General features: G+C 40.4%; 8 protein-coding genes across 16 annotated transcripts; 4 read left to right on the top strand and 4 right to left on the bottom strand.

Annotated features, from left to right (window-relative positions):
- Window positions 1-40,374: 40,374 nt before the first annotated feature.
- LOC127448591 (insulin receptor substrate 2-like) lies at window positions 40,375-58,042 on the bottom strand. Its single transcript, XM_051711249.1, has 2 exons — window positions 54,596-58,042; window positions 40,375-43,132 (listed from the first exon to the last, which is right to left on the bottom strand). Exons 1-2 carry the CDS (start codon window positions 57,798-57,800, stop codon window positions 43,128-43,130), a joined length of 3,210 nt encoding a protein of 1,069 aa, XP_051567209.1. The 5' UTR covers window positions 57,801-58,042; the 3' UTR covers window positions 40,375-43,127.
- Window positions 58,043-216,824: 158,782 nt separating this feature from the next.
- LOC127448186 (collagen alpha-1(IV) chain-like) lies at window positions 216,825-305,256 on the bottom strand. Its single transcript, XM_051710533.1, has 52 exons — window positions 305,047-305,256; window positions 260,924-260,986; window positions 259,661-259,750; window positions 258,783-258,827; window positions 258,531-258,575; window positions 258,366-258,428; window positions 258,189-258,242; window positions 258,011-258,037; window positions 257,359-257,436; window positions 256,851-256,913; window positions 256,623-256,658; window positions 256,475-256,513; window positions 255,927-256,019; window positions 254,701-254,736; window positions 254,427-254,486; window positions 254,228-254,263; window positions 254,068-254,112; window positions 253,924-253,956; window positions 252,993-253,053; window positions 252,828-252,863; window positions 250,736-250,882; window positions 250,006-250,083; window positions 249,045-249,128; window positions 248,844-248,914; window positions 240,006-240,197; window positions 239,726-239,894; window positions 238,654-238,746; window positions 236,861-236,965; window positions 236,338-236,435; window positions 236,082-236,232; window positions 235,367-235,480; window positions 235,093-235,260; window positions 234,871-234,960; window positions 234,602-234,754; window positions 234,081-234,179; window positions 233,886-233,975; window positions 233,202-233,341; window positions 232,998-233,128; window positions 232,817-232,893; window positions 232,535-232,633; window positions 232,248-232,298; window positions 231,973-232,158; window positions 229,371-229,504; window positions 229,220-229,292; window positions 229,015-229,086; window positions 224,947-225,075; window positions 224,718-224,816; window positions 224,299-224,511; window positions 223,240-223,417; window positions 223,030-223,144; window positions 222,384-222,556; window positions 216,825-218,224 (listed from the first exon to the last, which is right to left on the bottom strand). The coding sequence occupies exons 1-52, from the start codon at window positions 305,113-305,115 to the stop codon at window positions 218,143-218,145; spliced, it is 4,926 nt and encodes a 1,641-aa protein (XP_051566493.1). The 5' UTR covers window positions 305,116-305,256; the 3' UTR covers window positions 216,825-218,142.
- Window positions 305,257-305,357: 101 nt separating this feature from the next.
- LOC127448185 (collagen alpha-2(IV) chain-like) lies at window positions 305,358-451,168 on the top strand. 2 transcript variants are annotated; one of them, XM_051710532.1, is made up of 48 exons: window positions 305,358-305,509; window positions 305,749-305,856; window positions 305,939-305,990; window positions 348,962-349,042; window positions 389,740-389,874; window positions 390,390-390,434; window positions 390,916-391,032; window positions 391,177-391,245; window positions 395,273-395,308; window positions 395,425-395,478; window positions 396,153-396,188; window positions 396,342-396,383; window positions 396,464-396,532; window positions 397,288-397,332; window positions 397,913-397,966; window positions 398,063-398,098; window positions 398,188-398,232; window positions 398,343-398,403; window positions 398,618-398,725; window positions 400,040-400,192; window positions 400,658-400,729; window positions 400,999-401,150; window positions 401,288-401,360; window positions 401,836-401,942; window positions 413,160-413,343; window positions 414,073-414,108; window positions 420,577-420,651; window positions 420,740-420,838; window positions 421,161-421,382; window positions 425,758-425,919; window positions 426,974-427,144; window positions 427,286-427,429; window positions 427,599-427,730; window positions 428,593-428,774; window positions 428,904-428,967; window positions 429,099-429,173; window positions 429,269-429,376; window positions 429,477-429,584; window positions 429,788-429,859; window positions 430,278-430,403; window positions 430,503-430,619; window positions 435,244-435,405; window positions 436,230-436,328; window positions 436,504-436,650; window positions 443,294-443,410; window positions 443,587-443,778; window positions 447,141-447,427; window positions 447,714-451,168. In XM_051710532.1, the coding sequence occupies exons 2-48, from the start codon at window positions 305,816-305,818 to the stop codon at window positions 447,966-447,968; spliced, it is 5,019 nt and encodes a 1,672-aa protein (XP_051566492.1). In that variant the 5' UTR covers window positions 305,358-305,509; window positions 305,749-305,815; the 3' UTR covers window positions 447,969-451,168. The 2 variants fall into 2 exon arrangements, with proteins under 2 accessions (XP_051566492.1, XP_051566491.1); XM_051710531.1 differs by lacking the exons at window positions 305,358-305,509; window positions 305,749-305,856; window positions 305,939-305,990 and adding an exon at window positions 384,027-384,741 and having other exon boundaries at window positions 348,985-349,042.
- LOC127448199 (ras-related protein Rab-20-like) lies at window positions 450,349-463,274 on the bottom strand. The gene is made up of 2 exons (XM_051710558.1): window positions 462,879-463,274; window positions 450,349-452,771 (listed from the first exon to the last, which is right to left on the bottom strand). The coding sequence occupies exons 1-2, from the start codon at window positions 463,066-463,068 to the stop codon at window positions 452,224-452,226; spliced, it is 738 nt and encodes a 245-aa protein (XP_051566518.1). The 5' UTR covers window positions 463,069-463,274; the 3' UTR covers window positions 450,349-452,223.
- An 8-nt stretch (window positions 463,275-463,282) lies between these two features.
- LOC127448189 (ATP-dependent (S)-NAD(P)H-hydrate dehydratase-like) lies at window positions 463,283-480,326 on the top strand. 7 transcript variants are annotated; one of them, XM_051710540.1, is made up of 11 exons: window positions 463,283-463,360; window positions 464,960-465,409; window positions 467,926-468,064; window positions 468,252-468,297; window positions 468,738-468,826; window positions 469,059-469,167; window positions 470,678-470,728; window positions 471,083-471,187; window positions 478,456-478,576; window positions 478,670-478,790; window positions 479,597-480,326. In XM_051710540.1, the coding sequence occupies exons 2-11, from the start codon at window positions 465,055-465,057 to the stop codon at window positions 479,745-479,747; spliced, it is 1,287 nt and encodes a 428-aa protein (XP_051566500.1). In that variant the 5' UTR covers window positions 463,283-463,360; window positions 464,960-465,054; the 3' UTR covers window positions 479,748-480,326. The 7 variants fall into 7 exon arrangements, with proteins under 7 accessions (XP_051566500.1, XP_051566499.1, XP_051566502.1 ...); XM_051710539.1 differs by lacking the exon at window positions 463,283-463,360 and adding an exon at window positions 463,367-463,870; XM_051710537.1 differs by lacking the exon at window positions 463,283-463,360 and adding an exon at window positions 463,899-464,838 and having other exon boundaries at window positions 464,960-465,397.
- Window positions 480,327-480,805: 479 nt separating this feature from the next.
- LOC127448196 (ankyrin repeat domain-containing protein 10-like) lies at window positions 480,806-518,111 on the top strand. The gene is made up of 5 exons (XM_051710553.1): window positions 480,806-481,384; window positions 491,751-491,903; window positions 494,117-494,208; window positions 516,029-516,279; window positions 516,517-518,111. Exons 1-5 carry the CDS (start codon window positions 481,193-481,195, stop codon window positions 516,795-516,797), a joined length of 969 nt encoding a protein of 322 aa, XP_051566513.1. The 5' UTR covers window positions 480,806-481,192; the 3' UTR covers window positions 516,798-518,111.
- A 4,467-nt stretch (window positions 518,112-522,578) lies between these two features.
- On the top strand, window positions 522,579-527,183 carry LOC127448205 (ubiquitin-conjugating enzyme E2 A-like). The gene is made up of 6 exons (XM_051710565.1): window positions 522,579-522,757; window positions 523,240-523,320; window positions 525,054-525,079; window positions 525,205-525,294; window positions 525,691-525,779; window positions 526,068-527,183. Exons 1-6 carry the CDS (start codon window positions 522,714-522,716, stop codon window positions 526,194-526,196), a joined length of 459 nt encoding a protein of 152 aa, XP_051566525.1. The 5' UTR covers window positions 522,579-522,713; the 3' UTR covers window positions 526,197-527,183.
- Window positions 527,184-528,226: 1,043 nt separating this feature from the next.
- Window positions 528,227-530,419, bottom strand: ing1 (inhibitor of growth family, member 1). Of its 2 annotated transcripts, none has more exons than XM_051710556.1 (3): window positions 530,375-530,419; window positions 530,130-530,293; window positions 528,227-529,487 (listed from the first exon to the last, which is right to left on the bottom strand). In XM_051710556.1, exons 2-3 carry the CDS (start codon window positions 530,269-530,271, stop codon window positions 528,700-528,702), a joined length of 930 nt encoding a protein of 309 aa, XP_051566516.1. In that variant the 5' UTR covers window positions 530,272-530,293; window positions 530,375-530,419; the 3' UTR covers window positions 528,227-528,699. The 2 variants fall into 2 exon arrangements, with proteins under 2 accessions (XP_051566516.1, XP_051566517.1); XM_051710557.1 differs by lacking the exon at window positions 530,375-530,419 and adding an exon at window positions 529,631-529,759 and having other exon boundaries at window positions 530,130-530,251.
- Window positions 530,420-576,716: the final 46,297 nt, after the last annotated feature.

Below are 576,716 nucleotides of genomic sequence, written 5' to 3'. Positions count from 1 at the left end.
TAATAATGCATGGTGACATATGTATTTAGGAAATGGTTGCATGTATTTAGGAACGTTATCCTATTGTTGTTTTAGAGTCAGGTGTGTGTGTGTTGATAACAATCTAAGAGAGGAAGAATTTATATTAGTTGTGCTTGAACAAATGCGCACATGGCCTCTCTCTCTTTTCATTCACTTAATGCCACTCCCTCCATCTGAGCTTCTCTCTCTCTCTCTCTCTCTCTCTCTCTCTCTCTTACACATCTCATTTCAAACCCAGGATGCAGCATGCAGGAAGGAAGTTATTAGTTCACGGAATGAAAATGTGAAAACAGTTGACAGGAAGAGCACTGTATGTGCATTTGTGTACACTGTACACTCTAGGTCAGCTAATAGGAAGTCAGTAGTATCCTGTATTGACAGCAGAGCAGAAAATGTATTGCAAGAGAAGGAAATATTTATTCTAGACTTAATGGTTATCTACGCCAGCCCAAATGTTTCCTTTTGTTTCAGCCATCACTCAGGGAGGACACCATCCCTGCATCTGAATATGTACAGCCTACATTTTCTCTAATCTTATATGACTGTATTATTTTAAACATGATTACAAAAATGCTAATACTACTCCTGATGAGCAATTAGCAAAAAAAAAAAAAAAAAGTGCACCTTCTACATTTATTGTTTATTCTGTACATTTTTTCTAAAAAGTCATTCTCTCAGTCACAATTCTGCAATGTGTTTTCATGGACTATTCTGGAACAAACTATATGGAACATGTTTGCAGCACCTTTGAAACTTCTATTCATACCCATATACAGTATATATATATATATATATATATATATATATATATATATATATATATATATATATATATATATACACACACACACACACACACACACACACACACACACACACCCTCAGTAGTATATAAGTCAGTTAAAACAAGACTATTAGTCTTGAATTTGATGACACCAAAACCCAACCTAACCCAACATGCACCGTAAGCATAGTTATATGACTATGTATGAATGTGTGTAATTGAATAACTGGTAAGAATTATCTTTCTCTCCATCTACAGTATATCTGCCACCCTGGTGTTATTTCCTTCCTTCCTTCCTGTAGTTGTTTGTACTTCAACAGACTTTAATGGAAAGGTTAACTGTTATCTGTTGCTGCTGCTTCTCTGACCCAAATACTGCTCTGCTCAGATCAACAGTCGAACAGATGCTGGCAGTGAGGGAGGCTGAACAACACATATTAAGGCAGGTCAAGATAATGACTGAGGATATGCTTTCTCTCAAATGCTAAGGAGTTAAAGGAATAGTTCACCTTAAAGGTCATCTTCAACTCACCCTATTACGCAGTTCCAAAACTGTATGAATTGTATTCTTCCTTGTAACACAAAAGCTAAAGCTAGACAGAATTTTCACACTACTTTTTTTTTTTACAAATAAGTGAATATGAAGGGTCTCTGATTAAAAAAATATATAAAAAATAGTCGATATGGCTCTTACGCACATAGTCCAAGGGGTGAATTCTTTAAACAGTTGCATCACTTTTGCACATGGTACTTCAGTGCAAGAAGTGGAGTCTTTTTCATTAACCACCCACAATATAGTTTAAGCAGGTGCAATTGGCACTGAAATAGAGCTGCGAGTTCAGTATTTAAATTGTCATTGTCATTCCTTTTTGCACATCATAGCATCGTGCTATTTCGGCTAGATGAAAGCAGGCGGTAAAATTAATTTAATTTAATTTAATTTAATAAAGATGTTAGTTCAAATTTTCTGTCAATAATATCAGCAGTAATTAATCAAATAATGATCAAATGTTGGAGAAGAGCATTATAACCTGGTATATATCCAGATGCACGGTATAGTCAAGTGCACTTCAGCATGTTTCCTTCTCCACTATACAGCGGTCATAACCAGCCCGCTAGATCAGAACTGTGGCGTGCTATTTGCGTTCAGCACAGATTTAGTGGACATGTTTGCGGCGTTGTTTGATCTGCATTATTCCTTTAGTTAATTGGGTGCTAAACCAGCACAGAAACTGTGTGCAAATAACTGCTGCTTTAATGGGGCAGAATTCATAATTAATAAAAATAGCCCAAACAGCTTAATTGCGCTGTGGTCCAAGTCTTCTGAATATGAACAATAGCTTTGTATTTTTAGCCGGTGGGTTGAAAATAATCACCACAGGATACAAAAATATCTATTGGGGTTTTATTCTGACGGCTGTCTGTTAAACAAAAAAACAGTGGTCGATGGGGACGTAAATAAAAAACAATAGTAAAATGAAATACAAAAATTAAATATGGTAATGAAATACAAATATGGTGAACAAAACCGGGAGCTCTTAGAACTCCCTAAATTGACGAGTGATCAAAAATACTTTCTTGACTCAGAAATTACTTTGGCGGAGCTTGTTGAGGTAATTAAAGCCTTGCCAACAGGGCCAGATGGTTTTGCCGCAGAATTTAGATCTTATGTCACAGAACTGGCTCCACTTAATGTATGTTAGAAGTTTACACAGAGTCATTAAAGAAAGGTGAACTACTGCCAACCATGCAAAGCCCTGATCAGTCTCATTCTTAAAAAAGATAAAGACCCAAATGAATGTAAAAGTTATCATCCAATTTCGCTGATCCAGTTACATGTAAAAAAAAATTGTCAAAAATTCTGGATAATTGATTAAGCAGAATAATTACATCTATTATACAAATAGATCAAGTGGGGTTTATTCGTGATCATAGTTTTTCGGATAATATTAGACATTTTATAAATATTATGTGGTGTATGTACCTTATGTAGCGAATGATCAGACCCTGATCTCACTTGCGCCGAGAAGGCATTTGATAGGGTGGAATGGGACTATCTTTTTAAGATTTTTGAAATGTAAGTGGTTATAAACAACCGTTAGCAACAGTGCAAACTAATGGATTAATTTCAGATTTCCTTTCTCTTGGTTGGGGAAACCGGCAAGGCTATCCTCTCTCCCCTTTATTGTTCTGGCTTGCCCTGGAACCATTTGCTGCCGCAATAAGAAAAGAGGATGATTTTCCTGGCATTGTAGCAGGAGGTGTGATGCATAAACTTCTACTTTATGCAAATGATATACACTGGCAGCCAAAAGTTTTGAATAATGTACATATTTTGCTGTTTCAGAAGGAAATTGGTACTTTAATTCACCAAAGTGGCATTCAGCTGATCACTAAGTATAGTCAGGACATTACTGATGTAAAAAACAGCACTATCACTATTTGAAAAAAAAGTCAATTTTGATCAAATCTAGACATGCCCCATTTCCAGCAGCCATCACTCCAACACCGTATCCTTGAGTAATCATGCTAAATGGCTAATTTGGAACTAGAAAATCACTTGCCATTATATCAAACACAGCTGAAAGCTATTTGATTCGTTAAATGAAGCTTAACATTGTCTTTGTGTTTGTTTTTGAGTTGCCACAGTATCTAAACAAGAGGATAAGTACATCAGAGTCTCTAGATTGAGAAATAGATTCCTCACATGTCCTCATTGAATTCTACCCGCTCAACACCAGTTTCATGTACAACAATAAAGAGAAGACTCAGGGGTGTAGGCCTTATGGGAAGAATTGCAAAGAAAAATCCACTTTTGAAACAGAAAAACAAAAAGAAAAGGTTAGAGTGGGCAAAGAAACATAGACATTGGACAACAGATAATTGGAAAAGAGTGTTATGGATCTTAACCCCATTGAGCTTTTGTGGGATCAGCTAGACTGTAAGGTGCATGAGAAGTGCCCGACAAGACAGCCACATCTATGGCAAGTGCTACAGGAAGCGTGGGGTGAATTGTCACCTGAGTATCTGGAAAAACTGACAGCTAGAATGCCAAGGAACTGCAAAGCTGTCTTTGCTGCACGTGGAGAATATTCTTTGAAGAAGTTTAAGAAGTTCTGAAAAAGTTTCACATTGTAATATTAATTTTTCACATAATTAATGTCCTGACTATCCACTTTGGTGAATAAAAGTACTAATTTCTTTCCATAAGAGCAAAATCTGTACATTATTCCAAACTTTTGGCCGCCAGTGTATTATTATTTGTCTCTGACCCTAGTAGATCTATGCCTAGGCTCCATAAAATGATTAACTCTTTCTCCAAATTTTCAGGATACAGGGTGAATTGGTCTAAATAGGAAGCTCTTGCTCTGAAAGCATAGTGCCCTGCCACGTCTTTCCAACCTGGCACCTTTCAATGGCCCAAGCAAGGCATTAGGTATTTAGGTATTTTATTTCCAGCATATTTGAGAGATTTAGTTAGAGTTCATTTAGACCCATTAATGAAAATGTTCTCGTGTGACATGGATAGGTGGGCTTCATTACATTTGTCTATGGCAGGGAAGGTCAATGTTATAAAAATGAATTGTATCCCCAAATTCAATTATCTACTACTGTCTCTCCCCCTAGAAATTACTCTTTCTTATTTTAAACAATTTGATAGAATATGTATCTAAAAACTATAAAAAGTATTTTACTTGGAATGGTAAACAATCTCGGTTGCATTTCAGTAAGTTACATGACAAAGTTGACAAAGGAGGTTTAGGCCTCCCCAAAATTTTGTTTTATTACTATGCTTTTAGTCTCAGACACCTGGCCCATTGGTCTCTTCCACCTGAAAGAGCCCCTCCCTGGTATTACACTGAACAAGCAGTCCTTGCTCTAATCTCTTCATTGCAAATTCTTTCTATCAAACTGCCTGGAGAAGTAAAAATGGATCCCATTATTCCACACTTACATTCAGTATGGACAAAGGTTTCCCGTATGTTCAATTTTGATACTTAAATGTTTCCTCAAGCATATGGCTGAACCTCAAATTGTGTATTAACAAGTCCCCTTTTTGCTGGAAACAACAGATCGAGAGGGTTGTTGTTACACTTGGTCATTTAGGTTCCTGGGCTCTACCATCTCTGAGGACCTGAAGTGGGACACCCACATAGGCTCGAATGTCACCAGCTGAGAAAGTTCAACCTACCACTGGAGCTGCTGACTCAGTTCTACTCAGCCGTCATTGAGTCTGTCCTGTGTACATCTATAACTGTCTGGTTTGGTTCAGCCACCATATCAGACAGAAGGAAAATACATCAGACAGTCAGGACTGCTGAGAGGATTATTGGTGCCCCCTAACCACCCTCCAAGACCTGTACGTCTTCAGAGTGAGGAAACGTACACCCTGCCCACTCCCTTTTTGAACTGTTGCCCTCTGGCCGCCACTACAGAGCACTCAGCACCAGGACAACCAGGCACAATAACCATTTTTAACCTCAGACCATTTACCACATGAACAATTAACTGCCTTCAGGACTCCAATAGTGCAATAATGTATAAATATGTCATGTAAATTTGTAAATTCACTCATATTTAATTCAATAACTGTACATACCCCTACCTTGCACATATATTACCTCTTGCACATGTACATACGCCATTCTATGTTATATGTCCTATTTTTTGTATGTCTATTTATACTCTTACCTTGTTTTGTATTATGTGTCTCACTGTAATGTTCTGTCTGTACTTGCTTGCTTGTTTCTCCTATCACCAAAAAAAAAAAAAAAAAAAAACTTCCTTGTCACCGACAGGTGAGACAATACACTGTTTATATCTGGTCACTTAAATGTGTCTCCTGTAACCACTTGTGTTTGGATTTCGAGGGGAGGACCTATGATTTCAAGACAATACACATCAATAACTAAGTCACTGTTTTACTGCATGATTATAAACCTCTAAAAAGTCAGAAAATCGAAGTACAAACACAACATTTCAAGCAAAATTATCTGTTGTTTTAGTGGAGTGCCTGTGTTAATCTGAGCTTCAGACGTGTGTGTTCTCATCTGTGTCCCAGCCACATGTAACAGGCAAAGTTTATACTCTTTTTTTTTTTTTTTTTAGCAAAACGGTTGATTGAGAGGTGAGAGGTGGTGCTTCACTGCTGTCTGGGATGCATACAGATTAACGTTTACACCTCAGATGCGATGTGGTTACATACATTTTTGGCTACATCCATATGTGGTTTTTGTGATGTGATCACAAAACATTTTAGACCCCATTTATACCTGTATTTTGCACTGACCACATGTGATCAGATCACCCAAAATGGGGTTTTAGTCAGAACGGTTGGTTCTGGAAGGGCATAGGGGAAATCAAGGTTAATACCCTCCCTTAGACCCTGCCATGATAAAGTTCATTCTGGCTTGTCTGTATGATCATAAATATCTTGAAATATTTGTAATAAATGCACTAATAGATTGTCTGCATCATAAATATCTTGTTAATTAGCATTCCCTTCACATTATAATCATACTATCAAAATACCTCAAGTTTGCACTGAAGAATGAGCTGTGCACAAAGATAGACAAGAGAGACAGATTTAGACATTCTGACTTCTTTTGTTCTATTATCCAGGCAAATCTTTGGCAACATGAGTGCAAGAGCTTATTTGAGCCTCATGTTCTTTACTCGAAAGACTTAAAGCAAGGTTAGGTTAAGAAGTGGTGAAATGTTGTAAAGTCAAAGTTGGTTTGAATGGGGTTACTCAGTATTTTCCTTACCTGACATCTCACCTCTCAAACACTCTCAGTGATTAGCCTAGTTCACACGAGGACTCGCACACGCCAGCAGGGCACCATGGGATAATTCCGCTTCCTGTTTTCTGATTTAGGCGTTTGTTTTCCAAAAGAACATCCAAGTTCTACTTAAACCAGACATGGGCCACTTCTGGGTGTTTATAATATGGCCTGTTATCTAAGACCCATCAAATGTAACTTGTTATTTAAGGTTTACACCTAGCATTAACGTGTGAAGTATTAAATCAGAAAATACATGTAATTGACGTGCAAAAAAATTTGTGATTGGATCGCTTAAAGCCCAATTTGAGGTAGTCAAAAATGCGTTTGACCACATTGTATTTGTAGTGTAAACTCTAATCTGTCCTGATGCCTTATTCACCTTTCACTTTCATTGTGTCCTTTTTCATACAATGATAGTGAATGGTGACTGAGGCTGTTATTCTGCTTAACATCTCCTTTCATGTTCTAAAGAAGAAATAAAGTCACATGGCTTCAGAACAAAATGAGGGTGACTAAATGATGACAGAATATTCATATTTGGGTGAACTATCCCTTTAAAATAACTGCTTGACTACAACAACAATCATTCCATGTTTGTAGTGAAACTGAAATTCAGATTCTTTTGAAGCAACATTATGTTGTTGCTTCCAAAGAAGCAATAATGTGTTGTAACCCCTCCACATTATAACATAGTGATGCAGTCATGTAATCAGAGATTTCAGGACACACATTTGAAACAGATGCCAGGTGTAAACAGCAGTCTGTCTCACCTGAATCACTCAAGACAGATGTTAAATAGCAGGTTTAAACAGAGTCAAAGCAAAGTCAGGTAAGTATTTAAATGCAACACTGGTAAACCTGGTACCGGTTTGTGGCCAGTATTTGTTGCTCATTAATCACGTTTGAGACGGCAGTTTCAGGTTACTTAGATGCGTGTTTACATGATTTTCATAATCTCTTGCAGTACTGATATTTGTTCTGCCCTTGGAACATTCCTCATTATGAGCACCACCCAACATTATTGTGGGAAGGAAAGATATATGCATCAACATCCATGAGTAGGACACAGTTGTTGCACTTTGTGACTATTTGAACTGTACTAGTAAAAATAAAAACCAAACAGAAACTATAAATGTGCTTTACAATAGGAACAAAAACTAAATAGAGTTACATCCGGTGTCCGAATATGCTTACTTACCTAATATACAGTATAGTATGCCAAAATCTGTATGTCAAATTAATAGGGTATCTGAATCCTCAATATTCATAAAACGATAGGCGAGAAATATTCGGATGACCTACTACAACCAGCAAAATTCTGAAATGCACATCCACTGGACAATGTACTATCCCATTAGGCCATGGGAACTAAGCTGGCTGAGATGGCATATTCAAAACAGTGAATAAATAAAAAAAAATTAATTAAATAACAAAATAAAAAAATAAAAAATGGCAGAGAACCATGAGTTAGGTGGCTCTTTTCAACTGTACTGTAAGTGATATACACTCACTGAGCACTTTATTAGGAACAGCTGTACACCTACTTTTTCATGTGATTATCTAATCAGCCAATCGTTTGGCAGCAGTACAATGCATAAAATCATGCAGATACGGGTCAGGAGCTTCATTTAATGTTCACATCAACCATCAGAATGGGGGAAAAATGTGATCTCAGTGATTTCGACTGTGGCACGATTGTTGGTGCCAGACGGGCTGGTTTGAGTATTTCTGTAACTGCTGATCTCATGTGATGTTCACGCACAACAGTCTTTAGAGTTTACTCAGAATGGTGCCAAAAACAAAAAACATCCAATGAGCGGCAGTTCTGTTGATGGAAATGCCTTGTTGATGAGAGAGGTCAACGGAGAATGGCCAGACTGGTTCGACAGAAAGGCTACGGTAACTCAGATAACAATTGTAGTGAGCGGAATAGCATCTCAGAATGCACAACACGTCAAACCTTGAGGTGGTTGGGCTATAACAGCAGAAGACCATGTCGGGCACTTTATTAGGACCATAGTGTTCCTAATAAAGTACTCAGTATATACCAAGAAAGCTGTTCCACGTGGTTAAATTCTACTGGGGTACATTATTTTCATGGTTGTTGCTACTATATCATATCTTTGGGTCAAAGGAAAATGCCCATGTTCCCGTATGAAGTATGTCAGGGAATGTATTCTTTCTACTCACAAGCATACTGTACCTAAAGAATTTACTGTAGTAATGCCCCAGAAGTGCATACTTCATCAAATGCAGTACATACTCTGACAGTACATTATTTTGGATGCAGTGACAGATTCTGTCAAAAAGAACCGCCCAATTAGACAGGAGGGGAGTTTACAAGGATACAAACCGGTAATTACAAGGGTATTATGCTATAAATGTGGTTTATGAGGAAATTTCTAGTGTCCCCATAATTCAAATTGCTTAAAAATCATCTTAAACTATGTTTTTGTATATATATATATATATATATATATATATATATATATATATATATATATATATATATATATATATTTTATTTTTATTTTTTATTATTTTTTTTTAATGTATAAATGCAGAAAGTTTTTTGTGAGGGTTAGGTTTAGGGGTAGTGTTAGGTTTAGGGGATAGAATCTATAGTCTGTACAGTATAAAAATCATTGTGTATATGGAGAGTCCTCATAAGGATAGCCGCACCAACGTGTGTGTGTGTGTGTGTGTGTGTGTGTGTGGCTCATCAATCCCTGCTTTTCTGTTTTATATTCAGTGTGTGGTTTACTAAGAATAGTGAGAGATGTTGCAGCTCATATCAGGTTGAAGGAAGCGCTTGGTTTGGGGATGCTTGTCGTTTGTGTATTGAACTTTTTCTTTTTTTTTTTTTTTTTAAGCGTCTCAATACCAAAATGTTCGCTTTGCACAACAAAACCTCTGTAGCTGAGTATCCATGCTAAATCATTACATTGATACAAACAGATGGTAGGTGGACTGTTAAATATATGAAAGTAAATTTGTGCCTAAAAGATTTGCATGCGCAAAGTAAGATTTGTGAAAGCATAAATCAAATTGCAACTGTAAAACAAAAAATGACATGTACACAGAATGTTTTGTAAAGGTGTAAATCAAGTCGCAAGTGCAAAAAAAATAAAAATGATTTGCAATATTTTAATGCTTTGCATAAGTGTAATTCATGTGTTGTGAATCTTTAACTTCATACTAACACAAAATAAATTTCAACTGTATTCTCTTAATGACTTCCTTTTTTTCAAACTTTTGGCACTGTTTTTTTTTTTTTTTTTTTTATATGGCCAAAAACATTGCAAACCTGCAATCAGACATATGCAGGAAAAGAAAGGGCGTCTTGAACAGCAAAATGGATTAACTGCGTAGAATCAGTCTGTGTGTGTAAACAATAAACTATTGCAAAAGTGTAAATGACTTGTGCTTGTGGAATTGTTTTCCAGAAATAATTTGAAATACATTGTTCCATCTTCCCTATTGTTGTGCTCAAACTATTGGCACAACTTTCTCACTATGAAAAAAGGCAACCTGGTTCTTGTAACCAATCAAATTATGTTTTGGTTGACCAGTTTACTCTGATCTGATTGGTTTAATAGCATGACAGACAGCTTCTTCTTCATATGGCTCAGCGTCAATCCTCTGGAAGTACAGTTTTGCTCCTCTCTTTTTTTTACTCTTGCAATTTTATTTATACTTTCACATGTCTGCACGTGCAATTTTTTTCGGCAATAAATTATCTTCATATATGATATCTTTGCATATTATGCAGCAGAAACATTTAGTAAACCAAAATACAAGAAATCTGAAATGAATTTCCGTACTTGTCCAGACTAGTTTATGCTTGTTTGGAACTGGTCTAGCTAGTGGAACAGCATAACCATGCTGTTCACTAGTTAAAGAAGGCTGGGAATGCCAGCAAACCAGCATTCCATTTCAGGGACCAAAATCCAAATACAACATATGCTGGTGACTATCAGTGATTCAACAGGGTTAACAACTATCTATTAATGGTGTAAACTTGTGAACAAATGATTATCCTAAGATTAACCTGCAGATCAATTTTAACACGCCTAAACTTTAACTTTATTTCAATTCACATTGCCTGAACTGCCGAACTGTGCTGAATAGCAAAACATTGCCGTCATGCACATCAATTTGCAAAATATTGCCATCATAACTTTTAGAACATTTTGTACTGCAGTAACTTTTTGTACCAGTACACCGTGCAACCCTACTGTATAATATTTAAACAGCAGCCTGTTACTGGCTTGTCTTCTTAGGCAGGTACAGGGCAGTCATCCCTAAATGTCAGCAAGGATATGATACTGTGTTTACAAAGAACCATCGGACGAGCGGCATACACTCCAACTGGCTATGATAAAAATCGCACAGATGCACGTAGACACAGAACTTGTTACATGATATCTAGTTGAGCATTCAGATGCAGAAAGACTAGAATAAATATTTGAGGAAGGGGCGCTTCCGGCCCCACGGCCCTGCCTGTTTGAGGAACAATATTAGCTCTGTGTGTTTAGCCGGAAGTCTTTCAGCAAGTATTTCAGCAAGAGGGAGGACATATAACACAACAACACAAAACTCCAATCAATGATGTTCATGTTGACATATTCTGAAGGATAGATATTGATGGCTGTTTTGTTCACCATCATTTGTTTTCATTTCATGATGTGAATGTGTACCAGCCTCCATTGGAAGTCTCTTGTGTGGCTATAGGTTGATGAGTGATGCTGTTCCTAATTATTTATTTGCTCCCTCCCCCCATCACAGCGACTATAAAACATCCATTCCCCAAAGGCTTGATTTACACACCCACACCCAAAAAATTCATCCACCCAACCTCCTCTCAAGGGGTAGGTCACAGCTCCACATACGTGAATGTGTTTGTCTACATTCCTGTTGTTTTGTCTGTCTATCTATGTGTTTGTGTGTCTGCCCTCTTGTGTCATCTGCAACTAATAAAAAGATGGAGGGGAAAAAGCTTAGGAGAATGAAACTACAATGAAAATAAAAAAGACTGCATATACAAATATAGCTACAAAATACAAAGACTTGGGAAATGTTCAGAATGGAATACTAGCTTACTACTATATACTGTATACACAGGGTTGGGAGGGTTACTTTTGAAACGTATTCCACTATAGATTACAGAATACATGCTGTAAAATGTAATTTGTAATGTATTCCGTTAGATTACTCAAGGTCAGTAATGTATTCTAAATACTTTGGATTACTTCAGCACTGGTAGATTTTCTCACTTGTTTTGACTATAAAAACTCTGCCAGTACAGTAAGACAAAATACATGTTAAAAATACATTTTCTGAATATCTTATGCAGTGTTGTTTCTAAAACAAGATAAATCAAATTGTTCTTATTTTAAGGATTTTTTTATGTTTTGACAGGAAAACAATAAAAAAAAATATCAAGAAAATTTGCCCTTATATCAGAGGTCTTACAAGAAAAAAAGAAATTATGATCCAACATGAATTTTCTTGATAAAAAAATATGATCATGCCTGGTAACATGTGCATGTAAAATGGCTAGAAATAGCATTTTAGCTTAGTGTAAAGCTGACAATTTACACAAGGTTTATTTCTATTTCTTCTGCTCCAAACTTACTTCAAACTTACTTCTCTGTCTGCTCGTATGAATGTAACACATCATAAGAAAGTGTTTCACCGCTGTTCAAATGCACTTTGGATCACATCATTTATATGTATACATTTTTCCATCTGAAAGGACTAAATATTAAATGAAACAAATGACAATAAAATGCAAAGTAATCTCTTCAGTGATCAAAATACTTTTTGAATGTAACTATTCTAAATACCAGTGATTTAAACTAACTGTAGTGGAATACAGTTACTTATATTTTGTATTTTAAATACGTAATCCCGTTACATGTATTCCGTTACTCCCCAACCCTGTGTATACACTAAGTACTGCCTACTAGTTTTTTTTTTTTAAAGTACATGAATCAGTTGGAATTATTCCACATTAAGTGCTTCAAACTGTATGCTACATTGATTTCACATGACCTTATCTTTGAAGGTTTAATTCAGCGAGTGGTATCCAGTTATCATCTCTGAAATAAGTGTTATTTTACATGTCAAATCCAATATTGTGTAAGCATGTCTTAACATTTAGCAGGCCAATCAAATAATGAGTCAAGAAAGAGATGTTAAAGGGATAATTCACCCAAATATGAAAATTATCTCATTTACTCACCCTCATGCCATCCCAGATGTGTACGACTTTCTTTTATATGCAGAGCACAAATTAAGATGTTTAGAAGAACATCTCAGTCCTGTAGTTCCTCACTATGCAAGTGAATGGGTACCAAATTTTTGAAGCTCCAAAAAGCACATAAAGGCAGCATAAATGTAATCCATAAGATTCCAGGGGTTAAATCTATATCTTCAGAAGTGACATGATAGGTGTGGGTGAGAAACAGATCAATATTTAAGCCTTTTTTACTATAAATTCTCCCTGCCCAGTAGGTGGCGATATGCACGAAGAATGCAAATTGCCAAAAACAAAAGAAGAATGTGAAAGTGTAAGTGAAGATTGATGGTTAAAAAAAAAGAATGTAAATATTGATCTGTTTCTCACCCCCACCTATCATGTGTCTTCTGAAGACATGGATTTAACCACTAGAGTCTTATGGATTACTTTTAAGTTGCCTTTATGTGCTTTTGGAACTTAAACATTTTGGTAACCATTCACTAGCATTGTATGCACCAAAAGAGCTAAGATATTCTTCTAAAAATCTGTTCTGCAGAAGAAAGAAAGTCATACACATCTGGAATGGCACAAGGGTAAGAAAATGAAGAGAGAATTTTCATTTTAGTGTGAATTATTTCTTTTAAAGCTGAAGTGTATAATTTCTATGCCACTAGCGTCACCAAACAGAATTGCAAAATAAATGTTGTAATCATACAGAATACACCCTCCGTCTGCTATAAATCAAAAACAGATAGTCCCACGCCAATCTCACACCATTGATTGAGCCGATGTTGCTGTGTCAAGATGGATGGGTTGTTAAAACAAACAGAGCGATTTTAGAAAGCGCTACAGAGCCACAGCTTTTACACTTTTCAAGAAAATCAGCCTTCTAATTGAAAAAAGCAATAGTAAGAGAAGTATGCTATTTCTTGCTTGGACTCATTATCCAAGGTGGTAGTAAAATTATCATGGATTGAGAGGCTCAGGACCCAAATGCAGAGTGAAAAATAAAGGTTTATTAAATACAAAAAATAAAACACAAAACTTCAACATAAAACTCCCACGAGGGGGGAAAATAAACATAAATAACCCCGTAGGGGAAAACAGTAATCCGGGCTGGGGCAGAGGTAGGGATGAGGGAAACAGGACCGACTGGACCGAGTGGAGAGAATCAAAAACAGGACCAACATGAACCGACCAACAAACAGACCGACTGGAAACAAGACAAACTGGCACTGGACAACAAACACGAGGAGACTAAAATAGGGAGAGAAATCAACAGGTTAAAAAGACAGGTGAGGTAAATTAACTAATAATAAGCAAACAAAGAGGCAGGGTATTACTTAAGACAGAGAGACACACGGCGATACAGAAACAAAACAAAGCCACGTGCTCTCACAAGACAACAAAGTACCCGAATGGCATGAGTGCACATCGCCAAGACAATGAGGCAATAAACGCCCATGCCAACCGACAACAAGACAAGAAAATGCGTAGCAAAGTCAAACAATGCGATGCCATGCATTTTCACACTAAACGAAACCTGAGCATACATTGTGAGGCAAATGCCACGCGATGCACGCAACAGGTGACAAAAACAAGACAGGACACCTGTGCAAGAGTACGGCCACACACACACCCGACACCTTAGACCGAAGTGACCGAACCTCAGCGCAACATGCATGCATGTGCAACGCAACTTGAGCGCAGCCGTGTTCGCGAGAGACAGACAAACTATTAATGCGAGTGCATGCTGCCAAGATGACCGGAACCGTACGCTCACACAAAGACAGATAACGAAACACATGACAGACATGGGACAATAATGCCACGTTCCTGTCAGACAAAAACCCAGACTGACAGGACAAACAGGACCATGACAAAAACTTTGTGTGTTTGCTCAGTGAAGAGGGGCCCTAATATAAGCACACAGTGCCAGCCCTTCCTATAGGCAATCTAAGCAAGTTGCTTAGGGGCCTTGTTCTGCCAGGGGGCCCCCACACTGTCAAAGATATTATTGACACAAATTTTTGCTTAGAGCCCCCAAAAAGCTTGGACCGGCACTGTAACCACACTTTAAGGTCCTTCTTTTCCCATAAGAATGAAAAATCACAAATGAGAAAGCTTTAATGATATCATCTAGGAGTTGTTTCTCCTAGAGAAAAATTAGATTAAATGGAAAGGATGTTCCTTGTAGATTTTGAGAAATGTATCTTTTGACTTTATAGAAAAATCCCAGTAATCTCACACGTGTCTCTATGGAGTTACAGAAGAACACAGCTTACTAAGGGCCACGACTGCCCGAAGGAGGAAAGCAGCAGATTAAAGCAAATGATGAAGTGGAGCGGAGGTGTGGAAAGATGTTGAGGGTTTGGAAAAAAGGGGGAAGCAGGGGAGATGGGTCACAGAGCAGAGGTCTCCAAGGTATTTTCATACATATTAGTACATACCCTGTGCTACATATTACATAAATGAGAAGAAATATTTCCATACATGTACATATGGGCAGAAGAGCACATGCACACATACAAACGCACCCATTAATTGCTGTTTTACGTCACTTGTTTTTACCCACCCCACCATGAGATATTGCAAAACACAGAGGGAAAGAGAAAGAAAGTGAAAGAGATTTCCTCTACTATGAAAGTTGCACAACCACCTTGAGAATGAAGTAAACAAGACAATTTCCTGAATTGATGAATTGATTTCATCAGGCAGTTATCTCAAAGATCAACAACATTAATTACATGCACAAAAAGACAAATACCAATTGAAGTGTCAGGAACTATGGGAGTGTTGTTGTTTAAGGAAATACTGTAACAACACTTACTGACTCGTGATCAGGCCCTGACAATGATTTTAGTAATCTTTAAGAATGCATTTAAAGGTGAAGTGTCATTTCTGCACCTATAACACCAAATAGAATTGAAAAAAATAATGAATAAGGCTTTCATGCAAATTTCCCGAACACCCACCTTTTACCAATGGTTGGAGAGTCCCACCTCAAACACACCATTTGTTGAGCCAATGTTGCTATGTCAGGCTGGTTGGGATGCTAAAACAAACAACAATTTTTCGATAGTGCCACAGGGAAATGGGAAATCAATGAATTAAAAAGGAAATCAAATTAAAGGGATAGTTCACCCAAAAATTTGAATTATTTAATCATTTACTCACCCTCATGCCATCCCAGATGTGTAAGACTTTCTATCTTCTGTGTAACACAAATGAAGATTTTTAGAAGAATATTTCAGCTCTGTACACTTACAATGCAAGTGAATGGTGACCAGGGACCGGTTGCACCAGCTATACGTATGTTACAACTTAACCTAGTTGTGGCGTAAATGGGCACTAAGTCACAATTTACGCACTACTAAATATTTGAGCGTTGCACCATTAAATTTAGGTAGGACGTAACCCTACGTATAAACTAAATATTTACGGGAGCCTCTGACATCAATGAGCTCATGTTTTGCGTGACAGTCTTCAATCCTTTTGACATACAGTATGATGTTGACATTTACACTTGTTTACATTTACTTTTAAACTTACTTTTAAGCAGCTCTTCAGCATGAAAACGGTCAAACGGTGCAGTTTTCAGGATGCGTCGCCCGATGTCAAGTTTCAACACATTAAAAAAAAAAAATATATATATATAATATATATATATATATATATATATATATATATATATATATGATATTAAAAATAATATTTAGACCGGGCAAATATACTATTTATCAAATCTAATTTTATTACGTATCGTATTTTAATTGGGATATAATTTATTACAGCTGACAGTTACGTGAGCAAACAAGGTTTGAACATCAACTGTAACAAGATCAAATTGAAATTCACAGATTTTTTACAGTTCTGTGTACAAATTTGAAGGCTGATTATTGGATAAATACAGGTAAATGTCATAATATGCGACTACACATTACTTTACGGAGAGCTTACGACCTACTAGTTAATTCTTGCCTTAAGAACAGGTAGTGCAACCAAATTAAGCACTGATTTAGTTACAAATTAACTAGTAGTTACTAAGCCCTTAGTGTGAACTTTACGTCCCAACTTACGTGAGACCTTACGCACAGCTGGTGCAACTTTACCCAGAACTTTGAATTTCCAAAAATCACATGAAGTCAGCATAAAAGTAATCCATAAGACTCCAGTGTATAAATCTATGTCTTCAGAAGTGATATGATAGGTGTGGGTGAGAAATAGATCAATATTTATCCTTTTTAGTATAAATCGTCCTGGTTACTTTCGTAACCTCCGTTCCCTGATGGAGGGAATGAGACATTGTGTCGATGTAGTGACACTAGGGGTCACTCTTGGGAGCCCCAAACACCTCTGCTTTTTTGAAAAAAGGCCAAGGAGAATTGGCGAGTGGAATTTGCATGCCACTCCCTCGGACATACGGGTGTGAAAGGAGCTGGTATGCAACCACTCATTCAGGTTTTGTTTTCAGACCAGGTCCCGGCCATTTCAGCAGGTAGTTCAGCGTTGTGGCAAGAGGGACACAACGTCTCGTTCTCTCCATCAGGGAATGGAGGTTATGAAATTAACCAGGACGTTCTCTATCTGTCACTCACTCAACGTTGTGTCAATGTAGTGACACTAAGATTCCCTATACAAAATGCAACAACTAGCTGAACTGTGTTACGTGGACTAGCGGTGCGAGATGGGCAGACTTTTGAGTGCCTCGTAGCCAGCACATCAGGCCGTCATGTAACCTCCCCCAATGCTGCTATGAGCATCGAACGGTCCTTCAGGAACAAGTTGACTGCTCAACAAATAGGGACAGGCTAGCCCAGCCAAGGCCTCTTTTCCCTCTTTTTTCTCCCCAAAAAGAGTGGAATTTTGTTAATGGACTGGGATCCACGAGGGTCCATGTTGGAAGGGTGTGTCACTCCCAAGGGGAAGACACCGCAGAGACCACACCCTGCCCAGAGAAAAGGGGGGGGGGGGGGGTACTTTCAGTTGAAATACCGAGTCTTGTCGGAAGTATGTCATGTGGTGAGTTGCATGGTAGGTCCTACCCAAGAGGGGAGGAGTTTCTACAAGCATGGTGACCGGAGCAGAGGGCCCTCTGTCAAGGAAGACGTAGTTTACCAAGAGGGAAAAGATTTTACAGAAGATATAACACATGGGGTTACCTATGGGGGACCACCACATGCAGAGCACCTACCTCAGTACAGGGCCTTACCAGCGCAATTACTGAGCCGGCAGCGAGTTTCTCCGCAAACTCGACTGCCACAGGGCTAAGGAGGAAGTCATCCAGGGATCACAGTCTGTGAACACTACTGGGAGTCAAGAATGCACGTTTTCCCCTCAAGGGAGGGGAAAGGCGCTATGCGCAAGCCAGCTGTCCCGGAACATACCTGCTTGTGCCTGACACTACACGGAACGAAACCGACTCAACCCGGAGATTGTAGAACCTTGCAAAGTTGTTGGGTGTTGCCCAGCCCGCTGCTCTGCAGATGTCTGCCAAAGAGGCACCACTGGCCAGGGCCCAGGAGTCTGCCACACTCCTGGTAGAGTGGGCTCGTAACCCCACAGGGGGTGGCATGTCCTGAGCTTGATATGCCATAGCGATGGAGTCAATGACCCAGTGGGCGATCCTCTGTTTGGAGACAGTGCTTCCTTTCCGCTGTCCACCAAAGCAGACAAAGAGCTGCTCAGAGCTTCTAAAGCTCTGTGTGCGATCCAAATAGGTGCGTAAAGCTCGCACCGGACACAGCAATGCCAAGGCTGGGTCTGCTTCCTCCTAGGGCTGCGCTTGCAGGTTCACCACCTGATCCCTAAAAGGGGTCGTGGGAACCTCGGGCACATAGCCCGGTCAGGGTCTCAGGATCACGTGAGAGTAACCCGGACCGAACTCCAGGCACGATTCGCTGACAGAGAACGCTTGCAGGTCCCCTACCCTCTTGATGGAAGTGAGCGCAGTCAGGAGGGCAGTCTTGAAAGAGAGTGCCTTAAGCTCAGCTGACTCCAAGGGCTCAAAGGGAGCTCCCCGTAGACCCTGCAGGACTACAGAGAGATCTCACAGGGGAACGAGGCATGGTCTAGAAGGGTTCAACCACCTAGCGCCTCTCAGGAACCTGATGATCAAGTCGTTCTTCCCCAAGTACTTACCATCTATTGCATCGTGATGAGCCTAAATAGCGGCTACATACACCTTCAAGGTGGAAGGGGACAGCCGCCCCTCCAACCTCTCCTGCAGGAAGGAAAGCACCGATCCAACTGCGCATCTCTGGGGGTCTTCCCATCGGGAAGAACACCACTTAGTGAACAGACGCCACTTCAAGGCATACAGGCGCCTCATAGAGGGAGCCTAGCCTGAGTGATCATGTCTACCACCGCGGGCGGTAGGCCACTTAAGTCCTCCATGTTCCGTCCAAGGGCCAGACTTGGAGATTCCAGAGGGCTGGTCGCGGGTGCCAGATGGTGCCCCGTCCCTTAGAAATAAGATACTTCCTCAGGGGAACTCACCGGTGGGGGGGTGGGTTTGGCTGTCGTGAGGAGCGTGAGATCCGAGAACCTGGGTGGGCCAGTAGGGTGTTACTAGGATGACCTGCTCCCTGTCCTCCCTGACGTTGCACAGGGTCTGTGCAAGTAGGCTCACTGGGGGAAATGCATACTTGCATAGTCCAGGGGGCCAGCTGTGTGCCAACGCACCTATACCGAGAGGTGCCTCGGTCAGGGCATACCAAAGTGGGCAGCGTGAGGATTCCCGGGATGCAAACAGGTCTATCTGTGCTTGACCGAATCGACTCCAAATCAGCTGGACCACCTGAGGGTGGAGTCTCCACTCTCCCCTGAGGGTAACCTGATGTGACAGTGCGTCCGCTGCAGTGTTGAGGTTGCCCGGGATGTGAGTGGCTCATAGCGACTTGATGCGCTGCTGACTCCAGAGGAGGAGACAGCGGGCAAGTTGTGACATGCGATAGGAGCGTAGACCGCCTTGGCGGTTGATGTAAGCTACCGTTGCTGTGTTGTCCGTCCGGACCAACACGTGCTTGCCCTGGATCAACGGCCGAAACCTCTGCAAGGTGAGCAGTACTGCCAACAACTCTAGGCAGTTGGTGTGCCAACACAGCTGCGGGCCAGTCCAGGAACCGGTGGCAGTGTGCCCATTGCATACGGCGCCCCAGCCCGTCTTGGAGGCATCTGTTGTAACCACGACGGATCTGGAGACCTGCTCTAGGAGAACCCCTGCCCGTAGAGATGCCAGGTCGGTCCAAGGGCTGAGGAGGCGGTGACAAATCGACGTGATGGCCACGCGATGTGTCCCGCGGCGCCATGCCCATCTCGGGACTCGAGTCTGAAGCCAGTGCTGAAGCGGTCTCACATGCATCAACCCGAGCGGTTTGGCCGTTGCTGAGGATGCCATATGCCCCAGGAGCCTCTGAAAAAGTTTCAGTGGAACCGCTGTCCTCCATCTGAACACCTTCAGACAGTTCAGCACTGACTGAGCGCATTCATTCATGAGACGCGCTGTCATCGAGACCGAGTCCAACTCCAGACCGAGAAAAGAGATGCTCTGAACCTGGGAGAGCTTGCTCTTTTCCCAGTTGACCCAAAGCCCCAGTCGGTGTGTGCATAGCAACTCTCGAGAGTGAGCTAAGATCAGCCAGTCGTCGAGATAGTTGAGAATGCGGATGCCCACTTCCCTTAGCGGGGCAAGGGCTCCCTCCGCGACCTTCGTGAAGACGCGAGGGGACAAGGACAGGCCGAAGGGGAGGACCTTGCACTGGTATGCCTGGCCCTCGAAGGCAAACCACAGGAAGGGTCTGTGTCGAGGTAGGACTGAGATGTGGAAGTATGCGTCCTTCAGGTCTACCGCCACGATCCAATCTAGACGTCGAACGCTCGCTAGAATGCGTTTTTGCATCAGCATCTTGAAAGGGTGTCTGTGCAAGGCCCGGTTCAGTACTCGCAGGTCTAAGATTGGTCGCAACCCACCGCCTTTCTTTGGTACAATGAAGTAAGGGTTGTAGAACCCTTTCCTCATCTTGGCTAGAGGGACAAGCTCTATCGTGCCCTTGCTCAGGAGGGTCACGATCTCCGCACGCAAAGTAGTGGCATTCTCACCCTTCACCGAGGTGAAGCAGACGCCGCTGAACCTGGGCGGGCACCTGGCGAACTGAATCACGTAGCCGAGTCGGACGGTCCGGGTCAGCTATCGCGATGGGTTGGAAAGCGTGTGCCACGCGTCCAAACTCCGGGCGAGGGGGACCAAGGGGATAATCGTGTCAGATGTACCAGCGGGTGGGGCCTTGAGGCGGGGTGGAGCTCGAGGTGAAGTCATCAAACTCCACTCGCCAATTCTCATTGGCCTTTTTTCAAAAAAGCAGAGGTGTTTGGGGCTCCCAACAGTGACCCCTATTGTCACTACATCGACACAACGTCGAGTGAGTAACAGATAGGGAACTCCACTTACTTTCATATTCTTCTTCTTTTGTTTTTGGTGATTCACATTCTTCATGCATATCGCCACCTACTGGTTGGGGCAGGTCAAAGGTTGAGCATTATTTTATTATCATTATTATTATTATTTTATTTTTTTATTTTAAGGGACAAGTTGAAAATATATTTTTTGGAAATCAACATTATGCCACAAATGCTGTCGATTGACCTTAAATATGGTAATGGGCCTAAGAGATCTAGACACTTATTGGTAGCTGAAAGCATTATCGATAAGCTCGAATTTTATAAGTGCACTAAGTGTGAATAGCAACAAAAAGCATAGTGTAAGATGTTATTTGCACTCCTAATTAAATATTAACATACAGTATAGGGGCATCACTGCAGCGTGATTATTGTGTTTATTTAGAGTCCCACAGACACCCTAAACCAACCCCTACCCTTAAACCTAACCCTAACCTTCCCTTACAAAAATTAACCATGGTTTTACTACAGTAACCATAGTATCACCATGGTATTTTGTATTAAAATCATAGTTACAACAAAATTAAACATGGTAACTACATTTACACCATATTACTGTACACTGTAAAAGCAAATAGTATACCTTACTATAAAAAACTTTACTTGATTTTAACCAAAATGTTGTGTTTACTATAGATTTCAACAGTTATTAAAATATTAGAACAAATAGCTGGCAGAACAAACAGAATTTAATAAAATTACTCAAAACGTCTAAGACATTGTGTCAGGGCATGCTGGAACAACATTTCCCCTCCCCCACCCAAACCTGGCTGAAGCACATGACACAAGTGAGCACCATTTTTGAAAGACACTATATAATGCAGAGAGCATTGGCAAAATTAAGGTAAGCTCTTTTAATTATCACATCATTTATTGACGGTATTGTTTGCTAGTCTTAATTAGTGTTCTATTTCCACATGTCGTTGAATGCACATCATCTTGTGGAATGTTTTTAGTTGGTTGTTTTAGTTGGATGTTACAGAAACATCCATTGCAAACGTGTTTTGACTGCATATGTTATTCAAAGCAATTAATATTCTGCTTAAACTGGTTATTGCCCACTTCATATGTGTAAAGTTAGCTGTCCAGTTGAAGTTGACGCGATGCATTACTATCCGTCAAACACTTCTTCTGAGCTTTCTCTGATGTGTTGGCTTCCTAAGTTTTGCATTCCCTCGCAATCTGCTTTATTACGAAAGTTATGCTTTTACTACAGTGATCATTGCTCAACAATGGTATTTCAATTAAAACAGTAACCTCAAGATTGAACATGACTTTACAGCAGTAACCATATTTTAACCTTGAAATTGTAGCAAAATTTGTTTTATAATAGACGAAAACCCACATTGTCTTTTTTTCTGAGGAGTGTATGTCTTTCTATGTTCATAATCTTTTTTATTCATAAACCCCCGTAATTATTTGCATTAACACACACGTAGGCAGATTTTGTCTCATATCGGAGCATTAATAGGGTAAAAAATCTGCCTGTACGTGTCAGTGCCTCCTCCGTCAGTGCCTGGTGTTGCGCTCAGTCCATAATGGAGTAGATGACTGTCAGGTAAGTTAAACGGTGAAACTTGCATCTATATTGTATTATAAATTCTAATGTTTGGTATTGTTAGTTTGATGGCAATGATAATGACCCCTAATGGTGAGACGAACTTTACCCCAGTCTGCGGAAAGCTGCATTTAAGCAGAGCAAAATCTCACAGAATTCCAGTGGAAAACATCAAATTAAGCAAGTACAAGCAGTAATAAGACTATAATTAAAGCAAAATGTTTGGAGAGAAATAAGAAACACATGGATGTTATTGAAATTGTGTAATAACATTTTACTTAGGACTTGTTCACATCGCCCCAAAATCTCCTTTATTGTGTGGCCATTCACATAACGCATTATTGTGCCCAAAACAGCTTGACGGAGCACAACGGAAAAGTGAATGCAAGGGTCTCAAGACACGTTCTTGCGATCTGTTTGCATTATTTTTTAAGCGTTGGTCTATTGCGTCCATCTTTGGTCATTGCGTCACGTCTTGCTGCTTTTTCTCACACCTTGTGTATTCCGTTTTTAAGATGGTGTGTCAAGTTGAAAGCAGTTCAACTTTTAAAAATGCATCTTGAGACCTGCGAGTTGAATATTCCGTTGTTCCATCTTGCTGTTTTGGGCAAAAGAACACATTATGTGACCGGCCACACAGTTAAAGGTGAATTAAGGAAGTATTGGGTGTGATGACTTCGTTCAGGACTTGACTACCATCAACACTAATCAAATATTATTTTCTTTCAGTGTTCACTTGATCCTGGTGGCCCTGCACTGACTGATGGCTACTCCTTCAGTCTGTTCAAATTGTTATACTTTAGTTCCTCTATTCTAGCCATGCTCCAATAAAAAAATAAAAATATATATTTTTTTATTATTATTATTTATAATAAATTATATATACTTAATAATAAAAAACATAAAGTAATAATGCATGACATAATTACAGCTAGTTCCTTTACAATTTATATTTTTACAGTAATATACAGTAACTCAGCTACCAATTACAGTAATCTGTAAATTACTCTACACAGCAATTGCAGTATCTCACTGTAATCAGATTTTCACATTAACAATCTGGCAACAGTGTTTGGCAGGAAACTGTTTGCACTTAGTTTTTCTAGATACCACAGCTTTAAATGTAATATTACTATTTACTACTAAGTCTAAAGTAAGATTAGTACACATTCTTGTGTATATAACTGAAATGGACATATTCAGCTAACTTGATATTTATTACTTAACTTACCCAGGAATAGTATGTTTACTTTACTTTTAGTTGATTAGTAACTTGACTTAAATTTTACCTTTATGTATGCTTTGCAAAAAATAAGGCAATCGGTTTCCAAACTTTTTTTTAAGTAAAGTGAACATATTAGAATTTACAGTGTAAGAACACCATGGTTAATTGCATTAATTGGATGGTTAATTGCAGAGTAAGGAAAAGGGCTGGAAAAATCACTCTGGACCCCACTCACCCAACCCACTACCTTTCTGAACTGTTGCCTTCTGGCCAGCGCTACAGAGCTCTGAGCACCAAAACCGTCAGGCACAAGAACAGTTTTTTCCCTCAGGCTAACCATCTCATGAACAGTTAAAATTGCCCCATTGAGCAAACATTATGTGCAATACACAGCTTAGTCAATTATATTTATTTAACATATCCTAACTCTTCTGCATTACATTCCCTTGCACTGTATATAACAGATTTGCATTTGTACATACTATATATATATATATATATATATATATATATATATATATATATATATATATATATTGTCTTATTGTGTATTTCTATATATACTTATTTTCTATTGGCTTTTATTATTATTATTATTATTATTATTATTATTATTATTATTATTATTATATCTGTCTTGTTGCTGTATTGCTTGTGCACTGGAAGCTTCTGTCACCAAGAAAAATTCCTTGTATGTGTAAGCATACTTGGCAATAAAGCTCATTCTGATTCTGACTCTGATTAATCTGATTCTGGTTTTTACAAAAAAAAAAAAAAAAAAAGAAAAGAAAAAAAAAAGGCTACCACCATATAGCTATAGTAAAACTATGGTTAATTTTACCCGGCTTAAACCTTTCTCTCAACTCCCAGACCATTAACATGACCAAATCACTGCGACGCAATCAACTTGTATATACATTTTTATTTATTATTATTAGTATTAAAGGAAATATTAAGAGTGGAGACAGGAAACAGCATGGGGAAAAGTGGGTCCACTTGATAAAAGCACATTCACATACAGGTGCATCTCAATAAATTAGAATGTCGTGGAAAAGTTCATTTATTTCAGTAATTCAACTCAAATTGTGAAACTCGTGTATTAAATAAATTCAGTGCACACAGACTGAAGTAGTTTAAGTCTTTGGTTCTTTTAATTGTGATGATTTTGGCTCACATTTAACAAAAACCCACCAATTCACTATCTCAAAAAATTAGAATACATCATAAGACCAATAAAACAAACATTTTTAGTGAATTGTTGGCCTTCTGGAAAGTACGTTCATTTACTGTATATGTACTCAATACTTGGTAGGGGCTCCTTTTGCTTTAATTACTGCCTCAATTCGGCGTGGCATGGAGGTGATCAGTTTGTGGCACTGCTGTGGTGGTATGGAAGCCCAGGTTTCTTTGACAGTGGCCTTCAGCTCATCTGCATTTTTTGGTCTCTTGTTTCTCATTTTCCTCTTGACAATACCCCATAGATTCTCTATGAGGTTCAGGTCTGATGAGTTTGCTGGCCAGTCAAGCACACCAACACCATGGTCATTTAACCAACTTTTGGTGCTTTTGGCAGTGTGGGCAGGTGCCAAATCCTGCTGGGAAATGAAATCAGCATCTTTAAAAAGCTGGTCAGCAGAAGGAAGCATGAAGTGCTCCAAAATTTCTTGGTAAACGGGTGCAGTGACTTTGCTTTTCAAAAAACACAATGGACCAACACCAGCAGATGACATTGCACCTCAAATCATCACAGACTGTGGAAACTTAACACTGGACTTCAAGCAACTTGGGCTATGAGCTTCTCCACCCTTCCTTCAGACTCTAGGACCTTGGTTTCCAAATGAAATACAAAGCTTGCTCTCATCTGAAAAGAGGACTTTGGAACACTGGGCAACAGTCCAGTTCTTCTTCTCCTTAGCCCAGGTAAGACGCCTCTGATGTTGTCTGTGGTTCAGGAGTGGCTTAACAAGAGGAATACTGTAGCCAAATTCCTTGACATGTCTGTGTGTGGTGGCTCTTGATGCCTTGACCCCAGCCTCAGTCCATTGCTTGTGAAGTTCACCCAAATTCTTGAATCGATTTTGCTGGACAATCATAAGGCTGCGGTTCTCTCGGTTGGTTGTGCATCTTTTTCTTCCACACTTTTTCCTTCCACTCAACTTTCTGTTAACATGCTTGGATACAGCACTCTGTGAACAGCCAGCTTCTTTGGCAATGAATGTTTGTGGCTTACCCTCCTTGTGAAGGGTGTCAATGATTGTCTTCTGGACAACTGTCAGATCAGCAGTCTTCCCCATGATTGTGTAGCCTAGTGAACCAAACTGAGAGACCATTTTGAAGGCTCAGGAAACCTTTGCAGGTGTTTTGAGTTGATTAGCTGATTGGCATGTCAAAATATTCTAATTTTTTGAGATAGTGAATTGGTGGGTTTTTGTTAAATGTGAGCCAAAATCATCACAATTAAAAGAACCAAAGACTTAAACTACTTCAGTCTGTGTGCATTGAATTTATTTAATACACGAGTTTCACAATTTGAGCTGAGTTACTGAAATAAATGAACTTTTCCACGACATTCTAATTTATTGAGATGCACCTGTAGTCTTTACACACTACGCCATTGCAGTGACACTTGGAGGCTCAGTCTGTCTTTAATGTCTGTTTCCACCAGACTATTTGAGTGCAAATAGCCATGCTGTGTGGCAGGTGCTATTAAAACCTAGTGCAAATAGTCACTCCGATTTTATAAAGGAACATGCAGTTGGTGAGGAATGTGTAGAACCATATGAATTAAAGGTATTTCAATTTAGTCTTGATTACAATTACATGGAATTGTTAGGATGAAGTTTTTGCATATGTGATATGAACAATATAGCCCGGCGGGATAAATATGCACTTTGGGTAGGTTAGTGGCTTGGGAAGAGGAATGTAGCTATAATGGGTTTTATGAATGGGTGGATGTGGATCATCCATTGTTGTTTGTACGCCGGTTTGTGTGTGAGAGAGAGGTCAGAGTCTTGACTTAGCACCCCGGAAAAGGCAAACATTCTAGCCAAGCCTGGGAAAGAGCCACAGGCTGCGGCCGAGCGTAAACAAGCAGGAGAGAAGGAAGCAGAGGCAGAAGAAGAGAGGGGCCACATTCCACAGCTTGTCTGAGCAAGGAGACAGAAATAAAGAGAGAGAGTTTGTGAGTGAGAATTGGTTAATTCCCACATATTTTCTCAGATAGTTTCCTGTCAACTCCCTGACAGTCAACATGTTTGTGTCACTCTGATGAGCCACAACCCCTCTGAATGTATGAGAAAAACGAGGTTTTAAGTTGACAAAACTTTCATAAGAGTTTGTGATTCATAGACACTCCCTTATCTACCTGATTGATTTCAGATGTCTAGCACTAAATTCTACTCCACTTGACATCTTTCATCGTCTTTTTTGGCCCCAACCATTTATACACCCATCATTCAGTGTTTGTTTCAGTGTCGTTTAATGTGTGTACGACCTGTTTTGTCCTTTTCCAGTTGTGCGAGATAATGTTTCCACCTGTGTTCCCATGATTCACTAAAATAAACTGGGACAATACGCTGTCAGGCACACATATGTACACAAGCACATGCAGTCATGTTGTTTGTGTGTTGAAGCAGGTGAGCTGTGGGTGGAGCCTGTCTAAATCCCATCCCTTCCTCCATGCTGCTGGGAAAAGTTCTGGGAAAAACAACAAAGGGAGAATAGGAAAAATAGAGGGAAAATGCATGCGCTCACCTCCTAAACCCTGGCCAAGTTTACAGTGAGTCATCCCAGGTGTGCTCAGGTGTTTGTTTGTGTCTGTTTTCATGTCTCATGAGCTCTTTGTATGTCTTGTTTCTTTGTTCTTGGCATATTTGTATGGAGCACCTCTGGGGTTACATCTGAAAGCCAAAGGCAGTTGCCTTGTCTCTTTGCCCAGTCAGTCAATGGCTTAACAGACAGCATTTTGTGTATGAAGGTACCTCATAAGGAAACTTGTTTCTGATCGGCTTCCAAAATATTTTAACAATGTTCTAGTTTCATCAACAGCATTTGCACCATAACGTTGATTACTTAAAATATTTTCAACTTATTCCTTGTTTATATATATATATATATATATATATATAGAGAGAGAGAGAGAGAGAGAGAGAGAGAGAGAGAGAGAGAGAGATAGCTCTGGAAAAAATTAATTAATAGACCACTGCAAAATTATCAGTTTCCCTGGGTTAACAATTTATTGGTATGTGTTTGAGTAAAATGAACATTTTTGTTTTATTCTGTAAAGTACTGACAACATTTCTCCCAAATTCCAAATAAAAATATTGTCATTTAGAGCATTTATTTGCAGAAAATGACAACTGGTCAAAATAACAAAAAAAGATGCAGTGTTTTCCGACCTCGAATAATGCAAAGAAAACAGCTTAATATTCATTAAAGTTAATATTCATTTTTAAAAAATGCAATACTAATGTTTTAACTTGGGAAGAGTTCAGAAATCAATATTTGGTGGAATAACCCTGATTTTCAATCACAGCTTTCGTGCGGCTAGGCATGCTCTCTACCAGACTTTCAAACTGCTGTTGGGTGACTTTATGCCACTCATGGCACAAAAATTCATGCAACTTGGCTTTGTTTGATGGATTGTGGCCATCCATCTTCCTCTTGATCACATTCCAGAGGTTTTCAATGGGGTTCAGGTCTGGAGATTGGGCTGGCCATGACAGGGTCTTGATCTGGTGGTCCTCCATCCACACCTTGATTGACCTGTCTGTGTGGCAATCATGATGATCTGGGGGTGCTTTAGCAAGGCTGGAATCGGACAGATTCGTCTTTGTGAAGAACACATGAATCAAGCCACGTACAAGGTTATGCTGGAAGAAACCTTGCTTCCTTCTGCTCTGACAGTGTTCCCCAACTCTGAGAATTTTTTTTTTTTTGTTTGTTTGTTTTCAGCAGGACAATGTGTTATTTAAAAATGAATATGAACTTGTTTTCTTGTTTTGTTTTTCGAGGTCTGAAAACACTGCATCTTTTTTGTTATTTTGACCAGTTGTCATTTTCTGACCAGAACTTTTAAGCTTTAAAAAGCACATAAAGGCAACATATGAAAGGAATCCATACGACTCCAGTGGTTAAATCCATGCCTTAAGAAGCAATATGATAGGTGTGGGTGAAAAACAGATCAATATTTAAGTCCTTTTATACCATCAATCTCCACTTTCACTTTCTTCTTTTGTTTTTGGTGATTCACATTCTTTGTGCATATCACAACCTGCTAGGCAACGAAGAATATTCAGGGTAAAAAAAGACATATTGATCTGTTTCTCACCCACACCACTGTCACCACTGGAGTATTATGGATTACTTTTATGTTGTCTTTATGTCCTTTCTGAGTTTCAAAATTTTAGTACCCATTAATTTGCATTGTGAGGATCTACAGAGTTGAAATATTCTTCTAAATATTTTTGTTTGTGTTCTGCAGAAGAAAGAAAGTCATACACATCTGGGTTGGCATGAGGGTGAGAAAATTATTTTTCAGTGAAGGCAATATTTAGTGACAACAATGCATAATTTTCTGGTAGAAATGGAGTCATACTTAAAAAAAAAAAAAAAAAATGAAAAAGAAAAAGACAAAAGATGATTTTCTTGATAAAAATTTCTTTCAGCTGTTTTTTCAGACATATTTTTGTTCTTTCCATCCTCACAAAAGTGTTTTTTAAATAGTGATTTTATTATTTATCTGCCAAGAAAATTAATGCATATCACAAACTTCGTCAAAATAGAAAAATAGAATTTTATAATCAAATTACTATTATTATTATATATTATTATTATTTCCAGAACTAGATAACTATTTCTAATTTAGCTCATCTTAATGTGCAGAAATATTGAAAGACACACATCGGAATCCCTGGATCTGTTTGCCAGACAGAGAAAGAGTGTGTCTTTGATAGTTCATCTCTCTGTCTGGCGAGTCTCTGCAGGTCAGGACTGCACTGCATAGCACCAGAAAGACAGCAGAAAGCTGGAGAGAGAGAGAGAGAGAGAGAGAGAGGGTGGGAGAGAATAAATCCCTCCATTGAGCCTGCCTTCACAACAGCAGCAGATAAAAAACAATATTCTAGTGCTTACGCAATGCTAAAAGTTCTTTGCTGCAGGGAAACAACATGAATCAGCTCAGACACTCAGTGTCTTTCACCCCAGTCTCACCTGTGCATACAGTAAAACACAGAGCAACACCTGCTATGGCATAAACCTAAGTATAAATGAAAATATGGGCCTCTCTGAAGTTAATGGAAATTCTGACCATCAGAACTGGTTTAGAAAAAGTTAACTTCTCAGAAGTTGTAGGTCTAAGAGACCGTTTAACTGTGTCCTTCCATAACCTTTGAATGAACCCTTGAGTTCCGTATAAATAACTTTGACATAAGTTGGAACAGAGCAGTCTCAGCCCTACTGTTGTGTACTACTGTAAAAATCAAATCAAATCAAATCACTTTTATTGTCACACAACCATATACACAAGTGCAATAGTGTGTGAAATTCTTGGGTGCAGTTCCAAGCAACACAGCAGTCATGACAGTGATGAGACATATACCAGTTTACAATAAACTTCAGATTTACACAACACAATTTAAAATCTAATATACACATAATTACACACAACACAATATACAAATAATAACATACAATGTACAGTATACAATACACACAATATAGAATACACATTATACAATAAAAAATAGTATATATAGTATATATACAATGTACAGTAGGTTGTATTGTAATGGACATTCAGGCTGTCGGTTGATAGTCAGTTGCCAGTGTGTTGTTAAGAGAGAATATAATTTATGACAGTCCAGTGTGAGATAATAAAATTATAAGATTAATAAAGTGCAGTGCTGACGTATACTGATCGTGAGAGATCAAGAGTTCAAAAGTCTGATTGCTTGGGTGAAGAAGCTGTCATGAAGTCTGCTGGTGCGTGTCCTGATGCTGCGATACCACCTGACTGATGGTAGCAGTGAGAGCAGCCCATGGCTCAGGTGGCTGGAGTCTCTGATGATCCTCCAAGCTTTTTTTCACACACTGCCTGGTATATATGTCCTGGAGGACCTCCAGGATATATGTCACCTCCGATGATGTGTCTGGCAGTTCGCACCACACTTTGCAGGGCTTTGCGGTTGTGGGCGGTGTTATTGCTGTACCAGGCGGAGATGCAGCCAGTCAGGATGCTCTCTACAGTGCTGGTGTAGAACCGTGTGAGGATGTGACGGTTCATTCCAAACTTCCTCAGCCGTCTCAGGAAGAAGAGGTGCTGATTACCCTTCTTCACAACGGCCTCGGTCTGGACGTCATGTGAGTTCCTCAGTGATGTGGACACCCCGGAACTTGAAGCTGCTGACTCTCTCCACTGATGCTCATTTGATGGTGATGGGGCTGTGTTCTCTTTCTCTACTCCTGAAGTCCACCACAAGCTCCTTTGTCTTGCTGACGTTGAGGGAGAGGTTGTGCTCCTGACACCAGCATGTCAGAGTGTGCACCTCCTCTCTGTAGGCTGTTTCATCATTGTCAGTGATCAGACCTACCACCGTCATATCATCAGCAAACTTAATGATGGCATAAGAGCTGTGTGTTGCCACACAGTCATGTGTGTACAGGGAATACAAGAGTGGGCTGAGAACACAGCCCTGTGGGGCTCCAGTGTTGAGGGTCAGTGATGAGGAGATGTTACTGCCCATTCTAACCACCTGGTGTCTGCTTGACAGGAAGTCCAGGATCCAGCTGCACAGCGAGCTGTTTAAACATGTAAGTAATAGGTTATACACCAAATTTATGTAGGGCTATGTTCAAACATTCTGACAGTAGGAATCCTTTACTGATATTGATAATTTATCAGGCTCTTAATTATTGAATTAACTTTTTCCATTAAAGTTAATTCAACAATTAAGAGCAACTAAACATATTTACAGAGGAGAAAAACTCATGGGGGTCCAGGTCTTTTGTTAAATTCTCCTTTGTACTTGCCCTGATGAAAAATTACCACAGTTTTTGCAAAGTATCCAGAGTTAACTGTTGTGTTAGTTCAATTAATCACAGATAAAGCCATGCTCCTCATTACCATTGTTAGATGAAATTATGGTTTCCAAAAAACAAACTATGGAATTTGTAATGAAAAACAATAGCCATGTTTAACCTTGTGCAACCCCAAGTCCACATGGATGTTGTATTTTGGCTTTGCTATATGGAATGCAGAATTTAAATTAATTTAAACTGACTGAATGCTTCACAACACTCTAGGCTGTCAATTAAGGGTTCAACTTCTGACGCACCGAGTCACGTGACACAATAGCATGGGGTTGATTCTTGTGAAGTGCTTCTATGGGCGTAGAGCCAACAAAAGTGCCTCTGATAAGAAATTGTAGTTGTTGTTTTTTTCCATTGAATCTGATTGGGTGTAAAAAGTAGTGTCTCTAGTTTTGTTTGATATGCCGCTTTAAAAAATCCATTCATATATTGCCCGTCAGCACGCTGATAAACATGGTGTCCACATATATGGAATTTAGGACAGTATTCACTCAGAAGTTGAAAAAACATGTTAGTTATTTTGAATAACTTTCAACATTAACAGATTTATGGGTCATTTCACTTTTCGCTTTCCTGTGCATTTTCAGATTGAGAATCAATGGGTTTATCCAAAAGCTGAAAAATGTTGCTTTCAGAGGCTTCATATGGAGTTAGGATGAAAATAAGGTGCATTTCGAACTGTTCTGAGACCAGTGCAGACAGACAGCACACTCGAGGTTAAGTAATTCACTAAATAGGGAGCAAGAGGACATCCTATAGCTTATTATGCAGCTGAGTGCATTTACTCCTAAAATCCGACCAAAAGTTCAGTTTCAGGCTGCAAATGACTGGACCACTCAACATGTTTGGCAGACATGGGACAATGATAATCAGTACATAGATTCAGAATGTATAATGCTAAACTTTATTTTAACATGGTTGGGAGTGATTGGATGATGCCATTACTTTAATAATTATTTATTCAGCTTTACAGAAAATAAGCTGTGATGTCTGTAATGTCTCAAAAACATGAATAACCAACATTCCTGGAAACATGTTAAACAATTGAATGAAAACAATTTGACTTTCTATAGCTTGGTATTACTTTAAATTTCACAACTTATTCCCACTGTCCAAATATGTGGACATCAATTTTTAGGAAATCTATTTGCTCTAAAATTTTATTTATTTATATATTTTTGCTTGCTTATCAGGTGCTACTAGTTACAAATCAAAAAGGAAAATGGAAAATGCACATAGCATTCACGAATGTCGGAGCTGTTTAATCTGGTTTCAACGAGCTTTGCACAGATCCTTTAAGGTTTCTATAGCGCAATAGCAAGAGTACTATGGCTGTGTACCATTTGGAAGGCTGCGTCCTCCGGAGGTCGCATTTCTCGGCCGCATACGTCATCGAGGCTGTCTTATTTCAGAAAAGTGATTAGGACACTTCGAATGCAGCCTTCGAATGCGACCTTCTTTCACGGGAATTCGGAGGATGCATGAGGTGTATCCTTCGTGGGCACTCACAACCCACAATTCTTTCCTCCAATGAAATGTCTAAAAAATATAACGTCAATTTGCCCGTAAATATGATGTTCAAACGCAAGTAATGTTAATTCCCAAGTTGAAGTACCTCAGTAGATGGGTGCAGAGTATATAATATGTATTATTATATTAATACATAATTAAAATAAAGTATTAGACTAAAAGTACACCTGTAAAATCTATTTTTTTTCTCTTTACATCTTTATAACTCTCCTAAAATTTACCTCATACATTCCCTTCTAAACGGACTTTGTTACCTTCTCACTCGAAGCGCTCGCACTTGTTAAAGAGTGGCGTGCTATCATAGCAACAATGTTACGTTCCGTTTCCATTTGTCCTATGAAGGCCATCTCGTTTAAACCAGGCTTGTTTAAAGGAGGACACTTGGTATACTGCAGCCTTCAAAGGACCCATCCTACCTAGCACGCAGCCTTTGATACGAGACACAGCCATTTACCAATGGACTGCGCGGCACAAGCACACATGCGCAACATGAGGAGTGCCGGAAAACAGGTGTTGCAAAACTCCGGTTCACGTCCAATTTATGATAAGAGTTCAATTACATGAAATTTCTCCACTTGGCTACAGTTACAGTATATAGAAGGTGACATGTCAGCAGTAATTATGGAAGATATCTTCACCCTCTAGGAGTGAAAAAAGGCCAAATGCTTCTTAACCCACTGACAGTCTAGTGCATGCGTAATGGTGCGTTCATCTCCATGGTGATGAAGGCTCTTTGATGAGCAGTAGGGATGGTGACAGACCATGACAGATCACATACAACACACACACACACATACCAAAACACATTTATACACAGCTATAGTTGTAACATAATGTCTTCAGAAACCTCCCATTCTATCTGCACCATTAGCTCTTACAGAACCTCAGGGGTTCAGTGTAGCATATAGTCATTCTGGGACTATCTAGCTAATATGTTGCACTTTAGTATGTCTCATACACTTTACATGATTAGTTTAATGCTCAGATGGCTCGTATTCATTATTAAAGCTCATTACAGCTCCTCAATAGAACAACATAATACAGCTGTATCAGCTCACACTTTTCAATTTTATTTTATTCATAAAAAAAAATAATATGCACAAAATAAATAAAAAAATAAAAATGGACCCTAGATTAGCACTGGTACTGTCATGAGATTTTTATAGATCTGACAGCAGGACAGCAGGTTCCCATTGTGGTACTTTGATAGGCTACAACACAAAGTCTTTGCAGTCAAGCTTTTCTCTACTAGTGCAGACCATTTTGCAATTTCAACCAAGACAGATTGATGATATTTATTCAACATATACTTAGTAGTAAAAAAAAACGAAAACATTTTTGGTCTATTTTTATAATAGAGCACCTTAACACCCTATATTTGAAGCACACATTGCATACATTATTCCGCAAAAGAGAGAAAGTCATACGAGTTTGAAATGGCATAATGGTGAGTAAATGATACAAGATTTATCGTTTTTTGGTGAACTATTCCTTAGTGTCTTGCTCAAGGGTACAATGGAGATTGTCTCATTAAAGTCTTCAAACCTACAATCTTTTGGTTAACGGCCCAGATCTTTAACCACAAGACTACACACATTACTGTATTCACTTAGCCACATCTGAAATGCCTCTAAGTGAACTTGTTCGACTTCAGAGGAATAAGGATATAAATTAATAAATATATGGTAGAATGCAAAATGCAAGCTGTGACAGCATTGCAGCATTTACAGCGAACACTGTCGGTTCTCCATCATCAAGCCTGAGCTTCAGTTCCCCTATCTACAGGGCGATTTCAGTCATCCATTACCTTTTATTATTTAATAAGATCAATTATCATGCGTAATTGGTCCAAACTAGCTGTTTGTAGCAGACAAGGGCTGTGATGGATGATGGGATTGTCAACACATTGAGGGAAGCCGTCTTGGTCAGGAACTCTTCCTCTCTCTGTGGTCTCACTTGTGGCTCCTGTGTCCTTCCTGGTCTCAATCACGTACACACAGTATCTCGGAAAAGTTCTGGCTTGCCTATTTGAGACTTTAGTGGGTAAATTCATAAATGAATGAGAACATTTGTTTACTTATTCTGGTCCACACAGACTAAAGCAGACGTTTATGAGAAACTGCAAGCATTCACATGAGTGGAGAATGTAATTTAAAGGATATGTGGCAGCGGGGGTGTGATCGAGCATCCGTCCGGAGAGAAAGCGGTAAGGGTGCACACATCTGAGCCAGATTATGGTTAACACCTGTTTCTAATTGCAGTGAACTTGGGGAGAGCGGTATATAAGGGACCACACCAGTGGCTTTAACTCGCATAAATGCCTGTTGACACTGCTCCGTCCACTGGACCGGGTCCGGAGCTCTCTTTTGTGTTGCAGACGGACACTTCAGACAGAGGGCCGGTGGCGGTGTTCTCGCAGGTGGTGGAGGGTTGAGGAGCGCCCGGTGCTCTGCATAAGCTGCAATCTTTCGCTGAGGGAGACAAAGTACAGCACCGTTGAAAAGAAGTGTCTCTACATCAAGTGGGCAGTCCTCACTCTCCGGTACTACCTGTTGGGGTGGACCTTCACCCTCTGCTCAGATCACACCCCACTCCAATGGCTCCACTGCATGAAATATACCAACGCGTGGATCACCTGTTGGTATCTGGCTCTTCAGCCGTTTAAGTTCAAGGTGGTCCACAGACCGGGAGTGCAGATGGCTGTTGCCGACTTCCTGTCCAGAAATAGGGGGGAGTGGTAGACAGGCCAGATGTCTCCCCGGCCTGAGTCGGGCGGTGGGGATATGTAGCAGCGGGGGCATGGTCGAACATCCGTCCGGAGAGAGAGAAAGTGGTAAAGGTGCATACACCTGAGCCAGATTATGATTAACACCTGTTTCTAATTGCAGTGAGCTTGGGGAGAGCTGTATATATGGGACCATGCCAGCTGCAAGAAGAGAGAGAGAGTCACCCATCTGAAACAGACTGCCTTATGTCAAGCTAATGAGTGTGATGCTGAAAAGTGACTTTGAGTTTGTTTATTAAAAGTCTTACCTTTTGAGTTAAAGTATCCAGTTCCCTGTGTCCTCCTTTCCCCCACTACGTGAAGTCTTTACACTGGTGCCGAAACCCAGGAAGTTGGAGGAAGTACACCTCATGAAGTCCTCGCCTTTGTCAGAAATCCTCCCTTGCCAGCCTACACCACCCCCACCAACAGGCCCTGCTTGAGCTTCAACAAGACCAAGATCGCTGGTTCCATGAGATCCTTCGAGCTCAAGCAGAGGACCGGCATGCGATCCGGAGCCTCCTCAGCCAGGAGAGAGCCCCGGCTGCGACCCCGGACACAGCAGCCTCATGCCCCCGCCCACGCTTCTGAAGACAGGGGCGGAAGATGATCCGGAAGCCTTCCTGGACCTCTTCGAGCGTTCCACCGAGATCTGGGGTTGGCTGTGTGCCTGATGTGGCGGCAAGACTCATTCCCTTGCTGTCCGGGGAAGCCCAACTTACAGCTCAACAACTGCCGGCGGCTAGTCTCCTAGCTTGCGATGACCTGAAGAAGACCATCCTGCAGCGGGTTGGCTGCAGGCCAGAACAATACTGCCAGCTCTTCCATTCCATGAAGTTGGAGAGGACTGCCCGTTTGCCTTTACTCAACTGGCTTCCCGTTCGCGGGGGTTTGTTTCCCCCCTGGTGATTTCATTGCCCCGCCGCTCTCCCCCTCAGGTGGATGTGCCTGCCAACACAGGTGCGGGCGTAGCGCCTGGGCCAGCCTGCTGGAGTTGCGGGGATCCGGGGCACTTCCGGGATCAATGCCCTGTGATGGAGCTGGGAACTGTGGTCTGGATCCCTGACACTCCACAGGCTGCCCCTGATCGGGCCAAAGCATACAGGATACCGGTAAGTGTCAAGGGGAGTACTCACCAAGTCTTGGTGGACACGGGTTGTAACCAGACCACTATCCACCAATGCTTGGTTCAACACGAGGCTTTCGGTACCAGTGTAAAGACTTCACGTAGCGGGGGAAAGGAGGACACAGGGAACTGGATACTTTAACTCAAAAGGTAAGACTTTTAATAAACAAACTCAAAATCGCTTTTCAGCATCACACTCATTAGCTTGACATAAGGCAGTCTGTTTCAGACGGGTAGCTCTCTCTCTCTTCTTGCCGCTGGTGTGGTCCCTTATATACTGCTTTCCCCAAGCTCACTGCAATTAGAAACAGGTGTTAATAATAATCTGGCTCAGGTGTATGCACCCTTACCGCTTTCTCTCTCTCCAAACTGACGCTCAACCACGCCCCTGCTGCCACAGGATAATTCACCCAAAAATGGAAATTCTGTTATTATTTACTCACCCTCATGTTGTTCAAAATGTGTATGCTGTCATGTTGTCATGGAACACAAAGGTAGACATTTTTGAACAATCATTAATCGAACACGATGCACCATTGTAATTCTGGTTGCAAATGTGGGTTAGATGAAAACATCGTGGGAGGGCAAGATTATCAGTGAATAATGCTGTAAATTGCAGTCTGTTCCTCATGCAAATCTATCATACTGCTTCAGAAGACTTGAAAAATGGCCATGTTCCGTGGAAAAAATATCAGCATATGGGTTTGATATGACATGAGAGTGAGTAAATGTTAACAGAATTTTTTTTTTGGGAACGATTCCTTCAGACAAGAGACGGTCAAAGAGTACTGCTTGAAATCTGTCTTAATTATACATAAATATGACTAATCAGTAAAGACATGCTGGCCAAACAAGAAAGCCGGCCACGTTTCAGCCCAGTGTGATCTCCGAAACCCCTGCATTTGGCAAGGTGGCGCAGTTCAGCAGGCTGGCCAGAGGGAAGGATTCCAGCATTGCTTATTTTGATCCTTTTGTCCCCCACCCCCACACTCTTGGCACTGGCCAGGCTATGCAATTTCATCTTATCCCTAGACTTAATTACCATTTTAATTAGTGGGGGCATGAGAATTAATAATCATTCATCATATGGCTTAGGGCATGAAAAATCCTAATCCCTTTAGTCAGTTTATGTATTCTGGGTCAGACTGTCTGTCATAGAGCACAGCAGCTATTGTGACCCACTGTGTCATTGTGTCAACACCCTAATGATTGGAAATAATTGAAGAAAGCACTGAAATTGGACAGTTATATCCCTGTACTGTAACTGATGTTATTGGATTAATAAAAATAAAAAAAATAAATAAATAAAATAAAATAATAAACTAACGGATGAAAATGCCCTAGATAGTATGTCACATGCAAACCGTTTATTTGACTGCTATTAGTTCTCAATCCATATATCAGAACCACTTTAAAATAAGGTTACATTTATTAACATTGGTTAGCAACATTAGTTAAAGGAATATTCTGGATTCAATACAAGTTAAGCTCAATTGACAGCATTTGTGGCATAATGTTGATTACCAAAAAAGTTAATTTTGACTCATCCCTACTTTTCTTTAAAAAAAGCAAAAATCGTGGTTACAGTGAGGCACTTACAATGGAAGTGAATGGGGCCAATTTTTGGAGGGTTTAAAAGCAGAAATTTGAAGCTTATAATTTTAGAAAAGTACTTACATTAATTCTGTTAAAACTCATGTATTATTTGAGCTTTAAGGTTGGTTAAATCGTCATTTTTGGGCTTTTGGGTTTGTTGACATTACATCATCATGGCAACAAAGTTGTAAAATTGGCTATAACTTTACACGGAAAAGGTTAGTAAGTGATTTTTATCACACTAAAATCATGTTTACATGCATATTGTTTATGTCTTGTGGCTATACTTTTGAAACAGTGAATATTTTAACGTTCAAAAATTGGCCCCCATTCACTTCCATTATAGTAACTGTAATCCAGATTTTTGCTTTATTTAAAGAAAAGGGGGGACAAGTCGAAATAAATTTTTGTGGTAATCAATAGTATGCCACAAATGCTGTCGATTGAGCTTAACTTGTATTGAACTCGGAATATTCCTTCAACATGAGCTAACAATGAACAATACTTTTATAGCATTTATTAATCTTGGTTAATATTAATTTCGACATCTACTAACACATTTTTAAAAGTTGTGTATGTTAACATTAGTTAATGCACTGTGAACTAAAAATGAAAATGTTTATTTTTATTTTCTAACATTAACAAAGATTAATAAATATTGTAAAAAGATATTGTTCTTTGTTAGTTCATGATACCTAATGCATTTACTAATGTTAACAAATGGAACCTTACTATAAAGTGCTACCATTATATCTTAATATCGTATTAGTTAACTTTCTAAATGAATCTATTCTCTGTGTAGTTTATATTGTGAATTGTTGTTTCTTATTTATTACATTCTGATGTAATCTATTGTATTTATTTTATTCATAAGCATTCCTAATTGTTCTTAAGTGACTTGCCTGATAAATACATTTAATGTATGAAATTTATTCAAAATGTTGCTGTTTGCTTAGTCTGCTTTTAATTAACCAGACATCCTCTTTGAATTTGTAACCACATATGTCACTGTTAAGTAACTCATCATCAGTGTTAATCTGAAGGTGTGTATGTGATGTTGCTGTAATGATTTCCTGAAAGAAAAAAAATAATGAAGACCTGCTGTCTGGCTGAGCCAGGTTTTTCTCAGAGTCATCACAGACACAAGTAGTGTCATTTCTCAGCTATGAAACAGACATGAGCAGGTACACTGAGCTTCTTAAATAATGTTACTTTTTATTGCATGTGGCTATTCAGAATCAATACAGTTTCTAAAGCAATGCTAATTACACTAAGTTTAAATTATCATTTCAAAGTAGCATCACAATGCAAAGAATATGAAGTATTTACAATGGAAGACACAGCGAAAACTCAATCAGGCATTGAAATATTCTACCTTTCCATACTGAAAAACAGCATCCGCGAACACTGCTGAAATTACTGTTAGGGTTCAATAGCAAAAAACAAAAGAAAAAACAAAACACTTTTCCATTTAAAGTTGGCAGGAAAAAAAAGTGTACAGCAAAAACTTTCTTAAGGTTTAAAATATATTAACACAGTATTTATACATTTGGTTCCTTTCTGTAAACTAATCTTTAAAAAAATTTTAATATTGCATATGCCATTTGTGAAATTGTACCTATGTAGCAAATTTTACTTTTGTAATATCAAGTATTATTCAATAAATTAATTGTTTCGTGTTTTTTATTTTATTTTATTTTTTATTATTATTTTCATATCATAGCATTATCAAACATCCTTGAAGTGGCATTTATTGTACAGTGTACATACTTTTACAAACATACTTAAGAATTAGAAAAGAAAACTGCCAGCCAAAGTACAGCCTTTGGCAAGTACCTTCATTAGTGCTTCAGTTTTTTGGGGGGAAATTCATTCAAACATACAGTAAATATTTACAAAAAGACATAAGTTATCATCTTTAACTTAAAAATGTCAGTTGCAATCTCTTTATACATTATTTACACTTTTCTAGGCAAATATTTTTCATATACTTGAGTCAAGTTGTGTGTATTGTACTTGTTTCACTTGCTTGAGTTAATCTGTCAACATCAGTGTGTTTGTGGATGTTTAGGCACGTCCATAGTCTCCTGCGGAGATATCCAGAATACTCTACATTCAAAAGTGTCTTGTGTTACAATCTAGGGAGTTTGTAAGTGCAAGACAAAGCATTGGTTCTGACGAGTCTATCCCTGTCTGACAGTAGGGAGCAGCAGTAATGGTGTCAAGCCTTCTGAGACATCCCTGAAATCTATTGCCCATTGTACATAGGGGCCACGGTTTGTTCCTGGCAGGCAGCATATACCCTAACTCCACCCCCCACTAAAATCCTAACCATATGGAGCCTGTAAGGCAGAGTAGCCTGCCAGGAACAACGGATGGCACCTTTCTCCCATAGTAAAATCTATCACTCTCATTCATCGCCCACTCACCGCTAATCGGTGGAGCAGCTGCTGAATTAAACACCACGCCGATGGGTGCAGATGTAAGGCAAAAGGAAAGGCTGTGTTTTCAGAGTGGGATATTAATAGTGAAAGAGGTCCAGTCAGCAGAGGCTTCTGGGATGGTAAAGGGATAGTTCACCCAAAAATTACTTTACTCATCCTTATGTTGTTTCCAACTCATATGACTTTATTTCTTTCTAATTTTATATTCCACGGAAAAGAGAAAAGACATACAGGTTTAGGAAACACGAGAGTGATAAAATGATGACATAATTTGCGTGAACTAACACTTTAAGGTTAAAGACAGTGGGTTAAAGAGTGCTAGCGTGCCTAGACTTGGTGAGGTGCATCTCTATCTTACCTGAGGCACACGACATCATTCATATATTATGTGTAACGTATGGGTTTGTGTGTTAATCGCATGTGGCTTCTTTCCAAATTGATAACTCTACTCTGGAAGCCTGCTTTGCATATGCGTAGCTGTGCGGGACAGCAGCTGGCTGCCCATCCGAGTCTTTACCAGCTCAGATAAATATTATTATATTAAAATCATTTAAATATCTGTGTAGAATGCAAAATAACAATAAAAGTCATAATATTTGAGATCTTTGATTGAAGGGGAAGCCATGACATGTGGTAGGCAAGACCTTCTTCCACTGCAGTACAAGACATTCAGTTACCATGGCAAACAGTTCTCTCTGATACTCTGTAAGTGTATACAGGTCCATAACGCATGTCCTCCGAGAAAACACTGTTTGACAGTATAGTCAGTAAGGCTTTGGATTGGTGTTTAAGAAAACATTCACTTGTAAAAATAAATTAATTTCTCAATATATATATTTTTGTAAGTCATAACCTGGCTCATTCTGAGGTAGGGTTTTCAAGTGACTGGTTATTTTGATTCCTAATTGTTGAGCAAATTTCTGAAATGTCACCTCTGTGCAGTGTTACAACCACCCATGCACGCACGCACACACACACACACACACACACACACACACACACACACACACACACACACACACACACACACACACACACACACACACATGCAAACAGGTAAATAAATAAGTGACAACAGGTGTGTGTGTGTGTGTGTGTGCAGATCAGATGTTTTTCTCCAGGTTTGGTTCACAGGTTTTGAGGGTTGTGGAACACTGGCCACTACAAGTCCAGAGCTCTTCACAAAACCAGTGAAAAGGACCGTAACACAAAAATTCAGCGTCCAGAGGGAAGAGATTGTAGTGAGTAACAGATGGACAGGAAGTCCAGACTCTGCGTCTTTGAGTCTGAGACACGACATCACGCCTTGCACCGGGGTCAAGTGACATCTTGCCGTGACGATGGCCATTCAAATGCATTTTTGGGGGGGAAGGGGGGTCAAAGATCAGCCAACGGCTGAAGCAGCAGCAATGTGGTCCATCTGTCCACACGATCACCTCCTCTCTTCCTGTCATCGTGAACGATGCAAACAGAGCGATAGAAGGGTCGAAGAGACTGGCTCTGTTTAGTCTAAAAGAAACAAAAAGAGAAAGAAAGGGGAAACACATTAACATGACATCTATTAAAATCCAAACAGAGAAAGCAAAACAAATCATTAAAACAAAGTGTTCCCTAAGATCAACACTATCAAGTCACCGTCACAAAACACAACAGCCATATATGGGCATTTGCAAATGTTTTCAGCATTTTTCTGAAATATTACCATATTCCCCCATGCCTTGTCTGGAAAATCTCCCATAGTTTCACAGAGTGGTGTGTGTTTTTCCACGACCATCCGTATGTGATTTATACATGAGGAATAAGACTGGGGGGATGAAAGGTTACACACTGTCTCCCTCTCTCTCTTGTGCTCGTTCTGTCTTTCTTTCTCTCTTTTACCAAGTAAGGAATGTGTGCTCTTTTGCTAGGAGCAACAGAAGTGGCAGGTGCTCTGAGAGGGACGGAGGAAACACTCGCTGGCATTTAGCACTATGCAGCTGATGGAAAGAGTGCAACAACACGACACACATTCCTCTCACACATACATATACAAACAGCCTAAGATGTTCTGTAATATGCAATTACACACATACACTTTCAATTTAAAATGTAAATATATAATGCCATTTGAAAGCACGTGATGTTTGTAAAATGTAATTTTTACATTTGATTTTTGCGATTCCATCTGGTCAAGCTAGTGGTGCAGAACTTACACACTTTACCTTTAAATGTAAAACTGAACATTAGAATGTTATTTGAAAGCATGTGATGTTTGAAAAATTGTACTTTTTACATTTTAAATTTAAATGTTAAATTTTGAAAATGGCCATTGTTTTTGCCATTCCATTTGGTCATGCTAGTGGTGCAGAAATTACATACTTTACCTTAAAATTAGAAATGTATATATTAGAATGTTTTTTGAAAGCACATTCATTTTTATTTTAATTATTTTTTTAAAGGTAAAGTGTGTAATTTCTGCACCACGTGACTAAACAGAATCACAAAAATTATGACTCTTTTTCAAACTGCTTTCTCTAACACTTTGCCAGTTTCCACTGGTCAGTCAAACTCATGCCATTGGTTGAGCCAATGGTCTGGATGCTTAAACAGAGAAATGTTTTGATAGAACCACAGAGCCACATTGTCAAGCTACAGAATGAAGCTACAAATGGCTTACTTACAGCCAGAGACTATTTAGCAGAGACAGGCAACTTCTATTAAAATGAATGGGAGAAATTGGAACACCCAACCAAGAAGCTCTGAGCGCCCAAAGATCAATGGATGTAGAAAGTCCCGCCTTACAGGTAAAAGAGCCAATCACCTATTAGATACAGACATCGCCTGTCAATCATCTCAATAACGTGCATGCACATCAGCTATACATGATGTGAAAATTGCGGTTTTTAGCATAACCAGTATGTTCTTTCATCATAATCTTGACAAACCGTTTTTGAGATATCAGTGTCCCCCATTCAAGTAGACAGGAGCCGCACTGGCATGACTGGAAATAGTCTCCCGAGAGTGTTTCAAAAATGGCCGCCAGTGGACTGACTTGCTAGAAAGACTTTGTTACAGCCTAGTTGTCTCAGCATTGTAAGCTGGGACAGGAGAAAGTAATTTTACATTTTTACATTTTACATTTAAATATTAGAATGTTATTTGAAAGTCTCCTTAGCTGTCTCTCTTTCTGGTGTCTAGGCTCTGTTTACAGCACTAGATCGCTTTCCTGACCTTTCACACGTTGTACTTGTTTGTGAGCTTTCATTTGCATGAAGGCAGAAGTCTCTGCTAACACAAACCCCTCGCGGGCCTTTCTTCCCTGGCCACGCTCTAGCCCCACCCCCCCCCCCACCCATCTCCTCCTACTGCTTTTTATCCACCTAGAACAAGGGGTGTTTTCATAGAGCGAGACTTGATCTCACACACACTTAACAAACCCTTGATTCACGGCCATCGTCTATACGGAGCGCCATAATCGTTTCCATTATGTGGACTGCCCTCACACATTCCAAACACTTCCGCATGTGAGCCCGATATCACAACACACACACACACAGAGAGAGGGAGAGAGATGGCAGTAATTCCCATGAATGTCAGTAGGGTTGCATTCTCTCACAGAAAGCTGGGGAAATCAGGGAGGAGGGGCCAGCGAGAGGTCAAACGTTTTCACAGTCGTAAAGCGCCTCATCTTTTCCTGCTCTTTGATACCTCCCTCTGTGTGGTGTTACGATGTATTACTCTTCCAGTTAAGTGCTGACAGATCTGTTTGCTCACAGCCAACTAGTGAAGACAGACAGAGAGAGAGAGAGAGAGAGGAGAGGGGAGGGGAGGGGAGTAGGTGCTTTCCTGTTGTCCTTTCAACTTTCCTCAACTGTGGGAAAGACTTCAGAAAACATGTTTACGCTGTTCTCACTCTGATGGTAAACTTTTGTAAAAGTTTGGCCCAATGGAGTCCAATGCAAAGCCCTGTATGTCCAACTAAATATCACCGTAAACTGGATAATCATATTATATTCTCTGGCCTACTTTACTGTCACCACACTGCTGAGTACTTCAGAGACACTATATACATCTAAAACAAAGACACAATATTACCTACAGAGACATCAGCAGGAGTTCTAACCCGCCAGCTCCGTGGAAACCTTGATGTGAACTTGAGCTTGACTCTGTACCCAGACACTGAGCGCAACATGTCGGGTGGTCTACTTTGGTCACAGGTATAAATATACAAAAGAAAAAAAAAAGACAGATAAGAGATCTCTCTTTCTCCCTCTTGCTGGTTCTCACATTCAAACTGATGACATGGAGCCAGAGACAGTATGTGTGTGTTTGTGTGGAGGTCAGCGAGGCAGCTTGAATTTCACAGAGCTAATTAAGCAAAAGGAAGCCTGGCAATTCCATTGATGTCCCATTCCGATCTGGAGAGGCAGAAAAAAATGCCGCCAATGAACGAGATGGAAAAGAGCAATGAGGTCATGGGACAATCATTCAGCAGCACCAAAGAGAGAGAGAGAGAGAGAGAGAGATATGAATGAGCTGAGAGATGAACTATCCCTCACTTAGATCTGAAATTCTCCTCCATATTGCTCACCACTGCCTATCCAACCTTCTCCCTTTCTTTTCACCTGTATGTACATATATATCTTAGGTCCTGTACCTTAGTTTAACTCTCATTACTCACCCTCGTGTTGCTCCAAACCTGTATGACTTTCTTTCTTTAGTGGAACACAAAAGAAGTTGCTTAGCAGTCTCAGTCACCATTCACTTTTATTGTATGGAAAAAGATTAAATGCAAGTGAATGGTGACTGAGGCTGTCATTCTGCCTAACAAATCCTTTTGTGATACATGGAAGAAAGAAACTTTTTCATCATTTATAATCACTTTTTTTTTGTGTGTTCACAAGTTTATTTTACAAATGCATTTTTAAATGTACAAATATCTCAATTAATACATATAAGCTTCCCAAATATATACATATATAAGCTGAAAATAAATGTGCTAAAATTCAATTATCAATAAGAGCAGATGGATACTAGAGGCAAATTCCATCCTCCGCCCATCTCTATCCCTCTTCCTTTCTCTCTCCATCTCGCAGGGTGATCTCAACCTATAAAAGACTAATAGCCAAGTGCAACCTCTCACTTCCGCAACACTTTATAGTCTTAAAACATGTGTTTCCTACAGCTGAGCATCCGCGTGAGAAATCAGCGCTGGCAGGTATTTAAAGCAGTTGTAATCCGGACGCTACTCGAGACCACTGTACCACCAGAAGTCAACAGCCCATGAACCCAATGTCCCTACACCTCCTCCCCAAAAATAGCCCTGTCTCCACACACATTTGTCCTGCGACTCATTTTTTATTTACTTCACACAGGATAAATTTAGCCCCCTTGCAACTGGGCCGGGAACAGTCTGGTGTTCTCACACACGAAGCACACAGCTGTTTTCACGCACACGTTCACACACATACAAAGCATGTTTACAGTAGAGAAAGACAGCTGAGAAACTGACTGTACTGTAAACATGTGCTAGTGTAATTACGGAAATTTATCTATGCCAGTCTCACATATCAAAAAGTGTGGGGGAGGTATCAGAGTTTTTGTTTTCTTTTAGGATGTGAAATACATTTCAATTTCAGTCTGTTTCTGTTTCTAAAACTATTCACTCAGCCCCTTAGAGAGGCGTTCACACTGTCCACGATTTGCTATGAAAAAGCGACTGGAAGTCATTCATTTGCTGCGAGTTTGAGGCAAACTTTACGCAACTGTGCAACGATGCGATGCCTTAGGGGCCATTTACACTACAACGTTTTCAACTAAAAACGGAAAACTTTTTATGCGTTTTGGCTGTTCGTTTACACGACAACGGCGTTTTGGGGCCTGAAAACGCAAACTTTTGAAAACGGGTTTCAAAGTGCACGTTTTTGAAAATGATGCCGTTATCGTCTCCGTGTAAACATACAAAAACGCGAATTTGTGAAAATGATGACATCATGCGCATGCGTATTATGTGTTATATAAAGAATGATGGATTGATAGGCATAAATTTGAGATGTATAATTATCATTATGAATACTGGTGTCTGTGCAAATAACAATAATCAACAATTTATTCATTTGGAGTGTTTTGTATGGAGTGTGAACATTGTACAGTAGGCAGAACCTGCAATTTGAAAATCTTGAAATTAATGTATGGATTCAGATGGGAAAAATGTATTTGTATTTTAAATGTTATTTATTTATTTACATCATTTTATTTGATGAACCTTTACCCTGCAATTCATTCACCCACTGCTTATGTATATAGCCTATAGACAGAGATGTGATGCCATGGACAGTATTCAATGATATGCTTAGAATATGAAAACATGAGGCAGTGAAAATGCATGTTAGATCCAGTGTACACAAGACCTCTCTCTCCGTCAGAAGATATCCATATATCAGAGTTCTGTCTGATATCCAAATCCAGTCAACATCAACAGCTTATGTTAAATTACTCTCCTACCAGCCCAAGAGTCAGCAGGGGGAATACCAGAAGAAGGCAGGAGACGAAGTGGTGGTAAAAATGAGCAGAGTTTATTGAATAATCTTGAGAGTTCAGTCTATAGGCATGCGCGCAAGTACTTCAAAACAGCGTGCGAGACATTCAAAAATACAATGGCGGACTACAGGACTGTGTTTGTGCTGCTCAAGATTTTGAGTTTATTGACGCTTCTCCAGTGAAGTAATTGTAGTAATAAAGCAAGCTCATCATCCATCCAGACAAAATTGCTCTATGCTTTCGCCATCTTCATTGTTTGTATTCACCGCTCTGTGGAAGAATGCTTATGTGCGCAGGTGCGTAGTGTTTCTTTACAAAGTGACATTGACAACTACTGGCCTGGCATGCATAATATAGCGTTTTTAGTCTTTTCGCGGATCCGTGTGAACGGGGATCGTTTTGACAACGTTGTCGTCTTTACGCGAAACATTTCAAAAATGCAAAGGAAAAACTTTGCCGTTTTTAGTACATCATTGTCATGTAAACGTACCCTCCATGTGAGTGCAAACAGTGAAGCTCCCCCAGTGTAAAAACGGTTCCTAATTTTTACAGAAAAATAATTAAACCTTAAACCTAACCGTGTACAGTGAAAAATTATATTTTATTTAACGACAATACATATACTTTTACAGTAAAACATTGTTAAAAAAATGGTTTTCAGGTGTAAATCCATCATTTACATTATCGTTAACAGTGAAAATGTATTTTATGTTTAACAAGACAAAACACTTTTTGCACTTTTACAGTAAACTACTGTTCAAATGAGTGACCAATTAAATTTGAATATATTTTTTTGAAATTGGCTTTTTTTTCTCTTATTTTTTTATATCAGTTATGTACATGAGAGTGTTTCATGTTACATTTTATTTTGTTTAGCTAATGTTAATTGAATTATTTTAGTGTCATAAATGTTGCCCTGGTGGTGTTTTGTCACTGTACAGTGTTTGTACATCCTTAAATTAAAAAATGTTCAAAAGCAGGTAAATCTAATTTCAACAGCTGATAACATGTCAAGGACAGATCTGTGCATATGGTTCTTAGCTCAACATCAATTCACAATATGCACATTTACAGTAGTGACAGCATTACAGCTACAGAGAGATGTCTGGGAAAAAGGTTATGCTGTATGCATGGTGAGATGATCTTCATGTGTAAATGTCACTGTCTTATCTCATATAAAACTACAGCCAACTAAGTCAACAGAGCTCAACGGCCGCATGGAAATAAATGGCAGTCCATGAATAAGAACGTCCAATGTGTTGGGTGCGTGAGTTCAGCAGATCTCACAGTTGCCTCTTTTAAACAAATTCAAAAGCAGTGTGGCAAAGTAAATGGAGGCCAATGCTTATGCCCAAGGAGCCATTTAAAGTAATTCGATGACAGTAAAAGCATCACAACATATTTTGTTTGCCCCACCATGCACACAGGCACACAGATCACTTAGCTCAGCAGGGGAGAAAAGGAGCATTAATTCACAATCATGTCACATGCCACGCAATTATACCCACACACGGCATGTGCTTCTAAAGAACGGCTTATGCAGATTTGAGATGATATTCCAGCCACATCCTACTGTTAAAGTGACAGTTCATTCATTTACCTTTATATTGTTCCAAACTGCATTACTTTTTTCCTTCAGTGGAACATAAAAAAAAGATTCGCTTTCATTATTTTTTTTCCCCCATACAACAAAATGTATAGTAAATGAGGCTAACATTTAACATCTTTTTTTTTTTTTTTTTTTTTTTTCACGGAAGGAAGAGTCATATAGATTGTTAAAAGTTACACACAGTATAGCCTATAAGTTATATATAAAATGTCCAGGTCACATTTCACCCCCAGATCAAAAGAAAACATAGGAATTAATATTTTGCCTAAGGAAAATTAAGCCTATTTTGGAACCATTAATTTTTTTCATGACAAATAAGCATATTTTCCGTAATGTGCATTACCGTAATACATCCAGACATTTTACTTTTGAGTTTTTGAGTTTATTATATATATTTTTTTCATTATCCCATTCTGAATGTTGACTCTCATTCTCACTGTAATGCAATGATTTTTTTTTTTTTTATCATTATTATTAAATCAGCATAAATAGAAAGGCAGTACAACAAATACTACCATGATGTATAATACTTCACAATTGTAATATTTTAGCTTTTTTTTTTTTTATGAGATTTTTTTTTATTATTATTTATTTATGTATTGTATTTCAGGAATGAGAATTGGTGGGAATGTGATTAACTGTCATGAAAATAATGTCACAGTGCAAAAACCCTAAACATAGGCTTCATATTCTTTAAAAAATATATAATTTTCTTTCTTTGATTATGGGGTGAGTTATGACCAAGACAGATTCTTGACAGGTTTCATGAGATCCACCCATGTATACGTGTATATGTGTGCATGCCGCTTGCTTGCACGCCAAACAAAGTTGCTCAAGAATGTCTAATCTGTGGCAGTGTGTAATCCGCCTTATCTGTGCTGCTAAAAGTAATGGAACAGCGAGAGCTTTTAGGAGAACATCTTGGTCTAATTTAACACCATCAAATATGCAACAATAGCAGCTACTTACAGAGTCAACAACAACAAAACTAAGAGGTGAAGCAGGACAGGAAGAGAGAGATGGAGAGAGATGCTGAAGAGGCGGAGTTAGTGTGATGATGAGTGATAGTCATAGATGGAGACAGGATGAAGGTAATCCCTCAAATATGAAAATAATTATAGAGAGGGGGTATTAGCAGAAAGATTTATGATGGAAGAAAGAGAGAAAGACGATATGATGATGGACTGGGATTTAAGGGAAAGGAATAGGTGTGTGTGTGAGTGCGTGTTGTTTCTAGACAACAAGCTCAGTCAACCACTGGTGGTTGACTGAGCTTGTTGTCTAGAAATAAAAGCCACAGTACGAACGGCAAATTGATAGACACATTATCTGGTTTACTGACATACTTTTCAATTCAATTCAAGTCAATCAAAGTGAAAGGGGGTGTGTGCATCAAAAGAGAGTTTTCACTTTTATTTCGAGCTTGTGCCAACTGTTTTCACTTGTTATCTAACTGTATCTCTCTATATCGGTCTCTGTCACAGATATAGTTTCTGTCTCTCTCCCTGTGATGTTGTGTGGTGTAGCAGATGGTTGGTAATCATCAGTGTATTGTCAGGGCCTCTGATGGGCCTGATAACCACTGTGCACTGCTTGGAATGGCAGGTGCAGGACCCTGGACCCCACCATCTGCTGGCCTAGCCCCTCTCACACACAATTCTCAAGGGGCGGAAGCTTCTCTAGAAGCCCTACACTGACAAACAGAGCTCTCTAAGATGAGTTCTCTGGATGTCATAATTGTAAATGTTTTAATAAGACAGTGTTTACTCTGTCCTCTGGTCATATTACGGTGGGTGAGATGGACAGAATGCAATTTGATATAATATGAAAAAAGGAAATTAATTTGGAGACGTAAAAGGCAGCTTCAATGCCCATAGCTCTGTTCGCAACCAACTCTAAGCATAACGCTGATCTCTACAGCCGTCAATACCCAAGGCCAGGTCATAGGTGATCAATCTGATTTACAGCACACTGCCAGAGTGTTTGTGAGAGCCTGATTTCACAAAAACAAAACAACAACAGGACTGTGGCAACATTTTACTAAAATGATATATGGCTCCTTGCATGTATCACGAGGTGAAATATCCACTGTGATACGAAAATCGAGATACATTTTCAACAAAACAGATAAGGTTTATAAAGTTAATGCTCAATCGAGTTTTAAATCAACAAAACCAATCTCCCTACCCTAAACTTTACACCTAAACCTAACCAATAGTGTCATAAAAAGCAAATGTGAGATGAAAAACGCAATTGCTGAAGAAACCATGTCATTTTGTGGAGCTTCTATGACACTTTTGGTTCATGTGTCAACTTGCATACTCTTCTGGACTTGCGTACTCTTCTGGACTTGCACCCTGGTCGTTTGCACCACAAGTGAAATGCTCTATCGGTTAAGCTACCATGCAACTGATCGCACTTGAACAAGTTTATAAATGTAGTTGGTTATTTAGCCTAATGCAAATGTTAAACTGTCTTGCCTTACAAGTCATGCACTAGTAAGAGTGTTTAAATGTCATAAGATAACATTGTGTGAGGAACAGAGCGCGAAGTCAGTGTTTATGAACAATAATTAGGGAATAAAAGTCGTTGTTATTCTAGTGTTCATTTCACCAGGAAACTGATGTGACACATACAATGAGCCTTAAAAGTAAAAATAATTTTGCAAATATGTAGCTCTAGTAACGCATTTCGATTAGACCAGTTAGAAGTGTGTTGGTGTTCAAAGACTCACTGAGGACGCAGACATGAAACTACACAGAAATTAATAAGACAAAAGCCAAACAATCCATAAATAGAATGAAATTCTTTCATAAACCTCCTACAATGACTCAAACCTCCTGCAGACTTTGCTGATATATATGTAGATGTAGTGGTATATGTAGTTACATCTACAAAAGTATATCTCAGATTAGTGTGTCTTTCCTCCAAGTCTGCTGCTGTTATAGATTTTTTACCATTTGTAAATGAAAACGTGATTCCCATTCACAAATGTCAAATCGGTGTATAAAAGTGAAGGGTGGAAGGGAAGAAGTGGAATGTAGCACTGCTGGACAGATGCTGACATAGTAAACAGAGTGCAGCCTATCTGTGCTCTTATCTCTGCTCAGTGGGTCCTGCTGATCATTCCTATCAGGAAGACTATCAGGACGTTCTACACAAATAAAAGCTCTGTGTTCTGTCTCTGTGGCTCATCTTTTGTTTTTGTGGAATGTTAGTCGTGACCAATCACAGAGCCGAATGGTTGAGCTCTAGCGAGTGCGTGTGTCAGTGTTTGTGCAAGTTTTCTTTGTGGTCTCCTCCCACTGTTCCAGGGCTTCCGCGGCCTGTGGCTATGTCTTTCTACTCCGTCAATTTGCGGAGGTAAATGGAGAACAGAAAAAACACCTGCTCCGGTGGTGATACACAAACACTCTCACACACACCCAAGAGATCATAAATGAGCTTTTGATGCTGTGTATTCTCCTAGTATGGTGTGTGTTTTAAGAGGCTGCTGCTTCTCTGAAGAAGTGCCATTCATCAGAGACTTGTGAAAGCCGATCTGTCATTTGAGTGCAAATGCATGATCCTTTAATTTAATCCTTCACCTTGACTTTTTGTATTTGCATTGAGAGTCATACTAAAGTGCAGAGTATACACTCATCCACACAATCCTACTTACACAAACTTGCGTTCATCAACACCACCTCCTATCTTACTACTCATTTCTGAGTGTAAATTCCACACAGGCATAGATTGGTTTATCTCTCAGCTACGCAAACATGTCTGTTTTTCCAAGTGGTGCTGAAAAACAAGGTGGGCCATTCCTTCAAAGAAACCTGTCAGGTTGGACAAACAAGCTGGCGTTCATCTCTCTGAACAACCTTTGTGCACATTCTGCATTCCAGCCCTAAAACCATGAATCTTACTGATACTGATGCAGCTGACTCACTTGTTTTTTTTCTCTGTATACTGCTGAGTCCTCAATGTGTATGGCACAATTTTAGTTGTCACTTTCACAGAATCAGTCAATGTATGATGCAAATATTGGGAATGTTTCCCCTTTTGCTGAATTAATTATTGACATGTGGAAACTATGTCTCTCTCCCATCCTTGCACTGTCAACATTAAAACTAGCATGACTAACATTTCAAACATATAAGCAGTTCCAGTATAAACCAATCAGGCAGAACTGCACTGTTGTTATCCCAAACACACCTGCAGGCTTGGATGAAGGGATCATTTGCTGATATAAATAAAAACTGCCACAGCTTTTAAAGAGGATTTTCCATCATTCTGATGAACGAAGTTGCTAAATCTTTCACATTAGCAAGAAATCTGTCATATGGCACATTCATCTGGCGCACAAGTACATGCAGTTGTTATTTTGAAAAACAAAGCAAAAAAAAAAAAACTGTTTTGCCATGTCATGTCTGGTGACTTGAATCAGATTATAATATGAGGGAAATACACTAATAGTAGTTGCCCATATGATAATATAAATCCCCCTGATTTTCTGTTGTTGACATACTGCCATATGGTAAAAACAGCAAACAGAACTTTAGTCTTTCTTAATGACAAGTATGTGTGACTTAAATCCTACACAGCAATAGTTTGGAACTAAAAGCTGTGGCAAATGATATCTGAACAGTGCTGCTGTTTATTCTCCTTTAAATAAGAACAATGACTTTATATACAGAATTATTCTAAATTCCAATAAAGTCTGTTCAACTATGTTCAACGTCCTATAGGGGTGTATAAATGCCAATGTGCAATAATAAAATCCATCTCCTCAGCTATAAGCCAGCACAATTCAGAAAAGGGGCATCGATAGATTTTATGAATGCTCTGAACAGAAAGCCTACCTTTTACTGTTGTTGCCGTCTCCTTGAAACCAAGAATAGCATACAGACTGGCATGTATTCCATTGATGCCCTCTTTACAGCTGCTGGCAGCTTTGAATCTGACAAGAGAATCGCAGCTGGCAAGTCCCTCATCCATCAAGTTTAAGGCAATGTAGTTAAGTCCATTCTGAAAGCCAGCCAACGTCTCCCTACACATGGGACTGTTGTACTCTTCGTCTGATACTTCGCTGTTCCTCACCACTGACACATTTTCCACAGAGGCCGAACCGTGCCGCCTGGTGTCGTGAGCAAAGGATGGAAAAACAGGTGTGACGGTGGTGGTGGAGGAGAATGTTTCTGAACTGTGCCGTCTGCGTCCCTGGGGGTCTGCGCGAATCACCTTGGCGCCCCGGTCAGGGTCCACCAAGGCCAGAGTGGTACCCCGTAGCAGAACGGTTTCGACGGCTGGCACTCCCACACTCTCATCCACAGTCAGTCTTTGCACACAGGAGGATGCGCTAATGGTCTGCCCACTTTCTGAAGGCTGAGACACAGGCTGCGGAGGAGAAGCGGGCACGCCAACTGTCATCTCAGTATAATCATCTTTAGCTTTGCCAGCTGGGCCCACTGGTGACACCTGTGCTGTGAGGTGGTACCCCTCTTCCTTCTCTTCTTCATGAGGGTGGGCAGGGCAGGATGTCAGTTCTGGCAGCGCCTCTAAAGCCTTAGATAGGGTGGCATTTCCAGATTTGGATGACTGTGAGCTCACATCAATGTTCATGTAATCAGAGAGGGGGGATTTCCTCTGACCGATAGAGGATCCGAGGGAGGAGGCTGGGCTTTGGGAGGAAGCAGTGGAGGGTGGCGAGCAGCTCTCAGCAACATGTCCAAAGTCTATGTTTATGTACTCACCAGGGCTTTTTGGCTCAGAGGGGAGGGGGTGCTCATTCATACTGGGTAATGTGCGGAGTGTGTCCAGAGAGAGGCGGGTGGGCCGGCTGATTCTATGCCGGTGGATGAGGCTTTCTGTCCGGCTTTGTCGTACAGGAGATGGGGCTGGGGTAGATGCTGTGGTTACTGACTCTTCAATTATCCTGTGACTCTGAGGATTCATGACAACATACTGATCATTGTCGGCATCCTTTAATGTCTGCTGGGGCTTGTGACAGCGGGGCAGAGAGTTAAACAAGTGCAGGTGTCTGAAACAGGAAGACTGCTCCACACCTACAGGGCTCAGGTAGTAGTCTGGTGGTGTGACAGAGCCCAAATCTACAGGAGACATGTTGAGATACTCGCCGCTAATCAGTTTCCCATCTGAGTTGTCGATGGAGAATTTTGAGCCACACAACATCCTCATGTAGCCGCTGTCATTCAGAGAACAGCTTCTGGGGGAAAGGGTTCGGTAACCGTTAGCTATAGTGAGGGGGTGTGTTCTGGGGTTGATGATCTGCTTTGGAGCTGAAACAGACATAGGGCTCATGGGCATGTAGTTTTCAGCCTTCCCCCCTTGTGGAGCCACACCTGGCGTCATTGGCATGTAGCCATCGTCGCCCAGGTTACTGCTGGGACTTTTCGATAATGATCCGATTTCAATGTCGCCGTAATCCTCAGGGTATGTGACCTTTGGGGATGCAGTGTGTGAGCTGCGCCCTGAGTGGCCTCCAGATGTGTAAGTGGCTCTCATAAGTGTGTACTCATCCAGTGAAGCAGATGACACTTGTGATGGCACCCTCTTCTGGTAAGGCATGGTGAGCGAGTGCGTCCTCTTCCTGTAAGCTTTCTCCAGATCTCCTATGCTCTCATCTGCTGTTGCTCGGATGCTTTGCCGCCCACAGCTGTTTGGCCTCTCCATGATCATATATCCATACAGGTTGCTGCCCTCCTGTGAGGGGGGAGTGCCAGTGAGGGACTCAGGTGTGTTGCTTCGGTTTGCTGCTAAAAGGTGCCGGGTATCTCCCGGGCTGGAGCCGCATTCATCACAAGAAACGAAGCCAGCATCGCTGGGTGAGCCCGAAATGGAGGCCGTGCAGCTGGAGGGGCGAGGGGTGCTTTCTATATTGCAGCTATTGCCGCTGCTGACAGGGCTGGCAGCTGATGGAGGGGAGTGAGACACAGGCATGCATATGGATTTACTGTGCTGCAGGGAAGAGATCTCAAATGTTCTACAAGGGCAAGCTGTCACTGTGTTGGAGCGGCTCAAATGTGTCCGGTTAGCTCCGGGACTGATGGGGCTGCCCGTTATGGTTCCATCACCCTCACTAGCTGTGCGTATACGACAGGATGTCAGTTTCGTCACAGGAGATGTCGCTGCAATGCTGTCGGTGCGAGAGCGCCGTTGCAGCCCGGTCTGACTCGGCGGAAGATTGTTAAAGTGCCGCCTGGTGGGAACGGAGATGGGGTTAGTACCTGAGGACTGGCTCTTGCTGCGAGGGCGGAACTCTGACATCTCCTTCATCGCTTTCATCGCCTCCAGGATGGTCTCGTGGATGTTTTGCGCCACCACCGTGTCATCCGCCTGCATCCACAGCTCGCCGGGTCCTATCGACGCGGACCGACCCACCTCGATAAAGAAAAAGCTGTCCGAGTGTCCGCATCGGCGTATGTTCATGAGCTGCAAAATAACCGACGCCGCCTCTGTGTTAAGTTTCACGAAGCTGATGGTCCGGCTGGATAAACACAGCCTATAAACACCCGTTAAATTGCGGCTCTGTCCAAGTCCTTTAGATTTCAAATTGACTTGCCAAACGTCCTTGTAAGTGGCGGTGACCGGCGGCGCTGTCACGCCGTAATTCGCCTCATCAAATCCGACGAGAGATGACGCCGAATTAGACGCGGAGCCGTCGCTTACTTTCCCCTCGTTCATTAGATCTGTTAAGACCGCGTACCAGTCCTCCTGCTCCTGCTCGTTTTCGGCAGCCACGGCGAAATACTCGTCCTTGGTGTAAAGGGCGATCAGGTGCTTGTGTTTGGCATCGGCTCTCTTGTTGATGTTCAGGCAGGAGTCCAAAGGTATCACCCTTTTCGCAGCCGACTTGTTTTTCCATTTCTTCTCGCTCTCGTAATACTGCAGCCGGGCAGGAGAGCCCTCGCTCGGCTCCCTCAGCACGAAAAAGCGCTTGTGTCCGTGCTTCTGTTTCCTCAGATATCCGCATTTCCTGACGTGGTTATTATTCTTGACAGTCATGTTTGAAATCATCTGTCCTCCCGTCGGCGGCGGACACGCCATTCTGAAATGCCGTGAAGAAAAACTCTTACTTTCCACAACTTGTGCAGCGAGTCAGTCAGTGAGTCTCCTTTGAAGCGCTGGGGAAAAAATAGTCACACTCTGTTCTGTACCCGGCGCGAGTTGCGCGTTCGCTGCGAGGAGCAGTTTAACAGTAAATAACACATATCGCTAGGTGACTGGAGTGAAGAGGAAAAACAACATGTGACGTCCTACACATCCAGCTTTGGTTACAAAAAATAGAAAGTAAAATACACACACACACACACAGAGCAAAAGATATTAGGCGGTGCAACCTTTGGGGGCAAGGCGTATCTATTGATACGCCCCTCTGAGTAGCTCATTGGGCCCATTTAGTGGAAGCCGCTGATTGACAGTAGAGCGCACCAATAAGATTCCACTCTTATGAACGCACCGCTCCGCCCGCAGTGGAGCAACCCAATGTGTCAGAAAATTGTCAGAGGATCACAAACAACTCGTCCTGCTGTTCGGATCATTCACCACCACATTTTACGTTTCTATATTCCTTTCGAATAATAATAATAATAATAGTTTAAAATGTAAATAGTATCGGGTACGGGGCGCAAGTTTTTTTTTCTACATTTTGGATTCTGTTGATTTGCATCTATTATGCATAGGTTGTAGCTTTCATGTTAGTCGCGTTTATGGCCGTTTAATGTCAAACCTTGAGGAATACGTTTTAGCTCATAGAACGTGCATTATATATATTGCGTCGTTCTATAATTGCCGTGGGACGCTCAAACTCAGTGGAATAGTTCCATGTGCTATATTCTAATTCATTAGAATTATGCCTTTTTTTTATTAAATGACTTAATATTAGTAGTGTTCTGTAAACGTGAAATCCAGGGATCAAGTAGGCTATACAGCATCTCAGTTAATTGCTATGACGCATCACAAATTCATATGTAATACCTGTTGCCTTATAAATAGGCAATTCCTTAATTCCTATATTCCTTAAATCATTTGAATACCACAACTTAACATATTATTGGCCTTATGTTGACACATTTGGTTAAATGCGAATAATTGAACTGTGAGACTATAAACAACCCCAAGAGGTCCTCGCTGCGGACCGTAGCGCGATGACGTATTGGATTTAATCTACTAAATCACGGACATCCATTATGTAGTGGATTAAATTCATATTTTAATGGCTTTACTGGATATACTGTGATATACTGGAAAGGTTTTAATGCAAACATTTTATTCAGTGTGTACAGTATGTGGCGATATGTGTAAAAAAGTGAGAGAGTGTTATAATGAGTGCATTTCTTTAAACTTTTTGTTTTATATTAGTAGTATAGTATTGCATACTAATAACCTGAGCATCAGGGATTTTAGTCTTCTAAAGAAAATGAGAGGTGCTGAGTATTTGGAATGAATTTGTTTGGTATAGATGATGACCATTATGTGTGTGTTATAATTATTCTCTTGTCTTATAGAGACGTTGTTTCATAGATGTGTAGAATCAGTCGTCGATGTGTAATAATCATTAATGAATGAATCAAATGAAAGCTATATATTTATCTGTCTCTCTGTGATATACGTGACAGAATATAAGACATATTATACTAAAATATGTGACTTATGGATAATGCATCATTTGGGCCAACAAGGGAAAACGTTTAGCCTATCTTTACTGCAATGGTCGATTACAATGCGGCACAAGTAGAGCAGTTTCGTGGAGATAAAACAGAAAACAATGCATATGTATTTCAAATAAGCACCAAACTTTGAAGTTACCAGAGGGAAAATAACATTTGTTATATGGATGATTTTAAACATTGAAGCTTATGCAGACACAGATGTCTACCTGCAGTAGTTACTAAATTTACGTAGTTAGCCACTAATAGGCTATAACCTGTGAAACAAAACTGCGAATAGGCTATGCCTTACTTACAACACTAAATAATATAATATTGTAAAGAGAATGTAATATAATATGTAAATGTACGCGTGCACATTAAAAACATCCAGTACGTCACGGAAATCGACTACGTAGTGGATTAAATCGTCTATCTGTCTCTACGTCATCACGCTACAGTCTGCATTGAGGACCGTCTCGAATGGTTGTGGAGCTTCTTATGTAAATTAGCCGTGCTCCAACCGAGTTCGGTTGATGTTACGCGACTGCTTCTAGTGTTCCCGTGTATGTTTGGCTTGTATTTGCTTTCCACTACAAGGTTCTTTCCGGCCACTGTCTTTTCCTCACAGTCCTCCTTCTTTAAAGTGTTGCGTACAAAACCCAAATAAGCGACGAGAACGCTGCTTTAATCAACGAGTCTGTTTGAACTGCACGCGACAGAATTAGAACGCTTCGTCGATTATAATGTCAATGTAGATGGGGTGAAAGCTCGGAGGGGATCGGAGTAGATCTCACTCAATGTTGTAATGATGTATTTAAACACAGGGAAAGGGAATGTGAAACCGTGTCAGTATGCTCATGTGGAAATAGTAAAGTCTCAACACTCTGCCCTGGTTTTGGTGGGTATCAGTAGTGACGCTGTGATGCTGGTCTGTTGAGGATTGAGTACGTCAGTACTGACTGGCTGTGTACGTAGATGGAGATGCATACTCCTCTCAGATGAACTCAAATGTATTAGGTGGCTGTGTGTTACCCAACCAGAGCATGCTCTTCCCGGGAAAGGATGCCTCCATATGATCGTGGAAAAAAAAGACACGTACAATGAGAACTCTATATTCCATTCTAATTTTTGCTAGCACAGCATAAGGACCTTTTCTGTCAGGACTGTTTTGAAGTGTAGCCTTTTGATAAATGCATAGCACTTTTAAAACTCAGAAAATGAACCATAATGTAGCTGAGCTTACATATGTAATATACTGTATTATTTGAATTTAATATATGTTATGTTTAACAAATATTATAATGTATTGTTTTCAGCAGAGCATTAAAGTGAACCTCACAGGCTGTTTGTCTCATCTAATTTAACCCATGATTGTCATCTTATAAATGGTCTCACGTGTATGGCCTTGAAAATGTCCCACAGGGATTGAAGACCTTTCTGTCCTCATCTGTGCAAAGCCCACATGAGTTTTTGCTGGTTCAGCTCCTGATCACCTGCTTATTCAGTGGCAAGGTCAATTATTCCACAAATCCACTGATTTTAGCGTAATGACTGTGGAAATGAAATCAAAATTCCCTCCTTATTGCTTCTGCCCTCTGCCCATGCATAACTTGATTCAACTGCCCAGTTATTGGCTTAAAAAATGTGACAGATTTTCACACTGTCAGCCTCAATTAAGCAAATGTTCAGCTTGAGTAAAGCAGGTATCTATGAGAGTCGCTGCATGGAACTTATTTGAGTAGCCTATGTTATTGTAATTTTAAACGCCGGTTCCCCCAAGTTTGGGGGACACAAATATAAAAGCTAAAGAATTTTTGTTAACACTTTACAATATTGTTCCGTTTGTTAACATTAGTAAATGCATCAGGTATTATGAACCAACAATGAACAATATTTTACAGAATTTATTCATCTTTGTTGAAGTTAATTGATAAAACACAATTGTTCATTGATAGATAGTTCATGATAGTTCATATTGCATTAACTAATGTTTATTTATACAACTTTTAATACAAATTTGTATTAGTACATTTTGAAATTAACATTAAACAAGATTAATGCATGCTGTAACAGTATTGTTCAATGTTATTCATGTTAACAAATTTAGTAAACTAATGTAATTTTTTTTTAACACTTTACAACAAGGTTCCATTCGTTAACATTTGTAAATGCATTAGGTATCATGAACAATATATTTTTTACAACATTTATTATTCTTTGTTAATGTTAGTTAATGAAATACAATTGTTAAATGTTAGTTCATAGTGCATTAAAGGGCCATTTCTAAGCATATGGGGGCCCCAAGTGAAATCCTACGTGGAGGCCCCCCATCACCCCCACCCCCTAACACCCTGTCTACACTGGTTGCGGGCAGTGCATTGTATCAAAAAGCAATAAAACCCATTATAATCAATGATGCTGTCTACACTGGAAGCGTCCATTGTGTAGCGTCGTGTAGTGCCGACAGTAAACGGTTGTCCCGTTCCATTTTGCTCTGCATGCGTTGGTGCTACTGCCGACCTGGATCCAAGTCCACCCAAGAATGACACCACAATACAGTCTTCAAAAAAAAATTTGAAAATATTAACTAAAAATAGAAATATAATATTTACAAAAACACAAAAATAAATAAATAAATAAAAATAAATTACTTGTAGTTACGCTTGCTCTTTCCTGTCACGTCTAGCTACAATTCTCTCCATGCAGTTACAAACTTCCTTCCCTCTCAGGCCACAAGGGGGCCCCCTATAAATGTCTAATTGAGCTGTAACATCTGCCTGAGTCTTTCTCAGAGCTTCTAGTGTATATATATATATATATATATATATATATATATATATATATATATATATATATATATATATATATATATAAAGATCGACCACTGGTGGCTCGGGGCCTAAGCAGCCGCTTATACCACTTATAGCTAATTTTAACTAACTTAAATAGAATTTTTGATTATTACAATGTAGAAGTATGTGTTGAAATTAACAAAGATTAATATCTTAATCTTTAATCTTAATATAATAATCATTGCTATTTCATGTTAACTAATGTAGTTAACTAATGTTAACAATTGGAACCTTATTGTAAAATGTTACTAAAAAATGGAAACTTATTTTAAAGTGTTACCAAATGTTTCATACAAAAAATAACAAATCTGATATATTTTGATCTCATATTGATAGCTATTCTGCATATCATTGGGATATGTATCTATGGCGATACCGCCCTGCCCACCACATGTTTGTGCAATTCATGCTGCTGTGTCTGTACTGTAGCACTTTACATAAACAGTGCATTCAGATAGCAGCTCAGTACAGTTTATGATTGGGCTGAATCCATCTCTAAATTTGTAATTTCCAGACTTTTTGTGTCATGGCGTATTTGTTTCAAAATACAGACGCAATAACAGGATTAGACTCCTTTTATAATAAAAGTCTGGCCTTAATAGCTCTATCTTAATAGATGTTTTTCTCCTTTGATGAATAAAAATGTTTGTTTCAGACCCTAAGACCTAACATTCCTTTTTCAGTGTTTGCAGTAACTTGAGAAAAACCCCGGATGGGCTCACTGATGACAAAATTTGAAGCCTAATTTGGCAGGCGGGCCATTGTGAACAATAGCAGCCCTTGACACATTAATTTGTCTCCTATTAAACTGGGAAATGTACTCACACTGCTCTGTAACACTTTTCAGCTTTAATAAGGCATTGGACAAATATAGAGAAGTAAAAGTATGAAACTTATAAACATATATTTAAGTCAAATTAAGCAGGACTATCCTGGTTTATTGTTTTAAATGATAAGAGAAGTACTGTGTAGAAGTACTTTTCCTCGCATTACCATATGTAGTACAGTAACCTGTGGTTGAGCAGACTAATTTCTCCACCTCCCTCCCACCTGCTCTCCGTCCCTGTCTACATGTGTGGGAAGACGAGAGAAAGCATGCATGTGTATGTATTTATGTGTGTTTATCTATAAAGTCTTCATGAGTAAAATGCTAATCATGGCTTCATAAAATTGCAATAAGGTGCATGATTCTTTTGAATTATGCATGTTCACTGACATGCAAGACAGTAGACACACATAATCATACACACACACACACACACACACACACACACACATACACACACACAAACACACATTCAACATAAGGCCCATCTCAGGTCCATCTGCTCTGACCGATTCTTCTAGTTTCTTTATTAAGCATGCATATGTATCAACTTGAAATTTACACATTGTGATCCATTAATTTACTAGTTAATTAAATGGAAATCAAACTCTTATTTACCAGGCCGTAAAGTTGATCGTTCTGGAATGCTGCCATAAGAGGCTCTTCCTCTTAACAGTCTTTCCCTATCTGTCACTCACTCGATGTTGGTGTCGATGTAGTGACACTAGGGGTCACTCTTGGGAGCCTGAGACACCTCTGGTCTTTGATAAAAGGCCAATGAAAATTGGCGAGTGGTATTTGCATGCCACTCCCCTGGACATACGGGTATAAAAGGAGCTGGTATGCAACCACTCATTCAGATTTTCTCTTCGGAGCAGAACGGTCATGCTCATTGAGCTGAATACTACTGTTCCTTCACCTCTGCTGGATCTGATGGCGCATTTCAACAGCTTCTCCCCCCTCTGCACTGGTGCACTGCAGAGAACGACCCTGGGCGCTTCGGCAGAAAAACTAGAGAGTATATTTTCTGAAAGAGCATTTTTCTGCTCTAAAAGAGTATATATTTCTCTAAAAGAGCGCACACACGGAACGTCTTTTTAAAGACGCGTCTTTTTAAAGATGCTTTTCTGATTGTGTGTTATTCCTGGTTGTGCTCGTTATCTCTCGCCTTTTAACGGTCACGATCTTTCGTGTCTGGGCACTGCTCACGCGGAGACAGCGTTCATGGATGGTCATGTTCTCATTGCGAGAATATGTCCATGGCAACGTTGCGGTCGCGGCTCGACTTCGTAAGAAAGCGAGCCAGCCCAGAGGCTCCCGCCTTGGTCCTTTTACCCACGGGTATGAGGCCAGCACGGCTAGCACTGGGGGCGATTTGGGGACCCCAATGGGACCGCCTCCGCCGGGTATCCCCCCGCGGACCTCCCATTCCCCAGCACGCTTGTCTGCCCCGATCGGGCTTCCGGGTGAGTCCGCTGGCTCGTCTCACCTCTTATTCGGAGCCCGCGAAAGTGATGAGTCCTCGAGCGCAGCATCGGAGAGCGGGCTCGTCCAGTCGGAAGCCTCAGCTGGGCTCCTCCCTTCGGGGTCGATTGCCCAGTCACAGGCTGACGCGGAGATTACGACATGCTTTCCCGGGCAGCCGCTCAAAGCCACGCCCCATCCCCGTTCCTTTCTTCTCGGAAGTGCGTGAAGAGCTGACAAGGTCGCGGGAGGCACTTTTTACTGCCCGGTCCCGATCCTTTCAGCTTCCCCGCCCTCTCTAACCTCGATGGTGGGGTGGCCAAGGGCTATTCGGCAATCCCCCGGTGGATAAAGGCACTCGCGGTGCACCTATGCCCGCAGAGCGCCGCCACCTGGCACGGGTGCCCAAAGCCCCCGTCCAAGGCCTGTAGGTTTACGTCGTCTCTGACGGCCAAGGCCTACGGTGCTGGTGGACAAGCCGCCTCCGCCCTGCACGCCGTGGCTCTCCTGCAAGTCCGCCAAGGCGCTAAAGGAACTGCACGAGGGTAGTTCCGCCCCGGGATTGATGCAGGAACTACGCTCGGCGACCGACCTCGCTCTCCGAGCGACAGAGGTCACGGCGCAGTCTCTCGGGCGGACGATGGCCACACTAGTGGTCCAGGAGCGCCACCTTTGGCTTAACCTGGTCGAGATGGGTGAGGCCGACAAGACACGATTCCTTGCTGCCCCCATTTCCCAGGCGGGCCTATTCGGTGACACCGTCGAGGACTTTGCCCAGCAGTTCTCGATGGTAGAGCAGTAGATGGATGCTAGATATGGATATCCTGCCCCGGCGCAGCTCAAGATCCCGCACCCCGTCTACTCATCACCAAGGGCGTCCCCATGCGGTTACTGCACCGGCTCCGCCGCAGCCCACCCCTTCGGCCCGGCCCCGGCATGGAGCCCACCGCAGGAAGCAGACGCCACCCGTCTCGCGGCCGCCCAGAACCCGTGAAAGGCTTCAAAGCGCCCTTGAGACGGGCGACCCAGGGACAACGAAACCTGCTGCTCTGGAGCTGGTAAGCAGATCTTCATCTTTTTGTTACCTTTTGCATTTAATTGCGCTGCATGCCCAAGTGGCTGCAGTACTCAAGAGCTCAACAAGAGCGGTTTCCTTGTTCCCTGGGTCACGTATCCGGTGTGTACGGCCATCATCACGACCACCGTCCACCACTCCATTTGGCAGGTTTGGCGCTCCAGCAGCGGTCTCCCGCCCCTGAGCGCCCAGCTGTGGCACAAATCCACCCCCGATGTGACAGTCTACACGGGTCACAAGGACAGGCCTCTTCCTCCCCCATCCCAGGCTGTTCCGGGGGTGGTCACAAGGAGCCAGGTAAGTGCTTCGATGTCCTTAGACTCAGCACGGCCACGACATGGTGTGGCACCTTGAGCTCCGCCCTGCCGCGAGGGCCCACCTGCCGGTACAGCCGATGACGTTGTCCCTTTGGTCCCCCTTGCGCAGAACTTGGACACATGGCTTGCGCTTTCCAATCCGTCTCGAGGGCTGGTCTGGACCGTCCGACTCGGCTGCACGATTTACTTCGCTGGGTATCCGCCCAGGTTCAGCGGTGACCACTTGACCTTGGTGAAAGATGAAAACGCTGCTACCTTGCGCGGAGATCGCTACCCTCCTACGGAAGGATGCGATAGAAACTGTCCCTCCAGCCGAGATGAAGAAGGGTTTTTTTTCAGCCCCTACTTCATCTTACCGAAAAAAGGCGGTGGGTTGAGGCCAATCTTGGACCTGTGAGTTCTGAACTAGGCTTTACACAGACTCCCATTCAAGATGCTGACGCGAAAACGCATTCTGGCGAGCGCCCGGCATCACAATTGGTTCGCGGCGGTAGACCTGAAGGATGCGTACTTCCACGATTCGATCCTTCCTCGACACAGACCCTTCCTGCGGTTCGCGTTCAAGGGTCAGGCGTATCAGTACAAAGTCCTCCCTTTCGGCCTGTCCCTGTCTCCTCGCGTCTTTATGAAGGTCGCCGAGGCTGCCCTTGCCCCGTTAAGGGAGGTGGGCATTCGCGTTCTCAACTATCTCGATGACTGGCTAATCCTAGCTCACTCTCGAGACGTGTTGTGCGCACACAGGGACCTGGTGCTCTCACACCTCAGCCGACTAGGGCTTCGGGTCAACTGGGAAAAGAGCAAGCTCCTACCGGTTCAGAGCATCCCTTTTCTCGGTTTGGAGTTGGACTCGCGCCCAGTCGGTGCTGGCCTGTTTGAAGGCGTTCAAACAGGGAACAGCGGTTCCACTGAAACTCCCTCAGAGGCTCCTGGGGCATATGGCATCCTCGGCGGTGGCCACCCCACTCGGGTTGATGCATATGAGGCCACTTCAGCACTGGCTCCAGACTCGAGTCCCGAGAAGGCCATGGCGCCACGTGACACACCACGTGGCCATCACGTTGGTCTGTCACCGTCTTTTCAGCCCTTTCAGCCTCCAAAACGGGCTGGGGCGCCATTTGCAATGGGCACGCAGCTGCCGGCCTCTGGATGGGTCCGCGACTGCATTGGCACATCAACTGCCTCGAGTTGTTGGCAATTCTGCTTGCCCTGCGGAGGTTTCGGCCATTGATCCAGGGCAAGCACGTGTTAGTTCAGACAGACCACACGACAACAGTAGCATATGTCAACCGCCAAGGTGGTTTGTGCTCTCGTTGTATGTCACAACTCTCCCGCCGTCTCCTCCTCTGGAGTCAGCAGCACCTCAAGTCGCTGCAAGCCACTCACATCCCGGGCAACCTCAACACTACGGCGGATGCGCCATCACAACAGGTTACCCTCAGAGGAGAGTGGAGACTCCACCTTCAGGTGGTCCAGGTTACTCTCACGTGATCCTCAGACCCTCACCATGTGCCCAAGGTTCCCACCACCCCTTTAGGGACTAGGTGGTGAACCTGCAAGTGCTGCCCCAGGAGGAGGCAGACCCAGCCCTGTCGTCGCTGTGTCCGGTGCGCGCTTTACGCATCTATTTGGATCGCACACAGAGCTTTAGAATCTCTGAGCAGCTCTTTCTCTGCTTTTGGTGCACAGCGGAAAGGAAGCGCTGTCTCCAAGCAGAGGATCACCCACTGGCTCGTTGACGCCATAACTATGGCATATCTCGCCCAAAACATGCCGCCCCCTGTAGGTCTACGAGCCTATTCTACCCATGGTGTAGCTCCTTCTTGGGCCTTGGCCAGAGGTGCCTCTCTAACAGACATTTGCAGAGCAGCGGGCTGGGCAACACCCAACACCTTTGCAAGGTTCTACAACCTCCAGGTGGAACCGGTTTCGTCCCAGGTAGTGGCACGCAACACAAGCGGATAAGCCCGGGATAGCCTGCCGGGTGTATCGCTTGCACATAGCGCCTTCCACCTCCTTTTGAGCTGAAGACGTGCGCTGTTAATTCCCAGTAGTGTTCACAAAATTTGTTCCATGGTTGACTTCCACCGAGCCCTGTGGCAGTCGAGTTTTCGGAGAGACTCGCTGCCGGCCCAGTACCAGCACTAACTAAGAGCCCGGTTCTGGGGTAGGTGCTCCGCATGTGGCGGTTCCCTGTAAGGCTAACCCCATGCGATCTATATCTTCCGCTAATTCGTTTCCCTGCTGGCAAACTGCATCTTCCTTGGGCAGAGCCCCTCTGCCCCAGTCTCCATGTTTGTAGTAACTCCTCCCCCATTGGGCAGGATCTACCTTGAAGGCTCTCCACATGGTTGGAAAGACCATGTGACGTATTCTTCCACTTAAATATCCCCCTTCTCTTGGGGCGAGGTGTGGTCTCCGCGGTGTCCTCCCCTTGGGAGGGACATCCCCCGACTAGACCTGGCGGCCCAGTCAGATAATCCCCCTTCTTTTTTAGGGAGTGGAAAAAGAGAAGGGGAAAAGAGGCTACGGCTGGGTTAAGCCTGTCTCTATCTTTGGGTAGTCGACTTGTCCCCAAAAAAGGCCGTTCGACACTCATAACTGTGTTGGGGGATGTTACGTGTTGACCTGGTGTGCTGTCTATGAGGCACACAGCAAGTCTGCCCACCACACACCGCCAGTTCACGTAACACTGTTCAGCCTTGTGGCGTTTTGTATAGGGACCCCTAGCGTCACTACATCGACACCAACGTCGAGTGAGTGACAGATAGGGAACATCATGGTTACTGGTGTAACCTCCGTTCCCTGATGGAGGGAACGAGACGTTGGTCCCTCCTGCCACAACGCTGAACTACCCGCTGAAATGGCCAGACCTTATATCAGCTCCTCAGCATAAAACCTGAATGAGTGGTTGCATACCAGCTCCTTTTATACCCGTATGTTCAGGGGAGTGGCATGCAAATACCACTCGCCAATTTTCATTGGCCTTTTATCAAAGACCAGAGGTGTCTCGGGCTCCCAAGAGTTACCCCTAGTGTCACTACATCGACACCAACGTCTCGTTCCCTCCATCAGGGAACAGAGGTTACACCAGTAACCATGACGATTTACAGTCAAACTAAAGGTGTGACATGACCGAGGCACTAAAATTGTAAGTCAAACATATAAATATTTGTGACACTGTTGAGTTTTGATGATGTCCATGTGTTCTATGTGCTCAAGAAATTACCATGGCTAAATGAGTATTTCTATCATTCTATAGGATAACTACCTGTATGTTGTTGTAATGTGTCATTGTACTTTGCGACTACACTTCAGTCGCTCTCAAACTGCTTAAAATGTAAGCTATATATACAGTGTGTGTATGTTTGTGTGTGTGAGTATGCGTGCACTCATGCAGGAGTACTGTATGCAGAAATATCAAATCCCTACACAGTATCTGAGTAACAAAACAATAAAGCTACATTCCTCCAGCACAGAAGAATCAGCTCACAATAATTCATGCCTGGATTCAACAAAGGGTTAATTTTCCCATACTTTTTTATTATGTTTTTGCACCATTGTTTTTCTCAGTTGATTCTGTTTCTTGGAGGAAAGTCGTGTTCAGGAGTTATAAAAGCTCAGTATATCTCAGTATATGTTACAATGTATAAACAAGCAATCGAACAAGCAAAACCAGAAAATATTGTGATATCTCACAGCTGCACACAGCACTGTTCATTCAGTACATCCTCTCTAATCATCTTCCCTAATCTCAGACCACAGATATTGATCAAAACAAACCTAAAAAGATTCATCTTTTCTGATGTATTGCTGATAGATTGTCCCTAATCAAGGACAAAGTGTTCTAATAGGGAGCATGATTTGACTAATATTGGACAAAATTACAAACCTGTATTCAGCCAATGCACAATTAATTACTATTTTGATTTTCTTTGATTAAGTATGTCATGTGAGTGTGTATTGGGTCAGGTTCTGTCTACAATGTAGGGACTAAATGTCACAAATGACTAAATGTGGTGTTTAAAAATGGTAAAAACAAGGTGTTTAAAAATGGTAAAAAGAAAAAGTGACCAGTTACAGGGCCTATAATATACATTTTCCCTTGTCAATTCACATAGATTTTAACCCATAATCTGGATGTTCATTTAAAAAAGTCCATGGGCATGTTATGCTTTAAATAAATACAGATTTTCCTGTATTTCTTTGTATTCTAGCCATATTAATTTGATCCTTTCTGCAGTCAAACTGTTTGCCCTTTATGGAAACAGCTCTCTGAGCACAAGGCTTAGAGATTGAGTTTTAAAGTAAAGTCCGGGGATCAGCACAAGTTAAACTGAATCGACAGCATTTGTGGCATAATGTTGATTACCATAAAAATAAATAAATACATAAATAAATAAATGAATGAAAAAATAATTTAGACTTGTCCCTCATTTTCTTTTTTCTTTTTTTTTTTTTTTTTTAAAGCTGTTTTAATTGTGGTTTTTATGGTCATTTTATGGCTTACAACATTACATCATCATGACAATGAAGTTGTAAAATTGTATATAACTTTTCACACAAAAGTTAGTTAAGTGATTTTATAAAACTAAATCATGTTAACACATATTGTTTATTGTTATTGTTAATTTAATTCAATTACACTGCTGTTAAAGCATTCATCTAGCAGTATCCACCCTCTCTCATCAAATATTCTCCCAGTAGCATCAATATTCATGCCCCATTACAGGGACGTGCAATTCTAGAAATGTATTGGTTTAATAAATGTTGAGTCTGTGATGAATTCTGTAGGAGGTCATTTGTATTCCTAGGGGGACAAATTAAATATAGAACACCTTACTAAACTCCGGAACCAAACATCCAGGTTAAGATTTGATATTAACTTTTAGTGTACAGTACATGCTTAGTATGCTAAAATATATTTACTCATGTCTTTCTTGTTGTTGATTTCTAACCCTCATGATTAGTTAAGATCAGTGGCGGGATGTGCATTTAAATTCTAGGCCTTCGGTGTGATTCATGCCATTAAGAAAACACAGTTTCACAATGAATAAGACACCCTATGCATTTGGTCATCGTACATTATGTCGTAGCTAACTAATAATACCAGCTGACATTTTAAAAACACATCCACGCACGAAAGCCAGAACTTGAAACGACACTTAATGCTCAAGCAAGCCTAATTTTAACTGCAGCATGACTGTTTTGAAATGAACGTCTCCCTAACAGACATTCAAAATCATAATTTTTCATATAAATCTACCAAGGAGGTCTATAATACCTGGAAAAATCTATCTAATAATATTTGCGATTTAAATGTTGCTTAACAAATTAATAAATTTCGTTTCGTCAGGGTGTATGGTTATGCTGCGTTTCATTCAAGTTGGATGTGGGATATTCCTACTTGATATCTCCAATCATAAATGCATTCCATTCCCCGATATTCGGAACTGCACTGCACTGACTTAAAGATGCATTCCATTGCACTTTTCCTAGTAAGAAGCTGTAAAATCGGACTTTCCGAGTTGAATGGAGCACAGTACTACTTTTCAAAACTTGATCCGACACCGAATGCTTAAGCGAGCCTAATTTACATTTAGAAAACTCCTGGTGTTGCTATAACAATGCAAAAAGCACTTGCCAATTTGCTTGAAGTGAAAATCAGTCCTCCTTTCCTGTTGAATAAATTAAGCAATCACACGGTCATGCAGAACATCTCATGTTTTTAAATCCATAAGGATCTCTTTCTCAATGGCAATAGCGGCAGTGACAGCCGACTCCTCAGCAAGATCTCGCGCTCATCGCTTTCAAATTATGTACATCACTTAAAGCAATTGCGTCACTCAAGGCCTGCTAGAAGGCCTCGACCGGGACATATCCTAAAGATCACACCCACCAAGAATGAATCTGACAATCTGACTTTAGTTGCCCATTCATTTGCACTGTTGAGGGATTCTGTGGAAATTCCGAAGGTCTGAGGGGCTGGAGCTCATGCTCATGCGCTGCTTCGGGCATGCGATTTGTGAAACAGCTGTCACACTTTGCTTGTAAGCATCAAGGAATAAATTCTGACTGGATAAACTTTTCATTTTTCTCTATTTGTTTGTAGATTAATTAAGAGTGGAAAGCGATTAAAAATACATAGGCAAAAAGGTGATTGAGAATGAAAGGAAAAATATTTCTTTATTTGGCATGTTAGAAGAGAAGGCTTTGCTGGCCCTGAGAATTTGCCACTGGTTAAGTTTGACTTTACATTCTCTGTGTTTGGGGTGCCAGAGACACTAATGAAGTAAAAATTAAAACACTACAATAATTTTGAAATCAACCTTCATTTTCCCTCTACGTTCTTTTTAATACCTACCCTAATGCATTCGGGTAATTCGGGTAAAAAGTTCTACATCTTTTAAGTTCACAGGTCAATTTTGACCCCGGCATCAACTGTGGCTTTACACATAATTTTATGTAAAAAAAAAAAAAAAAAAAACAATTGTGCATCTATGAATTCAATTTTTCCTTAAAACAATTTACTTGCATTTAGAATCTTTCCCATACTCTCACACACACCTTTTTGTCTCCCACTGGGACTGCGTCTTATTTACAAACATGCACAAATAGATGCACATACAGTTACACACAGACACACACAAATTCCTGTACAAAACAGACATAACAGATGTAACAAACATAACAAATTAACTAAATCAAAGGTACTACTGTCTAAAGGGAGTGTAGTGAGAGCAAAAGTTCATGCACACATAGTCTAAATAGGGCTTGAAAAAGGAAATTGTCCACATTTTACTCTGCAGCCATCTGATGATGAACGATAAGTTTAAGATTGTAACCATTGTTCCCTGAAATGAGGGAATGAATGCTGCATCGTATCTGACACTGTGGGATATAGGCATAGCCAGTCTCTGAAACTCTTTCAAATCTGACCAGTTTTAATTGGCAGATAGCACTTTGTGCTCTGCCTACCTAACTTATATAATGTGACCGCTAACTGCGGTTTATTGGATAACTCTGTATAAATAAGCTGGGGTAGTAAGCAGCAGAATACACAGTTCCCTATTTGTCACTCACTCAACGTTGTGTCGATGTAGTGACACTAGGGGTCACTCTTGGGAGCCCCAAACAGTCTGATCTTTGAGAAAAGGCCAATGGGAATTGGCGAGTGGAATTTGCATGCCACTCCCCCGGACATACGGGTATAAAAGGAGCTGGCTCGCAACCACTCATTCAGATTTTCTCTTCAGAGCCGAGCGGTTGTATTTCAGCGAGCTGAATTCCTCCGCCGATCCATTCACCTCTACAAAAGCTGTTGGATTTACTGCGCATTACAGAGGCTTCCCCCCTCTTGCACCGGTGGAGTGCAGAGAACGCCCCTGGGCGCTTCAGCAGACTAAAAGAATATATTCTTCCTCTGAAAGAGTATATATTCCTTCTAAAAGAGTGGCACTCACAGAGAGCGTATTTTTAAAGATGCCTTTCCGTTTGTGTATAATTCCTGGTTGCGGTCATTACCTCTCCGCTTCTGATGGCCACGATCGCTGCCTCACGTGCTTGGGCGCTGCACACATGGAGGCGGTGTTCATGGATGGGTCATGTTCTCACTGCATGAGCATGACCATGGCAATGTTGCGGTCGCGGCTTTCCTTCCTCAGAGGGAAATCCACCCCAGCGGCTCCCTGACGCGGTCCTTCTACCTACGGGTCTAGCCATGGCTCTCCTGCAAGTGCACCATGCCAAGGTGCTGAGAGAACTGCACGAGGGTAGTTCTGACCCGGGATTGATGCAGGAGCTGCGCTCGGCGACTGATCTCTCCCTCCGGGCAACGAAGGTCACGGCGCAGACTCTCGGGCAGGCGATGTCCACCTTGGTGGTCCAGGAGCGCCACCTTTGGCTCAACTTGGTCGAGATGAGGGAGGCTGACAAGGCACGGTTCCTTGATGCCTTTTCGGCATGGTTGGCCTATTCGGCGACACCGTCGAGGACTTTTCCCAGCAGTTCTCGGCGGTTAACCCTCTGGGGTCTGAGGGTGTTTTGGGCCCTGGAGAAGTTTTAACATGCCTTGACATTTTTGCTTTTTTCAGTTGTTTAAAAACATATTAATGGCTAAAGTCTGATAACACTGTATTCAGCACAAACTTGGCTACAATAACATGTGAGCAACATGTATGTACAAGACTTTTGAGAACTGGATCTTGTAGCCTAAAGTTTTTGCTACAAAATGATGTGAAAACCATCCTGATCAATCATTCATACAAAACAATATAATAATTTAACTTTTGTAAGCACTTTTAGTGTTAGAAAGGCCATATGCGAGGAGGCGTGGATGATCATGAATATTGATGTGATTCACACCTGAGGAGACAAAGACCCCTCCCCTGAGAGAGAATGAATGTGAGGAGACTTAATGATTGAATGTATTTTTTGTAACTTATTCACAAAATCAAGTTTAAGTTAAAAGAAGTAATCTGAATATACATTTTCTTTACATAAAGACTTTACTTAAAAAGTTTAGACCTACACTACCGTTTAAAAGTTTTATATCGGTAAGATTTTTTTATGTTTTTAAAAGAAGTCTCTTCTGCTCATCAAGGCTGCATTTATTTGATCCAAAATACAGCAAAAACAGTGTGTAAGGGGGTTCAGTGGAAAGGAGGAGGCGAGAACCGACTTGACAACTTAAATAATAATTTAATGAACAACTTAAACAGAACACACAACCAAAAACACACAACCAAAAACACTCGCGCGCCCCATCAGGCTGATTGGGGACCGGGTGTGTCTCATTCCAGCCCGGCCCCGCCCTCCTCGGCTCTACACAGTGATATTATGAAATATTTTTACAATTTAAAATAACTTTTTCTATTGGAATATATTGTAAAATGCAAGTTATTCCTGTGATCAAAGCTGAATTTTCAGCATCATTACTTCATCATTATTTTTTATATCATATTACATATCATATTTATATCAATATGAATTTACATATTGCAATTTAAATACCTGCTTTAGCAGAAACAACATTTAAATGTAACTAAAACTTGCCTATTAGGACATATTTCAAATTTCAGTACTCAGAATACTGGCTGGCAAGTCTGGAAATAGTCCAACTAGTAAAATATGTCCATGTTTATATAAAATAGCATGTCAACCAATGTAAGTAAAGATTTACTCATCCAAAATTGTATCCTCGGCTGGATCAAGTCGCTCTTCAAAATGCAAATGTTCATCGGAGTCCTGCTCTTCTTCTGAGGAAAATGTGAACTCTTCCTCACCTGTGTAGCGTGCCATCTTCCAAACACGCAGGAAAGTGAATGAATCTGATGATGAACTTGATGCTTTTTAAGGCACTGTTGGGGGCATTTACAATTTGCATTGATCACCTCAGCACATTACCATATGAATAGTGTGCTCTGCTGGTGGGTGTGATCACATTAGCAATAATTAGCTGAGGCAGGAGAAACTGTACATATCTTTGTTTCATACAGATTACATAGCAGGAGAATATTTGTTTTAAATTTGAATTGTTTTATTTAAAAGTAGACATTTTAAGCTTTCTTTAGACATATGTTTCATGTTTGTGTGATAAGTATTCGCGGAGTTTCAGTTCATTTTGTAATGTGTTTCAGAAAGATGCTCGCGGAGACAGAGACAGCTGAAAGCACACCCTATTTATTTTCTTTATTTTACAAAAGCACAAGGTTTTGTTGTTATTGTGAGTGTACACAATTAAAAGTAGACCCTTTATAGTTTCTAATGATGTCTTACACTTATCTGTATGCCAAAAATAACATTTTAAGTATTTTAAGTTGTTTCCGCTATTATGAGGAAAAATCCAGCAGGACGTGCTGGCATGTCCGTCGACCCCTGAGGGTTAAGAAGCAAATGGAGGCTATTCAACATATCCTGCCCTGATGTGGATCAAGATCCCGCATCCCATCTGCTCATCGCCAGGGGCATCCTTCTGCGGCAACAACACCGGCCCTGACGTAGAGCCACCCGCAGGAAGCAGACGCCCCCCCCGTCTCACGGCCTGCCGCCAAGAACCCAAGGAAGGCTTCTAGCCACCCCAGAGACAGGCGACCCACCCTGGGTCACACACCCAGTGTTTTCAGCCATCATTATTGTGATCGCCAGACACCGCACATTTGTGGCAGGCACGACACTGCGGATGCAGGCGGTTCTGACAGATTACAAGGATGGTTCCCTGCTCCCCCGTCGTTGATCAGTCCTGTGGTGTGTACCCGTAGCAGGTAAGTGCTTCGATGTCCCGACTCAGCACTACCACAAGTTCGGGGTCCGAGTCCCCTCAACGTGGCGCCTCCAGCTCTGCCCCACCGCGAGGCCCCACCTGCCAGTACGTCCGACACGATTGTCTCCTTGGTCCCCCTCACTCGGAGCTTGGGGGCGTGGCTTGCGCTCCCCAACCCGTCACGATGGCTGACCGGGATCGTCCGACTCAGCTATGTGATTCAGTTTGCCAGGCACCCGCCTGGGTTCAGCGACATCCGTTTTACCTCAAGTGTAGGGTGAGAATGCCGCTTCCCTCCCCACGAAGATTGCATCCCTTCTGCGGAAGGACGCAGCAGAGCCTGTCCCTCCAGCCGAGATGAAGAAGGGGTTCTACAGCCCCTACTTCATTGCACCAAGGAAAGGCGATGGGTTGTGGCCAATCCCAGACCTGCGAGTTCTGAACCGGGCCTTGCAAAGACTCCCGTTCAAGATGCTGATGTGGAAACGCATATTGGCGAACGTCCGGCATCAGGATTGGTTCACGGCGGTAGACCTGAAGGACGCGTACTCAACGTCTCAGTTTCTCCTCGGCACAGGCCCTTTCTTTGGTTCGCCATCAAGGGCCGGGCACACCAGTACAAGGTCCTCCCCTTCGGTCAGTCCTTGTTGCCTCAAGTCTTCACAGAAGTCCCAGAGGCAGCCTTTGCCCCACTAAGTGAAGCGGGTGTCCGCATCCTCAACTGTCTCAATGACTGGCTGGCTCTAGCTCACTCTCAAGACTTGTTGTGTGCACACAGGAACCTGGTGCTCAGGTATCTCAGCCGGTTGGGGCTTCGGGTCAACTTGGGAAAGAGAAGCTCTCCCCGGTACAGAGCATTTATTTTCTTGAGTTGGAGTTAGACTCAGTCTCTATGAGTCTCTATGCCTTGCAGTGGTGTCTGTTTGCTAAGTGGTGTTCTTCCTGATGCGAAGACCCCCAGAGTTGTGCAGTCGGGTCGGTGCTTTCCTTCCTGCAGCAGAGGCTATTGGGGCACTGTCCCCCCACCTTGAGGGTGTACGTGGCTGCTATGGCGGCAAACCACAATGCAGTTGACGGTAAGTATTTAGGGGAGCACAACCTGATCATCAGGTTCCTGGTTGAAGGTTGAATCCTTCCAGACTGCGCCTCATTCTCTCATGGGATCTCTCCATGGTCCAAGGGGCCTAAGCGGAACACCGTTTGAGTTCCTGGAGTCAGTTGAGCTAAAGGCGGTCTCTTTAAAGACTGCCCTCCTGACTGCGCTCACTTCCATCAAGAGGGTAGGGGACCTGCAGGCGTTCTCAGTCAGCGACACATGCTTCGAGTTCGGTCCAGAATACTCTTACGTGGTCCTGAGACCCCGACCGGGCTATGTGCCCAAGGTTCCCGTGACCCCGTTTAGGGAAAATCCTGCAAGTGCTGCCCCAGGAGGAGGCAGACCCAGCCTTGTCGTTGCTGTGCCCGGTGCATGCTTTACACATCTATTTGGATCGTACGCAGAGCTTTAGATGCTCTGAGCAGCTCTTTGTCTGCTTTGGAGGACAGCGGAAAGGGAGCACTGTCTCCAAACAGGGGATCGCCCACTGGGTCATTGACGCCATCGCTTTGGTATATCATGCCTAGGACGTGCCGCCCCCCTTGGGACTACAAGTACACTCTACTAGGAGTGTGGCGGCCTCCTGGGCTGTGACCAATGGCACCTCTTTAGCAGACATCTGCAGAGCAGAGCCTTCCCCCTCCTGGAGGCAGAGACATGCGCTTTTACCCTCCAGCCATGTTCATGAAGTTGTGGACCCTGAATGTCCTTCCTCCTTAGCCCTGTGGCAGGCGAGTTGGTGGAGAAACTCAATGCCGGCCCAGCACTTGTGCTAATAAGCCCTGTGCTGGGGTAGGTGCTCCACATGCGCTAGTTGCCTGTATGTAACCCTGTGTGATGTTTCTTCCGCAAGACGGTTTCCCCATTGGTAAACCCACGTCTTCCTTGGGCACAATTCCCTCTGCCACCGGTCGCCGTGTTGTAGAGCTCCTCCCCTCTGGGTAGTACATACCACGGGGACTTCTCCACGTGCGACACTGCTGACAAGCTCGTGACGTATTTCCACACAATTACCTCCCCTTCGGGTAGGGTGTGGTCTCCGCGGTGTCTTCCCCTTGGGAAGGGACACCTCCCCGATGCGGACACTTATGGCCCCCAGCTGAACAAGATTTCCATTCTTTTTTGGGGAGAAAAAAAGAGAAGCGGCCAAGGCTGGGGCAGCCTGTCCCCATTTTTTTGGGCAGTCGACTTGTTCCCAGGGTGCGGGAGACCGTACGACACTCATAGGTGCATTGGCAGAGGTTACGTGATGGCCGGGTGCGCTGGCTACGTGGCACACAACAGCTTTCCCGTCTCGCACCACCAGTCCACATAACACAGTTCAGCTAGTTGTGGCGTTTCGTATAGGGACCCCTAGTGTCACTACATCAACACAACATTGAGTGAGTGACAGATAGGGAACATCTTAGTTACTTTTGTAACCTCCATTCCCTGATGGAGGGAATGAGATGTTGTATCTCTCCTGCCACAACATTGAACTACCAGCTGAAATGGCCGGGACCTTGTCTCAGTTCCTCAGCACAAAACCTGAATGAGTGGTTGCGAGCCAGCTCCTTTTATACCCGTATGTCTGGGGGAGTGGCATGCAAATTCAACTCATCAATTCCCATTGGCCTTTTCTCAAAGATCAGAGGTGTTTGGGGCTTCCAAGTGTGACACCTAGTGTCACTACATCGACACAACATCGCGTTCCCTCCATCAGGGAATGGAGGTTATGACAGTATCCAAGACATTTAACTCTCCTTCACAGTAAGCAGCTGGGAAAAGAGAGAGGAGACATCCAGGTTGTAAAATCTGGCTAGGGGAAGCCTAACCTGCAGCTAGACAGATGTCTTCAAGAGAAACACCATTGGACAATGCCCATGAAGACGCCATGCCTCTAGTGGAGTGAGCTTTTACTCCAATAGGGCACTGTATGCCTTGCAAGTCGCATGTAAAGGCAATGGCATCCACTATCCAATGTGAAAACCTTTGTTTTGAGATAGCCAGACCTTTAAAGGGACCTGCAATGCAGACAAAGAGCTAATCCAAAAGCCGCATTTGCATGCAGTGATCTGACAGAACACAGTGTGTGTGGCCTCTCTGCTTTATCCAAAGCGAATGGAGGTGGGGAGAAAGCCTGATGGATAATAACCTGCGCCTTGAAGGGAGTGGTCAAAACTTTTGGAACATAGCCTTTCCTGGGTTTAAGAACATTCTCCCCAATTTTGAATGCCCAATTCCCACTACTTAGTAGGTCCTCGTGGTGGAGTGGTTACTCACCTCAATCCGGGTGGTGGAGGACAAGTCTCAGTTGCCTCCGCTTCTGAGACCGTCAATCTGCACATCTTATCACATGGCTCGTTGTGCTTGACACCACGGAGACTCCCAGCATGTGGACAGGAGGGAATGCAAACTTGCATCCCACTGGCCATTTGTGGGCTAGAGCGTACCTCAGGCGACAGTGTGTTGTCTCCGGTGATGCAAATAGATCTATTTCAGCTTCCTTGAATCTATCCCAAATCATTAGAACCGTCTTAGGAAAAAGTCTCTATTCTCCTTTTATTACGCCTTGTTGCAAGAGCAAATCTGTGCAGCAGTTCAGGTCACATGGAACGTGTGTCACACGTATCGATAGATGTTTCTCGCACCAGAGGAGAAGCTGGCATCCCAGGTTCATCAATGGACATGATCGAACTCCCCCTTGGCGATTTATGTAGGCAACGACTGCCGTGTTGTCGGTTCTGATCAGAAAATGAAACCCCTGGATGGTTGGTCAGAAAGTAATTAATGGTAGAAATACACAGAGTAGTTCCAGACAATTTTTTGCCAGGTTGCTTGTGCACCTGTCCAGGTGCCAAAGGCTCGGTGGCAATCACACAGGGCCCCTCAGCTTGTGTTCAATGCATCCGTCGTGACCACTTTGCATCTGGACACTTGACCGAGTGCCACGCCTGTTAGACAGTGGCGTGTCACCACAAGACGTAAGCTGCTGTGTCGCCATGAATGATGGTGTACCTTCAATCTGAGCCAGCACTGAAGTGGTCTCATTTGCAGTAGTCCAAGCTGGGTGACCGCTGTTGCAGAGACCATGAGGCCCAGGGCTTGTTGAAAAAGCATCAGTGGAAAAGTTTTTCCCAGCTTGAAAATTTTCAAACACCAGTGAATGAAATTAATGCATTCTTCCATCAGATGCGCCATTATAGAGACTTAGTTGAGATTCATGCACAGCAATGAAATCTGATGGCTGGGCATTAACATGCTCTATGATCAGTTGACTTTCAGTCCCAAATGCTCCAAATTTGCAAGTAACAGGTCTCTGTGTTCCTCTGACTATGCTAAGAGCAACCAGTCGTCGAGGTAATTCATAACGTTAACACCACTCAGTTTTGGGATTATAATGAGCCACCTGGAACACTATTTCCCGACGGCTCTGCGGTATTAAGAGCTGGGTTGTACCTTCCCTCGTTTGAGAACCCTGTGTCACTCTATACAACTGCTCGTTTATAATTGCGAAATAAGGATATGACAGTGGGACACCCTGCTGGAGTTGTTGACCATCGATCACTCTCACTTTGTCAAAGGCGTGCTTGAGTGTTTCATCTCGCGACTGCTCCAAAGGGAAATCCCTTTCGGGAAATTCCCTTTGGAATTTGAAGGTTAGTTCAACCCTCAAATGGATTCGTGCCTGCAGCCGAATCACAGCAGTGCTGATTTAGGGCCATATAGCATGATTGCGAGTGTGATATTGCATATATACAACAGTTCAATGATCAAGCACATTTGTACAAATTAGGAAAAACTGAGTACGGTCATAAAAACGCATTTGTGCATGGAACTACTTGCTTACGCGGTGGATCAGAATCTGCCGTTGCTGGTTCAAACCAAATGATGCATCCAAGCCTTCGTTAGTAATTCAAAAATGTCACTTCAGAAATAGTATCCCGACTTATGCTGTTTCTAACAATTAATTGGATAAACAATTATGGATGGATGGATGTGTGTGTATGTGTGTGTGTGAGAGAGAGAGTGAGAGAGAGAAAGAGAGACGGAGTGTGTGTGATCACCTGTTGCCACACCCAACAGAGATGCTGTCAACTTTCTGAAGATCAGCTTTCTCAGTGGAAAAATAGCCATCTGAGCGGGGGTATTTCTCCCTATTTCTCGGTAGCAAGTGCACAAGAGTCTTTCACTACAGAAACCGCAATGTCCTCCGCCATTTTAAACAGTGTGTCCGCACCAATGTGGAAAGTCCGATAAGAGGTAAGCGCCTTCAGTTTGTGTAATTAATCAGTCTGTTGTGTCTCTCAGCTGTGATGAACCTTAATGCTGAAGTTGTTAATTTAAAGCTGTTTAAAACGATTTCCTAGCTTTAGTAGTGTAGTGACCAACAACAACTGTGACGAGATCTGTCGTGTCGACAGCTCAGACCATAATACAAGCAATCACAGAGTGCTGTATGTAAACACTGGCTGACGCAGATTCACTTCACGTCACCTAACTGGCTCATATTACACATAAAAATTATCTTTTGCCACCACCTGCTGGCTAAAATATATAATGTCAAACAAAATAAAAAATACATGTAAAAAAGACAAAGAGTAGCTCTTAACACATCTGCACTGCTCTTACAATTTAGTTTAGAATGGCACAAACACAAGCGGAGTGATACACAGTGAAGCGTCCGAGTGCTGATGGTGTCAGACCATCAGTGCTCATGGAATGTCTCTCGTCCAATCAGATTCGAGGACCGGAACTAACTGTTGTATATATATATAATTTTTAAATATCATAAAGTTTTCAAGAAAATCTTTCATTTTGAGAAGATGAAGCAGTTTCTTCCTCCAGTTGCATTTATATTCTCAGTGCTGTTCCCATTCACTTGTTTGGCAGTGGTGAACTGGTCTGAACTCTGATTCTGTCTCAACCTCTCTTCCTTGTTTGTGGGAGCTGGTTGTGTGCACCTGCCTCTCTCCTTCACACAGTCCCACATACTTTTCCACCTCTGCATCCCACTCAGCCCAGGGATGACGAGAGAGTGTGAATCATTCAGTGAGAGAGCTGCCAGAGAGGAGTACAGCAGAGATCATTGATTTCAGTTATCAGACTTAATCTCAGTACAGCAGAGATACACATGCTGTTTTTGGGTTGTTTGCATGAGTGGGTGGATGTGAGTGTATGTCTTACAGAGATAGGAAGGAAAGGAGGTAAAAGGCAGAGTCAGGAGGGAAGGAAATGTGAAAGGGCCGGAAGTCATTTAATCTGGCAGGCTCTGTGTTATGTCACTGGTGATCAGACTGTTGACACCATTCAGTGATATGAATAAGTGGGATGTAGACGTGACATCATGTTTTTAATGCCCCTTTGTTATAATATTAAAAAAAAAGTTTAAATAAAAGTACATCTGGGTTTTCATTATGAAGAATAATTGTTTTTAATTATTATTATAAATTATCAGCTACCTCTATATTTCTCATTTTCAACATGCAGTTTTGAGTGGAACATGGATATATAGCCTTCTCTATAGTATGTCCCCAGTGTCATTAAATTAATAAATATATTGTTAAAATTAAATAAAGAATGCATCTTGTATTATTTCAGAGGGGTCTGTTGTCTTAAATATTAAGATATTTTTTACAATGCAATATTTAAAAATCTTTCATTATGAAGAATTATTATCAAATTTGTATTATTAAAAGACGACACTTGACTAAATATGATTTATATCTGAATATGAGGTCACTGCCAAACTAAGGAACTTCCTGTGAGTCAAAGTTCACCAAATAAAACCTCAAAAGAAATTAGCATTAGTAAAATTTCTTTGCCACCAGAAGTCCATCAAGCAAAAATTCCCACTGAGATGACTGTATTCCATGCAGAATTTTGTTGTGCAAAGCTGTGTGTGACTAAACCTTAAGCCAAGTCCAGGATAATCTTGAGAAAAAATATGGAACACAGCATCTAAACTAAATAATATGCACCATCCTAGATGATAAAGTCCAGAGAGCTACAAAAGACTTAATCATCATTGAATATGTATGATTTGAATGTTAATTTGGCTGGCTAGAAGTATTTTCTTTGCAAGTGAAAGAATGGTATATGAGGTTAAACAAATACTGCCCATTACTATTCTCCCTGTGTCCTCTCCCTGCAATTATCTGCCATTTCGCCTGAGGTCATTACAGCAATGAAATCCATACATCAAATGCATGACCAAAGACAATGCATAATTATGAAAAATGGCCAATGGCGTGTTAGTGGAGCCCACGTATGTGGGACTCTTGCACAGAAGTAGCAGTTTGACACACAACATTCCTATTTATTAGTACATTAGGAGATCTGATACAGTATGTATGTGCCAATACAGCATAATGTCAGTGTTTTATAGTGTTTTAAAGCAAAAGATTCCAGTATATAGTATAGTATGAGAGGGAGGGAGACAGGATGGGGGATGGGGCATATGGGTCAGGAGCCTTGTTAAGGACTTGCCCTTCATCTACATTTCATGGTTGAGCTTGCCTAGTGAATAAAACTCAGTTAGCATCAGACTCTTTTATATGATATAAAAATTAACAGCAGACTTGAATAAAACACACTGAGCATGAGGCTTTTTCTTTGAGGTTAGAACAAATCAGTTGCTTGGCATTTCATTAGTACTTCGTTTTACGTATCACTCGATAGATCAGAGGTTCTCAAATGGTAGGTCGCATCCCAAATATGGTTCACAAGTCTGTTCTGAATTATGAAGTGGAATGAACCATATAATAGTGCATAGTTAGGATAGCAAATAGGCATATCAACTTTTAAAATAGGGGAACACCTTACATATCTTTCGTTGCTGATGTCAAAAAATGTGCGTTCAGTAAAACTCAAGAGTATTTTAGTATAAATTCATCTATCACTTGATAGAAGCAACCGAAATTAGGCAGATGCCAACATTAGTAGGATGATTAACCTGCCCTGATCCTTGAAAGCCATAATATTAAAACATTTCAATGTTAGATTGTAAATACATTTTTATTTATTTTTGTAGAATAGATAATTATAGTGCTGTTTAGCGGCACCACTTGGGCTGCATCTAAAAACTAGAAAATGCTGCCTTCAGAGGCTGTATAAGGCAGTAGTATGAAAATAAAATGCTTTTCAAAATGTTCTGAGACCAGTTTCCTTAAGAGTTCAATTCATTCAGAAACGCTGTCAGTTAAGCCATTAACTGATTAGGCACTAAGCCAGCTGCCTACATTTTCAAAAGCAGCCTTGATGTCCAATGTGAAATTTGGGTTCTCTGTTGAGAAGCGGGGAGTCTTCATTGGGCTATCTCTGGATCTACAGTACAAGCATGTATTCCACACTGACACAGATTTCAGGATCCTCCTTGAGGCTACCAAAACAGCACTTTCAGTATCAGCTACAAATAAGAGCAGAGGTTCTTCTATATAGTTGACCTTTATCATGTTTGTAGTAATGGGAGAACTTCATGAACCTAATGCCTCATAACTCAAAGAGATGGAGCAAGTAGAAGGCTGGACTATATTGATCATGTGAATGTGGGTTGTCACTGATGCAATAGGGCCTCTACAATGAATGAGGGGCAACTTTTGCATCTACTCTAGCTGAGTAGGTGGAAGTCAAGCAGGTTAGATGATACAGCCTGCTACACTAAACAGAAAGTGTATCACTGCGCCATTGTTTCTGCTCATCATGACATCAATCTTCATACTGGCTGCATTGTTTAAGCGCTGACCTCAGAGGAAGGCATGGCAAGATAAACCAGCTTATACCATTTCTATACAAAGAGCTTTATGTCCAGCAAGTAAGAGACTTTTCATGGATTATAGTTGGATTACATGAGATTCCAGAGGAGAAAAAGTGGGCATCTGGGGTTTTCCATTTAAAAGCTCTATAAATGTCTACTGTTTTCTAACATCTTCTACATGCAGTTCAGGGCTGATCTTCATCTGTCTATACTGAGCTCTCTATTTGAAAGCTGTCAAAAGCAGAGTGGAGCCCAGGGGGTTCTGTTCCATTACTGCGGCTGGACTAGGTGAGAGGTTAAGAACAATGGCTGCACTTAAGCTTCTTGCAAGCACCGTAAGACAAAAATAAGTAGACAGCATCAAGGTGAGCTATAGGTCAGTGTTACTGTGAGAGAACCTGCCAAAAGGCTGAACAGGGAATGGAGACAATGGCTCTGTACTTAGTGAGCTGAAGGCCTGAAAACATAGCAAACTACCTTGTTGTCTTTTTTGCTTCACAGAATATTTTCACTGAGCTCAGGGAAAACATAAACATAATTGGTGGACGAGGTGATAGAAACAGATTTTAAAAATAATTATATTTCCTCCACTACTGAAAAGTATCAATGGAAATAGTTAAATCTAATAAAAAAGGACTATTTTATACATTTTTATGTGTACTATATATTTTTATGGTATTTTGACTTGTTGCTAAGCTAATGCAGCAATACTCTAATTTTGCATTCCATTCAAAGTCAGATGTGAATAAACGAATGAATGTTACATTTATATAGCACTTTTCTGATACTACACTCAAAGCATTTTATATAGTGAACAGGGGACTAACCGCCACCAGTGTGCAGCATCCACCTGGATGATGCGACGGCAGCCATAGTGCGCTAGTATGCTCGCCACACACCAGCTGCCAGTGGAGATAAGATGTGGGATATCCCTACTTGATATCTCCAATCTACAACCATAAAGGCATTCTATTGCCTGATGCTCGGAAGATGACATACAAGAAAATAAACCTTCAACGCTCTTGTTAGCTTATCAGATGTTCGATTGACAATGAACCCTTTTCACAGACTGTGATGATGTGTTTCCGCCTCATTTAGTAGCGTAAATCTGGCAAACTTTTTTTATTTAAGCAATTTTTTAATTATTGGGTAATAATGAATAACATTATACTTTGTTTTATGTTACCCTGAAATAAGTTTTAAAAAGTAAGTTACCACAGATGCTATGAAGTTTCTAACACAGCTGCTGAGGGAGTTGACAGAAAATTTGGCCTCTTTCTCTCTTCTGACTGCTGTAATTCACAACTCTTTATCTGTTTTACTCTTTTAGAAAGCTATGAAAGTGTAAAAGTGGATTTTTTTCTGTTGGAGCAAACGGGTTAGCAAAAATTATATTTGCTGTGGCCTCCCATTCACAGCTATACCCTGCTATTGTTAACTTCTGCATTCCAAAACCAGATATGTGTAAAGGGTCCATATAGATGTCTCCTAGCAACCAAATTGTGGAGGTTAAACAATGCTGCAATGTGATTATTATTATTAAGTTCAAGTGGCATTCAGTTGCACTTTCTTGTGTTCAATTGCATGCGGCATAAGCAAACAATCACACTAATACATTTTCGGTTGAAAACGCACTGATTTTTCTATATTTAAGCCATGTATCCATGCTTCAAAAGCATTTTCCTCCACCGAAAATTGTGACTTTTGAAAATGCTCTTTTGTACTTTGGAAAAAGATGACATTAAATATGGAAAATGTATTGGTCTGGACGTGGCCTAATAAGCATAAAAATACATAGCATGCACAAAAAGTGGGCAATATAGTCAATTTTTATTTACATTGAACTTTTTTTTATAGATACTTTTCAATGTTGTATAAATTATGTTATTATCTACAGTACGTTTCTCACTTTGTCCACCATCATGAGTTTAGCTATGTTTTCACTGAGCTCAATGCTATTCATTCTGGCATTAAGGATGATTATGCTGCTTACCTTTTCGAACAGCAGGATTCTGATCCATGGTACGCAGCATTTATTTATTTTTTATTTGTAATTGGATCCCAGCAGTTGTTAGATTACATTATGCTTTCTTAATTCAACCCTTTTAATTTAACTTTAATTGAAATATGTTAAGTTGGTCTTAATTTATTTTTTTAAGATAAACTTGCATTTACAAAATGTAATTGACAGTTCATATATACCATAATTTGTATGTACAAGATCTTAGTCAAAGCATCATAGTCTTACATTTCTGATTAAATTAAGAAAGAAACCAATGCCTACCTTACAATGAGAAGTTCAACCTCCTGGTCCCTGACATATCAAATTCATCCAGTACTCGCTCTGTGTTTATTTAAAAGTCTTTGTGTATTTGCATTAGTGCCAATCCTGTGAGGTGCATCTCTGTCATGCTGTTCCTTAAGTATGTTTTTAAGCATCTTAAACAACTAAACAAGCACACGGCAGAAGCAGTGGAGACAGTCATTGTAAGAAGGACTTTCAGTATAGTGTGAAGATTTGGATACATATCAACGGTGTCCCTCAGAAGTGTGCATCAATCATTGTCAGCTTGCATTGTTGTGCATTTCTGTCTCCAGAGTTCTAACTCAACATCAGCCAGCTCCACGCTTGGCATCACTGATTGGTATTCCTGTTTAATGTCATGCCACAGTTCTTCAGTTAACATGTCAAGTTTGTCAAGAATTAGATACTGTTGGTAGATGATGCTGGTTACCACCCCTGGAGTTCGCTAGTTCACTAGTTCGAATCCAGGGCGTGCTGAGTGACTCCAGCCAGGTCTCCAAAGCAACCAAATTGGCCTGGTTGCTAGAGATGGTAGAGTCACATGGGGTAACCACCTCGTGGTCACTATAATGTGGTTCGTTCTTGGTGGGGCACGTGGTGAGTTGTGCGTGGATGCCGCGGTGGATAGCGTGAAGCCTCCACACGCGCCATGTCTCCGTGGCAACGCGCTCAATAAGCCATGTGATAAGGTTGTTATGCGCTGGTTGGCGGTGTCAGACGTGGAGGCAGCTGGGATTCGTCCTCCGCCACCCGGATTGAGGCGAATCACTACGCGACCACGAGAACTTAAAAGTGCATAGGGAATTGGGCATTCCAAATTGGGTGAAAAAGAAATGAAAAAGAATTAGATACTGTGCTTTTAGTCGAGGCAAGGGGCAGCACAATCAATCATGTAATATCGTACGCAGATGATCTAAAAATGGGAGGAAAACATTTTTATACCAGTACTCTTCAGGCGTGGCCGCTGGGGTGTTCGATTGCATAGTTTGAGTGCTCACATGTCGGGGCATTGAGGGGATCACATCAAGTTTTCTGACCAAATCACAGGCTTTTCCCCAAAGGCCACAGAAAGTCGCATCATCACGTTTATTGTCAAGCAGCGACACAATGCTACTTGCTTGTTCACTAGCTTTCACAAAATTACAAGATGCACTTTGAAGCCCATTGTTTAGAGGGGTCACGAACTGCAGTAAACCTTGACACGCTATCAAAGTGATTATGAAGTTGAATGACTCCATCGCTCTAGTTAGTAACATTGCCACACTACTGCAGGTATGATCTGGCTCTGACTGTAGACGAGTAATCGTGGTGTGCAGGTCCATATAGTTGTTGATAACAGTGGATAAATACGCATCATGCTGGGATCTGTTTCAGAAAATTTCTTCAGTCTATGTTTGTCCTTGCTATCATTCAAAAACCAACTCAATCTTTTCAGAGAGGCTGTCACAAATGATACAATTTATTTTACTGTATCAAGTGAATTGCAAATGTTTGGGAGCTTTGTAGCATGTACAATAGCCAAATTCAAGGAATAATTCTTACAGTGCACATATTGCGCAGCGGGGTAAAACTCTCTGATGCGTGTTTGTACGCCCCGAACCTTTCCACTCATATTTCCTGCACCGTCATAGCCTTGACCTACAAGGTTATTCAGATCAAGATCACAACACTGGTGCTAGTTGTAAGTACTTTCTCAGGTTGTCATCACCTCTTGCACAATCCTCCAAAAGAGCTCAGAAATTGCTCATGTTGTCTGTGTGACCACGAATAGCCAAATTCTGTTTACCACCAACTACTATTATGCCAATTATAGCTTTCAATCCCATGTCTCATGTGTAAGATTCTCTCTTTGTGTGAACGGTCCAATGCAGTGATGATGGACTCCTTACTGCCATCTCACAAAGATACAAATTCTGCTGCACATTTCTTCTTACTAACATGCAATGTTGATGGTAAGTGCTTCATTACAATCTTTTTAGCATTGCTTCAGTCATTTAGTGGTTTGCTCCGAAGAATTGAGTCACCATTGGAAAATAATATACATGCATAGTTGGGGAGTAATGGAATACATGCAACGGGATTACGTATTTAAAATACAAAAATAAGTAACTGTATTCCACTAATTACAATTTAAATCATTGGTAATTAGAATACAGTTACATTCAAAAAGTATTTTGATTACTGAAGAGATTACTTCGCATTTTATTGTCATTTGTTTAATTTAATATTTAGTCCTTTCAGATGGAAAACATTTATACATATAAATGATGCAATTCAAAGTGCATTTGAACAGCGGTGAAACACTTTCTTATGATGTGTTACATTCATACGAGCAGACAGAATTAAGTTTGAAGTAAGTATGGAGCAGAAGAAATAGAAATAAACCTTGTGTAAATTGTCAGCTTTATGCTAAGCTAAAATGCTATTTCTAGCCATTTTACATGCACGTTACCAGGCACAATCATATTTGTTTATGAAGAAAATTCACGTTGGATCATAATTTTTCTAGTAAGACCTTTGATATTAGGGCAAAATCGTATTCTTGATAATTGTTTTATTGTTTTCCTGTAAAAATATCTAAAAATCCTTAAAACAAGATCAATTTGATTTATCTTGTTTTAGAAACAACACTGCATAAGATATTTAGGTTTTTCAGAGAATGTATTTTTTAACATGTGTATTTTGTCTTACTGTACTGGCAGAGTTTTTATAGTCAAAACAAGTGAAAAAATCTACCAGTGCTGAAGAAGTAATCCAAAGTATTTAGAATACGTTATTATTCTTGAGTAATCTAACAGAATACATTACAAATGACATTTTACAGCATGTATTCTGTAATCTGTAGTGGAATACGTTTCAAAATGAACCGGGGGGGTTCAAACCCTGTTTGCAAGCCACAAAGAATACACCTGTGGCAGACAAGCTTCTCATTCATCGGGAAAGGAGGAAGCAGGAACCGGATTAACAATCGGAAAGACTTTAATTCAACATAAAACACTGAACTAAAACATAATTTCAGTTCAGTGACTGGGCAACTCAGTGTCGGGTGTGCCATGCTACACTCCTCATCACATACCCCCACCGCTCGATTCAGGCCGGGGAAAACTCCGGTTCTGGAGGGGAGGTGTTGTCCCTTCGGCCATTCCGTCGCCGGCTGGTCTTCCCCACCTCCTGGGTACATGGGTAGAGGTAAACAACAGTGACTCCTCCATCTCCTGGTGGATGGCAATGGCTCCTCCTCTTTCTGGCGGATGGCATCGGCTCCTCCATCTCCTGATGGTCCGCTCCAGTACCATCGAACCACTCCTCTCCTCGGAGTCGCGATCCTCCGTTAGCAGTGAAGGCTCTCTGACAGCGCGTCTTCCTCCAGTCCTGGGTTTCGGCACCAGTGTGGCAGACAAGCCTCTCATTCATCGGGAAATGAGGATGCAGGAAACGGATTAACAATCAAAAAGACTTTAATTCAACATAAAACACTGAACTGAAACATAACAAAAGCACACACACAAAACACTACTGCGTGCGTCTCTCTCTCTCTGGCGTCCCCGGCTCCTCCTTTTATCTCTCTCCTGCTGATTGGGCAACTCAGGGCCGGGCGTGGATCCTCTCAGCCCGGCCACACCCTCCTCCTCATCACAACACCATCTTTAACTTCGCTGTAACTCAATATGGGGCACAGTGCCTCATTGAAAATTTCGTCAGGAACCCTTCTCATGTATCCAAAGACGTTCCATTTAGGTGTGACCCAGTCTTGACTTAGTTCAAATTTGTTTCTCAACACATGCCTTTTTACTGAGTCTGATGCACTTTAGAACATCAGCACTTACTAGGCCAATATCGGTGATACAGAGAGAGTGCACATCGTGCTCTGCTCGAGCTGATGTAACGTTGACATTGACATCATCCTCCCCACCTGATGCCTGCACTGTATGCACTGGATTCCTGTTGGTCTGTGTGCATTGCTTGATGACTTTGGTCCGGTGTGTTTTGCTCCTTGATTCTTGGTAACTTAGATAAAAGTATAGTCCCAGACTCATTTGCTTTAGCTGCCGCTGTACTCATTTAATTTTTGGATTTGTGTGAGCTAAAAAGTTCCGAAATTGTACGCTGCTCTATAATTTTTTTTTAAACATCATTAAACGAGAGACTGTCACTAAATGTTATTACATTCTCCTTGTGAACTCCAGATTAATGACCAAAATAAAAACAACCAAACATTGAGCGTCCCACCAATCACATTCTTTCTAAAAATAATTACCATTTCACCAGTGGTTGAAAAAAAACAAAAAAAAAAACAACGTTCACCATTGGTTGAGCCAGAATTTGAGTCTGACCACCTTTTATTCAGTTTTTATTCAGTTTTCAATTTTTTCTGATGTATTTTATTTACTGTGTGAAATAATTTCATTATTTTAGTGTGTGATATTTTCCCAAATGTATTTGAAGAAGTAATACACACATAACCTTTCATTTAGAAAATTCACAGAGAATTCATAATTGAAATGCTGGTAATGTCAGGGTACGCAGTGTACGTACTCTGTGTCTGGGCAACTCACCAGGATTTGGAACAGAGCTAATGTATCTTGCAAAATCTAGTGTCTCCACTGTAGTGGTTATAGTATACTTTGGATTCATTGCTGATGGCTCAGCGCACAGTATACATGACACAAATTCCGTCACCAGCACAGTCCGTGCGGACTGTCTGCGTGCGACCCAGAATCAACATGCAGACAGTCCTCGTCTGTGTGCATCTTCAGCACATACACCTGCTGTTTACTGTCCTAAAAGAGTATCACACAACAATTGTAGTGGGCATGCTACAAACACGTTCGTATTCGCATGCGTTCAGAATAGTATACTTTGAAAGGCAATGCAGTTGACAGGGTGTGAACCAGTCCGGAATGCACAAAACTAAAGAAGACCCAGGCCTTAAGACTATAATTCTTTTTCAAAATATGTTTAAACCATTTTACTTATTATTCTGAGTCTCGTAACAGTGAAAAATAAGCTAATATGAAAAGGTGTGTTACATCAGAGACACCAGTCTTTTTGCATTCTCAGATATTACCTGAGAGGTGAAGCCTAAATGGGGCCTCCAACAGTCTAGTAAAACTATGTTTTATTACAGTTGTCAAGAGATTCAGCTTTTCTGCATGTCTAAGTGCAGAGTCAGGTTTAAATTTTCCTCTGAGATCAATAAAGATGTTTGAAAAGAGAAAATGTGAAAACGTGATTGTAAAACACTCTGCATGTTATTTTATATGGCACGGCTGTGGGTATAACGTGACCAGGCCTGAAGCTCTAATTGTGTTGCTCTCTCAGACTGGACACTGTGATGATTTCAAGAGGGAACTGAATCTCAGTAATGATGGCTGGGATTCCATCTGCCCACCTATTAGTCCTCTACTGTCCATCTCCCTCTTTTCTCTCTCCCACATGGTTTAGTGGAGTTCATCCTAGGCAGTGCACAGGTGTCCAGTCTTTCAATATTTTCTCCCTCTTGCTTCCACTCCCTCTGTTTTGTTCCTGATGGCCTGGGGCATGCTTTTCAACGAAAAAGACAGACAATACAGGGAGGGCAATGTATAAAATGAAATGTCAGAGTAAGAAAATGAAATGTCAGAGTAGGAAAATGAAAATGCCCCAAAGTCTACATTAAAAGAGTTGCATGTGGCATTACACAATAGCCTTATAATAAAACAATATTACAGTATATGGTGCACAGTGGTTCTCTGTGTGAGAATACTTGTGAAGTGTATTGAATTTGCCATGCCCTACAAGATGTTGCATTGGAATTTTAATTGGAATGACAGGAAGAGGAATTTAGTGAATTGTGATTAAAAAAAGAAAGAAAGGAAAAAAAAAAAAACATTTCAGAGGAATTCCTCGAGGAATTTCATTAGTTCAACTCAAGTTTGCATTCATTTCATCAATCATTTTGACTGATTACATCTATTTATTTCCTGATATTAAAATTTTGTCATACAGAACCACAAAATTCCCACCACACTGTTTTCAGATTATACTATAAAAATAAACGTTGACATCAAAAATCGACTTATATAATATATTGAGCTATAATTACACAAGTGTACTGTACTAGTACCTCCTGAATGTGAGAGTTTCGTCAGCAACATCCTCACATAACCCCAAAACAAAAAACATTATTGCTTCATAACTGGCTTTTAGCATATAGCGGTCATAAATAAATAAATAAATGAATAAATAAATAAAAATAAAAGAGAAATTATTCTTACAATGTCTTTGTGAGTGTATTTTTGTGTGTTGGTGTAAATTAATGGTGATACTTTCACCTGTTTGTAACTTAACGTGAGTGAATTCATCATTCAGATAAGAGTTTCAGATTTGAGCAAGTTATATCATGTTCTTCTGAAACTGAAACCCTTTACAACCCAACCATTTCATTACTGCACTTGTGGGATAAACATTTCAAGACACTCCACCAAAGAAAAAAGAAAAACAAAGCATTGCAACAGTGGCATTTTTAGCTAGTGAAGTAAGAAAGTCAATGTCCAGACAAGCAGACACATACACACAAACAAGCGCACACATGCTTATTTGATATCAAAGATTTGCCAGATAAACCATGCATACTGTTTTTGGTTCAAATATAGATGGAAAAATAGAAGGGTATCACATTTCAGTCACTTTCAGCTGAGTGCACTTCAGTTCATTCTTCAGAAATAGATACAGACATACACACACATAAATCATGTACAGGAAAACATGATGGTACAATGTTTTGGTTGATTATATTTGTGGGTAGCCTCTAAGACATTGGCACGGCTGGTTTGGCATAACTGCCCCCTTTGGTCTGGGCAATGACTGTGCCCATGGGTGCCTGCAGGATGAAATCTGAGGGTACGCACAGAAATCTGCCTTATAAACCTTATATCTAGGGGGGTCCGGGGGCAAACTTCCCCTGGAGATGTTTTGAAAAACAACACCAAAGCGTTCAATTCTGGTGACTTTGAGAAAAGATTTGTTTTATTTTCTTGAGGATGAGTAGCATTCATGTAACTACTGGCTAAAGCATTTCTTCCAATAACCATTCAGACAGATGCATTAATAAAGCAAAATGCACCACAATGAATAGAGCAGAACGCAGGTGTCTCGTGATGCGTTTTTATCAGTTGAAGAAGTTCTTTTAACTTGACACAGCATCTAAAAATGCAGCGCTTCTGTGAACACAGTGAAACGTGACGCATTTGTCAAAAGACATCCATCCAGCGAATGTTTACATGGAAAACGACTGAAAAACAACGCGAGTGGATGCAAAAACACGTTCAGTTTAAACAGCCCCTTGTTCACATGACACAGCAAAGTTTCTCAAAGTTACTTCTTAAAAAGACAGCCTTTTGTTTCAGTTGACTGTAGGTAATTTTACACGGTATCCAGCACTGTATTCGTAAATATCCCGATACTGTTATACTGTGTGAGAAACTGCTCCAAATCATTCAGTGAGAGAGCGCTCTGAACGAATTGTACTGAATCACAAATCGATTTAGAACGTTTTGCAAGCCCGTTTGGCCAATTCACTGAAAAGAACCAACTCAATAGAATTATTAATTCGCAAATTGGGCATTGCTAATTCTTTTAAACAGCCAACAGAAATACGGGACACATTTCATGATTGGTGAAATATTCTGAGAGTAGATATTTCTCATGTCAGTCGGAGCGCTCATGGTACACACAGTGCGTACAGCCGTACAGCTACAGGCGCCACTGACTGTGCCCTCACTGTCTTACCCACTGTGGGCACTTACTGGCTTTGCAAGGCACTACAAAATCTGAAAGAGATTATATTGCATTATAAATATTACATTATGAACTAATATATGAAAATTACACAAACCAAGACTGGTTCAAACACTTAGAAATAAATTAACATTATTTTCTGGATAAGTTTTAATTTTGTTTTTCAGTGAAAATATCTAAACATCCTTAAAATAAGAGGCTAAATTAAGACTTATTCTCTGAGAACAGCCCATATTTTAAATGAAGTTTGAAAATGTTAATTGGCAAATTGTTTTTAACACAAGACGTACTACAAAAGACCAAGAAAATTATATATATATATATATATATATATATATATATATATATATATATATCTTTTTTTTTTTTTTTTTTTTTTTTTTTTTTGCAGTGCAACAACAACAACAAATGCTGACAGTCATGGCTCTCTGCCGATGCACTGCCAGGTTGGCAGAAATGTGAGAGCTCTCAGTATGTAATTATATATTTCTAACAAACATAAGCCCTCTTCATTTTAGCTTTTTCTGGAGCAATTTTTTTTTCATCTCACTGAGGTCAGGCGAGGATACTGTAAATCTGCCTCCCTCTCCACACACCTCGCACACAGCAGTCACATTCCTGTAAAAAATCTTACATCACTATATTCAAATGATTATGGGATAACAAATCAAGAGGTTGGGTTTGGGGGGTGGGGGGCAGGTTTAAGTGGTTTATGAGGATTTTCTTTAGGTTATAGACTGGTAATTACAAGGGTATTATGCTATAAATGTGGTTTATAAGGACATTTTTTGTGGTTTATAAGGACATTCAATAATTCATATTATGAATAGAGCTCATCCTAAAACTCTATTAGATGCAACTTCCCACACTGTTCAGCACCCTTGCTGCTGCTGGCTGACTGCTCGACTCATGATAGTATAAATGACAGTACTGCATTACTAATGCATGAACTAAATAATTTGCTAGATGTTCAGATTTTGAATCAACAGTGTATTATCCATGCACAGAAATAAAACTAGTCTGCATTATGGCAAATAAAGTGAAGTCTTTTTTAATTCTCCTTTTGTTTTCCATGGAACAAATAAAGTCATATAAGTGTGCAGTGACATTAGAGTAAATCATGACCTTTAACAAGAGTGTACTTTAAAAGATCTGTGGCTGTACAGTATAATTGAATGTTGGCAGGTTATCTTGCAAATCAATATATATGGGTTTGGTGACGATGTCGCCTAGACACCTTCACTTCACCTAATTGATTAATCAAGTCCATGTATTCATTACCACCCAGTGCCAAATCCTTTGAAAAATTACCACATTCACTTTCATGTGTTATTAGTGTTATTCATATCAGCTCTGCTTGCAGGCAGAGTCTGTTTAATTGCCCCTCGTGCCAACAAAACAGCTCTGACCCGTTGTGGCATGGACTCCACAAGATCTCTGAAGATGTCCAGTGGTATCTGGCACCAAGATGTTAGCAGCAGATCCTTTTAGTCCTGTAAGTTGCGAGGTGGGGCCTCCATGGATCGGACTTGTTGGTCCAGCACATCCCATAGATGCTCAATCGGATTGAGATCTGGGGAATTTGGAGGCCAAGTCAACACTTTGAACACTTTGTCATGTTCCACAAACCATTCCTGAACAATTTTTGCAGTGTGTCATGGCGCATTATCCTGCTGAAAGAGGCCACTGCCAACTGGGAATGCTGTTGCCATGAAGGGGTGTACGTGGTCTGCAAGAATCTTTAGGTAGGTGGTACATGTCAAAGTAACATCCACCTGAATACCAGGACCCAAGGTTTCCCAGCAGAACATTGCCCAGAGCATTACACTGTCTCCGCCTGCCTGCCTTCTCTCTATAGGAAGCAGCTGCGAACGAGTGTGTTTCTTTTAACGTTCTCTTTAATGATTCTAAGAACACTCCAATTATTTTAAAGCAAGTCTCTTGTGTACTCCTTTTCTAGCAGTAACCATGTTTTGCTCACCAGAGTCAGAGAACATGTACCACTATATTCCTGTGAAGCTGATGCCCACTAGCAAACCATTGGTTAGCTGAATGGCCATATGTTTTATGCTCCTGAGTGGAGCTCTGCCACAGTGGGGGAGGAAGAGATGAGACCTGCCTACAGGGTGAGGTAGGATGTTAAAGGATGTTAAAGGAGTTAGGACTGTGGGGGGTAAGATGTGGAGCTCTGTGATTCCTGTGTAGTGAGTCCTCTGACCATGGGAATGGTATAAATGGAAGCACAGCTGCTAGTGTAATCCTGGTCTGGCATTCTGTTTCTTGTCCTACAACAAAACGACCTCAGGGAAAATGGGACTATTCCTTCTGTTGCAACACTGTAGAGCCCTAATGGATATCTGTACATCCGTTAAATGAAGATTCCAGTGGATTTTGTTGAGTTTGTTCTGGTTTGGAAAAGAAATGTGTAGAGATGTAGGTGTACACTTAAAAAAATATATAATAATAAAATAAAATAAAATAAAACAAACTAGGAAAATATTTCCACACAGAATTTGTAAATTTAACAAATCATATCAAATAAAAGCTACACAATTCTTGGTCACTTTAAATATAAATTCTCCAGTAAATTTTACTTTGCAATACTCTGTTTAAAGTAAATTTTACTTTTACATTTTACTCAAACAATGTAGCACTGAATTAAGCAATGCTTTTAAAAGTGTACTAGCATTTCAATGTTTTCTTTTAACATAATTTGTGATGTATCATATCATGTGCCACACTGAATACTTCCACAAGGAATCTTTATGCATGCTACAGTATATATTCTATTAGACAACATCTCCTTGCTTTAGTGGTGATGGAAAGAAGAGCCAGAGCTGTGCAAGCAGATCTAAACACTTGGTGCACAAAACATTATTAGAGAAACAATCAAAAGATATTTCTATTTATCATGAATGGGTAATTTTGAGTAAAAAAAAGAACATCACACATCACAAAACAAAAAGTTACCAAACGTAACAACACATCAACAATAAAAACTGTGTAAATCAACTTGCAAACAGTGAAACCATGCAACCATGCAGGGTTCTCATTTACCCTGATGCCATCCCAGATGTGTATGACTGTCTTTTTTCAGCAGAATACAAATTAAGATTTTTAGAAAAATGTTGAAGCTCTGTAGGTCCTTATAATGTAAATAAACAGGTGTCATCAAGCTGCTGTCTGTTTGACAGTCCAAAAGACATATTTAGGCAGCATAAAAGTAATCATCCTGGTTACTTTCGTAACCTCTGTTCTTTGATGGAGGGAATGAGACTTTGTGTAGATGTAGTGACACTAGGGGTCACTCTTTGGAGCCCCAAACACCTCTGCGTTTTGAAAAAAAGCCAATGGGAATTGGCGAGTGGAATTTCCATGCCACTCCCTCGGACATACGGGTATAAAAGGAGCTGGTATGCAAACACTCATTCAGGTTTTGTGCTGAGGAGCCGAGACAAGGTCCCAGCCATTTCAGTGTGTAGTTCAGTGTTGTGGCAAGAGGGACACAACATCTCGTTCCCTCCATCAGGGAACGGAGGTTACGAAAGTAACCAGGACGTTCCCTATCTGTCACTCACTCGACGTTGTGTCGATGTAGTGACACTAGGGGTCCCTAGACAAAACGGCACAACTAGCTGAACTGTGTTACGTGGACTGGCGGTGCGAGATGGGCAGACCGCTGTGTGCCTCATAGCCAGTGCACCAGGCCATCATGTAACTTCCCCCAACACACTTATGAGCGTCGAACGGTCCATCGGGAACAAGTCGACTGCCCAAAAAATAGGGAAAGGCTAGCCCAGCCATGGCCTCTTTCCCTCTTTTTTCTCCCCAAAAAGAGTGGAATTTGTTAACCAACTGGGGGCCATAAATGTCTACGTCGGGGGGGGGGGGAGAGTGGCGGTGTCACTCCCAAGGAGAAGACAGCGCGGAGACCACACCCCGCCCAGAGGGGGAAAAAAAGGGGGGGGGTGTATTTTGAGTGGAAATACGTCACATGGTCTTACCGAGTCTTGTTGGAAGTATGTCATGTGGAGAAGTCCCATGGAAGATCCCACCCAAGGGTGAAGGAGTTTCTACAAACATGGTGACCAGAGGGGCCTCTACCCAAGGAAGATGCAGTTTACCGACAGGGAAACGATTTAGCGGAAGATATCACATGGGGTCAACTACGGGGAACCACCACATGTGGAGCACCTACCTCTGTACAGGGCATAATTAGCACATGTACTGGGCAGGCAGCAAGTTTCTCTGCAAACTCGTCTGCCACAGGGCTAAGGAGGAAATTCATCCAGAGATCACAACTTGTGAACACGACTGGGAGTCAAAAGCGCACATCTTCACATCATGGGAGGGGAAAGGCGCTATGCTCAAGTGGTACACCCGGCCAGCTGTCCCAGAACGTACCTGTTCGGACCTAAAAACACACGGGACGAAACCGGCTCAACCCGGAGATTATAGAACCTCGCAAAGGTGTTGGGTGTTGCCCAGCCCGCTGCTCTGCAGATGTCTGCCAAAGAGGTGCCACTGGTCAGGGCCCAGGAGGCCGCTACACTTCTAGTAGAGTGGGCTCATAACCCCACGGGGGGCGGCACGTCCTGGGCGTGATATGCCATTACGATGGCGTCAACGACCCAGTGGGCGATCCTCTGTTTGGAGACAGCGCTTCCTTTCCGCTGTCCACCAAATTAGACACAGAGCTGCTCTGAGCTTCTAAAGCTCTGCGTGCGATCCAAATAGATGTGTAAGGACGTACCGGACACAGCAACGCCAAAGCTGGGTCTGCCTCCTCCTGGGGCAGCGCTTGCAGGTTCACCACCTGATCCCTAAATTAAAAGCACTTACCTGGAACCAACCCGGTGTGGGCATGTTTGTTCCACAGCTGGGTGTGCAGGGGCGGGGGGTCCGCCGCTGGAGCACCAAACCTGACAAAATGGGACGGTGGACGGCGGTCCTGATGACAGCCGTGCGCACCTGACATGTGACCCAGAGAACAAGGAAACCACTCTTTTGTTGAAGTTTTGGGTACCGCAGCCTCTTGGGCATGCGGCGAAAAATGAAACAAAAGATTCTCCTCCCGGCCTTCCACCGGGGGGTGGATTAGTCTGTCTATCAGCTCCGTAGAAGCGGGTCTCCTTGTCCCTGGGTTGCCCATCTCAGGGGCGCTTCGAAGCCTTCCTAGGGTTCTTGGCAGCTGGCCGTGAGACGGGTGGCGTCTGCTTCCTGCAGTGGGCTCCACACCGGGGCCGGGCCGTGGGGGTGGGCTGCAGTGGAGCCAGTGCTGTTGCTGCAGGAGGATGATCTTGGCGACGAGCAGACGGGGTGTGGGCACAAGTGCACCGTGTGCACCTTATCCACCTGGGTGATAACCGAATACCCCTTGGCCGCCCCACCATCGAGGGTAGTGACAGCGGGGGAGCTGAAAGATCAGGAACGGGTAGTAAAAGGTGCCCCCCACGATCTTGTCAGCTCCTCATGCACTTCCGGGAAGAAAGGAACCGGGGCAGGGCTAGGAACCAATCATCAAGCCGTGAGGGTTCAGGGGAGAGTGGAGGGTTCCACTCTAGCCCGACACTCGCGGCTGCCTGGTAAAGCATGTCCATCATCTCCGCGTCGGCCTGAGACTGGGCGACCACACCAGAAGGGGGAAGCCCAGCCGAAGACTCCGCGTCAGAGTGGACGAGCCCACTCTCCGATGCTGCACTCGATAGCTCATCATCTTCCTGGGCCCCGAATAAGAGGTTGAACTCATCCTGAGACGAGCTAGTGGTCTCATCCGAGAGCCCGACCGGGGCAAGCGAGCGTGCTGAGGAATGGGAGGTCCGTGGGGGGTTACCCGGCGAAGGTGGTCCCATTGGAGTCCCCAAATTGCCCCCAGTGCTAACCGACGTGGCCTCATACCCGTAGGTAGAAGGACTGAGGCGGGGAGCCACTGGGGTGGCTTGCTTTCTTACTAAGGCAAACCGCGACCGCAATGTTGTCATGGTCATGTTCTCACAATGAGAGTCATGTTCTCACAAGTCTCCACGTGGGCAGTGCCCAGACACGTAAGACAGCGATCGTGGCCATCAGAAGCGAAGAGATAATGACTGCAACCAGGAATAACACACAAGCGGAAAGGCATCTTTAAAAAGATGTTCCGTGTGTGCCGCTCTTTTAGAATTGAAAATATACTCTTTTAGAATATACTCTTTTTTTTTTTCCCTGCCGAAGCGCCCAGGGGCATTCTCTGCACTCCACGGGTGCAGAGGGGGAGAAGCCGCTGAAATGCGCTGTAAATCCAGCAGATGAGGTGAATGAACTCGGCGGATGAATTCAGCTCAATGAATAGAACCGATTGGCTCCGAAGAGAAAATCTGAATGAGTGGTTGAATACCAGCTCCTTTTATACCTGTATGTCTGGGGGAGTGGCATGCAAATTCCACAAGAGTGACCCCTAGTGTCACTACATTGACACAACGTCGAGTGAGTGACAGAGAAGGAACCACACGACTCCTGTCGATCACTTAGTGTCTTGTGAACTGAATCGATATGTTTGTGTAAAAAATAAATGGAATAATTTATAAGGAGCGCACTCAATTGCGGCCTACACTGCCGAAAAAAGAAGAAAAACTTCTAAACTGGCTTGCTGATTTTAGCTGTCTCCCAGCCTGGTAAATAGATTAAAAGGGGTTTTGGCCATTTTTCAGCTGGTCAGATCGGGAGTTCAGATGAGTACTGGCTTGGCCAGGCTGGGAGACCAGTTTAAATCAGCTAAAACCATCTAAAACAAGTAAATATGATGGATTAATGGCTGGACTAAGCGATTTATTTTCAGCAGGTTATGTGGAACATTCTACATTTGCCTTTCAGTTAAAATGCTGACTTATTAAAAGCATACTAGTGTGTGTTTTATTTTTAATTGATTTCTATAATATATCTTCATATATATATATATATATATATATATATATATATATATATATATATATATATATATATATATATATATTTCTGAAAGCCATATTTTTGATGGTAGGCAAAATGACACAAGAATACAGACACATCACTGAAAGAGGCTTAGAGCAAGAAGAACCCAGCCCACATACAACCCACTGCACTACCATTCTCATCCAGCAAATCACAGACACAATGGCCTGCTTTAAAGCATGTGTGCCACTAATATTATTCTAAGAGACACGTCATGTGTATATCAGGCTGTATTTAGAAGCTGCGTGAGTGTACAGAGTGCCCATATTTGGCAGAGTTCTAAAGGCTGGGTCTGTGTTTGTGTGTGGGAGAGGGGTCTTAGTCTCTTCCCCAGGCCAAAAGTTTCTAGGAAGCTTTCCAGACAAGGAGATTGAAAGATGGAAGGAGAGGCCAAAGAGAACCTGAGACCCTCTTTGGAAGCACTGCATGTAGCAAAACATATTCCCACACTACTCCTGAGGTCTGGCCCTGATGTTTACTCACAGAAGGTACCAAGGCATGGAATATATGTGTACAAACACATAGTACAGTAGCATGTATGTTAACAACCATAGACTATATAGATTAGGGGTGCTTTCACTATAGAGCTTTGGTGTGGACTTGAGTCCATTTGATGTCAGAGTTAAGGTCGTTTGGTTGGTGTGAAAACTGTTTTATAATTTGGGTGTGCACCAAAGATATGAAATATTTATCATTGTTTGTCTTTGGTAAAATTGCCTTTGGCAAGCATTTTCTGCTGCTCTTGCAAAGCATTATAGCTGTTAAAGCAAAGGGACAAAACATGAGTAAATCAGTGAAGTTGTCACCTCTTCCTCATTGTTTCCTATGTAGAGTGCTAAAAAGCAGCCACTATTTTTCACTGTGGTACTTACATTGATAGCACATGTGTACTACATTTCAGAACAAAATTAATGGAACAGTGAGGGCAGGGGAAGGGGTAAGGGATAAAACTCTGGTTCGAGTCTGAAAATACTTGAAAGGGGTCTCACATGACTAGAGCATGTGAGCGGAGCAGAGCATTGAGTGGAGTGGCAATAATTCCACCTGAGCAGAGAACGCCTTTTTGAAGAATCCACTCCACTCTCTCAAGCCGCTCAGTGCCGCTCGCTGAACCCAGAATGCGCTTCATGATATGCTGGTTTGGGAATCTGCGAAATAAGCAATAGGCCTGAGGTTATGGAGCTCAAACATTGTTTTAGTGAAGTTACAAACCTTATAGCCTAAATAAATGCAAAGTATAAATCAAGTTAAGAACAAGGAAATAGAAAGGGAGTGTGGAGAGACCGTGAGAATTAGCAAACGTTAGAGCACCCTCAATTGAATAGGTAAGCTTAATGATACTGAATATTGGCAAAGCATATTTTCTTGAATCCTGGTGAACGCACACAAAAAATCCCTGCATCAAAACCAATAAACATGTATGATCTTGTAGATCGGTGTGTCCTAATTTGCAGGTGGAGCATTCTGCTTTCATGCCTCCATTGTAGAATTGAGCATTTGATTAGTAAAAATTTCTGCTCTCGCACAGAGAATTTCATAGCGTAATTATCTCACTTAATTGACCGCCAGTTGCTTTCGATTTCTGCTTCAGGATAAAGTGGCACATAACTGATGGTCAGTTTCCCGAAGCCAAATCCACATCTTAATGATAAGTGAAGCATAAAAAAACTGACTCTAGATTAGTGGTTGCAGATAACATCTTCAACATCACTTGCTGCATTCATGTGCAGAGAAAAAAGCTATAAATGATTGTACATTAGAAAAAAAAAAAACTTTTCTTAAACGAAGGCAGTGTAATTTGTGAATTAAATAATTTTTATTTGTTTTGGGATCATTAAACATGATTTCATCTAATATATATACTGTATTGGACAAAATCTCACTTAATGCAGGACAAATATTTTATATTTGTTAAATCCATGGTTAAACCTTGCTGTACATATAAAGAGCGCATGCACAAGACATGATCGTTTGATGCATATGAAGTCCAGATTCACTTTATGCTGCTTTAAAAATATAAAGGAAAAACAAATGGGGCACATGGTATCTACTAATATAATTATTAATATATAAATAACCACAGTCCTTTAGATTGCATATGATTCGTACATATAAAATTGTAGGGAATATTAATAAAACAACAACACTGAAAAAGAGAAAAACATTCACTGCTCTTTTCTGGATAACTTAATACACCCTTTAAAACTGAACACAAAATTAGGATGAGAAATTGCTCATTTTAATTTACAGACCCAAAGTCTGATAGCATTAAATCAGAAACCTATTAATGTATCAAATCTACACTATAATCATTCCATGGAGACAACTGAAGAACAATTATGAATTTCACTTTTACCTGCAATATTTTTCCTGGTACCAGTCCATGTTTTCATTATTGCCATAAACGACTCGAACAAACTTTAAAGTTGAAAAGATTGTGGTTTTCTGGGTCGGTTGTATCACTTGGGTCCAGTTTAAACTGAAAAGCGCAAATTTGCACATATGCGAGTTTCCGTCCAATGCACATATGTTTTATCACTTGTAGAGGCATGTTTGATGACTTATTTAAAGTAAATAAAGGTAATTAGAACTGAAAACAAATGTTATGGCATTATTTGAAGATGTTCCATGACATATGCGCTACTGATTACAAATGATAAGGAAGGTCTGGTGGGCCCGATTATCTAACAGCCATTGTAAACCAGTCCAAAATAAACAGCGATAATTTATATACTAAAACACAACAATACAATCACATAATTTCCGATGTGTACCTTACAAAGCATTTAATAATTTAATAAATGTTGGCCTATAGTCTATATTTCACCCAGAGGGGCACCTCTGCCCATGTGGGCAAAGGGGCAGTTGCTTGGGCCACTGTAGCGACCCCCTGTGAACCAAGTACTGTATACTACAGAGAAATGTAATGTCGGAGCGGGATTTGAGCAAACGTTTTTTTACCGGTGAGCATGAGCAGTACTTGAGCGGAGCGTCTGCTTAGGCCATGAGCGGTTGAGTGGAGCGCATACGCATGGAGCGGGTTATTGAGCGGAGTGTCACACCGCTCCACTTCGCTCACATGCTCTGCACATGACTCATGTCAGTGTTGCAAAATATATTGAGCTCTACAGAGTAACGCGTCAGCATTATACCTGGCTCCTTGTGCTTCCGTCAAGTGTTGTGATGCCGCACTCAAAGTTCAAACAATTTCAGCTTTGACCCACTCTGAGCATCCAAAGACCTCGGTTCTTTTAACTAATTTAAATTCACCAAGAACATCTTAAGACCTTATCATAAACAAGTCCTCTTATTACTTACTGCAATGAATGTATCAAAGCAATTTGCAGGACTCTTTTTCTTCTACAAATACATGTTTTCAATGTTCACTGTAAATACCTATCGCTTTGTTGCCTGGCAAACTCGTAAATTCGCCCTTCCTTGACGCTATCTGCTATGTTTGTCCTGCAGAGGTCAAAGCGGTTTGTTGACGTGTTGAAGATTTGAAGGTAAGACACTAAAGAATGTATTTACTCATTGGTCACATACACACTGCAGCTAAACATGGTTGTCTGTTCACCTTTAAGTGCAAAATCCTGTTCTATACTCAAAAACACATTTTGGTAATTGACAACCACATTCAGCATCCAAATTAAAGGAATATTCCAGATCCAATACAAGTTAAGCTCAATCGACAGCATTTGTGGCATAATACTGATTATCAAAAAATTAATTTGGACTTGCCCCTCTTTTTCTAAAAAAAAAAAAAAAAAAAGCAAACATCTGGGTTACAGTGAGGCACTTACAATGGAAGAGAATGAGGGCCAATTTGTTAACTTTAAAATACTTTTTCAAAAGTATAGCAACAAGACATAAACAATATGCATGTTAACATGATTTTAGTGAGATAAAATCACTTACTAACCTTTTTCTGTGTTAAGTTATAGCCAATTTTACAACTTTGTTCCCATGACGATGTAATGTCAACAAACCCTAAAACCATAAAATGACTGTAAAAATTATGATTTAATTTTTTTTACAGCTCAAATAATACATGAGTTTTAACAGAATTAATTCAAGTGCTTTTATAAAATTATAAGCTTCAACTTTATGCCTTTAAACCCTAAAAAAATTTGGTCCCCATTCACTTCCGTTGTAAATGCCTCATTGTAACCTCGAGTCAAAATTAATTTTTGTGATAATCAGCATTATGCCACAAATGCTGTCGATTAAGCTTAACTGGTATTGAACCCGGAATATTCCTTTAACTCCCGAAAAATTCTGGTAGTGACAACCGCATTTTTATAAATTCCACGTAGTCTGTAAGTAACTGAACTGAACAACTAGTGTGAGTTGTGTCCGTGTTCAGGTGTAAATCAAATAAATAAAGGTATGGGTCTTCATTCATTCATATATTCCAGTCTCTCTCTCCACTGTAGTTTCTCTCATCAGCCCTGCGGTCTCTGTGTGACCCATACATTACAGTCTAGAGAATGTGCGCGCTGTTTAAAAACAGTCACTTAGACGAGCATAAACAAAATACAGGGACTCAATCAATGGCAGTTAACTAAGCCAGATGAAAACAATCCTGGTGGATAATGTCTTCGCTCAAAAATAGTGAACAAAAAATGGGTTAAACTGGTGGCATTCATGTTTACATGTTTCTTGTTTACAGAGGCGAGACGTTGGATCGTTGCTATGGTTATGACAATCATCACAATTGTGGGAGTAACTCCTGAATTTCATACACAAATGGAAAGAAAATTTAGGAGATTCACTCTCGCATTTAAATGCAGTTGTCACTCCAGAAACTTTGTAGTGTGTACGTGGCCGTTGAGTCACAAAGCTTTTTATCCACAAACATCAAGATTCTCATAACAATCTCAACTGATTTCCTGCAGATGTACACCCATTTTGCCACACAATTCAGGCAGAGCGCAATGTGAGCCATGTCCTCTCCCATTTGTCAAATGCAGGTATATTTTTAGTGTCTGGAGCTCAGTGGTGACAGCAAAGGTTTTCCAGGAATCCATCAGGCTATTGGCAGGAATCAGACTCCAGTGTTTATGCTGCTGTGCTTTTTAGCCAATGCAGCAATGGACCAGAGAGTACTTCCGGCACACCTGACCAAAAATCGGAACCCACCCCAGCTCAGAATGCCTTTCCTCAACCATCACCATCTCTCCACTCTACCTCTAAACATATCCAACACACGCCTCTTATCCTTGATCAGTGTGCATGCAATCAATGATTCATTTTGCCTTAATTTGTATTTACATAATTGATTACAACAATGGGTGACACCTGTCTAAAATTGAGTTTTGATGTTTGCATGCCATGAATATGTTAAGAGATCTTCATGAAGATTATATTAAGTATTGATGTTCAAATGTTTTGAAAACCCCTGGGGCTTTATTTGTTGACATTTGAAGTTCTTGACATCAATCAAGAATAGTTGATGGTGAACTGTGGAATCTGTGTGGAATATTACACAAACTGCCCTCAAGCAAAGTGTTATCAGTATTTATGAAGTAAATACCTGCATAATCTAAGACAAGTATGAACATGTGTAGTCCATTCAGCTGTTTGTAATAGATTTAACAGTTGAAATTCTCAAGTAAAAACAATTCCAGGATTTCCAATCAAAAGATATTAATTGCACTCTACACTGAGACATTTAAGTAAAATGGTATGTGGTGGCTAGAGTGGTTGTTTCCAAAACCCGAAAAAAAAAGAAAAGAAAAAAACAAGCGTTCTGGCAAACTTGCTGCAAATTTGCCACAATTTTTTTTTTCACAAGATTTCTGGCAAACTTTTCATTGTCGCCAAAGATTTACTGCAAACTTCTAGCAAACATTCATGGTGAATCGCAAGCTCATTTGCATGTGAAAATAATGAGTGGGAAATTTGCGACAAGTTTGCAGTAAGTTTGCGTCACGTTTGTCAGAACTCTAGATTTTTTATAAAGGGGGTTAGAAAGGCATCAAGGCACATTCAAATTCAATACTTGTGTAACATCCTGTCTGCTAAGATGCTTTCATCAAGTATCTTTCAGAAGGCAGCATAGATGTCCCACAGTCATGTGTGTGCAGTTCAGAGGTTGGTAGAAAGAATGGTGTCTTATGGAGCAGATGATGCATTAAATTAGTTCTAATTTTTTTCCCAGCTTATTTTATTTTATTTTATTTTATTTTATTTTATTTTATTTTATTTATTTTTTTAATTAATTTTTACATTTCTACTGAGAAATAAGAAGTGTAGTCATCAAATATTTGCTTGGTTATCTTTAAAGTTCCCTTGAATTTGTTCTAGATCATTAGAAGTGATATTATGGTGTCATGGAAGGTCTGAACTGTTCTGAAACCAGTTTCCAGTCATTGACTCCCTGGGCAGTAAGGCAGCTGCTTTCAGTTTCAGACACATCCTAGCTGTGCTGCTGACTTTTAAGCAGTTTCTCAGAGGTGGTACCAATTGCAGATAATTACAGGTGAGCTTCCAGGTAAATGCAACATAGGTTAGAAAAGGAAGTGCACAAGGCCTTAACGGGAAAAGCAAAGAGGGTTTAACACAAGGTTTAAGGCAAATATCTGATCTTGTGATACAAATATTTTTTTTTTCTACTTGCCTACATTAATTTATAACCTACTGTGTACATAAATGACCCGTGCTGTCAGTCAGCAGTATCTACTCTTGTTATAACTTTTTGAATAATAGTCCTCACAAGTGTTTAACATGAACACCATGTGACGAGAAGGAGGGCGTGGCCGGGCTGAGAGATAAATCAGCGGGAGAGAGATAAAAGGAGGAGCCGGGGATGCCAGAGAGAGAGAGAGAGATGCACACAGCAGTGTTTAGTGTGTGCGCTTTTATTTATGTTAATTCTTCATCAGTGTTTATTAAGGTCTTTTTAATTGTTAATCCGGTTCCTGCTTCCTCCTTTCCCAATCCCCATTACACTGGTGCTGAAACCCGGACTGAAGGAGGATGTGCCGTCGGAGAGCCCCGCTGACGGGGGATCGCGTTGCCGAGGTGGTGTGATGCGTTGGTGCTGGAGCGGTTCACCTGAGGGTGGAGGAGCCTGCTGCCATTTCTAGGAGATGAAGGAGCCGCTGTCATCCATCAGGGGGCGGGGGAGCTCACTGGCTTCCGCCTGGAAGGTGAGAGCCGCTGCCGGATGCTAGAGGGCGGAGGAGCCACTACCATCCACCAGGGGGCAGGGGAGCTGGCGCCGTCCACCAGGAGGTGGAGCAGCTACTGATGTCTGCTGGGAGGTGGGGGAGCTCACTGCCATCCGCCCGGCATCACAGAGGACCGCTGCCCAGCTGGCCAAGGAACAAATGGCGGTGTGGTCGGGAACCAAAGGTTTTATTTTATTTTATTTGTCCTCTCTCTCCCTCTCTCTCTCTCTCCCTCTCCCTCTATCTTTCTCTCTCCCCTCCCCTCATCCTACCCAGGAGGCGGGGAAGACTAGCCGGTGACGGAATGGCCAAAGGGGCAACTCCTCCCCCTTCAGGAAGGTGGGGTGGAAGTAAGTCAGTCCTGAGGTTTCCCCGGCCTGAATCGGGCGGTGGGGGTATGTGACGAGGAGGAGGGCGTGGCCGGGCTGAGAGGATACACGCCCCGTGCTGAGTTGCTCAATCAGCGGGAGAGAGATCAAAGGAGGAGCCAGGGACACCATAGAGAGAAAGAGAGAGAGATGTACGCAGCAGTGTTTTGTGTGTGCGCTTTTATTTAGGTTAAGTCTTCGTCAGTGTTTATTAAAGTCTTTTTGATTGTTAATCCGGTTCCCGCTTCCTTCTTTCCTGATCCCCATTACACACCACCAAACATTATTTACACTATTTTACATGCCCTTTTTGTTACAAATATCAACCAAATGCCACAAGAATATAATTAATTCTTCAAAGGAGAACATGACTACCTCCATGATTCACACATAGAAATTCTCCTGCATTTATTAATCTTAATTGAGCACCAAATTTCAGAACTAAATGTTGCCTAACATTTACCACATTTACATGCATCCATTTAAAGTGCTTATTTGGGTTAAGTCTTTATTGCAAAATAACTAAATAAATAAAATAAAATAAAATAAAATAATGACTATTTTCAAGTATGTACACTTGAGAGTGTGTACACTTCAAGAGTGTACATCTATTAAGAATATTTCTGAATTCAATGTATGTTATTATAAATAAGCTGATACATGTCCATTCTTATCACTTTCTTTTTCTTCAGGAAATGCTAAAAAATGCTAGCCTTTGCCTTTTATTATGCTGCATTTTGCTAATTATGCATTCTGCACTGTGAGTAATTATTATTTATTATGATTAACATTATATTAAAATATGCAAGCCATGTACTGAGTATTACAAGTGCATCGCAAGGCATATGCATATGGCACAATGATAGACTTATGGTGATTTTACCTGTTTGTACATACTGATTTATGCTTATTTCTTTAAATGTTCTGATATGAGTGTTTAGTTTTAGGTCAGATGACCAGATTTTGGATATGTATTGGATTTAAAACCACACATGAAATTAATTCAAAATCAGGTGTAAAAAAATACACACATGCAACAAGATTCTAATACATTTCTATCATACTATCATATATGTTGTATTGTTAACAAGTAAGCAACAATTGTAACAATACTGCACAGCCTACAACATAACAGTAGTACAAATAACAAAAGGAAAAATAAATAAACAAATAAACATACAACAGGACATGTTCACTCCTTTTGCTGTCATAATAGGCTATGAAGTTGAATGCTTTGTGTGTCTACTACAGTGTGACAACAGGAAGTATGGACACAATCGGGGCACATAAGTTATAACCAGCTGTCAACTGCCTTGTCAGCTAGGCCTTGTAAGAACTGACAGGAAATATTTCCTCATCTTTAACCCTTTCACACTTCCATGCACACACACACATGGTCATGAACATAAAAATGATATACATGACCATGCGTAGGACAGTTCGTCTTTGAGCAACATGGTGTGACTTTTATCATGTAGGTCATATGGAAATACCTGAACTCTGACAGAGTGGAATCACTTCCTTGTTCCATATCCAGGATATGTACAACTTTCACATTACAGTACTGCTACTTTGATGTGAGTGACATTCCAGGGCATAGTATCCCACATTCCTCTGGAGAGAATGGAAGAGTAGATGTAATGTAAACTAGGGCTACAATGGTACATGAGTCTGCACCAAACCAAACGGATACAGGGCCTTCGGTACGGTACACACAGTCACACGAATGATTACATATCTTAGCATATGTGAAACCAATATTAAAACAGCATAAAATGAACAACACAAACCGCGTAGAACTAAAATGAAAAAAAGATTGCGGAGCAACACATGATCGCACAGAACCAAAACTTAACAGAACAGAGTGCTACACGGTACTCTTAAAACTGCGGATCAGATAAATGCATGTGAATTATACTAGCTAGCTCGCTATATTTCTCAACTGTGATCGAACTTAACAAAATATAAATATGCCAGACTTGAATAAGCCAGAGATTTAAGACCCACCACCATCTCTAAAATCTGTTGTTTGGAAGCATTATAGTTTCACAGTAAACTACAGTAATACTGGGCAACGAGCAGTGAACAGGACAAAGGCTGTATGTCGGCTCTGTTTCACCGAAGTCGGTATGTCTCAGGAAGCACATCTTACATGATGACTCATTTGCTGCAACATCATCCAAATGTGTCTCTTGAGCTTATGGGAGCAAAGCATAAACAGCCTGTGTAAGTTAGTCTCGCCACGGCATTCAAGCAGCCTCTCGCTGCAAGCTCAGACAGAGCTAAAGTGATAACGAATGCCATAGGGGTATTTATTGCTGCAGATATGCGACCATTTTCAGTCATCGAGAACGTCATGGTTACTTTCGTAACCTCTGTTCCCTGATGGAGGGAACGAGACCATGTGTTGATGTAGTGACACTAGGGGTCACTCTTGGTAGCCCCAAACACCTCTGCTTTTTTGATAAAGGCCAATGAGGATTGGCGAGTGGAATTTGCATGCCACTCCCCCAGACATATGGGTATAAAAGGAGCTGGTATGCAACCACTCATTCAGGTTTTGTGTTGAGGAGCCGAGACCAGGTCCCAGCCATTTCAGCGGGTAGTTCAGTGTTGTGGCAAGAGGGACACAATGTCTCGTTCCCTCCATCAGGGAATGGAGGTTATGAATGTAACCATGATGTTCCCTATCTGTCACTCACTCGACGTTGTGTCAATGTAGTAACACTAGGGGTCCCTATACAAAACGCCACAACTATCTGAACTGTGTTAAGTGAACTGGCGGTGTGTGACGGGCAGACCGCTGTGTGCCTCGTAGCCAGCGCACCAGGCCGTCATGTAACCTCCCCCAACACTCTTATGAGCGTCGAACGGTCCATCAGGAACAAGTCGACTGCCCAAAAATAGGGACAGGCTAGCCCAGCCGAGGCCTCTTTCCCTCTCTTTTCTACCTAAAAAGAGTGGAATTTGTTAACTGACTAGGAGCCATAAGTGTCTACTTATGGCTCCTAGTCAGGAGCCATAAGGGGAAGACACCGTGGAGACCACACCCCACCCAAAAGGGGGGAGGGGGGTATTTTGAGTGTAATATGTCACATGGTCTTACCGAGTCTTTTTGGAAGTATGTCATGTGGAGAGGTCCCATGGTAGGTCCTACCCAAAGGGGGAGGAGTTTCTACAGAGCATGGCGACCGGGGGCAGGGGGGCCTCTGCCCAAGAAAGATGCAGTTTGCCGACAGGGAAACGATTTTGCGGAAGATAACACATGGGGTCGCCTTCGGGGAACCAGCACATGTGGAGCACCTACCTCAGTACAGGGGCTCATTAGCACACATACTGGGCTGGTCAGCGAGTTTCTCCGCAAACTCAACTGCCAGAGGGCTATGGAGGAAGGTCATCCAGGGATCACAGTCTGTGAACATGATTGGGAGTCAAGAGCGCACGTCTTCACCACAAGGGAAGGGAAAGGCGCTATGCGCAAGCGGTACACCTGGCCAGCTGTCCCGGAAATTACCTGCTCATACCTGACAATACACGGGACGAGACCGGTTCAACCCGGAGATTGTAGAACCCCGCAAAGGTGTTGGGTCTGCAGATGTCTGCCAAAGAGGCGCCACTGGCCAGGGCCCAGGAGGCCGCCACACTTCTGGTAGAGTGGGCTCGTAACCCCGCAGGGGGTGGCATGTCCTGAGCCTGATATGCCATCGCGATGGCGTCAATGACCCAGTGGGCGATCCTCTGTTTGGAGAAAGCGCTTCCTTTCCGCTGTCCACCAAAGCAGACAAAGAGCTGCTCGGAGCTTCTAAGGCTCTACGTGCGATCCAAATAGATGCATAAAGCTTGCACCGGACACAGCAACACCAAGGCTGGGTCTGCCTCCTCCTGGGGCAGCGCTTGCAGGTTCACCACCTGATCCCTAAAAGGGGTCGTCGGAACCTTGGGCACATAGCCCGGTCGGGGTCTCAGGATCACATGAGAGTAACCCAGACCGAACTCCAGGCACGATTTGCTGACAGAGAACGCCTGCAGGTCCCCTACCCTTTTGATGGAAGAGAGCGCAGTCAGGAGGGCAGTCTTGAAAGAGAGTGCTTTAAGTTCAGCTGAATCCAAGGGCTCAAAGGGAGCTCCCTGTAGACCCCGAAGGACTACAGAGAGGTCCCACGAGGGGACGAGGCATGGTCTGGAGGATTCAACCTCCTTGCGCCTCTCAGGAACCTGATGATCAAGTCGTGCTTCCCCAATACTTACCATCTACTGCATCGTAATAAGCCGAAATAGCAGCTACATACACCTTCAAGTTGGAGGGGGACAGCTGCTCCTCCAGCCTCTCCTGCAGGAAGGAAAGCACCAATCCAACTGTGCATCTCTGGGGGTCTTCGCGTCGGGAAGAACACCACTTAGCGAACAGACGCCACTTCAAGGCATACAGGTGCCTCATAGAGGGAGGGTCGTAGTGCTTAACCGAATTGACTCCAAATCAGCTGGACCACCGAAGGGTGGAGTCTCCACTCTCCCCTGAGGGTAACCTGATGTGACAGTGCGTCCGCTGTGGTGTTGAGGCCACCCGGGATTTGAGTGGCTTGTAGTGACTTGAGGCACTGCTGATTCCAGAGGAGGAGACGGCGGGCGATTTGTGACATGCAACGGGAGTGTAGACTGCCTTGACGGTTGATGTACGCTACTGTCACTGTGTTGTCCGTCCGGACCAACACGTGCTTGCCCTGGATCAACGGCCGGAACCTCCGCAGGGCGAGCAGTACTGCCAACAACTCTAGGCAGTTGATGTGCCAACACAGCCACGGGCCAGTCCAGGAGCTGGCAGCTGTGTGCCTGTTGCATCTGGCACCCCAGCCCGCCTTGGAGGCATCTGTTGTAACCACAACGTGCCTGGAGACCTGCACTAGGGGAACCCCTGCCCGTAGAAATGCAAGGTCGGTCCAAGGGCTGAAGAGGCTGCAACAGCCAGTCAGATCGGCATGATGGTCATGCAATGTGTCCCGTGGCACCATGCCCATCTCGGGACTCGAGTCTGAAGCCAGTGCTGAAGCGGTCTCATATGCATCAACCCGAGTGGTGTGGCCGCCGCTGAGGATGCCATATGCCCCAGGAGCCTCTGAAAATGTTTCAGTGGAACCGCTGTCCTCCGTCTGAATGCCTTCAGACAGTTCAGCATCAACTGCACGCTCTCGTTCGTGAGGCGCACTGTCATCGAGTCCAACTCCAAACCGAGAAAAGAGATGCTCTGAACCGGGGAGAGCTTGCTCTTCTCCCAGTTGACCCGAAGCCTCAGTCGGCTGAGGTGCTGGGATTAGCCAGTCATCGAGATAGTTGAGGATGCGGACGCCCACTTCGCTTAACCTGGCAAGGGCTGCCTCTGCGACCTTCGTGAAGATGCGAGGGAACAAGGACAGGCCGAAGGGGAGGACCTTGTACTGGTATGCCTGGCCTTCGAAGGCAAACCGCAGGAAGGGTCTGTGTCAAGGTAAGAACAAGATGGGGCAGTACGCATCCTTCAGGTCTACCGCTCGTTAGAGTGCGTTTTTGCATCAGCATCTTGGACGGGAGTCTGTGCAAAGCCCGGTTCAGTACTCGCAGGTCCAGGATTGGTCGCAACCCACCGCCTTTCTTCGGTACAATGAAGTAAGGGCTGTAGAACCATTTCTTCACCTCGGCTGGAGGAACAGGCTCTATCGCGCCCTTGCACAGAAGGGTAGCGATCTCCGCACGCAAGGTAGCGTAGTTCTCGCCCTTCACCGAGGTGAAGCGGACGCCGCTGAACCTGGGCGGGCGCCTGGCAAACTGAATTGCGTAGCTGAGTCGGACGGTCTGGGTCAGCCATCACGACGGGCTGGAAAGCCAAAACTCCAGGCAAGGGGGACCAAGGGAATGATCATTTTGGACGTACTGGCGGGTGGGGCCTTGTGGTAGGGCAGAGCTCGAGGTGCCATGTTGAGGGGACTCGAGCCCCGTGGCCGTGTTGAGTCCAGGGACATCGAAGCACTTACCTGGCTCCTGCCGCCCACCATAAGATTGGCCGAGGAGGGGGAGGAGGAATCTCGTCCCCGTAGTCCACTGGAACCAATCTCGTGTGGGCGTGTTTTGCCACAGTTGGGCGCACAGGGGCGGGGGGTCCGCTGCTGGAGCGCCAACCCTGCCATAATGGGACGGTGGACGGTGGTCGTGGCTTGACTTTCTTACGAAAGCAAGCCACGACTGCAACGTTGCCATGGTCATGTTCTCGCAATGAGGATGTCAGTGCCCAGACACGTAAGACAGCGATCGTGGCCGTCAGAAGCGGAGAGTAAACGACCACAACCAGGAATAACGGTGAAGTGAATACCGCTGAACCTGGGCGGGCGCCTGGCGAACTGAAGGGGCACTTTGAGGACCTCCGTGGGTTCTTCGGCGCCGGCTGTGAGACGGGTGGCATCGGCTCCACGCCGGGGCCAGGCCAAAGGGGCGGGCTGCGGCGGAGCCGGTGCAGTCACCGCAGGGGGACGCCCTTGGCGATGAGCAGACGAGGTGCAGGATCAATAGTTCAGTGTGGGGCTCTGTGGGGGTCATGACATCTGTTGCAGGGCTCCCTGTTCTTCTATTCTAATCTTTTCTATTTGCAAAAGTAATGTTTGGGAGTCTAACATTTATATTTCCTATTGATACACTAAAGCTGAAGATATAAATAACCATCTTAAGACAAATGCTTTTGTGAAACATCTTAAGTGCCTAAAACTTTTGCACAGTACTGTATAATTAAATACAATAAATGTTTTTAATACATTTAATGAAGAGTAATATTAATACAGTTACTAATGGCCATAAAATAAAATACAACTACATAAACAAATAAAAACATAAAAAATCAGACTCCATTAAAAAATGTGTATACTACACACATGATCATGATGGTGCCACGGATGGCTGCCTCGGTGTGGAGTTCCTCAGTTCTTTTGTTATTTTTGTTTGTTTGTCCTGTGTTTAGTAATCTTTTTCCAGTCAGTTTTACCAGAGACAAACTGCTGAACATTCGACAGCATATACCAGACAATCTTTTCCCGGTTTTCGAATATTCAGACGTTTTGCTGGACATTTTAGTTGGAGGCGCAGCTCTGCTGTTAAAGAGACACAGGCGAGGGAGATGAGCCGGTGCGCTGGTCAAACTCCATCGGTGTGGATTTCGAACAGCGCTGCCGAGTATTCACTTAGCGAATCTCCGCTCTCTTCCTAACAAAACAGACGAACTACATCTCCTCACCTGCACAAACAAGGACTTTTCAACCTCTGCTGCCTTGTGCTTCACAGAAACCTGGCTGAGTGAAGCCATTCCGGACAGCACGTTACATCTGCCGGGCTTCCAGCTGTTCAGAGCGGATAGCATCGATAGAGTTAACGGGGAAAACGAGAGGCGGTGGAACATGCTTTTACATCAATGAAAGTTGGTGTACAGATGTAACAACGTTAAAGAGGATGTGCTGTCCAAATTTGGAAGTGCTCTTTATCAACTGTAAGCCTTTCTGCTCGCTCGTTTATTCTGGTGAGTGTGTATATCGCGCCAAACGCGTGTTTGAACACAGCACTGCAACAGCTGGTTGATCAAATCACATTTATTATTTATTATTATTATTCTTGGGGATTTTAACAAAGCAAATCTCACACGTGAACTGCCCAAATACAAACAGCACATTACATTCCCCACCAGAGACAGGAACATACTGGATCATTGCTACATAACAATAAAGGATGCATATTGCTCTGTCCCTAGAGTAGCTTTGGGACTCTCTGATCACTGTCTGGTTCAACTTCTTCCAACCTACAGGCAGAAATTAAAATCAACCAAGCCAGTAGTAAGGACTGTAAAGAGATGGACCAATGAAGCAGAGCGGGAACTACAAGCCTGCTTCGATTGCATGGATTGGAGTGTTTTTGAGGCTGCAGCCACAGACCTGGACGAACTCACATATACTGTTACATCATATTTCAGTTTCTGTGAGGATATGTGCATTCCTACTAGGACTTATTTAAAGTTCAACAATGACAAACCGTGGTTTACAGCAGAGCTCAAGCAGCTTAGTCAGGCCAAAGAGGATGCTTACAGGGGTGGGGATAAATCTTGTACAATCAGGCCAGGAACACACTGAACAAGGAAATCAGAGTGGCTAAAAGAAGATACTCTGAGAAGCTGAAAAACAAGTTTTCAGCTAACGACCCTGCATCAGTGTGGAGTGGCATGAAACAAATCACAAATTACAGGACTCCTACCCCCAACCCTGTAGGGAACCAACAACTGGCTGACGACCTGAATGTGTTCTACTGCAGATTTGAAAGGCCCAATCTCACACCCCACGCCTACTCTGACCTTCACTTCACACAAACACCAACACCTCCTGCAACCCCCCTCCTCCCCCCTCCTGCTACTCAACCTGCACTTAAGATCTGTGAAGATGATGTGAGCCACGTCTTTCAGAAACAAAAGACGAGGAAAGCTTCAGGCCCAGATGGCGTCTCACCAGCATGTCTTCGATCCTGTGCTAACCAGCTGGCCCCCATCTTCACACAGATCTTCAATAGATCACTGGAGCAGTGTGAAGTCCCATGCTGCTTCAAATGCTCAATCATTATTCCTGTCCCAAAGAAACCAAAAAAACACAGGACTTAATGACAACAGACCTGTCGCCCTGACGTCTGTGGTCATGAAATCATTTGAGAGACTGGTGTTGGCCCACCTGAAGAACATCACTGGACCCCTTCTAGATCCCCTTCAATTTGCTTATCGAGCAAACAGGTCTGTGGATGATGCAGTCAACATCAGATGCATCATATCCTGCAACATCTGGACAGACCAGGGACATATGCAAGGATCCTTTTTGTGGACTTCAGTTCGGCTTTCAACACCATCATCCCAGCTATACTCCAGAATAAATTACACCAACTCTCTGTTCCCATGTCTATCTGTCAGTGGATTACCAGCTTTCTGACAGACAGGCAGCAGCTTGTGAGACAGGGGAAACTCACTTCTAGCACCTGTACAATCAGCACTGGTGCCCCCCAGGGATGTGTACTCTCCTCACTACTCTTCTCCCTGTACCCCGATGACTGCACCGCCAAGGACCCCTCTGTTAAGCTCCTGAAGTTTGCAGATGACACCACTGTCATCGGCCTCACCCGAGATGATGATGAGTCTGTATACAGAAGGGAGGCTGAACAGCTGGCTGTCTGGTGCAGTCAAAACAACCTTGAGCTGAACACGCTCAAAATGGTGGAGATCATTGTGGACTTTAGGAGGAACACCCCAACACTGACACCCCTCACCATTCTAAATAGCACTGTGGCAGCAGTGGAGTCATTCAGGATCCTGGGCACTACCATCTCACAGGACCTGAAGTGAGAGACTCACATTGACATTGTGAAAAAGGCCCAGCAGAGGTTGGACTACCTTCACCAGCAGAGGAAATTCAACCTGCCACAGGCGCTGCTGATACAGTTTTACTCAGCAGTCATTGAGTCTGTCCTCTGCACTTCAATAACTGTCTGGTTTGGTTCAGCTACAAAATCAGACATTGGAAGACTACAAAGGACAGTTCGGACTGCTGAGAGGATTATTGGTTGCCCCCTGCCATCCCTTCAAGAACTGCACACTTCCAGAGTGAGGAAAAAGACTGGAAAAATCACTCTAGACCCCACTCACCCTGCCAACTACCTTTTTGAACTGTTGCCTTCTGGCCAATGCTTCAGAGCTCTGAGCACCAGAACCATCAGGCACAGGAACAGTTTTTTTCCCTCAGGCTATCCATCTCATGAACAGTTAAATTGCCCCATTGAGCAATAACTATGTGCAATACACAGTTTAGTCTTTTTTATATTTATCCAACACATCCAACCTCTTCTGCCATTTCATTCCTCTAAATAAAAACAAATAAAAAAAGTAAAAAATTTGCACTGTACATAACAGATAACAGATTGTATTAGATTTGCACTACCTATGTGTATGTTTGTATGTATGTGTGTGTGTGTCTGTACGTATGTGTATAATTATTTTATTTTTTATGATTATCTATGTCTTGCTGCTGTTTTTGTATTGTTTTTGTGTTGTTGTACACTGGAAGCTCCTGTCACCAAGACAAATTCCTTGTATGTGTAAGCATACTTGGCAATAAGGATGATTCTGATTCTGATTCTCTTTTCAATCCTCCTACTGTACCCAGGTGTAGCCTACTTCCCTAAAGATCAAATTTTTTTGACAAACTCTCATTGATCTGGCGTTTTGTGCTTGACACATAATATTTAGTATGGATAATACTGTATATGAACAGAGACTCTCCCCTCACCTGTGTTCATGTTCATTGTATTTTTTGACTTTTTTTTGCCATTGACACGCAAGTTTCAGCTATACAGGTCACATACAGAGGTTGCTCTACAAAAATCTCCCAGACATTTAGAGGCAATTTTGAAATCCCGGCCGGACGCTTAGTCAGGTCCAAAAAGAGGACATGTCTGGGAAAAAGAGGACATGTCTGGGAAAAAGAGGACGTTTGGTCACCCTGTAATAGACTGTCACATGATAATACATGTCATAATAATGTTTTTTTTTTTTTTACCAATAATTTGTTTTATTTTATTTTACATGAAAATAATAGTTAATTAAATGTTAATAAATTAATACATAAAATAGTTATGCATAAAAGTAATTATTTATCTCACTGCTTGCAATAACGCACAGATAATGAGAAGAGAAATAAACATATTCAGAAAAGAAAAAAATTCTCAAAAACAAAATGAACAAAGTAACTCAAACAAACTCAAAACAAAACACAGGGAACTCGGTAAAGAACATGACAATACATGTGAAGACTGACAAAGGAAACAGGGAAAACAAGGGCTTAAATACACAGGGGCAAACAAGGGAATGAGGAAAACCTGTGGAAACAATCAGGGGAAAACCAATCATAAAATGAAACTACAAAGGACTACAAACTAACAGGAAACAGGAACATGGGAACTAAACAAGAATTTCAACATAAATCAGTGCAAACACAGGGAAAACGTGACACCTCCAACGAAGTTCTGACAGTGTCAGAAATTTAGCATAGCAGCCGTATAGTGTGACTGCTATTAGGACAGCCAGATGAGATAGTCCGCTCCTCTCTCACACCCCAATTCACTTGGAAAGAAACCTGTCTTTTTATTTCCACAATACCGTGAGTCACGTGCACTGATCGGGACGATTGGGACCACAGTTGGCTACAGTCTCTACAGTTGTACAGTCTGACAAAATGTCGCACAGTGTGCCATGGCGATATCAATGCATTCATATCATACAGTCTGACAAGCAACAATCTTAAAGGAAGGTAAAAATCAGACAATCTCTTCTTATCGTGAGCCATAATAAGCTTCCAGTAGATGGCGGAAGTGTACTATTTCAGTTTGTGATCTGCCCTTACAAAAGAAGAAGAAGAAGAAAGACGCTGCCTGATAGGGATGGGCGATACCACTTATTTTCTTTTCTATCCGATACCAAGAATTTCAAGTCCAATATCGTTGATACCGATACCAATACCGATACTTCTATTAAATAGATGTTTTTTTGTTATTTTTTTTTTTTTTTTGTGATATCTTGGGATAAAATGGGTAATTTTAAATATAATTTTAGTCATAGTTCAATATATATATATATATATATATATATATATATATATATATATATATATACAGGTGCATCTCAATAAATTAGAATGTCATGGAAAAGTTCATTTATTTCAGTAATTCAACTCAAATTGTGAAACTCGTGTACTAAATAAATTCAATGCACACAGACTGAAGTAGTTTAAGTCTTTGGTTCTTTTAATTGTGATGATTTTGGCTCACATTTAACAAAAACCCACCAATTCACTATCTCAAAAAATTAGAATACATCATAAGACCAATAAAAAAAACATTTTTAGTGAATAGTTGGCCTTCTGGAAAGTATGTTCATTTACTGTATATGTACTCAATACTTAGTAGGGCTCCTTTTGCTTTAATTACTGCCTCAATTCGGCGTGGCATGGAGGTGATCAGTTTGTGGCACTGCTGAGGTGGTATGGAAGCCCAGGTTTCTTTGACAGTGGCCTTCAGCTCATCTGCATTTTTTGGTCTCTTGTTTCTCATTTTCGTCTTGACAATACCCCATAGATTCTCTATGGGGTTCAGGTCTGGTGAGTTTGCTGGCCAGTCAAGCACACCAACACCATGGTCATTTAACCAACTTTTGGTGCTTTTGGCAGTGTGGGCAGGTGCCAAATCCTGCTGGAAAATGAAATCAGCATCTTTAAAAAGCTGGTCAGCAGAAGGAAGCATGAAGTGCTCCAAAATTTCTTGGTAAACGGGTGCAGTGACTTTGGTTTTCAAAAAACACAATGGACCAACACCAGCAGATGACATTGCACCCCAAATCATCACAGACTGTGGAAACTTAACACTGGACTTCAAGCAACTTGGGCTATGAGCTTCTCCACCCTTCCTCCAGACTCTAGGACCTTGGTTTCCAAATGAAATACAAAACTTGCTCTCATCTGAAAAGAGGACTTTGGACCACTGGGCAACAGTCCAGTTCTTCTTCTCCTTAGCCCAGGTAAGACGCCTCTGATGTTGTCTGTGGTTCAGGAGTGGCTTAACAAGAGGAATACGACAACTGTAGCCAAATTCCTTGACACGTCTGTGTGTGGTGGCTCTTGATGCCTTGACCCCAGCCTCAGTCCATTCCTTGTGAAGTTCACCCAAATTCTTGAATCGATTTTGCTTGACAGGCTGCGGTTCTCTCGGTTGGTTGTGCATCTTTTTCTTCCACACTTTTTCCTTCCACTCAACTTTCTGTTAACATGCTTGGATACAGCACTCTGTGAACAGCCAGCTTCTTTGGCAATGAATGTTTGTGGCTTACCCTCCTTGTGAAGGGTGTCAATGATTGTCTTCTGGACAACTGTCAGATCAGCAGTCTTCCCCATGATTGTGTAGCCTAGTGAACCAAACTGAGAGACCATTTTGAAGGCTCAGGAAACCTTTGCAGGTGTTTTGAGTTGATTAGCTGATTGGCATGTCACCATATTCTAATTTTTTGAGATAGTGAATTGGTGGGTTTTTGTTAAATGTGAGCCAAAATCATCACAATTAAAAGAACCAAAGACTTAAACTACTTCAGTCTGTGTGCATTGAATTTATTTAGTACACGAGTTTCACAATTTGAGTTGAATTACTGAAATAAATGAACTTTTCCATGACATTCTAATTTATTGAGATGCACCTGTATATATATATATATATATATATATATATATATATATATATATATATATATATATATATATATATTTTTTTTTTTGTTTTGTTTTTTTTTACATTTGTGAGCCTAAACAGAAAATTATTAGACTTCTGTTTTGTTTACCCTTACAAAAATTAACATGGTTTCACTACAGTAACTATAGTTTAACCATGGTATTTAGTTAAACGATAGTTACCACACAATTAACCAGGGTTACTACTACAATATTACTGTAGTAAAACCATGGTTAAATATTTTTTTTAAATTACTTATTAACAACAATTACACAAAATTACAAGAAATAAGAAATGTCACCTTTAGATATGTTGTTATTTTAGCGTGAATTTACTCTAGAAGCAGTGGTGTAGTAGTGTCTGAAGAGGTGGGCAAACTGTGAATTTATGAAAGACCACCCATAAAAAAAAAAAAAAAAACACAAGCACCCGATCTCTAAAATTCATTTACATTTATATACAGTACATGTAAAATGTGTAATTTTTATTTTTTTATTTTTTTTATTTTTCTTCATTAAAGTAATTATAGTCCCACATAAACTTCCGAATGTATATCAGGGTAAGTTTCTTGCCGGCATGGTGAACAGTACACTGCTTAGAAACATGGTATGGTAACTTCGTGTTAAAAATGTCTTTAAATTAATAGGTGTCATTAATGTTCCTTTTATTAGGCTACTATGAAAATTGTTAATACTTTATTATTACTCTAACTAATAAACTAATTCATAATACGCAATAAACTATTAAGCATTGTTGCTAATATGAGTGTAGTAATGTTCACGTTATCTTGTATTACCATATATAGCTTACATAAAAATGAATGGTTATTTGTTTTATTTTTGTACTATTATGTGCTTTTCTGTGTATAGTGAAATTGTTTTCCTACTTAGAAATATAAATTTAATGATTTGATATCACGGGAAAAAGGCACCACCGACAGCAGTAAAACCAAAAAAAAAAAACAAACAAACAAAAAAGAACATCAAAAACTAGCAGGGGTGCAATAACATGCAGTATTTTATTAAGTTACATTTAAATGTGTATGTGGGATGCTTGTGCATCACACGCTGGAAATGTCCCACACCTTACTGAAACAGAAAATATGATTGGTTTGCAAATATCCAATTGCATCTGAAATGAATGTTCTGATTAGTGAATCAGATTTGTTGGACTGTCTGTCTTGTCAGTGCCATCAGTTGCGCTCCCACCTCCCGCTGCTCCGTGCACGTCTAGAGAGAATATCTGTACACTTTAAAAAATATTTATATATACAGTATATATATATATATATATATATATATATATATATATATATATATATATATATATATATACACAGTTCACTCAACGGTTCTGCGGCATCGCGTTAGTAGATTGACAAAGTTCCAGGTCAAAAAGTTCCGTTTGGTCGTGCTACACTGCTACTTGCTGGAAAAAATAGTTTGCTACTGGAAAAGCTATACTGTTTTAAAAACAGCTGAGCTACTGTCAAGCTACTTAAAAAATGTAGTTCCTATCTGTCACTCACTCGACGTTGTGTCGATGTAGTGACACTAGGGGTCGCCCTTGGGAGCCCCAAACACCTCTGATCTTTGAGAAAAGGCCAATGGGAATTGGCAAGTGGAATTTGCATGCCACTCCCCCAGACATACGGGTATAAAAGGATCATTCAGATTTTTTCTTCGGAGCCAAGCGGTTGTGTTTCAGCGAGCTGAATTCCTCCGCCGATCCATTCACTTCGAAAGCTGTTGGATTTACGGTGCATTACAGCGGTTTCTCCCCCTCTTGCACCGGTGGTGTGCAGAGAACGCCCATGGGCGCTTCAGCAGATAAAAGAGTATATTCTTCCTAATAAAAGAGTATATTTTCCTACTAAAAGAGTGGAACAGATGGAGCGTCTTTTTAAAGATGCCTTTCCGTCTGTGTATAATTCCTGGTTGTGGTCGCTATCTCTCCGCTTCTGATTGCCACGATCGCTGTCTCACGTGCTTGGGCGCTGCCCACGCGGAGACATCATTCGTGGATGGGTCATGTCCTCATTGCGAGAACATGACCATGGCAACGTTGCGGTCATGGCTTTCCTTGGCTTTTCCTGTCAGAGGGAAAGCCACCCCAGCATGAGGCAGTGGCGGTTAGCACTGGGGGCGATTTGGGGACCTCAATGGGAGCTTCTCCACCGGGAAACCCCCACGGACCTCCCATTCCCCAGTACGCTCGTGTGCCCTGGTCGAGTTCTGGGATGAGATCACCGGCTCGTCTCAAGGCGAGTTCACGATTTCATTTGGGGCTCACGAAGAAGATGAGCTCTCGATCACAGCACCAGAGAGCGGGTTTGTCCAGTCTGATGCCGAGGACTCGAATGGGCTCCCACCCTCAGGTGTGGTCGCCCAGTTGCAGGCTGACGCGGAGCTGGCGGCCATGCTTGCCCAGGCAGCTGCGAGCGTCGGGCTGGAGTGGAACCCTCCACTCCCCCCTGAACCCTCGCAGCTTGACGATTGGTTCCTGGGCGCTGAGCGCCACTCGTGGCTGTGCCCCGCCCCGGTTCCTTTCTTCCCGGAGGTGCATGATGAGCTCACGAGATCGTGGCAGCATCTTTCACTGCCCAGACCCGATTTATGGGCTCCTCCGCTCTCACTACCCTCGACGGTGGAGCTGCCAGGGGGTACTCGGCGATTCCCCAGGTGGATAAGTCGGTTGCGGTGCACTTGTGCCTGCAAAACACCGCCACCTGGAGGAACCGTCCGAGACTCCCCTCTAGGTCCTGTAGGCTTACATCATCACTGGCGACTAAGGCATACAGTGCCGCTGGACAGGCCGCCTCTGCCCTACACACCATGGCTCTCCTGCAAGTGCACCAAGCCAAGGCACTGAGAGAACTGCACAAGGGTAGTTCTGACCCGGGATTGATGCAGGAGCTGTGCTCGGCGACCGATCTCTCCCTCCGGGTGACGAAGGTCACGGCGCGGTCTCTCAGGCAGGCGATGTCCACCCTGGTGGTCCAGGAGCACCACCTTTGGCTCAACCTGTTCGAGATGAAGGAGGCTGTCAAGGTACGATTCCTTGACGCCCCCATCTCCCAGGTTAGCCTATTCGGCGACACCGTCGAGGACTTTGCCCAGCAGTTCTCGACGGTTAAGAAGCAGATGGAGGCTATCCAGCACATCCTGCCGCGGCGCGGATCAAGATCCCGCACCCGGTCTGCTCATCGCCAAGGGCGTCTCCCTGTGGCAGCAACACCGGCTCTGCCGCAGCCCGCCCCAGGAGGCTGACCCCGGCGTGGAGCCACCCGCAGGAAGCAGACGCCACCCGTCTCAAGGCCCGCCGCTAAGAACCCGAGGAAGGCTTCGAAGCACCCCTGAGATGGGCGACCCAGGGAGACGGAGATCCGCTACAGACCTGGAGTCCTAGTGTCATTACATCAACACAACATCTCATTCCCTCCATCAGGGAACGGAGATTATGAAAGTAACCAGGACATTAAGTTAGTTGCGTTGCTACTTAGTTACAGTAGTTACTCCCCAACACTGGTCACTATCAACAGCCAGTTCAAATATGAAAATGTCATGATGTCATTTCGCAACCTTATTAGTTCTTGTGACATGACGTCTTGATGTTTGATCATGAGTTCCGCAGCAGAAAAAAGTAAAATGGGTTTGGAACGACATGAGGATGAGTAATTGATGACAAAAATTTTATTCAAGAGCAAATTCCAAGCGCTACAGTGGAGGGGAAGATTTTCCATGAATAACAAATGTTAGTCTGTTCCTCACACAAAGCCAGTGGCATATCCAGAAATGAGGCTCCGGGTGTTCCAAGTAAAAACTGGGTGTGCAAGAACTGAAGCATAGAAAAGTGACATGTACTGTACATGTCAGGTACCATTGACAACCATTGCATTAATTTATTTTTAGCCATTAATAAAAAAATTTTTTTGGCCTTGTATTACGTTATAATGACTTAACAAATTGCCACTTTTATCAATGGATTATGTAGGCCTGTTGGTGTATTCAAACATTATGCTTAAAATATAGTCATGAAATCTGAACTGCAGTCATGATTAGATTTGATTATTTTGAAACGATTTATAACTATTTTACAAAATATGCTGAAGACACAAATGTAAATGGAGGGACAATTTGCACTATTCGGGAACATATAGTAGGCCTATATAATATGTAATACAAAAATACACCTGGTTGCAAAAAATTATTTTGGATATGAAATAAATGCGTTATGCATTGTGCGGAACACAAGAATGCACAGCAATCAGAAGATGTCAAATCTTTACTGAACATTCTTTGCATTTAGGGAGTACAGGGAGCTTTGATTTATGTGTCACTCTAAATAAAATCAGAAAACAAATATGTTACATTAATTATTTAGCCAATATGAATAAAGGATAAATATGTCTGACTTGATGCAAACTAACAAACAGCAGGTAAGTAGGCAGCGTCATGCGTGAGGCAGCATGTACTTGGTCCTCTCATGAATGAACATTGGAGAGTGACCGGAAGTAAACAACTGACCCTTCGCTAAGCCCCGCCTTAAAAGTGTTTCTGACCAATCCTGTCTTAGCAACTGTTGCCCCGCAGCCATTACTCTGTCAAGCGTTTTCCTTTTTAAAATGAGAACCTACAGGAGTAATGTGTGTTTGAGTAGTTTTAAGTTGGATTTTATTGAAATGATCCAAAAAAATAAAAATAAAAATGTTGCTGGGTCACTTTTAATATGATACGAGGTACCTAGAGAGGATACACGCATGCTATGGATTAAAGTGTGTCATTCCTCATTCCCAAATGAGCATATATAACATCAGCGAGAACACTTACATTTCTTCCAAGGTAAATTAAAGCCAACAACCTAACATTAATTCATTTACGCATTGATTCAGGTCTTAGTACAGGCGAAAGTAAATAAAGAGTTCACAGCATCAAAATGAGTGTGTTATAAGATATTATAAGCAGTTCTTTTCATTTACGCTAATGTTATGAGGTTTGTAATCGCTATCAAGTGACGCTTTTCTCTTTTTATGTGACCATGATGATCATTTGCTTCAATTCTGATTCATAGTCTGCAGAGTTTTCAATCAAATTACTGTGTAATTTAACAATTTATTTTGCAAAAAAAAATGTCAGATAAATATGCTTTATAATGTCACTCTTCATTCCAGCCCATTTAATAGTATTATCCATTCCGTTTATGAGAATATTTTGCCAAAAACTGCGCCATTCACTGCAATCTCCCTTTCATTCCTATGGGGAGTTCTGCAGAGCTTGTCAGAGCCTACAACGGTAGCCAAGGGGGCGAAGTTTAGCAAAGGGTCAATTATAGTGAAAAGGCAAAAGACATTTATTTAATCACTGGAGTCATATGGATTAATTTTACTACAAGAGTAATCTATAAGACTCCAGTGGTTAATTCCATAACTTCAGAAGTGATATGATAGGTGTGGGTGAGAAACAGATCAATATTTAAGTCCTTTTTTTACTAAAAAATCTCCATCTTTGACCAGCCCTGACCAGTAGGTGACGATATGCATGAAGAATGCAAATCGCCAAAAAACAAAAGAAGAATGTGAAAGTGAGAGTTGAGATTTATAGGAAAAAAGGACTTAAATATTTATCTGTTTCTCACCCACACCTATCCTATATAATCTGAATACATGGATTTAACCACTGAAGTCTTTTAATTAATAAATAAATTAATTTTATGCCGCCTTTATGTGCCTTTTAGAGCTTCAAAATTCTGGTCACCATTCTCTTGCATTGCATGGACCAACAGAGCTGATATATTCTTCTAAAAATCTTTGTTTGTGTTGAGCAGAAGAAATTCATACACATCTGGGACTGGTGGTGAGTAAATGATGAGAGTATTTATATTTTGGGGTAAACTATTCCTTCAGACTTTAGGGGTTAAACTTAAAAAAATAAAAATAAAAAATATGAAACAAAACATTGATTTTCTTATTAAAATCGTGGTTGGGTTTGGGGTTTGGGTAAGGGGCTAGATTATATGGTTAGGTTTGGGTTGGTGGTTAAATGTAGGAAAAATCATAATAACTTTGTTTGTTGGTTCATTTATTTTTCTCTATTGTAGTAAAAGTTACAAAGTTCTTATGATTTCACCATCTCATACTATTGTCATGACTTGCCATGAGAGCAGGTTGGAACCTCTCATTTTCTCAGTGATACTGTGATCAGTCATAGCATTCACTCCAGATCCTACACAGCATAACCAATTAAGTGCTTGGCTGTGCATTGATGCCCATTACTAAATGTATTAAACCTAATGGTTTTCTCTCTCAATGCCTCCACAAGCTCCAATCAAACAGGCTAATGAGAGTCATCAGCAGCACAAACCTACAGTGATACAAATGTGCCTCAATGGGACATACACCATTTGGCCATCTAAAAAGCCATAACATGGCATGCAAGCTTGATATGATTTGTCAGCGCTTTTAACTATACAGTAAACAATACGCTCTGGTCCTTAGGGTGTTGATTTGCTCCCCCAATTAGCACTAGCATATCCATGTTTTCTTGAAAGATAAGAGAGAAAGAGGGAGCAAGAGAAGGAGAAAGAGAGATAGGTGGCACTGAGCTGTGATTTCGACTAGAAACTAAAGCGTGAGATCAGCCGTTAAGTCCACATGCCTCTTCACTTTCTGCTTCTCTACTGCATAACATTGGCTTGAACCTCAAATTCAGAACTATCAGAATCTGATGTATTTCTATTTTATCTATTTTTTATTATTGTTATTGCTATCACTATTAAAACTGATTTGGATTTATTTTAAATAGCACACCTATCAAATATTACTTAAAATATACTGAAACAATAAACAATGGGCTGTGTATTATTTATCACAGTTAAAGGAATAATTCACCCCAAAATTTTGTCTTTAGAATATTCCAGGATCAATACAAGTTAAGCTCAGTCGACAGCATTTGTAGCATAATGTTGATTTCCACAAAACTTTATTTAGAATTGTTCCTCATTTATAAAAATTGTGGTTCCCTTTCGTAGAACTCGTGCTGCGTATGATCGCTATGGGACACCGCTGAGTGTCATGTGGTCTGAAACCCTTATACAATCACTGCAATTTATTGGCTGATGGAGATTATTCAATGCTCCCTTATGGAGACCGTGACGCCATCACAGGCTCTATAAAGGCGCTCGCTTTCGTGCCATCAAGTCAGATTTTCTGTTCTTCAGAGCACAAATTGTCTAAGCCTGTGTCTGTTTCTAGCGACACACGTTGAAGCGAGGATCATTTTTCTCCCTTTTGAGTGGCAAACACGTAAGGACGTCGTTGACACAGCATAAATTTCAGAGCAATTTCAATGTGTTTTTTTCCTAACATTACAAGGACAACGGCGCTTCATCGAGGCTCGCAATTTCTCACCACAAGGCATTATCCCCACTTGTTCCAGTTCTGTGGCCACCAGATTTGGAGCTCCGTATTCTGGAGCCATTTGGTATTTCTGCTTTGTGTCTGAGAAGATAGGAGTACAAACAGACACCAGAATCCTCCTCATGCTTGTCGCCTTCCCCCTGAGCGAAAGTGTGAGTCTTGTCAAACATACTCTGAAGCCTAGCTCGGCAGCCATTTTCTGATGAACAACATGTGTGAGAGACCATGCGCGTTGTGAGCTGTCGCCATTAAAAAAACGCTGTATGAGAGAACTCATCGTTGGATGGTAAGGAAACAAAATTGGCCCCTTTGTCCCTATTGTCTTTTTCTGTGTCATTCTGGGAGAATGTGCATGAATAAGGCAATGGAGGAGAGGCCTCTCTCTATCTCCCTTCCCCGTTCGAAACGCTGCTCACAGCAGAGGGGATCATGCATGGACCAGTGAGCCCAGCAGCAGAATGAGGGGGCTGGAATAAGAGAATATCCCCAACTGAGTGATGGCGAACCAACGTGTGGAGTGCTTCGTCAGTGCCGTTATACTTTCAGGATTCTATCAGGAGATGCAAGTTATTTTAACTTGTTTTTTCCTTTCACCCATTTTGTGGACCACGCAGGCATTCTGGTGAGAGAAGAGACGCGCACTGCTATCTCTGCTCAATTTTTCAATGGAGACAGCTGTTGGATCTATACACGATGGTTTTGCAGTCCAAACAAGCGCATCACATTAAGGAATATCTTTGTGTTCACCGGCTCCGTTTGGACTTTCACTTGATTTCCCACCCACGGCTCGTGCTGGGGAACGAGTTGGTCAAGGTGATGCTTTTGTTTGTGAGGGTGATAGATAATGGACTTTGTGCCTCATACGAATTGAGGTTAGCAAATGCTCCCCCCAGAAACAAATAATGTCACAAGTACAGCTGGGGGACTGGTTTGTGACAACAGATTTGAAGGACGCTTATTTCCATATTCAGATTGCGCCCTTCCATTTGGACTTACTCTGGAACCACGCACTTTCACAAAATGCATGGATGCAGCTCTGACGCCTTTGAGGCTTCAAGGCATCCATGTTTTGAATTATCTCGACGATTGGTTGGTGTTAGCTCACTCAGACAGTCTGGCTGCCCAACACCGAGAAGTTGTTCTCAGTCATTTGAGAAATCTAGAGCTGTGACTGAACCTAGACAAGAGCGTCCTGTTGCCGAGGCAACAGACTATGTTTCTAGGTATGGAGCCAGACTCACAGGCGATACAGACACGCCTGTCTCCCTCTCGAGTTCTGTCATTACGCCAGTATCTAGCGATGTTCAGACGTTTTCTCCCTGTGAGAACATTTCACAGGCTTTTGGGACTCATGATCGCGGCATCCACTGTCATGCTGCATGCAAGATATTTTTCAGTGCTGGATGAATTCCACAAAGGGACTTCAACCACTGAGGCATACGCTTCATCCCTTCAGAGTGATGTGTGGGTGCTACTAGGCTCTGTTGCCATTGGAAACTACCCCATTTTCTGATATTGTTCCATTGGGACAGGTGTGTCGCTGCTAAGTGGTAATGACAGATGCCTCCTCCATGAGCTGGGGTGCTGTATATGCCAGCAGCTGAATTTACACATACACTGTCTGGAGATGTTCACGGTGCTGCTCGTGTCATGCTGAGACTGGCACATCACATCCTTCTATGGGCACAGAACAATGACCTGTCTTTTTTAGCCGTACATGTTCTGGGCTGGTTGAATTTAGGGGCAGATCTCCTGTCTAGACAGGGTCTGTTACCCGGAGAATGGACATCAAATCCACAGATTGTGGAATAAATCTGGGGGAAGTTCAGCAGAGCGGAAGTGGACCTGTTCGCTTCGAGCGAGACGTCGCACTGTCCCCTCTGGTTATCTCTCTCGCCCTTGGCACCGCTGAGCATCGATGCGCATTTATGGAAGTTATGGGTGTTTCCCCTCAACAGGGTGCTCTTTTGAATGATGGTTTATCCCCCGCTGTGGTAGATACTATTCTAAATGCTAGAGCTCCATCAACAAGGAGGTTATATATGTTAAGTGGCATATTTTCACTTCTTGGTGTACAGCACAAAGTGAAAATCCAGTTCACTGCCCTGTCGGTATAGTGCTGAAATATTTAGCAGGAGCGTTTCGGGGCCGGGGTTACCCTGGAAACACTTAAAATCAATTTTGCCGCTATAGTGGCTGAATGTGCACTTATCAATGGAGTCTCTGTTGGTAGACATTCTCTTGTCTCTCGTATTATATGCGGGGTACACAGGCTTTGACCTTTTCGTCCCATCCGCATCACTTTATGGTATTTATCTGTTGTGTCAGAGGCACTCTCGCGTGCCCTGCTCAAGCCCTTGACAGTTATTGGTAAGTTTTGACTCTTAAAACGGCCCTGCTAGTGGCATTGGCATAGTTTAAGAGAGTCTGTGATTTACATGCCCTGTCGATCATTCACTTGTGTATGGATTTTGCGCCAGGGTGTTCAAGGTTTGTGTTAAGACCTAATTTGGGCTATTTGACCAAGGTTATTTCTACATCATTTCGCTCGCACACCATTAATTTCAGGCTTTCATGAAAAGTTATATATGCTTTGCTCTGTTCGGGCGCTGCGTGTTTATGTTGACCGTACTAGCCAGTGGCGTAAGTCAGAACAGTTGTTTGTGTGCTTTGGTGGCCGCAATAGAGGTGTTTCAGTGTCCAAGCAAAGACTGTCTCATTGGCTTATTGATGCAATTTTGAGTGCTTATGAAGCGCGCAGTTTACCTTCGGGTATTCGATCACCGATCCTCCACCTGGTTGTCTAATGGTTAGATGGAGACCTGGAGAGGCCTTCAAGCCACAGTTTCTCGCACCCACTGTGAAATTTGATGGAGGATCGATGATGTTCTGGGGGTGCTTCAGCAAGGCTGGATTCGGGCATATTCGTCTTTGTGAAGGACAAATGAATCAAGCCACATACAAGGTTATCCTGGAAGAAAACTTGATTCCTTCTGCTCTGACAATGTTCCACAACTCTGAGGATTGGTTTTTCCAGCAGGACAATGCTCCATGCCACACAGCCAGGTCAATCAAGTTGTGGATGGAGGACCACCAGATCAAGACCCTGTAATGGCCAGCCCGATCTCCAGACCTGAACCCCACTGAAAACCTCTGGAATGTGATCAAGAGGAAGATGGATGGCCACAAGCCATCAAACAAAGCCAAGCTGCTTGAATTTTTGTGCCAGGAGTGGCATAATGTCACCCTACAGAAATGTGAAAGACTAGTAGAGAGCTGTGATTGAAAATCAGGGTTATTCCACCAAATATTGATTTCTGAACTCTTCCTAAGTTTAAACATTAGTATTGTGTTGTTTAAAAATGAATATGAACTTGTTTCTTTGCATTATTCGAGGTTGAAAATCACTGCATCTTTTTTTTTTTTTTTTTTTGTTATTTTTGACCAGTTGTCATTTTCTGCAAATAAATGCTCTAAATTACAATATTTTTATTTGGAATTTGGGAGAAATGTTTTCAGTACTTTATTGAATAAAACATACATTTTCATTTTACTCAAAGACATACCTTTAAATATTAAATCCAAAGAAACTGATAATTCTGCAGTGGTCTCTTAATTTTGTTCCAGAGCTTTATACATATATATATATATATATATATATATATCAAAGGGTGATCAGGACCCCGAGGCGAAGCATCCCACTTATTACATGACTTCTAACCAAATAAATTAATACATGGACATACAATATTGATTTGCGTTGAAAGTATGTAATTATGTGACAAAAAAGATATCACTGAACAGCTGAACAGAATGAGTTCTGTTGGTGTTTATTTTGTGAAAATGTCCATATGACCCCTCATTAGTAGCCTATTACAAGACTACTTGCCAAATAAACAAATAAATGAAAATAAAACATTGATTTGCATTGAAATTATGTAATTATGTGAAAATAAATAGATCGCTTAACAGCTGAAATCTATCTACAGTTTGCGTCGGGGTTCTGTTGGAGTTTATTTTGTTATTAATGTACATGTATGACTCTTCATTATGCTGTTTATTACAAGACTACTTACCAAATGAATAAATAAATGCACAAGAAACACTGATTTAAGCTGAAATTATTTTATTAGCTTATTTATTATATTTTGCTAGTAAAACTACGATTTCATTCTAATTTGATATGGAATAATTTTTTTTTTTTTTTCTCCCTAAAAATAAACATTCTGCAGGGGAGAGTGTTTTTATATGAACTGCAGCAGTGCATATTGCATCATATCATTAATAAGATGAACAAACTATCAATGTACGAATCAAACTCACTCCCGACAGTTTCTTTTCCACACATAATTTTTTATTATATCCATGTATGTGGTTACAGACAAATCGTATAGAACAGTGAATATGCTCACAGAAACTTTAACTTCTCCTCTGTCTTGCCTGCACTCGACAACTCCCATTACCTCAAAGGAGACAGATGAGTGAGCTCCACTGACACAGTCTTCACTCCTATTGGATGTCGCTCCCGAAAGTCGCTCCTCATTTGCATCAAGTTAAACTTTCCTCAACTTTGTCGTGTCGCTTGCCATGCCCACATCTATTCGCCAGAGGTCGCTGCCGCTCGTGTCGCTGGAAGTCGCCAGCTCTCATTGACAATGAATGAGATGAGGTCGTTTTGTCGCTGGAAGTCGCTGCATGTGTGTACGGGGCTTGATACATGCAGGGTTGGGGAGTAACGGAATACATGTAACGGGATTACGTATTTAAAATACAAAATATAAGTAACTGTATTCCACTACAGTTACAATTTAAATCATTGGTAATTAGAATACAGTTACATTCAAAAAGTATTTTGATTACTGAAGAGATTACTTTGCATTTTATTGTCATTTGTTTCATTTAATATTTAGTCCTTTCAGATGGAAAACATTTATACATATAAATGATGCGATCCAAAGTGCATTTGAACAGCAGTGAAACACTTTCTTATGATGTGTTACATTCATACGAGCAGACAGAGAAGTAAGTTTGAAGTAAGTTTGGAGCAGAAGAAATAGAAATAAACCTTGTGTAAATTGTCAGCTTTACGCTAAACTAAAATGCTATTTCTAGCCATTTTACATGCACATGTTACCAGGCACGATCATATTTTTTTATCAAGAAAATTCACGTTTGATCATAATTTCTTTTTTTCTAGTAAGACCTTTGATATTAGGGCAAAAATCTTATTCTTGATAATAATTTTTGTATTGTTTTCCTGTAAAAATATCTAAAAATCCTTAAAACAAGATCAATTTGATTAATCTTGTTTTAGAAACAACACTGCATAAGATATTTAGGTTTTTCAGAGAATGTATTTTTAACATGTGTATTTTGTCTTACTGTACTGGCAGAGTTTTTATAGTCAAAACAAGTGAAAAAATCTACCAGTGCTGAAGAAGTAATCCAAAGTATTTAGAATAAGTTGCTGACCTTGAGTAATCCAACAGATACATTACAAATTACATTTTACAGCATGTATTCTGTAATATGTAGTGGAATACATTTCAAATGTAACCCTCCCAACCCTGGATACATGGATGTGCAATTGTTAAGAGAAATACCAGACCGCTAGATGGCACCATTGACCAATCAGAATTGAGTATTTCAGCGAGCCGTGTAATATGAAATTTAATTAAAAAAAATTCCATGAAACACAAAATAAGATGTTAGCAAAACAAAAGTGTATAGTGTTTTATACTACCAAGCTCCAAAAGCATGAAACAGCACCTTTAAAATAGCATGAAAGAGACTATATGACTTGTGAGATATATTCCAAGTAAGAAACATACCATAGCTTTGTGTGAAGAATGGACCACAATTTAATACATTATTCACTGATAATCTTCTCCTCCGCCAGCACTCACAACTCTCATTTGCACTTGTGTTTATTAAAAAAATGGTTGTTGTGTTTCAGAAAACTTTGAATATGAAATTTTTATGTTTGGGTGAACAATTCCTTTAAGAGGTGTTTTTATAGGTATGGCACTAAGCAGAGATAGCAGAGATTTATAGATGTGACACATTAATATTGAATTGCGGCCCCAGATGTGCATTCATCGCCATTTTACAATGGGTTTAAACGTGACTTATCAAGTCAGAATTTATGGTCAGAATTATCAGCTTAATAAAAGAAGTTATGTAAGCTATGAGAGGCTATGTGTTACATTAATTTTATTGTGGTAAAAGAGGTGTTGTTAGGCCTGACGCAAAGCTGTGATATCATAGATTTATAGACGTGCTACATCAATATAAAATTCAACTTATGTGTGGTCACCGGGGTACATATATTGACTATTTCACATCAGCTTTAACATGGCTCATCCAGTCAGATTTTAGAGTTGGAACTATCCGTTTAATAAAGATGGAACAGACTAGGCTGGTCTAAGCTAAAACACTTAATAATGTTAACAGCTGAAGCATCAACAATGGAAACAGTTGATTCTAAAAAAAAGTGATATGTCCACCCCCCTTTTGTAAAGACACCAGCAAGGTTGTTATTGTATCTTAGGACAGCCGCTTACTTAGGGACAACATGTCAGAGACAAATGCAACTGCCTCTCTCTCTCCAACCTATCATTTGCATACATTTCCATCCTGCTGTAAACTGATCTCCAACACGGCATGTGGACACACAGTCTAAGGGAGACCTAAAGGCTCTGCTACTGGGAAATAGAGGAAGACATCTGTATGGATTTGATAAGGGTAATATATGTGTACATTAAGAGATGTACATGTAACAGATGAAGTAGAAGTGAGATCGATCATTGTCATTGGCTCATGGGAGGCTAAAGAGATGGGAGGGTGGTGAACAGCTGTGGAGGAAAGACATGAGAGGAGGAGGAGGGGAGGAAGAGAGGGCTGTTCAGAATGCATCAGTGCCCCTGCGTCCCTCATCTATGCTCAAGTCATAAAAAAGATGGGTTTGGGGGGTGCAGAGGAGTGTACGGAGGAGCCCTTTAACTGATATCCCTGTTTTGCTGGTGATTTAGAGCTGCGTATGCTTTATTCATGCATGTAATCTCCCTATTTGCATTTCTTTTTCCCTTTCATTTTGTCTTTGTTTTTTGAATGGTGAATCTCTTGATATCATTGTTCATTTTTGGGCATAAACAAACTGAGAAAAACTAAACAAATTACACTTTGGCTGAACTTGATTCAGTAATGGACAGTGGTTCCATATGTATAAAATGAATGTTCTTAAAATAAAAGTACCATATCATTTCAACTTAAATATTTCAAGTAGAGGGAACTTAACTGAATCAAGTAAACCCAACTAAACTTAAATGTTAGCATGCAAAATACAAGCTGGTGGGAAGCACTACTGAGTGCAACTTGGCCACTATTCTGTGGTTAAATGGTTAAAGCAATATTTAGAATACTCAAAACCTAGACTCAAGCTCCACTCATCACCATCATGGTAACACCCAAAACTACAACATAACAGAAATTCTTCTAAATCTAAAAAAAAAAAAAAAAAAACATTAAACAACATTAAATGTCTTCCCCTTTATTTTCATCTTGCAAAAAGACACATACAATAACAATTTATTTTAACATTTAATCTCAATTTCGAGTACCATGCAAGTCCCAAATTTCGTCCCATGCAAAGAACGCTGGAAACTATAAATCCTCTGCCCAATTTCAGTTAACCAAACACAAAATATTGATGTTGTCCCAACACTCACGGATTCAGGAAAAGTTGACAATACACTTTTTGTTGTTGTTGTTGTTGTTGAATCAACTCAGTTAATTTAAGCTTTTTTGAGTAATATGAACATGGGAGGATTGAGTAAAACTGACGATAGTGAAAGTAAATTTTTTGGAGTGTAGTTCGCTCAGAAATGACAATTCTGTCATCATTTACTCACCCTCATGTCGTTCAGAACTCGTAGTATTTTCTTTATTCTGTGAAACACAAAATACATTGTCAGGGGCTGTTCACACCGATCATGTTTTTTGCCTCTGTCTGTGCTGTTTTTCCATTGATTTTCTAACACATGCTAGATGGACATCTTTGACCGTTGACCATTGCTTTTATTTTAGTGTCTCATGGAGGACCGCCTCATTTTTTAGATGCCATGTCTAGCTGGAAAAAACAAACAGTTTTAAAAATGCGGCTCGAGACACTTGCATTCTGATGTTTTTATTGTGCTGCATCTAGCGTTGCGTGTTCAATCTGAATGCCACCTTTTACCTTCTTTACCAAAAAAGAAAAGTGGATGGAGATTTATACTGCCAAGTTCCAAAAAAGGAAGAAAAAAAATGAAAAGAAAACAATTTTATAGAATATCCTGGCCATTCTTTTCTATGTATTAAAAATGGATGAGGACAGGTGCTATCAAGCTCCAAAAAGTAAAAAAAAAAAAAAAAAAAAGCATAATAAAAATATCATAAAAGTAGTTCATAGGTCTCTGGATCTATAAGTCCTCTGAAGCCACTTGATAGCTTTGTGTGAGGAACAGGTCAACATTTAAGTTGTAATTAATTGATAATCATTGCCTCTGCAGTAGCTCTCATGTCTCATTTTCTGTCACATATTTTCAAACTTGCCAGGAAATGTGAACCAATGCAATTTGGCATCAGTCACATCAAACCTGGCGCTAAAGGTGCCATTTTCACAAGAGCACAAACAAAATTAGAGTGATTAAAGGAAAGATTATCAATAAATAAGTTTTAGGTCTGTTCCTCACATATGGCTTTAGAATGAATAGCTGCTTTTAATGGTCCCTTTTGTGCTTCACTGGTGAAAGAAAATTATGTGTGGCTGGAAAGACATAAGGGTAAATATATGATGACAAAATGTTCACTTCATTAACCTGAACTCAAAGCAGTAGTGAATTTTGCTTTCTCTGTGGGAACTTTTTTAATATCAATTATATGCAGTAACTGTTAAAAAAGAATGGTAACTTTTAAAAGAAGTAGTGTCAGGGGGGCCTGGGTAGCTCAGCGAGTATTGATGCTGACTACCACCCCTGGAGTCACGAGTTAGAATCCAGGGTGTGCTGAGTGACTCCAGCCAGGTCTCCTAAGCAACCAAATTGGCCTGGTTGCTAGGGAGGGTAGAGTCACATGGGGTAACCTCCTCGTGGTCTCGATTAGTGGTTCTCACTCTCAATGGGGCGCATGGTAAGTTGTGTGTGGATCACAGAGAGTAGCATGAGCCTCCACATGCAGAGTCTCCGCGGTGTCATGCACAACGAGCCATGTGATAAGATGCACGGATTGATGGTCTCAGAAGCGGAGGCAACTGAGACTTGTCCTCTGCCACCCGGATTGAGTAACCGCGCCGCCATGAGGACCTACTAAGTAGTGGGAATTGGGTATTCCAAATTGGGAGGAAAAAGGAGATAAAAAAAAAAGAAAAAAAAAAATAGTGTCAGTCCCATTTCAAAACTGTGTGTGGTGCACTTGTGTGAGTTTGGAACGTTCAGACGGAAAATCAATGTCAAGTCAATGATGAAAAATTAGATACATGGAAAACAATCATGCTATGTCAGTAACTCAAAACATTTTCTCAAATTCAATAAAACAGAACAAGTTCCCATGTTCTTTTTTTCTTATTGGGGTCCCTTAATGCTTTTTGGATTCATCCTTAAGTTTCTGTTAGTGATCAATATTGATTGGTCATTCTTTGTAACTCTGAAATGGGGAAAAAATAGTAACAACACAAACTCAACAAGAGCAGCATGTGAATTATCGACCGATCTGGCGCCGGACCCTCAGAGAAGTGTCGTTAAGGAGACACATCCCGTCCTCCTCTGTACATCTGAAGGTGAAAGTCTGATTTAAAGGAACAGACAAACAAGCAGCCTTGAAAGAAATGATGTATAAAGTGAGCACTACTACATCAGCAAAGGGATTTTAATTAATTGCTAGTTTTGTTTGTCATTCCGGAATGAATTCAGGAAACAGGTCCAGGTCACCTTAAAAAACAAATACAAAATTATATCTTGCATAAAGAAAATGAAGCCTGCAGGACTATCCCTCATTACTGTAATGCACTCAGGCATTTTACTTTTGAGGGCTTATTTTCCCCGTAATTCTCATTATTATCAATGGTGCTTCTCATTACAATCTGTTTTATATATATATATATATATATAACAATAAAAATATTGTGATACAATGATTGCTTTCAAATGATTTCAATAAGTATAAATAGTAACACTTTACAGTAATGTATGTGTTTACTAAATGGAGTTATAAACAAAGGTTCGGGAGGAGCCTACTAATCTGAACCTATTAATTAATTACGCAAAAACATATATAAGCAGAGCTCACCTCTCTCCCAGCGCTCATCACTTCTGGCAAGCACCCATGGCCGACCCAGACAAGCTCAAACTCTTCACCTCAGATGACGAGTTTTCTCTCGAGTCAGAAATTCCTCAGCGCTCCTCCGAGCCCCGACTCACACCCCAAGATTCCACTATTCCGATTTCCAACGAAAAGAATAGAGGTCGTTCAACACTGCATACCCCCCAAAACCGGCATCGCAGAAGAAACTCCCCCAAAAGACCCCCGCCCCCAAAAGTCACGAGAACTATCTCCTGACGCTCAGCGCGCCATCACGCTGGGGTTGCCAGCGCCTCTCAAAACTCTTCCGCTTCAGTAACCACTCAAAATTCAGAAATGTCAGGTACCTCTCCATTACCTCCAGCACAACAAACCTCAGCCCTCTTTCAGTCTAATACTGGGGTCTAGGCCTAGAAAGCCTACCGGATACCAGCATAATCTGCAATAATTTACAGTCAGCGTTGGCAGAACCAGAGGTCGTCGACACTACCCTAAAAAATAAACTAGATCAAGGTTTCATGATTGGGTCCTTTGACTCTCCCCCTTTAAATTCTTCCACATTAGTCGGGATTGCTACAAGGAAATTCTCAGGAAAAGAGCATATTATCATCAACCTTTCAGCACCCCATGAAAACCTCTACCCAAGCATCAACAGTCTAATCCCACTTGACGAGTACTCCCTTCAATATCACGACATAGACCAAGCTATTAAATTGATTAAAATTGCAGGCCAAGGGGCCTGGCTCGCTTAAGTCAACATCACCTCTGCTTTTAAAGTTATGCAAATCCACCCAGACTTCTGGTACCTTCTCGGGATTCACTGGCAAGGAAAATACTACTTTGCTGTCCGACTAACCTTCGGCTGCAAAAGAAGCCCCAAAATCTTTGATATGCTCTCCGAAGCCCTCTGCTGGATCATGTCAAATAACAATGCAATTCATCCATCTGCTCAATGACTTTCTCACTGTTTCCCCCAATAACTCCCCATCAGCAGCCCACCTCTCCACTGTTGTAAATGTGTTCTCGGAACTCTGAGTCCCCATCTCCCCCGAGAAAACATCATGCCCTTCCATTACCATTCTTGGGAAAACGTTTCCGTTTCCAGCCTCCTGGACTCCCTTCAATGCACTAAACGTGACTTGCACTCCCTGCTCGGCCATCTCAACTTTGCTATGCGTATAGTGCCCCAAGGTCACCCTTTCATCTCCCACCTCCTCAGCCTAGCCTCATTACTCCAGCTCTAAATGACCAAGTACATTTAAACTCAGCCTGCCATGCCGATTTACAGTTATGACTCTCATTTCTCAAACAATGGAATGGACTCTTCTTCTTCTACGAAGACCTCCTCTCCACCCCCAGTGACCTGCAGTTATTCACTGATGCTGCCCCTACCATAGGTTTTGGAGGGTACTTTCAAAACAACTGGTTTGCTTCCACCTGGCCCCCGGAATTATCTGGTCTTCCCCAATCAGACGTTTCCACAACCTTATTCGAACTATACCCTATTGTAGCAGCAGCTCATCTGTGGGGAAAGGAATGGAAATCTAAAAGCATACATTTCCACTGTGACAATCAAGGAACAGTCCAATGTATCAATAAAAGCTGTTTACATTCCCCAGAAATCATGTCACTATTAAGATGTCTCATTTGGATCTCCGCCTGCGACCAATTCATCATCAAAGCACAACACATCCCAGGTCATACAAATCAAATTGCTGACTGCCTCTCTCAGTTTCTCTTCCAGAAATTCATGACATTGGCCCCAGAAGCAGACAAGAATCCAACTCAAGTGCCTACCTTTTCGGAACTGATCGTCCAGTAAACCATCCACTCAGACACCTCCACAGCCTAACTCGTGACCTCATAAATCTCCCCAAGAACACTTCAAACTTACTGGACAGCTTGGAACAGCTTCAAGCTTTTCCATCTAAGTAACAGCATTCCCTTCCCCGATTTTTCACTCATCTCAATCTCATCATTCTCTACCCACCTCCATATTTCAAAGCATTTGCAATATGGAACAATCAAAGTATACCTAAGCGGCATACACTTCTTCTACAAACTAATCCATGGCCAATGATACCCCTCACTAAACAACCCCCAGATTTCTCTCCTCACTAAAGGAATCCAAAAATCCAGCCCGCCAGAACCAAGTCGAGGCAACCTCTGACCCTAGACCTATTACAAAGATGCCTAACCACTCTCCATTCAGGCTATCATTCCCACAACAAATCTAGAACACTGGATTCTATGTTCATTCTCCCCTTCTTTGGTTTTCTCCGAAGCTCAGAAATCTCCATAAATTCTTAATGTGATCCTAGTATTCACCCCACTTTTTCAGAACTCCAAATTCTAAATAATGACACCATCAGATAAACAAAGCAAAACAGATCAAATTAAATGTGACCATTCCATCTTCAGCTTTAATCTACAAACCCCCATCCAAACCTACCAAGCCCTCAGTCACTACTTAGCCTACAGAGAAACCCAAATTCGTTCCCCCGCAGACCCACTATTCGTTGAAGATGACCACAAGCCAGTCTCGAGATACTGGTTTCAAAAACACCTCAAATGCATCCTACTTAAATCAGGTATACCACCCAGTCTCTCTTCCCTTAATTCATTCCGCATAGGAGCTGCATAGGAACAGCCTCCCAAAAAGGCTTACCTGACATCCAAATTAAAGCTCTCGTAAGGTGGTCCTCCAAAGCCTTCCACTCTTATATCAGAACAGACCTGGCAGACAAGCTCACAAAAATCATATCTCTTCCCAATAAATCAGTCACACAGCATTTTGAACCCCCTGGTGCGTACTATGTTTCTCTCGATTTGCAGTAAGGGCCCTCCCATTCGAATCCCATGTAAGCACCCATGCATCGGTCATGAACTCTCCCATTCGAATCGTGGCTAGGGCTCTCCTCTTCGAATTGCAGTGTGAGCCTTCCCGTTTGAATCACAGCGTGAGCTTCATGCTCATACAACTCATGGGCTCTCCTGTTCGAATCACAGTAAGGGTTCTCCCCTTTTCGAAACACGTGAACTACCACGTTCTATTTTATCGTGGGCTCACCCGCTCGAATTGTAGTGTGGGCCCTCCTGATCGAACGAATTGGGACCGGAGTCGGCCCTCAAACACAGCTGTGCCTCAAAACTAACCATTTACCAGCACTGGCCCACAGGACCAGTCACCCGACGAGCCCCTCTTGTCTCGATGGTTTGGGCCTCTTCATTCATTTCCGCCGAGGTCCAGCATCCTAATAACTCGGGGGACCTCAGGTCCGGACCTCAATTCTCCGACCCAACACACTCCCATAGGAGACCTATTCTTTGGGTGTTTTACCAGGTTTGAGGGAACTCTTTCAGCTAATCTATCACCTTCCTCTCCTCCGTTCTGTCCCCCAGGCAGATCCTTGTGTGAGGCCCGGTCTTTCCTAAGCATTTCTATCCCCATGTTGCGCATTGGTTAGGGCCCAAATTATTATTATTATTTTTTTACATTTTTAACCATTTTTGGTGATCTTATCTATACAAATATTCAGCTCTCCATGTTATCCAAAGCTTGCTGTCCTTTAATCTTTTCTCCTTTTGGGGGGGGAATCTAAGATCAGGCCTTCTCTCTCTCATTCGAAGTGATGTAATAAGGGTTCCACTGGGTGTGTGTGTTTGTGTGTGTGTGTGTGTGGGGGGGGGGTGGGTGGTTTATGGGGATATTTCTTTAGGTTACAAACTGGTAATTACAATGGTATTATGCTATAAATGTGGTTTGTGAGGACATTTCTAGTGTCCCCATAATTCAAATCGCTAAAAATCATACTAAACAATGTTTTTTTGAAAATATAAAAATGCAGAACATTTTTAGTGAGGGTTAGGTTTAGGTTTAGGGTTAATGTATAGTAAGTATAGGTAGAATCTATAGTTCGTAGAGTATAAAAATCATTATGTCTATGGAGAGTCCTCATAAGGATAGCCGCACCAACATGTGACACACGCTCCGCCTCTCTCCAAAATCCTGCCTTCTAAAGACATATCAGCAAACCAAATATAAGCAAACCCAAACACTCAAAATGACAGGCAAAGAGTGCATTAGAGTCTTCTGACTCGCTCAACATTAGCATACCTTGGACAGATCCTTGTTTACTGTATATAGACACAGGGGGACAGGGGGATTTTCTCACCTATTTCAGCGTTACTGTATCTCAGGTAGTAGAGACATTTTATGTGTTGTATTCCAAAAAAGAATAACTTACAGTAGCTTTAAGTAAAGCTATGTGAAAAGTTTTAGATTAACTGAAGGGTATATGGCATTCAGACGAGTGTGTCAGAGTGTGTGTACTATATTGTATGTGTGCAGAAGTGTGAAAGCACCAGCTGTGGTCAATTGACAGAAGAGGAAGAGACGTCACAGCTCATCTGACATGACTGGTGAATTCAGGGTCATAAGTTCACATCCTAAAACACCCCACAGTGCTAACGTCTGAAAGAATCAGCTGACCACATGCTCATTCTCATGCCGTGCTTTGGAAAATACATTCCACCACTATCCGGTTACTTGACACACTTCTTTTATCTGTCTCTGTGACATCAGATTAATGTCTCTTCCATGCATAATAGGGCATAGATTCTGTTCTCTGAGCTAAATAAAGAGCCATATTTAAGGGAATGAGTGGCTCTGTGTGTGTCTGAGTGAGTGTAGACTTAGAAGTGGTGTCAAGGTTCAAAAAGAGAAATACGACAATTATCCATAGATGCTGTAATGACTTTATATGGTTCCAAAAAGTTTCTTTGTCTGTTGACAGACATTTAAATGATGCCATGGATTCTGATGTAATTTATTGCAAGAAATCGCTAATATTTTATTAGAGTATCACGGTCCTGTCACCTTGTCAGGTTGGGTTTCTGTCTGATGGGACCGTGGCATTATTGTCCTCTTTCTGTCTCGTGTTTCATGTGTGCTCTTTGTGTGAGCACATGGGTCCAGTTGTTAGTGACCGCCATGTGAAAGTTACCACCACGCACTCTCCGGTGATGTCACAGCCCTGTCACCTTGTCAGGTTGGGTTTTTTCTGACAAGGACCATGGCATCATTGTCCCCTGTCTGTCAGACTGTTTTGCCCTCATGTGTTTCAGGTCCCGCTGGCATGTGGAAACCTGATTGTTTCCATGGGAACACTGATCATGCCAACTTTCAGCTGCGAGCAGCACCTGAAGTTTTTGCGAGTTTTTGAGCTTTGTTATTTGGTGTGAAGTAACTAACCTCACACTCTTGCCAAGATAGTCCTGTCTGGTGTATCTGTTGGTTGCCCGCATATCGGGGGTGTGTTTGCCTTCCCACACATAACCATGTGGGATGCTCCCCTGTTGCAGCTGCCCCTGTTCACAGCTGCGGAGGCTATTCCCCTGTTGTGGCCAGCGTCCACGGCCACGGAGGCCGTTCCCAGCCGTGACCAGCACCCACGCCTGAGCTGTCCACAGCTCCGCCCCCTGAGCCACTCCCTCCTGAACCCTGTCTAGCGGCTGCTTCTCAGTTCACTGTCCCTTGCAGAGCACAAACCATCGGGTTCTTGGTAACCTCCCTGACTAAGGCCCTTCTCCCCCGATCACTCAGTTTGGCCGGGCGGCCAGCTCTAGGAAGAGTTCTGGTGGTTGCAAACTTCTTCCATTTACGGATGATGGAGGCCACTGTGCTCATAGGGACCTTCAATGCTGCAGAAATTTTTCTGTACCCTTCCCCAGATCTGTGCCTCGATACAATCCTGTCTCGGAGGTCTACAGACAATTCCTTGGACTTCATGGATTGGTTTGTGCTCTGACATGCACTGTTAACTGTGGGACCTTATATAGACAGGTGTGTGCCTTTCCAAATAATGTCCAATCAACTGAATTTACCACAGGTGGACTCCAATCAAGTTGTAGAAACATATCAAGGATGATCAGTGGAAACAGGATGCACCTGAGCTCAATTTTGAGTGTCATGGCAAAGGCTGTGAATACTTATGTACATGTGATTTTGTTTTTTTAGTTTTTTTATTTTTAATAAATTTGTAAAGATTTCAAACAAACTTCTTTCACGTTGTCATTATTGGGTATTGTTTGTAGAATTTTGAGGAAAATAATGAATTTAATCCATTTTGGAATAAGGCAGTAACATAACAAAATGTGGAAAAAGTGAAGCGCTGTGAATACTTTCCGGATGCACTGTAAATCCTTTGAATTGTTCCTCTGCATTTGGGTCTGTTTGACTCGCTATTGCTCATTACATATAGTTTAGTAGATGTTTTACCAGTGCCAAATTGTTATTGGAGAGCATGATATGAACTATGATTGCTTTTGATGTCACAGTTCTGGATAGTCACGATTCCAGAATGATTAATCACATGGCATTTGCGGCTCAAGGGAAAGGCTCAAAAAATAAATAAACAAACAAACAAAAATATGTATGTATGCAGAACTTAATGCCTATGGACAAAGATGGCAGATTTCAAATCATGTATAGTATGTCCAGAGGATCCTGCACCAGCCAAGCAACTGCCATGGAAATGGATGGGAATAGGGACTGAAAGCTTTTTCCAGGTATTATAGAATCTCAAGGAAACAGGTTCAGGTCAAATTTCACCCCTAAATCAAAATAAAATTCTTAGTACCCCAATTCTAAGTACCATAATGCTCTCCCTCTGGGTTTTTTATTTTATTTTTTATTATTATTTATTTATTTATTACCATTATTCTTAATGGTGTTTCTCATTAGATTCACATTACCTTATTACTTTACAGAGTAAATATTACTGTAGCACAATGACTTTTTTATTTAAATCATCATAAATTAAAACAGTATTTTAATATAATAAAAAATAGGTCAATATAATATAATTATGATATAATAATTAAAAAAAAAATGTAAATGATATAAAGCAGCTCATGACTCACAATGGAGGACTTGGACAATACATACCCATCACCTGTGCTCTGTGCTCTGTGCTCTCTCTCTCTCTCTCTCTCTGAGAGATAGAGGCTAAAGGGAGGGGAAGGGGAGCGAGAGCAGTATCTCTGTTCTACTGATGAGAGATGGTCTAGAATCTCAGGAATCTGAGACTCTGTGAAGCTGTACACCCCCCTCACTGTTGTCATTCCCTCCTGACGAGAGCATTTGAGGTTCCTCTCAGCGCTGGGGGATTATTTTCATCTGAAAGCCTAAATTATGCAGGACATCAAAACAAGCTCTCACCATGGGCAGAGTGCAAATGTACCTCATTCATGCAGAATACCCTTAATTGCATTAGGTGGTCACAATTCATGGCAAGCTGTTGGTGACAATGTACCCATAGGTAGGCCTGCACAGAAATTGCACCCACAGAGGGCTCTGCAGAATTCAAACCTGTGATACATTGGAAATATTTGACCATTTTGAGATTACTGGCATTAGCCAACAATCATGTCTGCTGGGCCAGAAATCGTCAGATGTACTTATACTTGTATAAATTCCAAACACTACTAACTGTCTTCCAGTGTTCAATAAACTTGTCTGTCTGCGATGTTCCAGACTGGCTGCCAATTTGTGCATTGCTCAGCGACACCAGAGATTATTTAGCAGAGATGGGTCACTTCTATTTAAATGAATGGGAGAAATTGTAACACCCAACTGTAAAAAAGAGGATAATTTTCTATCCGTTCCGGAGTGGAACTTCAGTAAATTGCCCTTGAAGGTCTCTGCATTGTTCTGTCTTTTCTGAGCGCTGAAGTAAAGCAATTATTGTTAATTCACACATTTGATTCCGTTATTCACTTTATCTGACTCCAATTTTATATTAATCTGACTCCAATTTTAAATTGACCTCTAATTTATATTTAAGCTCTAATTAATTTCTGATCATTCTTTTAATTTAACATTTTAGGTTATTGATTACTCTAAATCCTCTTCTATTCATTGTCCTTTTGATCTTTGGAGACTTATGCCGGCCATTATTAAATTACGTAAACCTCCCGAAAATGGATAGCCAGTTCCGTTCTTAGTCAGCGGTTGTAGGGTTAACTAATATTGTCTGGTTTGGCTTGTCTCATAACCAGACAATATTGCCGCTTAGTCACGTACATACGACTTGCTAAGATGGGCGGTGAGCAGTGACTGAGAGTCTTTAAATTGCTTTCTCCTACCCGGTTGTCCTGAGTGGTTTCTCCTATATTAAAGCTCCAGTATGGTCTACCCTGTTCTAATGAAATTCAAATCCTACCTGGCTGTCTTAGGTGGTTTCTCCTACCTGGTTGTCCTGAGTGGTTTAAATTCAAACTGAGAGTCTTTAAATGGCTTCCTCCTATATTAAAGCTCCAGTAATGATTTCAGAGGAATTCAGAATAAATCAAATAATAACAATTTATTTGTCAGGTAGGATATAAAACATTGTTGCAGAAATTCAAATCAAAGCCAATTTCACATGATCAGAATAAACAAGCATTACTAAAAATAAAAGACAAGTCAAAGAAACATACCTGACAAAACTACATGCAGCGGTACAGCATAGGAGATCTGCTTACAGATCCCTAGAGCTTCCTGCCAACTTTCCTTAAATATCCAGACAGAATAAACATTGTGTACCAAATGGTATTATCCTTTGAACAATGAGATTTTGGGGGTGAATGGGTTCTTGACTTCCTGGGGTTTAACCTTGTTAACATATAGGATATCATTTCAATTGTAGGTCAAGGAGGTGGGTAGACCTCCAGAATTATGCAGTATTTGGCAAAGATCTTATAACTTTGTTACCATTAGTTTTATCAACATGGGAAAGAGACCACTATATCAGTCGCACAGAGACCTCTTAAATGATATCAAACACATACAGTTGCATTCTTTGTTTTCATGGTAGTTGTTATATTTTTACATATAAATCTTGTGTCTTTGTGTTGGTCCAGAGCTGTTGAAGGGGAGAAGGGGGAGAGAGAAGGGGGGCAGCAAGGTGATTTGCAATTTATCACACTGTGGTGATATTCAGGCTTTTGTGAGAGAGTTCTATGACGTTGATTCTCGCAGAGTTCTTTGACTTATACTGGAAATGGCACCTTTTGATTGTAGACATTCTGGTGCCAGCCTTACACAACCAAGAAGCTCTAGTGCCCAACAGTCAATGGATGTAGAAAGAAAGTCCCACCTTACAGGTAAAAGAGCTAATCACCTTTTAGATACAGACATCTCCTGTCAATCAACTCGAGAATGTGCATGCGCATTAGCTATACAAGACAGTAAAATTGCATGTTTTAGAGTAATACGAGGTATAAAGCACAATTTATGATTCCAATATTATCACATTTATTGCTGATTTGAAATATGTTCTTTGATCATAATCTTGACCAACTGTTTTTGAAATTTCGGTCTTTCCCTATTCAAGTAGATAGGAGTTGCATTGGCATGACTGGAAATAGCCTCCCGAGAGTATTCCAAAGATGGCTGACAGTGGACTGACTTGCTAGAAAGACTTTGGTGACACGTAACATTGATTGTTCTATGGCTTTGTTTAGAACTATGTTTATAAGCAGGGAAAAAAATTATTGGCCAAATTATGTCTAAAATGAAAGTGCTTCAATTTTAACTTTGTGTAAATAAAACTGTTGTAGAAAAGCAATATCACATCAGCAAGAGTGCTATTGTTCTGAATATCATCATCACTAATTCAAACACCTGTCATTCTGACTAATTGCTTTCAGCTACCAATAAAATTATCTCTTTGCTCATTTTAACACATTTCACCATATTTAACTCAGAATTTGGCAGATTTTTGACATGGCCATGAATATTCTAGCACATTTTGAGAAAATGTGAAAATCTTGTGCAGATTCTGTGTGGGCCTACTCTTAAAAGACTTTGCATGATTAAGAATTGTAATCATGGTGGCCCATGGTAGCTTAGCAAGTAAAGATGCTGACTACCACACCTGGAGTCGCAAGTTTGAATCCAGGGCGTGCTGAGTGAATCCAGTCAGGCTTCCTAAGCAACCAATTGGCCCGGTTGCTAGGTTGGGTAGAGTCACATTGGGTTAACCTCCTCGTGGTCACTATAATGTGGTTTTCGCTCTCGGTGGGGTGCGTGGTGAGTGTTGCATGGATGCCGTGGAGAATAGCGTGAGCCCTCCAAGCCACGTAATAAGATGCGTGGATTGACAGTCTCAGACACGGAGGCAACTGAGATTCGTCCTTCGCCACCCGGATTGAGGCGAGTCACTATGCCACCATGAGGATTTAGAACACATTGGGCATTCCAAACTGGGGAGAAAAAAAAAAGAATAGTAATCATAACCTGTCCCTAAACCCGTGCCTACTAAACAATTAAATAAAAAAATAAAAAATAAAAAATAAAAAATATATATATATATATATATATATATATATATATATATATATATATATAAAGTAAAGACATAAAACAAACAAGTAAATGTATTACTATGTACTGCATGTCCAACTGGTTTGATTCTATATTTTTTCAGAAAATGCGATTGCTAACGTTACGGACTACTGTGTGTGTGTATATATATATATATATACACTGGCGGCCAAAAGTTTGGAATAACGTACAGCTTTTGCTCTTATGGAAAGAAATTGGTACTTTTATTCATCAAAGTGGCATTCAACTGATCACAATGTATAGTCAGGACATTAAACTTAAGCAGTATCTAACATCTTTGATGCTCTGTTATGCAGCACTTTATTTGACAAAACATAACTCCAATGTATTTTATATTGTGCTGTGAGGTTCTGTATATAAGAACTTAATTTGATAAAAAATAAAATTTTATGTTGAAAATTAATTAAGTTTTCTTTTGATAAAAGTTTTAACAAATTAATTTAAACAAACATCATTTTGATGATAAAATTGAAATAAACTGTTGATATGGAGTTTAGGGGGGAAAAAACAGGTATTGGACTCAGTATCGACGAGTACCAAAAATGAAGTATTGGTACTCGTACTCGTTCTCAAAAAAAAAAAAAAATGGTATCGGGACATCCATACTCAGCGTTGGGGAGTAACGAAATACATGTAATTGGATTACGTATTTAAAATACAAAATATAAGTAACTGTATTCCACTACAGTTACTATTTAAATCATTGGTATTTAGAATACAGTTACATTCAAAAAGTATTTTGATTACTGAAGAGATTACTTTGCATTTTATTGTCATTTGTTTCATTTAATATTTAGTCCTTTCACTTTCTTATGATGTGTTACATTCATACGAGCAGACAGAGAAGTAAGTTTGAAGTAAGTTTGGAGCAGAAGAAATAGATATAAACGTTGTGTAAATTGTCAGCTTTACGCTAAGCTAAAATGCTATTTCTAGCCATATTACATGCACGTGTTACCAGGCATGATCATATTTTAGTTATCAAGAAAATTCACGTTGGATCATAATTTCTTTTTTTCTAGTAAGACCTTTGATATTAGGGCAAAAATCTTATTCTTGATAATAATTTTTGTATTGTTTTCCTGTAAAAATATCTAAAAATCCTTAAAACAAGATCAATTTGATTAATCTTGTTTTAGAAACAACACTGCATAAGATAATTAGGTTTTTCAGAGAATGTATTTTTAACATGTGTATTTTGTCTTACTGTACTGGCAGAGTTTTTATAGTCAAAACAAGTGAAAAAATCTACCAGTGCTGAAGAAGTAATCCAAAGTATTTAGAATAAGTTGCTGACCTTGAGTAATCTAACGGAATACATTACAAATTTTACAGCATGTATTCTGTAATCTGTAATGGAATACATTTCAAAAGTAACCCTCCCAACCCTGTCCGTACTAAATACCATTTTCAAATACATTTTGGTGACACTTTACAATAAGGTTTCATTTGTTAACATTAAGCCAGTATCACGTTAGTAGACAACAAACAACTCAATTTTGGATGAGGGTGTCACATATTATATGCAGATTGCTTTGCTGAGATCTCGCTCTCTTCAGGCAGAGGTACAGTTGCCGATACATACTGTAAATGGTGGAGTGATGACAAACATACCAACTCATCACAACTCTATCTCTCCAATTCCCTGTCACATGGAGCTCGCCAAAATAGAGTGAAAGCACAGGCCCCTCATATTTACAGCGTTGGCTGTCCAAGTCACCTGGTCAACATTTGTGCCAAAACTGCTGCTAAAGCTCTCAATGTCACCTGAAGAACTGCTCATTGACATCTACTACTACTATGAGAAAAGTTCCAAACAAAGAGAAGACCTAAAACAGTTTCATGAGTTCTGCAATGTTGCCCAGCAGAGAGTACATAAGTATTGTCATACATGCTGGCTTTCTTTAGGAAATGTTTGGACCATCTGCTCCAGCAATGGCCAGCCTTTATGTCATATCTTGAGTCAAAGAGTGAGAATCAGAAGTAATCTCATTTTCAGAAAAGCCTGAAAGACCCCCAAATAAAAATATACACATGCTTTCTCCATAATGTCACACAATGTTTTGACAAATTCAATTTGATTTTTCAAAACAAGGCACCTATACTCTTCAAGTTAGATCAGAGTGTAAAAGAGCTCCTGCATGACATAGCAAGCAGATTTATTGAACCAAAGGTACTGAGAGAACAGAACATTCAGGAGATAGACGTGAGCAACCCTGAAATTCACTGCCCAGATGAAGAGCTTTTTATTGTGTACCTGGCAAGGAGGCAGTTGCTAAGCGAGGAAGCACAAGAGATCCCCTCTTACAAGACAAAGCAGTTCTTCAAAGATGCCAGAGCATATTATGTCAGGAGCTTTCAAAAAATCTTGGAGAAGTTCCTAATGAGAGACCAAATCTTGAAAAATCTGTCAGTGGTCAATACAAAGAGCTAAGATGAGGTGAATCCAGAGCAGATTTTGACTTTGGCAGAGAGATTTCCAAATGTGATCAAGGATTATATGTCAACTAACCTTGAATGACTGGTGCCAAACTACAAAGGTTTGTCAGTTGATGAGTTCTGGAGGAAGATGTCCAAAGTAAAATCTGTGAGCACAAGGCAGTTGAGATTCAAAGAGCTCTGCCAGTTGATGAAGCTGCTTTTGGTGCTACCAAATTCTAACTGTCATATAGAAAGGGCATTCAGCATCCCAGCTAACCAATTCCGTGGCCATTACGTAACTGCAACGAAATTTGATGACAAAGCTTTTGTTGTGGCAACGTAACTGATTATGTTGTGACAACTGGAAAAGTGAAATTCCTGGATTCATTGCCACAACGTAACTTTGGAACTGTGCCAGTCCGTCATGATGACGTTGTGACAACGTCGAGGATCAGTAGTTGTTTGTTGGTAACCAGTTGGTAATTTTTGCTTTTAATAATTATTCTATGGGCAGACATGCAGTATTCTAACCTAATTTATGTCCTCATTTGCCCAGCATTAATTTAAAGGCTATTTAAACAGTTGTGCATGTGAATAACGAAAGCAGACTCAAAGTTAATGTACTTCATTTATTTTGACAGAGAACAGAGAAAAAAATGCAACAATAAATGAAAGTAACACCTATTACCACAGAACTGCAATGAAATTACAAGCATAAATGACTTTTGAACTTAGACCAGCTTAACACCTAATGCCTTGAATTGTTAATTTAAATTAAAGCAATTTTAAGTACATATATATAAATGGTTAATGACTTAATTACAATATAATCTTCAGAAGATCTACATATATTTTTTTCAATAAATAATTATATTAAATTTATAGTAAAAATGTCAAATTAATCAGTAAGCAAAAAAATGACAATTAAAAATGAAGATGATAGATAGATAGATAGATAGATAGATAGATAGATAGATAGATTCACATTTATATTATATTATTTATACATTTATTTTAACAAATAGCATCAAACATATTTACATACATAAAAGCTTATTTTGGACACTTCCATTATAAACATTTGGCATAATGTTAGTGGACATTTCAGGTGATTAAAGCTCCCAAATAATCACAGATGCAAAAATATTAACAGAACTTCAACTAGAAGGTAATAATGTTACTTAAGCAATCTGATGTGGTTGTTGAACTCTTGTGGCATAACTGACCAGAGACAGTGCAGCTGCTGTTTTCTCTAGTTTGGGTTTGGTCAACTCCACTGCTAATGCACCATGTAATGGTAAAAAAAGGTTTTATGTATTTAGCGTCTTTCCAAAGGTCAAGGAACCTTTACACACACACAATATTTCAGTACATTTTTTAATAAAATTTGTTTATTTATTGTGAAGTAATAAGTGTTTTACCTCAGAAAAATGAACTCTCCTGTCAGACGAGGCAGAAGTAAAAACATTGCCTCAGAAATACGCCTTGTCCTGTTTATCTGCTGTCAGACAAGATTATGTCTGGCTTTGTGTAAATATAGAAATATTCTAGTGTTATTTTCATAACTTAAGATATGTTTATATTGTGTTGTGAAATAAAAAGTGTCTTTCCTCTGAAAATCAAATGGTCCTGTCAGAAGCAGTTCTGTTGTGCGCGCGCTGAGTGCAGATGAGTCCAGGTGGAGGTGCAAGCTGTTATATTACAGCATGTATTGTGTATTTCCCATCCATCACTATATTAAAAGATATTTTTTTTATGCGTATCTTGTTAAATATGTTTTAACTTCGCGAAAAGTAACACACTCTATCTTCAGAGAGATTTTCTAAAGGCGTTTTATACATTTCAAATAGCAAATTCTGGTCATCATAACACATTGCAAAGTTATTGTGGTTTCAATTTGTTATTGTGTAAATATGTAGGCACTTGATTTATGCACATTTTGTGGATGTCTCCCAACAGATCTAATTCAAATCACTGTTTATTTTTCTTTTTTTTTTTACTTGAATTTGACATTGACGTTTATATTGTGCAGAGGATTCAGAATATTTCATGTACAAATAATGACTCATCTGAGACTGTAAAGCAAACAGATACAAAAGCAAATGATGCATGAAATACTAATTAGTATGTAAATATTTTGTTTTATAATGACACATTTTGTAAGATTTCATGTCCACTCCATCATCCAAATAAATTGTACAAAACTTGAATGATAGCAATTATTAAACTGCTAAAACACAAATCTGTAATTGAAATGCAATTTTCCTGTGTTGCGACTGGACTTTTTTTTTTTTTTTTTTTTTTTTTTGGATCGCATAGGAGAATGTAAAAAAGTGGAATTGGAATTGGAAGGTGAAGTGGTAATTCTATTATGGACCTATGACATTGCAGTTATGTTGCCAATAAGTCACAGAATTACCCAAATATTATGAGTACATTATGCCACTGGACCATTCTGGGTAAGCTTGCAACATTAGGAGGATGTAAAGACGATGTTGTGAATTGGTAATATAATGGTAATGAAATTACGGGCCTGTGACATTGCAGTCACATTGCCTGTTAGTAAATCATGAAATTACCAAAAAAAATGAATAAATTACATAACTGGTACGTCGTGTGTTAGCAGGGATGGTGTCACATTAAGACAGAATTCAGAAGTCGGCTGTCTCACAAAACACTTGTGAATCTGATGTCTTGCAATATTAACAAATTCATTGACACAGACTGCTATGAGGTTGAGACTTCTGGCAAAATGCTGAAATCTGCCAAGCAAGCCACATCACAGTACAAGGAAATTTTGCAAAAGAAATAGAAAGGCTATTTGCATTAGCATTGATTTAGCTATTAGCATTGAGACTGCCAACAAATATTAAAAAATATAATATATTATAATATAATATAATATAATATAATATAATAATAGAAAATATCAGATTTTGCTGTTTTGGAAGGAAATTGGTAATTTAATTCACCAAAGTGGCATTCAGCTGATCACAAAGTATAGTCAGAACATTACTGATGTAAAAAACAGCACCATCACTATTTAAAAAAAGTAATTTTTGATCAAATCTAGACAGGCCCCATTTCTAGCAGCCATCACTCCAACTTCTTATCCTTGAGTAATCATGCTAAATTGCTAATTTGGTACTAGAAAATCACTTGCCATTATATCAAACACAGTTGAAAGCTATTTGGTCCGTTAAATGAAGCTTAACATTGTCTTTGTGTTTGTTTTTGAGTTACCACAGTATACAATAGACTGGCATGTCTCAAAGTAAATATTAGTTCAAAAATGACAAAAAGGAAACAGCTATCTCTAGAAACTCATCAGTCAATCATTGTTTTGAGGAATAAAGGCTATGCAATGCTTGAAATTGCAAAAAACTGAAGATTTCATACAAAGGTGTACACTACAGTCTTCAACGACAAAGGGCAACTGGCTATAACAAGGACAGAAAGAGATGTGGAAAGTCCAGATGTACAACTAAACAAGATGATAAGTACATCAGAGTCTCTAGATTGAGAAATAGATGCCTCACATGTCCTCAGCTGACAGCTTCATTGAATTCTACCTGCTCAACACCAGTTTCATGTACAACAGTAAAGAGAAGACTCAGGGGTGCAGGCCTTATGGAAAGAATTGCAAAGAAAAAGTCATTTTTGAAACAGAAAATCAAAAAGAAAAAGTTAGAGTGGGCAAATAAACAGACATTGGACAACAGATAATTGGAAAAGAGTGTTATGGATCTTAACCCAATTAAGCTTTTGTGGGATCAGCTAGACTGTAAGGTGCGTGAGAAGTACCTAACATGACAAGTGCTACAGGAAGCGTGGGGTGAAATGTCACATGAGTATCTAGACAAACTGACAGCTAGAATGCCAAGGATCTGCAAATCTGTCATTGCTGCACGTCGAGGATTTTTTTGATGAGAACTCTGATGCTACCTCCCTGAAATGAGTTTTTGCAGGGTGGGATGTGGGATGCAACTTCAACAGCAGGAGCACAAATTGTTTTCACACTGACAATGGTTTTGCTGCGTAATAGAGCTGCGGCCCTGTACATAAAGTGATTGCTGGGTTGCTACACTGAATATTTCCTTTAATAACAAACATAAATTATAAAATGGTTATAGGGTGATGGGCATTGAAAATTATCGAAGGCAAGGCAAGTTTATTTATATAGCACATTTCATACACAATGGCAAGTGCTTTACATATAAATTTGAAAGAAAATACAAGATACATAAAAACAAAAAAAACAAAAAAACAAAACAAAAAAAGAAACAATTAAAAACATGAAATAAGAATAAAAAGTAATAAAATAAATTTGAAAACATTTGAAATTAATAAAATTAATAATAAGAAAGATAATATTAAATTGTTAACACCATCCATAACTGTTGTTAGCCTTCCCTGATTAAACAGAGGATAATCAAAAATTGTTAACACACACTTTAATTGTTAACCTTCCGTGTCACGAACTCCCTTGTGTTTATCCCATCACTTTCCCTTTATGTTTGGACTGTTAGACTACACTTCCCATGATGCACCTTGTTGATCACAATCATTCCCCATCTTTGTTCCCAGGTGTTCCATGTTTTGTCGTTACCCGTGTGTGTATATATAGCCCTCATGTTTCCCTTAGTCTTTGTCGGTTCTTGTTGGTTTGTTATCATGTTAGGTTATGATGTTACTTACCTAGTTAGCAAGCAAACTGCTGTTATGTTTGAGTTCCCTTTTTGCTCCAGTGTTTTAGTTTCATCTTTGTTTCCTTTTCCTTCATCTTCTGACTTCCTTAATAAATAGTTCTGCAGATGGGTCACCACTCTCTCGTCTCATCCTTCCCAGTCTCGTAACAGAAGAACCGACCAAAAAGATGGATCCAGACAAACAACTCGGGCGATTCACCCAAGGGTTGTCTTCTGTGGAGGCTTACTGTGTAAGGTTCTGGAACTTGGCCTGTCAGGTGAGCTGGGATGAGAGAATCCTCAGGACCATGTTCTGGTTAGGACTGAATGATTTGGTGAAGGAGATGTCCCTTTGGACTGTGACGGCCTGCACCTTGGTGACTTCATTACTAACATCGTAATGGCTGGTCTTCTGCATTCTACCCCAGTGGCCAACCCTCTTGCAGTGGCTTCCACGGCTCTTTCCTCCAGGCCTGCCACGGCTCTTTCCTCCAGGCCTGCCACGGCTCTTTCCTCCAGGCCTGCCACGGCTCTTTCCTCCAGGCCTGACCCCGTCCCGGCCCTGTGGCCGCCTCCCAGGCCTCCTGACCCCGTCCCGGCCCTGTGGCCGCCTCCCAGGCCTCCTGACCCCGTCCCGGCCCTGTAGCCGCCTCCCAGGCCTCCTGACCCCGTCCCGGCCCTGTGGCCACCTCCCAGGCCTCCTGATCCTGTTCCTGTCCTGTGGCCACCCCTTGAGCCTCCCATGGCTCCACCTCCGGATTCTCTTCCTGGAACTCCATTCCCTGCTCTTCCAGCAGCTCCGCCCACTCCGCCTCCGCATCCTCCTCCTGAAAATGTATTCCCTGCTCCTGACCCCGTTCCGGCCCTGTGGCCGCCTCCCAGGCCTCCTGATCCCATTCCTGCCCTGTGGCCGCCCCTTGAGCCTCCCACAGCTCTGCCCGCTCCACCTCCGGATCCTCCTCCTAGAACTCCTTTCCCAGCTCTTCCAGCAGCTCCGCCCACTCCGCCTCCGGATCCTCCTCCTGAAAATCGATTCCCTGATCCTGACACCGCCCCGGCCCTGTGGCCGCCTCCCAGGCCTCCTGTTTCTGCCCTGTGGCTGCCCCTTGAGCCTCCCACGGCTCCGCCCGCTCCACCTCCGGATCTTTCTCTTGGAACTCCATTCCCTGCTCTTACAGTGTCTCCACCCACTCCGCCTCTGGATCCTCCTCCTGACCCCGTACCTGCCCTGTGGCCGCCTCCTGACACGTGCTGTTTGTTTTCCTGTCACTGTGTTTGAAACTGGTATCAAGCTCATGATGGTTATTTTTCTCCATTATTTTACATTGCCCCATAAAATTACAATTTTGAGTAAGGTAAGCAGCCATTTATATTTGCTTTTGCATTTATGCATGCTTTTTTTTTTATTTATTTTTTTATACATTATATAATACTCCTACGCTGTGATTGGCAGGATATACTTCTTTCGAACTGTGGTTTAAAACTCCATATTGCAAAAGATTGTGTTAAGTTTAAGGTCGCAATGCACTTCTAGCTAAATCAAAGAATGAGAGTGAACTTTCCGGAAAGCTTCATACCGGCTGCTTAGTAGTGATGGGTCGTTCATGAACGATTCATTTATTTTTAATAAATCTTTTATGACTCCAAAGGACAAGTAGTCAAATAGTAGAGTGATTCGTTCATATTGTCATGGCTGCACATGTGAAAAATCCATGCTCATGTTTCATTCATTTGACGTGGGACAGCCGCATATAGGTACCCGTAGGATCGGTACAGGAAACAGAAATTATTATTTCACTTCACAAGACGGTCTTCGGGTATGAGTCTTTAATTTTTCACTTGACAGCAGTGTTGGATCTGTACAGAAAACAGAATTGATTAGTTCAGCTCACAAATGGATCTTCGATCTGAGTCTTTCGTGCATTTAACACATGACAGCTGCATGGACTCTGTATTGGAAATAGAAATTAGTTCATAACTTCATACTCCCAGACTTCCTTAGGGACAAGTGGCTTTTTTGATTGTATGTTTGCCTTTACAGTTTCATAAAGCTTCTGTATTACTTGCAATGTATAACTTTGTTTCTGTCATGATGGTTCTGGCCTTTTCTGCATATCGCAGCCCCCTTTGGCATATCATGGCGCCGTTTTGCGGCCCTCTTCAGCCAGTCATGCCCCGTTCGGCATAACACAGTGGGCCCGTTTTGGCTTATCGACGCCCGTTCGGCCCCGTTTGTCCCAGAGGGACAAGTCCCAGTTCTCCCTATGGCCACTCCGCCCCTGTGGCCACGTATAGCAGGTTAGCTTTCGCATTAGTGCCATGAATAAAAATTGTAAACCTGACAAATTACACATTATCTACTGCAGTAAATTAGTATCATCATGGAGTGGTTAAAACTGCTTCTTTTACTGATCTCATGTGGCTTTTCACATAATGAGGCATGTAGTCATTGATGACAAATTTTAATGTTAAATTTTGGTTAATGTTATATGCAGTCCTTGACCGGACAGTGTGCATCTCTGTGTAGTTCTTTGCCTAAGCTCTGTTAGGGTGGAGCACCGTGTTCAATTACTTTGTGTCTCCCGAATGTAAATAAAGTCCTACTATGATCCCACTATTATATTCCCAAATAAGTATAAAGAAATAGCATAGACTGATTTAGGAAAAAAAAGCAATAATTCAAAGGATTTATTTAGAAGAAAAAAGTATATAAGGGAAAGATATAAAATAATAAAACAGTATAATATTGAATGTATAAACAAAGATATTTTCACTATTTGTTATTAAATGTTGTTATTTAGTAAATATATTCAAATGTGCTTCAATACATACACTTGCCCTGAATACTCAAGCGCTAACTTACTGACTAAACCCATATGTGTATCAATGTATACACTTAAAGCGAATACTCAGTATAAAATACTCACTTTACATTTTGGACTTTCACAGTTTAGGCCCAAACATACTCTACGTAAGAACGTGAACGTTGACGCATCTTGCTACGCAAGCTTGATTTCACATCATTGCGTTGTGAAATGTTTCAGAGACAAATTCATAACCTAACGCATGTACGCGCTGTATTCTCAGCATTGCCGCAATGGGCGGTACAGCGTATTTTCTTTCAATCAACAACTGTCATGGCGAAGCAGGAATTTGAGGAGAGTCTTGCCGAACAATTTAGATTATACAGACATGTTTATCTGTCATCTTTTCAGCAAATACAAGAGCGCACTCCTCAGCTGTGAACATGTTGACTCCATTACATCAGGTTTTGTGGCACCTAAACTCTTTCGCCCCCTTGTGGTCCAAGATTTGTAACCACCAGAGCAATGGATGAACAACAGGTCCACGCGTTGGCCATGCGTTGGCAAAGCGCTTGTGTCTGCGTTTGCGTACTTGCGTGAAGTATGTTTGGGCCCTTAATGCAAACTTTGTTTTACAGTATAAACTCTTCTCACTTGTAAGCAAAGTGTAGTGCAGTTAACACTGAATTTAAAGTATATTACTTAACTAGTGAATATAAAATAAGGCAACACTTTTACACAACTTCAAGTATGAATGAACATATAACGGTAAACTCTTAGTTAAATGTGGGGCCCACACAGACACATAAACACTCACTTATACCCCCTGATGCAGGTCTGTGTCATTGTTCATGTGTGTTGTGGCCTTAGAAACAGGAACTGGCATCTTCACTGGAATGAGCAAACCTAAACAAAGTTAGAGGTACCTGAGTGCTCTTTTAGAAAGAAGCAGCTTTCCTTAGGATACCGTTTGATGTCCGTAAAGCACTCACGAACACAGTCTGGCTCCAGAGCGCGATCGCTCTGCGAATTTCACTCTCTCCCTCTTTACCGGAGGAACCAGGAACTCGTGGTGCTATCTGGTTCTCTCTGCTCGTGCCTCCGTGTCTCTCACAGAGCTAAATAAGCAGTGCAAAAGAGCGCAACAGACTGGTTCCGGAAGTAAAAATTTCATAATTTTTTTTTCCATAGACAAATTAATTTTCAATTATTACTTAACACTTCAAGACAGACCTATCTTGAGCTCTGAGGTTGTTCATCAATGGTATATGCTTCTGTTGAAGCCATCCATCTGCATTATTTCAACTTCATTGTTTAAATAGCATGTTTGATAGCAGAATTCCTGGTAAACAACTACATTACTCAAGGTACAGCAGAGAACGGTTTACCAATCAGAGAAATGTGGACAAGAAAGCCCGCAAAATTTGCCTCGGAGCAACCGCCCACTCCCATGATGCACTGGGAGTGATGTAATCGATTCGGTGTCTCTTCGCCCTTAAACTACTTCTCTATTTGTACATATCGGAATCTTTTGCAATGAATGTAAAATATTGTTTCTATACTTATCAACAAACTAAAATCAATTTTTGAGATCCCCATAATTTTTTATTCAATTACATAATTCGTAATGCTTCATGGGATTGTATTTTGTACCCTCGTGAAAGACAGTAAGTACACAGCCTTGTACCTTTTGTCTTTTTGTCCAATTTTCAAATACTTTTTTGCCTCAAAACAAAGTTTGTGATGTGATTCACAGCAGAGTTGGTTTGGTTCATGACTTAGAACTCTTTTATGGAGGATTTTATGAAAAACCAATGGGAAAAAAGAACTGGAAAAATGCCAGGGTTGCTGCAGAGTTTTTAAAATCAAATTTAAGACTTTTTAAGACCTTTTTTCAAGACCTGAACAAATAAAATGTATACTGTATCCCCCATACCAAAACAAACCCACACAATCTCAAAATAAATCATGTATCACAGACTCTTATTTAAACAAGCAGGGGCACACATTCAACATGGCCTTAACATTGCTTATCAGTAGAACAGTATAGGATATATGCAAGCTTAAAATACTTAAGACATGATTTCCACATAAATACAGTATTGGGGAGAAACGGAATATATGTAATGGGATTACGTATTTAAAATACAAAATATAAGTAACTATATTCCGTTACAGTTTAAATCATTGGTAATTAGAATACAGTTACATTAAAAATTTATTTTGATTACTGAAGAGATTACTTTGCATTTTATTGTCATTTGTTTCATTTAATATTTAGTCCTTTCAGATGGAAAACATTTATACACATAAATGATGCGATCCAAAGTGCATTTGAACAGCGGTGAAACACTTTCTTATGATGTGTTACATTCATACGAGCAGACAGAGAAGTACGTTTGGCGCAGAAGAAATAGAAATAAACCTTGTGTAAATGGTCAGCTTTACGCTAAGCAAAAATGCAATTTCTAGACATTTTACATGCACGTTACCAGGCACGATCTTTTTTTTTTTATCAAGAAAATTCACGTTGAATCATAATTTCTATTTTTCTATTAAGACCTTTTGATATTAGGGCAAAAATCTTATTCTTGATGATAATTTTTGTATTGTTTTCCTGTCAAATCTAAAAATCCTTAAAACAAGATCGATTAGATTTGATCTTGTTTTAGAAACAACACTGCATAAGATATTTAGGTTTTTCAGAGAATGTATTTTTAACATGTGTATTTTGTCTTACTGTACTGAGTTTTTATAGTCAAAACAAGTTAAAATCAACCAGTGCTGAAGTAATCCAAAGTATTTAGAATACGTTACTGACCTTGAGTATTCTAACGGAATACGTTACAAATGACATTTTACAGCATGTAATCCATAGTGGAATACATTTCAGAAGTAACCCTCCCAACCCTGCATATATATATCACATTAAAATTGGTTTATGTACCATTATATCAATAAATATGCTAAGCACCATCAATTGCAGACCAGGGCAAACTACTGTCCGCGGGTCGATTTATCATGAAAGTTTTTTATTAGATCTTTCATTTATCTGGCTTTGGGACCTATCACGCATCCACAAGCTTTTAATATGCTCAGGGTTGCCAGATAATAGATGCAACACCCCATTCAGAGATCTATACTTGCAGAAATTGGAAATATTTTGCCTTATGTCATACTTAATTTATGCAATCTGGCAAACATGCATGCAAGTGTGTGCGCTTTCTCTCTCCTCTTTGAAAAGAAAACTTAGTGATCAATAGTGCAATATTATGCTCAAAGAAAAGTGTGATGCAGCCACTCTGTGTCCATTCGTGAGAGTGCGTGTGCTGTTTAGTGCCAAGTCTGTGAGCAAACGTCTCAGTTACGTGAAGCGTAACCCTCGTTCCCTGAGTGGGAATGAGACACTGCCTAATCGCATTGGGACATGCCCTGAGTGTCATATGGTCTGAAGCCCTTATACAATCATGCCAATTTATTGGCTGATGGCGCTTAAGCGACGCCCTTAGGGAGCTACGTCATGGGCTCCATAAAAGCGCTCGCTTCATGCCATCGAGTCAGATTTTCTGCATGAAGGCACAAGCCTATGCATCTGCTAGAGAGTATGGCCAGCTTACGCAGCATCTTGTTCCCACTCAGGATTATGCTTCACATAACAGAAGTTCCCTTTCGTAGGAACTCAGGCTGCGTAATCGCATTGGGAACAATATACATTCATGCCATACGAACAGAAGCTGCCAACTATCTACTCCCGTGTGGCAAGCACATAGTGGTGCACAAGCAAGCTAAGGCATCTGAATAAAACAGAGGGAATTAGAGTTTATTCCTGTTCAAACAGAGAGAAGCTGGGAAGCAGGAGTCAAACCCTCGTCCAGATTATAAAATCGAATAAATGTATGTGAAAAGGACCATCCTGCCACCATACAAATGTCCTCCAAGGACGCACCTCTAGCCAAAGCCCATGAGGATGCCATGCTCCTCGAAGAATGAGCTCAAATACCCAAAGGCGAAAGTAAACCGTGCGTTTCATAAGCACTTGAAATTGCATCAACTAGCCAATGAGACAGTCTTTGCTTGGACACCGAAACGCCCCTGTTGCGACCACCAAAGCACACAAACAACTGCTCTGACTTATGCCACTGGCTAGTACGGTCAACATAAACTCGCAGCGCCCGAACTGGGCAAAGCATATGCAATCTTTCATGCTCCTCCAACTCAAATGGGGGAGGATAGAAAGCCAGAAAATATATAGTCTACGAACAACATTATGTAGAAACGACCTTGGGTATATAGCCCAAGCGAGGTCTTAACACCAAACTTGAACACCCTTAGCTTAAATATGTGCGCACCGTACGGACACTCTTGACTGTGCGTACACACTCTTTTACTGGTGTGTGTGAATTGGCGACTCTAGCTGGACAAATAATGAACTGAACAGACTGATTATAAACTCTGATTTTCATTTAATTCACATTTAGAATAAAAAAGTCATTAAGCACTTGAAACAGAAGTAATCGTTATCAAGCCAATAGTAGGCTATATTATTTTAATGTAACTAATTGAAAAAGCATTCAAATATAAGCTGTAACAGGGAAATATTGGTTTGGGATGCGCTGCATTTGGAGAATTTTCCCATGTCATCATGGAGAAGGAACATACAGTAACTAAAAATGACAGCAAATATTTCTTAGTTTGAGGTATTTTCTGTTCTATTACAATCATGTACTGAGATAAGTACAGCATTTAAATAAAGATTTTCTGTAATGCAATGCGCATTGGACAGTAGCTATAAGACAGGCACTGCTGGCCACATTTAGTCGAACAGACAATTGGAGAGACCTGTCTCATCAGAAACAGTATTGTACAGCTGCAAACAGGTAAAGCAATGCACATAAAATGCACATCAAATGTGCTGCCTGCTCCACTTCATCCCGACCCTCATTGCAATGAAACCCCCGTTCTAGACTAATAAAAATATTATGAAAAGTACATTTGCCGTTCAGCTGTTTTTTGAATGTAAAATACCAGTCAAATATAAAATCTTAGTAATCCGATGAACTCGGATGTCATGTGTATTTTGTTGATTTCATGTCCTTTATGTTTCCCTTGTCATGTGATTTTTGTTTTCCCTCCAGGTTCATGTGTCATGTTTTCATTGGTTTATTGTTTAATTATCTTGTTATCAGTTCTGTTTGTTCATTGGTTTATGTTCCCCCATGTCCATGTATTTAAGCCTCATGTTTGCATTGTCTAGTGGTCAAGTATTGAATGTGAGTGTGAGTATAGATGTTTATGTCAGGCCACGTTTATGTCAAGCCAAGTTTATATCAAGTCAGGTTTATGTCAAGTTCATGTTTATGTTTGTTTAGTTCACGTGTATAGTTAGGGAATTCACTTTTGTGAATAAACTGCACTTGGGTTCTTCATCTTCACGTCTTCGTCATTGCCATTATTGTCAGCAGCCAACATCGTTACAGAATACTTGACTGAGCCATGAACCCAGCAGTTCGGCTTCTGCGCCTACGTCAGGGGAATCGTCCCCTGGAGGACTATGTGGAGGACTTTTGCGATCTGGCCTTCCAGGTGGACTTTAATGAGGTTGCACTCAAAGAGGGTTTCCGGTTTGGACTGAGTGAGCCAATCTCCATTCTGATGCCAGGCGGTAAGAGTACCCTTACCCTCGCTCAGTATATCGACCTCGCCCTGCAGATCATTGGTTCCACATTCACTGTGGGGGAGGCGGATGCCGAGCCAGAGGTCCACGACATGGCCGCCGCCGAGCCAGAGGTCCTAGTCATGGTCGCTGAGCTAGCACCATCTTTTGCTCCATGCCACGTCACAGCAACGCCTCAGCCTGCTCCATGCCATGTCACAGCAACACCTCAGCCTGCTCCATGCCACGTCACAGCCACACCTGAGCAGTTGGACCTGGAGATGGTTCCCACCCTTATACTCACCCTTCGTTCTCCTGAGCAGGCAAGAGGAACTTTCGGCCCTCCGACCCCGCCTGGACCCTCCGAGCCTTGGACTTTGCCTTGGCCTGTCAGTCCCTCGACATTGCCTCAGCTCTGCATTCCCTCGGCTCCACTGCGGTCCTTCAGCCTGTCAGCTTTGCCGGGGTCCCTTGTCCCTCCTGCTCCTCCTTGGTCTGTTGGTCACCTGGATCCGCTTTGGCTCTCCGATCCTCTGGCTGTGCCTCGTCCCTCCGATCTGTCAGCTCCACCAGGGACCTCCTTCCCTATGGCTCCACCTTGGTCCTCAGTCCCACCGGCTCCACCTCAGTCTTCCAATCCCCCAGCTCCGCCTTGCTCCTCCGAGCCTCTAGCACCGCCTTGGTCCTCCCTTCCATCGGCTCCACCCTGGCCTTTTGAGTCTTCGGCTACTCTCCGGGCACCAAGTTCCATGGCTCCGCCCCTCGAGCCTCTCATGGCTCCACCCTCCACGGACTCTGCCACGCCCCACGCCTCAAGACACACACCCCCTCCCGCTCCCTACAGAACTTTGAATTTATGTCATGTTTTACGTGTTTTGTTTGTGTCGGGAGCCACCCCTTAGTGGGGGGGATATGTCATGTGTATTTTGTTGATTTCATGTCTTTTATTTTGAAATGTTTAGTTCCTGTTTCCCTTGTCATGTGATTTCTGTTTTCCCTCCAGGTTCATGTGTCATGTTTTCATTGGTTTATTGTTTAATTATCTTGTTATTAGTTCTGTTTGTTCATTGGTTTATGTTCCCCCATGTCCATGTATTTAAGCCTCATGTTTGCATTGTCTAGTGGTCAAGTATTGAATGTGAGTGTGAGTATAGATGTTTATGTCAAGCCAAGTTTATATCAAGTCAGGTTTATGTCAAGTTCATGTGTATAGTTAGGGAATTCACTTTTGTAAATAAACTGCACTTGGGTTCTTCATCTTCACGTCTTCGTCATTGCCATCATTGTCAGCAGCCAACATCGTTACATCGGACAATGCTGCACAAAGAATTTTAATAATTTTCGTTTTGTTTCCAGTACTAAATATTTAACTTCTCAAACACCCTTAAAACAATTTAAAAAGATTTCTGAGAAGCAAAATTGCTTCGGTTAGATTTATGTCTGCAAAGATAAAAACATTCTGCCAAGGAATATTCAAGATATATTCTTTGAAAACAAGTTCATATCTTTATAGATAATGTTTCTTCATGATGCAGCATCTAACCTTTGGGCACATGTGATATTTACAGTCTTCTCTTATAATACAGTTTCTCGTACCGTTAAACACTGTAATCACATATCTGGATGGTGAAATGCATATGGTAATTGTATGCAGATGAGGATATGCATAGTAAAAACAGGCGTTGCACACTCCATATATGGTTATTTTGGGGAGGAGACTGGGTGGAGAATGTGCATACATGCACGTGATTCAATCTTCCGCTAGCTGGGACTTATTAAGGGAACTGTGCACAGGTTCTGGCATACATACGGTTTTACAAATCTGCAAACTTTAGTCCGTATGCAAAATTTGCCTTTTGTGTGTTCGCACACTTTAAGGATGAAATCTATGCAAAGATTTATACATGAGGCCCCAGCTCTTTTAAACTATGCGAATGCCATCAGCAGGACCGTTTTAAGAGTCCGAAATATATCAGCGACTGTTGCCAGGGGCTCAACAGGAGCACCCGAGAGCGACTCTAAAACAACAGATAAATCCCATAAAGGAACGTGGATGGGACGAAAAGGCTAAGCCTATGTACCCCGTGCATAAAACCAGAGACAAGAGAATGTCTACTGACAGAGATTCTATTGATAAGCGCATGATCAGCCACTATAGTGGCAGCATAGACTTTAAACGTTGCCGGGGTAACCCCGGCCCCAAAATTCTCTTGCAAAAAATCCAGCACAGTACCGACAGGGCAGTGAACTGGATCTTCACCTCGCACTGTACAACAAGAAGCAAAAATACGGCACTTGAACGTATAAAGTTTCCCAGTTGATGGAGCTCTAGCATTCAGAATGGTATCAACCACAGCAGGGGATAACCCATCATTCAAAAGTGCGCCTCGTTGAGGGGCCATACCACTAACTTCCACAAGTCTGGCCGGGGTTGCCAAATGTCAAAAACCATACTTGAGATGGCGCCACCAACAGAAGCTGAACCCAATCCTCTCGAAATCTCTGGCAGAACTGTGTGCAGCAGACTGATCGGTGGAAATGCATTAAGACGTGTTGTCGGCCAATGATGCGGCAATGCATCGATGCCCAGCAGTGCTGGGGGTGAGCGAGAAAACCAGAGGGGACAGTGTGACATCTCGCTCAAAGTGAACAGATCCAATTCTGCTCTGCCGAACCTTCTTCAGATTTGTTCCATAATCTGAGGATGTATTTTCCACTCTCCAGGCATCAAGCCCTGTTTGGACAGGAGATCCGCCCCCAAATTCTACCAGCCCGGAACATGCACGGCTCACAGAGACAGCATATTTTATCATGCCTACAGAAGAATGCGACATGCCAGCCTCATCATGGCATGAGAACGCACTCCTCCCTGGCGTTTATGTAGGACACCACCGTCCTATTGTCCGACCGGATAAGGACATGACAGCCCTGAATCTCCGGGAGGAAAAACTTTTACACCAGCAGCACCATGAACATCTACAGATTATGTGGCAATATTGCCAATGGCCCATCCAAACCTCACAGGCTGGACAACCCTCATATACCTCGTTATAACTTTGCGCCAACACACCTGTCCCAACAGAATGCCCGACATCAGAATGTGTGTCTGTTTCCACGGTGACAGAGTTTGGTAGCACCCACATGTCATTTTGAAGAAACGGAACACATGCGTCAGTGGTTGAAGTCCCTTTGTGGAGTTCGTCCAACACTGAAAAGATCTCGCATGCAACATGCCCAGGGGAATGACAGCGGAAGCTGTGATCATGAGCCCCAAAAGCCTGGGAAATGTTCTCACAGGGAGAATGCATCCCACTCTGAATATCGTTAGACACCGGCGGAATGACAGAATGCGAACTGGAGAAAGTCTAACTATTATAACTGTGTTTGCCAGGCATGATGCTAGGGTGTTGTGAGTGGTTGCCAGGTTGTTACTATCCTATCTGAGTTTTTTTAACATTTTGCTATGTAGTTGTTAGGGTGTTCTGCATTGCCTGCGAATCTAGCTCCACCCCTAGAAACAGAGTCTGTTGCCTTGGCAACAGGACACTTTTGACTAGGTTTACACACAGCCCTAGATTGATCAACTGGCTGAGAATGACATCACGATGTTGGGCAGTCAAACTCTCCGAGTGGGCTAGCATCCAACCAATCGTCGAGAATTCAAAACACGGATGCCCTGAAGCCTCAAGGCATCAAAGCCGCATCCATGCATTTTGTGAAAGTGCATTGTATCGGTGCAAGTGCAAATGGAAGTACGCAAAATTGATACGCTTTGCTCCCGAAAGCGAATATTAGAAAGCACCTGTGCTTCGGCGCAATCTGAATATGGAAATAAGCGTCCTTCAAATCTATTGTCACAAAACAGTCCCCCGGCTGCACTTGTGACATTATTTGCTTCTGTCAGCATTCCGAATTGACATTTCATTAGTTTGGAATTCAAACATCTCAAATTCAGAATGGGACACAAGCTGCCATCTTTTTCGGGACCAGAAAATAATGGCTGTAAAAGCCACACTCTCTTTGAGAAGGGGGAATCTCCTCTATTGCCACTTTTTCTAAGAAAGAATGAATTTCCTGAATCAAAAACGAGGCTTCCCGAACAAAAACGTCTGTTGGAACAACCCCACTAAACACTGGCTGAGTTCGCCTGAACAGAATAACATAACCATGCTTTAACGTTCTAAATGACCTTCAGCTGCTGCCAAGCCGACAGACAGGCAGACAGAGGGATTAATGCATGGCTCTTGCCTGCAGCACTACCTGTAACCACTAGATGTGTGCTTCGTTTACTTTTGGCGACTAACCCCAAACCAGTGGCACAGCGGAGGGAAGCCTTCGCTCCTCTAATATTGCGGCTGGTTGAACGGAATTTGGTAATGTTTTTGCCTTTTATTGTATCTTGGCATAAATGATGAGCGCCCTGAATGTATCTACAGCAGGGATGCTGACAGAATAAACCTTTTCCCTAAATGGGGAAAAGTATATGAACATTGGGGGGAATGTTTATTTCAGAAAACTGGTTCGCCACAATGGCCCCAGCATTCTTTATGGGGGGACAACGTATGATGCTTATGTTCACTGTATGTTTTGTGTACACTTGTACTCAATGACCATTGCATTCTGTTACGCATGTCCTGAAACCCTTGGTCATGGAGACAGAGGCCAAATTCGATCAGGCAGTTATAAAAAGCAGTCACTCTGAATGTATTTACAGCAGAGGATAACAAATAAACCATCTTCCCTAGCATATAACGGGAAAGAATGTTCGAACATGGTGGGGAATTGAGAACAAGAAGGCTCGCCACAGCGGTCCCAGCATTCTTATGGGGGGACAACGTGTGGTGCTTATGATTACTGTATGTTTTGTGTACACTTGTGCTTGATGAACATCAAATTCTGTTATGCAAGTCTTGAGACCCTTGGTCATGGAGACAGAGGCTGAATTCAGGAAGTTTTAATATATATGTTTGCTTCCCAGGAAGCTGTGGGGGAAATCTGAACCATATTCTGGTTGTTGGACGTTTGAGGCGCATACAACGACGAACTCATCCTGATAATGACCGAAGGGCAAACAGGAGAGAAAAGGATACATTTATACGGTCCAGTTTCTTTCACTGTATAGGGGCTCATCCTTCGTTACACAGCAAGCCCGTCAGGCTCATGTGTAGACCTATTTTTATCGTACATTGAGTTATATTACGTGTGCCCCGAGACCCTTGGTCTTGGAGGCAGAGGCAAAACTGATGCTGAAAATATTCAATGCTTGTTCGCCATCGTAAATTACAGGGGAGACTGAGCTAAATTGGTGTACTGAAAAAAACGGGTTAGAACTAAACCGGTCCCAAAATATAATGGGGGAACAACACACAGTACCCAAATAGAGCGAAACACCTTCACGAACAAAAGTATTGCCTTGACCATCTCATTCACCAGCGCGAGCCGCAGGGGGAAAATGAGGGAAATTCCAAACAGAGCCGATATTCTCGAAGTCATTCCTTAATGCGATGTGCTTGGTTGGACTGCAAAACCATCATGTGTAGATCCAACAGCTCACTGAAAAGTTCGACATCCATGCTGCCACTGAAAAATCGAGCAGAAATAGCAGTGCGCATATCTTGTCTCGTCAGAACGCCCGCGTGGTCCACGAACGGGCGAAAGACAAAAAAAAAAAAAACGAGTAATACCTTGCAAGTCTTGATAGCATCCCAAAAGAATAATGGCACCGAAGCGCTCGCATGTTGGTTTGCCATCACTCCATTGGGGAATATTCTCTTATTCCAGCCCCCTCATTCTGCGGCCGAGCTCATGCATGATACCCTCCAACGTGAGCAGTTCATTTCGAACGGGGAGGGGAGAGAGAGAAAGGACGAGGCTGCTCCTCCATTGCCTTATTCATGTGCATTCTCCCAGAACATCACAGAAAAAGACAATTAGGGACAAAGTGGCCAATTTGTTTCCTTACCTTCAAATGACAAATTCTCTCATACAGTGTTTTTAATAGCGACAGCTCAAGATGCACATGATAACTATTTTGTACGCTTGTTCGTCAGTAAATGGCCGCGGAGCTAGGCCTCAAAGCATGTCCGATGAGACTCGCGCTTTTGCTCAAGGCGAGGGCAACAAACACGAGGAAGAATCTGATGTCAGTTCGCACTCCAATCTTCTCAGACACAAAGCCGAAATCCCAAGGTGTGGAACTGGAACAAGTGGGGATAACGCCCCATGGTAAGAAATTGCGAGCCTCGAACATCGCCGCTGTCCCCGTCAGACCCTTGTAAGGTTTGGGAAAAACCACATTAAAATTGCTCTGAAAACGCTGTATAAAACGATGTGAGTTGCTTCTTAAATTCCATCCTGTGTTGCCACTCAAAGGAGAATAATAATGATCCTCGCTTCGTGAGTCGTTGGTTCAACACGGACCAGATGAGATCGTGCAATGAAGAACAGAAAACCTGACTCGATGGCGCGAAGCAAGTGCCTTTATGGAGCCCATGATGTAACGTCCTAGGAGCGTCGCTTAATCGCCATCGGCCAATAAATTGACGTGATTGTATAAGGGCTTCAGATCACGTGATTACGCAGCTCGAGTTCCTACGAAAGGCAACCTTTTCAGTGATGAACTTTAGTAAAATCCCAATAGATCTTCGCATCATTGGCACATGGAGGGGACATGCGTGAGAGGAAAATATTTGTTCTTTTTTTTCATTTGTAAAATGCTGAAGTCCCTCACACCTGTATGCGAATGTTACTCTGGCAGTAATCATTTATCAGTGTCATGCAGCCTGTTTTATTCAGTTGTGTGCTGAATGGGATGCCAAACAAACCATTGATGAGATCCACAACATGACCCATGAGCGTGTAAACAGGTTGATAATGTTTTGAGAATAAAACGTCATGGTTACTGGTGTAACCTCCGTTCCCTGATGGAGGGAACGAGACGTTGGTGTCGATGTAGTGACACTAGGGGTCACTCTTGGGAGCCCGAGACACCTCTGGTCTTTGATAAAAGGCCAATGAAAATTGGCGAGTGGTATTTGCATGCCACTCCCCCGAACATACGGGTATAAAAGGAGCTGGTATGCAACCACTCATTCAGGTTTTACACTGAGGAGCCGATATAAGGTCCGGCCATTTCAGCGGGTAGTTCAGCGTTGTGGCAGGAGGGACCAACGTCTCGTTCCCTCCATCAGGGAACGGAGGTTACACCAGTAACCATGACGTTCCCTATCTGTCACTCACTCGACGTTGGTGTCGATGTAGTGACACTAGGGGTCCCTATACAAAACGCCACAAGGCTGAACTGTGTTACGTGAACTGGCGGTGTGTGGTGGGCAGACTTGCTGTGTGCCTCATAGTCAGCGCACCAGGTTGACACGTAACCTCCCCCAACACAGTTATGAGTGTCGAACGGCCCTTTTTGGGGACAAGTCGACTACCCAGAGATAGAGACAGGCTTAACGCAGTCGTGGCCTCTTTCCCCTTCTCTTTTTCCACTCCCTAAAAAAGAAGGGGGATTATCTGACTGAGCCGCCAGGTCTAGTCAGGGGGTGTCCCTCCCAAGGGGAGGACACCGCGGAGACCACACCTCGCCCCAAGAGAGGGGGGGATATTTAAGTGGAAGAATACATCACATGGTCTTTCCAACCATGTGGAGAGCCTTCAAGGTAGATCCTGCCCAATGGGGGAGGAGTTACTACAACATGGAGACTGAGGGGCTCTGCCCAAGGAAGATGCAGTTTGCCAGTAGGGAAACGAACTAGCGGAAGATATAGATCGCATGGGGTTAGCCTTACAGGGAACCGCCACATGCGGAGCACCTACCCCAGAACCGGGCTCTTAGTTAGCGTGTGTACTGGGCCGGCAGCGAGTCTCTCCGAAAACTCGACTGCCACAGGGCTCGGAGGAAGTCAACCAGGGAACAACTTTTGTGAACACTACTGGGAATTAACAGCGCACATCTTCAGCTCAAAAGGAGGTGGAAGGCGCTATGTGCAAGCGATACACCCGGCCGGCTATCCCGGGCTTATCCGCTTGTGTTGCGTGCCACTACCTGGGATGAAACCGGTTCCACCTGGAGGTTGTAGAACCTTGCAAAGGTGTTGGGTGTTGCCCAGCCTGCTGCTCTGCAAATGTCTGTTAGAGAGGCACCTCTGGCCAGGGCCCAAGAAGCCGCTACACCACGGGTAGAATGGGCTCGTAGCCCTACCGGGGGCGGCATGTTTTGGGCAAGACATGCCATAGTTATGGCGTCAATGAGCCAGTGGGCGATCCTCTGCTTGGACACAGCGCTTCCTTTCCGCTGTGCACCAAAGCAGAGAAAGAGCTGCTCAGAGATTCTAAAGCTCTGCGTGCGATCCAAATAGATGCGTAAAGCGCGCACCGGACACAGCAACGACAGGGCTGGGTCTGCCTCCTCCTGGGGCAGCGCTTGCAGGTTCACCACCTGGTCCCTAAAAGGAGTGGTGGGAACCTTGGGCACATAGCCCGGTCGGGGGTCTCAGGATCACGTGAGAATAGCCCGGACCGAACTCCAGGCATGTTTCGCTGATAGAGAACGCTTGCAGGTCACCTACCCTCTTGATGGAAGTGAGCGCAGTCAGGAGGGCAGTCTTCAAGGAGAGTGCCTTAAGCCCGGCTGACTGCAAAACTCAAAGGGGCTCTCTGTAGACCCTGAAAAACTACAGAGGTCCGATGAGGGAACAAGGCGTGGCCTGGAGGGATTCAGCCTCCTGGCGCCTCTTAGGAACCTGATGATCAGATCATGCTTCCCTAAGGACTTACCGTCGACTGCGTCATGGTGTGCTGCTATGGCAGCAATGTACACCTTCAAGGTGGAAGTGGACAGCCTCCCATCCAACCTCTCTTGCAGGAAGGAAAGCACTGATCTGACTGGGCTCCTCTGGGGGTCTTCCTGACGGGAAGAACACCACTTAGCAAACAGACGGCACTTAAAGGCATACAGGCACGTCGTAGAGGGAGCCCTAGCCTGAGTGAACGTGTCTTCCACTGCAGGTGGGAGACAGCTTAGGTCTTCCACGTCCCATCCAGGGGCCAGACACGGAGATTCCAGAGGTCTGGGCGCGGGTGCCGGATGGTGCCCCTTCCCTGAGAAAGAAGGTCCTTCCTCAGGGGAATTTGCCCGGGGGGAGCTGTCACGAGGAGCGTGAGGTCCGAGCACCACGTCTGGGCGGGCCAGTAGGGTGCTTACCTGGACGACCTTCTCCTTGTCCTCCCTGACCTTGCACAGGGTCTGTGCGAGCAGGCTCACTGAGGGAAAACGCATATTTGCGAATGCCAGGGGACCAGCTGTGTGCCAGCGCGTCTATGCCGAGGAAGGCCTCGGTAAGGGCGTACCAGAGCGGGCAGTGGGAGGATTCTTGGGAGGCGAACAGGTGCAGCTGTGCCTGACCGAATCGACTCCAAATCAGCTGGACCACCTGAAGATGGAGTCTCCACTCTCCCTTGTGGGTAACCTGTTGTGATGGCGCGTCCACCGTAGTGTTGAGGTTGCCCAGGATGTGAGTGGCTTGCAGCGACTTGAGGTGCTGCTGACTCCAGAGGAGGAGACGGCGGGTGAGTTGTGACATACAACGAGAGCGCAACCCACCTTGGCGGTTGACATATGCTACCATTGTCATGTTGTCTGTCTGAACTAACACGTGCTTGCCCTGGATCAACGGCCGAAACCTTTGCAGGGTGAGCAGAATTGCCAGTAACTCGAGGCAGTTGATGTGCCAATGCAGTCGCGGACCTGTCCAGAGGCCGGTGGCTGCGTGCCAGTTGCAAACAGCGCCCCAGCCCGTTTGAGGCGTCTGTCGTGACCACGACGCGCCTGGGGACCAGTTCGAGGTGCCACACCACGTCGTGGCCATGCTGAGTCTAAGGACATCGAAGCATTTACCTGGCTCCTTGTGACCACCCCCAGAACAGCCTGGGATGGGGGAGGAAGAGGCCTGTCCTCTGTGACCCGTGGAGACTGTCACATCAGGGGCGGATTTGTGCCACAGCTGGGCGCTCAGGGGCGGGAGACCGCCGCTGGAGTGCCAACCTGCCAAATGGAGTGGTGGACGGTGGTCGTAATGCCTGCCGTACACACCGGATACGTGACCCAGGGAACAAGGAAACCATTCTTGCTGAGCTCTTGAGTAATGCAGCCACTTGGGCATGCAGCGCAATTAAATTCAAAAGGTAACAAAAAGATGAAGATCTGCTTACCAGCTCCAGAGCAGCGGGTTTCGTTGTCCCTGGGTCGCCTGTCTCAAGGGTGCTTTGAAGCCTTTCACGGGTTCTGGGTGGCCGTGAGACGGGTGGCGTCTGCTTCCTGCAGTGGGCTCCACGCCGGGGCCGGGCCGAAGGGGCGGGCTGCGGCAGAGCCAGTGCAGTCACCACAGAGGGACGCCCTTGGTGATGAGTAGATGGGGTGCGGGATCTTGAGCCACGCCGGGGCAGGATATGCCGGCTAGCATCCATCTACTGCTCTACCATCGAGAACTGCTGGGCAAAGTCCTCGACGGTGTCGCCGAATAGGCCCGCCTGGGAAATGGGGGCAGCAAGGAATCACGTCTTGTCAGCCTCACCCATCTCGACCAGGTTGAGCCAAAGGTGGCGCTCCTGGACCACTAGTGTGGCCATTGTCCGCCCGAGAGACCGCGCCGTGACCTCTGTCGCTCAGAGAGCGAGGTCGGTCGCCGAGCGCAGTTCCTGCATCAATCCCAGGGCGGAACTACCCTCGTGCAGTTCCTTTAGCGCCTTGGCGGACTTGCAGGAGAGCCATGGCATGCAGGGCGGAGGCGGCTTGTCCAGCGGCACCGTAGGCCTTGGCCGTCAGAGACGACGTAAACCTACAGGCCTTGGACAGGGGCTTTGGGCACCCACGCCAGGTGGTGGCACTCTGCGGGCATAGGTGCACCGCGAGCGCCTTTATCCACCGGGGGATTGCCGAATAACCCTTGGCCGCCCCACCATCGAGGGTAGTGAGGGTGGGGAAGCTGAAAAGATCGGGACCGGGCAGTAAAAAATGCCTTCCGTGACCTTGTCAGCTCTTCATGCACTTCCAGGAAGAAAGGAACGGGGGCGGGGCGTGGCTTTGAGTGGCGCCTCGAGCCCAGGAACCAATCACAGAGCTGCAAGGGTTCAGGGAAGAGCGGTGAATCCACTCTAACCGATGCTCGCAGCTGCCCGGGAAAACATGTCGTCATCTCCGCGTCAGCCTGTGACTGGGCGATCGACCCCGAAGGGAGGAGCCCAGCTGAGGCTTCCGACCGGACGAGCCCGCTCTTCAATGCTGCGCTCGAGAGCTCATCACATTCGCGGGCTCCGAATAAGAGGTCGAACTCGCCGTGAGACGAGCCTGCGGACTCACCCGGAAGCCCGATCGGGGCAGACGAGCGTGCTGGGGAATGGGAGGTCCGCGGGGGATACCCGGCGGAGGCGGTCCCATTGGGGTCCCCAAATCGCCCCCAGTGCTAGCCGCGCTGGCCTCAAACCTGTGGGTAAAAGGACCGAGGCGGGAGCCTCTGGGGTGGCTCGCTTTCTTATGAAGGCGACCGCAACATTGCCATGGACATATTCTCGCAATAAGAACATGACCATCCACAAACGCTGTCTCCGCGTGAGCAGTGCCCAGACACGAAAGACAGTGATCGTGACTGTTAGAAGGCGAGAGATAATGAGCACAACCAGGAATAACACACAATCGGAAAAGCATCTTTAAAAAGACGCGTCTTTAAAAAGACGTTCCGTGTGTGCGCTCTTTTAGAGAAATATATACTCTTTTAGAGGGGAAAAATGCTCTTTCAGAATATATACTCTCTAGTTTTTCTGCCGAAGCGCCCAGGGGCGTTCTCTGCAGTGCACCAGTGCAGAGGAGGGAGAAGCCGCTGAAATGCGCCGTCAGATCCAGCAGAGGTGAATGAACAGTAGTATTCAGCTCAATGAGCATGACCGTTCGGCTCCGAAGAGAAAATCTGAATGAGTGGTTGCATACCAGCTCCTTTTATACCCGTATGTTCGGGGGAGTGGCATGCAAATACCACTCGCCAATTTTCATTGGCCTTTTATCAAAGACCAGAGGTGTCTCGGGCTCCCAAGAGTGACCCCTAGTGTCACTACATCGACACCAACGTCGAGTGAGTGACAGATAGGGAAATGTGATTCATAGTGTGGAACTTTTAAGTTTAAAAGCTGCAATACATCGGGGACACTTATTTTGACATGTTTGCACTTCACTGCTTCCAGCTGCTCACTAAACTAGATAAGGGAAATAAAATGTGCACTCCTACAATAATCTATAACATATTACAATTTAAACCATTAAAAATAAACATTGTCATATTTCATCAACATTATATCATCATCATCAACAGGTGATCATTAGTGAAATTTTCGATATGGTCTAATGATTGTGAACTGCTCTGCAACAGCTGGAAACTCCCGTGTGTGCTTGAAGAAAATACAACAGTTATGTTTTCACTTTGATGGATGCAGTGCATGCATTTATTTAATCAAATTGTTCTTTTGAAGTTTGATAGAAGTTTGATAATCACATTAGGTGATACCACGATTCCCATCATTCCGCCCCAAATTTAAGACCTCTTTAAATGATAATTAATACTTTTGTTGTATCATTTAATATATTTAAGACTTTATGACCTTACATTTTGGAAAACATAAGACTTTTTAAGGATCCGCGGGAACCCTGAATACTTCTGGAACTCAGACGCTGAATAAATGGGCGGGGCACTGTTGCGTTCTATACACCACGTGCTGATGTGCACGTGATCTGCCACTCACAATGCTCTCGATGGATAGACTTTCTAAATTCCAATAACGACCCACTTACTAGTGTGACTATTTAACATCCAATAAAAAGAAACAAACCTGATGGTGTATGGGGTTTCTTGAAGAAACATACACTCATACGTACTCATATGCTTATATGGACTTTTAAACCCATAAATATAGTTATAAAAACATAAAGGAAAATAGTATTAATTGAAGCAATCTCTTTACTGTGTCTATAGCTGTATACAAATAAGAAAAAAGGGAATTATTCTCAGAATGCGTGTTTAGACTTCACTATAGTAAGTTCACTTTTAAGTGGGGTTGCATCTTAATTAATGCTCCACTGAGTACCATTGCTCAGTTTTTTTCAACCTTCTTTCTAGCTCTGATCTAAAAAGAACTTTGCCATAAGTGTATCGCATCCTTTACAGTGCATTTTCAACATGTTTTCTGCCAAGTTCAGCATGTGACGAGTGTCAAAAATAGGCTCCCCCTTACAAAAATCTAAACTTGTCGCAAATTCGCCACAGATAATTTTCACATGCTAATAAGCTTTGCGGCAAACTTGCGGCAAATTGTCCATTTGTTGCCAAAGGTTTGCCGGAGGTTCTCCACTACCGGTGAAGAGCTGCAAACTTCTGGCAAACATTTGCAGCGAATGAGCAAATGAGCTGTGTGATTCATCACAAATGTTTGGCAGAAGGTTGCAGCTCTTCAGTGGTGAACCTCCGGCAAATCTTTGGCAACAATGGACAATTTGCCACAAGTTTACCCCAAAGCTTATTCGCATGTGAAAATGATCTGTGGTGAATTTGCGACAAGTTTGTGGTAAATTTGCAGTGAACTCTTAATTTTGTAAGGGCAGGACCAAAACTCTACTTCCAGTGCCGCTGACATGCAATATTCAGTCCCTCCATGGAATCCTTTCCCCCTTGGTTAGTTGTTTGTAACGCCTGATGATGGTGTCTGCTACTAATTCCCCTTTTTTAGATTAACTTAGAGTTCTGGCAAACTTGCTACAAATTTGCCACTCATTATTTTCACATGCAAACGAGCGTGGGTCCATTGCGTGGGAGGAAAAGTCCTGGTGCTCCAGATGGCCAGTCAATCAATGGATGAATCCATATTTAATATCTACTAGGGGTAAGCGATATGACCAAAATCTTACAACACAAAATGTGTAATTTTATATCACGATAATGAAATATATCACAATATAGCACATTTTAGGAAAATCAATAAAAATTGGCATATGTATTAAATAACCATATTGTAATGTCTATTTTTGGGTAATTCTCTGTGTATTAAATACTTCCGAATATCTCCTCTTAAATAATTGTATCTTTATTTGGAGCTTGACAATAGTCAAAACACAATCTTGGTTTTAAATCATTCTTACCATAATGCTAAATTTCACATGCCACATTTCAGTCTGATATGTTATTGACCAATATTATTTTCAACTTTTCTCAAGAAACTCAGGATCTTCTCTAGAGAATAATACATAAGTAAATAATAATAATAAAAATGCAATGAAAATAAACACTTGTTGCAGAAAATATCCAAAATTATGTAAACACTTATTGCAAAAAAAAAAAAAAGATAAAAGTTGAATTAATGCAGAGCGCATCTTTTGGCTTTCATAATATTCTTTTGCATGCTTCATTTGAAGGTAAAATAGCTTGTATTACGAGTGATTATCGTCATGTGACACAGTTTGCATATTATATTTTTCTTCTTTCTGTTGGGTTTTGTGAACCTACACCACAGATGTCACACCTGTTTTAATAACAAGCTCCTCTTTATTTTCTTGACTTGTTTGACAGTTGTCCCATTCTTTGGAGATGTTTTTTAAAGGTTTATCCTGTCAAAAATTATTGATTAACACGAGTGATCTTGCTCTGCGCTTATGTAAATATGAGGAATTCTGCTGGACTCACATGCACTTGCGTGTTCCAGAGATAGGGCACATGACGCTCACATGAAACAGAGATGTGCACATAAGATGAGAAGCATATTAAGCGCTTATGAAACACCGAATGTGAGATGAATGTAACTGAATTTGCTTGGGCGGCCACCAACATTTCACCCAGCCCTAATATCTATTTCAATAAACAAATGTTTCTCTAGATGTTTCTTCTTGTGTTTATATCTTGCACTTTTAATATCTTGCCGTAGCCTATAATTTTCTCATCATATTTTCATCAACAGTATGCTTTAATTGAATCGTTAATTATTGTCATGATATGTCTTTTTCGTCTTGTATTTGTTATAGTTGACTAAATCAAAAAACCTTTAGTCGACGAACGTTTTCATCAATGATTTTGTTGACGAGATTAACACTGGTTTAATTTGACCATTTGTTGCTTTGGTTATATCATGTGATGTAGCTTAAACATCATAAATAGATGTATTTTCATAATTACAAATACATATATCTTTAAGCAATATTAAGATTTTTGATAAGGCACCAGCAATTGCTTCTTGGGACTAAATATTGCATGGTGCTTCTTTCAGAACGCAGCGCCACTCACGGGTAAAATGCTGCTGCCAAAGTGAATATGTGCCGCAGATGCAGGAAGTGTGAAAGTTGCCTAAAGCTGGCACTTTACACTGGCTGAAACAATCAGACGCTCACGCTAAAATAAAGCAGCGTCCAAACGCAAACTTGAATACGTCTGATAAAATGACTCACTCATTCCATTGTCAGCAGTTCATGCTGCAGAATTCAAAACCAACCAAAGTCACCTCTCCAGAGAGAGAGTGATTTCTCTCTAAATCTGAGGCAGGCCAGTCAGCTCTGCACATCCCTAACACACTTCAGTGCAAAATGGAGGCACCAAAACCGAGCACATGCTCGCAGCAAGTCCAAAGTCATTATGGCTAGTTCATCCATCTTGCTTTCTCACTGAAGGCGCCTCGGAGACTTCTCATTGTCAGTCTCCGAGGGAGACGAGTGAGCCTCTCGCCATGCAAGCTCTCATGGGCTGATTTATAGCTTCAGAACAATGACTTCCTATTTGGCTAGTGATCAGTCATATAATAAGCAGTTGTTCACCATCAATGTTGGATTTTTGGAGAAATGATGAGAGACAGACTCATAGATGAGACTGAACTGCATCTGTCAGCTTTGTGCTATAATGGATGAAACACTATTTTCTAAAGCTGACCCCCGAGCCATACAGGTTAGAGCAGCATGATGCGACACACACAAATGCATGCGCACACACAAAATTTGAAGGGATGGTGCGCCAACCATCTGGCCCATAGTATGATGACATTGGTGCACACTTATAAACATCACTAACAAAAAAAAAAGAAATGTGCCGGTGCTGTGGTATTATATGGTAATGCCATGGTACTTTCATATAAACCATGGCACGAAATGATTCATATTCATATACAATGATATTTACATGGGATTCCAAGGTACATCAAAGAATACCATGTTATTAGCACAGTGCCATGTCCAAAACAACATGATCATACCTGGTAATACTTCTTTTTGTAGGTTGTTGGTGTAACCACACATACACAAACACACACACACACACACACACACATGCACAATCATGCATACACAGACACAAAAATAGTGAATAATATTAAATTATTATTAAATTATTAATCACTTAAAATAAAATTATTGTATTGTAATTTATTAATGTATAATAAAATACAGTATAACATTGTATATTGAATCATTTTATAATGATATAATTTACAGTAATTATACCCCCATCTATTATTGATAGATTTATTTGGTTTTTAATATTATTATTACAGAAATGAACAGCTACAAAACACACAATCATACTCAAACAAATCCATGAAAAGGGCAAGTATACTGATAGGGCAATAAAATGAGCCTCCATCATAATGTCATATTTGAATATCATAAGCATGCTACACTCACGTGTTGTGAAGTACTCAGATCTATAAATAATGCTGTGTGGGCAGATGACACATGTGGGTGAAATGCACAACCAAACACCATTTCTTGGCATTGTAGATAAAAAGAATGAGGGAGGAATACACTAAGAATCAAATGCGGCCACTAATAGCGTGGATTGTTATTTGCATGCACTGTCTATGTGGTTTTAGCACCTGATTTACTAATGGAATCCTGCAAATCAGGTAACAGCACCAATAGCCAAAAATGTAGTGCCAATACAATTTGCACAAAGCAGTTGGTGATATTTTGAGTCGGATGCACAAAGATTGCCAAAAAAAAAAAAAAAAAAATGGGTCAGAGCTAGAGTGTTGAGGATGCAGCAGACTACTGTGATCTGCAATACTTTACTGAAAATGTACAGCATCACTTTACCACTGCAGTCCAGGCACCTGAATCTGCTCTTTAACATGCCAAAAAAATTTGCTTGAATAAAACCACATCAAGCGAATGGCGCTGAGTGTTGTGAATAAGGCACAGTCTATAAGCTCAATTTACATAAAAAGGAGCCGTGTTTACTCACAATGACTTGAAAGGATAGTTTACCCAAAAATTAAAATTCTCTCATCATTTACTCACCCTCATGCCATCCCAGATGTGTATGACTTTCTTTCTTCTGCAGAACACAAATGAATATTTTTTTGAAGAATATTTAAGCTCTGTAGGTCCATACAATGCAAGTGAATGGGTGCCAAAATGTTGACGCTCCAAAAAGCACATAAAGGCATCCAAAGTAACCCATACAACCCCAGTGTTTTAATCCATAACTTCAGAAGTGATATGATAGGTGTGGGTGAGAAACAGATCAATATTTAAGTCCTTTTTTGCTAGAAATTCTTCTCCCTGCCCAACAGAGGGTGATATGCATGAAGAATGTGAATCTCCAAAAAAATCACCAGAAGATGAAGAATGTAAAAGTGATCTGTTTCTCACCCACACCTACTGTATCATATCGCTTCTGAAGACATTGATTTTACCACTGGAGTATTATGGATTACCTTTATGCTGATTTATGTGATTTTTAGAACTTCAAAATTTTGGCACCCATTCACTTGCATTGTATGGACCAAAAGAGCTGATAAATTCATACACATCTGGGATGGCATAAGGGTGACTAAATGATGTGAGAATTTCATTTTTGGGTGAACTATTCCTTTAATTTATATATGGCGCAGCTCTATACTACAGTAGTCCATTAAGTGTCTGATTTACCTGGAATGCAGGAGGTAAGTAAATATGCTTTTCTTTTTTTTTTATTTTTATTTTTATTTTTTTTTATAATGCCACACAAAAATGGCACAATTGTTTACTGAATTCACCCCTGTGTGTTCTGAATGTGACCATGCTGGTCAATTGTGAAGTGTTTGATGGAAAGGTGTTTGTTTAATCCCATCTGCACCCTGAGGCTCCTGAGACATTGAGGCACAGTTGCTTGTTTGAAGAGTGTCGAGCCAGCATGTGTTTGAGTTATGTAAGCATATTTCATGATTTGCAGAATGTTTTCCAGACAACCATGTAAAAAATCTTTTTAAATGATTATCTAGTGACGGGGGTAATCTTTTGAATGTGTGTCGCTGCAACTACAGCCTTATTGGATTTGTCCCTCTGGCTCAATTTAAGCCACCATTAGAAATAATGAGCCTTTAGCTGCTAATAAATTGTGTGCCGTTACCCTTACCCAACCAATCAGAGAAAAGTATTTGTGCTCTTGTTGGTCCATCTCTTTCTTTCTTTCTTTGGCTAACCTGGGAGAGCATAGTGGTGCTAGAAATGCAAAGATCATGCTAGTGTGTAGATTAGCCCATCTTTGTGTGTGCGCATGAGTAATTTGGTAATGGAGTAGAGTGTACAAAGATAGCATGTTGGAGATGGTGAGAGGCTCTCAGCTGAAGTTGAGGGATTATGATGCTGTGAATGTGAATTAGAGTGCAGCGATAAGTAAACGTGAAGTATTATCAAATCGCTTCCTGTACATGCAGACATCTGGTATTAGCCAGGTTAATTTAGCATGGAAAAACATGGGAGGCTACACTGAATCCAGAGAGAGAGATGCAGCACATCAGACATGCAGTAAAATGAGACTGGGTGCATATGTATGTGTATGTATGCGTGTGTGTGTGCATACATGTAAAGGGACTTAATGTATTATTTTACATCTGCTAAATGTTTTGGCTAGGGTTAGAACAAGGGAAAGAGTTTCAAAAATTGTGGGTGTGTCACAAATCACGTGTGTGTGTCACAAAACCGATGAACTGATTCAAATGAAACAGCAATTGTCCAATTTCCATTTATTATTTTTTTATTTTTTTATTAATAGGCCCAATTTGTCCACTGCAATCTAACTAACATGCTTGTAAAAATCCATGAATCTGTGCTGTCTATGAGCACTTTAACTATTGTTGTTTCTGAAGTTCTCCATGTCTGAAGTTTTTGGTCAAAGAAGACAGGAATGAGAAGATGTGCTTCATGCATATTTTTCCTCAAGCATTTTATGCGGTCAAGCATTTATTTATTTAAAGAGAAATAAAGGATTGTGTATTACTTTGGTTAGGAAAAGTGCTGTGGTTACAGTTATTTCCTCATCCCCATTAATACAAAGCAATATTTGTTCATTATCCTACTTTTTCTAATGCTGCTGACTTTGAGTTCAATATCTTCCATATCAGTCTTGCCTTACTGTGAATTAAGAAATTTCCTCTTGAAAGAATATCACGAAACCCACATAGAATTTAAAACACCATTATTTTACTTGCTATGTTTGATAGTATTGTGCAAATAGTTTAGCTTGATAGTATTGTGCAAACAGTTTAGCTTGATTAATATTGTGCAAACAGTATATGGTAATTCTATGATTATTATGTAAGTCATATCACGTAAGTTAACTACTTAAGTAAATATCTGGACTTGTGTAGAATGGAACATCTCATTACTGTTGTACATGCATCTATAAACAACATAGAATGGCAGTGACAGCTAGCCAGAATGCACTCAACCACTTGTTTCTGGCCACTCATTTCTGGCTTTTTTTTAATTTTATTTTTTATTCATGGTCTGGTTTTTGGTTCAGCAGTCATAGATGGGCTGATCAGAAGTCTGCATTTTTTCACTTTTCTTTGTGCAAAGGGTAAAATGGCACGTTTACCTTTTTAAATGAATGTCAGGTGCTAAAAATACATCAAATTAGAGTCCTTACCAGGAAAACACTGTAAAGTCTGTTGTTTATGCTTGGGGACTTGCTATAGGCTGTTATCTTTGCATAATTAATGAGGTGTGTCTGTGCATGTTTTGGCGACAGTTTGGGGGTGTTAAAAACATTAATTTTTAAAAACATTTAAAAGTTCTGTTTAATGTTAATTCTGTAGTTTTACAACGTATGTTATGATATGGGTTTATTTATTTATTTTGCTTCCTTGCGTGAGATTACTGTTCCTTTTGAGCTACATCCAATCCTGTTTGATTCAGCTAGCATGAGGTCTATTGTTTGCCAGCGGAAGTCATCAGTGTGATAGTGGTGGTGATTTTGATTAATTTCTGTGTCTCGATTCTTTTGATTCTGTTCACCAAAATTGTTTGTTCATTGATTCGTTTATTGACCATTTCTTGGCACCTATTCTCTTAAGTAATTGCACTGAACCATAAGCAGTCATTCTCGACCAGAAGAAGTCTAATTATCCTTTTATTAAAATGTGCATGCCTACAATTCTACTAAGAGACTTCAGCACTGCAGAGTGTTAAAGCATCATAAGCATTTCCCCATAAATGACAACAAAGCATGCATATCATATAGTGAACTGCTGAGCATGACTTTTTATGAATGTGGCAGTGTGGAGGGCGGGGCCGGGCCGTGATTCCGCACACCGGGCCCCTAATTAGGCTGATTGGGGTCCGGGCGTGTATCATTCTGGCCCGGCCCTCCTCCACGCTACAATGAAGCTATACAAAAAAGACAACAACATAGCCTAAAAATAATTATGAGTTTCAATAATGTCATTGTAATGTGTGGTCATCACTAATTTTTTTCATAATTAATCCAGCCCCTTTTCTTGTTGATCGAAATTGACGAATTAAACGAATTAAATGCAGCTCATCCTCTTGTTCAGCCGGTCAGCAGATAGTTCATGAACAAGATGACTGATTTATTTAATTCGTTCACAGATGAGTTTACCAGTACATTCAGTTCGTGTACGAACAACATGACCAACTAGTTCAGTGAAGGGGTGTATTTGTTCAGTGGGTCAAACCACTGATATGCTCCTTCAGAGCCAGTTCTCGAATGCTATTTGCTCACACTATAGTTAGTTCTTAATAGTGACACAAATTGAATTTGCATGTCTGCAAATGTATGAAGACACTTTAAAAATAGTTTAAACATCATAAACATTTTCACCACAAATGTCAGGTCTTATTTTCCCTATATTTTGTCAAATGCTGAGCTAATTTTTACCAAGACAGAGAAAAAGTTCAAGAAAAGCCTACACTGTGCATCAAAGCACAACATTTCCATCCGTAATTCATGTAGTTTTAACTGTATGGTCTTCAGTCATGTTTACACATTCATAAATTGGGGATTATGTTTTGCACATACCTATAAACTTGTCTTAAGTGCATTTCACCCCTTTCTCTCCTTGTTGAACACGACTGACTCCTCTCATTCAGTCATTCAGCGGATTATCATTCATGAACCAGATGACTAAGTCGTTCATTTTGTGTGCAAATGAGTTTACCAGTACATGGTGTCCCACCCCCCAGCCCCCGTTTCTGGCGCCCCTGCTTTGGCCAGATATGTAGATGCAGATGGCACATGGGTAAAGCAGTATATCAACAGAGTGAATGGGTATTTGAGGATATATTTGAATAAATATGATTTTATTTATTTGAATTTTAAAAAAATCACTATAATAATCTTCTTCGGTTTTGTATGAAGTGTGCAGAGGTCTATGAGTGTATAGAAGTCATTAAAGTATAAGTCTGTCACAAATGCATGCTTTTATAAGTAGCTCATACATCCTCATTGACTTGCTGACTGGTGATTAAGTTCTGACCAGTTCTGGGCATTAATATTTGGGCACCTGAACCATAAATGTCATGTGACTAATCACTCTGAGTGGCTGATAGCACCATGAGAACGAACATAATCCCAAGCCCTTCACCAGTGTCAGCCTCCTGAGTTGTGACGTGAAAGGCAGCATAGGGGGAAAAAAAGTCTTTTTCACACTTTTATGAGCCCTTCAAAAAATTGGGCACGGGTGAAACATCTACTATTAAGTAATGAAATATTTGTGATTTAATAAGTTGCTTGCATTTTATTTAATCAGAATACACAGCTACTTTTGGATGTTTTTCCTTATATGGCCTTCAAAACCCAGACCCCAGTAACTTTCTACAGAAAGAGAAGGAAAGATAGAAGGAAAGATATTATAGGAGTAAGGTAAACATGTAAAGACATGAAGAGAGAGAGAGTTATGAATGCTCTTGAGCAGTTTATTTATACTTAAGAATGTGCTTTGTTTACTTTCCCATATGAAGTGTGAAGGGTTGATTTTGCTTTGATCCATGACCTGCTGTGCTCTTTGCTCTGTGATCTGACCCAGGAAGTGATAATGAAGTCACAGTCAGGGTCAAGGTTGAGTGCTGACTGAACAACAATAAAGCTTCTTTTGATAGGTTATAACCTTGAGAGAGCCTAAAGTAACATTAGTATGCACAAATTTGCAGAATTTCTGGCTATTTCTTTAAAGGGGTTGAACCATATAACTGTTATTATTTTAAAAAAATTTTAAATTCCCCCTGAGGCCCCCTTATTATGTTAGTAATGTTTTTTATGCAAAAAGTCACCATCTCTATATAACCCTCAGAATTAAACACCGTGGCACATAAGCCTAAATGCAACAGCATGCTCATATCATGCTTCTTACACTGACTGCTTTTCTGCTCAATAACAGAGCTGCAAGTGCTGAAATGTGACACTCAAACTATTAAAATCGAGCTGAAAAGACCAGAGACCTTCTTAAAAACTTCAGCCACTCTTTTCTAATGATGGGATTCTTCTGAAGATTATGCAGAATAGCAGGTGCTACACACACATAGCCAGGAACAGCACAAGTTCTGATGAAAAGTATGTTTTTAGGACATTAACCTCTCTTTTCTCAAAAGATCAAGGAATTTGATTCCTCAAAAGAGCCAGCGGTGGCCAAAATGATGCCCTACACAGAGCTCCGAGATTTCCTTTCTCTCCAGCTCTACTGATAGTGTGTCGCGTGAGCAACCTCCGAAACAGTTTCTGGTCCCATGGAAACCAGGAAGTAACTGTGATCAAATAAACAATGGTGAGCATGTCTTTGGAGGTTGTAAATTGGCTCTTGCATGACATTTTTCTCCACTGATGGTTAGGTTTAGATTTGAGGTTTGGGTTAGGAAATATGGTTAATAAAATATGTTGATTGTATTACATCATTTACAACTAAAAATACCATTCTGTTTTTGTTGGTACTCTGTGGACATTTCACCCGGAAACTTGAGCTCACACAGGCCCATAAGTTCAACAACACTTCCAGCTTTGGCCACTGGGGGCAGTGGTCTGAATTTGGCAGAGCACAGACCGATTTCAGCAGCAAAACTTTCGACCTACTGTCGCCAAATTTACAGCGCGATCAGTCTGATATTTATTTCGGTACGATTGAATCAGAAAAGATGTCTGTTTATGACAGGTGATTGGAGAAAAGGGGTCATTTCAGAGGCGAAGCAAGTTATAACATGTTGATGAAAAATCATTAAGACAAACATTTTATTCTTTTGCAATAATGATGTACACTAGTAAATAGTTTGAAATTGTTAAAAATCAGCTTGGATTGCAAGAATGTGTCCTGTGTGAACAGACCCCAACACTGTTCTTTCGACAACCCTATCCTTCTATATAACAACTATGTTAAACATGAAAATAAATAATAATCTATATTCTGACCCAATTTAGAGGGCGGTTGTAAGAAACAGAAATAATAAGAGCAAAGAAATGCTCAATATAAGAGCATTAGTGGCAGTGGGCCTAGTAGACGCCCACTTACTTTTCCTTTCCTCACCCACACACACTCTGTTCCTGTGACGTCCACTCAAATCCCCCTCAAGTCTGCGTGGGTGTCTGCTCCCCCATTCATCCACACTCCTCCGCTTCACACGCTGTTCTCATCTCTACACAGCCCCTCTCCAGCCTCTCAATGGTTCCTACAAGCAAAAGTGTGACACACTTTGGGTTCTGAGTTGGAAGAGGAAAGCATGCCATGTTTGGAGGTGCGAATGTACTATCTGCATTACTTCCTGAATAAAAAGTTTGAATTATATACTACAAAGACAGAGCTTGTTTTACCACACAATGGCCAGAATGCACAAAAGCACAGAGATGTGTGTCTCTTTTCTCCAGCTGCATTGCAAGCAAATCACATAGAACAAAGTACAGTATGTGTCTTGACTCATTCGCAAAATCTGATACCAGTCTGTCACTCTCCACTGTATAATTTTGCTCCTATCAGCCTTGCAGTTTCAATCCTGCATTTACCCAATCCTGCATTTAAATGTGGTTGCAACATGATCACATGCGAGTCTGCATGTTGTTTCCAAGAGTTCCGGTACTCTAAGATCAGACACATTAGACTCACTGACAAACACCATCTCCTAACAGACATTTATGAATCGGTTCCAACATGTTTACTTTCCCATGCGGCGCGACCAAAAATGCTTTGCATCAGCATGGTGGGAGACCAGGATTTGGATGTTGAAACCAGGAAATAATCACATTTGCATAATCAGTGACGAGCGCAGTTCGGAGGTTGCATTTTTCCTTCTAACATTTTTACTCCACTGATGGTTAGGTTTAGGTTTGGGGTTTCAGTTTATAAAAGATGCATTTGCTTTTCACTGTATTACAACCTGTATAGCTGAAAATAATTTGCTTTTGGCACCTCTCCACGGACATTTCACCCAGAAAATGGCGCTCACACGTGACCATACGCCCAACAACACTTACCACTTTGTGTTTCAAATTTTGGCAAGTACAGACTGATTTTTAAGCTAAAGAAAAGTCAACCTACTGTTTTCGATTTCACTGTGAGATCAGTCTGGTGTTTGGCCATGTTCACACTGCAAAGGTGTGACAGGGACAATGTTCTAAGCCACACTTTTTCCACCTGTTTTCATATTTGGCATGGGATGCAATAATAATCAAAGGATTCTGAATCCAGAGGTGCACCATGCACCCATCTTCCTTCAGTTTCTTGTCCTAATGTTACCTCTAGCTGATGTACCAGGCTTCAATTTCAATTGGCCAGTTTCCAGTATTACAGCATTTTCCAAAGCTCGCTCATAATCCTATCAAAACACGCATCATACTTTCCATGGAGACCAAATTGTTTCTTGGGACAATGTCTCCTGTGGTATTATGGTCACACAATGTGGAGGATTACAGCAGCATCACTCATTAATAGCTAGCATTAATGTTATAAAGTTGAGGTAGGAGCAACACACATAGCAACATATGCCCTTTTTTTACCCATTACACTGTAAGGTAATAAAGAGAACTTTCCACTTACTTGACATGTAGACATGTAAAGCAAAGAAACATTTACAGAGTCAGAAATATTTGTACATTTAATTAAGTCTCTCAAGAAAAACCCATTTAAATATAAAAGACAGGGAACAACATGTTTTCTAGACGTTAAGTTTGCCAGAATCTATTTTTCTGTTATCTGAAAAAAATTATTTTACTACTCTCAATGTCAACACGAATTTAAATTTGACCCCTTACTTTTTTGTGTATGTTCTTGCATGATTCGTTGGTGCACATTATTTGAAATAAATACATTAATGTTTGTCTTAGTAATTTTTCATCAAAATGTAATAAAATGTAATTGCCTCTGTAACATCTTTCTTTTTTGGATGACATCACAAATCCCTTTTACTTTTCAACCTCCTTTCCAAACACCTTGTTCCATTTTGGTATGTAACATCCAATTTTCACTATCCAATCAATTCCTGGTGGATAAAATCAAGTCCCACCATACATTTTTTCTCTTTGAATATCTTGTTCCTCCCAGAAATATGACAGATTAAGGAAGTACAGTGGGTTGTGAATAGTGTTTTGTGTTGTCTTTAAAATAATAATAACAATAATAATAATAATAAATAATAATTTTGGAACTCCTGGGAAAAACGGGGATCTCTGATGGACCAGTTCCAGAAATTGGAGACTGTAGCTCCAAAGTCCCTCTTTTGGAAATTGTTTTTTTGGCTTTTCTGCAAGGGTCCAACCAGTATCCAAAAAACTTTCTGCCACATATGCCAATGTTTAGTAAAATGAGAAATTTACTGGCTATACATAATTTTTACTTGCTATGGAACTGAATTTTGCATTCTTTTTTTATAAAAATATCTTTGACATATTAAATATGTAACATATTAAAAAAGTATTGTATGAACAAAATTGTCCTTATGACTGCAGAATCATTATTTCAATGGTTTTACCATGCATAAAAGTGACGATCAGTGCAGGTCACTGTATCACTCACACCATACACAGATAAGCCAGTCTTCTTCTCTTGGTGAATCTGCAGTCACAGATTTTCCTCATATTTTTTTATTTATTTATTTATTCCTTGGCTTAAAACAAGAAATATTCCACATGTACCTCATCATGTGATAATGTGAAAACGGCATGAAACAGTTTAATCAATGAGCATTGACTAATGACAGCTTCTGTAACATCTGGGCAATGAGTGATGACAGCAGAATAGGCACCGCCCCCTCCTGTCTTAGTGGGAAATCGATAAAAGGGCAATAGATAATAGAAAAAGAAATAGGCTAATTAAAAATACAATAATCAATCACTCCATTATCACATTTTATTATTATTATTATTTTTTTAAAATCATTATAAATTCTATATTATAAATTGTTAAATTGAATATTGCATTTGTAATTTGTTATGTATCTGTGTTTTTATTAACTGGTTATTTTCTGATTATCAAATTGTTGATTATTTTTATCTGTTTATCAACATGTATATAATTGATTGCTCAATTGATTGATTGATTTATGAATTGATTATTGCGTGTTACATATGAGCCCCTATAAACTTAAGGGAAACGTTCACCCAAAAATGAAAATTCTGTCATCATTTACTAACTCTTATGTTGTTCCAAATGTATGACTTTCTTTTCTTCTGTGGAACACAAAAGATGTTAGTCAAAAAAAAAAAAAAATTGCAATGAATCCGAATGGTGACTGAGGCTATTCTGTCTAACATCTCCTTTTGTGTACCACAGAAGAAAGTCAATCATTTTTGGAATAACATGAGGGGGGGGGATTAAATGTTGACATCATTTTTATTTTTGGGGGTGAACTATCCCTTTAAACAAGTAATGTTGCAGTTTCTAATAAAGGGACTGGCCATATAAAACTCACCAAAGTCAATTTTCTCTCATATTTGGAGCTTGCTAAGTGCTCATTTTGGATCCTGGATCTTACCTATCCAGCCTGAGGCATGATTTAGCATGATTTACTTTTATTTACATTTTGTGATTGTGTGGACAAAGCCCTTCAAGTACTCGCTGTCCCTGTGTGTGTGATTGAGTATCTCCTCATTTAAACTCTCTACTGGTATGCAGAAACCGTGAAGAAGAGTTTTCTTGTTTTCTGCATGAATTAATATATTCATGACAATAGACATTGAAGAGGCAAAGATTGGTGATTGTGATCTCATTAATATTGATTGCATACCTTTTTGTAGAAAACAGTGTGCATATCCGTGTGTGCACAAGGGGGTTTGTTTGTTTGTGTGTAGCTGACCCATTATTGGGTGAACATTTTCTTTTAGCTCACTTACTGCCAATATGTGCATCAAAGTTATTAAATTCATATTGCTCTGTGAAAAATAAATTTTATTAAAATGAATGACTGAAAAAAACAACAACAAACAAACAAATGTCTAAGGACTTACAGATAGAGGATGCACTGTAAACTGTTTTGTTTAACAGGGAAGTACATGTGTGTGTATTTGCTTTACAATGGGTATGAATGTTTATATCCAAGGACCAAAAACATACTATACTTTAGTATTTGAATGTAAATGCTTGTAGCTATGCAAGTTAAAAACATTTAAATATGTTTTGAAATATGTCAGAATGCAATTCATTATGCAACACAAGTACATGTTACAGCATGAGGCACTATAGTCGGCATTAGCTTAAGCTCCTTCTACAGTCAGTTTACAGTCAGAAAGTCTTTCAGTAGAAATCTGATTGTAATATAGTTTGAATATGGTTTGGATTGGGTTTGTAAAAAGCAAACAGAACTGAGTCGAATTTCTTTCTTTTTTTTTTTTTTTTTTTTTTTGCTGCCTGTCTGAACAATGCATTTATTTAGCTGATAACTCATTAAAGGAAACCAGTGAGAGTCTTCACTGTCTGCTCTCCTCTCCACTCCTTTTCCCTTGTGGTAATGTACTATATCTTCTATTCATAACAACTCAAAGAATAGCAGGCTATTATTGTGATTTTTGTAGTGTATTTGTAACTTGCAAAAGGTCATGACACATTACACCTGGGCAAACAGCCCCACCCTGCCCTGGAGTCTGTTCACTTTAATATGTGTGAGAGTGTTTGCTAAACCATGCCTCCTCTTACCATACCTTGCTACAATCCTACCTAGAGAGCAGTAAACCAATAGGATCTTTCTGGAATCAGAGATCAGGCTTGTTTGTTTTTTTTCCCCCCATGCTTTGGAGAAGTTTTTTACAGGTACATCATAGAACTTTTAGCACACCATTCACAGAACCAATCCAAACAAAACAGCACTCTGTGGATAAACACACACATTTGTCAATAATGGTTATCTGATGTTGGTGACATAATGGCTCTGTTCCAAAACCTTATGAGATGCCTACGTTGGCAGCCTTTTAAGGCATGATATGCACTGAAAATGATCTATGGTAGGCAACATACTTGTATTTCCTGTCTTCTAAAATTGTATGGCAACACTGAGTTAACTCAAAAATTTGTAGTATTGATAGCTTTGTGTGAGGAACAGACCAAAATTGTAAAAATCACTGATGACAACAGATAAATCCAGTAGAGCACTGATGTGTTTTCTCTTTGCAGAATTTATCAAAAATTATAAAAATTTCATTTTCTAACAAAATACACAGGTCAGCACAGCTGGTGTGCTGTCATACATGATTTACACACTCAGACTACTCCTTCTGCTTGCTGGAGTATAAAGTTGTATTAGCTTTATACCATTCATGTGACTGAGCAATCTATCTTCTAACAACTTCTAGAAAAGGATAAAAGATCATTTAAGTTTTTTGTCATTATTAAAGGGATAGTTCAACCAAAAATTTAAATCCTCTCATGATTTACTCACCCTCCTGGCATCCCAGATGTGTATGACTTTCTTTCTTCTGCAGAACACAAATTAAGATTTTTAGAAGAATATTTCAGCTCTGTAGGTCCATACAATGCAAGTGAATGTGTGCCAAAATTCACATAAAGGCAGCATAAAAGTAATCCATATGACTCCAGTGGTTGAATCCATATATTCAGAAGCGATATGATAGATGTGGTTGAGAAACCGATCAATATGTAAGTCATTTTTTTCTCATAAATTCTCCTCCTTGCCCAGCAGGGGCGATATGCACAAAGAATGAGAATCACCAAAAACAGAAGGAGAAAGTGAAAGTGAAGGAAAAAGAACTTAAATATTGATCTGTTTCTCACCCACACTTATCAAATCACTTCTGAAGGTATGGATTTAACCCCCAGAGTCGTCTGCAGTACTTTTGGAGTACCCCAGATCCCCTACGATTCCCATTCACAGTAGCGCAACTGAGGGGTGTGCAGCATATCTACTATAATATAATGAACTATTTTGTCACAAAACACAGCTACTTTCGAATGGTCTTTAATGGAGAAAGGTGTGTTTTGCCATGCTAACCAGCCAAACCCTGACCACTTGAACCAGGTCAACACTACAGATAAACATATCAAACACATAATACTAAAAATGATTACATAATTCTACATCTAGTTTGCACTTAATCTAACACAATGTCATGCGGTAGAATGAAGCCTGACAGTAAAGCTCAGTTTTTAGGTGCATCTCCATGGCAACTACTGTACAGGATGCCCTACATGTACACTCTGACTTTGTGTGGCTAAGTTAAGCTTGAAATTCCAGTCCCTGAGAATTTCACAGTTATGTGAGCCTTTAGAAATTTGACCGACTTATGATTGATGTTCTTCTGCATTACCATCCTATACTACACACTGGGATTCCTGGTAAGTATAATGCCCCCTATGATGCTCTTACGTGGCCTTGTGTCAAGCTGCATGTCCCAGCTTTGACTCCCAGATATGAAGCATTATGGAGCAGTGAACCCTGTGACACTCATATCAGATGAGCATGTCATTTCTTCCCCATGTGTCCCAAACTTTTATTGCTCACCTACAGATATGCAGCAGGGTTAGCCCATGTGTGTGTTTGAAAGTGAGCGTGTGTGTGTGTGTGTGTGTATGCTTGTTTATGTATGAGGGGGTACGGTAATCCCTGGTCTGCAAAGCTTGTGGTTAAGTGCTGACTTGCAGGATAACACTTTCATTTGATTTGGACTGATCAAGGGTCAAACCCTCTCCAATCTGTCATAATCTTTTAGAAGTCAATGCCAATGTTAACAAAAAAAACTAAACTAAAGTAAAATATAAATGACGAGGAATTCAAATTTAGGACTTTAAATTATAGGCTATGTCCACACTAATATGTTTTTGTTTGAAAACACATTAATTTCACTGTTTATGCCTCTCATCCGCACTAGAACGTCATTTTCCTCTACTGAAAATGTGTTTTGAAAATGCTTTCCATTACCACATACTTTAGAAAGCAATGATGTCAGGAAATAAAAACTTGAATTAAAAGAAATATACTAAATTAACCAACCTGGTCTCATAGTAAAAACATGACGCTATATAAATTTGTGCAAATCTTGTTGTGGAGACACGTACAGTTCTTTTACTCTAATGCATCATTTGAAAAACAATACATTTTAACACTGGTATTTCAGATCCACCTACATACACACACTTATTACAATGTGGTTAGTTGCGCAGTAGCTCACCACAGCAGCACATCCAAGAACGCAAGTTGACACATGAGTCGAAAGTGTCATAGAAGTGGCACGAAATGACGTGGTTGCTTCAGAAAATGTGCTTTGTATTTTAAAACACTTACAGTTAGGTTTAGGCATTGGTAAGGATGTCTGTTTTTTACCTCTCATTTATTTTTTCAACACTATAGGTTGGGCTTAGGCTAAGGTTTTAGGTTAGGGAGGTACTTTTTAATCATTAAAACACCCATCTAAAATTCACCTTAAAACCTTGTCTGATTACATCATCATTTCACTCGCTTTTGGCTGACATTTCACTGAGAAACTGTAGTCAAACGTGAAAAAAATAATTTTGAATTGCAAAAATGTTGCCACGGTCATGTAAATTTCATGATATCAGGCTGAAATTAATCCTAAATAACCCTGAAAGCAGATGCACTCAGTGAGAAAACACTCCTGAGGCCAAGTCGTTCATTACGATACTGTAGCTTTACACAAATATATTAAATATTATTAAATACACAGCAATCACCAATAATTTGTTCGACTTTTTGAGATAAAAGCACACAGAAAACAGCTCTACAGCTCATGAATATTTAATCATTTTTAATTAATTCAAGTGATACAAATGCATACTGAACAAGAAGTAGTTATCAAGTACACACTTTTTAAGTCACCCAGTGGGAGACGTTCTTTAGTAGTGGTTGTATGCACAGGGTAGCCCTGCAGTTTGTTTTTAAATGTGTTTAAGCATTGGCTGATGGCTTTACTAGGTTGGAAAAGGTTAGGGATCTTTTTTAACCTGTCTAATCCCTCAAAGATTTCACTACTGTGGTTGTGAAGGGTCAACTTGAGCTAAAGCAAATAGTGCCACACACACAAACAATCATAGCAAACGTGGAACACTCAGTAGCATTCTGGCTACAGGTTATGTAGAGCAAACACAATTTGAGATGTTAGTAAATTACTTTGGATTTAGGAATGTATAAAAAATAATCACATGCTTTCAGTCTCAATTTCATGATCATGAATTCAACTTAGGAAATAGATCTTCCAGCATGTCATGCTCAAAGTGAATGGCACCACTTTTGAGACTAAGGAGTTGGTTACTAGCCCTCACATTTAACCATGTTTGATTCTGGGATTGCAGGGAACATTTAACAACAGAATCCTCTCTGTCCCTCTCTAGGTGTTGAAAAGTCTTGAAAAAACAACAAGTGGGCTACCATGTTAAAAAGACCTTGTGTTGTTTGGATGCTGCTTCCCAGCATGCTGCTGTATTCTGATGTTCCCATAAAGCTTCTTAACTAGCCTGACCAGGAAGTCTTGGTCAACCTGCTGCACCAGAAAGACTATACTGGTCAACCAGATTCACCCGCACCAAACCAGCACTAACCAATTGAAACCAACGTGGAATATTGATGGTCTGTGCAGCACGTGTGCTGGGGGAAGATTGCTATTGTTTGTGGTATTGCCAACAGCAGAGTTATTTGGCAGGAGCACGTAGAGTGTTCCAATAGCTATGGAAGCAATCTTCCAGTCCTGGAACAGCATGCTCATGACGTGCTCAAATACCTTGACAGAAACTGGCAGTACCCTAATATGAGACAGAGAGAGCTTGCAGCGGGACTCTATTTCTGTGACTTGCATACCAGCAAGATCCAAGCCCATGACAATAAGAAGAAGAGCAAAATTAAAGAAAAACAAAGAAAAACACTTGAGTATTCAGTGTTGTTTTGAAAGAATGTGTCGTTCTACAATTAACAGAAGGGAAGAAAGAGACTTTGTGTTGCATACGGCTAATGCTACACCTGATTAATATTTCAACACAACCAAGTTGTCCCACCATTCCACACACATTAGGCTATAGAATCGCTATATGTCAACACTGAACCAGAGGCTGTGCAGCACTAATGTCTGAACACAAAATGAAAACCAGCCTTTAAAATGATTTACAGACCTATTCCATGTACTAGCCACAGCTATAAAATGGGAACATACTGTTGAGTTATGAAAGCAGTACCGCAGGTTGACAGAAAACCACCTTGACGTTTCAATGTGCAGAACTATGTGAATGTCCTGCAGGATTTTGCCTTAAAAGTTCAGGGTGTGCGCGCACGCGCGCACACACACAAACATACCATAGCTGACCGGGCTGTGGCTGACACATGCTGAAGGTAAAGTGATCAGAGGATTATAGATGGACTCAATCAGTCAGTAAAGTTGACCTTGCCTCCACCCTGCCACAGTGAAAGAACTTAAACTAGTAGAGCCATTCCAAAAGACATGCATACTGCACAATGTGGACTGACATATGGGTTCCAAAATTAGGCTACTCTTTACAGTATCTACCAGTAGTGGATGAAATTAGAAAATGTACCAGCCATGAATAACCAGTGAAACTGCCTTACCAGTCATAAAAAACATTAAGAATCATTGTGATTTTGTTCCTCACATTTTTGTTGTCACATGGAGTTCTGGGGAGGAAAAAAATTTGAAAGTTGTTCAAAAGATATTAAAAGTTGTTAGAAGACGTTTAAGTCATGACACATTTGAAGTGTGCAGGTCACGTACATTAGAGAGGGTCAGAGCAGTGGTGGCTGTTGCTTACCAAAAGTGGGGAAGCATAGACTATTCTTTTTGGTTTCTACAATGTTGCCCCTAAAAGCTGCTCAAACTGATACTCAGAAAAGCTAATAGCTGAAATAAATGTGCTACGTCAGATTGCATATACCTACGTGTGTATCTCTGAGCCACTGAATACTCTGCATCAGTGGTGCTTTTCCATTTCAAATATTGTCAGTCATGACAAAAATACGTTAATTGAAAGCCCAATAGGCAATCAGATGCTTTTTCCAATGCAAATAGCACTCATGAAGCTCCCATAGACTCCCAGAAAAGCACGGCTTAAATAGTGCACTGAAGGGAATTGTGTTCACTGATTTCTGTGGACATATTTATTTAGAAAAATAGTGTATTGCATTACTTGAACGAACAGCGCAATGGTGATGTGTACTATTTGAAACTTTAATTCGCTAAAATATTGAAATGCACAGAGTAATTTGTAAAATGATGTAGATTATTTGTACAAATATTACATTTGTCATTGCCGCATTTCTTTTAGGGGAAGCCGTGCTTCCCATGTAGTCTTAAAGCAATCACCATTGGCATAAATACTGCCTACTCTGTTGCAAGACATTCAGTGCCATTAAAATGTCATTTCTTTGTTGAGAAGCTATTGTCAGTGTTAAAGGTGAAGTGTGTAATTACTGTGCCGCTGCTGTCACCAATCAAAATTGCAAAAATTAATTCTGAAACAGTCCCATGTCTTATATTGGCTGGACAAACAGAAAGTCCTGCCCCAAAATCTCACCACTAGTTGTTCCGATGTTGCTGTGTTCGGCTGGTCGGGATACTCAATGAACAGAGCAATTTTGTGATAGCGCCAGAGCCAATGTTTTTACAAATTGCTTCTTTAAAGGGTTAGTTCACCCAAAAATGAAAATTATCTCATTTACTCACCCTTAAGCCATCCCAGATGTGTATGACTTTCTTTCTTCTGCTGAACACAAATTAAGATTTTTAGAAGAATATCTCAGCTCTTTTGGTCCATACAATGCAAGTGAAAGGGTGCCAACATTTTGAAGCTCCAAAATCTACATCTATAAAAGTACTCCAGACAACTCTTGTGGTTAAATCCATGTCTTCTGAAGTGATATGATAGGTGTGGTTTTCTCACCCACACCTATAATATATATTTAAAATAAAAATATTTAAGCCTTTTTTTCCTTCACTTTCACTTTCTCCTTCTTCTGTTTTTGGTGGTTCACATTATTTGTGCATTTCGCCCCATACTGGGCAGTGAGGAGTATTTATGATAAAACATGACTTAAATATTGATCTGTTTCTCACCCACACCTGTCATATTGTGTCTGAATACATGGATTTAACCACTGGAGTTATATAAATTACTTTTATGCTCCTTTATGTGGATTTTTGAGCTTCAAAATTTTGGCACCCATTCACTTTCTTTAAATGGACCTACAGAGCTGAAATGTTCTTCTAAAAATTATAATTTGTCATCTGCAGAAGAAAGAAAGCCATACACATCTGGCATGCCAGGAGGGTGAGTAAATCATAAGAAAATTTTCATTTTTGGGTGAACTATCCCTTTAATAGTTGACTCTGCATATTAAAATGGGATTGTAAAGTATTTTAACATTTAAAATGGCACACTTCACCCAGTGTAAAAATCCAAAGTCTACTGACAGTAAAGTATTGTAAGCCAAAGGTGTGGATTTGATTTCCCATATCCCTTGGTACTTGTGTGAGAGCTTATATAACTGTGTATTGCTGTCCATGCCTACTGCTGTCATAGGTGAGCTCAGGTGATGGAGCAGAAGGAGTTGGCATTGCCAGCATGCCTCAGGGCGCAGCAAACCACAACTCACCTCGATCTTACTTCTTGCAGGCATGGGCAGCCAAAACAGCTCTTTTGTTTGCTTCCATTATAATGAGAGAGGCAAGAATAGAGTAACCTTAAGAAGAAAAGGAAAGACTGTGGAGGATTGAGACTTACTCCTCATGTATAGTTGGCAAAAGGTAAGTGATGGATGAGGAACATTTTGCCACTTTGTAGCACAAGTTTTTAGATTATCAAAGTGCAACACAAGAGCCATTGTATCGGATAGACCAGTTTTAAAGCATCAGAAATGTCCGAAGCTTCTTAAATGCCAACTTTTGAGCCCTGTAACTTTTAAAAAATTGAATAAGCTTTCACTGTGATTTAAGCAATGCTCGCGTCAGCATTGGTGAATACACTGAAATTTATGGAGTTGCCCCCAGAGACAATAATGCGCTCGCATCAAGCATTTTAACGTGCCGCTCTATGTCTCATACTTTTTTTTTTATTATTCATAAATATTTACCCTATTGTTTCTGATCATCCAGAGACCGCTGTTATTGAACTAATTTACATTCACCAAGAACATTCAAAGACCTTAACATAAACAAGTCCTCTTATGCAAGTCCTCTATTGATTATTTACACAATGGCAAAAAATTTAACAGAATGGAACCTAGCATGATTGAGATAAAATCTAAAGTTAGCTCATGTTTGTTAGATTATATGTGGGGCGCTTCGTTCCAGACAACTTGGAACTCAGAATTTTCCTGCCTCCAACTAGGAAATAATGACAGGAACGCTGCCCGGAGTTGGACATCTGACTTGTGAACTCGGGGCAGATCGATCAACCTCGAACCATAGCGAAAAGCGCCATTTGATGTCGGCGGCGGCTGCGACCGACGAGCAGAAACCAGAGCTGGGTTTTGTGAAACATAAAAACAAATTTTTAAATAGTTTCACAGCACGAAGCGTATGAATATGCAATGTACAATAAATGTAAAAGAGGATGTCTTCTCTTAACATGATGGCACCGTGAATGGCTGCCTCGCAGCTGTGTTGTTCAAGTGTGCTATGAGATGCAAGCGAGGGAAGAGAGCTGGCGCGCTGGTCAAACTCCGACAGCACGGCTTTCGAACAGCGCTGTCGAGTATTCATTTAGCGAATCTCCGCTCACTTCCTAACAAAATGGATGAACTACATCTCCTCACCCGGACAAACAAGGACTTTTCAAACTCTGCTGCCTTGTGCTTCACAGAAGTCTGGCTGAGTGAAGCCATTCCAGACAGCGCATTACACCTGCCGGGCTTCCAGCTGTTCAGAGCGGATCGCATTGTGGAGATAATAGGGAAAACGAGAGGCGGTTGAAAATGCTTTTACATCAATGAAAGTTGGTGTACAGATGTAACAATGTTAAAGAAAATGTGCTGTCCTAATTTGGAAGCACTCTTTATCAACTGTAAGCCTTTCTACTCGCCACGGGAGTTTTCCTAGTTTATTCTGGTGAGTGTTTACATTCCTCCACAAGCTTGTGTGAGTGCAGCGCTGAATCAGCTGGCTGATCAGATCACAGACATGGAACAACAATACCCGGACTCACTTATTATTATTCTCTACGATTTTAACAGAGCCAACCTCAACCGTGAACTGCCAAAATATAGACAGCAATATAGAGGGCCCAGATGGTGTTTCAACCACTTGTCTAAAAGCCTGTGCCAACCAGCTGGCCTCCATCTTCACACAGATCTTCAGCACATCACTGGAAAACTGTGAAGTTCCCAGCTGCTTCAAAGGCTCCACCATCATCCCTGTCCCAAAGAAACCCAAGATTGCAGGACTTAATGACTACAGAACCATTGCTCTGACATCTGTGGTCATGAAGTCATTTGAAATACTGGTGTTGGCCCACCTGAAGGACATCACTGGCCCCACTCACCATTCTGAACAGCACTGTGGCAGCAGTGGGGTCATTCAGGTTCTTGGACACTACCATCTCACAGGACCTGAAGTGGGAAACCTACATTGACTCCATTGTGAAAAAGGCCAAGCAGAGGTTGTACTTCCTTTGCCAGTTGAGGAAGTTCAACCTGCCACAGGCGCTGCTTATCCAGTTCTACTCAACAGTCATTGAGCCTGTCCTCTGCACTTCAATAACTGTCTGGTTTGGTTCAGCTACGAAATCGTACATCAGAAGACTACAAAGGACAGTTCGGACTGCTGAGTGGATTATTGGTTACCCCCTGCCCTCCCTTCAATAACTGTACACTTCCAGAGTGAGGAAAAGGGCTGGAAATATCACTCTGGACCCCACTCATCCAGCCCACTACCTTTTTTGAACTGTTGCCTTCTGGCCGGCGCCACAGAGCACTGAGCACCAGAACAGTCAGGCTCAAGAACAGTTTTTTTTTCCCTCAGGCTATCCATCTCATGAACAGTTAAAACTGCCCCATTGAGCCATAATTATGTGCAATACACAGCTTAGTCTATTCATATTTCTCTAACATATCCTACCCCTTCTGCTATTACATTCACTTGCACTATCTGTATATAACATATTTGTACATATGTGTATATATATATACAGTGCATTCGGAAAGTATTCACAGCGCTTCACTTTTTCCACATTTTGTTATGTTACAGCCTTATTCCAAAATGGATTAAATTCATCATTTTCCTCAAAATTCTTCAAACAATACCCCATAATGACAACGTGGAAGAAGTTTGTTTGAAATCTTTGCAAATTTATTAAAAATAAAAAAATAAAAATATCACATGTACATAAGTATTCGCAGCCTTTGCCATGACACTCAGAATTGAGCTCAGGTGCATCCTGTTTCCACTGATCATCCTTGAGATGTTTCTACAACTTGATTGGAGTCCACCTGTGGTAAATTCAGTTGATTGGACATGATTTGGAAAGGCACACACCTGTCTATATAAGGTCCCACACTTAACAGTGCATGTCAGAGCACAAACCAAGCCATGAAGTCCAAGGAATTGTAGACCTCCGAGACAGGATTGTATTAAGGCACAGATCTGGGGAAGGGTACAAACAAATTTCTGCAGCATTGAAGGTCCCAATGAGCACTGTGGCCTCCATCATCCGTAAATGGAAGAAGTTTGGAAGCACCAGGACTCTTCCTAGAGCTGGCCGCCTGGCCAAACTGAGCGATCGGGAGAGAAGGGCCTTAGTCAGGGAGGTGACCAAGAACCCGATGGTCACTCTGACAGAGCTCCAGCATTTCTCTGTGGAGAGAGGAGAACCTTCCAGAAGAACAACCATCTCTGCAGCACTCCACCAATCAGGTCTGTATGGTAGAGTGGCCAGACGGAAGCCACTCCTCAGTAAAAGGCACATGACAGCCCACTTGGAGTTTGCCAAAAGGCACCTGAAGGATTCTCAGACCATGAGAAACAAAGATTGAACTCTTTGGCCTGAATGGCAAGCGTCATGTCTGGAGGAAACCAGGCATCGCTCATCACCTGGCCAATACCATCCCTACAGTGAAGCATGGTGGTGGCAGCATCATGCTGTGGGGATGTTTTTCAGTGGCAGGAACTGGGAGACTAGTCAGGATCGAGGGAAAGATGAATGCAGCAATGTACAGAGATATCCTTGATGAAAACCTGCTCCAGAGCGCTCTGGACCTCAGACTGGGGTGAAGGTTCATCTTCCAACAGGACAACGACCCTAAGCACACGGCCAAGATAACAAAGGAGTGGCTATGGGACAACTCCGTGAATGTCCTTGAGTGGCCCAGCCAGAGCCCAGACTTGCACCCGATTGAACATCTCTGGAGAGATCTGAAAATGGCTGTGCACCGACGCTCCCCATTCAACCTGATGGAGCTTGAGAGGTCCTGCAAAGAAGAATGGGAGAAACTGCCCAAAAATAGGTGTGCCAAGCTTGTAGCATCATACTCAAAAAGACTTGAGGCTGTAATTGGTGCCAAAGGTGCTTCAACAAAGTATTGAGCAAAGGCTGTGAATACTTATGTACATGTGATCGTTTTTTATTTTTAATAAATTTGCAAAGATTTCTAACAAACTTCTTTCACCTTGTCATTATGGGGTATTGTTCGTAGAATTTTGAGGAAAATAATGAATTTAATCCATTTTGGAATAAGGCTGTAACATAACAAAATGTGGAAAAAGTGAAGATAGATGGGAACTCCTTCAGTACTGTTTAAAAAGCATCCCAGGGTGATACATCAAGAAGTTGGTTGAGAAAATGTCAAGAGTACTGCCACTGACTGAGGTGTGTTTCCCTAAATGACCTTGAACTGAATATTTACCCATGCTTCCATTTCTTGGTCAAGTGACCAAGCTCCTTCAACTGATTCATTCTCTCTCATAACTTCTCTAATAAGGGATTCAACCCATTCACAGTTGGGTTACTTATAAATATATTTGCCTGCTGTGTAGCACATCTTCTTCCATCTTAAAAGTAGCGAGCATTGCACTGATCTATTGTGTCTACAGTGTGTCCCCATTCCCAGTGATGACAGCAGACACCCCTCACCTCAACCTACTACCATCTCTACTTTGCACCGTGTTCCCTTTGACCAATAAAGTTTCACAACACTACTCTGCTCCTCTCACCCAATAAACACCCATTCTCAAATAACTGTGTGCTGAAGGTCACTTTTAAGTGGGGCAGGAACGCAAACATATAGCCTCAGTCACTTTTACTTTCATTGTATGGAGAAAAAAAAAAGATACCTAACATCTAATTTTGTGTTCTACCGAGGAAACAACATGAGGGATTTTCATTTTTTAGTGAATTATCTCTCTAAGACTGATTAGTCGAGCATTTGTTCAGCCAACCCACCAAGCACCAACAAGTCGTTTTTTGAAAATATGTAATTACTTTTGCATGCCCCTAGTTCGATACAATTCTACAAGCTTACTTTTTTGACTGAAGTTGACAAAAATCTCCACAGACATGTTGCAAGACATCCAGAAACTCTTCAAAGTATTTTACGTCATTTACGGTCAAATGTCATCCATTCATACAAGTAATATTTCCAATGCATGCATGGGGTAAAAGGCTATGTTTGTCCAATTGTCAAACAGAGGGAGAGAAAGAGAATGAGATTCCTCTAAAAATGGAGAGATGAAAGAGAAAGGTTATCTCTTCTAGTGCTCATCGATCTGAGTACATGGCCCAAAGCCTGGCCGCTCCCAAACACTGCTTTACACACATTAAAGTATGCTGATAACCCACAAAAGCCTAGCATGCTCTTTAACCAGCTCATAGAAGAATAGACTTAAAGTACCGCACTTCAGTCTTTTCCCTGGACCCGGTAATACATTTTGTCCAGTGCTCTTAAAACTCAAATGGAAGGGTTGTAAAATGCAGGTAAAACAGCTTATTGGTCAATAATTATGAGCGAGAGTAAACATGTCTGAATGGCAGGGGGCTTTAAATATTGTATCCTTAAACATTTGTTGGAAAGAAAACAAGGAATCCTTTGAAAAATTACCTTTCATGACAGTTGCAGACAGGAAAATTTGAAGCTGATTTGACAGCTTCTCAAAAAACAATGTCAAAAAATGTGTCAAGTATTCTCAGAAACCCACATTCACTATAGCATATGGACCTCTGGCAAGTTTTAACACAGAGAAAGAGATTGAAACATAAGGGATAAACATTATGTGAAAAGTGTTTTCTGACTCATACCCTAAATGAGTGGCCAGTCAGAGTGACCTGACACCAGTTTTTATGGCTTGATTTATCATTGACAGGATTTTTGTGAGTGTATGGAGGAATAAAGTTGTGTTATTGAGGTTAATCAAAACTCCCACACAGGTTCTAAAGGAATTAAAGGTCTGAAAGACATGTACCTATTATATAAGGCAATCTGAATAAAGATTTTATAGCCTTGTTTTATAAAATGATATTTTTACATAGGGTTCAGAGCTGTAATAAAGTAAGTTGACCAGATTTCTAAAATGAAAAACAGGGACATTTCTAGTTCAATACTCAATATGTCATTAAAATTTAACGTTACTTATCTATGAATAAAAAAAGGGACAAATTGGATTTTATGTATTTTGACCATGGTGAATGTGGTAATATGCTGAATTATGGTTTATCATGTTTCCCAACTTTTTTTTTTTTTTTGTATTTTGCTGTAAGTACTCCCACAACACCATCAATAAGGCTCAAGTACGCCTTCATTGACACAAAGGCAAAAATGTGTACTAACAGCTAAAAATCATTTATATATATATTCCAAAGTTTGGAATATTGTACAGATGTTTCGGAAGGAAATTTGTACTTTAATTTACCGAAGTGGCATTCAACTGATCACAAAGTATAGTCAGGACATTACTGATGTAAAAAACAGCACCGTCACTATTGGAAAAATCATTTTTGATCAAATCTAGACTGGCCCCATTTCCAGCAGTCATCACTCCAACACCTTATCCTTGAGTAATCATGCTAAATTGATCATTTGGTACAAGAAAATCACTTGCCATTATATCAAACACAGCTGAAAGATATTTGGTTTGTTAATGAATCTTAACATTGTCTTTGTGTTTGTTTTTGAGTTGCCACAGTATGCAATAGACTGGCATGTCTTAAGGTCAATATTAGGTCAAAAATGGCAAAAAAAGGGGCTTTCTCTAGAAATTCGCCAGTCAATCATTGTTTTGAGGAATGAAGGTTATACAGTGCTTATAATTGCCAAAAAACTGAAGATTTCATACAAAGGTGTACACTACAGTCTTCAAAGACAAAGGACAACTGGCTCTAACAAGGACAGAAAGAGATGTGGAAGGCCAGATGTACAACTAAACAAGAGGATAAGTACATCAGAGACTCTAGTTTGAGAAATAGACGCTTCACATGTCCTCAGCTGACAGCTTCATTGAATTCTACCGGCTCAACACCAGTTTCATGTACAACAGTAAAGAGAAGACTCAGGGGTGCAGGCCTTATGGGAAGAATAGCAAAGAAAAAGCCACTTTTGAAACAGAAAAACAAAAAGAAAAGGTTAGAGTGGGCAAAGACACAGACATTGGACAACAGGTAATTGGAAAAGAGCGTTATGGATCTTAACCCCATTGAGCTTTTGTTGGATCAGTTAGACTGTAAGGTGTGTGAGAAGTGCCCGACAAGACATCATCTATGGCAAGTGCTACAGGAAGCGTGGGGTGAAATGTCACCTGAGTATCTGGACAAACTGACAGCAAGAATGCCAAGGATCTGCAAAGCTGTCATTGCTGCCTGTGGATGATAAATCTTTGAAGTAGTTTAAGAAGTTCTGGGAAAAAAAATTCAAATTGTAATAGCAACTTTTCACGTTATTAATGTCTTGAATATATATTGTGATCAGTTAAATGCCACTGAATAAAAGTACCAATTTATTTCCATAAGAGCAAAATCTGTACATTATTCCAAACTTTTGGCCACCAGTGTATGTATGTATATATATATATATATATATATATATATATATATAATACCATTAATAAATATAATTTATTATGATGTTTATTCATCAGCAATAACAAAAACAAAACCAGGCAAAATAACTGGAATATTGGGAAATGTACATTTTTACAAATGTTATTTCATCATTATTTTTTTTTTTATTTATAATTTTAGTCATTTTGGTAGACAGTATGCATATAAACACTAAACATGCAGGCCATATATATATATATAGCCGATAGCACGGATATACACAACACACACTGAATGGATTTACACTCCAATAGATTCTATTGAATAGAAATGTAAAATTATTGATTTTATTTGTTTATCAGCTGAGATTAATCTGACTACTTTTCACCAACATGTTAGATTGTGCGGTCTATGTGGAGTTTCCTAACTTTGAGGAACATCTTACAGTGCGTCAAACATGCCATACAATCCCGTGTGGAGTTTAGATCCTGTCATAAAATTCATTATAAAATGGATAGTTCCATTTGTGGATGCTGATTGGTCAATAACTGTGTTTTATTCATGATAAAACACAGCTGTGACCACTTCACTCTGCTGCTATTTGTATCACTCCGCAGTGCACAAATTAGCATTTGTTTATTTTTATTTTTATTTTGTTTTGCACTCATAACAGGTTTAAAAGTTTGCTGTTTAAGCTGTTAAAAATATTATGTCTTTCACCTAAACGAAAGGTTTATTATTTATTTAATGAAGTTTGTGTGACCCCTGCTGGCGATTTCATGACTACGTTGTTGTTGTTGCAAAATGCCTTCACATGCATGGAAATAACCAGGCGAATGTCAGGACTACTGAGTTGCTGATGTGCAGAGGGAATATTATTTCATTTTGGTGTTACAGGTATGTTACTATCTGTTCATATAGTTAAATGATACTTATTTTAGTCGGACTGGTGCTGTGACGCGATCCGGTTCGGTTAAACTAAAAGGCTGGGAGATTAACAGATATACAGTATATTTGTGTAGATGACTACAGAGTTGCTGATGTGCAGAGGGAATATTATTTTATTTTGGTGTTTCAGGTTACTATCTGTTCATATAGTTAAATTATGCTTCTTTTAGGTGGACGTGCCTAAAAGAATAACAGATTTAACAGATAATAGTATGTGGATGCCTGGTTGCCAATTGAATCCCTGGTGTACAGATGGAAAATTATTTATTGTGTTCCTGAATAAATTACACCACACAAGAACACAGTTCCTTGTCTCTGTCTTTATTTGAGCTCCATCAGATGAAGTGTGTTACTCATAGCAGCTTGCTGCAACTCAGGGACAGGGACTATTTCTTCTCGCTGAAGGATGGCATTTAATGACTTCACTTAAAAATAATAACATTTTGATAAAAAAAAGTTTGTCCTTAATATTTTTATTGTGTGGTAACCGTTTTATAAAAGAAATAAGGCACTAGAGGCCGTGCCATATTGTGAATATAGTCACTGCTGAAGGGGTTGCAGGCATTCTATATTGAAGACTATATTCACAATATAGCATGGCCTCTCGTACCTTATTGCTTAATAACAATATAACTATAACATAAATAGCTAGTATGTGCCTTACAGCTTTTAACAATGATGATAATTCTCTTCAGTAGCCTGGTCCAATTCTTAAAGGCAAAACTGGCCTGACCAAGTAATCAGTAAGAGCAACTCCCTCTGTTGGTCAAACAGCACACGGTAGGCTCTGCTGCTCGGGCTTTCTTTGTCATGTACTTTACAAGCTGTTTTGATCGCTCAGGAAAAATGGGGACTGTGACAGGTCTTAGGTCAGTCTCAAGGGAAAATGAGGAAGCGGGAACCAGCTTGCACTCATTGGCTTAGTTTATTACAGGTCGCTTTCCAGTGCACACACTCAAAACAAACCACTCCTTTGCTTAATAATCAAAATAAATGTTCTCTTTAACAGAGACAGCATCGTGTCGGGACTCTAGCTCCTCTCTCTCCTCCGGTGGTTCGGACTGCCCTTTAATCCCTCCCAGCTCTCACTGCAAACTCAAACAGCTGTTAGAGATAATTTCCCACAGGTGTCAATCCTTACCGTTCTAACTCTCTGGGCCTCGCTCGGCCACGCCCACATCACCACATACCCCATCACCTGACTCCTGCCTGTCACTTACTCCCCTCCCCCCATTTCTAGAGAGGAAATCCGCCACAGCCATCTGCGCCCCCGGCCTGTGGACCACCTCGAATTTAAAAGGCTGGTGATCCATGTGTTGGTATCCTTCATACGAGCCACTGGAGCGGGCGTGGTCTGAACAGAGGGTGAAAGCACGCCCCAACAGATGCATCAGAGGGTGAGGACCACTCACTTGATAGCCAAACACTCCGCATGCCGTCCGCTCTAATGGCCAGACGAGGTCCATGCCAAATCTCTTGAAGGGGGCCTCGACCAAAGGAAGCGGGTGCAAAGGCGCCCTTGGGGTGGCCGGTGGATTCACCAGCTGACATTCATGACATACCGCACACCACCTGCGAACATCTCCGTGAATTCCCGGCCAATAAAAACGGGCCATCAGATGGTTTAGTGTTTTTTCTCGCCCTAAGTAACCCGCCATCGGATTATGATGAGCCGTCTGGAATAACATTTCCCGACAGCTCTTCGGTATCAACAATTGGGTTGTATCCTCTTTTATCTGAGTGTCCTGTGTCACTCGATACAACAGATAATTTATAATAGAAAAATATGGATATGAGAGTGTGATGTCTGGCTGAAGATGTTGACCATTAATCCCTTTAACTTGGACGAAGGCGTGCCTAAGGGTCTCGTCTCACGTCTGCTCTAGAGGGAAATCCCCGGCGGGGAATCCTCTAAGGGCTGGGGAGGCCGAGACGTTCCCCTTTCTTACGACATCCTTATGCGGAGCTGATGTAGATGGCCCCGGCTCTGCCTCCCCAGCAAGCGCATCACAAATACTACATGAGACACTTTGTTACAGGACCCCTCCACACAAATTTCCCTTAATAAAGTGGTAAACGCTGGCCAATTTGTACACAAAATGTGCAGATGGGTGAGGTGGGGACTAACCGCAGCCTTGACCCTATGCTTCTGTCCCCAGAATAGAATCGTCACAGTCGCTACAGGATAATCGTGGATATCACCATGCACACACCTTGCCTTCACCTTGTGACTTGCACCCAAAGCCTCACCTTGAACCAGGCATTGATGGATGGAGGTTTTGCTGCAACCTGAATCCACCAAGGCCTGCTATGTACCCCCCTTAATACTCACGGGTATGCGGTACATCCCAGCTGCATCGGGGACCCAAACCAATGTCCCCACCTCCATCACCAGGCATTGGTCCCAGAAATGCCCAGGCTCCCCGCAGCTCCAGCAGACCGGCAGCGTGTTCACTGACCTTGGAGTGAGAGTGGAGAGGGACAGGGGAAACTGGTGGGTAGTACAGTCCCCGAAGCCAAGGAGCCTGTTTGGAAGGGGGCACCCCCCATTTCCGGGGAGGCGGAACAGGACGGAAAGAAGGGGAAGGAGGTAGATGTCTGCACAGGCCTTAAAATAAAACCCAAACCTGACCCGTACCTGAGACCGTGTGGCCCGACCCTACCCGGCCTGAACGATACCGTCAGATTATAAGATTGAACCCGACACGAATCTTTACTATCTTTATCATTTCTTCTCCTAGCAAGTACTATTGCAATAGACTATATTTTATGTAAGCATATAGGCAACATTCGTAACAGTATTGAAACTGTAAACATACAGTTTTAACAAGGCACGGCAGCCCCTTAATACACTAGTGCAGAATGGAAAAAAGCATTGACTTACTGTTTACGCGTTGAAACTTTGCTTGGTGCAGAACAATCTGGAATAATATTAAACAATGCAACAGTCCCCTCTTTACAGCCTGAACTTGTTCAGAACATTGAATCTTTGTGACAACAGCGCTAAAAACAATCTGGACTCAGTGCAAAGTGTGAAACAGAGCGCAGGTGTCTCGACATGCGTTTTTTTATTTTTTTATTTGAAGTTCTTTTTAACTAGACACGGTGTTTAAACAGTGCCGGTCCTGTGTGAGACACTGAAGAAACAGCGAGACATGGCCCAACAGTCAAAGACATTCATCCAGCATGTGTTTGCATATGAAAACAATGGGAAAACAGAACAGATATGCGCAAATACACCTTTGGTATGAATATGCCATCATGTGGCCCTCTGCCAGCTGGATGGCCATTTGGAGCGACGCTGGGTGGTGGCACTGGACTCACTCTGCCGTCCCTCTTGGAAGTCAAGCGATAAACTGCTTCAATACCACCAGATCGATCACGGCCCGACGTCGCATTGCTCATCCAGCAACCACCCCTGGAAGGCGTCCTGGAGCTACTGCGTGAAGGCAAAGGGGCGGCTGTGCTCACTAAGGGTCAGGGATTGGATGCATTGGCACTGTTGCTCAGGTGTCTGGCAGACTCGTTGCAAGATGGTTCACCAGAAGGTTCTCAGTTGGTAGCTGCTGCGCCACGAGTTGGGCCTCCCCGGACAGCAGTGGTAATAGGCAGACCGCCCACTGGGTGCTTGACCAAACGCAGGCCCCCGCCGTTCACTCAAAAAGTTCCATAAAGGCCTCCGGATCATCCTGGGGCCCCATCTTGACCAGTGGGACAAGGAGCTGGGCGGTCACAGGGTCCGGGGTCATGGCGGAGGCCCCCTTATGGGGTAGCAAGCTCCAGAGCACCTGCCAGTCCTCCGCTTGAGCATGGAGAAGCGCGATGAACCTCTGCTCCTGCTCTGCGTGCAGCTCGAGGAGGGCCTGATACTGTGACCGGTGGATGTTGGTGAGGGTCTTGAATACCTACTCCAGTGGTGAGGCATCTATGGCGGTGTTCTTCCTACTTAATACTCCTGGATTTCAGCACCAGTGTAACAAGCTTGTAGCTCTTCAGCAAAGGAGGAAGTGAGAGACTGCAAAATCCAACTCAAAAATGTCTTTATTAACAGAACTTAAACTCGCTTTTTATCAAACTAAAACAACACAGTCTCTGAGTGTGCATGTGTGCAGCTCTCTCTCTCCCCTCACTGGCGTCTGGCTCGCTCTTAAATATCTAACTCTCACTGCAATGACAAACAGCTGCTAGAGACAATCATTGCCAGGTGATGATCCTTACCGTTCTCATCTCCTGATCTCACTCTCCATTCACAAGCCGGCACTCAACCACACCCCCACCACCACAATAATGTTGTTAGATTTGTAATATTACACACTTCACCTATAAATATAACCCTCTTGCTGGTATGAAAACAGGAATGCATCCCACATTTATATAAACATTTATTATATGACACAGTATAGAGCAGGGACATCATTGAAATCATTTGACAGTGAAATATTTTTTCTCCACAAATTTCACTCAACCTTGGTATTATTCAACATATTTAAAAGCATAGCATAAGAGCTGTTAATATTAGAAATGGACATTTATGGCTACAACAACAAACAGCTACAGCGGATGTGCAAGGTCAGTGGCACTACAGAGAGATTGTGGCAGGCCGAGTGGCGTGTCATGGCTTTAGAGCACATCCGACAACCTTCACACCTGAATTCATTAAAAGCACTTTCAAATTTGAACAGATCTAGCTATTTTCCTTTGGCTGAAATAGTGGAATAGCTTTAATTGAATGGGCTTCACTAAAAGGTCAGCTTTAGTGAGCTTTATTTTCAAGGGTAATTCTGTAGAGGCAAGCAGTATAGATTGCATAGTCAAGTATTATCAGTGTAAAATGATAAAAACAAAGGGGACATGTGCATGGTCTTTGGTCTAGTATTGGCATTAAGACAACAAAGGACACTTGAAACATACAGTATAAAGGAATCCAGAGGCGAGAAGATATTGTTCAAATTAAATAAAGCACAACATCTCAGTCTGCATGAGGGAACATGTTAACTTCACAAACAGACTGTATTCTCTGGATAAACCGTTTGCAAAGAGGCTTGAAGTTTATCAAAGACATGGTAGAAATCAAGTCAGGTGTGTTTGTTGATGAGTTCAAGTAAACCGAATTTCAAATGAGACATCAACAAAGATGTATTTAGTTTGAATTCCTAACAAAGTTTTGAAAGGGATAGTTCACCCAAAAATGAAAATTATTTTATCATTTACTCACCCTCATGCCATCCCAGATGTGAATGGCTTTCTTTCTTCAGCTGAACACAAATGAAAAATTTAAGAATAATATTTCAGCTCTGTAGGTCCATATAATGCAAGTGAATGGTGACCAGATCTCAGAAGGTCCAAAATCACATAAAGGCAGCATAAAAGTAATCCATACGACTCCAGTATTTAAATCCATGTCTTCAGAAGTGTTATGATAGGTGTGGGTGAGAAACAGATCAATATTTAAGTCTTTTTTTTCTGGTGTGGAAGTGAATCACTTTCACATTCAGCCACCTGCTGGTTGGGGCTGGTCAAATATGGAGATTGATGGTACAAAAGGACTTAAATATTGATTTATTTCTCAACCACACCCATCATATTGCTTTAGACCAGTGGTTCCCAACCTGGGGTCCGTGCCCCCCTTAGGGGGGTGTCAGAGTTTATAGGGAGGCCACGGACCCTCACGCACTTTGAGGCAGTCAAAAATCAATAAAATGCACAATTCCAGTAAAACAGCAGCTGCATCCGAAACCAACCTGCTGACTCCGGAGGCTGTAGGGACCAAAGAGGTGGGAAGGGACCAAGACTTTTCCCAACTTTTGTTCCCATTTCTAGTGAGAAAGTAGTATTGTAGTTATTAAATATACACTTGGTTATCGCCAAAACTCTCTTGATTTTGTTCTAGATTATTAGGTCATTCAGAATAATCGAACCACAATATAGCAGACACATTACCTTTAGTGGACACCAGACGGTGATAATCAGTTGTTGGTATCCTAGCATCAATGTGATGTTATGCTGCCTCAGTAGCCTGTCTGAAACCAGTTTCTGGTGGTACCTTTATACGCGAATGCTGTCTGTTGAGTCAATGACTGATAGGGCAGTGAGGCAACAAGACAGCTACCTTTGGTTTCAGATGCAGCCAGCATGTCAGCTTCCTTGTCTAACTCAACATGATAAGCAAAATATCAACATGAAAAAAAGGTTGGGATCCACTGCTTTAGACAATATGGATTTTAACCACTGGAGTCTTATGGATTACTTTTATGTTGCCTTTATGTCCTCTTTGGACCTTCTGAGTTCTGGTCACCATTCACTTGCATTATGAGGACCTACAGAGCTAAGATATTCTTCCAAAAATCTTAATTTGTGTTCTGCAGAAAGTCATTCACATATGGGTTGGCATGGGAGTGAGTAAATAATGAGAGAATTTTCATTTTGGGGTGAACTATCCCTATAAGCAACAAAGGGTATCAAGTGAAATTGGTAGTGCCCTTGGAGATGCTATATGTTCAAAGTCTGACTTCTGATTAGTTTGGTTAGAGGTATTAAAAGATAATCAAGGGATTGTACTATATGTTTAATCGTGAATGGACACAGTATCAACATTAAAGAGAGTCTGTTTTTAAAGTTGAAGTGTGTAATATCAGCGCCACCGTGACCAAACGGAATTGCAAAAATAATGATTGTTTTCAAACAGGTTTTCTGAGCACTCCCCTATTGGTTGGACAAACAGATAGTCCTGACCCAAGCTCACACCATTGGTTCAGCCAATTTTTGCTGTGCTGGGCTGCTCAAACAAACAGTTCACACTTTTCAGGAAGACAACCAACAAATCGCTTACTTACAGTTGTCTCTGCATATCAAGCTGGGCTGGGAGAAAGTATTGTAATACCAACAAAATAACACACTTCAGCTTTAAGAGGTTAAATAGACTCATGGGAAAGTCTTTGGCAAACCATATCCAGCTGACTGAAACTCTGCTGTTACACAAGAGGAATTTCTGCATCAAAAGGCAGGCAGGCAGACCAGCCACAGCCTCAAGCACACATGTAAACACGTGCACAGATAAACGTACGTTAAAAAAAAAAAAACATTTAGTGGATTTCAACATGGAAGATGTTGATAATAGAAAACAGTGCAGAATATTACAGTTTATGTACTGTGATGGTATTCCGCAGTGGTTAAAACAGAGAAAATAAACCATCAAAAGAGAAACTCTCATCATAAACTCTCATCTCATAACTTTTCATAAATAATTAAGTATAACAAAATCAATCACATTTTACCTGAACAGATTACGGTGACATTGTGTTAAGACCTAAACAGAGCACTATATTTACAACAAAGTTTGAACTTTGCCTTTCCTACATCATAAAAAGAGGATGCTGAGAAACTTACAGACAGTGAAATATGAAAAAAATAAAATAAAAATAAAAAATATCCAAATCCTAATGTTAGTGATGGTTGATAATACAATTTAGAGAGATAGAAATAAACAGGATATTTGCATTGGATATTGTTGAATGGCATGATAAATAAAGATGAAAAATATAAGAAGGTCTGGATGAATTAGCATCCTATCATATAGATTCTGGTTCAAGATAGCTACCTGCTTACTTATAGATATATACTCAGTGCAAGTGTAAACAGGTGTCATTCATTAGACACAATGGAACAATGTTAATTAAGCGCTCTGTGTGAAGCAAATGTGCAAGTAGATCTTGAGGTTCCACTGCTATATACTGGAGAACGCTGAGACATGTATTTTCTATGTGTTCTTGTAGTTTTTTCTATGACTTTTCATAGAAATAGCACCAAACATTTTTGTTGTCTGTTCATAAAACTGGAACATAAAGAGTAGATGCATTGCTGAGGCTTCTCTATACCCTCTTCATGCACACTTGACACCTGCTGATGTGAGTTCGCAGATTCCCAGCCTTTAGTGTTGTTGGGACAGGTTTCCTGCAAGCACAAAACACACAGAACTTTAATGGGTGAACAGGAACATAAAGCTTTTCATTTATTAACAGTAAGAATCCTGTAAAAGAGTTGCTGACAAATAAAATGGCCATTTTTATATATATATATATATATATATATATATATATATATATATATATATATATATATATATATATATGTATATATAAACACACACAGTTATGAGGTTAAAATGTGTATATATGTGGATTAGGGAACATGCATATTTTAGATGTTGTGATTGGTCATAATTTCTTTCAAAATTTGCACAAATTTGTTTTTACATTTTTGCACTCAAATAGTCATGTGAACAAACAGTCCACTACAAACATTCCATATAGTCTATAATTTAACTGGTTAAATAAAAAAAAATAAAACAAATATCTGCATGTATAATGATTATGCAAAAAAATTATGGAATTAAAAAATGCCTTTTGAAATAGTTTTAGATGAGTTATAGCATGTAACTAAAATATTAGAGGATGTATATATATATATATATATATATATATATATATATATATATATATATATATATATACAAGGTTGGGGAATAATGGAATACATGTAACAGGAATACATATTTAAAATACAAAATATAAGTAAATGTATTCCATTACAGTTACAATTTAAATCATTGGTAATTAGATACAGTTACATTCAAAAAGTATTTTGATTACTGAAGAGATTACTTTGCATTTTATTGTCATTTGTTTCATCTAATATTTAGTCCTTTCAGATGGAAAACATTTATTCATACAAATGATGCGATCCAAAGTGCATTTGAACAGCGGTGAAACACTTTCTTATGATGTGTTACATTCATACGAGCAGACAGAGAAGTAAATTTGAAGAAAGTTTAGAGCAGAAGAAATAAAAATATACCATGTAAATTGTCAGCTTTACGCTAAGCTAAAATGCTATTGCTATTTATATATATATATATATATATATATATATATATATACAGGGTTGGGAGGGATACTTTTGAAATGTATTTCACTACAGATTACAGAATACATGCAAACATCTTGCCATCAATTTTCTTAAGATTCCCCGTGCCTTTAGAGCTCACACACCCCCAAAACATCAGTGAGCCACCACCATGCTTCACAGTGGGGATGGTATTCTTTTCACTATAGACCTTGTTGACCCCTCTCCAAACATAGCGCTTATGGTTGTGACCATAAAGCTCTATTTTGTTCTCGTCACTCCAAATTACATTGTGAGGCGTGTCAAGGTGTTGCCGGGGTTTTTTGTAGCAGTGGCGCAGTAAAGGCTTCTTTCTGGCAACTCGACCATGCAGCTCATTTTTGTCCAAGTATCGTCGTATTGTGCTCCTTGAAACAACCACACCGTCTTTTTCCAGAGCAGCCTGTATTTCTATATATACACACACATATATATATATACACACACACACACACACTGTGGCATGCAAAAGTTTGCGCACCCCTGATCAAAATTTCTGTTGCTGTGAATAGCTAAGCAAGTAAAAGATGACCTGATTTCCAAAAGGCTTAAAGTTAAAGATGACACATTTCTTTAATATTTTAAGCAATTTTACTTTTTTATATTTATCTTTTACAGTTTCAAAATAACAAAAAAAGGAAAAGGGCCTGAAGCAAAAGTTTGGGCACCCTGCATGGTCAGTACTTAGTAACACCCCCTGGCAAGTATCACAGCTTGTAAAAGCTTTTTGTAGCCAGCTAAGTGTCTTTCAGTTTTTGTTTGGGGGATTTTCACCCATTCTTCCTTGCAAAAGGCTTCTAGTTCTGTGAGATTCTTGGGCCGTCTTGCATGCACTGCTCTTTTGAGGTCTATCCACAGATTTTCAATGATGTTTACGTCGGGGGACTGTGAGGGCCATGGCAAAACCTTCAGCTTGCGCCTCTTGAGGTAGTCCATTGTGGATTTTGAGGTGTGTTTAGGATCATTATCCTGTTGTAGAAACAATCCTCTTTTCATCTTCAGCTTTTTTACAGATGGTGTGATGTTTGCTTCCAGAATTTGCTGGTATTTAATTTAATCCATTCTTTCCTCTATCAGTGAAATGTTGCCCTGTGCCACTGGCATCAACACAAGCCCAAAGCATGATCGATCCACCCCTGTGCTTAACAGTTGGAGAGGTGTACTTTTCATTAAATTCTGCACCCTTTTTTCTCCAAACATACCTTTGCTCTTTGTGGCCAAAAAGTTATATTTTAACTTCATCAGTCCACAGGACTTGTTTCCAAAATGCATCAGGCTTGTTTAGATGTTCATTTGCAAACTTCTGACACTGAAACCTGTGATGAGGATGCAGGAAATGTTTTCTTCTCATGACTCATATTTGTGCAGGTGTTGCTGCACAGTAGAACAGTGCACCAGTACTCCAGAGTCTGCTAAATCTTCCTTAAGGTCTTTTGCAGTCAAACAGGTGTTTTGATTTGCCTTTCTAGCAATCCTACGATGAGTTCTCTCTGAAAGTTTTCTTGGTCTTCCAGACCTCAATTTGAACTCCACCGTTCCTGTTAACTGCCATTTCTTAATTACATTATGAACTGAGGAAACGGCTACCTGAAAACGCTTTGCTATCTTCTTATAGCCTTCTCCTGCTTTGTGGGCATCAATTATTTTAATTTTCAGAGTGCTAGGCAGCTGCTTAGAGGAGCCCATAGCTGCTGATTGTTGGGAAAAGATTTGAGGAGTCAGAGTATGTATAAAGCTTTGAAATTTGCATCACCTGGCCTTTCCAAACGATGATTGTGAACAAGCCATAGCCTTAACAAGCTAATTAAGGTCTGAGACCTTGGTAAAAGTTATCTGAGAGCTCAAATCTCTTGGGATGCCCAAACTTTTGCATGGTGCTCCTTTCCCTTTTTTCACTCTAAAATTGTACAAAATAAAAATAATACACTTATATTGTTTAAAATGTTGAAAAGAATGTTTCATCTTTAACTTTATGCCTTTTGGAGATCAGTTCATCTTCTACTCACTTAACTATTCACAGCAACATAAATTTTGACCAGGGGTGCCCAAACTTTTGCATGCCACTGTATATATATACTATATATATATATATATATATATATATATATATATATATATATATATATATAGACACTGGCAGCCAAAGGTTTGGAATAATGTACTGATTTTGCTGTTAGTGGTGTTCAACTTATCACAAAGTATAGACAGGACATTAAGGCCCCATTTCCAGCAGCCATCACACCAACACCTTATCCTTGAGTAATCATGCTAAATTGCTAATTTGGTACTAGAAAATCACTTGCCATTATATCAAACACAGCTGAAAGATATTTGGTTTGTTAAATTAAGCGTAACATTGTCTTTGTGTTTGTTTTTGAGTTGCCACAGTAAGCAATAGACTGGCATGTCTTAAGGTCAATATTAGGTCAAAAATGGCAATAAAGAAACAGCTTTCTCTAGAAACTCATCAGTCAATCATTGTTTTGAGGAATGAAGGCTGTACAGTGCTTGAAACTGCCAAACAACTGAAGATTTCATACAAAGGTGTACACTACAGTCTTCAAAGACAAATGACAACTGGCTCTAACAAGGACAGAAAGAGATGTGGAAGACCAGATATACAACTAAATAAGAGGATAAGTACATCAGAGTCTCTAGTTTGAGAAATAGACCCCTCACATATCCTCAGCTGACAGCTTCATTGAATTCTACCCGCTCAACACCAGTTTCATGTACAACAGTAAAGAGAAGACTCAGGAGTGCAGGCCTTATGGGAAGAATTGCAAAGAAAAAGCCACTTTTGAAACAGAAAAACAAAAAGAAAAGGTTAGAGTGGGCAAATAAACAGACATTGGACAACAGGTAATTGGAAAAGAGTGTTATGGATCTTAACCCCATTGAGCTTTTGCGGGATCAGTTAGACTGTAAGGTGCGTGAGAAGTGCCCAACAAGACAGCCACATCTATGGCTAGTGCTACAGGAAGCGTGGGGTGATCTTGATCAAGCGTGAGCTAGATATGTGATATATTTTGTGTGAAACTAATCAAAATGATCAAAAACATGAATATGATGGATCCATAAAAAAGGTTAATAAACATAAGAGATGTAGGCACAACCAGTTGATACATGTAAATGCTAAAAGTATTTTTAAAAGGGTTTCAAAGCTTACATAAACATCTCGCTATCCTCTATGGTGGCTAACCAGAAGCTGTAGGAATTGGCGTAGTAGTTGCAGGTGCCACGACCATGACACTCGATGAAGGGAGCAGAGCGGAACTCCTCCAGACAAGAACCAGGAGAGGCCAGAGCCTGACCTGAACCCTCAGCACCAGCGCTGGTGTGCTGTTTCACAGACAAGCAGACAGACAGACAGACAGAGAGAGAGAGAGAGAGAGAGAGAGAGAGAGAGAGAGAGAGAGATTGTAATTCTTTCATTTTAGAAAGTGATAAAAGTAATCAGATTTCAACAGGGTCCTCTAGTGTTATATTTTTTATAATTGATCATATCTTAGATCATTTTATATGAATTTATTTATTAATTTGTCATATTTTAGTTTAAACAATTCACCAACAATGCTCGATAGCCTTCCATTCAGTCTAACAGAGGCAGAATGTACAAATTCACATAGGCATAGCTACAGCCTACTAAGCTCAGAAATAGTTGTGTCTTATTACAATTGAATTTTTTTCTGTTTTAGCTTTTACTAAGTGAATTCATGATAATTTTATGCACCTTCCCTGATGTGCTCTGAAAATGTCTCACCGTTTTACCACTGTTTTACAGTGATATAGAACTATTTCTTTAGTCTACTTACCATGATAAAAGAGTATCCAATCCAGAGGGAATCCCAACCCTGAGGGCAGGATGGAATCTGTATGGTCTGACTGTGCACAGCTATCACCATAGCGGGAGCCTCACATACTGCACATCTGTCACAGACACACATGAAAACATGCATACAGATAAGGAGGGAAAGAAATTCTTACTCGCTGAAATATCAAACGGGTGATAAAAGAACACAAACCTGCTGATGAAGGGTTTGATGCTTTGACCGGTAACAGGGGCCATGCTCATAGGCATGGGCTCAGGAGACGTGAGCCAGTAGGAGTAGTCATTACGAGATGCAAAGTTACATACATTGTTGATGTTGCAGAAGAGGAAAGGCATAGGGCTGAACTTCCTTAGACAGCTACCAGCTGTACCTATAGGGTAAAGAGAGCATTGAGACAGGGACTGTATATTTCTGATTAATCTTCTAATATTAAATGCACTAGAAGGATAGATTTGACTAAATTGTTTCACGTGATCTTTAAAATCTTTTGATCTAAAGGCTTATGCCTAAATGTTTTGTTGACAAATGTAAATTGTGCCTACATATGAATCCCTTTATAAAACAAAAATGTTTATTATAGTAGTGGGTAGTGAAGGAAAAGCAGCTTAGTGTACAGCATACATGAGAACTCCTTCAGTACAGTTTCAAAACCATCCTAGGTAGTACCTCATGAAATTATTTGAGATAAATTCCTGAGTGTGCAGAGCTGTTATTTGGACAAAGTGTAGCTACTTTGGAGAATCTAAAATTTAAGATAGTTTTTATTTGTTTAACACTTTTGATCCCTACCTAATTCCCTGGTAGTGTGCATGATCTGTGTGACTGTAAGTCTTGGCCATGTGATTGCTTGTACTTCCAGTTGTGTTATTTGATAGCTGGGATAATTTTACAATTGTTCTAAAACAATGCATGTCCAAGCTTTTGACTGGTAGTGTATGTTATTCCAAATCAGTCACTTATGAGGTTCTATTTCAGATAGAATGCAGCTTTAGGAGGTAGCTGCCTATATAGGTAGCAGACAACAAGGCAGCTCACTAGGTCTTAGAACAGATTATATTCAAACTGCACTTGATCCAAATTGATGTCATCAAATTTCACCTTTCTAAAGAGTTGTTTGTTTGTCTGACTCTTGTGTAATTAGTATTATTTCATAGTTTCGATAACTTCATACTCTAGTAAAAAAAAAAATGTTCCGGTGTATCCAGACTTTGACTGGTAGTGTGCACATGGTAGTGTGATTGTCAGGCTAACCTAAGTCTTGCCCATGTGATCGCTCATTGCCCTGAACATAAAGCAGGGAGTATCCATCATAGATCAGTGAGGTTCCCTCTGGACACTGTGGAACTTCAACAGTCTGACTGTGGCGGGTAACCAGGAAGCCATGGTCCATTGAAGAAGGGCCAGGAGGGCCAATATGTCCTGGGACACCATCAGGCCCTGGAGGTCCAGGGTACCCTCTTGGGCCTAGAAAACAGAGAATTTGGGATCAGCTAACAGAAGCTGCTAGGCATAATGATGTGATAGTTATTACAAGGACCAGAAAAAAACGTGCAGGCTGATATCTAAAAGTATCATCGAGTTAGCCAAAATATTTAACAAAAGATAAAGTAAAGGGGCATTCCAATTCTGCAAGTTCTGCAGGAGCAGATTATGTGTGTCAGTGCACATACCAGAGGGTCCAGTTTGTCCTGGCTCTCCTTTGGCCCCAGGATGTCCATTATATCCAGGTGTCCCATCAGCTCCTTTTAAACCTTGAGGTCCCATCACACCTAGGAGAGTGGTTTCATGTTAAGAGATGTCAACTTAAATTAAGCATGAGTTGTTCATTTGAACTGCTTACTGCTCTTAAGTGTTTACTGTTTTTTTAAGCTTGTAAGATCAGATATTTGAAACACTCACCCTGTGTTCCTTTCGGTCCAGGGAAACCTTGGAGTCCAACTGGACCTTGCGGACCTTGTGGTCCTGGAAAACCAGGATCTCCCTTCACGAATGTGTGTGGTCCGGGGGGCCCAGGGGGGCCTTCCTTACCTTGAAATGAAAATGAAAACATTAAATGCATGTGAAATAGTTTCAAATCAATTGTAACATAGACTTTTGTAAATTGCAATTGATTTTATTTTTCATATAACAGAAAAGATGTTTCATCACTCATCTAAGTGGGTACATCAAATAGAGATTTGAGGAAGCCATTTGGAGGTCTCCAAATATAAGGAGGTCTTCAATAAGAAGAACGTCCAGTTGCTTTCTAAATTGTGTATTTCTGATATATAATTTTTCTTTTCAACATTATATACACTATATGGCCAAAAGTTTGTGGACACCATATGTGCTTGATGAACATTTGATTTCAAAACCTTAGGCATCAATTTCCCCCTTTGCTGTAATAACAGCTTCCACTCTTTTGGGAAGGCTTTCCACTATACTGTATGTAGTAATATGGCTGCAGGGATTTGCTCTCATTCAGAAACAAGGCTATCAGTGAGGTCAGGAACTGATGTTGGTCGATGGGGCCTGACTTACAGTTGCTGTTCCAGTTCACCCAAAAAGTGATCAGTGGGGTTCAGGTCTGGGCTTTGTGCTGGCCAGTCAATTTCTTCCACACCAGACACAGTAAACCATCATAGTTATTTGTGTAACCTCCGTTCCCTGATGGAGGGAACGAGACGTTGTGTCGATGTAGTGACACTAGGGGTCACTCTTGGGAGACCGAGACACCTCTGGTCTTTGATAAAAGGCCAATGAAAATTGGCGAGTGGTATTTGCATGCCACTCCCCCGGACATACGGGTATAAAAGGAGCTGGTATGCAACCACTCATTCAGGTTTTATGCTGAGGAGCCGAGACAAGGTCCGGCCATTTCAGCGGGTAGTTCAGCGTTGTGGCAGGAGGGACACAACATCTCGTTCCCTCCATCAGGGAACGGAGGTTACACAAGTAACCATGATGTTCCCTTGCTCTGCAAATGTCTGTTAGAGAGGAACCCCTGGCCATGGCCCAGGAGGCCGCTACACCCCTGGTAGAATGGGCTCGTAGCCTTACCGGGGGCGGCATGTCCTGGGCGTGATATGCCATAGCTATGGCATCAATGAGCCAGTACTCGCAGGTCCAAGATTGGCCGCAACCCACCGCCTTTTTTCGGTATGATGAAGTAGGGGCTGTAAAACCCCTTCTTCATCTTGGCCAGAGGGACAGGTTCTATCGCACCCTTCCGTAGGAGGGTAGTGATCTCCGCGCACAAGGTAGCAGCGTTTTCATCCTTCAGCAAGGTGAAGTGGATACCGCTGAACCTGGGCGGATGCCTGGCGAACTGAATCGCGTTGCCGAGTCGGACGGTCCGGACCAGCCATCGCGACAGATTGGAAAAGCGCAAGCCACACGTCCAAATTCCGTGCAAGGGGGACCACAGGGACAACGTTGTCTGACGTACCGGCAGGTGGGGCCTTGCGGCGGGGCGGAGCTCGAGGTGCCACACCATGTCGTGGCTGTGCTGAGTCTAGGGACATCGAAGCACTTCCCTGACTCCTTGTGACCACCCCCAGAACAGCCAGGGACGGGGGAGGAAGAGACCTGTCCTCGTGACCCGTGGAGACTGTCACATCGGGGGCGGATTTTTGCCACAGCTGGGCGCTCAGGGGCGGGAGACCACTGCTGGAGCACCAAACCTGCCACATAGAGTGGTGGACGGTGGTCATGATGATGGCCGTGCACACTGGATACGTGACCCAGGGAACAAGGAAACCACTCTTGCTGAACTCTTGAGTACTGCAGCCACTTGGGCATACAGCACAATTAAATGCAAAGGTAACAAAAAGATTCTCCTCCCGGCCTTCGACCGGGGATGGAGAGGTCTGCTTACCAGCTCCAGAGCAGCAGATTTCATCGTCCCAGGGTCGCCCGTCTCAAGGGTGCTTTGAAGCCTTTCACGGGTTCTTGGCGGCCGCGAGACAGGTGGCGTCTGCTTCCTGCGGTGGGCTCCATGCAGGGGCCGGGCCAAAGGGGGTGCGGGATCTTGAGCCGCGCCAGGGCAGGATATGCCGGACAGCCTCCGTCTGCTGCTCCACCGTCGAGAACTGCTGGGCAAAGTCATTGACGGTGTCGCTGAATAGGCCAGCCTGGGAGATGGGGGCAGCAAGGAACCGTGTCCTGTTGGCCTCACCCATCTCGACCAGGTTGAGCCAAAGGTGGCGCTCCTGGACCACTAATGTGGACATCGTCCACCCGAGAGACCGCGCAGTGACCTCCGTCGCTCGGAGAGCGAGGTCGGTCGCCAAGCTTAGTTCCAGCATCAATCCCGGGGCTGAACTACCCTCGTGTAGTTCCTTTAGGGCCTTGACAGACTTGCAGGAGAGCCATGGCATGCAGGGTGGAGGCAGCTTGTCCAGCGGCACCATAGGCCTTGGCCGTCAGAGACGACGTAAACCTACGGGCCTTGGATGGGGGCTTTGGTCACCCGTGCCAGGTGGCGGCGCTCTGCGGGCATAGGTACACTGCGAGCGCCTTTATTCACCAGGGGATTGCCGAATAGCCCTTGGCCACCACACCATCGGCGGGGAAGCTGAAAAGATCGGGACCGGGCAGTAAAAAGTGCCTCCCACAACCTTGTCAGCTCTTCATGCACTTCCGGGAAGAAAGGAACAGGGGTGGGGCTTTGAGCGGAGCCGCGAGCCCAAGAACCAATCATCAAGCCACGAGGGTTCAGGGAAGAGTGGAGGGTTCCATTCTAACCAACGCTCACGGCTGCCCGGGAAAGCATGTCATCATCTCCGCGTCAGCCTGTAACTGGGCAATCGTCCCCGAAGGGAGGAGCCCAGCTGAGGCTTCCGCGTCCGACTGGACAAGCCCGCTCTCTGATGCTGCGCTCAAGATCTCATCACTTTCGTGGGCTCCGAATAAGAGGTCGAACTCGCCGTGAGATGAGCCGGCGGACTCATCCGGAAGCCCAATCGGGGCAGACGAGCGTACTGGGGAATGGGAGGTCCGCGGGGGGATACCCGGCGGAGGCGGTCCCATTGGGGTCCCCAAAGCGCCCCAGTGCTAGCCGCACTGGCCTCATACCCGTGGGTAAAAGGACCGAGGTGGGGAGCCTCTGGGGTGGCTTGCTTTCTTACAAAGGCGAGCCGCGACTGCATTGTTGCCATGGACATGTCCTCGCAATGAGTACATGATCATCCACGAACGCTGTCTCCACGTGAGCAGTGCCCAGACATGAAAGACAGTGATCGTGACCGTCAGAAGGTGAGAGATAACGAGCGCAACCAGGAATAACACACAATTGGAAAGGCATCTTTAAAAAGACGCGTCTTTAAAAAGACGTTCCGTGTGTGCTGCTCTTTTAGAGAAATATACTCTTATTTCTGCCAAAGCGCCCAGGGGCATTCTCTGCAGTGCACCAGTGCAGAGGAGGGAGAAGCCGCTGAAATGCGCCGTCAGATCCAGCAGAGGTGAATGAACAGTCGTGGGAATTCAGCTCAGTGAGCATGACCGTTCGGCTCCGAAGAGAAAATCTGAATGAGTGGTTGCATACCAGCTCCTTTTATACCCGTATGTCTGGGGGAGTGGCATGCAAATACCACTCGTACATTTTTATTGGCCTTTTATCAAAGACCAGAGGTGTCTCGGGCTCCCAAGAGTGACCCCTTGTGTCACTACATCGATACAAGGGAGTCATAAAGTATTTCTTTATGGACCTCACTTTGTTCACAGGGGTATTGTCATGCTGAAACAGAAAAGGGCTTTCCCCAAACAGTTGCCACAAATTTGGAAGCACACAAAGCCCAAGCCATTACATAAAGAAACATTAAGATTTTTCTTTACTGGATTTAATGGAGTAACCAAATTCGTTAATTATAAGGGGGTGTCCACAAACTTTTGGCCATATAGTATATTTCAGATTTTCTACAATGGCCTAAATTAATGACAAGACTAAGAATGAATGTCAGCCATAAAAACAATACCTTTTGTTCATACCTTTTAGCCCTGGGAATCCTCTGTCCCCACCCTCACCCTTAGGACCAAGAACTCCTTGCTCACCCTTTATACCTGGAGAAATACAGAACTATTTAATTTACATGTCTATAATGCGTTACTTTAACTACAAAGGATGACATACTGTAAATTACAGATACAATGTACAGCAAGATGTTGTCAATTCAAACACCATCTTAACTCTTACCAGGGAAACCAGGAACACCCTGAGGTCCCATCTCACCCTTTGGTCCATTATAGCCAGGCAATCCAGGTTCACCCTAAAGAGTACATCTGTATTAAAGCTTACTCTATCATTTTTACTTAAAGGCAAAACTTTGCAGCCTTAACAAACTCACAGGGATGCCAGTGAAACCCTTGTCTCCTTTATAACCCTGAGAGCCTTGTGGGCCAGGGAAGCCCACATCTCCTTTTTCTCCTTTAGCTCCAGCACTGCCTGGTACACCAGGTGGGCCTGGATCACCAGTTGCACCTGTGATAAAAAAAATAAAAATGACTTGGATATAAGATCCGATAGTATTTGAGTTTCCAGCAGTGTTTATGCATCAATCATTACAGATTAGTGGTCGACCGATATATCGCAGAGGCCGATAAATCGGCTGATATTCTGACTTTTTTAATGATCGGCATCGGCTGATAAATTTTCCCGTTTGGCCGATTTTTAGGGTGCCAAAAATCACCTGCTTACATGTGAAGCATCTGAGACATGTAAATAGCCAGTCACTGTTCTTTTTGTTGTTATATGCATTCGTGTTACTACAAAAATAGACCGGTGTGCAACATAGTGTAATTTAAATGGTCCGCACATCAGAGCCACAGCAGACGCGTCTGAGCTCATAATGTTAAAGTGCCTGCCTGTTTCACTCTCCCTCTCTCTCCTTAACAGTTCCCTGTAACTTTTAACTGTCTTGTCTAATGACAAAAAGGCAAATTTCAATCAAACTATTATCACATACTATCTGCAAATATGTGCATATCCAATAAACCAACCTCACACAACTTCAGCAGATCCAGCGTCCTGTGGAACGCTCATAAATCTTCCTCTGAAGCACGTATTCTAACTCAAAAAGTCTCTCCTCAAAAGTTACCTGTAACTTCTCTTATGATAAAAGGCAAATATCAATAAAACTTATATTATATACCGTCTGCAAATATGCACATATCTCGTTTAAACAGATGTCATTTCAGAACCTCATGAAAATCCAGCGTCTTCTTCCCATCGAGTGCTCATCTAATATCTTCCTCTGAAGCGCATGTTCTATCAGCCAGAATCAAAACTTCAGTATCAGGATCAAAAGTTCCTCTCATTTACAAATCATGAAGTAGGCGATCCAGGCCGTTTAAATTGTCAGGAGATGGATCCGAGCATGTGAGTGCAACTTCAAGGCTGCTTCCAAAACCAGGAAAATGCTGCCTCCGGAGGCTGTATATGAGGGTACGATGAAAATAAGGTTCTTTTCAAACTGTTCGGAGATCAGTTTCCTTAAGTGTTCAATTATTCAAACAGATGTCAGTTAAGCCATTAACTGATTAGGCAGCAAGGTAGCAAGTCAGCTGCCTACGTTTTCGGATGCAGCCCAAGGTAAAAGCATGTCACGTGTGCTATAAGTAAATGTCTTATTCACTATGCACTGTATGTACAATTGGTTTGATTGTGTATTTTTTTAGTAAATGCGACTGCTAACGTGGACATGCCATTCATGGTTGCTGAACTACTGTGTGTACTGTTATTTCCTTCTTCCTAATATATTAACAATTTCTTCATTTTCATCAATAAATTACTAAAATTGCTCAAATGTGATGACTAAACAAAAATCTGAAGAAACTGCTATCTACCATTTAAAATACAAAATTTTGTTTTGTTTTTTTGTTTTGTGTGAAATTGAATAAATATAGTGCTAAATAATTGTATTTTTTTAGCAATTTTATGTTTGTTACTATATTAAATTGTGTGATATATATCGGCATTGTATCGGTCTATCAGCCACCCTGCTCTCTGGATATCGATATCGGCAACGGCCATTAAAAAACCCATATCGGTCGACCACTATTACAGATTATTATGTTTTGGTCAAATCATTAGCACATTTAGCCTACAACTGTGCAGCTGAAAACCTGCATAATAGATAAATGGGGGGAAATTCTGCTTGCTAAACATAAACTTGTGTTTTCAGTATCCAAATAAGTGTTATAAGAAGAAATGGTGATGTTACACAGTTTGTAAACACTCGAATTTCCAATTTTGTTTAGTGTATATTTTCAAATAAATAAATAATAATAATAAAAAAAAAACTCACAAGGTAAAACATCAAATAATGTGCTGTTGTGACGCTTCCAATATAGCACAGGGTGAATAGAAGCATTTAAGCATTTAAAGGTGCACTCAGTAGCTTTTTGATCGTGTCATCTTGGACTTACAGTGGCACCTAGTGGTGTGGCTGCAGCATCATTCAAAATCAATAGTTTCTGGTTGCAGATGCCATTCTAGATATTCACTATTCACAGTCAGCCATGATTAAGTTAATCCAAGAGTGAAAGTGTCCAATAACAAGATGGTATTAAGTGAGAAGTATTCAGCTGGTCATGTGATTCCAAAATGGCAGCCCCCATGATGGCGCCCCTGCCCCATGTAGAAAAAAAACAGCTTTTATAAGGTTACTGATATGACTAAAGTCCTCGATCATCTCATGTGAGTGATCATGATTTTATACATATGTTTTAAAATTAAAATGTATTTCTTTAGGAGAAAAACGTTTTTTAATGGGTAAAAAATGTACTAAGTGCACCTTTAATGTACTTTAATGCACCTTCATCTTTTCCATCTTGTCCCAACTTTTTTTGAAATTGGGTTGTATACTGAAGACAAATTTTAGAGAGTTCTGGAGAGTTCCTTAAACTTTTTGACAGAATGTTCTCTATGGTGAGATGTATTGAGTTCACCTTTTTCTCCTGGCGCCCCATAAGCTCCCCTGTCCCCTTTAGGCCCCTCCATAGATGCTCCTGGAAGTCCTCTCTCTCCAGGCCATCCTTGGTCCCCTGGGAATCCAGGCAGTCCCTTCTCTCCTTTGCTTCCAGGAATACCTGGACTGCCGGGAATGCCAGGAAGACCAGGGTTTCCTTTGTCACCTGAAGAGAGACAAGGAGAACTACAAATTGTTTTACCATAAGACACCAAGTAAAATGATTTCTAAGTATTAGGCATCTATCATTCTGACCTTTGCTGCCAGGTTGACCGTGGATTCCGGGTGATCCTTTCCCTGGTACACCTGAGGAGGAGGACAAACAAGGATTTAAACAGGTTAAGTCCTATGCAGTGCATTATTAAGTCGGCTTAACAAACTTTACATCTATAGTTGTAACTAGTCTTTTAAATGAGTCCAGAATGTTTCTTTTATTTTAATGCATCTGTAGAATTCACATTGTTTCCCTTTTTGATCATTATCCTTTCAGTGATTCCACACTCTACATCTTGTCAAACACCTTTAGAGCTACAGAATCTCACCAGGTTCTCCCCTCTCTCCAGTTAATCCAGGTATGCCATCTACTCCTTGTTCACCTTTTTCACCAAGTGGACCTGGAGGACCCTGTAGACCAGGCTCACCTGGTCAAAAAAGCAACCTGATGAGGATTGACATTCTCCAAATGATTCTACATTAGACAGCCCATTTTTAAGCTGTCTAGCATTAAATATGTGCCTTTAACTGATTTGTCAGGTGCAGGTGCACATAAACCACAAATCAATTACACTAAATATCAGATACATGATCAATTCAGTTTTACTTACCGGGACGTCCTTGAAACCCAGGGTCTCCTGGAGACCCAGGCAATCCACTGACACCTTTCTCACCTGGCTTCCCTGGACTACCTGCTCAGGAAAGAACGTAATTGTTACCATGTTCTATTGCCCAAAGTTGTTAATAAAACTGTCTGATGAACAGTAATTTGCACTGGTCATTGTAAGCAACTTGCCTGGGTAACCAATAAGTCCCGGGTCTCCTTTAGGTCCTTGACTTCCAGGAGTACCTGGAATTCCCATGGTACCTTTCTGTCCCTTATGTCCAGGTTCACCAGGGAAACCAGGGGTGCCTATATTTCCCTGTAAAGACATATCACAACAAGAAAATTGCAATTGTACCCTTGATATTTACACTGAATATACAAAAACATACCTTCTCTCCAGGGGGACCGGGGATTCCTATTCCTGCCAGTCCAGGGTCTCCTTTTTCTCCTTTGGAGCCATCAACACCCTTAAATCCAGGGTGGCCCGGTGACCCGCCGACACCTTTAGTGCCTTTTGGCCCCATTGAACCTAAAGAACCACAAATGGCTCACTGTCAAACAGTATAAATTTTAGTATCTGTGTGACCCATCTTAAACTATCACTAGAGCTTATCAGACAGATGAACAGCCACAGTTCTGTTATGCTACAGTATAACCAGCACCTGCATGCTGATGAAGAATTGGTAGCTATTTAAAGGGATAGTTCACCCAAAAATAAAGAAAACAATATTTAATTATTTATTCACCCTTCTGTTGTTCAAAACCTATATTTCTTTCTTCCTTCCATGGAACACAAAAGGAGATGAAAGGCAGAATATTAGCCTCAGTCACCATTCACTTTCCTTGTATGGAAAAGGATGAGTGAAAGTTAATGGTAGCTGTGGCTAACATTCTGCCTAACATCTCCTTTTGTGTTCCACAGAAGGAAGTCATTTACTGTAGGTTTGGAAACCATTTGAAGGTGAAGGTAAGTACATGATGACAGAATTTTATATTTTTGTGTGAACTACCCCTTTTGTAGGTAATAGCCTTAACCCAGTTAAACATGTAAGACAGGAGAATACTGAATCTACCTGGATATCCCATGTCTCCTCTTGGACCTGTGTCTCCAGGCTCTCCAATATGTCCTGGCACCCCAGGAATTCCAGGGTCACCTTTATCACCTGTAATGGAGATGGAACACTCAAATACATTTTTCATAATAACATGGCACTAAAATGCCACCATAATTTACATTTCACTTTCAGATTATTGCTTCGGACACTAACCTGGCTGTCCAGGTAATCCAGGCATTCCGTCCTTTCCAGGCATTCCAGGGTCGCCAGGTGTTCCAGCATAGCCCTTTTCTCCTGTAAGACCAGGATCACCTGGTAGAAAAGGTTAAAATAAAAGTACACTGAGTTTAAGAGAACACAGATTTTCGACCAAAAAACATCTAAATCCCTTAATACCTACTCTAGCCAAAATATTACCTATTCCATGGCCATGTAGACATTGCAGAATAGACAAAACAAAAGAAAGCAAGACAAAAACAAAACAAAAACAAAACCAATCATCTATATCATTGATGGTGGCCCTCTTCGGAAGCCACCAATCCAGAGACACATGCTCCCATAAAACTCCAACAAACATTGTTATTTTACAGCACCTGATAATCTCAAATTAAGAAAAGTGTTAAACTTTTACAAAAGAGGGAGTATAATTATCAACATTTTCTAGTATTTAGTATGACAGTGACAGGGTTTTGTTTGCCTTTGAAATCTTAAACTAATATGACATTGACTCGTACCTCTGTCTCCAATATCTCCTTTATCCCCTTTCATGTGCTCCATGTCCACATCACTCATGTTTCCAGGTGGCCCCTGTAGACCCTGCTCCCCTCTTTCACCCTTTGGACCTGGTTCACCAAACTGTCCCCTGGGCCCAGTCACACCAGGGTCACCTGAAAGAGCCAAAACAATTCCATGAAGATTTAGCTAAGGCAACTCCAGTTAACTGCATCAGTATCTTATTTTGACCAAAGTTACACCATTGAGTCTTAAATGTGTATTCCCACACCTCTTGGTCCAGGTGCCCCAGGGTTTCCAAAGGAACCTGGCGATCCAGGAGGTCCTGTCATCCCCATGAGCCCAATTTCTCCTTTTGGACCTGAAAAAAAAATACAAAAAATAAAAAATAAAAAACTTCCAAACATGAATATGTCTAATCAGCGATAGGCATCTTAAACAAATATGAGCCAGGAGAATGCCAGGAATATAAAGGGTATCAAGAAGCACTTACCACGCTCACCAGGGAAGCCATCTTTTCCAGGAAGTCCTGGTTGACCAGGCAACCCCTTAGATCCTGGTAGCCCTGGGACACCAGGGCTACCCTTGTCTCCATGAGGACCTGGCATGTCCAGACCAGGTAGTCCTTGATAACCCTTCTCTCCTTTTATACCTGTCTGACCTGAGACATCATCAAGGCATGTTACCATGTATTATGAAAACATATATGCATGTGTGTACATACTGGATTTAAACTGTAAGAATTTATACCTAGGCGACAAACTCACCAAGAGGTCCAGGGCCTCCAGGTGGCCCCATTGGTCCACGTGGTCCAGGTTCTCCAAGCCCTGGAGGACCTGGTGGCCCCATCAAACCATGAACTCCTGGAGGTCCGGGGTCACCTACAAAAGTCAAAATTAATTTCAAACTATTATACCCCACATAACCCACCCCCTCCCTTCTTCTACAAGCCATCTCTCCAGAACAGACCAGACCAATCTCTATATTCTTGTTCTTGGTACACAGTTCAGAGTTGTTTTCAATCAAGTTTGCACTTCTCTTTCTCAGAACAACATACAGGATGACAAACAATCTGGCACCAGTACCTACAGTATGTCCTCATTTTGCAAGTATTGTCTGACACCTTTAATACAGTGAGTCACTAGACCAGGGGTCGGCAACCTTTTTGATATGGAGTGCCATTTTTTATTTTCCTGGTCAATGGCTGTGCTGGAATTTCATATAAACAAAATAGTCTACACCTCTCTTGCCATTGCTGGCATGCCAGTGATTACCCCTCCACGTGCGAATGCTGGCAATCATGCTATAGGTTGCTGACCCCTGCACTAGACCTTGTTGTCTGAAGTGGGCATCACAGAGGCTGCACCTCACAGGTTTGAGTACTGCCTTACTTGCAGATCCTTCAAGGTATCTTGTCATACATGATACAGTTCTACATGTTGTTCCATCTCGGTGGCCTACAAACATATAGCCTAACATTACCTTTAATTCCCTGAGGCCCGGGAGGCCCTGTACGTCCCTCTGCTCCAGGAACCCCTGTCATTCCAGGATTGCCCTTCTCCCCTGTAAATCCTGGCAATCCTGGCTGGCCTATGGAGCCCTTAGGACCAGGAAGACCCCTGCCAGGTTCACCCTGTATGTGATACAGTTCACATCAATGAAAAAGTTACCTACTTTCTCAGGCATTTCTATAAAAGCATAAAACACAGAAAAATCTAAATTACATCCACCATCATACTTTTTGCCCAGGTGTCCCTGCACGACCAGGGTAGCCATCCTGGCCAGTTTGACCAGGCTCTCCTGGAAGGCCAGCAGGACCTGGAATCCCAGAGTACCCTAGAGGTGGACAAGAAAAATGCAAATTGAGGTGATTAGAAAAGATGAGAGAAAGATGATTAGTGAATTGATACATAATTTTGACACCCAGATAATGCCATTTTGAAGCAACTGACACATTAGAATTATGGGTGTGTATTGCCAACAAACTCACAATTTGACAACCACTCATGAGTTACCTACACCCAGTCTGAAACCGATATTGGAAACCTAGCATGCTTTGCCAATGTACCACTGAATGCATGTTATCAGTGATGAGATAATAGTTAAAGGTGTAGTGTGTAATTCCTGTGCCATTAGTGCCACCAATCAGAATTAAAAAATGATGTTTCCCAAACACATTTCACATATTACAGTATTTCAACACTGGAAAAAATTACACACAGCACCTTTAAACAAGTTACCGACTGGCACCTGTACTTTACCTTTTGGCCCTGGGGGCCCAGGAAGTCCAATGCCTGGCAGTCCAGGGTCACCTTTTTTTCCTGGGAATCCTGTAACTCCACGTTCACCCGGAAGACCTCTTTCACCTAAGAGACAAATTGAAAGAGATGTCACCAGAACCAGCTCTTCCTCACAGGTAAAGCCATTTTCAAGCAAGTGACACATTAGAATTATGGCAGGGAACCTCTAGCCAACTCACAATACATATTGTGGTACATATGTCACATTTCAATATATCGGTATACATTATGGTATCATAATTGGTTTGCAATTAAAACTGCACGAGACAGAGACCCAGCGTGTCCACGACAGAAAAAGTTAATCTGCACGTTCAGCTTCAATCTCTCTAGCGCTTCATAAAAGTGACTCTGACCGCACAGAAAAATGCCCATCTCAGAGTTTGCATTTACTTATACAATCTCCTTATTCATTACTGAAATGTAGGATATGACATGAATACACAAATAGATTAATAAAAAATAAATAAAGGGATCTAAACAAGGGTTTTCAATTAAAGTTCCAAGAGGTCCGGTCTCTACATTTCCTTCCCAGCAAAGGTCCAGACAATAATTACATGGTGTCAGTAGTCAGTATAGCTATGAAATGACATAAGGAATGCTAATTTTTTAAAATAGTTATTATAAATTTCCAAGTTGGCAGCAATAGTACCTTGTAAAAGACGAAGAAAAAAAAAATCATAAAGTCAAAACAGTCTCTTCAAAACTGGGCAAGGATTAGGAGACTGGGTCCCAGAGACAAAGCCAAAGTAGTAGGGTTTGGGGGATCTTCTACCAAAATATTCAAATATTTCAATGAGTTCATCAGTCGCACTTTGATATGAATATTAAAAGACACTGTGTGGGGGTTTAGGGGTATCCCCCGGGAGAAAATTTTGAAAATGTAAAGTTCTGAATGGACCATTTTTATATTTTCCTCAAAGTAAAAATCTACCAACAACAAGCAATCTACATCACAATAGTGAAGCTTAAAAATATTACAGGTAAAGTTAAGTATAAATGGTCAGACTTTCAAATAATGGAAACATTCTCATGAAAAATTCACTATGCTACTAGCAATATCAAATTGGTTGTTTTTCCTTGCCATCTATGCCAGAGATGATGTCATCTCTGATTAATTTTCACAAAAATAATCTGTCTGTGAAAGGTTCAAAACATGCTTATTAATAAAGCTAATTTTAGACTAAAAAAACAATTTGATGTTGGCATTCTGGAAGCATGTTGTCCTGTCACAAACCTGACTTAGTTGAATGGTTGGATTAATTTTAGACAAATGAAGTTAAGTTCACTTTGCTTCACTCTCGTATTCTGCAGTGTTTTAGCAAAAGCTGCCAGTATATTGCTGCTCACTGTATTTCTCCGTTACGATCTACTGTCATTAAAATAACTGTATCTGCAACTCTGCTCGTAGTGTCACATGTCTAGCAATGCACACACAGTGTGAGAAGGTATAAATGGAGTGTGTTCTGTAATAGAGAAAAATTTTCGAGGATACAGTGCTGAAAGATCAGTGCTATCTATGCCCGAGCACTTGTGGTGTAAATAGCTCAGTTGTTTTGTCGCATTGATCACTTGAAGTGTACAAACAGTGAGATGGAGCAGCCGACGTCATGTCAGTGTCCATACCCGGGCTGCAGTCCACTAATTGGTGACCAATTATATAAAGTATTGATACAATAATGTACGAAAAATTATTGCGATATATCGATATATGGTTGTATTGCCACAGCCCTAGTTAGCAAAACGTTTGAATTTACCTTGAAGACCAGGTCTGCCAGTCTCTCCACGAGGCCCTGGTGCACCGTGAGGTCCAGGTAAATGTATAATTTTACCAGCTTCACCTTTAATTCCTAAAGACATTTGGGATTATGGTTATACAGTATATAATCAGAACACTGATATCCAGTGATTAAAGGGATAGTTCATCCAAAAAATTTAAATTCTTTCATCATTTACTCACCCTCATGCCATTCCAGATGTGTATGACTTTCTTTCTTCTGCAGAACACAAACGAAGGTTTTTAGAAGAGTATCCCGTCTCTGTTGGTCCTTACAATGCAAGTGAATGGTAACCAGAACTTTGTATCTCCAAAAACCATAAGTCAGCATAAAAATAATTCATGTACCTCCAGTGGTTAAATCAATAATTTAGAAGTTATGTGAAAAATTGTGGGTGGGTTTTTTTGACCAGCCCCGACCAGTAGATGGCGATATGCATGAAGAATAGCTAATGACCAAAAACAAAAGAAAACAAATGTGGAAGAGAAAGTGAAAGTGGACATTTATAGTAAAATGGACTTAATTATTGATCTGCTTCTCACCCACACCTGTCATATCACTTCAGAAGGTATGGATTTAACCACTGGAGTCTTATGTATTTTTGCACATTCAAAGTTCTGGTCACCATTCACCTGTATTGTTAGGACCTACAGAGCTGAGATACTCTTCTAAAAATTGTCATTTGTGTTCTTCTGAAGAAAGAAAGTCATACAAATCTGGGATGTGTATGACAGTGAGTCTGGTTTCTCCCAAGGTTATTTTTCTCCATTAACCAACATCTTATGGAGTTTTGTGTTCCTTGCCACAGTCACATTCAGCTTGCTCACTGGGGTTCTAAATATAAATATTATTTACTTATTTACTTAATTATTTTTATACACAATTTACAATCATATTTTAATCAAAATACACAATGAAGACTTTACAGATATTACAGTTTCATTTTCTGTTAAAGCATGATTTTTTGGTAAAGCTGCTTTGATACAATGTATGTTGTGAAAATTTTTGGGTGAACTATACCTTTAAACACAGTTTACTCTAAATAACTGACCTGGTTGTCCTGGCCTTCCTGGTGCACCAGGAAACCCTGCAGTGCCTTTTTCACCAGGTTCACCAGGACGACCTATCCCTGCAAGACCTGGGGGACCTCTCTCACCAGGCGGGCCAGTTATCCCAGGATCTCCATCCTGGCCACGGTCCCCCTTAATACCTTCTCTAGCCTAATCATGGAAAAAGATTTGTGAATAAATGTATGAAATATTCCATGGCAAAGTAAACATTGCAGAATAGACAAAGTAAAACAAAACAATAATCATCTGATTCTAACTCACAGGCTCTCCTTTGGGTCCAGGTTGCCCAGGTCGGCCATCTTTTCCTGGGAGCCCATTAACACCTGGAGATCCTCTGTTACCAGTAGTGCCTGGTATCCCCTTGTCTCCTTTCAGCCCTGGTGCCACAAATATATCACCAGGCTCACCATGAACACCAGGGGCACCCATTAAACCTGGAGAGCCATCCTGACCCTTAAGACCAAGGAAAAGTGAGAATGATAAGATAGTGCTGGTATTGATGGAAGTATTGATTGATTAGTGAAAACACACACCAAAGTTGGCACACTGTTGCTCCCAAATCAATTTAGTAACAAGCTCACCAAGAGAAATAAAGGTGCCGTGAGTAAATTTAATTGATTTGGGAGCAACAGTGTGCCAACTTTAGTGTGTGTTTTCACTAATGGTGAAACTGTGGTGTGTGCTTTCATAAATATATTTTCTAGTCATGCACCTGCATCAAAAAATTGTTTGGAGGTGCGTTTCCCATTACGATTGATTGATTGATTAGTGGAAATGCATCAGACTAGAAAATATTGATAAAGTGGAGAAATGCATCAGACAGGGTTTGTACAGATAATTTTCTACTCTATTAAAATGAGAATGAAAGTTTCAAGAATTCCTTTAAACCCACAGACAGCTAAGACTGGAATCCTAAATAAGATTACATCCAAAGTCTTGCATACAGTCGGCAACAGCGGTTCCCTATCTGTCACTCACTCGATGTTGTGTCGATGTAGTGACACTAGGGGTCACTCTTGGAAGCCCGAGACACCTCTGGTCTTTGATAAAAGGCCAATGAAAATTGGCGAGTGGTATTTGCATGCCACTCCCCCGGACATACGAATATAAAAGGAGCTGGTATGCAACCACTCATTCAGATTTTCTCTTCGGAGCCGAACGGTCATGCTCACTGAGCTGAATACTACTATTCATTCACCTCTGCTGGATCTGATGGCGCATTTCAGTGGCTTCTCCCCCCTCTGCACTGGTGTACTGCAGAGAATGCCCCTGGGCGCTTCGGCAGAAATAAAAGAGTATATTTCTCTAAAAGAGTATATTTCTCTAAAAGAGCAGCACACACGGAACGTCTTTTTAAAGGCGAGTCTTTCTAAAGTTGCTCTTCCGATTGTGTGTTATTCCTGGTTGCGCTCATTATCTCTTGCCTTCTGACGGTCACGATCACTGTCTTTTATGTCTGGGCACTGCTCACGCAGAGACAGCGTTCATGGATGGTCATGTTCTCATTGCGAGAATATGTCCATGGCAACGTTGCGGTCGTGGCTCACCTTCGTAAGAAAGCGAGCCACCCCAGAGGCTCCCGCCTCGGTCCTTTTACCCACGGGTATGAGGCCAGCGCGGATAGCACTGGGGGCGATTTGGGGAACCCAATGGGACCGCCTCCACCTGGTATCCCCCCGCGGACCTCCCATTCCCCAGCACGCTCGTCTGCCCCGATCGGGCTTCCGGATGAGTCCGCCAGCTCGTCTCATAGCGAGTTCGACCTCTTATTCGGAGCCCGTGAAAGTGATGAGCTCTCAAGCGCTGCATCGGAGAGTGGGCTCGTCCAGTCGGAAGCCTCAGCTGGGCTCCTCCCTTCGGGGACGATTGCCCAGTCACAGGCTGACGCGGAGATGACGACATGCTTTCCTGGGCAGCCGCGAGCATCGGTTAGAGTGGATTTCACTGCTCTTCCCTGAATCCTTGAGGCTCGGTGATTGTTTCCTGGGCTCGCGGCGCCACTCAAAGCCACGCCCCGCCCCTGTTCCTTTCTTCCCGGAAGTGCATGAAGAGCTGACAAGGTCGCGGGAGGCACTTTTTACTGCCCGGTCCCGATCTTTTCAGCTTCCCCGCCCTCACTATCCTCCATGGTGGGGCGGCCAAGGGCTATTCGGCAATCCCCCAGTGGATAAAGGCGCTCGCGGTGCACCTATGCCCGCAGAGCGCCGCCACCTGGCGTGGACGCCCTAAGCTCCCGTCCAAGCCCTGTAGGCTCACGTCGTCCCTGACGGCTAAAGCCTACAGTGCTGCTGGACAAGCCGCCTCTGCCCTGCACACCATGGCTCTCCTGCAAGTCCGCCAAGGCGCTAAAGGAGCTGCACGAGAGTAGTTCCGCCCCAGGATTGATGCAGGAACTGCACTCGGCGACCGACCTCGCTCTCCGAGCAACAGAGGTCACGGCGTCGTCTCTTGGGCGGACGATGGCCACACTAGTGGTCCAGGAGCACCACCTTTGGCTCAACCTGGTCGAGATGGGCGAGACACGATTCCTTGCTATCCCCATTTCCCAGGTGGGCCTATTCGGCGACACCGTCGAGGACTTTGCCCAGCAGTTTTCGATGGTGGAGCAGTAGACGGATGCTAGCCATCATATCCTGCCCCGGCATGGCTCAAGATCCCACACCCCATCTACTCATCGCCAAGGACGTCCCCCTGCAGTGACTGCACCGGCTCTGCCGCAGCCTGCCCCTTCGGCCCAGCCCCGGCATGGAGCCCACCGCAGGAAGCAGACACCACCCCTCTCACGGCTTCCCAGAACCCATGAAAGGCTTCAAAGCGCCCTTGAGACAGGCAACCCAGGGACAACGAAACCCGCTGCTCTGGAGCTGGTAAGCAGATCTCTCCATCTTTTTGTTACCTTTTGCATTTAATTGCGCTGCATGCCCAAGTGGCTGCAGTACTCAAGAGCTCAGCGTTTTCCTTGTTCCCTGGGTCACGTATCCAATGTGCACCGCCGTCAACATGACCACCATCCACCACTCTATTTGGCAGGTTTGGCGCTCCAGCGGTGATCTCCTGCCCCTGAGCGCCCAGCTGTGGCAAAAATCCGCCCCTGATGTGACAGTCTCCACGGGTCAAGAGGACAGGCCTCTTCCTCCCCCATCTCAGGCTGTTCCAGGGGTGGTCACAAGGAGCCAGGTAAGTGCTTCGATGTCCTTAGACTCAGCACGGCCACGACGTGGTGTGGCACCTCGAGCTCTGCCCTGCCGCAAGGCCCGTTGTCCCTTTGGTTCCCCTTGCGCGGAACTTGGAAGCATGGCTTGCGCTTTCCAATCCGTCACGAGGGCTGGTCCGGACTGTCCGATTCGGCTGCGAGATTCACTTCGCCAGGCGTCCACCCAGGTTCAGCGGTGTCCACTTCACCTTGGTGGAGGACGAAAATGCTGCTACCTTTCGCAGAGGTCGCTACCCTCCTACGGAAGGGCGCGATTAGAACCTGTCCCTCCAGCCGAGATGAAGAAGGGGTTTTTCAGCCCCTACTTCATCGTACCGAAAAGAGGCGGTGGGTTGCGGCCAATCTTGGACCTGTGAGTTCTGAACTAGGCTTTATACAGACTCCCGTTCAAGATGATGACGCAAAAACGCATTCTGGTGAGCGTCCGGCATCAAGATTGGTTCGCGGTGGTAGACCTGAAGGATGCGTACTTCCACGTCTCGATCCTTCCTTGACACAGGTCCTTCCTGCCCTGTGCAAGGTCAGGGAGGATGAGGAGCAGGTCATCCTGGTAGCACCCTACTGGCCCACCCAGACATGGTGCTCGGACCTCACGCTCCTCGCGACAGCTCCCCCGGCGAATTCCCCTGAGGAAGGACCTTCTTTCTCAGGGACGGGGCACCATCTGGCACCTGCGCCCAGACCTCTGGAATCTCCATGTCTGGCCCCTGGACGGGACGTGGAAGACCTAAGCGGTCTACCACCCACAGTGGTAGACACGATCACTCAGGCTAGGGCCCCCTCTACAAGGCACCTGTATGCCTTTAAGTGGCGTTTGTTCGCTAAGTGGTGTTCTTCCCGACCCGAAGACCCCCAGAGATGCGCAGTTGGATCAGTGCTTTCCTTCCTGCAGGAGAGGCTGGAAGGGAGGCTGTCCCCTTCCACCTTGAAGGTGTACATTGCCGCCATAGCAGCACACCATGACACAGTCAACGGTAAGTCCTTAGGGAAGCACGACCTGATCATCAGGTTCCTAAGAGGCACCAGGAGGCTTAATCCCTCCAGACCGTGCCTCATTCCCTCATGGGATCTCTCCGTAGTTCTTCAGGGTCTACAGAGAGCCCCCTTTGAGCCTTTGCAGTCAGCCAAGCTTAAGGCACTCTCCTTGAAGACTGCCCTCCTGACTGCACTCACTTCCATCAAGAGGGTAGGTGACCTGCAAGCGTTCTCTGTCAGCGAAACATGCCTGGATTTCGGTCCAGGTTACTCTCACGTGATCCTGAGACCCTGACCGGGCTATGTGCCCAAGGTTCCCTCCACCCCTTTAGGGACCAGGTGGTGAACCTGCAAGCGCTGCCCCAGGAGGAGGCAGACCCAGCCCTGTCGTCGCTGTGTCCGGTGCACGCTTTACGCATCTATTTGGATCGCACGCAGAGCTTTAGAATCTCTGAGCAGCTCTTTGTCTGCTCAGAGGAAGCACGTCTCCAAGCAGAGGATCGCCCACTGGCTCATTGATGCCATAATTATGGCATATGTCGCCTAGGACATGCCGCCCCCGGTAGGGCTACAAGCCCATTCTACCAGGGGTGCAGCGGCTCCCTGGCCCTTGCCAGGGGTGCCTCTCTAACAGACATTTACAGAGCAGCGGGCTGGGCAACACCCAAAACCTGTGCAAGGTTCTACAACCTCCGGGTGGAACCGGTTTTGTCCCAGGTAGTGGCATGCAACACAAGCGGATAAGCCCGGGATAGCTGGCCGGGTGTATTGCTTACACATAGCGCTTTCCACCTCCCTTGGAGCTGAAGACGTGTGCCATTAATTCCCAGTAGTGTTCACAAACTTTATTCCCTGGTTGACTTCCTCCGAGCCCTTTGGCATTCGAGTTTTTGGAGAGACTCACTGTCAGCCCAGTACACGCACTAACTAAGAGCCCTGTTCTGGGGTAGGTGCTCCACATGTGGCGGTTCCCTGTAAGGCTAACCCCATGCGATTATAAATCTTCCGCTAATTTGTTTCCCTGTTGGCAAAATGCGTCTTCCTTGGGCAGAGCTCCTCTGCCCCAGTCTCCATGTTTGTAGTAACTCCTCCCCCATTGGGCAGGATCTACCTTGAAGACTCTCCACATGGTTGGAAAGACCATGTGACATATTTTTCCACTTAAATATCCCCCCTCACTTTGGGCGATGTGTGGTCTCCGTGGTGTCTTCCCCTTGGGAGGGACACCCCCCGACTAGACCTGGTGGCCCAGTCGGATAATCCCCCTTCTTTTTTAGGGAGTGGAAAAAAAGAAGGGGAAAAGAGGCCACGACTGGGTTAAGCCTGTCTCTATCTTTTGGGTAGTCGACTTGTCCCCAAAAAGGGCTGTTCGACCTCATAAATATGTTGGGGGAGGTTATGTGTCGACCTGGTGTGCTGGCTATGAGGCACACAGTAGTCTGCCTACCACATACCGCCAGTTCATGTAACACAGTTCAGCCAATTGTAGCGTTTCGTATAGGGACCCCTAGTGTCACTACATCGACACAGCGTCGAGTGAGTGACAGATAGGGAACGTCATGGTTACTTGTGTAACCTCCATTCCCTGATGGAGGGAATGAGACGTTGTGTCCCTCCTGCCACAATGCTGAACTACCCACTGAAATGGCCGGACCTTATATCGGCTCCTCAGCATAAAACCTGAATGAGTGGTTGCATACCAGCTCCTTTTATACCCGTATGTCCGGGGGAGTGGCATGCAAATACCACTCGCCAATTTTCATTGGCCTTTTATCAAAGACCAGAGGTGTCTCGGGCTCCCAAGAGTGACCCTTAGTGTCACTACATCGACACAACGTCTCGTTCCCTCCATCAGGGAACGGAGGTTACACAAGTAACCATGATGTTATCTATAGGGTGTGAATTACCATGAGGGAAAACAAATCCTGGTAACTGTAGTTACTTAATCATTTACATGTGGTAAATGAAAAGAAATAAAAAATGGATTTGGCTATTTTTAAAGAAGGTGTGTGTGTGTTTTCACTTCAAATAAAGCAAAAATTCTACAACTGATGTTTTGCCCTCAGCTATTTGAATAATGGCTAAAAGAAGACCGCTTTGAAAAATACAAGCTATTCGTGACAAGATATGAGATGGATGTGGAATCTCACTTTTAAATATGCACATCTGCAGCAGAAATACATTTTGTGTTATGGGACAGACCTTTATCTCAGACTGTGATGATGCATTTCTGCCTTATTTAGCAGCGTAAATCTCGCAAACGTTTTTATATTATAATTTTTTTAAATATTGATTGTACATTTATAACATTATGCCTTGTGTTATATTACCCTGGAATTAGTTTTAAAAAACAAATTACTATAGCTTTGAGGGGGTTTCGATTACAGCTGCTAAGAGAGTGACAGGAAATTTGGCATCTTCTCCCATTTTATTGTCTTAATCCACTGCTCTCTATTTTTTTCCTCTTCTGGAAAGTCATTCAAACGTAAGAGTTGATTTTTTTATTTTGGTCTTGGAAATAATATTTGCTGTGATCTCCCATTCACCGCTGTCGAAGTTTACCCTGCAAACGTTTACTTCCATGTTCCAAAACCCAGAGTGTGAAAAAGGTCTATTGTTTTCCCCCACATCAGTATAAGACATGACTGCAATTATCAGACTGATTTGAAGAATGTTATGTTATTATTTACATATGAGTGATTTCAGCTGTTCTGACAGCTAAAATATGTAGGCTTATGGATACATGTACAAGACCTTAGAACAAGTAACATTGCTTATCAAACAGGTTTCTTCAAGTTTAAAATAATCAAGTCATGTTTCCACTTAATAAGTTCATGGAAGAAAAATATTAATCATAAATATACATTTGTGTTAATCATATTAAAATTGGTAAATGTACCAACATATCAATATATAGCCAATGAATAAATAACAATATTTATACTAATTATACTAAATTATTAAAAGGTAAGAGTCATGCAGAGACATCCATTTCAAAAGCATACTGTAATATTATATTACTGTAATGTAATATTAAATGATTATTATTTAATGTTCATTTTAACAGAAATATCATAAGTCATAACAGTCATAATTTCATTACATTCACACAGCATTGGTCCTATTAAAACCTTAAGCGTATGTTTTACAGTAAACTGAAGACATTATGTCTTACATAGTTTTTATTTATTTAAACATGCTCATTTACAATGTGGTGAAATGCCACTTCCTCCTCTTCTGTGCCCCAGTGTCACGTTATTACAAGAAAGTTTTGAATCACGTGAAAATAAATTATTTCGTAACACTGTGTGTTCTCAGCGCTTTGCGAGCCACTGAGACAGTTGAAAACCATGGACCATGTTAATTCAGAATATAAGCAGTGCTGGGTAGTAACTGATTACATGTAATCTGGATTACGTAACCAGATTACAAAATCAAGTGCGTGTGACCGCTGGATCTATAGACACGAGGCAAAAGCATCACTGTACAATGTAAACTTTGCCTTCCAAAAGTTAAAATCCTGCCAACTGCTAAGGATTCCAAGTCAAATCTAAAGAAGCATTTGGAGGTGTGTTTGCATGTTTTTTTTTTTACTTTACATCACAAATCTAACCAACTCAAACACATTATTTCAGTTATTATTTGAATTATCACTCTGTGTGGAATATAACCATTTGTCACAATGTTTTTGGAAGGGTTTTGTCCATCAAATGCATCAAAATGCACAAATACATGTCATTTCATATTCAATTGGCCGTAATGTTACTTTTAGTTTCTTAAATTGCTTTTGTAGTTGGCTTCAAAAATTTATATGAATGCACTTTTGGTGTAGTGATAACTTTGAGACGTTTTTGTGGTACTGATTCACAAATATAACTGGTCTGATCTCTTACCACACATGGATGGCATTTGTAAAATGGTGAAATTGCATGACCACATTTGTGTTAACATGCCCCGAGAACCTGTCCATAATTTTAGAAACTCCAATAAGAAATGCCTGTTAAACTCAAACATTTTAAAACATGGAAATATGAAAACTTCCTTCTTATTTGCGATAATTTTGAAAAATTTGTGGACGTAAGCACCACTCAAATGATTAAACCATGCAGAATTAGGTTGAAAGTAATACCAAAGTAATCCAAAAGTAATTGGATTAGATTACCTCAAAAATGTAATCTACGAGATTACGGTACTGATTGTAATTTTTGTCATCTAATTTGTATTTAGTACCTGATTACAATTCATAAGTAATCTGCCCAGCACTGACTATAAGTATATATTTATTTAATGTAATTGCAGCCTTTTGGGGGTTTAATAAATCACACAGGCATCGCAATTTCGATTTCCCAAAATTTAACACATAAAATGTATCACATACATTGTCTTTCTGCCCAGCTTTTAAGTATTCATGCGATATTACATATTGATTGTAAATTATTCCAAAGTAAATTCAAATTTAACGAAATCTTTGGCTTAGTGCTGATAAGTGCAAATAGCCATTGACGTCTTTTTTATTATCATTTTTTGCACACTTAGACATATGGTTTCCTTGTAGTTGATCGCTTCTCCACATAGAGATATTTTATTTCTCCTCTTCTAGCCAGCTGTCGTTGAAAGGGCACTCCGGCATGTTGATGGAGACAGGAGATGCAGGTATAATTTATTTGGCGCCAATCTACTACAGTGGAGAGACGTGCAGTGCTTTTGTGTGCACGTGACATCAAAGCAAGAGAGAAAGTTGCGGAGCGGCATGCGTGCGTTCCCGCGCTGACGAGACACCACAAACACAATGACGACTGTATAATATTTAATTATCTGGCTAGCATTATATTAAAGTTTTTCATTTTAATCTTCACCTGGCAATTCCTTCATTTCTTGTGCACATTTACACAGATGGAAAATGTACATACCGGATTTCCAGCAGGCCCAATAGGTCCTGGCACACCCTTCTCTCCTTTACTCCCTGCTGCTCCAGGAAAACCTAAAATAAAAACATCCACCATGATGCATCAGAATATATCAAAACAGTGTATATGAAAATAAAGTCACTGCAATAGTGAGAGAGACTATAGATCACCCTTAAAATAAAAGCTTTGCTCATTGCTTCTCACCTTGTTGACCCTTTGGCCCCTGGGGACCAGGCAACCCTGGAGGCCCGGAAGCAGTGCACTCAGTACATGTTTCGCCTTGATCACCTGAAAGAACAAGAAAACTAAGAACCAATACTAACTAATACCAAACCTATAGTCAATAAATTAGTGATACATAGACAAACAGACAGACAGACAGACAGACAGATAGATAGACAGATAGATAGACTGTAAAAAATGTCTGTAATTTTAACTGTAAAAGACTGTAAAAATGCTACAGTAAAAGAAAACGTATTTTGTTAACGTAGTTTTCTTAAAATATACAGAAAAAAATATAATATATTTTAAAAAAACAATAAATTTTTACGGTAAAAATTATTTTTTTGATGTAAAAAGTAGGATTTTACCATATGATTAACAGTAAAAATGTATATTATGTTTAACAAAAGAGTACATGTACTTTTTACAGTAAATTATTGTTAAAATTATGGTGAAAAAATATCAGGGCGTTCACAGAATTCCTTGCGTGACCTGCTACATTTCATTATATTTTATGGAAATAGTTATGTTTCTTCTTATTTTTAATATCAGTTATGTACTCTAGGGTGTTCTGTGTTATATTTGATGTAGTTAAGTTAATGTTTATTGCATTATTTTAATTTGTGTTACCCTGATGGTGTTTAGTGTTTGTGTGAGTGACACTGAGCACTGTCTCTACATGTTTATTGGTCATTGCTCCTGGATAGGGCCACTACTGATGAACTTCATGTCATCATGTGTCCTTCTGTAAGTACTATGGTGATTAACAATACATTATAAAGTGAAAAGCAGATTTTTACAGTTTCAGAAGTTTAATGTATCATTTGATAAAATATAAACGATTGTAATGCACCGTAAAATATACAGGCATTAAAATTACATCCCGTAAAGCCTGAAACGTAGTTAACATTTAATTATTATTTTTTCCACAGTGTAGACTCACCTTTCTGTCCCACCTCTCCTTGCAACCCTTGAGGTCCAGGGGGGCCTGGAGCTCCTTTTGCAATATCACAGTTTATATCTACAATAAAAGATAATATACTAATAACCAGCCAAAGACACATTGGAATAGATAAAAAAAAGACAACAAAATGTACCACACAAGCACATTTTACACTGATTTTACTATGGTCACATCACTATTAGCCTTGCTCTCATGCAACAGTATGACTGGTGCATCGGTGAATTTTTGTTCTTATTACACATCTCTCTGGAATACTTGATTCTGATTGGTCAATCAGTTTCCATGGTCAAATATTTTGTATAATGATCACTAATCTGTACATTTGACCGTTGTCCCTGGCAACCAATCTCGTACATTGTGCTAGGCTCTTGCATTGCTAGGTGGTCTCTTACTTCTGGCATAAAAAAATAAATTAAACTCAAATCAATTATTCTTGTCCATTAATTAGTTTATTTGGTAAGCAGTATTATAAGAGGTATAGTCTACAGTCAGCTAGTCATTATTGCAAAATGGTCATTATTGTATCATCCTTCAGGAATGTACAAGATCACCCTGTCTGGGTTTCGGCTGACTGCACATTATCCCTTACATACAGTATAAAATCCTTTTTCTAGCATGACATGTTCACTCCAGTCTTTCCATGAGGTTGCTGAATGATGTGTATGCAACAGCAAGAAAAAACTGTCACTTCTGTCTGAGATGGCCTCACCAATTTCTCCTGGAGCCCCGGGTGGTCCAGGTGGTCCATCAGCTCCATCAAGTCCTCTAAGAGGCAGTCCATTAGATCCTTTATCTCCCTTTTGGCCAATCTCTCCAGGGAAGCCAGGAGGTCCAGGAGGGCCCTGAATATTTCTTCCTGCAGCCGGCCATGAATGTCGAGGAAAGAAACATTAGTGTCAACTACTACAATGTATTGTACAGTTCTAATTCTACCTAAAAGGAAGCCCTAATTGGATGAAACTTATTTTCCCTGAGGAGGATAGATAAATGTATTTTTCACATACAAGCTTTGTGATTTTAATCCAGTCTGAACCAAACAACTCTCTTTCAAAATTGCATATACAATTATTCATTTAGCAGATGCTTTAGTGCAAAGCAGCTTGAAAAACTGAGGAAGGATACATTATAATTGATTCATCTTAAGCAGTTCATATTCATCAATCAACATAAGCGAATCATCTTAAATTAAAAAGAAAATTACCAACTGTTTTTCTCCGCTAACTTAGAATCCCGTCAGGATAGTAATGTGTATAATTTCGTATTGTATATTTTTCCACCACATTTCTCCTGTAACTAAAACTAAATGTATCATTGTGCTACCTGGTGTTCCATCATTATGGATTTAGAGTTCTTTTGGCAACTTTCCTTAAAAAATAACTAAAGTTTATAGTTTTGCTGGCATCCCAACCAAAGTAAAAGAAAATTCAAACTTAAGTGTCATTTCTGCATCACTGGTGCCACCAAATGGAACTGGTGACAGTCAGATAGTCATGACTCAATCTCACACCATTGGTTGAAACAATATTGCTGTTTTAGGCAGTCGGGATACTCAGACAAACAGACCAATATTTGTATAGTGCCACAGAGACACAAAGTTTACAGTTTTCAACAAAATCAACCTGTGAATGGCTTGCTTTTAGTTGTCTCTGCATAAAGCTGGGATAGGAGAGAGTAGACTATTCCCACCCCTGTAATAGTAACAGAGATCCCAATTCTTTCTGAATTAGAACATGAAATCAAACACCCTATGTTAGAAATTGTTCCTAAGATATCATTTAGAAGACTAATGGGGATTTTCCACTGCACGGTACAGCTCGACTCGACTGACTTGGGGTTTTCCACTGTGGATAGTACCTGGTTCCTGGTACTTTTTTTAGTACCACCTCGGTCGAGGTTCCAAGTGAGCTGAGCCGATACTAAATGTGACGTCAAAACTCTGCAGATCACTGAATGGTCAGAGAGAATCGTCACTACCAGCGTCACTGCATTTGCGACACATCAACCCGCTAGTTTTATAGTTAGCAACAGCGATAGCAGTATCATTTGTTCACATGACTTTCGAAATGTCTGTGCGCAAAACCACGCCGTGGTCAATAAACGAGGTGCAGACGTTGCTGTCATTAGTAGCGGAGGAGAGGATCCAACGAGATCTGGATGGGGCGACGTGAAACAAAAAAATCTTTCAGGAAGTGTCTCAGCTGTTGGCCGCACACGGCTACGCCGGACCTACCAACAGTGTAGGGAAAAGTTAAAAAAAGTTAAAAGTGACTACAGAACCATCAAGGACCACAACAGCCGAGTGGTTCAAACAGAAGAAAGTGTAAGCGGTTCGACCAAATGGACGCTATCTATGGCAAAAGCGAGCAATGGGAGGGAGAGTGCCCTGTTGATGGTACGTTAACTCTATATTCTGCTTGAAAGCTTCACTTTATTTAGTTGACCAGCTACTGGAAAGTTTGCTTCTAGAACAACCAGGCCAATTTAACTATTATACTTGTGTAAAATCACCATGCAACAACTGCTTTATGCAGCACAATGAGCTAGTAGCTAACAGCTAGCGGTCGTGCTATTGTTTATGGTCAGTAATGTTCTTGAGCTGTTGTTGCTAGTTTGTTTTGTGTCGCGTTTAAGATGATGTCACGGCAGTAGAGGCGGCACAACTATGACGATCAGCCTATAATCCCACCCACGTTGAGACGGCACTAAACTGCAGTGGAAAAGCAAGCTCAGAAAAGTAAAGAGTCGAGTCAAGATGAGTGCCATAAGTCTGTCTGAATAGTACTAAAGTGTGCTTTTCTCACCTGGAGGACCAGGATCACCACGCTCCCCAGGGTAACCTGATGAATGAAGAAAATAGTTGGCAACACAGGTTATAAAACTTATAGGGTAACTACATACTGACAAGGCACTATAAAAACTTCAAAGTGATTGACAATAATATGGTGTATTTCTTTTTTTCATGTCACCTCTCTCTCCTTCTGCTCCAGGAAGGCCAGGAGGACCAGGAACCCCCGGAAGAACATTTCCCTTTAAGATGATTATTATCGTTAGTGACTAAATTTACAATTAAAATGCAATTTTCAGTTTTAGTGCAGCTGGCATTATCTGAGTTTTAATAAAACAGATTATGGTGCTGATAAATACACAATATAGTAACAGCTGACTGTGCAGCACCCATAGATTACACTGCAAAAAATTTATCATTTTTTTAATCTGTATTTTTGTCTTATTTTCTAGTAAAAAAAAAAAAAAAACTAAATGGCCTGCACTTACATAGCACCTTTTAACCTTACCAGTTCTACAAAGCACTTTACACTGTATCTCTCACTCACACTCTCTCTCACACACACACACACACACACACCAATGACAGCAGAGCTGCCATGCAAGTGCTAGCCTGCCATTGGGAGCAACTTGGGGTTCAGTGTCTTGCCCAAGGACAGTTTGCATGTGGAGTCATGTGGGCTGGGAATTGAACCACTAACCTTATGATTAGTGGATAACCCACGCTACCACCTGAGCCACAGCCACCCTTAGAATGTATCTTAAGATAAAGTTTAAGCTTAAAGTTTAAACTTGTGTCTTATCGCCTGTAAATGTAAATGTATCTTGTTTTAAGAATCTTAAGATATTTTTTACTGGGAACAAGACCAAAATACTGATAAGGAAAAAAAAAAAAAGAAAATTCTGTGTAATGCTCTGATTTTGTTTACATTTATCTAATCTGGACAATATATTCCAGTAGTTCAAGAAAATGATTAATATATTAATCATTATCTATATAAATATAATATATTAATAATATATATTATTCATATACCATATAGAAAGTGTGTATTAATAATATATTATCAATTGCTTGCAATGTTTTGAGGCCTCTCTTGTATGGCCACTTACATATCCTGGTGGTCCTCTTTCTCCTTTGTCACCCTAACAGGAATAAAAGTCATAATTTAAATAAATTATATTAAAAGAAATAATGGCAATGGTGCATATTGTTTTCAAATCTTGAGGATGCTTCTCCAAGAAAGGATTGCTTACCTTCAAGCCTTCAAGCCCAGGACTACCAGGGAAACCCCTTTCCCCCTATCATAAACAAAAGAGTTTCAAAAAGAATCTCTTTCAATGCGATAAAAGTATTTGAAATAAGAAAGTAAAATCTACTAGGTAATTATCATTGTCTTAGATCACCATACTCTACCTTTTCTCCATTCTGTCCATCTTTTCCTGGTTTCCCCTTGAAAACATAAAGTGAAGCTCAGATTTTGCATACCATAAAGCACAGTTCTATGAGTAAGTGGACAATTAATACTAATTCAAAATCAGGATGTATATTAGAACTAAAGCTGATATGATCAATGTAAAGATTTGCTTGTGTAGTTGTGTATTTGTGTACTTACCTTTGGTCCAGGCGGTCCATGTTCACCTTTGATTCCATGTTGATGTGGTACACAGAAACCCTTTGTGCAGAAGGGAAATGCAGAGGTAATTGTCATTAACATCTCTTCAGAATTTAGGATAAGTTCAAAAAAATCAATGAATTCAAAGGATTAAATCAACACAAAGCCTATGTTTGTTTTACAGGTCAAATATGCACATCTATACAGGAAAAAATGATTCTGTTTCACCCAGATGCATTTTTAGTTTTTATAAATTATCGTTGCTACCACTTACCTTGTCTCCTTTCTCTCCTTTTGAGCCTCGCTCACCCTGGAAAATATGCAAGGCACATGGCACACTTTACCAATGTAGCTGAGACTACAACTATTACCTTATTTACATTAAATCACTGCAAAAAAGACTTTAGAAATGAATGAAAATTTACCAAATGAATAAATAAAAACCATGGCCCCAAAATGTATTTGGACACATTTAAATGTTGAACTGTTTTCATTTAAAACCTAATCAAACTTCTTTTTGTGAAATGTTTTGTTTGAAAAGAGTGCTTGTGATATCTTTCTGTCACTTACAGTATTTTGATATTCTGCTCTCACACAATGACATTCATACATTTTAACCCTAAAAATGGAAAGCATATAAAGGTACCTCTGAAAATATATTAATTGCTATTTTCCAACACATTAGGACTCACATAATACATTTCCATGTTTATTTATTTATTGCTTTATTTTACTAAAATAATGCTTTTATTTTAAATTGCATAGCTTGATGAATTCATGAAAATAACATTGAAAAGACAGGAGCTTTTGCCTCGAGGTCAGCTGCCTTCTCAAAAATGCTGCCATTTTACATTTAGATAAAGACTGTGAGTTTTTGCAAGACTTTATATACAAAGTCGTATGTCCTCAGTATTTGCAGGGACCCCCTTTTCAATATTTTTCACAAAAACTCACTCATTGCTCCTCTCCCCTGCCTCTTAAATGTTTGTATCCCCCAGGATACAGAAACCTTTTTAGGGTTAAGCGTGGTTTAAGCCAAGAGCACACTACACAACTTGCAGTGTATTAGTTTATTCGCAATAACATGTTAACAAACAATATGAAAGAAGGGCTTGTGCAGGACGGGACAAAAACAACTGAAAATAATCATGAGAAAGCAGTTCGGGAGACATGGGTCATGTTTTATTTTATTTTTAATTACTTTTTGCCTTCTGATTTCCAAAGCATTGCTCTCCTCTTGTGTTCTCTTTATATTTCATTGACTGTTGCTCATTGCCGGTCTCTCGCTCGTCGGAACAGTGTACACACCTGATGACTCGTCGGGCAGATTTGAAATCCACTGTAGCGTCTGCAACTTGACGGCACGAGTCACAGAACTATGCACACTAAATGACCATCGGTCGTGCAATCTAAGACTTCAAGGCTTTAAATGTCCAAACTTTTTGCTGCCACTCTCTACAAAGCTATTAAAGAACCATTGGAATTTTTATGACATCATACCGGTGGTCCAGGAAAATAAGTTGTTGTGCCAGTGCCTTCAAACTCCTCTCGTCTACCAGGTGGACCGGGAGGACCTGTTAAACCTCTTTCTCCCTATAAAGAGAAGCAAAGAAGGTATAAGATACTAAGTGTCTGGAAATGATTACAGATGTGTTTATGGCTATGTAGTTTGCTTATTGACTGCATCATTATTTCAGATTTCAGTTATGTTCAGTTGTGAGGAGAACACCTGTGGATCCAGGCAGATAAAGTCTATTACTTGCCAGTGTCATTTCCAATGCATTTCAGACACATTATTAGACAATATGTGTCAAAGAGTTGAAAAAACTAGCATTGCTGGTCATCAACATATGTTGGGCTCTGGATGCTGGTGTGCTGGTGTCCTTACAAGGCTTCTTAATTAGTTTAAGGAGCAAGCTGGTTAAAATAGCTATGTTGGTTCACTCACTAGTCAAGCACCAAAACAGCACTAACCAGCATAAACCAGACTGGACCAACATGGAGATTCATGCTGGTCTAAGATGTCCTCATTAGCACAGCAGACTAACCTTTTGTCCTTTCTCCGCAACAAATGACAGCCTGTCACCCTGCAAGTCAACAAGACTGCTGGTAATTTTACAAATTCCAGACACAAACACTGTCGAAAGTGCAAAACATTTCAGATAAGCATGTGTACACAATAAGTGCAACAGTTACCGGCTCTCCCTTTTGGCCAGGATCACCAGGTCTTCCCTTCAAAAGAAAAATGGCATGGTGTGAGATTCAGGATTGAAATGACAAACATGTATTTCTGAAAAGAATGTTGCTGAATATTGGATATCATCATAAGACAATGAGCTGTTCAAGATTGCATTGACTACCAGTACAGGCAGCAAGTTCACTTGTGTTTATTCATTTGTGTTTTTTATAGATTTTTAGACTCACAGAAGGTCCTACTGGTCCAGGTGGGCCAATTGGCCCTGGTAGTCCTGGATTTCCTGGTGGTCCCTAAAAAAGAAAAGAAAATGAGAAAAAGTTTTGAAACAATGGAACAAAGCATATAACTTTAAATGGATTGTCCATCCAAAAAGTAAAATTCTGTCATCAGTTACTAACCCTAACATTGATTAAACTCCTGTATGACTTCTTTCTTCAGTAGAACACAAATGGCAGAATGTTAGCCTTAGTCAACTTTCACATTCATTGTACCTTTTTGCTATACATGAAAAGTGAAATGTGACTGAAGCTGTCAGTCCCAAACATTTTACCTAATATCCCCTTTTGTGAAGAATAAAAAAAGACATCATACAGGTTTTGAACAACTTGAGAGTGAGTAAATGGTGAAAGATTTTTCATGTTTGGGTGAACTATCCCTTTAAGCATGAAGATGCAAAAAGTAAATGCACATTTTCAATCTGAACATAAACTGGTTCATTGAAATGAAAATGCTTACTGTTGAACCTGGTTGTCCTGGGAAGCCCCTGTCTCCTTTCTGAGGGATGATTACATCAGTAAAACCACCTGGGTCTCCCTATAAGAGTGAAATATGAATGGGCATGAATGCGAAGGCATTACACCATTTTCAAGATGTTAATCAACATTTACAGAAATAAATGAATGATCTGATATGTTGAAATCATGTGAAGTCTGTGAAGAATATTTGACATGAGAAGGTCTGACCCCAAACTCTGATTGGATCATTTGCATTTGAATTGTTGTAAAATGCTGATTAACACTATATACTGTGCCAAGTAGCTATATTCCTTCACGATTGTAAACAGTCTACAGTTAGGTTTCTGAACTATTTTACTTGGCGGATAAATTGTTTGTTCCGAATTTTAGCCAATTAATTACAAAAATTTACCTTTAGTGAATGTTGGTGTCTTTATCATATCATATTGTTGTTGGTTATGTTTTATAAAAGCAATAAGCCACTCAAGGCTATGCATTACAGTGGTTTAACCACAGTTAAAGGGGTTTTAAGCACTCTGCTTCATGTCATGCTTAAGAACACCCCATACCTATGGCAAATCACTGTAACACACAGCCTCTCATGGCTTATTGCTTTGACATACAGAACTATTGTAAGTTCCTGCATTATATACCTTCATTCCCTGCAAACCTGGAATACCCTAAGGAAAAAGAAGAATCAGTGTTATAATACAATATATAAAATGTAATTAATTTAATAGCACAATACATTAAATACTGTCATAAATGTGACATTTTAGAGGGATATGATATGAAATGATAAGATCCGATATATGAGACAAGTTTTCATACTGGTGGTCCCTGCAGTCCAGGAAGGCCTGGAATGCCGTCAAAACCCCGCTCCCCCTACAAAACACAAAAACAAACCCTCAAAACTAATCATTTTGACTGAGAACTGCATTATTATGTAAACACATTGTTTTATCAGTGTCTAATCATCACAATCAGCCTACTTTACATTTAGTGTACCTTCGTTCCATTGCAGCCTGGGATTCCTGGAGGTCCAGGTGGGCCTTCTTGTCCTGGAATACCCTTTAGAAAATCAAAATAAAAGGTTACTATGTTGTTTACCAGTGATCCCTAAAATTCAAAATAATTGATGATATTTGTTTTTAAAAAAGAGCTACAACTTACTGGAATACCTGGATGTCCTGGGAAACCAGCCACACCAGGTGGGCCCTGCAAAAGGAATGTCATTAAAACTAAATCTATTTGGTTAAATGCTGCAAATGTTTTTTTTTTTTTTTTTTTTTTTTTACAATGCTACTGTTATATCAAATGAAGCAATAGTTTTAAAATGTATCGGCTTTGCAAAATAGTACTGTATCTTAACAAGTCAGATTAAAATATGGTATTCCTGAGCATGAGACAGATGAGGACACTAACTCTGGTTCCTTTCATTCCTGGAGCTCCTGGCTCTCCTGCATCTCCCTGCGTAGAAAAAACAAAAAACAACCAAAAAAGAAAAAAAAAAAACAAAACAAGAAAGAACACTGAAACATAATATTAGCTTTTATCATACTAAGATCCATTAGAACAGTGATTGTCAAATGGTGGATATTTTACTAACCACATAATCGTGCATAGCTATGTTAGCAAAATAAATAGGCTCATTAACTTTTAAAAGGGAGGAGAAACACTTTTCATATCTTTTGATGTTGACGGCAAATGCTCTGTGGTTAATCTCTACACTATTCTGGCACTAATTAACCTGTCACTTGGTAAAAGCTAGTCAAATTAGGCAGATGCCAACATGGACAGGTAGCAAGACATGCCCACATCCTTGAAAACCATTAAAATCTACGCATGGTAAAAGAAAATGCAACCCAGGCTCCTTTACTGTATATTTGGGTTCACTTGCAACAAGGATAAACTTGGTTTGTGCTGACCATATTGTGTTTTGTGTGAATTGTTTGCTGCCTATCATGAAACCATAAAAATTCAAGAGACAAATAGAAACCAAACACTCAACTATAAGGAAAAGGCTAATGCAATATTTGGCTCAGCACTTGTTATGTGCGTTGAGTAGGAATTTTCCTATTCAATCTATGTCATGATAATAATTTTGCATATTGTTTGGCCAGTGCAGTTCAATATAATATTTCAGTACGTTTCAATGTCTGATTTTAAGGACCTTTGTACGATAAATAACAGTCTCAGGCAAGGGACTCTTTTAGATTAAAATGTCCATTTTAAAAATTTCTGCCCAAATCAAATAGTTGATGTTAACCTATGGGCCGATAGAGTCTTTTACTGTACTTTACCTTTGGTCCTATTGGCCCCAGGGGGCCCTCATGACCTTGTAATCCAGGGAATCCAACAACACCAGTCAAACCAGGGAACCCCCTCTCCCCCTAATGAGGAAGAACAATTGATTTAAAAGAACTGAAACCATAGTCCAAGAGTGTCATCCACCTGGGTTTCCAGCATTTTTAATTTTTTCATACACATTCAGAGCAGCACGTTATCACCTGACCTTATGTAAAAGAAAACAGGCTGTTCTCATGACTGCACCACTAGATGGCGCAACAGATCCTCGTATGAGAGATTACTGGTCCAACTCCGACATATAAACTGCATTGAAAAGACTTGTATTGAAAGGAACGCTCACGCAACAACAAAGTTTAGGGTATTCTTGTGCTGGGTGTGTACAGTATGTATAGTACAGTTCTCTTCTTAAAAAAAAAATTAAGTTTCTTCATACAATATTTTAAATGTGTTATAAAACATTTGACATGTCTTGGGAAAAAGATCTGATCATGGCCTTGATCCGCCTTCAAGTGGATTTGGTTATGATGTGTGATGGTGTCAATTGTTGATATTGTTGGGAATGGCAATGGTAATTTCATGCGATGGTAACGACATTTATCACTTTTTGGAGAAAAAGTGTTAACTACTTGCTACTGTAATTCAACAAGTTAGCTACAATAGCAGTCAAAGACCCTTGAACTTGTTGAAATGAAAAGAAATCGATCGATTTGTGTTATCTACACCTAATAAGCTACTCTTAATCATTATGAAAGAATGCTAACAATAAATCAAATTTCTTATACTGAACTGTCATTCTGATGCTCTGGCAGAGATGTGCTCATATGTCACTTCTCATTTAAACCATAACCAAATAGAATTTGCTTGGAATAACTCAATTGCTTTGTGTACATGTGAATGTGTGTCAATGTTTGCTAATGAAAGCATGGTTGGAGACAACAAATCTTTATTATACAGTATATATATATATATATATATATATATATATATATATATATATATATATATATATATATATATTCATTTCAACAATCTTAATCAAAATTGGAAAAAAAAATCAGAAAAGAATTAGAGACACAATATAACCTTTAAAGCTAATATAATCTGTATCCTTTTTAACTGTAATGATACCTCAACTGAGAAATCAACCATATGACCCCCCCCCCCCCCCCCCCCCCACACACACACACAGAAACAAAAGCAACAATAAGAGGCAAAACAGGTGAGATTATTTAGACAGAAGAGGAAAACATACTTACCTTTGCCCCTTTCACACCACTGCAGTCACATCCTCCACATGAAGATCCAGAACACCCTACACCCTGCAAGCAGACAGAAAATGACATTAGTCATAATATATTTAATATAAAAAAGTTTCCACAGTTCCACAATGAACCACTAGGATACAGTTAACACATGGTGTTGTCAGTAGTAAGAGGAAATGCCACTGAAGGACTGAGTATTAGCCTCCAATGGGGGGGGGGTCCCTTAGGTATAACCTATCACGGGCCCCACACATTTTAGCGATGGCCCTGTGTTGCTAAAATTTAACAGAACTGTTCTAGTGTTAAAACCCAAATAAAATGCTCTCTTAAATCCCACTAGATATCAGTGAATGGACAGCTGGTGTCAGCATGATACTGGACCCTGGGAACAGACCTACACTTCACCATTATTCTATTCAACCCCTCTGCATGCAGCCGTTCTCTAGCTCACGTGTGAGGCAGCCAGCCAAATGTCTGCACATCTGGAGAAGCAGGCCTGGCTAGCAGCAGCACCAGCTGCAGGGGTTGGGCCTAAGAGCGCACTGCCCCCACCCGTGATCCCTCCTAATGTCCTAACTGAGTCATTGTGTAGGTGCTGCAGATCATGGGAATCACTACTTTAAGGCTCAAATATCGCCCCTGGCGTGAACCCTTAAGCCATCCCTGGGGTGTCATTGCCGTATGTGAACAGACCGAGCTCTGGCTAAAACATTCGATCTGACATCCCTAATGCAATTTTGTGCCAATGAGAGACATTCTTCCGGCAATCTACAGACAAGCTAACAAAAATGTCTTCCTTACTACAAGGGAATCAAGTGTCTGACCTACTTCTTAACAGGTTTCCTTATTTTCCATCAGGTTGCAGCAGTCAGTCCTTTAAAACACGGAAAATAGGAGGCATCAATGTAGGAGGCACTTTTTACAAAAAAACACTTTATGGGTACACTTTGGTGTCCTAATACTTATTTTAAAGCATAAGAGACACAAATCCCATGTTTTTTGTTCTAAAACACTATTAGATACATTAGGTAAACTATTATGTATTAACCTCACATAAAAACTAGGTCAGTTTAAACCTATCTTTAAAAAGAACGTCACAAATCTCAGGGTTTGAAAGAGGATTTTAAAATCATCTCTCTCTCTCTCTCTCTCTCTCTCTCTCTGCCTTCTCTGTCCTGCTCCATCCTGTTAGACAAAACCATCAGATCTCTAAAGGCCAAAGTCAAATCTGTTGAGGATCAGACATTCCTGTATCTCCATGGCATGACTGAGGTCAGATCCCACCCCTAGCAAAAAATCATGTATGAGTAGCATGATCTCTTCACATGTGTATATGTTGCTTTATCGATTGAGTGTATGTTTTAGCACTCAGAGATCCTGTGATGGCTATCGCCCAGTTCAAACCACAGCATGCTAATCTGCAGCCTGCATCAGAACAGCAGGAGGACTGCTTTGAAATGTGTTTTGATATTCCTTCCCGGGTCAGTCTTGCATTCCCTCAAACCCAAACATGACATGAGCGGAAAAATAGCAAAAGCAGATAAGAGTGTCGATAAAACTCTTAACAAGTAATGGTTTTATAGATGTGAAAAATGGAAGTGCTCAAATGTCTTTGCTTTCAAAGAGAACTATTTAGAGTGTGTTATCTATAGATTTTGTGTTTGGAGGCCCGTTTGGGCAATCGTGAGTGTGAACGCTAACATGGATTCATGGATACATAAACGTCTCTTGGCTGGTTTTGACTAGGACTTCTTGCAGTGCTCACAGAACAAAGTGCCTGTGATATCGTAAAAGAAGAAAGGAGCATGAAAAGAAAGACACAACAGAGACTGAGTCCTCATCACTGCTTTTGTGCTCGTTTAAAGCCAGTTCCCAGAAAGTGGGATATTTGACTCTCAGTGTCAAAGGAGGCTGTTTCTTAAAGTGTAATGTAATTTATTTAGCTTTTAGGGGTAATTAATTTGCTAATGTTTTGGATATAATTTTTATTTTGTTCATTTCAATCTGCATGCATACAAATTAAGAATCACTTGAAATGATCTTATTTTGTTGTCTGTATGCCAGTTGCCATGTGTACCATTTGTCATTCTCAAATAAACAACACTAAGGTTTCGTCACACTGCACACAATTCTGATCTGTTTATCAAATCCAGCTTTAGAAATGACTGTCAGCATTGTAATTTTGCAAGTGATGTAATTGGATCAATTTCTTTAGACAGTGTAGTCAACATCCAGTAAACCTACCAGGGTCAGAAATTAAAAGGTGTGTCCAAAACACTTATTCATTTACTTAAACTACATGAAGGTCACATAGGAAACTTTATAGGAAAAGAGTGAGTGAAAACGAGTGAATTTGGACACCATTGCACATTATGTATGTCCCGAAACACAAAAAAGCTACATGAAATCCAGTCTTTCAGAATGAAAAGTATTTCAAAATATCAAATTTTACTGTAATCTGACTTCAAACCACATATGACTGACTTCAAACCTCGTTTTTATATTAATAAAATATTTTCTGTTCAGAGTCAGACGACAAACATCTAAACGTGTGTCGGACAGGCCAAACATCAGATTTTTGCTGGCTCTCTGAACAAAGCCTTATAGTTATATAATTTGCTGAACTGGGTAAATTTGTGCAGTTACAATCAAAGCCATGTTCTTCCATGATACAATGCGTAATCGAATATTTGAAAAGATGACAAATATGCCAGGTTAAATACATTGTCGTGGGTCACCTTTCCTCCGGAGCATGCACACAGTGCAGATGCACACAGTTGTGGTCCAATTAACATGAATACATGCTGGACGAAGCCAAGCTATAATCACATTAAAAGTTGACTGTTAGTCTACTTCTCTAAAATTGGACTAGTATGACTTAATTCAGACTAAAGCGTTTACATGACATTTTAAAAAGACAAATTATTGTTCTAGTCAGACTGAACTCAAACTGCTTTTTTTTTTTAATCCCCTTTTCTCCCCAATTTGGCATGCCGAATTCCCGCTGCTAACTAGGTCCTCGTGGTGGCGCGGTTACTCACCTCAATCTGGGTGGCAAGTCTCAGTTGCCTCTGCTTCTGAGACAGTCAATCCGCGCATCTTATCACGTGGCTCGCTGTGCATGACACCGTGGAGACTCACAGCATGTGGAGGCTCATGCTACTTTCTGCGATCCACACACAACTTACCACACGCCCCATTGAGAGCAAAAACCACTAATTGCGACCACAAGGAGGTTACCCCATGTGACTCTACCCTCCCTAGCAACTGGGCCAATTTGGTTGCTTAGGAGACCTGGCTAGAGTCACTCAGCACACCCTGGATTCGAACTCACGACTCCAGGGATGGTAGTCAGCATCAATACTTGCTGAGCTACCCAGGCCCCCCTGAACTCAAACTTTTAAAGTTCTTATACATGTACTAATTATCCAAACCTGCAACATGTGTATGTACTGAGTGTGTTCTATAGAGCCTCTCGAGTCTAGAGACATCCTGGTTTGTTTGTTTGTTTTTTTTTTCAAATGGAGCAGATGGAGAAGGAGAGGGAAGTACCCCTGCAATTAAAACATGCAGGGTGTTTAAGAGGGAGCATTTAGAGGCCACTTAGAGGTGTCTCTCAGTATTTTAACTTAATGAGTGCGGATAGCAAGAGCAGGGGAGTGTTAAATTAGGCCCCTAAATCCCTGAGGTACAAACAGTTTGGGTGGATTCTGTCAGTTTGGCTTCCTTCCATGTGTATTTCAGCACTGAGAAGCCAGTATATGGTCTCTTTAGCTTAAACAGTATAGAAGACAGATGTAGTGTGTAATGTATGTGAGAGTGAGAAACAGCATGTGTCATGCTGGCTTTTATCTTTATACTGCAGTGGAATGAATAAAAGAGTTATACCAGCTGTTCAGTAAAATTTGTACAAGAGAATCTATATTATATACATTATGCAACAGAGGGAACATTTCTAGTCAATTGTAACTGGTGACTCGAGGAATGCTCTCGGCATGAATTCAGATATAACCTGAACATAATGCATCACTATCAGTCTGTAGCCCTAAGTCACTTAAAGGCCATTTGTTGGCCTTGAGTAAAAAAATAAATACAATAAGGCATTAATTGGGAGCACACAAGTGGTTCTTTTTGCACAATTTATCCTTAGATTACTCTTGATTTATTAATGCTTCTGTTCCCTGAAGCCTGAGCAGAAGTATGAGCATTTGTCACATGAATGTTGCACTGTCAAAAACATTTAAGCATATCTTTATAACCACTGTATGTTGCCTGTCCTATTTAATATTAGTATCTGCAGTTATTTGTAGGTAATTCAATCCACAGCAGAGACCCTGTTAATAAACATTAAAAATGTACAGTTAAACTGAGTTAAACCAATTGAGATGTAAATTAAATTTCTGTCATAAATAAGATCTATAAACATGCAATAAAAGCAGATGGCAGTTGACTGGTGAAACAAAAATTAACATTTATGTACAGAACTATTTTTGTTTTTAGTTTATTACAACCAAAAGTGGTCAACACACCTTCGCCCTGATTAACTAAATGTTTGCGTGTATAGAAACATGTGCAAGTTTGATAGCAATCACAAAAAAGGTTCGAGTTGATCTACCTATGTAGTCTTCTGAGGATTACACCTGGTGTTTCCCCAACATGAATATGCAATTTAGAAATGTGACTCCAAATGTGCTTAATAAAGGCAGGTGTCGATGCAAATGAATTAAATTGCACACGCAAAGTGATTTATCAAGCCTGAAAGTCAGGGAAACTGCGAGAGAAAGTTTATACAAATGAAAGGCAGGTATTTATCTGATTCGAGCGATGCATCATGCTGTCATAACTGATAACATAACTGATGTTAACACTACTCTTAATAAGTTTAAATGAAAAATAGCCTACTAACAATGTATGTCCAAATTATATTGTATTTTAATGTTTTAAACATTGTTTTTAAATGGCAAAATATTTTAAGCAAGGGCGTAGCCAGGAAATTACTTTTGGGTTATTATTATTATTTGTTTTTAATTTTCCTTAACAACAGAGAGGTGGTGCATTCAAACAGTTCTTTCACACTTTCAGAAATCAGAATTTATGCATTTTATATATATATATATATCATAAATATACAGTATATTTGAATTCATAGAATAATCTTTAATATTCTGGGTAGGCTTGGGTCTAATTCTGGTGGGCCCAGGCCCACCCCGACCCACCCTTCACCACTGATTTTAAGTGCTGTTGCAGGTGCTCAAAGCGAGCCGATCCGCATGGGTATGCCAAACAGGTGTCATCTTGTTTCCACTAAACGAACAGTGAGCGCTGGTTCTCTCCCATGCAGATTACCGTTTCTCGCTCAAGTGCAACTAACTTTGCCATGGTCAAGATTATTGTGGTTTGGCAATACATTTCAGATTTCATTTTAGTATACATCAGTGGTGCGATAGCTTAAAGGGATAGTTCACCGAAAAATGAAAATTCTCTCATCATTTTCTCATGCCATCCCAGATCTGTATGACTTTCTTTCTTCAGCAGAACATAAACAAAGATTTTTGGAAGAATTTCTCAGCTCTGTAGGTTCTTACAATGCGCATCCATAAGGGGAATCCATTCACGCTGCCTCTGGCGTGATGTAAGCGCGCTGGCATGCTCAGATCAAAGCAAAACTAATGAAGCTTGAGAACAGAGTTCTCTTGTAAACAAACTGAGCTGCACTTCCAGTTGTATCGTGTCAGTTCGCACCAGTGTGCTTACGTCACTCGAGAGGCAGCTTGAACTGATTCCCCTAATGTACGCGCATTGGAGAGCGACCAGAGGTAAACAATTATAGTGAAAAGGACTTATGTATTGATCTGTTTCTCACCCAAAGTGACTGTATCACTTTAGAAGACATTCATTTAACCACTGGAGTCAAACAGATACTTTTACTTTTTGTAGAGCTTTAAAGTGCTGATTACTATCCAATTGCATTGTATGGACCTACAGAGCTGAGATATTCTTCTAAAAATCATCGTTTGTATTCTGCTGAAAAAAATAAAGTCATTCACATCTGGGATGGCATGTGTGTGATGATGAGAGAATTTTCATTTTTGGGTGAACTAACCCTTTAACGTTAACTGTCCATCATTTTCTTCTTTGTGAATTATGAATTCGCTCTGCTTCATTTTTAAACATTTCAAGAGTAGACACACGTATTCTCATTAACTACCCTTACACGTTTTAAATAGCAGGGATTTTATGATGATATCATACAGTATAATCCCATAAAGAAACATATTTATATTAATAAATGCCATATTGAATAAAAATAAAATGGTATTTACTGAGAGTCGTAATGTAAGTCAGTGCAATTTGGTGCAAGTACCACTCGCAAAAGCCTCCTTTTGGTGGGTGTGTCCAAACTGTGTTTGTGTAGTTATTGCAAAATGTTTCTTAGTAAATCAGCTGCAAAACAGCCATGATGCACACACGCAATTTGATAGATTGCACAAGCAAATTAGTACCCGTTATTTGGGATCTTAGTAAATCAGGGCCCTTGTTCCCTGTATTGCAAATCTTCTGAACCCATACAGTAACTCTGTGTGACGAACAGACTGTCTTGCTCTTAAACCAAATGCGACAACTTCAGACATGCCACATAAGGTTTGTCATTATTGACGTCAAACATCATTCGTTCTCATGTGTCTCGAGACCAAACGTCATTATATGAGGATGAGTAAATGATGACAGAATTTTCTTTTTTTATGTGACCTATTGCGGTGGCATACCGTGTCCTATCCCAGTTTAATGTGCAGTGTGTACACATTAAATGAGTCAGACCTCTGTGTGATGACATTGCTCTGAGAGTGTTAATGAAATGGATGAGGGGTCAGTTGTGTACAGCATGAGAGAGAGCATTAGTCTTACAGTCATATGATTATTTCCTATAGTGTGAGGGCACTGTCTTTCAAACCTCTTAAAGATTGCTTGATTACTTTGGTAGCTTATTGTGTGGGACAATTAAGAATCAGAGTATTGTTGTTGTTTTTGTTTTCTAAAAAAACTCAAACAAAAGCTTTCCTGTTGGTGCCTGGCCAAATGTAACATTCAATCTCTCTTGCTTCTCATATCTGTAAAGCTTAGGGAGGCTTCCTTCCTTCAGACAGAAACACACTGAGAATTGCACAGTGATAAATGTGTTAACTCTTCATTTGTTCAATAAACTGACATTTGCAAATGGGATTAGAATGTCCAGTCTTTATCTCACACCTACTGCATTAGGGTAATAAAATAAGCCTTACAACATGACATTCCTGCCAATAGACCTCAGATTACAGTCACCATATGGAGGCAGTTAAGATGGTGTTACCACATAAAACAAGGATCTGCTAAAGATTCCATTAGCAAAGCAAAGCTTAATACAACATTTTAGGTGGAAACCGAGGGTGTGAAATGCTAAAACAGCCAATAAAAGTAACAGTCAGAGTTTAGAATGTGAGAAATTAGGCCAAGCACCTAATATGGGTAGTTTTGAGGAGCGAAAGGAATGGTTCACCCAAAAATGATGCATGATGATCCAAGATGTGTGTGATTTCTTTCTTCTGCAGATCACATTTTTAGAAGAATATCTCAGCTCTTTTGGTCAATTCAATGCAAGTGAATTGCATTGATGGCTACAACTTTGAAGGTCAAAAAATCACATAAAGGCAGCAAAAAAGTAACCCATACGACTCCAGTGGTTAAATCCATGCCTTCAAAAGTGATATGATAAGTGTGGGTGAGAAACAGATCAATATTTAAGTCCTTTATTTTTTTTACTATAAATCTACACTTTCACTTTCACATTCTTCTTTTATTTTGGGCAATCCACATTCTAGGTGCATATCACAACCTACTGGGCAGGGAGGAGAATTTATAGTAAAAAAGGATTTAAATATTTATCTTTTTTTCACCCACACCTACCAAATCCATTCTGAAGATATGGATTTAATCACTGGAGTTTTATGGATTATTTTTATGCTGCATTTGTGTTTTTTGGAGCTTCAAAGTTCTGACCACCATTCATTTGCATTGTATGGACCTACAGAGCTGAGATATTGTTCTAAAAATCTTTGTTTGTGTTCTGCTAAAGAAAGTCATACACATATGGGATAGCTTGAGGGTGAGGAAATGATGATAATTTTCATTTTTGGGTGAACTATCCCATTATATAGGGCCAGAATGTCCTGGAACAGTGTTCCACCACCTTCAAATCGAATGAAATAATGATAAAATAAAAAAATATTGGCAGTCCATTCCATTTTCCATGTTTTTGTTTGATCCATTACACATAGGTCAGCTGCATGAAGATACTTGCTCAAAAAAGTGAAGTTAATTAAATAAATTAAAGACCCCATGAAATGGCTTGACGAGCTCAGTTCCCTATCTGTCACACACTCAAAGTTGTGTCGATGTAGTGACACTAAGGGTTGCTTTGGGAGCCCCAAACATCTCTGATCTTTGAGAAAAGGCCAATGGGAATTGGCGAGTGGAATTTGCATGCCACTCCCCGTACATACGGGTATAAAAGGAGCTGGCTCGCAACCACTCATTCAGATTTTTTCTTCGGAGCCGAGTGGTTGTGTTCAGCGAGCTGAATCCTCTGCCGTTCCATTCACCTCTAAGAAAGCTGTTGGATTTACAGCGCATTACAGCGGCTTCTCCCCTTCGTGCACCGGTGGAGTGCAGAGAACGCCCCTGGGTGCTTCGACAGTCTAAAAGAGTACATATTCTTGCAATAAAAGAGTATATTTTCCCTACTAAAAGAGTGGCACTGATGGAGTGCGTATTTTTAAATGACGATGGTTGTGGAGAAACACGATGCCGGCCCAGTGTGTGTGCTATTAGGCCCTGTACTGGGGTAGGTGCTCCACATGCACTGGTTGTCTGTTTGTAACCCCATATGATGTATCTTCCATGAGACGGTTTCCCTGTTGGTAAACCCGTGTCTTCCTTGGGCAGAGTTTCTCTCTACCACCGGTCGCTGTGTTTGTAGAGCTCTGTCCCCTCTGGATAGGACCTACCACGGGGAATTCTCCACATGCGACACTGCCGACAAGACTCGGTAAGACCATGTGATGTATTTCCACACAATTGCCTCCCCTTCGGGCAGGATGTGGTCTCCGCGGTGTCTTCCCCTTGGGAATGGACACCCCCCCGACACAGACATTTATGGCCCCATATTGGGCAGTCGACTTGTCCCCGAGGTACGGGGGACTGTACAACGCTCATAGGAGCGTTGGTGGAGGTTACGTGACGGCCAGATGCACTGGCTACGAGGCACGCAATTGTTTGCCCGTCTCGCACCGCCAGTCCACGTAACACAGTTCAGCTAGTTGTGGCGTTTCGTATAGGGACCCCTAGTGTCACTACATCGACACAACGTCGAGTGAGTGACAGATAGGGATTGTCCTGGCTACTTTCGTAACCTCCGTTCCCTGATGGAGGGAACAAGACATTGTGTCCCTCCTGCCACAACTCTGAACTACCTGCTGAAATGGCCGGGACCCTGTCTCGGCTCCTCAGCACAAAACATGAATGAGAGGTTGCAAGCCAGCTCCTTTTATACCCGTATGTCCGGGGGAGTGGCATGCAAATTCCACTCACCAATTCCAATTGGCCTTTTCTAAAAAATCCGAGGTGTTTGGGGCTCCCAAGGGCGACCCCTAGTGTCACTACATCGACACAACGTCTCGTTCCCTCCATCAGGGAACGGAGGTTACGAAAGTAACCAGGACGTTTTCTTTTCTGTGCAGAGCTATTTCTTATTGAAACAGAAAGTTTCAAGGAGTCATCCATACTGTATAGTCTACCTGTAACTGATCTGCAAAAAGTAAATGTCTGTCAACCACGTAATGCTAGAGTACACTAGCATTTAGATGGCCTCAAAGCTAATGGACATGGACTAAAACTCCAATTTTGATTTCATGGGGGTTTTAAATATTTTAATTCCCTTTGGTTAGTGGCATACCCAGGCAGTCAACATACTGTATGTTTTCACCTTGAACAGCAAAGGCAATTAAATGCAACCAAATTCACCCCCATCCCTGATTTATTGTACAGTACATCCACTGACAAACAGTTACAATTTAGCTTGTTTTTTTTTTCAGTTAAAGCAATATTTGTATTGCATTATCAATGTCTAAAGGAAGCTTCCTACCACTCCTTCCACCTCGTTCAATACAGGAATGTATAACATCCACATCCTATATTAACAGGAAGCATGTCTTTCCTGATCAACCCTTATTCATTGGAGTAGCACATTTAATAGCACTTTTGTCTCAGCACTTGACAAAAGACTCTAAGCTGCATCTACTACTGCATTCAAGAGCACAGGCATTGAGTAAAAGCTCTCTATAGCAAGAGAATATAAGGAAATCTGGTGATTCCGGTCTGTTCAGCTGTGGGATCATCCATTCTTGGATGAAGTCATGGTCCCTTATTAGCGGCATTGTTATGATGCTGCTAACTAACATGTGTGCACATCTGTTTAGTAATCCCCTACCTGGATTACATCACTGCGGTCAGTAAGGTCTTTTCTCACATCACCAACATTAAACATGCACACAGCCGTTAAGTGTTCCATTGTTTCATCATGTTCACATGGACACGCCACTGAGAGCGTCTGAAGTCACAGGCTATGAATTCCGTCTTCAGAGGGTCAACATTATCCTAAACACACTTGGAATCTCCCAGTGGAGACTGGAAATGACCTCATCAGACAACAACGACAGAATGCCCCATTGTGTTTTGTGTGCATGGTTTGTACTGGACTGATGCATGAACCGTATCATCTACTTCACATTTAAAAACAATTCATAATAAACCCAACAAAAAGAGAAAACAAAACTGACAGCCATAAGATCATAAAATAGTTAATAGCCACATCACAAAGATCGTTTTTGGAGAAAGTATTACCTCTGATCATTTGTAACAGTTGGCCTGACGTATCAAGTTTGATTGCTTGGATGTGGTCAGGGTGCACATAGCTAAACACAGACCTCCTGACCTCACTCCTAACACAGCCACAAAAATGTAACCCAATCCAAAGAGTACTGCAGTTCTTGGGGGGCCCTGCAATTGATGAGATGGTGCCCCATTCACAAGTGATGACATCTTGCAGAGAGATACAGTTATAATACTGTATATTGGGAAAATTAGCCCTCTCTTCAGTGCTTTTCTCTTTATCATTTTTTATTTCTATTCGGTGCTGAAATGTTTTCTGTTCATGTTTCTAGATTTCCGTCAGTTCTAAAGAGTAAATCCGGTAGGCTGCATCATTAAAATCATCAGCATTAAAAAGTCTGTCTGAACATAAGACATATCTGCCATATTGAAGCTGCTTCTATGCGGAGTAAAATCCCTCTATATAAGCAAATTCATATATAAGTGAGTACATACAGTAAGTATAACCACCGAGGAGGACCGCAAGGGCTGAGGGTGCTGCTTGGGACAGGGTCTACATCTACAACACTGACGACGCTTTGACTTTAAGGGCTCTATTTTCGTTAGTGTGCAAATTGCAGCGCTATGCACTATGACCATGTGCTACATCTTATCCAATTTATGTGAGAGCACTAATTCTGCGATTTTCGTGCCAGTGCAAAGCGCAAGTGGCCGTGGGTGGGAGTGTTTACGCTATCTGTGGGTGTATGCGCTCAAACAAAGGTCATTGCACTTAGTTCCTGCATTTGTAGTTTGGAGATTCCACTGAATACACATTGCTCAATAACTGCGTAACTGCATCAATAACTGCAAACAATTAAAATTAACAGATATAAAACTTTTACAGCCAACTTGGCTAGTGGCCCCCAGGTTTTTTGAGGTCGGTGTGGCTTCCATGCTGCATACACACACAGAGCTGTACATGGCGTCCTGAAAACAGCAGGCATTCACAGCACCAACAAAAACATTCACTTTTTAACACACACCACATGTGCTGTAGTAGTAAGCATTTAGCTCACTAAAATATCCCAGTGCTCAGCTGAATTAAAAACCCAGGGCTGACAGTTGAATTGTACTTCTGTCAGTTCCAAAAAAAAAAAAAAATTGTTTCCCACATTAAGTTTCACGTGAGTTTTGTAAGAATAAGGGTTGGGACAGTAACCGGGGTGGTGTTATATATTCTGTGAAGGCTTTACTCTGGGCTTACCTTGAGAGATGTGGGGACCTTGTCAAAGACTGAGCCAGCAGTCTGACAATTACTGATCAAGTCACAACTCTGGTCACGCACAGCACAGCGTGACTCCATATTAACTCACTTTTAGGTTGGGAAGAGATGTGCACTGCACATACAAAACATATACATTCTCACACACACCACTGTTGGGGAAGCTATTTTGAAAATGTAGTTTGCTAACCTACAAGCTTCTTATAATAATTAAAAAACCTCAAAACTCAAGAAAAATCAATAGAAAAAGCTCAAGATTAAAGGAATATTCAGGGATCAATACAAGTTAAGCTCAAACAACAGCATTTGTGGCATAATATTGATTACCAAAAAAAAAAAAAAAAAAAAAAAAACATTTGACTTGCCCCTACTTTTCTTTAAAAAAAAAAAAAGTACAAATAAATAAAAAAATACAAATAAGTCTGAGTTACGGTGAGGCACTTACATGATTTTAGTGTGATAATTTAGTGATTTTTTGTGGTAATCAACATTATGCCACAAATGCTGTCTATGAGCTTAACTTGTATTGAACCCAGAATATTGCTTTAAAAAGTAAAGTCAAGCTACTCTTTTGAAAAAGTAGTTTGCTACACTACAAGCTACTAACAAAAAGTAGCAAACTACATTAAAGTTACTTAAGGGGACCATATATTTTTTAATATAAAACAATCTGATTATAAAATATTTTAGAGCTGTATTTTTCTGGCTGAATGAACTTACAATTTTAAATATGGTAGTAATTATACATTTTAACAAATACTATATTTACACTACAAAAAATAGAATACACCCTAATTTCTGTAACTGTTTTGGCTCAGTTAAGGGTGTATCCAGCAGTATTTGAAGAAATATTTCATATTTAACTAAATGTTTTGCTATAAAACAGAAGACCGATGAATAGTTTTTTGAATCGACTTATTTTAATATGCCACTCATTAAAAAAAAAAGCCCCTCATCATTGCTAGGATGAATCAGAATTTCCAATGCTACATTTAAGAGAGATGACAGTGTTTTTGACTGTTCTCTTTATAGATGCATGCAAGATACAATGTGACAAAACGTAGTGGTAGATAGACTGCTCAAAAAACCCTCAGACTAGATGGAATCATAATCGGAGGGTAAGAAATCGGAGTCAGTTCTATCAGGAAGACTCGCAGACTCGAGTAAAATTTAAGATGGCATTTATTTGATGAATATAAAAAGCAGAAATGTAACTTCTCTCTTTGGCGTAAGCCCCGTCTGGCGGTCCTGATAAGTTGTACTCGGAACCGTCATATCCTGCCTGAGATAGGAGGCAGGAGGAGAGGACCCTAACCCCGTGCAGGACGGGATTCAACTGGTGGCAGAGGTTGCCGTGTTGGCAAACTGAAACAGCAATGTGATAGATTGTGAGCAAGCTTATAAAGTGATGGCTGACACATGACTGGCTAGGAGTAACCTAGCTAATGGTGCGATGATGTACAACTGTGAGTCTTCCCGCTAGAACTACGCTGCGCTTACATTTCCCATCATCCACTGTGCAATTTGTTGTGAAATCTGTCAAAAAGCTGACTGTCCCAAAATCTGCATATTGGAGCTAAAAAGCATCGATGACACCACATTTGCCCAACTGCAAATCAATGCTGAAATCTGTGTTAAAGCTGTGTAGTGTAATCCAGCCTTTTGCAGTATTGGTACTTCTATGCAGTTTAGTTATAGGCTAACTATAGCCAAGAGATGGATTTTCTAAATACAAAATGATCCAATTTCTGTTAAAATGGGAAACTTAGGATGTAATAATTCCCAGGCATGTTTTTATGAGAGTGTGAGAAAGTGGCTTCACATAATTTCTCATTTACCGTAATGAACTTTTAGGCGACCTTTAATAAATGCTGATGCAACTTCTCTATTTTTAAACAATTTAATTATTCGCTGTATTTATTTTCTTTCCAAAAGTGGTAAAGTCGATTGATAGAATACATATTGGAATGTATAAAGAAAGAAAACAGAGAGAGACCAATCTGCGTAGTCAGATCGCTTTGTACTTGCAGTATTTCTTAACACTGAGTGCTTAAAGATGATCACGGACACATCAACCAGCTTTGCCTAAAATGAGGACACAGAATTCTCAATGAACCATGTCATTACTTCATTAGGATGCCATCCAAAACTGTAAAAAGTGACAAGGGCACAAAGACTGTCAACAGCTGCAGCGGTGTCCACAAGGAACCTCTAAAAGCTGCAGAGTGTCTCTAAGAGGCATTTTTGCTTGTCTGGGTATTTATGTGGGACATAAATCCTCTAGCATATTAACATGAAATCAGCAACACATTCCATCGTGTAGTCAAGCACCTTTTATGAAGAGCACATTCTGGGATGATTCAAGGAGGATTAATTTGAAAACATGATTCTCAACCCTAGAACATCCCATTCCAGCCGGGCCAGATTTTCAGCTGTCACATGACCTCTCAGGGGCATGTCCAGCCTGGGTTGTGTTTATCTGATGTCTACAGGCTAACCTTTCTATACAATGACCCTTAACCTTGTCCTTTACACCTCTGTTGTTTATTTCCTTTAGTGGTGTGGATTTGTGTTTGCAAGACTTCTATGGGACTTTCAAGGCTAAATTCCAACTAAACTATTTAAATAAGATACTATTTTAAGGTAAAATAGACACAAAGGCTGTTCCAACGCGAAAGATGTTCCAAAAGTTAGGCAGCGTAATTGTGCTGTCTTCTCAGATGCCCCCTTCTGGCCACATTCAAAGGCAGCATAACATGTATACTGAAAAGTCAGTCATTGTAAGCCCACTTTGAACATTCTTCATAACAAATCTATTCCCCACACTCAGGGCTGCAGTTAGAAATTCTTGGGCCAGGTACAAAACGTATTCAGCAGGCCCTCCTCCAGTCAGTTGTCCCATTGAATGTGTTTAGATGCACTATACAATATGGAACAGCCTTTCTGTGGGCCCCCTCCAGTACAGACGGGCCCCCCTCAAGCCCTGGCCCGGGACAAAAGGTCCAGTTGTCCCCTCCTTATCAGCGGCCCTGCCCGCACTTAAGAATGGTTCTTGATATGGGGGGCCCCAAGCACCTGGCACAAGGGGGCTTTTTGACCCAAATACTATCCTTTCACTTGTTGGACAGTTAATGAAAAACTTTTGATTAAATTACCTTGAACAAAACTGAAAATGATAACTAAGTATTTTGTCTTAAAATAAATGTGATAATTTCAAGGATTCTCATTAGCTTCATAAATTTAAAACATTTGAAACTATTAAATGTTAGATCAAATGAACTCAATATGCAATGACCTCATGGATGAGACAACAAGGTAGCTCACTGTGTTTTGGAACAGAGTCTGTGTCTTTGTTGCAGCCAGTAGCCACATTCCTCCCTTTTACCGCCTCCTCAAACTCATTCTGCTGTGTGCAGAAGGCCAATCAGACCCACAGACAGGAAGTAACTCCCACTTAACATACAAACTCACACACGCTAAGACAGACAATCACACATCTTGATTATGCAGTGTCAAGCTTTTACCAAAACCACATGGTGACAAATGAGGCAGTGGAATTTGACAGTGGGTTATCACTGAGAAGACTGCTGCACATTATTTGTCTCAAACTGTGGTCTGGAAATATACAATCCTTGTAATACAGGTGCATCTCAATAAATTAGAATGTTGTGGAAAAGTTCATTTATTTCAGTAATTCCACTCAAATTGTGAAACTCGTGTATTAAATAAATTCAATGCACACAGACTGAAGTAGTTTAAGTCTTTGGTTCTTTTAATTGTGATGATTTTGGCTCACATTTAACAAAAACCCACCAATTCACTATCTCAAAAAAATTAGAATATGGTGACATGCCAATCAGCTAATCATCTCAAAACACCTGCAAAGGTTTCCTGAGCCTTCAAAATGGTCTCTCAGTTTGGTTCACTAGGCTACACAATCATGGGGAAGACTGCTGATCTGACAGTTGTCCAGAAGACAATCATTGACACCCTTCACAAGGAGGGTAAGCCACAAACATTCATTGCCAAAGAAGCTGGCTGTTCACAGAGTGCTGTATCCAAGCATGTTAACAGACAGTTGAGTGGAAGGAAAAAGTGTGGAAGAAAAAGATGCATAACCAACCGAGAGAACTGCAGCCTTATGAGGATTGTCAAGCAAAATCGATTCATGAATTTGGGTGAACTTCACAAGGAATGGACTGAGGCTGGGGTCAAGGCATCAAGAGCCACCACACACAGACGTGTCAAGGAATTTGTCTACAGTTGTCGTATTCCTCTTGTTAAGCCACTCCTGAACCACAGACAACGTCAGAGGCGTCTTACCTGGGCTAAGGAGAAGAACTGGAAGAACTTTTGGAGCACTTCTGCTGACCAGCTTTTTAAAGATGCTGATTTCATATTCCAGCAGGATTTGGCACCTGCCCACACTGCCAAAAGCACCAAAAGTTGGTAAAATGACCATGGTGTTGGTAGGCTTGACTGGCCAGCAAACTCACCAGACCTGAACCCCATAGAGAATCTATGGGGTATTGTCAAGAGGAAAATGAGAAAGAGACCAAAAAATGCAGATGAGCTGAAGGCCACTGTCAAAGAAACCTGGGCTTCCATACCACCTCAGCAGTGCCACAAACTGATCACCTCCATGCCACGCCGAATTGAGGCAGTAATTAAAGCAAAAGGAGCCCCTACCAAGTATTGGGTACATATACAGTAAATGAACATACTTTCCAGAAGGCCAACAATTCACTAAAAATGTTTTTTTTTTATTGGTCTTATGATGTATTCAAATTTGAGAGTGAATTGGTGGGTTTTTGTTAAATGTGAGCCAAAATCATCACAATTAAAAGAACCAAAGACTTAAACTACTTCAGTCTGTGTGCATTGAATTTATTTAATACACGAGTTTCACAATTTGAGTTGAATTACTGAAATAAATGAACTTTTCCACGACATTCTAATTTATTGAGATGCACCTGTATATACTTCAGTCGGGACCACTTCCCTTTTTTTAGCAATTTGAAGCAATCTTTTGGTGTTCATGATATGGTTTTTTTTCTGGGCAAACTGCCCACCTATCCATGTAGCCATTCATGGACAGAGCGGGGAGAGCAGCAAGTTAACCCTCTTCCCAAGGGCTAGTCAAGGGACCAATGAGGGTCTCACAGCATGAGCACAATATTCACAGCATAATATAATTACAGCATGAAGTTGATATGAATAAATAAGCCATTATGGTGGTGATTAGGTGGAACTTGCATGTCCTGACATGATCAAAGGTGGAGCTTGGCCTGAAAAGTTTGTGATCCATTGATCTATACTAGTATCGGGTCATTTCCAAAGGAGATAATAATCAACCTCCTAGTCTCTTTCACTAACTCCCATAAGTATTTGCTACATTCCATAAAAAAAACAGCTGTGATGTGTCATCTCCAGTGGGGTGTCTAATGTTTGACATAGATATTTTAGGTAACTGTTTATTCTGAGAGCATTAAGAATACTGCATCATTGGGTGTTTGTGTGAGTGTTTATGTAAAGAAGAGGAAAATGTAAGACCCTACTTGGAGGCATGCCTACTATAGTATGTTGTCACAGCCCACTGAACAGTTCCAAACAGTGGGAGAAAACTTTCCAAAATAGCACAATATGAACACAACATTATCCATGCTTTGAGTATGAAGGCTCTTCCAGAACACTGCAAACACATTGTCTGCAAACACATTGTCTGTCATAAACGTCAATGAGATAACTCGACATGACCCTGTGTTTATAATGAAACTACATGTAAATACTATCTGATTAAAATGTAAATGTATTTTTTCATTTGATAAACCCTGATAATGTGATTAGAAAGGAATATGGATGTCTGGAAGTTTTGGTGATTCAAAGAGAGGGTGGTAAACTTAATCTGATTTATAGTACAAACTGTTCTCTATCCTCTTGTGGGAAAGAGCAAGACACTGAGAAAATTCACAGTGAGATCCCAATGGAACAAGAGCACAGGTCAGACTCTAAAAACAGGAGTAAAAGCCTGAAACATGAGAGAAAAAAAGGTGGTGGACAGAGCAAAAACTTGAAGACTGAAGCATTCAGAGGCACTCCTCTGTTTAATCTGGCTGTAACAAACCTTGTAAGGCTGCTCAAAATAGAGTTGCTGTCCTAAACAGTGGTGAGGAGGTTTTGCAGGGCATCTGTCTATTTTTCTTCCTGGTAACTGTCTTACTTCCTCCTTAAAAAAGAAATCTCACTCCATTCTTTTACCACTGTCTTATTTTAGATTAGATTAAACTTTATTGTCATTGTGCAGAGTACAGGTACAGAGCCAATGAAATGCAGTTAGCATCTAACCAGAAGTGCAAATAACAATATGTATATGTAAAAAAAAAAAAAAAAAAAAAAAAAAAATATATATATATATATATATATATATATAGCCACTTGCACTGTTATGGTCTCTGGTATATACTAAAAAGGTTTTTATGGAGTGCAAAGTTATGAGGTAGAGAAGCAGAGACCAGCTCAATGCAAATGTCTATGAATACAGTACAAGGTGCAAAGGAAGAAGTATAAACACTGAAGTTGCACTGTACAGAATGAAGTATAAATATGTAAATATATATATATATAGAGAGAGAGACCATAACAGTGCAAGTGGCTTCAAGAGGTAGAAATTATGTGCAAAGAAATGTGCAAGGGAATGTGCAAAAAATGTATGTGGTCCGAGTGGGATGTAGTGTTCAACGCTTGAGTTTAGAGTTCAGTAGGCTAACAGCTGAGGGAAAGAAACTGTTCCTGAGTCTGTTGGTGCCAGACCGAAGACTCCTATATCGTCTCCCAGATGGGAGAGGAGTAAACAGACCATGGTTGGGGTGAGAGGTGTCTTTGATAATGCTTCTCACCATCTTTATGCAGCATTTGTGGTAAATGTCTTTGATGGAGGGTAGCTGAACACCAGTGAGGTATTGGGCAGTTTTCACCACCCGCTGGAGGGCCTTCTGGTCTGAGACAGTGCAGCTGTCATACCACACTGTGATGCAGTTTGTTAAGATACTTTCAATAATGCAATGGTAAAAGTTCAGCAGGTTGTAGGGGGACAGGTGAGCTATCCTTAGTTTCCTAAGGAAGTAAAGGTGCTGTTGCACCTTTTTGATCAGAGTGGAGGTGTTGTAGGTCCAGGAAAGATCCTCAGAGATATGGACAACCAGGAACTTGAAGCTAGTCACACGCTCCACTTTGTCCCCATCAATGTAGATGGGAGTGTATGTGGGCCTTCCTAGTCTGCCGGTAGTCCACAATCAGCTCCTTGGTCTTCTGGGTGTTGAGTGTGAGATTGTTGTTGGCACACCACACTGCCAGGTGCTGTACCTCTTCCCTGTAGGCCGTCTCATCATCGGCGCTGATCAGGCCTACCACCGTGGTGTCATCTGCAAACTTGATTATGGAGTTGGAGCCATGCTCAGGTATGCAGTCGTGGGTGAAGAGGGAGTAGAGGATTGGACTCAGCACACAACCCTGTGGTGCACCAGTGTTCAAATTGAGGGTGGAGGAGTTGTGGTTGTTCATCCTAACAGACTGTGGTCTGTTAGTGAGAAAGTCCAAGGTCCATTTGCAGAGGGAGGGGCTAATGCCAAGATCAGTGAGCTTGGAGATCAGCTTGGATGGGATCATAGTATTGAAGGCAGAACTGAAATCAATGAATAGCATCCTGACATATGTGTTGTTTTCGTCCAAGTGAATCAGGGCAGAGTGAAGAGCTGAGGCGATAGCATCCTCAGTTGAGATGTTAGATTTGTAGGCGAACTGATATGGGTCCAGTGTTGGGGGCAGGCATGTTTTCAGGTGGGAGAGGACCAGCCTCTCAAAACACTGGGCGATGATGGGAGTAAGAGCAATGGGGCGGAAATCGTTGAGGGCCACTGCAGCAGCATGTTTTGGTACAGGTACAATGGTGGCTGTTTTGAAGCAGGTGGGGACGATGGCCTGGGCCAAGGAGAGGTAGAAAATGTTGGTGAAGACGTCAGCCAGCTGTTCTGCGCAGGCCCTGAGCACTCGGCCAGGGATGCCATCAGGGCCAGCAGCTTTATGTGCATTCACTCTGCTCAGGGTGGAGCACACGTCACTGGTGGAAAATATGAGAGGCAGATCATCAGGTAGGAGCTCAGCTTTTATGGGTGGTTCTGTGTTTCCATGATCAAAGCGAGCATAATCTGCAGTTTGTAATTGTGTTTGGCTTTAATTCCCCTCTTCAGATTGGCCCTGGATAAATTGTAGGCTTCCCGGTCACCAGATCTGAAAGCAGCATCACGTGCCTTCAGCAGGAGTCCGACTTCCTTGTTCATCCAGGGTTTCTGATTGGGGTATGTTTTAATTGTTTTATGGGTGGTTACTTTGTTGACACACCAATTGATGTGTTGCAGAGCAGAATTTGTGTAGATCTTAATGTCCGCGTGTGAGTCCAGGTTGGCCTGTGAAGAAAACGTATTCCAGTCTGTGTTCTGGAACTCATTCTGCAGTGAAGAGTCTGCTCCTTCCAGTCACACTTTTACAGTCCTCACTGTGGGTTTCACACGTTTGATGATGGGGGTGTATTTGGGGAGTAGGAACAGGGATAAGTGATCAGATTGTCCAACACAGGGGAGGGGGATGGCTTTGTAGGCATCAGAGATGTTTGTATAAACATGATCAAGAGTGTTGTCTCCTCTTGTAGGGCAAGAAACGTTTTGATACAATTTTGGGAGTGCTGTCCTCAAATTGCCATGATTGAAATCCCCAGCAATGATAAAAGCTCTGTCCGGATGCGTTGTTTGCAGTTTACTAACAACAAAAGAGAGTTCCTTCATAGCTAGCTTAGCATTAGCATCCGGGGGTACATATACTGCAGCGATTATGGTAGATGTAAATTCACAGGGCAGGTAAAAGGGTCTGCACTTGATAAAGAGGTACTCAATATCCGCAGAATAGTGGGATTTGGTAATAACAGCATCGGTGCACCAAGTTCTGTTTACATAGATGCAAACAACCCCACCTTTGCTTTTACAGGAGTCCACAGCCTTTCTATCAGCTCTACAGATATTGCGCCCCTCCAGCTCTTTCGCGCTGGTTGGAATTGCAGTCTAAAAACATTTGCTGAGTAATCCGGAGCCATAGTTCATCGATCTTATTAGCCAGAGACCATACATTAGTGAGGAAGATGCTTGGTAGCGCTGGCCGTTGTGGGTTGAGCTTTAACTTAGCCCGTAGGCCACCCCGCTTACCCCGTCTTTGTTTACGCTCGCGGCACCGGCGACGGGCACTTCCTGTCGGAATGGCTGACTCACTCGAGTCCGGGGACCATAGTAACTCTGGAGGAAGCAGATGGAGATCTAATGTTGTATCCACTGCAGTGTTTGTGCAGCGAAGTTTGATGTCCAATAGTGTGTGATGGCTGTATGAAGTTAATGCAAAGTTGTGACGAACAACTGAGCTGAAAATATCTAGGTAAATAATAACTAATTTGCAAAAACTGGAGAGACGCTGAGCTTCGCATTGTGCAAGCACTGCCATCTTGTCTTGTCTTTATCTTCCTACTTCTATGAGCAATTTCAAACTTGTATTGCAGCACTTCTCATTTTATTGCCTCCTTATGACAAATTGCTTTATATAAAAGTGTCTGCTAAATTAATAAAATTTAAATGAACAATCAAGATGTCTAAGAAAGACTTTGCAATTTTTTATTTACTGTTGCTTCACTTTATTTCCAGGTGTTTCGTAGTTGCTGGTATCTATTTCCTTAATTTTTCATCGCAGCCTGCCGCAGCATTGTGCTGCAATGTGGGGTTGCCCTCTTACGTTATACTCTTGGATTACCCTAGTGGACAGTAGTCGATATTTTAAATGAGTGTGTTCTGGCTGATATAATGTGTGTGTGTGTGTGTGTGTGTGTGTGTGTGCGTGTGTGCGTGTGTGTGGTTTTTTTCCTTTTCCCACGGACGATACTCCCCAGAAATGTTTAATTCTTGCCGCCATATTGAGTTGTTGATATAATGCAGCATTAGATCCACTGTCATTACTTTAGTTATGTTTTCTATGCACAAGCGCACTCTTCAAAAAGCTATAAGGATGATGCTTATGAGTTTTCATTGCCATGGAAGCCATGTTCTCTGCCAGAAACCTGTGTGTATTAAACCGCTTTATTTTAATCCCTTTCACGGCATTAGGAAAATGTTGTTTATGATACATGATGTTTCACAATGCTGTTTTCTGCAAAACCCTGGAATTTAGTACATGTAAACAAGGTTAGTGTTGAGATCTTCTCAGAAACTCTACAGAGGACACGTGTGACATTACTTAGGTCTTTCTTTCAGTTTAAGTTTTTCTTTCTATGAGTTAAGAGAAAAAATTCTCTGGCCTTGAGAGACAAAAGGTGAGGAAATGCTTTCTTGTTTTATGGTCGCAGAGGCGATACAGGGAGGGAAGACATTTGCAATGCCTATATGCACATACAGTACAACACACAAGACACGTGACAAATGCACATGCCAACACAGTTCATGCTCCACTGTTTGACAGTAACTCACACTTTGGAGAGAAACATCTGGATCTGGACAACTCAGGAATCACCCAGTAGAAAATCACTTTTTCTTTATTTTTTGGTGCAGTTTATTTCACAGGTAAACAACAAGTCAAATAGAGTAAAGTATTTCATGACTTCCTTAGCCAAATGCCATGGTATTCTCTTAGATCGTGCATAAGATAACAATGCTCCTACATTGTTTTAGAGGCAGATCAGGAAGGTCTGGAATGGAACATCAGGTCATTATGTTTTTGGAACTGACGTATTTGCTCTGCTCTATATTTAGGGCTGGATGTCAGATGGGCTCCAGGTTTAATATTTAAAATAACATCTGTGTCTGCTTTCAGTCTGACACGTTTCCAGCTGATCCAAAAATTCAGCTTCTGAGTTCTAAGTTTACAAGTTTTATTCAACCATGTCCTCAAAGGTGCAGAACAGAGTGGATCTCAAAGGTACTCTTTCACCAGAAATGTACACAAGCAATAAGCTAAGAGAGGCCATGTGTTACAGTGATTTTACAATGGTTAAGGGGTGTTTTAGGCACGACACAAAGTGGAGCTGATAATGGCAACAGCAATGTGATAAAGAACACTTGACCTGTGTTCAATTAATACATTTATTCATGTAACTGTAATGATAAAAAGAGACATTGTTCAAGTACTATAGCTCGATGGGCAGTTTAACAGAGAATAGGCATTTTAGGCATTTTACAATCCAGCTTAGAATTTACTGTCGACTAATAAAAGCTGAATAGAACAGGGGGAGGTTAGAGAATATTGTCTCAGTTCAATATGTTGATTTTTTTTCACATAAAAAGTATGGTAATACAGTAGTTCACTCCTTCACTGGATGGGATTTTTACTGCACAAAATAAAACTTGGGAGTTTCAGCCCCCTTGTTATATGCTCAAATATAAAATCCCATTTGCATGGAAATGTCTTCATAATTATTTTTTTTTAAACACTCTCTCCAGATTTTCAGACCTATTATTAATAGTGCTCATACTTAGGTCAGGGAATTGAATACCTCAAATTGCAGTTTGTTCAGGAGTGTTTTTTTTTTTTTTTTTTTTTTAGTAGTAGTGCTACTGTTCTTAGTGATAACCTAGGATTTTCACTTGGATTAGAAAGAAAGAAAGAAAGAAAAACACTCAGAACTCCTTAGAAACAATGCATAGCAATGTCCTGGTAACCACCCAGAACACCATACAGGAGGCTGGATCTAGGTGCGGCAAACTTTAATAATAAATAAATAAACAAAGTACAAAATAACGGGGTAAACACAGGAACAAAAAAACAGCAACGAGGGGAAAACACAGGAACACAGGAAACATCAACGAATGGAACTGGTCGATAAACAGGACCTCAAAACACATATACATCTACAACAACTGACAAAGAACAAGCAGACAACAGGGCATATATATACACAGACTAATGAGTGAATGGAACACAGGTGAGAACAATAGGGAACAGCTAGAAGTGATCAGAGCTGGGGATTATGGGTAGTGTAGTCCAGGGGGAACAGATGACAGGGCAAAACACAGGGCAGACAACAGTGAATTGTGACATAGCCCCCACTCTAATGGGTGGCTCCTGACACCCAAGGAAGGCTGGTAAGGGAGGCAGGGCCAAGATAAAGCCGGGGACCAAAGAGACCAGATCAGACCAGGTGAAGAGCCGGAAGACCAGGGAGACCAAAGCAGATCGGGTGGACGGCCGAGAGACCAAGGAGACCAGAGCAGATCAGGCGGATGGCTGAGAGACCATGGAGACCAGAGCAGATCAGGCAGACGGCCGAGAGACCAAGGCGACCAGGGCAGATCAGGCAGATGGCCAGGAGACCAAGGTAGATCTGGCGGGCAGCCATGAGACCAGAGCAGATCAGGCGGACGACCAGGAGACTCAGAAGACCAGAGTAGATCAGGTGGACGGCCATGAGACCAGGGAGACCAGAGTATATCAGGCGGATGGCCAGGAGACTCAGAAGACCAGAGCAGATTAGGCGGATGACCAGGAGACACTGGGGGCCCAGGAGACCACCTCAGGGTAGGGACTGGATCAGGAGGCCTGGTTGGTGGCCACAAACTAGAGACAGGGTCAGGAGGCCTGGGAGGCAGCCACAGACTAGAGACAGGGTCAGAAGGCCTGGGAAGTGACCACAGACTAGGGACTGGAGCTGTGGAAGACTCTGAGGGCGGAGCCATGGAAGACGGAGCCATGGGAGGCTCGAGGGGCAGAGCCGTGGCAGGCAGAGCCGTGGGAGGCTCGAGGGGCGAAGCCATGGAAGGCAGAGCCGTGGCAGGCGGAGCCGTGGGAAGCTCGAGAGGCGAAGACGTGGAAGGCGGAGCAGTAGGAGGCTCGAGGGATGGAGCCGTGGAAGGCGGAGCCATAAGAGGCTTGAGGGACGGAGCCATGGAAGGCGGAGCTGTGGCAGGCTCGAGGGGTGAAGCCGTGGAAGGCGGAACACTGGCAGAGATTCTAGAATGACCTCTGTGGTTGAGAACATGGGCAGAGTCTCGGGAACGACCTTTGTGGTCACGGGCATGGGTAGAGACTTGGGAATGACCTCTGTGGTTGTGAACACTGGCAGAGATTCGGGAATGACCTCTGTGGTCGCAGGCATGGACAGAGACTCGAGAATGACCTCTGTGGTCGTGGGCATGGACTGAGACTCGGGAACGACCTCTGTGGTCGTGGGCGTAGACAGCGACTCGGGAACAATCTCTGTGGGGGTGTACATGGGCAGAGACTTGGAAATGACCTCCGTGGTCATGTAAATGGGCAGAGACTTGGAAATGACCTCCACGGTCGTGTACATGGGCAGAGACTCAAAGACAACCTCTGTGGTCGTGAACATGGACTGAAACTTGGAAACGACCTCCGTGGTCGTGTACATGTGCAGAGACTTGGAAATGACCTCTGTGGTCGTGTACATGGGCAGAGACTTGGAAATGACCTCCGTGGTCATGTACATGGGCAGAGACTTGGAAACGATCTCTGTGGTCGTGTACATGGGCAGAGACTCGAAGACGACCTCTGTGGTCGTGAACATGGACTGAGACTTGGTAACGACCTCTATGGTCGTGTGCACGGGAAGAGACTTGGAAACAGAAGCCTTTCTTCTCCTCCTCCTCCTCCAGATGGCCAACGTAGGCAACGTTGGCTCTGGGATGAACAAGGCTGGCAACGCAGGAACTGGGATGGATAAGGCTGGCAACGATGGCTCTGGGAAGGACAAGACTGGTAATGCTAGTTCTGGGACGGACGAGACTGGTAACACTGGCTCTGGGACGGACGAGACTGGTAACACTGGCTCTGGGATGGACGAGACTGTTAATGCTGGATCTGGGATGGACGAGATTTCTGGCTCGTTGGTCATGGCAGGCGTGGGCGTTGGCACTTTGGTCGTGGCAGGCATGGGTGTTGGCGTTGGCTCGTTAGCCATGGCAGGCGTGGACGTCGGCTCTTTGGCTGTGGCAAGCATGGGCGTGGGCATTGGCTCATTGGCCGTGGCAGGCGTGGGCACTGGCTCGTTAGCTATGGCAGGCATGGGTGCTGATAATTTGTGAAGAAGGGTTCTTGTGGCCCAACGCACCGATATCAATGGCGGATCATTCAACTTGGAGACAGGGGCCATGGGAGGCTTGGCTGTGACCTGGCGTGGAACAGATTCAGGGTTGACTGTGAAGTGATGTGGAGCAGACTCAGGCGTGGCTGTGACGTGGCGCCGACTGTGACGTGACTGTGACAGGGTACGGAGCAGATGGAGGTGTGGCTGTGACATGGCTTGGATCAAACTTAGACATGGCTGTGACATGGCGTGGGGCAGGCTCAGGCGTGGAAGATCGGGATTGAGAGCGGAGGATCCTCTGAAGCGAGTGTTTCCAATGTTAAACTCACGTATTCCTCCCAAGTGTAATCCCTCCACCTGTTAGCTAGGAGTCTGGTCCAATAGATTGACTTCAGGTGGGAATCAGCAAAACCAGTGTGTCTGGCAATGATGCTAAAATGATGTGAGTATTCGCTGATGGGTAATTTTGCTCAGCTTAACTGTATAAAGTAGGCTGCTAGATCCATTTTGGTTCGGTCAGTTGTTCTGTAACAAGAGGAAGGAGGTCACAGGAAACTACTTCTATTTATCTGCGCTTAAGTTTATCTTTTTGTACGTTTATCTGTTGCTCTCTCTTGCTGAAGTAGAGGGTGAAGTGCTTTGTCACCAGTGATTTCAGTGTAGATACGGACCGATGACGAATGCAACTGATGTCAGATAAATCATTATCTCATCTGAAATCCCACACACAAAAACATGACAATGCACAAAAGGATTACTGCTTAAAGCCCCAAAAATGACACCCACAGATCCTGGATTTATGTGTATGGAGTAAGGACCCCCATGCAAATCATGCATGAATTTGCCCCTATTGGTCCATTGAACAATAGAGGGATCAAACTGCATGTTAAACACTGATTTCAGAGCACTGGACAGAGAGGATGTCACCAACAAAAGTCATCTGTTCTCCAAATATTGCAAGGAATCCTGTAAGGCCTACTTATAAAAGCTCTCAAAATAAAAAGATTGAGGTTAGAGATTCAACTGAAGCTTCTGGGGGGAATTCACCAAGAATGAATTAAGTTCTTTGTACTTTGTGCTGATAACAATTTTCATGCCACAATGCCAGATTTTGTAGGTCAGTTTTAAGTTTTGGTTGAGGAGGATTCAGCTGACTACCGCACTCTGGCATCATTTACTGAGACTGTACAGCATCACTCCACCAATGCAATCCAGGCACCTGAATCAGCTCAACATCTCTTCTTAATAAAATTCAGTCTGAAGCCTGCTTTCAATGGGTGTTAATTAGCACAACATTTGTACCAGGCAAACAGCGCTGAGTTTGGTGTGTAAAACACAATCTACAGTATAGTAATCCTAATTTACATAGAAGAAGTGCATGTTTGTGCTAAAAAAGACTGACAATCACTTTATTTAATGCTCACAGTTTTATTTCAGTGCATTGAGTGTCTGGTTAAACTGGGTTGCTAGTCATTAGTGAATAAGATGCAGGTTTTGCAGGCCTGGGCAGCTTAGCAAGCAAAGATGCTGATCTCCACCCTTGGAGTTGTGACATCGAATCCATGGTGGGCCAAGTGACTCCAGCCATGCTTCCTAGGCAACCAAATGGGCAGGTTGCTGGGGAGGGTAGAGTCATGTGGGTTACCTTCCTCATGGCCGCTATATGGTGATTCTCGCTCTCGGTGGGCCGTGTGGTGAGTTGTGCTTGAATAGCATGGACCTCTACATGCGGAAAGTCTCTGAAGTTCAGCAAGCAATGTGGTAAGATGTGCGAGCTGACTATCTAAGAAGCAACAGCAACTTATGATTCATCTCCCACCACCCGCATTAAGGCAAGTAATTGTGCCACCACAGGGAATTAAAGAGCATTGGGAATTGGGCATACCAAATTAAAGAAAAAAAACCTAATATATATATATATATATATATATATATATATATATATATATATATATATATATATATATATATATATATATATATATACAATTGTAATTTTGTTTTTTCTTATGTTATGCAACTGTTTAGTGAAGTCACCCCGATTTCTCTTTTCCTGTTTCTTGGAATCACATGAACTCTGAATTATTTTGATCATAAACTATATTTGATCAGTCCTTGGTAGCTATCTAATTGGACTGGCCTCAAAGATCACCCTGTTCATCTGATCTTTTACAGTGAAGACAAAATGAATTACATTCTTTCTAATATAGTCCACAGATGCCTCCTTGTCTGATCTTCTCCACAAACTCTTGACAAAATTGGTAGGAATTCTGGATTAATGTGATTCATGTGATGTTACGAAAAGCCAAAATGTGTAAGTGGGGTCCAAAATGTGAGACTGACTATTCATGTTATCATAGCATGATTTTGTAGAAATTCAACCTTTTAAAAAATAAATAAATAAATAAATTGGTTAACTTTTATTCACAAAGTTAACATTTGACTAGTAGCCTTGATTTTCTAGAAGATATATATATATATATGTGTGTGTGTGTGTGTGTGTGTGTGTGTGTGTGTGTGTGTGTGTGTGTGTGTGTGTCTGGTCTAACATCTACATTGTGAATTTGTGATTTTTACTGGGTATTAGAAGATGACATTCATCAAATAGGCAAACAGTGTTTTAGAGGGGCTGGACATATGCTGAAATTTTACGCCTTAAATTTTGACCCTAAATGACAAATGTAACAACAGACTGTCCCCCACTATCTTTCTCTGCCTATGCTTAATGACCTCAAGTAAAGATGGTACCAGTCAGACCATTTTACTGCTTTTTTTATCCAGAAAGACAGCTGCATAAACAAGTCACACAAAACAACACAAACTCCTACCAGTTCTGATGCTCATAAATGGAGGGGAACAAAAGGCCCAAGCTTTCCAAATAAGAATCCACCAGGTCAGACAGTAGATAAAACCTCAGGCAAAGTGTGCATCTATTAAAGCATATGTGAGAAGTGGACACAGTTTGCGCAGTTGATGCATAACACAGAAAGAAAAGACTATATTTTTATCAAGTCACTATTTCATTTATTATCACCTGCCTTCACTTAAATGGTTCTGTAGTGTAACAATATGCACAAGTATTCCATGCAGTCTCTCAATTGATTTGAGGTAAAAAAAAAAAAAAAAAAAAAAACTATATGCATAATAATTATAAAATAATTAGAAAAATACTTTTGTTTTTACATTTTACAATACGTATAGCATTTTTCAAAAGTATTTAATGTAAACTACCCAATTAACAAAATGAGTATACTGGTAGCTGACTACCAATAAAGTTGACACTTTTCATGATTAAAGGAATAGTTCACCCAAAAATTAAAATTCTCTCATTATTCACTTACCCTGAGGCCATCCCAGATGTGTATGACTGTCTTTCTTCTGCAGAACACAAATTAAGATTTTTAGAAATATGTTGAAGCTCTGTAGGTCCTTATAATGTAAGTAAATGTGTGCCATCAGGCTGCTGGCTATTTGACAGTCCAAAAGGCATATTTAGGCAGCATAAAAGTAATCCACACAATTCCAGTTCATCAATTAATGTCTTTTGAAGCCAATCGATAGGTTGGTGTAAGAAACAAATCGATAAGGGTTGGTGGCATAGTGGGCCAAAGCACAGAACTGGTAAGCAGAAGGTTGCCGGTTTGATCACCACAGCCACCACCATTGTGTCCTTGAGCAAGGCACTTAAGTCCAGGTTGCTCTGGGGGTATTGTCCCTGTAATAAGTACAAGTCACTTTGGATAAAAGCATCTGCCAAATGCATAAATGTAAATAAATGATAATTAAAACATTTTTAACTTTAAATCGTTGCTTCCAACCAGCGCTGTATTGATGTTTGAAATGTATTAACTCTCACGTGACGTTAATTCCTCTGTTGTACATAGTGCGTGCATCCGTCTTCTCAAGTGAATGCACCATAGCGCTTATGTCACTGATGTGTCGACTGTTGGCAGGAAGCAATTTTTTAAAGTTAAAGTTTTAAAATATATTTGTTTCTTACACCAACCTATCGATTTGATTCAGAAGACATTAATTGATCGAATGGAGTCGTGTGGTTTACTTTTATGCTGCCTAAATATATCTTTTGGACCGTCAAATAGCAAGCAGCTTGATAACACCTGTTTACCTACAGACCTTCAACATTTTTCTAAAAATCTTTATTTGTATTCTGATGAAGAAAGACAGTCATACACATCTGTCATGGCATCAGGGTAAGAGAATAATGAGAGAATTTTCATTTTTGGGTGAACTATTCCTTTAATGACTTAAAATTGTAAAAAAAAAAAACAAATTACAAATTTGCTTTGGTACTGCAACAATAGTGATTATGATTAAACACACACACACACACACACACACAAAATCATTCAAAGGTTCTTCTTAGTATACTGATGTTAGTACAACCCTATTTATGAAATACTGAGATGAGAAACATTCTGCATGGCATGAGCTCTGTGCCAAGGGATAATGTACACGGAATAACGTAATGACAGACGTATAATAATATTAATATATAGGGGATATTTACACTTGGTCACTTCATATGTTTTTACTAATCGGATTGCTATCCGATCATGAAAAGACCAAGTTTAAATGCCCAACAAGAAGGATTCGAGATGGATATAAATACGATCACTGAGACACATTCTATTCGAAACTCGGTCGAGTGTAAATGCATCTGGCTGTTCAAGCCTCATATGTACACTTTACTCCACCCAAGCAGCACTAAGTCAGCATAGATAAAAACATAATCTGTACCGAGTATCTGCATAGACCTCGCATCACAGAATAAATAATAAAAAATTAAGAAACTGATGAACGTTTTATGAGAGACAGAACTTTTTTCTACATTTATTTGATGCAGATTGTTGAAGACACTGAAAATAAACACTGACAATGAGCGCAGCTGACGCGCATGACGCATCTTATCTTTGTGTGCACAAACACAGATACACACACATGGGGCAGACACTTGGAATTAAATAATAAAGCACATCTTTAAATTCACTGCCTGGCATTAGCATAATCAAGGAAGTGATCTCTGTTTTATTTGCATATAGCACGGGAATTCAAGATCAGATTTATATCAGTTTGGCGGAGACACATTGATGTGGCCAAGTGTAAATGGAATGAGCTTATGCAATCGGACAGCAATCCGATCATTAAAAATGCATGAAGTGACCAAGTGTAAATACCCCCCTAGACATTGAAAATAATATTTACATTTATGCATTCTGGAAATGCTCTTATCCAAAGTGACAAACAGTGCATTCAATGTACACATTTAGTCACTTTTTGTGTTCCTTGGGAATCAAACCAATGACCTTGGTGTTGGCAGCACCATGCTCTACCAGTTCAGGGAGCTCACTGGATCTCCCTGTTTTAATTTTACACAGGCATTGTCCCTGAGTCATCCTCCATACTGCTTTGACAGAGAGGGCAGATGGATGTCCCATGCAAAATGGACCAGAATAGTTGGCTGAGTCCCAGTGAGCGAGACCAAATGATCAGCTATGGGTATTGCCCAGGCCCCAGCCCACATTCCATTGGAGAAAGCCTGGGATCTGGGACTTCTCGTGAACCAAGGCCAATCTCCAGAGTCCCAGCATGGGAAAATTAAGAGCTGTAAGAGTGTGAGGTAGACAGGATTTAGTACCAATGAGTGGGCACAAAGATTAAATGAAAGGGTTCAGAGATTACAAAACCCTCCAAAGTGTGTAGTAAAACAAATGTTGAGAATAAATCTTTTCCCTGATTCAATGCAGATTTTTGCTAGCGTGTGCAGAGTGTGTATTTAATTATTTATTTTATATATATATATATATATATATATATATATATATATATATATATATATATATATATATATAATTTATTTATTTATTTATTTATTTTTATTTTTTACAGTATATAGTCAATCACAAAAATTAGAGGACTGGCTAAATAGTCTCAGATTACATTGCAATCGCCAAAAGTGCTCTTTGAAGTGCACTTCACAGGATATTAAGCCATCCTAATAAGATGTCTTTTAATGGCCACTTGTTGGAAGAAACTTTTAGGGAGAACTGAGCCTTACATTACATTCTTACATTCTAATCATGGGCCACCTGGTATATAGGAACTACATAAATACTTCTATTAAGCCATATCAAATGTGTACCTTCCTCTCCATGTATGATAGAGTGCTTTATTAGTAAAGCTTGACACAACGATGCACAATTTTATGCTCTTTGGGCAGTAGACAAACAGGTTAAGGGCATGAGGACAGAGTGTCTACCCAGACCATCCAGAAAATAATACAAACACACCCCATTAAACAGCATTTTTACAAGTTGTGTATGTGTGGTCAGATTACTGCATGTTAAACAGTATAAAATTTCACTTTATAGTTCACTGTGATAAAATGATGGTCAGCCTCAATTAAATTAACTTTCCTTTAAACAACACATTACCACGATTATTTTAAATTCAGATAATCCAAAACAATTATCATAATCACCAATTACTTTCACCTGTCCACCTCTGTTAAAATCCCCCCCTCCCCCCCAAAAAAGCATGACATCATGTTTGGTCATGAGCAGCAATTAGAACCAGTGAGGTTTGATGCTATTGATGTAGCCACCTTATTTGATGTAAACACTTTATTAATATGATTTGACAGTGAACAACAACTTTCGCTCTGATCATCGCACAATGTGATCATACCGCAGAACACTTGTACAGTGCATGAGTCGTATTGATTACTCTTACTGTGGTTTTTTGTCCTTTTTCGAGCTTGACAGACTGGAGTCGCTATTTACTTTCTGTACATTACGGCAAATAAACCCTATGAAAACCTTTTAAAAATGCACCTTTTTTGTTCCATGGAAGACAGAAAGTCATCCAGGTTTATTTTGCATGACCTCAGTGTCTCCTAAGCAGCTCTGATCACACTGGGAAATGCCGGTCTCAGAATTTGCGCTTATTTAGACAACCTACTTCTTCATTATTGAAATGCTGGATATGATATGAATACACAAATAGATTACTAGAAATATATATACAGGGATCTAAAGTATCAATACAATATTGTGAGGAAAAGTATCACAATATACCGATATACTGTATGATTGTCTCGGCAAAGCCACAAGCTGTGCCTAGCATAGTGTGTGTGCTGACAGAAGTAAACTTCCTAAGGAGAAAAGATGTGGAAAAAATAGAAGAAAGGTTGCAATGTATTTTTATATTCATAGTTGTCACCATATACTACACTTTTGTGACAAAGATGCTGGAGTCACTAACATACTGTATATGAAATGTTTACTTTTTAAGCCTTCAAATGGTATCTCATACTGTATGAGTGTATCGGTGGCATGAAATAAATGAACAAGGGAGAAAATGGAAAAGGAACAGGGATTCAGCAAGATAAACATTTGCAACTGTTGCTTCCTCTGCACTGGCATTACATCCACCCTCTCTTGGGAGATGCTGGAACAGCCTGATCTGGTGCAGGCAGAATAGTGTGTTAGTCCAGTGAGGTCCATCACGTTTTCCCTACAACTGGAACTCATCCATCCTTTTTCTCCCCACTCACTTGCTCTCACACCCATAACAGCATGTGCGGTTTCCAAGAATTAGACAACCCACCCACATAAAACTTTCACGGGCAGTCTCAAGGGACAGGGCAAGCCAAAGAGGTACACAATGCACAAACTACGATTGGGGAATTTCTGTCACCATCAGAAGATGTGATAAGACAAAAGGTGGAATAATAACTTCATAAAGTACATAATGAGAATATTAAGACAGTAACTTAGTAAGTCCTTAGCAGGGGAGCTATAACCTATGTCTGAAGTCATAATTGGGGAAATCTCCAAAAATGGAGAGGCTAAAATGAGTGTATTGATGTTATTGTTTGATTGAATTATTTGCTATATATGCAATGATTTCCATCTTAAACAATGAGTAAACAATCATAAATAATATGTTTTATTTCTTGTATTATGGCCAGCAATATGTTTTTCGGTCATTGATTAGGTGTCCAGGGATTTTCCTGAGCCAAGGTGGCAACCTTACACCACCTTCAATTGGGGTTTGCTAAGTTCACTACATTTTCTTTTACTGTTTCTGCACTACATCCAAGTGGAGAATCTAATCTGTGCAGCTCCCCTAATGAAGTGAATTAACTTCAGGAAGTGTGCTGGGGACAGTCCCACTAATCTGATCAGAGCTGAACTGGAGACACGTGAAAACATGCTGGCCTTTTGAGAATGACAGTGGAAAAACAGGCATAGAGAAAATGTTTTTCAACTGAAATTCATTTGGAACACCAGCCTTCCATTAATGTAAAAAAAAAATAAAAAAAAAAATAAATGAGGATACTCAGAGCACAGAAGGACAGCTGAGTAAATAAATCGGCAATGTATGTTATTTATCTTCAACTGAAATACTGTAGAAAGGCACATATAGGTACGGATGTCCCGATATCGACTCTGGTCCAATAGTGAGGGGGGTGAGGTGGTAGTGGATTGAAATATTTCGATCCACTACCACCCTGAAAACCTCAAGGGGTAGGGAACCCCTGTAAGACTGGAATCAATTCTAGCACTGCTTATAAAAATGCTCTGACACTAAAGACCGATACCGTCTGATGTATGAATGTCATTGTGTAAACATTAAAATCAAAATGTCCAAGTGTGATAATTAAACCGCAAAGGCTGCGTTTTAACACATTAAACTCAGCAGATCCTCCGGCGGGTCAGTGGGCGGGGCTAGAAGCATGTAATAAGTTTACGCTTAAATGTAAAAGTCTCCGGATGCATAAGTCAGTAATATGTGGTACATTTGAAACCTTTGAATCCGAACTTTTCACAGAACACCATGACTTTTGCATTTATGTTATAGTACATAAAATAATATAAAAAGATCTAAAATCTTCTGTGTCGCAAATAAGCATCAGCTTGAGGTAATGATGCAGAAATATGAATATGACAACGAAAGACAGTTCTCCTTCTCAGGAATGTGACTATGCAGTTAATCTTGTTGCCATAATACCACAGTTCAAAAAATTATCGAAAGAATCACAAAGTGAAATATGATATCTGTAAGACAACAAAGACAAACGTCTCATGTCTGCTCCAGTCACTGCTTCTCTAAGTCCCAATTAAACTCTATATCAGCTCTTACCTTAGGTTGTTTTCTTCAATATTAGCATTTTTTGTTTTTTGCACTTGTCTGTGAGCTTTCCTAGGTAAACAACCAAATCTGTGAAATGTTTTGTTTTTTGACCATTTTTGACAGTATGAGAGCTTCAAATTATGTTTGATACTGTTTTGATACTGTTTTTTTGAGTTACTGTGGTTAAAACCAATAAAGTCAGCAGGTGATTTCTCTTGGTTTTGTTTATAGTAATTATTTGTACATAAATTTGTTGTGATTTTTGATAATTTTGTGACAGCTAAAATTGACTTTTTTGATGATGTCTTTTAAGGAACAGTTGCTGCAACATAATACATTTCAGTATTGTGAGTACTGAAAAGGTACTCACAATACTGAAAGGTACACATACTATGTCTTCAAAAAATAGTATCGGGACATCCCTATCGGCAGTATAAAGAAATGTTTGTTTGCTAGGATTATTATTCTTGACCCTTTGGATTTGCAAGGTCCAGCCTAGAGAAACAGAGAGGCTAAAATATCTGTCATCTATGAATATTCAGACTACCAAGAGAAAAAACAAAACATGATTTGTTGGACCACACATATCACTAATGTTGCAAGGATTTAGGGTGGATTTTGCCTTCTCTTGCAATACACAACAGTTCTTTCCATTACATTTTTTTAATTTGGCAGACACCTATCCAGAGCAATTTAAAATGCATTCACTGTGTACTTGATCAGTATGTGTTTCCTGGGAATCAAACCCACAAACCTGTGTGTTGTTAACACAATGTTCTACCACTTGAGCTACATGAACACAATACATTACATTTACAATACATTTCACCTAACATTACATTCAGATTTGATTGGACAGGAAGCCTTCCCTCTAAAGGGTTCCTACAAATTCTGACCAAAAATGTCCATGATTTTTCCATGATTTTTCCAGTTGTTTGTGATTATTGGATAAGGACTTTTTATAGTCATTTTATAAAGACTGTTCTCACTCAAATCAATTTTAGCCGATTAAATATTTTAACTAGAAAGAAGCTATGAAATATAAGCTAGAAAATATCATATTCATTATACATGTTTCCATTACTTTTTTTAGATTTGGTTAATTTCCATAACTTTTCCTGACTTGCAGATATTTAAAATTCCTTGATACTTGCAGGTTTTCCATGGCCCTAGGAACCCTGCCTCAAACAACAAACCAACAACAACAAATGGTTACACCTTTTGGTGTTTGTTACACACAATAGAGAGAAAAAATATTATTGTTCTCATTATTGTTGCTGTTTTGTTTAAGTGTACACAAGCATGACACAAATTGCAGGAATTACCTAAAAGAGCTAAACTAAGGTGACAGAGAGATGGGATTGTGGTTTTTATAGACAGGTGTTGCACTGTGCACTGCTGTGAGATTACAACAGACTTTCTAATTCTATACCTGAGCAGAAACATAGAGTAAACAATTGTGTTCAGGAGAACAATACTGAATGATGGTTACGACAAAGACCATTGCTTTAATTGCTTGAAAATATTGAAATGATTCTAAGTTCAGTCATGAAACCCTTCATGGCACAAGCTGGTAGATCCTTTGAACATGTAATCTGTTAGTCAATTGGCTTGTATTCTCTATGACCCAAGATGATAAGTCCTTTGACATAATCTGTAAGACAATCAACTTGTGTATTGTCTCATTGTATTACATCTAAATCGCCTCTGTTATTTGCAGGTAAGCCAGATTCACTGCAGTGTGAGAGTTTTCTTTATGAAACCCTCCTCCTCCCCAGCTCCACAGTTCTAGATCTGCTTCACAGGGATTGTTTTTGTACAGCAGCAGCATATCCTACATGCTAGATGCAGCTTGTCTCATGAAGCCTGTTTGAGTCAAAATACTAGAGTCTTTAGTTTCATCTGATATGCCATTTTAAATATTTGAGCGATTTGTTGCAAAACGGCATGCTGTTAAACACGATGACAGCAGACGAGGACTTTAGGACTATTTTCCCCTTAGAAATCCTATTCCCTGTGCATTATCACATTGAGAAGCATCCAAAAGCTGGAAATGTTGCTTTCAGAGGCTTTCTACAGAGTTAGGATGAAATTAAGGTGCATTTCAAACTGTTCTGAGACCAGTGCAGACATTGGAGGTTAAGTCAGTCACTAAATAGGGAGCGAGGGAGCATCCTACAGCTTTCTTATGCATCCAAGTGCATTCACTCCAAATTTCCAGTCAAAAGTTCATTTTCAGGCTGCAGATGATGTTTGTACCACTCAACATGTTTGGCAGACATGGGACAATGGTAATCAGTACATAGATGCTAATTTTAATTTTAACATGGTTGGCAGTGATTGGACGATGCTGGCCATTACTTTGAATAAGAATTATGCTAGTTTCTGATTGGTAAAATTCTTCAGCACTGGCTATCACTTGTTTGTTTGACTGTGCAAAGAGAGAACATTGAGATTTTGTTAAAAGTCAAAATCAAGTAAAAAAACAAACAAACCTGTAACACTTTAGATGAAGCCCATTTTAATAATGCATTGTAAATGCATTCTACATGCATTATACAGCATTCATAATCCCTCATAATACACCTTATGATAAGTTATAATTTCTCATAAATAATTATAACTACAGTTATAATACACTATAAGACGTCCCCTATTCATAGTTATACCATAGAGTATAATGCATTATAACACAAGCAACATCCAATTGAATGCAGCAGAAGCTAATAAAGTTAATCATGCTGTCATGCAAAAGCATGTGAATAGTGTAAACAGTCAAAAGGCTTTATCACAAGAACATATCATAAGTGGTCTTGGCCTGCTTTAAGCAAAGTCACAAAAGCAATATGTTCTTATAAACAGCCATAACATAAACTTGTAAAATACAATACATTGCAAGTCAAACTTATAAAATGGAAGTTATTTATAAAATATGTCTCCAAATAAGATTCACAAACATTAAAGTTTATTGAATACAGTCCAGTATAGAATCAGTTTGATAATTTTTTTATTCTTGGGTATATAAAAGATTGGCTACATGTGTGATCAACATAAAAAGTTACTCTCTCAAACAGAGAGTGTCTGATATATTTTAACCTTGTAGCTTTATAAGTGTTTTCGTAATATCTCAAAATTTATAGTGAATGGGTGTTATTTTGTATTTTGCGCATGGGCAATGTATATAATTTCCAGCATGAGTTGTAATGTCTTATAACCACTTAAAAATATCTTATGGATGTTTATAAGAAGACATTGCTTTTGTCCCTTTACTTAAAGCATACCTAATAAACTCAGCAAAAAAAGAAACGTCCCTTTTTCAGGACACTGTTTTTTAAAGATAATTTTGTAAAAATCCAAATAACTTTACAGATCTTTATTATAAAGGGTTTAAACAATGTTTTCCATGCTTGTTCAATGAACCACAAACACTTAATGAACATGCACCTGTGGAACGGTTATTAAGACACTAACAGCTTACAGACGGTAGGCAATTATAAAAACTTAGGACACTAAAGAGACCTTTCTACTGACTCTGAAAAACACCAATCCCTCCATCAGTGCTCAGACCAGAGGCGGACTGGCCATTGGCAGAACCGGGACTTTTCCCGGTGTGCCGGCCGCGAAATGGCAAGGTGAGGGCTAGGGCCATTCCCCCCAGAAATGTCCGGGAACTTGCAGGTGCCTTGTGGAAGAGTGGGGTGACATCTCACAGCAAGAACTGGCAAATCTGGTGCAGTCCATGAGGAAGAGATGCACTGCAGTACTTAATGCAGCTGGTGGCCAAACCAGACACTGACTGTTACTTTTGATTTTGACCCCCCCTTTGTTCAGGGACACATTATTCCATTTCTGTTAGTCACATGTCTGTGAAACTTGTTCAGTTTATGTCTTAGTTGTTGAATCTTTATGTTCATACAAATATTTACACATGTTAATTTTGCTGAAAATAAAAGCAGTTGAAAGTGGGAGGACGTTTCTTTTTTGCTGAGTTTCTATATAATGCATTATAACTTCTGCAGATAAAATTAGATGTTGCTGGTGTTATAATGCATTACACTCTAAGGCAGGGGTCGGCAATCTTTTTGAAGTGGAGTTTCCTGGTCAATGGCTGTTTATGTTTTCTCTTTTAATCGTTTAATGTAATTTTGAGTGTGACCATGGTTTAAGGAGGGTGTACCTGTGTGCTGGGTTGGAAATCTCAAGGATTAATGGTGGTGTTTTCCTTATTACATGACGTGTTGTTCTGAAAGCAAAAAGAAACACGGAATGTAGGCTTTCATCCACGCAGCCTCCCATTTAGCTCATGAAAACACGCTGCATGATCATGAGGAAGGGTTACAACAAGATGTAGATTGGAATTCATGTGTGGAATTTATATAAATAAAATAGTCTACTCTCTCACCATTTCTGGAGTTCAAGTGATTACCCCCTCCGAATGGCACACGTGCCATAGGTTGCCGACCCCTGCTCTAAGGTATAACTATAAATATGTAAGTATTACAATGTATTATAATTGTGGTTAACATGTTATAAGGTGTATTATGAGACATTACTAATGCATTATAATGATTTTACAATGCATTATAAATATGGGCTTCATACAAAGTGTTACCAAAAAAATATATTTGTATAGTTTTTTTTTTTTTTTTTTTTTTTTTGTGCTTTTCACAATACACATAGTTCCAAAGCAGCTTGACAAAAAATCAGCTATAATATCAGTAAAGTCTCACAAATATGAATAACCAACACTCCTGGAAACATAATAAACAATCTAAAAAAAAAAATTAAAAAAAAAATATTTCTATAACTTAGTTATTAGCTATAGCTATTAATTAATTTCACAGCTTAGTCCTGCTGTCCCCATATGAGGACATATTTTTTTTAGGAAAATCTTCAAAAGATTTTTATTTTATTTTATTTTATTTTTTGCATGTTTATAAGGTGCTACTAGTTACAAATCAAAAAGCGAAATGGAAAATGCACACAGCAGTCACGCTCGAATCTCAGGAGGTTAATATAATAGGCACAGACATAGAGGCAACAAGAATCCAAAATGAATTACATTTATTTTCTCTAGGGACACCATTAGTCAAAATCAACATGAACATAAACACAAACTATGATTAACATGTACCTTCTTTACAAAACCTCTTCGGTATGTATGTAACATATGTAACAAATATGATCCCCCTCAACTCCTTAAAATAAATTATCGGATCTGCACGAATCATAGGCATTTTTATCCAAAACAGTGAATTGAGATGAAAGATGATAGGTGAGCAGTTTCCATACTTCACTTTGTAATGTTGTTCTAACTACTCGAACAGCTAATGTTGGCAAACATGCAGTTCTCCAATGTAGCAATCCATCTACTGTTGCATTTGTTTGTCTTAAATGATTGATTTATTGTACTATGACTAAATGTAATGATAACATGTACTGTATACATACCTTGGCTTTTCTCTGTCTATCTTTTCAGTAAGCTTCTTAAGTGTCCATCTATGTGCATAGCGTGATCACGTGGCACAAAAAAACAAACATGCAGGATCAGTGATTGTACTTATTTCACCTCTAAAGGCCGCTGTTGTAATGTAGAACCAAGGAGTTTTAACTGTTGAACCCTCTAGCACCAGAAAAGGAGAAATAATATTAAAAAATATATATATATAATAAATAATAATAATAATAAACTATTAGCAACCATATGCATTGATTTTAGCAGATAATTCCAAAAAGCAACTATTTGCGCAGATAAAACCGATATATTAATCGACCTCTAGCAGCAAGAATTTGTGCTTGCTTTGCAGCAGAAGCAGCATTGTAAGCAGATCTTGTCTGCAAAGACCAAACCTACCAACTTACATTATAACACCTTGAATCTATTCTGAGAGTTGTCATGACTGAGCTGTACTATTTGACAAATGTAGCATAAAATGGCTTAATATAGCTTATGCAGTAGCTATATTATTTATAATAGCTATAAAGATGTTTTAACAGGTAACCTGGTAATTACTGTTTTTTTCAGGTCAGAAATATTTTATGACTGAGTCATTACATTGGGTATTTTCGAAGGGTCAGATCAGGTAGAAATAGTCCTGTAAGGTAGCAACTGCACAGTTTCACTTTCTATATTAATACATGATGTGACATCAGTTTAATTACAACTGATAATGTGGAGTTCTTGTAGCAATGTGATATTCAGCAAATTCCATTCACAGAACACTAAATATAAAATTGCATTATAGAAATGTTGAAGAGTATTTTTATATAGTTCCAAGGTGATAAAGGTAAAATTATCTGTTAAACAGTTGGATAGTGAAATATGGCACTCAAGGGAGTTTTCAGCAGTCCTATAAAATAAGTAACCACATACAGATACTGTACAGTCCTACAAATATCTGCAGTATCAATGGCAATTTTTTAATCTAGCTAACAGATCTGCACCAATGCATTTAGAAATTCCACAAAATCACTAGATGCAACAGCTTTGTGTTTCTATTAGACCGTTGTCACCATAAATCATCCTCCAATGTCTTATCACCCAGACACCTGCCACTTTCTGAATAATTCCTCTGCATGTGCTTCACATTAGGGTTGCACGGTAGACCGGTGCTACGGTAGTATCGCGATACTAAAGCTTCAAAATACTGGCGGTGCCACAGTATTTTTTTAAACGGTAGTACCGTTAATATGGTAGTACCATAAGTTATGTTGTATGTGCAGTAGTAAATGTTATTTTCGCTAAAACATTCATTTAAATCAGACCTATGTCTGCAATAACATTAATAATATAGTCTTTTCGAGTGGTGTCCCCTTTAAGAGCGCATAATGCTGTATAGAACTTGCCCCTTATATGGTATTGTTTATTTTTAATGAGTGGTTTTCCCATGCTTCAAACACACACGTCTGAGCCAGCATGTTAATTTGGCAGTCATGTCTCCTAATGGATAATATGTATTTAAGTAAAACTTCGGAGAGCGAGAAGCTTTTTACACAACACGATTCATGTAACGAGATTTGGAATTATTTGGGGTTTTGTCTGATGAGACCGGGAAAACCCATCTGCCGTGAATGTCTACAAAGATTTCAAGCCAAAGGGGGGAAACACTAGCAACCTTATTAAACACCTTCGGACACATCCCACTGCCTCTGCAGAATACACACCGGTTAGTGCCACTTCAATGAACCTAAATGCTTTATCTTAACATTTACAGATTTACCGTTTCCCTGAAAACGGTACTCGTTGCACTCGTTTATTTTTTCCAATTACAAATGCATGGTGGCGAGTACTTCGCAAGTTCACACTTATGATTAGATCACATCCCTGAAGGCGTGCGATCAAACCGGTGTGTGTGTAATCTGCATTCGTGCTGCTGTTTACCAGGAGACCGGGGCTGAAGCGGTAATAATAATGAAACAGCTGCTCAAAACAGTCTTTTCAACGTTACAATATGTTTATTTTTATGTTACCAACATTCAAATAATCACAGAAATTGATTTTATTAGAATTTGTTTATTTTATTTTTTTTTACATCAAACTAACAATGCATTAGGTAACAAATTTGTCCATTTGAGCCTTCTCCCTGTTCATCCATCAGTTATTTTCACCACTTCCTGAGCAACAAGTTGAATTTCTAAGAACCACCTTTGCTATGACAAACTGTGTTAAGAATTAACACACTATCGTGTGGTATTGTGATACTACTTGGTATCATGATACTTTAGCTGGTATAGTATCATAAGATATGATAATGGTATCATGACAACCCTATTTCACACTTTTGTCCTTCCCCTGGCCACACCACACCTATACCCCCCACCCCCCGCCTCACACACACACAAAAGTTTTCCATTTCTTGAAGACATTTGTTACACTGATTTTTCAGATGAGTGGTGAAATACCTATAACAAAGGAAGGACAAAGTCCAGATGGTTAATAATAAGTTTACAAAACTGTGTGCTATCCATACACACACACACACACACACACACACACACACACAGAGAGAGAGAGAGAGAGAGAGAGAGAGAGAGAGAGCAACTGCAACCCCCTAGATGACACCAAAAAGGAGTGGCAATTATAATAAACTATAAAGAAAATCTGCAGCAGAGATCCACTGCATGACAATAGATCAAGATGTCAAGTCATCATAGGTGAGATTTATAGAAACCAGAAAATAAAGTCACACTGAACTATCTGAATCATCAGCTTATAAAACAAATCAAGTCACCAAAATCAGTGCATGCACGGATCAACAGAATGGCCAAACAATTCACATACCATAGTTTGTATGACTACACATAATGCACCTATTTACTATATAGGCCTATATAATCATTTGAGTTACAGCATCAACAATGGCATACAAGTCATATAATTGCACAAGCATTTTGAATTTGCTAATTCTGCATCGTTTTGTCGGTAAAAAGCACTTATAAAGTCATCCGACAGTCTATGAATTTGTATGAAGTGGACATATTAGCACATGAAAACAAAACTGGAACTTGAGCTGAAACGACTCGCGCGCAAGTTTACGCACTTCTCTGAGCGCGCGAGAAGCCTCACGCGCGTCTAACGGGACTCCTCACGTCCGAACTGTCGACATTACAAATAGAAAACGTTATAACATTCGAATTCTTCATTGAACTTACCTTAGCTTTGCTCTTGCCTATGCTCAAAGAGACTGTCAGAAGAAAAAGAGTGCCACACGAAAGCCGCATCTTCACACCTATGAAAAATGTCCAAAAGGACAAGCTGATGAAGTATTCTGCGCGTTTTAAGCAATAATTGCTTCTATTCAACTCGAGCCGTAAGCTATAAGTTTGTCTGCATCTTTGCTCTAAACGTTATGTGCCCGTTGTTGAAAGTAATGTCTTGTAGAAGAGCCCACCACACCCCCTGACATGACCGCTACCACCCATCAATACGCACCAACACAACCCTGTTTAGAAAAAACTATCATTCGCTTTCAGCATTGTTAGAGGAAGTTTAAGTCTGAAGATCGCCAATTTCCTTCAAAAACAGCTTCGGCGGGGTGGATTTCAGGTGGGACAAACTACTTTTCAAAAGCGTGAACGCATCACGATTTAGCGCGTGCAACTGAAGCGATCAGAGGTAAACTTCTTCCTTAAATTTACCTTCAATAAGGGACAAGAGATAACTTATTATCACACATATTCTGCTAGACAGTTAGGTATTATCATTGAAAGTGTTCAGAAAACAATAAAAATCGATTGGAAAGTGACTTTGGAATATCATCTGGAGACCTGTCAATATATCAGGACATTTAATACTATAAATGTGCAGTGATTTAAAACAGTGAGAACTAACTTAAGTCCATCTGTAACTTTCAGAACAGTGAGCATGCAGTAAAAGGACACACTAGGCAGAGGGAGAGAGTTCATCTGTTTGTCGGCTCACATGGAGGGTGAGAAACATCTACAGCACTGGGACACATTGAGGTAAAGCCAGTTGTTCATCTGTGTTTTGAAAACACATGTTTCCCTTGCATGCATAATAATTCACTTTTTTCTCGAATTGCAGTTGTTTGCTATTGTGCTTATCGGTCCTTATCCTTACGACAGAGGTTAACGCAGTAAGTTTGCTTTAAACTACATTTTATTTGAGGACAAAACACTTTGTGGACATAAAATTAAGTGGGCATGATGAGCAAAGTGCAGAGTGTGATTTGTGCTTCAATAATGTAACAGTGAAAACAACTCAAAAGTTTCAACTGTGCCCCTCAATCAAGTGGGAGTGTCCTTATTTGTATTACAAGTTCCTCATGTACCATTCCCAAATGTTTTACTCTTTACAGGAGCAATATTAATGTTCCTTTAGTTAAAAACATGATTTGAAAGCCACCTTTAAGTTCTTCCTTTCTTATAAGGCTGAAATGTAACTTTCACAGTGGGAAAGTTCCAAACAATCATGGTTGTTAGTGTTAATAAAACCAACTCATTTCTCACAGTGAGGCAAACTTAAACTGGCCTGAAGTTAATGAGGAAAATGTGTTCGGAGCCTGTGAGAGGTGATGTTTTAATACCCACAAACTGACACTTAATGGTAAAGAGTAGCCTACATGTGCGTTTGTATGAAAACAAGAATGAGAGATCATTAACAAAATATGTATCTGTTTATTTAAATTTTTGCTAATGAGGCATCTTTTGCTGGTGGTCATTTGAAAACCATTGAATATAGATGAGGGATGCTGCGTTAGGGTTAACTGTTAACCTGTTAACATTAACTCGATTCAAGTATATTGAAGCTCAATAAGTCTCACATTTTCCATTGCAACTTTCCAAGAGGACAGGGTTTTCAACACAGTTTGTTAAAGAATTTGTTTACCCAAAAATGAAAATATTCTCTCATCATTTACTCACCCTCATGCCATCTCAGATGTGTATGACTTTCTTTCTTATGCAGAACACAAATTAAGATTTTTAGAAGAATATCTCAGCTCTGTAGGTCCACACAATACAAGTGAATGGTGACCAGAACTTTGAAGCTCCAAAAAAGCAGCATACAAGTAATCCATATGACTCCAGTGGTTTAATCAATGTCTTCTGAAGTGATTCAGTCGATTGTGGGTAAGAACAGACCAAAATATAACCCATTTTTCCCTATAAATCTTGACATCAAGTCCCCTTGGCAATTATGTTAATTAATTCATTAATTAATTAAGCTTGTTCACCCTTCCTAGCACCATCCAGCGTTCTTCGTATGTGTCAAGCAACAGAAGTGTAATCGAGCTTGAAATCATTATGTAATGATCGTGCCAAGAGACTGTGATGGTAAGATGTTCAGTGAATTTAAAAAAAAATTTTTGGTCTGTTCTCACCCAAAACCGATTGGATCGCCTCAGAAGACTACTGGATTAAACCCTGGAGTCATTTGTATTACTTTTATACTGCTTTTATGTGATTTTTAGAGCTTCAAAGTTCTGGTCTCCATTCACTTGCATTGCGAGGACCTACAGAGCTGAAATATACTTCTAAAAAATCTTAATTTGTGTTCTACAGAAGAAAGAAAGTCATACACATCTACCATGGCATTAGGGTGAGTACATAGTAAATAGATGAGAGAATATTTTCATTTTTGTTCTGTTTTTTCTTTAAGGACCCCTCGTGTGTTTATTTTCATGCAGATCAGTACTTTTCAAATATACTTGTAGGAGCAATCGTTTGTATGAAACTTTGCAGGGTAAACTGCATTGAATTTTAAATTCCTAGTGATTACATAGTATCCTGAATGGGTGAGTGATCATGTTGCTATCATCATGCCTAGAGTTACACTCCAACAGGTTATCGAATGATTGTTTTTATCATGTTTTGCACAGATTAATAGCTGCCATTAGACAGAACAGTAGAAGCTCAACCAATGGACAACAGCCTTCATATGTGTTATGATGAGTGTGTGGAGCCCTTCTTACAGTTTGAGGATTATTTCAACATGAGAACATCTTTCTTTTCCTGATGCACATGCTGATATGTGTTTCTGGCCACCACCCATCACCTGCAGCTAACACAGCAGGTTCACAGCTGTAACCTCATTTGTTTAGTTCTAGATATAGCTGTGGTATGCATCCTTTATAGAGAAAAGCAAGAACAGCTTCATAGAATATATTACTTACTGTTATATGGAGATTTTCTAATGTAATTTTGACTATCCCATAAGTCCACTGGAATGGCTGGGAAAATGCCAAATCCTGCTTGGCAGTAAAATGTCATTTTGAAAAGAGTATCTGCATAGTTTCAATACTTAAATAGTTTCAGTCTGGCCCATTTCAGAAGAGTGCACTGATACAAATGTCCACTTTAACCAGAAAGTGCCATTGATAACAGCTCAAGGGCAACAGCTGAAAAATGGCAATTTGCCCCCAAAGACATCTTGAGTGTAGTGGAAGGTTTTCTTTCAGAAAAAGCTGCTTTCACTCTTGTGCGTGGTTTAATAATGAACTTTTCCCTAGGTTTAATTTTTAACAACATGTAAAGGTTAAACTATAGTTAACAGAAAGTTATGAGATGTTATGAAGTGCATGCAGCCATGGGAATTAGAGAAAGCATGAACAACCTTTTGGAAGCCAGAATAAAACTACACAAAATTACTTGATGCTTTTTTTATACTTGTTATTAAATTTGTCAACATTTATTTATTTGTGTGATTATATAGCAGATTTGCCTATTCAAATGCAATTTTTGTCTATCAGAGTGAAAACCACTCCTGAAAAATACAGTATGTGTTTTGCACAGGAGTGTTGCTGTTAGGAGCCCCTTTTGCAACAAGACATTAATATCATACTTGTTTTTTAGAGTTAAAGTGATTTCCCTCTGAAGTAGAAGAAGAGTCCTTCTTGTCTAAAGCCTTATCAGATTTTGCACTGTCCTGATGAAAAACTTGTGACTCCACTGAGGGCAGAGTGTGTGCATTATACTGGTACAAGAAGTGTAGTGATTTCAGGTTTCAGGCCAAGCTATTTTTATACAGGCAATGATCTGGACTACAGGGTATGGACATTGTAGGTGACCTTACTTGGGGGGTAAAGAGTGCATGGTGCATGATGAGGAAAATTAGAGATCCTCTATTGAGTTTTTCCACATTTTGAAAGTTAAGAGTATTTTAATATGCATGGGTTTGACCTAAATCTAACATGGTCATAGCCACTAACAATTTGAGAGTTTGATTTTGAGCCTTGTCCCAATCCAACGGGAAATTCACAGTAATACAAAACTGACCTATATTTGTCTAAATTATGTTGGACTTTAGCTGCATATTATTATTTAATTGTATCTGTGTTTCTCTCTAAAGATATGCAGTTACTCTTCAAACTATAAACCAGTTTAATTACAGATACAGTATATGCTTTAAGTAAAATGCTCTACTTGAAATACATTTTAACATTTGATATACCGATTCTCATGTTTGTCCCTTGAAGATGATTTTCTAACCTTTCACATCATTTATTACCCTTAAGTAAACTTTATGGTTATATCTTGTTGTTATGGAGATTCAGCAGTTTATTTGAGCCCTGTGGTTGAGGAAATCTGATGGGAAGGCTAAGGGAATGCCATTGTGGAAGGGATGGAAAGTTTTAATATTTGAATCACATTTTCAGGTTATTTATTGTGTCATTTGTGTCATGGGGTTGATGTCTGGCTCTTGTTGTAGTCTTATGTTTGGATAGAAAATCACTGAAATAGAAAAAGGTGGTGCTGAAATATGTACCACCAAATGCTCAGTGAGAACTTACTATGAATGTTTCCTCTGATATTCCAATAGTAACTATTATCGTTAAATTTATTACATTCATAATAGAGGCATTCTACAGTGATATCATACAGATGTACTGTATATATGAAATGCATGCTAGCAGTCTCTACTGTCTGGTGGAAACTCCTGTGACCATATATAGGAAGAGGAAATGGATGTGGTTCTTGAGGTTGTTCATAAGCATAAGAGGGCACATGAAGAAAGTGAGTGGGTGGAACAGCACCGCACAAAAGATGTCTGTTGGTGATAAGGACAGGAAAAAATCTGCTACATCGCCTGCCAAAATAATCCACTTGGTCAAAACCGCTGAACAATTGGGGGAAAATCTATTGTATTCAATAAGAGGGAAAAGGGCAGGAAGTTAAATTGTTCAGAGGGGAATACCTAAGATGAGGAACTCTTTGCCTGAGCAATACTTTAAATTTTTGTGAAATGTAGGTTGGTCACAGATGTATTTGCACTTTGTGTAGCTCTATGTAAATATCTGTGCATACTGTAAGAAGAGAGAATGTGCAGTTGTTTAGTTTAGGAGTTTCCCTCTGACCCAAGCCTTTAAATTACTTTTGTTGGGATAAATTAATGAAGCCAGGTTGATTTAGACATATTGAACAATTTTAAAGGGATAGTTCACACTAAAATGAAAGTTCAGTCATGATTAACTTACTTTACTGTTGCTCCAAACCTATATGACTTTCTTTGGAACACAAAAGGTTTAAGCAGAATGTTAGCCCTTTGTCATCTTTCACTTTCATATAATCTATTTCCACATAATAAAAGTGAATGGTGACTGAAGCTAGCTTTCTCCTTTCTCCTAACATCTCCTTTTGTGTTGCAAAGGAAGAAAAGAAAGTCATACGAGTTTGGAACATCATTAGGGTGAGTGAATGATGATACAATTACATTTTTTGGGTGAACTATCCCTTTGAATAATATTTTTTGACATATTTTTTAATTAAAGCATTTCATTTAGATGCTTTTACATTAGATGTAATAGAAACCATATAGCATTTCTATAATGTTTGCTGTCTGCTATATGCCTTTAAATGAGGCTTCCCATCACCAAAATTGAAGCAGTAGTTCCCACAAATTAGTTTTAGTGGTCCCACCCATGCCCTGTGTCATATAGCGAACCTCCTGACCTTAGGCTGGCATGGAGATTGTGTCTCGTTTTCCCAAGGGTGGGAAAGACACAAAACAGAACACACAAAACTTAACAATACACTTAAAAACAGAAATCCATATTCCTATTTTATAGGCTCCCAGGTTGGCTGGGCAGCTATTTTCAATGTCAACAAGCGGCATAAAAGTACAGCTCCTATCTACTTGAATAGGGAAAGACTGGAATCTCCAAAATGGTTGGTCAAGATTACAATCAAAGAATATATTCAAAGTCAGCAATAAAATCTGACAACACTGGTATCATAAATTGTGCTTCTTTCCCTCAGGTCACAAAAAAAAAAAAAAAAAAAAATTCAGGCTGGTTCAGTTAATGCGCATGCATGTTCTCGAGTTGACAGACAGGCAATGTCTTTATCTAAAAGGTGATTGGCTCTTTTAACTGTAAGGCGGGACTTCCTTTTCTATATCAGTTATTCATCAGGTGTTCCTTATTCTCCCATTCATTATAAAATCAGTGGTCCATCTCTGCTAAATAGTCTCTGGACATGCACAACTCTGTCATAAGAAATTCACCTGAACGTGCACAACAGCACAAATTAATTAACTTAAATTAACATAAATTAAAGTTTATGGAAGCAAACAATCAAATGTGATAACAAATTTAGATAGTATTCTCATTTCCTAGTTGCACATTCAAGTCCACATCCCCAGAAGTGTTGAAATGTTCACTCTCTTGGTTATTAGCGCATTGATGAAGAGCATTTTCCCGTGCTTGTGCAGAGACTGGGAGGCTAATCAGGATGACCTACCACTAAACGCAGCGGTCCAGCATCTCCACCAACTAATATATACGTTACTTGTGGTATAAGTGTTGGACAGAGATCAACTTTCGTGCTAAAGCTACACATCATGTGCATTTGAAACTTACTTCCGTCAATCTAAATACAGCGTATGCTTCCGTGAAGTAAAAAAAACCATTAGTGTTTCATTTGAGAAGACACTACACTTTGAAAATTCATACACTACAGTAAATGGCCATGTGCATATTGTTAATTCATAGACTAAATGTGTAATTTGGGACACAGTTATAGTTACATTAGCTGTAACTACTGTATATGTAACTAAAGTTCATAACTGATAACTGTTTACAGTTGCCAAGCAACAGGAACTTTTTGCATTACTATAGGACATGCAATTACAGGTTTGCATTAACGGCATTTGACAACGTCTTTGAGCATGGCTCATCAGAATTATTTTATAAATTAAGTTTCCTTTCAAGTCAGTCACTCAACGTTACGTCAGTGAGCTGATGCTAGAGGTTACTCCTGAGAGCACCGATCTCTCTGAATGGTTTTCCATCATGGCAGTTTCATAGGCAGATGTCTTTCAAAGTAACACCTTCCATACTTGGTGAGCATACTGTATATAAGGCAGATCAGAAGACAGTCTCCTCAGAACTTCTCCTTCAGAGGCGAGAACCGATCTCTCTCTGTGGATCACTCACTTTGTTGAGAGTTGTGCACAGAGTTCAGCAGACAGAGACATCACCCTCCTGCTTAGCAATGCAAGTTTTTTTCACCTACAATGGTTCAGCAATAGACCTTCTGTTCCCTGGATGCCCAGTGAAGTGTATCCTTATATTTACAAAAGAGGATTTGTAACCTTCTTGATAAAAATACTTTTGTGTGTTCTTTTTATTAACATACAAAACAATCAAATGCAAACACTTGTGATATATACATCCTTTTCAGGACGGAATAATGTCAAGTGTATTTCCTAGACCAATTGCTGTCTTTCATACTTGGGCAGCACCCTCACTGAAGCAACGTTCGATGATGCACAATATATCTCTGCGAATGCATGAGCATTAAGACGCTATGCTCATGATAGGCATTCTTTTTGAAGAACGCTGCCGGGTCTACAGTTTCCCACAACACCTCATTTGTGGAACACAGACGGGTGTTTTGCACGAGGCTCAGACATGGAGCGGTATCTGAATGCACAGCGTAAGTCTTACGTGGCCCCAGCACATCAGGCATGCAGTTTTATTGGTCTTTCAGGCAAAATCAAGGAGGACATGGACGAGCGGAAACCATCTTCTTGCTCTTCAAAAAGTTTGCGCAATGCGCCTCGCATTGTGCGTAACTGAGATGACTGTCTAAACCATCAGATGATTGCTGGACAGTATGGTGGCGCTGGGTTTCAGAGATGCACGAAGCACACAAGTTGAGGCTTCCTGATACTCAGGTGTTGCAGCTGAGCTTGTTAGGACACGCAAATACGCTTTCTCCAAAAAACTCCAAGATGCAAAGAAGCACTCACAGACTATGAAACATTTCCTGCCTTTTCATGCTGCAGTTAGTGAAAAACCACTTTGCTGACATTTTTCTTCAGGGGCACACCCTGCCAAAATGAACACTCATCCAGCTTCAGCCCCGTCAAGCGGCGCCGAGCTGGTAGTGAGACTCAAGCAACCAAGACGCAAAGTGTCGCGGCCAGGCTCGCGCCACGTCAGGAGAAATGTCATGGTGACTGGTGTAACCTCCGTTCCCTGATGGAGGGAACGAGACATTGTGTCAATGTAGTGACACTAGGGGTCACTCTTGGGAGCCCGAGACACCTCTGGTCTTTGATAAAAGGCCAATGAAAATTGGCGAGTGGTATTTGCATGCCACTCCCCCGGACATACGGGTATAAAAGGAGCTGGTATGCAACCACTCATTCAGGTTTTATGCTGAGGAGCCGATATAAGGTCCGGCCATTTCAGCGGGTAGTTCAGCATTGTGGCAGGAGGGACACAACGTCTCGTTCCCTCCATCAGGGAACGGAGGTTACACCAGTAACCAGGACGTTCCCTATCTGTCACTCACTCGACGTTGTGTCGATGTAGTGACACTAGGGGTCCCTATAAGAAATGCCACAACTGGCTGAACTGTGTTACGTGAACTGGCGGTGTGTGGTGGGCAGACTGCTGTGTGCCTCATAGCCAGCACACCAGGTCGACACATAACCTCCCCCAACATAGTTATGAGTGTCGAACGGCCCTTTTTGGGGACATGTCGACAACCCAAAGATAGAGACAGGCTTAACCCAGTTGTGGTCTCTTTTCCCCTTCTCTTTTTCCACTCCCTAAAAAAGAAGGGGGACACCGTGGAGACTACACCTTGCCCAAAGAGAGGGGGGGATATTTAAGTGGAAAAAATATGTCACATGGTCTTTCCATCCATATGGAGAGTCTTCAAGGTAGATCCTGCCCAATGGGGGAGGAGTTACTACAAACATGGAGACTGGGGCAGAGGGGTTCTGCCCAAGGAAGACGCAGTTTACCAGCAGGGAAACAAACTAGTGGAAGATATATATCGTATGGGCTTAGCCTTACAGGGAACCGCCACATGCGGAGCACCTACCCCAGAACAGGGCTCTTAGTTAGCACGTGTACTGGGCCGGCAGCGAGTCTCTCCGAAAACTCGGCTGCCACAGGGCTCGGAGGAAGTCAACCAGGGAAAAAAGTTTGAACACTACTGGGGATTAATGGTGCACGTCTTCAGCTCCAAGGGAGGTGGAAGGCACTATGTGCAAGCGATACAACCGGCCAGCTATCCCGGGCTTATCCGCATGTGTTGCGTGCCACTACCTGGGACGAAACCGGTTCCACCCGGAGGTTGTAGAACCTTGCACAGGTGTTGGGTGTTGCCCAGCCCGCTGCTCTGCAAATGTCTGTTAGAGAGGCACCCCTGGCCAGGGCCCAGGGAGCCACTACACCCCTGGTTGAATGGGCTGGTAGCCCTACCGGGGGCGGCATGTCCTAGGCGACATATGCCATAGTTTCGGCGTCAGTGAGCCAGTGGGCAATCCTTTGCTTGGAGACAGCGCTTCCTTTCCGCTGTGCACCAAAGCAGACAAAGAGCTGCTCAGAGATTCTAAAGCTCTGCATGCGATCCAAATAGATGCGTAAAGCGCGCACCGGACACAGCGATGACAGGGCTGGGTCTGCCTCCTCCTTGGGCAGTGCTTGCAGGTTCACCACCTGGTCCCTAAAGGGGTGGTGGGAACCTTGGGCACATAGCCCGGTCAGGGTCTCAGGATCACATGAGAGTAACCTGGACCGAACTCCAGGCACGTTTCGCTGACAGAGAACGCTTGCAGGTCACCTACCCTCTTGATGGAAGTGAGCGCAGTCAGGAGGGCAGTCTTCAAGGAGAGTGCCTTAAGCTCGGCTGACTGCAAAGGCTCAAAGACCCTGAAGAACTACAGAGGTCCGATGAGGGAACGAGGTGCGGTCTGGAGGGATTCAGCCTCCTGGCGCCTCTTAGGAACCTGATGATCAGGTCGTGCTTCCCTAAGGACTTACCGTCGACTGCGTCATGGTGTGCTACTATGGCGGCAACGTACACCTTCCAGGTGGAAGGGGACAGCCTCCCTTCCAACCTCTCTTGCAGGAAGGAAAGCACTGATCCGACTGCGCATCTCTGGGGGTCTTCCCGACGGGAAGAACACCACTTAGCAAACAGACACCACTTAAAAGGCATACAGGCGCCTCGTAGAGGGGACCCTAGCCTGAGTGATTTTGTCTACCACCGCAGGTGGTAGACCTCTTCAGCATCCCGTCCAGGGGCCAGACATGGAGATTCCAGAGGTCTATGCGCGAGTGCCAGATGGTGCCCCGTCCCTGAGAAAGAAGGTCCTTCCTCAGGGGAATTCGCCAGGGGGGAGCTGACCCGAAGCCCTAGGCGGCTGAGGTGTGAGAGCACCAGGTCCCTGTGTGCGCACAACATGTCTCGAGAATGAGCTAGGATTAGCCAGTCGTCAAGATAGTTGAGAACGCGAATGCCCACCTCCCTTAACGGGGCAAGGGCAGCCTCTGCGACATTCGTAAAGACGCGAGGAGACAGGGACAGGCCGAAAGGGAGGACTTTGTACTGATACGCCTGACTCTCGGACGCAAACCGCAGGAAGGGTCTGTGTCGAGGAAGGATCGAGACGTGGAAGTACGCATCCTTCAGGTCTACCGCCACGAACCAATCTTGATGCCAGATGCTCACCAGAATGCCTTTTCTCGTCAGTATCTTGAACGGGAGTCTGTGTAAAGCCTAGTTCAGAACTGACAGGTCCAAGATTGGCCGCAACCCACCGCCTTTTTCAGTACGACAAAGTAGGGGTTGAAAAACCCCTTCTTCATCTCGGCTGGAGGGACAGGTTCTATCGTGCCCTTCCGAAGGAGGGTAGCGATCTCCGCGTAAGGTAGCAGCGTTTTCGTCCTTCACCAAGGTGAAGTGGACACTGCTGAACCTGGAGTTGGATGGTCCGGACCAGCCCTCGCGACGGACTGGAAAGCGCAAGGCATGCATCCAAGTTCCGTGCAAGGGGGATCAAAGGGACAACATCATCGGACGTACCTGCAGGTGGGGCCTCGCGGCGGGGCAGAGCTCCATGTCACACCATGTCGTGGCCGTGCTGAGTCTAAGGACATCGAAGCACTTACCTGGCTTCTTGTAACCACCCCCGGAACAGCCTGGGACGGGGGAGGAAGAGGCCTGTCCTCGAGACTGTCACATCGGGGGTGGATTTGTGCCACAGCTTGGCGCTCAGGGGCGGGAGACCCTGGAGCGCCAAACCTGCCAAATAGTGTGGTGGACGGTGGTCGAGATGACGGCCGTACACACCGGATATGTGACCCAGGGAACAAGGAAACTGCTCTTGCTGAGCTCTTGAGTACTGCAGCCACTTGGGCATGCAGCGCAATTAAATGCAAAAGGTAACAAAAAGATGGAGATCTGCTTACCAGCTCCAGAGCAGCGGGTTTCGTTGTCCCTGGGTTGCCCGTCTCAAGGGCGCTTTGAAGCCTTTCACGGGTTCTGGGCGGCCGTGAGACGGGTGGCGTCTGCTTCTTGTGGTGGGCTCCACGCCGGGGCCAGACCGAAGGGGCGGGCTGCGGCGGAGCCGGTGCAGTCACCGCAGGGGGACGCCCTTGGCGATGAGTAGACGGGGTGCAGGATCTTGAGCCGCGCCGGGGCAGGATATGCCGGCTAGCATCCATCTACTGCTCTACCATCAAAAACTGCTGGGTAAAGTCCTCGACGGTGTTGCCGAATAGGCCTACCTGGGAAATGGGGGCAGCAAAGAATCGTGTCTTGTCGGCCTCACCCATCTCGACCAGATTGAGCCAAAGGTTGCGCTCCTGGACCACTAGTGTGGCCATCGTCCACCCGAGAGATCGTGCCATGACCTCCGTCGCTCAGAGAGCGAGGCCGGTCGCCGAGCGCAGTTTCTGCATCAATCCCGGGGTGGAACTACCCTCGTGCAGTTCCTTTAGTGCCTTGGAGGACTTGCAGGAGAGCCATGGCGTGCAGGGCGGAGGCGGCTTGTCCAGCGACACTGTAGGCCTTGGCCGTCAGAGATGACGTAAACCTACGGGTCTTGGACGGGGGCTTTGGGCACCCATGCCAGGTGGTGGCGCTCTGCGGGCATAGGTGCACCGCGAGCGCCTTTATCCACCGGGGGATTGCCGAATAGCCCTTGGCCGCCCCACCATCAAGGGTAGTGAGGGTGGGGAAGCTGAGAAGATCGGGACCAGGCAGTAAAAAGTGCCTCCCGCGACCTTGTCAGCTCTTCATGCACTTCCGGGAAGAAAGAAATGGGGGCGGAGCTTGGCTTTGAGTGGCACCGCGAGCCCAGGAACCAATCACCGAGCCACGAGTGTTCAGGGAAGAGCAGTGAGTTCCACTCTAGCCGACGCTCGTGGCTGACCTGGAAAGCATGTCATCATCTCCACGTCAGCCTGTGACTGGGCAATCGACCCCGAAGGGAGGAGCCCCGCTGAGGCTTCCGACTGGACGAACCCACTCTCCGATGCTGCGTTCGAGAGCTCATCACTTCCACTCATCTGGAAGCCCGATCGGGGCAGTGGAGCGTGCTGGGGAATGGGAGGTCTGCGGGGGGATACCCGGCGGAGGCGGTCCCATTGGGGTCCCCAAATCGCCCCCAGTGCTAGCCGTGCTGGCCTCATACCCGTGGGTAAAAGGACCGAGGCGGGGAGCCTCTGGGGTGGCTTACTTTCTTACGAAGGCGAGCCGCGACCGCAACGTTGCCATGGACATATTCTCGCAATGAGAACATGACCATCCACGAACGCTGTCTCCGCGTGAGCAGTGCCCAGACACGAAAGACAGTGATCGTGACCGTCAGAAGGCGAGAGATAACGAGCGCAACCAGGAATAACACACAATCGGAAAAGCATCTTTAAAAAGACGCGTCTTTTAAAAGACATTCCGTGTGTGCCGCTCTTTTAGAGAAATATACTCTTTTATTTTTGCCGAAGCGCCCAGGGGCATTCTCTGCAGTGCACCAGTGCAGAGGGGGGAGAAGCCGCTGAAATGCGGCATCAGATCCAGCAGAGGTATACAATAGTATTCAGCTCAGTGAGCATGACCGTTTGGCTCCGAAGAGAAAATCTGAATGAGTGGTTGCATACCAGTTCCTTTTATACCTGTATGTCCAGGGAAGTGGCATGCAAATAGCACTTGCCAATTTTCATTGGCCTTTTATCAAAGACCAGAGGTGTCTCGGGCTCCCAAGTGTGACCCCTAGTGTCACTACATCGACACAACATCGGGTGATTTACAGATAGGAAACACACTGGGCCAGCTGAAGTTCTCCTGACTATATCAGATTGGCAAAATAGAAACCAGAGCTCAAACCATTGTTTGACCTCGGTTCATGTCTCTTCTCCACGCAGCCACTGCTGGGAGATAGTTCAAATCATGTGTTCTTGCAAACATAAAAATAAGAGTACGCATCTCAACTCGACTCAACTCAACTTTTATTTATAGAGCACTTTCAAAACCACAAGATTGGACCAAAGTGCTGTACAGAGATTCCCATTTCAACATCAAACACAATACATGCCGTGACAACTAAAATACTTATACAAAGACATACAAATAAAAACTTGGGAAATAAAAGCAAGTGCAAAGATACAAAATTGCCTCACACACCATAATAAATACCACTCACAAAGTTAAAACTTATTCAAAGGCCAAAGCAAAGAAATAAGTCTTTAGGCCAGTTTTGAATGCATCAACACACAATGCTGATTTTATAGACAGGGTCAAATCATTCCATAGTCTAGGGGCTGCCACTGAAAAAGCACGGTCGCCTTTGCACTTCAAGCAGGACCGCGGAACTGTAAGACAGAACTGGTTAGTAGAGCGCAAGAATCTTTAGGATTGATGAAGAATGATCAAGTCTCTGATATACAGTGGCGCTAATCCAAACATTAACAAAACAAACATTAACACCTTATATTGGATCCTAAACTTCACCGAAAGCCAGTGAAAAGCTGCCAAAACAAGTGTTATATGGTCCCTCATCCTGGTATTAGTTACAAGCCTCGCTGCGGCATTCTGCACAAGCTGGAGGTGAGAAACCGAGGACTGACTAATGCCTAAATATAAGGCATTACAATAGTCCAAATGGGCAGAGATAAAAGCATGCATAACTTTTTCCAAATCTCTGAAAGAGAGGATAGATTTTAGCTTAGAAATACATCTTAACTGAAAAAACTGTGTAACACAGTTCAATGGAAAGGAGAAGGCGAGAACCGGCTTAACAATATAAATAATATTTAATGAGAAACTGAACCAAAAAGACAAGCACACACAGGTGTCGGACAGCTGTCCGTAACTCTCTCTCTGTCGCACTGCCGTCTCCAGTCGGCCTTTATCCCTCTCGGGCTAATCAGCCTGATTAGGGGCCAGGTGTGCAGAATCATGACCCGACCCCGCCCTCCACCCTGCCACATTCCTCCCCCATTTGCCGGCAGGTCATCCCCGTCTACCTGGATCAGGGGAGGGGACAAGGGGAGAAAAAAAAAAAATGTGGCACCTACACGCCATAACGGTGATCGAAAAAGAGAGGGAAAAGGCCAACACGGAGCGGCAGCAGGAGAGAGAGAGGAGAGAGAGAGAAAAATTATAATTTACTTGCCAGTTCTCCGATACGCCGTAGTCCGGTCCTCGGCCACTCCTCCACCCTCTAGTGGATGACAGCCACGCCTCCCCAGGTGGATCGGAGGCAGTCCTCCGGCCCCTGGCGACTGAAACGCCCTGCCGCATTTTTGGTGGACGGTAGGGGTCTCCCCCACCCCTGGCAGCGGTAACCGCTCCAGGCAGTTGGTTGGGAGCCCTTCCTCCCCTCATGGTCGGCAGCCATTCCTCCGCTTCCAGGCAGCCGGGCTCCTCCGTCCTCCGGCGGAAGGCCGTAGCTGCTCCTTTGGGGTGGATGGTAGCAGCGAGAACTCTACTACGGTGCATCCCTCCTCCTTCCTGGAAGGCTGCACTCAAATCCAATAACATTAGTGCCACACATTTTCCTGAATCAGTACTTAACAAGATATCATTCATAACTCTTAAAAGAGCCGTTTTTGTACTGTGTTTAGCCCTGAAACCAGACTGAAATGTATTGAAATGTACAACATTTTTATTTTCTGTCAAAAAAGAAACTAGCTGAATGTAAACTACCTTCTCTAAGATTTTTTATTTTTTAAAAGGTAATTTTGAAATGGGCCTGAAATTCTTAAAATCTTGTGGATCCAAGCTAGGTTTTTTTAAAACAGGCTCAACAACTGCATGTTTAAAAACTACTGGAACAATGCCATATGCTAGACTACTATTTATAATAGATAAAATACTAGGACTGTCACAGTTTGTCACCTTTCTGTTCTTAAGGACTCTTTAAGAACAGACATAGTTATCGTCTTCTGTTATTAGTTTACCCCATACTACATTTCCCATGTTGCACTGCCCTCATCACAGCCATCTGTTCCCCATCTTCCTCACCTGTTCCCTATTCCCTCATCAAGCATCGGTTTGTATATATACCCTCTAGTTTCTCTCACTCAGTGTCAGTTCTTATGTTTCCTAGTATGTTCCTGTGTTTGTTGTTGATGTATTAATTGGTTATTTGCATTTCTCCACGGTGTTTTGTATCACCTTCATTAAAAAGCCTGCGTGTAGATCCATCGTCTCCCATCTCTACATAATCGTTACAAGGACATAGTGTCCATAACCTCTTTAAAAAGTTGCAACGGGAGAACATCACAAGAAGTTGTCTTTTTCAGCTGTAAAATAATGTCTTTTAAATGTACCAGAGACACTGGCTTAAAGCAACTAAAACCATTTGAAGTGGTTTTAAATTCAACTACAGCTCTCCCTGATGGTGAGATGCTAGATCATATGAGAGCAACTTTATCAGTAAAAAATGTTAAATCTGAGAAGGTAGTGATAACTGGATTAAGCACCTTATTTATAGTGGTAAACAAGATTCTCGGATTATTGCTATGTTGTGAAATAATTCCAGAGAAATATGATGATCTGGCAGCCTTAACAGCTTTTTGATAATTTAATAAACATTCTTTCAAAATATCAAAGGATACCTGTAATTTATATTTCAGCCATTTACGCTCAGCTTTCTACATTCCTTTCTAAGATTCCGAGTAGTATTATTTATCCATGGTTGTGTGTTAATTTTGTAACTCCTCGGTTTCAAGGGAGCCACTGAATCAAGAATCTCAGAGCAAACACAGCTAAATAAACTAACTTATTCCTCAGGTCCTGTAGAGGATGAGGTAGGGGACTCAATAGAAGATGTTAAAATATACAGGTGCATCTCAATAAATTAGAATGTCGTGGAAAAGTTCATTTATTTCAGTAATTCAACTCAAATTGTGAAACTCATGTATTAAATAAATTCAATGCACACAGACTGAAGTAGTTTAAGTCTTTGGTTCTTTTAATTGTGATGATTTTGGCTCACATTTAACAAAAACCCACCAATTCACTATCTCAAAAAATTAGAATATGGTGACATGCCAATCAGCTAATCAACTCAAAACACCTGCAAAGATTTCCTGAGCCTTCAAAATGGTCTCTCAGTTTGGTTCACTAGGCTCCACAGTCATGGGGAAGACTGCTGATCTGACAGTTGTCCAGAAGACAATCATTGACACCCTTCACAAGGAGGGTAAGCCACAAACATTCATTGCCAAAGAAGCTGGCTGTTCACAGAGTGCTGTATCCAAGCATGTTAACAGAAAGTTGAGTGGAAGGAAAAAGTGTGGAAGAAAAAGATGCACAACCAACCGAGAGAACCGCAGCCTTATGAGGATTGTCAAGCAAAATCGATTCAAGAATTTGGGTGAACTTCACAAGGAATGGACTGAGGCTGGGGTCAAGGCATCAAGAGCCACCACACACAGACGTGTCAAGGAATTTGGCTACAGTTGTCGTATTCCTCTTGTTAAGCCACTCCTGAACCACAGACAACATCAGAGGCGTCTTACCTGGGCTAAGGAGAAGAAGAACTTGACTGTTGCCCAGTGGTCCAAAGTCCTCTTTTCAGATGAGAGCAAGTTTTGTATTTCATTTGGAAACCAAGGTCCTAGAGTCTGGAGGAAGGGTGGAGAAGCTCACAGCCCAAGTTGCTTGAAGTCCAGTGTTAAGTTTCCACAGTCTGTGATGATTTGGGGTGCAATGTCATCTGCTGGTGTTGGTCCATTGTGTTTTTTGAAAACCAAAGTCACTGCACCCGTTTACCAAGAAATTTTGGAGCACTTCATGCTTCCTTCTGCTGACCAGCTTTTTAAAGATGCTGATTTCATTTTCCAGCAGGATTTGGCACCTGCCCACACTGCCAAAAGCACCAAAAGTTGGTTAAATGACCATGGTGTTGGTGTGCTTAACTGGCCAGCAAACTCACCAGACCTGAACCCCATAGAGAATCTATGGGGTATTGTCAAGAGGAAAATGAGAAACAAGAGACCAAAAAATGCAGATGAGCTGAAGGCCACTGTCAAAGAAACCTGGGCTTCCATACCACCTCGGCAGTGCCACAAACTGATCACCTCCATGCCACGCCAAACTGAGGCAGTAATTAAAGCAAAAGGAGCCCCTACCATGTATTGAGTACATATACAGTAAATTAACATACTTTCCAGAAGGCCAACTATTCACTAAAAATGTTTTTTTTTATTGGTCTTATGATGTATTCTAATTTTTTGAGATAGTGAATTGGTGGGTTTTTGTTAAATGTGAGCCAAAATCATCACAATTAAAAGAACCAAAGACTTAAACTACTTCAGTCTGTGTGCATTGAATTTATTTAATACACGAGTTTCACAATTTGAGTTGAATTACTGAAATAAATGAACTTTTCCATGACATTCTAATTTATTGAGATGCACCTGTATGTACTAAATCAGTTGAGAACTCTCTGTCCATGGTAGCAGTGATAACACGAGATAAAAAAGCAGGTGGCTGATGATGTAATAAAACATTACCTAGAGAAGTCATATTAAAACCAATAGATTTATGGTCAGAGAAAACTGTATCCTCAATACATATATTATTTACAGCAATACCTAAGGATAACACCAATTCGAGAGTATGGCCATATGACTAGACAAGTTGACCATGATTAATTGTGCTTCAAAGCTCTTAAAACTTTCAACAGGCAATAATCTGTGCTTAAACATATTCTTAAAAATAAAAGCTAAACCTCAACCAGTGGTCCTGGTGGTACTAAAAAAGTCCCATCCCAGAGGCAAAAGTTCAGAAAAAGTTCTTATCTCTGCAACATTTAATCTCGAAGTTGCTGCCTAGAAATGCAGTTACATATAAAAAAAGCTCTTTTTCATTCTGAACTTTGCCGCAAACCCAATCCCCAAACATTCTCGGAAAAAACCGAGACACAGTTCAATGCACGGGGCATCCGCCCTGCTTTAACACTGCTTTGTCCTCCACAATTGAGTGTAGGACACACTCATACTGTGTTCAGATGTGAAGAACCTCCTCATGGGTTTTTACAACTGTTACTGTCTTATTCTTAAAGACAGCAGCCGTCAGACAATCGCGGGCTTAAGTCGACTGAATCAGACCCTAATCAGGTTTTGTTCAAAAAGATTAAGCAGAGATTAAGGAGCTCAGATTGACAAGGACAAAAACATTTTGCTTGCACATCTGTAACAACTGGGGTTGAGAGTCAACTCAGTGAAGAGTTCTCTCACACAAACGTCTATGCATCCACAGACGCAAGCAGTTATTTTATTCTCCATCACTTGAAAGACTTCAAGTTAGGGAGAATGGTTCCTCTGAAAACATTTCAGAGAGCACTGAGGTTGATAGTCACCTCAGCTGCTGCCACACCGCTGGGCTCACTGCACATGAGACCCCTTCAATGTTGGGTCAATGCTATGGAACTCATGATGTCACTAAAGGACATCTGCATCTTCTAACAAAACGCCACTGTTCAGCCGTGCTGTCCACCTGAAAGGAAGCACTTTTTGGAATGATCAAACACAGTATGATCACCACAAACAAGTCCAGTAGGACAAAAATAGCATATAAAGTTGCTGTATATAACTGTCAATATTTTTGGCTTCGAAATCATTCCAAATACAACTCCAGTATAAAAAAGTGTTATTCAAATGAACAACATGTCAGTGGTAACATATATAAATTACACCAGAAAGGAGATCGGTGGCATCCAATGTTGAATTTGATACACCATCTTCTCTTGCAGTGTCAAAACACCTTAAATTGGTCTGGGCAGTTCAAACTTTCCCGGTCAACTGACTTGCAGAGCTGACCTGCTCTCGCATCAAGGCATTCACCCATGAACCAGGTTCCGCTGGGTTTGGACACCTTAACTCATGAAAACAAAAAAGTGCAAATATGCATCTGATACAGCAAAATGTTGTTTAAAATCAGAGGAGGTAAGGATACAAGAGTATGGATTGCACCGAAATAGCCCAACCAGCCTTGGTTTCCAAAATTGGCAAGGCAGAGAGTCCCGCTTCAAATAATCCTGATAAAGGTACTCTTTTAAGCGCAGGATGGCACCCGCAGACAGAGCGGCATAATCTCCACATTGAGCCTTTATGCCCTAAAGGGGCGTGTATTTACTGTCTGGTATTTGTCTCGGGATGAAAACCCTGTAGATTTTTACATGGCATTCCCGGCAGAGTGAATTACAAGGTCGATCCACTCTCACGTCAGACCATTTGCCCTGGAGAATGGAAATTCCATCCTCAGGTGTTCCTGAGATTTTGGGAGATATTTGGGAGATAAAATCTGTTTGCCTCCCAGGAAACCACACACTGTCAGATGTGGTACTCACTGAGCCAGGCTCCATTGGGATTGGATGCCTTAGCTCACAAATGGCAAGCGGAAAAATGCATATATGTGTTTCTCCCTATCCACCTGATACCACAAGTCTTGTGCAAAATCAGGCTGGATCAGGAAACAGTGCTATTTGTTATGCTGGAATGGCCCAACCAGCCTTGGTTTCCTGAGTTGATGAAACTACTGGAAGCTCTACCATGGGAAATCCCGTTCAGGAGAGATTTACTCTCTCAAGTGCAGGGCACAATCTGGCATACAAAGCCAAATTTGTGGAAACTACACGTTTGGCCATTGAACGGTACACGTGGGAAATACAGATGCGGCCTTTGAGAATGCGTGTCAATGGGAAACAGATCCTGTGATATCACGTGGTGTGACATGTCATTAAGCGGTACAGGAGAGACATGATGAGTAGAGGGCAGTTCGTGTTTCATTCTTTGAACCAACACCGATCACTAATGGTTTAGTCAGTGAGATCATTTCTCACATGGGATCTCCTTAGCCAGTCTTGCCAAAATGCAAAGCAAGCGATTTGATCAGCAATGCCAATAAACTATTGTTGACTTAAAATCACTGACTATGAGTATAAATGTATGAAAGTGTGCCATGTTTAGTTTGAATATAAAGCCTACTCTTTCGTTTGGCTATACTCATTTTTCACCTGTGCTTTTCTCGTGCCGAAGCCGATGCTCGGCTTGTGCTTGCCCGGGGATCTGTGAATCTCTCTCGGAACTGTAATGCAGCGGGCAGCGGCAAAGTGTGCGTATACTGTGCACATGCTGATGTAACTTCTAATGAATCAGTTACTAACAGCAATTTTATTCGGTATGCACATTCTAATTTTATTGTTGCATATATACGCACATAGTGTTCATTTATGCTCCAGTTTATGGAGTTAAAATGACATTCTAAAGTGCTTAACATGGCTTTATTGCTACTAAAAACAATGACCAGGATGAAACCACATTTTATCACACTTTCCTTGTCTTGTTTACTACTTAAAAACATCAAGAGGTCATATTCTAAACACAAAGCGCATAGTATTGCGTCAAGATCTTCCATAGAAAATCATTATAAAGAAAAAACTTAACATCAGTGGCCTTGGTTGAAATAAGAAAACTGACTACAAACGAATTGATGACCCAATTAAATGCAAAGCATGGAGTCTCGGTGAGGTTTTTTCTCTGAAGAGAAACCACATCAAGCATTTTCCTTGTGCACTTTTATGAATTACTGGCTTAACATAAAAATATTTCTTACACTGTCTTTTTTTTTTTTTTTTCATTACACCGTGTTTGACAAGTGAAGTGAGAGAAATTTTGTTCTTGTTTTAGTCCATTACACAAAGGCCTATATCAAATTTTTTTCAGGTATTTCACTTAAGGCGCAACTTGTGATTGAAGGGGTAAAACTTCCACACAACACATTTGCAATTAAGACATTTGGATAAAAACATTTTCAGGACACTGTGTCACTCATCCACGACCACAAGAGACTGATTGACTTGTGTCTGACAGTCAAGTTTCTTAAAACTTTAAACTAGATGCTGCTGATCGCAGTAGCTGCTTATGTTTGTGTGTAATGCCGTTATAACCACGATCAAAGGACTGTGGATTCAGTCCTCCCTTCAAACAGTTCATGACCTCACCTGATATTAGTTCTGTGAAGAAATCTGGCTCCCCTCAGACTATTATCTTGCCTCCTTTCAGGCAAGATATATTTATTCAGTGTCATTGATATGTCACTCACTGTCCCAGGCTCTTTCCCACTTAGTTTGCAGAAAGTTTGCTTCCGAAATCAGTCAAATCAGTGTTGTGGGGCTGTGGTATATGGACTGCTAGCATCAGTTCACTGACGGAACTTTGAGTGACTGACTTGAAAAGGAACGTCTGTGTTACTATGGTAACCCCGGTTCTCTGAAAGGAGGGAACGAGATGTTATGTAGCTTTGCCACAATGTTGATTGCCGCTGAAAAGGTTTTAGAGATCCTCTCACCTCTTCAGTCGAATGTCCTGAGAAGGTTGTCTTCCAATCAGCCTTATATAGGCTCGCTGTGCATGGAAGGCGTGACTTCAAAAGACATCTGCCAATGAAATTTAGAAAGATTGGGGCTCTCTGGAGTGACACCTAGCATCAGTTCACTGACGTAACATCTCGTTCCCTCCTTTCAGGGAACCGGGGTTACCAAAGTAACCTAGACATTTTCTATTATGCAAAGTGTTATAGGTACTGTAGCTGCTGACACTCACCATCAGACATTCTTAAGACATTTACATGTATTTAAAGCAGTCAAGGTTCACACAAACACATACAAATATGCATACACATTTGTACACGTCACACACATTTGTGAGTATGTACCAGTTTACCCGCTCTGCACTGATGAAACTCTGTTAATGATGCGTAAAATCATATGACTGCTTTGGTTAAAGCATGTAGCTCTAAAGTAAACCCATTGCACGGTTCGTGTGATCATATGTTGGCTTGACACAGGTGGCATTTAACTGACCCTAGGAAGGTCAGATTGCTCGCATTGCCACGGATCTTCCTTGTGAAAACAATGTAGTTTCTGGGAAATAAAGCAAATTAACTTTTGCCAGCTGCTCTCACTGAGAGTTACAAGAGGAAGGGGCTCTGGTCAAGACGAGAGGGCTCACAGTTGAGACGCCACTGTCTGATTTCACGGATAACCACAGTTTATCATGCCTCATTTTCATCCCTCGGATGATCCCATGCATGCCAGACGAGACTTTATCTAGAGCATAGATCACTCTGAAAGTAGATGCGGGCTGCTCTAGAGCATGACATACTCGCCTCTCTGCTCTCTTGTTATTCATCTGTTACAGAAGCTCTCTGTAACATTTTGACTTTGAACAAGTTTCTTTTGAACTTGAAAATCCTTCTTGTGCTGTCCTCTTGCGCATGTCACCCCTCCATTCCTTCTTTTTCATGTTCTCTGGTAATTTGTTTATAATTGCTGCCCCAAGGCTCTACAGACAGACCTCATATGGAAGGAGGAACTCATCTATGTTGCTTTCTCCATCTTCGGAGGCCATTTGGAACACATTTTTGGATGTGTTTGTCACAGATATCCCTTTTTAAGGCAAGATATTTAAACCCATTTCAGCAAGTTCCTTTTTGCAGTGTCAAAACTCAACAACATGCAGAACATAGACTCAATTAAATAATACAACTAGGGTTGGGAGGGTTACTTTTGAAATGTATACCACTAAAGATTACAGCATACATGCTGTAAAATGTAATTTGTAAACTATTCTGTTAGATTACTCAAGGTCAGTAATGTATTCTAAATACTTTGGATTACTTCAGCACTGGTAGATTTTTTCACTTGTTTTGACTATAAAAACTCTGCCAGTACAGTAAGACAAAATACACATGTTAAAAATACATTCTCTGAAAAACCTAAATATCTTATGCAGTGTTGTTTCTAAAACAAGATAAATCAAATTGATCTTTTTTTAAGGATTTTTAGGAAAACAATACAAAAATTATTATCAGGAATATGATTTTTGCCCTAATATCAAAGGTCTTACTAGAAAAAAAGAAATTATGATCCAACGTGAATTTTCTTGATAAAAAAAATATGACCGTGCCTGGTAACGTGCATGTAAAATGGCTAGAAATAGCATTTTATCTTAGCGTAAAGCTGACTATTTACAAAAGGTTTATTTCTATTTCTTCTGCTCCAAACTTACTTCAAACTTACTTCTCTGTCTGCTCGTATGAATGTAACACATCATAAGAAAGTGTTTCACCGCTGTTCAAATGCACTTTGGATCACATCATTTATATGTATAAATGTTTTCCATCTGAAAGGACTAAATATTAAATTAAACAAATGGCAATAAAATACAAAGTAATCTCTTCAGTAATAAAAATACTTTTTGAATGTAACTGTATTCTAATTACCAATTATTTAAATTGTAACTGTAGTGGAATACAGTTACTTATATTTTGAATTGTAAATACGTAATCCCATTACATGTATTCCGTTACTCCCCAACACAGAATACAACCAGAACATGCCCTGTTCCTCACAAACCCTGCTTTTGTCCATCTTTTATGTGCTGTATAACAGAAGTGAGGGAGCATATTCATTCTTCGCACCCATAGAGTTTAGACAAAGGCATGTGAATACTTTACAATGCTAAATACTCCAGATGTCTCTCATTTCCTTTTATAGTCTGCTTGCTACTCTAGTCTTGATGTATGATTTCTCTCTCTCTCTCAATCTCTCTCTCTCTCTCTCTCTCTCTCTCTCTCTCTCTCTCTAATCTTTTCTGCATGTGCAAAGCTGGTCATACTGCTTGTGTGTTTGGAGAGACATGAATTATGTACCTTTTGAATCTGTGTACTGTAAATCAGTGATGTGAGACAGAACAATTGTTTCTGCTGTGTTTGTGTCTGATCCAGACACTGAGAACAGCATTACACCTCTTCTTTAGATGTCATAAAGTTACTGAATCCTTTATGTCCCTTTTTCCATAATTATGTAAGTTACACAAGTTTCATACACTAACCTGCAAGCTCATCAACGTCACTTTGTTCATTCTTGAAGAAGTACAAAAACCTTTTTGTAACTTTAGTGTGTATCTAAACTGCACCTGCCACCTGCACGGCATCGACATGTCCTGTCCTAGCTGCGACACGGTGTGGCGCTTCTTGTCCGGTGTGCGACCGCCTTTACAGTATATACCGTATGAACGAGCATATCTTAGAAACTTGGGGATGGGACTTTTGATTTGGGCCTCTAAGCAACCAGCACCAAGAGCACCCTAGCAACCACCTAGAACATTCTAGAAACCGCATACCCATATTTTCCGGAAATAAAGTCGCACCTGGTCAAAAACACATTGTTGAGAGAAAAAGAATACAGATAAGTTGCACTAACAGAGGTTGCATGCAGTAACAAATTAACAACCACTCTGAACATCTTATCAACCCCATAGAACCCCTTGGCAAAGACCCTAGTGTGCAAGCACCACCCACATTTTTTATAGAAAATATTTTATATTATATTTTGGCTCTGCCAGCTGGTAGTAGTTAAAAGTGGGGAAAAAAAAAAAAAAAATTCTGTATTGGGATATTTTATGGTATGTATTGTTCACAAGACTATTAGAGTTCTTTTCCCACACTCTGACCAATGCAATGACTCACAATTCTTGGCATGATATGCCACCCAGCACCCGTTCAGCGCTCTGTCTGGAAGACTATCAGAGTCTGAGGCTACATATGTTCGGACTGGAATACTAGCATACTGCTTGCATACAATATTAAAAGTTTTAATCAAATTAATTACATGACATGGCGATTAAGTTATCGAATCAGGCGCAGAAAGCAGAAAAACTAAGTGTACCGGGTCTTAAGACTGAACCTGATAACACACCTTGATCAAGGTACCCAATGCAGGCTGACATTTGCTGGTTGCATATGGCTTATCACATAGGGCACTTAAACCAGAAATTCTGGTATGTTCAACATGCACTTAAACACATACTGTTCATACATGCACATCTTGTGTGTTCATAAACATGTGTACTGCAGTCAGTTGAACAACTCTCTATCAGCAAGTCTTCTCAGTCCTAAAGCTTGGCAGCTTTTCCTAATTTGTTTCTTCCTGAGATATCACTGCCCTGTTCACTCTCTGCTTCCTCTCCTTCCCTATCACTCCCCCAGTGCTCAGTTTATCTATCTTTCATCCATCCGTAATTCCTTGAAGTATTTGCATAGAATTTATTCTCTAGAGTGATTCCAAATTGTCACTCACTGCAACAACTGGAACAACACATTTCAAAGTCTGGTTTCTTATGTTACTTACTGATTTCTTTCCTGCTGGAGAAAACATAAGATATTACCCATCTGGAAATCATTGTTCTAATAGTCAGCTGAGTTTGAGAAAGGCTTTAGATGCAGAGAAAGAGAAGAAACAATGGCAACATCTTCAAAGGGTTCAGCTCTGAATGTAAAAGAGGCAACACATTCACATAAATTGGCTCATGTTTAAAGGTGAAATGTACAATTTCTGTGCCACTTGCATCACCAGAATAATGGCTTGAAGGGTTTGGTAGATTCTTGTTTACTGTACATTCTTAAATACAAGATAATGTGTGTGACCCTTCCAAACCCTTCATTTTGGAACTGGAACTCACAAATGCCTTATTTTATTGACAATTTTTAAGGTGTCTTTCTCGAGAGCACTTACCGGCCGAAAAAGCAGAATCCTCCATTGGGCTGCATGCAAAACCCAAGATATTTTTTACTTAAATAGGAAACAATTGTACATGAAAAGTATGCTTGTTTAAATCTATTTATTTCAAATATTGGACATAAGTTACCAATGGAATTCCACTCGTTTAGTATCCAGAAAATGATTTTTAAAAAATATTACTAACTACTGTGATTGATGCATCCTGAACAGCGCTGAGAAAAGTAACAGGTGCCACGTGACAACACCATTAATGCACTGCTTCAGAAGAGGTAGGGCAATAATTTACACATGAATAATTATAAGGACTTTTAATAGTTGTTAAAATTAAAATAAAGACAGTATAAAGTTGATGTATTTTCTCTGTGGTAACATTGCCCAAATGTTGGTTGGGAAACTTGGTAGGGACTTGATCTACAGAGAGAGAAAGGTTGAAAATGTCCGTAAAAACACCAGCCAGCTGGTTCGCGCACGCTCTGATGACGCAGCCCAGAATGCCGTCTGGGCCCGCGGCTTTGCGGATATTCACCCGTCGGAAGGATCGGGTTACATCCGCTACAGAGACGGAGAGTGAACTAACCTCTGTAGCTTCAGCCACGAGAGCTCTCTCTGCGAGGGCGGTGTTATTTCCCTCGAAACGAGCATAAAAAGTATTTAGCTCATCCGGGAGAAAGGCAGCCGTGTTCATGGTGGAGTTTTTATTCCCTTTAAAGTCCATGATGATGTTAATTCCCTGCCACATGCTTCTAGAGTTGGTCGTGTTAAACTGTCCTTCAATCTTGCTCCTGTACTGGCGTTTTGCGGTTCTGATAGTTTTTCGGAGGGCATAACTGGCTTGTTTATGCTCCTCCGCATTCCCAGAATTAAAAGCAGAGGTCCGCACATTAAGTGCCGCGCGAACATCGCTATTAATCCAAGGTTACTGATTCGGATAGATCCGTACTGTTCTGGTCGGAACCACGTCCTCTACGCACGTTCTGATGAAGCACATTACGCTATCAGCGTAAAGCTCGATGTCATCATCAGAGGTGGACCGGAACATCTCCCAGTCCATGTGATCAAAACAGTCCTGTAGCGTAGAGTCTGATTGGTCCGACCAGCACTGGATCGTTCTGAGGGTGGGTGCTTCCTGTTTCAATTTCTGCCTGTAAGCAGGCAGAAGCAGAATGGAAGAGTGGTCCGATTTGCCAAATGGTGGGCGGGGGAGGGATTTGTAGCCATCACGGAAGGGAGAGTAGCAATGGTCCAAAACCCGGTCCCCTCGTGTGTTGAAACTAATGTGCTGGTGGTATTTTGGTGCGACTGATTTTAAACTGGCTTTATTAAAGTCCCCGGTCACAATGAACGTGGCCTCAGGGTGCGCGGTTTCCTGCTCACTTATAATCCCATACAGTTCCTTGAGTGCCCGGTCTGTGTCGGCTTGTGGGGGAATGTACACAGCTGTGATAATGACCTCTGTGAATTCCCTCGGTAGCCAGAATGGTCAACACAGAAGCATAAGAAATTCCAGATCAGGAGAGCAGAAAGACTTGATAGAATGAACGTTCCTCTGATCACACCAGGATTTGTAGATCATAAAACATACACCACCTCCTCTAGTTTTACCTGAGAGGTCTTTCACTCTGTCCGCTCGGTGCACAGAGAACCCCGTGGGTTCAATGGCTGAGTCTGGAATCTCTGCATACATCCAAGTTTCCGTAAGGCAGATAATGCAGCAGTCCCTTGTATCTCGTTGGAAAGAGATCCGCGCTTTCAGCTCGCAGAGCTTGTTATCCAGAGACTGAACATTGGGTAGCGGGGGTCGATTTGCGCGGCGTCTTACTCTGATGAGAACGCCGGCTCTGTTTACCCTTTTCCTTTTGCGTTTCCGCGACCGTGCTGCCCAGACAAAGGGCTCCGCTTGCGTGTTTGTAAACAGTGGGTCGGCATTGAGGAATGTGAAGTCCGGTTTACGGTGTGAAATTGCTGAACCAATGTCCAAAAGTGTTTGTCTGTCGTAGACAATAAGGCAGACAACATCCAAGACAAAAAACATAAGAATTATGAACAAAACAAACAAAACATTACTATGTTGTGTCGGAGCTCGCAACGCAGCTCGCAACTCTTTTCCATACAATAAAAATGCATGGCCACCACTGGCTGTTAGGTAAGTTCAGCTGCATTATTGCTTAGTCTATTATATACTAATATTGCTTAGTCTAATTATATTGGGTCAGGATTTTAACCCAGGTCTGCTTCCACGCTAAGCAAAAACACCACCATGAGACAAACGCATCTTACACTCAAAAATGTACTACTAAGTTGTAATTATTTTTTATTTTTTTCCTTTAGTCATGTCTTTACTCACATAGGTCACCAAGTGAACCAGGACTGCCACAGATGCTCCTTTAAAATAAAATAGGTGCATTATGCCCCTGACTAAACAGATGATTAAATAGAGAGAAATAGGGAATGAATGCACAACTGAGGAAAGGAGAGAGATGGCAGAGAAATAGAAAATTCAATAAGGTAAATTAGCAATTAGAGAGGAAATTACCAGAGGGAAGTCAGTTTGTGGTTCATGTGGCTATAAAATGGAACAGCTTTGTCCCAGGCCAGAATAGTTAATTAGTGCTGGGAACAAAACTGTTTTGTTGAATACCATATATTGCAGGACAAATTGATTTACTGTAAAATAATTGTGAATTTTATACATTCTCTTGTTTTTGATGTTACCGCAACAACAACCTCCAGTCAGAGCTATAATGCAAGATTGAATGTGGCTTGTGATATTGCTGTCCTCTCCTCTTGTTCCCAATCATTTCTTTCCTTCTTTCTACTACACTATAAAAAGACAAAATAAAAAGGCATAAAACAAAATTTGAAAAGTGAAAATCAAAAAATGTATATAAAATTAAATACATTTAAATGAAAATTATAAAATAAAATAATAATATATAAACTAAAAAGGCTAAAAGTTCAAAAAATATATATATATATATATATTGCGCTTTAAAGTCACACGTAGCAAAGTTTAAAAAAATCTTGTTTTAGCATAGCGGTTGTTTGACTGGTAGAACTTTCAACATAGAAGTCCTTAGTTTCACCAGACTCGTGCTAGGGAAGCCCTAGAACTGAAACAAATGCAAGTATGATGAATAAAAATCAGAGTGATGAAGATTGTTTACTAGTGCAACCCGTATGGCCTTTCTGTAGAATCCTTCTCAGTGATGTGGTCGTGAATAATATGGTAAAACACAGTTTTAACATGACCATTTTCTCAAAATGTGTAAAAGCTTCATGAACACTCAGTTTTCATGGATCGTGTAAGTTGTAACACCTTCTCCTGATTGGTCAACTTCAGGTAGATCACCAAATCAGCTTGTTCAACCGCACACACCTCGCAAAATCAAGCTGACATTGCCCAATTTTTTTCAACATTTTAAAAAAATTATCAAGAGGTCGTACACTGTTCGTAAGCCCCTTGGCTCTGCTCGTAATTGCTCTCACAAGATACGAGCCGCACCATCACAAGCACCAGTAATTTCCATGCAATTTCTCCCGACTGGAAAAACTGGTCAAGAGCTTACACGACAGCTGAAAATCGCACTGTGTACGCCTGCATTAAGTATATGGAAACAGTCTTGTGAAAGGAAGAGAGTGTTTACAGTACTTCACCTCATTGTTGTTCACTTTTGAGGCCTTTTGAACCTAACAGCTTTTACATTTTTATCTTTTAATATGTAATATTTCATGACTAATATTTAGTAGCTAACAAAAGTAGTGCATTAATGTCCAAACACACTCTGACACACTTGTAGACAAACTGTGCTAATGTTGCTCTAAGTCATAATTCTGTTTTCTGTCAGCGTATTTAACGAAAGTACACATATGATTTCTAATAGATAGAAAATGACAATTGGCCCTTACAAAAAGTACTGTGGTGGTATTAGATTGGTACTTTTACCATGGTATTATTACTAAATTGATGCACACTACATGACCAAAAGCTTGTGGTCATGGTGACTTTTCCCCTTTTCCCTGCAAGTAAGATGCGACATCTAGGATTGGAACCAGGATGACGGGCCGTTATTCCCCTCAAGTGCTGAGGCCCAGGGAAGCCGGGTAAATGCCTCTTCAAAGCCTGACGCCACACCCACTCTTGCTCACCCCACCTAACAGTGATGTCAGATTTTACTGCTTATTTGAAATATGTTCATTTATCGTAATCTTGACCAACCGTTTTGGAGATTTCAGTCTTCCCCATTCAAGTAGATAAGAGCTGCACTTTCATGACGCTTGTTTACATAGAAAATTAGCTGCCCAAACTGCCCAAGAGTGTTCCAAATACAGCCGCCGAGTGGACTAACTTACCTTGAAAGAGAGAGTTTGTTGGAAGGATCTGGAAATACGTTTGGACTGTTCTAATTCCTTTGTTTACATTCTTGAAATGGTCTATAGCGATTTTCACATCACACATCGTTTCAAAGCAGCTTTTCAGAAAATCATGCTTTAACAGAAAATGAAACTGTAATACATATAAAGTCTCAGTCATCATTGCACAGTTTGATAAAAGATTATTGTAAATTGTGTATAAAAATAAATAAGTAAATAATAATTGTGTTTAGAACCCCAGTGAGCAAGCCGAAAGTGACTGTGGCAAGGAACACAAAACTCCATAAGATGTTGGTTAATGGAGAAATATAACCTTGGGAGAAACCAGACTCACTGTGGGAGCCAGTTCTCCTCTGGCTAAACAGCATGAATATAATGCCAATATTTTTTTTGTTTTGTTTTGTTTTTTGTGTAGTGCAAGTCATGGTTTAAAATGAGTAAACTAAGTGTTAAGGGCCAATGTTTAAACAACAAGATTTTGTACGAACTGTAAGATTAATGATAATGTCTTTGAAGTTCATCCTAGATTAACTGCAGAAGTTCACATACTGTAGATGCATTGTCCTTTGTTATTTGGCTGATGTCGGCTTTTGTTGGCAATTAATTGATAGTCTATGTATTCCATTTTAAGAGGGTAGTTCATCATTAGACTAAGGTGATGCAGGCAGAGATCAGCAAGGTGTATCGCAGTTCAATTGGCTGGTCATTTCGGTGAGGTTCGGTGAGGTCCATCCTAAATCCAAGGTTCAGGCTGTGGCACATGAAGTATCCCATGTCTTACGGTTGGAGGTGGCATCAGTTCATCCTCTTAAGTCCACCAAAGCATCAAAGGGATGACCAACTCATGGTTTTGAAATAAAAAATTCAACAAGCACAAATTGTGGCTGCATCAAACCTGCTGTTGATTACAGAAACAATGTCCCAATTCCCCATCAGGTGGCCATCTTCTGTAGACATTAACATATTTACAGTGAAATTCTAAGCCGCCTGCAATGCCTAAAAGTTGGCTAATGTTTCAGTATAAAACTTTAACTACCTTAACCTCCTGCCCTTTATTTTGTTTATGTGTGGAATCACAGTTGAATCAGTTTTTTTTATTTTTTGTCTATTCCTCAGACACCTCCTTGAATTGTATTGCTTGTAACTAAAATTTCAAAACCAAAAATCTTAATCTTTTCAAACTAAAAAGCATAACAGTCCATCTGCTGACTCCCTATGCAGTTTCACAATCCAATAATCAATTTAAAATCATGTATAAACTAACTTCATTGAACAAAGCACTTTTTTAATGTTTTTTTTTTTTTATATATACTTCTCTCCAGTGGAAAAGTCCAGCATCTGGATCGCAGTCTGTTCCAGACACCTGTTGGAGGGTTTTGGCCAGGGCTGGAAGACAGTGTTGACATGGCTGTGGGAATTAAGTGGTGCATGGTTAACCACAGATAGTTATGACTATGGTACATTCAGTACAGCATGACTCATATTATCTTTGACTCTAGAGCCAAACACTGACATCCATAAATGGATGTTTCCTTCTCTTTATCATAAGTACGCAATTCCCATTTAAACAAATAGGACAGAGCTCTTGTTCCTTCCATGTGCCCACAAAGATATGTAAACATGCAGTGCTTAAGTCATCACAATGTCATCACACTGTCTGGTAAACACTGTAAAGGTTTATTTTTAACAACAAAGACACACAACATACATATCCAGGTCTAATTGTGAGAGCTTTTAAAAGTAGGAATATTGCATAGTTTAACCACACAAATTTGGTACCCTAATTGACTGTTATAATGATGCTTCCATTCAGACCATCTTTATGTTTCAACTCAAAACTGAAGAAGTTGCCATGTCTCTGTATTAGTGCTCCAAAAAGCATCCCAAGCTGACTTAAATACATGAACAGTTACATTTATATTTGTCTAATTTAGACATTGCCCGTTAGTTCAGATGTGTTTCTCTGTCATGTTTATTCATAAACACAGCGAATAACCTTTATAGACAGTGCCACTGATTACACCGCCACTGAGTAATGTCTTTGAGTATTAATAACAATAAAGCTCTATATCTAAAGTCAAAACAAGGCTGGATGGATTATGGAGGAGAGAATAAGTTTTGTCTCTAAGAAGAAGAGGAGACATAATACTGTTGTCTGATTTTTTTGTCATATGAAAAACAACAACAACAACAACATGAATCTCTCTCTGATATAGAGTACTTCCCACATGAAGTCTAGCCTAAGGGAAATCCTAGATGAAACCTCTGAAAAGAATTGTAATTATTAATGAAATTAACACCAGGTCATTCATTGCATCATTATTTACCACTCACTCTAAAATTGTATTAACAGCTTTAAACAGCTTGGGTGCTTGAGTCATTGATTATGTGTAATTTTGTATAATTATATAATTGTCATTGTAGATGAACGCATACTGTTTCAGGCCAATCTGAAGTCAGAGTGTTGGAATGAAGCATAGATGTCCCTCTGTCTCTTATTTAAGGCCCTAAAAATGATCTCTGAATGAATGAGCCCTATTGAATACTCAACTTCCCTTTAACTGACAACAAGGCTCAGATACTTTTGAAAAATGTTCCATAAGTATACAGTATCTGACAGTTAAAAAACTCTCCAGAACATACTGTAACAAGCACTACAGTCTCTAAGGGAGCTTTAACACTAGAGCTTTAGCATGCTAAAGGCACTAGACCCAAGTCCATTTGACGTCCAGAATTTGGTTCATTTAGCTGGTGTGAAAACAGTTTTCCGAACTCAGGTATGCAGCAGGTAACAGTCCATGTGAACTCCGGTATGGTTTGCAATTTGTATTACAGTAATCTGTCATAGCTTACTGAAGTAAACCAATATTGATATCCTCTTTGTCACACTTACATAAAAATGAATTTCTCATATTCTTTGCATCTCTTGCCAGCTGTGGCAGACAAATGCAAGTTTAGTTCTGTGTGTAATGTTGTAGTGGTAAACCCAAAGGGATGAATACTTCAATAACATAGTGAGGATGGCGCCTTCTCCACCTGAGTCGTTACACGGTGATAAACAGCAGCTGCTAGTTCTCGTGGTGGCAATCACATTGATGACACACACATATTGGAGTTCACACTTGGTTTGACCAAGCAATCAAACCAAGTGTGCAAACAGCTTAAGAATAAGCACGTCATTGTGACCGCGCTTGTCCCAATGGTGCTGTACTGTTGTATACACTGTAAGTGTGAGTTTGAGCTTCATAGTTAGACAGTTACTAGTTCTTTCCTCATTGTTCTATGCCTCTGTTGTGTAGTTTCATTGTTATTTTAGTGGTCAGTGTTGTCTGGGACATTTCTGACCTCTGCAATAACAAAACTAGGTCTGTATTTTTTGTCCTCTGTTTGTCTGGTATTAGTTTTTGTTTGGTTTTAGACATAGCCAATGGCCTTACATATGTCTTCTGACCCTGCTATAAGGGCTGGACAGACTGCACACAGACCAAGTGGTTTCTGTCATGTGTGCTTCACAGAGTTCTTGCCCATTAGTACAAGTAAACATCAGACCATCACTTTTAGTGGGAAAGATATTTATGACTCCCTTTGTACGACTCTTAAATGTAAAATGTAAAAATATTCACAAAATACAATTCACAAATGCGTAACCTAATTCACATTAACAAAATATGATTCATAAATGCATAATTTACTTTCAAAAGTATGATTCACAGATACATACCTGTACTTAGATCAGCTGGGCTAAAAATCGCTCATCTGATTGGCTAAAAAAAAAAAAAAAAAAAAAAAAAACACCTGCCAGGAAAGTCAAAACATCCTCACACAAATACAAGGTGATCCACAAACATGTGGTGATTTTCAAATGCAGATTCACAATCAATAATAATCAATTTGTAAAAAAAAAAAGAATAACATTTATAAATTTGTGTATTTTTGGGTGTTTATTTTGTGAATGTGAATTAGGTCACGCATTTGTGAATCATGCTTTTCCATATGATCAGGGTCCGAAATTAACACCCGCCAAGTGCCAAATGCGGGTAAATTTTCTGTTTAGCCGGTGAATTTTGCATCGCTTTTAATCCAGACATCAAATGATGATTGCACGCATTCTTTGTGGCAATTCTGTAGCTGGATAAGCAAACTTTTAAAAAATCAACACTGTTTGTATACTTTGGCCATTTGAAAATGAAGTTCGCATTTTTCCAATTGCTCTTTTACTCACATACTGAAAGCTAACAGTAGAAAATACACGCTTTGTATATTAAAAACTTCTCTGGCGTTATGAGCGGATTTCTTCCATGCCAGTGGGCACGTACTGTTAGCAGAACATCTCGATGCAAGATGAAATTAATGTACAGGAGTGTTCATGCCATTTGGATGAAGGGAAAACCACTCTTGAATTTACAGTGGATGTGCGAGGAAGTTTTAATTACCCACAACCACACATACTCTGGTAATTATTCAGAATCAGAAAGAGCTTTATTTCCAGGTATGCTTACACATACAAGGAATTTGTCTTGGTGACAGGAGCTTCCAGTGCACAACAATACAATACAGCAACAAGACAGATAATAATTAAATATAATTAAAAAAAAAAATAATAATAAAATAAAAAAAAAATAAATAAATAAAAATATATATATATATATATATATAATACAAATAAAAATGAATAGAAAATAAATTATATATAGAATACACTATATATATATATATATATATATATATATATATGTGTGTGTGTGTGTGTGTGTGTGTGTGTGTGTGTGTATACACGCTGTGCAAATACAAATCTGTTATATACAGTGCAAGGGAATGTAATGGCAGAAGAGGTAGGATGTGTTGGATAATGTAAAAGACTAAGCTGTGTATTGCACATAATTATTGCCCAATAGGGCAGTTTTAACTGTTCATGAGATGGTTAGCCTGAGGGAAAAAACTGTTCCTGTGCCTGACGGTTCTGGTGCTCAGTGCCTCTGTAGTGCCGGCCAGAAGGCAACAGTTCAAAAAGGTAGTGGGCTGGGTGAGTGGGGTCCATTTTTTTCAACCCTTTTCCTCACTCTGGAAGTGTACAGTTCTTGAAGGGATGGTAGGGGGCAACCAATAATCCTCTCAGCAGTCCGAACTGTCCTTTGTAGTCTTCTGATATCCGATTACATAGCTGCACCAAACCGGACAGTTACAAAGTGCAGAGGACAGACTCAGTGACTGCTGAGTAGAACTGTAACAGTAGCGCCTGTGGCAGGTTTAACTTCCTCAACTGGCAAAGGAAGTACATCCTCTGCAGGGCCTTTTTCACAATGGAGTCAATGTGGGTCTCCCACTTCAGGTCCTGTGAGATGGTAGTGCCCAGGAACATGAATGACTCTGCTGCCACAGTGCTGTTTAGAATGGTGAAGGGGGTCAGTGTTGGGGTGTTCCACAATCATCTCCACCATTTTGGTTGTTTTGACTACACCAGTGAGCCAGCCGTTCAACCTCCCTTCTGTATACAGACTCATCGTCATCTTGGATGAGGCAGATGAAGGTAGTGTCATCTGCAAGGAGCTTGACAGAGGGGTCCTTGGCAGTGCAGTTGTTTGTGTACAGGGAGAAGAGTAGTGGGGAAAGCACACATCCCTAGGGGGCACCCCAGATAGACGTGGGAACAGAGAGTTAGTGTTATTTAATTTAGTCTGGAGAATAGCTGGGATGATGGTGTTGAAAGCTGAACTGAAGTCCACAAAAAGGATCCTTGTATATGTCCCTGGTCTGTCCAGATGTTGCAAGATATGATGCAATCCCATGTTGACTGCATCTTCCACAGACCTGTTTGCTCATAATTGAAGGGGATCTAGAAAAGGTCCAGTGATGTCGTTCAGGTGGGCCAACACCAGTATCTCAAATGATTTCATGACCATAGACATCAGGGCGATGGGTCTGTAGTCATTAAGTCCTGTGATTTTGGGTTTCTTTGGGACAGGAATGATGATTGAGCATTTGAAGCAGCATGGGACTTCACACTGCTCCAGTGATCTATTGAAGATCAGTGTGAAGATGGGGGCCAGCTGGTTAGCACAGGATTTAAGACAAGTGGGTGAAACGCCATCTGGGCCTTGTGCTTTCCTTGTCTTTTGTTTTCGGAAGACACGGCACACCTCTTCTTCACAGATCTTAAGTGCAGTTTGAGTAGCAGGAGGGGGGTTGCAAGAGGTGTTGGTGTTTGTGTGAAGTGGAGGTCAGGGCAGGAGTCCTGTAGTCCATAAGTTGTTTTAGGCCACTCCACACTAATGCAGGGTCATTAGCTGAAAACTTGTTTTTCAGCTTATCAGAATAGTTCCTTTTAGCCACTCTGATTTCCTTATTCAGTGTGTTCCTGGCCTGATTGTACAAGACCTTATCCCCATCTCTGTAAGCAACCTCTTAACAAAACTGATATATGATGTAACAGTATCTGTGAGCTCATACAGATTAGTGTCTGCAGCCTCAAAAACACTCCAATCAGTGCAGTCAAAGTAGGCTTGTAGTTACAGCTCTGCTTCATTAGTCCATCTATTTACAGTCCTTAGTACAGGTTTAGCAGATTTTAGTTTCTGTCTGTAGGTTGGAAGAAGATGGACCAGACAATGATCAGAGAGTCCCAAAGCTGCTCTAGGGACAGAGCGATTTGTATTTAGGCAGTTCACGTGTAAGGTTTGCTTTGTTAAAATCCCCAAGAATAATAATAACTGAGTCCGGTTATTGTTGTTCTGTGTCTGTTTTGTGATCAGCCAGCTGTTGTAGCGTGGTGCTCACACACGCATGTGGCGGGATATAAACACTCAACAGAATAAATGAAAAAAACTCCCACAGAGAGTAGAAAGGCTTACAGTTAAATAAAGAGCGCTTCTAAATTAGGACAGCACATCTTTAACGTTGTTACATCTGTACACCAACTTTCATTGATGTAAAAGCATGTGCCACCACCTCTCGTTTTCCCCGTTAATTCCACAATGCGATCCGCTGAACAGCTGAAAGCCCAGCAAATGTAACGCGCTGTCCGGAATGGCTTCACTCAGCCAGGTTTCCGTAAAGCACAAGGCAGCAGAGGTTGAAAAGTCCTTGTTTGTACGGGTGAGGAGATGTAGTTTGTCCGTTTTGTTGGAAGAGAGCGGAGTTTCGCTAGATGAATACTTGGCAGGGCTGTTCGAAAGCCGCGCCAACAGAGCTTGACCAGTGCGCCAGCTTGTCTCCCTCACCTGCGTCTCTTGAACAGCACCACGGCTGCGCCTCCGACTAAAATGTCCAGCAAAGCATCCGAATAGTCAAAAACCGGGAAAAACTGTCTGGTATGTGCTGCCGAATGTTCAGCAGTTCGTCCCTGGTATAACTGATTGGAAAAAGATTACTAAACAGGACAAACAAACAAAAACAACAAAAGAACTGGAGAGCTCCACACCAAGGCGGCCCTCTGCATCACCATCTTTTCATGTATTATAATAAAATATTGCATTATAATAAAAAACGAATGATTTTCATGACGTTCGGTTTTGTTAACGGTTCTTGAACATGCTTTATTCCGGTGATGCAGACAGAAAACCGGACTAAAATACTCAGACAGTGTTTCCTGAATTACTATTAAGCGCCACCGCAACACTGCTACTGAATCTAAAGTGCGAGATGAGACATAAAGCACTACCAGTAGACCAATTCCCAAAGAAAGGAGTATTTTGAGCCGGTTCTTTTGAATCTACAGCGAGAAACATAACAAGCGTCAGTGTAATTTGATTCACAAACAAATTACTCTTTTGAGGCGGTTCTTTTTATTGAAAGAATGGACTATTTTGCAATTATATTTAATAAAAATAAAACAATACAATTGTTTAAAAATGCAGTTCACTTTTAAACATGCATACAGTACTGTTTATCCACTTGTAAAATGCAATCTACCAGACCCTGACTGTGATATACTGTATATTGAGACTATTCTGACTCCATAATTTCTTGAAGGAATCGCTGCACTGGCCCTCCTCAACACTGCAACACCCATCACATCCTATACATGTGACTCATGTACATTTTTATATGTGAATATTTATACAGATGATGAATTAGCCCTCCATATGGCAGGTTACTCTTATGGGAAGATTGACAGAGAGATTGATGATCTTAACTGCAGTAAAATAGGAATATAGAATTTCTCCATAATGCAACCTCTATGGAGAAAAACCACAATCATCGTGTCTGGAAGTCGAAGGATATTTGCTCAAAAATTATAATGTTGTTCCAAACCCAAATGCTTTCATCTCAGTCACCATTCACTTTCATTGCAGGGTTCTTATTTTATTTTATTTATTTTTTCATGCAATGAAAGTGAATGGTGACTGATGCTTACATTATGCCTTACATCAAAATTAAACCTTTTTTCTGCAGCTTCTGTTGTAGCACTGGTATTAAAGGCCCGCAAATGCAAATCCGCGTAGCTCTTTGCAAGCTTTCTGTATTATTATTCAGAGTTGTTACTCATGTTTGATTTGGAAAACCTAATGCTTCCATGCACAAAAGACACAAATGCTAATCGTATAATCATTGTTTCAGGCTTGTTGGAAACTGTTTTTCCAGGAATTGGTGGAAAAGGTCATTTTTGTGGGGAAAACGTGGGGTGGAACAGGATAGAACACAATCCTCCTGTCATCATCTGCTGCAATCATTAACTATTTAGCAATAAACAGAATCTGGCAAGTCTTTCAGTCATTGTTTGGGGTGCCATGACTTGTGTGCTGCTGTTTAGACCTTCATCTTTCCCACCTCTTGTAAGACAATACCTTTGCTTCTCTCTGGAGCTACTAAATACATTGTTTGAATACTAACAGCTCAGAGAAAATCATAAATAGCAGTTCTACACCTGAACTATGCAGTGATTGATCTATAGGCATTTTTTAATGACCGATGCTGAGTGCAAATTTTAATGAATATCCTGGTTTTTCTATTTGATACAATTGCACTTGATATTGAGCCAGTTTGCACACACACCAATACGCTGATACCTCCCAAAAATCAGCTTATTTAAAAAATCTGACAAAGCAAGAATATTGCATTTACATGAGATTTTAAATAATCAAGTTATTCTCAGTATTTTGACGTCAAAATGTGAAGAGGCATGCGCACAACACACGTTTTTAGGTGTTTACATGCAACACAAAATCTGCGTAATGGGCAAAAATATATATCTGTCGATTGGTTAACTGTTATGCCGTTTATGAACTTAAGTGATAAAGAAAAGCTGTTTAATGTGTTTACATGTTCACACATGTTGTCAGCTTATTAAGCATATTCAGTGTAAGAACGTGTATGTAAACACGCTCAATGACTCACTCACCTTTTTTTTTTTGCCAATGTGTGAATGGCTTAAAAAATTTGCCCTTCACAGACTTCTTAGGTTGCCTATTAAAGCCTGTAGACTGATTTTCATGCGAAGGGAGCGGGTCGCTTTTGCCGGGAAAATCCAAAGGATGTGACGTTTTGCGCGCTCCGGAGAGCCTTGCCTCAGTGCTTCCGATATTTAACAGTGTCAACAGACAGTCTGTAACACTAGGTAACATTATCTTAGAGGTGGAATCCAGCAAACGTCCCTCTCCCAGCACAACACCGACTCCTACACAAACTCAGAGTAAGCCAAAAAAAAAAAAAAAAAAAAAAACATTTACTGAATCCCGTCTGGCTAAGCGGGAACGTGATCGTGGTCGAGTGAAAACTAGAGTGAACATCGGCAGGACATTTGATTCCTGGAGGGAACTTAATGCTAGACAATGTTCAAGATAGTGCAAAAAGCTCCATTCATTAGTGTAAACGTAACTTGGTTATACAGAAAATATATACAATCTATTATTGTAAAACAATAGCGCATCGATATATCAAAATGACATTTAAGATAGAATCACATCAATACTGAATTGAGTCAACATATTTATAATATACGGTCTATTTTATAAACAGCTACTGTCATCATCCACCAAATTTAGCTAACAGCTATTGATAAAGCTGGCTAGCTAGCTAATGCCGACATAGGCTATCGATAAATGCAGTCAATGTATCATGCAAAGAAAAGTGATTACTTCAATCTACAGTCTCGCATACTATATCCACACTTTGTTTTAGCACTGTTCCAGTACTGGAGAGTCAAATATAATATGCAGTCTCAAAGTTTGTAGTAAAACAATCATAACTGTGTAATTTTAATTATGCTACCTCATCTGTCATCATGATTCTGGTGAATCACGTTCAGTCTTGGTCGATGCTCGCTCGCGTCCCTATGGAGTGTGTGCGCGCGATCACGAGCAACAGGCTGCAGTTCACTTAACGGCCACAGGTGTCATTAATAACAAGGGTTTCTGAATCTTACATACTGCACCTTTAAGAAAGCACCCAAATGTATCATAAAAGTAGCCCATGTGACTACTGTGTCCCATACCAAATCTTCTGAAGGCAGACAATAGGTATTGATAAGAAAACAATTAGGGATGTGTGAGACTAGTTGGCTAGTCGACTAAACGGTACAGATGCTGCATGTCGACACTGGAATTACTAGTCGGTTAATATTTTTCCCTATTAACCTGTTCAGCATTTTTACACATTTATGTTTGGCTTTATATTTTTACTGTAGCTGCGCTTAAATTATTGTCATGTTAATCTCGCACATTTTAAATTTAATTAATAATATAAATACTATTTAAAAATGAGGATATCTTGAGCAGATGTGTACAAAGTTTCATTTCACCTCAGGCTGAACGTGCTTCTTCCCTCACTCGCGGTGCGCTTTGGAAAATGTCCTCTCGCTAGACAAGCAAACTCAGCAAAGTAGCTATGTAATCACTTCGGTGGTGGTGCGGGAAGCGGATTTCCAAAACATTTGCTTGAAAGTCATTATGGATGTTTTCACATTTGAGTCTTCTTTCACCGGACCATGTCATCATGATAATTTGGTTCATTAAAGATGTATGTTCTGAGTAAGTAGCCTAGAAAATGACTGTTTTAGGCTAGGTATGCCATTTTTTTTTACCCTGCTGATTAAGAAGGCTATTTTCAACGATGTGCCAACTGCTTAAACGGATTAAACAATCAGAATAAAATATATTTATCAGAATAAAATATATTTTATTCTGATTGTTTAATCCGTTTAAGCAGTTGGCACATTCTTTTTTTCATCATAACTGTTATTGGTTAATGTTCTTAACTGAACAGTTGTCATATCAGATCATAGGCTAATGCACGTCATGAAATACGCACAACATTTCAGCGCATTTTTTTCTCTCTCATAGATTTCGCTTACCTGTTAATTATTTTCAACAATGTCCTGAATGTTTTAATATGTTAAGTAACTTTTACTTTGTGAATTACATTTAGAACAGGCTATTGGGGTTGCTCTATTGGTCCTGTACTATTCATTCAATTGTTTTCAATAAATACGCCTGTATTCGCTAACGCTGACTCAGTGAATGTGTTTCATGTTATAAATTTAATGTACAGTGATCATAATGCAAGGCAGATATATGGCCCTTTTCAGCAGAATTTAGCATCGGATTTGGGATAGATTAAGTATTCTAAATGGGTCTCATAAACACATTTTTGTGACTGTTTTCCAAAGAAGAAACCTTAGGAAAACGTTTTAGACTAGTGTATTAGTCGACTCCAAAATTTTTGTTTAAATGTCAGTGAAATTAGTCGTTCTGCTCATCTGAAATGAAAGTAATTTTTCAGTGAATATGAGTGAATACTACAAGCTTGTAATGCTTAAATCACATTTAAGACAATATCTGCATTTTCTGACAACTAAAAATTTTGCAGAGGAAGGATGAAATTGAAGGGCCAGTCTGTTTGAGGTTTTGATCTTAATTTATACAATTCTGTTTTGCTGTTATATTTTACATGTTTGATCAATATTTAATATGTAAATGCTTAAAATGAGTGGAACTGATTATAAAATGCTGCTCTGCTGCATTCATACTTGAGAGGAAGGGAATTATTCTGATGGAGGACCTTAGAGTTTTCAATAAAATTAATTATTTGTGTCTTGGGACAGGAGGCTCAATGCAACCTTTGTCTATTGTTTGCCCAACATCTCATATCAGAGGAACAAGACAGAATGTCTCTGAAACACTTTGTCATACAGCAAGAATAAAGCAGACATTAAAAAAATAAATAAATTTATATATATATATATATATATATATATATATATATATATATATATATATATATATGCTCTTGAAGGAGTGATGTGGCATTTGGTTTCATGGACACACAGGGCTGCTTCAATAGTGTGTAATTTCAGTGTGTAGGAGTGAGAGGAGGTGCTGCCGTCATAGAATGGGACCTTCTAAAAATAAGGTCCCCCCTTACAAAGACAGTCACTCAAAAAACACTGAACTCTGAAATATTAGTCATTAGCTCAGTAATATTCATTCACAAACAGAATTCCTGCAATGATTTGCTGTTATAAGTTAATGCACAACTTGTCTTTATGTTGAAATGCCTTAGTGGGCATTAAAGTTAGAACAATGTGGTCTAACTAAGCTTTTTATGACACATTGAAATATAATGGACTTTCAAACTTGCTTCTCCCGCACTGCAAAATGATCATTTATTAATCTGTATTTTGTCTTGTTTTCCAGTGAAATAAACATCCTTAAAACAAGGTAGTGGTAAATCTATTGGCATAAGATTTATTTTATTTTCATTTAATTTTCTTACCTCATTAGTTAAAAAATTAAAAGAAATAGATTTAAAAAGGTTTATGCTTAAAACAAAACAAAAATCTAGTGCTAAGAGAAATCTACCTAATTCAAGATATATTCTTTGAAAGCAAGGCTTATTATCATACACAGTTTTGCTTTTTTTTTTTACTTAAAAACATGACAATAATGCAGAATATTATTTTGCAGTGTATTGACATTGACACGTATTTATATTATTTATTTAAAATTTTACGTTTACCACAATTTACAATGTCATTGCGTTGTGCCTGTGAAATGTACACTGATACAAAGTCAGTGATACTTTACTTACATATGTTGACAGTTGTTGTACCTTCAGTATGTATATTAAATCTTCATGAATCTCTTTGAAAATTATCTTGTCTCACGTCCTAAATGTTCTGCAAAGATGAGTGATCAGTCTGCTTCAAAGGGACTATGATGTATTGAGTGACACTTTTTGAGCATGTACTGAGTGTGTGTTCGAAATATGGTGGGGATTTACACAGTGCCATGACATTGTCTGTAGCACAACATCACAATGTTTCAGAATTCATGTATCTTATACGCAAAGCTCAATATGCTTTAAATCAAAGGTTTTGTGCTATTTCACAGGGTATACATCTGTTTTAGCCCAAGAATCTCTATGCCATCCTAACAATGTATTTCCCACTTTTTCTTTCTATAATAGGGAGTTAAGAAGTCCAGTGGACCATGTGGAGGCAGAGACTGCAGTGGGGGATGTCAGTGTTACCCTGAGAAGGGTGCAAGGGTAAGTATGTTTCAGTCTTCTATCCCAGCCTTCATCAAATGTTTCTTCAACCAACAAATGCTACTTTGATGGATTTGCCTTTGGAAATGTACAACACAAAAATGCAAAACTATCAGAAAATCTTATAGATGCAAACAGGAAACAGCATGCAATCGTATTTTTTTCCACCAATGGATTTACATTACTTTGGCAACAAGGTCATTGATTTAGTCCCACATGCACCTTATCATCATACATCTGTTAGATGATCTTAAGGTCTCCAGCACCTGCTCTTAAACATCACAATGTTTCCACTTGTTTCCACTGGAGGGACAGAGGTCTAATGTTCAGCGGAGAAAAAGCAAAGACATTTCAAGGTTGTTGTGAGTACAGGTCTAACAAATTAGAATAAACATCAATGTTTATTGATTTAAAAGTATAAAAGATACCCACAAAAACTCAGTGTGTGCGTAGAATCACTATTTTACACTAACTGTTAATATGGACCAAGTTCAACTAGGCCTCAGAGGTACGACGGCATTAAACTTAGGACTTTAAATCACAACCTCCGTGTCATCTCAGTCTGTGATTTTATTGAATGAAACCAGTCAGATTAAGATTGAATATGTGCTCAAACATTCAAAATCCCACTGTCATAATTGAATTCTATGTGCTTGACAGTGTAGCTGCCTGTACAAGGCATAGGTTGTTTGTTCACCATATCTGTGACCTCTCCTCATTTGTGTTGAAAGTAAAGCTCCTTAATGATGGTGTGGGAGAGAGAGGAAATACATTCCTTAGCAAACATCAGGATATGAAGGTCCTTGTGAGTATAGCTTGAGATGTCAGTTCGGTTGTCCTTTACTCTACACTATACAGCAGCAGGAAAAGGGGTTTGATTGTTCTGTGGAGCCATATTAAAAGTGCCAAGGCTGCTGAGGATATAGTGTACTCATTCAAAAAGCATTTTTCCTTTTGTTAAACAAAAATGAAAACACATAAGGGAAGGAATGGCAGATGAACACTCCCTGCTTGTATTTCTGATGTACTTGACATCTAAAAGAAAAGTCATATTTCTGTTTAATATGACATTCAGTTATATAGGCTATATTAATTGTGTTTTATAGATGAATAGAAGCAGTTTTCTTACCTTTTCAGACATAAATAATAATACTAATGTACAATAGCATTTACATGGTTGTGTTATCAGTTAATGAGGAACACTACCACATTATTTGTGGTGCTTTCAGTGCTGGGTAGATTACTTCTGAATTGTAATCAGGTACTGAACTCTCAGGGGTAATCTAATCAGATTACTTTGGGATTACTTCCAACCTAACTCTATATTTGATGTCACTTGCATTTCTTACGGGAGTTTCTAGAAATGCGGACATGTTCCCGGGTGCGTTACACAAACGTGCAATTTTGCCATTTTACAAACGGCATCCATGTGTGGTAAGAGATCAGACCAAAAATGGCCTCAGAGTTATCACTAAAAATATAGTGCATTCATTTACATTTTTGAATCCGAGTACAAAAGCAATTCACAAAACTAAAACTAATTTTACGGCACTAATTGGATCACATTGTGAATATGAAATGATGTGTATTTGGGCATATTGATGCGTTTTATGGACAAAATACTTCCAAACACATATCACATATTTATATTACACACAGAGTGATAATTCAAATAATAATTAAAGTGTGTTTGTCAGGAGTTAAGTAAAAAAAAATTAAGAAAAAAGTAACTGTAATCCGATTACAAGTATTTAAAAGTGTAATTTAATCCAAGTACAAGTACTTGACTTTCGTAATCTGATTACGTAAACCAGATAATATGTAATCCGTTACTACCCAGCACTGGTAACTTGCTAACATCACTGTTACTAATGCTCACACTTAGCCAAATGTTTACTTCAGTTAGACGCGAACACTAGGCATCTGAATATAGGATGCGTGATGCAAATTTCGTCATCAGCAGAGTGCTCGAGTGATCTAGCACTGAATGCGTGCTCCCCGATTTTTCTAACTGCGCAATATGCGCATGCGGCTGGAATTATTTGCACTAATTAGTGGGTCCACAAGGTGGCAACACTCATTGTTGAGGTGTTGCCGTCATGAAGATTGTGCAAGAAGATGTAATCATCTATAAACAACAGAAGACAAAGGTGGATACCTGCATTTGTAAAATTTGAGTCTGAAGTATGTAAAGACATCTTTATGGGTCTTAACTCCTGAAGAGAAAGGGTCCAGTGTCCCATAGCAGTCGTAGTGCGCATGTGCCAACCGCCCGTGTATGTGTGCATTGTCTAAACTTGGAAAGCCTGAGCGTTCGACTGTATGCACGCATTAAACTTTAAAACCGAAGTATACTTTGGACTTTAAGGTCAAGGATTTTGAAGCCCCTAATTCTAACACCCTGTCTACACCGGGCACGACCATTGACATAGCGCGATGCAGTGGCTTGATGCTGTCTACACTGGATGCATCCTAAACCGTTTAATTTGTGTAGTAGCCCCAGCGCGTGCAGCGCAAAATGAAACGTGACACCCGTTTATTGTCGGCACAACAGACGCACCACAAAGGACGCTTCCAGTATAGACAGCATCACTGATTATAATAGGGTTCTACTGGTTCTGATGTGACACGCTGCTCGCGTCTGGTGTAGACAGAGTGTAAGGATTACATTTTGATGCATAACCGGTCCCACACCATTTGCGCTTTGAACATGAATGATACCTCAGATTGTGTGGCTTGTTGAGGAGAGGTGTGCATTACAATTCTAAACTATCAGAACTATGGATCTTCATTAGGGAGAAGATAAAATGGGCGGGGGAAAAAATCCCTTAGACATACATTGAAGGAAGGACCATATTGGAGTCATACAGTGACCAGAATATCATAGAGACTTGGACGTGGGCTCTTCTGATTTGGCTCTGTAAGCAACCACCTAGCAACCACCCAGAACATACATAGCAACTGTGTAATAATGTGCTAAAATCACTCAAAACACTGTAGTAACCGCATACTGTTACAACACCCTGGCAACCACCCCCAACACTCTAGCTATGTGGCTGTGGGCTTACATTGTAGAAAATGTAAAAATCTAGCTGTAAAGCTGTGAAACTTGTTCACTTCATACACAAGTACAGGAAATATTTTACGAAGAAACCTAAACCTCTATATTTTATTCTGAAACTTGTAGCTTGTAGTTTTCAGTGTTAGTGGGCTCTTTGTTTTCTTTCAGGATCTTTCATTATCTTACTTAAGCCAAACACACACTTTTCCACTCAATGTCCTCAGTTTGATGTTCATGAATGATGTTTATGGGGAGAAAAGAGCCTCAGATGTCTGGACACAGTTCACGTCTCCCACTGGGTCCCTTGTGGTCCTCGTTGTTTAGCCTTGACATGTGAGGCCAGTGGGACCAAAATGTGTAATTATCACAGTGTCGTATGTTTTCAACATTAAAAGTTTTTGAACTATTGCTATTATTAAAAAAGAACTTGCTATTTTTATTTTATTTTTCTCAGGCCTTATAAAACAGTTTAGAAATATTTATTTTTATTGAATGAAATAATACAACAACAATAGAACAATATTTTTTTTATTTATTCAGGTATTTGACAGGTATTTGTATCAGTAATAAATATTATAAGACTATTGGATGGTTGCAAAATAGATACATTATCTTGTCTGCTTATCTTGTAAGTTTTATGAATTTCAGATTTGGTACATCTGTGACCTTGCAGTTTTGGCAACAGTTTATATCTGTTTTCCCGTGGGTCACATTCTGTCCAACAACCAACAGTGCTTTTAGCTGTTGACATGGGGATTTTACATTGGTGGAGTGTTAAAGATTCTGTCACATTCTCAATCTTATCTTTGTTAAACTTCCTAACAATTCCATAACCTTCTAATACATTTTAGAAACTTCTAAATTGTAGCTAAGTATTACTTTACTTTTTACACATATGCATATAGTTATTTAAAATAGCAATGCCAATAACAACTTACAATGTCAATTACAAACAGCTCCACAAAATAATTGCAGAAATAAAGTTGGTTTACTTACACTTTGGCAAAGAAAATGGGAAATAGAAGGATCGTAAAACATCACTATTACGAATAAGAGACATTCAGACAGGACACTGTGGAAAAACACACATGCCCTTATTTTAACAGGAAGTAAAATGCAGGACCGGAAGATTGGTACAATGCATACCTTCAGATAATTTTTTTTGGCTCTTATGATAGTTTCTCATTGGTGGGAAAGAGACACAATTGCCTGTGCCTGTCTTTTTTTGACTGCAGGCAAAAAGCAGATTCTCTATAAATGGATCAGTCTCCATGCTCCATGTAAATAAGTTCTGAAATTCTTTTCATAGACTTCCTTGTGTCTGTGTTAGAGAGAATGCAGTAGAGGTCTTGAATTCTCCTTTCTCAGCCTCAGAGGAAAGATCACTTGATCTGATTGCTGGCTGTCAATGTCTGTTTGATCAAGCACATTCCATGGTTCCTTTATTCTTACTACAAATTGTCTGCCATTGATATGAAGACTGCAGTTTGTTAACAGGTCCATTGAGTCAGCAAGAAACAAGCATTTCTTTAAAATATTAACAGAAACAGGTTAAGAACAACAAAAGCTAAAATCTATGTTTTAAAGTCAGGGAATAGAACTGTTAATGATCTGCCAAATTTAAAGGGGAAAGACCATAATAAGTACAAATTCCAAACACTTGTCCCGACCTCTCTAGTGTAAAGGATCCAACATTGTTTCAGAAGCTGTTGTGAGTTTTTGCATCTTTAGGGATATTTTATTAGAGTTTCCTTTGCATTCATGTAACAATATTTTGGAAGTTTCCACTGTCGCCCTCTTTCCCCTCTCAGTTTAGGTAAAAGCACCACAAGTTCATATTTCCAGAATGACATCTCCGTTTCCTCATGTATCATTAATGAAAGAGACCCTTCTTCTCTTGTTGATCAGCTCAAAAGACTTTTTGATTTTCTTTAAATTTCGCCCCTTACATATTTTTCTCTGCCTATGCCCTTTCCATTTTATGACTCTTGGAAAACACAGCAGTTTTAGATTTAAAGAGAACACATTTAGACAAAAGAAGCATTGTAGGCAGAGTTAAGAACAAGATGTGACTGGGCAAAGACTTGAAAGAGATTTCTTTACTTTTGGGGGGGCTGGTATTTGGGCACTCTAAACAGCTGTAATTACTCTTATGGAAAGGTTAGAGTTGACCCCACATACAAGACACTATAATCCTGTCTTTGTAACTTCTAGTGTGAGGAACAAACCACACAGACTCTAGTATTAAATGATTTTTTTTTCCTGTGGTTAATATGGCTTAACACGTTAATTCAGTGCATCTAATAATATACTGAAAAATATGTTTAAAAAGATGTAACTCAATTAATCATGTCCCCGGACCGTGATAAGGAATATTCCTACTACCAGAACAACTCAAGCTTAAAGTACCACCATGTTTGCAGAAGGGGGCTGTAAGCACAAATCTAACTTTACAGGCATGCAGCTAAAGAGGCAACAAACCACACTTAGAGGGTGCGTCTCACCCTCGGCTCCCTAGTTCAGTAGTCAGGGCACTGATCAGGGAGTCAAACTGTGATGAGGCAGGCGAGGAATGAGGATCTAAACGCAGCTTTAATAACACAAAGATAAACAAAGAAACTCAGAATATAAAAACAAAACACAGGGAACCAAACACAGAGCATCAAACAATACATACAAAGACTGACAAATTAACCAGAGGAAACAAGGGCTTAAATACACAAGGGAAAACAAGAAACACCTGGGGAAACAATCAGGGAGAACCAATCATGAAATAAAACCACAAAGGACTACAAAACTAACACAGGAAACAGGAACAGGAACTAAACAAGAATTTCAACATAAAAGTCTAGACAAAAACAGGGAATACATGACACAGCCATTTTCTCATTCGCAAAATCGTTCCAGTGCACTGAAACATTCGCTCCCTAAAAAGTCCCACAATGCACCGTAAAAAGCATCATTGCTCACTATGTTCCCTTACTAGAAATGTTGTCATGTCTTCTGAAGTCTCTCAAGTCATTAGACAATGAGCACAAAAGTAAAACTATGAAGTCCAGCCTTGTTTTCTCTTTAAAAGAGATACTGTTTGAAATGTCTTTCATTCATAATTAACAGGTGAAACAATCTTTTAAATATTTAATTTGTTAAAATAAGGTTTACAGTACACTTCTATGTATTTTTATTTCTTTATTTATGCCATTTATTTGTTATAAAAACACTGAAAGTTTGAATATCTTCAATGAAAATTAACGATAGTGTAATTTATACAGCGGTGGTTCCGATTAATAACAGCCGTGCTTGAATGTGCGAGCTAGTTAACGTGTCACAGGTGACTGAGTCATAAGTGTCCCAATGTTCAGTGGATGAACACCCTTGCCAGTGCCCGAATTCGTGTCCACGATATACTGATTCACGACATAGGGAGATGAGGGAGCTTATTGAGACACAGGGAGAGACTACAGATATCTCAAGATGAGGACTGGATCTTGCGTTCAAACACAGCTGGACAGAATGCAAGACCGAATTCAGGGGTATAAAGATGTTTTTCTAAGTTTCAAACTACATTTAACTTGACACAGTATACTTAAATCCTGGTGGAATCTCCAAACTGCAAATGTAGGAACTAAATTTAGACTTTGCGCTGAAAAAGGACAAGGTTTGGAAAAGTCTTAGCACAGTGACCTACTTCTTAGTAAAATAGCTAATTGCACTTTGTGCCACTTCATTAATATACAATATACCCACAGTTTACGCGCATACACCCACAGATAGCGCAAACACTACCACCTACTTGCATTTTGCCCTGGCATTAAAATTGTACTTAGAATTTGCGCCCTCATGAAAATTGGATAAGAAGTAGCGCACGGTCTTCGCGTGAAGTGCTGCACTGTGCAGCTTATGAAAATATAGCCCTTTGTCTTGACAAACTTTCCCGTACTAGGTAGATTTTAGTTTCAAAGCAGAAAATTTTAATTTGCCGTCAAAATAGCTTTGATGCTCTTTATGGCGTAGGCCAAGGCCGTAACCATGTCTTGAACATTGGGAGGGACCAAACCATTTTTTTTAAGTTCAGTCTCTGCATTGCTAGCAATTTGCCTGTTTCAGTCATCTTTTCTTTCTTTTTTTGTACTGTCCCAAAGAAAAGACAAATGTAATTAGAATTTATTTTCATCACTGATGTAACTGAAAAATGTTAAGACATTTTCAGCTGGCTAGCAAAAAGCAAATACACAACATTATTTACTGCCCTCGAGTTGTCCTTCATTGAGTTTTCCCCCAGTAGAATCTTAATCTTTTCTTCAAGAACCCTAACGCTGCTCTTTTCAATGCAAAAACAGTTCATATTGACCACAGCTGTCAAGATACAAAAAAAACCACAAAAAAAACAAAACATTATTAAAATATCATAAAAGAATGATATACAAAACAAAGCTGTTTTATGGCACAGAAAGCTTGGAATATCTTGCACAATTCATATGGACTACTTTTATGATGTCTTTAAACTGAACCTTTTATAATGCTTTATATTATTTGTCCTTTTTGAAGCTTGACAATTCCTGCTCACTATAAACTGTTTTTAAAAATCTATTTTTATGTTCCAAGAAAAAGTAACAGCAAATGGGTTTAGATGAGTAAATGAGTGAGTAAAAGTGCATTTTCCATTTTTAGGTGAACTACTCCTTTAACTGGTGGCTAAATTTTTAGCACAGACCTGACAAGGACATACTCAAAATAAAATGGTCTCTTTTAAAAGAAGACTCTTAGGAGATGCTGTACAAAAAGACCAAGAAATTATTTAGAAAATCTTAAATTGTTTGTAAATTATTACTTAATATTTGCATTAATCTATATATGACATTGCCCTTGCCACAATCTAAAAACCTAATTGTCACAGTTCTAATGTTCTAGTTCTAATCTGATGGTGAGAACGCTCATAGACAATTTCAAGTTAATTTTCTAAAAAGCTACTTTAAAAGCCTGCCAGACAACTAGGGCTGCAATGGTACACAAAATTCATGGTTCGGTACGTACATCGATTTTGGGGTAACGGTTCGGTACGGTTTCAGTACAGCAGGGAAAACAACGAACCTTTCTTTAAATTATTTACTTTGAAAACACAGTGGCTGATGGGCAATAATTCTTATTGAGAAGGCTCATTTATACATGACTGCACTATGCATATTTCTTCAATGAAATTACAATACAAAACTAAAGAGCCTCTTAAATGCATATTGTATAAAAACATTAATAATAATAAAAGTTTAAAAAAAAAGTGCCATTAAAATCACTGTAACAAAATTAAGACATTAACAGTGCAGATTTCTGTGTCTTTTGCCTTCCAGCTCTCCACTTGTACTTATCATTTAATTATAAGTACTCCTATGGCATTCGTCTGAGGTTGCAGCGAGAAGCTGCTTGAACACCGTGGCGAGACTAATTTGCACAGGCTGTTTATGCTTTGTTCCCGTAAGCTCAAGAGACACATGTGCATATTGTTTAGTCATGTTAGATGTGCTTCATCTAACGGGACGCCCGGACTGGGGGGGGGGTCTGTTCCATATTGTATATCGCATCTAAGCACGTTCAGCAGGAGACAAAGAAATAAACACGGAGACAGCTCGCAAAAGTGAAATCTGCCGGAGCAGCGTGCATGTTGATGAAAAAACTGTCCGCATATACTTCACATGCATTTATCTGATTCGCAGTATCTAGTGTACCGTGTGCTGCTCTGATTTGTTACGTTTTGGTTCCCCTTCTGTCACTCACTCGACATTGTGTCGATGTAGTGACACTTGGGGTCGATCTTGAGAGCCCGAGACAACTTCAGATCTTTGAGAAAAGGCCAATGAGAATTGGTGAGTAGAATTTGCATGCCACTCCCCCTGACATAAGGGTATAAAAGGGAGGCTGGAATGCGGATTCATTCAGATTTTTTCTTCGGAGCCGAGCGGTTGTATTTAAGCGAGCTGAATACTACTACTGATCTATTCACCTCTGCGACTAAGGTCACAGCGCGCACTCGTGCAGACGATGTCCACGCTTGTAGTCCAGGTGCGCCACCTGTGGCCGAACCTCGAGATGATTGACGCGGACGAGGCGCGGTTCCTTAACGCGCCAATCTCTCAGGTCGGCCTCTTCGGCGACACCGTCGAGGACTTCGCCCAGCAGTTCTCGGCGGTGAAGCAACAGACGGAGGCCATTCAGCACATCTTGCCCCGACGCGGCTCAAGAGTGTGCACCCCGTCTGTTCGCCGAAGGCGTCCCCCTGCGGCGACACAAACTCAACCGGCTCCGCCCCAGCCCGAGCCCAGCCCTGGACCCTGGCGTAGAGCCCCCCGCAGGAGAGGGACACCCCCCGCTTCTCGGCCGGCCGCGAAGACCCCCAGGAAGGCTCCCAAGCGCCCCTGAGATGGGACACCCGAGGATCGAGATGTCTACGGAAACTCCGGAACTGGTAGCCAGACCACTCCATCCCCCGGTGGAGGACCGGGAGGAAAATCTTTTGTTCCTTTTTTATTTTCTGTTCACCGCACCCCATACGGGCTGCAGTACTCACATTGTCAAAAAAAGAGCAGTTTCCTCTCTCCTCGGGTCACACTGCCAGTGCTCACGGTCGCTGTCCCCACGAGAGGCCCTCCTCCTCAGTCGCCAGCCCGCCTTACGCCGGGTGCGTGGAGCAAGGTAAGTGCTTCGAGGGTCCCCTCAGCACGACTGCCTCGGGTCGGAGCACCGCTCCCTGATGCGGCACTCCCTGCTACCCCCTGCCGCGAGGCCCCATCCCCAGGAACGTCGGATGCGATCCTTCTGTTAGTGCCCCTTGCCCGGAGTTTGGACGCTTGGCTATCGCTTTCCAACCCATCGCGCTGGCTGGCCAGAACCATCCGACTCGGCTATGCGATTCAATTCGCCAGGCACCCGCCCTGGTTCCGAGGCATTCTCTTCATGTCAGTGAAGGACGAGAGCACCACCGTCCTGTGGGCAGAGATCGCAGTCCTCCTGCAGAAGGACGCGATAGCCTGTCCCTCCAACCGAGGTGAGACAGGGGTTTTACAGCCCTTACTTCATCGTTCCCAAGAAGGGCGGTGGGTTGCGGCCAATCTTGGACCTGCGAGTTCTGAACTGGGCCTTGCACAGTCTCCCGTTCAAGATGCTGACGCAAAAGCACATTTTAATGTGCATCCGGCATCAAGATTGGTTCGCGACAATAGACCTGAAGGACGCGTACTTTCACGTCTCGATTTAACCTCGACACAGACCCTTCCTACGGTTCGCGTTCGACGGTCGGGCATATCAGTACAAGGTCCTCCCCTTCGGCTTGTCCCTGTCCCCTCGCGTCTTCACGAAGGTCGCAGAGGCAGCCCTTGCCCCGTTAAGGGAAGTGGGCGTTCGCATACTCAATTACCTCGACAACTGGCTGATTGTAGCACACTGAGAGAGTTACTGTGTGCACACAGGGACCTGGTGCTCACGCACATCAGCCGTTTAGGACTTCGGGTCAACTGGGAAAAGAGCAAGCTCTCCCCGGTTCAGAGCATCTCGGTGCTGAACTGCCTGAACTTATCCAGGTGGGAAATGTCGGTCCCACTGAAGTACTTTCAGAGGCTCCAGGGGCATATGGCATCCTCAACGGCGGTCACACCGCTCGGGTTGGTGCATATGAGACCGCTACAGCACTGGCTACAGACCCGAGTCCTGAGGTACGCATGGCACCACAGCACACATCGCGTGGCTCTCACGCCCGCCTGCTGATGCCTTTTCAGCCCTTGGACAGACCTTGCGTTCCTATGGGCTGGAGTCCCCATACAACAAGTGTCCAAACGCGTCATGGTTACGACGGACGCCTCCAAGACAGGCTGGGGCACTGTGTGCAATGGGCACGCAGCCGCTGGCTCCTGGACAGGACCTCGCCTGTGTTGGCACATCAACTGCCTCGAGTTGCTGGCAGTACAGCTCACCCTGCGGAGGCTATTGCAATTGATCCAGGGCAAGCACGTGTTGGTCCAGATGGACAACATGACGACAGTGGCTTATATAAACCATCAAGGCAGTTTAAGCTCTCGTCGCATGTCGCAACTCGCCCGTCACCTCCTCCTCTGGAGTCAGAGGCGACTCAGGTCACTGCGTGCCACTCATATCCCTGGCAACCTCAATGCCACAGCAGATGCTCTGTCGTGGCAGGTGATGCTCAGGGGAGAGTGGAGACTCCACCCCCAGGTGGTCCAGCTGATTTGGAGTCGATTCGGCAAGGCACAGGTAGACCTGTTTGCCTCCCAAGAATCCTCCCACTGCCCACTCTGGTATGCTCTGACAGGAGGTCCCCTCGGTACAGATATGCTGGCACACAGCTGACCCCGGGAGCTGCACAAATACGCGTTCCCCCCAGTGAGCCTACTTGCACAGGTTTTGTGCAAGGTCAGGGAGGACAAGGAGCAGGTCATTTTCGTGGCTCCGTATTGGCCCACCCAGACCTGGTTCTTGGACCTCACGCCCCTCAAGACAGCACCTCCCTGGCAAATTCCGCTGAGGAAGGACCTTCTTTCTCAGGGACGGGGCACCCTCTGACACCCATGCCCAGACCTCTGGAATCTCCATGTCTGGACCCTGGATGGGACGTGGAAGACCAAACTGGTCTACCGCCCATAGTGGTTAACATGATCACTCAGGCCAGAGCTCCTTCTACAAGGCAGCTGTATTCCCTGAAGTGGCGTATCTTTGCTAAGTGGTGTTCTTCCCGTAGCAAAGACCCCCAGAGGTGCGCAGTCGGGTCAGTGCTTTCCTTCCTGCAAGAGAAGTTGGACAGGCGGCTGTCCCCCTCCACTCTCAAGGTCTATGTAGCCGCTATAGCAGCACACCACAACACTGTTGAATGTAAGTCTCTCGGTAAGCACGACCTGATCATCAGGTGCCTGAGAGGCACCAGGAGGTTGAACCCTCCTAGGCCGTGCCTCTTTCCCTCATGGGACCTCTCCATGGTCCTTTTAGGCCTACGGAGAGCCCCGTTCGAGCCCCTAGAGTCAGTTGAGTTAAAGGCCATCTCATTGAAGAACGCCCTCCTGACCGCGCTCACTTCCATCATGAGGGTTGGGGACTTGCAAGCATTCTCTGTCAGTGAAGAGTGCCTAGAGTTCGTGTCCGGAAGACTATCACTTGATCCAGAGACCCCGACCGGGCTATGTGCCCAAGGTTCCCACGACCCCTTTTAGGGATCAGGTGGTGAGCCTGCAAGCGCTGCCCCCAGAGGAGGCAGACCCAGCCTTATTGTTGCTGTGTCCTGTGCATGCTTTGCGCATCTACTTGGATCACCCTACTGCCCCCTTGCGGGTTTGAGCACACTCCACAAGGAGTGTGGCATCCTCATGGGCACTGGCCAATGGCACCTCTCTAGCAGACATCTGTAGAGCAGCGGGCTGGGCAACACCCAATACCTTCACGAGATTTTACAATCTCCAGGTTGAGCTGGTTTCGTCCCGTGTTCTTTCAGGTACGAACAGGTCAAATTCATTGCGCAGGGCAGCTGGCCGGGTTTACCGCTTGTGTGTAGTGCCTTTCTCCTCCACAAGGTGAAGCCATGCGCTCTTCTCTCCCATGCGTGTTCATGACCTGTGAACCCTGGATGTCCTTTCTCCTAGCCCTCTGGTTCTCGAATTCAGCGGAGGAATACATAGACGGACCCAGTACGTGTGCTAACGTGCCCTGTACTGGGGTAAGTGCTCCACAGGTCTCGGTTACCCCGGTAACCTCCAGTGATGTATCTTCCACGGTACGGTCTCCCTTTTTCGGTAGACCCACGTCTCCCTTGGCAGAGTCCTCTCTGCCCTGGTCGCTGCGTTTGTAGAGCTCCTCCCCTACAAAGGGCAGGACCTACCGCCGTGCCTCTTCCATGTGCGGCCTTAGGCCCACATGACGTATTCACCACTTTTTTTATCCTCCCCTTCAGGGCAGGGTGTGGCCTCCATGGGGACTTTTCCCCCTGAAAGAATAGGAACAGAACAAAATGCCTTCCCCGGCGCATTTTATGAGCATTTGGGACCCAGCCGAATCTAATTTTCTGTGGAGAGAAAAACTTAGAGAGAAAAGGCCGTGGCTGGCGCGGCCTGCTCCCATACTAGATACATCTCCTTCCCCCCCTCAGGGTTGTTGGGAATTACATGAAATTTTGGGGCATCTGGGGAGGCTACGTGCAGTCCGAGTGTATCTGTTCCTATGCTCACAGTAGCTTGCCTACGCCTGCATCAGCAGTTGACGTAACACAGTTCAGCCATTGTGGTGTTTCGTATAGGGACCCCTAGTGTCACTACATCGACACAACGTCGAGTGAGTGACAGAAGGGGAACGTCTCAGTTACTGTCGTAACTTCCGTTCCCTGATGGAGGGAACGAGATGTTGTGTCCCTCTTGCCACAGGCTGAACTACACCACTGTAATGGCCGGGACCTTGTCTCGGCTCCTCAGTGCAAAAACCTGAATGAATCCGCATTCCAGCCTCCCTTTTATACCCGTACGTCGGGGGGAGTGGCATGCAAATTCTACTCGCCAATTCTCATTGGCCTTTTCTCAAAGATCTGAAGGTGTCTCGGGCTCTCAAGATCGAACCCTAATGTCACTACATCAACACAATGTCTCGTTCCCTCCATCACGGAACAGAGGTTACAACAGTAACCGAGACGTTCTGTGCTGTCTTGTGTTGCTCCACAGTTTTTGTTTTTTTTAGTTGTTCACGGTTTGTGTTGTTCATTATATGTTGTTTTAATATAGGTTTCACTCATGTTATGTAATCATTCATGTGACTGCGTGTACCGTACTGAAGCCCCTGTATCCGTTCGGTTTGGCACAGATACATGTACTGTTGCAGCCCTACAGACAACCACATTCATTCAATTCCTTTACAATATACACGCATTCCCTATTTGTCTTAAGCCTGACATGCTGAAAACTGCTCCGTTAATGTTTTCACATTCACAATTATGAATGACATATGAATCACCTACTGTACACGACATATTTTCAATTTGAAATGGGAATTTCGCCAAATGGTGAATAGTTTACGCCCTTGAAAATTACTGTCAGTCGGTACAACATTTCAATCATGAAACTGTGGTCAAATATTGTATGTTTAGTTAGATACAGTACATCTTAAATTACACTAACACTCTTAACCTGAACTGCTTGCTGATGCATGAGGCTGAATTAATCCACGAGGTTCCCGCTTAGCTTCTTTATCTTGAATTCCGTGACTCCCACCTTCATCGATTTGATTGGCTATCTCAAATGACATTGACAAACGTTAACTTTTTTAAACCTATATGTTGTTCCTGCTACAACTTAATGACAATTAGACAGTGGTGCATAATGGACTGCAGCAGAACAGCAACAAGGATATCAATTATTGGGGGGGGGACAATCTGGCCATACCTGATTATTGGGGGGTACTTGTCCCCCTCAGTGTATATTGTGGTTACGGCCCTGGCATAGGCATACTACATATGTCACTCTGGATTTAGCTGGTATGCTCGGATTCCCTTAAACAAAACAATATACTGTACAATGTACACAAGAATGTCAAAAGGATATAAAACTGTCCTTGATTTGTAAAACAGAGTTTATGATAACTCATAAGGGACTAGTTAATGCCTTAATGACATTCACAGAAGACTACTAAACCCCATTTCCACACTGTCATCTACTTAGATTGTAGATAAAGGTATAAAGTTTCACTAAAGACCCTGAATTTTTTGTGTTAGTCCCAACACAGGAATAAGTCCAGCAGTTTAAACAGTGATCTAAGAGTAATCACCAGGATTGACTTCAAAGGAAACAAGCTTAAAGCAGTTGAAAAGATGCAAATTAGGTTTGACGAATGTTCAAACCAGCTGTCTGCCTTTCTCAGACAGGTACAATTCCTGTGTAGGAAGTCATGCTTTGGTCACTTGTTCTGGTGTGCGTTTCCCGTACAACGATGTAACTCACTGCTGAACCACCAGTACGATGCATCGTTAGAGAAACTAACTAGCTTGTCACGACTGTTTCCCGAAATGCTAGTAACTATGTTGCACATCCATCGTTCGAACCCCGTTGGTTCAACAATGTGGAGCTGTCGTTAATGATGTTACTCAGGGGGTGGAGTAATAACTTCTGCAGAGATCGAATGGATATCAGATTATTACAGCTCATTTACATGGACAGAAAGCTGTTTATTGTGAAAAAACTGCTTGAGACACGAAATAGACATTTATGTTTATATGCACTTTGTAAGTGGCGTACTCTTTACTACAGTATACAAGCAGTTCGGTCAGTAATCATCTCCATAGCAACGTTCTTCCCCCGCGACACTGCTGTAAATAGCTAACATGGTATCTGAGGACTACTTCTGTTATTTTCTGTTCTCCGTTGTTTCTCTTTATTTTGACATGCCCCTCTGTTGCTGGTGTGTTTGTTTTCATCATGACCTCTAGCAGCATTGAGCTGCAATAGTGGTGTTTCCCTCTTACTTCACTTTACCGCACTTGAGCACATACATATGCACACTTTTCAAAAACCAATAAGAACGCCACTTTTATTCTTGACATAATGAAAGATATAGAATGAAATATATATGGAGTGAAATATACAGTTTGGGTCTGGAAATTGGGGCTCTGGTGAAGCCGTGTGGTGCTGCATGGCAACAAACATATTTTCAACTTGCTTTTCAGTGACAGAGAAGTTAAAACCCTTCACAATCTGAATTTAAATACAAAATATAATATCCCATTTGATGACCAAAAATACTCCGTCATTTTTAACATATGTTTTGAGTTAGTGCTTTTCTAATACACTGGGAATTCATGCAGTAGTTTAACATGTAGAAATGAGCACATAATAGGTGATACTTTTGACTTGGTGCATCACAGTAGCATTGGAATGCCAGATCAAATGTAACCCTGCCTCAGACATTTGTATCCAATCTTTATCAGAATCTTATAGTAACAAAACTATTCTAGAACTGGCCAGGTTTGTTTTATGAATAATAAAAAATTATCACTTTTTACCACTTTACTACTTATATACTCCGTAGATATATAGTAAGATTTACATTACTACCTTTCTGTCTTTTTATTATTTATAGCGTCAGTACTGGACATTTTCTTTTTGTTGCATTGTGTCTCCTTTTTCTGTTAGATTTTAACATTTTAAAAGAATACATTAACATTTTACAGGGTGAGGTTATTATATGCAGTTATATCATGTACATGAAATGTATATGAAAACTAAATTATACAAAGTGAAATCATTGGATCAGCACACAAGCTTCCAAACCCTTTGCCCGTCAGATTACACTTCTGCCTCTGTAACATGTTAATAAAGGTTTTTAGATAGCATGAGGAATTATTTACCCTTTCCATTAACCTTCTCTCTCTCTCTTTTTGGGAAGTTATGCTAATCTGTTTCTAGACAGGAAGAAGAGGTTTGCACAGGCCTTAAAATGAAACCCGAACCCGACCCGTACCCGAGTCCGTGTGGCCTGACCCTACCCGGCCCAAAATATACTGTCAGATTATAAGCCCGAACCCGACCCAAGCGCGATATTGCTCACTATCTTTATAATTTCTTCTCCAAGCAAGTACTGTTGCAATAGGCTGTATTTTATATAGGCAACATTCATAACAGTATTGAAACTGTAAACATAGTTTTAACAAGGCACGGCAGCCCTTCAGTACATTAGAGCAGAAGAGAAAAAAGCATTGCCTAACCGTTTATGCGCTGAACTTTGCTTGGTGCAGAACAATCTGGAATAATATGAAACAATGCAACAGTCCCCTCTATGCAGCCTGAACTTGTTCAGAATGTTGGATCTTTGTGACACCTGCGATAAAAACAATCTAGACGCAGCGCAAAGAATGAAACAGAGCGCTGGTGTCTCGACATGCATTTTTGAAAATGTTAAGTTCTTTTTAACTTGACAAGGTGTTTAAAAAGTGCCAGTCCTGCGCGAGACGCTGAAGAAACAGCAAGACACGGTGCAACAGTTAAAGACATTTGTCCAGCATGGGTTTACATAGGAAAACAATGGGAAAACAGAACAGACACACACAAAAACACGTACATCACTTCGGTGTTAACGGCCCCTAACTCGTCCGTTCGGACGCACTTGCTAGTTCAGTCTCATGACATCATAGTCAATAAAATCAGATCATGGTATGGTGTGTCTCACTTCCACCCACAGGAACAGTACCCGTACATTTACACAACACACCCAGGCTTCTGACACATGTTCTGACCCACACATGTTCTGCTTTCAAATGCACTAACATATGTCATACATACATGTCACATTGATAGTGCTGAATAATGATAAACACATGGGATGGACACCACTCGCATTTAGAAGAATTCTTCAAACGGAGAGGCCATAAAGGGAGTGTGTTATGAGACGTGCAATTTGTTGGAAGGTCACATAAAGAGCATCAGTGATTAGGCTAATTTAGAGGTCGTTATATGTTCTAATGTTCTGTGGTTAATACAACATTTAGCAGTTATAAAAATTCCAGCTGCCATATCGTCACTGTCTGAGGAAAGGTACGTATCTCCAAAACAGAGCTTGGAAGAACACTTTTTCTCACCTTACAAAATGAATCTAAAATAACATAAGTCACCTTTAGCACCATAAATATAATTCTACCAATACACATCTGTTAGCGAACTGTTCAATATTTTAATCTGACTTGTTAGCGAATGTGGACATACATGGTTTTCTTATCATGGGTTCCAAAGGTGCATGTTCAGTTACAGACTAGAGTCTAACTGTTTGTGTTCCCAGAACTCAGTGTGCAGGTCATCAATTGCTAGAGAATTCATTTTTTGATATAATCTGAGCTTTCACTTACTATTTTAGATCAAAATCAGTTTTATGACTAGGGTTTCTAGTCCGGTTGTTGAATGGACAGTTCGGTTTCGAGATGCATAAATTGTCAGAATTAGCTTGCACTCGTGGTATCATGAAGATGGAAATCTGGCTGGCATAGTCTACTTTTTAAAGCCACCTGACATTGTGCGTGCATGAATGGCTTTGGTTGTTAAGGAAATCACAGAGCCAGCGAGATGTAGGCAATCTTTTGCTGACGCTCTTCTAAACATAAGGGTGGGACATATCTGGCTTTGATGGACACTTCTCAAGGCCAGTGGAGATACTTGTTAAACAGATAGCCTAATTAAACATCTTTTCATTGGTCATTTCGATGCACAATTAAGACAGTAGGAAGAGGTCATTCGGCGCATTCTATCTATAGTAAAAATTCTAAATTGTGGAGATATGTGTTTTTAATTGGACAGCGACGATATACTGTACAATGTCACAATCATACAGGTTTTATGGATACTCTCTAATGTTAGTATGTTACTAAGTAATACTCTAACTGTAGTATTTATGGCCCTGTCAGATAGTCACAAGTAAAAGCCTGTGCAGACCAAGTCCAATGCATCTAAACGACGCAACAGAATAACATATTTTGCAAACAGCTTTTTTTTTGCACCAAAGCTTTTCACACCGCGTGCATTGCCAGATTACCGGAAAAAGTTTGGATACCTTAATGAAGTATTTGCCATACAAACAATTATTAATTAAACTAAGACTCCCAATAAACAAAATGATGGATCATTGAAGTGCATGTGAATTTGTAAGTTTATAGAGATGTGCATGTTTTTTTTTTGTTTTTTTTGCTTAAAATGTGTATTTGGTGTGAAATGGCCTACAAAGAAGAAAGCACTAGTGAAAGATATGACCAGCAGTTTTAATTCTACAACAGGGCCCATATGTTCCTTATCAAATCCCCCTGCTCCATGCAGGGCTGGAGAAAAGCTGCTAATGCTCAAATCACATTTTCAAGACAGCTTTCTGATGATACTGGCATCTTCTGACAGTTACAGAGGAAGTATAGAACTGGCTGACAAATCTCTTTGCGGTTTAGTGTGGTGGCCGAATCAGGCATGGTTATTTCCTCTCAATTGGCCATTGTAAGACTGTGATTTCCTTTAACGAACTGAATCAAGCTTCTGGCCTTCAGTCCACCCATGTTTGGATCTCTGCCCTGGTTGACCAGTTGGTCCACTGATGATCAACGTTTAGCACAGCTGGAACTGAGGTGGTTGGTAGGTCAACGTATGATAGAGAAGACTTAGAGGGTGCTATGGATGCATAGATTTTATGCAGTCAAATCTAAGAGTGTGTTTATATAAATATATATAAACAGCTGCTTGAAGAGAGCAGATACGCAAAGGCATTAGTTTGGGGTGGGACTGTCTGTTTTCTGAACAATGGAAAATGGGGTAGTGTTTGAAACTTTTTGAAAACTTGTTTTTCTAGCTCTGTTTGGTGCAACTAGAAATTACACACTTACAAATATACATAAATTCAACCCTTAGCCACCCTAACACACAGTGTGGTAGCAATCATCACTCCATCAGTGCTGTATTATTCTGTAAAGAGCAAAAGAACATGTTACCTAAAATTGATATAAACATTTAATAGTTTCCTTAAAAGAAACTTGATATTTCTCTCTCATTATCCACTTGTTATTATAGACCTGGGGTTCGGGCTCCCGTGGGCATGACTGTTGTAATGTAAAGGTAATGGGTCTGCAATGCTATTGATTTTCTGGTTGAAGTGGTTGAGTTCAGTTCCCCAGTCTCATTCTCACTTTCATCACAGCTGAACCCTGTCTGCACTGATATGCTAAGCCCCAGAGGGCTCTTTCCTGAATCCTGAGGCAACAGTACAGGTGCATGGCTACAAACACGCCTTTAGAAAATGAGGGGCCCCAATCGGGCCCCTAAACACACACAGATTCACGTGCACATGTGTTCAAACATAAGCAGGCACAAACCGATGCACTCTTATACAGACACTGATGGGGAAAATCATATACACACATGGTATCTGGAAAACAAAATGAACCAAAACTGGATGTGCGCTGTCAACATAGTCCCAATATTTGTATTTTCCTTCCATTTATCGTTCACCCAGTGTTTATCGCAATATCTAGCTATGGACTGAAGTGTGAGGCACATGTGGCAACACGTGGCCCATAGACCAAAAGATTATGTGTCTGGACTAATGATGGCCTAATCTAAACACATTAAAAGTATAATAAACACAGACTCTCAGTGTAGCTGATCTGTGCAAAATATGTCCTCTGAGCCCAAGCCAGTTATCAGAAGAGTGTCAGCAAATGAGTTACTATGGCTGGATAGTGTCACTGAGACACTCTTTCTTTCTTTCTTTCTTTCTTTCTTTCTTCCTTGGTCATGTCCCTTCCTCAGTTACTCTGTCCTTTTCTTTCTTTCTTTCTTTCTTGTCTCGCTGTCTTTTTTCTTCCTTCCTTCCTGCTCTCCTGTCTCTCATCCTGACTCTGCCTCCTTCTTACCTCGTTATTAGTTAATTTGCTTCACATGCTTTCCTTATTACATCCACATTTTCTTTCCTATATAACCCCACTGTGTTTTTTGTCTTGTACCAATTCATTGTGGATGTTTCCCTGTTATAGGTGTTCTGTCTGTCCATCTGTGCCACTGGAGATTCCTGTTTTGAGCCTGGACCTTGAGGCTCCCCTTCTCCGGCCCATGTTGTTTCTCCCCTACAGTGTAATTTTGTTTGTTTTGTGTTCGTTTGTTTTTAGTAAAGCCCATCACTGCTGCAACCCTTTAGCCCAGTCAGCAACAATGTAAGTACTGTAGGGAAAAAAACACAGAGAACCAATGAGAGAAGGGACTGGGGGGGGATGGGGTGTATGTGCTGCATCTGTGTGGGAGCAGTCCTAGAGCCTCATGTGTATTTTGACTATCGTGTTTCCCAAGGACCGGAGATATTTCATTGTGAAGATTAGTTATAGGCTAAATAAAATGGGCGCCACTGGGAGGTTAAACAAACCACAACCTCCATGTGGGACATGGTGTCCAAATATACCTCCAAATGAACATGAAACATTTATCCACATGGAGCAACTGTTGTTTTTAACATAGGATGTATTAATACTGTACATTACTGTATGAGTTTGTCAGGAAGAGTAACCCAATGTATGGAAGCTTTGATTGGCTTTTATTTGATCAGTGAACTTTACTTTTCCAGCAAGTAAATTATGAAATACATCTAAATGTCCAGATGCACCTGTTTTTAAGCAGTAACGACCTAAAATGCTGTTCATAATCTGACATATTTCCAAGTGAAGAAAAACGAAAATCGGTTCAATTTTGGTTTCATGTTGACTTTGGGACAAAGCTTTCAAGAACTCCATTTCGTGTTGCCTCAAATTTTGGAAGCATTTGGGAGTGAAATACCTCAAACAAGACCTTTCCAATATTCTGTGTTCTTTTAAAGTGCAAAACTTAGAAATGGAACAGGGTTTTAGGAGGCAAACAGCTGAATACATAAACCTCCTCACCATATTGGTCACAACTAAAAGCAGACAGGTGATTGGAGGGGCTTTGTTGATTGGGCTCTATTCACACTGTCATGATGATGTCAGACAAAATGGAAAGTAATGATTGGAGCAATTTATTAGGTTGTGATTAAGATTACACAGACAAGCATCTTTTTTCTTTGTATAACATGTATGAATGAATAACTTGCACCAATGAAGTGGTCACAAAAAGCCATTGATTCTACATCATGTTTTTTTAGCTCCATGTGAGTGGTGTAAAATTCTCAAGCTAGTTTCAGCTTGCCTAATAAGTCTAATAAGGACATGAACCTTTGAATGTTCAGTTCAATCTGTGACCCATACCTTTGGCCTGTCACCCTTGGCCTAATGCTCCAGAGAGACTCTATTGGAATCAGAACCAGGAGGATTTTCCCATCCTCTGAGCACACTGATCTGCACATTCTGGGCTTATGAATGTTTATTTTTATTTTTTTGTGTGTTTAAGATAGCAGAAGTCACTTTTTGGCTGTATTTCCCATAGTCTTTTTGTCAGAGGGCCTTCCAGAATGCTCCCGATGAAGATTAAGTGCTTGAAATTTATGGTCAAGGGTAATGTAGACAGCGTTTATACAGTTCTTTAGTTAAAAAAGAAAAGCTCTGAAAATGCTAGATTGACCCTGTGAATCACAGATAAACAGCAAGAGCAACATATGTAAATGTAAAACATGCAGTGCTTTGCGAATTCTTGTCAGCAGCAGGCCGTGGGAACACAGAGTTTTAATTGAGTGTGATTTGAAACTCAATTGACCCCTAGAGAGCTCAGCATGACTGTATATGGGTCTGAGTTTGTGTGTAATTCTGTACAGTTGTTGGCATGGCATTAGTAGTACACATACACACACTAAATGCACATAGAGGTCTGGACTTCCTCACACTCTATTTCTCCTGTCCTCTCTCTTTCTCTCTCACCCACTCTGTCTTTGTGTCTGTGTGTTTATTGGCACCCATTAGGGGATGTTGAGAGAATGAAGCTCACATTTAACTTTTAAAGCCAAAGACAGGGAGCTGGGTAGAGCTCTGGGTAGGTACCTGTCTGTACTCTCTTTAGGGGTGGACTGAGGTCTGTAACGGGGTAAAAGGGAGAGGAGGCGGCGATTGTCGGACGAAGCATCAAAGTAATATTTAATTAAACAAAAACACACAAACATAAACACATACAGGGCAGCTGCCTGTAGCTCTCTCTCTCCTGAACTGCCACCTACGGTGGCCTTTATCCCTCTTGTCAGCTTGATTAGCCTGATTAGGGGCCGGGCATGTGTCATCACAGCCCGGCCCCGCCCTCCTCCTTTCCTTCAGGCCGTGGAGCCCCCAGCATGACGTACATCCTCCCCCCTCCTGCCTGCAGGTCTTCCTCGCCTGAGGGAAAGGCCAACACCTTTGGGCTCGTGGCTGTGCTGAGTCTGGGGACATCGAAGCACTTACCTGGCTCCAGGTATGCACCATAGGACTGGTCAGTGAGGGGGCAGGAGGGAACCTCATAATCCGTCACAACTGCCCAAGCAGGTGTGTTGTGCCGCAGCTGGGTGCGCAGGGGTGGGGGGCCCGCCTCCGCAGGGTCGTGCCTGCCATAAATGTGCGGTGTCTGGCAATCACAATAATGACGGCCATAAACACCGGGTGTGTGACCCAGGAAATTAGGAAAATGCTCCTACTCCTTATTGGTACCGCAGCCTTTCGGGCATGCGGCGAATCAAAGAAAATGCAACAAAGGATTCTCCTCCCGGCCCTCCACCGGGGGATGGAGTGGTCTGGTTACCATCTCTAGGCCTGCAGCAGGTCTCCACATGCCTGGGTCGCCCGTCGGCTTCCTCGGGTTCTTCAAGGAACGTCAAGGAACCATACCTTGTCAGCCTCCCTCATCTTGACCAAGTTGAACCACCAGGGTGGACATCGCCTGCCTGAGAGTACGTGCCGTGACCTTCGTCACCCAAAGGGCGAGATCGGTCACTGAGCGCAGCTCCTGCATCAATCCCGAGTCATAACTACCCTCGTGCAGTTCTCTTAGCGCCTTGGCTTGGTGCACCTGCAGGAGAGCCATGGCATGCAGGGCGGAGGCGGCCTGTCCAGTGGCACTGTAGGCCCTAGTCTCGGGCGGGAGTCTCGGGCAGTTCCGCCAGGTGGCGGCACAGGTGCACCGCAACCACCTGATCCACCTGGGGAATCGCCGAGTACCCCCTGGCAGCCCCACCATCGAGGGCAGTGAGAGCGGAGGAGCTCAGAGATCAATGAATGGACACTGTTTCAACCCATGTACATCAATTTTCAGCATGGAACTGAAGCTGAGGAAAATCTTGTTTACAGAAATAGACAGTGCTAATTAAATGAACGAGTCAAGGGCCAGATCCTTTTTTGGTAATTATAGAACAGTATGGAATTTTTTTAAATAAATGTTGGCACCAAAAAGAATTGCAAAAATGTCTTGGAATGCCACAGAGGGTTTTTTCGTGATCTCAACATAACAGAAGGTATCCAGACAAATCAATACCTCGAGGAAACAAGACAGAAAAATAACAGTGCCCATATCCAAGCCACTTTTTGTATTGCCTAAATGCTTTACTTGTCTGCTGCCATAATGTATCTATGATGTAACGTAGTTGAATTATTTGGATTATAATATGTAACTGAGTTCGTCAATCTCTTACGGGACATGTTCGATCTGCATCAGCAAAGCTTTGGTTACATTGTGTCTCACTGGTTTTCAGTGTCTTGCAACCTAAATGCTGACCTAAACAGTAAAACTAGTTTTAAACTTGAAAAACGCATCTTGATATCCCTGGATTTTGTTGAGCTCACTGTTCCAAATAACTGGATTTCAGTACAACAGCGAGTCATCTGTGAAAGTGAAGCTGAGGCCAATGAGACTGTCAGTGGATTGACTTGCTAGAAAGACTTTGGTTGATGCCAGCTGTGGGATACTCTCTCGATCTGTTTCTTTGTGTTCTAGCTTTTCCAACAGCAGTGTTTGGACGGGGATGTAAGGAACATGCAGAACTGCTTTGAGGTTTCAGAGGGGCTCCTATGACTAATAGGATCCAGGGGCTGGATCTCACTACTGCTTGGATTTCTGCCTTGGAACATAGTATTACACACTCAAACAAGCAGGCGGGGAAACTTGGAATTGTCATGGATTGATGAGAAATCTCATCCTCATCTAGGCTGGAATGTGTGTTGAAAGCTTATTTGATGAAAATGCTGTACATTACCATCTTAACAAATTCCTGCTATTTTCACATTCTTTTAGTGTCAGAAATGAACTTTTTCATTAATAGACAATATCTTCCCCCTGGAATTCATTTTCAGGGGCATTTTCTTTTATAAGGGCTTTTTTTTTTCAACTGTATAAAAGAATTATGGTTGTTAGTTATAAATGGTACATTTTAAATTCTGATCACGTTCTTCATGATGTTTTTAAAGAGTCACCTAGATTTCTATATAAACGTCCCCCTAACATTCATAATCTTGTCGTGAGAGCTGATTTGCCTATGGACCGTCCCACTCATTTTTTGTCATCTATCCCATTTGGCAATTATAGTTGTGGTCACTGTGCCCAATGTAATTTTATCGTTAAAACGAACGCTTTTTTCCCATCCCCATTCGGGTAAAGAATTAAAAATCAAGGGTGTCATCACTTGTACTACAAAGAATGTTGTTTACATGATTAAATGTCCTTGTGGATTAGCCTATAGCCAAATAACAAAGATTGCGGAACATCAAAGTAGTATGCTTACAAATGATCAAAAGAATCTTGTGGCAGTTCATTCTAATTTGAAAAAAACATAATCTTTCAGCTCTTAGATACATTGGTATTTTTTGAACTTGTCAAATCACCCAGAAGAGGTGGTGATGTTAATAAAATGTTATTAAAAAGAGAGGCCTATTATATTTATACACTTTACACTTTGTATCCAAAGGGTCTTAACTTGGATTTTGATATCCATCCATTCTTGTGACTTACTGACATTTTGGGATAACGTTTACCTTTGTATCGGTGTTTGTATTTGTTTGGCTTTGACCTGTGTCTGATATTTGCTGTTTGAAACGTTTTTACGTAAATTGTGACATTTGCATTCATGTGATTCACTGATGTTTGTGAAATGTTTGTAATTATGGAAGACTTATGTATGTCTTGCTGACATTTGAACTTATCTCTAATTAATTGTTCTCATTAAGTGAGATGAGTGATCATGAGTTAATTGACCCTGATTATTAACAGGTGAACATAATGATGTGGTTGGTTGTAACAAAAGTACTTAACTGATGTGTTGCCTATTAATGTGTGCCTGACGAAGACCATTCTGATCGAAACGTTGCTGTGGCTTTTAAATTAATAAAAGGGAATAATTAAACAGTGTGCGGATCCACTTCAGTTTTATTTCAATGCTTTTTGCCATGATCCAGCACCTGTTGTAGAAGTGTTGGATGTGCGTGCATTCCCCCTGTTAGTTATAAAACGAAATCCACATCAAATGCTTATGTAAATAATGCGCAAGATATCATAACACAATTAATGCTCAGCTAAAATACATTTTAATTAACTGATCAGTTCCTTATGTTGCTGGATGTGTTAATTCCTGTCTTTACTCTCCAGAGTGCTTCCTGTTCCTGAGTCAGCCTATTAAATTAGAGCTACTGTTTGAAGCTTCAACAGTGTTTCAACAGTTACAGCAGCACCACAACATGTGAGCCTGAACTCATATGTACGATACCTTTCCTCTGTAATTTCAATTCAGACAGTACAGAGAAATCAGAACAGAGAGAAATCACCACCAAACACTTTAAGATATTGCTTATTTGGCTCTTGGACAATGTGAATGTTTGGTTTCTGATTCTTTTGTCCAAGTAGAGCTACTGTGACTTTTATTATGTCTTTTTACTGTTAATCTGCCCTCACATGGGCTATGTTCACACAGCAGAATGCTGTTGTCAGTCCTGTCCATGAATGCCCATTCAGTTTTAGCTAGTGCTAAGTGACTCCCTTAAATGTTCAGGACAATTCTGATCAATCACTAGAGCTTGGCACATAAATTGAGACTGCTTTGTGCAATTGCCCTCTGTGCACAAAAATCTCTTTTGAATAAAATTACATTTACTGCTTGCTATCTGCGGGCAGTAATAGTGCAACATTTTTCAGCAGAAAAATGTGACTTTTTTGAATGAGCCTACAATAAGCCTAATTTACATAGAAAGAAGGCGTGTTTGTGCTAAAAAATAAAATAAAAATAATGGCTTAATTTAAATATGCATGGTGCAATGCTATACCAGCGCAGATAGGGCCAGTTTAAACTCCATTGTGGGTGATTTGCTCAAATACAGCAAACAAAAGAGGCACAACTCTTTAGTAAATTCACCTCTCTTTATATTTTGTAGGATATTGTATTTCCATAACTTGTTCTATTCAGGGTTGGGAAGATTACTTTTGAAACGTATTCCACTACAGATTACAGAATACATGCTGTAAAATGTAATTTGTAACGTATTCTGTTAGATTACTCAAGGTCAGTAACGTATTCTAAATACTTTGGATTACTCCTTCAGCACTGGTAGATTTTTTTCTCTTGTTTTGACTATAAAAACTCTGCCAGTACAGTAAGACAAAATACACATGTTAAAAATACATTCTCTGAAAAACCTAAATATCTTATGCAGTGTTGTTTCTAAAATGAGAAAAATCAAATTGATCTTGTTTTAAGGATTTTTAGATATTTTTACAAGAAAACAATGCAAAAATTATCAAGAATATGATTTTTGCCCTAATATCAAAGGTCTTACTAGAAAATAATAAATTATGATCCAACGTGAATTTTCTTGATAAAAAAATATGATCGTGCCTGGTAACATGTGCATGTAAAATGGCTAGAAATAGCATTTTATCTTAGCGTAAAGCTGACAATTTACACAAGGTTTATTTCTATTTCTTCTGCTCCAAACTTACTTCAAACGTACTTCTCTGTCTGCTCGTATGAATGTAACACATCATAAGAAAGTGTTTCACTGCTGTTCAAATGCACTTTGGATCGCATCATTTATATGTATAAATGTTTTCCATCTGAAAGGACTAAATATTAAATGAAACAAATGACAATAAAATGCAAAGTAATCTCTTCAGTAATCAAAATACTTTTTGAATGTAACTGTATTCTAATTACCAATGATTTAAATTGTAACTGTAGTGGAATACAGCTACTTATATTTTGTATTTTAAATACGTATTCCCGTTACATGTATTCCGTTACTCCCCAACCCTGGTTCTATTCACCATATCTTCTTGTGCCTTCACCTGTACTCCATTGTCTGTGTTTGCCTGTTCCATTACTATATGTGTATCCAGAAATAAATTATTTAATAAATTAATTAATAAAGTATGATTTTACAGCTACGGTATATGTAAATGTGTTTATGGATCCAGTTTTTTAGGCTCATGCATTGAATGAACAGCAGCATACCTGTGTGCAGCTTTTGATTGCTAAAGCATGCAAACATATATATTTCGCCTTTGCTATGTATCATGCTTAGTTGCAGACAACTACATTTACAACCCTGACACCAACTCTCCCCTGTCTCTTTTTTTTTTTATTTTCCCCCAACAAATTCTTTTGTGATGAGGTAATGGAGGAGTTCAGGAGACACATTTTAAATATGGCATTACTGTCACACTCACAATTGGAAATTAAACAAGAAAATAAAAAGAATATTGGAAGTTCGAAGAGGGTTGAATTTTTTGTTAAGGCCATAGAAAAACAAAAAGAATTTAAACAAAGCTATCTTGCAGAGATGTGCAGTAAAATGAATGGTACAATGAATCAAAAGACAGCAGATTGATTCAGAGAGGAAGAGATGGTGTGAGGCAAAGGGAGAGGGTGAGAGCAAGAGGAAATGACCTGCAAGTTTTAAGGCTCCACTCTGAACTGGAGAACCCTGGGAGAGTTTCAACCTCACCTGACACTCCCAGGAGCTGCCAGTGACTTTAACTAATTGCTAATTGCTCATTTCCTCCCCACACAAATGCACACTTGGTGCGATGTCTGTTTGTATTTTTCTAAATGCATTAACGCTATTCAGCCGCCCTCTCCCCTTTCTTTGGGGTGTTTTCAGACTTGTTTTTCTCCTCTTTCTAACTCCCTTTTTACCTATGTCAGATCTTCAAAGGAATATTTTACCCAAAAATGTATTCTGTCCACACTTTCACACGCTTGTTGTTCCAAACCCTTTTGACTTTTTGAAGAATATTTTGGCCGCTCTGTTTCGTATAATGACTGAATGGGGGACTGGTGCTGTCAAACTCAAGAAGGCCAAAAAACACCATAAAGGTATTATAAAAGCAACCCATATCACTTGTATGTGATATTTTAAAGTCTTCTGAGACCATACGATAGCTTTGTGTAAGGAACAAACCAAAATGTAAGTCGTTGTGCACTAAAAATCTTGCCCTCTGCTGAAGCTCTCAAATAAAATATTGTGCCTTTAGATGCGTCATGTCATGTTTGAGGTCAATAACTACTTAAATTTGGCCTGTTTGACACACAAATCTATCGTATGGCTTCAGAAGACATGGAATTTTGATACTTAAATGGTGCTTTTAATATAGTTTTGCTTGATTCAGCTTGACAGACCCCAATTACTTTCATTGTATGAAAAAGGGCAGACAGAATATTCCTTAAAAAACAAAACAAAAAATAAATTCTTCAAAATTTTTCCTTTTGTGTTCAACGGAGGGAATGAAAATGCTAGGGGTTTGGAAAGACATGTGGGTCCAAGTATATGATGACAGAATTTTCCTTTTTGAGAAACTATTCCTTTTACCAGAAAATTTTTTATTTTGGATTCTGTTGGCAGTTCTGTTTCAGTCAGGCCACTTGTTTCTCATTAGCATCTGCACTAATAGGATGGGACAGGACAGAAGTCTCTCTCATTTATGAAAGATAGTGGACAGAAATGTGTGGGAACGCAATCAGTGATGTTGAATAAGGTTTTGATCTCTTCATTGTTGCATATCGGCGTACATCTGCAAAATCAATGCCAGATGATCAAAGTGAAATAATAGGCCTAAAAGAAGACTTAAGAGACACTCACCCTTGTGCAGGTCCCCGTTGAAATCCTTTCAGTTGATGTAGAGTTAATCAGAGACACAGTCTTCATCTGTGTGTGTTTATGCAGGTGCATGGAAGGTTAAGGCTGTGAATCTGTGTAAAGTCCTCACCACACAAACATATACACATTCCCTAATCTGTGGTTGATAGGACACAGGCAAAGAACCTTTTCATCTGAGTGCATATGCTGTGTTGTGTGCCAGGAATTTAAATCAGATTTAAGTGCTGTGGATTGCCAGTGCTCGTGCCTGTCTATCATTATGTCACTATCATTTAAGCTAATGCACAGGTTATGGTAGAGCATTACCCAGTTCCACTGCTGCCAAAGAATTGTAAGTCATGACGGAAGAATATAGAAATCAAGAAAAAGGTCGCAGACAGGTTGTTCCGTAGTTTGTATGTTAATGTAATCTTGTGTTGAAGTGGTAAACGTCTTTGGCTTGCTGTCCGTATACTGGAGGGCTCGGAGCTCGAGACTCGACTCGAGTCCTGATTACCCCCCAAAAAGGCATTAAGGTGAAAGATCAGTACCATGACTATGGCAGGAAGTATTTAGGACAGCGAGCTGATAATATGCTGTAGTAGAACCATTATTAAGCGCAATATATATAATCTCCTAAATTGGGTGAAGAAAACGGCAAATCAAGGGCTGACAGAAGTGCTAGATCGTGGTAAACTGCATTAGAACAGCCGGTTTTTGGAGGCAGCCTCGCATGAGGGCCTCCTCTGGGTGGAAAGATTGGACGAAGGACCTTTATGCGGCTATAGGGAGCTTTACCATTGATATCTGCATCTAATCAGCCAGCTTACAGGGGCAGCCTCACGTAATGGCCCGATGGTTTAAATTAAAGAGCCTGTGTACAGCCCTAGGGAGTTGTACCATAGGTATACTGTCAGATCGGCTGGCATGCGGAGGTATTCTCAGAGATGGGGAAATATGGTGCTTTGAAAAGAACAGGAGGTGGTGGTGACCGCCATCTCCTGTAATGCTTGTTGCAGCTGCTGAGAAGCGAAGACAAAGGGCTTCGGCAGAAGCATGGTAAAACGCTGCTGCGGCTGTAGAGTAAGTGGGCCTCCTGCAGGAGCAGAGTTTAGAGTACTGTTGCCGCAGTGGATTGAGTATTTGAGGGCATGTTAAAGGGACTCCCGTAGGAGTGCTGCAGTGTTTCCATTGCTGTAGATGCACATCTATAAATTTATGGAACTTAAGAATTGAAAGTGCCTGTGGAGAAAATAGTAATAACTCTGTGTATGCACATTTGGCATGAGTGGGGCACTGTTTATGGCAGCATCAGGTGGGGCACAAATTACTTTATATTTATCAACACCTGTAAGGGAAGCAAAGGTTACTTTGTACTTACCTGTAGGGGGAGCAAATGATTAGTTAGGAATATGTAAATGTATTATTTTATATACATCTGTAAGGGAAGCAAAAGTTTAGTTAAGAATACAACTTTATTATGTTTGTGATGGCTGGGCACTACTGCGGCAGTATCAAAAAGCGAAAGGGGTGCTGCTGTGGCATTATCGAGAGTATGTGGGTGATGCTTCAGCAGTATCGAGAGTGGGCAGGCGCTGTGGCGCATTGTCTGGTGGGGCACTGCAACTGCAGTATCAAGTGGGGCACACATGGTTTTATTACATTTGTGTGTGCCTGTAAGGAAACAAAAGTTATTTTGAAGGTTATATCAAGCTCTATTTATTATGTGTTGGGCTCGTTTTAACCATGAGCGAAGGAAATGTCAATGCGAAGGTTAACGGGAAATGCTAAAGGCTCTTAAGATTACTGCACCAACACTGCGCTTGAATGGGCAAGCTCATATTGCATTCAAACATGAGAACTTGTGGCCTAAATTGCATAGGTTCACACTGCATCCAAACGGAAGAGCCCACACTGCATTTTAATGGCAGGTGGTGCTGAGTAGAGAACCTTGCCAAATTGTAGTCTGCAGTGCGTATATATTGTAGAGCCGAGGAGGGCGGGGCCGGGCTGGAATGATGCACGCCCGGTCCCCAATCAGCCTGATGGGGCGCGCGAGGGATAAAGGTGGCCGGGGACGATAGTTCGAGAGAGAGAGAGAATTACAGGCAGCTGCGCTGTATGTGTTTATGGGTGTGTGTTTTGTTTAACTTTATTCATTAAACTATTATTTAAGTTGTCAAACCGGTTCTCGCCTCCTCCTTTCCCTGTAAGTAGTGTTACATATATATTTATGCCCTAGACTTTTAATAAGAGGAAAACAGGCCCATTAATGCGGTGCTTGGATAGTGCATTTGCGCCGTTTGCAGGAATGACGCCACAGTTGTTGCACCTGTTCGGCACGTTTGCGCTACTTTAGGGTGTCAGGAGAGTTTGTCATATGACAGCCCATTTGTGCTGCTTAGGGATGATTTGAGCCAATGGTAGGAGCACCGCACTTTCTAGAAACGTAAAAGTTTGCCGTCTTTGGCTCCTCGGAAGGTAACGGTGAAGTCTTGGAGTAAAACCTAGATAGTGAAAGCAAGAGGAAAACCTGTGAACAATCCCATGGAAGGGATTTTAGAGCTCTCGTAGAGAACTGTTGGCAGTAATATTGGTGGAACCCTTGCGGATGGTGCAATTTCAAGCGTTTCTGCAGAAATTACAAAATATTTATATTTGGGTGAAACGTATACACATTTCACAACCCTAAGAAATCTGTGAAAAGTTAGATCCACAGCCACTGTAGTGTGAGCTGCACTTGCACCTGTAGAGGGGTAATCTCAGGCTGCTAATGCTTATTTGAGGGGGAAACATGCGGACTTATAATGCTTATTAGAGGGAAAAGCATGCAGTCGATGTTTCAGGGACATGAGTCCAGAGAAAAAAGAAAATACATATTAGTAACTTTTAGAAACAATGTGATCAGCAGCATAAATTATCTAGGAATAAAGAGAGTTGCAGCTCTGCAATGCATACGGAAATGCAGGAGAAATATGCTGGAAAATACATCTCAATAAACGATGTGAAAAAAATCAGCATAAAATGATCTGAGAAATAAAAGAGCTTTGGCTCTGTACTGCATACTGATATGCAGGAGAAATGGACTTGCAATCATTATTGAAGGATTTACTTGTGGTCATTCACTCCTTAGAAGTATGACTGCCACCTGCTGTACAATATACATCTTGCATGGGAAATGAATCGCATAGTAATAGGTGTGAACAGCATGAAATTATCGAGGAATAAAGAGAGTTGCAGCTCTGCACTGCATATGGAAATGCAGGAGAAATGGATTGATTTTACTTGTGTGAAGTGTTTGTCCTGATGGTAGGAGGGAAAATCATGTTATAGTGTAGAGATGAGTGAAAGTTTGTAGCAGCACTTGCTTCGTGTTATCAGGGATGCACGGTGGGGCGAGCTTGAATGCTGAGAGGAGGCGAGACACGTTGCAGGATGATTATGAATGAGTTGGGACATGGTGCATTATCCGCCTCTTGCGGAGCCGAATTCGGCTCGTGTCTATCTGGACAGAGGCTGTGTATAACTGCAGTGTGCTGTGGAATGGTCAGAGCGAGTGCTGCACGGCAGCGAGCTCGTGCTAAAATGTCTATGTTGGTTTGGAAAGAAGTTGTAATTAGAGTATCGGTCTATTGGAAGGAGTTCGCTGTTGTGTGATTGCACCTGTGTTCAGAATGGAATAAATCATGCTCCGAAGAGCACTTTGGAAGGAGAAACAATCGTGATATTCATGTTAGAAGATGACGAACAATCGCTGGATAGAGCACGCCCTAAACGAACTGTGCGGCGAGGTAATGAGGCTGACAGGTATCACCTGTGCGGAAGGACCAGATTAAAAAATGCTGGGGGGGATTGAAATGGTGGTTGGATTGAATGGTTAATCTTTGTTTCTCTCACTTTCGAATAAAAAAGGCACTGTAATGGAACTCGAACGGCATGAAGCCGGAACAGCACCTGTTCGTAGAGGCAACTCATGCGATGGACCGTTCCGGGTGGAAAGTTTAGATAAGAGAACATATGAGCAGTCGTGGAGAGCTTTTTCACATGTATGCAGAGCTGGAGCAGCCAGTTTGTGGAAAACTTCACGCTATAAACTACTTTGGCGAATGGAGCATAGAAAGAAAGACAGAGTAAAAAATATAACACTTAACATGGTAGTCGTCAATACTGCAAAAAAAAAAATGAGCTGCTGTGGCAGCTTTTGTTGATAAAACGAGATTGTTTGGATGGAAGAGCTGTTCTGATGAAGGCGAATACTTTGCAGTGAAGTTACATCCGATCGATGATCCGACTGCCTGGGTCTGTTCGTGGGCAGTGGGCAGGGCGAATGCCAGAAAGACTGTCATGTCAGGAGAGTTGTCACAGGAAGCAGGTAAGCAGCGGCTTATATACTCCTACTCACGGGCTGTGATTTGTCAGATTAAAATTAACATGCTCCTCCCGAACCTCTGTTAATTAACTCCATAAATACTTTAACCACATTGTGTGTCCTGTCATAAGGGTGGAAATATGCAAGCAAATTAATAAAATGATCTCTCATTTATTTATCCATTTTTGATGGATAATATGCCAGTCAGGAGCCTGGCTGCAGGGTGACAATTGAAAGGACAGGGTGGTTATGATGTGAATAGTGCCAGTCACTCCATACTAATGAACATTTAATCTAATTATCCTAATTGAACTATTGAACTTGTCAAGTTAATTATTATTTCATTCCTCCTGCTTTTTTTAAGCCTATTTCACCCTTTCTACCTTTTTTTGGATGTCTGGCCTGTTGTCTTTTACAGGGTTCTCGGGGGCACAGCTGGTTGGTTTTCTCCTGTTGTGAACAGAACAGAGAATGTAGGTCAAGAAATAAGGAAGACACATTAGAGAGGACAGGATGTGGAAAGGCCAGCTGGGGATTGGTTTGGTCAGTGGTGACAGCCCAGGGAATGACAAATCTCTTGTATTTGATATTTTCTTGTATCTTAAAGGGGTCATGTCATGAGGAATACACATTTTCTTGATCTTTTAATATACTGTATAATAGGTCATTGTACAAAAAAAAAAAAAAACATAGATTTCAAAACTCAAAACTTCCTCTTAACTGCAAAAAGATCATTTGTTGAAACCAAGATGCCAAAATGACTCATTCTCTATATTTCATTCACAATGTGATTTCACACTGTGGCAGTGTGGCAAGGAGGAGGGTGGGGCCGGGCCATGATGATGCATGCCCGGCCCCTAATCAGGCTAATCAAGCCAACGAGAGGGATAAAGGGAGAGAGAGCTGCAGGCAGCTGCCCTCTATGTGTTTATGTTTGTGTGTTTTTTTTAAATTAAATATTACTTTGATGCTTCATCCGGTTCACGCCGCCTCCTTTCCCTTTTATCCTGTTACATTGGTGCTGAAACCCGGGAAGGAGGAGGGATGCGGTGTAGCCAGAATCCTCGCCACTACCATCCACCCCAAAGGCGCAGCTGCGGCCATCCACCGGGGGACAGAGGAGCCCGGCCGCCTGAAAGCGGAGGAACGACCGCTGACTGCGAGGGGAGGAGGGGCTCCTTACCGACCACCTGCAGTGGTCAGGCCGCTGCCAGGGGTGGAGGAGACCCCTACCGGCCGCTAAAACGCAGCGGGGTCAAAGGGAAGACCGCCGTCCTCGAGCGGGGAGGGGCTCACTACCAACTGTCTGGAGTGGGAGAACTGCTGCCAGGGGCAGAGGAGACCCCTATCATCCACCAAAACGTGGCGGGGCATTCCATCCGCCAGGGGACGGAGGACTATCATCCACTAGAGGGTGGATGAGTGACCGAGGACCAGGCTACGGCGTATCAGAGAACCGGCAAGAACGTTTTTTTCACTCTCTCCTCCCTCTCTCCCTCTGTCGCTCTGTGTTGGCCTTTCCCTCTCTTTTTTTTGTTGCTTTTCCCTCCCCTTGTCTCCCTCCCAGGTCCGAGAAGGCGGGGAAGACCTGCCGGCAGGAGGGGGGGGTGTTCGTTATGCCAGGGGCTCCCCGGCCTGAAAGAAAGGAGGGAGGAGTGTGGCAAGGAGGAGGGCGGGGCCGGGCCATGATGACACATGCCCGGCCCCTAAGGCGGCAGTTCGGGAGAGATAGAGCTACAGGCAGCTGCCCTGTATGTGTTTATGTTTGTGTGTTTTTGTTTAATTAAATATTATTTTGATGCTTCGTCCGCTTCGTGCATACTTCACATACTACTCTTACTACTACTGCTATGTCAGTCTATGGCAGAAATAAGAGTAGTATATTAGTATGCCATTACCATGGTGTTTATTCTGACACCTCCAGTTCGGTGAAACAATGTGATTTTATATCAGTGCGTCATGTTTATATCATGCAATATTATGTTTGTCATAGTAATATTATGTTTATTCTTAAAAAAATACTGACTTCTTTATTGGTATTAAAATAATACAGTCTTTTATTGGACTTTCTTCTTGTACACACAACTGATACTGTATTAAGCAGCACAAATCTTTCAAATGAACAATGTTTCTGGTTATTTTATGTAAAATACAAACATCTGTCTATCTGGTTTCCACTTCGTCTGTAATAAAGAAAGCAAACATTGTGCGATCTTCCGTGACTGGTGTTGGTTCAGCATGCGACTGAAAGCGCAATGTGTCCAGCTTGACAGCTCTCTTTTCAACTCCTCCCCTGGCTGCAACCGGCAAATCTTGCCAGTCTGCAAATCCAGATGGAGTTCAAGTCAAACACATATAATGAGAGAGCAGGTCAGTCAAGAGCAGAGAGCCAATCATAACAGTGGGCATTTACTGTCAAGTCTTAAAGGAGAAGCAGCACTAAAACCGAGCGTTTTAATGACAGTTTTTGTGTGTGTGTGTGTGTGTGTGTGTGTGTGTGTGTGTGTGTGTGTGTGTGTGCGAAAAACTTTACTAATATTAAAATTGAACCTCAAGGAACATATTAACCTTTTCGCACATGAGTTTCTCCTGTACCAGCCTAGTGTAATCACACCGGTTTGTTCGTACGTGTGAAAGGGTTAAAATAATTTTAAAAAGGCATGTCATGACCCCTTTAAAGGCTGAGGGAGCAGCATGAGGGAGAAGTATATTGCTTGCAGTAAAATGTAATACTTGTTCAGATCCCTAATACAAATCATGAGGAATAGTAATAGTGATGCTTCATTGGCAAAGACTGTTTGTGACACCACACACTGGAGGTTCTGCTTGTGCTGCGTTTTAGAAAAGTACATGGAAATTTGGCAGAGGTTAAATATGGCTTTTGCAGTTTGAAGGGATGGGTGAAGGACACAAAGTGAGCTCAGTTACTTGATCCAGTTGGCAGACTCACTTGAACAGGTTAAACCTCTTATCAGATGAAAGATCAAGAAAAGGAGACAGATACTGTATAAGGACCCATGTTTATAATCTTTGATTTGTTTTTTTTTTTTTTTTTTTTTTTTTTACACTAATATGCTATTCGAACATCTGTATCTGCAGTTAAACAATGAGCAGCCTAAATATCTCTTCAGGGCCGTTCTCACCAGACGTGTTGTTGTGTGCGTCTCGCTGTTACTTGTTTTCTATGTAAACATGCGCTTGATGGACGTCAATGACTGTTGCACCGCAGCTGTTTTATTTTTGTTTTTTTTGTTTGTTCAGTGTCTCACGCAGGAGCACCACATTTTTTAGATGTTGTGTCAAGTAACAAGAACTTTAATTTTTAAATTCTGTATGTGTTGTTTGCTTTTGTTGTGTTGTTTCATTTGTTGCACTGTGTCTAGCTTCCTTCAGTTTGAATGGCCCCTTAATGTCTCTGTAATGACTTGCATCAATTGATGAACACTCTCAAAGTCCATGCCAGTGACAGTCCCCTGCTTCAGAATCAGATTGCCAGTTTATATTGTATAAATATTATTATTTGTATAGTATTTCAAATTCAGCATCCCGTCTATCAGTTCAAATTTTTGCAAAACATTTCAGCTTGTATAAACTATTAATACCAGTGCTTTAATTTTATACACACTCATAATTAGTCTAGTTCTTTTCCCAGGGCACTTAGAAATTAATCGTGCTCCATTTCTATGGTAATAAGTTGCACAGTTATGAAGTGTTTTTGTATACTCTCCCTTGAGTTTTTAAAAGCAAAATTGAATTGTTTGTACTATATTATGTCCCATTTTCCTTGGAGAAGTCTTATGTTTCTAGATTATTTTTTACATTATATATATATATATATATATATATATATATATATATATATATATATATATATATATATACAAGTGAATAATATAAATATATACACTTTTTTTATTTTTTTACTGTAGTTCCATGGGAATATCTGCTGCATTTTACTCAATTTTACTGCCCTGCAGCACCAAGCTCACTACTGACTACTGTCACTGTGGCAGATAAATTTGGTTTATAAATACATATTCAGTTCTCATAAGCTAAAATTCTATGCAGGTTTTGGATTTTCTTGGATTTCAGGGTGACCAGAGCAACATTTCAGATGTGATGATTGGTCTGCTGGTTTACCTAGTTATTAACTAATTATTCAGTCACATGACTTTTTTGATATGCATGTTGTATTTTTAATAAATGCAATAGGAATGTATTCGGTAAATGTGTTTTCATTGCAGTTTATGCAAATGTTTTCTTATCAAATAAAAATAATCCACCTCAAGCGTTTTTATACACATTTTGGAGATTTTTGTCACATCTTAATGTTTACATACAGCAGTTTTTATGCGATATCCCAAAATGTGCATAAAAATATGTGGATGGAAACCCAGCTTATGTCCACTTCAAATTCAGCCAGGTCATGACCTTGTTGTGTTGGTCCATGCTAACTACTCCTTAACACAGGTCCTATGATGTCAGTTGATTGACCCAAATACCTAGTGTCCTGAAAAATGCTGCCTATGCATAAATGTCCTCCTTCAAATACAGACCAGATGAAGGCATCTTAGTAGAAAGAATGTTCATATTTCAGACACCACCAGTGTCTCACACTTATTTAAACAGTAGCTAGCCCTTGTCTCTGAGGTCCAAGGTCAAGAGTCTTTGGGAGCAAGAGAACACCTCATGCACATGCTTCATGTCTGTTTGACTGATGAGGACCTTAAGACCACTGTGTGTTGTGTGACCCTCTTTTCAAAAACCTAAAACCAAAATAAGAGATTTGTTCTTGGCTAATATGTGGCATTTGGTTCAGTTTTTAGTTAATCACATTAGAACCACTTTATCTGTCTGAATGGATGTTATACTGTAGAAGAAGGAATGGTAGAGACTGATGATAAGTTATTTGGATGTGATTTATTCCTATTAAAACTATGAGCTTAAAGTGAGAATTATCAATCATGTTTATCCTAAACATCTGCTACTTCTGCAAAATGGACAATTAATATTTTGAGAATAAATTAAAAGTACATTGTTACTGCCACAAGTACTGTGAGCTGTAACAGTCTCATTCATAGGTCGCAGACAGTGAAGAGGGCGGCCCCATACTTATCATGCAAATCAGTCTCTTAATCAAGTCTCTTTCTTGCATGTCAAAAAAAAAGCACACTACCCAGATGCCTCTTTTAATCTGGGATGTTGTTTTATGCTCTGTTGACATGTATGTGCTTTGTGTGAATGGCATCATATACATAGTATTTTCTTTCATCAAGCAAATCCTTCATGTTCTCTTGCCTCATTCTTAACAGGATCTCAGATCTGGTAGTGTGTGTATAGTACTGAGTGTGGATTAAGCCAAAGGGTTTGAAGTGTACACGAGACAGCAGGGCGTCTGTTTATCAATGCATCTGATCAGAGTGTAACAGGGGTTTGTTTAGTGGACTTTAGTTCTTCCCCGTCACACATCTCAAGACATAAACAAATGAGCATAATCCCAAACCACAATGATCCACTTGATAATGATAAAGAAAAAAAAGTACTGACCCAAAACTGTCTGCACAGTGTCCATTAGAAATGACTCTGAATTGAGTGAAAAGTTTAATATACTGTGTCTGCTCAATCTGTGCATCACTGCTGAGTAGACAGATCCACAAGTACAGACTCAGGAACAGACTCAGACTAGGTACATTTACAAAACACTCTAAGTTTCTAACTCATCTAATATTAAATAAAATAAATAAAATCTAATATTATCATTGTATCAAAATACAACATGTGAAGACATGTAAATGGCTTATTTTTAATGAATTTAAGATAGATGGTGGGTTATGAAATATTGTTTGACTGATGTGTTTCAGCTCATGAATGAATGCAATCAATAACTATAATCCAAAAAAATATAAATAAAAATGCAACTTAAAAGCATGTTTGGTCCATACCAAATTACTCATATCCTCAAAATGTATATGCAGTGTGGCCTTAAGAGCACTGGATGGCGCTATAGAGCTTGAAATATGTTAGCAGAGATTGCCCTCTAGTGGTCATGATGTTTAAATAAAAACAAATAAAATAAAATAAAAAATCCAGCTCTGGGGGAATACTTTTTAGTTTGGTGCCATGTTATGATCATGTGCATTCTCTGACAAGTGGTAAGTGCAAATATATTTAATATGATACATTTTTTTTTTTTTTTAATTGTTTGCTACACTTATATATGTTCATATTTGTATAATTAAATTCTCTTTTTTTAATTTACATTTGTTTTTGTTTTGTTTTTTTTTCACCTTAAACTTTACTAAATATAATGAGTAGATGAGTGTATGGTATGTGTCTCCTTCAACTGTTAGAACAGCATGCCTATGGATGTTTTACTTGTCATAGTTTACACTTACACTATTAATATATATTTATGGGTAAACACAAGGTAAATACCATAAAATGGAAATAACAACAACGCATAATGGTACACCCTGAACTGACAGCAAAATCAATCACACAACTTATGTTATCTCTGTATGCTGCTGCTTTGTTGGGTGTTTATCAGTCTGCAACTTCATCAGGTGTTTATCAGTCACATAGTCCCACATTACTACAAATATGAAAATCCTTATCCTAATGCTTTTATGATATAATTTGCACATTATATTCTAAAACCTGATAAACATACATTCAGTGCTTTCATCTGATTAAAATCTCTGCTGTATGTACTTTAATCTAATCTCGTCGCTGTTGTATCTGATCCCCAGGGTATGCCTGGTCCCCTAGGTTCCCAGGGCCTCACAGGCCCTCAAGGGCGCCTAGGAGACCCAGGCCTCCAGGGCCCTAAGGGAGAGAAAGGAGACCATGGCAAAGGAGGTGTTATGGGTCCAAAAGGAAGTGTGGTGTGTATCTCTGTCTTACATACTCTATATACATTTGAAATATTTTGCATGGGTTGTATGGATAAATTCTGGTGGTCGACTGAAATATTTATTTTAGCCGGGTGGCAGATGACACATGTAATGCCATTTAATGATAGAAAATAAGATGTACAAAAAAATTGCTGAATTTAAATGAACACTTAATTCCACACACTATTTACTAAAATAAAAAAGGAAATCGACCACTATAACCAGCCAATTTTGCCAAATTTTCATCCAGTAGTGATAATTTCAGTATAACCAAATGTCAGCCGATTCATCAGCTTAATCCATACATCAGGTTATCACAAATACATACAAACAATGCTTATTTCAATGTGATTGTGTTTTCAGTGAACAGACACTAATGTAAACTGACAATACATATACCTTATCAGCCTTTTTAGAACATACTCAAGAGCATGAATGGGAGAGTTTAAAAAATATAATCTTTATGGAGGATAGTGACATGTTAAGATGTTACTGAATTTCTTTAGGGTATGGAGGGAGTTCCAGGGTTTTCTGGAGCAGATGGTGTTCCGGTAAGTATGTTTTTGTATATATAAAAAACAATATCTTTTAAACTGGAAACATACCGACAGAAAAGCAAGAAGCCATGAGTGTTACAGCGATTTTACCACATCGTAAGGTGGGTTCTTAGGCACGATGCAAGTGGATTATACAACAGCGGCAACATCAAAATTATAAAAGACACCAACGTTCAATAAAGTTACATTTATTCAAATTAAGAATAATTTGTTCAAATTGATAATTAATAATTAACAATTATTCTGACATATATTTCATCAGCCTAACTGTAGGCTGTTTACAGTTATCAAGCAACTTGGCACATTAATATAAAATGTGTGTCATAGACGTGTGTTTATGAGCATTTTTAACAGCTTCAAATGTGGCTCTTCCCATTACAATTTGAGAGTCGAGCCAAAAGTGCTTGTCGAGCCAATTCACAGAGACATTAAAAAAGTAAAGTAAAACAGTAAGTCTTTGCTGATCTCTCATAAGGGTCACCCGGGGCCATCTGGTCCTCGTGGAAAACCTGGAGCTGACGGCTGTAATGGAACTCGAGGAGACTCTGGAACGCCAGGCATTCCAGGATTCGAAGGCGCCCCTGGAATATCAGTATGAACATTCATATATTTCTGTATAACGGAGACACTGAGATACAAAAATACTGAATGCATTGCATATAATTAATTTTTTCTCTCTTACAACAATCACATTCTCTTAATTTACTCATCTATCTGTATGTTTGTTCCTCTGTAGGGCCACAAAGGACTGAAGGGGGAGAAGGGTGACCCGTTGGAGCTGTGGGTCTATATGGAAAGATTTAGGGTGAGAGACCATCAGAAAAAAGTTTCTCCAGTGGGGTATCTGTCAGTGTACTTACCCTGAGAGGATTGCTATTTCATAGCTCAGGAGACTTAAAGGGATAGTTCACCCAAAAATGAAAATTTTGTTACATTTACTCACCCTCATGTTGTTCCAAACCCATATGACTTACTTTCTTCAATGGAACACAAAATGAGATGTTAGACAGAATGTTAGCCACAATCATAGTTCACTTTTTTGCATAATTTTTTCATACAATAAAAGTGAATGCTGACTGACTGCCTGTCTACACCAAACACGTGCAGCACAGAGCGATGTGACAAAAGCAGGTCTTTCACATTATAATCGATGCTGTCTACACTGAATGTTGCATCTACAGTAAACAGATTCCCTGTTCTATTTTGCATTGGCGAGATCGCTCACGTCCGGTGTAGACGGGGTGTAAGGCTGAACAATCTGCCTAAAACCATCTTTTGTGTTGCACAGAAGAAAGAAAAAAATAATACAGGTATGGAATGACATGGTGGTAGGTAAATGATTACAGAATATTCATTTTTGGGTGAACTTTCCCTTTAAAGGAGTTCTCATGTATGTTTCATTTACGTATCAACTTTCAAATATCAAGATGTTTCTCCTAAAATTCTATGGAGAAATAAAAATGAGATAGTTTTTGCCAAACAAATGAGACAATTTTTGCCAAACAGTAAGAGTATGGAGCTATAAAATTAAAGGGATAGTTCACCCAAAAATGAAAATTCTCTCATTATTCACTCACCCTCATGATATATCAGGTGTGTATGAATTGCTTTCTTCACCAGATCACATTTAAAGAAAAATAGAAAAATATCTCAGCTCAGTAGGTCCTTAAAATGCAAGTGAATGGAGATTTCTCATTTGAAGCTCCAAAAATCACAGATTGTCAGCATAAATGTCACCCATACGAAGGTTAAATCAATGTCTTCTAAAGCAATACGATCACTTTTGGTGTGAAAAAATATCAATATTGAAGTACTATTTAACTATAAACCATCGCTTACGTTAGGATTCACGAGAGGGTGGAGTCCAAGTGGTGTGATGTATTCGCGTTAGCATGGATACAGACGAAATCTCTCATTCTCCTCTCAGTTTAGACATCCAGGATAAGCACACAAATGCACCATTGTGAGTAAAGAAACAGATAAATACAGATCTAAACCAAAACCAACCAAGCCACTATACAGCATTCCCCCTTCTCAGTTGTAAGCAGCGCTGCTCTTCCGGCTGTGATGCATGTGTGTCAGTTCTCGCGTGTTTCAAATGCCAATACATTTGATTACGTCACCTGCGCATACCGATGCAGAACGAAAGCATGATTTAGAGTTACAATAATTACTTAAAAAAATTCTCTTTTTTCGCACCAAAAGCGATCGTGTCGCTTAAGAAGACATTAATTTAACAGCTGGTGTTGTATTGATGACCTTTATGCTGACTGTCTGTGATTTTTGGAGCTTCAAAAGAGAAATCTCCATTCACTTGCATTTTAAGGACCTACTGAGCTATAGAGATATTTTTCTATTTTTCTTCAAATGTGTTCTGGTGAAGAAAGAAAATCATACACACCTGGGATATCATGAAGGTGAGTAAATAATGAGAGAATTTACATTTTTGGGTGAACTATCCCTTTAATGTGGATAGTACAGCCTAAATAATTTGGTCTTGGATCAATTTTATGAGAAATCTCTGATATTTGATTGCTGACTTTGGAACCTTGACAAATCTTTGTACAGTGTGAGACATTGTTCGGATCTCCTCTGGAACTCTAGAAAAGACACATGTGGGATTACTGGGGTCTCTTTCTCAGGAGAAAAAGCAGAAAAAGCAGAAGTCTCCATTTGCTCTCCATTTAGTCTCATTGCACTAGAAATAAATCATGTAGATACTGTAACTGATAAAAAAAGAGATCGTCTACATGTTTGTTCTCAGGTAGATAAGAAACAGAGAATTTATTCCATTTAGTGCACTTAATTTTACTTAGTTTTTTTATTATTATTATTTTATGTGTTATATCCATATAATGTTAGTGCCTTGAGTATCCTGGTGTCATTTGAATAAAGACACATGAAGGAGATTGAATGTTGGGGAATAACCGGTCAAGTTATTTGGTACCATTGTGTGTCCAGAAATTGATTAATTCAGAGAGAAGTGAAAAGTTTGGAGGTTTTTGTCTGCATGTTAAAATTGGAGGCCAAGGAGTCAGTCTTTATGGGGTCAGCAGCAAACACGTGTGACAGGTACTCTCGTTTAGACAGACTTTTTACAATCAACATAAAGCCTGGTCTAGTTTGCAGCTTAGAAAATGCAGAATATACAAGAATATACAATTCTACTTATGGATACTGTATCTAGTAGGGCTGGGCGATATATCGAATATTAACGATATAATCGAGATTAATCAAATAATTAATCAAAATAGCATAAAAATAGTGAGTTGGTCATATGTGATTATTAATCCACAAAAGGCTGTGATTTAAAGAAAGATAGTTAAACATGTCTGTGTGTGATTCAGAACAAACCAGTGATGCACTGATCTGTGTGCACACGCATGGCGAAATCAAAGTAATTTACGTTCAAGCATTCGCGCAATTCCAAACATTAGTAATAGTTACAAGTTAATATACAAATCTACAAATGCGGCACAGAATAACAGAAAAGGAGGAGATTGCAGCATTTCAGGAAATGCGGATCATTATAAACTGTCAAATACACAATGGCTGTGTCTCGTTTGGAAGGCTGCATGCTAGGTAGGACGCGTCCTTTGAAGGCTGCAGTATACCGAGTGTCTTCCTTTAAACAAGCCTCGTTTAAACGAGACGGCCTTCCTAGGACAAACGAAAACTGAATGTAACATGGTTGCTATGACAGCACGGCACTCTTTAACAAGCGTGAGTGCTTTGAGTGAGAAGGGAACAAATTCCCTTTAGAAGGGAATGTATGAGGTACATTTTATAATGATATGAAGAGAAAAGAAAATAGATTTTACAGGTGTACTTTTAGTCTAATACTTTATTTTAATTATATATTAATATAATTATACATATTATATACTCTGCACCCATCTACTGAGGTACTTCAACTTGGGAATTAACATTACTTGCATTTGAACATCATATTTATGGGCAAATTGGCATCATTTTTTAGACATTTCCGTTGAAGCAAAGAATTGTGTGTTGTGAGAAGGATACACCCCATGCATCCTCCGAATTCCCGTGAAAGAAGGTTGCATTCGAAGTGTCCTACTCGCTTTTCTGAAACGAGACAGCCTCGATGACGTATGTGGCCGACAAATGCAACCTCTGGAGGACGCATCCTTCCAAACGAGACACAGCCATTGTCTTTGCTGTGTCGAAATAAAAGCTAAATATGACAGCACTTTCGGTGTCAAAATAAAAGCCCCAGGTGGAGAGAACAGAAATATATTATTTTGTATAATACAAATCTAATAATCAGAATAATAATGATAGATCAGCATCATATTATAATAATAAACCTGACGTGTCCCACAGTAATAATTTAGTATTATGCAATATTCAGCTGGGGTTTCAAAAATAAGTCAGTGAAGTAGCTTTGCACACCTTGTTCATTCACAAAAATGTATTAGTAAAAACATTTGAAGGTAAATAATATGTATCACTGTATATGAAATATAAATATAAAGTGCATATCAATGAAAATGCAAAAAACATAATTATCGAGATATATATTGAATCTCGTCAATAGGCTGAAAAATATTAAGATATAATTTTTTAAGACATGTCGCTCAGCCCTAATATCTAGTCAACTTGCTGCTAAAGGCTTGAAAACATTTTTCAAAGATTTATGCCGCTACTGTAAATTGCAATCTTTGGCAAATCCAGTGTTTAGTTCTTCATCAGTAGTGCTCGTTGTATCATCCTTAGATGCGGATTGGTGCAGCCTGACTCCCAGAAATTGTGTATTACACATAAATCAAGCAACATCAAATATGTTCTCATCATTTTCTGTTGTATTACAGGGAGATCCAGGACAGCCAGGCCTTGAAGGATTAATTGTAAGTTTTACTTTATTTTATCCTTTTGTCTTGTGATAATAGAAAATGAGTTGTCATGAATGAAAAGTTGGGGAGAAATCAAGTGTTTCATAAAACATCTCATTTCAATTTGGCAGGGACCAACTGGAAACCCAGGTGGCAGAGGACTGCCAGGAGGACTAGGTCTATGGGTAAGTTAATTTTGCACAAAGTTGTGTAGGTTGCTTTATTTTAAACCTAATACCTCTTCTTCCAACTGACTTATCTATATTATCTATTGTAACAGGGTAGAAGGAAAGGAGGAGGCGAGAACCGGCTTAACGATATAAATAATATTTTAATAATAAACTGAATCAAAAGATGCACGCACGCACGCACGCACGCACGCACGCCGGACAACTGTCCATAACACTCACTCTCTCTCTGTCGCACTGCCGTCTCCAGTCGGCCTTTATCCCTCTCGGGCTAATCAGCCCAATTAGGGGCTGGGTGTGCGGAATCACGACCCGGCCCCGCCCTCCCATATCTATATACTAGTTTGCTTGTTGTTTCTTAAGTGTTTTTTGTTGCTTTGTTATTTCTATTTGGTCCCTACTGAAAGACCATCTTAACCAGTATGCAATTCCCAATTTGGTCTAGGCTGGTTTATTCTGGTTTGGTGCTGGTCTAACTGTTGGACCAGCAGATGCATGTTGTTCACCAGCAAAACTTGACCAACTATGTTGGAGTTTTCGGCAGAGGTCTTATCTTTTAAATTGTATTATTGTGTTTTTATTGCCAATGTGCAGCACTTTGGTATATGCTTACTGTTTTTAAATGCGCTCTGTAAAAAAACTGACCTTGATGTTGTATTGTCTTTCTTTAGGGTCCCCCTGGTATTAAAGGCTTGAAAGGACAAAAGGTGAGCTGTTAAAAATTGAACTACATTTTTTTATATAAGTATTTACCTGCAAACTGAAACTTTTTGTAACAGCACAATATATGGTTTCTTGTAAGTCACTTTGATAAATAGGCATCTTCAAATTGATGTTGTGCATATGTTGCCACTATACAGGGTGAAAGCACTAGGATAATAAAAGGAGTCAAAGGAGAATCGGTGAGAACATTTTTTGTGACTTTTACTAATGTCAAGACTGCACTGGTTTTGCTTAACTTTATGTCATATGCTCATTACAGGGGGATGTTGGAGAGACAGGCCAACCAGGACCTTTCCCACACACCAGACCACCCCCTGCAGATTGGCAGGCAGGACTTTTTCAGAAATGGTTTTTCAGAAAATATTACAAATTGACTTGCTCTCACAGGGGTTCATTGTATTTAAAGGAATATTCCAGGTTCAATACAAGTTTGGCTCAATCGACAGCATTTGTGGCATAATATTGATTACCAAAAAATTCATTTAGACTCGTCCGTCCTTTTCTTTAAAAAAGCATAAATCAAGGTTACTGTGGAGTACTTACAATGGAAGTGAATGTGGCCAATTTTATGGAGGGTTTAAAGGCAGATATATGAAGCTTATAATTTTATAAAAGCACTTACTGTACATTACTTCTGTTAAAATTAATGTATTATTTGAGCTGTTGGTTTATCGTAATTTTTACTGTCATTTTAGGGTTTTAGGGTTTGTTGACATTATATTGTCATGGCAACGAAATTGTAACTTTATACAGAAAAGGTTAGTAAGTGATTTTATCACACTACAATCCTGTTAACACGCATGTCTTGTGGCTATACTTTTGGAAAAGTGAGTATTTTAACATAAAAAAAAATTGGTTTCCATTCACTTCCATTGTAAGTGCCTCACTGTAACCTCGATTTTTGCTTTTTTTAAAGAAAAGGAGAGGCAAGTCAAAATACATTTTTGTGGTAATCAATATTATTCCACAAATGCTGTCGATTGAGCTTAACATGTATTGGACACGGAATACTCCTTTAATAGCATCAGAAGTGGTCTCTACATTAATTTTTATCTCTTTAATATTCTGGGTTTTCTTTAACAGGGTCAAAAAGGCGAGAGAGGATATAAAGGAGAACCAGGAGATGTGGTAGGTGACATAAAATCTTGGTGAACATACAATAAGGTTTTAATCAATAACATGAACTAACAGTGAATAATACTTGTACAGCACTTAGTAATCCTATGTTAGTTTCAACATGTACAGTACATTTGTTTTTATTAAATATTGTATACATTGACATTTACTTAATGCATTAAGGACAAACATATACAATGAGCAATTGTATTTTTATAAATTAACATTAACTAAGATTAAAAAATGCTGTTCAAAATGTTTTTCATTGTTTGGTGCATCATACCAAATGCATTTACTAATGTTGCTTGACTTCCTCCAACACAGTGATTCCTCCTGCAAGTTATCTGCTGAATATCCAGAGTGGAAAAAACAGACCACTCATAGAAAAATGTATAAAACGCTCAATATGGTAGCTTTTGGAATAGAGGATATAAGAGCCAAATGCCTTTTTGATAAAGGCATATGCGCATGTTCATTAGCTGGATCAGCCTAAAAAACACAGGGATACATTCACTAAATGGTTGCGGTTCACTCCCTGCCTGCAAAGCAGTTTTACCTGGCATGATAATCTTTTCTTTGTTGATTATTATAGGAACCTATGTCAGTCAAAGGAGAGGATGGTGTTACTGGGTTTATGGGACTGCAGGTATGAAAACTTGTTAAGCAATTAAGTGCTGAAATCTGAAATCACTCATCAGTAGTCTATGCAAAAAATGTAACCAGTTACTATTACTAATTTCAGGGAAGCCCAGGATTTAATGGCTGGCCCGGACCTAGGGTATATTATTTTGTATATTAATTTAACAGAAATGTACTCTATTTTTATCTACTTTAAGCCTTTCTTAAAGTGTCTCTCTATTCCTACAGGGTGACAATGGACTACCAGGTTTCCCAGGAAATACTGGCCCCAAGGTTATAAATGCTTCCCTGTTTTTGTTTAGTGCTATTTTATGCTTGGCATCATAATTTACCATTTAGTCTCGATCATATGCTGTATTTCCTAAATGTTTATCTTTCAATAGGGGGACAGAGGAGAACCCGGAGAGCTGATATTCACAGAACGTCCATTTTACAATGCCGAGGGTACTATAAAGAAAGCCTTTTTGTATAGTATTTATTCTTAATTTAAATAGCACTGAGATTAAACCAGTTTGATATTACATCTCCCCTTTTTTTTAAGGTTTTTCACCTCTAAATCCTAATCTAACTTTCATTATACAGGGGAACTTCTATTGCTAGATTCTCAAAATATTTCATACTCTCTCCATCTTTCTCTGTCTTTGTTGTGGTCATATAGTGGGTCCTCCAGGACCTCCAGGAGAGCGTGGCCCAATAGGAAATCGTGGTCCTATGGGTGCTAAAGGACTGTCAGGTCCCCCAGGCCCCCCTGCTTCTGAACAAACAGGTATTCCATGAGTAGCCCTAATCTAACCATTAAAGGAACAGTTCACCCACAAATCACTCCAAACCTTTATGACTTTCTTCCTTGGAAAACAAAACAGGTTTAGTAGAATGTTGACAGCATACAATGACTGTGGGTGTTCAACATCCAAATAGCACAAAAAGCAAGTCGATTCAAGTTGTTTTTATTTGTATAGCGCAAATCGTTTCAAAGCAGCTTTACAGAAAATTATCTTGTAACAGAAAATGATGCAGTAAGTCATGCATTGTGCGGTTTGATTTAAAAAAGCACCATAAAAGTACCTTTACACTATATTTATTCCATTATATTTCAAGTCTTCTGAAGTCGTTTGATAGCTTATGACTACGTGAAGAACAGAGCCAAATTCAAACCTTCAGTTTCAAACCTTCTTATATAAGAGCTGCAATGGAGGGAGAGATTTTATAGAGTATAGAGTATAACACGAATAATAATTAATAATTCAGTAAGTAAAATGCAATAAAATCTTGGAAGAGTATTTCTTGAAAGTATACTGAATAGCATTTTAATGTGCATTGACTTTAAAGATACACACAGTAACTTTTTGAATATGTTGTCTTAGACTTGGATGCAGCATCATTTAAATGAAATAGATTTCAGTTACTGATGCCATTGAAGAAATACACTATTCACAGTCAGCCATGATTAGTTTATTACATGAGTGAAAGTGTCCAATAACAGTGCGGTTACTGAGATCAAGCGAGTAGTATATTGGCTGGTCATGTGATCCTAACATGGCCGCCCTCATAAGGGGACCCTCTTCATGTGGAATAAAACAGTTTCTTTAAAGTTACTGATATGAATGGAGTCTTCTTCATGTGTATGGTCATGATTTTATACAAATGTTTCAAATGTTTGATTCTTTAGGAGGAAAACCTTTTTAATGAGGAAAAACCTTTAAATGTAATTTCTAGTAACACACTAACGTTAACATGATAATCAAGTATACTTTTGTTTAAATGTGATTTTAATATGGTCAGTCAATCCAATCAATTCTACAACATGCTATTTTCAACTACAGTAAAGCATTATTAATAATTCATTTGTATAATTTTATTTAAAATGTACTTTCAAGAGAATATTCTGAGGATGACATTAAAAAGTGTACTTAAACATGTTAAGACACATTCTCATGAAAGTGTATTACCTTAAGTTAACTGATACCTGAAGTATCCTTTAAATTCATTAAAATTATTCTACTTACAGGTAATATAAGAAAAACAATGTACTTTAAATTTCAACTTCACACTGAAAACAAGTGTACTTCTTTTTCGCAAGGGACATTTGTTCTGTGGGGCCCAGAGGGACCAAGAGGAACAAAGGGAAAGAAAGGCGAAGCTGGAGAACCTGGTACACCTGCCACTCAGCCCGGCCCACCTGGCTTTGATGGGCAGCCTGGAGTCCGTGGACCACCTGGACCCAAGGGATCAGGTAAGTGCGTTAATTACACTCAAGGTTTGGGCAAAATTGAGAATTTAAAGATTGCTTCCTGTTTGAAGTTGGAATTTGAATTTGAATCACAGGTAGAGGAACTTATTCATTTGGAATTCAGGGAAATTCCATTCAAGTTTAGCATTGAAATGGAATTTAAAAGACATTCACAATTCAATTCTAAAAGGCACACAAACCTGTTACACTCATCAACTGTGTTTTTTTTTTTAAAATCATAAATGTTTCTGGTGCCTTCAGAAAATGTGAATCAATATGCTAATCAAGCATTTTATTAAAACAATGTAGACATTCAGTATATTGTGTATGTTTATTAGATACAATGAGGAAATCCTAAAAGTGTTAACTTTTCCAATTGATCCACTTAGCTAAAAAGTAATTCTGAAAACTACTGAACGAAAAAGTGCTGAGGTCTTTATCATTGACTATTATTATGTACTGATTCAGTGGAAGACTATTTCAAAGGTGCACCAGGACCCCGTGGACGTCCAGGGAATGCTGGGAAAAAGGGACCAAAGGGTATGACATTGCCAACAAGTTTGCTTAAGCAACGAGTGCAGATGTTAATGTTCCATGTAACTACTAGTTGTATGGTCAAGGTTAAATTTTTAAAGCAAGGTATTTTTGTCATGTTTTGGGAAAACATTTGTTGGTCATTTTTCAGAGCATTAAAAATAATTATCTTTTTCTTCTCTGGACACATATAGTGTTTCATGTTCTATATGTGTTGACGTGTCAGACTTTGCTAATGCTGCTGTCCTTTCTATATGTTTTTATAATTTTACCAGGTGACCATGGGCTTTGTGAATGCCAGATCAAATCTTCTCCGCCTGGTGCTCCGGGCCCCTTTGGTGAGCTTGGTGACTCTGGCATGGCGGGCGAGTGGGGTCAGCAGGGTGATCAAGGTGACCCAGGACCCAGAGGCAATGATGGTGTACCTGTAAGTAGACGTATACCATTTGATTGAGCTCTGTGGCATGCCTTGTTCAGGTCACATGAGATAAAAAAATAAAAAATGCAATTCTGTTCCTCTTGCTTTCTGTAAAACATTTGCAATCATTTTTTCAATTTTTGGAGGGTTTTCCTGGTGCTCGAGGGGAGCCTGGACCCAAGGGGAGAAAAGGAGAGTTGACCGCAGCTACAGTGAAAGGTGAAATAGTCATTCATTATATTACAGATTACAAATAAAATGAAAGCTGAAGGGTGCAAGGGTGTTTCAGTGTTAAAATGCTTTCTCCCATCCCAGCTTAAAATGCAGAGACAACTATAAGTAAACATTTGTAGGTTGATTTCCCTGAAAAATGTTAATACTGTAGCTCTGTGCCACTATCAAAACATAACTCTATTTGTTTGACCATGCCGACCTGCCCGACACAGCAACATTGTCTCAACCAATGGCATGACTTTGGTGTGGGGCTAGGTGTTTTTTGTTTTTTTGTTTTTTTACCAATGGAAGATAGAGGGACTGATCGGGATACCTGTTTGAAAACATTATTTTTGTAATTACGTTTGGTGACACTAATGGCGCAGAAATTGCACACTTCATCTTTAAAAGAATAGATAACAGAGAGGAGGGTATACTTGAGAAAAATATATAATATTTTGTCTATGCTTGTGAAATGTAGGATTAACAGGTGACCCAGGGGACCCAGGTGCTAGTGGTTTCCAAGGAGAGCAGGGGAGTCCTGGGCGTAATGGAGAAAATGGTGCACCTGGTCTGCAAGGACATGTTGTGAGTCCCAAACATACCACTAATCAGAAGGCAGCAACTGCATTGTTGAGTACATATTATGTATAAACATATAGATGTGGTGCCAGTCTTCACCTAATGCATTTATAAAGCTGCTTATCGCAGAGGTATGTCTAACAATGAGGTCTATAATAGCTGCAAATGGTGTAAGCATACCCATATAATGAAATTATACGATATTTAATCAGAATACCTGCCAACTTTTAACTGGACCTCATTAAAGGCTGGATTACACTACACAAATTTAACGCCGATTTCAGCCTATTTTCAGTCGGGCCGCGTTGGTGCCACACAGTCTGCAGATTTTGGGAAAGTCTGAGGCTGAAAAAATTGCATAGTATATGATGGTTACTGACCAAGGTTACTAAAATAAAAATAATCGTAAAAAATATTTAGTATTAGTTTTTGTTGCGATAGGTTTTTAAACCTTTTAAATCCACTATCACCTTAACATGAAGATAGGCAGCGATAGCACTAGCAGATGGCCTATTGCGCTCATTACTAGGGCTGTTCAATACCAGAAATTTGGTAATCAACTCCAATTCCTGGTTTTAAGAGTCAATTCCAGACTAATTTTTTCGAGTATTTTCAGATTCCGAAAAAACAAAAAAAACAAAACAGGAGGTAAAAGTTATATCTCATAATAAACAGCTCACTACAAAGCGTTCTTTGTTCTATTTATAATATCAAGAATGATATTTAGGCCTACTATTAATAGCTCCTTTCTAAATTTAAATCAGGGCCTACATGCACATACCAAAGCACAATGCTTAAAGATAAATTTGAGGGAAGTTTGAGTAGATGCGCCTGTATTTCAAAGAACTATCACATATAATGTTAAAAGCATCATTCAACCTACATTGAAATTGTGCGTTATCACTCATGAGTTTTTGTTATAAATAGGTTTATATTAGAATGTACAGTAATTGTCCACTACCATTTGTACACTGAATAAAATGTGCAAACAATACACACTTCAGTTTTATTTAAAAATCCAGGTTGTTGTACTGGTTTATTTCATACAATCTAAAAAATATACATTTTATAACGTGTATTTACATTATTTTTTATTTTTTATTTATTTATTTTTTATTTCATAAAATTAATTAAAAATAAAATCGTGTCAAATGTAGGCTAATAAAAAAATATATATATGAAAAAGGTTTTAAAACACTGTAAAAATGTGGAGAACGAGTAGAGAAGTGTTAGATTCTTGCTTTTATAAGTGCAGCACATTGATCAATTAAACTTCAACATACTGATTTATGTGAACTGGGAAGCTGACTCAACTCTGCCATCTTCTTGTTGCAGACTTAAGTTGTAACATCGGGGAAAATGTTATTGTATGCCAATTTACAGTCACAAATTTGGCATGTTGATTAAAACTTTAATCCAAAGTAAAATACTGTCAGACTATACAGGTCTGGAAAGCAGATGTATTGAAGGGCTTGTGTGATTGCTTCATACAGATGAACAAACGGAGTGGATTTACAGATGCTGACAGACTACAAAAGACTCAGAGTCAGGTTGATGATCGTTAAGATGCAGTCATTTTATAATCCTTTTTTTTTATTATTGTATTAGTGCTGTTAGGCTTCTGAAATGTGTAGTTCAGTGGTCGAGGAAATAAACGCAGTCTGAAAATATCAACCAGTTTCCCTGAAAGGAATCGACTCCAGCTCGATTCCAATGTTTCAAGTCGATTCTCGATTCCCAACGCCTCAGAATCGATTCTTTTTGGAATAAATTCCCAGCCCTACTCATTACATTAGTCTGGTATCGATTGCAGTGAAGGGAAGATCTCTTATTGCATTGCACGATGATTTGACGATACTTTCATTCTAGTTTTGTAGCAATCCGCTCAGAATCAATCTGGTTACCATGACAACGAATCAAGCGCTTGGCGCTCTCTGCTGCTCTCTGTCATCATCCAACGCAAATGTTGGGGGGGTTGGGGGGGTGACGTTCGCACTCAATCGCCATGCCCTACATGGACAGATTTGACAATTGTGCACCTTCTCTGTGTTTACATCAACGTCTCCCGCTGAACATGTTTTCATGCGCCCCTTCCCGAGAACATAGACAGGGGAGAATACGGTGGAGGATGCCGCCACTGAGGCAAATAGATTGATTTCTGCTTTGCCGAATATTTCCCAAATCCTCAATACAGTTTGAGGGTGAAGTCTCCTGAATTCCGTCTTGGCGGTTTATATATGCCACAACTGTCATGTTGTCTGAGCGAACCAGGACATGACAGTTTGCTGTTTCTGACTGAAAATTCTTTAAGGCTAGAAATGCAGTCGATAGCTCTAGGCGCCGCATGACAACTTGCCCCAGCGCAACACCTCGTTGGTAAAATGCAGGAGGTGTCCATGGTGCTAAAGCAGCTATACAGCGGCGGGATATAGTGATGCGCATGCACCCTTGGCGCCAAGCACGTCGTGGCACATGGTGCTTCAGCCAGCACTCAAGAGGTCTCATGTGTAAGAGACCTAATGGAATGATGATGGATGCCGCTGCCACAAATCCCATTGCTTTCTTAAACAGCTTCAGTGGAAGTGTTCTCCCCAGTTTGAACTGAGACAGACACTGTAGAATGGCTGAAGCAGTAAGTCACTGTGCTGGCATAACAAAGTCTCTGATTGCACCAGTAACAGCCAATCGTCGAGGTAGTTCAAGATGTGTACGCCGCTTAATCTCGGAGGGGCGAGAACCACATCGATGCACTTTGTGAATGTGCGAGGAGCCAGAGACAGTCCGAAGGGCAGGTCTTTCAATTGATATGGTGTTCCCTCGAACGCTGATCTCAAAAACATCCTGTGATGTCATAAAATTTGAATATGAAAGGACGCATCCTTCAGATCTATCGAATCAAACTAATCATGTGGGCGTACATGTGATTTAAAATCCATTTCTGAATGAGTAATAATTTTGAATGGGCGCTTTATGAGTGCACGATTTAAATGTCTCAGATCCAGGATTGGCCAAAGTCCACCGTCTTTCTTTGGAACAAGAAAATAACGGCTGTAAAACCCTTTTGGTGCTTGAAAATTTGACAATCTCTATAGCGTTTTTCACAATGAGATTGTGTATTGCAGCTCGTAACACTGGCGGGTCTTCGGGTGAAACCGTGGAAGACAGAACGCTGTTGAAATGGGTGGCCGGCGTGCAAATTGGATCGTATAACCATGTTCGATTGTTGTTTGCACCCATTCTGAAATATCCGTTAGGGCTCACCACGCATCCGCATAATGGGACAGAGGGCAATTTGGTTTGCTCACTGGATGAAATGATGTGATGCTCACTATAGGGCAGCGGTTGCAATTAATGTGTGTGCTTTTGAAGAGGAAAAGGGCTCTTTTTTTGAGAATGTGTGAGCATCTTGTGCATTTGCAATGAGTGCTGTATTCTTTTTTGCACTTATTGCATTTTTTATTGCATTTATTTGAGTGCAAGACACAGAAACAACATTTTGAACAATATTGTGAACAACAATATTCCTTTCCCAGTGTCAAACAGTGTTTTGTGTCTCCAGTCGAGCCTTTTTTAGAGCAGACCTGGAGGGATCCACAGGCTTTGCTTTCCGCTTCAAAGGGTTGTGCCTGTCAGGAGCGATTTGCTGCGCATGCTGATACGCAGGTGCCGGTGAGGCAGCAGGTATGGGGCTTTTAGTCGGGTGCTGGATCGAAACAGAACAAACAGCTGTGATATACTCCATTTGGGCATAAAGTGTCTCATAGCCTGTGACTGCTGCTGAGTCGCGACTTAACGCTCAGCAAACTTATTCACAGATCCGCCAAAGAGGCCAGCTGGAGACACTGGAGCATCCAAAAGAGTGGCTTTTTCCTTATCACTAATTTCTGTGAGGGTCAACCATATATACCGATCCAGAAATGCCAGGTTGCCCATGGACTTGCTGATGGCCTGCGTAGTGACTTTCGTGGCATGCAGCGTTAAGTCTGTTGTGGTGCGGAGCTCTTTGAATGTCTCTGGATCGAAGCCGTGCTCATACATTTTCCTGAGGAGCTTGGCTTGAAATACCTGGAGCACCGCCATTGTGTGGAGTGCTGATCCATCTTGTCCTGCCGCTGAGTAAGCTTTTCCCACCAGTGCTGACTTTTGTCGACACAGTTTGGAAGGATGTATGGGGTGTGATTTCCACGGCCTGTTACTCACTGGGCAGAGGTGTGCCGCTACTGCCTCCTCCACATGGGGTAATTGGGCATAACCATTTTCTTCCCTGTGATCCACATTAAAGAGGATGGCGTCACTGCGCGAGCACATCAAGAAGGGCGTATGCCAAGACTTAGTTCGTTATGAACTTCGGGGAAGAATGGGGCAGATTTGCGGGACGCTGCCGTTTGACGGCGTCCGGACTGCAGGAACCATTCATCAAGGCGAAACTGTTCAGGTTCCTCTGAGGGAGACAACTCGAGGTGAAGCTCTTCAACCGCCCTTGTAAGGATGCAGAGCATCTCCCTGTCAGTGGTGCATGCACGTTCCTCTCCCTCGCTGGGGGAGGGGTGGCAGCATCATCCACTGATCATCCCCAGCGTCAGAACAGCTGCACGTGACGAGGCCACCCGCTCTTTCAGAAGGTCGGAGCTCGTCTCGCACATAACGTATCTGAAAACATGCACTTTGGAGAGGTTTAGGGGCTCGCGGGGCGTGTGCCGCCACGAGGACCACATCAAAGTCATCCTGCTCGACCTCACGGCCCCGCCGTGCCTCCTTGTGTAAATCCTCTGGTATCACAGAAGAGGCGGTTGGAGGGCTCATGAGGCTGAATTGTCCCTCAGAACGAGGGTGATTCATGAGCGAATCATTTTGAGACTCATGCCCTCGCAGGGAGGACAGTCTGTCTCTATGAGAGCTGACTCTGCGTGGGCACAGCATGTGCCTCTCGCACAAGGAACACTTATGGAACAACATCTTTAAAAAGACGTGAACACGTAAGTGACTCTTTTAGATATATAAATTAATATACAGTTGTGCTCAAAAGTTTGCATACCCTGGCAGAAAGTGTGAAATTTTGGCATTGATTTTGAAAATATGACTGATCATGAAATATATGTCTTTTATATAAGGATAGTGATCATATGAAGCCATTTATTATCACATAGTTGTTTGGCTTCTTTTTAAATCATAATGATAACAGAAATCACCCAAATGGCCCTGATCAAAAGTTTACATACCCTTACATGTTTGGCCTTGTTACAGACACACAAGGTGACACACAGGTTTAAATGGCAATTAAAGGTTAATTTCCCACACCTGTGGCTTTTTAAATTGCAATTAGTGTCTGTGTATAAATGGTCAATGAGTTTGTTAGCTCTCATGTGGATGCACTGAGCAGGCTAGATACTGAGCCATGGGGAGCAGAAAAGAACTGTCAAAAGACCTGCGTAACAAGGTAATGGAACTTATAAAGATGGAAAAGGATATAAAAAGATATCCAAAGCCTTGAAAATGCTAGCCAATACAGTTCAATCACTTATTAAAAGTGGAAAATTCAGGGATCTCTTGATACCAAGCCAAGGTCAGGTAGACCAAGAAAGATTTCAGCCACAACTGCCAGAAGAATTGTTCGGGATACAAAGAAAAACCCATAGGTAAACTCAGGAGAAATACAGGCTGCTCTGGAAAAAGAGGTGTGGTTGTTTCAAGGAGCACAATACGATGATACTTGAAAAAAAATTAGCTGCATGGTCAAGTTGCCAGAAAGAAGCCTTTACTGTGCCAATGCCACAAAAAAAACCTTGACATGCCTCACAGCTTCTGGCACGCTGTAATTTGGAGTGACGAGACCAAAATAGAGCTTTATGGTCACAACCATAAGCACTATGTTTGGAGAGGGGTCAACAAGGCCTATAGTGAAAAGAATACCATTCCCACTGTGAAGCATGGTGGTGGCTCACTGATGTTTTGGGGGTGTGTGAGCTCTAAAGGCATGGGGAATCTTGTGAAAATTGATGGCAAGATGAATGCAGCATGTTATCAGAAAATACTGGCAGACAATTTGCATTCTTCTGCACAAAAGCTGCGCATAGGACGCTCTTGGACTTTCCAACACGACAATGACCCTAAGCACAAGGCCAAGTTGACCCTCCAGTGGTTACAGCAGAAAAAGGTGAAGGTTCTGGAGTGGCCATCACAGTCTCCTGACCTTAATATCATCAAGCCACACTGGGGAGATCTCAAACAAGTGGTTCATGCAAGATGACCAAAGACTTTGCATGACCTGGAGGCATTTTGCCAAGATGAATGGGGAGCTATACCACCTGCAAGAATTTGGGGCCTCATAGACAACTATTACAAAAGACTGCACGCTGTCATTGATGCTAAAGGGAACAATACACAGTATTAAGAACTAAGGGTATGCAGACTTTTGAACAGGGGTCATTTCATTTTTTTCTTTGTTGCCATGTTTTGTTTTATGATTGTGTAATTCTGTTATAACCTACAGTTGAATATGAATCCCATAAGAAATAAAAGAAATGTGTTTTGCCTGCTCACTCATGTTTTCTTTAAAAATGGTACATATATTACCAATTCTCCAAGGGTATGCAAACTTTTGAGCACAACTGTATATTTATATTTATATCACACAATATACAATACACAATTGCTTTGTAAGGATACACAAACCCTGCCGAAACACTGCTGGGAATCAGGATGCTGAGGCCCGTTCACCAGCAAAGCATCAATCAGCGAGGCAGTGTGATGTTCGCCGGTGCACTGCAGGGGAGCGGAAACTCTCTTCCCGTGAAGATTAGAAGGTAGAGGGCTTCTAGACAAGATGATCGCTGTCTTGAAAGAAGAAATTCTGAGGAAATGGTGTTTGTGCACCTGTTTTTATAGCGGACAGTTTCACGCCAAAACTGGCAGGGCTCAAACACCATAGCCAATATTAGAATATTGGCGTTATTGTAGAGAGGTTTCAACTAGATCGTTGAAGAAGGCACTCCCCATATGCATTACTACGCAATATCGAGTGTATTGAGTCGTACGGGAAACCGTAGACTTTGTCAATTCTAACCAGTCTGGCCATTCTCTGTTGACCTCTCTCATCAACAAAGCATTTCCATCCACAGTACAGCCGCTCACTGGATTTTTTGTTTTGTTTTTGGCACCATTCTGAATAAATTCTAGAGACTGTTGTGTTTGAAAATCCCAGGAGATCAACAGTTACAGAAATACTCAAACCAACCCCTCTATATATATATATATATATATATATATATATATATATATATATATATATATATATATATATATAAAATATATTTGCATGTATCGCGAACCCCTCATGTGTCCCAGTTTGAGACATTCAAAATCTGGTCACCCTATAGAAAACACACTAGCCGTGTCTGGGACTTCAATTATGACACATTTGAACCTTTATTGGAATGACTGTTCATTGTGTTGCCAATGCATGATGTTAAAGCAAAGAGAACAGAAACAATATAATATCCAGTAATTTATTCTGACTTTCTCTCTCTCTCTCCCCCCCCACACATACACACACACACAGTCTTTTCACTCATTCTGTCTTATACCGTCAATCAGTGATTTGTTTTACATTTCACTTGTAATTGGTATAGAGTTTTGTTTGTTGTTCAGTTTTCAGAGTTGCGACAAGACTTACTTTCTCATGTCAAATGCACTAAAGAGGACTTTGTGGTTAAAGTTCGGTAAAAAAGAAGCATTTTTAAATCAGAATGTGTTTTCTTGTACTGTAATATCATTAATGAAATTCACTTGGTCTTATTAAAATTACGATTTTTAATATTATAAGTATTATTTACAAACTGTACATTTGGGTGTCCAGCTATACGACCCACGTTGCACGAATGCCTGTTTTCCCCATTCTATATGCATCACTTGATATAAAAACTAAATGTAATGAAAAACTAAAACTAAACTAAAGCTAACAAAGAACTAACACACAAAACAAAAACTAAACTAAATTGGAGCAAAAATTTTAAAACAAAATAGAAATAAAAACTAAATTTAAAACTATTATAACCTCTTACCCTCTGACTATGATTCCATTTAAATCGAGGACATAAAATGTGTTTTACATTTTTAACCCTCCTGTGGTGTACTGGTAATTTTTGACCTGTTTAAGAGTTAAAAACAGTGGTCAAAGTGCTTTTGGGTTATCCTCAACATCGACTAAATGAATTAATTATATATATATATATATATATATATATATATATATATATATATATATATATATATATATATATTACACACAAAATTAAGGTTTTTGTAATATTTGCTTATATTTATGGAATGTCAAACATTCGCCCGCACCTGTTATGTTCTGATCAAATCTGATCCGGGGTAAATACTGCTGAGGGCTTTTCACACTTGAAATCGGTAACCCCTGGTTATTCTAAACACCAGGTAAATGGAATCCTGGGTTATCCTGTTTCATGTTTCACACTGTTCATACTTAACCCTGTATTCATTTTAATCCTGGGTATTCATGTTCCGATGTTTCACACTGTACACTCGTAAACCCCAGGTTAGCATTCTTATTTGCATATTTGCTGTGTCGATAACAATGATTGGACAAATGCAGCTTGTGATGGACACAACCTGTCAGTGGAGCTGCTCTCCTCTTCTTTGAAATGTCGCCAAGCAAATCAGCTTTTTTTGTCTTTCGTCTTCTGAAATATGCCACAGAAACACTGAATACTGTCTCTTCATCACGGCAGTTATCATGTTTGCCACTACTGTTTGACACTACCAGATTCCCTCAGACGGAGAAGGTAAACAGCGTGATAAGTTTCAGCTATGGTACAAAGCACATGAATATTTAATGAGGTAAATACTGAGGCTTTTTTTGATCGGTTATCTGTTGCTAAACAACTTTCTGAAACATTCTAACACCACATCGTTTCACAGTATATACCTTTGGCACCGCAACGTGGGGTTAACCCCGCAACTGCGGCGCTAACCCTGCTCCAGAGTGGTAAAAAGTGGTGCCAACACCCTTACAAAATTACAAGTGTGAAAACTTTGCTTTACCTGGGGTTAAAAGCAGGGTTTAGAATGAAGATAACCTGGGGTTAAGCGCAGCGTGAAACGCCCTCAGGTTTTCAATGCAGCTGTGAAGCTTCTCTTGAGTGAAGAGTGTCACTATCTCTGTAACTTTCTCTCTCACACACACACACACACACACAAAAGCCTGTTGTACCATATTTGATAAACTAATTTCAAAATTATTTTTCTATAAAATAATTAATGAGTTTTAACCAAGTACAAGCTGCTTCAATTCATCAAATACTCATTTTGAAATATCAGTAATAATATAAAATGATGTAAAGCAGGGGTCGGCAACCTATGGCACGCATGCCAGAGGGGTAATCACGCCAACAACAGCGAGAGAGGAGTAGACTAGTTTATTTGAAAATATATGAAAATATGAAATTCCACACCTGCATTCCAATCTACTTCTTAATGTAGTCCTTCCTCATGATCACACAGTGTGTTTTCATCAGCTGAATGGGAGGCTAAACAAAAAGTTAAAATGTGATGAGACTCGAACTGCACATGCAAGCCATTCGCGCCATCACAAGCCGATCAACTATTTAGCCCTTTTCGATGAATCGCACCTGCAAAATCCTAAAACTTTATTTCCACAGCACAGCCATTGACCAGGAAAATATAAAATGGCACTCCAAGTCAACAATTTTGCCGACCCCTGATGTAAAGGCTTTAATAAATCATGTATCAAATATACTATGCATAGCTCTATAGGATTAACATTTTCAGACATTACACACACCTACACATACTGCCAAAACTGTGTTTAGTGCACACATGACACACACATAGTCAGTTATTTCTAGTTTAACTGCACAGTGTTGATTTGACAATGCTGGCAAAGTATTGAATCACAGTAATAAATGCTCTTTTTTACAATATTCCGATTGTTGTAATTTTGCTAAATATAAACCATGATTTAGTTTTTCTTTCAAACAGATCAAATTTGTAAGTAATCTAAGTATCAGCTTATTTTACGTAATGTAAATCCTTACAGTAAAGCTAAGGATTTCTGTATATTTCTATACACGAGTAGTACCACAACTGACATATAGTTGGCACTTATTCCTTTTAAAATGATACTATGTAAGCCTGTGTTCAGTGTGAAAACATGTAGGTAAACCTATGCCAGTTTTCATGTTCATAATTTATAGATGAGTGTGCTGTATATCTAATATAAATCTATTGAACTCTATATGGGTAATTTCTGACCTGAACATCACAGATGTTATTATTTTTAAACATAACAGAAGGGTTAAGCCAACTATTCATGACTACAGTGGAAATCTCGTAGTGTATGATGGACTCCAGGACTCAAATCTGAAGTCATGTGATAAGCAGCTAATGCAAATTGACCACGCAAGTAAAACAGAGATGCAGAAGAAGCACTCTAGTGGAGTTCGACTTTTAACGGCACTCTCCTCAAACACGCATTCTAGTCACTCTAGAGGTCATACTGACCGTGTCTTCCCACCCAGTTTAGCATACCCTGCTAAAAAATCCAGCATTGCTGGTCACCAGCTTAAGTTTTGTTTGTGTGCTGATCCCCTAGCATGGCATGCTGGTGTGCTGGTGACCCTACCAGGCTTTTTTATTTGCTAAACCAGCTTCACCTGAAAGACTATGATGGTTGGGTTGGTTTTGCTGGTGAAAAGCAAGGCTATGCTGGTCCACCAGTTAGACCAGGACCAAATCTGCCACATTAACCAGCATTAACCATGGGAATTTCATGCTGGTTAAGATGGATTTTTTTAGCAGGGTAGTGTAACAGCAACAACAATAAAAAGTTCCCATATCCATGTTTGTTTACATAATTTATGCATCTCCTAGAGCGGAAGGACTTGTGTTTCTGCATGCCTTTGTGATCAGATCGGATCAACTTGACTGTCGAGTAGTGTGTGATCACAAGTCCTTTGGTGTGTTGCCCAGTTTTTGTCTGTAGCAATTTCAAGTCGCTAAGTGCTGCCTAGTACTTATAAAATCTGTTCAAACTTTAAAAGTTGTGTTGTGTAATCCAGCCTTAAGAAATATTATTTTTTCCTGCCATATTTGTGTATTTATTCCATATTCCAGCAGGGGCTAACTCAACCATGCTAACCAGCTACAATTGCACCCCCCCCCCCCCCCATATTCCTGCAGGGAGAAGGTCCAGTAGGGGAGCCTGGAGAGAAGGGCTACCCGGGACGGCCGGGTCTCCCAGGTTTAACAGGCCCAGCTGGGGAACCTGGTCAAGTTCTCGGAGCAACCAAAGGTACAAAGGGCCTTCCTGGAGATGAAGGAAGAATTGGTATTGATGGAAATCCAGGGTTGCCTGGCGCTTCAGGTATGAAAATATACTGAGATTCCTCTCAATCTGTTCTACACTTTCACCCCTTTTATCACATAAAGTGGACTACAAAAGTCTGAGCCCACTAGTGGGAATGCTTCTGTTTTGCATTTTTCTAATTCTTTTTTTACACCACAAATTATATCAGTAAAACTTTTTGAGTAAAAAGTTAAAATTTGAATATTAATGAATTTCAAAATATTATTATTTGGTTTGTCCCCCCTTTTGCTTTAATGACAGCATGCACTCAAGCTGGCATGATAGACTCCATATGTTTGTGCAAAACTTTATACTTAATGTTTTACTAGCATGATATAAGAATGTTCCAATGAGCATCTTGTGGGGTCCAATGGAAGCAAGAAAATCTGACCTTTTGTACAAAAAAAGTCTTTGGTGTATATGGTAATTGATCAATGGCCAATGTCGCAAATTTGCTTACATTTTAATATTGGCAGAAATAGTGCATAAATTGAAATAAAATCTTTAAATTACATCATAGTTCTTTCTTTTGCACAGTTCCTGCTATACATTGCATTCTGTTGAACTTTTGGACTACATTTATTTCCTTCGGGACAATATGCCAATACTGAATGAATTATTATTTTTATTTTTTTATTTTTTTTATGAGCAAGCAATTGCAGCAATCTATTGTATTCTGTACCTGTTTTTGTTTTTGTTTTTTAGCCTGTCTTTACATACTGTATCTATCTTACATCTGTTTTATAGGGGCCTGTAGCACAGAAGAGGAGTGGAATATTGCAGGTAGCTGGATTGGTGGAATCGCTCAAATCTACTTCAAGATCTTTCTCATGTCTTAGTACCTCATCACAGTCAATCCACCATGCATGGTCACTAATAACCATACTTTGGCATTGTTAACCATTTCATTTGTTTGTTTGTGTGTTGTGTTTTTTTTTTGCAGGCATCTTAATAGTACTTGCAAGGCAAAACTATATTGATATTCCTCAAAGAACGATTAGGGTGTAAGCCCTCTAACACTAAGTATTAAACTTCTGCAGTTGATTAAGACCAAAATGCTATAGACTCCATTCAAACTTTATTTTGTAGATCATTTTAACATTAGGTGTGCTGTCTATTTTTTATTTTTATTTTTTTTGTGCTGTTAAAGATTCGTTTTAGAATAAGTTTGAAAAGCTCAACTGATTGCGATGTTGGCATCATATTTGCATAACACATTTTGTTGTTCTTTCTTACATATATTTGCATACTAATTTGTGATTGGTCTTGTCTTCCTTGCTTATATTTAACTAATTAACCTTTACAGTATAAGATAAAACAAATAAATATGTTTTCAGAATCTACCAGCATTCAGTCCACCATTATATGTAGGGAATTTGCATAATGGTTAGTTTATGGCTTTAAGCTTATGCCTGTGTCATTTTCCAACCATTAATGCTAGGAATTTAGCTCAAAAAGGAAATGAACGATTGATTCAGGGAAAATTAAAAGAAACAATGTTTACGTCTGATCAAAGTCTTCAGCCAGCGATGAGTTGATCAGAACATACGATTAATTCTTACAGTAATACTACTTTCATGTCCGTTGAAAATAATATCACAAATAGATTGAAATACTCTTTATGAGCATGTAGCTTTTAGGATCGACAGATTTCAAGGGACCGATATGAATTTATCAAATACACAGTCAACTTCTCTGTGAATACAAACTACACTTTATTAACTAATCTGCAACATAAAACTAAACTAACACATAGACAAACAAACACAAGCTGGTGAGTGAGCTTTAATAAAAGATGAAATGGAAATTATCTGTAACAGAATAATGAACTTTATGTAGTCTATAGACCATGCCTTGAGAACCATTATTACATAAATAAGTATGCTTCAATTTGCAATCAGGTAAGAAATTGTTTATAAAACACCAGCACTTTCAGCAAAAGTTTGGAGGTTTGTACTTGTGTAAGTTGCATTGCTTTGGGTCTTTGTCTGTTGCATCAATGTTTTGGAATTCTGTTGAAGATAGTGGATGCCGTATAATGGAATGATGATGAGAGCTCCTCGGAACTTTGCATTCCGAGCTTTCCTGAACTCTACATTGTGTGGGATCTGGGAAGAGGGGCGCCGAAGAGAAGCGAAGCCAGCCGAAAAAGAGCGAAAAGTAGAGAGGGCTGAAATTGTCAGGCTGGTCTTTTAGCCTGTTCTGTTTGGTCACACCCTGAAGAGACTCTTAGGCTGTCAGAGTTGGCTTTTGAGATACCATGTGGTCATCTCTATCCTCCCCTCAGGATAATTAATTTACAACCCATTTTTCTCAGTTTTCAGCTCAAAAAGTGAACATTTTAATCATGAATTTCATAAGAGAACTATAACTGCAAATAACCCCAAAATACTTCACACCATCATCCTGGTATTTAAGAGACAATAAATTACATGCCAAACACTTGTACTTTCTTATTAAATTACAGTTATATTTCAGTTATAATGCATGATAAAAAAAGTCCTAATAGTTTGTTAGTTTTAAATACATTACTCATTATGAAAAACATATTTGTCAGGATTATCATCTGCATAGGATGCATTTGTCATTTTGTTAAGTATAATACTACACATGGCTGTGTATTTGGATAGTAGTGAAATAAGTAAAGTCCAAAGTCAAATGTTCATGAATTAAAGCTTCATGTGAGATGGTGAGCCAGAAACATGCCTCAGGATTAGTATAATAATTTTAAGTGTAGAGAGTTGGTTATACTGAAGAACAATGGAGGCCTTAGTTCTGTGATTTCACGGTGGCCAAATGACCTTATCAGTCATTTGATGAATTAGGGTTTATGTGATTAACAGCAAAGACAGAGGAGCTTCGCTGTGCTTCCCCCACAGTTAGGATTTGCCAGATGCGACAAACTCAGACTTGTTGGCACTGGAAGATGTTCTGTGTGGAATTGTTCAATTTCTCTTAGTTTACCTCAGCCTCAAAGTACTACATATTCCCCCCTCTTTAGCATCAAAGTTCGAAGTAGAAACATCAGCGATCACTGGAAAACAGGCAGAAGAAGCAGACAAACACAACAAACAACAAGACAACACCTCCATCAATGGCTAAAAGACTGGTGCAGAGTTAATGGATTGTTTGGTAATAGTGTTCTAGCGTTAATATGTTTCTTGGGGCATTGCGGTACTATTTGGAGTCTTCTGTGATGTGTCAGGTTTTGGAGTCATCTGTAATTATGTTTTGAGATTGGGGAACCAGTGTATTGTTTCAATGAGACTGGAGTGAATTGTCATGAATATGAGCAAATACTTGTGAAGCTGTGTCGACTGGAAGTCAGTTCGATTAGTAGGGTTCTTTCCTCCTTGTTTCTGTTGCTATTCAGAACCACAGGTGAAGGAATACCTGTTTAAAAACAAGAAAAAAAAACTGAGAGGTTGAGTGCTGTTTGGTGCTCTTCACTCTTGAAGTACCGGAAGGATAAGTCATAAATGTGAAGGATCGCATCCTTATGGACATTGATCCATGAGGTTCGATTGGGTAACATAATGCAGTAATTTTCTTTCTATTTGGTTGGGACTGTTTCTTGTCCATAATATCATGGCTTATTCGCACGAGGCTTTCTGAGTACTTGTTGAATTCATGGTGGCTCGTGAACGAAAAGCGTAAGGAGTCAGTACTGATATAGTGCCATTTACTTTTCTTACTTGTTCATTAAATTGGCTTAGCAGTTTGATTTCTTTATCAAGAGGAATGGGTGTTTCCTATATGTTTTTGGGTGTAAATTGTACACAACTAGTGTTGGGTGGCTAGGGTTTACTAATGTGAATTTAGTGTGGGGTAGTTTGGGTATAATGTACCTTAAACTAGGATGCCTTGCCTATTAGGAAAACTAACATTCTTTGACACCAGTGGATTTTCTTCACTCATTGCAGAAAAAACTAGCTTTGCTGTGATGCCATGTATCTTCCAATGCCAGCCCTTGGTTTTGATTGATGGGGCCTGAGACTGACAATGTATTGTGGGCTTTTCTTGAGTCAATCCTTTGTTTGACATAAGCCTTGTGTGCTAAGTCACGTAGTTGTCGAGCCGTCATTGTGCGAGGACAGGCTGTGATTCGTAGATGGTAGCTCACCATGGGATGTATGTTTCTGTGGAAGAGACTTTTGAAGACTCTTTCTTCATCCATCTCATGTTCGCTTCGAGACCTGAAGTAGGCTTGCTGGAGTCGGTGTTAATATGCTTGTACAGTCTCTTGCCAACTCTGTTTGGTGTTCAGGGTGGTAAACAGTCCTTGTTCAGACTCTGGGTTTGAAAATTATTTTATCAGGGCCTTTTGCAGAAGTTGGTAGTCAGACTTTGTGTGGGCTGACTGTCTGTCAAGAAAACTTTGCACCTCAAGACTGGATGTTATCCATAGTAGATAAAATGTTTGTTCCTTCCATCGTATGCCAGCTTTTGATTGGAGTATGCTGCTCTGTAGGGCAGGGGTGATGCTCTGGGACATCTGTCCATCTCGCCTTAATTCAAAGGAGTGCTTCAGTTCGTCTCTGACCATGTTGAGCTCATCTTTGGTGAGGTCAAGTTGTTGGGTCAGGGTTTAATTTGGTTCTGGGCATTTCCAGATGCCCTTCCAAGGCCTTGAATCTAGAGTTATTTTCCTTTTGAGTTCAGCTAGGGCATGGTCCAGTTGCAATGCAGTGTGCTGGAGTTTATTTTCCAGTTCCTCCTGGATGGCCTTTGCTTGCTGCTCACTGTGCTTAGCAGCTGCCAGTGCTTTCAAGCTTTTCAATTTCTTTCATTGTCTCTCGCTTTAGTTCATCGGATGCTTAGTGTCGAGCTTGGGCTTCCATTCCTAGCAGGTCTTTGCGGCACTGGGCATGTGTTAGCTCCTTTTGAGTCATTGTGGTCAGCAGCTTTAAGTCGTTTACTTCCTGTTTCATATGGTCAGCGTTCTTGCCGCTCAGTTTCATCTGGCCTATGATGTTGTGAGAACAAAATTTAAATGTAACTCAATCGATCATTGAGATACAGTATTTTAGTTTGATGACACGAGTGTGATGGAGGGAGAAATATTTAACAAATGCAAAGTAAGGAAGAGACCAAAGGTGTGTGTTAAGTTTGAGGCATAAATTACAAACACAAGCTGTATTTAATTGTAAGAAGCCACGGGATGTTAGCCGCTAACCTATAATGCTATGGCTATAGATTAGTCTTTCAATGTAAGACCGCTAACCCCAGAAAGCTTAGCTATACTGGCTGCTTTGTTGACAACATGTCGACAGCAGGTTGCACATGTGCAGTGAAGATTTGCACAGGAAATTTCTCTTAGTACTTCCCATAAACTCTCGTCATCATAGCAACACCAAGACCATTTCGTTACAAGCAAATATAACTTCAAGCAAGTTTTGCAGAGATTGAGATTAATCTCTAATGAAACGGCAGATCTAATGATCTCGGCGGATCTTAACTTGTCGTGCCAGTTTCTCTGGACACACACATATCAAGCAGGATTTCTTACTGCCGATACACCGTTTTACTGTAAATCTCTAGCATGATCAAGCATTTATTAAAATTACACTCGTGCACTGATGCACAATGGTACAAGAGATATTTATCATTTGTTCAGCGAGCAGGCACAAATGTGCGACCATCAATACTTCAGTGATTAAACCACAGACAGTTAAGATAGCCAAGTTGAATGCACTGGAACATCTCAATTTCATCAATCTAGCCATAAAATAAGGCAAATTAGGAAGAGGTAGAGAAACATCGCTCATCTCTTTACCCTTACCACACTGCAGGAGATTTCTTCATCCTGGCAGGGGGAAATTTTAAGCTCCTTTCTTGGAGTTTTCACTTTAACTGTAGAGTTAAATCCTATTTCTGTGCTATTTTAATGAGTGCTGAAGGCAGCGTTAAAGCTTTCAATCAAAAAAGGGAGGAAAATATGAGCTCTAACTTTTTTCATTGTCATAACAATCCAGCACACAATACATACGTCACACATGCGTCACTGTAGAGTAGTCTTCTCTTCTCTGTTCTGTTTCTGATCTGTTACTCATATTCAAAGAAGAGAATGATTGTGTAATATGATAAATAATATCAGTTTCCACCATTGAGATCTACCCGAATTCTCCACCATTGTAGGATAAAACAAATAAATATTTTGTTTTCAGAATTTACCAGCAATCAATCCACCCTTATATGTAGGGACTTGCTTATATAGTTTGTTTTGGAATTACATTCTTGCACCAATTATATGTAGGGAATTTGCATAATGGTTAGCTTATGGCTTTAAGCTTATACCTGTGTCATATTCCAACCATTTTTGCAACGAATTATGGTATGTAAAGGAATTAACAATTGAAAGTAGTATTACTGTAAGAATTAATCTTGCACTCCGATCAACTCATTACTGGCCGAAGACTTTGATCGGACGTAAACACTGGTTCTTTTAAGATTCCCAAAATCAATCGTTAATACCCTTATTGAAATTCCTTGCATTATTGGTTGGAAAATGACGCAGGCATAAGCTGAAAGCCATAAGCTAAACATTATGCAAATTCTCTATATATAATTGGTGGAGGAACACAATTCCAAAACCAACTACTGTATATAGCAAGTCCCAACATATAATGGTGGATTGAATGCTGGTAGATTACGATTTATTAGGATTTGTTTTATCCTACAACAGCCACTGTTGCACTGCACAGTGATGTACTGCTGTGTTCATATTGTGTTGGAATTACTCTAATTATGAGATGGCAACTCTGAGACTGTACTTCTAGCTGTTAATGTCCTCCGACTCAGAAATTATTTGTTTCTATGGCAACGCTCTTAACTCCAAGGTGCGGCCTAGTTGTTGATGACAGCAAAATATTTAATTACAACATTAATTCACTAATTTAGCTCTAGATGTTCATACACAATGTTTAAGAACAAAGCAAGCACACCAGGCAACACTGGCTATAATGTTACCTTTAAATGTTGAGGGCTCTTCCATGGGCAATTTACTTCTCCAGGTTTGGAATGCTGAAGCAAACTGAGGAAGGGTTAATGTAAAAATGTTTTATAAAATTCAGAGTACTTATAATTATGAGTTCAGTCAAGCATGAATGTTTTCTACTTGTCTAAACTCTTAATTACTGTTTGGACGTGATGTGAACACAGGATAATATTTGTAACTTTACAACTCTATAAGCCTATTGTGTAATTGTGGTCTTTTATTTTCTTGTCTTTGATGTTTGTTTGTTTTTTCAGGTGAGTGTTTTAGAGTCCCTGGGCCTCCAGGAGAAACAGGGCTGCCTGGCATTCCTGGGTTGGATGGATTTAATGGTAATTTATTTTAACCTTGTGACTGTGTAAAACTTGAAATTTTTGTATCTCTGTTTAAATGTTGTCCTTCCACCTCTGTGTGCTCTAGGAGTTCCAGGTCCCAAAGGATTACCAGGTCTTTCTGGAGAACATGGGACCAAAGGAGAGCAAGGTGAACCAGGAAGAGGAGGTCCTCCTGGACCGATGGGTAAGTAATAGAAGGGTTAGCCCATCCGATAGTATAGGTTATATAGGCTGTCATCTTGGGCCGTGACATGTTAGGAGGGGCCCCATGGGGTGGTCCTTAATAAATGAATAGGTCTTAACTTATGATGCAAAGACACTTAATGCCCAATCTACACTTATAGTAAACAGTGCATCACACATTTTGATTTACATGACCTCGCCAAGGGCTCCATAAACACTTGGGCAGGCCCTGGTTACCTGCTTGTATTTTATTATTCTTATGTTCACTTTAGCCCTGTCTGTTTGCTTTTCTCAGCTCTAATAATCTGATTTGGGCCAATTAGGTTCAGTTGGATTTCGAGGGGACTATGGACATCCTGGCTCCAAAGGTGAAGAAGGACCTCCAGGCCTCTCTGGGAAGCCAGGTTTGGATGGTGCTTTAGGGGTGAAGGGTGAACATGGTGAAGTTCTAGGGGCATCTACTGGAGCCCCTGGAGAACCGGGACTGCCAGGACAGAGGGGTGCTATTGGCCTTCCAGGAGACCCAGGCCCAAAAGGACACTCAGGTGAGAACCTCATCATTAGACAGGACCTTCCAACTTAGCTTTCACAGTCAGTTTATATTTAAGGCTTGGGAAACGTTTTTCTGTGTGCCGTTATATGTTGTTTACGGTCGGACGCACTAGCCTTTTAAAGTATACTCTTTTGAACGCAAGACAGTACAGACACGTTTGCCCCATACACTCTACAACTTCTTTGTGGTACTCTTTAGTACAGTCAACGCCAGTCTCATGTAGACAACACGCAAAGATGTTGACTGTCCACGTGTCTATAAAAACTGGGATGCACACTACAAAATTTGCATAGATTTACATTTACATTTATTCATTTGGCAGACGCTTTTATCCAAAGCGACTTACAAGAGAGGAAAACATAAGTGAATCATCTTAGGAGACAGTGGTATGAAAAGTTCTGTATTACAAAGTATCACTAGCATCATAATAGTATTCAAAACAGAATAAAGTGTTTTTTTTAATGACTGGTTAAGTGCTCATGGAAAAGATGTGTTTTTAGTCATTTTTTGAAGACAGAGAGTGAGTCAGCTTCACGGATGGAGTTGGGAAGGTCATTCCACCAACGTGGTATGATGAAGCTGAAAGTCCGGGAAGTGTTTTGGTGCCTCTTTGTGTTGGTACAACAAGGCGACATTCCTTTGCCGACCGCAGACTTCTAGTGGGCGTGTAGCTCTACATAAATGATTTTAGGTATGCTGGAGCAGACCCAGTAACTGTTCTGTATGCCAGCATCAGAGCCTTGAATTTGATACGTGTATCAACCGGTAGCCAGTGGAGAGAGACAAGGAGTGGTGTAACGTGCTCTCTTTGGTTCATTAAAGACCAGACATGCTGCTGCATTCTGGATCATTTGGAGAGGTCTAGTTGCACATGCAGGGAGGCCTGCAATGAGAGCTTTACAGTAGTCCAGTCTAGTTATGACAAGTGACTGGACAAGCAGTTGTGTGGCATGTTCAGAGAGGAAGGGTCTTATCTTCCTGATATTGTAGAGTGTAAATCTACATGATCTTGCGGTCTTTGAGATGTGGTCTGTGAAATTTAGTCTGTTGTCGATGGTTACCCCTAGATTTCTGACCGATTTGGAAGGCGTTACTGTAGTTGCACCCAGCTGCGTGGTGATGTTGTGTTCAACATCAGGGTTGGCTGGAAAGACAAGGAGTTCAGTCTTTGCTGGGTTGAGTTGCAGGTGGTGCTCCTTCATCCAGGCCGAGATATCCGCCACGCAGGCAGAAATTCGAGCAGTCACTGTGGTGTCGTTGGGCTGGAAAGACAAGTACAGTTGCATGTCATCAGCATAACAGTGGTAAGAGAAACCATGTGCTTGAATGATGGGTCCCAGTGATGTTGTGTATATAGAGAAGAGAAGTGGCCCAAGCACTGATAGTAGTAGTACGTGGAAAATCTATGTATACTTTGGCCTTTAACCTGTTTTCACTGCTCCATTTTCTGAGCTCAGGCCTGAATTGGACATAATATTAATGGCTGTAGTTCATCACCTCCTTGTATGTTAAACCTATCCAGATGTTAAATACCTCCTTAAGATCAGTCTCATAATCCAGCTCGTCCACTGCAATCAAAAAATATCAGGCAAAATCCCTCACGTTAGTTCCCCTCTGACTGACGTTGCGGAGGTGGACGAGCTGGATCATGCACTGATGGATGGAAAATACCATGGGGGGAGAAGGAAACGGAAGATGGCCATTATGCCTCTACTGGGTCTAGTAGTGGCTGGATTGTTCTATCACAGAATGGCATGTTTTAAGGAAGGACCCAAGTGCAGATGGCATCATTGAGCTTTTATTTAAAATAGAAAACAAATGTAACACAAACTCTCTTGAGGGAGAAAAGAACACAAACAAAACCAACTAAAATAAATACATGAAGAACTGAACCGACAGGGAAGGAAAAAATCCAGCACAGAACAGCAAACACGAAGAGCTAATAAAGGGAGAGAAATCAAACAGGTTAAAGAAGGACAGGTGAAACCAGTAAACTAATAATGAGCAGACAAGGAGGCGGGGTATGACGTAAGACTGAGAGACACGTGGCAATGCAGAAACTAAACAAAGCCACGCGCTCTCACAGACACAACACCCGAATGACACAAGCGCATATTGCCAGAGACAGAGGCAACATGCGCTCATGCCAAAGGACAGACAAGATGTGACTTGTGTGAGGGTTCGGGCACAAATAAACAGGCACCAAGACCGAAGCGGCCGAACCCCAGCACAACATGACAACAGATTGTGACTGATAAAACCAGGACAGTCCCGATTTTACAAGCCGTGTACTGCGTCCCGATGGATTTGAAGTCGGAATGCCTTTTGTCCCAATAATTAGTCTTAACTAGTTTGATTGCTAGTTTGATTTTAAATAGGCATTTTAAATTGGCTTTTTTGTTTTATGCTTTTTCTGATGTGGGAAATCAGTAGAGAGCAACGAAAGAAGTGGTCACTGCAATTTCATTAGGGTAATTTTCTCAGAGTGTCTATAACTGCGCAAAACTTCTCACGCCTCCGCTGCCTCCCACATCTGCTGCTGTCTGTCTGCCCAGAAAAAAAGATGCATTTTCTGCTGGATGCCAGAATCGAGAAGGAAATGGATCTTATGCTAAGTAGCACATAATAATATAAAAAAAAATTAATGTTATGCTAATACACATTAGTGTTTACTGCATGATGAAGCGCATACAGTATAAGAACAAAAAGAAAGCACGAAAAATGTCGGGGCACCATTTCTGCAAATAGCCTCCCTGGTTTTACTTGCATTGAATGTAAACGCAAAGATTATATCATGATCCTGCCTCTCTGGTCTTGTTCTATTCCTGTTTTGGCAGGATTGTAACCGTTTCCTCCGCCCATCTCTCAGGCTGTTCCATGTGCTGTGTTTCCCTCTCTCCCTTGTGTTTCTCATAGGTGCTCCTCAGCAGCGTAATCAATTCACGCTGCCCGTGATTATTGGCAGCACCTGTATCCAGTCTTTCTTTCCCCTATATATTCTCTCCTTTGTCTCGTCTTCTCATCCTTTGTCTCATGCCATATTGATGTGTTTAGTCTCCAGAGTTGTTCCTGTCTGTTTCCAGTTTTCCCCTGTTGGTTTGTTTTTAGTTCTAGTTTTGTCTTGTTGATTATTTTCTCCCTCGTGAGAGTTTTTGTTTGTATTTGCTTTGTGTATATTCAATTAAAAACCCCTTCATTGCCATCCTGCATCTTGGGTCCTTCATCAAAAATGTGACAGATTATGATAATTCTCAGTTATTTTAGTGGAATACCTGTTAACTGAGCTGCTTCAGCTGGGCTTGTTGTCATTTTACATATTGCAGTGCAGTGTTAAATACAAAATGTGGTTAAAGAAATATACAGTCTAATGGCCGCATCCAAGCAGACAGATGAAAGTTATAGGCTGCATTCATGGCAGTGAATTAATAACATCTACACCAGTAAATTACAAATAATACATTGGAAGATATTAATACATGTAGACAATAAGTATTTACATAAAATGGGTTGGACTATATGATTTTAACAGCCAAACTCAGATCCTTCCTACCATCCCCTATTTTTAAATGGGAATATGGGTAGCCTATTATACTGTGGAGTAGAATAGTTAGGCTACACATTTTATGTCTTATTATCGGACAAATCTGAAGGCTATGTGTAAATTCTGATTTTAAATTCACTGGTCGAGCTTTGGAGAGATGAGCATCTATGAATTTCAAATGATAAGCAGGTCGCTCACACCCAAGCGTCCTAGTGCTCGCTCTCTCTCATGAAAGTAAGCCTATTTCTTTACAGTGTAGGTCTATAGTCTTGTGAATTTATGGTTATTTTTGTTATTTTTGCAATATTAACTGACGAATTCATCTGATCTGAACAATTTAACAGCAGTGAACTGTATTCTGTCTCACGGTCTTGAGGAAGAATAGACAACGTTGCAGGTTGACCAATCAGAAGAAAGGGGTGTTTTAGGGCCACCCACATGTGCAAATTCATTTTTCACCTCTTTTAGTTTCTTTTTAGATGGAAAATCTAATAATCAAAACAAACAGTGTCCCGTGGCCATTTTTCCAGTTTCCTATTTTTAACTTGAGAATAAAAATCTAAAGTACGAAAAACAAGCATTATTTGTTTTTTAATATTGGTTTTGTAAATGATTAATAAAATAAGTAGTTTTTCCGATTTTTAGTTCTTAATTGAATATGAAAAGAACGAAGGATACACGGATTACCTATGTTTCCAGATCTAAAATAGTTTTTTTCTCTGTTTACAACAAATCAAATGTATGATTTTGTGGGTAGCATGGTGTAGTTGTTAAACCTTAAACAGTGCCATTTTTATAACAACAGGATGCATGTATTGTCACATAGGTATGGAGGGAATGCCTGGTATGATCGGCCTCAAGGGTGAAAGTGGCCCTCCAGGTCTTCAGGGAGAAATAGGAAGACCTGGACCTGAAGGGACATTTGGATATTCTGGACGGCCTGGGCACACAGGATCTCCTGGTCCACCTGGAAATATTGGACAACCAGGTAACACAACTGATGCTACATCTGTAGATGCCCTCAATGCAGGCTTTATACAGCTTGAAAACTTTAGCAAACGTTGCTTTCCCATTCATTTATTCAGAGTAAAACCATTCATTTCCAGTACCGAAACATTCTTTAAATGCAGCACCTTTTTTATGGAATTTTGAGGCCTTTATGAAATGGATATGGATATGTACTGTATATGTATGAAACTGTATCTTAAATTTTTTGGTCATGGGATCGCTAGCCATTAAGGCATTTTTAAACCAAAGTGGCAAATTCCCTGAAGGAACCCTGCTGAAGGGCACAATGGTGATACTCAATTGGAATCTTGGAAAATAAAAAAAACTCAGAAAGTGTTAGCTGATTTTGCTCTCATGTTGGTTTATAAAATACTCAGAAATGCCAGTACTTTTAATAAAAGAGGACTCCATTTTGAATTCATTGGCCAGTTTAGCCTAATTTAATAGCACTTAATCATTTAGCAGTAGAGCTTCATCCAGTGCAACTTGCAGTACACCAAATAGAGGGACACACAGCCAAAGCGAGATTACCTGGCATGCTCAATGATACGACTGATGAAGGATTAAGTGTTTTTTTGTTGTTGCAATCACTGGGAAAGCTCAATTCAGCATAATAAAAATTTATATTTCATGTCCAATTATTTCGAAAGTGTCCATGTAATAAGCAGGACTATGTGCTGTCAGCCAGCCATTACACAAAAAGACAGCTTTGCATTGGTATCCTGATCACCATGTCAGGTTTATTTTGAGATCAGCTAAATGTAAAATTTAATATGTTGTTTCATTTGTTAGTTGCTTTTCCATCTCTCTCTTATATATATATATATTAATTTTGTGAAGATATTCACACATAAGAACATCTTATATACAGTATGTCTGCAATTTCAAGCATTAATGCATAAGCCTTTAGATCAACAGGTCTTTAAGATCATGAGTAAAAATATTGTACATTCTGTCAGGTGTCTCCAAACTTGTGACTGGTACTGTTCATATTGTGCAGTCATTTTGATTGGCTGTTTGATTTGTCTCTGTAGGTCCAAGTGGAGTAAGGGGAGATCAAGGTGACCCTGGTCCTCCTGGGTCCTGGGGATTTAAGGGTGTCATTGGAGACCCTGGAAATGTTGGTGTGCCAGGAAATATTGGGCTACCAGGAGATCCTGGACAACAGGGGCCTTTCGGTCACCGTGGTCTCCAAGGGCTCAAAGGTCAATGTTCTCTAGTATTTAATGTAACGTTGCAGACATTTAGGAAAATATTTTTCATACTATCAGAATGCAAGTCATGGCACTGAAATCTGCATGTTTTACTTGTAGTTACATTGTCTTTTAATTTTTAAAACCACAAAGGTCTCAAAGGAGGTCAGGGCATGACAGGCTTCCCTGGAAAGACTGGTCAGGAAGGTATAAAAGGATTTGCAGGACTGCAAGGAGAGACAGGCTCCCCAGGACAACAAGGTGCAAAAGGGGAAACTGGCTCTCCAGGTCAAAAAGGTGAAACTAGATCATAATTCCTACAGTATATGTTAATCATTGTAGGCTATATACTGTATTCTTGATGGGTTTAATGGTCATTTGTAATATAAAATAATATCTTGGAAGTTGACATGCCAAAATATGTGTTCATAGACATTCCATTGTCTTGTAAATGCTTGTTCTCAAGGTGACAGAGGGCTGATGGGGCCTCCGGGAGAAAAACCAATCATACATATAACACCTCATATGAAAGAAGTCATGAAGGGGGCTAAAGGTGACCATGGAAATATGGGAGATCCTGGCTTCACTGGTCCCAGAGGTGGCTACATTCATATTTCTTTATTGCTGAATGGCACAATGAGCAATATGCGATATATAAACTACAAAAAGCTATACGAGTTCTAACTGTAATAACAAGCCTCAATGAATATCTCATGTTGAAAGCCTCATTGCTACATACAGTGTCTCATTTACATGCAGAAGAATATTCTGATATTAATCAGAATTTGGTCATATTCCAATTATGATTGCATCATGTGAACATGTTAATCTCCTCAGTAAACCAATATTTGGTTACTAGAAATTTGATTAAGCCTTTATTAATCAGAATTTTGAGTCACACTTAGCCAACACCTTATTTGTAATATCCACAGTAACTGAATATTTATTTAGATCTGCACATGTGCAAATGAAAGTAATATGTGCTGTAAGATACAAGCCGTTTTGTGAAAATTAAACTATCAAAGAAATAGAAAAAGAACAGACAAACATCAATTAAGTTAATGAACATTCATTGAGTTTACTTTTTTTTTTTTTTTTTTTTTTTTATACAAACATTGTTGATTAAATTACTGTACGGAATTACTAAAAATACAGCGTAATACATGGCAAGGGTTATCATCTCCTGCATTTAATGAAGAAAAAAGCAGGAAAAGAACACTCATGTCTTACATGCATTTACAGGGCCTAATTTTAATTGTTGTGGAGCATGTAAACCCATTTTTCAGAATTAAGGCTTAACCAGAAAATGGACCTTAACTGGAAAATAATATGCATTTAGAAATTATCAATGTAGAATCACCAGCATTTTGCTGATGTGAATAAATGAATAAATAGGACGAGATTACACTTTCAGACAGTAGATACCTATTCCTTCTCTTTCCAACTGCCTTTTTGTCCAGGCCAAAAAGGTTTTCCAGGTTTTCCAGGAAAAGAGGGGGAACACGGACATCCAGGGGAGCCCAGTGATAAAAAAGGTTCTCCTGGTCTTCCAGGAGAAAAAGGATATCAAGGGCCAAAGGGAATGCCAGGCTCTACAGGACTCCCTGGAATAGAGGGTTTCCCTGGAATGTCTGGACCCAGGGTAAGATGATGAGTTCTTTCATATGTATTTAAAACATGGAACAAAATCCTTGCAAATGGTGTCCTTTTAGAATATTTAGGTGTTTTGCTTAAGTTTTTGTGACTTTTGTTTTGTGCATTAATATTGCAGGGTGACAAAGGCTCACCTGGTGCCTATGGACGATCAGGAGACCCTGGAATCAAAGGAATCAGAGGTACTTATAAATGAAATCTCTGACATGTCAGTGTTAGACTTAATGTACTGTATGCTTTTCTGATTCTGCTTGATGTTAGACAATAATTAAAATACAGTCAAAAAGGTTTACCCAAAATGTTTGTGCTTAAGGTGACTTGGGTCCAACCATCAACCTTCCGGGATCAACAGGACTGAGAGGTGAAACTGGGTTCCCTGGAACTTCAGGTGAGGAATTCACATATTCTACAATGTTCATGATACTGTTATGACCTTCTTACTGTTCCCGTAAACCTCTTCTTAATTGGGATTGCCTCTCTTAGGTGAAAAGGGTCTGGCAGGTCAACCTGGAGATAGAGGAAGCCCTGGTTTTGATGGCATTGAGGGGATGAAAGGCTACTCAGGTGAACCTGGAAAGGCAGGACCACCAGGTACAAGAGACAGTCTTGGTTGCCATGCATTGACTAAACACATTCTTGATTTTTCAGAATTATCTCTACTCAAACTGATCAACTGTGTTTAACTTGTCAGGCTCCGATGGCCTTCAGGGTTTCCCTGGAAACCAGGGTCATAAGGGCTGGCCAGGAGAATCAGGACAGCCAGGAACCCCTGGAATCCAAGGCCAACCAGGACAAAAAGGTCTGCAGTTCAATTTGTCAAATGAAATTTCAGAAATTCATTTACGCTCATATACCCTGTATGCCCACTGTGTGGAGGCACAATACAAGTAAAATGAAAGCATTACCGAACTGTCTAGTCAGTTCAGGTGTTAAACAGTAATGGGAGCTGTTAGATTAATATTTTAATATTTTTAATTGTTTGTTGACTTCTATTTTCTCTAGGATTTCCTGGTCTAAAAGGCATTTTTGGATTGGATGGCCTGAAAGGTCAAAAGGGGATACAGGGGGTTCCAGGTAACTCTTCCGTAGTATTTGTATTCTTGTCATATACTCATGGTGAACCCTTTGATGTATGAATTATTAAATCACAAAAGAAACAAAAATATCCTTTATATTAAAATCACTTTTATAATAAATATTTTATTATATACTTAATAATAACATTAAAAATATATATATATATATATATATATAATAATTCCCAGTTTCTCAAAATGATTTATCCACAGTTATCCACTGTAGTGGATGCTATGCATTTAGGATTTTATGTAATGTAAAGTAACCCAATGGCAATTTGTAGGTAGGCAAAGACTATGCCCTTGTGAAACCATAAACCTTCAATAATGAAGCTCACAATAAGTTATACAATTATGCAAAAAAAAAAAAAAAAAAAAAAAAATTATGATCTTGTGTCATTTTTGTCCCCTGCAAGGTTCTGACTACTCAGGTCCTCCAGGTGACCCTGGAACAAAAGGAGAGATAGGAGAGACCGGTATCCCCAGCACAGAGGTTGGCCTCCCGGGAGCTTTGGGCCTCAAGGGTTCCCTTGGAGATCCTGGTAGCTTGAAATGCCAATCCTCCACTGAGTTTTGAGCATTGTTTGTTTGATGCAACTGTGTAATAACTCTAAAAACTGACAAGCCTGCTGTGTTTACAGGTGCTAAGGGTACATCTGGGCATCCAGGTGAACAAGGGCCTCCAGGTCCACAAGGATTCTCTGATACACAAGGAGTGTCAGGTGACCCTGGCTTTCCTGGCAGTAAAGGGCTTCCAGGTGAAGTACATACAGTATATTGTAAATATGTGTAAATTGTATATTTATAATAAATACTAGTAATGAGTACTAGCAGAGACAGGATGGCATTTTTATCAGATTTTATTGATGATTTGACATCATTTGATGTAGTCTTGAAAGCAGTTTTGAGGATTTTGGGCTCTCACCCATTCAAGTAGATAGGAACTGTACCAAGGAGGTCTATAATACATGGAGAGAGTATTAGCTTTCCCATTCATCTCAGTGGAAGTTGCTTGGCACACAGTCTCAAGCCCTTTGCTAGCAATACTGAGCTGTATCATCAAAGAATCAGAATCAGAATCAGCTTTATTGCCAAGTATGCTTACACATACAAGGAATTTGTCTTGGTGACAGGAGCTTCCAGTACACAACAATACAAAAACAATACAAAAACAGCAGCAAGACATAGATAATAATAAAAAATAAAAATAAAACTAATTATAGACATACATACAGACACATACATACATACATACACACATACACATGGGTAGTGCAAATCTAATACAATCTGTTATGTACAGTGCAAATACAAATCTGTTATGTACAGTGCAAATGTTTTTTGTTTTTGTTTTTCCAGAGGAATGAAATGGCAGGAGAGGTTGGATGTGTTGGATAAATATAAAAAAAGACTAAACTGTGTATTGCACATAGTTATTGCTCAATGGGGCAATTTAACTGTTCATGAGATGGATAGTCTGAGGGAAAAAATGTTCCTGTGCCTGTGCTCAGAGCTCTGAAGCGTCGGCCAGAAGGCAACAGTTCAAACAGGTAGTGGGCAGGGTGAGTGGGGTCCAGAGTGATTTTTCCAGCCTTTTCCTCACTCTGGAAGTGTATAGTTCTTGAAGGGGGGGCAGGGGGCAACCAATAATCCTCTCAGCAGTCCGAACTGTCCTTTGTAGTCTTCTGATGTCTGATTTCGTAGCTGAACCAAACCAGAGAGTTATTGAAGTGCAGAGGACAGACTCAATGACTGCTGAGTAAAACTGTATCAGTAGCTCCTGTGGCAGGTTGAATTTCCTCAGCTGGCGAAGGAAGTACAACCTCTGCTGGGCCTTTTTGACAATGGAGTCAATGTGGGTCTCCCACTTCAGGTCCTGTGAGATGGTAGTGCCCAGAAACCTGAATGACTCCACTGCTGCCACAGTGCTGTTTAGAATGGTGAGGGGGGTCAGTGTTGGGGTGTTTCTTCTAAAGTCCACAATAATCTCCACCATTTTGAGCGTGTTCAGCTCCAGGTTGTTTTGACTGCACCAGACAGCCAGCTGTTCAACCTTCCTTCTGTATGCAGACTCATCATCATCTCGGATTAGGCCGATGACAGTGGTGTCGTCTGCAAACTTCAGGAGCTTGACAGAGGGGTCCTTGGCAATGCAGTCGTTGGTGTAGAGGGAGAAGAGTAGTGGGGAGAGCACACATCCCTGGGGGGCACCAGTGCTGATTGTACAGGTGCTGGAAGTGAGTTTCCCCTGTCTCACAAGCTGCTGCCTGTCTGTCAGAAAGCTGGTAATCCAGTGACAGATAGACATGGGAACAGAGAGTTGGTGTAATTTATTCTGGAGTATAGCTGGGATGATGGTGTTGAAAGCTGAACTGAAGTCCACAAAAAGGATTCTTGCATATGTCCCTGGTCTGTCCAGATGTTGCAGGATATGATGCAATCTTATGTTGACTGCATCATTCACAGACCTGTTTGCTCGATAAGCAAATTGAAGGGGATCTAGAAAGGGTCCAGTGATGTCCTTCAGGTGGGCCAACACCAGTCTCTCAAATGACTTCATGACCGCAGACGTCAGGGTGACAGGTCTGTAGTCATTAAGTCCTGTGATTTTTGGTTTCTTTGGGATGGGGATGATAGTGGAACGTTTGAAGCAGCATGGGACTTCACACTGCTCCAGTGATCTATTGAAGATCTGTGTGAAGATGAGGGCCAGCTGGTTAGCACAGGATTGAAGACACGCTGGTGAGACGCCATCTGGGCCCTGTGCTTTCCTTATCCTTTGTTTTCGAAAGACACGGCTCAGATCATCTTCACAGATCTTAAGTGCAGGTTGAGTAGCAGGAGGGGGGAGGAGGGGGGTTGCAGGAGGTGTTGGTGTTTGTGTGAAGTGAAGGTCAGAGTGGGTGTGAGGTGTGAGACTGGGCCTTTCAAATCTGCAGTAGAACACATTCAGGTCATCAGCCAGTTGTTGGTTCCCTACAGGGTTGGGGGTAGGAGTCCTGTAATTTGTGAGTTGTTTCATGCCATTCCACACTGATGCAGGGTCGTTAGCTGAAAACTTGTTTTTCAGCTTCTCAGAGTATCTTCTTTTAGCCACTCTGATTTCCCTGTTCAGTGTGTTCCTGGCCTGATTGTACAAGACTTTATCCCCACCCCTGTAAGCATCCTCTTTGGCCTGACTAAGCTGCCTGAGCTCTGCTGTAAACCACGGTTTGTCATTGTTGAACTTTAAATAAGTCCTAATAGGAATGCACATATCCTCACAGAAACTGATATATGATGTAACAGTATCTGTGAGCTCATCCAGGTCTGTGGCTGCAGCCTCAAAAACACTCCAATCCGTGCAATCGAAGCAGGCTTGTAGTTCCCGCTCTGCTTCATTGGTCCATCTCTTTACAGTCCTTACTACTAGCTTGGTTGATTTTAATTTCTGCCTGTAGGTTGGAAGAAGATGAACCAGACAGTGAACAGAGAGTCCCAAAGCTGCTCTAGGGACAGAGCAATATGCATCCTTTATTGTTGTGTAACAGTGATTCAGTATGTTCCTGTCTCTGGTGGGGCATGTGATGTGCTGTTTGTATTTGGGCAGTTCACGTGTGACATTTGCTTTATTAAAATCCCCAAGAATAATAATAACTGAGTCCGGGTATTGTTGTTCCATGTCTGTTTTTTGATCAGCCAGCTGTTGCAGCGCAGCATTCAAACACACATTTGGCGCGATATACACACTCACCAGAATAAACGAGGAAAACTCCCACGGCGAGTAGAAAGGCTTACAGTTAATAAAGAGCACTTCCAAATTAGGACAGCACATCCTCTTTAACGTTGTTACATCTGTACACCAACTTTCATTGATACAAAAGCATGTTCCACCACCTCTCATTTTCCCCCTTATCTCCGTGATGCGATCCACTCTGAACAGCTGAAAGCCCAGCAGATGTAACGCGCTGTCCGGAATGGCTTCCCTCAGTTAGGTTTCTGTGTAGCACAAGGCAGCAGAGGTTGAAAAGTCCTTGTTTGTGCAGGTGAGGAGATGTAGTTCATCCGTTTTGTTAGGAAGAGAGCGGAGATTCGCTAAGTGAATACTCGGCAGCGCTGTTCGAAATCCGCGCCTATGGAGTTTGACCAGTGCACCGGCTCGTCTTCCTCGCCTGCGTCTCTTGAACAACAAAGCCGCGCCTCCAACTAAAATGTCTAGCAAAACGTCTGAATATTCAAAAACCAGGAAAAGATTGTCCAGTACATGCTGTCGAATGTTCAACACAAAGGCAAAAGACAGAGGAAAATGTAAGTCCATGTAATCTCCACCATCCACCATCTTAGGATAGACTTCCCAGCATGGTCTAAGGGGGAGCTAAGGGGAAGCATTTCTCCCCCAGTGGTGTAGTAGTGACCGAGTTGGGCATACTGTGAATTCTGTGAAGTTTAATTGCATAAATTGTACAAATATGTTTACTTTTAGCTGGCTAGCAGCAAAGTTAATATACAGCGAAAATTATGGTGACTCTTGCTTTGCTGGCACATCAGCATTTAACTCTAGATGCTAGAAATATCCCGCCCCTTACTGAAACTGAAAATATAATTGGCTGCTCAGCTGAGTCGAACTGTCTATCTTGCCTGTGCCTTCAGTTGTGCTCCACCTCCCGCTGCTCCGTGCATGTTTAGAGAGGATCTCTGGATCTTCCAAAAAATACGCACACTCAATTCAGTCAACGGTGCTGTGGTATCACCTCAGTAGATTGAAAAGATATGGGTCAAAATCCTACTCATTGTTCTAGTGGCCATGCATATCATCACTCATTTTAGGTGAGCATACACAAAATCCTTAGAAAGATAGGTGGTCATACGGCGTGTGCCTGCGTATGCCCTAGACTACACTACTGTTCTTTCTTATATTTTTTCCTTGCACCAGTTGTCCATGATTTCAGATTTTTTTTTAATATATACGGTGTGTATATATATATATATACATACATACATATAGTATATTGCCTTCAAGGGACTTAAATACTAGTGGTCTAACCCTAACCCACTGTCATGGCCACTGATTGAACTAAATAGCCTTAAAGGGAGTTAAATACTTGTAAACTAGTAAAAGACCATATTTTTACAGCCTTATTTTAAACATTATGTAAAATTGGATTAAAATAACACATATTTTGTCAATTATAAGGTAGATAAGTAACATTTCCCCATACAATTATTAACTTTAGCTAGAATGCATAACAACTTAAAAATATATATATTTTACTGAAGTTTCTCTTGCTTAGAAACCAGCCCTTACAGTTTGAAGATGTTTCCTAAAGAGTGAACTAAAGAATCTGTGAACTAAAAAGGATTTTATGGCCCTTATGCCTTATTCTAAGTACTATCATCCTGCAGGCTTTCCTGGACCCAGAGGGATCCCAGGTGATCTGTCTCCATTCGGAGTGAAAGGAGAGAAAGGAAACCCAGGGGTATTTGGACTCAGTGGAGAAAAGGGAGTCCAGGGGGACAGAGGAGAAAGAGGACTGGCAGGAGAACCTGGAGTGTCAGGAAGAAGAGGTAGACTTTAAAATGTGAATATTGTGAGGCTCATTGCATTAGTGAAATTACAACTGCAGCCTTACAATAATAATGTCAAGCCTTTACATCATTGCCAAAGTATTACATCATACACCTTCCAATTGAAGACAGAAAAAAGACAAAAGCAAACAATCTTCTCACATAAATCTCATTAATGTGTTTAGATAGTAAAATGCATTGTTTTACACTTACATACTGTACATTTTCCCCAAAAGGCATTTGAACACTTTTGAATTATTAAGCCACACTTAAAATGTCTGGATATCATTGGATAAGATACAAAATGTCAAACCAAGTGGCATATGCAAAGAAATGGTGCTAGAGCTTTTCTCTGAAATTACTTCAGTTTTCTGAGCCATTTCTGGGTCTGAGCCAAGCTGATTTTTAGTAGATGTAGTACTGTAGATGTAAGTTCACACAGGTGCCCTAGCAGAGTAATCACAGGTGTAGTCCATCACATTAACTAAGGACATGTTTGACAACCACAAAGTGTCCAAATACTTGTTGTCTTCATTTTAAACAGCATATACAGTACGGTGTATTGTTCTGAAACCAAACAGACTTCCTTTTTCTTTTTTGTTAAATTTCTGCTTAAAGTATGTTTGTGCTATACTTTATTTTAAAATAAATACCAGCTGGTCTGAAATATTGTAATCTAATACAATATCATTTCATGCATTTTGGTGTGACATTTTTATGTGTACAAAATACCTATTGGGGCAACTGTATGTTGCTCCCTTTGTTCAGGAATGAAACTTATTGAAGAACTTGAATAATGTAGGAAAGTTTTATTTCATTTAAAGGTGAAAAAGGAGAACCAGGAATGATGGGATTTCCAGGAAGACATGGTTTTCAAGGCAACATGGGCCCTGTTGGACCTAAAGGAGATACTGGACCCCCAGGTGATTAGTTGCAACAATCACTTATTTGTCTCAATTATCATTTTTAATCTTGAATACACCATATGTTAATATTCAAAGGCGACGTGTGTAATTTCTGCACCACATTTTTTTACAAAATAATTGGCTTTTTGTCTAGTATGACCGCTCCTTTATTCTTTCTTACATGTTCTGTCAGGTTTTCCTGGCTCACCTGGTGCTAAAGGACTCCCACCTGTCCCAGAAAAATTACCAGGGGAAAGAGGACCACCAGGTTCAATGGGTATTCAAGGACCACAGGGACATAATGGAAACATAGGCCCTGCTGGACCTCCAGGTGATCCAGGTAGGAGAATATAAACTTTAACCATGTATATGACTTGTGAAAAATCTTCTGTGCTGTTACTGTGTAACATAAAGGCTTAGTTCCAAAACTGCTTTGTTGTACACTGTGTACAGTACATAGACAGCTGCCTTCTAAGGCAGCATTTTAATGCCTAGTGGACACAACACGACTCAAGCTCGTCTCCTTTGATGCTTTGAATCGGCGACTGGTCTGCGACGAGAAGTCTCAGATCTCACAACGAACGGTCTTATTGTGCACGCACTCCTGCAACAGGCTGTGATGAGTCCCAGATGCTACGACAGTTTTCAAAACAGCTTGAAATTTAGACGTCTTGTCATTAGGTGTGAGCACTGTCCCGACGAGTGAGAGACCATTATGAGCCAAAACCAGTGAAATATAGAGAGAGCGCAAGAGAAGGGCAAGGTATTAGGAAGCAGAAGATGTTTTTTCGCCAGTTACGTGCAGATTTAAAGGGAAATAAGCATACCATTGGAAAATTTTAAAAAGCGATTGCATAAACATGCACATTAAGGACACAGATATGAGCAGCATGCACATTAGAAGCTCATACAGGTACTGCACTAATATAACTCAGAATTCTGCTCTAAACATCACGTTTGCAAATAATTACTGTAAGTGAAACCATGTGGTGGTTTTCTAGCGGTTTCTTTATGTATTTTAATTTTTTGTTCTTTATTATCATTACACAGATGTAATGATTGATATGTCCTCATTAAATCAGAGACTCTCTCCTTGAAATCCGAACACAAGTGGTTAAAAGAGACATAGGGTGTAACGGTGATGTGTCTCGCATGGACACTTGTTATTGGATCACCCAAAACGCACCGTAATACCAGTGTACACATGGCCTCAGTCAGGGATGTATGGTCGTGTGGTTGATACACTACAGTCCTGTACTGTGCGCACCAGCACGACGAAAAACAAGACTGTGAGTCGCAGTGCACCAACGTGCTGTGTACGCTTGGTTTAACTGTCGTGGAGTGATTTGGGATGCTTTACATTCAACTCTACAGTCAGCAACTCATGTCATACAAATAGGGCTCCACACGCAAAGTGCACGTAAGACGCCCATTGTATAAAGGGGCCTCAGTTTGTTCCTGTGAGGCAGCAGATGCCCTAACCTGTAAGGCTGAGTACCCTGCAAGGAACAACCAGTGGTACCTTTCTCCCATTGCAACAAAAGACTCACAATTGGTTTCTATAGACCATGGCTTGAGCATGTTGCTACACTAATGATGCAATACCCTAAATAAACAAAAAGTACGTTGCACACACAAATATAGTCACTTTTTTATTAGATTAAACTACTTTTATCAGTACTGAACTAATAATATGTATAATAAATTTTTCTCTTGCTTCATCTGCCATCTTGGATGGATTTTCTTTCACTGAGCTCGTCCCAATTCATGGGCTAGATTGCATTCTCTGTGAAGCATACAGTACATGCAGTGCTGGGTGGATTACTTGTTAATTGTAATTTGGTACTAATTACAAATTACATGACAAAAATTTAATCAGTAAAATAATCTCGTAGATTACTTTTTGGGTAATCTAATCCTATTACTTTTGGATTACTTTTGGATTACTTTCAACATAATTCTATTTTATTTTATGTCACATGCATAAAAATTATTATTTTTATTTTGTTATTAACATTTTGTATTGATTCCAAGATAGACAAAAATAAATGTAACCACAAAATGATGTCATGAATCAACTTATAACCCATTATAACATGGGTTGTGTCCCCATCTTCTGACTGGCATCACCAGCAGGTGGGTGAGTCTTTAAGACCAAGCCTAGACGCAATCTAGAGGGGGTCCAGTAGAACCGATGCAAAATCTTAAATTGCATCAGACGGATCCTTGCATCTCTAGATGCAGACCTGATGCTTTTTAGGATCCTAGCCCACTCTCCCTCCTCCAATACCAAGTTTAAATCTTTCTCCCATAATCTCCTGAGAGAAGACGAAGCTCCATCCCCTAGACTCTGAATTAACGGAGTAATACACAGAAGCTTCATGACCTTTCCCATAAGCAGTACTCACCATTTCCAAAGTATCTGCTGCTTTAGGGGGGTGTACACCACTCCCAAAAACAGTACAGAGCAGGTGGCACAGTTGTACAAACCTAAAGAACTGGGATCTAGGAATCTTAAAATGTTGAACCAAATTATCAAAAGATCTCAGTACTCCACTCTCATATAGGTCACCGAGTGTAGTAACCCCCCTCCCAATCCACTTATTAATATGTAACTTAGGGTTCAGCCATATGCTTGAGGCAACAATTAAATAAATGTCCGAATTAAACACTGGACACTTTAGTCCAAACCACGTGCAAATGCGAAATAACGGGGTGTGACTTAACTTCTCCGATTAGTTTGATCAAAAGGCTTTGCAATGGCGAAATAGGGGCAAGAACTTCTTGTTCAATAAAAAACCAGGGAGAGGCTCTCTCAGGTGGAAGTGACCAATGAGCCAAATATCTGAGACCGAATGCATAATAATAAAACAAAATCTTGGGTAGGCCTAACCCACCTTTGTCAATCGGCCTATGTAACTTATTGAAATTTAACCTGGCACGCTTACCATTCCAAATGAAGGACTTCGCTATGCTATCAAATTGCTAGAAATAAGAGAGGGGGACATCTATAGGGAGAGATTGTAACAGGTAGTTGAAATTTGAATTACATTAACCTTCCCAATCATCGATAAATGTAATGAAGCCCACCTGTCCACATCATTCAAAAACCTTTTTATTAAGGGATCAAAATTAACTCTGATTAAATCAGACAAATTTGCTGGGAATAAAATTCCCAAATACTTAATGCCCTGTTTGGGCCACTGTAAGGCACCCAGCTGGAAGGCCGTTACTGGACAGTACGCTGTCAAAGCCAAAGCTTCAGATTTAGACCAATTGACTTTGTATCCTGAGAACTTGGAAAAGGAATTAATAATTCTGTGGAGGCAAGGCATAGATCTAGTGGGGTCAGAGACGAATAATAAAATATCATCTTCGTAAAGCAGAAGCTTATGCACCACACCTCCTGCAATCACCCCTGGAAAATCATCCTCCTTTCTTATCGCGGCTGCTAATGGTTCCAGGGCAAGACAGAACAATAATGAGGAAAGAGGGCAAACCTGCCGAGTGTCCCATCCAGAGTAAAATAATCTGAAATTAATCCATTTGTTTGTACTGCTGCTACAGGGTGTTTATAAAGTAACTTAATCCAACCAATAAATGTACTCCCGAACCCATACATTTCCAAAATCTTAAAAAGATAATCCCATTCTACCATATCAAACGCCTTTTCGGTGTCAAGTGAGATGGCAGCGACCGGAGACTGATCATTCGCTACTGACCACATGATATTGATGAGACGCCTGATGTTATCAGAAGAGCTGCAGCCCTGAATAAACCCCACCTGATCTATATGTATAAGAGATGTCATAACCTTACTTAATCGGTTAGCCAAAATTTTTGACAAAATTTTTACATCTAGTTGGATCAGGGAGATTGGACGGTAACTTTTACACTCACTTGGATCTTTGTCCTTTTTAAGAATCAGACTGATCCAGGCTTGTGTCATGGTTGGTAGAAGCTTTCCATTCTTTAATGATTCAGTATAAACTTCTAACAAAAGTGGAGCTAGTTCTGTAGCATAGGATCTAAAAAATTCTGCGGCAAAACCATCTGTCCCCGGAGCCTTGCCTGTAGGTAGGGACTTAATTACCTCGTCAAGCTCCTCCAAGGTTATTTCAGAATCAAGAGCATTTTTTTGCTCAGTTGTCAGTTTAGTTAGATCTAATGGTTCCACAAAGTTATCTTAATATCTTCATCGGTAGACGAAGACGTGGGACTATAAAGATCAAGATAGAACGCTTTAAAGGCATTATTAATACCAATGGCTGAGGTAAAAATTTCACCACCAGCAGATTTCACTGAGGGAATGATGGAAAGAGACTCTCTCTGCTTTATATATAGCCAAAAGCTTCCCTGCTTTGTCCCCCGACTCAAAATATGACTGTCTTGCCCTGAATAACCAAAACTCCACTTTCTGCGACAAAATAGTATTATATCTATATTTCAATCGGGTCAATTCTCTGAGGCCATCAGATGACATACGGCGCTTCAGCTCTGCCTCTGCACTTTTAATATTTCCTTTATATTAAAAAACAAAAACATTCACAGAACTGTCTCAAAGGTGTGTTCCTTCACAAAACAAATTCCAGCCGATATAAAGCCGTTCATTTTCCTTGGAGAGACAAACGAATCTTCAGTGAGCCAGCTGTTGAGTGTAGCAGATGACATAATCATTCCAATGTCCCATGAAAATACTCCACAAATCATATCCAGCCAGCAGGAGGCATAAGCACAAGGAACTGACAGATTCATCCATAGCTGTGCCAAAGTAATGTTATTTAACAAAACAAGCTCCAACCGCTAGGCAGAACCAGCACAAAAGGAAACGAAACACGCATCCCGGTTCCTTGGACGGTCAAGAGTCAATTCACTCTGAGGCCGTATAAAAGTATATCCCATGATTTACACAGTCCGCCAACTTTTTAAAAGACATCCTTTGTGTGTAGGTATTTTGCAGTCATCCGTTCATTGTAAAAGTGATCTTCCGTCAATGCATAAGTTTCTTTAAGGAAAAGTGTTAATCCACAAAACAAAAACTCCAACCACTCGGCGGACAAACCTTAGTTACAGTATTTTCCTTAGAGGAGAGTCACCAGTACTGCCCTGCGAGTGCAAGGTCTTGCTTTCCCGCCGCAGGCAAACCTCTCACTGCGTCTACATTGTTCAGTGAGTGGCAGAGAGGAGCAGCACATTCAGTTGACCGCACAGCAGCTGACATAGACGTGAATGAGCTGCACATGTGCAAAGAGTGTTGCCAAGGACCAATCACTAATCTGTATTGTTTGCTCCTCCTTTGTTTTAATTTAAACAGTTTAATTTGACCGTTTAATTAGATTTTTATTCTTCTCATGTGCTTATCACTGTCTTATCACTCACTATCACAGGGGTTTAGTTCATTCCCATTTCTGAACTCTATGAATTCAGATAATTTATTTAGACAAGTCTGTACATTGTACTTTATTCAAACACTTAATAACAAACTTTAAACTTTATTAAACTTATATACACATAATACAAATAAAAATATAAATACAAACACACACATCCTTGGACATTACATACACATTAAAATAGCTAACAGGAGGCTCTGCACTGTGTGAGAGAAAAAATAAGAAAGACATTCTGTCGCTTCTAACTTTCTATCTGAGTGATAATTGTACATGCAAATATAACCAAAATCACAGCACAGCTGTTGTATTTAACTTATGTGTATGGTGATTTTGTCAGACGATGTTGTGGTTATTATAAAATCAGGATTTTAGCAGTGCAGAGCAGCAGCTTGGAAATGGCTTGAAAGTGACTGTTGGTTAACATGTAGTCTTAATGGGCCGCGTTTCAGTCACTATTTGATAGTCATTCCATTGTCTGACAACAGAAACAGAAAAATATGTAAATGAGAACAGCTTTATTGGGAATTTGGCTGTATTAAAAATACAGTATGTGAGCACAGAGAGTAGGAGAGAAGCAAACAGATGTAAAGGGCTGATACCAGCTGACATTAGGCAGAATGCAAATATGACGCGATGACATCATGGTTATGCTAATTAGCCCATGACGTCATCTAGTGCCATTTAGCGACTTTTTGAGCAGGCTTTAGCTACTTTCCATTGAAAGTAGTTGGCAACAGTGGTCAAGTTTCATGCAGTGGACTTCACTGCATCAGCAGCAACAGTTGAGCGATGGGCTTTAGTCCATTTTTCCGCACATTTTGCAGTTGAACTATTGTGCACCCTGCGGGCAGGACCCTTAGAGATGGCATACACTAGATCCTTTGAAGCAATTAAGTTCAATGTGTGAGCTGCAGTTTCATTCTTAACAATGAAATTATCTCTATAGATCCAGTGGTTAAATGCTGAGGTAGTCCACTCCTTCTTCACTTGGCTGGTTAGTAGCGAGTGTCAGTTCTGAGTGCAATACACACAACCCTCCCCCTCTCTTCCGAAAACACTGGTGTGCTGATTTAGAATAAAAAAATTTAAAGATTGAAAAAAGGGAATGATTAGGATGATCAATAAATTATTAACAATTAACTGCCGTTGCCTAATTAATATGTAATCATGAAATTTATAAAAAGTCACGTGAAGTGATCTGCTCTGCTTTGTTCTACTTTATTCCTAGAGCACGCATCAACCTGGAAGAAAGTATAGCACAGAGTGGATTACTTACGCAATTGAAACCAGACTTCTTTTAATATCACAGCGCAGATGATAAAGTGTATACGACATATTTGATGTCTACTGAGAATTTTTTTGTTTTAAGCGCTGTGGAACAGCTCTGAAGAGGAGAAGAGAGGTTACGTTTTTCAAATTCGTGGACAGCCCCTAATGTTTTGGCTTCAGCCCCTGATGTTTCGAAATCCTAGAGACGCCCTTGGGAATAGCCTTCACATCAGGAGCACACCTATGATGCCTGCATAGGAAGCTCATTTGTTTTTGGAACATAATGTAAATAAATCCTTAAAAATCACTGTTTTTTTTTAGGGTTTTTGGGTCCAAAGGGCCAGAAGGGCATGCCAGGTCTCCCAGGAATACCGGGAAATCCAGGCTTCCGTGGTGAATCTGGACAAAGGGGCCACCCTGGTCTGCAAGGCGAGGAAGGTAAATGCTGTGTTTGTGTGAATGTGGATGGATGAGGATTCTGGGATTCTGGGCTAGATTAGTGGATTAAGGATTGCGAATGACTGGTCACCAAAAGGTTCTGGGTTATTTGATTATGAACCCTTGTCTGACTGCTCACATAAAATACAAATTCATAATGAAAATTTGTTTCCTAGGTAACCGAGGGCAATCTGGATTAACTGGTCCTGCTGGAATGCCTGGCCGCAGTGTCAGTGTCGGTTACCTTCTGGTAAAACACAGTCAGTCTGATCAGATCCCAATGTGCCCTGTGGGTATGTCCAAGTTATGGGATGGTTACAGTCTTCTGTACTTTGAGGGACAAGAAAAGGCCCACAACCAAGACCTGGGTGAGTCCAGTCGCTATATCCTAAAACCCTCAAAGCATCCAGAGTTATAAAATACACTTCATGCACTTTAGTGATGTGTTAGAACAGCTTTTCTCAAATCTGTGTATTAGACAGTACTAAAGTACACAAATTTTACTTTCAACATTTTTTAATTGCTCGTTCCTAAACTTTTTATAAAGTACATTTTAAAGGGATAGTTCAACCAAAAATGAAAATTATCTAATTATTTACAAAACCTCATGCCATCCCAGATGTGTATGACTTTCTTTTTTAGATTTTTAGAAGAACAATTCAGCTCAGTAGATCCCTCCAATGCAAGTGAATGGTGACCAGAACTCAGAAGGTCCAAAAAGGACATAATGGCTGCATAAAAGTAATCCATAAGACTCCATTGGTTACATCTGTATCTTCAGAAGCGATATAATAGGTGTGAGTGAGAAACAGATCAATATTTAAGTCCTTTTTTACTATAAATCTCCACTTTTGACTAGCCCTGACCACTAGGTGGCTGAATGTGAAAAGTCACTTCCACAGCAGAATGTGAAAGTCTAGATTTACATTAAAAAAAGACTTAAATATTAATGTTTCTCACTCACACCTATAATATAAATTCAGAACACATGGATTTAACCACTGGAGTCTTATGGATTACTTTTGTGCTGCCTTTATGTGCTTTTTGTAACTTCTGATTTCTGTTCACCATTTACTTGTGTTGTGAGGACCAACAGAGCTGAAATATTCTTTTAAAAATCTCCATATGTGTTCTGCAGAGGAAAGAAAGTCAAACACATCTGAAATGGCATGAGGGTAAATGATGAGAGAATTTTCATTTTGGGTGAACTGTTTCTTTAAGAGGTGCCAACACAGAGAGTTAAGGCTAATTTATACTTACAGTAGGCTTCTTTTAGTTTGTTTGGTGTTTTTCCTGTATTCCTGCACATCCCTGAAATTCTTGATCTAGGAGAACTTGGCTAGTTGAAGAACATTGATGATTGGTTAAAATTAATCGTAGGTGTGGTTTAGACGTGACATCAGTGGCGGTCCATGAGGGAATTTTCCGGGGAGACAAATATGTAAATCATTATTAAAAGATTAAACCAATAAAGCATTGTAGTGGGTTTAATATCATGGATTACGATATGTTTTTGCTGGTAAACAGATTATCTCCTGTCTGATATCTTAAAATAGTCTTGATAACTACCGATGTGTTATAATCTTTCCGATCACCAACCCAGCACTTATCAATACAGTAAACGATCGGAAACAAATCACGCAGTGCCATCTACAGACTATGATCAACAAAAACATTTATAAATGAATGTAGGGCCCCATTCCATGGACAGTAACATCTACAGTACTTATCTAATACAGTATGTAGAGGAACTCCACCCTCCACTGCTTCAATGAGTGAATTTATATATGATCCTACCATTCAGTCTTTCACATGTTTTTAGATCCTACAATACATTTTATTTAATCGATATTTTGGCAAATTTGGAAAGTTTCTCTTCAGCTGTTGCTTGCACCAAGAAGGCTTGATGACACATTAGCATACTACTGAAAGCTGATTGGCTTGAACAGTTAACTCTAATATGAATGCGGAAAGAGGCAAATCTCATTTTGCCATTTTTGGCCGCATTTTGGACAGCAGCAGATGACCATCATTTTAATATCCATTTTGATTGGTCAGATTACTAACAAGATGAGGCTTTATGTTGTCAACCTCTTCTGGCATTCATATCGACTAATACAGTGATTAAAACTCACCTGTGAATGAAATGAAAGAAAAAATAAACATTTCTCAAAGGCATCTGCGACATTTATGTTAGGTTTATTTATTAAAACAACTGTTAAATTAAACACACTTGAGTTATGTTAATTTTAAATAATTTTTTAAGGAGGCCTAGCCTCCCTTGCCTCCTCTGACGGGGCGCCACTGCGACACATTCTTAATTTTTTTCCTTCAACGAAATTTGACGCGGCACATAGTATAAATGCAGGCTTTGTTCGCCTATAGTGCTTTCGTTTGTTCAGGAGAAAAAAAAATTCAGCTTCTTCCATTGCATACATTTGACTTTACAGGGTCCTGAAACCTGGAAATATCAGGGAATTTTTAAATTGTGCTTTCCAAGCCTGGAAATGGATCAAATCTTTAAAAAATCATGGAACTTTCCATAATGAGAAAACATTATAGCTCGTAAATATCTAATTGCTATTTTTAAGTGTGATCTCAATAATATAATTTTAAAAAATGTCCAGTAAATATGAATGACTATTGGAAATTAATTTGTCAAAAAGTTGGGAGCACTGGCATTGAAGCTGCACAGTGGTTTGTGATAGCATTGCATGTCTATCACCACCTTCATTTGTACAACTTTAGATCCAGAACCTGAAAGTTGAAATTTATAAGACTCTGGTAGTTCATGAAATTCAATGTATATTGTTTACTGTATACAGTCTGTATACTTATACAGTCACCAATGGAAAGCATCAACAAACAAACAGTTAGTTTCTACGAAAAAAATCTACAATATAAAATAACCCAAATAGGTAGAGTTTTTTTTTTTTTAAGACAAATTTTGATGTTGGCTTTAAAAAGCCTGGATTGACAGTTTAAAATAGTTTTAAGTTTTAATTGTTTTAAAGGTGCATTAAGTATGTTTAAGTGATTTACATTGTCTTACAGTGACACCTAGTGGCCTGGATGCTGCATCATTCAAATACAATAGTTTTCAGTTACCAATGACAATGTAAAAATTCACTTTGCACAGTAAAACAGTATTAATTTAATCCATGAATGAAAGTGTCTAATAACAGGGCAGTTACTGACATTAAGATGGCAGTATTCAGCTGGTCATGTAATCCTAACATGGCTGCCCCCATGATGCACCCCTGCCCCATGTAGAATAAAAGTGCTTTATAAGATTACTGATATGACTGAACTCTTCATGTCACATGAGTGGTCATGATTTTATAAATACATTTCACAATTACTATTCGTTTCTTTAGAAGTAAAACTTTTTAATTAGGAAAACTCCTTTAAAAGGAGTGAACCTTAAAATCTATGATTTTTCTGGATTTTTGATAATCTGTTTCAGGAAAAGTCTGATCAGTTAGAAAAGTCATAGCAACATCAGAAATATGTGAAAGTGTACCAAGTTTGGCAGATGTAGCTTGAAAGCTTCTCAGTTGGAAATGTTGTTCTTGGTTTAGGGATTCTGTAAAACCCCTAAACAAAGTCTGCAGAATAACACTATAAGCCAACATAAATATCTGAATAATTGGTTTCCTAATCCAGATTGTGTTTCAATGATGTTCTGAAAGCTTTCAAAGGCCTCAAGGGTGTCTGTTCTGTTATCCAGGTCTAGCTGGATCATGTCTTCCTCGTTTTAACACCATGCCCTTCCTATACTGCAATCCTGGTGACATATGCTACTATGCTAGTCGAAATGATAAATCCTATTGGCTGTCCACCACCGCACCAATTCCTATGATGCCTGTGGAGGAGTCTGAGATAAAGCCATACATCAGTCGTTGTTCTGTGTGTGAAGCTCCATCTGTGGCCATTGCAGTTCACAGTCAAGATATAACCATCCCACAATGTCCTGCCGGGTGGAGAAGTTTGTGGATTGGCTATTCCTTCCTTATGGTGAGACTTTAGTTCTCTTCTGTCCATTCTAAAATATCATAGTTCTGTCTCTCTAGTCAAGTACGGTACATTTATTTAATAAGCATAACTAAAAACAACAGACAGTTGACCAATGTGCTGTACAATAATATTTACATAAAAGATATAATTGTGCTTGCTAAGGCAACTTTAACTATATTATTATTGCTCATGTTGTTCATAGGTTAGGTGGTGGTGTTTATGTGTTCTAACATCACTCTAGTTAAGTTGTTCCTGTTAAATCTTAATTTCTCTGACACTCACACAGCACACAGCGGCTGGAGATGAGGGTGGCGGTCAATCTCTGGTGTCTCCAGGCTCTTGTCTTGAAGATTTCCGCACAACTCCCTTCATCGAGTGTAATGGGGCCAAGGGTACATGTCACTACTTTGCCAACAAGCAGAGTTTCTGGTTGACATCTATTGATCAGTCCTTCCAGAGTTCCCCTGCCTCTGAGACACTCAAAGCCGGTCAGCTCCTGTCACGCATCAGCCGCTGCCAAGTGTGTATGAAGAACCTGTGACCTGTACTCTATGAACTTTTACACCTGGGGCACCACTACTTCAGCAGCATCACAATTAACAACACCAGCTGAATACATGCAATGGCAACTATTTAATTTCAGACATTATAATGAACATCAACATCGCAACATCAGGCTTTTGGAATAACTTGATTGTATATAATGCATTACATTTAAGCATTAACACAAGGACACTGATGCTGCCACAGAAAGCCCTAAGACACACCCTCCCTACCCTCTAACTACTACTGTGTGCCTTAGGACTAAAGATGTGTAAATGTGCATAAAAGAAGCCAGAGATGCATGAAAAGCATAGTTGGTATTATATTTCTCTGTACTATTTACTTTTTCTATGTATGATATGGTGCTTAATTTCTAACTTATTACCTCAGCATTTTCAGATCTGTTATTGTGTTATTATTTTTTAGCAAGACCATACAGCTGAACCAAAGATACCCATTTTGCTTACGCACTACTCCGGCCTTCTCTATCATGTGGTAGTACTTTATGTGATTGGCCCCATATTGAACAGTTAGGTTGGAATGGAGAACCGGTTCTTATTCAGAAACCAAATAATTTTCATGTTTTGTTCCGTTAAAGGTGCTTTTTTTTTTTTATGTAAAATTATGCAAAAATGTTCCTACTCCCTTAAAGATATTAATTAAATAAGTATCCTGAGATATCTCACTGGTCTCTGTGTCAGCTGTAGACTTTGTAAACAGCAAACAAGAATGTGTCCATGGACCACGGACATTGAAGCTTTTCACATGTCAATCATTTTGCTTGTTCTTAGTTGAAGTGGATCATTGAGGCTATGATTTAAAATGTTTGTCAGTTGAGGGTGCTATTGTGCCACTGTTAAATTTGACAGGCACAGGAACAAACAATGCTGCTCTTTTGCTCAGTTTTGGTCTCAAAATTATCTTTGGAGGGCAGGGTTTTAGAATGAAGGGACATGGCTAATTCAACGGCTAAGTCACGTGAAAGCTTCAGAATGCTAAAATCGCTTACAGCACCTTTAATGGCTCTGGAACATTCTTTTAGAATATGCAGAGCTGTTGTCATTATAATCAGTACTTGTCTTATTTTCATGGTTTCTTACATTTTAAAAGTTGTGGTAGCATATATGCCACTTCACCGACACAACACATTACATAAATCCAAAATATCGGTTTGAGACCCATCACAAAGACAGCAAAGAAATGTAAAGAGAACCGTAAACAGAAATGTCAAGTAAACTGAACTGTTAAATGAGATCAGAATTTGAACCAGAATCTTAAAGGGATAGTTCACCCAAAAATAAAAATTATAATCATTCATGAAAACTCATGAAACTAGTCATTTACTCACCCTTCATGCCATCCCAAATGTGTATGCTTGCTTTCTTCTGCAGAACACAAACTATAGGGCTCAAAAGTTCCATACAATGCAAGTGAATGGTGACCATAATTTTGAAGCTCCAAAAAGCACATAAAGGCAGCATGAAAGTAATCCATAAGACTCCAGTAGTTTAATCTATGTCTTCCGAAGAAATCCAATCGATTTTATGTGAGAGCAGACCATAATATAACTTGTTCACTATTAACCTTGACATCAACAGTCTTCTTGACGAACATAATTTCGAGCTCCATTACACTTACTAGCACCATCCAGCGGTCTTCGCATGCGTCAAGCACTAAGAAGTGTAATCAAGCTTGAAATCATGATTGTGCCTTGGGGCTGCAATGACAAGATGAACAGAGAAAAAGGAGTTACATTTTGGTCTGTTTTCACCCAAAATTGATTGAATTGCTTCAGAAGACACAGATTAAACCACTTGAGTCATATGGATTCATTTTATGCTGCCTTTATGTGCTTTTCATAGCTTCAAAGTTTTGATCACCATTCACTTGCATTGTATGGACCTACAGAGCTGAAATATACTTCTAAAAAAATCTTCATTTGTGTTCTGCAGAAAAAAGTAAAACACATCTGGGATGGCATGAGAAAATGAGAGAATTGAAATTTTTGGGTGAACTATCCCTTTAATTCTTTATTCCATGCCTATGAAACAGTTATGAAATCTAAAAAAACAAAAAAACCAACAGTGCTTAGCCACTGAATCCACAACTGACCTGTGTATTTTCATTATGTGGGGTCTTTAAATAAAGTGCTATCTGTTGTGGTTAACCTTTATAGAAATATGATATAAATTCATCCCACTTACACTAACATCTTCTACTGCCTGTATATTATTTTGCTTTGTGTTTATTTTCTGAGGATTGCTTTGAATCATCTGCACTTAGGTAGGAAGTATTTTTTGTCATGCACAACCCCTTTGTTGTGTAATGTTTTCACACCTGTTATAAAATTCTTATTTAGCCCATGGTGACACAGAATATGGTATTTCTTAGATATTTTATTTCACAGAAGATCATAAACATTGAGACTTGAAGGTTTTTATTAGTTTTGTCCAATCAAGTGGATAATTCTTGTTTATTTGATCTGTACCCTCTCTTGGTTGCAGCAAGTGCACTGATTTCTGAGGTTTACGGGCCACATCAGGCAAGGTCAATTTCTTCTGATAGATTTGAATATGCTAAAGAGCTCAGTTTTTGTCCCACTTATATGTAAATAGATAAAAAGGCTCCCATTCTTCCACTGACATGGTTTATAAGAGTCTGTAAACATCAACTAAACCAAATCTGTGTCAACTAAGTGTTCATGTTATTTTGGACTTTGAACAGCTTTGCCCATTTCCAGTGCACATTGCACAAGTATTATTGTCCTGAAAGCCATAAACCACTAGCATGAATTTGATACCTAAACAAGAATAAAAAAAGAAAACAATCTATACAAGTCAGAAACACATTTTGCTACGGAAACATGTCTTTTTTTTTTTTTTTTTTTTTTTTTACCAAATGTACTTTAAATAATGATATGTGGGCTATCTGAAGACACTGATTTTGAATTATAGTGTTATTGAATAACAGAAAATAAATGCCTTTGTTACATTGGTGTCATTTCTAATGTTAATTAGGAATAATATATCATTATACCTTTAAGAGTATAAACTTATACATTAAGCATTAGTTTACACATGTAACAAATACCCCGAGCAAACCACATACAGAGCCCACATCAGGCAAATAATTAATGTAAAATAAAACTTTGGTCCTGTTTGAAAAAAAAAAGGAAAAAAAAAACCAAACAAGTAAAAAGAACAAGATAAGCACTTAAAGGATGCTGACAGGCACTCTTGAAAACTGTATATTTGAGATATTCCCCAACAACAATTTGAGAAACAGTCCACTGGCAAGATACAACAGCCTGGTTTTTAAACATTGTGCTCAGCATGACAAAATTCATAATGCCAACCACACAGACTAATCCATTTATTCCATACTTTGGAAGCAAGGCAGTGTTGGAAAAATATCATGTCAAACAATTATGAAAAATATGAAGAAAAAAAAATAAAAAAAAGACCATGAGTATTCCAAATTCATTCATGCAAAAAACCAACAACAACAACCTTAAGTTTCCTGTAAAAATTATTTCTCAAAATTAAAATCGAACAAACAGTACTATTCAGCAATCACCAAGTGCTTTCACAATTTCATTCATAGAAAAACGTTTAATACTGCTGTGAAAAATTAGAAAATAGTAGTAGTTAGAGGAATATTCACCCAAAAATTCTGTTATTATTTACTCACCCTAATGTCGCAATAAACTTGTATGACTTTCTTACATGAAAAAAAAAGGAATTTTTTCACACATGTTTTCGTCATAATGATGAGGTTTGATGTTACTGAAGTGTCATATTTGATTTGGGTGCTGTTTGATTCAAATTTCGGTCTGTTCATCACACAAATGAATTGTATGGCTTCATAAGACTTGGAAAATAGTGCACAAGTCACATCGACTACTTTAACTGCAGCTTTATGCTCTTTTATTGCCCTTAATAGAGCTTTACAACCCTGAGTCACCAATCACTTTCATTGTATGGATAAAAAGATGTGTGTATTTTTAATGTTTTCTTTAAAAATTAAAACCTTCTGTGTTCCACAAAAGAAAGAAAGCCATAGATTTGGAGCAACTTTAGGCTGAGTAAATAATGAAAGAATTTTCATTTTTGGGTGAACTATTCCTGTCAAATGAACTACTGTAGCTCTAATTGTGGCAATTTGATTTTTTAAAATATTTGATCCATTTCTCCTTTGGCATTGATTCACAAAACAATATCTCAATCCTCACATCTCCTTTGCTTGACCCCACTCTAGACACAGCATCCAGCTTTAGTCCTTTTCACCTCCATTGGTGTCTCCAGGTCCACTGTGGAACTCTCTCCCTCACTCCTTTTCTTCAGAATGGAGGGCAGAACCAGATCAAAGAGGGTTTCAAACAAAACATCCACATTGTAGCCTGTTTTCGCACTTGTCTCAAAGCACATCTTCTCGGCAGGTAGGCATGCTTTCTCCTCCAGGCCTTTGTAGCGTAGCACGCGTCCGTACAGAGCCACGGCATCCTCTCTGCTCACCTGTTTGTGCAGTATTGGAGTTGCTGGAGGAGTCGGACATGTGACAACAGGCTGGGGATCGTCCCCTTGCTTGTCCTCGGTGTCCGGGCCTTGAGCGAGAGAGTCAGTCAGGTCCGCTTTGTTACCTACTATGGAAAAAATGCAGTCAGCGTTGGCAGTGTCGGTCAGGGATAGAAAGCGGTTCTCTAGCTCAGCCAGACTCTGCCAGTTAGTAACATCATAGATGAGGATAACTGCAGCCGCGCCACGGCAATACATTGAGCCGAGGCCATGGAACTGCTCCCGTCCTGCACAAACACAGACAAAACAGTAACTGAATGCTGATTCAAAAGGTAAAAAGTAAAGAGAATTAAACATTTGGTAAAAACAAAACAAACCTGAATAGATCTGATGGGACAAATACTTAAACAATAAGCCAAGAACCCCCTTACCTGTGTTAAAATCTATACTGTATTGTGTTTACAGTGCATAATTTCTCCAGTGGACCAAAAGCATTACTCACAATGTATTTCCAAGTCATGATTTTACAGACGGACGGATGGACGGTACAAAGATATAGATATATACACACTGTATATTACTCTTTGGTGGAATAAAGTGAACTATGTGAGGAGATTACTATGATAAAATTGCTGTTTTTTTTTTAAGAGAAGTCACGGACAATTTTGTGCCAGGTAGGTGCCGGTTTACAGCTCTACCCATTTTACCCATTTTGTATGCTGCTCGCAAACTGTGATTTACTGTCGTAATACTTTGAATACGGTTCACTGACAACAGGGCATTTATATGATTAGCTTAAAAGACTAAAGCGATCCAAGCTGACCGTTATGCTCCCTCCTATTGTAAAAAGCAGTGGAGGCTACTACCATAGACATACGTATGTATATCTATGGTTAATACCTCAGAATGAAATAATCTCTGCATTAATATAGAATGTGTGATTACAGGCAAGGTTTTAACCATGTCATGAACATTGGGGTGGTGGGGGGGATACTGAACAATTTCAGGGGTTGGGGTTCTCGCGTGTTGAAGTCTTATATTTAATGGTCCTTTTTGGTTCTTAAAAGCGCTGTAAACAATTTGAGCTGATCTGGGACTGCAATGAAACTGAGCAGTTGAATTAGCCCTCTTTCCAAAACACTGCCCTATAAAGATAGCGTTGAGACTTTCATCTTCTCACGGGACAACCATAATGAATCTGAATATGGTGTTAAACCTGAACGATCCGCTTCAACTACTACACTATCAGTAGCGGATCCTGGCATAGGCGATACAGGCAGCCGCATAGGGCGGCAACGCTCTCTAGGGCGGCACGACAGGGTACCTGAAATTTTGGTTTTATATTGAAATAAATATAATTGTGCCACCATATTATTTTTTGTCTACAAAACTAATTTCAAACATTTAAGCATAGACCTTCAGATCAAAAGATTTTTAAGATAATGAGAAACATTTCAGTCAAGTGTTTCAAAACATTTGACTGGTAGTGTATATAAAGTTGAAGGCAGAAGTTTACATACACCTTAGCCAAATACATTTAAACTCAGTTTTTCACAATTCCTGACATTTAATCATAGAAAACATTCCCTGTCTTAGGTAAGTTAGGATCACTTCTTTATTTTAAGAGTGTGAAATGTCAGAATAATAGTAGAGAGAATGATTTATTTCAGCTTTTATTTCTTTCATCACATTCCCAGTGGGTCAGAAGTTTACATACACTTTGTTAGTATTTGGTAGCATTGCCTATAAATTGTTTAACTTGGGTCAAACATTTTAGGTAGCCTTCCACAAGCTTCTCACAATAAGTTTCTGGAATTTTGGCCCATTCCTCCAGACAGAACTGGTGTAACTGAGTCAGGTTTGTAGGCCTCCTTGCTCACACATGCTTTTTCAGTTCTGCCCACAAATTTTCTATTGGATTGAGGTCAGGGCTTTGTGATGGCCACTCCAATACCTTGACTTTGATGTCCTTAAGCCATTTTGCCACAACTTTGGAGGTACAGTGCATCCGGAAAGTATTCACAGCGCTTCACTTTTTCCACATTTTGTTATGTTACAGCCTTATTCCAAAATGGATTAAATTCATTATTTTCCTCAAAATTCTACAAACAATACCCCATAATGACAACGTGAAATAAGTTTGCTTGAAATCTTTGCAAATTTATTAAAAATAAAAAAAACGAAAAAAATAAAAAATAAATAAAAAACACATGTACATAAGTATTCGCAGCCTTTGCCATGACACTCAGAATTGAGCTCAGGTGCATCCTGTTTCCACTGATCATCCTTGAGATGTTTCTACAACTTGATTGGAGTCCACCTGTGGTAAATTCAGTTGATTGGACATGATTTGGGAAGGCACACACCTGTCTATATAAGGTCCCACAGTTAACAGTGCATGTCAGAGCACAAACTAAGCCATGAAGTCCAAGGAATTGTCTGTAGACCTCCGAGACAGGATTGTATCGAGGCACAGATCTGGGGAAGGGTACAGAAAAATGTCTGCAGCATTGAAGGTCCCAATGAGCACAGTGGCCTCCATCATCCGTAAATGGAAGAAGTTTGGAACCAACAGGACTCTTCCTAGAGCTGGCCGCCCGGCCAAACTGAGCAATCGGGGGAGAAGGGCCTTAGTCAGGGAGGTGACCAAGAACTCGATGGTCACTCTGACAGAGCTCCAGCGTTTCTCTTTGGAGAGAGGAGAACCTTCCAGAAGAACAACCATCTCTGCAGCACTCCACCAATCAGGCCTGTATGGTAGAGTAGCCAGACGGAAGCCACTCCTCAGTAAAAGGCACATGACAGCCCGCCTGGAGTTTGCCAAAAGGCACCTGAAGGACTCTCAGACCATGAGAAACAAAATTCTCTGGTCTCTTTGACCTGAATGGCAAGCATCATGTCTGGAGGAAACCAGGCACAGCTCATCACCTGGCCAATACCATCCCTACAGTGAAGCATGGTGGTGACAGCATCATGCTGTGGGGATGTTTTTCAGCAGCAGGAACTGGGAGACTAGTCAGGATCGAGGGAAAGATGAATGCAGCAATGTACAGAGACATCCTTGATGAAAACCTGCTCCAGAGCGCTCTGGACCTCAGACTGGGGCGAAGGTTCATCTTCCAACAGGACAACGACCCTAAGCACACAGCCAAGATAACAAAGGAGTGGTTATGGGACAACTCTGTGAATGTCCTTGAGTGGCCCAGCCAGAGCCCAGACATGAACCCGATTGAACATCTCTGGAGAGATCTAAAAATGGCTGTGTACTGACGCTCCCCATCCAACCTGTTGGAGCTTGAGAGGTCCTGCAAAGAAGAATGGGAGAAACTGCCCAAAAATAGGTGTGCCAAGCTTGTAGCATCATATTCAAAAAGACTTGAGGCTGTAATTGGTGCCAAAGGTGCTTCAACAAAGTATTGAGCAAAGGCTGTGAATACTTAAGTACATGTGATCGTTTTTTATTTTTAATAAATTTGCAAAGATTTCAAACAAACTTCTTTCACATTGTCATTATGGGGTATTGTTTGTAGAATTGAGGAAAATAATGAATTTAATCCATTTTGGAATAAGGCTGTAACATAACAAAATGTGGAAAAAGTGAAGTGCTGTGAATACTTTACAGATGCACTGTATGCTTGGGGTCATTGTCCATTTGGAAGACCCATTTTCGACGAAGCTTTAACTTCCTGGCTGATGTCTTGAGATTTTGCTTCAATATATCCACATAAATTTTCCTTCCTCATGATGCCATCTATTTTGTGAAGTACACCAGTCCCTCCTGCAGCAAAGCACCCCCACAACATGATGCTGCCACCCCCATGCTTTAAGGTTGGGATGGTGTTCTTCGGCTTGCAAGCCTCGCCCTTTTTCCTCCAAATATAACGATGGTCATTATGGCCAAACAGTTCAATTTTTGTTTCATCAGAATAGAGGACATTTCTCCAAAAAGTAAGCTCTTTGTCCCCATGTGCACTTGCAAACTGTGGTCTGGCTTTTTTTATGGCAGTTTTGGAGCATTGGCTTCTTCCTTGCTGAGCAGCCTTTCAGGTTATTTCGATACAGGACTTGTTTTACTGTGGATATAGATACTTGTCTACCTGTTTCCAAGGTCCTTTGCTGTAGTTCTGTGATTATTTTGCACTTTTTGCACCAAACTATGTTCATCTCCTTCCTGAGCGGTATGATGGCTGTATGGTCCCATGGTGTTTATACTTGCTTACTATTGTTTGTCCAGATGAATGTGGTACCTTCAGGCATTTGGAAATTGCTCCCAAGGATGAATCAGACTTGTGGAGATCCACAATTTCTTTTGAGGTCTTGGCTGATTTCTTTTGATTTTCCCATGATGTCAAGCAAAGAGGCACTGAATTTGAAGGTAGGCCTTAAAATACATCCACAGTTACACCTCCAATTGACTCCAATAAGCCTATCAGAAGCTAACTGTCTAATTGCCTAAAGGCTTGCCATCATTTTCTGGAATTTTTCAGGCTGCATAAAGGCACAGTTAACTTAGTGTATGTAAACTTCTGACCCACTGGAATTGTGATATAGTCAATTAAAAGTGAAACAATCTGTCTGTAAACAATTGCTGCAAAAATTACTCGTGTCACGCACAAAGTGGATGTCCTAAATGACTTGCCAAATCTATAGTTTGCTAATATTAAATCTGTGGAGTGGTTAAAAAATTAGTTTTAATGACTTCAACCTAAGTGTATGTAAACCTCTAACTTCAACTAATATATATATATATATATATATATATATATATATATATATATATACATATATACACACACACATACACACACACACACACACTCACTACCGGTCAAAAGTTTTGAAACACTTGACTGAAATGTTTCTCATGATCTTAAAAATATTTTGTTCTGGAGGTGTATGCTTAAATATCTGAAATTAGTTTTGTAGACAAAAATATAATTGTGCCACCATATTAATTTATTTCATTATAAAACTAAAATTTTATAAAAAATAAATAAATAAATAAAAAGAAATAGACGACTTGGACCAAATAATAAATAAAAGCAGCCAATAAGTGCCCAACATAGATGGGAACTCCTTCAATACTGTTTAAAAAACATCCCAGGGTGATACATCAAGAAGTTGGTTGAGAAAATGTCAAGAGTACATGTCTGCAAATTCTAGGCAAAGGGTGACTACATTGAAGATGCTAAAATATAACACAGTTTTGATTTATTTTGGATTTTGTTTAGTCACAACATAATTCCCATAGTTCCATTTATTTTATTCCATAGTTTTGATGACTTTACTATTATTCTAAAATGTGAAAAAATAAAAAATAATGAGTTTCAAAACTTTTGACCAGTAGAGTGTGTGTGTGTGTGTGTATATATATATATATATATATACACACACACACACACACACACACACACACACACACACACACACACACACACACACACACACACACACACACACAGGCAGCCAAAAGTTTGGAATAATGTACAGATTTTGCTCTTATGGAAAGAAATTGGTACTTTTATTCACCAAAGTGGCATTCAACTGATCACAATGTATAGTCAGGAAATTAATAACGTGAAAAATTACTATTACAATTTGAAAAAAAAAAAAAAAAAAAAAATTCAGAACTTCTTAAACTACTTCAAAAATCCTCCACGTGCAGCAATGACAGCTTTGCAGATCCTTGGCATTCTAGCTGTAAGTTTGTCCAGATACTCATGTGACATTTCACCCCACGCTTCCTGTAGCACTTGTCATAGATGTGGCTGTCTTGTCGGGCACTTCTCACACACCTTACAGTCTAGCCGATCCCACAAAAGCTCAATGGGGTTAAGATCCATAACACTCTTTTCCAATTATCTGTTGTCCAATGTCTGTGTTTCTTTACCCACTCTAACCTTTTCTTATTGTTTTTCTGTTTCAAAAGTGGCTTTTTCTTTGCAATTCTTCCCATAAGGCCTGCACCCCTGAGTCTTCTCTTTACTGTTGTACATGAAACTGGTGTTGAGCGGGTAGAATTCAATGAAGCTATCAGCTGAGGATATGTGAGGCGTCTATTTCTCAAACTAGAGTCTCTGATGTACTTATCCTCTTGTTTAGTTTTACATCTGGACTTCCACATCTCTTTCTGTCCTTGTTAGAGCCAGTTGTCCTTTGTCTTTGAAGACTGTAGTGTACACTTTGTATGAAATCTTCAGTTTTTGGCAATTTCAAGCATTGTATAGCCTTCATTCCTCAAAACAATGATTGACTGACAAGTTTCTAGAGAAAGCTGTTTCTTTTTTGCCATTTTTGACCTAATATTGACCTTAAGACATGCCAGTCTATTGTATACAAAAACAAACACAAAGACAATGTTAAGCTTAATTTAATGAACCAAATAGCTTTCAGCTGTATTTGATATAATGGCAAGTGATTTTCTAGTACCAAATGATCAATTTAGCATGATTACTCAAGGATAAGAAGTTGGAGTGATGGCTGCTAGAAATGCGGACTGTCTAGATTTGATCAAATATGACTTTTTTCAAATAGTGATGGTGCTGTTTTTTACATCAGTAATGTCCTGACTACACTTTGTGATCAGTTGAATGCCACTTTGTTGAATTAAAGTACCAATTTCCTTCCGAAACAGCAAAATCTGAACATTATTCCAAACTTCTGGCCGCCAGTGTGTGTGTGTATATACAGGTGCATCTCAATAAATTAGAATGTCGTGGAAAAGTTCATTTATTTCAGTAATTCAACTCAAATTGTGAAACTTGTGTATTAAATAAATTCAATGCACACAGACTGAAGTAGTTTAAGTCTTTGGTTCTTTTAATTGTGATGATTTTGGCTCACATTTAACAAAAACCCACCAATTCACTATCTCAAAAAATTAGAATACATCATAAGACCAATAAAAAAAACATTTTTAGTGAATTGTTGGCCTTCTGGAAAGTATGTTAATTTACCGTATATGTACTCAATACTTGGTAGGGGCTCATTTTGCTTTAATTACTGCCTCAATTCGGCGTGGCATGGAGGTGATCAGTTTGTGGCACTGCTGAGGTGGTATGGAAGCCCAGGTTTCTTTGACAGTGGCCTTCAGCTCATCTGCATTTTTTGGTCTCTTGTCTCTCATTTTCCTCTTGACAATACCCCATAGATTCTCTATGGGGTTCTGGTCTGGTGAGTTTGCTGGCCAGTCAAGCACACCAACACCATGGTCATTTAACCAACTTTTGGTGCTTTTGGCAGTGTGGGCAGGTGCCAAATCCTGCTGGAAAATGAAATCAGCATCTTTAAAAAGCTGGTCAGTAGAAGGAAGCATGAAGTGCTCCAAAATTTCTTGGTAAACGGGTGCAGTGACTTTGGTTTTCAAAAAACACAATGGACCAACACCAGCAGATGACATTGCACCCCAAATCATCACAGACTGTGGAAACTTAACACTGGACTTCAAGCAACTTGGGCTATGAGCTTCTCCACCCTTCCTCCAGACTCTAGGACCTTGGTTTCCAAATGAAATACAAAACTTGCTCTCATCTGAAAAGAGGACTTTGGAACACTGGGCAACAGTCCAGTTCTTCTCCTTAGCCCAGGTAAGACGCCTCTGACGTTGCCTTTGGTTCAGGAGTGGCTTAACAAGAGGAATACGACAACTGTGTGTGGTGGCTCTTGATGCCTTGACCCCAGCCTCAGTCCATTCCTTGTGAAGTTCACCCAAATTCTTGAATCGATTTTGCTGGACAATCATAAGGCTGCGGTTCTCTCGGTTGGTTGTGCATCTTTTTCTTCCACACTTTTTCCTTCCACTCAACTTTCTGTTAACATGCTTGGATACAGCACTCTGTGAACAGCCAGCTTCTTTGGCAATGAATGTTTGTGGCTTACCCTCCTTGTGAAGGGTGTCAGTGATTGTCTTCTGGACAACTGTCAGATCAGCAGTCTTCCCTATGATTGTGTAGCCTAGTGAACCAAACTGAGAGACCATTTTGAAGGCTCAGGATACCTTTGCAGGTGTTTTGAGTTGATTAGCTGATTGGCATGTCACCATATTCTAATTTTTTGAGATAGTGAATTGGTGGGTTTTTGTTAAATGTGAGCCAAAATCATCACAATTAAAAGAACCAAAGACTTAAACTACTTCAGTCTGTGTGCATTGAATTTATTTAATACACGAGTTTCACAATTTGAGTTGAATTACTGAAATAAATGAACTTTTCCACGACATTCTAATTTATTGAGATGCACCTGTATATATATTTATATATTAGTAAAGCTAGTGTAGCCACTACATATGATAATGTGTGATATGCAAATTCTGATTATTTTGTCATGTCCATCAGCTGTCAAACCCTTCTTAAAATATGTAAAGTGTATGTAAACTTCTGACTTCAACTATATATATCAGATTCATATGAAAAAATCTAAAATTCCAGCAACATCAAAGTCAGTTGTTATCCTGAATGTCTTCTTTCCATATTCCACCAGCTACAAGTTCAAAAGAGCCTCACGGGCTCTGAAATGTTTATAAATTATCTATAATTGTGCTTATATTTATGTCACAACCATATGCCAACAGCATCACATAAATTGTAATATATACACACACACACACACACACACACACACACACACACAACTGGTCAAAAGTTTTGAAACACTTGACTGAAATGTTTCTCATGATCTTAAAAATCTTTTGATCTGAAGGCGTATGCTTAAAAGCTAGTATAGCCACTACATATGATAATGTATGATATGCAAATTCTAATTATTTTGTCATGTCCATCAGCTGTCAACCCCTTCTTAAAATATAAACATTTAGTTTTCTAATGCTGTAGCTTGCTTTGTCCCAGTAATCAAATCATGCTTTTTTTTTTTTTCTATGAAACAAACACTTTCAACAGACACGCATTCATACATTTTGAAAATCAGAGGATTGGCCAACTTCAGAACTTCTTAATTAACATCATTTCTACCCCACAAGAAATGCACCGTTCCGTTTCCTCACACACACGTACACTTCACACTCATAAGCTCTCTGGCGAACTCACAAGCATGTGACTTTTCGCCTGATAAGTGATGCAAACAGCACTACACAGGGTCATCTGAACAGAATAAAAATTCCACAGGAAGTGACTGAGCAGAAAAAAAAAAAAAAAAAGAGATGGATGGATGGATGGATGGATGGATGGATGGATGGACTTTTGGTGCACACTTGATAACTGAATGTAATTTTCATTAATGTGTTTGAATGGATAGTGAAAGGATAGCAGCCAATAAGGGTCCAGGAACTCCTTTTAAAACTCATGTGAAATCCTTTTAAAAAGCATCTTAGGTGGCATCTCCTGAAGTTGGTTGAAAGAGTGTGCAGAGCTGCAATTGATAAGATTTTGATTTGTTTCCATTTGTGGTCACAGCAAAATTCCTATACTTTCATTTGTGCCATTTCATAGTTTTGATGACTTCACTATGATTCTAAAAATATGGAAAATATTCATAATAAAGAATAAGTCAGTGCGTCTAAACTTTTGATAGGTAGTGTAGATTGATGGTGTAGAAGGCTAAAATAATGCATCATATCATATCAATACTTGATCACTAATTCATATGTCATGAGTCCGAGACCTCAAACATTTTGTTACTCCTTATGAGACCAAAAGTCAAATATAATTATCCCCTTTAATAGGTAAAGATTTCAAACATTCGGCAAAAGTCTAGCAGAGCATTTCTCTCCAAGAGTTCGGTTTATTCACTGACATCAATGCAAGGTGAAAATACAAAAATAAACAGTATATAACAGCATAAACTTTAACACAACTCTCCCCTGTAAAAAGTATTTCACAAGTGGGTCAAGTTTAGTGAACTTCACCCATGACAGGGCAAGTACTGAAATATGTCATCTGAATAAGGAACAGAAAGTGCTGCCCTTTACAAAAAAAATAAAAAATAAAGCCATTACTATGTGTGCGAAAATCAGGATAACAAACATAAGCGAATAGAGCAGAAACTGAAACGAACAAATAAAAAGAAATCATGTTTCACAAATAAAAGCTTCCCAAAACTGATGTCTCAAACAGATATGTTTGATACCACTTTCATTACACATTAATAGGGCATGTTGCTTTACTTAGAAGGTCAGCTGACTTTATTTTCATTTTAACTGCACAATGAAACAGCACTTTTATTTCTGTATTTATGGTCTAAAAATTAATTATGCCATCTGATCTAACAGAAAATCTCCCAATTTAAATGAAATTCTTATTTTTTATTTTTTTTATTTTATAATTATTTTTATTTTTTTTTATTCAGAACAGCTGCTAGATTTTCACCAAAAGCAAATGTCTCTTTGAATTTAATTTTTTTTTTTTTTTTTTTTTTTATTAAATCTCAAATGAAAGTCATACCTGCGGTGTCCCATATGGATATGTTGTAGGGTCCCCACTGTTTCAGGAAAAACGCCCCTCCAACTGTGCTGGTGGTATCTTTAAATTTCCTCTCTGTGTATCTGTGCAGGAGAGAAGTCTTTCCCACGTTCATGTCCCCCAGAATGACGATTTTCACGTCGGGTTTCTTGGTCCTTGAGGATTTATGCATGGCTCCAAACACATGCCACTCAACGAGCTCAACTCTTAGATTTTAAAGCACCAAATAAACAAGCCAGCGGACGGTCTATTGGCCCCAGTGTTTTAAAGTGCATTATCTTATAACACCCAGCCTGACATCCTGACTGTAGAATACAACAGACACTTTTTTTTTTGTATTCAATAACGTTAGTAACAACGGCAATTGTTTTAACACTACAACAGAAGTTCCAAGTCTGATTTATCTGTGGTGGGCGGGGCTAATTCAACTCCAGAGGCGACGTCACCGGAAGTGCACAGCGAAGGTGGGGCCAAAACATACATCTCTGTTATTGCCGTTTTCATGTTATTCATATCATTTTTGTCTCAGGTTTATTTGATATCAAACATATTTTGAATTTCGCTTATGTCATCACGCATAAGCGCTAAGCAGAAAACGTCAGTGGAAGTCTGACGATTAAAAATACGCATTCCTTTACTTGTGTCTGCTCGAGCAAACTCTTGTATCACAGATCCGAAATCAGAATAAATATTGAACTTTGTTCCTGTCATCTGATCGAATGCAGAAGCTAATCCCCGTACAAAGTTCCACAGATCTCTCTCTTCCTGCTTGAACAGTGTTTTGCCCGTGAACTTGATGAATCTGCTCAAACGTGCCACCTTCATTTTCTCTCAACAGCCACTAAGTCTTTCTATTGGTAAGATCGGACTTCATCGTTATGAGTAGGCTGACGGAATGCATGCACGTGAATGTTCACTTCTCGGCGTGGTAACTGTAGCTGTTACTATTGCAGCAGTGTTGCTGTATGAGAAAGGTAAGCACAGGGCAAATGGAGGCGAAACTGCCATTTGATAAACATAAAATGCATTTTATGAAGCTCACTCCAAACTGTCAAGCGTAAGTCACGTTTTCGAACGCAACAACAGTGCTATATCCGAGTACGTTTATAAATTGGGTAGTACATGTGTTGTTTAATAAGCGCATTCTTCATGGAAACATTCTCCGAAATGTTTCGACCGTTGCGCTGTGCAGCGCGCGATCCTGATGACGTGGTACACAACATAGCAGTGACGTTCTCACTGTTGTTGGCGCGGGTAAACACTGGTGAAGTTCTAAGCAGCTTTGCATAAACCGATCATTTAATCTGTGCATTACATCCAAGCCTTTGTCACTATGCACTCGGAAAGCGCGTGAAACATCGTCAATTTAAGACACGGAACGCGCCGCTCGATTGATGCAAAAACGAGGGCGATTCGCGCGACTTTGCTGGAGTGCTCGGGTGCTTATACAATATCATGCTAGTGAATGCAACGAGGGGTTTCCTGTGGTCGGACATGGAGACCAGGGCGCTGTTGAATATCTGGGGTGAACATGATGTGCAGACGGCGCTGGACGGAAACTTTAGGAACAGCCACGTTTATCGAGACGTTTCAAACCGTCTGTGCGAATTGGGCTTCGACCGGACACCAGACCAGTGCAGGATACGGGTTAAGAGCTTAAAGAGGCAGTATTTTCAGGCGAAGGAGGGATCCAAGAAAAATGGGCAGTACCACAAGATGTGCAAGTTCTACGACGAGATGGAGAGGATATTGAGCAGTAGACCTTTAGTTGAGAGGCAGGACATTGATAGTGTTGCTGTGGGAGGAGATGAAACAATGGACGAAGATGCTGAGAGCACTGAACTGTTGCAGATGGATGGCAGTGGTGAATGCTCCTTTATGGAGCACCCAGTGAAAACTGAGTATCCATCCTGCCCCATTCCGGTGACAGTGGGTGGCATGAGTATGTACTGGTCTCTCATACACTGATCAGTTAGAAAGACAATGATCTGTCGTGTTCTTTCTTCAATACGTGCACTGTGTTTGTGTTTGTGTTAATAGTCTCATGTCTTTTGCTTCCAAAGGTTCATTCACAGCCAAACACAGCAACCTGCCCAAGGCCACCACGCCCCCATCCTCAGCGAGCAGGCCAAAGCGATGTAAGAAACGGTTTGCCAACATGTCGCTGGAGAAACTGATGGAGAAGTTTTTGGAGCAGAGCATGGAGGCAGAAGAGAACTTTTACCGGCTTGAGGAGCAGCGTCTTCATGCTGAGGATAAACGCAGGGAAGACGAACATTCGAGAGAGTTGCAAATGCTACAGATGTTGGGCCAGGTTTTCGCTGGCCTCGGCACACCCTCTCCTGTGCCACCGCCCACTCCACAAGCCTCTTGTATCCCCCAAACTATTCCCACTGTACCCCTTGCGCGTCCCTCTTTTGGGAATCGTAACCATCCGTCTGCCTTGACTGAGTTTGCCAGCCACAGCCAGCCAGATTGCCCAGGTCTGCTCATGGAAGAGGGTGATGCACAATGTTCGTCAAAAGTCATATTTAGTAGAAGAGTGAATGACAACATTTTAGTGCTAAAATCCCGCAGAAACTTTTAAAGGAATAGTTGCGCTGAAAATGAAAATTCAGTCTTTATGTACTTGCATGTTGTTCCAAAAGCATACGTTAATTTCTCAAGAAGCACGAAAGTAGAAATTTTGTATAATCTTTACTAGGAATGTGCCACGGTGGTCAACTAATTGACTAGTCATCCAGCAACTGAGTAGTCGATCAGTGGGGTCGACTACTAACATTAATATTTTTAATGGTGGTGGTTTTAATGTGAGACACAACTCCTTGGAGAGCTTTTCTGCGTGATTATGTATTGCTGTGCTTAAAAGTGAAGAAGTTTTGTCTCTTTAACACTTTTAGTTTAGTGCATACTGCATTTATGCACCACTGCTGTTTCAGACATCAAAGCGCCGCATCAACAATATATTACAAGATGATCACTGTCGGACGTTAAATCCTCTGCTGTGAGAAATGTTCCCGTATTTTTGAGGTGCTTTGGAGAGATTAAAGTCTTTTGCTGATTCAGTGTGATACTGCTTAAAGGGATAGTTCACCCAAAAAAATAAAAATTCTCTTATCATTTACTCACCTTCATGCCATTCCAGATTTGTATGACTTTCTTTCTTCATCAGAACACAAACAAAGATTTTTATAAAAATATCTCAGCTCTGTAGGTCCAGACAATTCAAGTGAATGGTGATCAGAACTTTATAGTTCCAAAAACTACATAAAGGAAACATAAAAATAATCCATGTGACTCCAGTGTTTAAATCCATTTGTTCAGAAGCAATATATTAGGTGTTTGTGAGATACAGAACAATATCTAAGTCCTTTTGTACCCTAAATCTCCACTTTAACTTTAACTTTCAGATTATAGCAACTACGAGGAGGTTACTGCATGTGACTCTATCCTCCCTAGCAACCTTGCCAATTTGATTGCTTAGGCGCTGGAGTCACTCAGCACTCCCTGGATTTGAACTCACGACTCCAGGGGTGGTAGTCAACATCTTTACCCAGGCCCCCCTCCTCCTCACAGATCTTAAGTGCAGGTAGAGTAGCAGGAGAGGTGAGGAGGGGGGTTGCAGGAGGTGTTTGTGTGAAGTGAAGGTCAGAGCGACTGTGGGGTTTGAGACTGGGCTTTTCAAATCTACAGTAAAACACATTCAGTTGTTGGTTCCCTAGAGTGTTGGGGGATGGTGTCTTGAAGTTAGTAATGTCTTTCAGGCCTCTCCACACTGATGCAGGGTCGTAAGCTGAAATCTTGTTTTTTAATTTCCTTAGTGTGTTTTTGGCCTGATTATTCAAGATTTTATCCCTGCTTCTGTAAGCATCCTCTTTGGCATGACGAAGCTGTCTGAGTTTTCTTGTAAACCATGGTTTCTCATTGTTGAATGTTAAATGAGTCCTCATAATAATGCACATATCCTAACGGAAACTGATTTATGATATCACAGTATCTGTGTGCTCCAGGTTGGTGTCATCAATGCTTTTCAATGATTAGAGAATTTGGGTGAACTATCCCTTTAAATGAGTAGTTGCAGTTAAAAAGATTTAAACTGCTTGATGTCATGAACTAGATGTGTACCCGCAATATTATCTTGGAATTGCGCAGCGAGGATTGCCCTGAAGCACTCCGGGTACATTGAAGCGCACCATTCCACGTTCAGGATGTGCATAATTGGTTTTGTGCCACTCTCTATTGAAGCCTTACTTATTTCTTACTTCTCTTACTTTGATAGTTTAGTGCAATAAGATGTTATAGTTATTTAGCTTATATTTTTGTTGAATAACTGGTAGCTACCATGTTGAAGTGTTGCGCTTAGAGTCCTTGTAGCCCTCTGAAACACTTTTGGTCTGGGTCATGGGAACATTATTCTTAACACAGACTAGTTGACCAGTCATTCAAACAACCGACCGACTAGTCGATTATGAAAACTGGTAGTTTTCCACATCCCTAATCTTTACGTAGTGCTTTGCCACGCAATGTCAGTTCATTGTGATCACATCTTTAAAGCTCTAACAAGAACAAAAGTATCATAAAAGTAGTCCAAAATGTAGCACATCAGTTCAAATATGAGTGATACAGAGAGGGGAACATTGTCTGGGAATAAAAAATATATATACTGAACAAAAATATAAAAGCAACATGCAACAATTTCAAAGATTTTACTGAGTTACAGTTCATTTAAGGAAATCAGTCAATTGAAATAAATTCATTAGGCCCTAATCTAATCAATGCGCATGGAAAACTTCTGGGATCTTTTATTTCAGCTCATGAAACATGAGACCAACACTTTACATGTTGCGTTTATATTTTTGTTCAGTGTATATTGACAGAATTGGAATTTTGGGGGGAACTATTCCTTTAACATAGTACAACCCTTTGAAATGACTGGCATACCTGTGTCAGCTGCATGCAGTCACAATGTGTGGAACTGAACTAAGCTACTCTAATTTATGATTCAACTAATAATGTGTTCTTCTCTTAGTCATAGAGCGCTCTTTCTCCCTGGGCAATGCTACTATGGACAATGTTGTTTCTCTTGTAACAAACATGATTCCTCCACTTACCTCCAAAAAACACAAGGGTCAGGACGGGCGTATTGGAATCATTGGAGGATGTCAAGAGTAAGTGACAGACAGATCTTTGCCAGTGCTGTACACTTACCGTATGACTAGCTCAGTAGTATTTTACTGAGTGCTTTGTGCTGTGATAAACCATCGCAATGATTGTAGTACTCCAGTCGCCCTGTATTCTCTCTTAATTGTTTAAGTTGCTTGGTAAAATTGGCCTTTTTTTTTTTTTTTTTTTTAGGTACACAGGAGCTCCTTACTTTGCAGCTATCTCTGCTTTGAAAGTGGTAAGTATTCTGGTCAAAATCCACCTCATATTGTCTTGTCATCTGCATATTATCTTTGTACATTTTGGTATACTTGGTTGCTTAGTTCAGTTTTCTGTTAAGTTAATCTTCAAAATCAGTTGCTTTGAATACTATGCATAAAATGTCCCTACCACCTGACAGCTTCCTGAGATTTCACACCAGCCCAAGGCTCTGTAAATGGCAAAAAAGAGAGAGGGCAGTGGCCTGGTCCTTTTTAGCCAATCAGAAAACCATCAGTCAAAAATGCTTTCTGCATGTGAATCATTTTATGTGTTCAGGTTTGCAAACATATATTTGAATGAGGTGTGGGGTTGAAAGTTAGCAAAATGGCTGAAATCACAGCAGCTTTAAGGGTGCACCTTTATTTTTTAATTTGCATGTCTTTTGGTCATTAACCTTTTATAATTGTGTTTTTTCAGGGAGCTGATCTGTCACATGTGTTCTGCACCAAAGAAGCGGCCCCAGTGATCAAGTCCTACAGTCCTGAGCTCATCGTCCATCCAGTGCTGTGAGCAGCAAATCTTATTAGAGACAATCTTTTATTACAAGTGAATCGTATGAAATATCTCTGGTGGCCAACAGACAGATTTTCTTATAAGTAATTTAATATGGACCCCAAAGGGTATAATACAATCCATTTGGCCAGCTGAAATATGTTTTATTTTGGACTCTGACTCCGAGAGATTTGAGTTTAATGTTATAAAGTGCTCTGTTTCTCTCCTGTCTGTCTTTACCTCCAGAGACAGTCCGAATGCGGTGGAGGAGATAGAGAAATGGTTGCCCAGGCTTCACAGTCTGGTTGTGGGGCCTGGTCTGGGGAGGGAGGATATGCTGCTTAAGAATGCAAAGGCAAGAAAAGTTATGCTAGCTTTAAAAAGACTAAAAGATGATATCCATTTAATATGGTGTTGTGATTTCTTTAATACTAAAAGCAGAGATATACTCTCACCGAGCACTTTATTAGGAACACTATGGTCCCAATAAAGTGACCGACGTTGTCTTCTGCTGTTGTAGCCCATCTGCCTCAAGGTTTGACGTGTTGTGCATTCTGATATACTATTCTGCTCACTACAATTGTACAGAGGGGTTATCTGAGTTACAGTAGCCTTTCTGTCAGCTCGAACCAGTCTGGTCATTCTCCGTTGACCTCTCTCATCAACAAGGCATTTGCATCCACAGAACTGCCATTCACTGGATGTGTTTTTGGCACGATTCTGAGGAAACTCTTGAGGCTTGTGCACGAAAATCCCAGAGATCAGCAGTTACATAAATATATAAACCAGCCCGTCTGGCACCAACAATCATGCCATGGTCGAAATCACTGAGATTAAATTTTTTTCCCCATTCTGATGGTTGATGTAAACATTAACTGAAGCTCCTGACCTGTACCTGCATGATTTTATGCACTGCACGATTTTATGCACTGCGCTGCCACACGATTGGCTGATTTAATAGTCGCATGAATAAGTAGGTGTACAGGAGTTCCTAATAAAGTGCTGCTCGCTGAGTGTATCTTATTTTTAAAAGGGCCAAGTTCGTTCTAAGTTCCTTTTTTGTGCTTATAATAGTCTGTGCAATGTACAGTACCAGTCAGACATTCAAATGTACAGTATGTGTCTAATGATCTTAAAAAAACATTTGATATAAAGGCTTGAATTTACTCTTTTAGACAAACATAAATTGTACCAGCGTATACATTTTATTTCCAACATTTGTTTATTTTTTTTATTTAAATGGAAAGGAAAATCAGCCAATGAGTGACCAGCATGAATGGAAACTCCTTCGAAAGCCAAGAATTCTCGGCTTTGGACGTGGCTCATTTGATCATAATTTCATAGTGTTTCCACGATAATGGAAAACCTCAAAATGTCAGGGAATTTTAAAATTGTGTTTTCCTGACTTAAAAAAAATAAAACAAATAATGGAAATTAATAAAATCTTTAAAAGTCATGGACATTTCTATAGTAAATGTAATTGTATTTTTTAATCGGCTAAAGTAGCTCACAAATTTAAATTTGCAAATAGGTCTGAATTTGAATATTATTTTTAATCCTTAGGCTGTAATCACAAATGACAAGGAAAAATTATGGAAATTAATTGGTAAAAAAGTGTGGGAACTCTGTTTTTTGTGGTTTTGATGACTATGATTACTCTAAATTGAAGACAATAGTAATAATAAAGAATGAGTAGGTGTGTCCAAACCTTTGACGTAGTGGACATCAAGGCAATCATTTTGAAAAGTGTGCATTTCTGGAGAGCATGGCAATATTATGTATTTTCACTTAGATTAATGTTTAATTAATTAATGTTTTAGGTTGGTTGAATTCAATGAATTCACAATGTCCCTTTTTCCTTCTAGGAGATTATAGAGAGGTCAAAACTCAGAAGCATCCCAATCATCATTGATGCTGTAAGTACTGGATCTTTTGCTCATATGTTTAACGTTTGATTTAGCTATTGATCAATATGATTTCATATTAAAGGCATGTTGTCAGAAGCCATTATAGAGTGAGAACTGGGTCTATTTAAACATGGCTTTGGAACATAAGTGTTACAGCGTATTAATAATGATCTACCAAAGAGGAAGCTAAAAGAGTGATTCTGTGATCTAAAACAGGTTATTCAGAAATGTAGACAGAGGCTGACACAGCTAGTCCAGACAGAAAGGGTATCAGTCTGCCAGTATGGGTATCAGTAAAGTAGTCACTCACTATATACTTTAAAGAGTGTGTTTGTGTGTGTGTGTGTGTGTGCTTCTTTACAGGATGGACTTTGGTTAGTGGCAAAAGATCCATCAGTCATTCAGGGATATCAGCGTGGCATCCTAACACCCAACTTTATGGAGTTTACTCGTCTGTATGAGGCCATGGTGAGTGAGATGTTTTTTTTCATATATGCACAGAATCAAATTTTAACCCCCATTTTTCCCCTTCCCCCTCCAAATCCCCAACCCCACCCTGAACCCCAACAAACATCCCTTTGGTCAAAGCCAAATTACACACACACACACACACACAAAAAAAAAAAATAGAATAAATATATTAGGGGTGTAACGGTACACAGAAGTCACGGTACGTACCTTGGTTTTGGGGTCACGGTACGATACGAGTTCGGTACAACAGGAAAAAGCAACAAATCCCCATTGATTTTGAACAGACAGTAGTGCAAATTACAGTTTGTTCCACCTAGTGGCATTTAGTGCCCCCGAGGTAGTTGGTACAGTACAGCCTCCTTTAATGTATTAAGCACTAAGCAGTAAACAGAATGCACTCTTGCATTGGACATATTTTTTTGTAGGGTTGATAAAAAACAAAAGGTATTTGGTCACAATCAGCTACAAAACTGAAAAGCATCTCTTGTGTTATAAAAGTACAAAATAAATTGGAATGCCCAATTCCCAATGCGCTCTTTTTAATGAAAAATAAAACTTGTGCATTAGGAGAAGCCATTCTTGTTTTGGGTTGGTGCATAGATGGTCTCTTCTTCTGCTCTTTTTCCTGTTGTGATGGTTAGCAAACTGTGGTGCATTACCACGCGCGCCCTCTTTTGGATTGGAGTGGATCGCCTGTGACTGACTCGGATGTATTCTTCGTCTGACTGCATGCACCGAACCATGACATCAGTACCGTGACAGTTTGGGACGAATACATGTACCGTTACACCCCTAATATATACAATACTGTGCAAAAGTTTTAGGCACTTGTTGCAAATACTTTTGTGTTGCAAAATGTGTTGCATAGTGAGGATGTCTTCAAAAATAATGACATAAATAGTTTTCATTTATCACTTAATGTCATACAAAGTCCAGTAAACATAAAGAAAGCTCAAACAATATTCGGTGTGACCACCTTTGCATTTTAAACAGCACCAATTCTCCTAGGTACACCTGGACACAATTTTTCTTGGTCTCAATTGCTTCTGTCTCTTTATGTAATCTCAGGCTGACACGATATTCAGTGGGGGGCTTTGTGGGGGCCATGACATCTGTTGCAGAGCACCCTGTTCTTCTGTTCTAATCTTTTCTATTTGCAAAAGTAATGTTTGGGAGTCTAACATTTATATTTCCTATTGACACTAAAGCTGAAGATATAAATAACCATCTTAAGACAAGTATCTTGTTTGTTTTGTGAAACATCTTATGTGCCTAAGACTTTTGCACAGTACTGTGTGTGTGTGTGTGTGTGTGTGTGTGTGTGTGTGTATGTATATATATATATATATATATATATAAATAAATAAATAAAAAATAATAATAATAATCACACACATTTAAACTATAAATCCCTCTCCAGTGCCCCTCCACGAGAGCATTCCAAAAAGGTCAGATGGCTTCCCCACTTCATATTAAACACCCCCAGGTTGCCTTCTATCTGACATCTCCTCAGATGCCGCCACCCTGCCCATCTCCGTGCACCACTCTTGAAATGAGGGCACACCAGCCGACTTTCCATCCCCTCAGAATGATCTGCCTACCGATCATGACACTGGCTAGGACCCAATTTCTGATGTATTTATCCCCTATACTAATGACCGCCCCATCGCCTAAAATACAGAGTCTGGGGCAAAATGAAATTTGAGTGCCCAATACATCACACATAAAGCTCTGAACACTCAACCAGAATTCTTGGATCTTAACACACCACAAAGAAACATGGGTTGTGTCCCCATCTTCTGATTGGCATCGCCAGCATGTGGGTGTGTCCTTAAGACCAAGCCTATACAATCTAGAGGGGGTCCAATAGAATCAATGTAAAATCTTGAATTGCGTAAGGCGCACCCTTGCATCTCTAGTTGTAGACTTGACGTTTTTTAGAATCCTTGCCCACACCCCCTCCTCAAATACTAATCTCTTGAGAGAAGTTGAAGTTCCGTCCCCCAGACTCTGAATTAGCAGGGAGTAATACACTGATGCCTCATGACCTTTTCCAAAAGCAGTAATCACCACTTCTAGAGTATCTGCCGCTTTAGGGGGGTGTATGCTACTCCCAAAAATAGTACAAAGCAGGTGGTGCAGCTGTAAATACCTAAAGAATTGAGATCCCAAAATTTTGGGGATCCCAAAATGTTAAACCAAATTTTCAAAGGATCTCAACACTCCACTCTCATATAGGTCACCGAGCATAATAACCTCCCTCACAATCTACTCTGTCCATCAGAAAGGGGACTTATTAAAACTTTTCTTTGGTTTCAGCCATATGCTCGAAACAACATTTAAATAAATGTCCGAATTAAACACTCTTGATACTTTTGTCCATACTGAGTGCAAATGCGAGATAACGGGGTGTAACTTAACTTCTCCGGTTAGTTTGATAAAAAGGCTTTGCAATGGCGAAATAGGGGCAAGAACTTCCTGTTCAATACAAAACCAGGGAGGGACTCTCTCAGATGGAAGCGACCAGTGAGCAAAATGTCTGAGACCGAATGCATAATAATAAAATAAAATCTTGGGTTGGCCTAGCCCACCTTTGTCAATCGTCCTATGCAACTTACTGAAATATAATCTGGGACGTTTAACATTCCAAATGAAGGACTTCGCTATGCTATCAAATTGCTTGAAATAAGAGAGGGGGACATCTACAGGGAGAGATTTTAGCAGGTAATTTAATACAATTCATTTTAATAACATTAACCTTCCCAATCATCGATAAATGTGATGAAGCCCACCTACCCACATCGCTCAAATCTTTTTATTAAAGGGTCAAAATTAACTAAATCGCACAAATTTGCTGGGAATAAAATACCCAAATTCTTAATGCCCTGTTTGGGCCACTGGAAGGCGCCCAGCTGAGAAGCCGTTATCGGGCAGTACGCTGTCAGAGACAAAGCTTCGGATTTAGACCAATTGACTTTGTATCCTGAGAACTTGGAAAAGGAGTTAATAATTCTGTGGGGGCAAGGCATAGATCTAGTAGGGTTGGAGACGAATAATAAAATATCATCTGCGTAAAGCAGAAGCTTATGCGCCACACCTCCTGCCACCACCCCTGGAAAATAATCCTCATTTCTTATCGCAGCTGCTAATGGTTCCAGGGCAACACAGAACAATAATGGGGAAAGAGGGCAACCCTGCCGGGTGCCCCATCCAGAGTAAAATAATCTGAAATTAATCAATTTGTTTGTACCACTGCTACCTGGTGTCTATAAAGTAACTTAATCCAACCAATTAAAGTATTCCCGAACCCGTACGTTTCCAAAATCTTAAAAAGATAATCCCATTCTACCATATCAGATGGTGAGATGGCAGCGACCGGAGTCTGATCATTCACCACTGACCACATGATATTGATGAGACGCCTGATGTTATCAGAAGAGCTGCGGCCCCAAATAAACCCCACCTGATCTACATGTATAAGAGATGTCATAAATTTACTTAATTGGTTTGCCAAAATTTTGGACAATATTTTAACGTCTAGCTGGATCAGGGAAATTAGATGGTTACTCTTACTCTTGCTTGGATCTTTTCTTTTTAAGAATCAGACTGATCTGGGCTTGTGTCATGGTTAGCAGAAGCTTTCCATTCTTTAATGACGCCATATAAACTTCTAGCAATAGTGGAGCCAGTTCTGTAGCATAAAATCAAAAAATTCTGCGGCAAAGCCGTCTGGCCCCTGACCTTTACCTCACCAAGCTCCTCCAGGGTTATCTCAGAATCAAGAGAATTATTTTGCTCAGTCGTCAATTTAGGAAGTTCTTATGGTTCCACAAAATGTCTAATATCTTCATCAGTAGATGAAGACGTGGAACTATAAAGATCAAGATAGAATTCTTTAAAAGCATTATTAATATCAATGGCCGAGGTAAATATTTCACCACCAGCAGAATTCATGAGGGAATGGTAGAAAAAGACTCAATCTGTTTAATATATCTGGTGAGTGAGTTTTTGATGTGCTAATACATTTTAATTAGCTTTTCAAATTGTATTTTTATTTCATAACAATGTTACCTCAGCATTGCTTAAAACCGCTTTGCATGTACGATCAAACCGGTGTGATTATACTAGGCTTGGCTCAGATGCGTACGATCAAACCGGTGTGATCTGCATTCATGCTGCTGTTTACCGGGAATGAAGCGGTTGTCTTAATGAATCAGCTGCTCAAATAGTCTTTTCAACATCACAATATCTTTATTTTTTACGTTACAAACATTCAAATAATCACCAAATAAAAGTATGTAGCCGTTACCGTCGGAGCTGACTTTTTTGATGCAGCGTTGACTGCACTGTTTTCTGACATCAAACAAAGAATATATAAAGTAGTCAGTCCACTTCAGCCTTCTCATATTCCTTCTGTCACTCATTTTCACCACTTCTGGGGCTGAGTGGAATGCCTCAATTTTTAGAACAACTTCTACTTCTATGACAAACTCAAAATCCCATGCAGCATTGCAATGTAAACAATATGGTGGCATGCACAGCCGGCAAAAGCATTTGCGATCACATCTTATCCATCACAACCAATCATTATAAACATCTAAAAACCACATTATATGTTTGATAATAAATCTGACCCCCAGTGCATCTGATGTGACTTGTACATGACATTTTCTTTTCAATACAGCGCACATTAAAGAACTCAGACTGGGGGATCCGTCAGTACAGGAAAAACATGGGTGCGAAAAGGTTAAAGCCTCTTTAACCAGAATCAGTGAAACAAACCGCCTTGAGCACTTTTTGCCAACCATGGCAATAGTAATATGACACAATACACCAATGTTCACTACATTTATTATTATTATTAATTGGAATAAACAAGTGTTCCCACAAGTAACAGTGTCAATAGTATAAGTTAATACGTCTAACTGTAGTGTTGGCTGTTTATGGTTGCAAAGCGCATTAAAATAGACTGTGCAGACACAGGAGTTAATTTTTTATTTATTAACTTTTAAAATTAGGATATTAGTAGTAATAAATAATGAGTAGGAGTGTCCAGATTTTCTACTTTGGGTGTAAATTGAGGCAATCATTTTGAAAAGTGCTTTTCTAGAGAACTTGGCAATGTTATGTATTTTCATATAAATTAATATTGACTCATCCAATAAAATTTTTCAGTCTGAACTAACTTTTGAACTAAAACATGCAAATAAATTATGGATTGCTTTAAGAAGTAGTTTGGCAGGCAGATGCAAGTGTAACCAGTCCTGCTGACCTGCTCCGAGCGGGACTCGAACCGGCGTCAGCCTGCATGGGAGGCTGGCACCTTAACGAGGAGGCTAAAGGCTACAGCCTCCAGCGTCAGTCGCTAGTGCACCTCTTGAGACCAGGGGAGTGAGGTTTACACATACCACACAGCTACCACGTACCAGCTGGCTCCTGTTACACAAGGGACTTTTCAGGAAAAAAGTTCATCTAAATTCTTTTGTTCTTATCACTGACATGCCAATGATTATCTGTCTGATTAGCCCAATGCTGGAACGTCTGCCTAAAATTGGTGACCACTTTGGTAGAATTTTTCAAATATGCTTGTGATGAGGAGGAGGGCGTGGCCAGGCCTTAACGATGGACTCCCGGCCACACCCTCCTCCTCATCACAATGCTATTATTGATTTTGATTGTGTTGCTGTGTCATAAATATATATATAAAAAAGCAAACAGAAATAATAATAATAATAAATAAACTTTAAAGGCACCCAGTGTAAACGATTGTATTATACATGCTAGAGCTGCATGATTCTGGATGAATTGAGAATTACGATTTTTTTGGCCTAGAATAAAGATCATGATTCTTTTATGATTTTGAAGAAAAAAACAATTTCAGTGATTTACAAAACCTGAGCATTAGGCTACTAAACAAAGTAACATGTAATTTAATAAACATTCTGACAAAATGTTATTTGCTTCAATCTATTTGAAATATGCAATAAACAAAAAGTATTAAGTGTAAGTTGTAAATCAAAAATATATATTAAAAAGTTTTAAATCCACAAGAGGGTGCAACTACAATATTACAAACCAAACAGCACTGTGTTATTATTGCAAAAAAATAAATCATTTTAAAGAAGCGCAAAAAGTGTTAAACTAAAATGCATAAAAAAGGATTTAGCCCATTTGTTGCTAAAGTGAAGTAAAAAGCAAAACGAGAGGGAAAAAAGCTTCATAAACAGTTTTATGTTAACTTTGTGTTGCACTGGTAAATAAATAAGCAAATATACTTTAAAAACACACTCACTAAATTAAAACAATGGAGCCTTCAGTGTTTTTTTTGTTTGTGTTTTTTTTTTTTTGGTAAACTTTGCTTCAAGTTATTATAGTAATTATTCAAGACCCAGTAGTTAAATAGAGAACAGAGTACACAGTGCTTTAAGTTTTCAGTAACAGTCACAATTAAACGTTTAAAAAATATATATATATATTTATATTAAAATAATATAAAATCATACAAAAAAAAAACATTAATGCAAAATAAAACTACTTAAATTAATGACAGTCTTTATGGTGTGATTATTAGATATACATTAATACTACCATAATGCAGTCAGAATGCCTATAATACAGAGCAGCAGGTATATTAGGCTGCATTTACACATCGCACAGATCCAGTATTTTGAAATGTACAGTTTTTGTCCCATCTGCTTATACATTAACAGTTGTGTTTACATTAATATTGCATCAAGAGGGGCATTTTGACTAAAAAAAGAACATTTGGCTGTTCACGCACTCCGCTGCATTCATCAAAGGACACAAGCATACGGGCAGACAGACGCGTCTAAATGTTTGAAAGTGGCCAACTGAAATCGAACAGCGTGTGGCTACCGAATTGAGTCAGAGCTTGATACTGCCTTTATTTTTTAGGATTGGTAGCTATTAAAATATTAAACTGAGCAGAGATTGCGTGGCACCTTTAGCCAGTCTTTGCGGCACCCTGCAGTTTGGGAATCACTGTGCTAGACTAACGTCTTTGGCCGTTGCGTTTCCTAGTTTATTCAGTATCTCGTGCAGGAGCGCTGTTTTTTTAGATGCCATATCAAGTTAAAAAGAACTTTCCTTTTAAAAATGAATTCCAAAATTAAACTTGACAGCCTTGCAAATACATGCCACGGGAACATTAACATAAATAGCGGAACCGTTGTCATTTAGGATTAAGATGGCATGGATCGAGATCGCACAGCTCTAATACAAGCTAAATTAAACTTTGATTTCAGTACCATGAGCCTCTGGACAGCACTGACCACAAGAGAAGTGCTCAGCAACTGAGCATCGCCATGGGCAACCTTACCATGGTTTTGAAGGGGGAGGAGGACATCATTACTGATGGAAAGAAAGGTTAGTGATTATTCTAAAACACTCAAACACTTCATACTGTTCCACTAAGTCTTCTGTCTCTCTCTGACACTTTCCTGTTCTGTCTGCTTCCAGTGCTAACCTGTAATCAAGAGGGCAGCGGGCGGCGTTGCGGAGGGCAGGGTGATCTGCTCTCTGGCTCTTTAGGAGTCTTTGCCCATTGGGCATTCAGCTCATCCATTGATGCAACTAAAGGGTAAGGTGCCCCGTCTTCTGTGGTCATTTGTTGTGTCATTGAATATTGCTTTCAATTTTAAAGACACAGTTCACTTAAATCCTGTCATCGTTTATTCTCCATCATGTCGTTCCAAGCCTGTATGCTCTTCTCTCTTGGAATAAAAAGGATGTTTTATCATTATGAAAAAAACAAAGTGCCACAGAGGCACAAGCTGTGTCCCAAATGACACAATATACCCTATGCACTCAGCCATGAAGTGTAAAAAAAGTGTAGTATCGTCCTAATTGGAAGATCTAACGGTATTTTTGCTACGCAGAAGCATTCGATGTTTAACTGCTGACGGAAGTGATGTTTCAAACGCATGCGATGTGTTGCTGGGAAGCTTTAGTGCGTTAGCCAACCACAGTCGCGCTACTTGCACCACAAAATTACGTAGAATAGCGCAGAAGTGTGTGGTTTGGGACGCACCTACAGTGTTTAGAGTTTTGGCGAAAATTAACCTACAAATGGCCTACTTATAGTTGTCTCTGCATATTAAGCTGGAATATTTGAAAGTATTTTAACAACTAAAAACGTACACATTTCAGCATTTAAATTAATGGCGGGGTTTATAACAATGTTAAACTACACTAAATAATAATAAGAAAGTTGACTTTTTTTTTTTTCATTACTTTCATCACAGTTTTTGAAAAGGATCCATGGTGCCATATTTAATTTAAGAATGAAAATCATATGGGCTTGGGACAATATGAGGCTGAGTAAATGACAGAATTTTCATTTTTGGGTAAACTATTCCTTAAAGTAATGATTCCTTTTTTTCCCAGAATGAATCCTTCACTGGTAGCTGCATTCGGTGCTACTTCTCTGACGAGGCAATGTAATCGTCAGGCCTTTCACAAACACGGCAGATCTACCACCACCTCTGACATGATCCAGGAGATAAGCAGTGCTTTCAAGAAGTTGTTTGAAAGCTAAACTACACGTGTCCACACTACTATCCAAGTCATAAAAGTTTGAAATAAAGAATAAAGGTTTTCATCTCTAAATAAAGTCATTGTTGATCTTGAGTTCAACTTTTCAATTTTTATTTTAAAGTGCCTCTTGTAGTTACAATACAGTATCTACTACTTGTACAGTTTCATGTCTGTGTGGTGGCAAAGACCTCTATAAACGTCATACACTGTTTTTTTTTTTTCTCCCATATATGTCGGTAGATGTGTGTTTTGTTTTTGAGTGTCTAGATTTATTGATAACCCACCAAGAGAGAGTTATAACACTGTCCCTCTATGATTGAATTACTCTGTTATCACTAACAGCTGTGATTTATTTATTGGTCTTTGTGAACATGTTCACTTTCAAGTATTCAAAGAATTGCTCTACCTTTAAAGTTGATGTTACCCTTACATTAAACTGTTTAACATCTTATTTTCTGTTAATAACTCACAATCCTTGTTTAATATGTGGGACAAATGACAGATTATTGGAAGTGGCTGTCACTTATAGATATAGTTTGTTATTCTGCGTATTAAACTAACATGAACATTTACTTTATAACTGTTGCAGTTTGTGTTATTTCACCCTGTTTGTATACATGAATGTGTCTGGACACAAAAACTAGATCTTCCATATTCTGCAGTCTTGCGTTTATAGAGTAGTGGGCATGTGCGACTCCAGTCCGGAGATTTATCTCACCCGTTTCTGGTCTTAATGTACGTTTATACTGTAGTGGGCATGCGCGACTCCAGTCCGGAGATTTATGTGACCCGTTTCTGGTCTTAATGTACGTTTATACTGTAGTGGGCATGCGCGACTCCAGTCCGGAGATTTATCTGTCCCGTTTCTGGTCTTAATGTACGTTTATAGAGTAGTGGGCATGCGCGACTCCAGTCCGGAGATTTATCTGTCCCGTTTCTGGTCCTAATGTACGTTTATAGAGTAGTGGGCATGCGCGACTCCAGTCCGGAGATTTGTCTGTCCCGTTTCTGGTCCTAATGTACGTTTATAGAGTAGTGGGCATGCGCGACTCCAGTCCGGAGATTTATCTGATCCGTTTCTGGGGATGTCTCGAATGTAACACCCTCGTGAGAGTCTTATTCGCTGTTACTTAGGTTAGGTCTAGGTTTAGATTTTGTGGTAGCATTAAGGTTAGGTTTAGGGTTAGGTGTAGGGTTTCCGTGGGACCTTCTAGACACGACCCGTCTCAATAGTCTGCCGTGAAGTTTCATTTCGGGTAGGCGCGCGCTAGTGTGCGTGTGTATGTGAGCACGCCGTGAGTCTCTCGTCTCGCCTCTCATTTGTATGCGCTTTATTTGCCGAGGGCGGCGTTCTTAATAAGATCATAAATCGTCAAATCCATAGTTATTTCGTGACGTCTCCTATTTCCACACATTTATAAAAACGGGTATTTCTGTTGCGCACTAATGTCGATGGGGCTGGAGTCTGGATTTTCTAGCGAGGAAGTGCTGAATACTCGCTTCCCTCTTCACCGGGCGTGCAGAGATGGGGATGTGGGCGCGCTGTGCTCGCTTCTCAAGTGCAGCACAGATCAACTCTCTGTGGAAGACTCTTTCTACGGTTGGACACCGTTACACTGGGCTGCACACTTCGGCAAGGTACAGAATCAGACATGCAATTAATTAATGTCTAAGCAGTATACATGACTAAAATGCTTTATTAGTCATTAGACAGATACTTTATGAATTGTAATGCATTAGCCATATATAAGCACTTAGTTCACAATATACACACACACCCATCATTTTAATATTCATGCATGCACAAAGATAAAAGCTGTGGTATTCTTTGGTTGTATTTAATCGCAACCAACCATCCACCACTACACAATGAAATAATAGTTTACATGCATAAACGGACTTGAAGAGTTAAAATGAAATCACGCATTCAGTGGGTGAACTGCAGACACTTTGTCTTGATGATCCCCCGTCCCCCATTTCTTGTATCCAATGTCGGGTTTTAACAGGCTCGGCTTGTTAACCCGTGCTGGTAATAAAAGAGCAATCTGTTCCTAAAGAATCGAACAATAGGGGTGTTACCATATTAACCGCCAAATTGACGGTATTTCCTTGAAATCAATGCATGCGTCTCTTTTTAAATAGAAGACACGTAGATTATTATACCTCATTATTATTATTGTTAAGTGTTTGTTTTTCTAATAGTGATAGCGTGAGTAGTTTGGCCTCAGGCAATGATGTTGAACTTCAAGTTTTCCCACGGTCTCTGAAGAGCTACATTATATGTCATGTAGCAGTTGTGTTCTCGGATTTCTTGTGGTTATCTAACCAGATGAAATGCAGGATGTGCAGGAGCCAGCAGGCTGATATAAAGACCAACCCCTGGGGTTGTTTTTACAAATGTATTACTGAAAAGAAAAGAAAAAAAAAAAAAACATTTGCAAGCTTGTGTAATGTATGAACATGCATCTCAACATTTAGGCAAATACTATGTCAAAAAAATGCATCTTGAAGATATATTAATGCCTTAAAACTGTTGTGGTCATAAGAGTGTAGTATGCACACATGTAGCACCTAGACTGTAAATTGTACTGTGACATGATTGACCATGGTATTATTACTATGTTTTGTTATTGGTTTTCTTTCAGGTTGTGTACATTGAAACAATTAGCACGTTTTTATAATTTAGGTCAAACTAGATGTTTCAGTTGAATCAAATAAGCAATGTGCCTTATCTCATATTATTCATAAAAATTGTCTTGAGGAAACTATAAATCTCTCTCCACTGGGATGCCACTCCCAATTTTTGTGTTGGCGACTTTATCAGTAATGTTTTAGAGCGAGTGTCTTGAGAAGAGCTGTTTAAGGCAGGCTGCTGTGCGTAGATGAATAACAGGAAGAGACAAGGTGAAATTTGAGTTCCCTTTCAAGTCGGTCACTTCGATGCAGCGTCAATAGCTGATGCTATGGGAACTCCTCCCAGGAGTGGCGTATCTCTTAAGCCCATATAGGATCACGTCAGTCTCATTGGCAGATGGAGCTTGTGTGTTTGTTTACATAAGAATGAATGTCACCAACATTTTAGTCAGTTGCGCTGCTTCTGTCCTCTTGTCTGCTTTCTGTGTCAGAGGCGGGGCTCAGGCAGCTCCTCCACACACAGAGTGGACAGCGACAGGTGAAGATTATGTGTTACTCGAGGCTAATAGGTTTTTTTAATAGTTTTTTTTTTTTTTTTAACGACAACTGCATAATTCCATCCAGAAAGTTTGGAAGAATAAGTCCAAATAGACTTTGTTTCAAAGCTGCATTCCACAGCTCCGGTGTGGGAACATTTTGGCTTTAAGCCAAATGAGAGAGGAGAGCCCATTAATGTGACCGAGCTGGTATGTCGACTTTGTTTCAAAACAGTGGCAACTAAAAGTGGCAATACAACTAACCTAAAAGCTCATCTAAAACATAACCGCCCCATCCAGTTTTCCGAGCTTGGAACAAAAACCACAGTTGGAGATGGAGAGGGGCCTTCCCGATAGTGCTGCACGATTCTGACTAAATTGAGGATCACAATTTACTAGAGGTTCTTACAAAATGTTCTCTGCTTAAAACTATGCAAAAATGCAATAAAATTGTAAATCAAATATATAAATTTAAAATGTCCTAACTTCACAAGTGGGCACAACGAATACATTATTAACAGCACCTTGTGATTATTGGAAAAAAAAAAAATCCTGTTAAAAAAAAACGCATAATAAATAAACTATTTAACTTGTTTCTCACATGCTAAGTTAAAAGCAAAACGAGCAAAAAAAAAAAAAAAGCTTCATTAACAGTTCTATGTTAACTTGGTATTGCACTTGTAAGCAAATATGCAGTAAAACACTGTTATTTTACAAAAGCTTTTTTAAATAAATATGAACCATTTATATTAAAACAATGAGGCCTTCAACGTTTCTCTTGTAAAAAAAAAAAAAAAAATGCTTCAAGCTTGTAAAGGAATTATTCAACAGCCAGTAATTAAATAGAGAACAGAGTAAACAGTGCTTTAAGTTTTTCAGCAACAGTAGCAATTTAACATTTAAAAAATACTAATATAAAACATTAAAAAAGGTCATTTAATGCAAAACGAAACTACTTAAATACTTGACACTCTTAACTGTGTGATAGATATACATTAATACTGATTTGATGCAGTATGAATACCTGAATGCCTATAACAGACAGCATGCAGCTTATATACATTTAGCGATCTCACAGATCTAACGTTTTGAAGAATTTGTCCTGTCTGCTTTAGCGACTATGTTTGCTTTAATATCTCATCACGACAGCGCAGATTTAATCCCATCTGTTTACACTCTCGTAATTCATTAACAGCTGTGTTTACATTAATATTGCCCTAAAAAGGGGTGTTTTGATTAAAAACAGTGCACAGTCTCATACAGAAGCGCTGCATTCAAGAGACACAAGCACACGGGCAGCCAGACACATTCATGTGAGCGTTTGAGAGCAGCAGGTTGTAATCAAACAGTGCATTGGAAGTGAATTTAGTCAGATCTTGGTAATGCCTTAATTTTTTTAGCATCAGTGGCTCTTAAAATATTGAACTGAACAGAGAGTCTTACTCCTATCTAATCGTGGCTGCACCCTGCAGTTTATAAACCACTGTGCTGGACAAATGTCTTTGGCCTTTGCGTTTTAGGTTATTCAACGTCTCGTGCAGAAGCGCTGTGTTTTGTAGATGCCATATAAAGTTTATCAACATTTAAAAATGAGTCTTGAAGTGCATTTCGAATTGAAATTTGACTGCCTTACAAATGCATGCCACTGGAATGTTAATATACATTGCAGAATCGTTGTCATTTAGAAATGAGATCGCAAAGTTGTCTGAATCAAGATCGCGATCTTTTAACGATTAATCGTACAGCTCTACTTCCTGACTTTAATGTTCTTTTTGACATTCCAGTTCCAATGTCTGAATATTCTTAAGAATGAAACTTCATTGCTCTTTGAAAGGGTGTACTTGCATTATTATGCTATTATATTATCATTATATCAGTGGCATAAAATGGTTAAAATGACAGTAGTTATCGCAATTATTTCTGGGACAATATATCGTCCAACAAAAGTAGTTATCGCGACAGGCCTACCAGTGATCAGCGCATCCTTTAAACTTCTGTGTATTGCATTGTGATAACTGTTGTGTGTCTTTCTTCTAGAAAATAAACTTAAAAGAACCATTCGCTTACCAATGCCTTTTTATGATGGCGTTTTGCAAATGTTCCCCCTATGTGAGCGTTGCATCCCTCTTTCCAAAGAGCACAAGTGCTACTTTGTCTGGAAGCGGAAGCGGCGCTCGTTGACACTGTTCATTGGGAGCGCATGAAACTCGAGACGCTTCGCTCTTGGCTCGCTTTCTTTGTGAAAGCCAATGCCGGTCCCCTCTTCTACCAATATCCAACCTCTGTGGCTCCCGAGGGACCAAGCGAGAAAGGGACGCAAGGACAGGATATATAACGTGGAGATTTTGAGAATTATTTGTTGCCGGCTCTCCTCATCTCCATTTTAAGCGGCTTCACCTGTTCAGTTGGCCCGTGACAATCTGTGCTCCACCATTGCCGTGCATGGTGCGATCATGTACAGTGGAGAAGATGATGAGGGGGGTGTTATATAGTAGGTGGCCTCTGACGGTGAAACCTGGTCACACTCTGCTGATGAGCCCACTGGTATTTCCCCCTGCGGTGTGGACAAATGAGCAAGGAAGGCTTCCGATGCTGAGATGATGGAGGTTCTTACTTGGGCGGTGGAGAAACTTAAGCTTGAATGCCTGATGCGTGTTGTCGACTCGATGAGTGGTTTTACAAGTTGGTGGAACTCCAACCCAGTGCCATTCTTTCCTGAACTGCACGAACAACTGGGTAAGACACGTCGCTCCCCCTAATGCTTGAGCCTGAGCGCTTGTCTCAGGCTCTTGTCCTCTTTGATTGGTAAGGCTTATGCTGCGGCAGGCCAAAGCTGGCTCGGCCCTGCATAACATGGCGGTCCTGCCGGCCTGACAAGCAGACTGTTGGAGGACAAGGACGTAGCCCAGACCCCTAGTCCTTCAAAGAGCTGTGTCATGCCACAGATCTGGCGCTCCGGGCTACCAAGATCACTGCCCAGGCTGTTGGCAAATCTATGGGAAACCTGGTGTCCGTTGAGCGTCATCTGTGGTTGAACTCATTAGAGAGAAGTTTTAAGGACAAGGCCTTTGTGCTCGACACTCCTGTGTAGCAGCAGGCTCTCTTTGGTGATTCAATGAATGCTTTCACCAAGAGATTTCAATCGGCCAAGAAGCAATTGGTTGCGTACTAGGGGTGTAACGATCCGTCAATCTGGATCTGAAACATTAAAGCTAGTAATAGACCAATTTATCCGCCAGGTCAATTAATCAGCTGATATTTTGCCATTTTTAGATTGTCTGCATAGGCTGATTAAAGCTGCACCATGTAAGATTTTTGGGTTAAAAATGAACAAATTGCCATTATTTTTATTTATTTATTTTTAACTAGTAGTTCCCACTACTTAGTTGGTCGTAGTGGTGGCACGGTTACTCACCTCAATCCGGGTGGTAGAGTACAAGTCTCAGTTGCCTCCGCTTCTGAGACAGTCAATCCGCGCATCTTATCATATGGCTCGTTGTGCATGACACCGCAGAGACTCCCAGCATGTGGAGGCTCATGCTGCTCTCCGCGATCCACGCATAACTTACCACGTGCCCCATTGAGAGCAAGAACCACTAATTGTGACCACAAGGAGGTTACCCCATGTGACTCTACCCTCCCTAGCAACTGGGCCAATTTAGTTGCTTAAGAGACCTTGCTGGAGTCACTCAGCACACCCTGGATTCAAACTTGTGACTCCAGGGGTGGTAGTCAGCGTCAATACTTGCTGAGCTACCCAGGACACCACAAATTACCATTATTGATTGAATACATAAACAGTCAGTTTATCAACAATGTCCTTACTTTAGATATTACAGTTTTATGTTCTGTTAATGCCTGATCTTCTGTAAAGCTGCTTTGAAATGATGTGTGATCTGAAAGGTGCTATACAAATAAAAATGACTTGACTTTACCCTGATTTACTTAAGCCTATAAAAATAATTTGTATTTTGAGCTGTTAGGTCGGATTTGGCATGTAATCGCTGGCTTATGTCGTTCATCCTTGCGTCATTACGTCATGTCCGTAAATACAGGAAAGAAGTACCGGCTGTCAGATGTTCTGGCAGGAGAAACTACGCCTTTCAGTCAGTCACAGTCACACAGTTCAGGACATCATCACTGCAGTCTGGATGGATGTTTTTCTGTTATCCGTTTAGAAAAGTTGTTTGCTATAATGCTTGGATATGTTGTCTGGTAGGATTGTTGAAGCTAAGATTGCTTGTATGAATCGAACATTACTTGTGTGTTAACCGATCACATAGTATCTATGTTGTTGGTGGAAGTTACTGTGACACGTTTACTAATATTAATGACTTCTGAAATTGACTTAATTGTTATTGCATATTAAAGCATTTTATTTTCATGTTTAATAAAGCATATTTTATCCCAATCATTATTGAATACTCATTTTATATTTTTAGTTTACACAGTTATTGTGTATTGCATAGACATACTGTTGTAGTATTACGGTTCACTAGCATTATCAGCTGAGACTGAACAATATTATATAAAAATAATAAAGTCTTCCATTGAACGTGTATCAGCCATATTACAAGTTTCACCTCATATTTTGATAAGTGTAGTACAATACAAAATGTAATAGTAGATAAAACACTTGAATAATCATATTAAAAATAATCTGGTAATTGGTGGTGGTTGAAGAGAGTCCCTTGTTCTCTATGTAAAAGCGCTTTGAGTGTAGTGTCAGAAAAGTGCTATACGTGTAAAATTCTTTCATTCAAAATATGTAAATAAGAGTGTTGTTTGTCTTCATCAAAGCAAGTAATATTTCAGGTTTCAATTTTTAATCGTGTAACATAATCAACATATATCAATATGACTCCGGCTCTTAATATCTCCCAGTCATGATCACACGGGTGATGTCCAAGTAACCTCAAATCATGAGATTCATCCGGCAGAAGAGCAGTGCCGCAACACGACTTGAAATTTTAAGTTTCAACCACAGATGTCATAGAAAGTAGGGCTGCAACTAACGATTATTTTGATAATCGACTAATCTGACGATTATTAGAACGATTATTCGACTATTCGGGGGATTATTGCAATGATTAAATTTAATTCAGTAAATATTTTACTGCAAAAAAATCCTATTGTTATCAAGTGTTTGTCTAGTTTTCCATTTAAAATGGTCTAAAAATAAATTTACTTGAAGCAACATATAAGATATTTAGACTTGCTTTAAAGGTGCTATATGTAATATTTTTACTGTACTAAATCATAAAATGACCATAATATGTCATTAGAGAATTAGGAAACATGCTAAGTTGAAAAACTGGCTTCTCCGATAACAATGCTACAAATGCTACAGCCAGTATATTCTACTTTGAAGTTTCCATTCCGGGCCGGAATTTCTATTTATGTTTTTTGGCCTGTGTGATCCCGCCCACTGCCCACTCACCAATAGTATTTCGACACCACCAGGTTGCCAGATTTGAACAAACAACACTGCATGCTGCAGCCATGGAAGCCAGCAAACAAACTGAATCAGAGATAACAGATTCCACCTGACCTAAAAAGCCTTGCCATCTGTCTAAAAACCACCATGACCAGAGGCGTAGCAAAACAAGGATAAATATTGGAGATGCCTTTGGAAGATGGAGATTGCTTAAAACCCAGAAATCCTTTAAAACGGATGCTGAGTTGGCTAATTCTGGCAACCCGCCTGAGTGTCGAGTCGATTCTCAAATATTTTAAATCTGGACTGCAGTACCCATTTCAAATGCTTGTTGTCAATCTTACATATAGCAACTTTAAGTCACAAATATAAGCGTAATTTGTATACAAGTGTATTTTTTCACTTGGTTATATTTCTGCGAGTGCAGTAAAGACAAAATATACTTATATTCAAAATCTATTAGGGCTGCAACTAACGATTATTTTGATAATCGATTAATCTAACGATTATTCGACTATTCTGTGATTATTGCAACAATTTATCATTAGCTATTTATTATCACCGATTATTCACCTTGTGCCCGACTTAAAAGGTTGTATTAAACGTGCTTACTAACAATAAAGAGGACAAAATCATCTTTTAAAAATACCTTTAAATGACATTCACTGAATTAAAGGGTAAAATGTACTTTTTTTATTACATTTAATTCAGTAAAGAAATTCACTACAAAAAAATCCTAATGTTACCAAGTGTTTTTGTCTTGTTCTCCTTTTAAAATTGTCTAAAAATCCTTAAGATACATTTACTTGAGAAGCAACATATAAGATATTTAGACTTGCTTTAAGAGAATGTATCTTAAATATAAGTGAATTTTGGATATAAGTGTATTTTTTCACTTGGTTATTCTTCTGCGAGTGCAGTAAAGACAAAATACACTTATATTCAAGATATATTCTCTAAAAGCAAGTCTATATATCTAATATGCTGCTTCTCAGGTGAAGAGGGGCGAAGACTACCCTCTCTCACCTTTCTGTTCACTTCAATCCATCTTTAACTCTCAAAAAAACAAACTCTTCTTAATAAAGCTGCATATTGCCAATTTTCTTTACAATAAGAAATGCACGGTGACACATACTGTATTATGATACAATAAGTCGCGAGCCATCGCGTTATAATCTAGCTGCATTAAGCGTGTGCGCTCGGGGTGAGCGTCCCCCGCGCCAGAGTGTACATCAGCTGGGTGCATTTTCAATCTCTCCCCCTTATGCCTAGATTACACCGGGCGCTTCTGCGGCGCGTTCCGGCTCCGAGGTTTTGTTCTGTCCTCCATGCGGCGTCAGACCCCACTGGCAGCATTTCAGAAGCGGAGCGCTGCGAGGAAGCTGTATTGGCGAGATCACGAAATCAACAAACATCAGTAAACTACTTTGCCTGTCCGATGTTGCTCGCTTCATGCATGCGTTTGTAAAATGTATATTTTAAAGGCTCATTATTAAGGTTTAGTATTTCTCTGTAATGTAGAACAGTGTTAGCAATGTTACTTATAACATTCTTTCTCAGCCCTGGAACTCAAACCATTTTCTGATGCCCCCCAAAAAATATATTCAAGTAATTAAATTAATGTCATAAACGTGCGACTAGTCGACTAGGAAAATCTTTGGTCGGGGGCAGCCCTTTAAGTTGCCAGGACAGCAGGACTTAATATTTAATATGTTTACTTCTCAGAAGGCTGTGTTTTTCTGTGTAAAGGTCAAAGTCGAATGTAAAAAGACTTATTTGAGGGTCAGTATTGCTTCTGTTTACAAATAAATGGTTATATTTAAATTATTTCAGGCACTTAAGAAAACAGTTTATTCCAGGGTTTTGCAGAAAGTGCCGTTCTGATACTTCATGTAAATGAGATCGGCATTTTCCTTACACTGTTGTCATGTAAACACAAATGGCGTTCATACAGGTTTTTGAGGAGTGCGCTAGTGGTGCACTGATCAGGAAATGAGAGGCTGATATGTATTACCATTTAAAAACAAAATATATATTTTAAGACTGAGATGGGCCTATACCAATCCGATCACCAATTTTCCATTTTAAGGTGCCCTTTGCAACACTATTACAAGTTGTATGCTGCAGTGTTGTTATATGTTTATGCCCCACTCTGAGAAATTACATTCAATTTACATTCATTGTGAAATGCTAACATTTTTTTGAATTGAAAACAGTTATGAATAGTTCTGTTGGCACTATCAAATATCATTGTGACATACTGGCAATCAATCCCAATGTGCGTTCTTTTGTGTTCTTATGTTCTCGTGGACTCGTTGTACATCATCCACTGCCGAAATACGATTCCAATCCTCAAGAACACAAGTACAGAGGACGCAGGAAAGTACCCGGATGTGTCCTTGATTTTGAGGAATCATTGGATGATGACTTGTGGGCAAGAACTCAGTACTATGGTGGCAGATGAAGAACATTTATTAGTTTGTTTTCTTTTTTCCTCAAGAGTTTCCCGCTGTAAGCTTGTGAAAGGCTGACGGCTCGTGAGAGTCGTTATACTCTGTCAACATTTGTTGTTTTTTTGGGGCATCATTTTAATATAGTAATAAACACAAGGATCAAAAGAGTGTTTACATATTTTATTATTTTAACGTGTCACTAGTCCTTCAAAACCTGGTGTGATGATATTAATGCTGTCACTTGTGTGATAATGCCAGTAGTTCTCTCACTGGATTCAAATGTGCTGTGACGGTTAATTGCTCAACAGGAAGATCGCAGCACATCTCAGAGCTCGCAATAGTTGCGTTCTACGTCCTCCTGTCCTTCCGATTTCGTTTTTCCAAGGTAGTTGGCAAGACTGGTCTTCATAAGAACACAAGTCCATTCTCTGTGTTCTTAGAACTGAGAAACACCCATTGGCCCTGAATCTAGGCACGATCGTTGATCACAGATTTAAGATGAAGATTGGCCGATTTAGATCGGCGGCTGATCAGTGCACCCCTAGAGTGTGCATATGCGTAAATGGACCGAATAGCAAACATCATAGGATGGAGCCCAATAACAAGTCAAAACAGTGGAAAGAATTAAACATTTCTGGGAGTACAGTGGGAAAAACACTTACACTGTAAACTATCCATTTATTATCACCAATGTTAAATATCGACTGTCCCTCATGTCCATGTATATTCGGGGAATCCTGGAGTTTTACCTAAGAGGAATACCTTACTATTGTACAGGATGTACAGGAGTAAAGAGTATGCCGCTTATACAGTGAATGTTGAAGGGAAGGCACTTTCTCGCAATAAGCTGCTTTCTGTTGTCCAAGTAAACGTTGTCATTGAAACCTCCATATTGATTGACCACTAATTAAACCACTTTTCCCTGTCTCTTCTCTCTCACCCAGCTGGAGTGTGTTATGCTTCTAGTGCAGGTGGGATGTGGTGTGAACTCCATGACCTCTCGCTTTGCCCAGACGCCTGCTCATATTGCTGCCTTCGGGGGTCATCCACAGTGCTTGCTCTGGCTGCTGCAAGCTGGTGCTGATCTTAATAGACAGGTAAGAGATAATTTCCTTATTGGATGAAATAGACAAAAGTGTTAATTTCCTCTGAAACATATGTGCATTAATTTGCTAGGGCTGGGTGGGGTGACAGTATATACTGTGCTGCGGTGGAAGTGTCAACCTGTAGATATTTTTCCTGTACTGTTTATACCGGGTTAGATATTTGAGCAGCTGTTAGTGGGCAGCACTGCTTTGTATTGTTTGTGAGAGCAACAAGACATTGATTAATGCAAAAATATAGTGGGGTTGTACCAAAAAAGTCAAGCTAAAAAATAATTTTTATTAAGTTGATAGGAACAAGACAAAGCTTGTTTAGGAGCAACCTGCCATGTTCACGTAGAATTCAACTGATGTGTGGTGGGTCACAGGTTTGTGTAATTCACCTTCGAAGTGTAACTGTGGTCGATTCCTATTTCCATTATAATGTATCAGTGTTTGGGTTTTCCCTATGTGCATGGTGTAGAATGTCCAGAAGCTTGTAAGCACATTTCTGCTTATTCATAGATTCTCTGGCCCGACCATTCATTGGTGTTTTACTGTGGAGAAATTAGATTACTGGGCCTAAATTACATAACCAGTGATGAGTTGCTGTTCTCTAAATATAGGCTAGTTTGTTGTACATCCCCCGTAGCTCAGGCAAATTAACATTAATCATTTAAGGACATCATCCTCCCCATCCCTGCCACTGATCTCTTATCCACACAGACTTGCAGAGCAAAGCTATTGGGCGTAAGACTGACCTACTTTCTTCTCCTATGAATCACCGCTTTTGCTAAAAGGGTTGTGATGCTCAGCCACTTGTTTATAAGTTGTCTCAGCTTTCTGTCAGGGTGAAAAGTTCAAGTCTAGCTGATCTACCAGCTCCTTATAGATGATAATAGTCATATGGTGATTGCTGCCATTTTCAGCAATGTGAATAGCCTGTAGAGAGTTGTAATGTTTGTTTTTTGTGAGTTAAAGCCATTAGACACTTATTTTTTTTTTTCTTATTCAGTTATTTTATTTTATATATTTTTTACATTTTATATTTTATATTTGAAGTTAAAAATGTAAAAATTACTTCTTCATGTGTATGAAGCACAAATGCGCTTTAAAGGAATGTTTGGGGTTCAATACAAGTTAAGCTCAATCAGCAGCATTTGTGGCATAATATTGATTACAACAAAAATTAATTGTGACTCGTCATTACTTTTCTTTAAAAAAAGCAAAAATCTGGATTACAGTGAGGCACTTACAATGGTAGTGAATGGAGCCAATTTTTTAATGTTAAAATAGTCACTTTTTCAAAAGTATAGCCACAACACAAACATAAACAATATGCATGTAAACATGATTTTAGTGTGATAAAATCACTTACTAACCTTTTCTGTGTAAAGTTATAGCCAATTTTACAACTTCACTGCCATGATGATGTAATGTCAACAAACCCTAAAATAACTGTAAAAATTTCAATTTAAACAGCTTTGAAGCTCAAATAAGTTTTAACAGAAGAATTTATGTAAGTGCTTTTATAAAATTATAAGCTTCACATTTCTGCCTTTAAACCCTCCAACAATTGGCCACATTCACTTCCATTGTAAGTGCCTCACTGTAACCTCTCTGTAAATATTTGCTTTTTTTAAAGAAAAGGAGGGACGAGTCGAAATATGTTTTTGTGGTAATTGACATTATGCCACAAATGCTGTCAATTGAGCTAAACTTGTACTGAACCCGGAATATTCCTTTAAGAAATATGACAATTAATCATTGTCCTAAAAGAGACAATTGTTTGACAATTAACCGTCAAATTTCAGGATCTTGACAGCCCTAAATGTAATCTATCACTATTGCATAATAATATATTGTTCAGGTTGGCTCGGTCCCCAGAAAACAAAACAATATAAATGCAAAGTGGACTTTGACTACAGTGGATCAAAAGAAGAAATATTTTCAACATTTATAAATATTTCATGCTTATCCTATGCAATATTACAACGTTTACAAATCCTTAAAAAAATCATGTGTTCTTTTGTATGATTTAATATTTTCTGTGAATGAATGACTAAAGGTTTATGTGTATTAAATTTATACCATAAGTGACATGTCAGTAAAAAAACATACAATTAAATGGTTATTTGCAATGTGTATGACTGAATCATCAGCCAAAGTTTCATAATTGTGACAGCCCTATTCCCAGCTTCTGCTTAGATTTCCTCACTGTTTCACAGGACTATGTGGGAGAAACCCCCCTCCACAAAGCGGCCCGGGCTGGCAGTGTTGACTGCATTAACACACTGCTACTCCAGGGAGCCAAGGCAGAGTAAGTTTTTTCTCACTGCTGTTTAGAGCTCACTCAAAGCAACTGTATCTCTCTCTCTGGCTCTTACATCCATACAAATGCCCCACTGGTACTGCATTTAAGAAGGCCTCCATCAAAACTGAAATGGTGAATTGTTTTTTATGAACTAAAGGAGCTACATTTCTTTTCTACAGCTGCCAAGATAATACAGGAGCAAGCTGCTAGTTCTTTCTAGTTGGATCATGTTTCTGCTATACAAAGACAGATGAGCTCATGTTCTGAGAGGTAGAAAATTGGCTGGTTTCAGTCTCACTTTTTTTTTTTAATATGCATAACTGTTTTAAAAATAAATGAATGTCAGTTTATTTTCTTTCTCATGCATTATACATTTAAGCAATAACACCTTGGAATTTAAGCAATAATAAATGAGAGACAATGGTAAAAAAAACACACACACAAAAAAAAACAGCTATATAAATGACACAAATGTAAAATTAACAGATTGTTATAAACAAGTCTTTTGCCAAGTAATATTGTTCATTAGCCTAATTATTGGTTGTTGACATAAATCTATTAATATTGAATTCAGTTAATGTGTGTTCACAGTTATATGTGCATATATCAGCAATATTACAATCCAAATCAGATTTTACAGGAAGAACTGTTTAATAAATCACTTTTTCTGGATGTCACAATGATTTATATATATATATATAAAATATTAATTTGCAAAGAAATTATTTTTACATTTATGTCATTTTAATTTTAAATGTGATATTAAAGAATTTCCTCACAGTAACTTTAGATTTAGACAGTTTAATGGAATATTATGCAGTAATTTGGATTATCCTGATAGTCAGTACAGGACAGCTTTAGTCTGTTGGGGTAGACCATGAAACAGCAAAGTATAACATCAGGATTCTGATGATTTAACATTGGACGTGTGCTCTTTTAGTCATCCAAGCTGAAGTAACTGCATTACCTATTTTACAAGAAGCTACGTTTGTGCCAGGGCTTATATACTCTCAATCCATTTTTAAATGTATTTGATGGAGTTCTTTTTAAATGCGTGCCCGGATTTGGAATTATTGGCTTTTTGGCTGAATGTGAAATTTATTGTGAATTTAGTAATTTGATGATTTCTGTCATGTCTTCTTTAAACTCCTGTGAAGAGCAGAGGTAATATATTTTTTTGGTTTCCTTCACTTTTGATTTAAAAATATGTTTTCATTGCAAGGTTGCAAACTCTGTTGCACATTTCCTCACAGCTCAAAAGCAAACTACTATTGCTATTTTAAATTCTTCTTGGTTGCTAAGGAGCCTTTTCCTTGTCAGGAGATATTTAAAAATGGAGCATGAGAGACAACTTTCAACCCCATTGTCTCAAGGGAATTGTGCACTGTTCAAAACGTCTCTGCAAATGGTCAGACAGCTTATTATCCATGATATTTTCAGCCAAATGACTTGATATAGCTGTACCAATTTTGCTTTTGGTTGTTGTAAAATCAGAAAATTAAGAACCGACTGGGGCTTGTAGTGTCCCCAGTACCATCTCATTAGTACTGGAGATTGACCAGCAGTTTTCTTTTTCTTTTTTACGATAAATACCGATTATATTTCTGTTTAAGTGTTAAGATGTGCAGTTAAGATAACAATTTACAGAACTAATTTTACGTTTTTCTTCTATTTCTGCTGTTTGCTGCAATAATTCATTAGACTACAACAGTTAGACTGCCTACTGAGAGGAAATCTAGGTTAAGACATGTAATGGCATGGTGCTGTTCTATAGAAACCCACCTAATAGTGCTATTTATCGGCAGACCTGTAACTGTCAGTTAAATGGATCTAGTTAGTTATAACATTGAATTTTTTTTTAAGCATTTCAAAAGATGTCATGACTATATGTCATTCAAAACAAGAAATTAGAAGTCATATAAAAATAATGCAAGAATTTGCATGGAAACAATACGTGTTGTAATGTGGAATTTTGTAAACGGAAATACCTGGAGAATAGTTGGTACATATCTATTCAGATATGTGTATATAGACCTACATTACATGCTTATCTGCAACATCTTGATTTATCATGTGCAGAATTAAGATTGTTGATATAATATTATATCATGCTGATATAATTGTAAGTTCTCCTCCTTACAGAGCTTTTGTTTAGAAAATGCAGTTTGACTACTTTGCAGAGGGATTTTGACAGAAGCTCATGAATTATTGTTTATTGTCTACAGATCTCCAGGGTGCAACAAGACTCTCATCCTAAGATTGATTCTGCAGAATAACATCCAGCATATTATGATGGTGTGATAATAACATACATGCAGAAGTGTTCTTGTTGCTTGTTTGGAGAAAGACAGCGGTAGATTCTAAACAGCCTCTCTTCGATTAATATCTCTTGACAATGAGAAATTCCACTTGGAAGAGTCCGTTTATACGTTGATGATGTTGGACATATAGGAAATCAACTGGATCTGATGTTCCACAGATGCTCACAAAACTAACCTTTCCATTAATAACTGAACCTTCATTGAAAATCTTTGTTCAATGGTATCAATTCAAATGGAGAACTTTCCATTCTCGTTTTAAACTACCTTGCTGGGGGAAAAAAAAAAACTGCTTAAACCATACTAAGGAGTTGACTTGATCTCCCAGCATGGTCAAGCTGAGCTAGGATATCAGCTGGCCAACCAGCTACACTGTTTTAGCCAAGCTTGGAGACCAGGTAAACCAGCTAATACCAACAAACCATCTTAGACTGGTTTAAGCTTTTTTTTTTTTCAGTGGGGTACCAAATCATGAGGTGTACAGAATAGGGTAAAAATTAATTGTACTTCAGTATACTGTAGTTAATAATATGTATTGTGCTTTAGTTAGTCACTTAGTTCACTACAGTCAAGCATCCCTGTTTTGAAAAGCAAATGTATGATATCATTTGTGGAACAGCAGATAAATTGGTTTGCTTGTAAGTGTTTCTTGCAGGCTTTTGGTCTATTGAATACAAATGCCTGCTGAACAAACAAGAACTACAAATTGTATACCACATTTGAGGTTCTCCTGCTTTTTTGAATGTCACATGGTTATGTTTGGTTAAAAGACATTTATATAACTGATAATGTTTTGTTAATTTTATTTATTGAACATTAGAAAAGTGACTTTAAAAGATGGGTGCCCCATTTTCAATAAATTACAATTGCAGCAATTAACAAAATCTTTGTGCCCGTTCGCAGAGCAGCCCATATATGCTTGTTGTGTAAGTGCCGGTACAGTGTCCTGCTTCAAAAAATTGTATCACATAATTTTTTGTATATAATTAATAGCACTGAATTATTAACGCATAAAATTGTTCCATTTGCTCCCAGTCAATTAAAAAATATTCAAATTTGACACCAGTGCAATACATCTTGTAATGTCATGTAAAAAATGTAATGTACAGATTTTATGTGAATGTTACCCTTTCTTTAGAAAAAAAATCTAAATGTTAGATTTGTATTGTTATTATTATTATTATTATTATTTTTTATAGCCATCAGACATTTGGGAAATGTAACGAATCTGTCAGATTATATGATATGTAAATGTCTAAGTATCTTCAGGTAGTTTTTGGATTGAATAGTAGAGATTTAAAAGTTTATGGCTTGTTGCAATATTTGTGGTGATTTAAGGTTGCAGCCAAGCTCTTATTGTGGTCCAAATGGCAAAATTAAAAAAAGACCCCTCGCACACTTGAACAGTTTCAGGGAGATGTTTAGAACACAAACACATGTATAGGCAATGGAGAGAAGAAAGTCCTCCAAAATTCAGCTCTACAAACTTTCAGTGTATTGAACAGTAATGTTTCGGTCAAAGACCTTCTTCACGTACGTGGTCCTAATGGCACCATACATATATTTTCCTATTTTGTTTCTAACTAGATGGTACATTTTTTTAATCTTCATGATTTTTGAATGATAAACCTTTATTTTTATTCTGAAACATATCTTTGATAGAGGTAACCTGAAGACAGGAAAATATATATTGTTGTGTCTATATAACATGTGGCATTCAAAATCACAAAGGAGAAGCAGTTTGGCTTTGGGGATCGAGAGGTTGTTAAAAAGGGTTCATTTAGTGCATGTAGCTTACTGTCATATTGGAAATGCTTTTGAGACTATGATGAAATGTGCATTTATCAACCAGAAAAATAGGATTGTTTGTTTATTTTTATTACGGCAGTATGAACAATGTTTTAGTTCTTAAAAGTGGTAGTGGTGCTGAAGGCCCAGGCAGCATTAAAGCAAGTGTGTCATATTTAACTAATTCAGAACTAAACTTTTAAAATAAAGGGATTTTAAAATGAAGATAGGAGATTGAGGGGAAAGAGGGTTTTGGGTTTAATATTTTATTGTATTCAAAAAAATCTTTTTAAACATCTGCCTTGAATCCAAGGGGGAAAAAAACGTTTCTTTTTTGGTCTAAACGTTTTTATTTTTTACTTTCATATTATTAATTTCTGTTTGGTACCATCTCAGCTAACAGGTTTAGAGTAAGAATATAGTTAACTTGCTTTTCTTATCAGTGGTCCGGCTCTGTGACTTTAATGTGTCATATTCGCCATATTATCAACAGTATAGGAGGCAGGCTGATGTTGAACATCAATAAAACAAGTTATACAATTTTCAAAATTTCTCATGTCCTAAAAGGGATACAAAACTGGATATTTTATCTGTTTCCTTTAACATAATAGAACAGGAAGTTGGCATGTTGTTTCCGAAAGTTCCAGTATTAGGATCATTATGTCGACTTGCCGACAAGCGGCATCTCCTATCAAGTTTGCACCGGCTCCAGCAGTTTATAAAATAAGCATTCTTCTTTACTGTATTACAGTCTGTACAGCTGACAACAACTCGCTTCACAACTCTCTTTTGACGCCCCTCCGTGGACATTACACCCGGAAACTGGAGCTCACGTGTGCCCATCTGCCCAACAACACTTAACGCTTTGACCACTGGAGGCAGTGTTTCAAATTTTGGTGTAAACAGACCGATTTTAGCTAAAGAAAAGTAACCTACTTTTTCCGATTTCACTGTGAGATCAGACTGTTTCCTTTCCTGCATGTTTATCTTGAACACTGCTAGCTTCTGCTTTACAGCTTATAACTTTCCTTTCTGGAGAAACCATGACAATCATTCAGAATATTTTCTCTTGTCATTTGAAAGTACCTTGTATTATTGGCAAAGGAACACAAAATAATTTTGATCTCTTCATGAAAAAGACAAATCTCTGATATGAACAAGAGTTCAAGATCTCTTGGACTGAAACCAAAATAAAATTAATGGTGTGGAGAAGATAAAGGAGCTTCACAAACATTTTGTTTTTCTTGTTGCAAAGCACAACTTGGTGTTTCCAGATCTCAACAGACGACAACCACACAGTATTTGGATTGCAGCATGCACACACACTAAAAACTTAAAATATCAATATATACATACATACACTGTTTCCCCTAGGATTTTTTTCAGCAGCAGTGCTGTTGTGCACGCATCACAAGCCTGCAACGCCGGACCCTTATTAATGCGTGTTGTTCGAAGAATAGATTAAAACAAGTGTGTCAAACTCAATTTCAGCCTGGGCCACATCACAGTTTATCTGTGCCTTCAAAGGGCCTGTTGAAAATGTGGCACCAGCAATTACCAATAATATTACATGTTATGTGCATTGAAATGCACATTTGACAGTACTGCATTGATTTTGAGGTTGGGATGCAGATGAAAATTATGATATTAACAACAGTGACGTCTGTGGAAAAAAATGAACACCTCATATTTATATTGCTAAATTTAAATATTCTGACAGTGTGACTAAGTTGGGTCTTTACAGATTCCTTTCATCAGGCTCCTACTAATTAAACTACAGTCATGTCTTGGGATTTCTGAAGGCAGACAAAACAACTTACATTTTCCTACAATCAGAGAGCATTACAAGAGTAAAGATTTTACACAGATGGAAAACTGATTGCTTGGTCCATATTTATGAAAGTGCACCATAGTTCTTCCATAGTTTTTTTTTTTTTTTTTTTTGTTATTAACAATTTTATTGATTCCAATGACAAATCAAACAAACATAACAGGAAACACAATCAAATTACATGAATCTAAACCCTTCCCTCCGAACATAAACCCCACCCGCCACAAACACTCACCCCAGTGGCCCGACAGCAAACCAACAATGACACACAAATAAACAATAAATCAACAAAGTATTCAGAAAAAAAAACAAACAAAAAAATATATATATATATATATATATATATATATATATATATATATATATATACTATATATATATATATATATATACTGTATATAAAAAAATGAAAAAGAAAAAACAACAAGAATGCACATACACATTCAATATTGCCCATCTCCCTCCACTGTCTCCCCCCGAGAGCCCTCCAAAAAATCCAAATACCTACCCCATTTTTTATTAAATAATCCCATGTTGCCCAGCCTTCTACAAACCATCCCCTCAAAAGCTGCCACCCTGCCCAACTCTGTGCACCACTCCAGAAACGAGGGCGCTCCAGCTGATTTCCATCCCCTAAAGATGACCTGCCTTCCGATCATGACACCAGCCAGGACCCAACTCTTCATGAACCCATCCCCTACATTAATAACTGTCCCATCGCCTAGAACACAGAGCCTGATGAAACCAGAGTATCCAACACATCACAAATAAAATTCTGAACCCTCAACCAAAATTCTTGAATCTTAACACACACCCAAAAAACATGGGTTGTGTCCCCATCTTCTGATTGGTATCGCCAGCAGGTGGGTGTGTCTTTGAGACCAAGTCTATACAATTTAGAGGGGGTCCAATTGAATCAATGTAAAATCTTAAATTGCATCAGACGCACCCTTGCATCTCTAGATGTAGACTTGACTTTTTTAGAATCCTAGCCCACACTCCCTCCTCCAGTACCAAGTTTAAATCTTTCTCCCATACTCTCTTGAGAGAAGTTGAAGCTCCATCCCCCAGACTCTGAATTAACAGGGAATAATACACTGATGCCTCATGACCTTTGCCAAAGGCAGTAATCACCACTTCCAGAGTATCTGCCGCTTTAGGGGGATGTATTCTACTCCCAAAAACAGTACAGAGCAGATGGTGCAGCTGTAAATACCTAAAGAACTGAGATCTGGGAATCCTAAAATGTTGAACCACATTTTCAAAAGTTCTCAACACTTCACTCTCATATAGGTCACCGAGCGTATTAACCTCCCACAATCCACTCTGACCAACAGAAAGGGGACTTAATAATACATAATTTTGGGTTCATCCATATGCTCGAGGCAACATTTAAATAAATGTCTGAATTAAACACTCTGGACACTTTTGTCCATACCGAATGCAAATGCGAGATAATTAAATTGTGACTTAACTACTCCGGATAGTTTAATAGAAAGGCTTTGCAATGGCAAAATAGGGGCAAGAACTTACTGTTCAATACAAAACCAGGGAGGGGCTCTCTCAGGTGGAAGCGTCCAGTGAGCCAAATATCTGAGACCGAATGCATAATAATAAAACAAAATTTCGGGTAGGCCTAGCCCACCTTTGTCAATCGGCCTATGTAATTTGTTGAAATGTAATCTGGGACGTTTACCATTCCAAATGAAGGACTTCGCTATGCTATCAAAGTGCTTGAAATAAGAGATGGGGATATCTTCAGGGAGAGACTGTAGCAGGTAATTTAATACAATTCATTTTAATAACATTAACCTTCCCAATTATAGATAAATTTAATGAAGCCCACCTGTCCACATCGCTCGAAAACCGTTTTATTAAGGGGTCAAAATTAACTCTAGCTAAATCACACAAATTTGCTGGGAATAAAATACCCAAATACTTAATACCCTGTTTGGGCCACTGGAAGGCAAACGGCTGAAAAGCCATTACTGGGCAGTACGTTGTCAGAGCCAAAGCTTCAGATTTAGACCAATTTAGAAAAGGAATTAATAATTCTGTGAAGGCAAGGCATAGATCTAGTGGGGTCAGAGACGAATAATAAAATATCATCTGCGTAAAGCAAAAGCTTATACATTATAACTCCCGTCACCACCCCTGGAAAATCATCTTCTTTTCTTAATGCGCTGCTAATGGTTCCAGGGCAAGACTGAACAATAATGAGAAAAGAGGGCAACCCTGCCGGGTGCCCCTATCCAGAGTAAAATAATCTGAAATTAATCCATTTGTTTGTACCGCCGCTACCGGTTGTCTATAAAGCAACATAATCCATCCAATAAATGTACTCCCAAACCCATACATTTCCAAAGTCTTAAAAAGATAATCCCATTCTACCATATCAAATGCCTTTTCTGCATCAATTGAGATGGCAGCAACCGGAGTCTGATCATTCGCCACTGACCACATGATATTGATGAGACGCCTGATGTTATCAGAAGAGCTACGGCCCCGAATAAACTCCACCTGATCTATATGTATAAGAGATGTCATAACTTAATTGGTTAGCCAGAATTTTTGACAATATTTTAACATCTAGCTGGATCAGGGAAATTGGACGGTAACTCTTACACTCACTTGGATCTTTGTCCTTTTTAAGAATCAGACTGATCCAGGCCTGTGTCATGGTTGGCGGAAGCTTTCCATTTCCGTATAAACTTCTAATAAAAGTGGAGCCAATTCTGTAGCATAAGATCTAAAGAATTCAGCTGCAAATCCGTCTGGCCCGGGAGTTTTGCCTGTAGGCCCGAATTACCTCGCCAAGCTCCTCCAAGGTTATCTCAGAATCAGTCGTCAGTTTAGGGAGTTCTAATGGTTCCACAAAATTTCTAATATATTCATCAGTAGACGAATTCTTTAAAAGCATTATTAATATCAATGGCCGAGGTAAAAATTCCACCACCAGCAGATTTCACTGAGGGAATGATAGAAAGAGACTCTCTCTGCTTTATATATCTAGCCAAAAGCTTCCCTGCTTTGTCCCCCGACTCAAAATATGACTTTCTTGCCCTGAATAAATAAAACTCCACCTTCCGAGACAAAATAGTATTATATCTGTATTTCAATCGGGTCAATTCACTGAGGCCATCAGACGACATTCGCCTCTGCACTTTTAATATTCCCTTCCAACTCCACAAGTTCTCGTGCTTTGGATTTTTTGATGAATGAGGCATACTGTTTGATCTGACCCCTAAGAACCGCCTTACGTGCCTCCCAAGCCATGCCCACAGAGGATACTGAAGACCAGTTGGTCTCCATATAAACATTGATTTCAGCCTTTAACATTTGTTGGAAATCAGGATTTTGCAAAAGGGATACATTAAAGCACCAACTATATGATTTATTTTTCTCCATATGTGGCAACACCTCTAAATTCACCAGGGCGTGATCTGAGACTAATATGTTTCCAATTGAGCAATCAACAACAGATGAAATGAGGGAAAGAAATCTATTCTAGAATAAATCTTATGGACTGAAAAAAATGTATAGTCCCTACCAGACGGGTTCAAAAGTCTCCAAATATCTGCAAGACCAAGATTTTTACAAATCTTGTGAAGCATCAATGCTGCTCTAGGGGGCTTACACACTTTTGCTCACTATGATCAAGGACTGAGTCCATCAAAAGATTAAAGTCTCCTTCCAATATTATATCAAGATGGGTGCCAGTGGCTTGCAACATCCCTTCAAGATCTATAAAAAAGTCCTGATCATCAGCATTAGGTGCGTAAATATTAGCCAAAATCAACTTTTGCCCCTGCTAAAACAATAATGACTCTTCCTAATTTATCTTTAAACTGTTTGAGACATTTGAATAGTAGATGTTTTCTTATCAATGTAATGACTCCCCTGCTCTTACTTGAGCCAGCACTAAAGAAAACATGTCCACCCCATATCTTCCCAAATTTTTCAGCTTCCTGCAGGGAAAGATGCGTTTCTTGAAGAAACACTATATCATATTTCTTACATTTAAGAAAAGTAATAACCTTCCTTCTTTTTATGGGGTGCCCCAACCCATTCACATTCCACTTGGAGAGAGACAATCCACTCATATTAACCTTTGACATTCTGACATATTAGAAATATTAAATTGTGTGTCCATTTTTTTTATAAAGACCACATTCCACATTGGTGCAACAATCAACCCCCGAACTTTCCCCAGAACAAAACAAACAGAAAAAAGAAGAATGTGCACATTAACCCCACGCACGACAGCACAAACTGGCATCCATCCCTCTAAACTCAAACTGTCCATGTACGCCTACGAGAGCCCCCACAGCAACTTTGCCGTTCGATTGCTCTAGTCTGGTGTTTCTATACAAATTTTGTAAGACAGAATACACAACAGAAAATACCATAAATCAAACTCCAGCCTCTAGCGGAACCAGCACAAAAAAATAAAAAATAACATCCTTTCAGTTTCCTCGGACAGTCAAACGAATGTTCAGTGAGCCGGATGTTCATGAGTGAAGCAGATGACTTAATCCTTCCAATGTCCTGCAAAAAATACTCCACAAAACAAACTCCAACCAATAGGAGGCTTAAACACAGGGAACATGCAGATTCTTCCATAACTGTCCCGATGGAGTTTTATTCCACAAAACAATCTCCAGCCGCTAGACGGAACCAGCACATAAAGAAACAGAACAGGCACCCAGTTTCCTCGGACAGTAAAGTGTATGTTCAGCACGACAAGCTCACTTGGAGGCAATGTGAGAAACACACCATGACTTCCTCAGCCCATTGATTTTATGAAAGACATCACTTGCTGTGGGCATGCAAATATTTTGCGGCCATCCTTAGTATCCATTCTCAATTTGGCCAGAAACATCAGTGCAAAAGCGATCTTCCGTTGATGTAAGAGTTTCTTGCATTCCTTGAATCAATCACATTTCTCTCTTGTCGAATTCACAAAGTCTGGGAACAAGAAAATGCTGTGGTTCTTCCAAGAAAGCTTTCCTTTACTCCTCTCCTCACACAACACGAGATCTTTATCAGATGATCTCAGGAATTTGACCAGAATTGATCGGGGCCTGTCTCCCTCAGCCGATCTGTGAGCAGGGACTCTGTGAGCTTGCTCGATTTCCAGTTTATGGCCTGTTATGTTGAGCATACTCGGGAAGAGCTCGTCTAGGAATTTCACCATACCTCGGCCTTCCTCATGCTCAGGAATTCCGTAAGTGTCTTTTAAAATCTCTAGAGCCTGAGGATTTTGAATTCTTTGACATATTGACTTTTTAGAACAGTTATGTAGCAGGGTGTATCGAATCTCACCGGTTTATGATACAAAAAGAATTAAAAACTAGCAAAGTGCACAGAGCTCGTCGTTCACACGTCCGACCCTCGCATGGCGCCACATGACTCCCTCGTTCTTCCATAGTTTTAACAATGATATTTGTACTAGTTAATGGTAAACTTGTAAAACCATGCATGGCTCCTCATTACCATGGTTAGTAACTATGGTTTCTATATAAAGAACTATGGCATTTTTATAATGGAAAAAACAGCAGTGTAAATAGATTTAGAAAGTTTTTCTGCCACAACTACCATAGTTAATACTGTACAGTTAGTGTTACTGCAGTAAATCCATGGTACATTTTTGGAAGTTGTGATTTGAGAATTGAAAAGCCTTCTAATTTATGTTTTCTTTGCCAGTGCCATTTAGAATGTGGAGGCTGTTTGTTTTAAACTAGTTTAATCAGTGAGACATGAGTTTTGTAACAGACAATTCTGAACCACATTTATACGGGTTTCGCAATCCCCGCTGCACATCTCACTGGTTCACAAGTGCATATAAAATAGTCTGTTGTTTGGTTGAGACCAGTCTGCAAATTACCGCACCTGCTCTGCCCTCGTGCAGCTTTACTCATGATTAAGCCGTGTTGATAATTGACCCGTGTAGCACTGTTTCATTCCACTTTTGAAGCGAGGAAAATGCACTCCAAAACATACAGATGACGGGAAGGCTCATTTATATTCACGAGGAATGCGCTAACTGATTGTTCAGTGAAATGCTGCGATCCCCTGCCATCCAACATTTCAGAAATGAGCTTGCGGACCACTTGAAATTAAACGAGTTTGACACGTGTTATGCAGTGACGTCACTTGAGTAAGTGCAAGTATTTGTGTGTGTTTGTGTGTGGTCCCTTTTGCAGTGTATAAAGTGCATAGCTGACTGGGGCTGGCAAGCATTATGTTGCGTCAAGAATATTAAATTAACAATGTGAGATCCCAACAGCGGCGCTCAATTCAGCACTGGCACGGCTGCAAGATGCATATAGGGGGAACACTGTATGTGTTTATGTGTGTGTGTGTATATAGATATATATAGATATACACACACACACACACTGGCGATCAAAAGTTTGCAATAATGTACATTACATTTTTATCAAATTCTAATAGTAATTTTTATGTTATTAATGTCCTGACTATACATTGTGATCAATTGAATGCTACTTTGGTGAATAAAAGTACCAATTTCTTTCCATAAGAGCAAAATCTGTACATTATTCCAAACGTTTGGCCCTTAGTGTGTGTGTGTGTATGTGCATGTGTGTGTATATGTATATATATATACGCTATATTGCCAAAAGTATTCGCTCATCTGCCTTTAGGGCAGGAATACTCAACAAATAAAAACAACCCCACACCATAATCCCCCCTCCACCAGACTTCACAGTTGGCACAATGCAGTCAGTCTAAAACGCATATGAATTTAAGTGACATCCCATTCTTAATCCATAGGGTTTAATATGACGTCGGCCCACCCTTTGCAGCTATAACAGCTTCAACTCTTCTGGGAAGGCTTTCCACAAGGTTTAGGAGTGTGTTTATGTGAATTTTTGACCATTCTTCCAGAAGCGCATTTGTGAGGTCAGACACTGATGTTGGGTGAGAAGGCCTGGCTCGCAGTCTTCGCTCTAATTCATCCCAAAGGTGCTCTGTCGGGTTGAGGTCATGACTCTGTGCAGGCCAGTCAAGTTCTTCCACACCAAACTCGCTCATCCATGTCTTTATGGACCTTGCTTTGTGCAATGGTGCGCAGTCATGTTGGAACAGGAAGGGGCCATCCCCAAACTGTTCCCACAAAGTTGGGAGCATGGAATTGTCCAAAATCTCTTGGTATGCTGAAGCATTCAGAGTTCCTTTCACTGGAACTAAGGGGCCAAGCCCAGCTCCTGAAAAACAACCCCACACCATAATCCCCCCTCCACCAAACTTCACAGTTGGCACAATGCAGTCAGTCAAGTACCGTTCTCCTGGCAACTGCCAAACCCAGACTCGTCCATCAGATTGCCAGATGGAGAAGCATGATTCGTCACTCCAGAGAACGCGTCTCCACTGCTCTAGAGTCCAGTGGCGGCGTGCTTTACACCACTGCATCCGACGCTTTGCATTGCACTTGGTGATGTATGGCTTGGATGCAGCTGCTCGGCCATGGAAACCCATTCCATGAAGCTCTCTACGCACTGTTCTTGAGCTAATCTGAAGGCCACATGAACTTTGGAGGTCTGTAGCGATTGACTCTGCAGAAAGTTAGCGACCTCTGCGCACTGTGCGGCTCAGCATCCTCTGACCCCGCTCTGTCATTTTACGTGGCCTACCACTTCGTGGCTGAGTTGCTGTCATTCCCAATCGCTTCCACTTTGTTATAATACCACTGACAGTTGACTGTGGAATATTTAGTAGTGAGGAAATTTCACGACTGGACTTGTTGCACAGGTGGCATCCTATCACAGTACCACGCTGGAATTCACTGAGCTCCTGAGAGCGGCCCATTCTTTCACAAATGTTTGTAGAAGCAGTCTGCATGCCTAGGTGTTTCATTTTATACACCTATGGCCATGGAAGTGATTGGAACACCTGAATTCAATTATTTGGATGGGTGAGCGAATACTTTTGGCAATATAGTGTGTGTATATATATATATATTAGTTTTAATTGTCCTGATGAAGATAAGCCACACACCCCAAATTCTTCAAAAATAAATAAATAAATAAAAGATCAACCGGTTGGAATCGGCTGTAAAATTATCAACTTGAAATTCTGGAAATGTTGTTTTTTATCTTGTACTTGCTTGCCATTTTTTGACCCCTTGATCATTTTGTAACATTAACGGCTGAAGTGTCCAAATTTGACCAAATGTTACAACAGTTTGTTGTTGCTAGCTGTCATTCATGGCTGACAGAGAAGACTTCAACTTTCTGACTTCTTGAAATTATGGATACAGTTGGTCCTTCTTCATATGTTCAACTATTCAGTCTTTAAAGCTACACTATTTAACTTTTGGCCCTCTTGCGGGTAAAAAATGAAACTGCATGCGTCTTGCGGAAGAACATTGATTTAGTAATGCCGTAAGTCGTGCTTCGGCTCTGCTCCTCTGCGCGGATGAATGTGCTTCGAGGCATTTGTGTATACACAGATACAGGACATCTTATCAGAGCGAATGGACAAATAAATAACGAAAGAAAGGAAAAGACGGATATCCGAAAACATGTCATCTGAGCAGATGAGTGCCATATCTTATGCTGTTGTTTTGACTTATTGGAAACATAGATATTTTGAAATAAATGACGTTACAAAAGTTAGGCAACATTCGTTAACATTAGACAACGATTGCTAGTCTGATAAGGTCAAAGGTAGTAAAGTTTTTATAACTGCAAGATGTTCTAGCCAAATAGACCACAGCAGTAACTAATTTATAGATTGTCATTGTTACCAACCAGTGGTCAACATCATTTCAAGACTCACATGTCCTTGTTAAGTCTAGGACTAAAGGATTTATTTATATAAATTATTGCTGTTATAAAGAAAAATACACACGTGTGCTAGCAAGTGAAAAGTTCTGCACCGATTACAGTATAATTATTGTATTTCACTACACACACACAGACGTGTGTGTGTGATTACACCTCTGAAAAGCCAAGCCGATGTTGATTCGGGTTTTATTACGGACTCTGTCGCTTTCCTTTTTGCTTGTAGACTCTGCTCTGTTCAGGGTTTCTTTGATTTACAACCGGTGTTTCCCCGGAGGTTTGCCGTTTTGAATGATCCATGGTAAAATTTTCTCGTTCGTTGTGATGACAAACTTTCAGCTGCACGCTACTCTCACACATGCGCTACAGTAGCCGGATCTTATTTTCTCTGTGTACGGATATGACGGCAAAGCACGGGTGAATGACGTATGTATGCCATTTCCCGAGAAATCCGTCCCAACAGCTCTAAAATATAAATAATTATTATAGTTTTATCGAAGTGTATTTGAGTAAAGACATGGTTTGAAAGATGGATTTTTAACAATTAAATCTCATTAATAACAATTTGTTATTTTTTAAAAGTTACATAGTGTAGCTTTAACTAAATCTCCTTAAATGAGACCAACATCTCTATTTTCTGTGATTTGGAAATTTCCACATTTGTTTGTCCTCAGGGTTTTCATGTCGGTTTAACGTACACCTCATGATGCTCACTTGTTCTTGTTCTTCTTAACCATGAGTTATGTTCTTAACCAGTTTCAAGTGTACATTTTATCTTTCTTGATTACCTTGTTTCATTTAAACTCTGTTAAGGAAACATTTTAGATAAAATATCCAGTTGAATTGACCATTTTTTCTAATGTTCTCATTTTAATGTCATCATCAAATGTGTACTGTACCTTTAAATTAAACCTAGTCATATTAGAGCCATGGCTTAGGCTTAAAATATTCTGACACAATGAGCCACCCCACCATTTCAAATCATTGTTCCTTATTATTTCCTGTATTTTAAATACCAAGAAGTTGCACCAAAAAAAAAAAAAAAAAAAGTAAAAAATCTAGTCATTAACCATTTAAAATATAAAGATGTTATTTCCTTTTTCTTTCTCTCCCAAAACCCTCAATCCAAAGGTTTGACAGGAGAAAGTGTGGCCCAGGTAGCACAGTAGTATAGGAGTTTAGGCTAAAGCACAGGCTTAAATATCATCAGGGTTTACATTTACTAGACCTGTATTTTGTTTTAACGCTTATGTAACCTGTTCTCATCTTTAATCCTGAGACTTTATTGCATAGAGATAAACTGTTTGTTTACAATGTCGCCTGCAGAGTTTACCCTTTATGATAAAACATGTTTTTCCATGAATCATCTGTCACCTTTGTCCTTATGAAAGTGACATGATGACAAAAGAAATGGAGATTGCATTCTGTTAACTGTTGCTGCAAAATTCTAGAGAACGTCTACACATCTCAATGTTTTGCAGCTATTGAATTCGAAATGACTTGACTTTTTCAAGTAATCCTAGAAAAGGGGGAGAGCATTCCAAATAGACACTGCTGACTCACTCCACAAGTTCCCTCAACGAAACTGCACTGTTGTGGCATTGGGAGCGTTCTCACTATCGCTCCCTTCAGTACCAACACACTGGCAAACTGTTGAGGTATTTCATGAGGTGATTGGTTTTACTGATAGGACATTTGAACCTAGAAATTTCAAAAGACAAAGCTTTTGATTTTAGATGTAGTTTTTCTTTTTGACCTGCATGCTTTGCTTTATTATGCCCTTAAATCAATGCAGTTGATGTATATTTATTTCCTGTTTAATTTCAATGTTTTTTTGTTTTGTAGACTAACCATAGGACTATGTATAGGACAGGTCTAATCAGTTCCTTCTCAGTCTGGTCAAGACACAAGAGTAAGCATGGTCTGAGAACTGATGATCAGGAAGTTATGTTATAGGCCTCAACAAATGGAAGGGAATTTGTGAAGTCTAAATAGAAAGTAGCAAAGCGAATGGAATGAAGAACAAAAATGAAGGCTTCTGTCTCATTACTGTAACAAAATTGTAATTTGCCAGCAGAGTGTTGCAGTTATTTATGGTGCTGAATGCTGAAATTACCTGGCAACAATGGCAAACCTGGCAGGTCTCATAAATAAACTTACTAAAATTTGGAAAATTGTCCATATTGTTCTGTTTTAAAACTAGGCCTGTCAAAGTTACTGAAAAATGAATTAGAAATGTGTGCAACGGCCATAAATAATAATGTGATAACACTTTACAATAAGATTAGATTAATTAACATGAACTAACAATGAACACTATTTATTAATCTTTTTTTAATATTAAGATCTACATACACAAATGCATTTTTGCATTAAAAGTTCTGTACATTAGTATTAGTTAAATCAGTATCAACTAACATGACCAAACAATGAACAATAGTATTTAATATAGTATTTATATATATATATACAGGTGCATCTCAATAAATTAGAATGTCGTGGAAAAGTTCATTTATTTCAGTAATTCAACTCAAATTGTGAAACTCGTGTATTAAATAAATTCAGTGCACACAGACTGAAGTAGTTTAAGTCTTTGGTTCTTTTAATTGTGATGATTTTGGCTCACATTTAACAAAAACCCACCAAAAACCTACAGCCAAATTCACTCCCAAAAATGCAGGTAGTAACAACTGGATTTTCATTAAATTTGCATATTGTGTGACCTGAACAACTACATATTAATGTGGTCACATATTAAGCTTATTTAACCCTTAAATGCATGGGTGTTTTGCCATTAATAATTACAAACCTCGGGTCTTGAGTAACCCGGCACAAAAATGGATCTACAAAATGCCCCAAAATAGTACAATTGTCATTGCTTTTTCAAGACAATTAGAAAATAATACTGTCTAGAATATATTTTGTTAAATTTCGATGGTGAATTTTTCACTTATGATGCAACAAATGATAGAACAGGATTCATTATCTTTTATTAAATGTTGGGCAAGACATCAACGTGATAGTACTTATTTGTATGAATACAGCATTAATTTATGTAATAAACAAAGAAATAGGTATTTTGTGATAGTAAACTTTTATAGATATTAAATAATCATAAAAATATGATTTATGGAAGTGCAAATATATATTGCGACACTATTACATATCTCTGGTCCCTAACAATACACTTTTTGTAATTAAACAATTAGAAGAAAAAAAATAGTTTTAGCCATTTTGGCATTTTATTATTGTTACACTATTCATAAGAAAATAGTTGAGGAATACTAAAGATATGGGGGCATAACTCCAAAAAAATAAATGAGGTAGATGGGGTGGAATGAGGTCCCAGGTCACTAAAGACCTGAAATATGCATTTAGGGGTTAAGGTGCGGTGTTAGAAATTAGTGATGCAAGAACTAATCAATAAAATCAACTAATTAATCATGAAAATAATCAATAAAAAGAGCAAAACATGCCGTAACATTACTATTTTTTATCACTGACAAATCTGTTTTTTAAATTGATTTTTCTTTAGATTAGAGCATTAATTACTAAAGCATTAATTAGCAAATTTCTAAAACTCAAATAACTAAATTAATTGCATACATTGTCCCATTCTTGATCTTTTACATTTTGAAACTGAAATGACCTCTAAATAAAGGTGCCAGAAATCTAACACAAGAACATACATTATTCAGCCTTCAATTCCAGATAAATTATGCATGTGCATGAAAATAACAGTCATTTTATTGATATCTTGGGTAATGTCAATTTATCTGTTTTGGGTAATATCTCATTATCTGTATATATTTACACGTTTAATGGGCTGTTTAGCCTCCCCAGTGGCCGGTATACCTTCCAAACCAGTAGCACATGATAACATTTAATAAAACTAGCCATTTCATATTTCAAATAACTAGTGAAAGTAGGTATTTCTTTACATGACCATCATTCATTCAAATATTTACCATGTGAGTACAGCCAAAGTCCCCTAAAAATACAAGAAAAGTATAAAATATAAGTGTTAAAAAATTCTCATTAAGGACCAAAATGAATACAAATTGATGATGTGAACAAATTGAAAGCTTGTGTGCTTGGAGTAACTAAAGATCTTTATTTTATGCTGTAAATATAACAAGAATATTCCACTCGAAGTCGTCTCAGATGCCATCCCAAAGTAATATCCCATTCACAATGTGAACCATTACTCAATTGTCCACATGGTTTATTAGACAATGTTTATTCCTGTAATAATTTCAGATTCCTCGCACCTACGAGGTTAATTTCAAATAGAGACCTGCCATGACAGCCACAAACATCCTAAACATGTTTCTTTAATGTTACAAATCTCATTTTGATTGCAAAACACCTTGGAAGCATTCATGTTTTTCTTCGGATTTGGGTAGGATTTAGTGGGGAGGTTCTGTTCAAGTGGAAAATGTTTTATTTTTACTTTGTATCCACTGGGAATTGTATTTTATTTTTAGAAGTTTGATTTGGAGATGTGCTTTATGTGTTGGAATGAATGCGTGTCTAAACTGTTGTCTAGTAAGATAGTGGTTTTAAGGATTCAAACCTGTCTGAATATTTTTAAATGTTTATATATATATATATATATATATAATGAATCCATGAATGAACAAATGCTTTTATAAAAGAAACATGTAAACCCCTTATTTGAGAAATGTCACCCAATGGTAGTGTATAATTTATAATTATAATTATAATAATTAATAATTAATAATAATAATTTTTTTATAATTTTCTTTATTTATCACACATTATACATTTGCACATATACGGTGAAATTCTTCTTTTTCACATATCCCAGCTAGGCTGGGGTCAGAGTGCAGGGTCAGCCATGATACGGCGCCCCTGGAGCAGATAGGGTTAAGGGCCTTGCTCAAGGGCCCAACAGTGGCATCTTGGCAGTGCTGGGGCTTGAACCCCCGACCTTCTGATCAGTAACCCAGAGCCTTAACCGCTGAGCTACCACTGCCCATAGCTACAGTGTATAGTGTATAGATAGAGGAAGTGATTCAGGCAAGAGTACATTTTATTATTTTAAGAATATTAATGCTAAAAGCTTCTAAAATAATAGAATTTTCTATGTCTTCGTACAAATAAATAAATAATTGAATTCATATTTTTTCATCCACAGCACACGTTCCACTCTGATTTAGACTCATGAAAATTAGACGTAGGCTTCCGTCCATTTTCCAGTCAAGATGCCAAGTTCTTGACTCTTGGGCATCATGTCCTCACTCACAATAAATCACTTGTTCCTTGTTCAGAGATGTATTCACATTACAGTCCAATTGAGGTCATTTAGCCACAATGTAGACTTTCTCTTTCAGTTGCCAAAGCATAAATGTTTGATATTCAGCAATGTCACAAAGCACTCTTTTAGTACATGAATACTTGAAAATATACACTTTTAAAAGAAAGAAATCTTGGGTGATCTTCATGTGGTTCCTTTCCATGTATGTGATGTTATACAGACAATGATACCTGCATTGAATTCATTGAGTGTTTCTTAATGGTAAGTTGGAATGTGTAGCATGTTTAATTGGTCTACCTACTCAAAACAATTTAAATGGGCCTACGTTGGGTAGAAAATAGTGTTCAGTTATGAACAAATCGTATGAGAGTCTTGAAGTGCAGCAAAAGCTGGCAGTTACCCCAACAAAACACTGTACAAATATACTTAGTTGCTTATGAGATAACATCAAATGAATTTTATACAATTATAAATATTTATAGGGAAATTTCACAAAAAAAAATTTAATTCTGTCATACTAGACTCATGGCCATGTTGCTTTCTTCCATGGACAACAAAATGACTCCAGTAAAAATATATGTCACCATTTACTTTCTTTGTATGGGAAAAAAATGCCATGAAAGTGAATTGTGACTGAGGCTAACCTTATGCCAAACATCTCCCTTTTAAGTTCCACAGAAAAAGAAAGTCGTACAGGTTCGGAATTACATAATGGTGACTGAATGATGACTTGTGAACTACACAAGTATTGTTATAATCCTTTTGGATTGTCTGAGATTACTCTGAATGTGCAAATGCTGTATTGGGCTGCCAAGGGTGACATTTCTGTCTGCATTCAGAATGGGACTGTTAGAAGGATCTCCAGGGGTAAGTGTAAAAGCTAGTTATTATGCCCTCAGGTTTGTTCATTCATGTATTCCTTATGTTTCTCCACTGCAATAGAAAATGACTGTGTTGATGCTAAATGCACACTCCCAGTCCTTGTTTCATGTAAAACTTTTTACAGGTATTCATCTCACTTTGCCCTTCCATGGTTTACAGCATCTACTTTCACCATTTGATCTAAAATGTTTCAGTTTTCTGCTTTGGAGAAGATGGAGCTGCCAGAATTCCTCTCTCTTTAACTTTATTGTCCTTTGACCAGTCTTCAACCTTTCCTGGTCAGGTGTTCCTTGTTGCTTCCAAGATGTCCTCTTTCAGCCATGAAAACAAAGACTCTGACCATTAAAACTCTTCAGGCTATCTCAGAAGTATCTTTCCATTCCTTTTAATTAATCAGAAGATGGACTGGCTCAATATGTTCCTTTATGCCTACAGCTGTTATTTCCTATTTTACTTGGATTGCTTTTTTGTTTTGTTTTTTTCTTCTTAATCATTTGTCCAGTTCATCTGTCACATAGAAGAGAGAATTATTGGAAAAAATTGTTTGTGCAGTGTCAAACAAATTATTTGCCTAGTCAGCCTTGAGGAAATCATAATCCCTCTTTGTGCAATGATTTCTAAATCTTTGCAATTGCATCTTGTTCTGGTCTACTTGTGTGTGTGCTTCAATAGTTTTTCATTTTCTATCGCAGTCGAGACGTCACAACATTGAAAATTGAAAGATTTATAATGATATGGCCACAACTTGTTTCCTTTTTTTATTCATGTATATATGTATTTATTTATTTATTTTAAGGATATTTAGTAAGGGCATGAAAGACAGAGAGGGACTGTGTGTGTGTCTGTATGTATGGGTGGTTTGCAAACATGTGCATTAGACCAGAAATGGTAACACGCTATTTTTATCATTGCGCAGCATGAGGAACGCTAGTGGACTGACAGCAGCTGACCTAACCCATGCCCAGGGCTTTCAAGAGTGTGCCCAACTGCTTTCCAATGCCCAGAACCAGCAACTCAATCAGCTTAATGGGCTCTCATCTAACAGCTCTTTGTGCTATGGGGATCGCAAACTAATCCAAGAGCGGGGCATCCTTAATGGGGTACCCAATCGAAAGAGGTCCCTTGATTGCATGGAGCCTAATCAAATTAAAAAGGCCAGAACGGATGGTAAGTCATGACTACCTATTTATGTACATATTTCACCGAGTCAAATTGTACAATAAATAAGGTGTAAATAAAGGTGAAGTAATTTCTTGACAGAATTTAATAAAAAAGACCATTCCATCTGACATTGGTTGGACAAATAGTTTATCCTGCCCCAGTTTCACACGAGTGGTTGAGTCATTGTTGCTGTGTCTGGCTGTTTGGGTTTCTCAAACAGAGCAATGCTTTGTGCCATCACAGATCTTGGTTATCAGGCGATGAGTGGAGTTAATGGATCCAGTGGAGGAGACCAGATGGAGAACATACACATGGAGTTTGGGCCAACACTGAGTACCACAGGTGGGAACGGACCCTTAAATGGATCCTGTTCTTTGGGGTCCAATGGCTACAGCAGTGCAGAGCAGGACCAGGGGGCCAGAATGGAGAGCTTATCCTCTCCAGCCCACAAAGAGCTGGAGATCTTCACCGTGACCTCCATGCAAATACCATGTCGTTGCACTAACTCCTATGCCTATTTGTAGGGCAATTTGCCTTTGCTTCATTTAGACTCTTCTGGTTATGTGTGTCTAGATGGGAATATAATACAGTTTAGTACACTTCATGTGTATAAAGCCTTTCATAAAAATTGTCACACTATCCCGTCCTTTTAACTTTAGTTGGTGTGCACTTTGTAAAAAAATAAAATAAGTTATTTTGATCAGTTTGGAGAAATTTTGTTTTGTTTTGCACAAATACTTCCCTGAACACTTTTTTTTTATTATTATTATTTTTATTTTTTTATTTTGATTCCTGTACATTCCAAGTTAAAAAAAAAAAATCCCACCTTGTCTCTAAAGTCTCTGCATTTTGAGGCAGTTTTGTATGCCCTGAAATCCATACTCGAAAAGTAAAATGTCTTTTTGTGTTTGATCTTAAAATGACTGCTTTTGCAGAGTTGCATTTCCCTTGCCAAATTCCTGCCCTTTAGACTGTTTGTTACTTTTGACACAAGTGACCCATTTTATTGTCCTGCAAAGTAGCAAAAAGGAAACACAGATTCTAGGTGGATTCCAGCATGTTATTTTTTGTAGTGTTCCTATGTAATTTCCATTTGGACATTTTTTATATTTTATCCATGTTGTTTTTTTTTTTGTTTTGTTTTTTTCCTGTCATGAATGTTTTCTTTTCTTCTTCTTCTTGTTATACCAAAGTATATCTTAACGTGAATTTACAAATTACATTTATGGACCTTCGCTGTGCAGCTTTCAAACGTATATGTTCTTGTAGGGAAGTGCCAGATGCTGTTCAGTCTGATTTCTTTGTCCTCAGATCTTTTGACTCTGTTAGGTTGTAGTTTGCTTTCTGTGAGTGTTCTGTGGGCAAAATCTGTTAAAGAGGATCTATTTAGTTAGATTTGTTGTATCTTTGCAGTTAAATGTTTATCTATCTGGTTATTGAAAGAGGGGAAAGTCCTTTTTCCGGCTAATATTTTGCTTAGAATTTTGTATGTAGTCTAGATATTATTTGCTTGAGGTGAAGGAAAGTCTTTGATTCAAATGTACTTTTATATATGTTCAAATAAAAAGATCTATTTGTCAGAATTTGTTCTCCCAAAAAAGAAGTCTGAAGTAAATGGCCAAGGCCATAATTTTTTGCACTGCAAATAAAATGCATGATTGCCTACTCTAAAACTTTTCTGTATTACAAGGGACATCTGACTGAAAGTGCTCATTTACACAGCTAAGTCGGACACTGAGATAGAGGTAAAAATATATAGTTCATGTAGCATAGCAGGATGCTTAATATTGACAAATGTAATTTCTATACTCATTAAATGTTCTGTCTTTTAACAATCAGCATTGACTCTTGGATGTGTACTTATTTTTGTAAGAGCATGCTAGCAAAATAGGAACAACATGCAAGTATCAGGGATGGATTACCGACCAGGCCAATGGGGCCAGTGCCCAGGGGCCCTTGACTGCCCGGGGGGCCCCTGGGCTTTAAGGTTGCATGATCCATTTTGGCAATTACCCCTGCTCGAAAACCAATCAACAATGAAAACGAACCCCCCCGCCCCCTGCCAGTTGCTATGTAAAAAAATTTGTGGGAAGGGAGGGGGAGCCCTTGGAGATAATTGGCCCCGGGGCCTTTGCAAGTCATAATCCGTCCCTGTAGTTGTTGGACCCAAGTATAAGCATCTCTGTATCATGTAGTGGCAAGTTTACAAGGACAAATATATTTTGGAGTGCAAGGGATGATTTTGAGTGATACAGATTTTCTCATAGTTGTTTTCTAATATCATACTTTACACAAAAAAAAAAAAGTGACTTTTTGGGACACTTCCGCTGCATGAAACGTGAATCAAATTCCCAGGTCTAAGATTGAATCCCTGTTGTAAATATAAATTAATAAGGCAAGAGATTTAATATTAAGCAAATGTAGGGCAGTGTGCCATTATTGTATCTTTTAAGCAATATCAGGACCGGAAGCAAGACTTTAATCATGGGTTCAAAGGTTCAGATGTTAGCATGTTACATTAACCATACCGACAAGGCGATTTTTCAAAACTTTAAATTAATCAGACTTTCTGAATGAACAACTACGTGTGCCCCATTGAAATGCCAACAAAAGAATATTAAGATTACACAATTCAATAGAGATTAAATACAAAACCTGTTGGAAGTTGTGCGAAACAAAAAAGTTTAGTTAAGAATAAAGAAGAAATCTTAATGAGATTTTAATTAATTGTTCTCTTTGACAGCAGGACTTTCTTTAAGCGGACATTGCCATAGTGTGCAACACCTCAACAGAGGTGACCTGATGCATGGAAATCTAAATGGGAATTCAACCATCCCATCAGAGATTGGGAATGAAAGCATTGGGCATCATGGTTACTTTGACAATGGCCTGCACTTTGGGCATCATAACAGCTTTGGAGATACAGCTGAGAATATGGAGGATGCCAGCAGTCAGATAGAGCACCGCAAGTCAGTTAGTGCTGAGGAGCAGTATGACCACATCACCTTTAACACCATGCACCTCTTTCATGGGTGTTAGGATGTCCCGTCCAAAGTCACATGCCTTCATAAGTTAATGCCCTTAAAAAGAGACACTGTATTACATTTTCCTTTTTTATTATTATTAGTTTCATTTTGTAAGTAAAATTAGATCCTATTAAAAATCTTTTTCTCTCTCTCTCTCTCTAATTGGGGCCATTTAAATTGAGATGGCATTTGTCAAGATGTTTCTGTTGAGAAGCCCAGAGGCTGTTCATTTTTATGTATTCTTTTTAAGGATGTTGCCTGTATTAAGGGTGCCTACATATAAAATTTAATTGTTTATTGTCATCTCATATGTTGTAATTGGAATTATGTATGAATAAAATGGTTGAATAATTGAAAAAAATCATCTGTTTTCTAACTCAAACAACCCCAATTCTAACCTATATTTTAATTTTAAATGTAAAGGTTTAAGCTTAGAAGTTTCCTCAGCTCATGTGGTGCTGAAAAACCTGAGGCAAGAAAAAGCTAAGGTTTGTTGACCTCAGGCTACATGTTTGGTTGTATTTGATCTTCCACATCTCTCAAGCTGACCGAAACTATGCTCCTAATGGAAATAGCTTATAAAAAATAAATGCAGACTAAACTGGAATAGGCCATGCTTAAAAATGTATCACTGTTGAATTCATGAAAAAATAAAAAATAAATAAAATAGTGCCGGTGCTAGAGGCACTCTGATTTGAGGCACAGCTACCCCGCATGCCTCTACTGACATGAGTGAATACCGCAAACCTGGCATCACCATGTCTGGTTTGTGTACAGCACATATGTCAATCACATGGAAGCGTGTGAGTGAGCTTCTCACTTTTAACCCACATTTGGGGTAAATGGCCCTCAGGGGGTTATAGTGATATTGGATAGACATAGGGACAATATAGTTATAGGGCAACATTTGCCAACTAATGCAAATAATTTTGAGACAGCAAGATGCTTTTTGATAAACAAATTAAGATAATGCTTAATCAAAATATCTGCTTCAGAAAAGGGTGAACCATTTTCTGTTCATTTCAATCATATTTGACATTTCATAACATCTCAAGAATTCTATAAACAAATAAATCTCTGTGAACCCACTTTGAACATTTTTCATAAATGTGTTTAATGGGGGGCTTTAGCCCCTGCAACAGGGGGGCTTTTACCCCAGATACTATCATTTCACTTATTGGACATTGTGGCAGACAAGCTTCTCGTTCATCAGGAAAGCAGGAAGCAGGAACCGGATTAACAATCAAAAAGACTTTAATTCAACATAAAACACTGAACTGAAAAGTAACAAAAGCGCACACACAAAACACTGCTGCGTGCGTCTCTCTCTCTCTGTGGCATCCCTGGCTCCTCCTTTTATCTCTCTCCCGCTGATTGGGCAACTCAGTGCCAGGCGTGAATCCTTTAGCTACATAAATTTGTAACATTTTACAAATAATTAAATATTTGATCAAATTACCTAAAAATCTAACTTTAGACATTGCACTTAATGATCTCATGGATCAGGAAAATCTTTTAATGTATTCAGTGACAAATAGGTGTTTAGGCTGGGGCCTGGGTAGCTCAGCGAGTACTGATGCTGACTACCACCCCTGGAGTCGCAAGTTCAAATCCAGGGTGTGCTGAGTGACTCCAGCCAGGTCTCCTAAGCAACCAAATTGGCCCAGTTGCTAGGGAGGGTAGAGTCACATGGGGTAACCTCCTCGTGCTCATGATTAGTGGTTCTCGCTCTCAGTGAGTCGCGTCGTAAGTTGTGCGTGGATTGCGGAGAGTAGCATAAGCCTCCAGATGCTGTGAGTCTCCACGGTGTCATGCACAACGAGCCACATGATAAGATGCACGGATTGACAGTCTCAGAAGTGGAGGCAACTGAGACTGAGCCACCCGGATTGAGGTGAGTAACCGCGCCACCACGAGGACCTACTAAGTAGTGGGAATTGGGCATTCCAAATTGGGAGAAAATGGGATAAAATTTTAAAATAAATAAATAAAAATAGGTGTTTAGAAAAATGTGGTAGTTTTTGTTGCTGTTTAGTGTTTTGGGGAAAAATAAAACCAAAAGTGCCTTTCACACCAGGGGGCCTTTGCCCCATTGTACTCTATATTACAAATGAGTGTAACAACCATCCAAGGATAGTGTTACAACAGTACCTGGCATGAGGACAGTTGTAACAAATGTGCTTCTTTTTGTCTGACACAAATTGTGAAAAAATAAAAATAAAAAATAAAAATAACATGTAGCCTTGTTTTTGACATTTATTCTGTTGTTAGATAAAGACATTTCGTGAGTAAAAAAAATCGCATTTTTGTTCTGGTCAGTAGTACAGCCTTGTATACAACTGTACTCAGTCTACCCTACAAAAATGGTATTGGAAACCAACACAAAACCACTGCTAGAGAAAACAAGCCTTTGTGAAATCAGACTTTTGACTCAAAACATTAGGCTATAGTTACTGAGATATACCCCCGTGTGGCAACTTCCTTGTGACATCTAGGCCAGGTCTACTATATGTTTTCCTTTTCATTTTTTTCTTCTTTTTTTTTTTTTTTTTTTTTTGTAGACTGCTTTAGGTTTCTCCAAGTAGCTGGTGGGCAGTGGTTGTGTTTTCTCTCATGGTCGCATGAGGGTTGCAGACATCTTGTGATCTGTCCAAATTGTAAATAAAATAAAAATGTCCTCAGCAAGTTTTTAATCTTAAAAACAGGTTTACAGGTATAAAACACATGGGATGTAACTGCGCAGCCATTGCACAATTATATTATAATTCTAGAGTGACACTTTACCCCATACTTGTACATTTATAGCCTGTATTGAAGTGAGTCCACTTTAAATCATTAAATTAAGTCATTCTTAGTCCAGTATAAAGAAGCTCTTAGTATGCATACATATAATTAAACAAGAAATTGAATAAATGCACACAACTGTTTTTTGTTTTTTTTACTGAAAAACTTCCTGGAGGCGCACTTCCCGCCTGTGACCGCTAGGCGGACGCTGACCTCATTCCTCACACGGAAACGTCACAGAGACTGTTCCTCCTACTGAGACCGTACCAATCGTTGTGAAACAGGGTGGACTGTGCGCACATTTTGTGTTTAGAGTAAAACATTTAAGCGAAAACATCCCCAAAATTCACATGTTTCCCTTTAAACCCACAAGTACTTATATTTTATGGTAGAAATATCAAACATCGCTTTTAAACAAAACATAAAAATGTATGATATACGTTTTTATGGCGCGGCGCCCCCCCCCCGCCCCGAGGACAGCGTGGTATAATCTTGTTTCATGAAAAGACGTCTTGTACTCAAGAAGGGAACGGAATCCTCAGTGTAGTGACATATACGGTTTCTTTTTCTGGATTTTGCTATTAGAGCACTGAAAATAATAGCGAACACATTGTTTTAGCGTAGTTAAAGATGTCTACTCCGGCTAGAAGGCGACTCATGCGAGATTTTAAGCGGTGAGTGACTGAAATGATGGATGTGTTTGTTTTGGTGGAATAGCTGGTTAGCTTCATAGCACTCTGTCCGGACACTCAGTTATAAACATCATACCGGCGATTAAAAGACACTATTTAACGTCTGGTCTGTACTCTAAACAGCGAGTCAGTGGGGTATATCATATTGCCTGTTTACATGGTGGAGGTTCATAAAACTATATTTATCTTGGCTTCATAGCTAGCTGGCTGGTATTCAAAGCCGGTTAGGAAAGAACTTCAAGCCTGACGTGTCTGAATGGATTCGTATTTTGGGACTCAGAGTGAAAGAAATGTAAACATTTGCCCACATAAAAATATGTATTTGTTTCTAATGTTGATTCTTGAGCAGTGAGAAGCCTCACTTACAGTCATGTAATATTCTAGCTCTTTTCTGATGAGATGATTGACACATTGTATGAGTGATAATAATCGCTAATTTGTCTACGGTGGTGTTGGTCCCACAGGCTCCAGGAGGATCCCCCCGCCGGTGTTAGTGGAGCTCCATCGGAAAACAACATAATGGTCTGGAATGCAGTTATATTCGGGTAAGAAGAGAGAGGCCAGTGCCAACAAGCTCACCGTCATGAGAAACCTGGAAAAATCAAAAGTTTTGGAAATTAGTGAAATCTTAAAGTTGTGGAGCTTTCCATAGTGAACATGGGTGATTGTCACGAAACCTGTCAAGAAAATGTCCTGGTCCTATTTGACTCCAAAATAAATAAAATAAATAAAAATCAAAAGAAACAACTTAAAGTATGTTTTGTATATAGAACATTAGATGTTTAGTACCATTAAGATTTTTTTCATAATTTTGCCATTTTCACAGATTATTAAAAATTAAAATAATATTTTAAAATTATACGATTCAAATATATTGTAAAATGAAAATTATAATAAAAAATAATAATTGTACCAATTGTATTTTTTATTTAATGTAATACAGTAAATAAAAAAGGCTGTTACAGTAATGAGAATATTTATTGAAAGAAGTGGCAGTAGTAGAAGTAAAACATCTGGATGTGTTACGGTAATGAAAATTAGTGGGTACAATGTGCTTAAAGGGATAGTTCACCCAAAAATTTATTTTACTTACCCTCCTGGCATTCCAGATGTGTATAACTTTCTTCTGCTGGACACAAATCATGATCTTTAGAAGAATATTTCAGCTCTGTAGGTACATCCAATGCAAGTGAATGGTGACCAAAATTATGAAGCTCAAAAATCCATATAAAGGGAGCATAAAAGTAATCCATATGACTCCAGTGGTTAAATCCATGTCTTCAGACATGATATGATAGGTGTGGGTGAAAAACAGATAAATATTTAAGTCATTTAAAAAACACAAATTTTTTTATCATAAATTCTCCTCCCTGCCCTGTAGGGGGCGATATGCACGAAGAATGTTAAGCACCAAAAACAGAAGAAGGTGAAAGTTAAAGTGGAGATTGAGAAGGGAGGAGAATTTATAATAAGGACTTAAAAATATAAAAAGGACTTAAGTATTGATCTGTTTCTCACCTATCATATCCCTTCATTCGAGTTGTCTGGAGTACTTTCATGTTGCACTTATGTGGAAATCATGCAAAATACAAATGCATCATTTATTGATTTGGGGTTAAATATGACATGGACATTTTATTGACAGACTTTGAGAATCACCCATACAGTTATTTTTTCTAGTTTTTAGTCTTGCTCTAAAATATCTAATAAGCTAGGTATTTATCTATGTGTGTGTGTGTGTGTGGGGAAAAAAAAAAAAATCATATCATTCTGCCTGTTGAGGGTCTTTAGTTCCAAAGGTGGCATACAAATGAAAATCTGCAACAGCAATCACGATTATGAAATTATTTTTTAAGAAATCCTAATCTAGTAATCATAAACAACAGGAAGGGTCATGGAATTCAGTGGTCAGAAAGTATGGGAACCCTGATTTAACCTCAAAGCATTCACAGACAATGACTGCAAGTAGCCTTTGCCATTGAGGCTTTGAACTCTTTCGAAACTCTAATGCAGCCTATGTGTATTACATTATTGTAAGGGTTTTATACCTGAGTGACTAAGGCTACTTATAGTCATGTTGGCCTGTAAAGACCTAGTAATAGTAAACATGGTCTCAGCCTGAACTTCAAATGATTGAAATGTTGCCCATGCTTGTTGTTTGATATGGTGGTCAGCATGCTGTACTTGGTGCCACACTTCAATAAGGCAGGTTGTTTAAATGTCAGTTTCCAACTCCTGCCTTTGACCTGAATAATGTTTTCTATGTTTTTACATGCAGTCCAGAGGGAACACCTTTTGAAGATGGTAAGTGTCTTGCTTAACAGACCTAGACACGTGCAAGCATGTTCAAATACTTGTGTGAAGAAAATATTTAGGAAATAAATTAAATGAAATCAAGGATAAAGTGTTGTTTGTGCTCTGCACCCAAGGTACATTCAAGCTAACAGTTGAGTTCACAGAAGAATATCCAAACAAGCCCCCCACTGTGCGGTTTGTCTCAAAGATGTTTCATCCAAATGGTGAGTGACACTTTGTGTTTGTGTGTGAGATTAAAACTTTGCCAGTGATTTGCTTTCTGCTCCTAACAAGACTATAGTATTCTCAGCTGTCTTTAAAGCATTTCCTGGAATAAACACATTACTGTTTTTGCGAATTTCCGAATAGCATCAGCGAGGATGCTATTGTCATTATATGTGTGTAAGGCATATAAGAAATATGATAGGGATATGAATGCTCATTTGTCACTATATCTTTTTGTTAAGCTCTATAAGCATGATTGTTCATTTTTGTTTTGTTTTTCAATATTTTTTTTTAATAAATAATTTTACAAGTTATAAATTAATTCAGTTATTAAAAATAATTTCTTTTTAACAAATGTTCTGTTGCTTTGAGTTTTGTCTTGCTGTCTTTCTCAGTGTATGCTGATGGCAGTATCTGCTTAGACATTCTCCAGAATCGGTGGAGTCCAACTTATGATGTTTCTTCCATTCTCACATCAATCCAGGTGTCAACGTTTAGTCCTTTTTCATTTAGAAAAGACAGCCTATGGATAGTATTAAATCTGAGTGTGAAACCTTCAAGATCATAATATACCTGTTTAAAGCTCAGATTTTCACCTTCATGATTTATTTAGTTGTAAATGCTGTATGTGGCTTTCAGCAGTGGAAATAAGGCAATGTCTCACTCTTTTTGGTAAAGTTGGTATGTGATATTCTTGTTTTGCTTTTATTTGTAACTTAACTCCCTTGTTGACTCTATTGAATACTGAAGTTTGATTTACCTTTCCTTACAGTCCCTTCTAGATGAGCCAAATCCCAACAGCCCAGCAAACAGCCAGGCAGCACAGCTGTATCAAGAAAACAAACGAGAATATGAGAAACGGGTGTCAGCAATTGTAGAGCAGAGCTGGAGGGACAGTTGACTACATTCACAAACATTTTCTCACTGAAACTGTTTTTCTTTTGTTTGGCTCTGTTGTTGTAGGATAGTTTTCCAGATCTCCATTTTAAGTTTTTATGCACTTTACTCAAGCAAGATTGTTTTTCTCTCTCTCTCTCTCTCTCTCTCTTTGCCTGGAGTGCTTCTCAACCCACTGATTTTGGAAAAGAGGAAAATATCCCTTGTACTTGTATTCTATAATGCTTGACTAATTTTGCATCTGGCATGAACATGCAGTAATTGTTTTTGAAAACTGCATTAATATCTCATAAACATTATGGATCTAATCTGGATACAAAACTCACTAAGAGACTTCAAATCAAAATCATAGTTGTGTTATTTTAAAGAAAATGTACCCAGTGCTTCATTGACAATTATAATATTTTGGTTTCACTCAAAGGCAGTTAAAAGTGCCCTTTTAAGTTCTTGAATTTCAGCTTTTTGGAGTTGCATTCATTACAGTGGTTTAGTTACAACTCTCCTTGATTCTGTTGGAGGAGAAATGGCATTCTACCACATGAGTGGTAAGCAGCTATTGTACTGCAAATAAGATGGTTGTAGACCAACAAGATGGGATAAAGTATCAAGTTATGTTGAAAGAAAATGGCAATATTTAAAGGAGTATACAATATATTTACTGGTAAAAAAAAATAAAAAAATAAGAATGATTAGCTGGAACTACTCAAAAGTACAGAAATATCCTCCAGAGATATAAATAACTGCAGTTACTCAACATGCATCTTTTCATGGCTTACATCACAGTGCTAAATAAAATGTCTTCAGGTGTTTTTTCAAGTCCATATCTTTGCAAAATATGCCCTATTAAACGCATGAAGGCCTGAGTGTGTGCTTGCATCTACTAATCCCTTGTACATACAAAACACATCTGAATTTTGTGTACAGATTTTGCACTGGTTGGCAATTTCATTTTCCAGCACTTGTAAATACTTAAATAAAAGGTGAAACTACATGTGTGAGTATTACTATCTCTCTTGTTATTAATGCACAAACACCAGTATTTTTTCCCTTTTAAAGGGATAATTCACCCAGAAATTAAAATTCTCAGATAATTTACTCACCCTCATGCCATCCCACATTTGTATGACTTCCTTCTGCAGAACACTAAGAGTTTAAGAAGAATATTTCAGCTCTATATGTAAGTGAATGGGTGCCAAAATATTGTTGTTCCAAGAAGCACAAAGTCAGCATAAAAGTAATCCATATAACTCCAGTATTTTTATCAATTTCTTCAAAAGTGACATGATAGGTGGGGGTGAGAAACAGATCAATATTTAAGTCCTTTTTTGCTAGAAATTATTTTCCCTGCATAACGGGGCAATATGCGTGAACAATGTGAATCACCAAAAACACAAGAAGAAAGTTAAAGTGGAGATTGACTTAATAGGGAGGAGAATTTATAGTAAAAAATAATTAAAATATTGATCTGTTTCTCACCAGCACTTATATCACTTCTGAAGATGTTAGTTTAACCGCTAGTCTTGTGGATTACATTTATGCTTATTTGTGTGATTTTTGGAGCTTTAAAATTTTGGTTGCGTTGTATGGACCAAAAGAGCTGAGAAATACTTCTAAAAAAATCTCCATTTGAGTTCAGCAGATAAAAGAAAGTCATGCACATCTGGGATGGCGTAAGGGTGAGAAAATTGAGAATTTTCATTTTTGGGTGAACTATTCCTTTCAGTGATGCCATACAAAAAATTGTCCCTGCCACCTGACAGATGTTACTGAAATAGGTGCCCTGATATGTCACACCTCTCAATGACAGAACCGGACACTTTTTTTTTTTCTTTTTTTTTGCCTTACAAAGAATGCTGTCTGCTTTTGTGTTCATATTTGCTGGCATTTCTTTGGAGAGCAGAGTTTTGGGGAAAAGGTGTGTGGTTGATGGGACGGGGATGGTCTAAATTAATCAATCCTAAACTTAGTGATCTGGTTATCCAAATGATTAAAATAATAGACTATTCTCAAATTTAATACACTTAGTATGTGGCACGAATCACATAATTTTATTTCAGAAACAGTTACAGACAACAGCAGCAGGTGGATCACATGACACATAAGAGCTAATGACAATGTGCCAAATAAAACTGCACCCCAAGACAAATCTCTTGCCGTTTCCTGTTCCATGATGAAGAGAATAAGCTATGAAACACTGCATTAAGCAGATTTTATTTTTACATGCACATATGTACAACAATTCACAACATAAATACAAAATTGATCATTAAAACAATATGCATTATGTAAAAATACATTACACAGCTTGAGGCTGGATGAACAGAATACTTCCAAAGTATACAACATTGATAACTAGGTAGCTGAAGACTCTATTTAAGGATATAAAAAGCAATGGCCAGCCTAAATCCACATGAACACCTCTATGCTTGGCCTCTAAAAACACTATCTTCTCTTGCCTGAGACTGTATATGGAATATTAAACAGCAACCAAGTAAACTAGCTAAACACTACCTGTTGTACGCCCGCTCTTTTTTAGCCCTCTCTAAAGATTTGTCCATTGTCTTCTCATTGTCCCCTCTGCAGTTTGGACAGTACCATTTCCCTTTAGGCTTATGGTGCAGGCCAACACAAGAGAAGTGAAACCATTCGATCGTGCATTCATCATTATCACAACCTATCATCTCTCCAAAAGACACTTGCTCACACAGGCAGTATGTGGGTTCATTTGGATCAATGGGCAGGTCGGTCGGTGATGGCTCTCTATCTTGCTTGCTTTTTGACCTCTTCTTCTTCTTTGATGATGTGGAAGATGTCTTGGCCTTTTTCTCTTTAGGTGTGGCTGTACCAACCTCCTCGCTGTTCTCCACACCATAATTGTTGTTTTCACGGTTCTCCGAGCCATTTTTTTGCCGCCGTGACCGCTTTCCACCAGACTTGTCGACAGAGCCCAGAGTCTCATCTTGTCTCCTTTCCACACAGGGCTTACTCACTGAGAGCAGGGAAGTGGACAGTGGTGTCACAGGTGCTGTTGTTACGGCACTGGGGGCACTGCCCACTGACACAGTGCTCTCCGGTGAGTCCTGGCAAGCCTGGAATAGCTCGCTTTGCCACTCAAGCTGCCGACTGCGATTCTCCACCAGTTCAACCATCTGGCCCGCGATCTGGATCTTCTCATCTTCAAGTTCTTCAGTGCGGATCAAAGACCGTTGAATACAGTGAAGTAGGCGCCTCTTCTGCGCAGGATCTGATTCATATCTGTGTTTTTCATACGCCTCATCCAGTTCTGTGAGGATCTCTGCAAATTAAATAAACCTTAATGAATCTAGTACAAATACAATCACATATGCACTATTTTCAAATAATTATGACTAGGACACCAGGAACAGTATCTGTATCTAAATAAATGCAATTATTTTTTTTACATAATTTTAACCTAACCTCCACTAAAACAGTCGGTAACCATGACAACCAAGGTTTTGTCTGAAGCGATTGGCACACTCGCTCAACCCACGACGAGTGTTGGAAATCTATACGATTCGTCATCAAGGTCCAAAACAGCTGTGATTTCTAATAACCATAAGTTGCATAACATTATTTGAAAAGTGCATTACTTATTTGTTGACAAAAACAGGAAGTTTAGCTTCGATCTAGAGGGTGCCCGATCCCCGAGCGCACTGTACACTCCATCCAAACTGGAAATGCGCTGATTTCATTGGAACAGCTGCTAAATTAGTTTATAAATGAGAAATAATGTTATTCTACAAACATTATAAACTTTAAAGCGTTAATCTCTCAATCCCTCGAGCAGGGAAAACTTGCAAGCTGCACGTGCTAACCAGTTAGCCGCTAGCTAGTGTGTTATCCAACACTCACTGTTGAAATAATGCAGAGTATTTTCGCGCACTTTTGAAATATAAAGGTGTCGGTCACACGTCACCTTGATATTTGGTGTCTATCTCCCTCATGAGCGACACACATCGCTGCAAGTCCAGCGGCAAAGACTCGACAAGCTCCAGATACTCCTCAACATAATTCACCACAACATGAGACGACTCGCCGTTTGAAGAAGGGTTCAGCATCTCTTTACCTACATTTAAGAGACTGATAGACCAGAATAAATACGTGTTTTTATCAATAATAATTATTATTATTTACAAATTTACGTTGTTGCGGAAAAGTTACTCAAGGCAATGCTGGAGTGAGTTGTGCAGGGTTAGCTCATGAGTATTAATTACCTTATGCTGACGTTGCTAAACCTAATTAATATTAATGAGCCAAGGGTTCATTGTCGCGCAATCTCCGGATGTTGTTGCACTTAGTGGACGCTAGAGAGCAGCAAGTTTCCGAGGAGTGATGGTGAAGATGTAGGGCAGATGCAGAATCGGTGCTGTCCATCACTAAAACAAGGCGTTTTGCTAAAATTTTACAAAACTCATGTGCAAGTAAATGCATTTTCTAACAGTAACTTGGAATACCTACATTAATAATAGTATCAACATTTTTAAACAAGCTTGGTAACTAGCTGATTAGGTCACTGCTATTTTGTTTTGGCTAGTGAAAATACTGAGTGGCATGTGACCTTGGAACACTACTAGCTACATTGGCCAGTGAGCTAAAATGTTAATTTCAAATGATAGAGGCCTCAAACTCATTTTCAGCAAGAGAATCCTATAAAAGTGAAGCCCTTGGATTTTGCGATTGTGATTTTGACAGCCAACCAAGCTTTATTTTAACCGTAACTTTTTGTGGATTGTTGGGACAGTTAACTACAGGTTTGGTTTACTGTTCGCACCGGTCTTTTACCGGTGGTGACGTTGACAAAATATTGGCCTATAAACCCCCAAAAGTCTCATCCTAGCCTTGGTGCAAACAACACAGCAATTGTAGAATGACCCATGACAGTAAATATACATGTCTCAGTTTAGATAGGATTAGAGTCAATCTCTGGGTTTAAGGTGGAAATACTCAAAAAGACTAATTGTCTTTACTAATGTCCAAAATATTTTTGCTAGTAGAGTATGCAACCCAGTTATACTAACCTTATATCTTCATGCAAAATGATGTGCCTAAATCCTCCATGAATCTGATTTCTCTGATCCCAGAAGATGCAATCCCGTATTGGATACAAAACACCCAGCCAGTTTGCAAAGAATTTTAGCATTTACAAAGCCTCTGAAACTGAAAATAAGGTACTGAAATCTAGTTTTTACAGACTTGGCTGCATAATTTTAAAACATTAATATTGTTTGTTAGTTACATTGTGAAACTTACATCTGCTGAGTGGGCCACCTGACAGCAAAATCTTACCTTGGTTTGTGTACACTACAGATGGTTGGAGACCTGCACACGGGAAGTCAGTTCGCCACCTGGTTGTTTTGAATGTTTTGTGGGTATTTTAGGTGAAGATGCTAACACCAGGATTACCCTGCAGGTGTCACTTTTGTTACAGCAATGGAGTCTCTACATATACTCAGCTCTGTTGTTTCTGGACACACCATGTAGACTGTGTATCATTCATTTCAAAATTGATTCTGTCCCATTTAGAAATATAAAGTAGGCAAAATTGAGAACATTCCAAGCGATACTGAATTTTTTTGAAGAATCTTAATTACTGTTTCTTATTAGATATGTATTATTAGTAAAGAAGATGTCAAATGGGCGTAATGTTATAATTTGCAAATGAGAGGGGAAAATGAGTGTAAAGTTCTCTGGAGGCCAGCGGAACAGTCTCTAGTCTTACGCACTCTGACCAGACTGGTGTCATAAAACATCACCTCTTACGCATTTCAGTGTCAATAGAGAATTCATAGTTTGGCCAAAATTAGGATACTTTCCACATTAACTTAATGTGTAGAATCGAGGTGTAGCCTCTAAATAAGTGTGGCATTGCTTAATTCTCTTAAGTTAGCAATAACAACCATGTAAACACCAAAATATATAGACATTCTTTTGAAACCAAACTCTGGCTTTTCCCTTGCTCAGTTGATGGTGCTGTAATAAATGCAAACGTTTGAAAGTTGGGGCAGTATGACTTGTTAAGAGGATGACAAATATAATGGCTTTCACATTGAGATTAAATCATGAAATGAAACCAAGAAAGCTGATCACGCTTGAACTAGCTTGTAAATGTAGTTGGTATGTAATGCATTGTAAACGTCAAAATGTGTTGCCTCACAAGTCATGCACTATAGTACAAATGTTTTGATGTCATAAGATAGCATTGTGTGAGGAACAGAGGGAAAAGTAAATGTTCATGAACTGTTAAACTGCTGTTTTAATCTGTTCATTTCACCAGGAAACTGCCACGATACGTACAACAAGCCATGCAAAAGTTAATAAGCAAAAATGTAGCTATTGTAACGTGATTCTGTGAGACCAGGTTGCACTGCTAAGGAGTTTCAGCATAGACATGTTTGCTCATGTCCATTTTTCAGGATGCTGCTGTGAATTAATGGCTTGAGATTTCCCATGACATAAACCCATTGTTGAAGGCCTTTTAGTATAAACAAACCACAGCTTGTCTTCGATGAATCTCATGACCCTTCATAAATTAATAGCTAATGCACAGTCACTGCTAGTATGGATTACACTTACTGGTAGCTCACTTTCCTTAGTAAAGAGAGTCACTGTCACTTCAGTTTCAACTTGCTTTTGGTACCCCTCTGTTGACATTTCACCTGGAAAATGGAGTTCACACATGCCCATATGCCTAACAACATTTACCACTTTGGCCACAAATGGTTCGGCATTTCGTTTCATTTCGATTTCAGCTAAAGAAAAGTCAACCTACTGTTTCCGATTTCACTGTTAGATCAGTCTGGTCTGTTTGCTCTGAGGTTATCTAAATGTACTTGTATTTGCTTTAGCAGAGATACATAAAGTATTTAAAATGTACAGTCTTTCTCATATGAAAATTTACTAAAATTGAAGATGTATGGGCGTATCCAAATTTTTGTCCATTCAAATGCACACTAGAATGCTAATGTCCTTCCCCCTGATATCCCCTGCCACTGACAGGCAATAACAAGTAGCAAATCATGGTTGACATAAATTAAAATCTATTGGCTATTTAACAAAATGTTGAGCCTTTTAATATGTCCTGCCAAAACATATTTTTTCAATATGAAACACATCTACACAGAAAAGAAAATGGCAAGTGAATTTATGCAGTCTTTGTGGGTCTGTGTGACATTTGTGAGACTGTAGTCTATCTTCAAGTAACTGCTAATTTTATGTCAAGCCTATAACACATTTTAAACCCTATCTGTGTAAATTGTTGCCCAAATATGAATTTCATTGCATCTTTATTCAAGACAAAAATATACTTGAATGGGCAACTTTTCAATGCCCTCTATAGTAGACAGGGTTGCCAGGTCTCTGTTTCAAAACCAGCAGTTAAATTAATGTCTTCTAATGCGACATGATCGATTTTGGTGCGAAAAAGATAAATATTTAAGTACTTTTTTTTTTAACTCTAAATCATGCTTCCAGTCTAGAATTGGGGTACTCGAGTTTGGACTCGGACTCGAGTCTGAGTTACGAGTCCAATTTTAATCGACTTGGACTTGTCACGGACTCGGATGCATTTTAACTTGGACTTGACTCGGACTCGAGCCTTTGGGACTCGGAGTATGCAAGTGAATGTTGGCCAGAACTTTGTAGCTCCAAAAACCACATAAAATAAACATAGAAGTAATCCCTACGACTCCAGTGGTTAAATCAATATTTTCAGAAGCGATATAATAGGTGTTGGTGAGAAACAGATCAAAATTTAAGTCCTTTTTTTACTCTAAATCTCCACTTTGACTTTTACACCTGAAAGTTACATGTGGTGTCTGTTTAGTTTCAATTTCACATCTTAAAGTGAAAGTGTTAAGTGGAGATTTAGAGTAAAAAAGGACTTAAATATTGTTCTATTTCTCACCCACACCTATTATATCGCTTCTGAAGAAATGGATTTAACCACTGGAGTCTTATGGACTACTTTTTATTTTAGTTTCCTTTATTTGATATTTGGAGCTACAGTACAAAGTCTGGTCACCATTCACTTGCAATGTATGGACCTACAGAGCCGAGATATTTTTCTAAACATCTTTGTTTGTGTTTTGTTGAAGAAAGTTAGTCATACACATCTGGAATGGCATGAAATAAAGAGAAAATGTAAATTTTGGGGTGAAATATCCCTTTAAGAGTGACCTTAAAATGTTTAAAAGTGTCCAAGTACACTTTGAGGACACTGTATATGCAATGTTGGACAACAAATTAGAAATGAGGAATTCACTAAAGTGGAATTTTTGCCCCCACATTTAAAATAAATGGCAGTCTTACTACCAGCTCCTCTTATTATTATAATTTTTTTCATCCTAGTTATTTTACTTCGACACCATTGTACACTATGTTCATTGTTATGCTATTCTCATTATAGGCTAAAATTCATGTCCAGTCGAGAGTCTTATCTTTGTCACTTGTACATGGTTATCACATATTTCCTTCCCTTCACTGCAGTTTCCTGTATGTTTACGATGAGAAGTGCGTAATCATCTCAACGGTTCTGTCTTTTTATGGTCTACAAGCTGCCCAGTGCCACCGCTTGATAAGGATATCCCTCTCTCCCGTCACACATGCACCCCAAATGGCCTATTCTCTCTGGCCAGCTCCTTTTCCAGCATCACAGGTGTCTAAACACAGCCTGGAGGCCTTAAGCATTTATGAAGTAATCCTAGATAGCGCCATTTCCTGTCCTGTCTGCTTGGCTCTGGTCCCAGTCTGCTTCCAGAGCTCTACTCTTATCACAACTACAGGAATGTGGATTTGTACGCTATCAGTTAGTAAACATCACTCTGATTTTAGCACTACCTCGTACTCTATTTGCCTTGGTCAGTCAGATTGAGCAGAGTCATCACAGGTGCATCAGACATGACCTGGATCAATGCAAATGTCTTAGCACAGGGAAGTGAAGGCTCACCTTATAATGTCCATTTCAAAGAAAGAGGAAAGTAGTAGTTTCTAAAACTGGCGTAAGCATGTGTGTGTGTTCTGCTGGTCTACAAATCATTTTTTTTCTGTGGTCCATGAGTCAGGTCTGTGATGATGAAAGGCAGTAACGCAGTGGTGTGTGACAGTAATGCCAATGCTGGTATATGTGCACATCCTTCAATGTGTCTCCACGTCTCTGGATGTTAAAATAAGTTTCTAGGTGTTCAACAACAGTCTGCAAATTATGGTGGCTGTTGAATAATGATTCATGGCTTTATTTTTATGTCACATTTAGTAGAATGGCTCTTTGGGTTGTGACGCTAATGTGTGTGGTTACTTCTACTGTTTTTGTACTGAGATCATTATATTTAATTCTGTCCCTTAATCCTGCCCTTAAACCTAACCCTCACAGAAACATTTTAGCTAAATTTTGCTGGTGAACAACCAGCATGATCACATGGAAATTCGGGATGTTGTTTCCAAGAGTTTCAGTACTAGGGTGACCATACGTCCTCTTTTTCGGGATTTCTAAATTTGCGAAAATGTCCGGGATTCGGCTTTAGTTACATTATGATGTGCATCTGGTCTAATACTTCATTGGGTTTGCTTTGCCTTAACCCCTCTTTGTAAGTCCCGCCTTCTCGCACACCAATTGGTCAATTATAAGAGGCTTGCAGTAACTATTGGCCAAATTCCTCCCTGTCAATCTCTCCGCGAACGTGCGAAACGCTGTTGTGTGCGGCATCAAACAGTTGCTTGACAGCAGCAGCAAATGACAGCTGAGTGGAAACAATGCCCAAACGAAAGTGCAAATTTACAGAAGATTTGCACAAAAAATTCCCATGCTTTCGTCCAGGTCGAGATCCATGGAAAGCAGAATGTATGACATGTAAAGCTGGCACTTATGTGTCAGTTGCTAATAAAGGTGCAGGTGATTTAGAAGCACACATTAGCTCTGCGAAGCATAAAGGGTCAGCAAAAGGTGAAAGTTCATCAGGTAAATTAACAGACTACTTTTTGCGACCAGGTAAAATTATCCTCACATTGCTTCATTTTCCATGGCCATTCAAAATAATAGTAATAATAAATGAAGGTACACTCATGGCATCAAATATTTTATTTTAGCACATGGACATTCAAAAGAATGTTTATTTATTTATATATATTTATGTTATGCTAATAGAGTGTCTTTTTCATTCTATTAAAGTTTGCATGCATATTAACACTGTTTTGAACCCTTTTGTTCCTTGAACCCATTCGCTCATGCCTCCCTGCTGGGTTCTGTGCCTGCGTGTGTTTCATCTTGTGTAAATGTCACAGTCTGTGTGAGTGAGGCAACCTGCTGCAACTGCACTGTGTGTGTCAAGATGTTAGAAAAATGGGTGTTAGGTTAATATATCAGCCCACATTTGTGTTTGTTTGTTACGTGAGTTTGTAAGGTGGTTGTTAGGTATTGTGTGTGTGTGTGTGTGTGTGTGTGTGTGTGTGTGTGTGTGTGTGTGTGTATGTGCGTGCATGCTCGTGTGAGCTTGAGATAAAAAGTTTGTGTGACAGGAACCATGCAGATTTGTGTGAAAACCCAGCAGTCCTGGGCAGGGTGACCCCATCGGGACGAGGGTTAAGTATTGATACCAGCCTTAACTGTGCACATTCACTCTACCCAGGGGGAGTGCCAGAACAACTGGCATCACTGCTTCGTCTATGTGTGCATATGTGTGTGAGAGGAAGAGAGCGTGAGAATGATAATGAGTGTTTTGGACAGAGATAACAGATTCTGCCCACAGTAATTTGCATGTGTGTTTGTTTATGTGTGTGTAGGAGGGAAAGGGAGTTTTAAATGTTACATGTAAATTTTTTAATGTATTATTTAAAATGGATAGTTCCTACTGTACGTTAAAGTATGATTTGATGAGACTTGTTCAAATCAGTGAGATTTGAGCCACCATGCTACCCACACAAATAAAGATATTTTGAAATATGAATGATGTGCTATTGTCCATAATATGTAAGTCAATGGGGTCCAATGTTTTCAAGCTCCAAAAAAGCACATAAATTCAGCATAAAAGTAATCCATACGACCAAAGTGGTTTAATCCATGTCTTCTGAGGTGCAACAATCACTTCGGTTGAGAAACAGACCAAAATTTAAGTCCTCAATATTCAGTTTGCAAGTACTAATACTCCTAATGTATTAATGTGGGTTAATGTGGTGCCATAAAAGAGGAACATTTGTCAGTGAGTGTGCAGACTTCAGTAGATCATACTGCCTGCATACAGTTATTAAGAGCACTTGCGATTGACTGCTGGTTTTGTTAAGACAGCTCTAAAAGTGCATCTGACATCAATAGCCAGCTGACTGAATCTAGGCAATTTCGAGCACTTGAGAAATGCATGATTGAATCAATGTGTGTATGCACATACATATTGGACAATGCTTCATTTGTCTATTTGCCAGTTGATCAATTATTCATACCTTTCTTGCTTTGGGTATGAGCACATGTAGGCTGTACTCTTTGGCTTTAAAATGTGTATTACAGTAGCTGTATATGTACATTTGTTAATGTTTTCTGTAGAGCTGAGGGCTGCTGTCCGCATTAGCCATTGTGAACCACAGACACCAGCAGCACAACACATACGTGAGCAACCTCTAAAAATACCCACTGAACACAACTGCCATCACACGCAGGGGCCTTGCATTCAGCACGTGTAGTTCTGTTATTGACTTGTGGGAGGCTGTTTTTGTAGATTTTTCTTTGGGTTGTAGAAGTGTGTGTTCTGCTAGTACAGTATAAATGTGTCCAAGCCTGGGATAATCAAAGATTTTGAAAACAAATCAGATTGAAAACTTAGAATTGCTTGTACGTGATTAAGGCAATGTGAAATACATGATGTGGTCAAAGTACATGGACACTCAAACACCACACCCATATGTGATTGTTCACCTTTTAAACTCTTCTGTAAATGCTTGCCATATATGTGGGAACATTGCTGCAGGGATGTTCTCACATTCAGACTAAGAGCATCAGTGAAGTCAGGGGCTGATGTTGGACATTTGGGTCTGGCTCTTAGTTCTGGTCTGGGCTTTGTAAAGGCAAGTTATTCCACACTGGACTCAGTAAATCATTTCTTTATAAACCTCGCTCTGCACAGTGGCATGGTCATGCTGGAACAGAAATGGGCTCTCCCCAAACTGTTGCCACAAAATTGCAAGCACACAGTTCTCTAGAATACCATTACTGGATGGAATTATTTTATTATGTGAGAAGAAAGAGACTGCCAAGTGATACGAGAGACATGCATTGTTGGGAAATGGTTGCCTGAGACAGCTGTCAGTTATACAGTTTAGTGGTTATTATACAAAAAATATTTGACCTCAGAATACTATGATTGAGCAATCAGAATTAAGTATTCCAGAGAGCCGTGTAATACACATCCATTTTTGTCTGTGTGGTTAATTAATTTTTAGGCAAGGACATTGAGTGATGGCCTAACATGTCATATCTCTGGGGGTTTCTTCTGTCAGTCACTCCATATGCCATAATTCTCTCAGAAAGGTTTCCCAATAGACTTTCAGGTCTCACTCTTGCACATTGTTATGTAGAATGAAAGTTAACCTGAGTTTATGTCTTTAATGTTTATATCATAATGACTCAGAGAAGAGATGGCCATTGAAGACATGGTAAATCTATTCCTTACAGCCACGTTATCATTCACGTCAAAAATCAAAGTTTGCATTACTGTGAATAAGGTCTGTAGACATTTCACCTGGAAACTGTAGCTCTCACATGCCATTTTGTTCCAGCTACGGCCTCTGGGGGCAGTAGTTCGACTTAAGCACAGACCAATTTCAGCAGTGTAATTGTCGATTTACTGTCACCGAATTCACAGTAAGATCAGACGGGAATCTATCTTAGGAATCAAAGGAGTCTATGTCTTTAATTATTGACTATATCTTAATGACTGTAATGGTGACTCAGAGAATCTACCTCTGGGCCTGAAGTGGCATCCTCTTGACTTCAACAACAGCTTCTGAAAGTCATTGGGCCTCATTCATGAAACATGAGCAGAACAAATTGTGTAAATCTTTCGTATTTTCTAAACGTTAGGCGGTAAATAAATTTACACCTGCTCCTGACCATGAGTAAATCATGCATAAGACATCCGTACGTTGTGTTCTTTCAGACAAACTGCCTTGACTATCTTTTGATAGAAGTAAAATTACTTCTTAATTACCTAATAATTAAATGAGTGAAATTAACCTTAAAGAAATTACATAAATAATAAGAAAAAGACAAAGCTTTATTTTCTTTTTAAACCATAGCCTACAATTATTTAGGAACGTTTCTTTGCTGCTTGCATTTTATTTTTTCAAAGTTAATTTTTTTCCCAACTCTGCTTATCATTTTTCCAGCAGAAGTGCTTGACATTGGGTGAAAGTTTCATGGAAAGACGAACTTTACGTTTGAGTTTCTGGAAAAAAAAAAAATTTTGCACTCTAATATGACTTTTTAATTTTTTTCTAGCTGAAATAGAGAAGGTTAATGGTGGTGGACGTCCTCCTTCCGGCATGAACTGAACATTTTTCAAACCATTTTTACTGACCTCTTGGACTGTTTAATTCACAAAAAAACCTCTGATGAAAGCAAGTGCATGCGATGACTAAGTTCCTCGCTTTCTTTTTAGAACAAACATGAGTGTTTGCTAAATCAGTATTTGATGATGTGAATGCACTCCATTTAAAAAGAAAACACTTTTATTACTGTTCGCATATGTTACAAGCTTCCTATTCTCATTTACTGTATTAGCAATACTGAAGCCTTCCTTATATGGCATTTTCATGGGCGTAGATTATGATAATTGTGAATGAACATGCACGCGTGCTCTATTTACGGATGTTTGGAATTCACTAACATACACATGTTTTACTAACAAATCTGGGGAATACAAAGCGTTTGTGAATCTGGCGAAACACTTTCATGAAGCTCCATTTTACGCATAAATTACTTCCAAATTTTCATGAATGAGGCCCATTGTCTTTTTATATTTAGAATGGTACATTCAAATGATACATATCTTTAACCTTGCTATTTCTGCCTTAGGTTCATGGTGTTTATGAGCACCAGCACATGCTTCTCAACCGCTTTAATTGCTCAACTGATTAAGAAAGTGTGATAGGTTGCCTAAAGACCCAGATTTGACATTGGGCAACCCAACATAGTTGTTTACTGTACAAAGGTTAACAAAAATATCCTTAAAATGAAACATTGAAATGTATAAATATTACGATGTACTGCATGTATAGTTTCTATAAATAAATTATGCCTTGTATATGCCTATTCATAATAATAGCCTAATTAAAATAATACTAATTATTATTACTATGAGTATTATTACTATTATTGTGCTATTATTATTTCATTATATTATGATTTTATATATTTTAACCTTACCAGATGAAGTTGAATATGTAGGCTCATGAACTGTAGAATATGTTGTTAACTGAGGCACGAGGTGTCAAGCAATTGTGAAATGTCAAGCACACATTTTGCTGCGAACATTAAATACAAACATTAAAAGAAATTAGAATAAATCAATATAGCCTACAAATAGGTGAAAGTCCCATAAATATATCAGGAATTTTACACTCGAGGCTGATTTGTGCACACATATTTTAACATAATGTTTGTTAAATTACATGTACAGAATTAGCGAAATAGTGGGAAAAGAATAACAATAGTCTAATAATAATAATAATAATAATGTTATGTTAACTTTTTCAAATTTAGTACAGTTTAAAGGGAGGGGAAAAGAGATTGTGCATGTTTCAGTTTATCACATGAGCAGGAATATTCTGAATAGATGTACACTTTATGGTGCATTTAAACTTTTTTGGATAAAGTCTTAACCAGATACTTACCTTAATTGGTGATGTGAAAATAAATGTGGTCAACTTTTAGAGGTGAATAGACGAGATCCGCTGTGAAATCATCACTTCAGGTCAGGAAATTAACATCTCACTCAGGTTGGTTTATAAATGAATACATGGAAATCATTATGTGAGAATCATGTAATACATTAATATAGAGTGGAAAATGTCGCCTATATGATGTAGTGTCTTAGTTAATGTTACACTTGACAAGCTGCAGACGCGCACAATTAACGGAGACAGCAAACTGAATAGAGACCGTGCCCATCTGATCTGAAATCACACCGTGCGCATTTTCATTCCTAAATTTTACACTTTAGTAGGCTACTAATATTGATTTCACTGACTCGTAATTTCTTTGTAATTTTGTTTATTTAAAATGTTGCTTTATCCTTGTACTTCTTGGATTATCAGTCAAACGAATATTGTTTCTATTATTCGGATGAATCCATTATTCGTTTTGAAGCCATTATTTGTGCCTTTCCGAATAAGGTATTCAGCATCAGTCACATCCCTAAAACACAGAATAGGACAATTTACTTTTGTTGGCACACCATGTTTATCCAATATGATCACACAGGAAATCGACATGTTGCATCCAAATGTTCATGTAGCCTGAAATCAACCCCATTCTGCTGAAGTATTGACAAGCGCTATCCCCCATGAGACATTTTTGCATCAATTCAGACATATTCACCTTTCCTAGTGGTGCTACTGATAGCGTATTGCATGAGCAACCTCTAAGACACGGATTCTGGTCACATGCAAACTAGGAAGTAATCATGTTTAAATGAACAATGATGAGGGCAATTTGGTGGTTGTATTTTCACTCTTAAATTGAATTTTTACTCCACTAATGGTTAGGTTTTGGGTTGGGGTTTAGTTTAAGGCATACAATGAATAAAATATGCATTCCTGTTGACTGTATTATGTCATTTACAACTAAAAATACAACACACTTTACAACTCAACCACTCTGTGGACATTTCACCTCAACAAAACTTCCAGCTTTGGCCACTGGTGGCAGTGGTTCGAATTTCGCAAAGCACAGACCGATGTCAGCAGTGCCCTGCTGTCGCCATTCACAGTGCGTTCAATCTTGTTTATTCTTGCTGCAAGTGAAACTGTATTTAATGTAGTGTTATTTTATCTTGCATATTTTTGTTCATGTGTAACGGTGATATATTTTTCTCTAAAGGTCTTTTTATTTTGGTGGGTGGCGCTGTCTATGTTGTGCATGAGAAAGAAGAGGAAGAAGTCAGTCGCGCCTTGGACGTTGAAGAAGACAGTCGCGCTGTGCTCACTGTGCGAGAAGAGAGTCACGCTGTGATAGCTGTGCAAGAAGTCGACATTTTCTCCGCTGAAAATGTAATGGACGACAGAGGCACACAGTCAGTTTAAGTTTTGTGAGTTAAGTGTACATCGACGTGATCGTGTGAAACTGAAGACATAGTTGAAGCGGAAGTTCGGTTGATTACGCCATTGAACGGAGAACGGTGTTAGAGACTGGCCGAGAGCATGAAAGAGAGTTGTTAAAGCCGTGAGTTTCATTCAGAACATTGTTGTTTCTGGCGTAATATTGAATTTAAGTTTTTGTAGAATCATACTGCGTTTTTGAGTCATCTATGAACCGTGTCATAGATCATGATATGTTGTTTCTCCTGCGAATCACTTTAGCGCACTTGTAAGTTTTCTAGAACGAGAGTTAGATTTGCATGGAGTGATTTTTCCCTTTTTCTGAGTATTTTTGGCATTTAGAAGAGTCTGACAACTGCCAACGATCAAGTGTTGCTTTCAAGAAGTATTTTTCGTTTTTGTGAATTGACCCTATTCAAGTGGGCAATGTGCGTGCTGTGACTGAGCCGCGCCATTTTGTTCCAGAGTTTTCCCGAGCCGTGCTGAAGCTTCTCTGATGCATCATGATGCGTTCTCTTGATGCATAAAGTCATCGTTGCTACAATCTGGTACAAATGTTCTTTACACACACCTATATGAAAATTTTACTGATTTAGATTGAACTGAACTGAGTGTTTGTTGAATTGTGAACTTGAACTGTGATTTTGAACTATTTGATGTGAATCTAAGTTAAATGGAAACTGAATCGTAAAGTTGATTCAAAAGAGTCATTTGAACGAAATTAAAAGAGTCATAAGAGTTATTTGAAGTGAATCATTTGAATTGTACTACAAGAGTGTAGTAAGATTTGATTCAGAGCTTGTTTAATAACATCCAGTGTTATTAGTGAGTTAATTTACGTGTCCAGATATTGAAATTCATTTTGAAGAATTTATATCTGAGGGGTATTATATAAAGTGTTTGAAATTGTTAAGTCTTGAAGATTTATAAAGGTTGTAAGACAAATTCAGATAACCTGTTATTTGTTTTATTATTTTATTTCATTATTTCATCTTATTTCCAGTTTCCTAAAAAAGAGAAATAATAATAAATTATTCATTGTTAAAAGTAATACAGTTGATAATTATTTGTGGAACTTACCTTGGAGTAGGGGCGTCTCACATTATTAGGTTTAGGAGGGTGGGAACTTGAGCTTGAGTTATTACTTCGCATCACTTTTATTCTTCAGGAAGCCACCGTGTTGACATTATTTGCCTGAAGCCTACACTTCCTATTCCTGCAGTGTATTATACAATAGGTAAGCTAAAACATATACACACATACTGTGTATACTGAGACTCAAAGCACCAGGGGTGGGGACTAAGATCCTGTCACTTCTAGGTCTTCCAGGGTAACGTTGTAATATTCCCCTTCTAGGCGGGACCTAAGAGCCCGTTACACATGGTTTTGAAGGATGAGGGCATGTCAAGCAACCTGTCAATTTAGTTTTTCCAAATGACAGATGATTTTGCATAAACAACGAGTTTGATTGGATGCACAGCCTTTGACGTCAGTAACAAAAGATATGGGGTTGGGGATTGGGAGGGGAAAAGGGAATAATGGGGGTTAAATGTTGATTCTGTGAATATATGTTTTGCTTTTCTGTGTCAATTGTGTGAATCAATAAAAAGTGTTAATCGGAAATAACAAAAGATTTGGGCAACATTTTCTCCTCCCTTTTCTAAGCTATTCTAAGCTATAGCTATTCTAACTGCGCATGATTATATGGTTAGTTGCATTTTGTATTTGCATCTAGCTCCGTTTTTCCCTATCAGAACAGATTTGCAACTCATTTTTGGGTCACGACCCTCCAGTTTAGAACCACTCTGATAGATTACCTCAGGCAAAGTTTCATTTTCCTGTTTCTCTTTCTCCTTTCTTTTCTGCACGAGCTCTGTCTTTTGTTACTCAAGCAGCATGCTGACGTATTTCCTCCTTCATGATGCAGCCTGAATGTGCCTCTGTGTGCGACCGCATGTGTTTTATATCATTTTGAGTAAGAGGGTTGAAAAGTATGCCTGTATTCGCGTGCGTACGTTTTTATGTGGAGAAGAGAGGCAGAGGGAGGAAATGGGAATTAAAAAGAGTGGGTGGAAGAACATGTTTGCAGTCTGCATATAAGAAATCTCCTTGTTTTGCAGGTGCAGTGCAGAGATAAGAGAAAAGAAAGGAGGAAGAGAGAGAGTTAGTGAGAGAGGGAAACCATAAGTGTATGGCACATGAAGTATCCCAGCAAAAATAGGGGGTTAAAATGAGAATAAGATATTACACAACATTTCCTGAGATGCTTCCAGTGTAGGGAAGAAATACAGGAAAAACTGTGGTGAATGTAGCAGTATACAAGCAGCCATGATTTTGATCCCCAGTCTCTCTAAAGGCATGGTCACACATACCGTACCTTCGCACAGCGAAATTCTGCGGGCGAAAACCAATCATCTCAATGGGAATCCGTTGGCGAAGAATTTCCTCATGCTAATTTCGCCTTGTTCATGTTTGGTGAACTTTGACAAGCAAAATGGCTGCCTTGACCAATAGGATGTTGCTTGGTTTGGCGGTGACCTCTGTGTGGGTGGTGCTTTGTGTACAGCTACACTGAATATTTACAATGAACAAGGATATCATTTCAGCTGTGAGTTTCTTTTTAACTTAAGTATCACTAAGTATAAAGTGCAGCTTTAAAAAAGGCTACTTGACAATTATATTTTTGCTGGTTTCACACGTGCTCAAAGTCTGCCCACACCATCTTCGCCTGCGGAATTTCGCTATGAGAAGGTATGTGTGACTGCACCTTAATAACGACTTAATTTCCCTGGAATTTTACACATACAGCTGAGTAGTTGTTCAGAAGAAGATGGCTCTGTTTAAACTCGACTTTGCATTCTTCTGGGGGCCATGTTTGCCCATCAAATCAAACCATTTTATTGTCACACAACCATATGCACAAGTGCAACAGTGGGTGAAAATCTTGGGTGCAGTTCTGAGCACATAGCAGTCATGACAGTGATGAGACATATACCAATTTACAATAAACAACAGATTTACACAACACAATTTACATATCTAATATACACATCATTACACAACACAATAATAATATACAATGTACAGTATACAATACACACAATATAGAATACACATAATATAGAATACACACAATAACAATAGTATATAAAGTATATATAAAATATACAGTAGGTTGTATTGTACTGTATTGACATTCAGGTTGTCGGTTAATAGACAGTTGCCAGCGTTGTTAAGAGAGAATATAATTTATGACAGTCCAGTGTGAGATAATAAGTTTAATAAAGTGCAGTGCTGATGTATATATTGATCGTGGGAAGAAGCTGTCATGGAGTCATCTGGTGCGGGTCTTGATGCTGCGATACCGCCTGCCTGATGGTAGCAGTGAGAGCAGCCCATGGCTCAGGTGGCTGGAGTCTCTGATGATCCTCCAAGCTTTTTTCACAGACCGTCTGGTATATATGTCCTGGAGGGAGGGAAGCTCACCTCCGATGATGTGTCTGGCAGTTCGCACCACCCTTTGCAGGGCTTTGCGGTTGTGGGCAGTGCTATTGCCGTACCAGGCAGTGATGCAGACAGTCAGGATGCTCTCAACAGTGCTCGTGTAGAACCATATGAGGATGTGGTGGTTCATTCCAAATTTCCTTAGCCGTCTCAGGAAGAAGAGGCGCTGGTGAGCCTTCTTCACAACGGCCTCAGTGTGGACGGACCATGTGAGTTCCTCTGTGATGTGGACACCGATGAACTTGAAGCTGCTGACTCTCTCCACCGGTGCTCCATTGATGGTGATGGGGCTGTGTTCTCTGTCTTTTCTCCTGAAGTCCACCACAAGCTCCTTGGTTTTGCTGACGTTGAGGGAGAGGTTGTGCTCCTGACACCAGTGTGTTAGAGTGTGCACCTCCTCTCTGTAGGCTGTTTCATCATTGTCAGTGATCAGAGCTACCACCATTGTATCATCAGCAAACTTGATGGCATTGGAGCTGTGTGTTGCCACACAGTCATGTGTGTACAAGGAATACAAGAGTGGGCTGAGAACACAGCCCTGCGGGGCTCCAGTGTTGAGGGTCAGTGATGAGGAGATGTAGCTGCCCATTCTAACCACCTGGCATCTGCTTGATAGGAAGTCCAGGATCCAGCTGCACAGCGAGCTGTTTAAGCTCAGAGCCTGGAGTTTCTCATAAAGCTTGGAGGGCACTATGGTGTTGAATGCTGAGCTGTAGTCTACAAACAGCATTCTCACATAAGTGTTCCTTTTTTCCAGGTGGGAGAGAGCAGTGTATAATGTAGATGCAATGGCATCATCAGTGGAGCGGTTGTTGCGGTATGCAAACTGCAGTGGTCCAGTGAGGGAGGCAGCACAGAGCAGAAGTAATCTCTGATTAGCCTCTCAAAACATTTGCTGATGATGGGGGTCAAAGTAACAGGACGCCAGTCATTTAAGTAAGTGATTTTAGATTGCTTTGGTACAGGCACAGTGATGGATGTTTTGAAGCATGTGGGGACTACAGACAAGGAGAGGGAAAGGTTGAAAATGTCCGTAAAAACACCAGCCAGTTGGTTCGCGCAGGCTCTGATGACACAGCCCGGAATGCTGTCTGGACCCGCGGCTTTACGGATATTCACCCGTCGGAAGGATCGGGTTACATCCGCTACAGAGACGGAGAGTGAACTAACCTCTGTAGCTTCAGCCGTGAAAGCTCTTTCCGCGAGGGCGATGTTATTTCCTTCAAGACGAGCATAAAAAGAATTTAGCTCATCCAGGAGAGAGGCAGCGGCGTTCACATTCCCTTTGTAGTCTGTGATGATATTAATTCCCTGTCACATGCTTCTAGAGTCGGTGGTGTTGAACTGTCCTTCAGTCTTGTCCCTGTACTGGCGTTTGGCTGCTCTGATAGTTTTTCGGAGGGCATAACTGGCTTGTTTATGCTCCTCCGCGTTCCCAGAATTAAAAGCGGAGGTCCGTGCATTTAAGTGCTGCACGAACATCACTATAAATCCATGGTTTCTGGTTGGGGTAGATCCGTGTTGTGTTGGTTGGAACTAAGTCCTTTACGCACTTTCTGATGAAACACATTATGCTATCAGCGTAAACCTCTATGTCGTCATCAGAGGCGGACTGGAACATCTCCCAGTCTGCATGATCAAAACAGTCTTGTTGTGTAAAATCTGATTGGTCCGACCAGCACTGGATCATTCTGAGGGTGGGTGCTTCCTGTTCTGCCTGTAAGCAGGCAGAAGGAGAACGGAAGAGTGGTCTGATGGTGGGCAGGGGAGGGATTTGTAGCCATCCCAGAAGGGAGAGTAGCAATGGTCCAAAACCCGGTCCCCTTGTGTGTTGAAACTGATATGTTGGTGGTATTTTGATGCGATTGATTTGAAATGGGCTTTGTTAAAGTCCCCAGTCAAAATGAACGCAGCCTCAGGGTCTGTGTCGGCTTGTGGGGGGATGTACACAGCAGTGATAGTGACCGCTGTGAATTCCCTCGGTAGCCAGAATGGTCGACACAGAAGCATGAGAAATTCCAGATCAGGAGAGCAGAAAGACTTGATAGAATGTACATTCCTCTGATCTCACCAGGATTTGTTGATAATAAAACATACACCACCACCTCTGCTTTTACCTGAGAGGTCTTTCGCTCTGTCTGCTCGGTGCACTGAGAACCCCACGGGTTCCATGGCTGAATCTGGAATCTCAGCAGACATCCAAGTTTCTGTAAGGCAGATAATGCAGCAGTCCCTCGTCTCTCATTGGAAAGAGATCTGCGCTTTCAGCTTGCAGAGCTTTTTGTCCAGAGACTGAACATTTGCCAGTAGAATACTGGGAAGCGGGGGTCGATTTGCATGACGTCTTATTCTGATGAGAACGGCGGCTCTATTTCCCCTTTTCCTTATGCGTTTCCGCGGATGGGCAGCCCAGACAAAGGGCTCCGCTGGCGTGTTTGTAAACAGCAGATCGGCATAGAGGAATTAAGTCCGGTTTTCGGTGTGCAGTTGCAGAACCAATGTCCAAAAGTGTTTGTCTATCGTATACAATAAGGCAGACAACATCCAAGACAAAAAAACGTAAGAACTGTAAACAAAACAAACAAAAAACTGCAATTTTGTGTCGGAGCTTGCAACGCAGCAGCCATACTCGGCGCCATCTTGAGTCCTTGAGATATCATTCCCTCACATGTCTCACACAGCTCCGGGTCACGCACCAAAAAGCGTAGCACAGGTTACATCACAGCCCTGTCCTCATACCTCAGTGACTCAGAATTACTGTCTGGTTAATCTAAAGCAATCGCCTGACCACAAGCAGAGTGACTTGTATTCAGTGTCATTGTAGACAATGGCATTTCACTAGTTTTAGGACAGAGCGAATGTAGGCACCGTTTTAAAATATCATACTGTAGTATCGAAAGCTGTGCCAAAAGGTAGTTCCTAAAATACCTTTCTAAAATGTTTCTTAAGATCCATCCATTTTTTAATGCCATCCCCCATCAGACATTTTTGCATCAATTAAATAGAGTTTACCTTTATCTGTAGTGCTGCTCCATCTACACAGGTTCTGGTGGTAACCAAGAATTAACAGCTTTCACATCAACAATGATAAGCATGATTCGGAATTAGCATTTTCCCTCTAAAATTACATTTTATTCCACTGATGGTTAGGTTAAGGGTTAGAGATAGGGCATAAGGTTAATAAGATATGCATTCCTGTTAACTGCATTACTTCATTTACAACAAAATATACACTTCCTTTACAACTCACTTTTGGTGCCATAGACCTTATTCACAGCAGTGCTATATTTTACTTTTTATGGGAACAACACTTCCAGCCTTGGCCACTGGGTGAAGGAGTTTGACTTAAGGTAGAACAGACTGCTTTTAGCAGCATCATTTTCAACCTACTTTGACCAAATTTGAAGTGAGATCAGTCTGCAATTGCATGATACAGAATTTCCATTAATACTTAAGGCAGGCTTATGCCAGCTGTCTTATTCTGATTTCTAGGTTATTGCAATTAGTTTAACACATTACATGACGCATACATTCAGTAATCAAAATATTACCAAATTCCAATATTAATCACTGTGTGCATGTAAACGTGCTCAATGTTCCATTATTCTTCTGATCACAATTCGCAGCACAGTGTAAATGTTTAAATAAGTGACTACTTTGGTGTCATAAATTGCTGAGATGCATTGGAGTGTTCAGAGGTTGTTGACTTGTTCTTTGTACATGCTGTATAATTAGTCTGTAGACTTGTGTGCTAGTTTGTGTCGTGAGTTCTGTGAGTTCTTGGGGCTATTGAACCTAAGATGTCTGAATCTTGAATCTTGTTTTAATTTGCGCTGACATGAGGGACACGTCCCTCCAGAGATGATTCATGTCTCTTTGCTGAGGGATGAAGTCAGACTAGGATCTATATTAACATACAGTATAGTCAGTTTTGACTCACCGCCTGCATTACACATGCAGTGACGGGGTTCTTCCTGCAGACTGAATACTTCCTCCATGAATTTAAAGTGTGTCATATGCCACTAGCATCACGAAATGGAATTACAAATAATGATCGTTTTCAAACAGGTTTCTGAAACACTCCCCCATCTTCCATTGGTTGAACAAACAGATAGTCTTGCCCCAAACTCATGCCATTTGTTGAGCCACTTTTGCTGTGTCTGGCTGATCGAAGATGGTTTTAATAGCATCACAGTATTTCCAGGAAGTCAGTCTACAAATGGCATAGTTACAGTAGATCATCGAAAAATAGGTTTCAAGGACCTCTTCTGTTATTAGATAAAACAGTCTTTTTCGGATTGGGTATTTCATAGTAGAAACAATTAAAAACCTATCAGCAATAAAAGAAAGAAATGTGGACTGCAAACCTATGCGTATTGGCACTACTGCCTTCTTCAGGGTTACTTATAGTTGTCTTTGCATATTAAGCTGTGATAGAAGAAAATAATATAACACTGAAAAAATAACACACGATTTTTGCTTAAAGTTCAATAAAAGACCTTTTTTTCTGAATATTTGACCCAGATTGCATGGAATTAAATGTGAGTACTGTGAAATCTGTAAATTACTTTCATGTGTTACACCACTACATCCATTTAATAGCAAATAGAAAATAAAATAAAAAACAGCCCTCAGCCAAACAGCTAGGCACATCTAATCACACACAACTACTTCCCAAATTTCTTTCTATGTTTTTGTTCTGACTATGAATTGTCACTTTTTTTGTCTTCTTTCCCATCATATCACCAGTGCATAGATCAGTGTATCACTGAATCATGTTAAAAGCATTTGCATTTGTGTGTATTTTGTGATTGTGTATTTGTTTGGTAGGAGAAATGTGCCATTATGTTTGGTTTAAGACTTTCTCATTTTAGCACTAAGTGAATGAATCTCACAAAAATATATCTAGGTAAAATTTCACCCCATAATCAAAAGACAAAAAAAAAAAAAAAAAATGTTATTTGCATATAGAAAATAAAGCCTATTTTTTTAGGACCATTAAAGGGATAGTTCACCCAAAAATGAAAATTCTCTCATTATTTACTCACCCTCATGCCATCCCAGATGCGTATAACATTCTTTCTTCTGCAGAACACAAATTATGATTTTAGAAGGATTTCTCAGCTCTGTAGGTCCATACAATCAAGTGAATGGGTGCCAAAATGTTGACGGTCCAAAAAGCACATAAAGGAAACATAAAAATAATCCATACAACTCCAGTGTTTTAATCCGTATTTTCTGAAGCGATATTATAGGTATGAGTGAGAAGCAGATAAATATATAAGTAATTTTTTTGCTAGAAATTCTTCTCCCTGTCCAGTAGGGGGTGATATGCATGAAGAATGTGAATCACCAAAAAACACAAGAAGAATAATGTGAAAGTTATCTTTTTCTCACCCACACCTGTTATATCGCTTCAGAAGATATTGATTTAATTGCTGGAGTCGTATGGATTACTTTTATGCTGAATTATGTGATTTATGGAGCTTCAGAATTTTGGCACCCATTCACTTGCATTGTATGGACCAAAAGAGTTGTGAAATTCTTCTGAAAATCTTAATTTGTGTTAATAAAGATGAAAGAAAGTCATACACATCTGAGATGGCATAAGGGTGAGAAAATTATGAGAGAATTTTCATTTTTGTGTGAACTTTCCCAGACATTTTTATTTTTATTTTTTTTACATGTTTTGTGAGAAACAAAACCTGTGTCACTTATTTCTCTTTCGCTGTTCTATGTGTGTATATTTGGCAGCTGACACCAGCATAGCATTCCTTCTACACTGACACTCACCATTGGAGCCAAGGGGCCACACAGCCCCATGTTAATCTCATTACCATAGATAAGTCTCTTAACCCCAGTCTTGATAATCCTTTTATACAGAGCTAGAGGGAGTTCCCTCCTGTTGGGGAGAGACAGGTGCACTGGGAAAGGGAGGGAATTATTATTGATCACCTATAGCCTTCAGTTCAATTCAATCAAAACAACCACACAGCCAATAAATAACCACAGCAACATGTGATAGTCGATGAGAGAGAATTAGTTAGCTGCTCTATTGTAATTACTGCACTACTGGAGTTCCTGTAGGGGTGGTGTGGATCTGTGTGCCTGGCTCAGATGTGCCTCAACTGGGCTCAGAAAGGGAGAGGGAGGGGCTGCTAAGATGGAGTTCTCACAGTGACATCAGGCTTTATCTCCTCACAGCTCTCTGATGCCAACCCACATAGTTCTCACGTGTCAGGAGAGGAGATGATTAAGACTGGCTGCTTTATTGCGTGCACACTTGCGCACACAAACTCACACACTTATATGTGTAAATCAACTCTGCCTCTGTAGAGCCTGGGAAAGGAGACAGCAGCACAGCAAATTTTATTAAACAAGCTCACTCACTCGTCTAGTGCTCTTATGTTATTATTAACATGAAAGGGTTCAAACCTGTAGCAAATAAAATATCAAACTTTCTAAATTGTTTCCCCTCAGAAGTGAAATGAGATGGTGAGTAAATTGATATTTTTTCCTGCATATCTCCTGAAGTCTCTTGCTCTTAGGACTCTCAAACTTGCTGCTCAGTGTCTCCACACTTGTGTCTTGAGTTTTAGGAGATCTCAGCAATATCTATGTTCAGATTTGGCAGTATACTAAAGCCAGGATACCTCCAATTCAATCAAGAATTCATCCCCCTGTTCAAATTATCCTAGATCTGCTATCATTTATATCAAAATCAAATCAAAATCAAATCACTTTATTGTCACACAGCCATATACACAAGTGCAATGGTGTGTGAAATTCTTGGGTGCAGTTCCGATCAACATAGCAGTCGTGACAGTGATGAGACATACGCCAATCTACAATAAACATCAAATTAACACAACACAATTTAAACATCTGTTATACATAATTAAACTCGACTTAAAACATCAAATTAACACAGCACAATTTAAACATCTGTTATACATAATTAAACTCGACTTAAAACATCAAATTAACACAGCACAATTTAAACATCTGTTATACATAATTACACAACTTAAAACATCAAATTAACACAACACAATTTAAACATCTGTTATACACAATTACACTCAACAATATACAATAATAACATACATTGCACAGTATACAATATGCTGTTTTTGTTTTTTGTTTTTTGTTTTTGTTTTGTTTTTTACTATATAGATACTATATAGATACACATTATTCAATAAAAATTAAAATATATATGAAAAAAGTATATATATAGAATGTACAGTATTGTACTGTATTGACATTCAGGCTGTCGGTTGATAGTCAGTTGTTAAGAGAGACATAATATAATGACAGTAATATAATTTATGACAGTCCGGTGTGAGATAAAAGAGTAATAAAGTGCAGGGATGATGTATTTTGATCGTGGGAGATCAAGAGTTCAGAAGTCTGATTGCTTGGGGGAAGAAGCTATCATGGAGTCGGCTGGTGCGTGTCCTGATGCTGCGATACCGCCTACCTGATGGTAGCAGTGAGAACAGCCCATGGCTCGGGTGGCTGGAGTCTCTGATGATCCTCCGAGCTTTTTTCACACACCGCCTTGTATATATTTCCTGGAGGGAGGGAAGCTCACCTCCGATGATGTGTTTGGCAGTTCGCACCACCCTTTGCAGTGCTTTGCGGTTGTGGGCAGTGCTATTGCCGTACCAGGCGGAGATGCAGCCAGTCAGGATGCTCTCCACAGTGCAGGTGTAGAACCGTGTGAGGATGTGGCGGTTCATTCCAAACTTCCTCAGCCGTCTCAGGAAGAAAAGGCGCTGATGAGCCTTCTTCACAACGACTTCAGTGTGGACGGACCATGTGAGTTCCTCTGTGATGTGGACACCCAGGAACTTGAAGCTGCTGACTCTCTCCACTGGTGCCCCATTGATGGTGATGGGACTGTGTTCTCTGTCTTTTCTTCTGAAGTCCACCACAAGCTCCTTTGTCTTACTGACGTTGAGGGAGAGGTTGTGCTCCTGACACCAGTGTGTCAGAGTGTGCACCTCCTCTCTGTAGGCTGTTTCATCATTGTCAGTGATCAGACCTACCACCGTCGTGTCATCAGCAAACTTAATGATGGCATTGGAGTTATGTGTTGCCACACAGTCATGTGTGTACAGGGAATACAGTAGTGGGCTGAGAACACAGCCCTGCGGGGCTCCAGTGTTGAGGGTCAGTGATGAGGAGATGTTGCTGCCTATTCTAACCACCTGGCGTCTGCTTGACAGGAAGTCCAGGATCCAGCTGCACAGCGAGCTGTTTAAGCCCAGAGCCCGGAGTTTCTCATCTAGCTTGGAGGGCACTATGGTGTTGAATGCTGAGCTGTAGTCTACAAACAGCATTCTCACATAAGTGTTCTTTTTTTCCAGGTGGGAGAGAGCAGTGTGTATTGTAGATGCAATGGCATCATCAGTGGAGCGGTTGTTACGGTAAGCAAACTGCAGCGGGTCAAGATTGAGTGGTAATACAGAGCAGATGTAATCTCTGATTAGTCTCTCAAAACATTTGCTGATGATGGGGGTCAGAGCAACAGGACGCCAGTCATTTAAACAAGTTATTTTCGATTGTTTTGGAACAGGCACAATGGTGGATGTTTTAAAGCATGTGGGGACTACAGACAAAGAGAGGGAGAGGTTGAAAATGTCCGTAAAAACACCAGCCAGCTGGTTCGCGCACGCTCTGATGACGCGGCCCGGAATGCCGTCTGGACCCGCGGCTTTGCGGATATTCACCCGTCGGAATGATCGGGTTACATCCGCTACAGAGACGGAGAGTGAACTAACCTCTGTAGCTTCGGCCGTGAGAGCTCTCTCCGCGAGGGCGGTGTTATTTCCCTCGAAGCGAGCATAAAAAGTATTTAGCTCATCTGGGAGAGAGGCAGCGGTGTTCATGGCGGAGTTTTTATTCCCTTTAAAGTCCGTGATGATGTTAATTCCCTGCCACATGCTTCTAGAGTTGGTGGTGTTAAACTGTCCCTCAATCTTACTCCTGTACTGGCGTTTTGCTGTTTTGATAGTTTTTCGGAGGGCATAACTGGCTTGTTTATGCTCCTCCGCGTTCCCGGAATTAAAAGCGGAGGTCCGCACATTAAGTGCTGCGCGAACATCGCTGTTGATCCACGGCTTCTGATTCGGATAGATTCGCACAGTTCTGGTCGGAATCACTTCCTCTACACACGTTCTGATGAAGCACATTACGCTATCAGCGTAAAGCTCGATGTCGTCATCAGAGGCGGACCGGAACATCTCCCAGTCCGTGCGATCAAAACAGTCTTGTAGCGTAGAGTCTGATTGGTCCGACCAGCACTGGATCGTTCTGAGGGTGGGTGCTTCCTGTTTCAGTTTCTGCCTGTAAGCGGGCAGAAGCAGAATGGAAGAGTGGTCCGATTTTCCAAATGGTGGGCGGGGGAGGGATTTGTAGCCATCCCGGAACGGAGAGTAGCAATGGTCCAAAACCCGGTCCCCTCGTGTGTTGAAACTAATGTGCTGGTGATATTTTGGTGCGACTGATTTTAAACTGGCTTTATTAAAGTCCCCGGTCACAATGAACGCGGCCTCAGGGTGCGCGGTTTCCTGCTCACTTATACTCCCATACAGTTCCTTGAGTGCCCGGTCTGTGTCGGCTTGTGGTGGGATGTACACAGCAGTGATAATGACCGCTGTGAATTCCCTCGGTAGCCAGAATGGTCGACACAGAAGCATAAGAAATTCCAGATCAGGAGAACAGAAAGACTTGATAGAATGTATGTTCCTCTGATCGCACCAGGATTTGTTGATCATAAAACATACGCCACCTCCTCTAGTTTTACCTGAGAGGTCTTTCGCTCTGTCCGCTCGGAGCATGGAAAACCCCGCGGGTTCAATGGCTGAGTCTGGAATCTCCGCAGACATCCAAGTTTCCGTAAGGCAGATAACGCAGCAGTCCCTCGTCTCTCGTTGGAAAGAGATCCGCGCTTTCAGCTCGCAGAGCTTGTTATCCAGAGACTGAACATTTGCCAGTAGAATAGTGGGTAGCGGGGGTCGATTTGCGCGGCGTCTTACTCTGATGAGAACGCCGGCTCTGTTTCCCCTTTTCCTCCTGCGTTTCCGCGGCCGTGCTGCCCAGACAAAGGGCTCCGCTTGCGTGTTTGTAAACAGCGGGTCGGCATTGAGGAATGTGAAGTCCGGTTTACGGTGTGAGATCGCTGAGCCAATGTCCAAAAGTGTTTGTCTGTCGTAGACAATAAGGCAGGCAACATCCAAGACAAGAAACATAAGAATTGTAAACAAAACAAACAAACCATTGCTAAGTTGTGTCGGAGCTCGCAACGCAGCAGCCATACTCGGCGCCATCTTGAGTCCGTCTCAACCCTTGCTATACCTCTACACCCTTGCTGTATGTCAACAATTCTCATTAGTTTCTGTATTTATTTTTCTCAGGCATTTAAGGAGAAACAACTGATAAAAGTGTAGGGCTTTACTGGTTGTTTAGATCAGTGTTACTATCAGAAATAATTAATAATTATTTCTGTAGTTATTAATCAATATTTAAATTAATTAATTGGATCTAACTCAAAACCTCATATGGGACTCCAGTAAATGTAGTGTGCTACGTTTAGGAGCAAGTTTGGTTATTAGCAATAATTAATAATTATCAAAGATAATTATTAATTATTAAAATCAATAGAACATTGATGAGAATCAATGTTAGCTTTTTTTAATCCTTTAAAATCAACACTTATCCAAGATAATCGTTAATTGTTAACATCGATGAAACATTAAAATTAACACTAGCTTATTGATCGTTCAAATTCAATCAAAGATAATTATCGATTACCGATAATTTTTACCGATTACCGATTTTCGGGAAAAAAAAAACAATGAATGAAGGTTTGAATTCGAGCACTGACATCCCGTCAGCATGACACAGGTGTATGCAAAACAAACCAAAACACTTCTCTTTGTAATATAACAAAGTTTATTCATGCAGTAATATCAATTAATAATTAATACAATGCAGTCAATAAACTTCCGACTTACAACTACAAACTAAACATGATTAGTGATATGATTAGATATGGAAATAAAATAATCCTATAACACATAAGTTGTGTGTGTGACAGTGTGTGTGTGTGTGTGTGTGTGTCAGTGTGGTTAGTGAGAGAGAGAGAGAGAGAGAGAGAGAGAGAGAGAGAGAGAGAGAGAGATGATTAAGTGACAGCCCGAAAGCTGATTTCGCGATAGCTGGAGATAAAGCAGCCGTGTTCATCACTCAGAGACGCGGTTTTACGAGCGGGGCTCATAAAAGTCCCTTGTTATTTGACTCTTTAATGGATGAACTCAGTTGCTGTCTCACCCGCGATGGCGAAAATGCACAACAGTCCAATTTGGTTGGACCACAATACAGCAAAACAAATTTGTGATAATTAATACCCTGAGTATTAATAATTAGCGGACATGGCGATCCGTAAATTGTACAAGCAAAAACCTTGAAACACAAGAATAACACACTATAATATTCTATCTCTGCCCAGACGTAAACCTCTTACTTGAATCGCATGAGGACACAGGTAGAATGTGTTTTCCTCCATCCTTTAACTTTGACCCGGTTCCTTGAGGCTCGGGTGATGACGGGGGCCGTTTCCTCGCGCTGTCGGCGGGCGGTACGGCTGTTGATTCTCGGCGGGCTGGCGGAGAACTCAGAAATGTCGACTTGATTGAAGATGGAAGAGAAATCTTTAATCTCTTCACTTCTGTAGGCAAACAGATGAACCTGCGAATTGCTCGGCGGTCTCCTTCGGATCCGTTAGAGTGTTCGGTTGAACACAGAGTAATCTCAACTCGTCCAGCGAGATGGAGATTGTATGGCTACAGTTTCAAGTCGGACATTACTTCCTTAAGCCACGAGGTTGCACCGGAGAGCAGCAAAAAGCTACGTCCGTATTCGGTGAACTAAGTCGCTGGAAGCAACTTTGGAAGCATTTCAGAATTATTTGAAGTCCTGATGATGTCATGTTTGAGGGACGTTCTGTTGTGTGCCTCATCCAATAGGAGTTGAGAGCTCGATCCTTTAGAGGTCAAGGCTTCATGGATCTGTAGTCTGTTTTGGACTCCCTTTGTTTGATTTTGGCGCGATTTTTATCAATAAAATTTACGACTTAGAAGGAGGGGGCTTGAGGAATGTTTTTATGACTGTTAGGCCTGCCTTTGTCTTCTATCTGAATACATGAGGCCCAACAAAAGAAACATAAATGAGAAATCCATCTTGACATTTGAGCCATACAATTTTTCTTTAATTTAACAGCAACATTCTCCCTGGCTGAATCCACCACACGGCATGCTGTATCATTTGCTTTGTCGTACAAGCACAAAGCTGGAACGATTAATAGAGCTGTAATGAATGACTCATATAGAGAGGTGTCACCTCAGCTTCTTATCCCTCTGTCATCCTCCCTTCTTCTCCTTCTTCTGCTAACCCAGATTTACATTGGTCCCTCACACCATTCCATTCCTCCTTTGGGTCATCCCTCCCTGTTCAAAGAGTCATGTGTTCCCTGAGACAATGGTCATATCATCACTGTGGTTTTCCCTTTAGAAATAATTTCATAAAACCTTTGGATGTTGTGCAAATATTCACACAGATTGTTTACAATCTGAAGTAGTTAGATTTGAACAAACCCTTAGCCTTAAAGCAATAGTTCACCCAAAAATGATAATTCTCTCATCATTTACTCACACTAATGCTGCTTCAATTAAGATGTTTGGAAGAATGTACAAGGTGTTTTCAAGCTCCAAAAAGCACATAAAGGCATCATACAAGCAGTGCATGCGACTCTAGTGATATATTCCATGACTTTAGAAGCAATACAATCTCTTTGGGTGAGAAACAGACCAAAATTTAAGTCCTTATTCACTGTCAGTCTTAACATCTGCAGTCTCCTTAGCACACTCGCGAGAGAAGCTCATTCCCACACTTGACACATGCGTAGAAGCTGTAAAAGAACCAGACACTGTTTGACTACCATAGAGACTTAGACTGGCATAGAGACTTGACGATGGGATCTTTTGACTTGGGCCAGTAAGCAACCACCTGGCTAGCAACCACCCAGAACACCCTAGCAACCACATAGCAACTCCTTGGCAACTAACCACAACTTTCCAGCATCATGGCAACAGGTTTTGCATGGATAAACTGTCATATTTCCCTGAGAAAATCTAGTTACGTGTTGCTTCTTGGAGCAGCTATATCAAAACCTGGAGTCACAATGCAATATATTAATCTCCAGCACATCGAGTTCATTCTAATAAGAAGGAATGAGGTTGACGAAAGGTAATTGTTTCATGAGCAATTGTAGAAGCTGCTGAATGATTGCCTCCCATTAACAACTTTGACATTAGGCTGAATACTACCTTCTCCATTATTTTTGACCTTGTTTAGTCAAATGCCAGAGAGTGCCTTGGAAAATGAAATGTCCTTTAAGAGCCCTAAAGGCAGATAGACTAATCTTCCATTGGATCAACAGTAATTCATGCCCACAATTTACCCTTGTGTTTGAAGGCCAGATCTCTTACAGCTGTCAGGCTTGTGTGTCAGCTTATCAATCACTGCTCATCATCTTCTCAATGATGCATTGATTGTGAGATCAGAGACGACTTCTCCATAAGCTTCACAGCTAGATCTATTTTGGTCTGTACTTAAAATGGGATGTCAGGGTTGAAGAACATTAGTCAAAATGGTGGCAATTTACACACTTTGGTATGCACACAGCCTTATTTTGTCCCTGTGGTGATGGGGGAATGGTCGTGTGTCTGTCTGTGGGAGAGATAGAGCGGTAAGGCTCATCACTTGGGTTGTAATTATCTCTAACACCTGACACTTGTTATAGTGATGGCGGAGGGAGACTTAAAGGCCACCAGCTCACCAGGAGAGAGAGAGAGAGAGAGAGAGAGAGAGAGAGAGAGAGAGAGAGAGAGCATGAACTCGGCGTTTACTGAATGTTGTGATTATTTCTTTGAGTGTTCAAAGAAAAGATTATTTTGTTATCTGATTGAGTGAATAGACTGCATTAAGCCACCCAAGAACCTGAGGCAGAAAGAAATAAAAATCTTGCCTGCACTGCTTTGTTGACTCCTGACTCCTTCATTGCCCAAAATAACTTGTTACACTGGTGCTAAAACCCAGGGCTTTGGAGGATGACGCCGGTATAGAGTCTTCACTGCTGGGCAAAGTCATCAAATCCCTTGCCAGCATCAAGCAGACTCAGCATCAAGCCGTTATCGAGTTACACCTGGAGCAGGAACAGCGGTTCCAACTCTTGCTCCAGGCCCAAGCGGAGGACCGGCAGGTATTCTGGAGCTTGATCGACAGAGACCCCCCCGGAGCCCACTTCCCCCATGACCCTTATGAAGCTTGGGCCAAATGACAATCCCGAGGCCTCCTCTAATTGTTCGAGAAGCCGCTACACTCCGGGGAGGCGCAGCTAGCAGCCCAACAACTTCCCGCCACCAGTCTCCTCAATTACCCAGACCTCAAGAAAACCATCTTGCAGCGGCTAGGTCGTAGTCCGGAGCTAAATCGCCCGCGGTTCTGATCCCTGAGATTCGGGAGACCCGGCCGCCCGTTTGACTTTGCCCAACAGCTCTGGGATGCTTACCGGAAATGCTTGCTGGCTGAGGGGACCCACGGTGCTGTGGACATTGTCGATCTGGTGGTACTGGAGCAATTCATCGCCCAGCTTCCTCGTGGTATGGCCGAGTGTGTCCAGTGCCACCGTCTGGCATCACTGGAAGAGGCCATCTAGCTGGCAGAGGACTACATGGTAGCGTTTCCAGGAGGCAGTGAAGCAGACACTTTTTCTCTTTCTTCTCTTTCTCTCTCCTCTGCATCTCAAACCCCTCCCCCCTCTCGCCCTTCCCCTTCCTGTCCTGTTCCGGCTCCCCAGATTTGGGGAGGAACCCCACCCATACCTTTTCCATGAACTAAGGGGTCCTTCCCCATGTCTCCCCCTTCTCCTGTCTCTCTCTGCTCTCCTTCCCAGGTTGGTGGGACCACCTCCACGAGTGAGGTAGGGAGGCCTGGACCGGTCTGCTGGGGCTGTGGGGAAGCCAGGCACTTCCAGGATCAGTGCTCAATGATGGAGGTTGTGACACTGGTCTGGATCCCTGATGTTCCGTAGGCCGCCCCTGATTGGGCAGGGGTGTATCACGTACTGGTAAGTCTACATACCACGGGGATCCAAGGGAATACATACCACGCGTTGATGGATTCAGGCTGTTCTCGAACCTCCATTCATCAACGCTTGGTGCAAGACGGGGTTTTGGGCACGAATAAACGGGTAAGGTGTGCACAGGGATATTCACAGGTATCCAGTGGTTACCACTGAGAAACTATTCAGGGGAAAAAAGCATAGAGTAGAGGACGAGGTTAATTCCCGCCTCACCCATCCACTGATTTTGGGAACGAATTGGCCTGATTTTAAGAATCTATTAAGGGAAATATGTGAGGATGGGTCCTGTCAAATGTTGTCTCGGTGTGTAACATGCGATGCTATGGCTGGAGAGGCGGTTCCAGGGCCATCTACGTCTGCTCCGTGCCATGATGACGCAAGAGAGAGAGTTCCGGTCCTCAGGGGATTCCCTGAGGAGTATTTCCCTCCAGAGCAGTCACATGATGAGTCTCTCAATCACGCGTTTGTCCAAGTGAGAGTAATCGATGGTCAACAGCTCCAGCCAGACGTCGCACTCACATACCCATATTTTTCTATTATCAAAGATAGGTTGTACCGAGTGACACAGGACACTCAATTTAAAGAAAATACAATCCAGTTGTTAGTACCGAAGAGCCATCGGGAAACCCTCTTCCAGGCCGCTCACCATAAATCCAATGGCTGGCCATCTAGGGCACAAGAAAACACTCAACCGAATAATGTTTTTTTTTTTTTTTTTGGCCGGGCATTCACGGGGATGTTTGCAAGTGGTGAATCAGTTGGTGAATCCACTGGCCACCCCAAAAGCACCCTTGTGCCCTCTACCGCTAATCGAGGTCCCCTTCGAAATAATTGGCATGGACCTTGTTGGGCCATTAGAACAGACCACACGCAGGCAACGCTTTGTACTAGTTCTGGTGGACTATGCAACGCGATATCTGGAAGCAGTGCCCCTGCGCAACATCTCGGCATGTAGTGTTGCGGAGGCATTCTTCAGAATAATCTCCCAAGTGGGGATTCCAAAAGAAATTCTCACTGATCAAGGCACCACATTTATGTTACAAACACTACGCAAACTGTATGAATTGTTAGGTATTAAATCGCCCCGAGAGGGCGGTGGTTCTGGTGCCTAAGAGCGACGGGTCGGTCTGGTTTGTGATGACTATCGCAAAGTGAAGTGTCCAAATTTGACACGTACCCAGTGCCTCGGATTGACAAATTGCTCAATCGGTTGGGCGCATCTCAGTTTTATTCGACACTGGACTTAACAAAGAGTTATTGGCAGATCCCTTTAACTCTTTAACTCCTTTTTCCGCACCGTTCGGCTTACACCAATTCGTGACCCTTCCATTTGGTTTGTTCGGGGCCTCAGCCACGTTCCAGCGCCTCATGGACAAAATCCTCAGACCCCATACAGCATATGCCGCTGCATATTTAGATGATATTATTATCTATAGTAATGACTGGCAGCTGCATATGCAACATCTGATGGCTGTCCTGAGATCGCTGCGACGTGCGGGGCTCACGGCCAACCCGAAGAAGTGCGCAACTGGGCAGGTTGAAGTTCGGTATCTGGGGTTCCACTTGGGCCATGGGCAGGTGCATCCCCAGGTTGACAAAACCGCAGCGATAGTGGCCTGTCCAAGGCCCAAGACCAAAAAGGAGGTGAGACAGTTTCTGGGGCTGGCTGGCTACTACCAGAGGTCACCAGGAGAGAGAGAGAGAGAGAGAGAGAGAGGGAGTGAGCGAGCATGAACTCGACGCTTACTGAATGTTGTGATTATCTGACTTGGTGTTCAAAGAAAAGATAATTTTGTTATCTGATTGAGTGAATAGACTGCATTGTCACCCCAGAACCTGAGGCAGAAAGAAATAAAAATCTTGACTGCTTCGTTGCCTCCTGACTCCTCCATTGCCCAAAAGAACTTGTTACAGTCCCCCATCAGTCTTTTGGAGACACTTCCTCTCAGGACGTGATAATGTTCATGTGTCATTTGTAGACAGATTGGGAAGCTTATGATATTTATCATTAGATCATTATCTGATATCTTTTATAAGCTATTATCTTGTTTAATTGGCCTGATTTAAAAGGTATTGTTAAAACAACAAAATCCTTAATTCAAATTATTATACTCATGTTATAGAGCGCAATATTGCCCTTCCACTTTTCAGCCGTCTTGGTTCTGGAAATATTTTTTCTCCATTCATTTCTTCTATAGCGATTTCATTAAATCCTTTATAAACAGTTGAAGCTCAGAGGTGAAACATAACAGTACAAACTTTGATTTGAAGCAAAAAAAAACAAAAAAAAAAAGACTGTGTACTTCAATCCCATGAAGCATTGCACATGACGCAGTTGAATTAAAAACAATGGAAAAATATAAAATTATTGATTTAAAGTGTTAGATTATAAATAGAAACAATATATAAAATTTTTATTGCAAAATATTGGAATATCACTAACAAACAATTTTTAAACAATTAAGTTGAAATAACAATAACTGATGGCTTCAACAGAGGCATATACCATCGATGAACATCCTTAGAGCTCACAGTAGCCCTGTCTTTGAAGGTTTATAAGTTACCGATAAAACATGTTACTTCTGGAACCAGGCTGAGGTTGTGTTTACTTGTTGCTTATGATGGTCTTGAACTGTCCTTGTTGCCCTCTTTTCATTGCTTACAACATATGATATTTTACATATCGTATTTGTTCATAATTGTAGCATTGGTAAAAGCCTCTTTACATATATATCTATAATTTTACTTTCAGATAAACTAATAGAATTCTGACAAAACAGAAGTGTTTATCTGCCACAGTTATAATGTCAATTAGGGTAACAGCGTGGAACACATACATTTATGGGAAGTACAACTAATTAAACTCAAAATCATTTAACTATGAATTTTATTATCAAGGTTGCCAACTTTGGATACATTGGTTGGAGTGACATTTTGATATCATGGCCAAGGCTGCATTAATTCACGGATGAAACGTTCAAGCCCCAGGACCCCGTGATACCTTAATGTAGCCCTGGACATACTGCATAATGCGCATGTTTGATACAAGTAGACCTACTATCTTTAATTTCTAACACCACAACAAGACCTAATCAAACCCTACAAGGCAAATATTGAGCTGCTTTTTCCCTTAAATTGTGCTCATTTACACCAATTAACCTGCCATTCACAATTTCAAAACACCCATACACTATTGCACAACAATAGTTGTTATTTTACTGGGTCCAAAAATGGTAGAGGTACAAGCTCAAAGTTGATTTGTTACATAATTGCAATTAATTACTAAACTGCATTTCATGTTTACATTGGATATCATATCAAACCTTTTGAATTTGACTTTCCTTTTTTCTTTTTTTTTTTTTATTATTTAATTTAAATAAAACCGTAATTTTATACGGCTAGTTATAATATTCTGACTACCTATGAATAGACCACTTTACTGAGCTAGGACTGTGCTTCCAGTAAAAAAAGGGTTTCTTTTGAAATATTGTTTTCCTGTCATGAGGCTCTTAATAATTTATAGTAAGTCATATCTTGAAATATCTGAAGGCAAACATGACTACTTTGTTAGAACAGGAAAATATGTCCATAATTTGTCCAAAATTCATGGCCGCTCAGACTTTAAACTCCTTCATTCTACACTGTACTTTTCCTTTTGAATATTTAGCCTGCCATAGTTCTTCCACTGTTTAACTGGCATTTGTAATAAAAACAACAATGGATGGCTCCTCATTACCTTAGATGATGTGTATTTTAAAAAGCCTTGTATTTAATGTTGATCTTTTTACCTCATCAGTGCTGTTTATAATGTCAGGGTTGTCGAGAGGTTCGACTTCTTCCACGGGGCTATAATTAGATGAGTCTTTGTTGAATTAAAATGGGTTGCATACGTTTTATGGTCTCCTCCCTCCTTCGAGATATGCTGCATCCGAAAACGTAGGCAGCTGACTTGCTGCCTTGCTGACTAATCAGTTAATAGCTTAACCGACAGAAAAATATCTTAGCTCAGTAGGTCCTTAAAATGCAAGTGAATGGCGATTCCTCTTTTGAAGCTCCATAAATCACAGACAGTCAGCATAATTGTCATTGATATGACACCAGCGGTTAAATTTATGTCTTCTAAAGCGATCAATATTTAAGTACTTTTTGAACTATAATACAACGCTTCAAGAGAGGGTGGAGTCCAAGCGGTCTCTCGTGTGACATATTCGCGTTGTCATGATACTGAAATAATCTCATGTTCTCCTCTTGGTTTAGACATCCAGGATAAGCACACAAATGCACCATTGTGAGTAAAGAAACAGATAAATACAGATCTAAACCAAAACCGACCAAGCTACTGTACAGCATTCCCCCTTCTCAGTTGTAAGCAGCGCTGCTCTTCCGGCTATGACTTACATGCATCAGTTCTCGTGTGTTTCAAATGCTATGTACCGCTGCTCACCGGAAGTATGATTTACAGTTAAAAGAAGTACTTAAACATGAATCTTTTTCGCACCAAAAGCGATCGTGTTGCTTTAGAAGACATTAATTTAACAGCTGGTGTCATGTGGATGATGTTTATGCTGACTGTCTGTGATTTTTGGACCTTCAAAAGAGAAATCGCCATTCACTTGCATTTTAAGGACCTACTGAGCTGAGATATTTTCTATTTTACTTCAAATGTGTCCTGGTGAAGAAAGAAAGTCATACATACCTGGGATATCATTCATTTTTGGGTGAACTATCCCTTTAATCTATTCCAACAGCCAAATCCAACATTAAATTCCGCTGAAAAGGAGCATTTATCTGTGATATGCATGCCTTGTATGATCATTATGATCACTGTACATTAAATATAATAGAATATTACATGGATTCTCTGAATCAGCGTCAGCGAATACAGGCATGCAGTATTTATTGAATACAATTGAATGAACAGTGCAGGACCGTTAGCGCAGTTTAAGCTTAGGTTACTTCTAAAAGTAAAAGTTACTTAACATATTAAAACAGCTAGGACATGGTTGAAAATAATTTCAGGAACAGGTAAGCCAAATCTACGATATAGAAAAAATGTGCTGAAAAATTGCACTGATTTCACGACTTACATTAACCAATAACAGTTACGATGTAAAAAAAAAAAAAATAGCTAAAATAGAAAAAAAGGCCTGTAAGAAATGTACAATAAACCTAATGTATTGTTCTAAACATTACATGATGTGCACTCAGAATAAAAGAAAGTTGAACAAGTTAAACAGTCGGCACATCATTGAAAATAGCCATGTCGATCAGCAGGGTAAAAAAAAACAAAAAAAAAAACAAAAAAACATTGCCATTCCTAGCCGAAAATAGCCATTTAGCCAGGCTACTTTCTCAGAGCATACATTTTTGATGGGCAAAATTATCATGTCAACATGGTCCGGTGAAAGACGGACCTGACTCACCTAAGGCGATTATGCTGTACTTGAAAAAGTCTGCTCGGCGGGAAAATAGCTTACAAGCGTGCACATATTTAAATAAGAGTCAAATGGGAAAACATCCATAGCGACTTGCAAGCCAATGTTTCAGAAATCCGCTTCTTGCACCACCACCGAAGTGATTTCCAGCTACTTTGCTCGTCTTGCGAGATGACATTTTTCTGCACGCGCCACGAATGAGAGAGGGAAGTAGTGCCCGGCCTGTAGACATCTGCTCCAGATATCCTCTTTTTTAATAATTGTATTATTAATTATATTGAAAATCTCTCATTTACATGAAAGTAATTTAAGTGCATCCTTTGTAAAAATATAAAGCCAAACAAAAAATTTGTAAAAATGTTGAACAGATTTATGGGGAAAAATATTGAGTGACTAGTAATTCCAGTGTTGACTAGCAGCATCGATAACATTTAGTCGACTAGTCTCGCACATCCCTAATAAACATATTATACTCTGTAATATGCAAAGTGAGGTATGCATGATGTAGTATGCAGTAGTATAACTAAAATACATTTATTCATGCATATACAGTACAGATAGCAAATTCATGTATAATGCATTCTTGTATTTACTACTATTTAGTGAAAGTAGGTTGAATGTCCAATATAGCATTCACTACATTAGTGGATTTATCTATAGTAGTTTATTTTTATTGGCCTGTAGGAAATGAAGACTAAGCCAAGCTCAGTATTCTGTCGAGACTTTAAAGGCAGTTAATGTTAAACTTTAAAAACCTCTTTTTAAATAGATACCATGTGTAAATTCACAGACATGTGTTAAACTGGCTGTATTCACAACTGTAACAGGGTCAGGTTCTTGGGGTGAGAAAGGAGGAATCGGAAACGGTGAACTTAAACTCAATAAGGTATTTATTTTCTACTCAAACAAAAAAACACTCTCTTCACAACACTCTCATGCCACACAGAATCAGCGGGTGTGTGTGCGGGTCTCTCTCCTCTCCACTGCCATCTGGCTCGCTCTTAACTCTGTCTCCACTCTCACTGCAAAGACAAACAGCTGTTAGAGACAATCATTGACAGGTGATGATCCTTACAGTTCTCATCTCCCAATCTCGCTCTCCATTTACAAGTCGGCGCTCGACCACGCCCCCACTACCACAACAACCAATTGGTGTTTTAGGCACCTATATAGATTAGCTTAGTTTCTAGAGAGAGGGTGGGGGTTGGGTGGTCATCCACTAGAATCACTGATGTCACTGTAAATGCAGTAGTTAAAGAGGTATCTGTGTCTGACCCACTTTTGAATGCCATATCAGAGCCTCTACTTGTGTTTGTGTATATTTGTGTTAACATGTCTCGCAAAACTTCAACCACAGTTTTAACACACACATTGTGGTGCTACCTTGGCAAGAGCCACCCTATGATATCCATCAGGTCTTTCCCTCAGGACGCCACTGACGTCAGTCATGCCGTATTTGCGCTGCTTAATGACTTTATTTACGAAATTTCTACATGTTGCATTTGGAAAAAGGAGGCTTTCTTGCATTTCCCAGCAAAGTGAAAGAGAGAGGGAGTTGTTCAGGCAGGCAGTGCTGATCTCATTCTGTTCAAACTTTCTTAAAGTTTTTTTCCACTCACCAGACTGCTCATAAATGGTTGCTTTATTTGTTTTATTTGGTCTCACTCTGTTTTATTTGATCTTTCAGTGCTGTGGAGTGTTAGAACAGACTGACAGTAACCCGCTTTATCAAAAACCTGCTTTATGAGTCAACTTGTAGCACACAGTGTCAAAGTATGTTTGTACTGAATGCTACTGTACAGTACCTGCTGTTATCAGAACTGTAGCTGCTCTACTGCTACAGCACATCTATGATCTCAGTGTCTGGGTCAGCTCTATTTATCATGGATGTTCTCCAATTTGTTTTCCTTGCATAGCAGGTACTTTATGATAAACTCAGTCTGTGAAGACTTTTATTACCTAACAATCTTATCATCAAAAGAGTTAATTATATAAGACAGAGAAAGTATAAAGAGGATGAGATGGACCACTAGTAGAAAAATCAATATGCTTAATATGCTGAGGAATGGAAGTCCAGCTTTTCAGTAAAAAAAAAAAAAAAAAAGAAGAAGAAGAATGATAAAAGCCTTTCACATTTTTAGAGCCATTTATTTTTGTTGTTTTGTTGTTTACTCTTGAATGCCATGCTCTTTTTCTGGATCACTCTAAATAAACAGTTTATTAGCGTGGTTTGAAGTCAAATTTAGGATATCATAGTTTTTTGTTGATTTGACAAATGTTTTGAAATGTAATCTTGACCAATTTTTAGGAAGATTTCAGTGACGTGAGTGTCAGGAATGTTCTAACAGGATTCGGCATTTGTTATGTGATTTGCAGAGGGAATGTAGCAAGTTTTTCTTATTTATCAATGGTCTGTCCTTGTTTTTCTGCTTTTTCCGTTTCACTTTCTGTCCTTTTATCCATGCTAATGTTGTATTTATGTTTGATAGTGAGCATGTATGTGTGTGTGTGTGTTCTTCTCAATTGTGTCTTGTGTGTCTGTGGTCTCTTGCTGACGTAAATTCAACACAACTGCTTTGTTTGTGTGGTCTGGACTTTATCTGGCAGAGCAAAACCTCTAATGCGTTAAGCTGTCTGTCTCTGTGCCCATCTGTAGCAATGGCTACTGTCTGGCTGTCCTACAGCCTTGTGCACTTCTGTTGCAAAAGGCAAATTGTTGCAAATTTTGTGTCATAAAGTGCTTTGGAAAATACCTGGACAGAGGATGTTCCTTCTGTGTGGGTGTGACTGTGTGCATCATGCAGCTCGTCTTTTATGGAGTGCATCACATGGTGCATGGCCTAGTCCTTATGACATTGTTGTTGTTATTTTTAAGATGGCAGAAAAGGAACATTTTGTCCTTGTGTGTTTGGGTCACCCTACTACATGTACAAACACAGGATTTAAAAGAAAAGCATTTGATGAATTACTGCTGCAATGATAAAAAATAAAAAAATAAAAAATTTACACAAACGTTTCTTTTTAATAAAATTTAATTTACTGTCATGGTTCCGGCATTTGTGCCGGCTCATACTGTTGTTAGTTTTTCTCTCTCTTTCGTGTCTCACAGGTGGAGCCGGCACGCATGATCAGTGTTTCCATGGGAACGCTGATCATTCCCGGGGAGGTGCTGATCATGGCAATGATTTACTCGCCCTTCCACCTGCTTCTCACTGATTGCACTCCCTACTTATTCTTTGTGTTTTCCCTCTTTCTTTGCCAGTTTATTGTTTGCTGTCAAGTGTTAACCGTGCTCTCTTATCTAGTTGGAGATTGCTCGTGTCTGTTTGTTGCCTGTCTCTAGAGGTGTGGTTACCTTCCTCTTCACCATCGTCTTCACCTATATAGTTGCCCAGTTCCCTTGGAGGAGGATTCCTCGGTCTCTGCCCGTGTGTCGTGGGAGAATCTCGCCTGGGCTTTGCTTCGCACCACACCAACTTCAATGGACTCTCTTCGGATTGCTCCTGACTTCCACAATGCATGCACTCATCATACTAACACACTCATTCCTTAGCCTGCTGAGTGGCTATTGCTTTTGACTCTGCTCACTGCATCCAGTGCTAGGTGCTCCTGCCCTCATTTACAAGACTGTTATTAATAAACTCATTTAACTGTTTCCATCTGTGTTTTGGTCCCTTTGTCTCCCCTCATCCTCTGACAATTTACTGCTTGATTTCCATGTATGGTAATAGCACAATGCTAAATGCAAAAGCAATTAATAAGCCTATAGACATATTCTATAATAAACCTAATTTACAAAGAAGGTGTGTTTGCACTAAGAATTTAAATACTCATGCTGCAACCTGTTTTAGCGCATTAAGCTGTTTTTTGGTAGAGTGAATAAGACACATATAGAATAAGTGCCGCAACTGTTTAGTGAATTTGCCCCAAAATTTCCATAAGTGGTTTGATCTATATAATGCGATTCAGGATGGGCAAGGAGGAGGCGGGAACCGACTGAACAGTCAACATAAAGTTTAATGATATTGTAACAAAGCTTCACACAGGGAGGGAAGGAGGACACAGGGAACCGGGTTTCTTCAATCTCAGGCTTTTTAATTGCCAACTCTTCTGTGCTTACAGTTTCACAATAACTCAATAGCTTCACAATAACTCATTAGTTTCACATTAACTCTTTAGCTTCACATTACCACATCAACTACTCAGCGGGACACTAGATCTCTGGCTCTCTCTCCCCTTCTGGCATGGTCCTTTTATACTGCTCTCCTCAAGCTCACTGCAAATAGAAACAGGTGTTAATCATAATCTGGCTCAGGTGTATGCACCCTTACCGCTTTCTCTCTCTCCAGGCGGATGCTCGACCACGCCCCCACTGCCACATATCCACACCACCCGACTCAGGCCAGGGAGACATCTGGCCTGTCTACCGCTCACCCCCCATTTCTGGAAAGGAAGTCGGCGACAGCCATCTACACTCCCAGTCTGTGGACCACCTTGAACTTAAACGGCTGAAGAGCCAGATACCAACGGGTGATCCGCGCATTGGTATCCTTCATGTGGTGGAGCCATTGGAGCGGGGCGTGGTCTGAAGAGAGAGTGAAGACCCGCCCCAGCAGATAGTACCAGAGAGTAAGGACCGCCCATTTGATTGCAAGACACTCCTTTTCAACGGTGCTGTACTTAGTCTCCCTCAGCAAGAGCTTGCGACTAATGTACAGCACCGGGCGCTCCTCCCCCTCCACCACCTGCGAGAGTATGGCCCCCAGCCCCCTGTCTGAAGCGTCCGTCTGTAAGACAAAAGGGAGAGAGAAATTGGGTTAATGTAAAAGCGGCCCCCAACAAAGTGTGGCTTTCACTTGCGTTAATGCCTGTTGACACTGCGCTGTCCACTGGACCGGGTCTGGAGCTCCCTTTTTAGTGAGATCAGTCAGCGGGTTGGTGACATCCGAATAATTAAGTACAAATCTCCTATAATAGCCAGCCAGCCCCAGGAACTGTCTCACCCCCTTTTTGGTCTTGGGTCTCGGGCAGGTCGCAGTCACTGCAGTCTTGTCAAGTTGGGGATGCACCTGCCCGTGGCCCAAGTGGAACCCCAGATACCATACCTCCACCCATCCAATCGTGCACTTCTTGGGGTTTGCTGTGAGTCCCGCTCATCGCAGTGATCTCAGAACTGCCCTCAGATGCTGCATGTGCCGCTGCCAATCATTGCTGTAAATGATGATGTCATCTAATTATTCCTTTATCACAAATAATAGCCTATTGATATATTTCCCTCAAAAAGCACCATGGTAACACTTGATTATTTATTTATTTTCAGATATGGTCTGTGATAACCCCATGTTTATGACATGTGTCATAGTAAAACCATGGTATTTTTTAAAGTACCTTGGAGTACCATGACAGTATAATGAATTATGAACATGATCAATCATTCTGTACCATGGCATTACACTGGTAACTAAATAGGCAATGGCGTAAGCCGAATGCGGTCTGAGGATTTGGTGCATGAGACACTGAAATGTAGCCAGGACCCCAAACAAACCGAATGGAAGCATCACAAATTGGTGTAATCCAAACGGTGTGGAGAAGGCTGTTTTTTCATGGGAAATTGGTGTCAAGGGGATCTGCCAATAACCCTTTGTCAAATCCAATGTCGAATAAAATCAAGCAGTGCCCAGCCAATCGAGCAACACATCAACGTGAGGCATTGGGTAGGCATCAAATTTAGACACCGCGTTGACTTTTCTATAATCCACACAGAACCGTACAGACCCATCAATCTTAGGAACTAGAACAAACGGGCTGGACCAATCGCTGTGGGATTCCTCTATTAACCCCATATCGAGCATTGCATCCAATTCTTCCTGGACAATTTTCTTTTTGTGCTCTGGCAATCGGTAGGGATGGCTATGTACCACCACCCCCGGCTCAGTTTTGATGTGGTGCTGGATGAGGTTTGTATGACCCAGTAGAGGGGAAGACACATCTGCAAACTCCTGTTGCAACTTGGCAACCTCTGTGAGTTGATATGGTGAGAGGTGGTCTCCGCAAGTAACCGGGGTGATATGTTTGTGTTTTGTATTAACCTCTTGCTTGAGCTCCACCCTCTCCTGAACTACCGTAGCCAACGTCACAGGGACCACCTCCCTCCATAATTTCAGGAGGTTGAGGTGATATATTTGACGTGCGCCCCCTCTATCGGTTCGCTTTACTTCATAATCGAGATCCCCTCTCGTCGTGTGACCTCAAAGGGTCCTTGCCACTTGGCGAGTAATTTGGAGCCCGATGTGGGGAGAAATACGAGTACCTTTTCTCCCAGTGCAAATTCCCACAGCCGAGTTCCCCTGTTATACAGTCGGCTCTGTCGTTCTTGAGCTTGGAGCAAATTGTCCTGTGTTAGTTGCCCCAAGGTGCCCCAAAGATCAAGAACGTATTGAATTTCATTCTTACTGGTTGAATTTCCCTCCTCCCAAGCTTCACGTATGACATCAAGCACACCACGCATGCGGCGGCCATACAGCAGCTTGAATGGGGAAAACCTAGTGGAGGCTTGCGGGACCTCTCGTACTGCAAATAACAGGGGACCAAGCCATTTGTCCCAATTTCTAACATCTTCATGCACGAACTTATGAATATGTTTTAAAGGTTTTATTAAATCGTTCCACCAGGCTATCTGTTTGTGGATGGTAAATGCTGGTGCGAATTGACATTATGCCCAATAATTCGTAAAGCTCGCGTAGTGTCCGTGACATAAAGGTTGTGCCTTGATCGGTGAGGATTTCTTTCGTTATCCCCACCCGGAAGATTATTTTGAAGAGCCTCTTCCCCCCCTCACGTCATCCTGACGTGGAGCTGACGAAGACAGCCCCAGCTCCGCCTCCCCTGCCAGAGCATTGCACATTTCACATCTCGTCGCTTTTGTGCAGGACCCATCTGCACATATTCCCTTTAATACATTTCTGAATTCAGGCCAATTAGTCCCCAAAATCAGAGGATGGGTGAGGCGGGAACTAACCGTGGCCTCCACTCTATGTTTTGTTCCCTGAAATTTGATCACAAGGGTCACCACGGGGTAATTGTGAATATCCTCATGCACACACTTCACCCTCACCCTTTTGGTTGTGCCCAAAGGCTCGTGTTGAACCAAGCATTGATGGATAGTGGTCTGATTACGACCTGTGTCCACCAAGGCTTGGTGTGTACTCCCCTTGACTCTTACCGGTATCCTGTACCCTCCAGCCCGATCGGGGGCAGCCCGTGGAGCATCGGGGATCTGGACTACAGTTCCCAGCTCCATCACAGGACACTGATCCCGGAAGTGTTCCTGATCCCCGCAATGCCAGCAGGCCGGCCCAGGTGCTATGCCCGCACTTGAGGGGGCGGGTACATCCGCCTGAGGGGGAGAGCGGGAAGGCACTGAAGTCACCAGGAAAGGGATAAATCGGCGCAAGCGAGGAACCGGCTTTGGTGGTGGGTTTCCACACCCCCCGGGGTGCAGGAACAGGGCCTGGAGAGAGGACAGAGGGAGGGGGGAGTGGGAAGAGATGGGAGGAAGCACAGGGGGAGGAGAGAGAGAGAGAGAGAGAGAGGGCTCTTCTGCCCTTGGGCACACCGCCATATGGTCCTCCACCAGCTGGACCGCTTCCTCCAGCGATGCCGGGCGATGGCACTGGACACATTCCACCACCCCTTCTGGAAGCTGGCGGATAAGCTGTTCCAGCACCACTTGATCGATAATTCCCTCGACGTTGCGGTCCCCCGCCAGTAGCCCTTTACAGCAGGCGTCACGGAGATGTTGAGAGAAGGCAAATCGACCGGAAGAACTAGCAGTGTTGTTCTGGGCTCCGGCCAACCCACTGCAGGATGGTTTTCTTCAAGACGTTGTAGGCCAGGAGACTAGCCGCCAGCAGTTGTTGAGCTGTGAGCTGGGCCTCCCCGGACAACAAAGGGATAAGCCGGGCTATGTGGGGAGAAATACGAGTACCTTTTCTCCCAGTGCAAATTCCCATAGCCGAGTTCCCCTGTTATACAGTCGGCTCTGTCGTTCTTGAGCTTGGAGCAAATTGTCCTGTGTTAGTTGCCCCAAGGTGTGGAGTTTTTCTCTAAGATCAAGAACGTATAGAATTTCATTCTTATTGGTTGAAGGTACCTGACCATATGGATGTGACTGAAAATATGACTGATCATGCAAAAAACTGTCTTTTATTTAAGGATAGTGATCATATGAAGCCATGTATCATCACATAGTTGTTTGGCTCCTTTTTAAATCATAATGATAACAGAAATCACCCAAATGGCCCCGATCAAAATTTTACATACCCTTGAATGTTTGCCTTGTTACAGACACACAAGGTGACACACACAGGTTTAAATGGCAATTAAAGGTTAATTTCCCCACACCTGTGGCTTTTTATATTGCAATTAGTGTCTGTGTATAAATAGTCAGTGAGTTTGTTAGCTCTCACATGGATGCACTGAGCAGGCTAGATACTGAGCAATGGGGAGCAGAAAAGAACTGTCAAAAGACCTGCGTAACAAGGTAATGGAACTTTATAAAGATGGAAAAGGATATAAAAAGATACCCAAAGCCTTGAAAATGCCAGTCAGTACTGTTCAATCACTTATTAAGAAATGGAAAATTCGGGGAACTCTTGATACCAAGCCAAGGTCAGGTAGACCAAGAAATATTTCAGCCACAACTGCCAGAAGAATTGTTCGGGATACAAAGAAAAACCCACAGGTAACCTCAGAAGAAAGACAGGCTGTTCTGGAAAAATACGGTGTGGTTGTTTCAAGAAGCATTTAAAAAAGTTTTTGTGTAAAATATAGGGACCCACTTTATATTAATGTAGATGTCTTTAACTTCTATACTTAAAAAGTGTTTTTCCATCATTATGATTATTATTAGTTATTAAATAAAAATATCCCTGGTAATTGAGAAAAATAATATAAAATACATACACAAAGAAGAGGTTGTTAAATTAAAGGGGCAGAGACACACGAGACAGGCACATCAGGTACACATTAAATATATTTTATACAACTCAACAAAAAAATACATAAAGACATATGCTAAACAAAACTATGCCTGTTACATATGCATATGGCTGGATATATTTATTCAAACATATGCATCGGCCTATGTATATGCAGTATGTACATAAAAACAGCAGAGGAATTGTGTGTGCACATTGTCAGAAGTAATGTGTCAATCTGTGCTCACAGACTGGTGTGTAATAAGCGTCATTCATTGCCTGATAGAGTGAGTCTGAGCACATGCGTTTTGTGACTGACGCACTCAGCTGACATCACTCCCCATCTCGCCATCTGACCTGCTGCTCTGCTAGCTCACTGACAGCTCAGAGAACAAAGAGGAAGAAGAAAACAAGTGCTTTGTGAGGTACAGAATGAAACAGGATCATGAAATGAGGAGAGGAGGTGAGGTTACAATGATAATAGGAGAACATAGTGTATGTAACACTATTATTTACAGAGAAAACCACTGAAAGCAGAGCATGAAATCATGTGAAGGATGAATAAAGACAGAAAAAATAAAGGAAGATATAACCATAATGTAGAGGAAAGGCAATCAAAAATAGGAAAATAAATGTAAAGAAAATATTATGTTTTCAGGATAAACTGCATAAGTAACTGCATAGGTGATGTAGAGTGGAGAATGGGGCCTCCTCACACTTTACACTGATATAAAATCTGTAAAAATCTGTCTCTATTGTGTCTATCTATAAATCTGTATTTTCTGTTCAAATCTATTTAGTATCAAAAGACCTCTCTAGATAATTGTCTTAATTTGTCTGTCCACACACAATTCAAAAAGTCCTCCTGATTGGCTCTCTGGTTCTCCTACGGTCAGCCTATGCTCATGTGCAGTGCATTCCTCTGATTTATCTGAGAGGACATCATTCTTTATGGGTGTGCTGTGGGAAATAAATAAGCAATAATGGAATCTGCTGCCTTCTTTTGCATTTTTTGCACTGATTTTAAGGGGAAATCTTTGGAATTCTGCTGAAGAGACTCAAACATAGTAAAATGTGTC

This window comes from Myxocyprinus asiaticus, chromosome 11, assembly GCF_019703515.2.
Source record: "Myxocyprinus asiaticus isolate MX2 ecotype Aquarium Trade chromosome 11, UBuf_Myxa_2, whole genome shotgun sequence".
In the NCBI taxonomy this organism is placed as follows: domain Eukaryota; kingdom Metazoa; phylum Chordata; class Actinopteri; order Cypriniformes; family Catostomidae; genus Myxocyprinus; species Myxocyprinus asiaticus.
The sequence above is the reverse complement of the archived record's forward strand: the minus strand, read 5'-3'. Positions and strand labels throughout refer to the sequence as shown.

Bases quoted from the DNA above. Each gene is read 5' to 3' on its own strand.
- LOC127448591 (XM_051711249.1), bottom strand. From the start codon at position 57,800: ATGGCGTGTCCGCCGCCGACGGGAGGACAGATGATTTCAAACATGACT.
- LOC127448186 (XM_051710533.1), bottom strand. From the start codon at position 305,115: ATGCGGCTTTCGTGTGGCACTCTTTTTCTTCTGACAGTCTCTTTGAGC. The intron at 258,429-258,530 runs GTAAGTTGTAGC...GATTTTCTAAAG, and splicing joins CAGGACATCCAGGTATTCCA to GGTATTCCAGGACAAGAAGG. The intron at 258,038-258,188 runs GTATGAAAACTT...CTTTTTCCTTAG, and splicing joins CTGGACTGCAGGGACCACCA to GGTATTCCAGGTTTGCAGGG.
- LOC127448185 (XM_051710531.1), top strand. From the start codon at position 384,409: ATGAGTGACCGAGGACCAGGCTACGGCGTATCAGAGAACCGGCAAGAA. The intron at 427,430-427,598 runs GTGAAACTAGAT...CTTGTTCTCAAG, and splicing joins TGGCTCTCCAGGTCAAAAAG to GTGACAGAGGGCTGATGGGG. The intron at 436,651-443,293 runs GTAGGAGAATAT...GTTTTTTTTTAG, and splicing joins TGGACCTCCAGGTGATCCAG to GGTTTTTGGGTCCAAAGGGC.
- LOC127448199 (XM_051710558.1), bottom strand. From the start codon at position 463,068: ATGCATAAATCCTCAAGGACCAAGAAACCCGACGTGAAAATCGTCATT. The intron at 452,772-462,878 runs GTATGACTTTCA...GTGTTTGTGCAG, and splicing joins ATCCATATGGGACACCGCAG to GACGGGAGCAGTTCCATGGC.
- LOC127448189 (XM_051710536.1), top strand. From the start codon at position 464,352: ATGCTAGTGAATGCAACGAGGGGTTTCCTGTGGTCGGACATGGAGACC. The intron at 464,839-464,959 runs GTATGTACTGGT...TTGCTTCCAAAG, and splicing joins GGTGACAGTGGGTGGCATGA to GTTCATTCACAGCCAAACAC. The intron at 465,410-467,925 runs GTTCGTCAAAAG...TTCTTCTCTTAG, and splicing joins GGAAGAGGGTGATGCACAAT to TCATAGAGCGCTCTTTCTCC.
- LOC127448196 (XM_051710553.1), top strand. From the start codon at position 481,193: ATGTCGATGGGGCTGGAGTCTGGATTTTCTAGCGAGGAAGTGCTGAAT. The intron at 494,209-516,028 runs GTAAGTTTTTTC...ATCATTGCGCAG, and splicing joins CTCCAGGGAGCCAAGGCAGA to CATGAGGAACGCTAGTGGAC. The intron at 516,280-516,516 runs GTAAGTCATGAC...GTGCCATCACAG, and splicing joins TAAAAAGGCCAGAACGGATG to ATCTTGGTTATCAGGCGATG.
- LOC127448205 (XM_051710565.1), top strand. From the start codon at position 522,714: ATGTCTACTCCGGCTAGAAGGCGACTCATGCGAGATTTTAAGCG. The intron at 522,758-523,239 runs GTGAGTGACTGA...TTGGTCCCACAG, and splicing joins CTCATGCGAGATTTTAAGCG to GCTCCAGGAGGATCCCCCCG. The intron at 525,780-526,067 runs GTGTCAACGTTT...CTTTCCTTACAG, and splicing joins CCATTCTCACATCAATCCAG to TCCCTTCTAGATGAGCCAAA.
- ing1 (XM_051710556.1), bottom strand. From the start codon at position 530,271: ATGCTGAACCCTTCTTCAAACGGCGAGTCGTCTCATGTTGTGGTGAAT. The intron at 529,488-530,129 runs GTGACGTGTGAC...TTTAATTTGCAG, and splicing joins GATAGACACCAAATATCAAG to AGATCCTCACAGAACTGGAT.